The sequence below is a fragment of the Giraffa tippelskirchi genome, chromosome 8, assembly GCF_054371585.1.
Source record: "Giraffa tippelskirchi isolate mGirTip1 chromosome 8, T2T-mGirTip1v1.2.pri, whole genome shotgun sequence".
NCBI lineage: Eukaryota > Metazoa > Chordata > Mammalia > Artiodactyla > Giraffidae > Giraffa > Giraffa tippelskirchi.
In genome coordinates, this window is record NC_137282.1 from 3,584,573 (window position 1) to 4,056,499 (window position 471,927).

The 471,927-nt window shown below is 44.1% G+C and overlaps 1 protein-coding gene, 5 long non-coding RNA genes, 1 other non-coding gene and 1 pseudogene across 26 annotated transcripts; 5 read left to right on the forward strand and 3 right to left on the reverse strand.

Annotated features, from left to right (window-relative positions):
• Nucleotides 1-6,698: 6,698 nt before the first annotated feature.
• LOC145517830 (uncharacterized) lies at nt 6,699-23,460 on the reverse strand. The gene is made up of 2 exons (XR_014062364.1): nt 19,793-23,460; nt 6,699-6,846 (listed from the first exon to the last, which is right to left on the reverse strand). It is a non-coding gene; the product is annotated as an uncharacterized LOC145517830 (long non-coding RNA).
• An 8,213-nt stretch (nt 23,461-31,673) lies between these two features.
• Nucleotides 31,674-451,237, reverse strand: THRB (thyroid hormone receptor beta). Of its 20 annotated transcripts, XM_081521009.1 has the most exons (12): nt 449,284-449,947; nt 264,362-264,433; nt 145,568-145,631; nt 110,623-110,877; nt 61,793-61,893; nt 56,412-56,559; nt 53,112-53,317; nt 43,349-43,495; nt 37,886-38,144; nt 36,322-36,506; nt 33,302-33,415; nt 32,836-33,112 (listed from the first exon to the last, which is right to left on the reverse strand). In XM_081521009.1, exons 3-12 carry the CDS (start codon nt 145,587-145,589, stop codon nt 33,110-33,112), a joined length of 1,440 nt encoding a protein of 479 aa, XP_081377135.1. In that variant the 5' UTR covers nt 145,590-145,631; nt 264,362-264,433; nt 449,284-449,947; the 3' UTR covers nt 32,836-33,109. The 20 variants fall into 20 exon arrangements, with proteins under 20 accessions (XP_081377147.1, XP_081377135.1, XP_081377146.1 ...); XM_081521020.1 differs by lacking the exons at nt 32,836-33,112; nt 33,302-33,415 and adding an exon at nt 357,319-357,474 and having other exon boundaries at nt 34,752-36,506; nt 449,284-449,470; XM_081521021.1 differs by lacking the exons at nt 110,623-110,877; nt 449,284-449,947 and adding an exon at nt 446,704-446,935 and having other exon boundaries at nt 31,674-33,415.
• On the forward strand, nt 37,849-40,650 carry LOC145517833 (uncharacterized). Its single transcript, XR_014062367.1, has 2 exons — nt 37,849-38,320; nt 38,641-40,650. It is a non-coding gene; the product is annotated as an uncharacterized LOC145517833 (long non-coding RNA).
• Nucleotides 63,296-63,368, forward strand: TRNAE-UUC (transfer RNA glutamic acid (anticodon UUC)). The gene has a single exon. It is a non-coding gene; the product is annotated as a tRNA-Glu (tRNA).
• Nucleotides 125,860-132,325, forward strand: LOC145517831 (uncharacterized). Its single transcript, XR_014062365.1, has 2 exons — nt 125,860-126,414; nt 129,832-132,325. It is a non-coding gene; the product is annotated as an uncharacterized LOC145517831 (long non-coding RNA).
• LOC145517834 (uncharacterized) lies at nt 130,465-140,998 on the reverse strand. Its single transcript, XR_014062368.1, has 2 exons — nt 139,572-140,998; nt 130,465-131,438 (listed from the first exon to the last, which is right to left on the reverse strand). It is a non-coding gene; the product is annotated as an uncharacterized LOC145517834 (long non-coding RNA).
• LOC145517832 (uncharacterized) lies at nt 277,994-283,932 on the forward strand. Its single transcript, XR_014062366.1, has 3 exons — nt 277,994-280,130; nt 280,896-280,977; nt 283,619-283,932. It is a non-coding gene; the product is annotated as an uncharacterized LOC145517832 (long non-coding RNA).
• On the forward strand, nt 425,920-426,576 carry LOC145517829 (nucleolar protein 56 pseudogene; annotated as a pseudogene).
• Nucleotides 451,238-471,927: the final 20,690 nt, after the last annotated feature.

Consider the following 471,927-nt stretch of genomic DNA (forward strand, 5'->3'; position numbering starts at 1 on the left):
TATATAGTTGACTTACAGTGTTACATCAGTGTCAGATGTGCCCCCCGGTGATCTGATATTTTTACTATTGTGTGCTGCACAAAGTTAGTACAGCATTATTGAGTACTCTCTCTGTGCCGCACAGTATATCCTCCTGACACATTTATTTTATAACTGGTGGTTTTTACCTCTTAATTCCCTCAGCTGTTTTACCCATCCCCTCAACCACCTCCCCTGACAACTACTAGTTCACTGGATCTATGAGTCTGTTTCTGTTTTACTGTATTTGTTTTGTTTTTTAGATTCCACATATAAGTGAAAACACAGTATTTTTCTTTCTATGTCTGACTTATTTCACTTAGCATAATACCTTCTAGGTTCATCCTTGTCACAAATGGCAAGACTTCATTCTTTTTTTTTCTGTAGCTGATTAATATTCATTATATACATTAGGTATGTATATATGTGAGTAATATTACATATCATATCTTCCTTATTCATTTATCTATCAATGAACAATATATATCTCATATCTTCTTTATCCATTTATCTATTGATAAACATATATATATCATATCTTCCTTATTCATTTATCTATTGATGACCATATATATCTATCATATCTTCTTTGTCCACTTATCTTTTGATGGACGCTTCTATATCTTGACTATTGTAAATAATGCCACAATGAACATTAAGGTGCATATATCTTTTCCAATTAGTGTTTTCATTTTCTTTGAGTAAATACCTTCAAGTGAAATTGCTGGAGTGTATTGTGGTTCTGTTTTTAATTTTTTGTGGAATTTCAATATTGTTTTCCAGAGTAGCTGCACCAATTTACGTTCCCACTAACAGTGTCGAGGACTCCCTTTCTTCCACGTCCTCACCAGCACTTGTTATCTGTAGTCTTCTTGATGACGGCCGTTCTGACAAGTGTGAGGTGATGTCTTATTGTGTTTTTTTAATTTTGATTTATTCATTGGAATTTTTATTAGTCAAAATAAACAATGTCTTAATATTGAGCTTATGGAATAGCATTTCATAAATTAGATTAACTTCATGAACTTGTAGCTGGTGTGCAATCATGCTTTCTTGGGAGGAAATGATTCTGTCGATTTCACATTCTTAACGAGCTTGGACTTTGGTAGAAATGGATTGTGAGACACTCTAACAGGCTTAAGGATTTCACAACATTGTCTGGTCTTTCACAGAATCTTGTTGGTGCAATTAAAAACAAACGTCGATTTGCCACTGATACTTCAAACCTCTAAGTGTCATACTTTATTCCTACTCAGGGTAGATGACTGACTTGTAATTCAAAATCTGCCCTAGAATAAGCCTTGAATGTGAACAGACTAAATCAGGAGGCCTAGAAGCCAGCATAAGATAAAGCAGTAGACTTGTAAGTCTCCTGATGTACTCACTGTGGTTTTGATTTGCATTTCCCTGATGATTAGTGATGTGGAGCATCTTTTCATGTATGTTGTCTTTAGAAAAATGTCTATTCAGATCCTCTGTCCATTTTTTAATCAGGTTTTTTTTCAGTGCTGAATTGTCTGAATTCTTGTGTATTTTGGTTATTGATCCCCTATTGAATATATTGTTTGTAAGTGCTCTTCCACTCAGTAGTTTGCCTGTTTGCTTTGCTGATAGTTTCCTTTGCTGAATAAAAGCTTTTTAGTTTGATGAAGTCCCATTTATTTTTGTTTTTGTTTCCCTTGCCTGAGGAGACAAGCCCCCAAAATGTTGCTAAACTGAATCAAGGAGCACACTGCCTATATTTTCTTTGAAAAGTTTTGTTGTTTCAGTTCTTACGTTTAAGTCTTTAATCCCTTTTGAGTTTATTTTTGTATGTGGTGTGGGAAAGTGGTCCAGTTTCACTCCATTGCGTGTAGACATCCAGTTCTCCCAGCAGCGCTTACTTAACAGGCTGTCCTTCCTTCATCGCACAGTCTTGCCCCCTTGTCGATTAAGTGACCGTGGGAGTGTGGCTTCACTTCCGGGTTCTCTGCTCCATGCCATTGATCTATGTGTCTATGTTTGTGCACCATTATCATGCCGTTTTGATTACTGTAGCTTTGTAGTATAGTCTGAAGCCAGGGGGCTTCATACCTCCAGCTCTGTCTTTTCTCAAGATTGCTTGGGCTCTTTGGAAGTATATTTTTCATTTCAGTTATTGTAGTCTTCAGTTCTGACTGGTTCTTTTCTTTTCTAATGCTTTGTTGAAGTTCACACTGTGTTGCTCCATTCTTCTGCTGAGTTTGGAAAGCATTTTTAGTACTGTTGCTTTGAACTCTTTATCAGATATATTACTTACATCCATTTCATTAGGATTTTCTCCTGGGGTTTTATTTTGTTCTTTCATTTGGAACAAGTTACTGAAAAACCTTTTTTTTTTTTTTTAATTGGAGTATGGTTGATTTACAATGTTGTGTTGGTTTAATGTGTACAGCAAAGTGAATCAGTTATACATATATCCACTCTCTTTGAGATTCTTTTCCCAAATAAAGCACTGCAGAGTATTGAGTAGAATTCCTTGTGCTACACAGTAGGTCCTTGTTAGTTATGTTTTGTATATTGTAGTGTGTTATGTCAATCCCAGTCTCCCAGTTTAGTTCTGTCCTCCCTTCTCTCTCATTATACATTATTATTTTTGGTTTAAACAGTTCATATTTGTCTAGATTTCCTCACATGTTTACCGACATCTTTGACCACTTTGAGTCTCAGATCTTTGATCAGAGATATGTTCCCTTAGGCCTGAAGTACTTCTTTTAGAATTTTCTTCACCAAAGGTCTGTTTGGGATAAACTCATTCAGTTTCTGACCTGAACTCCTTCAAGAAACTGACTTTAATTCTTTTTTATGTTGTTCTTGTTCTTGAAAGAAATTTCTTTGGGCGTAAAAATCTAGGATGAAATTTATCTTCTTTATGCACAGTAAATACATTGTTTCATTGTCTTTCAGTTTTCACTTTTGCTTCTTTGAGTTGAACTATAATTGCCACTCCTGCTGCTGTTGCTGCTGCTAAGTCTCCTCAGTCGTGTCCGACTCTGTGCGACCCCATAGACGGCAGCCCACCAGGCTCCGCCGTCCCTGGGATTCTCCAGGCAAGAACACTGGAGTGGGCTGCCATTTCCTTCTCCAATCCATGAAAGTGAAAAGTGAAAGTGAAGTCGCTCAGTCATGTCTGACTCTTAGCGACCCCATGGACTGCAGCCTACCAGGCTCCTCCGTCCATGGGATTTTCCAGGTAAGATCACTGGAGTGGGGTGCCATCGCCTTCTCCGAATTGCCACTCATATGTAGATGATATTTTTTTCCTTGATCTTCTTTTTTCTTTGGTGTTTGGAAGCTTTACTGATTTGTCTTAGTGAGACTTTCTAAAAAACCCAGTGGTATGAGGATTGCTGTCTTTTACCGCTTGTGTAAATTCACAGTCATGGTTTCCTCGACTGGTGCCTCCATTTTAATGCTTCTGTTATTTCCTCCTTAAATGGGACCTAAGTTGGACCCTTTCATATTGTCTGTGCTTTCAAACCTCTATTTTATATTTCTATCTCTTTGTCTCTCTGGAATGCATCCTGGTGCATATTTTTCAAAGTTGTTGTTTTCCTTGAACATGTAGACCATTTTTCGTTTTGTGTTGTAGAGCTCCAGTATCTGAAGTCTTTTGGGGTTGACTATACGGTCTCTTGTTTGTCTTGGCTCTCACTCAGGGTGTGTTGGTTCTCTGTGTTTTGTACTTTTAAACGGTAAGCCGTTCGTTTTCCTTGGAGCTTTATCTGTGAGAATTTTTTGAGGCTTGAGATGATGGTGTTACTCCAGTGAAGGTTTGTGTTTACTTCTGCCATTTACCTTGGCATATTGCTAATCCAAGGCTAACTTTTAAATTAAATTCTGTACTTGAGATATGTGTGTGAGTGTATGTGTGTGGATCTATCACACAATTAGTGTGAATTTGGACCACAAACCTATGTGAGAGCTGGTCTGTGGTAGTGAATTTTTAAAAATGTAAAAAATTTTAGGCAGGGCTGAGAATGAATCAGGCAAGGTTACTTTATTCTCTTTGTGTATTTCCACCGAAAGGTGTAGTTAGACTCTATGTGAGGGGCCCTAAAATTCTCCTCTCTTATCTACTTCCCTATAGCTTTGAGCACCAAGTCTTTCTTTCCAGTTAGGCTATAGCTTTAATTCAAATATTTATTTCCTTTTCTGGCACTACTGTAATAGCTGCTTTGTTTCTTGGTCCAAGCATCCCCCTCACCAGTGCTCATTTTTATTTTGCTGTCAGGGTGATCTTTCTGAAAAGTAAAATGGATAATCTGATTGTCGTACAGACAGAGAAGAGACATTTGATGTGCAGAGAACTTCACAGCTGTCTGTAGGCTGCGGTTGGCCTCGCCCCTCACCTGTAGCAGACTCTCAACCATTTCCCTGTCTGGTGTGTTCTGTACTCAAGTCACCCTAGATTCTGAATAATCTCCAGCATCTTCTTGCCTTTGCACCTGCCGTAATCCCATGTAGGACACCTCCCAACCTCATGACTGGGGCTAGGGTGAGGCAAGTGAATGTGGAGGCTGCAGGATTTAAGGAGGCACTGGATGTCAGGTCCATGCAGATGCTGTATTGCTTTTGAATGAACTGCCTAATGCAGCTGTCAAAGTCCCGCTCATGTGTTACCTGTTTGCGTGCTTGTGCTAAGTCGCTCAGTCATGTCTGACTCTTTGTGACGCTATGGACTGGAGCCCTCCAGCCATGGGATTCTCCAGGCGAGAATACTGGAGTGGGTTGTCACGCCCTCCTCCAGGGGATCTTCCTGACCCAGGGATTGAACCCATGTCTCTTAAGTCTCCTGCATTGGCAGACAGGTTCTTTACCACTAACGCCACTTGGGAAGGCTTCCTACAAAAGGAATGTAGATTGTGCTGAATACCAAATCTCACGGGGACCAGAACTATGTCTGTTAGGTCCTGTATTGCCAGTGCCTGGAATGGTACCCAGCACAAATCTGGTGCTCAGTAAATATTTGGTGAATGAATAAGTAGATTCTGAGTTTCTTGATGGCAGGAAGAAGTCATATTCCTCTGTCCCCTGCTGTCTTATAATTCACTCATACTAGATCCTTAAAAGGTGTTTGTTTGTTAGTTGAACAAGTGGAAGGAGGGTGTGTTGAGTCCTGTCCAGGCCTGGGAAGTTCCTAGGTGAACCCCAGTGCTGAGACTCACGCCTTGTCTGCTTGCTCACAGCTCCTTCCTCTTGGTGTTTTATGGATGGTGTGGGTGCAGTTGGGCTGAGACTGTTGAAGCTGGGTGGCCATCAGATCACTGGGAAGATGAATTCTTGAACCCCTTGCCCGGTGTCTCTTCTTCCATTTCTTTGGGCAAAATCCAGGAATCTGCACTTTTTCAAGAATCTCTAAATCTAAATCAAGAATCTCCCAGTGTCATAAAGAGTCAACCAAGTCTGATGATAGATGAAGTAGAAGTTTTCTTTTGAAAACTTCCTATTTGTGAGTTCACATGTAAATAAAAGCAGAGTAAAGACTTGTCGAGGATCTCCAGCAGTTTAAAGACTAGGCCAGATGCCCGTTCTTTAAAGAGGGGTTTAGGGTGAGATTTGTTTTCATGTGTGGGCAGACAGTCTCTAAGTCACCTAAGAACCCTCCACTGTGGGGAGGCCCCGAGGGGGCCCGCCCAGGGGAGAGGTAGGGGCTCCCACAGACCCGCCTGCCTCCCGGGAGCGCGGCGCTCGGTCGGCTGGCAGGAGTGCCCGGGCCCTGCACTCAAGAAACGGTTCTGATGTGTGCTCTTGGCAACCCTGCCAGCAGCCATTTCAGAGCTTTCGAAGCCCTTTGTTGGTGGGCTGGCATGGGTCTTAGCAGAAAGTTATCCTGAGTGCGATTTGAACAGCAGGTGGATCAAACTGCTGCTGGCAGAAACTTCTGGTTCTGGAGACCACCTGGGATCTGGAGCCCACTCCACGGGTAGCTCATGGCCTGTGCCAATCACTGCCCTCTTTGGGGTTCCAAAGAGTGTCAAAAGGGACTTCGCCGGTGGTTCAGGGGTTAAGACTCTCTGTTCTGGTAATCAGTCAAGTGTAGGTATAGGGACACACAGCACCAACAGTCGAATTTTCCAAATATTTCCTTGAATTTTTAAAAGAATAGTGATTGCCATAAAGATTTGAGATCTTATATTAGCGAATCTTACACATTAGCAAATGTTCCTTAAATGTGCCACAAGACATCCTGAGCGTGTGGAGGAGGAGGGTAAGGCATGGCCACGAATATGGTATTTGTACGGTTCAGATCTGATCTCTGTTTATTATCCATCTTCACGAAGACTGTAATGCTATCCCAGATGATACCATCCTAAATGGATGGACTGGAAAATGTTGGTAGTGAAGAAAGCAGCAAGGAAGAAAAAAGCCAAGCTTAAAAAATTACAGTTCTTGAAGAAAATAACTTCCTCATCAAAGAAGGAATTCCAGAAAAAACTGAGATAGCTGATGGAACATTTAAAATAGCTGAAGGGAAAGCAGGCACATTTGGTGTGAACCTTGACCCTGCAGTGGTGTTGAGGTCTGAGAAGTATGTTGCAGGCATTTGGAAATAATAGGTGTCATGGAGGCATCACAGTCAATGGCGTTAAATATAACCCACTCCCCAAGAAATAAACACCTAAGCTAAGTCGTTAGGAATTCTCAGTGAGAGACAGAAATAGTGCCTGTCGTTCCCATTGCTCTTTAATTTCTGTTCCTACCGTTTCATCATTCACGTTTCTGTGCACTTCATCTATTTACTTAAAATGTGATTCCAGACGACAGGCAGCAGTCCCAGTGTTCTGCGTATCACGCAGCCCTTTCCGCCTGAAAAACAGAAATTATATAACTTGTTTTCAATTGTGCAGCCTAGGAGGATTCACATGTTCAGTTTGCTGAGCTTCCAGGAAATAATTTTAAGTGTTTATCTAAAGTTTATTCAGACTTTCTTGAGCTAGAAGTTAGACAGGCAATCTAGCAGAGAATTGAAAGAAACCAGGCTCTGAAGAGGGGGAACTCTTCAGTGCGGCCCGAGGGTTGAACCGGGACACCCCAGGGCCTTCACACTGTGGAGAGCAGGAGGCTCCATTCCAGCGCTTTAGTGACCGCGAGCAGCATCAGTGTTAGCGTTTACTGCCATTGCCTGCTGCTCACTGTCCTGGTGGCTGTTGCTGTGTCGTAAACTGCATAACACGTCACCCCATAAACTGTCTCAGTTCACCGCTGCCTGTGGGTCAGGAATCTGGAAGGGGTCAGCTGGGTGGCTCCTGTGTGGGTTGCAGTCAGATGCTTGTCGTCTGAAGGCTTTACTAGGCTCCCCCACGTGGTGGACAGTTTGCTGGCTGACTGCTGGGAGCTTCGCGGGGCTCGTTCTCTGAAGCATCTTTCTGTGGAGTCTCCATCATGCTGAGCTGGATCAGTCAGACTCCCTACATGGGAGCTGACTTTTCCAAGAGCCAGGGTCCCAAGAGAGCCAGGCAGAACCTATATGGCTTTCCTGACCCAGCCGCAGAGAGCCCTTCCGTTGCACTCTACTGGTCAAAGCGGTCACAAGTCCACTCAGACTCAGAGGCAGAAGACATGTACTTCACCTCTTGACAGCGAACAGGGGAAGGCATTTGTGGCCATTAAAAAATGTCACACGTAAAATCCAGACATCAAATAAATAATAGCTGACTTAGTCCTCATAAAAACCCCACGAGGTAGGCACTGTTTTTACTCACGTTTTTCAGGTAGGAAATCTAGGTTCAGGGAGGTTAAGTAATCTGTCCTAGGTTGCCCAGCTAGCAAGGGACTGTCTCCAAAGACAGTTGTATAGCTGTCGTCCCCAAAGGTTTACCGTCTCTGTTAAGTTGCACAGTGTTTGAAAGGCTCAAACTTTGTCCCCAAGCTCAGTCACTGCAGATGTTCTAGGCAACTGGATAAATCTACCACATCTAGAACGTTAGCACATGAAGTTTGGGTAACCTGTCAGCCTGCTGGAAACAAGCGCGTTCATTTGAGGATGTGGGCCATTGCCCTGAGGTGGGGAGGTGCTCTGTCCCATTGTTCTGAGATGGAATCTGGGCTGTATGACTCAAGTAGCCCGAGATAAAGCTAGAATCCTGTGTGATACTGGGGGAGGTTATGGTGACTCCTTTGAGGTGAACAAACATGAAACGATGTGATGATTATAGGGGAGGACCCTGCAGCAAAGGTGTACACGGGTCATTGGCCCGTGCAGTGTGAGCTCTGCCAAGTGCGCATGCGGACAGACAGATAGAAGCACAGAGTGTCTGGGGGCCTGCCTGGTCATGAAGGACCCAGGCTGAGAGGGGCACAGAGCATGCAGACTCTTAGGCATTTTATTTCTAATGAGTTTCTTAGGCGGTATGCCAAAACAAAGGAGTAGACCAAGACATGGATCCGGGAAATGCGGGGATCAGTATAGGAGATAAATAAAGGATTTTCTAGTTTTATAATTTATGAGGTTTTGAGATGATAGCTATCAGTAGTCTTAGAAATCAATCAGCACACTTTGAACAGGGGGATATGGAAGACTTTAGACAGGAAGTTTCTAGAGCAAATTAAATGCACCTGATGGTTAACCATATGCATCTTGACTATGTTGAAAATAGTATTGATAGAGGTTTTAAAAAATTGGGGCGTTTAAAGGAGAATCAGTAATTTGTTGTTGTTGTTTAGTTGCTCAGTCTTGACCAACTCTGTGACTCCATGGACTGTAGCATGCTAGGCTTCCCTGTCCTTTGTCTCCCAGAGCTTGCTCAAATTCATGTCCAATGAATCAGTGATGCCAGACAGCCATCTCATCTTCTGTCATTCCCTTTTCCTCCTGCCTTCAATCTTTCCCAGCATCAGGGTCTTTTCCAATGAGTCAGTTCTTCTCGTCAGGCAGCCAAAGTATTGGAGTTTCAGCTTCAGCATCAGTCCCTTCAATGAATATTCAGGGTTGATTTCCTTTAAAATTGACTGGTTTGATCTCCTTGCAGTCCAAGGGACTCTCAAGAGTCTTCTCCAACACCACAGCTCAAAAGCATCCATTCTTTGGCACTCAGCTTTCTTTATGGTCCTACTCTCACATCCATACACGACTACTGGAAAACATAGCTTTGACTAGATGGACTTTTGTCGGAAAGTAATGTCTCTGCTTTTTCATATGCTATCTAGGTTTGTCATAGCTTTTCTTCCAAGGAGCAAGTGTCTTTTAATTTCATGGCTGCAGTCACCATTTGCAGTGATTTTGGAGCCCCCAAAAGTAAAGTCTGTCAACTGTTTCCATTGTTTCCCCATCTATTTGCCATGAAGTGATGGGACTGGATGCCATGATCTTAGTTTTTTGAATGTTGAATTTTAAGCCAGCTTTTTCACTCTCCTCTTTCACTTTCATCAAGAGGCTGTTTAGTTCCCCTTAACTTTCTGCTATAAGGGTGGGGTCATCTGCATATCTGAATTTATTGATATTTCTCCCAGCAGCTTTGATTCCAGCTTGTGCTTCAACCAGTGTGGGATTTATCATGATGTACTCTGCATATAAGTTAAATAAGTATGGTGACAATATACAGCCTCAACGTACTTGTTTCCCAATTTGGAACCAGTCCATTGTTCCTTATCTGGTTCTAACTGTTGCTTCTTGACCTGCACACAGGTTTTGCAGGAGGCAGGTACGGTGGCCTGATATTCCCGTCTCTTTAAGAATTTCCCACAGTTTGCTGTGATCCACACAGTCAAAGACTTCATTTAGCGTAGTCAATGAAGCAGAAGTAGATGTTTTTCTGGTATTCTCATGCTTGTTCTATGATCCAACAGATTTTGGCAATCTGATCTCTGGTTCCCCTGCCTTTTCTAAATCCAGCTTGAACATCTGGCAGTTCTCTGTTCACGTACTGTTGAAGCCTCTCCTGGACAATTTTGAGCATCACTTTTCTAGGATGTGAAATGGGTGTAGTCATGCTGTAGTATCAACATTCTTTGCATTGCCCTTCTTTGGGATTGAAATGAAAACTGACCTTTTCCAGTCCTGTGGCCTTTGTTGAGTTTTCCAAATTTGGTGGCATATTGAGTGCAGCACTTTTAGGATTTGAAACAGCTCAGCTGAAATTCCATCATCTCCACTAGCTTTGTTCGTAGTGATGCTTCCTAAGGCCCATTTGATTTTGCACTCCAAGATGTCTGGCTCGAGGTGAGTGACGACACCTTCATGGTTTTCTGGGTCATTAAGATCTTTTTTGTATAGTTTTTACCTATCAGAGGGCTTCCCTTGTGGCTCAGCTGGTAAAGAATCCGCCTGCAATGCAGGGGACCTGGGTTTGATCCCTGGATTGGGAAGATCACCTCGAGAAGGGAAAGGCTACCCACTCCAGTATTCTGGCCTTGAGAATTCCACAGACTGTATAGTCCATGGGGTTGCAAAGAGTTGGACACGACTGAGCGACTTTCACTTTCACTACCTATCAGAATCAATGTTAGGTAAAAATGAGTCAATTATTAACTGCTGGAAAACTGTAACTTGTACATGAAAGGAACTATTGTACAGTAATTGGCTCAGTAGAAATCAGTATTCATATAACCTTAATAAAATGAACCCTGAATGTTGGCTTAAGTATATATTGGTTGTAACTGTGTTCTATAAGAGGAGGGGAAAGAATGAGGTATGTGAGAGAGATTTGCAAGACAAGAAAGTGCAAAGAGACCTACAGTCATATCAATTATAATAGGTCGATCAATAATAACTGAAATGTATGAATTCAGAGATAGCAACGTGAGCATGTCATGTGAGAAAGTGGGAGTCAGTGTTAGAAGGGTTGAAAGTGTTTAAAGTATTTCTTTGGAATGCAGGATTCAAGAGTGGATGGAGCAGAACAGATGTCTCCTACTCTATTTTTATTTCAGAGCCCATGTCTGATAACTGATATCTGGGTCATCTGTTGGCCTGTTTCTATTATCTATTTTTTTCTCTTGGGCTTGTCTGTTGGCATACATTAAAATTTTGACTAATTGTCGACATTATGTATGAAGAATTATAGCTGCTTGAATGATGATATCTTTGTCAAAAGGTTTTTTCCCCCCAGTTTTTGCCAGATAGTTAAAATAGGGTACATTGCTTTCCATCATTAGTTGATTTGAGGTTGGATTTCAGTGTTTGTAAAGGCCTCATCGGTTTAAGTTCCATTTTACTTTTAGGGTGTAATCCTTTAAAGGTTCTAATTAAATCTGGGAATGTTTACTCAATAGTCATGAATTCCAGTTTTTATCTTCCCACTTTTGTGAGATTGTGGGCAGCTTGTTTTCCCCACTCTCTTACATGTTTCTCCTGAGAGAATATCCTTAATATATAACATACACACAAATCCCTGGCTTGGATTCTGCCTCTGGGATAACCCAGGTTAAGACAACATCTATTAATAAAGCAAAATTATATAAGCAGACAAAAGTAAGATTTAGGGATTAGTAAACCCATTTCTCAATTGTACTCGGGCCAGAGCCAGCCCACACATTTCTGTGTTCCATCCTGAGGACCATGAAAGACTAACCTTTATTTTATTTTACTTTTAAGATTTATTTTATAGCTGCTCATTTTTTACTGGATAAGCAGAAGTTGGGGAAGAAATAAAGGAAATAATGCAGACTAAGATCCACTGTCAGATACTTGGGTTTCTGTTTGGCTAAGCTTAATTCTGTTACGAGAAGTTACAGTTAAGGCCTTCCATCTAAGTGTTTTTCTAAGATAACTGACTCCAAAATATTCAAACTTTTAACTCACAATTTCTCAACCTGCTGTGCACATCTGGAGTTTGCTTTTATGTCAGAGAAATTTTTTCTTCCTCAAATTTGCCCAGCTTTCTGTAGGGTGGGCTTCCTGTAGGTGTGGGACTGATCGAGCATGATCTTGAAGCCACACTGGGAATCCTATAAATTCTGGAATATTTTCTGTATTATCCTAAGAGACAAAATAATTTTACTGAGAACTTTATTCCTACTTCCATTTTGACCTCAAGAAAAGCAAAATAATTTCCCTGAAGGTTCCCACATCTATATTCAAAGAGATTTAGGATAGAATATTAATAACAGAGATATAAAATTGATTTAAATCAATTTTTGGCATGCTGCAGTCCATGGCGTCGCAAAGAGTCAGACATGAAGCAACTGAACTGAACTGAAAATTGATTTTGCACAGGAAAATATAGACTAGTTAAAGCTCATTTTAAAGTTAAGTGGACTCTTACTGAATCAGTTCTTCATAGTCTATAGTTCAACAATGAATGACTGTTCATTCATTGTTCCAAGACGAGTTGTTTTTGTAACCATTGTGCAGACAGGAATCTTGGTCCAGAGAGTTCCCTAAGTGTTTATATGTTGAAAAGTATAGATGCGAAGTGTAGATGCCAAGGCTCGCTGACACTTAATCCAGGTCTCTCTACCCCTTCATAATCAGTGTGGAAGCAGTGCCACAGTGACTAGAGTCTGGCCATTGAGGTCAGTTTGCGTGGCTTTAAATGCCCCCTTTACTGCTTGCTAACCATGGGCATGGGGAACGGTAACTCTCTGAATCACCAGACTTTGGGCACCTCCTGATGTAATGCTTTAGGAAATACAGTTCATCTGTGAAATATTCGTGATGAAAAACAGGAAACTGAATCTAACCAATCTAACTCCTAGAGTTGCATTCAATTACAGAAAATATGGCTGAAAGGGGAACAAATTCATGACACGACAGGGGAACGAATGGACATATTTGAGATTTGGGACATTTGACGGAACTGCTCTGTGGTTTCTGCAGATCACAGGGAAAAACCAAAGGGAGAAAGGGTGAGTGTGAGAACGAGTGTGCCTGTGGGTGTGTGTTTCTTGTGGATTAAAGGAAACTCAACAGACATAACTAAGAGCCATGTATGAACTTGTTTGCACCATGATTCCAACAAACCAACTGTAAAGGGGATTTTTAAGACAACTGGGATTTGTTGTCTTTTTGATGACAGCCCATTCTGACAAATGTGAGGTGATATTCCACTGTGGTTTTGGTTTGCATTTTCCTGATGATTAGTGATTTTGAGAATCTCTTCATGTGCTTATTGGCTATCTGCATGTCTTCTCTGGAAAAATATCCACTCAGATCATCTGCCCATTTTTAAATTGGATTGTTTGGGTTTTTTATATTGAATTCTATGAGTTTTTGTGTGTTTTGGATATGGACCCTTTATTGGATAAGTTGTTTGCAAGTGTTTTCTCCCATTCACTAGGTGACTGTTTTGCTTGTTGATAGTTTCCTTCACTGTGCAAGAGTTTTTAAGTTTGAAGTAGTCCTATTTGCTTATTTGCTTTTGTTTTCTTTGCCTGAGGATACATATACCTCAAAATATTACTGAGACTGATGTCAAAGATCTTTACTGCTTTTCTTCTAGGAGTTTTATGGTTTCAGCTCTTATGTTTAAGTTTTTAATCCATCTGAGTTTATTTTTGTGCGTAGTGTGAGAGAGTAGTCCAGTTTTTTCTTTTGTATGTAGCTGTCCAGTTTTCCCAACACCACTTATTGAAGAGGCTGTCTTTTCCCACTGTATATTCTTCCTCCTTTGTCATAGATTAATTGCCCATAAGTACATGAGTTTATTTCTGGGCTGCCTATTCAATGATCTCTGCGTCTCTTTTTGTGCCAGTAATGTACTGTTTTGATTACTATAGCTTTGTAATATAGCCTGAAATCAGGGAGCATGATACCTCCAGCTTTGTTCTTTCTCAAAATTGTTTTGACTATTTGGGGTCTTTTATTTTTCCATACAAGTTTTAGAATTGTTTGTTCCGGTTCTGTGAAGAATGCCATTGGTATTTTGATAGGAATTGCATTGAATCTGTAGATTTCCTTGGATAGTATGGTTATTGTAATAATATCCTCCAATCCATGAACATGATATATCTTGCTGGCTGTTTGTGTCATCTTCAATTTCTTTCATTAGTGTCTTATAGTTTTCAAAGAACAGATTGTTTACCTCCTTGGTTAGATTGATCCTAGATATTTTATTCTTCTTGATATGATCGTGAATAAGATTATTCTCTTTCTGATAGTTCATTGTTAGCATATAGAAGCACAATAGATTTTGTACATTAATTTTGTATCTTGCAATTTTACCAAAGTTATTGATGAGTTCTAGTAGTTTTTTTACTGGCATATTTTGGATCTTCTATATATACTATCACATCATCTGCAAACAGTGACATTTTTGCTTCTTTTGCAATTTGAATTTGTTTTACTTCCTTTTCTTGTCTGATTGCTGTGGCTTGGATTTCCAGTACTATATTGAATAAAAGTGGTGAGAGTGTGCTGTTGAATAACATGATGAGAATGGGCTACCTTGTCTTTTTCCTGATCTTGTTTTCAGCTTTTCACTGTTGAGTATGATGTTAGCTGTGGACTTTTCACATACGGCCTTTATTATGTTGAAGTGTGTTCCTTTCATGCCCACTTTCTGAAGAGTTAATTTTTTTTTTTATCATAAATGCATGTTAAATTTTATTAAAAAAACTTTTCTGTGTCTATTGAGATGATCATATGATATTTATTTTTCAATTTGTTAATATGGTGTTATCACCTTTATTGATTTGTAAATATTGAGCCATCCTTGTGTCCCTGGGATAAATTTCACTTGACCATGGTATATGAACCTTTTCATGTATTGTTGGATTTGGTTTGCTAGTACTTTATTGAAGATTTTTGCCTCTGTGTTTATCAGTGATATTAGACTGTAATTCTCTTTTTTTTGTGGTATCTTTGTCTGGTTTGGGTATCTGGGTAATGCTGGCCTCATAGAATAAGTTAGGAAGCATTCCTTCTTCTGCAATATTTTGAAATAGTTTGAGACGTACAGGGGTTAACTCTTCTCTCAGTGTTTGATAGAATTCACCTGTGAAGTCGGCATCAGTGTCTTTAAGGTAGAACCAGCTTCTCTAATTGTCCGCTGCTAATGTCTGTGTCCCCAGGGTGAGCTCTAGTTACCTCCTGCCTCTCCAGGAGGCTCTCCAGGACCATCAGGTGGCTCCGACTCAGGCTCCTTTCAAATTACTACTTCTTCCCTGGATCCTGGAGTGGGTGAGGTTCTGTGTCTCCCTTAAGAGTGAAGTCTCCATTCCCCACAGCCCTCTGGTTTTCCCAGAAGTAAGCCCCCCTGGCCTTCAAAGCCAAGAGTTTTGGGAACTTGTCTTCCTGGTGTAGGACCCCTGGCTGGGGAGCACGTGGGGCTTGGACCCCTCACTCCTTGGGGTGAACTTCTGCAATTATTCTCCCACTTGTGAATCACGCACTGGGAGTGTGGGTCTAGACTATACCATGACTCCGCCCCTCCTCCCATCTTGGTATTTTTCCTTCTTTATACCTTTAGCTCTAGAAGATCTGTTCTGCTGGTAACGTTCTGTGCTTTCTCACCGTAGCTGCACCATCGACAGTTGGGATTTTGGTGCCTGTGGAGATGAGCTCAGGGTCTATCTACTCCACTGTCTTGGCCACATCCCTGAAGTATCCATATTTTAAAAAATATGTGTATTGCATGGAATATGTGGCAGTGAAGTGACTGAAACAATATGATGTATACATTTCACTTTAAAACACTTCAGAAAAAAAATTGGACTAAGCAAAGGTGGCCAAATCTAGAAAATTACTGAATCTGAGTGATGGATTTATGGGAGTTTTCTGCATCACTCTCCCTGCTTTCACAGTGTTTGAAAATTTTAATAATAAAATAGGATCTATGCAAAATTTGGCCACTTTCTCCCCTCCATGCCCTGCTATTATCCTGGCCCAAGCCGCCAGCCTCTCTCTCTCGTAATAGTCTCCTGACACATCTCCCTGCTTCTACCCTTTCCTCCCTGTAGTCTCATCTCAGTATAGCAACCAGAGCGAGCCTTTAAAACATAAGTCAGGAACTTCCCTGGTGGTCCAGTGGCTAAAACTCTTCATTCCCAGTGCAGAGGACCCAGGTTCCATCCCTGGTCAGCAAGCTTGACCCCACATGCTACAACTAAGACCCAACATAGCCAAATAAATAAAATAGAATTTAAGACAAAAACATAAGTCAAGCCATAACATTCCTCTGCACAAAGCCCTCCAGCAGCACGTGTCCTTTTGAAGGGCCGCCCGCTCTGCACTGGCCGGCCACTGTGCTCTCCTGTGACTTCTCTGCCCTCGTGGCATCACCCCCTCCCCGGCTCACCCTGCGTGCACCTCGCTGGCCTCCTTGTTATTCTTTGGACCATTCAGCATGCTCTCACTTTAGGGTCTTTCCACTTCCTGTTTCCGCTTTCTGGATGGCTCTCCCTCGATGCTCACCTGCCTTCTTCTCTCACCTCTCAGATCTTCGCTCAAGGGCCGGTTTCTCGATGAGGCTGACCCGGGCCATCATCTCTAAAGCCGGGCCCTGTGCTCTGTCCTGGGCACAGCCCTTCCCGTCTCCTGAGCTCATTTTCTTGCTAGTGCTCCCTTTCACTTGACAGACCGCGTGTTTCACCCATTTATCCTCTCATTGACTGTCTTCGCCTTCAGGAATAAGAACAGAGATTTTTGTCTGTTTTGTTCCTGGCTTTAGCCTCAGTGTTTCGAGTGGTGACTGGCATCTATGAGGTACTCAATATTTTAGAAATGTTATTGATTTTATCTCATTTATTTTTCATCATTAATGCAAGGTAATATGCATTCTCTCTCTGTCATTCAGTCAAGTCCAACTCTTTTGTGACCCCATGAACTGTAGCCGGCCAGGCTCCTCTGTCCATGGGATTCTCCAGGCAAGAGCACTGGCATGGGGTGTCATTTCCTTCTTCAGGGGATCTTCTCAACCCGGGGATCAAACCTGGCTCTCATGCATCGCAGGAAGATTCTTTACTGTCTGAGTCACCAGGGTTTGAGACATTATCATGGGGTAAGGGAAGGGCCTTGATTCAGAGTGGGTTGGTCTGAATTTCAGATCTGCCATTTCCCAGCTAGAAATGTAATCTTGGAAAAAGTATTCTCTCTGGACCTCAGTTTGCTCATCTTGGAAGTGGAGTCAATGCTACTCTCTTCTATCGGGATCAATATATCACGTGTTACAGATGATGTATGAAAAATGTTTTTCAGGGGTCTTTGCTCTCAAAGAGTGTATACTTGGGAAGGCAAAATATATAATCCAAAGTAAATATTACATACTCAGGTGAGGTCTTAGCACAGGAACCTTACCAGTCTTTCTTTTCCACTGCATAAAATATAGACGTTGGACTAGATGGTCTCTAAGGGGCCTTTAGTTCAGAGATTTTGTGATTTTGTGATTTTTTTTGTGGTCTATTTAAGATTTTTAAAAAGTCACTAAGGGCCATGACTTGTATTAGATTCCAAGCCACAGGGACCCAGGACAGCATCTAATATACCTCTGGGTCACTAAAAGACACACGTATTCTCCTTGAATATAAGATGAAGAAAGGTGACCAGATAATTACATTTTTATATAATTCTCAGGTTAGAAGCAGGAAGTACCGATGGGAAAAGAAAGGGAACAAAAACCAAGCAGTGAACTCGGGAACGCTTACACGCGATCAAGGCAAGTGGACTCTGTTCACAATGGACTCTCAGTCCTTGACTAAACAGTCAGACAAACACTTAAGAGAAACTCAAAGCCAGTTGTAAGGTAAATGGCGGAGAAGGCTTTTTGCCTACTCATTTGGGCTAAAAGCTTCTGGATAATAGTTCAGGGCTTACAGGCAAGAGAAAACAGCAGTGGGGGCCATATTGGGGAATAAAAGCAGAGGCATGGAGTAAACAGGTTTTCAACAAGACACTCACTCTGCTTGTTGAAAAGCCACTCTTAGCAAACTCTGCTTTTTACTTCCAAACTGGTGCAGCAGGAAGCTCCAGAACATGAGCTGGCCAGCAAAGAAACCCCTGAGCCACAGTGCCCTTCCTAGGCGTCACCTGCCTGTCCCTTTCTTGCCGTGATGCTGAAACATGAGAATAATGTCCTCCTTCCCCACTATGCAGGAGCACAGACTTGAAGGGATAGATCCTCGGGAGAGGTGGGACAGCGAGGAGCTCAGGCTTGGTGTGCATCCTGGGGCGTATAACTCCCCTCGCGGGGCCTCGGTTCGGTCATCTGTACGGTGGAGATAACAATAGTGACCACCTTGTGGGGTTGTCCTGAGGACTGAAGATAACACACATCAAGTGATTAATTCCAGACTTGGAGCCCTGTGATGCATTCTGAGTCAACATTAGATATAATTACCATTATTGTTTATTATGTTTATTTTGAAAATTGCATTGGTGTGGAACTAAGAGGTAGCTCTGCCTAGCAATCGTAGAGAGTAATTTTTGGTCACCTTGCTCTGTGACTTCGGGAACCTCTGGATGCAGTCAGCAGGTTACCCTAGGGAGAACCACCCAGCGGCTGCTCTTCCCGCCCCGGTGCCTCCTGTAAGTGCAGCCGGCCTCCAGGGTCCCGTTAAAACAGCATTTCCTCCAGAGACCCTCCGTCCAAGATAAGTCCTCCCACCCCTGTTTCTTTCATAACCCTTACCACAATTGTAATTGGGTGTGATATATGTCATTATTTATTGAATGTGTAAACAATGTAATGTTTTTTCTTTCTTTTTTTTTTTTTTTAATATTTATTTATTTGGCTGTGCCAGGTCTTAGTTGTGGCATGTGGGATCTTAGTTTCCCAACCAGGGATCGAACCTGGGCCCCCTGCCTTGGGAGCACAGGGATCACAGCCACTGGACCGCCAGGGAAGTCCCACATGTTATGTTTTAAGAAGTTGGAAACATGACTTTCCTCTAAATGTGCAGTGAGTCTGTGTCAACGATTTATCTAAGTCAGGAGACTAGTAGCAGGATAGGGCTGTTCACAGAGTGTTTGCCAGCTAGGTAAGGCCTGCTGAAGCTAGACGTAAGAGACGCAGGTTCAATCCCTGGGTCAGGAAGATCCCTGGAGGAGGGCATGGCACCCCACTCCAGGATTCTTGCCAGGAGAATCCCATGGACAGAGGAGCCTGGTGGGCTCCTGTCCACAAACAGTTGGACGTGACTGAAGCAACTCAGCACATACATCAATAGAAAGATAGAGAAGGCTCCTGAAAGGACTCTAGTCCAGCAGCAGGCAGGCCCCACGGTGCGGGGACCCTGTGGTCCTGTGACCCCAGCCCTGCACGGCACCTGGTGTCTGCACCGAGCCTCTGGATTTGGGGAAGGCCTGTGCTGTTTCTGTTGTAATGTCTTATTGGCTGTACCTTCTGGGGATGCCTTGGCCCCCTGACTGGACGCAGTCCCCTTGGTAGGGTTGGTCCCCTAAGCTCACATCCAGTATCCGAGATTTTATTCTGGATTTTTGTGTTTAAATTCAAAAGATTGAGCTATCATTTAATTTTTGTCATGGTGCCTTTAGGTTTTATGATCAAAACCACATTTACTTCATAAAAACAAATTGCTATTTTATATATATATATATATGTATATATATATATATATGGAGAAGGCAATGGCACCCCACTCCAGTACTCTTGCCTGGGAAACCACATGGACAGAGGAGCCTGGTAGGCTGCAGCCCATGAGGTCTCAAAGAGTCGGACACGACTGAGCGACTTCACTTTCCCTTTTCACTTTCATGCACTGGAGGAGGAAATGGCAACCCACTCCAGTATTCTTGCCTGGAGAATCCCAGGGACGGAGGAGCCTGGTGGGCTGCTGTCTATGGGGTCGCACAGAGTCGGACACGACTGACGCGACTTAGCAGCAGCAGCATATATATATATAGTTTTAATTTACTTACTTATTTCTGGCTGCACTGGGTCTTCATTGCTGGTGCAGGCTTCCTCCGATTGTCACACGTGGGGGCTGCTCTCTAGCTGGGGTGTTCAGGCTTCTCACTGCAATGGCTCCTCTTGCTGTGGCCCACGGGCTTAGTTGCCCCATGGCACGTGGGATCTTCTCTGACCAGGGATTGGACCGGAAAGAGGAATGCGTCTCTGAGGAGCTGAGGTCTGAGTAGAGACCTGAAGGAGTGGCGGGGGGTGTGGGTGAGGACGTGCACGCAGGTCCGTAGGTGTGGGCGGCCTCCAGCCTTGCCAGGAACAGGAGCTGGTCAGGGTATCCCCTCGGCGGGGGTGAGCTGGGGTGCGGGCCAGGAGGCCAGGGAGCGGGGCAGGGTGGCCGAGCCCTGGAGAGCCTTGCAGGCCACAGAGGGGTAGCCTGTACTTGAGTGACCCAGGAGCCACTGGGGGCCACGGGGATTTTGAGCAGGAAGGTGACTTGATATAAAGTATTTTAAAACAATCATTGCTATCCTGTCTATAATTTATTCGGAATATTCTGGACATGGGTTCCAACAATGATGACCTTGATTTCATTATGGGTTGAAGAAATCAGTCACTAACATGTTATTACTGAGTATATCTAAGAAGTCTATTCAGTGCCGCAATAGAACAAGAAGTGATGCCTTCCGGAGGCGGAAACAACCCAGTGGAGACTTAGCAAGCTATTGGCGCGTGTCTCCCTGATGGACACAGATCTTAGTTCTGGTGTGCAGATGTATGAGCAATGTCAGTTTCCTCCCACAAGTATATGCCTACCGTGAGCTCTCTTCTGCTGGGAGTCCCGCTTAGATCTGGGTGTCATGTAACTTAGGGGGCTCGGATACATCCCAGCAGCGACTTTCCAAGTGTGGTCCCCAGTCCGCATCAGCATGACCTGAGGACCTGTCAGAAATGCAGGATCTCAGTACCCATCCCAGACCTGCAGAATCAGGAACCCTGGGAGCGGGCTCCATAAAGCTGTACATTAGCAGGCACTCTGGGTAATTTTGGAGTTTTAAAACCCTGCTAATATTGGAGAATAACTTCATCACGGTGTCAAGTCCTGGGCGGGGCAGCTGGTCTGCACTGCCCTCAGTCCACAGTGGGGCAGCTGAGGCCTCCAGTGCCCCTTTGTTGGTCCACACACGTCCAGCAGGGTCCTCATTCCAGACTGCAAGCCCTTTCCAGTCAATCTCTGTCTCTCTCTCAGCTGAGTTCTGGGCGGTCCTTAGATATGCTCTGTCGGTGATGGTTCTACCGCTCCTGTATCCTTTCTGGCTGTGGGAAATTTTGTGGTGGCGTTATCTAAACTCGGGCTACCTTGTGGCTGGCCTCTCTCAGCCTCACAGAATTATCCTGCCACGTCTTTGCTACTTTGAGGTCTGGGGAACTCATCCACACGTGTCCATTTCTCTCATGGGCTCTTGATGACTTCACTGCCTTCCTTCAAGAATGGGAGGCCAAGTCCTCTCTGCTCTGATTGCCCCAAACTTAACTGCAGTTTCTGGTCTTACTTTGGACTCCTCGATGGGACATGTGCAGGATTTCTCAGGACCCATCAGAGTCCGAATGCATTTCACGTCATGTCTTCCCTTAGCAATTAAGGGAATGTTTTATAGGCTCAGGCAAGAAAGCCTGCCTAGTTTTAGATGTACCTCACTTACAGCACAAGCCATCCTTCATCAGGTAGAATAAAGACACCTTGGGGGAAGAGTGCAAATAATATCTTCACTCCCTTTGCTGACAAATAATTAATAATTAACGGAAAAATAGAATTATGACTATGATGCATCTTCTTTGAAGAACTTTTTCTGTTTATGTGCCAAATGCTTCTCTAATGCTTCTCAGATGCCCCGAATCTGGGAAGCCTGGATTCTGTCCTCGATTGTGGTAACTCAGGTCGCCCACCGCTTTTGTGTCCTTGACCACTGCCAAGCCCTTCATGGGCCGGTGAGCCGTGATGCTGTGGGTTTGGTGGTGACTGCATCATTTACATAGTAAGTCTGCTTTTTTGGTCCTAATTATGTTGCAACAACCAAAGTTATTATTATCTGACATCAAAGGTGTTACAAATATGAGGGCAAATGAATGATTGAAACCTAGTATTTGGTTTTGAGCTGATCTGGATGATGCAGACTAGCTTTAGGGGAAATTTTAAAATTACTTATGGAATGAAACCAGAAATTAAAACTTTTTTAAATAAAAATTTTGTCTACTTCTGAGACTATGTCCTTAGCTGCCCCAGGGATACTTGGGTTCAAGTTGAGAATAAACTTTCTGTGAATGTCTAGGGTCATTGTTGTTGTTCAGTTGCTCTGTTGTGTCCACCACTTTGTGACCCCATGGACTGTAGCTTGCCACGCTCCCCTGTCCTTCACTGTCTCCTGGAGCTTGCTCAGACTGATGTCCACCGAGTCAGTGAGCAGTGGTCTTATACTGATGTGCCGCAGACACCATGCTTTGGGGCTCATGCTGGGATCGTGGTGCTGCTTGCCCACGCTTCCTGCCCCAGTTTCCCCATCCGCGTGAGATGCATTTGTGCAAGCTTTCAGGGAGAGAGTGTGGTCTTATTTCTGGAGAGAAAAGAGCCGGCACTTGGATGTGAAATGAAGGAATTCCTGAGAAAGATTAGCCTGATTGCAATGGAAACGTTTTAGTGACAAACTCGTTGTCACCCATTCTTATAAACATGTGGCTCGTGATCTCCATTTGGAGGACTAATGTCGTGCCAGCACATTTTTAGTCTTGCTTGTAATCCGCAGTGATTTGGAGTGGTCAGAGTCTAATCGTGCCTGCTTTTGACAGACATTCAGAATAAAGCATCTTCTTAGCTCTGAGTCTCACAAGGCGGCCTGCGGAAGAAACGGCGCGCCAAGCACAGGACTTCGGGGCGGGCCAGCCTCCCTCCTGACTGTCCTCTCAAGCTGTCTGCTGGCCGCGATTTTTGGCCACGTCGTTACTCAAGCCAAGCTGATTAAGACTAATTTTGATCAAAATAAATTCGTGCCTGGGCAGACAACCAATATGCAGAGTCTCAACCAGACACAATTAAATCAAGATTCATCTTATGGAGATGCTTAATAACTACTGTGGTATTCAGCACAATCCTGATGAACCACTGGCAACATCATGTTCCCAGTGTGTAAGGCGATCCTAGAATTTATTTGCTGTGTTTCTTCTCACTTTAGAGTTGCTCTTTGGTTCTGGCACATTATTCCCTCTGGTGATGGTTTCAAATCAGCCTGTCTGATTCATGGCTGCACAGAGGAGGTTTTCTCCGGAGCTCGTCAGATAATTGTTGAAAAAGAAAACGTGGAGAGACAGATGGTAGGCTTTATTTTACTGGCTCATCTGCTTTTGCAGGGGATGATTATATATTCAAAGTAAGTGGCACCAGAAGTCGCATCTAACTGAGGTTCATCTCACGTGTTTCCTTTCAGAGAACCTAAAATATGGCTTCAGGGACAGCTTAAACCTCAGCAAGAGCAGAGAGCCGGCCCCCCAGGACATGGTTATGATGTGGCCTGGGGCTGAAGCCGAGGTCTGAGGGGTCACTGGCTTTGACCTTCTGGTCTCTGTGCTGCCTCCCTTTCAGATCAGAGTGTAGTTTTGGCTTGAACTCCTTGAGTGACGGAATCTTCTCTACTTCAACTTTTGACAGTTCAATTGTGACATCATTCTGTCTTCTTCTGGGCTGATGTTAACTTCTGAATGATTTCCATCCATTCATTGTAGCTGCGCCCTTTGGAAGCAACACGGAACCAGTTTATGTTCCCGCTTTCTTGGATCATCCCCTATTTGAAATGGATTGGTTCCTGGTTCATGAGCCCTCCAAATTAGAGGAACTCAGAAGAGATGGAAATCGTTTGGTGTAAATTTGCTTAATCTCCTTATGTAGCACAAACAAATAGGATATTCAATTCCAGACTCATAAAAATGAGAGAGGTGTGTTCACCTGGTTTTAAAGGAGAGAGTCGGGGCAGTGGGCTCAGCGGACTCCTCTCAGGCTTCCCGTTCCCGTCCCAGGAGGCCAGGCCCGTCTCTCTGAAGACTGTTGCCTCCTGTTGAGGAGACTTAGTGGCTCTACTGGGGCCCTTTACAAAAAGTCGCCCCTCCCATTCATCACCCCAGCTTGGCTTATGAATGCACGGGTTTCTAGATCAGCGGTTTCCAGAACTTGGATGGCGATTTAGGGAATCCTTAGAGACAGATTTGCTTTGGGGATTTGGGGTGGCTGAATGGACAGACTTATTTAACCAGAGCCTTGTCTCCCATTTCTCATTTTTTTTGTTTCACATTAGATGTCGTTCACTGGAAAATAGGCTTGGCAGCTGGAAGATGATTTAACACCAAGGACTTGACCCCTTCTCTCTTCTCTTCCCCTAGTCATGTCTAGACTATCTCTACTTTCACTTCTGGGTTCTGAAGCTCTAAGTTGTGTGCCTCACCAGGATTCATCATTTAATGCCCATCATCACGTGGGAAATACCTTCATAGGAGTGACTCAGGGAAGAGATAATTTAAACCTGGTAGTTTCGGGATGGGGGAGGGAAACCTCAGGTGTAGGACTCGAGATAAGCATCCTCTTTGTTTCATGATGGTTAAAATCATCAGTTTGCCATGACCCTTCTCCTGCTTTCTTCCTTTTTCTCTCTTCATCCCTTCCACACAAGCACTCAGCCTAGTGTTCTTGATATATGTAAATATGGTGTGCCTTTGGATGTGTTTGTAGTTTATATCCATGCTATGATGCTGTCTCATTTCATGAGTGTCTCTGTATGCAGGTCTGGGTCAGTGTTTCTCAGGCTTCAGTGATTTCATTGGTAGGAAGCCCTCCACCCAGTATCCTTCTCCTCCTCCCTAGCCTGAACTGCAGAATCTGGGATGCTCAAATGACCATACCTCTTGATCCATGGGAGAGTTTAGGCTGTGTTCCCAGGGATAAAATTATGCGTAAAGTCATTGGCTATAGGAAAAATGGAATGGACCAATTGATACTCTCAGCGGGAGATGAGGTCTTCATCTTTTAATATTCTTATTAACTCTTGGTATTTCTATTTGCCTAATTTGTGGATATAAAGTGGTGCTGATTTTCCTATTTCTGATTGCTAGTGAGTTAGGGGATCTCTATATACTTGTTAGCCATTTGGGCTTCTCTTTCTGTAAATGTTCTATTTTTCTATTGTATTTCATGTTTGGTTTTTTTTTTTATTGATTTGGAAAACCTACTTTTTTATTCTTGATACTAATCACATGACATTTCAGACATTGCCAATATTTTAGAAATTTTCTCCCTAATGTTATCTGGGTTTGTTGGCTACTATTCCGTTGAAGGCTTTTGTTGTCTTCCTTTAATTGCAGGTGAGAGTGAAAGTTGGATAGAGGAGGCTCGTATTGCTTTCCTGTGGAAAATTCCACAAGGGCCTTCAGTTTAGTAACTTATCCTCATGTCTATGTGCAGTTTAAATGTATTTTCCAGATGTCAGGTAGGGGCCTGTCTTCAGAGCTAGGTGAAATTGCACTGAAAATTCTTCTTTCAAGTGTTTGAAACCAGATAAAGGAGCTCCCCTGAATTCTGGGATAATGTTTTATCATGAAGCCCTTTGCCCTGGGCTTCTGTTCTTCCATATCAAGATGGTAACTGAAGACCCTTTTTATTTGTTTCTGTAAGACATTCACTTGTGCCATCTATTTGCCTATTTTATCTAATTTTATCTAATCATTTGCCACATGATTATCTGAAGTTCTATCTGAAGATCAGGGAGTTGTCATATGATATCCCACCTTGAAACTGAAGTGTTTCTCTGTGTCGTCTCTGTAGTCCCTCCGCCTCCACTGCTGAAAATTCTCCTCTCATTTTGCATAGCACTTTGGCTCTCCCCAAATTTAACAACTCACTCAGACCCCCCAAATGCTTAGCAAAACAAAATGTCCTCTTGTTAGACTGACACCTCAAGAAGTCAGCTGAGTTATAAATAGGTCCCGCCTAGACAAACAGACTCAAGGGATTAGATCTGATAGAGTGCCTGAAGAACTATGGACAGAGGTTCGTGACATTGTACAGGAGGCAGTGATCAAGAACCATCCCCAAGAAAAAGAAATGCAAAAAGGCAAAATGGTTGTCTGAGGAGACCTTACAAATAGCTGAGAAAAGCAGAGCAGTGAAAGGCAAAAGAGAAAAGGAAAGATATATCCATCTGAATGCAGAGTTCCAAAGAATAGCAAGGAGAGATAAAAAAGCCTTCCTCAGTGCAAAGAAATAGAGGAAAACAATAGAATGGGAGAGACTAAAGATCACTTCAAGAAAATTAGAGATACCAAGGGAACTTTTCATGCAAAGATGGACTCAATAAAGGACAGAAATGGTATGGACCTAACAGAAGCAGAAGATATTAAGAAGGGGTGGCAAGAATACACAGAGGAATTATACAAAAAAGATCTTCATGACCCAGATAACCATGATGGTGTGATCACTTACCTAGAGCCAGACATCCTGGAATGCGAAGTCAAGTGGGCCTTATTCACTAGGAACAAAGCTAGTGGAGGTGATGGAATTTCAGCTGAGCTATTTCAAGTCCTAAAAGATGGTGCTGTTAAAGTGCTGGACTCAATATGCCACCAAATTTGGAAAATTCAGCAAAGGCCATGGAACTGGAAAAGATCAGATTTCATCCTAGTCCCAAAGAAAGGCAATGCCAAAGAATGTTCAAACTACTGCACAATTGCACTCATCTCACACGCTAGCAAAGTAATGCTCAAAATTCTTTAAGCCAGGCTTCAACAGTATGTGAACTGAGAACTTCCAGATGTTCAAGCTGGATTTAGAAAAGGCAGAGGAACCAGAGATCAAATTGCCAACATCCATTGGATCACAGAAAAAGCAAGAGAGTTCTAGAAAAACATCTGCTTCATTGACTACACTAAATAAAGCCTTTGACTGTGTGGATCACAACAAACTGCAAAATTCTTAAAGAGATAGGAATACCAGACCACCTGACCTGCCTCCTGCAAAACCTGTATGCAGGTCAAGAAGCAACAGTTAGAACTGGACATGGAAGAACGGACTGGTTCCAAATTGGGAAAGGAGTACATCAGGGCTGTATATTGTCACCCTGCTTATTTAACTTATATGCAGAGTACATCATGTGAAATGCTGGGCTGGATGAAGCACAAGCTGGAATCAAGATTGGCGGGAGAAACACCAAAAAGCTCAGATATGCAGATGACATGACCCTTATGGTAGAAAATGAAGAGGAACTAAAGAGCCTCTTGATGAAAGTGAGAGGAGAGTGAAAAAGCTGGCCTAAAACTCAATATGCAAAAAACTAAGATAATGGCATCCAGTCTCATCACTTCATGCAAATAGATGGGGAAACAATGGAAACAGTGACAGACTTTATTTTTTTGTGCTCCAAAATCACTGCATATGGTGATTGCAGACATGAAATTAAAAGACACTTGCTCCTTGGAAGAAAAGCTATGAGCAACCTAGATAGCATATTAAAAAGCAGAGACATTACTTTGTCAACAAAGGTCCATCTAGTCAAAGCTATGGTGTTTCCAGTAGTCATGTATGGATGTGGGAGTTGGACCATAAAGAAAGCTGAGCACCGAAGAACTGATGCTTTTGAACTGTGGTGCTGGAGAAGACTCTTGAGAGTCCCTGGACTGCAAGGAGATCAAACCTGTCAATCCTGAAGGAAATCAGTCCCGAATACTCATTGGAAGGACTGATGCTGAAGCTGAAACTCCAATACTTTGGCCACCTGATGCGAAGAACTGACTCACTGGAAAAGACCCTGATGCTGGGAAAGATTGAAGGCAGGAGCAGAAGGGGATGACAGAGGATGAGATGGTTGGATGGCATCACCGACTTGATGGACATGAGTTTGAGCAAGCTCTGGAAGTTGGTGACGGACAGGGAAGCCTGGTGTGCTGCAGTCCATGGGGTCACAAAGAGTTGGACATGACTGAGCAACTGAACTGAATTGAAGAGAAATTACTCTTCAGTGTTGCAACACCAATGATCATTTTGCAGTAGACACAACCTAACGAGACAGGGGCCGGTCTTCAGGGTGCACATGTTTTTTTGGGTTAGAGCAGAGGAGCCTCTTGGGAAAGGGAATGGAAAACATTTCCAGAGCAGAGTTTCCTTTGCTCTTTTGTCATAAGCTAAGTCTGTGATGGTCTCATCAGGGCAAGTTGTAAAAATGACATGGATCTTGTGCTCTGACACTTGTCAGTTGCATGATGTTGGATGAATTGCTGATTCACACTGAGCCTCCATTTCCCTGTTGTCAGATAGGGGTGTGAACACCTACCTTTGGGTTTATTTGGAGGACTAACAGCACTATAGGGTCTGGTATGGTTCCTGCCTTTGATTAGGTTTCCTTCCCTGGGGGGCCATTGCTGTATACTCCATGTGGCAGTGGAGAGCTCTGGAAGGTGGCACCAACACCCAGCCCACCCTCTGGGATGACTGCTGGGTTTCTGGAGTGATGAGTAAATGGCAAGTGCTATTTTTGTCAGTGCTAGAGAAAATGAAGGTGAATTTCCTGAAATGTGCATTTGAATTCTCACGAAGCAGCTCACATATGAATGAATGATCCTTGGTTTGGGGTTCTTCATCTTTTGAAATAATTCATTGTTACAAAGATTTTATTTGGCTTTGACTTCGGATAATGGAAAGAAATCCTAAAAGCTCTCTTCAAGGCTAAAGATGCCCATACAGAAAATTCTAGAACCCTTAAAATTCAAATAAACTTTCATATCTACAACAAAAAGACTAAAGCATCTCTCTGGGATTCATAGTAAAATTGAGAGATGTTTTTAATGTCTATATATCTGTTGGGATTTAAGGGCATAAGAATTTTCAAGTTTGCTAACTTGAAGATGCTCTACTCTGTATGCATCTCCCTCTCTCATTGCAATTAGTACAAAAAAAGTCAAAAGAAAATAAAGATGATTATCCTAAAAAAGAAGAGTGTTCATTGCAAATCATCTGACTCCACTTTTCATATGTATTGATTCTAAAAATGTTTGCAGCAAAGTGAAGTTTTGTACAGAAAAAAAATACCAAATTTCTATCGACTTCTACAAAATTTTAGCCAGATATTTATACGGAAAAAGATTTGCCTTGAAATGAGTCACCTGTAAGAAAAGCGAATAGTGTATAATTAAGTCAATACTCTGCTTAGTTTTTTTCAGCTATGCTAGGAAAATGTAGCCAAGTGGACAATTTGCATGACAAGTTTATATGAAATTAAGAACCCCTACACATTCAAAGGGCTTCTCAGGTGGTGCAGCGGTAAAGAATCTGCTTGCCAATGCAGAAGACACAGGTTTGATCTCTGAGTCAGGAAGATCCCCTGGAGAAGGAAATGGCAACCCCCTCCAGTATTTCTGCCTGGGAAATCCCATGGACACAGGAGTCTGGTGAGCTACAGCCATGGGGTCCCAAAAGAGTCGGACACGACTTAGCAACTAAACAATAGCACATTCAAATTTGTGGTATGGCGAAACACAGGTTTGGTTGTTTGTGGAACTTTGCGATTCTCTTTGGAACTTGGCCAGACAATCAGTGAAACTTGTTGGCTGGAGGACCCCCTGTATCAGATCATTGCAGACCCTCTAAGTCCTGTTTACCTGCCCAGGGCCCAGGGCCATTTGTTTCACCTCACTTGCCACCTGGTCTGTCACCCAGTCTAGATGGACTGTGCCCAGCTGTGGGAGTGGAGAGAACTTTCTCCCCTTGGGAGGTCGCTTTTGCCCCTGAAGCAGGAGACATCCCTGGAGCTGCTCTGTGGCCAGGCAGGTACAGCCTAGCAGAGGGGAGTTCAGTCGTTTGAACAGAGAGTGGGAGATGACAGCAGGCAGGTAACTGATTCCCTCAGCCCCACGTGAGCCATCCGGAGATGCCGTGGTCCCTCTGGCCCCTTAGGAGATGCCTGAGTAGTCAGTGGTACTCAGGGTGGCCAGCTCTTGTGTCTACCCTCTTTCCTGCCTTGTCTCCTTTTTTCCCTCCATTACTGCTTCCTTTGGAGCTATTACCTCTAATAAAACTGTAGCATATAAACTCTGCTTTCTGGGGAACCAAGGCTAAGACAACTTTCTTCTCATTTTGAGATAGCATTCAAGCAATACCATTTTACCGATAGAGACTTCATTTCTGACTTCACTTTATACTATGTAAATGGATTCTGTCTTTCAGGAGTATAACGTAAAACATTTATACTCACGGCTCCTTAGATATCTGGAAAACTCTCCATTTCAGTAGTTCTACTGAGTTTTGCTTCAGTTTGAACAACATTTAATGTGTCAGAATTTGTGTACATGAACTTAATGACAATTCCACATATTTACAGAGCCATCATGCCTGAGTTGCTAAATACGAAACCAGGATGAACTGTCATCTCAAGAAGGGAAAGCAAACCAATTTTGACCTCTGGCTTCTCTTCATTCTAGATTATTATCAATAGAACTGTGCAGGTCTGTGCCATGACAGCAGCTCCATTACTCAGGTCAAGCTGTTAGCTACTACATCAGTTTTGGCTCAGCTTTGCCTGTGTAATGGGCTTAAGAATGGTACCTAGCTGGAATATACGTGTAAAAAACTCTCCAAAAGAGAATGAATAAAGTAATTTCTTAGGGGGAGGAAATATGTTCACTAGGGTCGAGTTGAGAAGGTATATAATGTAGAAAAGAGACAGATATAAAATTTATACACAGTCCTTTGAACAGAGTCGGGAGACTCTCAAAATGGTACTCTGAACTGATCTGGTCTGGGGAAATGATAAAGCTTGCCTCATCTTGGCCTCTTTCATGAGCTAGGTAGGATATAATCAAACCCTTTCACTGGAGTGTTTATCTGGCTCATGTCCTGGCCAAATGGTGTTGAGCTTCCTCTCTGTTCAGGAGACTTACCAAAAATGGATGTGCTTTCAGACTTAATGATTGGTACGGACATTTCTTCTTCTTTTACTTGCTCACTGTTCCTCCCATTTCTTATAGTAGCAAGACAGACTTTTCTTTGGGGAACTGTTCCTGACTCAACTCTCTGTCTAGTTTAGATGGGGCTGGTTGTCCTTTTCCTGCATCCAGTTCCAGGATTTCAGAGGATTCAGCTAATTAGCATATCTGTGCTCCTCAGCCACATGACTGGCTCAGGAATGGGCACATGACTCCATTTAGACCAATGAGGAGTAGGTTCAGGATTTTTACTGGAACTGTTGGGTAAAAGAAACTCTCTTCCCACTGGTTTGGAGCTAGAAGACTCATCCTGGAGCTGCTGGTGGCCGTGGTAGGACAAAAGACTATGTGAGCATGGAGTCCACGTGAAGGAAATTTGTACGGACAGAAATCTGCACAGAGAGATGGAAAGAGGCACATCCTGAGGTACTGAGTACCCAGATCCAGCCACACCTGAAGCCATCACACTCTTGGATTTTTTCAGATATTATGGACAATAAATTCCCACTAAGCATTGTTTTTTTTGTCACCCATCACAGCATGAGTCCTAACATGTGAGGCATATATTGATAGCTGGTATCAGTATAATTTCATTAATATTAATAATATTCTTGGACATTTTGAAATAAAAAGGTGAATGCAGTCTTTTAGCTGCAAAAACTTCCCTCTTCCCTCCTCACCCCATCTCTGTGGCCCCTTCCAAAGTGAGTATCTCCCTATCCCCCCATGCCCGCCTCTAAAGACAACTTGCTTATTCTAGTAGATGTTTGTGAAACAAATGTCGTTACATCTCTGTTTTCCTTCTTTTGGAAGCAGCAAGATGAGACGAGCAGGTAACCCTGTGCCTATGTAGAAAATAATAATATTTAAAGAAAGAGGCAGAAAAGTATATCCGTTATAAGCTTTTCTTTTTTGTTTCTTTTTTAGAATTGTAGCTTATGAGTTTATCTATGCCTGCTATAGTCATAATTACAATTTAATATCTGCATACAAAAGCTATGTAAAAATCCATTTTTCCCAAATATACAAATTTTCTTTTCGGATAGTTTAAAACATTTTGATCACAGATTTCAATAGAATTTTAGGCTGAAAAAAATATTACCAATCTAGCAATATCACTTAACACCATTTGCAAAACACAAATCTTCCGATGACTGTAAATCTTTCCCTGTTCTGTTGTCTTTTTCTGATTCTCAGGGCATGAAAACATCATGGGGGAATAAAGGTGTTTTCTCCAAAGAAAGCCTTCATAACTAATTTGGCTCTATAATCAAATGAAAAATGCCAATTAGGAAGAACCAAAAGAGGGGAGGGGCATGTTAGCTGGTTCATGCCCTGCCAGCGTCTGGGTCAGCAAGTTGCCTGTCATCTAAGGGTCTTCCTTTGTCGTGAATTGTGCTCCGAAACATACTGTCTGCATCCTGAGGACAGATTTATATCTGATTGTCTTGTGCATAAGGTGGGTCAGCTTTAACTGTGCAACAGAAAGCCACAAACAGCATTTTACCTGCACGATATTGCTCCTGAAGGCGGCATTAATGAATGTAGAAACACACTAGAAATGCACACATTTTGCATTTGCAAACATTTGTACAGCACAGTAAAAATTCTGTGATAAGGCCAAACCTTTTTTCCCCTAGTCTGTTTTTGTGTTTGTGTGTGTGTGTGTTTTTTTAAAGTTTTTTTTTTAAAGATTAAAGTAAAGTATTTCAATTGTAAAAAATACACACCGGGCAAATCCTTACCTGGATAATAAATATCTACATCACAGTACAATAAAATTTCTCCTCTATAAAATTTAAATACGGATTATAGTCTATCGCTATCAAAAGAAACACTATGCTAATATTTCCTTATTATTAAAATAACAGGAAAAATGACGAGCTTATTTTGGAACCTGACGCGGTAGCCATCGGAAAGGGCAAAGATTCAAACGTCTGTTAAGCACTCTCTTTTTAAAGAGGAATGGTGGCCTGGTGGTGATTCACCTCAACTCAGTTTGTGAAAAAGGTTTAGCCTTACAAATGCTGGCTACGTTTCAAAAACCATAAGACCAGTTTCATATTTTATGACTCATGCAGCCAAAGGTCAACATGACACGAAGGGGTTAGAGTTCCATAGAGTAAAAATGGATCACGGACAGTGACATGCTTCGAGGGCGTCTGCAGTTCTCGGTGGCTGAGTCCGCAGGGCAGAGCGCAGAGGCGCGGACAGGCGCGGCGGGGGGTGGGCCGGCCTGGCGGTCCGCGCCGACCATGCTGCGGGCGGAAGAGGCGTCTCTCGGGCTGAGGCAGCAACACGGCGGGTGTATCCTTGAGGACCGAGGCTCACTGGACGAGGAAAGCTCGGAGGCGGCACGTGGTGTTTTGAGCAGAATCATAAAGAAGAAAAGATCTTACTTTTTTCACTATTTCTACCAACACGGCACATCTAATTGAAGAGTGAAGTACACTTGAAGGCTACACACACACACACACACACACACACACACACACACACACACACTGGACACCACTCACCCCCAAATTTAAGTGATTTATAAATAGATATCCCAGTTGTAAGGTGTGTTCTCCTCTTCTGGGACGTCTCCCCACTGAGCAAGGTTTCAGACAGTCCACATTTGATTTGAAAGTCTGGACAACATAAGAAAAAATGTTAAAAAAAAAACCCAAAAATCTAGAGCAAGTCCCTCCTAACCGAGTTTTATGGGATGGAGTCTTGAGATGCAGTAAGTACCTCAGTCAATTACAGAAGGAATGAGTCACCTTGACCACCGGGGTCGTGAGTCTTTCAGTCTTGACAGCCTTTCCTTCAACCGGAAGTCCTCGAGGCTTAGTCTACTCAGTGGGAAGTAGTCAGCCTTCCACAAGATTTTGAGATCAGCAGTTTGCCTGCTTAAGGCTACCATGTAAGAGGCCAAGGATCAAACACACATTTAGTCGGGGCTGGCTGGGTTGCTGTAGATCTGCTGAACCATTTGGCCAATGACCAATCATGTTACTCCCTAAGGCATTCCGATGCGGCTTTAGCTCAGGCTCTGCACTTGCCCTGAATCTGGGGGTGTATGATGCCCTGGGGAATCTCGACACATTGAGGAGACTTTCCTGCGGAGCCCACTGCCTGAGGAGTCTGTGAGCCTCCAGGACCTGCCTGCTCACCTTCCCTTCCAAGGGAAAACCTGCCCTACCCGGAAAAGCTTCTCAGAGTTACCCTGGAGCAGAGAAGGTAATTAAACGCTTTTGTTTCAAAGAGCACTTCTCCAAAGAGAGTCAACAGAGGAAGCTGAGATGGTAACAAAGTGAGGACCAGAGGAGACTGGCTAGAGGCTGCCTAGAGAAAACAAACCCAAAAAACTGTCCGTAGGACAGGGAAGCCTGGTGTGCTGCAGTCCATGGGGTCGCAAAGAGTCGGACACGACTGAGCAACTGAACTGAACTGAACTGAGGGAAGTCAAAGCAGGTAATCTGCCCATGAACTTCATGTTGATAATTTTATCCTCTTCACCTACTTCCTTTCTCTTCATAGTAAATTCCACTGCACCGCTCTTGGTTTCCTTCCCTGGAAGCCTGTGTAATTGCTTTAGCACATCAAACACATAATTTTCCTGCCAGATTATTTCTGGTCACTCTCGGGACTTTTAATGCCATTTCTCTCCTTCTCCCAAAGCTACCCTGCCTTTCTCTAAATAACTGATATGTCGTGTATCAACTTCCTATTTTGAATCAACACCAAATATATTTTCCTTAACTGTCAGGAGAGCCATTATTTCTAATAAAGTTAGAAATTAGAATGTGAAAGAAACCATCAAAAGAACTTGATTCCCTCACCCCCTAAAATTAGTACAGTGTTAAGGACAGGAAGGATTTTTGAGTTCATGACTCAAGGTCACAAATCTACCACTCGACAGCACAAACTCGAACTCAGGCACCCCAGCTCCTGGGCCAGTTAAAACAGAATGAATCCACATGGTTTTTAGGCAAGTTTCACTGATATGGCTTATTTTCCCAAACACTTCCAGGATAAGGCAGTACAAGGCAGGCAGAGGAATAGTTTATGTCTACCATGACGGTGAAGAGCGAGATACATTCAGTTTCATGGGTGTATTCTGTGCCCATCTTCTGACGTTGAAGCAACCAGGGACATCATATGCTTTCTGGGCACAAAGTACTCCAGCGTCGGTCACTGAGGAGGTGGGTTGGGCAGGGAAGGTGAGTGAGGGTTCGTGTGCGTGGTCTGCAGCTGTTTTCTGCTGAGTATCTGTCAGGGCAATGCTATCAGAGGGGCAGAGAGAGTCAGTGGTGGGAGCAGGCTTTGTTTGGTGGAAGTCAAGCCTCAGAGCCAGAGGGAAAAGGAGATTAGGAAACACTCATGAGTAGAGCAAAGAGCTTGAGGATTCAAGAGCAGAAGGGAGGAACCTCAGCGTCAGGGCATGAGGCGGCTCCGAGGCACTGCATTTCCTTCAACATAGAACGTGACGTCACTAGTCTCTCCCCAGAACAAGACTCAAACATTTCAGCTCGTTACCACTCCTTGACTGGAAGGTCGATCCACAGGGAAATCTGTTATTGGCTCAGAAGAGATGCAATCAGGTTGAATGACTTGAGGACTTTGAGAGATGAATGGTCAGATGTCACTGAACAGTGACATCACTCTGTAAGTAGGTTTGATTTTTGTGGGAGTTCCCTCTGTGCAGTAAGAAGCCTTCTTACTATGAAGTGACACTATGTGAATTTTTGGAAACCACTGAGTCACTGCTATCTGTGAAGATTTTGAATTTCTTTGGGCTCAATTAAGGAAATTGTTTTCCTTGTTGGCCTCGATCAAACACCTGCACATCTTTGAGTCACACCTTTGTATGACTCAAATGAAATCACAGGATTATGAAAATTACAGTGAAAGGACAGCTAATTTTGGGGAAACAAATATCCTTATATATTCCAGGTTAGGCTGCTAGGTGAGAAAAGAGTGCTGAAAACAGCACATTCTTGAATAAATAACAATTTGTTCAGAACTTTCCCTAGGGAGCCGAAAACCACGTCTCATCAGAGGCTGTCCGTGCTGTGCTAATTCGAGCCCTGCAAAAACCAGAATTGGATCAAGATGACCACATTGTCTTGGTTTTAAATCTTCTTTAGTTTCCTGCTGCGCCATTTTGCTTGCTCGAGTCACTGACCAGGGACAGATGGGAGCTGGTGACGGCTTGGTGCTGGTGAATTAATGATTGTCCCCACCCCACCTCCACAACTGTAAAACATCCAAAGCATATTCACATCAAAGGACTGGAGAACAAAATGCAATAGTTAGCAAGTACCCGCATTCAAGGGGCAATTTCATCCACGTCTGTGTCAAGGACTACCTCCCTTTACCCCAAAACAATCCCTCCCAACACAAAGAAATAAAGGAACAAACACAAAAGAGCTAGGCAATGGAATGAAATGACACCCAGTAGTGCTGTTGGAATTATGAGAACAAGTCAGTCGGTCTAATCCTCAAACACTTCCAAGAACAACGGGGGAAAAAGTTCCGTGGGGCATTCCACCTTCATGTGCAGGAAGCGGCTGGCATGGCAGGCTCCGATCATCCGCAGGTCTGTCACCTTCATCAGGAGTTTTGGCCAAAAGTGAGTCACATGGTGTTTTCGGTAATTGATATAGTGTTCAAAGGCCAGCAGGAAACTATCTTGGTATTTTTCTATTCTCTCAACGCAGGCAAGCCCTGGGCGATCTGAGGGAGAAGAAAGAAGGATGTTTATTTGGAGACAGAAATGAGAAGACTTGCCTGGTCCACTTCAAGTCCTTTAGTGTGAAGTGGGCCAATCTGGGGCCTTTTGACTCCTAGGAATGGGCATGGATGCAATATGAACTCTGGGGCATCAGAGACCAAGATGCCAGGGAGCGGAGTAACCTGCATGAAGGGCATCAAAGCTTTGTTCAGGTAAATGTCTCTGGCTTACACAAGTCACCTCCTTGGGTGGGAAGGGTGATGCCTCCCTCCTAGGTACACCTAGAGAACGGAAATACTCTGCATAATGAGGAGGGATTCTGAAAAGCATGGACTTACAGAGAGAGATGTGAAAAGAGATTGGGAAGAGATCAGGCAGCCTGGATGCAAAGGAGGAATGTCTGATGGGAAGAAACTCTGGTGAAGACAAAGCCGCACGATATCCCATTTTAATTGTTTCCTTGGCTCCAGTGAACCCCTCCTTCCCTTCCCTTATACCTTTGATTGCTGCTGTAGCAGCCCTGTGTTGGTGGTGTCTTGGGAAATTATAATGAAAAGGGGATGTGAACGATGCTAGCATCATCCTGTGTAGATAAGACAAGAGTCATGGTGGGAAGATGGAGCTGGGGGAGATCATGACCATGTACAGCCCAGAAAAATCTTCCTAAGTCTTGGAAAACCACTGGTCTTCCCACAATATATAGGAGAAGACTCAAGGCAGTTTCAAAAAAACAAGATAAAAGGGAGGGCCCCGTCGTTGACCAGGCTGTCTGCTAGAGGCTGCCTCGGCTCCTGCTTCCTGGAAGCGGCTTCCTGTCCCACGAGCGAGTCTGCTCCCAAGAGGGTCTGGAGTGTCACAGAACACAAGGCAGTCACGGGGCGGACGCGAAATTCTCCGGATCCTACCGGGGCAGCCATGGGCTCCCGACAGGAGGGGACTGCACACGGCGTGGGCATCGGGAGGGCAGGATGGGGAAGGCCGCGCTAGACAAAGCCTGCCCACCGCACCAGAGGCGGGTCTTGGGGACCCCACCTCTGTGGGAGCAGTGCAGAGCACGCGGACCCAGAAGGGAGCCGACCGCCCCGAGGCGGGCCAGGGAGTGTCTGTGGAGGGTAGCCGCTTCACCGAGCCTTGGGAGAGGAGCTCCGGGGGCTCCTGTCACGACCTGAGGAGGCGACAAACGCCCCCTCTCTGCTCCCCGGCTGTCCGCAAAGCCCCGCCCGCCGCTGGAGGCTGCGGGACGCAATCCGGAAGTTGCGGGCGGGGGACCGGAAACTCACCGCCCGCCGCTGGAAGGCAGCGGGGTGCGAACCGGAAGCGCCGGGGACCGGAAGCTCCCCACGCACTCTGAACGCGCGGGGGCTGCTCCGGACGCACTCACCTGAAGACATCAGCAGGACGGCTTGAAGGAGAGCGACCTCAGTGTCGTCCAGGTTGAAAGAGGACAGCGACATCCCCAGGTCGAAGATGGCGTCGGATACCACCCCGAGGCCCCCGTTTTTCAGCTGGCCGCGCGTCACCGCCATCTCCCCGTTCAGGGTCAAAGTCTCGCTCTCCGGGTCGTAGCGCACGGCCGCGCGGAGGGACATGATCTCCATGCAGCAGCCTTTGAGGAGGATGATCTGGTCTTCACATGGCAGCTGGAAACAAGCAGCCCACGTCAGCACGGAGCGAGGGCCCAGACATCTGCTAGGACCCGCCCGCGGGACCGCAGGGGCGACAGGAGCAGCCCCTGCCCTGTCCGCTCGGCTGCAGACTCCCACAGCCATTCCCCATACTCCAAGCCTGGGCTTCCCAGGGGCACTCGTGGTAAAAAGTCTGCCTGCCAATGCAGGAGATCTGGGTTCGATCCCTGGATCAGGAAGATCCCCTGGAGAAGGGCATGGCAACCCAGTCCAGTATTCTTGCCTGGAGAATCCCTGTGGACAGAGGAGCCCAGCGGGCTACAGTCCACAGGGTCACAGAGAGTCTGCGCAGAGTAGGACACAACTGGAGCGACTGAGCACCCACACTGTTCATAATCTTCACCATTTTTTTTTTTTTGGTTGCACTGCATAGCATGTGGGGTCTTAGGTCCCTGACCCGGGATTGAACTGGCACCCCCTGCATTGCAAGTGCAACCAGCCCAGAACCCAGGTCTCCCACGCTGCAGGCAGATGCCGTACTGTCCAAGCCACCAGGGAAGCCCAAGAATACTGGAATAGCCACCAACCAAGACCTTCCTAAATGTACCACCATTTTGGTCTGGTAGCTCTAAGAGCTGACACCACTGTTTAGCTGGCAACTGTGCTGCTCTGTTTTTTGAAGCAAGTTTGCTTCGTGAATCTCTTCAAAGGCAGAGGACTAGAAGGTTTCTTACGGGCACATGTGACCTCTGAGGCCCGGAGATGTCACAACTTTGCTCAGAGTCACCCAGTGGATCAGAGGCAGAGGTGAACCCAGAATCCGGACCTCCTGGCTCCTAGGGTTAATATGTTCTCAGAGTCTCTGGCATCAGAATTACTCCACACACTGGATCTCTTTGCCAGTGTTGTAATCTCATTTTAAACTCATTTGGGTTAACAAATCCTGTTAGCATTTGTGATAGTGTGATAACATTATTGTCACCCTGCTTATTTAACTTGTATGCGGAGTACATCATGCCAAATGCCGGGCTGGATGAAGCACAAGCTGGAATCAAGATTGCCGGGAGAAATATCAATAACCTCAGGTAGGCAGATGACACCACCCTTATGGCAGAAAGCAAAGAAGAACTAAAGAGCTTCTTGATGAAAGTGAAAGAAGAGACTGAAAAAGTTAGCTTAAAACTCAACATTCAGAAAACTAAGATCATGGCATCTGGTCCCATCACTTCATGGCAAATAGATGGGGAAACAGTGGAAACAGTGACAGACGTTATATTTTTGGGCTCCAAAATCACTGCAGATGGTGACTCCAGCCATGAAATTAAAAGACGCTTGCTCCTTGGAAGAAAAGCTATGAGCAACCTAGACATTATATTAAAAAGCAGAGACCTTACTTTGTCGACAAATGTCCATATAGTCAAAGCCATGTTTTTTCCAGTGGTCATGTATGGATGTGAGAGTTGGACTATAAAGAAAGCTGAGCGCTGAAGAATTGATGCTTTTGAACTGTGGCTCTGAAGGAGACTCTTGAGAGTCCCTTGGGCTGCAAGGAGATCAAACCAGTCAATCCTGAAGGAACTCACTCCTGAATATTCGTTGGAAGGACTGATGCTGAAGCTGAAACTCCAATACTTTGGCCACCTGATGCGAAGAACTGACTCACTGGAAAAGACCCTGATGCTGGGAAAGATTGAAGGCAGGAGGAGAAGGGGATGGCAGAGAAAGAGATGGTTGGATGGCATCACCAACTTGATGGACATGAGTTTGAGCAAGCTCCAGGAGTTGGTGATGGACAGGGAAGCCTGGTGTGCTGCAGTCCATGGGGTCACAAATAATTGACACGACTGAGCAACTGAACTGAACTGATAACATTAATAATAAACTTTAAAAGAAACTTCGTGAAGAGAAATAACAAAAAATTAGAGTTTGATTTTCTGGAGGGGGAGAATGTTTAATTAAATGCCATTTTCAAAGTAGTAGTTTTGAAACACTATTAGTTAATGGGTGTTTTTGATGAATTGGGCTAAGATTGACATGCATCGCTTTGTTTAACGTTTACAACAATGCGGTGAGGTAAATATTCTAATTCCAATTTTATTGACAGGTGTGGAAATGCAGGCTCTGAGAGATTGAGAGACATGCTAGGGGGTCCCTGAGTGTGGGTGAGGTGAGACTTGGAAGCCAGCGCTGTCAGAATCCAAGGTCAAGGGAAAAGGAGAGCTCACTTTCCGAAGGGATTTGGGTGTGAGTTTCCGTAAACAATGACTATGAAATGACACCTAATTTCTATCTCTCCATTAAAGCAGGTTCCAATTCTTTTTTGAGAAATGATCTTGGCAACACAACTACTTCAATTCAGGTGACTATATATGACAAAGCAGTACTACAGAATTACCTTTAAGATACAGAGTATTTCATATATATGTATATATATATTTTTTACTAACTCAGCCTACCTGCCTTACTGTTTAATTTCAAATTGCTCTGCTTTTTCTCTAGAATAAAAGGCATTTTGTGTTTGGTTCTGGAATCCATTCATGTGAATTCTCCCCTCTACTCATTAAACAAAATGACTATGATTTACTTCTATTTAGTTTCTGATTTGTACTCCTCAATTACATCTTTGGATTCCTGGCCTCAGGGCCTGGTAGGGGACAGGAGACCGGAACTTGGCTAGCGCCTCCACCGGCAAGCGGACAGCTGGCTGGCGCGGGCGAATGCTGGCTTCACTGCCTAGGGCAGAGGTCCTGTCTGCAGCCCCTGACACCTAGGGCTTGATAAACACGCATCGCGGGCCCCGCCTCTGCGGGTCTGCATGCGCCCAAGTTCCCTGGTGATGCCCACGCACCTGGTTCAGGGGCCCGCTCTTGAGAACCGCGGACACAGAGTAGCAAAGAGAAATGACTAGTCTGATCAAACCATTGATTTTAGTTGTTTTTAGCTGTCACAGAGTATATAGACTTGGGCAGGCCCCATCTTTGATGATAGATGAAGTAGAAGTTTTCTTTTGAAAACTTCCTATTTATGAGTTCACATGTAAAAGCAGAGTAAAGATTTGTCAAGCATCGCCAGTGGTTTAAAAACTAGGCCAGATGCCTGTTCTTTAAAGAGGGATTTAGGGTGAGGCTTGTTTCTACGTGTGGGCAGACAGTCTCTAAGTCACCTAAGAACCCTCCACTGTGGGGAGGCCCCGAGGGGGCCCACCCAAGGGAGAGGCGGGGGCTCCCACAGACCCGCCTACCTCCTGGGAGCACGGCGCTCGGTCGGCTGGCAGGAGTGCCCGGGCCCTGCACTCAAGAAACGGTTCTGATGTGTGCTCTTGGCAGCTCTGCCAGCAGCCATTTCAGAGCTTTTGAAGCCCTTGGTTGGTGGGCTGGCATGGGTCTCAGCAGAAAGGTATCCTGAGTGCGATTTGAACAGCGGGCGGATCAAACTGCCACTGGCAGAAACTTCTGGTTCTGGAGACCACCTGGGATCTGGAGCCCAATCCACAGGTAGCTCACGGCCTGCGCCATTCACTGCCCTCTTTGGGGTTCCAAAGAATGTCAAAAGGGACTTCGCTGGTGGTTCAGGGGTTAAGACTGCACTTCCAATACAGAGGGTGTGGGTTTGATACCTGGTGGGGAACTAAGATCCCACATGCCACGCAGCGCCACCAGAAGATTAAAAAAAAAGTAGTGTCAAAGGGTAAAGGCCCTCAGGAGGCCACAAGCAGCAGAAACATGCATCGCTGCTGTCAAAAGAGCCTCCCCCCATTTTTTTTCAATTTGGAGACTACAAAATATCAAGGTTGAAAGAGAGATGGAATCACGACTTTGAAGCGGGCTTAAACTCCTGAGGGAAGCCTGAAGGGAGAAGCTTGCCACACTCGGGCCTGGAAAGTTCCGGGCTGAGCTCTCACCCTTGCCAAGGACACAGTGCACGCTGTGTTTGTTGCTGGTGGTGGCATGGCTTCTTTTCTTTCATTCACTATGTAGCACTCAGTGGCTGGTGGCCTTAAGCTTTACATTTTCTGGAAAACTTTTTGGTGGGTATTCCAAGGGGAACACAGAACTGATAGGCTAGCTTGCCTTGTAGGAGTAGCAAACTCCAGTTTTTTCTCAGACACCAAGGACTGAGAAAAGAGGGCCCAGCCCAGAAACAGGGCACTAAGAGAGGTTCGGGAAAACAGATTCCACCGAGAACCCAAAACAAGACTCCTGGAGGGAGAGGAAAAGCGTCCTCGGCACAGAGGGACTGTAGACACACTTTCTAGAGGGCAATTCGGCGATGCATAGAAAGTCCCCAAAGGAGCAGCCTAGGTCCTTAAATTCCACTTCTGGGATTTGCCCCTAGGAAACAGGCTGTTTTGTGAACATGGCATAGGTACCAGAATGCTCGTTGCAAAATATTTATATTATTGAAAAATCGAGTATGCACTAAAGATCCTGTAAAAGCAGATAACCTAAATTATGGGAGATCTGTTCTTTAGAATGGGCCTTCCCAGGTGGCTCAGTGGTAAAGAACCCACCTGCCAATGCAGGAGATGCAAGACACGTGGGTTTAATCTCTGGGTTGGGAAGATCCCCTGGAGGAAGAAATGGCAACCCACTGCAGTCTTCTTCCCTGGAGAATCCCAGGCAGAATCTTAGTTCCCTGACCAGGGCTCAAACCTATGCCCCCTGCAGGGGACATGCTGAATCTCACCACTTGACTGCCAGGGATGCCACCCCGGCCCCCATTTCACTTATTCTTGAGGATGGAGAAACCACCACGAAGCCAACCTGTTGGGATACGAAGTGGAAATAATACAGAGACTCAACGGACAGCGGCCCCACTCCAAGTGGGTAGACTTTATCTCTTTGATCTTAATTTTCCCCATCTGTAAAGTGGGCTTAACAAAAGCTATGTTAGAGGGCCTGGATTTCACGAGGCAGACTTGGGCATGGCAGCCAGGACATCACCATGCCGACTGAGTGGAGGTGGGATGGTCGTGTTCTGGGCCTGGAGTCAGGCAGTGGAGAGGACCCTCATCAGCCTCACGTGGATAAGCTGATGGATGGTGACCGACAGAGGAGGCGGAGAAACACGCGGGACAGCGCCTTGTCATTCGTGCTGCCGTGGCTTTCATATGACTTTTCGTAAGTCCCAACCGATTAGTATTAAATTACACGTAATACTTAGGAACTCAATGGAACTAATCATGAATACGAACAAAGAAGGAAAAGCAATTTCCTCACCTCACAAAACATAGGCAACTTTTTGGCAAAATCCACCACTCTGGTAATTGCTGGTGTGATGATTTTTGTAAAATGGCTGAAGGCTTCCAAGTCGACCTTTCCACCTTCCGGGGCGTTAACTATCGGCGCCTGTCCGATGTCTTCGGGCTGAGGAGGAGAGACAAGGAGGATTTAAGTGAAGGCACCAGAGGGGTCCTTGACCATGGGTTTCACGTGGCAGGAAATCTCTCCTGAACTGACACATACTGCACGGTTTCCACGTCGTTCAGTGAGAGACCGTACAGTTTCCAAGACCGTGAATTCTCTGAGCCAAGATCTATACTCTTGGTCATCCCTTTCAAAGGCCCCACTGACCACGGGCCCAGGATTGCTGCTGTGGAAAGACACAGGGAGAGAAGGGAGGGAGGAGAAACCAGACCTGGCTCTGGTTCTGAGGGCACAAGGGGACCTACACCCGGGACCTGGGTGCCGTTTTCAGAGTAGGGCACATCCTGTGGGTGTCCTCCTGTGGGCAGTGGGCACGGCGTGGGCAGGGAAGGGGAGCCCTGGCACACAGGACCCAGGGATTCGCTCTTGCTTGCAATGCCTTTTGCTCAGGTCCCAGTCTGCCCTCCAGCCGGAGGCGGCCTCGGTGGGCGGGAGAAGCTGTCTGTCAGGGTCACTTCCGGGGCTTGGGCCTGGGCACAGGGCAGGCTTGAGTGCAGAGTGGAGAATTTGCAACTTTCCATTGCCTTGCTGCTCAAAGGGAGTGGGGGGCAGTCAGCAGCAAGGCTGTCACCTGGGGACTTACTGGAAACACAGACTCCCTGGCCCTCCCCCGACCTACTGCTGCAGAAGCATCAGGTGAACGGTGACGCCCCCAGGTCCGGTGCCAACGCCAGGCCCCACGTGCCCTGGGCCCTCTAGATCCTCAGCCTGGACCGCGACAGGCTACCGTGACAGGCTATGGCCTCTCCTTGTATCTCCTGTGATCACCAGTGCTCCCTGCCAGCAACAGTCCTTCCCGCTGCCCTTTCTGGTCCTTGCGATGGTAATGACCGCCTCGGGTGGTCCTCACCCAATCCCTGATGGACAGGTGAGCGAAGGAGTGCCCAGGGAGGTTAAGGATGGTCCCGAGGCCAGGACTGGCCCCTGTTCTTCCAGGAGGCCGTGACTGGGGTCAGAGGAGCCAACACTGCCTGACGGGGGCGCCCTTGGCCCAGTCATGGTGGACAGGCAGGAGCGAGGCGGCCAGGCCGGGAGGTACGGGCTCCATCAGCCAGTCCAGCAAGTCTGACCCCTCACCGCAGAGAGGCTGCTGAGGGCACCGCTGGGGACGGACTGCGCCTGCCTTCGCAGGCCCCAGACTTGACTGTGCCTCTGAGTGACCCCCAGAATTGCCGACTCAGTAGGTGCCTGTTAGAGAATCTGCATTTCTACCAGCTCCCCTGGGCACCGATGCCGCTGGCCCGAGCCCGCGCGCTGAGCAGCACTGGGTGAGCAGTGGCCACGCCCAGCCCGGAGGGACCCGCTTCCTACTTGGCTTCCCCCATCGCCCCTGTTGCTGCTCTCGCCTCCTTTTTAGCACAAAGACAAGCAAGGATGGAACTTTCACTCTCCTATTGCCAGGGCACCAGGTCGGAGGGGTGGCCCAGGCCCTCCAAAGGTGTGACTGGAGATGGACAGCCTGGGGTCAGTGAGGTTGGGGGGGGGGTGGATTTTTATATCTACTACACAACAAACCATGACAGCATTGACCTTGTTTGGATTCTCCAGGAGGTTCTTCTGTTTATTCTGCTTTTCTGTTGTTCGTTTTGGGGACAGCAAGTGGATGGGAAAGAAAGCTGGTTTCTGTCTTGTTTCATATCAGTGACTATGTTTGGGGGCAACTGTCGACATAACAAGCCCACAGAAGGCTGCTGGTTCTCCGGAAGCAGACAGAATTGATGGGATAATCACAGGTATGGCTCTCTCTCTCGCCCCGTCTCTGTCTCTCTCATAGACTTAGCTAAGGGAAAAGGACTTCCCTGATGCAGAAAGCAAAGAGGGACTAAAGAATCTTTTGATGAGGGTGAAAAAGGAGAGTGAAAAAGCTGACTTAAAACTCAACATTCAGAAGACGAAGATCATGGCATCTGGTCCCGTCACTTTACGGCAAAGAGATGGGGAAAAAAATGGAAAGAGTTATAGACTTTATTTTCTTGGGCTCCAAAATCACTGTGGACAGTGACTGCAGCCATGAAATTAAAAGACGCTTGCTCCTTGGAAGAAAAGCTATGACAAACCTAGATTGTGCATTAAAAATCAGAGACATCACTTTGCTGACAAAGGTCCATACAGTCAAAGCTGTGGTGTTTCCAGTAGTCATGTATGGATGTGAAAGTTGGACCATAAAGAAGGCTGAGTGCTTTAGAATTGATATTTTTAAATTGTGGTGCTAGAGAAGACTCTTCAGAGTCCCCTGGAGAGCAAGGAGCTCAAACCAGTCCATCCTAAAGGAAATCGGTCCTGAATATTCATTGGAAGGACTGATGCTGAAGCTGAAGCTCCAATACTTTGGCCAACTGATGCGAAGAACTGACTCATTGGAAAAGACCCTGATGCTGGAAAAGACTGAAGGTGGGAGGAGAAGGGGATGACAGAGGATGAGATGGTTGGATGGCATCACCGACTCAATGGACATGAGTTTGAGTAAGCTCTGGGAGAGAGTGAAGGACAGGGAAGCCTGGCGTGCTGCAGTCCATGGGGTCCAAAGAGTTGGACAGGACTGGGTGACTGAACAACAATAAGGGAAAAGGTACATCAGAAAGTCTGGGGGTGATTATTCTGAAGCACAAGGCAGTTTGGCATCCTTCAGACCTCCTTGCTGGTCTCTCTAATCCCTGCCACTCCGAAATGCAGCCCGGCTCACCTGCATGTCTACTTTATAACTCTCTCACGAAGATCAACTAATAAAATGAACATGGCCACACAGTCACACAGTCACACAGTAAAAAGGTAGAGAGCTGTATATACACACACATAAGGTGATCTTTTTAAAAAATAAAAATATTATTTTAATAACATAGTTTTGGCCTGGTTGACTCCAAACATCTTCTCACTGAACATTGATAGATCTAATTTAATTGTGTTGAATTGTCTTCAGTGTCTTGTGAAATGTCAGTGGCTAAATACTGATGTTAATAATTTCCATTTAATCTGTGAGTCTGTGGGGTATTTGAATTACCATCTGTGATACCTCTAGAGGTTTGAAAAATAGGAGGAAAATTGTATAAGGAAATATGATAATTTTAACTGAAATTAAATGCCCCAATAAAACAACCTCATGAGCTTCTCTGTTGACAAATAGCACAGTAGGAAAAAAATTTTATTTTTAAGCTTTTGGATATTTAATGGAAAATACAATTGCTAGAAGTAAAACCATATAAGAAGTAAAAGCCTTCTATTATATCATTAAGCTTTATATCCAAAATAGATCTTGGATACTAGAAAAAAGAATATATGAATTGACCTGAGTTAAAGCATCACATATAAGAAGTTAAAGTTGACAATGCAACCTTGTTTGTGACTTCCCTGAAGACTTTTTACCCATAAGGACAACATATTTATTTGTTAAAATATTTGGAAGATGTTAAAAATATAACACAAATACTTGGCATACGTGAATCTACTGGATATCTTCTTCCAGCAAGTAGCCTGTAGTCCACTCAGTGAACATATTTGCTCATATACACGTGTGTGTTTTGCACATGGGATCAAACTCAGAGACTGAGGATAGGTCCCCGGCATGCAGACCCAGCATGGAGACTCGGGGAGCGGGCCTTTTGCGTCTGTGGATCAAAGTGCCTGTGCTGCTCACGGGGGTGGACAGGGGGCCCTAATGGACCCCTGGAGCCATCTCCGTCCACCTCTTCTCAATTCCTCCCCAATTTGCCTTGTGCTTTTCCTACCCACTCCAGTATTCTTGGGCTTCCCTGGTGGCTCAGCTAGTAAAGAATCTGCATGCAATGCGGGAGACCTGGGTTCGATCCCTGGGTTGGGAAGATCCCCTGGAGAAGGGAACGGCTACCCACTCCAGTATTCTGGCCTGGAGAATTCCATGGACTATACAGTCCATGGGGTCGCAAAGAGTCAGACATGACTGAGCGACCTTCACTTTGCTTTGCTTTTCTTTCTCGGGGCTGCCTCCTCACCTCCCGTAGACTTTTGCTTTCTTTAAAGTCCTCACTTCAGTCTCATCTCTGCCCATTCCAACTCTAACTCCTCTGAAGCCCTCCCAGATGGCCTCTGTGGGAGACAGTGTCCACCTCATTTGAATACACAAGGTGGCCCAGGGAAGCGCTCCTCAGGCATCCAGGCATTGTTACTTTTATCGTAGTTATGAAAAGTGAAAGCGTTAGTCACTCAGTCGTGTCTGACTCTGCAGCCCCATGGACTAGCCTGCCAGGCTCCTCGGTCCACGGAATTCCAGGCAAGAATACCGGAGTGGGTTGCCATTCCCTTCTCCAGGAATTGTAGTTACACAGGTATACATCTCAGATAAGAACTTCTCAAAACGTGGGAATATGCCTTGAGGATCTTTGTCTACTGTGTAGACGGATTGGGCCAAGCGGTGAGGACTGGTGGAGTGAATATATGGATGGATGTTTATACATGTCCTCAACCAGTATTTATTGTGCAACTACTATGGGGTCAGGCTTTGTTCTACACACTGAGGCTACAGAAACAGTATATCCTCAAAGAACATTCATATGGTGATGGGAGATGGACAATAAATGAAATCAATGCTCTCAAGAAAGAATGTTAGTTTGTGATAAGACTGGAGGTGACCTAGTAATACATGGGGCTCGGGAGGTTAGGTGATCAGCCCGGCCCCTTTGAGATGTCATGTGTGAGCTTTATCTTGAAGAATGTCAAGAAGGCAGCCTTCCACAGACGCAGAGGACATTTAAGGCAGAGGGCAAACTCACTGCATAGTCCCAAGGTCAGAGAGGAGGCCCATGCGGTAGGCCCAGACATGGCATGCGATACAGGATGGGAGGCAGGCAAGGGTGCCACCATGATGGGCCCTCAGGGGCCACGGAGAGGAGATGGGCGAACTTTAAATGCAATGGAGCACCAGTGAAGGGCTTTAAACAGGAGAGCAGCCGTGACGAGATTTACGGTTACTACACGGAGAAGGGATGCAGGAGCCAAAGGAAGAGATGGGAGAACAGCAGTGGTGGTTTGGGCCAGAGGGGAAGTGGGATGGACCACAGGGGTGGCAGCAGAGATGGAGAAAGGGAGACCTGGAGACCTATCTAGGGAGCCAAGGGCAGGGGCTGCTGAGGGACTGGAGCCGGGTGAAGGCCAATGAAGAGCCCAGCAGCTCTCCTCTGGGCAGTGGGGGGTGCAGAGAAGGAGAGATTCAGAGGTGTGTGCAGACGTGGCTTTGACCCCAGCTCAGCACTAGAGGAGGCTGGTACGACAAACTGAGACGAACTCAGGTTTCCGCTTTGGCATTGGAATCGTTCAACGGGAGTAGGAAATACTCCGGCTGACCTCTTTGCAAGCGGCTGTCTGGAAGCTGAGGGCTTCTTGGCTTGGGTCTCTGGCACTAGCAGAGGGGATGGGGCCAGACGGGACTCTTCTGTCCCTCTGAGTGATCACAGGGCGTCTCCCCTCACCTTTGTGGTGGGTTGTTGTTGTTCAGTCCCTAAGTCGTGTCTGACTCTTTGCGACCCCATGGACTGCAGCACGCCAGGCTGCCCTGTCCTTCACTATCTCCCAGAGTTTGCTCAAACTCATGTCCATTGAGTCGGTGATGCCATCCAACCATCTCATCCTCTGTCTTCCCCTTCTCCTTTTGCCTTCAATCTTTCCCAGCATCAGGGTCTTTTGTGGTGGGGAGTAGGGGACAAGTGGCGATTAAAGGTCTCTGGGCCTTGGGACGTTACTACCCAGCGGCTCTCCCTGCCCCTGGGATGAGCAGGGGACAGGATGGTGGGTGTGGTGGTGTGTGGATGATGCGCTGGGTAACCCCGTAGGGGGTTGTTAATGACATGCCAAGATCTTGTGCCGATTACTTTTATATCACTGATAACAGCACCAAAGCAGCTGAACCTTCGACAGGAAGTAACTTTCCCAAAGTCACACATTTAAAGAGCGACAGAGCAAGCAGTGGACTCAGGCTGCCTGGTTCCAATCTCCACACATAAGCGCTGACAACACTGCCTTCTTCTGACAGAATTATAAGCATTTTGAGTGACAGTAGCCTTCCTGGCTTGCTGCGTTTGTCTTGTGACTTGTCTACTCAGACCACACGTGGCCAAACCACTCATCATGCCTCATCCTTTCTGAGACGATTCCCATCGAGCATGTGACGTCAGACAGTAGCTCTGCCAGGGGAAAAGCAGGGCATGCCCACCCTGGTTCTGATGGTCACCTTTTATGTCGGGTGGAAAATCCACCCAAAGGCATACCTTCGCATGTGAACTAAGGGAGCACAGAAATAATGAGACAGGCTGGGGCCTGGGACCCTTGGCTGTAGTGCTTGTACCTGGACATACCTCTCCTCCAGCAACAACATAGAAAAGAAATCATCAGGGCCTAAAACTAACTGTGTGCATGCACAGTTGGGGCAAATTCTGGACACCAAGATACACAAAGACCAAAAAACCACTTCTGAAGAGCCAGGAGCAAAAACAGGGTACTGCACGTGCCCCCTGCACTCAGCACCACCAAAGGGGCGGGCAGACCACCTAAGACCCCCTGCAGTCTGACCGCTGGACTCACCCCTCCACTCACCCCGTACAAGAAACCAGCTCACCCCACTCCCTTCGGGCAGTGAGCAAGCAGGAGAAACCCGTCCCACTGCAGCTGCAGGAGCCCAGATGAATCCTCAGCCGAATTTCTTGTCTGGCCCCTGATCAATTTCTATTGATTGAGGAAGACCAGAACCCCTGGTAAAAGTAACAGAGTGTTCAGCAGACAATACTGTTGCTGGTAGGGGGTTTACTTCAAGCCAGTGTCTCCCATGACGAGCAGGTGCAGGTGTGAGCGCCTTGGCGGGGAGACCTTGCTTTCCCTTGTCTGGCACAAGCTTCTCGTCCCCGTCTCAGTCCACATCTACTTGTCATCGTCACTGTCACCACACAGGGATTGGCGCTTCTGCACCTCCAGAGATTCAAGGGGATTGGAGAATGACTTAAATGCTTTTGGAAATAGTTGTAAAGAGTGGTTTTAAAATCACTGAAAATCTGCAAGGCTTTTGCAAAAGTTCCTTTACTTGCCACAGACACAGACATGCTGATTTGAACCCCAGGTCAAACCACCAACCTCTGTTTATGACTTGAGTCTTGGTCTTAAGGTTAAAAAATGATGAAGAAACTCCTTTCGGGGAGTAAGCTACTTACCCATTCCAGATAAATGGATACTTCTAGCTTTCATGACAACATATAATTTATAATCCCTTATGACATTGCTACACTATTATTAACAATAATAGGCCTCCTCAAATATTTTTCCAGACAAGATGGGCCATCATCACATAAAAATAAATGAAAAACTATATGTAGTGGTGTTGTAAGCAAAAAAAGTAGTATTGGCCACACAGGAGATGCAAGTCCTCACGTATAGAAGCCAGTTCTGTACATGGATACTTATGTAGCAAAGCTGTCTTTAATGAAGGATTTTTAACAGCCTTGCAGGAATACTTCAAGACCCCAAAGAGTGCACTTTTGATCCTGAGCATAAGTACTCAGTCACAACCACCCAGCTGCAGGGAGCATGTGTGTGTCCAGCGGCTGAGACACCGGGCTTAGCTGTGCTGTCTCTGAGGCTGGATCCATGGAACTCGATGGTCCATTTCACAGATATTTACTGGGCTCGGTTTTGGTTATCTACTGCTGCATAACACACTCTCCCCAAACTTAAAACAACACTTTTTCATTTAAAACAATACATTTTCACTGTCTCTCAGAGTTCTGGGTGGTTCTCCAGGGGTCCCTTGTGAAATAGCAACAGAGACTGGTGTCATCTGCAGGTGACTCCAGTCACACTGCTGGTGCCTGGGCGGCTTGGAAGTCTCCCCACATGGCTGCCTGGGGCTTCCTCACAGCATGGCGGCCTCAAGGTAGCTGGACTCCTACTCTTTTAGTTCATTATGGCAGTTGGCTTCGCTCAGAGAGACCACGTAGCATCCCTCTCCAAAATAAGCAACTGGAAACTGCAAGCCTTCTTATGACCCAGCCTTAGGAGTCACTCTGCCCAAATCCATCGCTTCAAGAAATCACAGCCCAGCCCAGATTCAAGGGGAGAGAGGACTAGATTCTACCACTCCATGGTGAAGAAAGGGAGGAAAGAATTTATTGGCAGTCACCTTAGGGAAAAGCTACCGTAAGCTTCAACCACACATGTGCTAGACACTGAAGGTGACGAAGCTGAATGGAACTCCGTCCTTCCCCCAAGGAGATACGAGGTGGCCCAGGCACAGAAGGGAACTGGCTGATAGAAACAACGTTCACTATAGAGACAGATGGGATGATGGAGGCGTTCTGTCTCCCCCAGCATCTCCCTAGGAAAAAATATCCTGGAGAAACAGTTCTTTGCATTTGGACCAAGAGGGACTGTTCCTTGAACATATCAAGGATCTAGAAAATATACATTTCATGTCAGCTCCATGACAGGTGGGGAGACAGGTGGGTAAAGCAGTGGCTCTGTAAACATCAACTTCCTGAACAAAACCTGGTGCCTGGGTAACCTTACAGCCCTAAAGAAATCCTACTGGCAGATCATTCTGTGCAATGCCTTCCCTGGTTCTTTCTATAGATGATCAAGAGAAGCATTAGAAGTCTTTGAGTTAAAGGTACAGACATGGCTGTTTTAATAACTAAAAATCACGCTATCTTGGCTGAAGACTCAGGCCAAAAGACCCAAGTTGGCTGTTTGGCCACTTTATGCTAGTGTGATCCTCAGGTGAGACACTGGAAAGGCCTGGGGCTTGGTTTGCACACCTGTAAAATGAGGATGGTGATTCCAGCCTACCTAACCCGAAGTGTCGTGAAGTCCAAAGAAGCAATGGATAGGAAGGACTTTCACAGTGGTTAGTTTTCGTTCGTTTGTTTTTCGACATGGATCATTTTTAAACTCTTTATTGAATTTGTTACAATTTTCCTTCCATTTTATGTTTTGATGTTCTGGCCACAAGGCATGTGGGACCTCATTTCCCTGACCAGGGACTGAACTGCACCCCCTGCATTGAAAGCCCAAGTCCTGACTCCTGAACCACCATAAAATGGCTAGTTTTATAAAAATGTCAAACACGGATATTCCAAGGGTCTGGAAAGGCCTGTTTTTCTTTACACTCCCCTCCCCTATCCCTACTCCACATTCCCATCGTCCCCCTGGACCTGACAGCATTTATTTTAAATTCAACATTTTGACTTCCACTGATGTAAAAATACATTCGATATATGGATTGCTTCTTTCTAGGGGTGATTCTAAATGGGATATTTTGGAGTGAGTTTAGGGGATGAAGTATGTATATAAATGGGCATCTTGAGGGAAGACCTGAGCATAAAAAGGGAGAGCTGGCAGGTAAAGAATTTTGCTACTCAGTTGACCCAGGGCTGGCCTACCTCACAGTAGAAGCAAAGAACTAACTGCGTTAGAATTCAGTGATTCACAGGCAGGAGAAGGTTGGCCCTGCTGTCCCATCAGTAACAGGCGGGAGGACACCAGCAGCCTGGGTTCTGAGCAGCCAAGGCACAGAGGCGAAGTGGAAGCGGAAGGGGCTGAGTCTTACCAGGAACTTCCGCTTCTGCTTCCAGTGGCTGCCCTGGGCGTTGGTGGCCACGTGGGCCTCGGTGACGGTCTTGATGAGTTCCCATTCCTGGTCAGTGGGCTCTGGCTTGTGCCCCATGGATCTCTGCAGCTCCTCCCGCCGCCTCTTCTCCCGGTTCTCCTCGATGAGCTTCCTCTTGGCCAGACGCTTGCTGTCGTCCAGGACCACTGTGGGGGGTGGGGGGTGGGGACGAGAGCAGACACTCTCCAGACAGCTGGCAGACGCTGGGGCTCGGGCGGCTCAGAGGGGGTCACCTCGAGTCCTTTCTCCTTTGGCAGCAAACTGCCATGGGCTAGCTGTTGTCTACCGCAAGCCCCAGCACTAATTTCCCAAAGCCTAGCCAGCTTTCCAAAACACACTTGGACACCAGGCATCTTAGCTGCACAGAGGGCAACCTTAAATAAGAACGAAGCAGAGACAGGTAAAGCCCATCCCACCTAGAGGGTCATGGGTGAGTCTGTCTAGTCAGTCATCTGAATTCACTCTTAAGGTGTCTGTTCCTCCGCTCAGCCCTAGCCTCCCCAAACGGCTCTTAGTAAGGACTTCAGGTTAAGAAAATTCTGGAGCAGTAAACAGAGGCTGCTATCCCTTTTCTCAGAGGGAAAAGGAGTCTTGCTCTTCATTTGTTTACTCAAGGCTGAAAGGAGTGGCTAGGAGCTTGGCTAGGCCAAGCTCAGCCCTCACAGATACTTTCTTTGCATGGCTGTATACCTGGTCAACCCTCAAAGTGATTAAAGAGCCCAGGCTTTGGAATCTAGAAAGACTGGGGCTTGAATCCTGAGACTACCACGTGCTAGCTGTGTGACCTCTGGCAGCTTGCTGAGGCTCTCTGAGCTTTTGTTTCTTCCAGTACAAAATGGGATCAATAACACCTACTTTGCAGGGTATCAGTATGATGATGCAGGACACGTGCTCAGTAAATAGAGCTGTGAATTGTATCATTTATCCCAAAAAGGTGGTCCCCAACCTTTTTGGCACCAGGGACTTAATTTGTGGAAGACACTTATTTTTCCCGTGGATTGCAGGTTGGGGGATGATTTTGGGATGATTCACACACATTTATTGCCTGGAGAATCCCAGGGATGGTGGAGCCTGGTGGGCTGCCGTCTATGGGGTCGCACAGAGTCGGACACGACTGAAGCGACTTAGCAGCAGCAGCAGCAGCAGCAGCATTGTGCACGTCATTTCTAATCTAATGCTACTGCTGATCTGACAGGTGGTACCAGTCCAAGGGCCAGAAGTTGAGGACCCCTGATATGCAAAACGGAAATCACAAGTGCAGGTAAGAGCAACCTATACTTCTGTGGTTAAGTGGTTAATTTCCAAAAGGAAACCATTTCACCAGACTCTTAGCTCTTGATGGCACAGAAAGACTCAGGGCTCATACTACAGAGCCACAGTGTTGTTTTACCACTGCTGGATCTCAGCTCTGATCTAGTCCAACTCCCTCTTTCACAGAGAAGGAAGAAGGAGATATGATTTCCCAAAAGTCACACAGCAAGTGCATGGCAGGGCCAAGGTAAGACCCAGGACCCCCGACTAGTCCTAGAACATCATTGTCCTAGGGCCATTTCCTGAGGAAGCTGTGACCTGCTAGGAAAAGAAAAATTAAATAAAATAGCAGGCGTAGCAGAGGAAGAGAACCAAAAGTGCCTGGTGAATCCATAAACAGAGAATGAGACCCAGATCAGGAGATGTGGTTGGATCCTTAAAGTGGGGGGGGAGGGGACTTTGAAATGTGGGCAGGCTGGGTGAGCCCCATGAAGTCAGCGTGGTTCACCCATTAAAAGGAGGCAAGGAGAGGGCTGTGCTCATAACCCCACTCCCCAAATGCTTCCCTGGTGTCAGGGATTGTGGCAAATTGGACGTGCATTATTCTAATTGAATCCTAAGATCAGTGATAATTTCATACAAGGGAAACCTGAAATTAAGTCCAGTGGGCACACAGCTAATAAGTGGCAGACCCGAGACTCCAACAGTTTTTCTGATTATAAAACCTGAGCTCTTATAATGAATGACTCACACGCAAGCAAGTTGCACTCAAAACGAATTTCCACCTAGTGTGGATTAACACTGAGTTTTTAAACCTCATCAACTTTTGCATCTTTAACTTTCAATAAAACAATGCAATGGACATTCAGCAGATCCCTCATCTCCAGAGAACCGTAGCAGAAATTTTGCTGGCAACCGGTAAAAGCCTTTCAGAGATAAAGACAAAGAACTCAGCCAGAGGTGGAGATTAACCCATGGTTTCCAGCCTCATGCCCTGACACAACCCTCCTCTTTTTTTTATATATATATAAAAGATTCCCCTTCTGTCTTCCTTAATGGGCAAACCAAGGACGTTCCAGAGGTTTTTGCTGCTGTTCTTAGAGAACTCTGTTTATCACATAAATGTGGCTGTGACTCTTTCCTCTTCACGAGGTCCTCACTGCATTCTTTTTTCTTTCCTCTTTTCTTGAAACTAAAAGTTGAAATCCTTCACCAATGTGCAAAAAGTTTATGCCAGAAGAAACTAGTAACCCAGATACCTAGCAAAAGGGAGGGCACACATTCTGAACAGCACGATTCTTATTTCATGGTTAGATTAATTAAAGTGCCTGGTGTAAATCCCTTGCACAATGTGGGGAAGAGACCCCGACGGCTAATCTCACCGCCATATGCTGTGGCACTTTGAAAACTGAGGAGGGTGACTTCAGCCTGGAATGTTTTATGGGCTAAAAATGCAACAACAACAACAAACCAGCTGCAGGACGAGTCATGCAACAGGACTCAAGTTCACATTCTTCAGAAGTTTCTGAACACGATATTTTCTGCCAGTGCCCTGATTCCAAAAATGCCTACAAAATAATTTCCTATCTCTGCTTTTGAAAAAAAGGAGAGAATTGGTCCCTGCGGTTCTGACCACATGATTGCTGCGTGGAAAATTACACCTCATCAAGGTGGGTGGACAAGACCCCTTGTCTGTAACCTCTGTGCAAACGGAGTTTGGCTGCCTGTCCTGCACGCATGACGGGGACAGTTTAACCTCTATCCCTCAGCCATCGTCCGGATGCCTCTGGGGTCAGGAGCTGATGCGGAAGGTCGGATGGAAACCAACCAGCCATGAATGGGAGTGAGGGTCCTTGAAAGGGCTGGTTGCTTGCCCCCTGTCCACAAGCATTCCTGCTTTCTTTCCCGCCTGGTTGTTGTCCTTGAGCCACCCTTTTCCCCAGTCAACACTCCCAGAATATGAAGCAAAGGAAGCAAATTGTTACTTACAATCTGTTGCCATGCCAACGTAGATGCATTTTTTAAAGCGACATTCCTGGCACTGATTTCTTGTAACTTTGTCTATGACACACTTTCCTTCATATTTACAGGAATAGGATGGATGGAGATTTTTCTGAATGGTTCTTCTAAAGAAACCCTACATGAAAAAGAAAGACCCAAAATAGCCATTTCAGATTGTCTGGAAATACAGGACCTCCAGCATTTTGCATCTTCCTAACCACGGTGGCTGGTTGGACCTCACCTGTGTACAGGCCTGTAGCTCTGCCTGCTCCAGGACAGGGCAGCTGACCCGAAGCGAATCTAAGGAGTTCTAAATCTGAGGAGAGGGAGAGGTCAGAAGCTATGGAGTCATCATCTTTTTGGCATTTACTCAAAGCTAATGGGAAAATTGGTGCTCACGCTTATGTTTTCCAAACAGTGAGTCATATAAGTAAATTATATAGTTTCATTTTATACACTGCCCCAATGTGAAAGTCTCTCAATCGTGTCTGTCTCTTTGCCACCAATGGGACTGTAGCCCACCAGGCTCCTCTGTCCATGGGGATTCTCCAGGCAAGAATACTGGAGTGGGCTGCCATTTCCTCCTGTAGGGGATCTTCCCAACCCAGGGATTGAACTTGGGTCTCCTGCCTTGCAGGTAGATTCTTTATCATCTGAACCAAGCTTTGAAGAGGTTTGCTCTTTATAGCTAGATACTTGTGATGCTCTGTTGATTAGTAATGTAATCACTTAGGATTTAAATGCACGCATTAACTGCCTCTAGAGATGTAGTTTAATTCTGGTTTTCGACACTTGAGATGGCCATAACCAGCTCAGATAGCCCTTAAAACAACAGTCACTGGGGAGGAGAAAATTCCAAATTCTTTACCAAATTTCCCCAAAGCTCGTGGCATTCACGTTTTCCTTTCCTAGCACCCTGTTTCTGCAGAGTCTGTAGACACTTGCCCTAAAGTTCAGTGTTTCTTCCTCTCTCAAGGCACAGGAGAGGGCCACCTGAGGACAGAATGAGGGTCCAGGCCTAGGTGACGTATGTAACACCCTCACGGCGGTGTCATGTGAGAAACCTTTCTGGACGTGGTACTCAAGTCATGACTGCAGAAAGCACTCTTTGTGAGGGGCGCGCTGCAGAGCGCTGCAGACAAGCGCCACGGCCTCTGTCTCTCCCACAGCCTTCTGAGGTCGGCACGCTTAGCATCTCCACTGGGGGGATTAAAAAACTAAGCCTCAGACAGGTTAAATCACTTGCCCCAAATCACATGGCAAATACACGCTGGAACTGGAACCTGGGAATTGGAATGCAAATCTTACTTGTTTAACTGCTTATATGATATAAACTTGGTCCAGTTTTACTGTATTATTTAAATGTTTTAGATGAAGATATTATAAACAGTCCCTTCTCACCCACTCTCAAAAAACCACATTGTTTTATGTTTTAGTAGACACTAGCAAGGCACAACAGGTTTTAAAGGACATTGCCCGTTAAAGCTTAAAGGAACCTCTAACTTGGTTGCATAAATTGGACTTAGATGCCAGCTGATCTACTGAAAGTGGCTCAGTCGTGTCCGACTCTTTGTGACCCCACAGACTATCCAGTCCATGGAATTCTCCAGGCCAGAATACTGGAGCGGGGAGCCTTTCCTTTCTCCAGGGGATCTTCCCAACCCAGAGATTGAACCCAGGTCTCCCACATTGCAGGCGGATTCTTTACCAGCTGATCCACCAGGATTAAGCCCAAATTATAATTATCCCATTTAACCGGCCCTGGCTTTGATTATGTGCATATACCATTTGCATATTCCTCACTCAGACTCAGGAACTCTTCTTTACAAGGAAAAGGGCTGAGGAAGGATTTTACACTGGGCAAAGCAGACTAACATGGAGGAATGCAGACTGGGACTCAGGGACGCGGTGTCAGAGCACGTGCGCCCATCCCTGGTCACGTCTGTTACTCAAGTCCTAACAGAGACCTCTCATGTTATATTTGGCTCTGAATCCTTAAACACTTGAGTCCATTAGTTTGAATGACGTTGGCGAACTGTCATAAGGCTCCCTAAAGCACGCACGGGGCAGCGGCTGACATGTGTTTCCTGGGTGTCCAAGGTGGGCAGCCCTGCCAGGCTTGGACGTCAGGGCCCGCCTCCTCCACCCTGTCCCCTTCCCTCCACCCCACCATTCAAGGGTTGCACTTGCTTGAAAGGCAGAAGAAACTGAGAGATTCTAGCGAGAAGACAGATGTCACAGGCCGGGAGGAGGGCCACCGGGTGGCATCCTCCTTTTGGTTCCTCTAGAGGTGGCAACACTGAAGTCTGGGGCCTCCAGGAGCATGTTGACCATTGCCCTGAAGTTGGGAGATGGTTCCCCTGAAGGCAGACCTTTTCTGCCTCATCTGCTCACACTGGCTCGTGTCCGGGGGCGGGGGTGGGAGCCCACCGAGGAGTCAGACAAGAGCAGGGAGGGGACGAGGGGACGCACCAGAGACAGACGTAATGAGCATTTTCACAAAAAGGCTTCTCTGGGAACCTTTAGAAGGAATGAGTGAAATAACTTATGCTTGGCTTATTTTGAAAAAAGAAGAAGTTGAGGCAGCAGGCTGCGCCATCCTTAGCGCTTTTCTGTGGCTCATCTCGCTGACTCTTCTCGGCACTTCATGGACCAGATCCTTTTAAGACTCAGGCTTCCCCTGAGGCATGACAGAAGCAAATTTTGACACATGATGAAGGAACACTTCATTTGAGTAAATGTCCAAGATGGTAGTTTCCTTAATTTTAAAAAGGGAGAAACATCAACTTTTGCTAGTGAACTTGGATAGAAAATATTTACTTATAAAAAAATCTTTTTCAGACAAAAGAGATGTCTCAGGAACAGAGTAAGGACCTATCTTTCATTAATGAGTTGCTGGTGAGCGGAGGAGGTTTTGCTTGTATAAATTGACATTAGACATGTTTTTCTGCATTTTGAGAAGAACTGAATCCATTTCTTAGTGGTCCAGAATGATGCTGTAATCAGTGCTAAAAAGTGATTTATTGTGGGAGCATAAACTTTCTTTCTACAAAAGATGCATGAAAACTGGCCTATCCCAACAGATGAAATATCTGATCCAGAAGATTTCCACTGTCTTCAGGGCAAAAACAGGAAGAAAAGAGTTTCTCTGCACACTGTCAGTATTGGGTAGAAATACTTGTAAATTACAGGTTTGAATATATCTAAAATAGAGGTTTGCAATTCATGGGGTCGCAAAGAGTTGGACACAACTGAGCGACTGAACTGAACTGAACTGAACAGGTTTGAATAAACAAGATGTGAAGTGCAACTTTTTTCATTTTGGGGCACTTTTAAAAGCCCTGTTTCATTTGAACACCTCTTTTGCCTTTTTCCAAGATGCTCTGTCCTTATATTAAATGATCTGTGTAATTGCCCTTGGGTTTCCCAGGTGACATGGGTTCGAACCCTGGGTTGGGAAGATCCCCTGGAGAAGGGAATGGCAATCCAGTCTGGAATTCCTGCCTGGAAAATTCCATGGACTGAGGAGCCTGGCAGGCTGCAGTCCATGGGATCACAAAGAGCTGGACACAACTGAGCGACTAAACAGCAAACACCAGCAGTGAGCATTAAGTCCTCTATAAGGTCCATTTGGTTTTTAGAGTCACTTTGGGAGCTGAATGTTAAATGGAATTTTCATTAGAGTCACTCCTAGAATTCAAAATTTGTCATTAAAAACTGATTTGAGAGAATCTCAACACTGCATAATCAGGTAGGTAAAAGCCTTCTTAATTGGGGCTAATTTAGAAAAAAGACCCATTTGAATTGCTGAGCTTTTGGAATGAGGGAAAGCATCTACAGAAATGGTTTTACCAGTTTCAAACCAAGCCAATAAAATTGGTCTTTCAAGAGACAGTCTGCAAGTTTCTCAATTAATAAACAGCTGCAACTCATTTGTAAATAATGTCATCAAACTCCTTATGATATTATTTTCATAGATGTAATAGCAACCTTTAGCCCAATCTTTGTTAAAAGGTTACAAATTCTAGATCAAAGGGGTCTGGATGAATGAGAGCTATATTATATCACGTTCCAAACAAGAGTCTTGCCTTGAGACCTTAAAAATGACCTCTTTTCACTGAATATATCATCTTTAACGGTTTAGCAGGCTACATGTTTCCTAATTTTGTGCACAGAAAGCATGGAGTGTGCATGGAAAATCTTCCACTAGGGAAATGACACCCATCAGTATGAAACCGAGCTAACACGTTGAATTTGGGGGTCTAGGGTCAAAGGTGAGGAGAAAAGGGGGTAGTTGGAGGAAGGAAAGGAGAGGAGAGGACGTGAGGTAGGTGATGAATGAGGGAAGACTGACTTGTTTTATGAATTTTAATACGATTTCTGCTCTAAAGTTTATGATCATTTAGTTTAAAATATAAAAGGTAAATAAAACACTCAACAAAAAAATTAAAGTCTTTCTCTGCCTTACTACCTCTTTTATAAAACATTAGCTGAATGCCCTGGGTTAAGCTTTGTTTAGCTTTACGTTGAACTTTATCTCCTAGGCTAGGTTGTTGGACCAAAACATGTTTGCCAGAAACTCAACTTCATTTTGATAATGAAGATGTGAGTTTGCACATTCAGGCTCACTTTCCTAAAGTACACTGACTGCTGTTCTCAGGTGTATTCTTTTCAGGTGTCTCCTGCAGGTGAGTCTGGGGAGGATGGGATTACTGAAGGACAACCAGAATTTACCCACTGACTGCAGCCTGTGCCAACAGCCGGTTTGGACAGTTTCAGCACAGAATTGAACCTAAGTAGCCTCAGAGATAGTCCCTAATGGAACCCTGAAAAGTGAGCATATCCAGTCAGGTTCACACTGGCAAACAGCTTGGGGTTGAGGCCAACTCTGTCCCCTCAAACACTCGAGATAAAGCAGGAGGGAAAAAATGGTCATTTCTTGGGATGGTAACATATTATAAAATATCAATGCATTTTTAAACTGAAAAGGAGGCCTTTGTCAATTTCTTTTCATTGAATCAATTTTTCTACCTGTTGGATGGCATCATTGACTCAATGGACATGAGTCTGAGTAAACTCTGAGAGACAGTGGAGTACAGCGTGTGTGCGGCAGTCTGCGGGGTCGTGAATGGTCGGACACCACTGAGCGGCTGAATAACACCACCACCGGACCGCACACTCTCGCAAAACTTCATCTAGTTATTTTTGATTTGAAAAAAAATTCGGTCTTGAATACGCGCCACCCCCCCCCCCCCCCCCGCGCCAAATGAAGAGGTCAACCAGACACCCAGGTGATCACAGCCTGTGAATGTCAGGGTTTGGTTCTAACTCGAACCGAACCTTCCGGCTGCGTTCTGGAGGGCAGTTACCTTGCAGCCTTCGCACGTGATGCAGCGGTAGTGGTAGCCCGTGGCTTTGTCACCGCACACGACACACAGCTCGTCCTTGTCTAAGTAACTGGGGATGTAGCCTGTGGGGAGGACAGAGAGGAGGTGAGAAAGACATCACGTTCAAGTCAAAGACGTGCCACAGCCAGGAGGAGGACCGGGGGAGGATGGAGGGAAGGTGGATGAGGGGCAAGACTGAATTGTTTTATACATTTTAATACAACTTTTGCTTTATGGTTTGCATCTTGTGATCATTTAGTTTTAAATATAGAAAGTAAATAAAACACTGAATAAGAAAACATTTTAAAAGTGTTTCCCACCCTCTGCTTCCCACACCACTCCCCAGCCCCAACCCCATGTCCGCAAATCTGCTGTCCATGTGTGTGGGAAGGAGAGGGTGGGATGAATGCAGAGAGCAGCATGGAAACATCCAGACTACCATATTAAAGCAGAGAGCCGGTGGGAATCTGCTGTATGACTCAGGGAGCTCAACCCGGGGCCCTGTGATAACCTAGAAGGGTGGTAGGGACGTTCAAGACGGAGGAGACATATGTATCAGCTCAGTCGCTCAGGCGTGTCCAACTCTTTGTGCCCCCGTGGACTGCAGCACTCCAGGCCTCCCTGTCCTTCACCAACTCCCGGATTTTACTCAAACTCATGTCCATTGACTCAGTGGTGCCATCCAACCATCTCATCCTCTGTCATCCCCTTCTCCTCCTGCCCTCAATCTTTCCCAGCACCAGGGTCTTTTCCAGTGAGTCAGTTCTTTGCATCAGGTGGCCAAAGTATTGGAGTTTCAGCTTCAGCATCAGTCCTTCCAATGAATATTCAGGACTGATTTCCTTTAGGATGGACTGGTTGGATCTCCTTGCAGCCCAAGGGGCTCTCAAGACATATATATATATGTACACCTGTGGCTGATTCATGTTGATGTATGGCAGAAACCGACACAATATTGTAAAGCAATTATCCTCCAATTAAATATAAATAAAATTTTAAAAGTCTTTGCTTGACTATACACTTCCTCAGTATCTTGTATTTCTCTAGGATCTTAGCTCACACTTACAGAGTTAATATCAGGCCCAGGATTTCTGAATGCCTTGGAAACAGCTGTGCACACTTGCTGTGCAGGCAGGAATGGGTCCAGAGGCTCTTGGAGCCAATGGGTGCAGCAGAGAGGCTGAGATTTTATGTTAAAATACTTATTTATAAGTGAATTTTTCATTTTTGTTATATGTAACATTATGGGTAATTATTAAAAAGAAAACATAAGGTCTTTTTAAGAGCTACCTGTTCTTTGCTCCTGAAAGGATTTGTTCCCATGATCACATCCCAATCACAATTTAGATTACTGAGCTGGGGAAACAGTTTCTTTACTTGTCCTAATGCTGTAAGACAATAGGTTCCTTGGGCAAACCATGCGTTTTCCACCCTGATCAGACCTTAGAATCATCCTGCTTAAAAGTATTGAATCTTATGGGGAATTCCATAGTGGTCCAGTGGTTAGGACTCAGCACTTTCACTGGTGAGGGCCCAGGTTCAATCCCTGGTCAGGGAACTAAGACCCCACATACCACATGGTGCAGTCAAAATTAAAAGGAAAATTGAATCTTGGAATCAACTGTTTAAAAATACTGAATCTGAGACCAGCCCCCTGAGAATCTTATTTCAGGGGTCTTAGGGTGTAGAAACATAGGCACCTAATGTCCTAAATGCTCTCTGGGTGATTCTAACGTACATCAAGAATTGAGACTCCCTGGGCTGGGTTTACACGGAGGGATCCAGAGAGGCCAGGATGTGAGACACCTGGGTTGCCGTGGATCACAGCCTCTTTCGAAAGGCTTATATCTGAACCTGTGCTTAGGGGACTTGATCCCTTTGCAATCTAGGTACCATGCGATAAATTCAGAGAACTTTATAGCTGGAAAGGCCCTGGGAGAGCAAGTAATTTTGAGATGAACTGGCCTTCATCAGTTTGGCCTTCTTCAGGCTCAAACCAGAAATTAACAGCAGAGACGAAAACCCAGATCTTGACTTCCAGCCCTCCAGTATTTAAGTTGTGTTGGTCTTTTTCTAAAAATAACTTCAAAAGTAGAATGAATAAGGCCATCTTAAAAAAATAAAAGGTTCTGCAGGGCTTCCCTGGTGACTCAGTGGTAAAGAATTGGCTACAATTGCTGATGTAGGAGACATAGGCTCGATCCCTCGTTTGGGATGACCCTACATGCTGAGGAGTAGCTAAGTTCATGCACTACAGCTACTGAGCTTGTGTACCCTAGAGCCTGTGCTCTGCAACAAGAGAAGCCACCACGAAGACAAGACTGCACGTTGTGACTAGAGAGTAGCCCCGCTCACCGCAACTGCAGAAAGCCTGCACTGCAGTAAAACACCCAGCACAGCCAAACATAAAAGTGAATAAACAAATAAATTTAAAAAAAAGGCTCTGCAAACTTGTGATGTGATTACATAGCTCAGCAACTGGCTTGTTGTTGTTCTGTCACTTATTTGTGTCCGACTCTTTGTGACCCCGTGGACTGCAGCACCCCAGGCTTCCCTGTCCATCACCATCTCCCGGCGCTTACTCAAACTCATGTCCATTGAGCTGGTGATGCCATCCAATCAACTCATCCTCTGTCATCCCCATTTCCTCCTGCCTTTAATCTTTCCCAGCATCAGGGTCTCTTCCAATGAGTCGGTTCTTTGCATCAGGTGGCCAAATTATTGGAGTTTCAGCTTCAGCATCAGTCCTTCCAATGAATATTCAGGACTGACTTCCTTTAAGATTCACTGGTTTGATCTTTCAGTCCAAGGGACTCTCAAGAGTCTTCTCCAACATCAGTTCTTCGGTGCTCAGCCTTCTTTATGGTCCAACTCTCACATCCGTACATGACTACTGGAAAAACCATAGCTTCGACTAGATGGACCTTTGTTGGCAAAGTGATGTCTCTGCTTTTTAATACACTGTCTAGGTTTGTCACAGACTTTCTTCCAAGGAGCAAGCATCTTTTAATTTCATGGCTGCAGTGAATAGTAGTTCTGCTTATTAAGAAACAAATCCAACTGTGATAACTCTCTTTATTACTGCACTCTGAGCTTATTAAATTCCATGACCCAGGAAATTAAAGACACGAACAGAAGCTATGTACTTCCCACCTGTGTCTGCCTCTTTCCTTTCCTTGTACACAATGTCCAAACATAAAAAAATGCTTTGGAGGGCAAATCCAGTTTCACACGTACCAAAGGTTTACCATAGAGGCATGGAGCTTCAGAGAAAACCAAAAAGGCCCGATCTTGCTGGGATGTGGAGAGGCTGAGAAAACAAAATCATTCTGTCTCTTGATCATGATCTTAACGAAGTTCTTTGACTCAGGAAACCCTTACTGGTTCCAAAAAAGATCAGCCAGGTTGAAATGACAGATGACTTACTATATGTTTTATCATGACATTTTCATAAATCTTTCATTAAACTGGGTCACTGAGGGCTTACTTTTCAGAAAAAAGCCATTGAGAAAGCAAAAGAAAATGAATCTTTTTCATGATCACTGTGCTCAGACTTTATTTTAGAAGAATCTCCCTTTTGGGAGGGAGAGAAATGAGTTCAGAGCAAGATTTGGTAATGCACAGGATTATCTTTTTAAATATCACAGCTTTTCTTAGTTTACTTTTGCATCATGCAAACATGAATCATCTGTTGAGTTCACTTCAAGTGTTTCAAAATTCTCATCAGACATTTTAAAAAAAGAGAATTCTGGGAGGGATCTGGGCAGAGAAAAAGGGGAACTGGAAAGATTGGTGTGTTCATCCAATCAGTCGTCTATTCACGAATTTAGAAAACATTTATTTTTTAGCATCTACCACTGTGCTTGGGCTTTCCTGGTGGCTCAGACTGTAAAGAATCTGCCTGCAACGCAGGAGACCTGGGTTTGACCCCTGGGTTGGGAAGATCCCCTGAGAAGGGAATGGCCACCCACTCCAGTATCCTTTCCTGAAGTCTTCCATGGACAGAGGAGCTTGGTGGGCTACAGTCCACAGGTTCGCAAAGAGTTGGACATGACTGAGCGATTAACCCCGTGCTTAGTGCTTGTAATATAAAAACAAGTAAGACATGGTTTCTTCCTTGCGGAAGCGTATGTGTAAGCAACTGAGTTCTGTATTTCTGTCCTGGTTATTTCTCAATGAGAGAGAAAAAGGTGAAAATGAAGGAAAAAACATGAAAAGATGCTCAATATCATTGCAAGGAAATGCAAATCAGGATCATACTGAGGTACTACTTAACACCCTCTAGGTTGGTTATGATAAAAATGGCAGATAATAACGCAAGTTGGCGAGGATATGGAGAAATCAGAGCACTCGTATATTGCTGGTAGGAATGTGAAATGTGCTTTGGAAAAGCACTTTGGCAGTTTGGCAGTTCCTCAAAAGGTTAAACACAAAGTGACATATGACAAAGCAATTCTACTCTGAAATACATACTCAAGAGAACTGAAAACATGTGTCTGTACAAACTTGTACAAAGCAGCACTATTCACAATATTCAGAAGGTAGAAACCACCCAAATGTCCATCAAATGATGAATGGATAGACAAAACACAGTGTATTTGTACAATGGAATACTATTCAGTCACAAAAAGGAAGTAAATACTGTTACACAGTACAACATGGAAGAACCTGGAAAGCACGCCATGAAAGAAGCCAGATACGAAATGCCATGTATTGTATACCTCCATTTCTGTGAAATATCTAGATTAGGCAAATTCATAAAGACAGAAATTAGATTAGTGGTTGCCAAGGTCTGGAGGGAGGGGAGAATGGACGATGACCACTGAAGGATACAAAGTTTCTTTTCAAGGTAATGAAAATGTTCCAGAATTGTGCAGTGTTGATGGCTGCACAGCTCGGTGCATATACTAAAAACCAATGAGTGAGAAAACCATTGTTTGGGGACTTCCCTGGTTAGGACTCTGCTCTTCCACTGCAGGCGGCCGGGGTTCGGTCCCTGGTGAAGGAACTAAGATCTCGCATGCTGCATGGTGCAACAAGAACATGAAAAGATAAAAAGAAAATAAATGGCATTACAAAAGAAAACCATTGTTTTGTATGGACGTATTTTGTATAAATTTGTGAATTTCATTATGTGAAATATGTCTCAATACAGCTCCTAGTAGAAAACAAAGGAACCGGGAGAGAAAAGAGGTTCCGTTCGACAAACATGTACACGAGGGGGTTACATGCCAGGCAATGTGCCAAGGAGCCGAAGACAACGGAGTCTTGATTCTCGGGGCAGCTTTCAGTGTTTTGGGGGAAACAGACAATCACAGATCACCTGCGTATGACGTGGTCGGGGCTGGGGTAAGCCTCCGAGTCGCCCTCCTGCCCGCCCGCGGCCCGAGTCTGGGATGGGCACTCTTATTCATCCCCGTGCTGTCACTGGCAGCCCTCAGCACCTGCGGCATAACAGGTGTGAGCTTTTCCCTCCCTTAGACGTGACCTCCGGCTCATTGTGTTACGGTTCCAGCGAGGGGGCAGGGGTCATACGTCCATGCTGAAACCCTGCTGTCTGCCCCTGGCTCCTCTGATGGTCAGCATCACAGTTTCTCCGGATCACTGCTGCCTGCCCTCTAGAGGGGAAAACACAGGGAGGAGGCCTGTATCTGGCACGTGCAGATGGGCAGGCTGGCAGTCTGGAGCGGTGCTCGAGAGGCTGAGGGTCTCCACAAGGGTTTCCAGAAGAGCTAATAATGCTGACGCAGGGCCCGAGCTTCCAGCTTCATGAAAACCGCATTTAGGATGTTTGAGCTTTGTTTAAAAACCCCCAAATTCCACTCAGATGAAGACGTCCAGATTCAAGCTCATCTAAGACGTAGAGATCTGGGGGCATGCATGCTCACTGAACAGTTAGATTTGGTCCTGCTCGCTTTGGTAGCTCTCATCACTGGGTTCACTAGGACTAGGACACAGGGCTAAGGAGAGCTGAAGGACGATACATGTTCCCACAACGGAGAAATGACAGTCACTATGTCCGGGATAGTTTGGTTGAGACGCTGTCACCAAAAATGGAGATTTGAAGTCTGAATTTTATACATGTCGCTCAACTGTCTACTTTGGGCTATGAAAACCACTATTGGGACTTCCCAGGTGGTACAGTGGATGAGAATCTGCTCGCCAATGCAGGGGACAGGGGTTTGATCCCCGGTCTGGGAAGACCCCAGATGCCTCGGAGCAACTAAGCCCATTGAGCTAGTGCTCTATAGCCTAGGAGCTGCAGCTACTGAAGCCCCTGTGCCCCGGAGCCTGTGCCCCACAGCAAGAGGAGCCGGTGCCCTGCAGCTGGAGAGGAGCGCCTGCTCGCAGAAACTAGAGGAGGCCCACACACAGCAACAAGGACCCAGAGAAACTAAAACTAAAAGTAGATAAATGAGAGGGGTGTTTGCAACTTCCCAAGCATTAAAAAATCCACTATTCATCACACTCAGAAAGAGTCTTTGCGTGCTGGTTAGGTCTCTCCTTTACGAGACTGTAAACCCCAAACCCCAAAGAAGTATGCCACTGTCTGCTAGGTAACTCAAATTTAAGGAGAAATACTAACAAAATCTGAAAACTCACAAGGTGTTGATTTACTCTAAATACAGTTTTGGCGGGGGGAGGTGGGGTTCATTCTTAGGAAAAAGCAACATAAGAGTTCTAACAGGGATCTGTGTCCAGAGAACCAACTAGTGATCAAGTGTGTAGGATTGGGGGTAAGGTCAGTGAACACGGTCAGACTCTGGAAATATGTAACATTACAGTGATCAGTCTTTAGGGATCAAAACCAATATGTACAGGGACGTCCCTGGTGGCACAGTGGGAAAGAGTCCACCCGCCAATGCAGGGGACACAGGTTTGATCCCTGGTCCGGGAAGGTCCCCCATGACGCAGAGCAGCTAAGCCTGAGTGCCAGAACTCCTGCGGCTGGACACTGCAGGTCGGAGCCACAACCTCCGAGGCCACGTGCTGCAGCTACTGGAGCTCTCCTGCCTGGAGCCCGAGCTCCCACCAAGGGAAGCCACTGCCGCGGGGAGTCCTCGAACCGTAGCTGGAGAGCAGCCCCGCCACAGCCTGAGAAAGCCTTCACCAAGAACAGAGACCCCTGGCAGCCAAAGATAAATAAATAAAGTGACTACAATATAAAAGAGCTAAAAAACCGTGTACATTAGTCTCTTATAAAGTCTGGAGTTTTTAAATAAAAATTATACAAATAATACAATTTACTGTAGAAAAATTGAAAGACAAATCAGCAAAAAACAAACTTACCTACCAACTTTCCACCACAGAGATAACTATTGTAGCATTTTGGTGTTTCTACATCTTAAATTAGTATGTTTGACTGTACGTGCACACATGCTCCCGTGTGCATTGAAACACATACTTACAAGACACAAAGTAACCCAATTATTAAAAACATGCATCTTCCTGGTAAAGTCAGATGGAATATATACATCCATGTTGTCAGGAAAGCTACATCTTATTTTTGAAATTAAATTTTCTTATTGAAGTATAGTTACTGTACAATATTATATAAATTACAGGTGTCCAATATAGTGTCACAACTTCTAAAGGTTGTATTTCATTTATAGCTATTATAAAATATTGGCTATATTCAATGTGTTGTTACTATATCGTTGTAGTTTATTTTACACCTAATAATTGCACCCCCCTCCCCCACCCTATTTTGGAGAAGGCAATGGCACCCCACTCCAGTACTCTTGGCTGGAAAATCCCATGGATGGAGGAGCCTGGTGGGCTGCAGTCCATGGGGTCGCTAGGAGTCGGACATGACTGAGCGACTTCACTTTCACTTTTCACTTTCATGCACTGGAGAAGGAAATGGCAACCCACTCCAGTGTTCTTGCCTGGAGAATCTCAGGGATGGGGGAGCCTGGTGGGCTGCCGTCTATGGGGTCTGCACAGAGTTGGACACGATTGAAGTGGCTTAGCAGCAGCAGCAGCAGCAGCCCCCACCCTATTTTGCCCCTCTTCCCTTCCCCACTAGTTTGTTCTCTATGAGTCTGGTTTTTTTAAAATTATATTCACTAGTGTGTTGTATTGTTTAGATTCTACATATAAGTGATCTCATACAATTTTTGTCTTTCCCTGTTGGACTTATTTCACTCAGCATAATGCTGTCCATCCATGTTGCTGTAAATGCTAAAATTTCTTCCTTTTTTATGGCTGAGTAATATTTCCTTGTGTACATATACCGCATCTTCTGTATCCATTCACCTGTTTATAGACACTGAGGATGCTTCCATATCTCGGCTATTGCAAATTATGCTGTTAAGAACATTGAGGTGCATGTAGAGTTTTTGCTTTTTTAAAAATGTAATTATTTATTTACTTATTTGGCTGCGCTGGGTCTTAGCTGCAGCACTCGGGCTTCTCTCTGTGTGGCTCAGAAGTTGTAGTGTGTGGGCTTACATGCCCATGGCATGTGGGATCTTAGTTCCCAGGCCAGAGATTAAACCTGTGTCCCCTGAATTGGATGGTGGATTCTTAACCACTGGACCACCAGGGAAGCCCCAGTGTTTTTGCGAATTTCTAGGTCATATAGTAGTTCTACTACTAAATACTAGGGCTTCCCTGGTGGCTCAGGTGGTAAAGAATCTGCCTGCAATGCAGGAGACCCAGGTTCAATCCCTGGGTCAGGAAGATTTCCTGGAGAAGGGCATGGCAACCCACTCCAGTATTCTCAACTGGAGAATCCCATGGACAGGGGAGCCTGCTGGGCTACAGTCCATGGGGTCGCAAAGAGCTGGACGCAACTGAGTGACTGATCACACACATAGTAGTTCTAGTTTCAGTTTTTCGGGAGAACCCTCCCTACTGTTCTCCATGGTGGCTGCACTACTTCACACTCCCTTCAACAGTGTAGGGATTGATCCCCTTTCTCCCCATCCTTGCCAACCTTTGTTGTTTGCGTCCTTTTTGATGACGGTCATTCTGACAGGTGTGAGGTGATGCTGTGCTTTTGATTTGCATTTCCCTGGTGATTAGTCACGTGGCGCATCTTTTCACATACTTGTTCTCCATCTGCATAGAGAAGCTGCATCTTGACTTTTACACCCAGAGGAGATGTGCATTTTGTCAGATACTTGGTATCCAGTGCAGATGGCAGAGATAAAGGAGAGACAGCTACAGGTCTTTTCCTTCTCATCTTTGGGAACCAATCATAGTGCAACGGGACACGGTGTGGCTTGAGGGACACGCCTTGGGAGGGCTGGAGACCACCCCCGTCAGAACTAGGAAGACGTAGGACCCTCTACCCCTACCGCATCACTACCTTTCTGCTTTACTCTTTGCCATTGGAGGTAGGACACTGAAGATTTCTTCCTGTCTGTAGCTCAACAATTTATGTAGAAGGTTGACCTGTCTGGTCTTTAAAGTTCTTGGGAACCCTGGAGTCTAGGGATAATTCAATGTGTGGGTGAGATGGATGCCTTCTGAATTCTGTGAGTCTGAAGGGTGGTTTGCTTTGCTCTTATATTTCTCCTAGATTATCTTCTTGGAGGGCGGATGATTAGGTGATTATGTCTGTAGTTGAAACATCAGAACATCTACAGAAACATCTACTTAAGTGGTAGCAGTTGCACACTAGTGCACCCCACCCATGTCTTTCTTTTCTTTAAAATATTAACTCGGAACCATCTTATTTACCCAAAACAGTCACCATAGGCAGCGATACGTCAGTCATTATGCCTCGGTCCATCACTCATCATTAAATAACGGTCACCAGGGAGTGAGATCCACACTAGTGGACAGGTAGGTGGGACTCTCTATAGGTTACTGAATATGCTTGGCACATCACATGGTAACCAGTTCTCCTAGAGAACGTAACCACTACTTCCTCTCCTCTCTTGGGGTCTCCATCCTTTTTCTTCTTCACGCACGCCAAACAGTCACATGCTGGCTGATAAATATGCCCAGCTGAGGAAGGGCATCCTGCCAGGAGTGCACACTCCCTGCGTGTCAGTACTGGGTTCTGCCTGGAAGCAAATATGAGAAACAGCCTGGAGGGCTTGCTGAGAACTGCATCTGCGAATTGTCCCAGGGGACTGACTGTTAAAGAAGCATGGTTAAATAAGACCCATGACTACATGTGATAGTCCAAGGATGATGCATTTGGCCTAGCTTTTATATTCTCAGATGCATTGTATCTTAGACTAATCAACGGTGCTGTCACTTTATCAAGGATATTATTATGGAAGCAGACTCCATTGGTTTGTTCAACAAAAGACCGGGAGAGTTTTTTTTAGTGAACACTTGGCAATGTCTGACTAATTGCCAAGCATTACTCTGCATTAAAATAGATCGACATGCTAAAATATTACTAATTTTTTTTTTTTTTACTTTTTTGGCTAGGAACTTTAAGATCTAATTCACATACCATACAATTCAGTGGCTTTTAATATATTCACAGAGTTGTAAAATCACACTGTCATCAGTTTTAGAACATTTTCATCCTCATCCTAAGAAAGTCTGTACCTTTGGAAGTCACTTCCTATCCCTCTCAACTCCCCATCTGCTCTGCTCCAAGCAACTACTAATCCATTTTCTGTTTCCACCTATTTGCCTATTCTCAACATTCTGTATAAATGGAATTGTACCACATGTATTCTTTGGTGACTGGCTTTCACTTAGCACAATATTTTCAAGGTTTATCCCTGTTGCTTTTAAAAGTTTGATTTTAATTTTTAAAAATTTGGTTCTCAGAGGGAATTAGTATGTGAAAGGGAAAGCTGTGTGCATTGGTGTCAGAAATCATGCAACCAGCAGCAAGCCTGGCTTCTTGGTTTGCACTGAGTGCGATTCACTTGGTTTCTAATTAATGAAAGGGTAAGATCAGAGGGCTGGCTAGTCTAACTCTTTTGAGTGAATTACAACAGCAGCTCAGGCCCTAGGAGAAGGAACCCCCTTGTCACCTTGGTGGACATACAGTCCTTAGGAACAGAATGTAAGGCAGACCTTGCTGGTAGGTGGAAAGGAGAAGAAGCTGCCTTGGAGGGTTGACCCGGCAGAAGGAGAGGGGAGCCGAGGCCAGAGGCCGTTTCCCTCTCCTCATCTTCCCTTCCGGGTAAGACCACTTGCCTGGCACAGCCGTCCTGGTGTCTGAAAGGAGCAGCGGTTATCACTGGCGGTGGGAAACCCCTTGGGTCGTTCAGAAAGGTGCTGGTTCACGGTGACCCTGAGCGGTTAGGGTGAGGCTATCGGATGAGAATATATTTTTATACCCCCAAGGAAGCTAAAGTGTTAGCATGTTTAGTCACTCTTCCAATTTTACCTGGGACTTCCTCAAATTATCCCACAGCCAGGTCCTTCTGACTGAAGCTTTTTACCCCATAGGACCTTCAAGGTCATGTTATTTCTTTATATATTTAAAAAATCTCGAACACGCCATCGCTTAGCTTTTTCCCAATATAATAATCCTGATTCATGTTACGTTTAATTCTTGGTATTAGATACCAAGTTTTGCATCATGTTAGTATTTAACCCTTTGATAAACACTATATTCATTCATTCATCCATCCATTTACTTTACAAACATGTATGCTCCAGTGTGTAAGGAATGGGGTTCAAACTTGAAGCAGTGTTAACTTTCAAGGTCTACAATTTCCCAACAGAGCTGCCCAGATGCTTCATGGAATCTTTCCTTAGAACAGCACATCTTTTCTTTACATCCTGCCCTCTGACTGGCTGGGGTGAAGACACAAGAGGAGCAAGTCTTCAAACTCTAGAGCTCAGGAGGGAGGGGGCAGGAAGGAGGCCAGGTCAGAGGTGTCAGTCCAGAAAGCGGAGAGGACAGGAGCGTAAGGGCCTCTGGGTTTCCTTTATCTAGAATCTTAAGGCAGAAAAAGGGGCAAAACAAGGTTTAGATGGTTTCTTCTGACTCAAGAGTTCCTGAAACTAAAATAAATCATTTTTAGGACAAGGCTAGGGCATGACCCAGATCCTCCAGATGGCTCTGTGGTAAAGAATCTCCTGCAATCCAGAAGATGCAGGTTCAATTCCTGAGTCGGGAAGATCCCCTGGAGGAGGGCATAGCAACCCGCTCTAGTATCCTTGCCTGGGAAATCTCACGGACAGAAGAGCCTGGAGGGCTACTGTCTGTAGGGTCGCAAAAGAGTCAGACGTGACTGAGCAACTGATCACACGTGCAAGGGGCATAATACAGTTTCCACACAAAAAGAAGTCCCTAACTAACCTTCTCCCTGTCCCCGAGGACTCCAACCCTCAGGAGCTGACATAACCTTTGAATCTACAACTAGAGCTAAACCACTTGAAGATGCAAATCACGAACAAAGGGAAAAGACCGGTATAATGAGTCAGTCAAAATGTTAATCAAAAGGATACACACACTGGCAGTCTGCACTGTTTGGCTTTCAGAGTGTTTAAAAATCTCAGCCGATTTTTAAAACCGGGACTTCACATAAAATCCAGCTTCGTGTGAAAAATGGGAAGATCTGAGCCCAAATCCTCCCAGGGCAACAATCAGGCAGCCTCCCTCCTAACAGAGAGACCGCCTAGTTCTCTGCAGTCAGCACCGCTCCCTGAGGGAGGCCAAATGTCAGCGGCCACTTAGGTGTAGTCTCGCATCGTCTTTTGATGAGTAAAGAAATATTTCCAGAATTTTTATCTTTGTCAAAAGTGGGAAGACACAAGTAATTCAAGAAAAGTGAAATGATGCATTTCTTTATGGAAGTGAAAATTCTGGTCCTGCGACATGTAAACAACGGGTGCGATGGTTGAAAAATTTAAACCTGGTTGTCCTTATGGAACAACTGCATCTCTCAGTTACTGACGTCGGCTCTCTGCTGCTTACAGGCATTGGAGTTTCAGAACTCTGGTACTAATGAGATCACTTCCTATTTTATTTATTTTAATTTTAGATTTTCAAATATTTTATTTTTGGCTGTGCCTCAATGGCTTGTGAGAGTTTAACCCTAATCCTGACCCTAGCCCCGAGCAGGGATTGAACCCGGGTCGCAGCGAAAGCGCCATGTCCTCACCACTGGACCGCCAGGGAATTCCCAGTCATTTCCTCTTTTTGAAGAGGCGATAGGTTAGAAAGCAGGAAGGTAAAGTGTTTTAGGAAAATGGGGAAAGGAGGCAGCAGAAAAGGTCATCAGAAACAGGCACAGTGGCTGCCTCTGATCTCTGATTTTTCTTTGAGAGTCAGTTTATGGTATTGGGTTTACCCAGAAGCAACCATAGTTAGTTCATGCCCTGCAGGTCTGAGGAAAATGGGTGCCTTTTCTTATCTGAATACCCTTCAGAATGAGAGTCAAGGTCTAGATCTAAGAATGCGGGCTAGCAGCTCTTCAGTCTGATGTCTCGTGAAGGAAGGGGCAGCTGGGTTTGGCATCAGATGGTATCCTTGTTGTTCGAAGCTGCCCTGGTCTCCCTGAGGCCACCCCTGCAGTCACGGAGTGGGAAGGAGAGGGGGTGCTTATGTCTAGACAGAGCTGACATAAGTGAGCCTACCTGATGGAAGGAACACGGTCCGGACCACGCGGACTGTCTCTGACACACTTGTGTAAGTAGCATGTTGCAGGTATACGTGTATATGGATGTTCAAGTGTACTCCATTTTGAATCAATTCAATACACACAAATCTAAACTTTTCCATTTGAAAGCCGAGGAGGCTTTTCCTATCTCACATGACAAAAAAGAACCTTTACAAAATATCCTTTACTTCAAATGTTTTCTAAATATTCAGTTCTTTCAAGGCTGTGGTTCTCAACTGGGGTGATTTCACCTCCAAGGGGACACCTGGCAATATCTGGAGACATTGCTGTTGTCGTGACTGGTCTATTGGCATCTGCTGCCTGGAGGCCAGGGACGCTGGTAAGCGTTCTCCAAGGCGCAGGACAGCTGCACGACAAAGAGTGGCCTCAACAGTCACCCGCGAGCGCCAAGATGGGAAACTCGGGTCTCAGACACATTACGTATCATTTATTTTCTTCCCAAAAGGGGTGATTTACACAAATGATTCAGCACTGTTGTATTAAGCAAGGGATGCCTGTCTTGGAAGTCAGGGCAGGTTGGGAGCAGGCCTTTTGGAGAGAACGTGCTGCTGCTGCTGCTGCTGCTAAGTCGCTTCAGTCGCGTCCGACCCTGTGCGACCCCATAGACGGCAGCCCACCAGGCTCCGCCGTCCCTGGGATTCTCCAGGCAAGAACACTGGAGTGGGGTGCCATTTCCTTCTCCAGTGCATGAAAGGGAAAAGTGAAAGTGAAGTCGCTCAGTCGTGTCCGACTCTTTGCGACCCCACGGACTGCAGCCCACCAGGCTCCGCCGTCCCTGGGATTCTCCAGGCAAGAACACTGGAGTGGGTTGCCATTTCCTTCTCCAATGCCTGAAAGTGAAAAGGGAAAGTGAGGTCGCTCAGTCGTGTCCGACTCTTCGCGACCCCACGGACTGCAGCCCACCAGGCTCCTCCGTCCATGGGATTCTCCAGGCAAGACTACTGGAGTGGGGTGCCATTGCCTTCTCCAGGAGAGAACGGGGGCCGGTTAAATAGCAAAAGCTGAAGGGCTGTGAGATGGGTCCTGAGCTGAGGGGAGGCGGGCGGAGGAGCGCAGGGTGAAGCCGGGGGTGTGGCTGGCAGCGGGCGGCTGAGAGAAAAGTATCAGAGAAAAGCATCATCGGTTCAAGGGTGAGGCGCGGGGCCGAGAGAGGAAACCGGCCGAGCTTTCTGGAACAGCGGGTGTGGGAGGAGGCCCAGAGCCAGAAGCCCGAGGGAGCTCTTCCGGGAAGGGGAGAGGTGGCGGAGTGGGTGTCTGGCCCGGCGGGTCACGGGGAGGCTCTGACCCCTCGAGGAGGGGCCCTGTGGAGGGTGGAGAGGGCGGGGGAGCGGAAGAGGGGCTTCGGGGGAGGCGGGGGGACGCGCGGAGACGGCAGCGCGGCAGGACGTCTGCTCGGGTTGGGCGGAAGGGCCGCTCGGGAGTGTCCTGGAGGGCCGGGGAAATCCTCTCAGGCCCGAGATGAGCCTGGGACCGAGGACGGGCCGCGGCCACGAGGCCGTGGAAACGGGAGAAGGCAGGTCACCGGTGCTTTAGTAGGAGGAGAGGGGTCCTAAAAGCTGGCCCAGAGCAGAGGGCAGAGTGGGAGGCCCCTGGGCCTCAGGCTGAATGCCCCTCAATGCCGGGAGCTGAGAAGAAACCGAGTCTGCAGGAATGATTTCACAAAGGGATGAGAGGCGCTGGACGCGAACCCCGCACGCAGCAAGGACACAGCTCCAACACTCCTTCCCCAGCCTGCCAGCCCGACTTCAGTGTCTCATAAGACCTTGGCCTCCTGGTATGCCTGTCACCTCCAGCAGTGGCAGTGGATGCCTGAGCGCGCCCAGTGAAATCTCTGAAGGACATGCCTCTGACGAGACAGACCCCTGGGGCTCAGGAAAGCGCAGACAGAAGGGCAGGCTGGAACTTTCGTCGGCACTTGGACTTGCTTTGGAAACGACTATCGTTCCTTTCTTTGCTTGCATTTCTGGGTGCTGAGAGGCACTTTCATTTAAACTGTTGAACAGCAAAGGTCTTTTGTATTAAAAAAAAAATTCTTATTATTTTCCAGAGTGGTGACGACTCTTTGAAGCATGTGGGTGGCAGTGCCCAACTGGAAATCCTGACTGGTACCAGCATCCTTACAATTATATAAGCACTGCAGAAAGATCTGCAGCTGCACTGACCTCTTAAGGATTCCACTGTGAAGACATGACGCCTGCAGCACTTGGCTCATTGGGTGGACTGACCATAAATCTTCCCTTTCTTCGTTTCCTTCTCTGCCTGCCTCTCCCCGGACTGGGTGCGATTCTGGGGTTTAAGGGTACTTGTTTCTCATGTAACATTTTTTTTTTCAAGGCAGGCTCTGGAGCCTAAATATCAACTCTACTGTATAGCAATCCTTCTTCAACCTTAACAGACGCTAAGGAAATTCTAACTGTGCCTTCCCAGGGGGCTCAGTGGTAAAGAATCTGCTGCCAACTTAGGAGATGTGAGTTCCACTCCTGGGTGGGGAAGATCCCCTTGGAGGAGGAAATGGCACCCCGCTCCAGTATTCTTGCCTGGGAAATCCCATGGACAGAGGAGCCTGGACGGCTACAGTCCATGTTTAGTCGACTTAGCAACTAAACAACAACAACAAGGAAATTCTAATTAGGATTTCTTTAGGGCTTAACTCTTGTTTTTAATCCGATGTTCTTTGATGTGGACCATTTCAAACATCCTCCACCTACCATTTCATTTCCATTTCTAATATCTACACAATTACTGACACACAGTTAACAGAGCTACAGAACACGGGGGGAAAAAAGTTAGATTCCAGACTAGAGGCAGAGTGGCCACGGAAACAGATCCAGAAACGACGGCTCTATGTGAGAGTGTTGCTTCAGGCATGAAGTCTTCTTTCTGTGATAGTAAGAAGGCGGCTGTTGAAGAAGTACACGTGCCATCCAACCCCCAGACGAAATAGGACGAACACACGCATCTCCTTGATCCTGGCTCAAAACCAGGACATTCTTACTCTCTTGGACATGATAACCAACTTGGATGCAAACATATTAGCTGCGTTTTGGATGTGCAGATCTTACAAAGATGGTATGGAGGGTGTCAAGCAGAGAAGCCGGGGGAAGGGAGCGGCACAGGACACACACGGTGCGAGGAAGGAGTCTGCTGAAGCAGACCCAGAGGCGGACTGGCCAGGCTGCCCACAGAGCGGCCAGACTCAGGCTCTTTGGGGACTCTGGAATGTAACTGGAATTTCTGGTGGAAACAGCCAGCACCCCTTGCCAGAAAAAAAAAGAAATTGACTTCTAGCTCTCCTGAAACCTTCGGCCACAAAGGAGAAGACACAGCACCCTGCCTGCCAATTTCCCTTCCCTTTGTCTGGTTCCTAAATGTACTCCTCCTGTTTCTCCTGAGTTGGGACTGGGAAGAAAGTGTGGGGCAGACTCGGCTCTGTTGGTTGATGTTGACATAACAGACCACGGCTAGGCTCCTTGAAAGATAAGAAGTAGGGGGCTCTGTATCTTCTTAGTGATTGCTCGAGTTCTTTTGATTTGTCCCTAACTTTCAAAAATTGAAAATGTGTTTTCATATACTATATGAAAAGTAGATTCATCTAGGTAAAAGTAAATGCATACTGTGGTGGATCTCAGCCCCCTGCAGTGTGGAAACTACCTACCCCCCTTCTTAAAGTTTTATTTTAAATTTCATTCAGTGAACTGTATTCCAACTCTTCGTTAATTCACGTTCTCAGTGCTTTAGGAGCTTGATGACATTTTCCCCCTCTTGGCTATTTTATACATGTAAAGACAGAGAAAAACAATGCAAAGGGGACTAAGTCATTCTAAAGTCTATTATTGAAATAATTAGTCTTGTCACTGGGTTCTGCAGCCTTCCTTTATTTCATCTATGTGTACTTATAACACACTTTTTTTTTTTTTTTACAAGATTACTATCATTTTCTACATACTAGAAAACTCCAATTAAAGGCTAGAGAATAAGTCATCCTTAAAAAAATAGTGAAAAAGTTAAGACAACTACATTATTAAAGAGTTTACAGAGCTGTTGTGACAGCAACAAGCACAGATGAAGCGATTATGAATTTCATGAAAATAGATAAAAATCCAATTGGAATAATGAGGCCTGCCCCACTGAACACCTGTTTATAGTCTTAATTTTGCCTTAAGGAGATACGACTGATGTTCTCCAACAACAACAAAAATCAATAATGGATCAATATGGATAAACGTGTTGGGTCTGACCTTTTGTCCTAAGAGACAGTTAACAGCTGGGTTTAGTTTTACTGGGATTTACTTAAAGACTTGTAACAGTAAATAATGGTGCATTTAAGAATATTTGCCTGCTTTGATTTAGTGAGTTTGGCAGGTGGCAGTGGCCTTTCAATGGCATATGGCTTTGAGAAATTACATCAATATATGCATATGATGTCTTAGCCTCTAGTTCATGTGTCAAGTTAATTAGTAAAGAATCATTGGTTTAGCATTTTATAAGCAAATTTTCTCCAGCACTGGTGAAAGAAAATACAGTGAAAAGACAAAACAAAAAAAGAGTAAAAGCCTGCAAAGTTTTTCAAGAGTTTTTAATAATAGTGGGATGCCCAAATATAGAGACAAACCAATATTTTCTTGAGATCCTACAGCATGAAAAAAGCATATCTCCAGGCATGCCTAGTGAAGCAATGTTAACTGCTTTTCAAAGATAAATCACTTATAAGTATAATATTAAGTGAAATAGAGAGCATGCAATCTATCTCAAAGTTCCCTTTAGGGGACTTACATGCAGTGTCCCTTGTAATAAGTGAGAATTTCTGATGCTTTTCAAGAGAAATGTGAAACTAAATGAAAATGCAGATGAATGACTCTGAAAATGTTTTATGCTTCAATTCCCTTCGTATCTGGAAATTACAGGATAACACAGAGAAAACACAGCATATGGTAAAAACTAAATGGGGTTTTGTTTTTTAAAATTTTATTTAAATGGGCTACTTTTAATTGTGGACACATATAAGGAAGGCAAACATTTTTATAGGATCCACAATCAAATTATCTTATGTTTTAAGATAATTTCATGGAGAAATTCATCTTTGAAGATCAGAGGGCATTATATTCTTGCAAATTATGAAGACCTATAAATTTGGTTTCCACTGAAATACCCTGTGGATTGTACACAGGAAAAAAAAAAAGAGTTTCTGGCATATTTGCACTAGAATTTAAGCTATTTTCAAAAGCATTTCTATCTGGTAACTGCTTTTAAGTTTCTTGAGTACTACCAGTTTGCCTTTTTTTATTTTAGTTTTTGGTAATACAAGATAGGTTCTACCAAGAGAAAATTAAACAGTATCGGAAAGCTGCAGCAACTATTAAATGGATATTGCACTTGTTTGAATATTGGATATTTTGAAGGCTATTTCATTCTCTTTCATGCAGTTTATTTGACATGATGGCAAACACGTCCACCTTTAGGCACATGATGGCAAGGTAAAGTGTATCAGTTTCTTAATGAGTTTTATATTCTTACAGTTTGTTATGATTACAAGTAGATTCTTTACAGTTTACATGGATAAGTAAATATATTAAAAAGAACATTTACAAATCCCAACATCTCAACATTATAGTATGGTCAAAAAAAATCGTGAAAATATTTTACGACTTACCTAAAATAAACTTTCAACATAAAGTGCCGAGAAAAAGTCAAATGAGTTTTTAATCTGAACCAGAGCCGAGGAGAATGATCCCGTTTTCAAATGCAACAGTGCCAGTCCACCAAGGGGGAAGCCTTAACGTATTTTCTTTAGCAAAGAAGCTGACAGTATTCCCTGTGGGCAGTGTGTACCCACATGCATGCACACACGCTATATAGATAATAAAATCACAGCCTAACAAACCAACTCCATCCAGCTTGCATACTGGAAGAAAAAAGTGCTTGGAAATCTGTCGTTCAAGGACCCCTTTCGATCACTTAGCAACCTCTCTTTCCTGCTATTTTTAATTTCAAACGTTCAGTGTTCAAAGTCAAAGATTTGACGAAGCGGATGCAAAGGGTCCCTTTAAAACACCCCAGAGACAAACACGGAAACTTGGATCAAACGGAAGGAAAATGGTCCCTACCTTTTTTCTGAGAGTACGATGGCGACTGCACTTGAGAAAAAGTAGGCTTTTCTTCAGTGAAACAGTCAGGTTGGCTGTATTGATTCAGGGCCATGTCCAAGTCCGAGTCCCTGCTTTTCAGCATGTTTCCAGGGTAACTACAGGTATAAGGCTGATTCACTGCCCAGGCCTGTTCCATATATATGTTGTTACTGGGTACAGCCTGAGCGTTGCAACCACTGTAACCTGGACTATCTTCGAAATACGCGTAATAATCAGTAGCCTGCATGTAGCAGTTGCTGCCGGCAGCTGGGTGGACTTCGTAGAGTTCTTGCACACAGAAGTTCATTTTGGTGCCCGGGTTCTGCTCCTACTTTACATATACACACACTCTATGGATGCAGTCCCCAGCCCATACGCCCCGCGTGCCGGGCATATACGGCTAGAAGCGCACATACATACATATGAAAGGAGAGGCGGAGATGAATAAACAACAGCCGCACGGCAACCCAGCCTGCTGTACTTTGCCACGGCACCTGATGTGCTAAAATCCTATTTAGGTGGAGGTGTCTTTGGAGCTCTGCTGCCATTCAAACATGTTGGAAAGCAGATTTCTGACTATCAAAGGTCTTAAGCTGTGAATGCACCTAATTCCCGGAAAAGATGGCAGGCAGGTAGGCATGACCTCTGCCCGGCTGGAGGACCGACAGCCAGGACGTGTCTGGGGCTCCGAGGCTGGAAGACCCATTTTATAGGCTGTTTTTAACTCCTTTCCACATGATTAGAAAATGATTACTCATTGTTATGTCATTTTGGTTGACAACTTAAGCATGAAACATTATAAAGACATCTTAGAGTCTATCCTTGGATACACAGAAAATCCGAAAATCAATAATCTAGTTTATTAGCAGGGACCAGAGAAAATCCAGCCGTAACGAGCCTGATGACTCCGGAACATTAATCTAGTCACACAAACGTTAGAGGTTACATCTGTTGTTGAACGTCACCCACGGGCTTCTAAGGCAGGAAGAGGGGCACATGGGGCCCACGGGTCTTTAAAAGACGCCACACAAGGCACATCTGAGAACACCGCTGGCGTTTGTGAGCTCTGTTCTGCTCCTTGCTGCTGGTGATTTTCTACATCATTAGCCTAATCGACATGAGGCCTCGAGCTGAACTTCACTTTGCTCATTTTGCCTTGGTTGTGCTGGTAAGCGCACGAGGGGGAAGTGTGTGTCACACCCGGCATGCAGAGCGCCCCTCTGGGGGAGCAGCGTCCCCCTTCTGATTGTGGGGGCATGTTTTTTATAGTGTGGTACTAGTTTTTCTTTTTTTCCTTTAATTCAATTTTTATTTCATATTGGAATGTCGTTGATTTATACTGCAGTGTTAGTTTCAGGTGTACAGCAAAGTGACTCAGTTGCACAGATATACACATATCCATACTTTCTCAGACTGTACAACTATCATTTCATTCTCACTCAGTTCTGCTTTTTGAGATGATCTTTGAGCTTAACTGTGATTTAAGTAGTAGTCACGCACTTGACATTTAAAGATAGTGATCCAAAAGGGGGAGGCATTTTCTAGGAGAATCGCCATTTAAGACACAAACAAATACCAAGTTAGAGATAAAAGCCTGCTATGATGATGACCAATGGTGTTTTCTCCATGTGGATGGCAGTGAGCACGTGTGTTCTAGGTCATGATTCAGGAAGGGTGCAAGCTGCTTTCTTTGAAGTTGGAGGTTCTTTTTCTTTGGAAGACTTAGTAGTTGGGAGGGCTGGCCTCAGGAGGTAATGTGTACACTTGGGATCCTGTTAGTCCCTGAATGGGTGACCTCTTGGTATTTCCCTCCTAAGAGACCACAGGCAATGTGATGTTGCAATGTTTCATTGTAACACTTCCACTTTGGACACAAAGCTCTAGTCAACTGCAATGTGGAATTTTGGGCAGGGACGTAGGACCGGAGAAAGGAGGATATTAGAGTCATTCAACAAACATCTATAGGGTATCTGTTCCATACAAAGCAAGGAGGAGGTGGGAGCAGAGGTGTTGATTCAGGAAGTCAATCATAGGCCCTGTCGCCAAGTAGCTTAACAGCAGGTGTTTTCAACACAAAGAGTCAAGCAGACCACTGTCAAGAGTCTGTAAGGGCTGATGATTTTATGCATGAAGTAAAGGTGACATGGATTCAGGGAAGAAGATTAGGAATTAGAAAACAAGCAACAGATGAGACAAGATGAGGGAAGAAACCCAGGCAGACAGACTCCTGGGTGGATGTTTAGTAATAAGACTCCTCAAAAAATTGCAACTAACCAAGGAAAGGAATGTTCTTCAAATTGGTACATTTGAACCCAGACAATGAATTCCAACATCCTAGAGAGCACAGAAGTTACCATAAGGAATAAGGAACATGGCTAACATCTTAACAGTGTTTTTACTCTGATTACTCTTCAAACAAATAAAAGATTTATTCGCAAGTGTTTTTAAGAACACATACAACAACATTACAATTAACATTTTCTCCCTACTGAAAATGTCAAAACATTTCACTGGAAGCAATGACTATTTTCTGAAAACCCCAGGAAAAAGGATCCAGGCCTTATGTTTCTTTGTCTGATCTCATGTATTTATCTCAAATTTCCCAAACTAATCTGAAAATTAACCTTTCAATAAAGCAGTTTTCTTTCCTGGCAAACACATACGTTCCAAGGCCTCCTTTTCTGGTTAGAAGCTGCGTGTCAAAACCATCCAGTTTTGCAGTTTTGCCCAGTGCATTTCTTGGCTCCCTTTCTAGTTCATTGGAGGCACAAGTCCAAGCCATTTCTTGCTTTTCACCAGTAACAGTACCAACTCAAGCCAGAATCTCAAATTTCATTACAAAGGAACTCTTCTAAACATTTTTCCAAGATCTCTAAATGTGCTTGAAAAATCAGAGTTTTCTTCTGCCTCAGGACTGATCTATATACTTCAGCAAAGAAAGAACAATTCCTGAACAACTTTTTTTTCCCTCTAAATTCTCAACAGCATTTTGATGGAGTTAAAACAATCCTGAATTCTCCCAGAAATCTTTGAACAGAAAAAACGTTTCAAGACATGTTTAAACGGGTTCTTCACTTACTCTTATCTTTTGGAAAATATAGAACCAAACTTTCTGAAAGGATGCCTTCTTTTTGTACCAAGTGGGGTCACTCTTAGAGTAAACGTGTGCAACTGATGACTGGGAGCTGGAAATGGAGTTCAAGGTGAAATATGGTCCCGTATCCCTGACAGAGGCAATCTTAGTGCTGCACTCGTGACCGATCCAGCCTGTCTCTTTGTGAAGTCAACAAAGCAATTTAAACATATTATATGTCACGAACGAGGTGAGCTTTTAGTAAGTCTGCTCTCTTATTTCCCCGGCTGACAAGTCTAATTTAGTTACTGAGAGAGAAGCTTACGAGTTATTTGACTTACAGAGCATCAAACGGAATGAAATAAACTCAGGAGGGCTTTCATAATTCTTATTAGAAGTGTTTCAATCAATAATAATTTATTATCTAAGTACACCTTTGTCCTTTAGGAAATAACCTAAAAGGACAAGACTAATGATCTTGCTGGGGACACTGGTAGGTAAACAGCAAACCCTCAAGGACTCTGAAGGAGGAGAATTGTTTCTTTTTTTGGGTCTCTCTTTTCTTCTGTCTTCAGCTGTGTTGATTCTCAAATAAGGCTAAACATTGGAATCACCCACAAATTTTAAAAACACCAGTGCTCAAGAGTCATCCTCAGAAATTGTGATTTAATCAATATGGAGTAGAACCTGATTGTGATGACTTTTTCAAGTTCTCCCAGATTAATTCACAGGCAGTGAAGTCAGGCTTCCCAGGTGGCTCAGTGGGTAAAGAATCTGCCTGCAATGCAGGAGACTCAGGCAGACACGAGTTTGATTCCCAGACTGGGAAGATCCCCTGGAGGAGGGCATGAAAACCCACCCCAGTATTCTTGCCTGGAGAATCCCATGGAGAGAGGATCCCAGGGGGCTACAGTTCATAGGGTCGCAAAGAGTTGGACACGGCTGAAGTGACTGAGCGCGCCCACAGAGAACTTGGAGAACTGTCTGTTCTACTGGGTGTCTGAGCCCAGCTCCTTACCAGGGACCAGAGTGTCCTGGACTCATTCTTTTTCTTCACTGGCAGCTTCACTGTGTATTTCCTTTTGTTTTTCAAAGTTTACCTTCCCTGTCTCAATCTGGCCTCACTGCCCTTGAATCATTTGGTCAAGTAGAGGAAATGGGTCAAGGAGATACCCCAGGACGAAGCAAATCCAAGGAAGTGTGGTGACAGGGAACACAGGAAGTATCTGCTCGGGGGCTGCAGATGGCTTTGCAGGGGAGACGACCTGTGATTTGGGAAGCACGTGGAACCCCAGCAATGGAGGCAGAGGTATGGGAGACTTCGAGCCTCTGCCCTAGGGCTTGCTCTTCCTCTGCTTTAGTAGCAGAGCCTCTGAGTTTTAGCTGGGCACACGGCCTTCATTTCTCGGTGTCTTGCGTGTGCAGGCATCTGTGTGATTAACTTCTGGCCAATGAGATGTAATAGAAGAAATATCGTAAGGCAGATTCTAGGGAACATAAAAGACAACTTAAAATAACAACTGGTGCACCCATTTTCCTTCTTCTCCTTTGCTCCTTCTTCCTGCTGCCTGCAATGTATATGTGATGTCTGGAACCCTAGCCACCATTTTGGTCCATGAGGCTGAGAGTCATACTCTAGAGCTGGTGAAGGAATGAACTGGAAGTAGTTTAGGTTGCTCAAGATCGTCATACTAGCCTAGATTGCCAACCTCTGGGTTTTTTTTTTTTTCCCTTGGGAAGGAGAAATCTACTTTTTATTTCGGGTATAGTTTTTTCATTTGTAAAACAGAAATAACAGTCTTCACCTCACTGGTTATTGTAAAGATTAAGTGAGTTAAATATAAGTGAAGCACTTATAAAAGTGATAGGTGAGGTAAGTAAATATAATTATATATGTGTGTGCTGTGCTAAGTCACTGCAGTCATGTCTGACTCTTGGTGACCCTATGGACTGTAGTCTGCCTCAGGCTCCTCTTTCCATGGGATCCTTCAGTCAAGAATACTGGAGTGGGTTGCCATGCCCTTCTCCATAGTAATAATTATTATTGAAACGCCTTATCTCTATCTCGGAATATTCTCTCTTCTCAGCCTACATTTTCACTGGGTCAAGAGTCAGTGAGCTTTGGTCTGCACATCAAGTATGGCCCCGCATCTGTTTTGTAATAAAGGGTTATTGGAACCTAGCCATGCCCATTCGCTTACATATTGTCTGGTTCTAAATCCATTCTGTGCTACAATGGCAGAGTGGAGTCGTGATAGAGACCATGTGGCTCGCCGAAAATATTTCTATGTGGCACTCTAGAAGTTTGCCATGTCTGCGTTAGGTGATCTCTTCCTGTCTCATAACTTTATTTTTAAAAATTTACTCATTTAAAATTTTTTATTGACATTCGCTTGATTGACAATGTTCTATCAGTTTCAAGTGTATAGCAAAGTGATTCAGTCACACGTATACATGCATCCTTTTTCAGATTCTTTTCCATTATAGGTTATTACAAGATATTGCATATAGTTCCCTGCACTATACAGTAGATCCTTGCTGATTATGTATTTTATATATAGCAGTCGTGTGTCTGTTAATCCCAAACTCCTAATTTACCCCTCTCTCCATTTGGTAACCAAAGCTTTGTTTTCTCTATGAGTCTATTTTCTCATAGTTTTGAATAACAATTAAATGTGGACGATTCCAGCATGTAGCTGTAGCCCAGACGTCTCCTCTAGGATCTTATGTCCTGCTGTCCGCTGACACTCATCTGTGCAAAAGTGGGCATCTCCAACTCTGTTCTTTCTAACACCGCTGCCTCCTGCAGTCCTCACATCTCCACTCCACCGCCACCTGGGAGCTTCAGCCAAAGCCCCGCAGCCCTCCGGGGCCCTCCCTTTCCCTCACTACCTACAGCCAGTCCAGCAGCAAGCTCATCGGTTCTTCCTCCAAAACATAGTTTTAATCCAGCCACTTCTCTGTCACCACCTTGTCACTGGATTCTCCCGGTGGCCTCCTAACTGGACTTGCCCCTTGACAGCAATTCTTTCTTGCTACAGTAACGAGTCACGTCTGAAAAATGGCACACCTGACCACGTCGCTTCCCCCCTTAAAGTCTTCAGCGGCTTTTCACTGCATTTAGAATAAAATTCAAACTCTTCACCAGAAGATGTCCCACCTCCCATCAACCCCTCCCCACCCCGGCTCCGTCTCACCCTCTCCTACATCGACTCCAACCCAGATGCCGTCGTGCTCCTGCGTGACTCAGGGGCACTGGTGTGCTCTTCTCTGTCTGAAAAGCCTCCCTTCCTCTGTCTCTCCCCAGGGTGGGGCCCTTCTCATCCACAGGACTTTGCTTCCACGTCACTTTCTCTACATTTCGGGGACCTCTTGACTCCATCACAGGCGGAAGGCTCTTGACACCCTTTGCCTATGTGACCGTGGTTGTTCAACCTCTTAGAAGAAAGCTGGAGGACACTCAGTGCGCCCAAAACTCTGTGCATTTTCAAAAGCAAGATGAGAGTTTACCTCGTGCCAGAAATGGACCTCCTGGGCTTGGAAATTCCAGTGAGACATCCGTCTATCTCAAGTTGAGCCAGTTTGCTCTTTTATATTTTGCTGCTAGAGGTAGACCTGCTTATGTGAAAACTATTTCTATGCAGGTTTGGAATTATAAATGGGTGTCATCACTCCCAAATATCTCTGCTCCAAGAGAGGTTGTAAAAAGGGTAGGAACATCGCTCACCCTCTGAAGGAGCCACCCAAATTGAGGAAAGATCCCTTTGTAGATATAAGGGAGTGGGCATTCAGCTCTCACCATCCAAATGCTGAGTGTAGTTAAAAGTTAGGGGACATATTTAGGGGGAAATAAAAGGGATGCAAACAACTTTTGAGCATGCTTTATCTTCTGATGTGTGGGATATTCTGACTTGTTTCTCTCTTTTACACATGTAAACCCATGGCTGATTCATGTCAATGTATGGCAAAAACTACTACAATATTGTAAAGTAATTAGCCCCCAACTAAAATAAATAAATTGATTTTAAAAAAAATAAATAATAATAAAAAAACAAAAAAAATAAAACAAATGAGATATCGTTTTATTTTTTTAATTAATTTTTCCAATTTTTACTTATTTTTTTTACTTTATTTGTTTTGGGCTGTACTATGTGGCTTGTGGGATTTTAGTCCCTAGAGGAGGGATTGAATCCTGGGCTCCAGGCAGTGGAAGCGCTGCATGCTAACTACTGGACTGCCAAAGAATTCCTCTTTGAGAAAGATTCCAAATTAGTTCAATTCCAGAGCTGAGAGCAAGGCAAGCTCTGGGCACTTTGGGACAGTTCTATCTTTTTTTTTTAATAGCTTTTTATGTATTTTATTTTTGGTTGGACTGAGTCTTCACTGCTGCCCGTGCTTTTCCCTAGTTGCGGTGAGTGGAGACTACTCTTGTGGTGCGGGAGCTTCTCGTTGCAGTGGCTTCTCTTGCAGAGCACAGGCTCTAGGGTGCATGGGATTCGGTAGCTGCATCACACGGGCTCAGTGGTGGCGGTTCCCGGGCTCTAGTGCACAGACTCAACGCTTGAGGTGCGCGGCCTTAGTTGCTCCGCTGCATGTGGGATCTCCCCGGATCAGGGACTGAACCTGTCTCCTGCATTGGCAGGTGGATTCCCTACCACTGAGCCACCAGGGAAGCCCAGGGTCACTCTGTCTTCAAGGGCTTCCCCTCCTGCAGACAGCTGGGAGATGATGGTGGCTTCCCCCAGGATCCAAGGAAATGACAACTAGAACTTCTGAGCTGTGCATTCCATGCGTGTTTTATCTGACTCGTGAGGGAACAGTTCCAGAGGATAAAGTGACTTCTGTCACATAGCAGGTGGTAGTCTTGGGGACCAGAACCCACCCCTGCTCTGTGCGCATCAGGCCTCCTATGCCAGGGGGCACCTTTATTTCCCCAACTGACTGTAGTGCTTTGGGTGTGTTAGTTGCTTAGTCGTGTGTGACTCTTTGCAACTGCATGGACTGTAGCTTGCCTGTCCGTGGAATTCTCCAGGCAAGAATACTGGAGTGGGTTGCCATTTCCTTCTCCAATAGTGATTTAGACTCAAAAAAAAAAAAAAGAAAAAAAGAAAAACCTGCCTTAAAGGCAAGGAAGGAATTAGGGAGATTCATCCCAAGCCCGGGATGGACTCTCTCCCCTTCCTGCTTCTACTAAATGATCTCAAACCTCGTAGGACCATGTCAAGCTAACCACGTTGGAAATGCTACTTCCTCAGTCCTAGATGTGTTCACTGGCGTGAAGCACTCTCCCCTTGGCTACTGTATGTCTGGGATCCTCATTAAGTGAACGCCGTGGCTGCTGGCACAGCATTCAGATGGTGTTCCCAAAGTGGTCCAAAAATCAATCCCAAGAGATGCTCTGAAGAAAAAGCAATAAAAACAGGCTGTATGGTCAAGGTGAGTTTGGGAAACTGTATATCCTTCTCTTGAAGATTCACCCAAGTTAACTGTTGAACTTTGTGTAACTCAGCATTTTCTGAACACAGCTGGTCATAAAACTCTGTGTATCTTGTTTTTATTTATTTATTTGGCTGCCTCAGGTAGGTCTTAGCTGCAGCATACAGGATCTCTTGTTGAGATGTGTGGAATTCTCTTCAGGTGTGGGCTTAGTTGTCCCCAGGCATGTGGGATCTTAGTTCCGCGACCAGGGGTTGAACCTGAATCCCTTGCATTGGAAGCATTGGAAGGCAGATTCTCAACCACCAGACAGCCAGGGAAGTCCCCACTGTATATCCTGTAACATCGGTTCCAAGTGTTCCATGAAATATATGTTGAGATATACAGAAGTCTGTTCTGTTGAAGATACGCAAGAGGTAAGACTGTTTGCATGATTTATCACTGGGAAGAATGGATTTTTTTTTTCTCAGATTACAGACCAAAGACAGAGAGGAGGAGCCTGGGAAGCTGCCAAAGGTGAGTGTCCTTTTCTCTCATTTTTACCAAAGAAGAAACCTCCTGGCCAGACAGAGCAGGCTGGACCCGTGAAGTGCAGATCCCCAGGGGCCACACCAGCCTCTGGGCTCTGGGACTGAGCCTGTTTTGATATTTTGAGGAATAAGAAACTCAAAGTCCTCTTTAAAACGTCTTGTATTCTGAATTCCTTTCCAATTTTTCTTCTTTAATGGTTTAATAAAAACTTTTCGATACTTCTAGCCCATGGTGGCTCTACTAAAGCATACTTGAGGGAGGTGGGGGCTTTGGGGCACAATCCATCACCAAGCAGAATTTGTTTTTACAAAAATGTGCTTGAAAAGCTGCCAACATGGTTTCCTAGCACAAATGGAATGGATTCTGACCCGGTGCAATGGAAAAGAGACGGCTCTGCTGAGAACACTGAAGTAGGAACCCGGTACTCGGGACCCACGCTGATGGAAGCAGCCTAATACTTGAACTGTAGGATTTCCAAGGAGGAGGCTCTCATTAAGACATTCCTGGTGGCCTTCTTGACTTGGACAATCTTTCCAGATCTATGGTTTGAAGGCTGCATGTTTTATTACATGAAGATGGAATGGTTGCCCAGCACATTCATGCCAAAGATACCACCAACTCAGTTATAGCAGTTTTTTAACTAGATGAAATAGGTCAATTTATAGGATGAACGAGTCAAAGAAAACAGTCCTTTGAAGTTCCACAAAGATGAAAAAATAGACTCCAAAATCCTTAAGTCAGTGGTTCTTAAAATATGGATCCTGAACCAGCGGCATTACCATGCCCTGGAACCTCTCAGAAATTCTAATTTGCCAGACCACCCCAGAAGCACCAAGAGAAACTCGGGAGGAGGCCAGCAGTGGGGATGTAGACAAGCCCTCCTGGGGATTCTGATCCCGGCTAAAGGCTGAGAGCCACTGCCCTCCAGGAAGGCTCAAGTGGTCCACAAGCTTAGTTTCCGCCGACTCTTCTGGCTCACTGGCTGTCACCTGGAGCCCTGGATTTTCAGAGCACCTTTTCTTTGTTTTTGCTTCCTGATGCCCTGGCTAGTGTCTTGGCTTTGTCCTTGATCTGAAACCTTTAGGTCTAATTAGCCCAGGAGAAACGGTGTGCTGTGTGCGGCCAGCCACACTCCACTTTCCCAGCCTCCACTCTGGGTTTGGGTGACCAGTCACTGCTAGCATAACAGTACCTAATCACTGCCCCTTGGGACTCTCCTAAGCAGCATGACCTCCAGTATCTCTGGGTCTCTGGGCACAATACTGTTGTACCTGCTTTCACCCATCTCCACAGCCACACCTGCTCATGGTGTTCCAGAAACTTCTACGACACGAGACCTTTCTCCTCTACCTCCTCCCTCTCTGGCTGATTCTTCCCAGCCTTCTTCAAGAGACCGCTCCTCTGCCTGCCTTTAAATTTGGCTTTCCCTTTGGTTTATCCCAACCCTTCTGACCAGGAGTGCTCTCACTAGGTGACCTCAGCAGGGTCCGCATCTCTGGCCATCGTCCTGTACACTGGTGGTGCTTCACGGTGGCCCCAAGACCTGCGCTTTCAGCCACCGCCCAGCTCCTCTCCGTGATGCCTCCATGGTACTCCACGCACCAAGACTGAACTTCTCTAAGAGTCTGGGCTGGGTGTTCATAAACATCGCCTTATCGAATCCTTATCATGGTACTTCAGGACAGCCGTGGCTACCCACATCTTTTTTAAAATAGATTAAAAAAACCCATTTTTCTGAGAGGCACAGCTGGCCATTTGAAGAGTCGGGATTCAAACCCAGATCTATTCAAGCAGAAACTGCCCCCATTTCAAGTGATGGGTATAAGCGCTCAAAATTCCCAGAGATATCTGTGTAACGTCAAAGCCTCTCTCCCAAAGCATTTCCAGTGGATGAGGGTGTGACGATGAATGATGGACACTGCAGCACGATGGCTGGCATCTGAGAGTTCCCAGGATGAAGATCAAGCGTTTGATTCTCACCAAGATTTCCTAAGACCAAAGACAAATCATGAAGCTTCCTTGTGCTTTGAAGGAATGAGATAATATCCAGAAAGAGATCAGCATCCAGACCAAAAGAAAAATGCATGTACACAAAAGTGAATACCGAATAGCACCCTGAAGGCTGGAGACTGAAAAATAGTAAGGCATTTAAAACTTACTAGACCACTATTATCAGCACTGAATTCCTCTCTGTTTTAGCCAACAGTGGGATTGCTATTCTTTTTCATGAATGGACACTGGATTCAAAAGCAAATCTTTCCTGACTCTAGTCTGATGAAGCTTGGGCATCATAGTCTAGAAAATACACCATAAACTTTCCGTTTTGGTGTAACTTTAATTAGACCCCCGGCTATATAATGGTGATGAGTGTTATTTCATCACTAAACAACAAGACTGGTGTGTGTGCTATTCTCTCAGTCGTGTCTGACTCTTTGTGACCCCATGGACTGTAGCCCACCAGGCTCCTCTGTCACTGGCATTCTCCAGGCAGGAGTACTGGAGTGGGTAGCCATCCTCGTCTCCAGGAGATCTTCCTGACCCGGGGATCAAACCTGGGTCTCCTGCATTGCATGCAGACTCTTATCTGTCTGTGCCACCAGGGTGGCAGGAGGTATTTCCATTGACTTCACAGAGTGGAAACCGAATGGGTGTTTTTTTCACCCTGATGTAGTTACTAAGGGAAGATGTTAATACTGACATTTCAGCTTCTGAATTGCTATTGTAGAACCTGCCTGTCTTACTTCCCTCAACTGCTTTTCTAAATAGAGAATTATTTTAATGTTTTGAAAGTTTTGGGCAACTATGTATGTGTTCCAACACAAATTCCAAGATCACTGTGATGATTTATCTGTTTTCCCAAAGATGTGCCTAATTTAATGCTACTTCATATATTTATTTTAATCAATATGTTTGTTTCCTTAGAAGAAAAAATGCTCATTAACATTTTGTTTTTTTATGAATATCATTTATGCTTTGCATGAATATCATGTAGCGGCTCACTTTATGTATGCTTTAATTTAATCACCCGCAGCATGTAGATTCATTTTCCCTTAATTTACTGTGTTAAGATGATTATTTCATTGTAATTCACACTGATGGACTCGGTTTGAAAAGCTGAGTGCTTGTTTGAGTGGAATGACTTTGACATTTAACAGCTATAGTATGCTTTATTCTAGAATAACACATCAGAGATTAATGTTATAACAAATTTCCCTAATAATAGGAATAATGAATGAGTGATTGAGTCATTTGCATTTACTTTGCTTTTTCACCTTTAAGAACAACTAATGCAAAGTCTAGATGGTGTCACAATTGATGCTGATTTCAAAAGGTTTATTCTTTGTTCATTAAAGGCTCCAGTTCTTCACTTATACTTGAAAGTGTTATGAAAAATGATTAAAGGTAAAAAGTTCAGACAAAGTACTGATACATGTAACAACATGGATGAACCTCAAAAACAGTATGTCAGTTTCACTGTAGGATTCGGGTGTTCAGTAAAAGCGAATCAGTGTGGGCAGAAAGTAGGTGAGTTGTCGCCAGGGGCTGGGTCCCGGAATGAAAAATAACTGTAAATCAGCTCCAAGTTTCCCTGGGGGAGATGGACACATTCCAAAAAAAGACTGTGGTCATGGCTGTATTAACACAACTCTGTAAACAGACTAACAGTTATGGAGTGGTACACTTGGGGGAATTTTACAATAGGTAAACTATATCTCAACAAAGCTTTACCAAAAGAGATGTGAGGTTATAAACAGTTTGAAGTAATTAAAATTTATGGTCAACAGAAAGAAAGTTAATAAGCTCATATCATTTATATATCAATACTATGTAAGTTTCCTTGATCTAATGTAGGATACACCCTAAGAGGAAGACATGATTTTCCTTTGAAATTTGCAACCCAACTAAAAGAACATATCAACAAGCGGACAGTTAACACGGAGGAAAATGGAATTATTATTTCTGAAACAACACAGGTTAGGCTCTTCTTCAGTCTTCTCTAAGATAAAGCCCAGCCAATAGCATTTTCACCATTGCTTGGTCATCAATAAGCTTGCTGCTCATTTCAAGCCTAAGCTCAAAGCTCTTCCAACATTTATATTTGGAAATCTCATGCAGGAATCAGGGTGGTTCACCCAATTTCTTAGGTCAGCACACAGGACAGTGCTAGGCACAGAGAACACACGAAAACACGTCTTGATGTAAATTGAGATAAAGTCATAGTCACTGAGGAGCCAGGCATGTTCAAAGCCACGAGACCATAAGGCGGAGCCCAGGAAGTATAATACTTTAATGAAATTTCATGGCAGCACGAGAAAGACATGATTCCTCGTGACGGGCAGTGGAGAACCCCAGAGGAAGTGGTGTTTAAACTGGGCCTTGAAGGATGAGGGGAATAAAGTAGGATTTGTAAATATTTTCAAAAATAAACCCTATTTCATGCTGGCATACTGAGAACCAGGTCTACAACAGGTGAGTCAAGATTCTTCCTTCTACTTCAAGTGGCAAAATAGCGGAGAAAGATACACTACAAATACCAAGATTACCTTAAAATATATCCCAATCTTGGTTGTTTTGTAATTTACTATGGTTTGAGTTGTGGGGGAAAAAAGGATGTCCAGTTAAACAGGACAAGAGACCAAAGAGGCCCCATGTCCTTGCTACCCTCAGAAAAGTCTCTGGACGGCAGAGACTCTGCTCGCCGTCCTGCCACAGACAGAGGCGCCCCCCAGGCAAGCATCCTTCTGTCATTCCAACCTTAAAAAGGTCACAGGTGACAAAGCAACCGATAACATTCATTCCTGAGACATTCGCCCTCAGAACACGGAATGGATGCTTCACAAGAGGACTCAGACATGGAACAGACGGGGCTTGTCAAGGGGGAGGAGAGTGGGAGCAGGGTGGGAGGGGGGTTGGGTCAGTGGGTGTCAACGATCCTATAGAGAGCGGAGAAACAGCAAGGCCCTACTGTGTGGCATAGGGAATGCTATTCAGCATCCTGGGGTAAACCGTAATGGAAAAGAAAAAGAAAGAAAGAGGAGTCAGACTTCTCTGCTGGTCCAGCGGTTGAGAACCCTCCTGCCAATGCAGAGGACCTGGGTTCCATCCCCGGTCCGGGAAGATCCTACACGCCGCAGGGCGCCTAAGCCCGTGCACCGCAACCCCTGAGCCCGTGCTCCAGAGGCAGTGCTCTGCACACAGGAACCCTGCACCCCTCAGCTGGAGAAAGCCCATGCGCATCAACGAAGACCCAGAGCAGCCGAAAGGGAATAAAAACAAACAAACAACAGGAAGAGAGACAGGAAGATGCAGGTGGTTTGGAAGACAGGAAACTTCCCGAATCACATACTTCAATTCAAACGTTTATAGGAACAAATAGCAGGTGATACAATTTTTAAAAGAATTTTGCCCAATGTGCACAGTCTGATCCTAATCATGAAGAAACGTCAGTCAAACCCAAATGGAAGGACATTCTCCAAAACAATCGGCTTACGTTCTTCACAAACGACAGTGCTGTGAAGACAGTGGAAGGTTGTGGACAGAGTAAAGCAGACCAAGCAGACACAGAAACACAATGAAAGGCACACTCCGGGCCCGGCCCAGCCCGGCCAGAAAACAAGGCTGGTTTAAGGAGCGGTGGGGGCCGGGCTCAGGGCTGACGGGATGGAGTTACAATTCAGAGACACGTCCCCTCTCAGTCCTGGTCTTGGCCGTGACCTCTCCTCCGGGAGGAGTGAGGGGTGAAGTGAAAGTCACTCAGCCGTGTCCGACTCTCTGTGACCCCACACTCCATCCAGTCCATGGAATTCTCCAGGCCAGAATATTGGAGTAGGTAGCCTTGCCCTTCTCCAGGGGATCTTCCCACCCCAGGGATCGAACCCAGGTTGCCGGCATTGCAGGCGGATTCTTCCAGCTGAGCCACAAGGGAAGCCCAAGAATACTGGAGTGGGTAGCCGTTCCCTTCTCCAGGGGATCTTCTCGACCCAGGAGCTGAACCGGAGTCTCCGGCATTGCAGGCGGATTCTTTACCACCTGAGCTATGAGGGTGGAGTGGGGAGAGACAGTTTGTGAAATTTGAATGAAGTCTGTAGGTTAGATAATAGTACACGTCAGTGTTACATTTCCTCATCTTGATCATTGTCCCATGGTTTTCTAAGAGAATTTCTTTGCTTTTAGGAGATACACTGAAATATTTAAAGGGACATGCTATCTGCAACTTACTCTCAAACGGTTCTAAAAACTAATAATATGTATATATACAAACACAGAGAGTTCACACACACAGAATGATTCAGCAGATGTGGCAACACGTTCGCAGTTGGTGGGTCCAAGTGAAGGGCGTATGGGCATGCGCTGCCCCACTCATTTCCGCTTTTTGGTAAAGCTGAGATCACTTTAAACTCGAACGGAGAGAGATTTATAGGTTTGCCTTAGCAGATTTTCCAAGAAAACACACAACTCATTCAAACCTAAGACATGGTGGTCTCCTGCCACCAATTTTCTTTGTCCAATTCAACGTTTAAAAATAGAAAACAAAGGAAACAACGAAAAACAGAAGCCAACCTCAAAAGCAAGCAGATTTGGGGTCAACACGATCAATCTGACAGGCACAGAAGTATCGAATCATTAAGCTGTGCGCCAGGAACTGACACAGTGCTTTGGGTCGATTCACAAACAAACGAAAACGTCACGGGAAAAGAGCTCAGATACGCTGTTACGGGAGCCAGCGGGCCGAGTGCGGGAGGGGGAGTCGGGTCACGGTGGCCGTAGGTATGAATTTCCAGCAATAAGAAATAAGTATCAGGGATGTGTGTACAGCATGGCAAATATAGCCATTCCCTTCTCCAGGGGATCTTCCCGACCCAGGGTCTCCTGCATTGCAGGCAGTTTCTTTACCATCTGAGCCACTAGGGAAGCCCCTTTATTAACATCATTGTATGTTATAGGTGAAAGTTGTTAAGAGAGTAAATCTGAAGAATACTCCTCACAAGGGAAAATATTTTTCATTTCGTTAATTTGTCTCTGTATGGGATGATGGATGTTTATTAAGCTTGTGGTCATCCTTTCATTATGTGAGTCAAATCATTATGCTATACACATTAAACCTATACAGTACTGGATGTCAATTACATCTCAATAGAACTGGAAGAAAAATTGAAAAGTAAGCCAATTTGCAATAAAACAAGAAGCCAAGTTCAATAGCCTTTTGCTCATCTTAGTAAAGTATGTCAGATGGATTACTGTTATTTTCTTACTTTTGTAGTGATCACCACTATTCATAATATTCTTCATTCTTAAAGGCTTATATTCTTAATTTTACAAAATATTTTAAAACATCATAAGAATGAACATTTATTTCCTTTGTTTGTAGAAGAAACGAGATTCAAACATAGAACAATCACTTCAAAAGCAAGTTAAGAATAAGCATATCATGTGTAACCAGAAAGGGATAACAGGAAAGGACTATCCCCATGACCAGTCATGAATATTAAATAAGATGAACTCATTTCAGACACTTGTTCCCTTGGAAACAGTCATCTGAAACTCCTGCAAAAATTAACATGTATTTTTTTCCCTGTAAAGGGCAGAAGCTTCTTTTACTTACATAGTTTTGACCTTTAGTTTTATATCTTAGGCTTATCTTAAGACGTTCTTTCCGGAGCCAGGCAAACAAAGTGCCGTATTAGCATCTTTTCATTAGTTCTGAGGCTCGGCTTACAATAGTATGGCCTTTGTAGCTGCACATCACGGGGCCACTATGAGCAGGGAGTTGGGGTAAAACCTGCCCCTCACTGATAAACTGTCCGTCCCCAGACAGCATTCTAGCTCAGGCCACATGACTTCACAGCATGGCTAATTGAGTTCAATAGTCATATTGGCGATACAGTTCTATATTTTAAGAGGCATTAAACGTGAATGAAGTCAAGTCTCTAGTTTAAGCCAACACTGGCAAACGTCATGAGGACAGCCATCCAGCAGAGGCCACAGTTCTGTTTCAGTCGAGGCCGTGGAGAAGGGCTTTGGTCCGTGGAGGATTTCTGACACTCTTTCCAAAGCCTGGCTGGTTCTGGATTTCTGGTATCTTTGCAGAGAAACAGTTCGAGTCAAAGAGGCTGAACTGGTCCAAAACCAAGCATCATCTCTAAAGGCATTGCTCACAGACAGGACTAACCACCCATGTGTCAATGCAGGTAATAAGTGCAGGCGGAATGGTCCCCAGGAGACCTGCCCGCTTTGTCTGTGACGCCACTACTGGGTAATGCTCTTGGCTTAGAGTTTCTGCTTCTCTGGGGCTCTCAAAATCCAGAGGCTCTGCCCTGCAGAGGGAAGGATGGAGGGCAGTACCGGTTCCCAACACCTTCTCGGGGAGAAGTTTATTATGGGGCCGGAGTAGGTTTTCAGAAACAGAAGGGGAAGAGGCCTAGACCTGCTCAAGAACTGAGAATAGCTTGAGGTTGCTCTGTTCCTGGAGAAAGCCAGCCCAGAGTTCAGTAAACGCTGAACGAGGCAGTAGAAGGTGACCGAGCTTTCCCAATTTGCCCTGGAGGAGGGGCTGTTTTTATGATGATCATAGCTTAGGTTTTGCAGGGCCAGTACTGGGCTTCCCTGGTGGCGCAGACGGTAAAGAATCTGCCTGCCATGCAGGAGCCCCAGGTTTGTCTCTGAGTAGTATTCTCTTGTATATATATGTACCACATTTCTTCATCCATTCCTCCAGAAGATCCCCTGGAGAAGGGCATGGCAACCCACTCCAGTCTTCTTGCCTAGAGAATCCCATGGACTGAGGAGCCTGGCAGGCTACAGTCCACGAGGTCGCAAAGAGTCGACACGACTGAGCGGCTAACACTTTGACTGATTTGAAGTATTTTGCTCCATTTTCTCCACAAGGGGAAATATGGTTATTGTACTAGAGGGCTACTTTGCTTTACTGTATTTTATTTTTGTCATTATTTTATATTTGTTTCTATTTATCTTTTTTTTTTGGCTGCCCTGCATGGCTTATGGAATCTGAACCCCGACCAGGGATTGAACCTGGGCCATGAAGTGAAAGCCTGGGATCCTAACCAAGACCACTGGGAACTCTCTAAAATCTCTAAATTTCTAAAATTTTAATTTATTTTTAATTCAAAAAATTTTATTGGAGTGTAGTTGATTTACAATGTCATGCTAGCTTCAGGAGTACCGCAAAGTGAATCAGTTATACATACACATATATTCATTCTCTTTCAGATTCTTTTCCCATATAGGTTATTACAGAATATTGAGTAGAGCTCCCTGCGCCATACAGTAGGGCCTGTGGGTTATCTATTTTATATATAATAGTGTGTGTGTGTTAATCTCAAACCCCTAGTTCATCCCGCCCTCCCCTCATCTTTCCCCTTTGGTAACAGTAAGTCTGTTTTCAAAATCTATGAGTCTGCTTCTCCTTTGTAAATAAGTTCATTTATATTTAAAAAAATTAGATTCCACAAATAAGTGATATCATATGATATTTGTCTTTCTCTGTCTGACTTCACTTAGTATGATCATCTCTAGGTCCATCTATGTTGCTGCAAATGGCATTATTCTATTCTTTTTCATGGCCGAGTAGTATTCCATTGTTTATATGTACCACATCTTCTTTATCCACTCCTCTGTCAACGGACATTTAGGTTGGAGTGTAGGCTGACGTCCTTGCTTCTTTGTGGTTGACTAATCTTTGATTATGGTGTTTTTTGGAGAGAATTAGTGATTTGCCCAAGGTTAAATAGCCGGAAAGTGTCAGAGCCAAGAACCAAATCATGGTCTTCTGTCTAAACACTTCCTACATGCCTACTACAGGCTGGGCAACACCCCAAAACTTGATGCTGTAGGCCTGCTGTATAACGTGAGCATCCTCAGAATGTCTTTTTTTCAACTTTATTTAGGTATAATTGACAAATAAAGTTGCAAGATATTTAAAACATACATTGCGATCATTTGATGTATTAATACATTGTGAAAGGATTCCTCCCATCTAGTTAATTATGTGTGTGCATGGACATTTAAGTTTTATTCTCTTAGCAATTTTTTTTTTGGTCACACTGTGAGACTTGCAGGGATTGAAGCTGGGCCGTCAGCAGTGTAAGTGCAGAGTCCTAACCACTGGACCACCACGAAATTCCCTTAGCAAATTTAAATCATACAAAAGATTGTTATTAGTCTTGGAATACACTGATACCCAAAGATCAATATGCCATTCACACATTTGTCTAAATGTGACTGAAATGTCTGTATTTTCATCCTGTGTCAGGGTCAGCTCCTGGCCAGCGGTGAGGCAGGTGACATCTGTTTTCAGGGCACCAAGTCTGCGGTGAATGCACTCCTATTGCGCAGTGCACAACCTGACAACCTGTACAGTACCGCCGGGGGTCCTGCTCCTTATTTCCTCTCTCTCATCCATTTCCTAGGATCCTCACATTTTTCATGGCCTCCTTCCACTGTCTTCATTGGATCCTGTCAAGGAGGAAAGAAATCTGATCCAGTTCTCCACATGGAGATGCCAGTGACTTGATAAGATATCCAACCAGGAGGTCTGCATTTTGAGACAGAGCGAGGGCCATGATGGAATTACAGGCATTCAGGGCAACACACAGGAAAAGTAAAGGAGTTTGAATTCCAGTGGTCACCTGTGGTGTCTTTGTAAGAGTGACCCTCCCAATAATACCTTTTCAGCTTCAATACAAGGTCAATAAGCTCATTACCCATGTTGTCCCCGATTCTGTCTGAACTACCTGTGGGGCGCATCATAGAACTTGGCTGCTGTGTCTGTTGCCCCTGCTTCCATCACATCCTTGGCTTTAGAGATTCCAATCCTGTTAGTGTCTACTTAGCGATTATTCTCAAATGGGCATTCTGCGGCCTAATATCCTGCCTGCTTCTCATATTGTTTCCAAGCTTCATGATGAGAAAACAACTTATTTATTGAGCACTCACAGTAGTTCTGCAAAATCATCTAAGAGCTTCTTTCTTTCCCCAGTTGGATGAAGGAGGGGGTGTCCCCATTTGATAGATGAGGAAACAGGCTTGGGCAGGCTAAGTGACCAGCTCAGGGTTCAATAGCTGGTAAGTGGCAGCACCGGAATTTGACCTTAGACTGTGAAGCTAGGCACGTGCTGAGCCCCCTGCTCTGTCCCGACAGGTCTTACTGCCCTGCAGCTTCCCCTCCGGGTAGACCAGCATCTTCTCCACAGTCTCAGATTTCTTTCTTAGGGCACCTGGACCCTCTCGCCCTTTTGTGTTATACGGTATCCTCCCTGGTGGCTCAGGTGGTGAAGAATCTGCCTGCAATGCGGGAGACGTGGGTTTGATCCCTGGGTCAGGAAGATCCCCTGGAGAAGGGAATGGACGGCTACAAGAGTACAGTGGTCAAGAGCTTCGATGCTGAAGCTGACTGCCTGGCGCAAATTTCATTTCAGCTCTTTCATGCTTTACTTGGTTTTGTACTTAATTTTTTAAACTATTTAAAGAGTTTGAAAAAATACCTTGGTTGTTGCTATGGATTCTTTCTTGGTTGTTTAAGCCTGTCTTCTAGCTGTGTATGTGATGGTTCGTTTGCTTCTCTTCATTTATTTGTATCTAGCTCATCAATTGGACTGCAAGAAGATCAAACCAGTCCATCCTAAAGGAAATCAATCCTGAATATTCATTGGAAGGACTGATGCTGAAGCTGAAACTCTAATACTTTGTCCACCTAATGAGAAGGGCCGACTCATTGGAAAAGACCCTGATGCTGGGAAAGATTGAAGGCAGGAGGAGAAGGGGATGACAGAGGATGAGATGGTTGGATGGCATCACCGACTTGATGGACATGGGTTAGGGTAAACTCCGGGAGTTGGTGATGGACAGGGAGGCCTGGCGTGCTGCGGTTCATGGGGCCGCAAAGAGTCGGACACGACTGAGTGACTGAACAACAAGCTTATCAACGTATTTCAAGGTCCAAAAGGGTAACAAAAACCGCAGGAGGGAGGCACCAAGCCAAGAAATTATTGATAATTTCAGAACAGTTATCAGAATAAGTTATCACTCATCTCTCCTAAGTGGCAGGCACAGTGCTCTACACACATTAGCTTTCATTTTTACAACAAATCTGAAAACTTGGTATTATTGCTATTGTTGTTTTCTAGGTGCCCAGGCGTGTCCAACTCTTTTGTGACTCCATGGATGGGAATTTTCCAGGCAAGAATACTGGACTAGGTTGCCATTTCCTTTCTCCAGGGGATCTTCCTGACCCACGGGTCAAACTTGCATTTCCTGCCCATGTCTTTTGCATTGGCAGGCCGGTTCTTTACTGCCGAGCCACTGGGGAAGCCGTTGGGTATTATTACCTCATTCAAAATTAAACTAGTACAGCCACTATGGAGAACAGTGTGGAGATTCCTTAAAAAACTGGGAATAGAACTGCCATATGACCCAGCAATCCCACTGCTGGGCATACACACCGAGGAAACCAGAATTGAAAGAGACGTGTGTACCCCAATGTTCATCGCAGCACTGTTTACAATAGCCAGGACATGGAAGCAACCTAGATGTCCATCAGCAGATGAATGGATAAGGAAGCTGTGGTACATATACACAATGGAATATTACTCAGCCATTAAAAAAATACATTTGAATCGGTTCTATTGAGATGGATGAAACTGGAGCCCATTATACAGAGTGAAGTAAGCCAGAAAGAAAAACACTAATACAGTATACTAATGCATATATATGGAATTTGAAAGATGGTAACGATAACCCTATATGCGAGACAGAATAAGAGACACAGATGCATAGAACAGTCTTATGGACTCTGAGGGAGAAGGTGAGGGTGGGATGTTCTGGGAGAATAGCATTGAAACATGTATATTATCATATGTGAAACAGAACACCATTCCATGTTCGATGCATGAGACAAATGCTCAGGGCCGGGGCAATGGGATGACCCAGAGGGATGGGATGGGGAGGGAGGTGGGAGGGGGGTCCAGGAAGGGGAACACATGTAAACCCATGGCTGATTCATGTCAATGTATGGCAAAAACTACTACAATATTGTAAAGTAATTAGCCACCAACTAAAATAAATAAATTTATTAAAAAAAAAAATTAAATGGACTCAGCTCAGAGAGGTTAAATGAAAGAGTTAGCAGTCAACTTAACCCTGTCTGACTGTGAAGCATAGGATCCTAACATTAAAAAAAGAACTACATAAGTTATCCATTAATGGAATTGTAAGAAATGTTAAATGCTGTTGTATGTCGAGCTAATAATATCCTTTATTCTACGCTTTCCTTTTCAAGGTGTCTACTGTCACAGGATGATGTGTATCTGGGAACATTTTTCTCTGCACATTTGTGCTCACACAATTACAGACTTTAAAACTGGATGTGGGATTACATGATAATGAATGGCTGCTTCTCCATTAAGTTTTCCTAATACCACTCTTTAAAAAACCTGTTTTCCAGTGGATGCTTTACGTATACCATAATTTGTTTGACCTTCCCCTCTGGATCGACATGTGGATTGTTTCCAATTTCTCAGTTATAAAAACAAAGGTGCAAAGAAAACTTTCGAACACAGAGCTTTGTGCCCCTGGGCACTGTATTTCCATGGGAGAGACTATTTTAAGAGGGACAGCATGGTCAAAGCATGCCTGCATTTTACGTTGTAACAGACGCTGATGTGCTGTTCTTAGTCACTCAGTTGTGTCCAACTCTTTGCGACCCCATGGACTGTAGCCTGCCAGGCTCCTCTGTCCATTGGGATTCTCCAGGAGAGAATACTGGAGTGGGTTGCCATGCCCTCCTTCAGGGGATCTTCCCTACCCAGGGATCGACCCAGGTCTCCCGCATTGCAGGTGGATACTTTACCATCTGAACCACCAGGGAAGCCCAACAGATGCTGCTTCGTTGGCCTCAAAAAGCCCGTGGTCCCCTCCCCCCACTGCCCGATGCTGCATCTCAGTGAAAACTGCGCTCGGGTGGAACAGAGCTTTGAATTTCTGAGGTTTGCTCGCCGTTGCCATTGCCACGGCTGTTCTCTGTTTCCCTCCCCTCCACTCGAGCCGATGGCTTTTCTTTCTTCGCTAGCCCTCCTATTTCTGTCTGTCCTGGGCCACTGATGCGTGTGCTTCCCTGCCTTTGAAGTATCAGATCTCAGAGCTCTCCATGCGCCCGACGCTGGTGAGAGCACTTACTCTCCTGCCGACTGCCGAGCCTCCCTGGTGCCCTCGAGGCGTAGGAGTCCAGTTGCTCTCATGGGACCACGCCTCCTGATGGATGGGGAGCCAGGCAGAGAGGAGAGCGGAGATGGATGAGCAGATGGTCTCCTGGTGGAAGGGCTCAAGCCTTTTAATCCCCCACCTTCTCAAACACTCGCCAACCTGAAGATGTCCTTGTATTTCACTTAAGGACAAAGATAGCAGTCATATGCTGAGAACCTGAGTGTCTAACTTGAAGGATTATAAAGTGCACCATGACTTGACTTCATGTCTCTTAGTTTTAGACCACTTTGTTATTTTGGTAGATGAGAATAATACATCATTTAAAATGGTCGTCATCGGTTTGATTCATTTTCCCTCTCCTTCTGAAGCACATGAGTTAATAGTCTGTCCTTTGTGAACATAAGAAATAGTCTTAAAAATTACTTTAACTCGTCTAAATCTTGGGGACTGGTTTAACAAATGATACCTATAAGCAAGGATAATCTATAGCCAATAAAAGTCAGGATTCAGAAGAATATTTAATGACAAAGTATCATGTGGATGATATATTGTTAAGCCTGAACAGTCGGTTAAAAGTGATTCCAAATTTGTAAAAAATAGATACACACAGGAGAAAGACTGAAATATAATCAAGATCTTCATATCCTTTGAGGATGGAATTACAAATGATTTTAAAAAGTCATTTCTGTTGAACTTTTGGGGAATCTTCACTCCTTGTACATGGGAGGCTTTTATAGTGAAAGAAAGCAACTTGTCAGTAAGATTATTTTGACTGTCTTTTCTTGTCTTCCTGGGTGTTTGAGATTCACTTCTCTTGCTGTCAAGCACAAAGCAGACCTCCAGAGAAAACTCAGTGAGCTCCCAAGATTGCTGCTTTTTTCCTAATTCCAGGAAAAAAATGGGTCATTCCCTGCCTTGTTTTTCCCAGCAGGCTTGAGTGTTTCAGGGAGCTCCCTGATGGACACCAAGGGCAAACATCCAGGGAGGCAGGGCTGGCTGTCTGGCTTCCGCAGGGCTCGAGAGATCCAGCTCCAGGGGTGCATGCCCCTGTCCAGGACCCATCCCCGTGGGGCTGCTGGAACTGTGGTCCCCAGGGAGAAGCTCAGGAGGGCAGAGACTGTTGAGAGGAGAAGCCTTGCAAGAACTTGAAAGGGGAGCTGGACTCCAGTCAGACAGAGTGGGATTCTCGAGAAGGGTTCAAGTCCCAGAGGGGTGTTACTGGAAAGTAAGCAGCACACCCAGCTGGCAATTACGATAAGCTGCGCCTAAAGGGAGGCCAAACCAAGGAGAGGACTCGGGGGGCTCCCCAGGTGCGCTCAAGGAAGGGCACTGCTGTTCAGTCGCTCAGTCGTGCCCAGCTCTTTGTGGCCCCACGGACTGCAGCACGCCAGGCTCCTGTCCTACACCATCTCTGAGAGTTTGCTCAGAGTCATGTCTGTTAGTCGGCGGTGCTGTCTCATCCTCTGTCGTCCCCTTCTCCTTTTGCTTTCAGTCTTTCCTGACATCAGGGTCTCTTCCAACGAGTCAGCACTTTGCAACAGGTGGCCAAAGTATTGGAGCTTCAGCTTCAGCATCAGTCCTTCCAGTGAATATTCAGGACTGATTTTCTTTAGGATGGACTGGCTGGATCTCCTTGTAGTCCCAGGGGCTCTCAAGAGTCTTCGCCAACACCACAGTTCAAAAGCATCAATTCTTCACCCAGTTCTCAGCCTTCTTCATGGTCCAGCTCTCACATCCGTACATGACTATAGATGCACATTCCCCCGGTGTCCACTAGGTGGCAGACCCTTTCCTTTACCGGTGCTAAGAGCTTGTACGTAATCGCAGGCACCTCCTGATACTCACGCCTTAAGGACCTCTTATGACTGATTGAAATACAGATTCCTGGGCCCCTTTCCAGAACTTCCAATTTAGTTTTCTGGGGCCTGAGATTCTGCATTTCTAAGAAGGTCTAGGAGCTGCACCATCTCAGACTCTGGGAGGGCAGAAGGTGGGCGCGAGTCGGGTGGTCCTCATGGCTGAGCAATCAGTTCACATTGTGGCAAAAACTCATCGGAGGTGTAGCGAGGCTCGGGGGAGACAACGGGATCGGGATCGCTTGCTTCTGGCGGGAAATAGCCTCTGGCACTAGAGCAGATTTCAACTGTGGGATCCTAGCAGAATGTCAGGGCTCCAGGGCTCTCTTTTTATTTAAATATGTTACCAGTTAGTTTCCTTAGAATGACTGTAACACACAGGAGCACACATACCCATAGATTGAAATAAAAACAGTATTGAGATCAACCCAAGAAGGAAGAATTTGGTACCTACCAAAAGTGAGCCTAAAGAAAAACATTAAGAATACTACAAAGCATAAGCCAGCAAATCTCAAACAATTTACAAAATAGCCGGTCTGTGACGGCCCAATCCCTGGTTCTGCTGCAGCAGACTTATACATGGGCTCCGGACTGTGTGACTGACTGGTGAGTTTGACAGCATCCAACTAGAGTCTACACTGTTCAGTGAGATGAATCCACGGAGCACGCCTTTGAATGCCAGTGGCAGTGCTTTTTGGTAATGATAGTCTGTAAAGCTTCCTCTCAGTTTCTGTACTGGCATCAACAGAGACAGGTAGGAAGTAAGAGTTTGCAGCAGGGCACCCAACCACAAGAGCTCCCTCAGTGGCTCAGTGGTAAAGAATTAGCCTGTAGGAAACACGAGTTTCATCCCTGGGTTGAAAGATCCCCTAGAGAAAGAAATGGCAACCCACTCCAGTATTTTTGCCAGGCAATCCCATGGACAGGGGAGCCTTGTGGGCTACAGTCCCTGAGGTCAAAAAGAGTTGGACACGATTTAGCAACTAAACAACAATCCAACCACGAACCACACTCAGAGGCGCCTTGGTCTAGACTGGCCAGATCACAGGTTTGGGAGATGAGTTTTAGCACAACTTCATGCAGTCTATTTGTTCTTTTGGCTTCTCCACTGCAGACCCTTGACTTTTTGTAGGCTTTAGGGTTAGCTGTTATTGTTGGTCGGTCGCTCAGTTGTGTCTGACTCTTTGTGACCCCATGGACTGCAGCACGCCAGGCTGCCCTGTTCTATAGCATCTCCCAGAGCTTGCTCAAACCCATGTCCACTGAGTCGGTGGTGCCATCCAACCATCTCATCCTCTGTCACCCCCTTCTCCTCCTGCCTTCAATCTTTCTCAGCATCAGGGTCTTTTCTAATGAGTTGCCTTCTTCATATCAGGTGGCCAAAGGGCTAGTTGGTTCTCCTTAATTCCACTTGGGGTCCTGGAAATGGCAGAACTTGGATGGATTTTTGGCTCTGCTGCTATTTTTTCTTCAAGGCTGTGAAGGACAATGTCCTGCACTTAGTAGCCACTTCATAAACACAGATGGGATGCACAGAATGGCAGCCCAGGAAGGAGATGCTGAGCGCGCCTGTGGGCCAGACAGAGAGAGCCAGGTCAGTGCCCAGCCTGGATAAGAGAGCTCTTCTCGCAGTGCCTGTGAAGAGGCAGCTGGCAAGCTGAGTACACGGAGAGGCCCCAACTCTGAAAAGAAAAGCCTCTAATCCAGATGTTTCCCTGGCCTCTCTGCCGCCTCATCAAACACGGGTGTCCACGGGGAATGAGTGAAGTTACAAGGTTTCGGCCATGACCGCATAGGCATCCCCGGACTCTCCATGCTGAACCAAGGCACTGCCTCGCGTCCATGCCAACGAGAATCCTGGCGGTTGCTCTGGAAACTACAGGAGCATTTACCTTTGTTGTGTTCCTTTTAAAACTAGAATCTGGAGGAAGGGCTTTCATTCAAGAATTTAATTACATTTTCCTATGAAACAGTTCTCTGCCTTGCAGCAAAAGAGAGCTGAATGAATGAAAAATGGATGATCAAGTCTAACCTCCCTGAAACGTCACACCCCATGCCACACCCAACTGTCCTGGTCTCCTCCATTCCTCACCAGAGCATGGCCCAGGGGATCTGTGTGATTTAATGATGCCGAGCTAATAAGAGTGATCACAGCAAGGATGACGCTGATGTTCAGAGCTCACGATGAGGGGTGCTGTGCTAAGTGCTTAAATAGCGATACATTATCTAATTCAATTCTGTCAGCAATCACATAGCTTTGTTCAAGGATGGATAGTGGGAAGGGTGAGATTCTAGCTCAAATACGATAGACTCAAGAATCCGCAACCTTAATCACTGTATTTACAAGCCTTAGGGTCTTGGAAGCCAAAGAGAAACTCTTTTCTTTTGCTTTCAAGGTTTACCAATAAACCGGAAAGTGTACAGTTGTCAAAAACTCTAGATATGCAAGGCCAAGATTTCTCACAAATGATGGAGATGGACCCATGAATGAGTGAACGAATACAGGTACCAATCAGGAATAAATCAAATTTAGTTTGTGGGTCCTTAGATCATGAGGACACTGCAGTTCCCTGTAAACCTAGGTATTTCACTGTAAACCAAGGACTGATGTGTTTTTGATGCCAGCTCCTAAAATTTGAAGATGCGATGTGGTTACAGATCTTAAGATTAACTCTTGATTGTATTTCAAACACATGTGCACATACACACACACGCAGACACACCTGTTCTATATCCCGACTCCTTTGGAAAAACTTACTTTGCTCTTTTTCTAAATATCCCTTTCAATTTCTCGATCGCCTAAGTAATAAAGATGAGAGACAGTTCAAACACAGATCCTCCCCAAGAGAACATGAGTGGTTTTGACTGCGTTCAAATGAGAGCTCATACCACTATTTTATTATTTGTTTAGATAATCCCGTTTTCATTTGAGACAATCTGCACACCCAGCTTCCCAGGTCAACTGGTGCTTCCAAGGAGCTTTTCAAGTTTTCAGAAAAGTCAAAGGACCAGCAGTTTTTTGAGAAGGATGACAGAATCACGTGTTTATGTTCAATTTAGAACAGTTTGCAAAGGTCCTATATGGCTCATATATAGGGCTCTTTACAAACTTTCATTAATATATCTTGATATGTGATTGGCAGATTTTCAAACACACCATTTGAAATTTTATCACGCTAACACAATATTGTAAATCAACATACTTTCATATAAAAACATGATCATGAATCAAAGTCCTTAAAGAAAATGGAAAAAGACTTTATTTTTAAAAAATGCTAAATTGAAAAAGGGTGGAGGGTCACATGAACTTGGACATTTAAAGACACAAACTGATTTAAGAAGCAAAGATTTTGGGAAGCCCTAAGACCATAAAGCGATCAACACAAAGACATCTGTCAGGGCGGAGGCGACCTGAGGTAAAGACCAGTTAAATCTAATGCAATCAGAAACTTAGGCCAGTTTAACATTTTTTTATGAGGTGACAACCCCCTAACACCATAATCTTGCCTTTCAGGTTGATGACACAGGACTTAATGAGTCAAAGAAAACAACTTCAGACCTCTCTTTTGAACATGAATTGTCTATTTAGGTTAAAGGTAGATTTGGAGATCCTATTAGCTACTGGCATAACTGGGAAAAGTCATGGACACACACACACACACGTGCGCAGGCAGGCAGACTTCAAAGCAAGTAGTTATGTCATACTAGCAGTGTCTGTTTCTACTCAGCTTCAAAAACAGAACTGAAGCCAAAACTAACAACCCTCCTGCTCATTAGAGAAAGAAAAATGTCTTCTCCCCCAAGTGGCCCCAACAGGAAGCTGAAATTAACTGCTCTCCTCGGAAACCCACTTCTCTTATGCTTCACAGAAGGTCTGGGGGTAAAGGCCCTTTGGAAGAGAGCTGCCGGGGAACCACATGGACACCCCGCCTGGGCTCAGGGGAGGCGGAGCCCACAGTCACAACAGAGACTCCTTTTCCTCGGGGCCACCCGGGTCTCACAAACATCTGGTTACCTTTGCATTTCTTCTCCTCTGTCTGGAAGGTCTGGGCGCTGGGCGCGCTCTGTTCGCTCACGTCGTCGTGGTCCAGATGGAATATGGAGCTTGTCCAGGTGGCCTGGATGAGGGGCGACTGCTCATGTTTCAGGGGCCCGCGCCGCTCCGGGTGGTTCTTCCGATGCAGGCAGGCTTCAGACATTCCCACGAGCTTCCACTCCGGCTCGCCGTCTGGACAAGGCTTCGGCTTGTCCCAGGCTGGAAGGCCATTTTCTGGAGGGTTGAAAAACACGATATGACGGGGCTGTTGGCACTGTCAAGACGGGGCCGGGAGGAAGAGGTCTGGAAGGCAAGCGCTTCCCGGGCTCGCGGGGGCTGGCCGCGTTCCCGGACCCTTCCACCCGACGGCGGTGATAAGAGGCACGGGGAGCCGGCCTCGGGCACGGAGCCCCCGGCGCTGGACTGCCCGCGGAGCAATCAACGCATTTCTCCCGATTTTTAGCTCCTAGAAAGACATCGGCTCTTCCACGGGCAGGCCGCCCTCTCGCCAGCCCCGCTCCTGATGGCTATGGCTCAGGAGCAAGTGGGCACCAATTTATGATACTGCTTAGATGACCATGTGAGGTCCCGAGGGTCAGGGCTGGCCGGGGACACTTTTCAGATCCTCGGGACATAACACGTCCAGGATGCGGCCTTGTTTGACTTGGGTGTTATCGCAGGCTGACCTGAGGGGCACCCTGTTCCCTGAGAGGGACGAGCCACGTGGCTACGTAAGAGTGACAACTCGGGCTCCTCGGCACCTTCCGCTCCCGACAGGCTGGCATAAGGGGCTGGTTCTTCCAAGAGAAATTGTGTCAGCGGTTTCCATGTCGTCTGGAACAGGCGAGATGACAGAGGAGGCCAGCAGACTGTGCTTTAGTTGGGGGGCAAATTAAGAGCTCTGATGAGAGAACGAAAAGCCCCACGCCTCTTGCGCTGAGATACAGGCAGTTAATGCTTCCTGCGCGTGATGTTCTTTTCTCTGCTCACTTTCTAGGGACTTGAAGGTCTGCCCTCTAGAGAGTGGGAATTAACTGAATAATATAATGAAAACGTTCCCACACCAACTTTCCCTGGGGGCAAATTTTACCTCCTTGAATATCTTTACTGAACACGGATATAAGGAAGAGAGTAAAGAGAGTAAGCTAATATATATGATTTGTAGATGTATTCACATTAAAAAGCATAATTCATCTGGTCAGCCACACTTCCAGAAATTCTGTCTGCCAAAATAGGAAAAAACACAAATAGAGTTCTGCTTTCAAGGGATTAGAGACAGTGATGGAAAGATTAATTGATAAGTGAATTTTCTTTTATGCTGAAATGACCAAAGGACTGTAAATATCCATATCAGAGAGAGCCGTCCACCCTGATCTATGCATAGTACTGGGAATTGAAAGCTGGTTTTCAGACATTTAAGATAAATTTTAAATTATTAAATGCAAGAGTTAAACATGGTTTCAGTTTTCACCAGCCCCCTCTGTAAAGCTGCTAGATGTCTTCAGAGATGTTGGTCAGAGTGGTTTCTCTAAAGGTGTCATCCGCTCCCAGCCCCCTTTGGAAGTTGCGTTTACCATTCCTGGTCTTGAGGTTACCTCGTGGAAGTCCTGACTCCTGTCCGCTTCACTTTTAGTAGAGGAGAAGGCTGTGAACAATCACAGCAAGGCAGTAATAACCAACCCTCGATTTCCTGTCACAGTAATTGGAAGTACTGCCACTTGAAATACCCTCACTTGGCCAGGAAGAAATGATCCCCTTAAAAAAAAGCATACAATGCTTGGGATGTAACCTTTGATCTTATTCAGAGAAGAGCCCTGAGAATTCACTCTGTGCTCAGATCTGTGCTTGGCATCGTGTGAGGGGTGTGAAACAGACCCGGGTCTTTCTCCTCAGTTCAGGTGGCATTATTCAGCGCATGGTGAATCCTAAAGGTTAGGACTCCACCGTGCCAGCTGCTGGTGCAGTTATGGGCACTTATTCTCACTTCCCATGAAAAGAAAACAAGAGATTAGGATCTTGGGAGACTGTGTGGCATTTCAGATGAATCATAGCTATGCAGAATTCTTTCAAGGACCTAGTATCCATGAGGGTTGGACATTTTCGTGACCTGAATATAAAGTCACTGAATGCAAGGATTAACTCTGCAAAAGGAGTTTCATTTGTTTCTACTGAAGTGAGACTCGTTCTCACCCATGTGTGTTTCTAGGATGTCTACTCAATTGTCACGGACTCTAAATCCTCAGTAAATTACATTGTGCAATGTTCCTTTATAAGTAATGTTAAAGTTATCACAGTGTTTTTGTAGAGCCTCCAACATTTGATTTTTCTGCAGAAATTTTTAAAATGTGATAATAATTCCCTTGCCTGCACAGAAATTAAGAAATACAGCCTGACTGGGTAGAGAGTGCTCCTCAGTGAAGGGAGCTAGTCAGCACGCGTGGGTGAGAGACGCTGGAAGAGATCTCACCAAGGGGACATTCTTCTTTATAGCACAGCCCATTAAAGCTTGCTTAGCATGTCCCCTGGGCCAGCAAGAGTGGGGATTTCTTCCAAGCAAGAGACGTTATTTGGAGGTTGAGACAAGGAATAAGATTGCCTTCCATTTTCCTAAGAAAAGAAGCCAAGGTGGTTTGGGAAAAGAGTTCCATTCATTGGAGCCATGTCCAAGCTCGTAATCATGGTCTGCAGTTACACTAATGATAGTGATATTCAGCTGCTCAGTTGGCAGGTTTATTGGCTGGGGCACTGCTGGGATGAGAAGTCCTGGCTGGGTCATGGAAAAGCACAAGAAGGATTTATTTAAGGAGGGTTCTTGGTTACCTTCCCAAGATGAACAGAAAGTGTTAGCCACTCAGTCGTGTCTGACTCTTTGCGACCCCATGGACTGTAGTCCACCAGGCTCCTCTGTCCATGGGATTCTCCAGGCAGGGATACTGGAGTGGGTTGCCATTCTCTCCTCCAGGAGATCTTCCTGACCCAGGGATCAAACCCAGGTCTCTCATGTCTCCTGCAGTGGTAGGCGGGTTCTTTACCACTGTGCCACCTGGGAAGCCCCAAATTTTTTGGCTGTGCCAGGCAGCGTGTGGGATTTTAGTTTCCAAGATGAAGAGGGTGAATATAATTCCTATTCCATTCCCAAGGAGGGATGAGACACAAATCTAGGCTCCTTCACTTCAGCTGACTGTGGGTGCTGTGAACAGTGTTACTTCCATGTTTGCTTAGCAATGAGGATTCCTGCTCTTTTTATGCCTAACTCATATCCTTTGGTTCCCCCTAAACTCAAACCAATGAGACCAGGCTTACGGAGATAGGATGGAGCCTGGGAATTTGTATATTTACCAAGTTCTCCAGAAGGTTCTGATACCCAGCAGAGTTTGAGATCCACAGGGTTAAGAAAATCTAAGGTAAGAAAACAAATTATTGGCAGATTTCAGATAAAGGTTCAGTTTCCTTCTCAGACTCTACTGTTTTACACGCCTTGGACTAAATTTGTATTATAATTAAAATACTCATCAATTGTTTTGGGATCTACTGCTCGAAGCATTAAAAGTCAGATGTTAACTGGCTGTTGTCTTGTAGATTGCTGGAATGGATGTAAATACACATTCACTCAAAAACCTGTCCTTCTGAGGATTACCTGGGACACAGATGTGCACCGTAGTGGAAATACATTTTTAAAAGGGAGACTCTGGCAATGATAGTGTCTTATAGTTCCTGAAGTATGAGCTCCTAAATGGATCTCAGTTAACATCTGACTTTGAATATTTCATATTCTAGACATCAAGATAATTAATTTAATTGGGCAGTTATGAGGCAAATTGATAAATAAGTAGTATCAAAGAAAAAAAAAAACTAGAGGGGGCATGTGAACTGCTACTAAAATAAGTAGACGCACAGTGTCTCAGGGCATTTAGATTTGAATGATTGCATTTGTGTTAGATGACCATAATTCTAAGGGCTCAAATGACCCAGAACTGACCTTAAAGGGTTCTTTTCCAAAAAGAAACAAACATAAATCCCATGCACAGAACTACCTACATCCTATCTCTGGAAATTTCATTAAAGATAATAGAAAGTAAATGTGTCCATCCAAAAAAAGAATTATATGAAAATATGCAAGTATTTTAGGACACAAAAGCAAGCTGGTATCACAGAAAAGTGCTAAGGTAAGGTAAGGGGCTGCTGAGCAGGCTGGGGTTTCATGGCAGCAATTACAAGTGTTGAGTTCGCATTAAAAGGCCATCAACACAAGGCACTGGGACCCCCAACCATATTCTGTATTCAGGGGATGTAAATATAATGCGCTCTGCAAACCCAGCGAGTGTGTAGAATCATCATTGTAGAGCATGAGGCCACTGTTTACATTTTTTATTCCAGCCCGTAAGTTTTCACCTTGCGGAATTCTCAGACTACGTACACATCCGCTGACTTGTGTTTGTGGAGTCACGTGGAATAGGACACTCATGTTTGGCTGAGCATTGACTGCAGACCAGGTATAGAACTAGCCACTTTGTTTCACCTTCATGAACATCCCAGAAGCACACAGTGTTCTAACGCCTGATTGACAGGGAGACTAAAATCCAGAGAAGCACTTCATATCTTTTGTACTGTTAACTGATACGGTCTCATTGGTTGCCTTAGTTTGATGAGGCGCCATTGACCTATTAACAGCCATCATTTGATGACTACTTAGAAAGTTCTTTATACATTGTTTTTATTGCCTTGTTCAGTTTTCCCAGTCACTTGTTGATGTTCACAATTCGTCTCCCAGCTTTCACTCTCTACCACCTACAATCCATGGTCCACGCAGCAGCCAGAGTGACCTTTGAAAAATGTACATCAGAGCAGATTTCTCTGCTGCTGAGAATCTTCCGGTGACATCCCATCAATACTGGAATGAAGTGCTCAGGTCTTGCTGCAGCTCGCAGGCTCTGCGCCATTTATCAGCCTGTCCCGCTGAGCCTCACTCCTGTGCCTCCGCCTCCAGCTCTCTGTCCTCTGGACACGTGGGCTTCAAACCTGGGAGGCTCATTCCCAACACAGAGTCTTTGCAGAGACTCTTTCCTATGGCCATGGTGCCCTTTCCCAATCCCTATACAACCACCTCCTGTTGTCCCAAGAAAACCACCAGGATCCACCTCCCTCTCCCTTTTACAGGAAGGTTAGATTTCCCCCTTTGAAGAACCTATCGGGTTGCATTTCTCCGGGAAGATAACTGAAATGAGAAACCAAATGGGCTGGACCGGGGTCCACCTTGGCGGAGGGAGACGGGATGAGGTTGGGACATTGGAGTCCCAGGTCTTCCGAGGGGGCCTGAGGGTCTTACTCTTGGGAGGATCACTTCCTGACTCTAAGTGTCAGGGTTGCCATTTGCAAAAGGGCAACATAATATTGCTCATGGGATTTTTCTAAGACTCAAATGAAATAATGTATGTGGATGAGTTTAGTAATTGGTGCTCTTCAGGTGAACACAACGCGTAACCACCTAATGTACATCTTGTACCTGACCATATGTATCGCCTTCTCTCCAAAGGGAACAATACTATTAATAAAACAATATGTTACTTTTGAGCATCCAGTGGCTCACACAGTAAAGAATCTGCCTGCAGTGCAGGAGATCCAGTTTCAATCCTTGCGTCAGAAAGATCCTCTGGAGTAGGAAATGGCAACCTACTCTAGTATTATTGCCTGGAGAATCCCATGGACAGAGAAGCCTGGCAGGCTAAAGTCTATGGGGTCACAAAGAGTTGGACACGACTAGCAAGTAACACTTTCATTTTCACTTTTCATATTACTTTTACAGTGTTCAGAGGACGTAGATACCTTACCTTTACCCTCAACACCATGACTTCGATCAACACACCTACCATCACCACCTAGTCCTCAACAGAACGTGTGTGTAGGTGAGGTTGCTTTTGATGATGTACTTCTGACGCCTTTTCATCATCTCTCTCCATTCTCCTGAATCCTCTGGGTGCTCAGTCCCCACTGTGGGCAGATCGCCTACTCATAGATCTCTTTGTGACCTTGGGAAAGTCACTTCTCTTCTCTGCACTTCGGTTTCCTCATCTGTAAGATGGAACATTCTACTGCTCTGATGATTAAATAAGTTTGAACATAAAAAGGTCTTGGACCAGTGCAAGGCACACTGTAAACACTCCGTAAGTGTTAGCTCTTCATTCAGGCATTCAGTGATCTCTTTCCCTTGCCCCATCCTCCAAAGTCTTCTCTAAACAAGATTTTCAAAAACATCTCCAGAAAAAATGCTTGACAAATGACTTCACAGGCATGCATAGTTGCTTCATCCGTGTCCGGCTCTTTGTGACCCCATGGACTGTAGCCCACCAGGCTTCCCTGTCCATGAGATTCTCCAGGCAAGAATACTGGAGTGGGTTGCCATGTCCTCCTCCAGGGGATCTTCCTGACCCAGGGATTGAACCCACGTCTCTTAGGTCTCCTGCATTGGTAGGTGGGTTCTTTACCGCTAGCACCACCTGGGAAGCCCAAAGGACTTCACACCACTACGTTAATGGCTTGGAATCTGGTATGAGTCACCCCTCTCAGCCGAAGTTGTGATTTAAAGAGGATGGTTGAGGAGTATATGTCCATAGCCCGGAACTGAATGCCTAAAGTTGGATTTCTGATGGCTGTGCAAGGCAGATGGGAAAGACATTTTGATGAAATAGGCATTCCCATGAAGGCTGGCCTGTCATCATACCCGGCTTGCTTAGCTTGTTTGGTTGGCCAAACAACACAATGCTGAAGACACAACTTTGACCCCATTCAACTTTCAAGACCTAGCTCATTGTTTAAGCTTTCTTGAACCAATCCATCACCCTCAAACTTCCATAGTTCCTAAATGTACCTCCCTTGCCCTGAATGCTACTGTTTACCTCATGATATAATCATTTACATACATGTATAATTTTCTTTTTTTTAGGTTACATTTACATTGCCTAGCACAATTCAATTACAACAATTAATATCCCTTGTTCCCCAATAATCTGATAACTGCAAAGAGAAAACTGCTTCCTAAGCACAGACTCGGCCTATTTTCTTATCCAGAAGCCAGTGGTTAGTCACAAGGTGGATTCATTTCTATTAAAACCAATTCAATGCAGATTTTCTATCACCAATAGTATTATCTTCCCCAAACTGCTGGTGAAAATGAAAACTGTTCTGCTTCTTAGAGGCAGGGATAGGTTAGTGGATAAGACTATGGGCTCAGCTAGTCAAGGTTCAAATTCTGGGGCTTCCCTGGTGGGCTCAGCAGTTAAGAATTTGCCTGCCAATGCAGGCGACACTGATTTGATCCCTGGTCTGGGAAATATCCCACATGCCATGGAGCAACAAAGCCTCAGTAGCTGTGCCTCAGCTACTGAACCTGTGCCCTAGAGCCCAGGAACCGCAACTGCTGAAGCCTGAGTGCCCTAGAGCCCGTGGTCAGCAACGAGAGAAGCCACTGCAGTGAGAAGCCCGCACCCCACAACTAAAGAGTAGCTCCTGCTCACTGCAACTAGAGAAAGCCCATGTAGCAGTGAAGACCCAGCACAGCCAAAATAAATAAATAAATAAAAATAAACATTAAAAAAAAAAGTTCAAATTCTAGCTCTTCCACTTATCAGCTGTGTGACTTTGGGAAGGTTGGATTTGCCCCTGGAATATCTGTCTTGCTCTGTCTCTTCCATGAGGCAAGGACTTAGCATGGCCTCCTTGTGTGTCAGTGGTATCCCCAGGTTTTCCTTCTTTACTAGCCTCTGATCAACTTATCCATCTCTCACATCCCACAGCTCTAAGCACAGTCTTAATATGACAGGGCCTCAATCAGTATTACTTGGAAATAATTGAATGTAATCTAGATAGATCAAATTACCCCTGAAGCTGAACAGAACATAGACTCTCATCCATCCAGGAATTTCTACCTACTGAACAGAACATAGACTCTCATCCATCCAGGAATTTCTACCTACTGAACAGAACATAGACTCTCATCCATCCAGGAATTTCTACCTACAGAGCAACAGTGTGTTCTATGTGAGACAAGTTGGCTAGCCTGTTCAGCATCAGTAGCAAGGGTGGCCCCGCTAGGGAGAGATGTGGGGTGCAGGCTGAGGGGAGCTCTGTGCTCAGAGAAGACAGAAAGGGCATCCAGGTGACTCTGTTCCTCCCAGGCCCAGGCTGGGTGATCTCCCTCTTTTTCCTGCCCAAGCCACAGGTGTGTAGCCCAGTTTGCTGCCCAGATGATATTGTGGCAGAGCTCCACGAGGGTTGCAACTCTGGGCCATCCTCTTGGGCCCCTTGGCATGGCACAGGTCCCCCAAGCCTAGTAGCAGCTGGGATGGGGGGTGTGGGCTTGTCTCCTGGTGCCGGGGGTGGGGGGTCTGTCTAGGTGGCTCTACCAGCCTGCACACAGCTGGGGATGGCCACCAGCCTGACTCGTCATCTCAGTGACTGAGATTACTTCCCCGTTTCTCTTCAAAAACACTTTCACGGCCAAAAAGGATCTTTGGAGTTGGTTTTGGGACATGAGTCCACCTTCTCCCCAGATTTCTGTCTTTCTGATTAAAAGCAATGTTTTTAGATTCTACCAACACTTGCCTCTCAAGTGTTGATTTCTGAGCTGTGAGCAACCAGAGCTAATACTGTAAAAATATACTGAGCACTTACTATATGCCAGGCTACTAGACTGGGCACCACAAATACCAATTACTATTAACTGAGCAGCTACTGTATGCCAAGTAGCATCCTAAGTGCTTTCCACACATTATCTCATTTACATCATATAATAATAATCAAGAAATAGGTATGGTTTCTGTCATTTAAACCAATGTGGAAATAAGGGTGGGGGGCAGTCAACTGACTCCTATGTTTCTATTTAGAATGGGCTACAATGTCCTCTTCGGCCTCCCTGGTGGCTCAGATGGTAAACAACCTGCCTGCAATGCAGGAGACCCGGTTCGATCCCTGGGTTGGGAAGATCCCCTGGAGAAGGGCATGACAACCCACTCCAGTATTCTTGCCTGGAGAATCCCATGGACAGAGGAGCCTGGTGGGCTACAGTCCGTGGGGTCACCCAGGGTCAGACAGGACTGGATGACTAAACACTTTCACTTTCACAATGTGCTGTAATTATTAGGTCAGCATTTACATGTGTGAGTTCCTTAACCTCTGGGACCACGGCTTGGTCAGCTGATGCCCAGCATGCAGCATGGGGCCTGGCCCACTGCACTGCGAGGCAGCTCTCCCCACTGTCCCCCCTCCACAGCCCAGTGGGAACTGGGACCAGTAAGCACACCTTTCTCCCCTTTGTGCTTGTTCTGGTTCCCGTGGTGCAGCTCAGGGTCCTTTCCTGTGGTCCCCACACTGTTTCCCCTGAACTTTTCTTCCTTTATTTCCTTCTCTTTCCAAGTGCAATGTGTCTGTGCTATGTGTATAGTCAAAGCTATGGTTTTGAGAACTGGACAATAAAAAAGGCTGAGTGCCAAAGAATTGATGCCTTTGAACTGAGGTGTTGGAGAAGACTCTTGAGAGTCCCTTGGACTGCAAGGAGATCAATCCTAAAGGAAATCAACCCTGAATATTCATTGGAAGGACTGATGCTGAAGCTGAAGCTCCAACACTTTGGCCTCCTGGTGCAAAGAACTGACTCATTAGAAAAGGTCCTGATGCTGGGAAAGATTTAAGGTGGTAGAAGAAGGGGATGACAGAGGATGAGATGGTTGGATGGCATCACTGACTCGATGGACATGAGTTTGAGCAAACTCTGGGAGATGGTGTAGGACAGGGAGGCCTGGCATGCTGCAGTCCATGGGGTCACAAAGAGTCGGACATGACTGAGCGACTGAACAACAACACTTATCTATGGTTATTTCAAGATCTGCAGCAGAGGTCTCCAAAGAAACTGGGCACGTGAGGGCCCTAGTATCTGCCTCTCACAGTGCGAGAAACAAATAGTAACATTTTATTTGAAAATTTAGAGAGAAAACCTTTTATTAGCATTGAATTGATATACATACAGAATGAATGAATGAATGAAATATTGAGATGGGGGAAATTGTGCTCAAACCTTCCCATTAGGGCTTTCTTGTCTGTTGCTGCACTCCTGGAAACTTTATAAACAAGATCGCTGAAGGGCCCTGCTCACCCATCATCTAGTTATTTGAAACGCGTCCTCAGAAATGTCGCTTGTGGGCAAAGTCTTGCAAAATCAGCCTCCTTGTTCAGATAGGCTGCCTTCCATTGCCATGTGGTCTTGGCCTTCTTTTCCTAAGCACCTGCCTATTAATTTTCCCTCTGGTTGAGCCCAGCCTCTCTGCTTGCACGTGCAGGTGACTTTACGTTTGCTATCTCAGAGGTTTTTCTCTCATTTCTCTGGCAGCAGTTCTCAGTCCATTAAGTGAGAGAGATCTGGAAACTGCTAAGAGAGAAACAAACCTTTTCCTTATCTGGCTGGTCTCACTTCTCCAGTTTTCCTACCTATTCCATTAGGAAGTCACTATCTCCATGGAAAACAATCAGCGTAGCTGTGGAAATAGATAATTATTCTGAAACGGAACTCCAATGCTCATCTCTTGGTAAGTTAAAGCCATCAACATTTTTTGCAAGTGTGTATTTAGAACCTTTAAACAAAATGCACATTCATGTCGTTTAAAGTTTAGCCTGAAACAAAGTTAAAGACCAAACAACAAAATAACGCGTGTTTGAAGGGCCTGGTGGAAACCGCACTTGGAGAGTCGCTGCATGGAAACCAGGCAGTGAGCAGGGTCACGAGCTACATTGAGAACGAGAACAAGCTGGGAACAAGCTGACCGCTGCAGCACCCGCCACAGGCCCCAAAGACTGGCAAAGGGCTTTCCAGAGAACACAATGGAATCTTCCCCTGGGCAGGGTCATTGGCTTTCCATAGTTCATACTGGATTTAATCAGAGAATCCTCAGGTCAGATGACTCCAACATTGAGGTAATTATTTTAAAGGCCACAGACATTCCATTTAGGATATTAAAGAGGCTACAGCTGTGGCAGAAACATTCCCATTAAAGAGCCACGGATGCACAGAAAAGGGAACAGATGTTTGTTGTCAGGATTAAGTTTCTCCTGTGTGAAAGTTCCGATCATAACGTTTATTCTTGCTGCCAGTCTGAACCCACAGTTTTGAAAAAAACATTAGGTCATCTGTAACTTTGGCCTCATTTTTTGTTCCCAAACTTGAAATACATCTTTCAAAAGTAGGGAATGCATGTGGATCTTTTCTAACTTTGGAAACTAGGACGGGGGCATAATTTGTGGGTAAAGAACAAATTTTGAGATTTACCAAGTAAAAAGACAAAATATGACTCGGGTAAATCCGAACATCTTTATACATCACGCTTCAAAGGAGTCATTACACGGCAGCAAAACACATACATTCTATGAACGAATTACACTCAGAGACGAACAAACTGGACGAAAATATACGTTGGTATGGGTGAAACACAGTAACACATAGGCCAACAGAGGTCCCTTCCTCTGGGTTTTCACAGAATCTCACAATCATTTTCCGGATATTGTTTTGTGCACATAAGTAAGGAGGATCAAGATCAGTGTGGATATTCCCTTCATTTGCGGAGGAGATGTTTCAGTCTGGAGAAGCTGGGTTTCCCCTTTTGTTCAGGAATAGCGGGCTGGGAAGTCACCCACATCTTCCTTACCCTCGCTTATGATGGCGGGCAGGCCTCCTCGGGAAGGGGAGAAGGTGGGCCCTTGGGGGTGTTTCCAGGCCCTCGGGATCCCACTAACCACATCAAAACCACATTGCCTTACGTGGTCTGCAATGCTTCCTCTGGAGAATCTGGCTTAGCACCAGCCGCTCACGGCGCTGGTCCAACAGCAGACATCGAGGGAGAATTAAATTGTTTTCGACCTGCCTATCTTCTGGGCGATAATCTGGCTTAGCCTGCTCTACAGTGTCCCAAGAGTTCAGGGAAATCAAGAGGCGGTGTGATTTCTACTGTCTGTTTCATACCTTTTGGCTTTTCCCTTAAACTTTTCAATTACTCAAAACAGAGCTGGTGAGGGGCTCCCCTGGTGGTCTAGTGGCTAAGACTCTACACTCCCTGTGCAGGGGGCCCGGGTTAAAGCCCTGGTAGGGGGACTAGATCCACAGACTACAACTAAGAGCGTGCCTACCACGAGTAAAGACACGGTGTGCTGCAGCTAAGACCCGGGGGAGCCAAACAAAAACCAAAACAGAGCTGGTAAAGCTGGGGCTGGGGAGGGTGCCACGAGTCCCTGTAGGTCTGCCTGTCTCCAACCTGCTTGCCCCCAGCAAGGGCCAGGCTGTCCCCTGCCTCCTGCATCCACAGATGGCTTGTGAACGTCTAAGACCTTGTTACTCTCATGTGGTCTGAGGATTCACAGTCTCAGCCTCACCCAGAGCTTGTTAGAAACGTGGGATGCTGGCCTCAGAACTGATGAAGCAGAATCTGCATTTTAACCAGATCCTCATGGGAGTCACATGCACGTTGAGGTTCAAGACACTCTGTTCTAGGGCACCGTCTCCATGGAGAGTAGATAGGATTGGTTAAATGTGTAGTCACCCAGCTTAAACTTCAGTAGGATTTAATATTTACTACAGAGAGGGATGATTTTCCTATCTGGGAATCAGAGGGGAAACTAGTATTTGATGAATTGCAGGTCAAGGAATATATATACACACATACATATGCACTGCTGTGTATGTGCTCAGCTGTGTCCAGCTCTTTGAAACCCCATGGACTGTAGCCAGCTAGGCTCCTCCCTCCATGGAATTTTCCAGGCAAGAATACTGGAGTGGGTTGCCAGTACATTCTCCAGGGGATCTTCCTGACCCAGGGATTGAATCTGTGTCTCCTGCATCTGTTGCACTGGCAGGTGGATTCTCTACCACTCAGCTACCAGGAAAGCCAGTATATATATATATATGTATATGACTGAGTGCCGAAGAATTGATGCTTTTGAACTGTGGTGTTGGAGAAGACTCTTGAGAGTTCCTTGAACTGAAAGGAGATCCAACCAGTCAGTCCTAAAGGAAATCAACCTTGAATATTCATTGGAAGGACTGATGCTGAAGCTGAAGCTCCAATACTTTGGCCACCTGATGTGAAGAGATGACTCATTGGAAAAGACCCTGATGCTGGGAAAGACTGCAGGTGGGAGGAGAAGGGTGCAGCAGAGATAAGATGGTTAGATAGCATAACCAACTCAATGGACATAAATTTGAGCAAACTCTGGGAGATGGTGGAGGACAGAGGGTGGCAAAGAGCTGGACGCGACTGAGCGACTGAACAACAACAAAAGGTCAGGGAAAGTAAAGGGACAGGCCTTCAATGTCTCTATTTCCTAAATGGTTAGTTGGTCAATTTGGTTCATGAGGTGGAAAAATCCAAACACAAAGATTTCTGATTATAATTTCATCTTTTGTAGGACTTCCTCTCTAGAGACAAGATATCCAACAAGATAATAAAAGCAACAGGTAACACTGAATGTAGGCTTACTAGATGCCAAGCACCCATTCTGCGATTAAATGTAAAATTTAGTCTTCACAATAATTCTATGAGGCAGAAATAGTACCCTCAGTTTTCAGATGAGGGAACTGGAGCACAGAGAGGTTTAGCAACAAGCTTTAGGTCACGGTGAATAAGTGATGGAGTCAGCAACCAAACCCAAACAGGTCTAGCCGACCCCACCACACCTCTGCCTGTTATGGGAAACCACCACCACAGGACTTAAGTGACCATCGCAGGCTGGAGAACCGAATTCTGTGGACTGAAGTACAGAATTATAGGTTTGAAATAAAACTAAAGCTCAGAGAGCTCACGACCCTGGTCCAAGTCACCCAGACGAGGGAAGTGCTGGGGTGGGTCTTCTGATTTTTCATCCCATGATCTTCTAATGGAAAACATTCATATTTTGGTATACAACAAGGATGTATTGCTCAATCTCAAACACTGTTTCAAATTCTGACATTTCCACGTGATACCTCAAAATTAGGAGCAGTTTCTCTAATTAAAACTTTTACTTTCCAGTAAACTTACCAAACACAAGACAGCTATGCAGGGACTGCTTCTAATTCTCACACCGGCTGCCAATGAGTTTTTCAAACGGCAAATGTTTATGTTAGTACCAAGTGGCCAAAAAACTTGGAAGACAAAAACAACCAATCAAGGTAAGGAAGTACTGACATTTGTCCTAGCTGCCCATCTCACAGGTTAAAAGGCCACCTAATAGTTTAGAACTGGCAACGGGATAACTCATTTGGGGTTTACGATATTGAGAGGTGACCCTTATAAAAGGTCTCTTGCACGCTGGGCATGGTGCATATAATGTTTCATTTGCTCATTAGAACAATGCTGTGAATGAGATGCTGTCATTGGCTTCATTTCATAGTTGAGGAAACTTTGGCCCTGAGAACTAAAGATACTGTTGAAAGTTACAGACAGTAAATGGGGGGCTCTTCTCTTCTCCCCTATGACCTAGGCTACTTTCTGCAGGTGACGCAATGGTAGCGCAGAGAAGAAAAACATTTGCCCAGTCACACAACTAGTTAAAGGGTAGTGCTGTGCCTGGAATCTTCCTCTGATGGGCCAAGTTTGGCCTGATGACAAATGGAAAATCCTAGGGAACGACAGTGGACCATCTCTTAGCATAAATAGCGCTTTGAGGGAGGTTCACCCATTTGCTCAGGAAACCTGGCTTCAGGAAGCCGAGTCTCTCCTTACTGGGATGGATATATGTACACTATAGATACTGTGTATAAGACAGATAACCAATGAGAACCGACCGTATAGCACAGGGGACTCTACTCAATGCTCTGTGGTGACCTAAATGGGAAGGGAATCCAAAAAAAGAAGGGGGGATATACATATATGCACATCTGATTCCCTTTGAGGTACAGTAGAAACTAACCCAACATTGTAAAGCAGCTATGCTCCAACAAAAATTTTAAAAAAATGGAATTCAAGAGCATATTTCTTTAGAAATGTAGAAAGGACAAGATGTCCAAATGAACAGGCTCGTCTGATTTTGACCACGGAATAATAAATACTCGAGATACGAACATTTCCAGCTCTCTGGGGGTCTGGCCTGAGATATTTTCTGACTGGACAGTAACCAAGAGAAGAAGAAACACTGCGCTGTTGGAACCACCGCGTGTGCCGGGCACACGTCCACAGCCGACGCCTCTGAGGTAGAAGCTGAGTCACCAAGATGGCGGACCCAGAGTGCTCTCCCGCCAGCGAGGGCGTGCTCCCTCGTGTATTCTCATGGATTCACTTGAGACAAGGTGGCAAGTGAAGTGGAAGGTATCAGAAAACAACCAAACTTGCTCCCCCAAGCCAGAGGGGCAGCTCACTTCCTGGGGCTACCTGCCTACAACTGCCTCAACTCTAGGGGTGCATCTGCCTGGGAAGATGAGAAAAGGTGGGGAGGAAGAAACCGCCAAAGTGAGGAAGACGCTCTGGAGGAGACATCCGGTTCCATAGGTCACCTCCACGCGAGGGTCACTGAGTGCGTCCGCACGCTGACTCACAAAGAGACACGGACACACGCTGCCATGAGCACCTACAGAGCGGTCCTTAGGCTGGCAGTCATCACCCCGGATTCTGTCTCCCTGGAGACAGTGGTAATGTTTGCAGACAGGCCAGGGATGCTGCTAAACCGTTTACAGTGCCCAGGTCAGCCCTCCACAGCAAAGGATTACCCATACCCTCAAGTCATTGGTGCTGAGATCGAGAAACCTGCCTGCTAATCTGTGAGGTGAGTGAGGTTCTCACGGCCTCCGGTTCAAAATGCTCTTCCTCTGGCCCAAGCAGGGCCCTGGGGTTCCTCCTCCATCCCTCCTACCACCTGCTCCCCTAGTCTGTGTGAGTGCCTCTCGGGGGAAAGGTCCAACCGGATTAACCCGCACCAAGGTATGAATGACTGAGGGAGCCAGCGCCAGCAGGAACAGCTGTATTTTGAGTGACTCGTGGATTTAGTGTAAATTCAGCTCCAATCTGGGAAATGTTAGCCAGGAGGCCTTAATAACACGGGCACTTATTTTTAGTAGATGGGTGAGGTGACGAAATTTACAAAGCATTGCTCACCTTTTTAAGTCATAAACAAATCTGTGATGTGGTTCCACTGGGATATAGCCATGAATACTCATTTTTTTTTGGCTGGGCCCCACAGCTTGTGGGATCTCAATTCTCCAACCAGGGTTCTAATCCTTGCCCCTGGCAGTGAAAGCAGCAGTGGAGTCCTAACCACTGAACCGCCAGGGAATTCCCCGAGTACTTTTTATTACAAGCAAGTATTTGTTCTTGGTCTTGATCACAATTGCTTTTCATCAAGAGAAGAAACCCTATAAAAACCTTCCTGAGCCACAAACAAAACTTATTTACTTTCTCTTCATTTCTAATGTTTACTTGTGGGTTTGATATGATTAGGGCCCATTTGTTGGTTATTTGAGGGGCCTTTGCTACCGTAAGTCCCTTGCTGTCTCTTCTCTGGACACCGTGGGTCTATATTTGGATGGCAGGCTGTGTAAGCTTTTATTTAAAGCCAGCAAAGCAGACACAGCCTGAGTAAAATAATTAGCAGTGGGGAGAGTCTCAGAGTCATTTCTTCTCATTTTGAGGCTCAGAAATGGAAAGTTTTGCCCCTCTGTCTGCAAAGCGTGTGATGGTGCCAGACAGAAGTGCTTCTCCCCGGGCAAACCTCCGTTAGGGTGACTTCTCCGGTCACTCCACTCTACTCTCTGGATTCTTTGTCCCTCTGACCATCATCAAGGAAACATATATGGTAGGTTGGTGGGTAGCACTATTCTATGCCAAATTTCAGAGGCAAATTAGCTCAACTGGGTCTCATCTTATGGGCTCTGAATAGTAAAATTCATGGAACAGTGATGGATAAAGGGTCCTTTGGGCTCACACTGGTTCGAACACCTCATATATAGAAAGGGAAATGGGAGTCCGAGAAGGTGGCCTAGGTTGGTCAAGGTCAGAGTTTTTTGTTTTGTTTTTTGTTTCACCATGGCATGTAGGATCTTAGTTCCTCAACCAAGGATTGAACCTGTGCTCCTGAATTGGAAGCATGGAGTCCTAACCACTGGGCCACCAGGGAGGTGCCATGATCAAGGTCATTTGAACAGTCACAAGCAAAACCAAGCCTGACCTTCCACGAGTGTGCTGACTTCTGACACCAGGTTCTGTCTGGAGCCTCCCACATGACACAGGGAACACCAAGACCATCTAGGGTGAAGCTGGGTGAAGGCAGGTAGCCCTCACCCTGATGAAGCCACCTCCTAAGAGTTCTTCCAAGAGAAGGAACTGGGTAAGAAATCCTTGTCTGGAGAAGAGGGAACAATAGAGTTGAGTGTGTTATGGAGGCATGCATACATGCATGCTAAGAAGCTTCAGTTGTGTCCAACTCTTTAAAACCCCAGGGACTGTAGCCCGCCAGGCTCCTCTGTCCATGGGATTCTCCAGGCCAGAACACGGGAGTGCGTTGCCATGCTCTCCTCCAGGGGACCTTCCTGACCCAGGGATTGAATCTGAGTCTCTTACGTCTCCTGCATTGGCAGGCAGACTCTTTACCAGTAGTGCTACCTGGGAAGCCTGTTATGGGGGCAGCTGCTGCTGCTGCTGCTGCTGCTAAGTCGCTTCAGTCGTGTCCAACTCTGTGCGACCCCATAGACGGCAGCCCACCAGGCTCCGCCGTCCCTGGGATACTCCAGGCAAGAACACTGGAGTGGGTTGCCGTTTCCTTCTCCAGTGCATGAAAGGGAAAAGTGAAAGTGAAGTCGCTCAGTCGTCTGACTCTTAGCGACCCCATGGACTGTAGCCTACCAGGCTCCTCCGTCCATGGGATTTTCCAGGCAAGAGTACTGGAGTGGGGTGCCATTGCCTTCTTCGGTTATGGGGGCAGTCAGTGGCAAAAGCGTTGTAGAAGATTTAGAAATAGATTTTCAGTGATGTCTTCTTTCACAGACATCCTAAAGGGATATTTAAAGTGAATGGGTAGCTAGGACTCTGCGCTCCCAATGCAGCGGGCCCAGGTTCCAACCCTGGTCTGAGAACTAAGATCCTGCATGACACTGCTGAGAGCTGGCAACGCTGCAACAAAGACTGAGGATCCCACATGCCACAACTAACACCTGGGCAGCCAAATAAAGAAATAAAAACAAATATGAGAAAAGTAAAGCAAATGGGCAGTTCTCAAGGACCAGGCCCGGAAAGCAGGGCTGGAAGACCCCTTTCTGAGTCACACCCATGACTCTTTACTTCCTGAACTGTAAAATGCATTGTGGGGGAAAGCAGGATGGCATTTGGTTATGGGATTCAGCAACTGTGCTTGAGCAAGTGACCAGGTCATTGCATTTGTCCCCTTAAGATTTCCTGGCAGGGGTGGTGCATTTGGCCTGGAGATACAAGGGGGATGGTGGTGGGTGGTGGTGCTGATGACATTTATTCTAATAATATCTGTTTATTTACTTGGCTGTACTGGGTCTTAGCTGCAGCACATGGGATCTTCAATCTTGGTTATATATCTGGGTTCTTTAACTGGGGCATTTGAACTCTTAGCTGTGGCATGAGGGATCTAATTGCCTGGCCAGGGATGAGATTCGGGCCTCCTGTGTTGGGAGCTTGGAGTCTCAGCCACTGGGCCACCAGGGATGTCCCGATGATGGCATTTATTGTTTAGTACTTGTGCTCCCAGGGTTCCAGTCTTGGTGTTAAGCACGCTGTTTCTTTCAACCTTTACCTTCGTATTGAGATAAATAATAGTCATGCCCATTTCACAGATGAGGAAACTGAGTATTAAGAAAGGGAAGGCCACGTGTCCAATGTCACAGCTGAAGAGCCACACTGGATCCCCAGGGCCACAACCAGAGGTGCCCTCAGCGCCCCCACTGCCTTGTAAGGGGTCAGCAGCGTCCATGTGGTTTGGGGCATTAGGAATGGCTGGTGCAGAGCTAACTGGAGTTGATGGTATAGACGTTTCTGGTTTGGAGACAGTGTCTCCATTGTTTACCTGCTCCCTTCCTCCCTTTGACCCTCTTCTGCATTTAAAAGAAAAACATATAAGCAAACAAAGAGAAATAAAAGAGAGATTCATGAAAAGGATGAAGCAAGGGAGTAAAAAATCAGGCAGGCTTTCCAGCAAACAAAAGAGCTCTTCTGTCTTTTGTAGAAATCATTGAGAGCAACAAATCAAGAGCCAGAGAGAGGGGATCAAGGAGGACCAGAAGCGAGTGTTCCCCCGGCGGGGGTGTCTAAGGAAAGAGCTGCAACCTCCCCTCTTTTGGGCGCGGTAGGGGGCTCTGCATGCTCTTCCTGATCTGTTAGCAAGTAGGAGGGACCCACTCACCGCCTCTAAGATGCTGCTTCTCTGGTTTGTAAAGGATGCTTTGTGAAGCAAAGACCACTAGCCTCGAGGAGGGCTTGCTGCTTTCATGTTTTCTGTTTACTCTTGTTGGAATTGAACAAGGACTTGTTGGTAGCTCAGATCATTGTTTTAAGCCCTTGGACCTTCAACATGCCTCCTAGAATCGTCACCTCATCAATTCAGTTCCAAACAACAGGAAAACATCCTCCATGGGACTTTTTCATCTCTCAGATGCATCGTTAGTCACTGATTTATTCAATCTGGAGTTTCTAGGGACAAACCTGTTTTCCTGGCTTAGATGCATAGGGACAGAAAGAAATAAGAAGTCATATCAGATTTGTAGAGCGTGCAGTAGAGAGTGGTGAGGGAAGGCCAGACAGCTTGTGTACTGAGTGCCCGCCAGAGACAACGACTGTGTGCACATCGCTCCGTGCCTTCTTTGTTTTTTATTTTTTAGATCTCTGCTGTTTTGCTATGGACCACAGAACCTGTCACAGAGCACCCCTCCATAAATGCTGGCTGATTTATCTAGATTCTTTCTGCCCCTATTTGACAGTAAGGAAAGCAAGACTCCAAGAGCTTAAGCAACTTGCTCAAATTCACAGGGTTAATAAGTGGCAATGATCTTCCCTGGTGGCTCAGCTGGTAAAGAATCTGCCTGCAATGCCGGCGACCTGGGTTCGATCCCTGGGTTGGGAAGATCCCCTGGCGAAGGGAACAGCTACCCACTCCAGTATTCTGGCCTGGAGAATTCCATGGACTGTATAGTCCATGGGGTCACAAAGAATCGGACACGACTGAGCGACTTTCACTTTCAATAAGTGGCAAACTGGGGATTTGGGCCCAAGGACATGTGACTCCAATGCTCTTTTCACTGTACTATGACACCTCCAGAAGTAAGCAGAGCAGGCGGGCAAAGCAGATCCTGCTAGCCCTGTCTGCAGAGGCTGATGCTACTAGGGGCACTGCAGAGGACTCTAACACATTTCTGAAGAAAAAGATGACTTCAATATAAAGACCAAGTCCTTGCTGACCTCACTGACTCCCAGAATATTCCCACGCATGTGTACAGCCCTTTGTGACACAGAAGCTTATCAGAATCTGCGCCTCCCTGCCTCCTGGGCAGACAGCTGGAGTGCTCTTCTGTGTGGCTGCATTCTAGGCAATGGAATGAATGAAATCACTGGCCACCCAGCTGGGCCTTTAAAACAACTCCATGTATCTTTTCACTCTCTTTTCTCCCTTCTCCAGTTGAAAAGAGAGAATTCTGAAGTCCTAGAGGTCAGCATGGATGGAGGAAAGGAGTCTGGGTCCCCCAGAGGGCCATGCCAACGTCACCTACCAACCAAGAACACATGGCATTAGGTTTAACGTGCATGCACGCTAAGTCTGACTCTTTGCGACCCCGTGGACTGCAGCCCACCAGGCTCCTCTGTCCATGGGATTCTCCAGGCAAGAGTACTGGAGTGGGTTGCCAGGCCCTCCTCCAGGGGGTCTTCTTGACCCAGGGATCGCTGGCACTGGCAGGCGCCTTCTTTACCACTAGCACCACCTGGGAAGCCCCCGGATTTAACATGAGTCAGATATGAAATTCTCTTGTATGAAGTCACTGAGATTCGACGGTTCTCCTGGCTACAGCTGAGAGCACTGGTTTACTAATAGGCCTTTTAGGATTGCAAATAGCTTTCTGGCCTATGATATCATTCAGTTCTTGACAAATGCAACAAGTGAATGGAAGCTTAAAGAGAGACATGAAGAATCTCATGTGGGAACCATCAAAGCATCGGAGCGGTACCCTGCTGCCTGGGCAGAAGCCCATCCAGTTAGGGCTTAGTTTCCCCACCTGTAGTTTCAGGGTGTTATGTCAGATGGTCTCTAGCTTCCTTCTAAATCTAAACCTCTATAAGTCTTTTTCGATGCTGACAAATGTGTACCGGCACAGGTGTTCAGACAGTTACCTCTTGATACTGTGAACCCCTTCAAAGGTACGGATTATTTCTTAGTTACCTTTATATGCCTAGAATCTAATCTCTTAGATGCTCTAAGGTTAAATTTAATTAGAATTTTTTTGTTGGGAAAAAAACTCAAAGAATTTATGAATGTTCTGATTTATGCCAGTGATTTCTTGATCTAATTTGGAGCACAGCATCAGATGATTGAAATTCTCATGAATATTTTCATTATGCATTACTGAGTATGATAGGCTATTTTATATTCATTCGCATAGACGTAATCTTTGAAGAAGGATTTTATAATAAAGCTGAAAGACTTTTTTGATTAAAGGTGGTGCCAGCAGTAATTGGTATTCTGATGGCTTCATTTACAGTTCTATTTAGCTGAATAATATAGGGGCATAATTCCTACTTAAGAGTTGAGAAGATTGGAATACAGAGCATTCAGAATTTTATCATTCTGAATGGCCCTTAACCTGAGGTTCATAAAAGTAGTACTGGGAAAACTAAGAACAATTTAAAAAGTTTGAATAAGGCCCAAGGGAAACTATAGAATGATATGAGGTAGCTTATGCTGCTTTCATGAAAACCCTTAAGTCATCTGGTTTTGGAAAAATAAAGTTTTTTCTATATGTTGTATGGAAATATTGGTCATTTCATCCAGCTCATCAAAAATATCGGATTATATATGTTTTCAGTGACTAAAAATAGGCAATGAATTCTATTACTTAGAAAATGCAGTTTGGGACTTCTTTGGGGGCTCAGTGGTTAAGACTTTGTGTTCCCAGTGTAGGGGGTGAGGGTTCAATCCCAGGTCAGGGAACTACTATCCCATTCGCTGCCTCTCCACCCCCCACCCCCCAAAAAGAAAATGCGATTTGGTAGATAAAAATGCTTTAAAGCCCAGAGTTCAAGGGAGGTAGAAGGTTAAGGATTAACGAGAGGGGCTTGGCAGAAAAGTAGGAACCACGATTTGACACTGCACAGATAGAATGCAATCTAACAATGGGAAACCAGTGCATTTTTAAACTTCTTATTGGCAGCTGCAGGGGGATGTGTGTCTCCTCCCAGTTTCTGCCCCTTTGTGTGATTATGTTCTGCTCTGTCCCCCCTCCTGGGGAGCACAGCCATCCAGGAACATGCATGCGGTACGGACCCTTTGTCCTGCTGGCATAGGAACCCATGCCCATCGAAAATGAAATATTGATACTGCCAACCAGTGTTTTAAGATGCTTATTTTATCAGGGATTGCAGAAAGGAAGAGATTGTATTGAAAATTATCTACTTCCTTTTGCATGAATTGTTTGCTTCATATGTTATGTTTAGGTAACTCCTTCATTCAATATATCTTTCCATAAAATAATAAAGAATAACAAAGGTATTTCTTGGCTGTCACTTGGTACAGAAAGTTCTTTCAGGAAATCCTAAACAGGAAGTGGAATTTGAATGGGACCCTAAAGAGAAGGCAGGAATTATGGGACTGAGCCAAGCAAAGCTGGGAAAATGTAAGCTCACCTGCATTTAAAAACCTACAAACATTTACGTCTGTTTTGTTCCACTGTGGTGCAGTAATTCTGTGGGCCACTTCTCACCATTAGACTGACTGTCTCTAATGTCTAATGCCTACTTGGGCCAGGTACAGGCTGAGGATGGCTAGTCCCAAGGGTCTTACCCTGTGTTAGAGGATTGACCTCCATCCGCCATCCTCATCACCTTTTTTGAGAAAAGTTCATCATTTTCACCATCAGTCAGTTCAGTTGCTCACTCATGTCTGACTCTTTGCGACCCCATGGACTGCAGCATGCCAGGCCTCCCTGTCCATCACCAACTCCCGGAGTTTACTCAAACTCATGTCCATCGAGTTGGTGATGCCATCCAACCATCTCATCCTCTGTCGTCCCCTTCTCCTCCTGCCCTCAATCTTTCCCAGCGTCAGGGTCTTTTCAAATGAGTCAGTTCTTTGCATCCAGTGGCCAAAATATTGGAGTTTCAGCTTCAGCATCAGTCCTTCCAATGAACACCCGGACTGATCTCCTTTAGAATGGACTAGTTGGATCTCCTTGCAGTCCAAGGGACTCTCAAGAGTCTTCTCCAACACCACAGTTGAAAATCATCAATTCTTCAGCGCTCAGCTTTCTTTATAGTCCAACTCTCACATCCATACTTGATTACTGGAAAAATCATCAGGAGTTTTAAAAACTCCTCAGGGCTTCCCTAATGGCTGAGTGGTAAAGAATCCATCTACCAATGGAGGAGACCCAGGTTCAATCCCTGGGTTGGGATCAAAGGAAAATGCAATTTGGCAGATAAAATGCTTAAAGGTACAGGGCTTAAGGGAGGTAGAAGGTTAAGGATTAACAAGAGGGTCTTGGCAGAAAGGAAGGAAATGGCAACCTACTCCATTATTCTGGGAAATCCTTGTAGCCTGGTGGGCTACAGTCCATGGGGTCACAAAAGGGTCGGACACGACTTAAAGACTAAACAACAACGAATGAGTCAAAGGCGCGGTCCAGAGCCGCACTGCTGTGGGGACTGCCCCCAGACAGCCACGTTCTCTTGAGGCCTAAAACGGCAGTCATTTAATATGCATCCTGGAGAAAGGTATGGCACCCCACTCCTGTATTCTTATTTCTGGAGAATTCTATGGGCAGAGGAACCTGGCAGGCTATGGTCCAGGAGGTTGCAAAATGTCTATGAAAAAAAACTCTCTTGGGGGGAAAAACTCCTCCATAACCAAAAGCTTCATACAACTCAAGCTACTCACTAAAGAAGTGTGGGGTGGCTTTCTGAGCTCAGCGTTTGAGTCGATCATTTGCAAGAATTTGCAGGACAGAGAAGGAAGTTTCCTTGTGGCTGCTCCATTCCTGAAATAAAAAACGCTGCCCATGAAGTCCATTCCTGAAGGACTTGATGACTGTGTGATCTGCAGGGGCTCCTGCCCTGATGGGCCTTTGAGGCAAATGAGATGCTGCACTCCACCAGTCAGATGTGACTGCAGACGCAGTGGGCGTGTTGTTCCTGGGTGAACCTGACGATGCACTCCAGTCACCAACGAGAGGAGAGCCCCACTGATTACGTCTCAGTTTGTCCCTGTTCACCCTAGATTGCTGTTTATTTGCTAAGTCGTGTCTGACTCTTTTGCAACCCCTCGGAATATAGCCCAACAGACTCCTCTGTCCATGGGATTTCCCAGGCAAGAATACTGCAGTGGGTTGCCATTCCTTCTCCAGGGGATCTTCCCAACCCAGGGACTTAACTCATGTCTCCTGCATTGGCAGGAGGATTCTTTACCACTGAGCCACCTGGGAAGCCTGGAACCCTAGATTAATGGTGATATTTTAGATGTCTTTTGTAGGTCCTCAGAGGAAATGCCAGAATGTTATAAATGTTAGAATGAATGTTAGAAAACATTTCTCCAAAGACATCTGATATGGAAAAAGAACACACCTGCTCGATGGGTGGTTGCTAAGCTTCTGTGTATCAGAATCACCTGGAGAGCCAGTTAGGAACCCAGAAGCCCAGGTGCTTGTCATTACCTAAGCCGCAGGAATGGAGCTGGTTTTGCCTTATCTTGTAACCAAAATTTCCAGTGATTCTGATACCCCACCACCAAATTTGAGAACACTTGTTCTTTTCTCAACACTTAGATGCACATTAGAATCACTAGAGGAGTTTAAAAAAAACACAAAGATGCCAGAGGCTCCACACTAGACCCAGTGGGCTGGACTGTTTCAGGCAGAGTGTGGGCATCGGTATTTTCAAATAGGTGACTAAGGTGGGCAACCTGGACTGAGAGCCACTGTGTCCAGATTGTGGTCAGACTGAGTTATGCTTCAGAAGCACCTGGACAGTTTTAAAAGAACACTGGATCTCAGGCCCACACCTAAACAGTCTGATTAGGTTGGTCTGGGGGGGTGCCATGAGCATCGAGATCTTACAAAGCTCCCAGGGGGACTGGAATGTGTAGGCAGATCTGAGCAGAACAAGGCTGTCCGTCCTCCACCAAGAGGGGGTTCTGCTTTGATAAGTTGAGGGGAAACTGCTTAATCCAGCTTCCATGGAAACTGTATATACACACATCTTAGCATGATAAAGAATCAGAACTTCAGTTAAGAAAAAGAAAATGAGACCTCAGTAACCCTGGGGGCTCAGATGGTAAAGAATCCACCTGCAATGCAGGAGACCCAGGTTCAATCCCTGGATTGGGAAAATCTCCTAGAGGAGGGCATTGTAACCCACTCCAGTATTCTTGCCTGGAGAATCCCATGGACAGAGGAGCCTGGCGGGCTATAGTCCATGGGGTCCCAAAGACTTGGACACGACTGAGCAACTAACACTTTCGCTTCACTCCAATGTAATGTAAATCCAACTATTACTTTCTTTTTTGTTTCTCCACAAATTAATTATTCTCTTTAATTCCAAAAAGAAAATAGTGTGCAATCAAAAGCTCTGTAAGATTGGACTTCTGAAAGGTTATATGGTGAGAAACACATCTTTTAAAGTAGCCTTCTGTGTGGTAGCATTTTAAAGGTATACTTAGAAAGCAGTGGTGGGACTTCCAAGGCAGTCCAGTGGTTAAGACTCTGTGCTTTCAAGACACGTGTACCCCGGTGTTCATCGCAGCACTGTTTACAATAGCTAGGACATGGAAGCAACCTAGATGTCCATCAGCAGATGAATGGATAAGGAAGTTGTGGCACATATACACAATGGAATATTGCTCAGCTATTAAAAAGAATGCATTTGACTCAGTTCTAATGAGGTGGATGAAACTGGAGCCTATCATACAGAGTGAAGTAAGTCAGAGAGAAAAACACCAATGCAGTATATTAACACACATATATATGGAATTTAGAAAGATGGTAATGACGACCCCATGTGCAAGACAGCAAAAGAGACACAGATGTAAAGAACAGACTTTTGGACTCTGTGGGAGAAGGCGAGGGTGGGATGATCTGAGAGAACAGCATTGAAACATGTATATTACCATATGTGAAACAGATGACCAGTCCAGGTTCAATGCATGAGGCAGGGCACTCAAAGGCAGTGCTCTGGGACAGCGCTGAGGGATGGGGTGGGGGTGGGTGGGAGGGGCTTTCAGGATGGGGGACATGTGTACACTCACGGCTGGTTCATGTCAATGTATGGCAAAACCACCACAATATTGTAAAGTTATCAGCCTCCAATTGAAAAAAAAAAAAAAAAGACTGTGCTTTCACTGCAGAGGGCTCAGCTCAGGTTCTATCCCTGGTCAAGGAATTGAGATTCCACATGTGGCATGGCACAGGCAAAAAATAAAAAGAAAGAAAGAAGGCAATGGTGATGGAAATGTAATGGAAATAAATTTAAAAGAAAAAAAAAATGAGACTTGATAACTAATGTCATTTAACCCACAGTTTACCACGATTTGGGAGCAGAGTGTCCAAACACTCAACTGTCTGCCATAGTGACCTTGGGCAGGTGACTTCACTGTGCTCGCCTTTGCCTACTGATGTATGAGATGTGAGGGCTGGAGGGACGACTCTCAGCTCAGCATCTGCACCGTGACAGATGCGCCTGCATCCCACAGGCTGGACAGCCGGACGTCCACACTAGTTTCCCTTCTACAGCACAGAAAATTCCAGAGCGAGAATGTCAAGATGGCCATGACTTAAAAGCCAAGAGGGATAAAACACGAGCCTGGGACTGTCAGCTGGGGGTGGCACAGAAAAGTAACTCTTGGCTCATTTCAAACAAAAATACATCACGTGTTCATTAGGGGCTAAATTACTGCTGGGAAAAAATGGCTTTCAGTCCTTTTGAAGGACTTTGGGAGAACAGGGAGGAAGATCCGTCCTGAAAGAACAGGACTCTGTCACGTTGGGGTTGATATTTGTGACTGTCAGCAGAAGCTGAGTCGAGAGCTGTGGGCAGTTCCTGGGGACGGGGGGCTTGAGGGAGCAGAGCTGAGTTTGTCAGGACGGTGGATGCTGAGGGGGGATGGTGATGCTGGTGACGGTGGGGAGAGAGGGCCAGGTGTGGTGGTCTAGGAGAAGGCAAATATTGTAAAGGGGGCTCCTGGGCGGCACGACAGGGGCTGCTGATCAGGAAATACATTTTCCCTTTACTCTCATGTTCCCACTTTTCACTTTATAAAGTCCTTTTTTGTCACCTTTCTGAGCCCCCCTGGCTGCAGCTCAAACTTGGAAAGTGGCCCAGAAGCAAATGTCTTTGGGTGCTCAGGAAATTTTGAGGGAAGGTTTTCACGAATCTGGCTGAATTTGGTGAGATGTCATGAATTTGGTTTCTTTCACAAAGCCCCGTAATTTTCAGTAGGAAGTCTCTCTTCTGGGAGCAGTTTAGGAAGTTCATGAGGTGAGGGATGGGAGGGAGACAGAGACAGAGTCCAGGAGGCCAGCTCTTACTCAGGAGGATGGTGGACTAAGGTGGACTAAGGTTTTGGGTTTTTTTTTGCTGCAGGGCATGCAGGACTTCCGCAAGCAAGGCGGACCCCCTGTGTGTGTGTGTGTGTGTGTGTGTGTGTGTGTGTGTGTGGTTTTCCCGATTTTCCCTTGTTATGGTGGAACCTGGAGGGAATCTAGAGGGAGGTGCTGGTCTCCTCTCTTCCAGAGGCGGACAGCCAGCAGGGGCTCTCACCCTTCGGTGTGTGATGGGGGAAAATGTAAAATGATAAGCAGTTACCGGTTTCCCTTCCTTTGTGTCTCAGGTGAGCTCCTTAGACAGGAAGCTCTGTTTTGCTGAGGGGGGGAGTCTCAGAGGGGGATGCACACGGGAGAGGCGGTGCGAGGGGCCACTCTCTTCGAGGGGAGTGGGCCGGTGGAGAAGGGGCGGCGTGGGGGCGGGGCTCCCGGCTGGGGGGCGGGGACCCCTGTTTGGAGGGGCGGGGCTCCCAGCTGCAGGGCGGGGCTCCCGGCTCGGGGCGGGGTCTGCAGCCCCCCACCACGCCTCTGGGGCTTCCGCAGCTACCTGACGAGTGAAGAGGGGAGATGGAATGGGGAGGGTTTTAATTTAAAAGGTCTCTGCGTGATTCGTCTGCTGCAGCCTCCTCCTTGCCCTCAGCGTACTTGGGAAGCCTGGCGTTTCCTTTCTTGCTGACTTGCGGTGAGAGTTGGGTCCTTTGAGGAGGGGCACCATGCTTCCTTGGTGGTCAGTGGTAAAGAATCCACCTGCCAATGCAGCAGACCCACGTTCGATCCCTGGGTAGGGAAGATCCCTTGGAGAAGGAAATAGCAACCCATTCCCGTATTCTTGCCTGGAGGATCCCATGAAACCTGGCGTGCTACAGTCCGTGGGTGGCGACGTGTCGGACAGGACGTAGGGACTGAACAACAGCAGCAGCAGCAACCACCACCATGCTGGGGAGGGGCAAAGAGGCCCCATCGCTCCCCGTGGCTAAATACCCAAGAAACAAAAGCCGGGTTTCCGTTTGTGATTGGCACCAGGAGACATAAGAGACACAGGTTCAATCCCTGGGTCAGGAAGATCCCTTGGAGGAGGAAATAGCAACCCACTCCAATATTCTTGCCTGGAGAACCCCGTGGACAGAGGAGCCTGGTGGGCTGCAGTCCACGGGGTCACAGAGTCAGACAGGACTGAGCACACACAGACAACAACAACCTCCAGCAGCAGAGCCAGCTGTCTGGGCAAATTGGTATTTTTCTTTCTCCAAAACTATCTGTGGCCACCTTGTCATGTGCGTAGCCGGCTCTCTGAAATCCAAGGCCACGCTTATTCTTGGCCACGACTGGGGAAATTTAGGAACTGGGAAGGAAGTGCCCTGAACCTTCAGATGCCCCTTCCGAGGAATTACGCCAGGAGTGCATAAACGAACAGTCCAAGCTCCTGGTTCCCGGAGCAACGAGGGGAAGGAAGCGAAGCCACGTCTGGCTTCTGCGTACGGCCCTTGCTGGGTGACCAGTGCCCAGACCTGGGCATGGCAGTCCAGGGACAGACGGACAGCCAGCACCGTCAGGTTTCCCCTCCCTGCCCTCTGAGGCTAGGGCCAGGGTACTGTGGGGGTGTGGCTGGTGCATAAAGGGTGTTTGTTGAGACAACCTTCCCCCTTCACCAGTCATGCCTCTGTCTAAGTGGAAAGAACTATTTGTTGGCATAGAAGTACTAACTCATCCCAAGGACCCAATGGGACCTGCCTTGCAGTGTTCACCAGAAGAGATTTCTTAGCTGGAAAACAGAGACAGAAATCCTAAAATGACACCTCACTAGAGCTCCCTATATCTAAACTAAAAATTTCTGTATGTCAGGAATGTCATAGCATCATGTTCACAGCTTACCTGTAAATAGTACAAAATAGAAATTATATACATCAAGAAAGAGAGAGAAAAGAATTAAGCAAATGTGGTTAAAGGTTAACATTTGAGGACTTTGGGTATTCTCTGAACTCCTCTCACAAACTTTCTGTTAGTATGAAATTACTTCAAAAGCAGACACATTTTAAAAAGGTCAAATATTGCCATAAACAAAAAGGAGAGATGGATACTGAAATGGGAAAAAGTTTTGTAACATTTATCGCAGACAATAAATTAAATCCTTAATATATAAATTATAAGAAAAAGACTAATAGTACAGTAGAAAAGTTCACTGTACAGGTAAGTTACAAAAGAAGACATTTAAGTGGCCAGTTGTGTGTGTGTGTGTGTGTGTGTGTGTGTGTAGTCAAATCTATTATTAATAAGAAACATGTAAAGTTTTGAAAAACTTTGAAAAAACTATGATAAAACTTTGCCTAATTGATTGCCTTTCTCAGAAGTCAACTACTAAAAAACTCCAGAGTTAGAGGGTATATGATTAAATGGACATTGCACTGCTGTTTTGTCCAGTAACCTGGCTACAATTTGGCAATAGAAAAGGTTTTTAAAGATGTTCAGTTCCTTTGACCCAGAATTTTCTTTCTTTTTTTTTTAAACTTAGGCGAATCTGTGGAAATAATGAGAGGTGTCAAATTATTTATACTGTGGTTCATTATAACATTAGTTATAATAATATTATATTAAAAGCCAGACATGCAGGGTCTGTGTCTCTGTTTGATGGGTCACTAAGTAGCTGTGAACAGAACCTTATTTTAGAAGAGCGTTTATATTGACGGGAAATGCTAGCAACATGAAGCGGTCAGCAATCGCTGTCTCTGAATGGTGTCCTTATCTGGCTGTGAACAACCTCTGACCCTGTGAGGGGGTAACCTACAGAGGTCACAGAGGTCACAGGGCAGGAGCACAGCTGTGGTTCCATCTCTGAAGGGATGGAGTGGGCATCAGGGAGGGTCAGCACTAAGACGGTCACCTTGGAAAATGACCTGGGCTTCACAATAAAGCCCTAGTGGCTTAGACAGTAGAGAGTCTGCCTGTCATGCAGGAGACCCAGGTTCTATCCCTGGATCGGGAAGATCCCCTGGAGAAGGGAATGGCAACCCACTCCAGTAATCTTGCCTGGAGAATTCCATAGACACAGGAGCCTGGTGGGCTACAGTCAAAAGGAATTGGACTACAACTGAGTGACCAGCACTTACTTTCTTTCACGATAAAACACTGAACTTTCCCAACTTAGATGTATTGTTTGACTCATAAAAACCTATCCATTAGCATAGTCTCAAAACACAAAAGCCTTTCTCCAGGGCGCCTTTTTTCTCTACACTCAACCATCAATGTACCCATGCCTGACTTTATGAAAATGTGATTTATAGATGTTCAAATCTAAGTGCAACCTAGTCTTAAGAGTGGAGGCAGAATTAGAGGTGACCCAGTCTCACTTTCTCATTTAATTGGTAAGGAATTCAAGCTCTAGGGAGATGAGGAGACTTGCTTGGTTATTATCTTGACTATAATAAATGCTTGTTCAAGCAATGAGATGAATACCAAAACCACAGTGGGACGATACATACGATACATACAAGCAAGTTACGGATGAAGAAACACAAGTGGCCAATAAACATGCAAAAGCATTTCCACCTGGGGAGTAGTAAAAAATGTAAATTTTCATCCTATTTAACGAATGAGGACAAGGGGCTGTGCTGTAAGGTATCCAGATCAGAGTCTTTTGTGTAGTGCAGAGCGGGGCTTGCGCCCCCACCTGCTGCCTTTTCTGTTGCCCCCCCCCCACACACACACAAGATGCTGGGGAGGTCGAAGAACCCTCCTCCCCATGCCCTCCTACCACCACCAACAAATACGCTTGTTCTCCTTTTTGAAAAAGCAAACACACACGAAAACAAGCGTGCAAACACTCTGAGGATCTCATGGTGAACAGCTGGGATGAGGACTGGGGGCTCTGGTCTGTCCCATCCCGCCCTCCTCCGCTTGCCCTGGGACACATGGAATAGGACTCCTCGAGCGAGAGAAAGGAGAGGGCTAAGGCCGCCGCGGGTCAGCTGGATGCACAAGCGGGCCATGCAGAGGAGGCGCGGGTCCCTCCGCTGGGAGGCCTGTGAGTCACAGGGCAGCTTCATCGCGGGCTGACCTCCTGTCCCACCCTGACTCCCTCAACCAGGTCGGAGCACACGGAACAGCCCCGTTTCTGCCTCTCCAGGCATGTTTCCAGGAGTTCCAGTTCTTAGTTCCCTTCTCATCAAGGCTCAAAGCCTCTCCCTTGGGTATTTAAAATTACAGACATTCATATCTTAGAACCAGCTCTCCTATGGTGCGAATCATGATTTTATGCAAAGTGGAGCTCATTACAATGACATAAATGTTAGCAGAGTCCCCTCAGATTGCCTAGGAAGCTATGCTTAATACCAGACCAGTAAAACAGGGGTTCCCAGCCCCTGGGCCACGGACCAGTGCTGGTTCACGGCCTGCTAGGCACCAGGAGGCGAGCAGGGGCGCGAGCGGAGCTCCGTCTGTATTCACAGCTGCCGCCTGTATTGCTTACCGCCTGAGGTCTGCCTCCCGTCAGCTCAGCACGATCCGACGCAGGATCATACAGGATCTTCTGTAGGATCACAGGCCCTCCCAGTGGCCCTAGTGGAAAGAACCCGCCTGCTAATGCAGGAGATGTAAGAGATGTGGGTTCGATCCCTGAGTCAGGAAGATCCCCTGGAAGAGGGCGTGGCAACCCACTCAAGTATTCTCGCCTGGAGAATCCCATGGACAGAGGAGCCTGGTGGGCTACAGTCCATAGGGTCACAGAGTTGGACACGACGGAAATGACTTAGCATGCAGCACGCATAGGATCATAAAAGCATGAACACTGCTGTGCTTGAATCATCCTGAAAACATCCTTCTCCCTCCCTGGTCTGTGGAAAAACTGTCTTGCACGAAACCAGTCCTTGTTGCCAAAAAGGTTGGGAACCGCTGCAATAAAATATGGTATCAGGGCACCTCCTTCCTTCCCTTTAAGGATCTGTATTTTCAGTGATTTCATTCGGTCCTAATGTCAAAGTAGGTTAAGGCAGAGCAATGAGAACATGGTAGCAAGACATGACTCCTCTGCAGCTGATATTAAGTAGCTCCAGAAAATAAACCATTCTTCATTTGAGTTAATGCAAAATACAGAAATTTCATAAGTGCTGTGGCTGAAGGCTTTTTTTTCAATCTGAAAATGCTAGTCTGCTGTTTTAGCAAAACAGATTCAATGTTCTTACTCCTGTTCAATTTAAAAATTGGTTTTCTTTTCATAAAGGTTAATTGATTTCCTGTATTGCATAACAGTGATATTACCCATTATGTGTTTCAGACAGAAAATATGCATATTTGCCCTTTAAGTTATGCTTCTAAAGCCAGCACTTAGTTCTGATGACTTACAGCTTTATTATGGTCTCCTTTTAGATTTCTTAAAATAAACATGCAGCTTGAGACCATAGGAAAAGACAGAGGAAAAAGGACACTTTTATTTCATCCACAAACAGGGAGTCTAAAGCAATGATTTCTCTGCTGAGCCCATTAGCATAGACTGAGCATATGTGTGTGTGGAGTCGATTTCTTTTGAAAATAGAACTGCCGTTAGTTTCTATGCCATGAAGAAAACGCTGGGAAGCAAAAACTTCCTCCTCCACAAGGAGGTAACGGGTTCCAGCCCAGCCTACAGGGACAGCATCCCGCATCCACAGACTGGCTGAAAGCTGGCTTAATCTAGAACCATCCTAGGCTGAGCCCGGATTCCCAGCTCGGTCCTGGAGACGAGCTGGCTCGGCCTGGGGATTCTGCCCAACAAAAGACTATCCTGACTTCTAGACCAGGAGTCAGCAAACGACAGTCCTCGGGCCAACGCTGGCCTGCTGCCTGTTTTGTAAATAAAGTTTTATTGAGACACAGCCAAGCCTATTTACCTATCGCCCATGGCTTTTCATGCTACAGTGGTAGTGTTGCTGGTGGCATAGACATGGGTCTGGGTGTGTTTTGGTGCCTGTTCCTGAGAACTAAGTTGGGAAGATGAGATGGGATTCCCAGGGGCTCACTTCCTACAGGTGTGAATCGCTCTGATGTGCCTGGGTGCTCTTTTTGCTGCCCTGGGACTCGAGCATGGATGGGCAGAGAGGTGGGGAATAACGTTGGAGACGTACGCTACGGGCATTAGTGAGCATGTAAGCTTACCGAGGGCTGAGGTCTGTGGGGACCTGCGTTGCTGCCATGGTAACCAAACAACCGTCCCAGGGTTGGAGCTGGGCTGGAAGGTGTGGTTATAAACTGAGAGCCCACGGCTGATTCCAGTCAGCAGATGTATTTTGACTGGCCCACGGATCCTTGATTTTTAATATGTTAACCGCTTATATTTAGAAATGGGGATATTTCAGTCTAAATCTGGATTCCCAGCTTCTCTTGAATATTGAAATCTCTGGACACTCTGGGCTCCCTCCGTGCTGTTGGGGATGGTCTGGGGCGGAGGAGTGTTTCCCCTTCCGGGAGAACCTGGCTCTCCTGCCTTGGGTGTTTGCCTTTCCCGACACCCAGCTGTTTCAGGCCTGGGTGTTTTCTGCCTGGCCCCTGGGGCCTCTGAGCTTCCAATCTCAGCTCTGTGTGTTGCACAGAGAATCCGTGTTATTGCAACCTTCTGTTCCTAGGGATGGGGAGGCATTCTTTCTCTCCTCTGCCCCTTGCTAAGAGTTTCTGGCTGACTTTGCCTTGCGTGCTCTGAACATATTCCATTCTGACTCTGCTGCTGGGCCTTCCATTTAGGAGGAGGCCTGAACTCAGCGATCACTGAGTACATAGGGCCACTTCTTACACTGACCTGAATGAATGCAAAAGGAAACATACTGGGTATGAGAGGGTGACCCTGAGAAGGAGGAAAACTAGGCTTTCACTGTGAATTATCATTTCCTCTCATCATGTTTCCGGTGATGCTGCATCTCATAGCTTCTGAGAAACCTGGAAGCATGTTTGTTGGGATGTAGTCACAAGATATATTTGGGTCTTTTTTTTTTTCTTTTTTCCCCCGCTTCATGGAAATCTTTAGTAAAAGGTGAAAGATTTATACAATCTCAAAAGAAACTAGAGTATGGATATATTTGCATTTAATAACATTCATTGACTTGGACATAAGTGTTGCTAAGACTTAGGTTGGCCTTTCAGGAAGCCTGTATTTCTCTTTGGGTGAAACAAAAATGGAGGCACACAAAGAAAAGAAAAGAAAAGAGGTACCTGTCATACTGTTGGGAGTCATGGGTTAGTAATCATTCTGCACCCCTTTTTTCACTGACATCTCCTATAGAGAAAAAGACAAGAAAAATACCATGGGTTAGAACCTACGTTTTCCATAAGGCTTCGTTCCAAACAATATCACATGCATTAATTAGCTTGAGGTGATTTGTTACTTTCAACCCAGAAGGGAAGGAAGTGAAGCTGGGTGAGCTGTGTCATACACATAAGTTTACAAGACCTTGCAACTTTCATCTCAGGGTTCCTTCTATAAACATGTCTTTATAGTAATATTTTATTCAAGGTCACATGTCTATTTTCCATCTCAAGTTTTTAAGAAAGCACCAGTCGCATGGACTTGCTGTTTTTCCCAACAGCGGCTCAGACCTGTTAGCGTCTTCAACCCAGATCCTTGCGTCTCCAGGCGTGGCCTGTGGGCCAGCAGTTTTAGCATCGCTGGGAGCTTGCTAGAAATAGAAAATCTGGGTCCTAGTCAAACCCACTCCATCAAATCTGCATTTGGACGAGACCCACAGGTGATTCATGCGCACTCTGCAGTCTCAGCCAGCCTGCTCTAGAGAATGGGACCATGTCCTCATCTTAGGGATGCTGCGTCCCCCGCCCCCTCGACCCTCCTGAGCAAGACAGACATCACCTCAGCTGGGTCCAGGTAGATTCTGCCCCGTGCCACCAAAAGAATCCCGACTGATAACACCCATATCAAAACACAGCGTTAATACAAATGTGTCAGAAGAATTCGGTGTCTTTTTTAGCATCTTGAAGGTGAAGCTACAAAGTCCCAGTTATATTCTAGCTATATCAACACTTTAAAAATAGCTCTATTTTAAAAATTTCAATACAACAGCATAGGAACTGTAGAAAGTTATTGTGTGTGAAGCAGAAAGTAGCCTGGAAGAGGAAAAACATCTTATTAAGGCTTAAAATATATTGTTACCGCCATGAAATTTAGCCCTGATTTTGCTATTTAGTACTGTTTTCCTTCTACCGTAGCACTAATAGTACATTACTGCTCTTACATAACACTGTAAATCAATTATACACCAATAAAAAATAACAACTCCTGTTCCAATTACTAGAGCACTTTGGCACTACTACACTACACTACGTGTGTGCTGTGCTGTGCTTAGTGACTTGGTCGTGTCCAACTCTTGGTGACCCCATGGACTGTAGCCTGCCAGGGTCCTCTGTCCATGAGATTCTCCAGGCAAGAATACTAGAGTGGGTTGCCATGCCCTTCAGGGGATCTTCCCCACCCAGGGATTGAACCTGGCTCTCTTGCATTCTAGGTAGATTCTTTATCATCCGAGCCACCAGGGAAGCATATAGTATACTGTTTCCATTTTTCCAGCACTGATACATTCCTGTACTTTGCTATATACCTGAAACTAACACAACACTGTAAGTCAATTATACTTCAGTAAAAAATAATACATTCTTGTTATTACTATAGCACTTTAGTATGACTGGGCTGGTGGCTCAGATGGTAGAGCGTCTGCCTACAACGCGGGAGACCTGGGTTTGATCCCTGGGTCAAGAAGATCTCCTGGAGAAGGAAATGGCAACCCACTCCAGTACTCTTGCCAGGAAAATCCCATGGACAGAGGAGCCTGGTGGGCTACAGTCCATGGGGTCGCAGAGGGGGACACGACTGAGCAACTTCACTTTAGTATGACTACACTATACTATACTGTTACCACTACTAGAGTGTTAATAGTACACACCATTCCTATTACTACAGCACTTTAGTATTATTGCACTATAGTAAACCGTTAATACTGCTGTAGCTGCTGCTGCTGCTGCGTCGCTTCAGTCGTGTCCAACTCTGTGCGTCCCCATAGACGGCAGCCCACCAGGCTTCCCCGTCCCTGGGATTCTCCAGGCAAGAACACTGGAGTGAGCTCCTGTAGCATTAATAGTATATTTCTGTTCCTATCCCTACAGAATCCTCTAGGAACACTCTAGCGTTTCATATTATTTGGTGCTGTTTTCCTGCAATGAGCTCTCGAGCTTTAGACGATGGCTAAACACTCTGAGCAGGCAGGCGCCCCAGGGCTGCTCCGGAGTCGCCCCTGGCACGGGGGAGGGTCTCCGCCCGCGCCCTGTGCAGAGGGGGACGCACAGAAGCTACCCTCCGGAGCCATCTCGGGGGTCACGGCGTCCAAGGAGGAAGCCAAGTTTAAAGAGCTTAAAGAGGAAGGAAGCCGAGTGTTTCACTTGTGGGAAAGTGGAAAGAGCTCGGGGCTTCTCCCCGGGGCGGGTGACTGGGCCGCGCGGAGGAGGTCGGGGGTGACGTGAGCAAACGTCCCGCAGGGCCGTCTCTGCCTTGGAGGCTGCGGACAGCCTGGAGGCCACCGTCACAAGAGGCCCGCTGCTCCCAGGAAGAGGGGCCTCCAGCGAGACCCAGCGAGGGTCTGCAAGTCGCCCCCCGGAGCGGAGGGTCCCTTGACGACCGCAGCGTTTCAGCACCAACTGAGCGTGCCCTTAGCTTAGTCCCTAGTGAACCGCTGCTGAACCCGAACATTCCTTTCCCATGAGACATTCATTTGTTTGGCTGGTTAGTCCAAAGGCCTAACGGAAGGCCAGCTCTGTCCAGGCGCTGCCCCAGGCTTTGTCCAAAGACAGCACTTAAGCCTGTCCATGTGGGGGCTTCTAATCTACCAGAGGGAGAGAACTGCGCTACATCAATGCAACGTGCGGACAGGTTTCACCTAACGTGTCTTCTTCAGGGCAGACTGGGCCACGAGGGAAGAAGTCATTTTTACTGGGGGCAATCTGGGAAGGCTTCTTGGTGGAGGTGACCCTGTATCTGAAGACTCTTCTTTATGATAGGCCTCTCCCCAGCAAAGGACTTAGTGCTTTATTCGCCTCTTGTGCCCCTGAGGTCCATGAACCTCTCTGCAAGAAACAAGCCTTGTGTAGAAAAACTAGGAAATTCCCTCAAATCACACAGGGTGAAGCAGGGAAGTGATCCAAAGCTCTTTGAGTTTTTAAAATTTTGCAATGGCTGCTGAGTGAAAGCAGAGCAGCCAGGAAGCCATGGTAGGTCTAGAGGAGAGAGGAAGGGAGCTGGAGCTTGGTGGGTGACGGTGAAGGTGCTGATAGGGGAGTGACTCTCATGACATTTAAGAGGTAGAAATAAGAAGACATGGAGATTAACATGACATGAGTATTTAATCCAGGGATAAACACTGGGGATGCAAACATGTTCAACCCAGAGGCCCTGGGCGCTCATGGAATTTACAGGCCATTTTACAAGCTGGCTGGGAAGGTGGACACCACCGACAAACAGCAGCTGAAAATCCCAGCCACGTGAGCCATGCGCCAGGAGGCGGTGCTGAGAGTGGCTGGGGGCTGGGACTTCCTCTGCCCACTCCATCATTCCCTGTCCCAGGCCAGGGGCCCCTGCGGCGAAGCATTCCCCTTGGAGGGAAGGAAAAAGTGGGCCTTCGCCTCTCAAACACATAAAATGCGTTTATATTTTAAAAATACACATGGTGGAATGTTGCCATCTGGAACTCCGAAACTGAAAAGAGGGTGGGATTATTATGGACATATGACATCTCTTATATGTGGAGTCTAAAAAGAAAAGATACAAAGGAACTTGCAAAATGGAAAGAGACTCATGGACTTAGAAAACGAACTTATGCTTGCTAGGGGGAAGGGAGAGTTAGGGACATTGGGAAGGTCATGTACACACGGCTATATTTGAAATGGATAACCAAGAAGGACATACTCTACAGCACAGGGAACTCTGCTCAATGTCATGTGGCAGCCTGGATGATAGGGGAGCTTGGTAGAGAACGGATACACATATATGTATGGCTGAGTTCCTTCACTGCTCACCTGAAACTACCACAACATTGTTAATTGGCTATACCCCAAGACAAAATAAAAGTTTAAGGTTAAAAAAAAAGAATTAGGTCTAGGGACTTTGGAAGACTCTGGGTCCACGCCTCCTCTGTGGGCTCAGGGACTGTGGCCAGACTATGCTGCATGGGGTTCCTGGTGGCTCAGACAGTAAACAATCTGCCTGCAATGCAGGACACCCAAGTTCGATCCCTGGGTCAGGAAGATACCCTGGAGGAGGACATGGGAACCCACTCCAGTATTCTTGCCTGGAGAATCCCAGGGACAGAAGAGCCTGGCGGGCTATAGTCCATGGGATTGCAGAGTTGGACACGACTGAGTGACTAACACTTCCACATTCTCGTGGCGTATGACTGGGGTGATGGAAATGTTGAAGGTGACCAAGCAAAGGGTGGAGTCAGGTGGAGGTCAGACAGTGGCCTTCAGGTATCTGAGAAGTCGTCACACGGGAGAGAATTTCAGTGGGCAGAAGATGGGGGCAGAGGTGCTGCTGGGCCTGGCGGAAGGGGCTCTCCCCGCTCTGGCAAGGAAGACGCAGAGGCAAAGCAAACACACAAAGGGGCACACAGCCTGCCGGGGCTGCCTCTGTTCTCAGGGCACAAGAAGCCTTTCAGGAGAGAGCCAGTGTCTTTATCATGCAACAAAGCGGGGCATGCGTTCCACGCTAAAGGCGTACTCCATGCCTAAAACTCCTTAACAGAGCCCCTTAAAATTCTCCTCTAGAGCTTCATTCCTTTAGCTTAGTGGATCTCGACTATTTGGGGGTGTGGTCTACTCAAGGAACATAATTAAGGACACAGACAGACAAATCGCTGTTTATTTTCGTGGGCTCCGCGGACACAAATACGCACAACCCTTCAGCAGATGCCACATGATGCTCCAGCTGCAGACCGTGATCACTGTTAAAACACAGACATGCGTGGAAAAGACTGAATACAACCTCTTGCAAAGAATGAAAAGCAGACCCGAGAGCTGTTTTTGGTGGGTGGCAAAGAGGATAGGACCTACAAGCAGCAGATCCCCTTGTGGGTGAAAGGAGAATGGTTTCTGAGGAGCAAGAGTGGAGGCTGAAGAGGCCCCTTACCTGAGGACCTGGTCCAGGGCTGCCTCATCCACGACCTCAGAAACCAACCCAAGTTCTGGATCGTTTGAGATGAACCATTCGTAGTGCTGCCCCTGGGGAGCCGGGGGGGAAGACCCACCCTGAACCTTCGGGGCAGCAGAGCTGAACAGGAGAGAGAAAGGTGCATTTGGGGGCTAGGGGGAGAATGTGATGATTCTGTCTGCATGACGGGACCTTGGAAGTTGGCTTTGAAAAGGAAGTCGGGAGCCTTCCTGGCAGGGGACCAGGTGTGGCTTATGAACGGCAAGAGTAGAAGGCACTGCATCCTGGCACAGGGGCTGTGATGCCCGGTGGGGCGGGGGCGGGAAGTGGCTGAGAGCAAAGTTGCAAATGTAATTTGGGGCCAAACGGTCTAGGGTCTTGGGAGGTTTGCTGTGGGAGTTGGAGTTGGTCCTGTGAGGAACTGGGTGCCGTGGGAGGTCCTTCAGGGAGTGACCTGACTTGAGAAGCCAACTCTGCCTTGGTGCCGAGGAGCCTGACCCCCTTGGTGGCACCTGCTGGCAGGGGATCATGGCTCCTTTCCTGTCTTGGTGTCCAGTGTCACAAAGTTAGACCAGAGAGGACCCCACCTTGTCAGAGGCCCCGGCCTTGACCGCACGCCCTCTGTCCCCTCGTGGTTCCTTTCGTCCTTATCAGAACCACAACCTTGAAGGGAGAGCCGTGAAAACACCCCCTGGGAAAAGTCCTTCCACGAAGACCGCGTGAGTCATTGCTTATAGAGTCTGCACATAATGAACATGGACCGCGCGTCACCATGGTGGGAAAGAACATAGAAAGGAACGTATATACATATATAACTGACTCACGCTGCTGGACGGCGGTAGTTAACACAACTGCAAACCAGCATACTCCAGAAAAATAAACGAGACATGCGCCCCCTCACGGCTCCACAGCCGCCTTTTCTGGGGAGGGTGTTTGCGGTCCTAGCTCGCTTCTCCTTGGCCTCAGGGCGTCTGGACGGTGAGTTATACACGCTCATCTGTTCGGTCTTCCACGGGTGCTTCCCGGCCAGCCCAAGGAAGCCGAGAGGGGGCCGCGCAGGGTGGGCAGGGCTCCCGTTCACAGGCAACTCTCTTGGTTTGGTTTACAAGCTCAGATGCTCGAGTCTCGGGCTATCACAGGCTCCAGGCTGAGACGGCTAATCCCGGGGGGGCTCTCAGTGCTGGACCGACCAGCGCTCACTTCACTGATGTGGGGACACCGCGAACTTCCTCCACGGAAGGCTGTCAGAGGCCATGGAGACGTGAGGAAAGCAGCAGCTCGGGGTGTGTCATGAGGTTGTGTGTGGACGGCCGGGGGGGTGCTGACTCTGTCCATGGGGTGCTGGGCACCGCGAGGGTTTGTGGGACCGGTGTGCCTCCCAGGCCCACGCTGGCCTGGCCCTCACCACCTGTCTGTGGATCTGGAGTCGCGGCTGGCGGAGGCTGCATCCTCCGAGGGGGCTGCACCCGTCTGCAGGGCAGGGGGGTCACGACCCTCTCTCTCTCCCCCCTGGAGTGTCTGATTTTCTCCCTTGCCCACGTCAAAGCTCTGACCCTGATGTTTGGGAATCATTTGTAGGAGCAAGTTCAGTCCCAAGTATGGCGAACAGACACCTGGGCTGAGAGTCATTCCAGATGGTTTTAAGTCTCAGGTTGCAGTTTGCACATTTTGGCTGAGTTTCTTCACTCTCTGAGCCACCTTTGTGAATTGAGACCACCGTCCCCCAACCCTTCAGGTTATGATGAGGACCAGGGAACTTGAAAGTGTTTTGTAAATTTAAAAGTCGGACACCAACCCGCAGTATTGGCAGGATGTCTTCATTATTTTATCTATTTATTTTGGGGTGGTGCTGTGCGACACGTAGGATCTTAGTTCCCCGACCAGGGATCGAACCCGTGTCCCCTGCAATGGAAGCTTGGAGTCTTAAGCACTGGACGGCCAGGGAAGTCTCTGTCTTCATTATTAGAGTCACTATTATCACCACCCACTCATCCCCTGGCCAGCCCCAGCCGTGGTGGGGAACTGGAGCTATAATCTGGCTTCTAGGGGTGCCCTGAGGTGGGTTGAAAAGACATAACAGCACCAAAGCCCACCTCCAGAGACCCCAACATAAAATGGAGGTGGAATTGCTCCTGTCTCCTCTTCTCAGACTGAATTTTACTTTTTGTGAAATTTTTTTTTTCTCTTTCAAGTTCATTTAAAATTGTTACAAGGATCCAGGAGGGTTGGGTACACAGGTGAATTTGTAGCTACATTTATAGCATCCCAAATGCAACCCCAATAGTCCTTCCCTGAGGTCTTTGTATTTTAATAGTAAGTCTAGGATCCAGTGAAGTGAATGCATAATAGTTGAATTTCTGACGATGTCATAACTTAAGCACTCACAGAGAAGAGATGGCAGGGCTATTCAAACCATATGGCGCTGTGACCCACTGTGTCTACTTGGGAGTGTAGTATGACAAGTTCAGCGCAAGGGAACTTCCCTGGTGGTCCAGTGGCTAAGACTCCATGCTCCCAGCACACGGACCCCGGGTTCCACCCCCCGGTCAGGGAACTAGGTGATACAAGCCCCAGCTAAGAGTTCACAGGCCACCGCTAAAAGGATCCCGCCGGCCGCAACTAGGACCTGGTACAGAGAGATAGGTAGGTAAACACTAAAAGTAGTGTTTAATCCTCCCTAGATTATGACAAACTCCCTAGAGTCTAATGACTGTCCGCCTCAGACACGGGGGTTACCTGGTTCTGTGTCCGCAAGGATGGAGAGGCCTCATGCACATTCTTCTAGCCAACGCTTACCCAGCAGCCAGGGCTTCCCTGGAGGTTCAGCTGGGAAAGAATCCACCTGCAATGCGGGAGACCTGGGTTCGATCCCTGGCTCGGGAAGATCCCCTGGAGAAGAGAACGGCTACCCACTCCAGTATCCTTGCCTGGAGAATCCCATGGACAGAGGAGCCTGGCGGGCTGCAGTCCCTGGGGTCACAAAGAGTCAGACATGACTGAGTGACTAACACACACACACATTAAAATAAAAAAAGCAAACAAACCTCACGAAATTCAGTACAAGGAAAATATTTACAAAGCCAGCACTGTTAGACTAGGGATTGGGCTGATTAAAATGGAACATGAGACTGTGAGTTACTTAATTAAACTGTTGGCAAAGAGTAGCAGCTCTGCCCTGTGACGGGGCCCAGGTGTTCGTCCCAGGGCATCGCCCCTTGGCGTGCGGGCAGGGAGAAGTCCTCCGCTGGGTGCTGTGGGAGCCAAGGGCCCCACGTCAGAGACATCAGGACACTACTGGTGGCAAACCTACAACTCCCTTTCCAGATTGTCGGCAGTCACTGGACGCGTTTCTCCTCCAGGCATCAGACAACACAGCCAGGCTCTGTGGTTGAAACAGAGCTCAATTGGCTGTGGCTGATTTTTTAGTTCTTGGTAAAATGATTTTCATTCAAGTGCAACCATCTCATTCCAGGGCTCATTTCTACTCTTCCTTTTAATCTATGTCCACACCGAATCACAGCTCCAGTACTTTGGCCACCTGATGCAAGAGCCAACTCATTGGAAAAGACCCTGATGCTGGGAGAGACTGAAGGCCGAAGGAGAAGGGGGAGAGAGAGGATGAGATGGTGGGATGGCATCACCGACTCAACGGACACGAGTTTGAGCATGCTCCGGGAGATGCAGAAGGACAGGGAGGCCTGGCGTGCTGCAGTCCATGGGGTCGCAGAGTCGGACACGACTGAGCGACTGAACGACCACACTGAATTCCTGCGCCCTCCCTGGGCCCAGTCCCCACGGCCTGAAGGAGCGTGGGCGCTGCCATTTGTCATCAGAGTGACATGGGGGGTGATCAAGAGTCACAGCCCGGGGGGGTCAGGTCGTCCACCTCAAAGGGAACGGGCGGATGAAACAGGACGGACATGCCTGCCTTTGGGGGTGTTCGCGCCCCCTCGCGTGGGAGGGGCTGGGGCCACAGCCCGTGAACAACGCACCTCCGCTTTAAGGAGTGGGTCAGCAGCGGGAGGGGGGAGGTTCCTGCGGTCAGAGTGGGCTTTCCGACAACCGTCCCGGCCCCCGGGGACTCTAAAGCCCTCTATCACCTCTAATTTGGACCCATTTCTAGCTGCATAACCCAGCGACAGAACAGTCAGGAAGAGACCGGCCAGAAACAGCTCTATGGGGCCGCCGCCGAGAGGCTCGACCCGCCGCCTGCCGTGTTTGTAACACTCTCGCTCACGGCTCCCTGGCTCGAGAGGCGGACCATCGCCTCTGAACGCCTCTGAGAAGTCCCCCCGCTAAGAGGAAGCGGATGGCTGGTCCAAGGGCACCTCGGACACCGCAGGAGAAACAGCCTCCACAGATGTCTCGCTGGCCAAAGCAAGCGGTTCAAGCTGCCTCTGCTGACCCCTGGTGGAGACGCAGGCGGCATCCCTGAGCCGCAGACGGCGGCGGGCGGGCAGGCTGAGGGGCCCGGGAGGCATCCATCGCCAGGCCGGGGGTGAGGGTCCCACACAGACCCGCCAGACGCCCCAGTGACTCCCCACGACGCGGGCACGGACAACAGCAGACACGAGGGGGAAATAGGACGCTAACACCAAAGCGGATCATGTTTTACTGGTTTCTTAAAAGCGTTTGAAGGCGAGTTAAGGCAACTCCGCACTCCTGCCCCAGACAGCAGCCTAAGAAACGACTCTACCATTGAACCCCTGCCCATCTCAAGCCATGGAGACGGTGGTACCCAGGAGAAACTTGGGTTTTGCTGCCTCTGGAATCTGCCTTGAGCTCCCTGCACATTTTTAACCCTGGGGTAGAAGGAATATTCTTCCAAAGGAGATACTATGAGGGCTGCTCTGCTCCTTAAATCCCTTGAAGATGCTAATAAAATTCTCTTAATAATATAATAGTTTACTTCTACTTAGATGCCACATGTGTGGGAGGAAGGGCGTCTGCTTCATAAACTTTGTACATTCCCTGCCTTCCCCTTCACTGGGTTCTTATTTAACACTGCCTGATGAAGTCCGACTATTTTAGCAAACTTGCTGGTTTCAAATGAGGACAGTGCATACCATACACAGCCCAGATTTTGTCTTTCAACAGTGTCTTTCAAAGGTGATTTGAATGCATCAGAGCAATTATTAGTTCAAATGGGTAAGAATTAATCCATTATGTTTTTATGTTTCAGCCTTGAAGAAAGGTTCTTTTTTTATTTAAGCTTTTTATTTTGTATTGGGGTATAGCCAGTTAACAACTCTGGGGACAGTTTCAGGTGAGCAGAAAAAGAGTCTCAGCCATACATATACATGTATCCATTCTGCCCCAAACTCCGCTCCATCACATAACATAACACATAACATTAATAACAAGAACCTTGGTTAAGGGTTGAATCAGTTGGGCTGAACAGATCTACCTAGGAAGGTAACAAAAAAAAGAACCTCCTAAAAGACTCATGGAGTTGCAATTTTCTTTTTTTAAATATGAATTTTTTAACTTTATGTTGGAATATAGTTGATTAACAATGTTGTGTCACTTTCAGGTATACAGCAAAGTGATTCAGTTATACATATACATAAATTCAAATTCTTTTCCCATTTACGTTATAGTTGCCCGCGCACTTTTAAATTAAATTTGGAATATATATTTCCTTAAATGTGTTGTCTTATATGTATGGTTCTGATCAGGTGTACAGTCAAAATATATGAGTGTATATACGACTCCTCCCATGATCTGCAGTGCAAGGACAGGAAATTCTCAACCTAGCTGGCACACTTAGGGTTTCAGTAACTGCTTCACAGTGACCCAGGTAAAAGGAATACATGTTCTGTTTATTAAGTGCGTGCATGTTCAGTCCACAAGTTGTGTAAGAGTCTTTGTGACCCTATGGATTGTAGCCTGCCAGGCTCCTCCATCCACGGGAATTTCCCAGGCAAAAATACTGGAGCGGGTTGCCATTTCCTTCCCCAGGGAATCTTCCTGACCCAGGGATTGAACCCATATCTTCTGCATCTCCTGCATTGGCAGGCGGGTTCTTTGCCGCTGAGCTGCCCGGGAAGCCACTTGTTAAGTAAGTAGGTCCAAACATCATAACAGTAGTGTTTGCACGGTGTCTGACAGTTGTGGCTGTATCTTCCTCAAACGTCAGACATTCCATTGGGTTCCTCTGGGTTTGCCGTGGCACTCCCAGGGGGCCCTGGTACAGGGTTTGGGGACTGTGGCTGTAGCAGCTTTGCAATCAGTGACTATTTCGAGCGTATAATTTTCCGAATCTCTTCTCAGCCCTCGCTCTCTGTGAGGCCAGAGCTACACAATTCGACCTTTCAGCTTCATATTGCTGAGTGAATCAGCCTGGTGTAAGCTGTGGAGGAGAGAGCAGAGAATGAAATCTGGCTAGATGTAAGCTCATTTCGGGGAATAAACAAGATTTGACCATCATCTAATGCAGTCTCCTGAGCCTCTATCACACCATGAACTTGCAATACAGACTTGAAATAGTGGGAGGGCACAGCCCTTGCCTTGTCTTAGGTGGGAGACGCAATAAGCCACATTATCACCGGCAATGGCAGCAACACCAAAGGGCAGAGAGAAGGCGGATGGAAGCTAAGTTCTTAGGGGAGAATCTGACAAGCAGCCTCGTGTAAGAGGAGCTCAACTAAGTCTACAAATGGCTGGTCGCCTGCTTTTCTATCCTGTTGGGTTTTGGTTTCTGCCGTATGTAGCCAGGAAGCCAGATAAACTAAACTGGGCTGTGCTTAGTCACTCAGTCGTGTCCGACTCTTCGCGACCCCATGGACTGTAGCCCGCCAGGCTCCTCTGTACATGGGATTCTCCAGGCAAGAACACTGGAGCGGGTTGCCATGCCCTCCTCCGGGGGATCTTCCTGACCCAGGGATTGAACCCATATCTCCCACATTGCAGGAGGATTCTTTACCAGCTGAGCCACCAGGGAAGCCTAAGAATATGGGAGTGGGTAGCCTATCTCTTCTCCAGGGGAATCTTCCCAACCCAGGAACTGGACCGGTGTGTCCTGCATTGCAGGCAGATTCTTTACTGTCTGAGCCACCAGGGAAGCCCACTAACTAAACCAGCGGTTCTCAAAGTTTGGCAAACACTTGGAGGGCTCCTTACCACCGATTGCTGGGCTCTGTCCCCAGGGTTTCTGATTCAGCCAGGCTGGTGGTGGTGTGGGGTCAGGGTGTCTGGGAGTCTGTACGTCTGACAAGGTCCCCGGTGATCAGACTGTCCTTTCTGGAAACCACATGTTGGGATTCATCAGCCTAGCCTACCTGACCTGGGAGCCTGTAAAAGGCGCTGGGGTGCCTTCTAGGTGGGTACACTGGATGCTGGATGGGCAGCCCCATCTGTCCACTGCTAACCAGCCCGGTCAGCTGTCTAGAACATACCAGTGAAGAGCTGCGGATCAAGGCCCCCAGCTCTGTGGCTGGACAATTTCCTTGTCCGAAGGCCACTCGCACTCTAAGTGAGCACCCTGGAATCTGAGACACTCAAGTCTCCCGGTGATAGAGAAGCAGGGAGACCTCAGCAAGTGAGGGAATTTTGCATGTTCTTTTCTCAAACTAATTTTCATTGGAGTTGTGAAATGGAGTGTTTCCTGCCTTATCAATAAACAAGGATGTGACATCATCAGCTATTCCGGCCTCCATTCCAAACGAGAATTTCTGAGCCTAGAGGGCACCCAGGAAGAACAATGCCAGCACTTCCAACCATGAGTGAGGAGCTGAGGATGTGAAAAATCACACTGCAGGATGCTGGCCCCAGGTAGCTGGGATGCATATGAAAGGAATGTTTCAGTGAGCCCAGACTCTTGCATCTTCCCATACATAGAAAAGCGCTAAATTCATTCATTTGTGATATCTGGTTTTCCTTCATTAACAATAATCTTTCGCTGTTCAGACTACCAGCCTCTTGTTGCAAACTTCTATATGATCTGGTTCTACCCCTTAACCTCTTGGAGCAGCTGTCTCAGGGTTACTCCAGGTCCTGTCTCCTGGGCTTGGAGCCCTAAAAATTCCCACCGAATAAAACACAACTCTCAATTTGTAGGTTGTGCCTGTTTTTAAGTCAACAGAGTATAGTTGCTTTACAATGTTGTGTTAGCTTCTGCTGCACAGCAAAGTGAATCAGCTATACGTACACATATTTGTCGCTGTTTAGTCACTCAGTTGTGCCCGACTCTTTGCAACCCCATGGACTGTAGCCCGCCAGGCTCCTCTGTCCATGGAATTTTCTAGGCAAGAATACTGGAGTAGATTTTCATTTCCTTCTCCAGGGGATCTTTCCGACCCAGGGATCAAACCCACATCCCCGGCACTGGCAGGCGGATTCGTAACCACCGAGCCGCCAGGGAAGGCCACGTATACATATATCCCCTCTCTTTTGGATTTCCTTCAAGTCTCGCGTTTCCAAAGACGTCGGATTTGCACTCTGCTTACTTGTAAGGATGGGGCACGATCATGGAGGCTGCAGGAAAAGCGGGTCTTAATCTCAAGAAAGGATTCACAGGGGGATCAGCTCAGAAGCCTTGCCACCATCTCTGGGTCTGGGTCCAGGGAAGACGCGCCTAGAAAAGGCTTTCCGGCTGACTCTGTTGAGAACTTCTGCTCGTGAGAGAAGCCCTGGAGTATAAGCCGAATCACCCTACTGTCACCCTGAAGTCATCCACCTGTTTACACCTGCCCACACACGTGTTCCTTGATTCAGAGTTCCTGGACACCCTCTGTCCTGTTTGACTGCCACAGGCCTGCAGAGAACTCTTAACGCTGCCTCTGGCCATGCTTTCTTGGGGGGTAAAATCATGACCCGAGTGTTTGATCCAAATCACATTGCTATGCATACCTCAAGTGCCATCTACTACCTGTGCACCCAGGGACCCGCTGTAGCAGCAGCCCGCCAGCGGCACCCTACCTGGACTTCTGCGCTCAAGCCACGCTCCCCCTCGCTCCTGCCCACAACTGCCTTCCTCGAGCAGGGTTCTCCAGCAGGGGCTCAGACCAGCAGCAAACCATCACCCGGAATCTCCCTAGAAATGCAGACCCATAGGCCCCACCCCAGACCCACTGAGTCAGAACCTCTGAGAGGCAGGCTGTGCTTTAACAAGACCTCTGGTGATGATTCCGATGCTGCTGGAGTTCGAACCCCCCTGCCCATCGCCACAGGTCGGAAGGTCTTCACAAGGTGGGGGTGTCTCTCTGCTCTCTCCCAGCAGCTCATCCAGTGATCAGCCCAGAACATTCACTGGGCACCGAAGCGAGGGTCGCCCTACTTCCTGCTCATCAGAGAGAATAACCCTTGGTGTGCTGCCTCTGAGGGTTTGCCAACGCTGTGTCTAAATCATTTCTCGTTTCTTATGGGTTGTGTTTTGCATATTCACAAATCAGCTCCCCCCAAATTGTCTCCAGGGTTTTTACACTACTTTCAGCTCAGGAAGCTCAGAACGAGATGCTGTGTTTCAGCTGGGGTCTGTTTCCTGCAGGGGGAGGGGCGTTTCTGCAGGGTGCTTCAGTTCCCCACTGCCAGCCTCGGGCTCATTTTCTGAACAATAGGAGGAGATTGCTGATTCATGTGTGGCTCGCGGCTGGCTCCAGGCGTCTTTTTCTCTTGCTGTACTTGCGCCCACGTGACACAATGATCCTCTATTCATCCCTCTGAGTTAGAAATGCCAGCAGCTCAGCGAGGCAGCCGAAGGTCCCCCTCCCCTCTGGCTTATTTAAAGCCTTCCCACAAATCACACGTTTTGAAATACTATACAGTGTTCACTCTGAGCCATTTGGCTTTGGCCAAGGACTGTCAGAACTTATCTTTTTATTAACTGCTGCTTGCACAATGCCTGGCACCCTGGAACCCGTATTCTTAAAAACTGCCCGTGGGGTGAATCACACACCCACCTCCTGGGGTTCAAACCGGATCCTTTTATCCTGCCCTGATATGGCAGAAAGACAGCTCTCACATTCAGACTCACACTTGCATCATTAAAGAATGGGCGTGACCTGCTCGAGGTCTGACAGTCAGGGGGGCTCCGTCTGCCCCTGACCCCGTGGGCACGCTGTCTGCTCAGCCACTCCCGGCCCGGCCTTAGCAGCGAGGCTTGGGTCGCCCCTGAGCACAGCATTGCAACAGCAGCCGGGGCCAGCTGTGGGTTTTTGTTTCCCAGCTGCAAAGTCACATCGGTGGGACTGCTTCATGCTCCTAGAACTCGGTCCCCCTAAGCTGCATGCCCAAATCACCTGGGTGGCTTTGCAGCCCAGTGCCCAGGCTGCATCCCAAGCCAGTGAGTGTTTTGTAAGTCAGGCCTCGGTTCTGTCAAGCTGCAGGGGCCGTTCGGGTGTGCAACCGAAGCGGAGAAGCACAGCTCCGCAGAGGCTCTAAAATAGCGTCCAGGAGGTCCTGCTACCCTGCTCCTGTTCCCTTCTAGTCTCTTCTCAACATGGTGGTCAGAGTGGCCCTTTGAGAATATAATTCTGCTCGTGGTGGCCCGTGCCCCCAACACCCCCCTCCCCAGGCCCCAGTCACCCCGCTGGCTCACCCTCCATCACCTCTCTGCTGTGGTTTCCTCCTTCTCTTTGCACCAGGATTGTTCCTCTGCCCGAATGCTCATTCCCCAGACACCCGCTCGGTCCCTCGCTCACCTGCACTAAGTCGTGAACACTTAACTTCTCTGGGATGCCCCCCACCCGCCCAGTGCCTCTGTAACCTGCCCCTTCCCCACGCTCCAAGCCTCCCACATGCCCCTTACCCTGGACCGCTCTCTTTCCCGTGGGCCGCAGCACCTTATGACATGCTGCACAGTTTACTTCTGGTTTTCCTGCTGCTTTTTGTGGTTGCCTATTGCTTTGTCTCCCTCTGCTGGGAAGTAAACTCCTTAAGGTCCAGGGTCTTTGTTTTGTTCACTGATTCCCCAAGTGCTGAGACGGTGTGTGGCAGACAGTAGGACCTTAACACAGTGATGCATTAATATGTTTTTTTGTTACCCAAACGTTACTGACTGGAGACCTTTCAATCTTCACTTACATAACAGATCGCCAGCCACAGGCATTAGTTTCTGCAAAAATCCCCCAGTCAGTAACGTGTTAACACACACTGTTAGATGAAGAACAAGAGGGAGCATGCACGCTCAGTCATTTCCAACTCTTTGCAACCCCATGGACTGTAGCCCTCCAGGCTCCTCTGTCCCTGGGATTCTCCAGGCAAGAAGACTGGAGTGGGTTGCCATCTCCAGCTCCAGGGGATCTTCCTGGATCAACCCAGGGATTGAACCCGCATTTCTTGGGTTTCCTGCACTGGCAGGAAGATTCCTGTGCCGCCAGCGGTGCCCTCTGAAGGTGGTGGAGAGAGATGCGGGCTGAATGTGGGCTGAGTTTTCTTCAGGGGATGCATGAAAATGAATTTTCTCAAAAATGACAGGTTTTGAGGGAACACTTATTATTTGATTCTAATTATAAGTCAAGGGAAGGACTGCCAGGCAATGTCTAGGTTAAAAAAAAAAATCATAGAAACAGGAAGTGGATGAGTGGTTATCCAGGGCTGGGCAGGGGGTGGGCAGTGAGGGGAGCAGTGGGAGGGTTTGGTGCAGGGTGGGGAGTAGCTGCTAATGGATACATGAGTTTTTTTGGGGGAGAGGGTAATGGGAATGTCTACAAATGAAATTATAGTGATGGCTGCACAAGTCTGAAAATGCACTAAAATCCACTGTATTGTACACTTTCAATGAGTGAACCTTGTTATGTAAAATTATGTTTCAATAAAACTGTTAAAAATGCAAACTTAAACAAAGTATCACAAATTATCCAATTTAAAGCAGAAAAAGGAACACAGAGCATTACTATTATTATGCATCAGGCATGTGGATTTTTTCTGACTTAGGTTTGGAATCTGAGATGGAAGAATCTTCTTTGTCCCTTGTTTGTTTCCAGGAGACATCTATTAGTCAATAATGCAACTGGAAATTCTTGATCAAGGCTTAACTCTAGAGTAATTTATTTGGATTCAACGGCTTTCCCTTAATAACTTCAATGTTTTGGTTTCAGGACCAGAAGTTTTGGGAAACAAGCAACCACTTTCTATGAAACTGGTCTTTGTACACGTTTGACACTTTTGAACTTATAATGCCCAGAAAAACTCCGTCCATGCAGACATTTACCATTAATCAATGGATAGCCAATTGCCCCGTACATCTCAGAGTTCAATCTGTCTGCATGTGGACTGAGATGCTGCTTGGCTGGCAGCACAGTGAACCTGCCTCCAACTTGCGGATGCCATGGTTATCCAATATCAGATGTGGAACAATGATAGCACGTTGAGACTAAAATGATAAAGACGGACAACTCGCTGAGGATCTTTCTCCCTCCCCTAAGAGCTCAACAGCACCCTGTTAGGCTGAGAAGGGAAAACCTCTGTTGTCCTCTTCTGCCCATTTCTCCGCTCACCAGCTCCAAAATTTTTAAAATTTTTTGTTCATTTCCTTTTCTTTATCTTTAACCATGAAAAAATTGAAGTATAGTTAATTCACAATGCTGTGTCAGTTTCAGCTGTACAGCAAAGTGATTCGGTTATACTATATACTGTAAATATATACACATATACACATATATTCTTTTTCAGATCCTTTTCCATTATGGTTTATTGCAGGATATTGGATGTACTTCCCTGTGCCACACAGTCAGTCCTCGCTGTTTATGTTTTATACATAGTAGTGTGTCTGCTAACAATACTGACATGCGCTTGCCCAAGCACAGAGGGTCTGGCTGAATGGAGGTCAGGAGGCTGCCAGAGTCCTAGCTTCCACATTCTCACTAGTGAATCCCTAAGACTTGAGCGACGGTGAGACACAAGAAGACCCTTGGGGACTGCTCTGTCTCCAGAGAATTCCCGAGGTGGACACGCACACTCTGTCATTAATCAGCAGGCTGTTGGGAGGAACAGACAGTTAGAGTTGTCTCTGCTGATTGACAAAACAGAGGGTTGAGGGGCAGAGAAGCTTTACCCTCCAGCCGGTGAGAGGAGGAGCTTGAGTGTCACCCCAGAGCCATTGCTCTTAATCACCCAGCTACCTTCCCCTGCCCTGTGAGCATCCCTCGGCTGGGCGCCTTGATGGGAACAGGATGACTAAGCCCTCCGCCCTTCTCTCTGGGGAGCACTGCCTGGCAGAGATGACAGCGCACACACAAACAATTCTAACTAGAGGAAGTCATGTTTGTATACGCACTCACTCTATCTGAAGTGTGTATACATGCGAAATGCCAAGCTGGATGAATCACAAGCTGGAAGCAAGAGTGCTGGGAGAAATATCAGCAACCTCAGATATGCAGATGACACCACTCTAGAGGCAAAATGTGAAGAGGAGCTAAAGAGCCTTTTAATGAGGGTGAAAGAGGAGAGTGAAAAAGCTGGCTTAAAGTTCAACATTAAGAAAAAGCCAAGATCATGGCATTTGGTCCCATCACTTCATGGCAAATAAAAGGGGAAAAAGTGGAAACAGTGATAGATTTTATTTTCTTGGGCTCCAAAGTCACTGTGGAGAGTGACTGCAGCCACGAACTTAAAAGATGCTTGCTCCTTGGAAGAAAAGCTATGACAAACCTAGACAGCATATTAAAAAGCAGAGACATCACTTTGCTGACAAAGGTCCATATGGTCAAAGCTATGGTTTTTCCAGTAGTCATGTATGGATGTGAGAAGTGCACCATAAAGAAGGCTGAGTGAGGAAGAATTGATGTTTTCGAACTGTGGTGCTGGAGAAGACTCTTGAGAGTCCCTTGGACTGCAAGGAGGTCAAACCAGTCCATCCTAAAGGAAATCAGTCCTGAATATTCATTGTAAGAACTGATGCTAAAGCTGAATTCCAATACTTTGGCCACTTGATGCGAAGAGTGGACTCATTGGAAAAGTCCCTGATGCTGGGAAAGACTGAGGGCAGGAGGAGAAGGGGGTGGTGGAGGATGAGATGGTTGGATGGCATCACTGACTCAATGGTCATGAGTTTGAGCAAAGCCTGGGAGATAATGAAGGACAGGGAGTCTGGTGTGCTGCAGTCCATGGGCGTCACGAAGAGTCAGACACGACTTAGCGACTGAACAACAACAGAACTGCAGAGGGCCATGGAACTAAGAAAACCAGACTATAAAACACACATGCTCTGTTAACCCCCCTCCACTCTGAGCAGGGGTTATGTGATCTTCCTGGCCCAGATTCAGCTGTGAGTGGAGGGTCTTTCAGAACGTGGGCTGTACAAACTGTAGGTGATTGGGCTGAAATCATCCTGACCATGCAACCTGGATGCTTGGACAGAATACCTCCATCAGCTTGTTTTAATGTCCTTTGAACATTTGTCCTAAAAGAGGAGAGTCTGATCCTTACAGAAATGCTATGAGGATCCTACAGGATAAATGCTTCTGCGCTGTAGGAAAGAAGAGCTGGCAAGTGAGGCTGTGTTCTCCAGGTGGGGCAGCTGAGGGGGCGCAGAGGGTGGGGAAGCGGGTGGGTCTCCCCAAGCATCACTGCTATCCTCTGAGCGCTTGATAGACTTCATGCAGGTTGTAGCTTATAAAAAGGGCACAGTATTAGACATATATTCTTCCACTCTGGTGGCACCAGTGGTGAAGAATCTGCCTGCCAATGCAGGAGACACAGAAGGCCTGGGTTTGACCCCTGGATTGGAAAGATCCCCTGGAGAAGAAAATGGCAACCCACTCCCATATTCTTGCTGGGAAAATTCCATGGACAGAGAAGCCTGGCAGGCTCCAGTCCACGGGGTCGTAAAGAGTTGGACACGACCAAGCATTCATGCCATTAGAGATCCTTTCATCAGGGTATAATTTTTTAACAAAATAATTGATAATGTTAGGAAAGCCTTGGATTTCCATCCTCTGTGTGACACTGTGTAAAAGAGATTTGATTAGAGGATAGCCCACTTCTCTGGGGACCGTGACATTTATAAAATGGACTCTTTGAAGCAGCATATTGCAACAATTAATGGCCACCAGTTGAGTGGTCTCCGTTGGGAGATTTGAATCAGTATTTTCACAGCATCTGCTTTCTCCCAAAAGGCATATTTTTTGGTCTCCAAATGATTTTTATAGTTATGAGACAGAACGCTTCAGTCAAACCATCGCTAGAGTCATTGTGTATTGTAAACAAGACCCACTTAAAGACAGTGAGCCTTGGTCATCAACCTGTATTGTTGGTTCTACCTGCTAAATCAGAGCCTGTGATTTTCAGGAAAAATGAATTCATGTGACTTGGAAAAAGGATTTCCAGAGAAAGGGAAAGCAGCTAGTTTCTCAAACATCTAAGAAATAATGCAAATCCCACATGAAGTGCATGAAAGTCTTTCGTGAGCTATCTCTTAGCTCCAAGGCAGAGGCACCTAGACTGAACAGACAGCTCTTGGCTTTGTAGTAAAATTTACAGCAACTAATTGCTAAAGAGCTTCCACTTGTGTGTTCAGTGAAATTGAACAGACAAAAAAGAAGATAACGATATTTATGTTAACATGTTCCTATGTTAATCACCAACTGTTTGCGACGCTATGGACTGTAGCCCACCCAGCTCCTCTGTCCATGGGATTCTCCAGGCAAGAATACTGGAGTGGGTTGCCATGCATTCCTCCAGGGGATCTTCCCGACCCAGGGATCGAACCCGCGTCTCTTAGGTCTCCTGCATTGGCAGGCGGGTTATTTACCACTAGCGCCACCTGAGAAGCCCACATACACATGTGTATATGGTTTTGTAAAAAGTAAGAAAATAATAATGATAGTGATAAAGGCAATAACATTAATAGCGTCTAACACTTATTGAGTGTTTGCCATTCTGCTAAGTGTCCTAGAACCCTTTTTGGGTTGACCAAAATGTTCCTTCCATTAAGACGTTATGGGAAAATCCTGAACAAACTTTTTTGGTCAACCTACTTTACGACTCTTGACAACCTATGATGGAGGTGGTATTGTCCCATTTTATAGTCGGGGGAACTAAAGTGAAGAGGTTGTGAAGATTTTTAAGTGGGAAGGTCAGGAATTGATCCCAGGTCCCATGAATCCAGACCATCTGTTCTAAATGACTACACTTGACTGCCCCTTGCAAGAATAAGGCAACCTGCGTTTACAATGCCATTTTACAAGGGTCATTTCACTCCGTGCCCACAACCTCCTTATATCGTTTATGGACAAGGACACTGAGGCACAGATGTTAAATGTCTAAAGAGAAACACTGGTGTATGGAAAAGTAGAGACTCAAAGTTCTGCTTCCTGACCTCTGAGCCAAGTGTGTTCTTAAAGAATCTGAACTTAAATCTGTTTTGAATGGAAGGTTCTGATGACTACTTGTCCACAGCACTGTCTATGAAGGCAAAAGATGACCAACAATTTCACTGACAAAATATTTTTTTTTAACTGCTAGGAATATTTTTTTATTAAAAAGATTGATTGACAATGGAGAACTAGTATGGGTTTCTATTATCTTTATCATTCTAGATCTTAAAATGCTACTGAAGTTATTAGAAAATGTACGAGTACAGAGGAACAGTATCACACATGAGTGATACTGTCTAAACAATAAATAATACATTGCACATAAGATGAAATCTAGTGGTGAAAATCGGTTTTGAAAATACAATATTTCAATCTAATAGTTCACATGTATAGAGACATTGTACACCAAAGACAAAATTAGACAGTCAAAGACAACACAGTAACGTGGGAAACCTGGTTGGAGAACCCAGAGGAAAAAGCACTGAAGAAATAGAGTATGTAACTCAAAAGTTAGAACAGTCAGGATGCGAAGAGAAGTCTTACCATCCACTGATATAAGTCCCATAAGAGGAAAAAACACTTTAGAAGATTTGCCAACTTCAAATGGCTTAATATCTGGGCAACTAGACTCTCTGAAAAGAGATGAGAAATGGAGAAAGAAGGACCGGAAAGAAGAATACTTCAAGAAATAATGGCCAAAAAAAATTCCAAACCCTATCAACACTTATAAACCCACAGATCCAAGAAATCCAATGAAGTCAAGCATAGGAAACATGAAGAGAATCACACCGAGGCACATCATTGTCAAACTGCTCAAAATCAGTGATACAGAGAAACCTGTAGAATCAACCAGAGGGGAAAAAAGATGCTGCGTGTGAAGATACGGGTGACATCAGCTTCGTCACTGGAGCTCTGGGCATGGAGCACTGGTCACCTCTCCCTCCAGCATCCGGGGCTCCCTCCTCTGCCTCAAGGAAGATATCACTTCTGCTTTGCAAGTCCAGCGCCCCCACAACACAAGGTGAGCACAGATATCTAGGCTCACATCCCGATACAGCTCTCTACCTCAGGGCTCAGATGAGCCCACAGGTCCGGAGAAAAGACCACAGCCACGTCTCTAAACTCCACTGACTCCTGGGATAGCCCCTTTAGAAATGAAAGAACATGTTTCTCCTCCTTCTCCTGTTCTCAGGGCCAAACACTCCGAGAGGTCACACCTTAAAACCTCCCAGCTCCAGCACAGCCAGCCACCTACAGCATACTTTTAAAAAACATGAAATTTCTAGCTCAGAATATCAAGTCACTGAAATTTTAATACAGAGAGCGCACAGTGTGATCAGGCTGACACACATCATTGGAAAAGTTCACTCTTGATCAGTCTGATGCTCGCTCTCAAACCCAGCCCAGTATCGACGAGACACGTATTACCTAGATCACAGGCAAGCAGCTCCTGTTAGATGTAAGATATTTCCTGAGTTCAAAACAGGTGACATGGTCGTTCATAAAATTAGAAGTTCTAATAAAAATCACTGCTCCACCTAATGAAGGAAATTATTCCCATGATGTTGTGGGTGAGTGGATGAGAACAAGCCTTACTTATGGCAAAGAACCCGCCTGCCAATGCAGGAGATGTAAGAGACACAGGTTCAATCCCTGGGTTGGGAAGATCCCCTGGAGAAGGAAATGGAAACCCATTCCAGTATTCTTGCGTGGAGAATCCCCTGAACTCTCCAGGGAGTCCAGAGTCTCCAGATGGAGGCAAGCAGGTTACAATCCATAGGCGCGCAAAGAATCAGACACGACTGAAGCGACTTAACACAGGTGCCAGCTGGGTAGGAGTGTGTGAAAATGAACTGACCCTCATGGGCTACCCAGCTCACTCTCATGTGAGTGTTGCCACAAGAGATTATAAAGGGATCGCCAGTGCATGCCCCCTTAATAAAGGAAAGGTGATTTTCTTAAAAAGCCAAGAGATACTTGGGAATCTGGGACATCAGTAGTTGGAAGGAAAGGTGGACTCATACAGAAGGTAGAGCTGGCTGACTGCAACTTACAAACCTACAGACTTTCCAACCCCAAATGAGCGCCAGTGTGTTACCTGCTCCCCCTCAGCTCCGAATCTACCCTTCTCTTCTCCGCTCTGAGATCCTGGGGGCAAACTCCCCCACAGGGCCTTGCCAGAGGGTTTTCCGTCTGCTTCTGCCAACAGGAGGCCCGAGAGGGAGACTGCAGGAGAGGAGAGGCCCTTCCCAGCAGCCGGGCTCCCGCCGCGTTCCCGGGGCGGCCTCCGCCCCCACGGAGGTTCCGGCTGCAGCCTTCCGGGTCCTCTCTTGGTGCCCCGAGTGCCGAGTCCACAGCACCGCTCCTCTGAGCATGCGTGAGAGGTTACAGCTCCCGCGCCCCTTTGGGAAGACTGCAAAGGATTGAATTCAACAAAACACAACTGTGGCATAAAAACAATGCCTTTTCACAAACAAATGGTTGCGAACACAGATAGTACAAGGGAGAGAAAAACCCACAAAGTAAAGACATGTTGAAAGAATAATAACGTCAGAAGGCTAATACAATTACAAAATACCGTAACAGGACTGGTAAAGATATTCAAAAGTTGGTTCTTTTGGAAAAAACCAAAACAGAACAATAAATAGATGAACTACCAGCTAACTGAATTAAAAACCAAAGAGATAAATTCACAACATTAGAATAGAAAGGGAATTAGTTACAGATGCTGAGAATTAGAATAATCATAATAGATGACTTTGAATAATTTTGTGCAAATAATTTAATACCTTAATTGATTTTTCTCAAAGAATATAAAATAGCAAAATAAATAAAGCATAATTCCATATAGACTAACAATCATGAAAAAAACTAAACACTGTCAAGGAATTCCCCTACTCCTTCCCTGAGAGTATAAAATCCAGATGATTTCATGTACGGGTTATTTCATACATTCAAAAAAAATGCTATTGAAACTTTTTGATAGCACAAAGAGAGAAGAAACATTCCCAGTGCTTTTTGTGAAACCACTGTAATTATGATACAAAAATATGAAAAAGCGATCTGTCCAGATCACTTGCATGTTGATGTAAAACTCTTAAATAAAACCTCAAAAAACTCTTGATAGAAATTAAAAGAGCAATATTTTAGAAAAAATGGGATATTTTCTAGACAGTAAGGATGGCTCGATATGAACAACATTAAATTGCTAATCATGGTAATAAGTCCACTGAGTAAAAGGTATTTGATCTTGAAGAATGCTAACAAGGCTTGTGATAATACTCACTGCTTGTTCTTGATGACTTAAAGCCCACATGGAAGGAACACTATATGAATATTATCTTGCCATAACAGTAAATATATGGAAAAAATTTAAAAACAACAGTACTGAGAAGGAATAAACCCTATTAGATATTAAAACACTGTATGATGCCTTAATGATTAAAACAATGCACTATAGTGCATGGACAGATAGCAGATCTACGGAGCAGCACTGAAGTTCAGAAACAGACTTCATATACGGAAACTGAGACTGTGATAGAAGCTGGCTTCTTCAGTTTGTGGAGATGGGACAACCAGTAAACCACCTAGAGAAAAAAGTCAAAGTTGAATCCATAACTTATACCTTATAAGATAACTTAGGTGGATGAAAGATTTAAATGTAACAAATGAAAGTCTTAGAAGAAGTAGTAAGAGAATCCTTTCAAAGCTTTAAAACAGAGAAGACTTTCTAACCATGGCACAAGATGTGAAAATATCCTTCTTAAACACCTAGAACACCCATATCTTGAACACCTGTAAAAGGACATGAGTCAAATCTCAGTGTCCATCAATAGGGCCTAGGTAAATACACCAGCTGATAGTTGCCCAGTGGAGTGCTCTGTGATGTAAAAAAAGAATGATAAAATCCTTTATGAGTTGATATGGAATAATCTTTAAGAAACATTGTTAAGTGAGAAAAGCAAAGTGCATAACAGTGTGTATGACACAAGTCGTCTGTGAACATAAAGAGAAAGGAGAGGACTCCCCTGGTGGTCCAGGGGTAAGAATCCGCCTGTGCGTGCAGGGGACAGGCGTGCGATCTCGGGTCGGGGAAGGTTCCACATGCCGTGGAACAGGCAAGCCCCTGAGCCACAGCCTCTGAGCCTGAGAGCCACAACTATGGAAGCCCGTGCGTCCGGAGCCTGCGCTCCGACAGAGAGGCCACCGCAGCGAGAAGCCCACACACCATCATGAAGAGCCCCCGCTCAAGCAGAGCGGTCAAGACTCAGCGCAACCAAGAGAAACATTCATACATAGTCAAGAATATATAAATGTGTATGTGAAGAACATCTGCGGATGGACACGCAAAGAACTAACCACAGTGCCAACCTATGAGAAGAGAGCCTGATGATTAAGGCGTGATGGGTGGAGGGAATCTTTACTGCAGACTTTTTAAGACATTTTGAATTCTGAACCATGTATGGAATTGAGTATCTGTTCAAAGAATGAAATAAATACAAGTGAACATAACATAAAGGTAGAAAAATTTGAGGGAAAATCCAGAGATAATATACGCTTTACAAAGTTGTCGTGAAGACTAAATGCAAGAACGTTGTGTTAGTGGCAGAAAATAAATCATCTAACAGAGAAAATGAAAAGCAGACACACTCTGAAATGTTCTTGATTATAACAAGGTAGGAATTTGTCTTCTCTTCTATGAGGTATGACTCAACTGCCCACAGGAGCGACTCAACCATTCCTCCATGCAATCGGCATCAGTGCCAGCTATGCCCCAGGCCGCAGGGACGGAGCTGTGAAAACAAACCAGGAGAAATCCCTGCCCTGGTGAGTATTCCAGCTGGAGAGACGGCACAGACAAGGAAGCAAACGCCACTTAGAACAGCGAACAGGGAATGAATGTGAGTCAGTGGCGGTGGGGGCATGAGCCTCGAGCCTGTTGTGCAGGGAAGGAGTGGAGGCAGAGATGCAGAGAGCAGACCCGTGGACGCAGCGGGGGTGGAGAGGGCGGGCAAACTGAGAGAGCGCACCGACGTGGCACTGGGGGTAAAGAGCCCACCTCTCAGTGCCGGGCACATAAGACATCGGGTTCGAGCCCCAGGTCGGGAAGACGCCCTGGAGGAGGGCATAGCACTTCTCCTGCCTGGGCAATCTCATGGACAGAGGAGCCTGGCAGGCCACAGTCTATGGGGTCACACAGAGTCGGACACGACTGAAGCGACTTAGCATGGGCACATGCACAGCAATGGCATATATACACCACTCGTGTCAAACAGATGGCTGGGGGAGCTGCTGAGTAGCACAGGGAGCCCAGCCGGATGCCCCGTGATGACCTAGAGGGGTCAGAGGATGGGGTGGAAGGGAGGCTCAAGAGGGAGGGGCCTATATGTATACATATGGCTGATCTGCATCGTTGTACAGCAGAAACTAACACAACGTTGTAAAGCAATTATACTCCAATTAAAAAAAACTGTAAAAAATGAAAAAGGACAACAAACAGCCAAGGGGGTGGGAACTGAGTCAGGAATAGTGACTTAGGTGGGTCATGACAGCAGTGAGGAGTCAGGCCTGGCTGCCTCCCTTATAAAGGAGACAGCAGGTACTTCTCTCCAGAAAGGGGTGGGCATGCCCGGCTCGGGAAACAGTTTTGCCAGATATTTCACTTTGGCCAAATCTTCAGAGGACACCAGAAATTCAAGATTTGTACTTGAAATCTCCTGATTCTAAAATCCTGACTCAACTTGAAAATAAATCACCATGCTATCCAAATAAAACACAACTTGCTGGCCAACGCTGGCCCTTGGGACAGCCAGTTCAAATCTCTGAAGAAATGAGATTGAGTTTTAAAACAAACACATCAAACTTGTAAGCCCTGCCATCTGATGAAGCTATGCATGTTTTTTCAATTCTTGAAACATTTCTGGAATCCCTCACAGAAAACCAGTTTGCTCACCGCATAAGAAAACCTGTATCATTGTGGACTTAAGTCTTGTTTGGATCAAATGTGACTTCTCAGTTTAATGCCTGATTTTCTTTACCAGCTTTGATTCTTCACAACACTGGGTTTTCAAACACCAACTTTACCCTGTACAGACTGAGGGTGTGTTTAATCATGGGCTTCTGGTCTTGAAGGCAATCCCAAAGAGGACTTGCAAATACTTAAGAGTAAGGGTTTTTGTTGTTGTTCAGTCACTCGGTCGGGTTTGACTCTTTGCGACCCCATGGACTGCAGCACTCCAGGCTTCCTGTCCATCACCAGCTCCCAGAGCTTCCTCAAACTCATGTTCGTTGAGTCAGTGATGCCATCCAACCATCTCATCCTCTGTCATCCCCTTCTCCTCCTGCTCTCAATCTTTCCCAGCATCAGGGTCTTTTCTAATGATTTGGCTCTTCACATCAGGTGGCCAAAGTATTGGAGCTTCAGCTTCAGCATCAGTCCTTCCAATGAATATTCAGGATTGATTTCCTTTAAGATTGACTGGTATAGAGTAAGGGTATATAGTGGTATATATACTGATATATATTGGTATAGAGTAAGGGTAGTATCATTAAAATAAAAACATTTTCTTCTATTCATTCTAAGTATTTTAGAGCACGTACTTAAATGTGTAGGAGTCAAATCCAAGCATCCTCGTTTCCTAGGTATTTAGTAAAAGGCTAAGTTCTTTGGAGTCAGTTGATTGCTATAGGGTGCTATGTGTGTTTTTATTTTTTTTAAAAAAATAAGGGCTTGATTTCTTGGACATGACTGAATGCTATAAGTCAGTTCATTCTAGGATCCTCAACATGCAGATGCATATCCTCCTGAACAAAGGTTTTTGTGCCAGACACCCCCAGCACAACACTGTTTTTATTTTCCTGTGACCAATGAGTTAGTCTCTGTGGTTGTTTAATGACATTAGTCATGTAAAATCACAGAGAGGAAGAATGCAGGGCTTTTCATAAGCCTGTGACAGCTTGGATTTTCCTCCCTAACAACATGGATGAATCAGAAGCCGCAAGTTTGCATTTGAGAAATATTTGTGGTGGTTAAGAAACACGTACTATGCTTATTATTATTATTCAGTTCAGTTCAGTCGCTCAGTCGTGTCTGACTCTTTGCAACCCCATGGATTGCAGCACGCCAGGCCTCCCTGTCCATCACCAACTCCCAGAGTTTACTCAAACTCATGTCTATTGAGTCGGTGATGCCATCCAACCATCTCATCCTCTGTCGACCCCTTCTCCTCCTGCCTTCAATGTTTCCCAGCATCAGGTTATTATTGTTACATTCCCGTAAAAATAGAGTGTCCTTGGGAAGAGTGCAAAAACAGCAGGGAGATGCCCAAGGTATCAGGTTCAACAATCCCACTGTCAAATGCTTATGCTTCCCTGCTCTGAGTTAATGGAGAATTTGCATAATGCTCACTCTGTCAGCCCAGTGCCTATGCTAAAGCACATGTCTTAGCTGAAAGATGCCACACCTGTCCACCTATCCATCCCTTTTCTTCCCTCCCTCCCTCCTCCCTCTATGCATTTCTGTCATGAAATATTTACTGAGCAGCTAATGCTGATCAGCCACTGTGCCAGGTGCTAGGCAAACAAAACCAGTACAGAGTATCTGTGCTCACAGCGCTTACCATCTTCAGGGAGAGAACAGATATTAATCAAGTCAGTAATGCAACTGAGTGTAGAGTATAGAATTAGAGCTATGCTAGTATTAATTCAATGTAAAGCTATAGTGATGCTATATAACATAAGAGAAAGACTAAAAGGCAGAATTTGACTTAAGGAAGTCTTAGAACTGGTGAAGGGATGAGATTCCTAAAAGTGCTCACTGGGATGAGATAAAACAAATGAGTAGCAGTGGCCCAGCTGGAATGGGGGGGAAACTCCCTCCCCAACCCCAACGGGAGGGATACTGGCTCACACATGTGGGATGGTGGAGGGGAAGGCTGTTGCCAGCAGAGGAGGGAGGTGGGAGAGGAGAAGTGAAGTGATGTCTGTAGCGTTAAGCGAGCTCTCCAGAATGGACTGGCAGGCCATCAGGGAAGAGGGGCTCAGGCACGTCTCAGCCCGGGTGGAATTTGACCTTCTGACTACAGATGAAACACGCCTGGACATGAATTTGATATCTCCAGGAGACAGTGGAGGACAGAGGAGCCTGGCGGGCTTCAGTCCACGGGGTTGCAAAGAGGTGGACACAACTTAGGGACTGAACAACAACAGTAATCACACTAACTGGGCAAGCGGACGTGCCGTGAGCACAGGCGGAGCCATCTCCCACAGCTACACGGTTAGCCCTGGATCCAGCTTCAGCTCCGAGGAGAGGCCAGTCATGGGGGTCAGCACCAGAGCGACACCTCCAAACCACTGACAGCGCTGGCAAGGAACATACTGTGTGAAGAACCACGGTCTCTAGCATGTCGAGATCCGATTGGTGGAATGAATGAAAACCCTCTGCGTGCATTGCTTTCCTTCCCAGGTTGGAGAGTTATTCCTCTGAACAGAGTGAGGAGGAGGGGAGAGAGGGAAGGGCTTCTCCTAAGAAGCAGGCCCACAGATCACGGGCAGGAAGGGTGGGGGCACCTGAAAAGGGGACCCACTGAGGCAGGCGACACCGCAGAGCCCACTGGGCCCCCCCAGGCCGAGGCCCGGAGACTCGGAGACAGGAAGCGGATGAAGGGTTTGCTCCCCTGGGAGGGTTGGTTTCAAAACCCAAACAAACTCGGGAGAGTCAGACGGGAGGGAGGAGAGAAAGAGACAGACAAGGAGGGCTTTACCTCTGTTTCCTCCCAGCTGCCAGTCTCAGCCCTGAACTCTGCCGCCTGAAGCTCAGGGCGCCACCTCGCCTCTCCTGGGCTGGAGCTTTGTAGTCAGTATCACGTGGTCCATAACCTCGTGCACACCAGCCTGGCTCCCCAGGGAGGCTGGAAGTGTGCGGGGCCACCTCTTTTGCTTTTGTGTTGAGTTGAGCATAGATGCACCACGGCTGTGACTACCAGCAGCCTTGACCCCGGGTGAGGCAGTTACTCACAGTAGGCACCCAGGCAGCTGGTCTGAGCCTGGAAGTGCCAGGCATAGAGAGGCTGAAGAACCAGGATGCGGGTACCGGGAAGCACCAAACCAGAATTCTGTCCAGCTCGCTTGGACTCTGGGGCCCCAGCTCTCCCACCTGCCATGCCTTGTCTGGAGGTTGGCGTCGGAAAGAACCTCACGGGTCACTAGATTCATCCCTTTAGTTTTAGATGGGGAAGTGGAGGATGAAGTGGCCTGAGAAACGTCCCAGAGCCCCTGGCTCGAAAGCTACCGTGGCCTCCTGGTGATTCCTTCCTACTCCAGTCGTCGAGGCCCAGGCTGCTCAGGGAGGGTCCAGCAACTCCGCCGTAACATACACCTGAGACATGTCTTGTCTTGGAGGACAAGACTGCATGGTCTTGGGACTCTTCTACTCAAAGACAAACTGACCGAGATGGATGACGGAGAAGTCACTATAAATCACCGGGAATAAAAGCCAAGTGCCAGCCTGTTTTAAAACAGGGACAAGTGGCACATTTTGACAATAGCAAGAAAAGGAGTGTGGTCTCTAAGCTCAGAGCAAGAAAGTTAGTGCAAAAAAAGTGAAACAAAGGACACTGTTAGTGCTCAGCTGATGGAAGCAGAAATGAGTTTGTTCTCAACAGCATGTGCCACTTTGATGGAAGAGAAACTATCGCCTTAACACCCCTGGGGGGCCTTGGTTTTGATTGGTTCAGTTCAGAAACGATCCTCCTTTGAAAAGTAGACCTAACAGCCTCTTTTGGTCCAAGTTTTTCACAACAAAGCACCACCGAGCAGGGCTTGGCTTTCTTTCTTACTTTCCTTTTAAATTTGTTTTGTGTAACTTTTTTTTTTTTTTAAAGGAAACAAAAGCCTAATTCCTGGCAGCTATTTTCCATATCAGAAACAATACGTTTTTTTAAAAAATGTATTAGAAAGTCCTGAGCATTTGAAGGAAGCTCTTCTATTTGCCTAAAGAAAGGTAAAAAAGAATTCAGTTACATGTTTAAATGACTTGGTTAATTTTCAATAAGAAGCCCTTGGTTTTCATCTCTACAGATAAGTAGTGAAACGTGTGGATATGCAAGTCTGAGATATCATTCATACACCATATAAGTTACCTTTACAAAGTGTACAATTCAACGGATTATAATATATTCATAGATATATACACCCACAGCCACTTTTACAACGTTTTCTTTTTTTTCAACCTAGATGTTTATTTTTATTTTTTGGCTACTCAGCTTGCTGGATCTCAGTTCCCTGATCGGGGATTGAACCCCGGTCATGGCAGTGGAAGCCCGGAATCCATGGGCTACCAGGGAACTCCCTAGAACATTTTCATCATGTCAAATAGAGACTAACATCCCCTTAGCTCACTCCCATTTCCCCTGCTCTAATCAACCACTAATCTACTCCCTGTCTAGAGATTTGCCTATGTTGGACATTTCTCATAAATAGAATCATACAATATGTAGTTTTTCATGATCTGGGCAAGCTCTTGTTTGAATAACAACTTTGTCTGAATAGGAACATGGTGGGAGGAAATGAGGAAACAGTTCTTCCGGGGGCTCTTTGGGTGCACCCCTCTGCTCTGACCAGCCCACCACCTGACTGGAGAGGCTGCCCTTGCCGGACGCACCAGCTGGACTCCTGACCTTCGGGGCTGGCAGGACTCCAGGCCTGAGTCTCCTACCAAGAAGCGAACGGGCCAGGCCTGCAGGCCCCATGCTGTACCTTGAGAATAAGACGTAAAGTGGCCTTCTGGAAACGTACAGTGTCCAAGCTGGAAAGCAAGGTTTACTTATGAAGCTCATATTTATAAGCGATTAGCCATGTTTTTCATTTATTCCTCCGCTGATTTTCTCTTTTACCTTGTCAGCTCTAGCTGGCCGTGGCTGGAGAAAAAAACAGAAGCAAACTGACCGTCTCCATGTGGACACCCTCACTCGGGTGGTCGCTTGACGCTCGCAGGCACCTCCACTGTGCCGCCAGACCGTGGACCCTCCTGGTGTCCCGGACAAACCCTTCCCATCTCCTCCTGTCTCCAAGAACCTCTTCCTAATCCTGCCTCTGTTTCTCTGAGAAAACAGCAGCAGCCAGAAGGGGATCTCCCACATTTCAGGACCACATTGGCCTCTATACCGTGTGGGCCCCAATCTCAGTTTCCGAATCAGGAGACCTGGGGCAGGAGCTGAGAACGCGCGCTTGTACCAATCCCGAGTGGGGCCGATGTGGGGTGACTGGGAGCAGTCTCAGCTGAGGTCGGCCCCTCCACGCGCAGGGGCCGATGTGGGGTGACTGGGAGCAGTCTCAGCCGAGGTCGGCCCCTCCACGCGCAGGGGCCGATGTGGGGTGACTGGGAGCAGTCTCAGCCGAGGTCGGCCCCTCCACGCGCGGACTCCATCCCGAGCCTTTTCTCTCAGGGACCCAGCTCCACCGGTTCTCCCCTTTCCTTCCGGCCTCATCATTTGCCCCTTATTTACTGAACCAGCATCTTGACCAGCATGCTATTTCATGTTAAGAGAGGGAGATCCCTCTGAGATTAAGACTCTTTCCTCCTTAGCTTCCACTCTGCTCCCCTCTGCAGCAGCAGGCTGTGCTCACTCCCGGAGTCCTCCCTGCTCCTCTTCAGTCCTCCTGGGCCCCCACTGCCCCCACGTGCTGTCTGAACCAAGGCAGGGCAACCCACGGTCCCCACACCGCTGACTCTTACGCCCAACTCTTGGTCTTATTCTGTTTGATTTCTCAGCAGCATTTGACACGCCGGGTTGCTTCCTTGCCTTGAAACTCTTTCCTCTGTTTTCACCCAGGATAAGACATCTTCCTGATTTTCCTTACAAATCCCTGGATGCTTCTTTTCTCAGTCTCTTCTGGCTCCTCTTCCTCTGCCCACTGAGATGCTCCGAGACTCACTCCTTGGACACCCATTCTTTACCTGCACTCACCACCCAGCAGATCTCATTCTGTCTCCTGGCTTTAGGCACCATCCCCCAACGTATATCCACAGGGCAGACTTCTCCCTGTGTGTCTACCTGTCTGCATTAATGGACATACTAAACCTGACATGCCCAAAACTAGATCACAGACCTTCCACCTGCTCCCTGCCAGAAAAACTCAGACAAACTTGTTCCACCCACTATCTTCCTTGTCACTATAAATAATATTTAAACGATTCAGCATCAAAGCAGTCTTCACATCTTGATCATGGCTGTCATAATCTCTCATCTGCATTATTACAATAGCCTGGTCTTCCTGCTTTCAACCCCATCACCGACATTTTATTCTTAACATGCGGCCAGAGGCGATCCTTTTGAAACATGGGTCGGTGGGCTCCACTGGTTGAATTATGTGTCCGTTCATTTCACCCCCTGCACAAACCCTGCAGTGGTTTCCTATCGTCCAAGTCCCCCACGACTTCTGTTTCACTGCTGTTTCTCTCCCTCACTTACTTCACTCCAGTCCCACTGACCTTGCTTGTCCTCCAACACACCAGGCTTACTCCTGCCTCAGGACCTTGGACCGTGCTCTTTCTGGAAACATGATTTATCTCTTTAGATCATTTATTGTCTGTTTGTTTCTCACCTGCTAGATTGTAAACACCAGGGACAGGGTTTTTTTTTTTTCCCTTCTGTTTTGCTCATTCCTCTACCTCCAGGGCCCCAAACAGTGCTAGGCACACTTGGCATATTTATTTGTAGAATGTATTTCTGGCAAACCTTTCTTCAGCCATGTTAGACGATGGGTTATAACTGAACTTGTCTTGGGACTTCCCGAGTGGTCCGGTGGTTAGGACTTCATGCTCCCACGGCAGAGGGCACAGGTTCAATCCCTTATTCGGGAACTAAGATCTGTGTGCCACATGGCGGTGTGGCAAACAAACAAACAAACCCACCACTACAGCCAGCAAAACAAGACAAAAACGCCCTGAGCTTGTCTTCTAGAGCTCCTGGGCACAGAACAGAAAGACAGTGGATATGAGTATGATACAGATGGGTAACAAATTCTATTTTCAGTTTTCAGCATGACAGAAGATGATATTACTCCAGCTTTTTTATAACTTCCAGCATTTATGTATAATATTAAGAAAATTTGCTATCTTCGGCATTCTGCCGATACTGACTTGCCTGCTGGGCTGTTTCCAATTTTCTTTTCTTTCTTTTCTCATTCTTTTTTCACTCAACAGCTGCCATGGATGGAGTGTATGTGCCAGACTCTTTGCAAACACTATCTTATTTAATCCTTATAAAACCTCTGATTATTGAGGGAGGGCACAGATGCACAGAGAGGTAAGGTGGCTTGCTTAAGACCCCACAGCTAATAAGAGGTTGAAAAGAAATTTGTCAGACCCCCCCAAAGCGGATGCTTTAAAACTTATATTATGATGCTATCAATATGCATAATATAACTAATAAATCCACTTTTCAGAATTTAAATTTTGGCATTTTCCCCCCGATTATTTTTGAAGATAATACTGGAGATGATGTCATGAGACCCTAGATAGTAGATTTCATGAGGACGGGGTTACAGTCATCTCTTTTGTTGATATTTCCTCCATGCCAGCACCAGGACAGAATGGGTGCTCAATGCACATTTACAAAATAGATTTTTGTTGAATCAAACAGTTGGGTCATGTGTAGATATGTGGCTGGACCTAGAGTTTGTCCAACAGAGTGAAGTAAGCCAGAAAGAGAAAAATAAATATTGTATATTAATGCAGATATGTGGAATTAGAAAAATGGTACAGATGAACCTATCTGCAGGGCGGGAATAGAGACGCAGATGTAGGGAATGGATGTGTGGACATGGAGGGGAAGGAGGGTGGGATGAACTGGGAGATTGGGATCGACATGTACACCACCAGGTGTAAAACAGACAGCCAGTGGGAAGCTGCTCTGGAGCACGGGGAGCTCAGCTCGGCGCTCTGTGATGCCCTAGAGGGTGGGAGGGGGTGGGGTAGGAGGGAGGCTCAGGAGGGAGGGATGTATGTATATGCACGGCAGGTTCACTTTGTTATAGAGCAGAAACCCACACAACTTTGCAAAGCAACTCGACCCCAATAAAAGATGAAAAAGAAAAAGAGAATCGTATGCACAAAAACCAGACATGGATAATTACAGTGATACATAAGCAACTACATTTGAAACGCAGCTATCATTCATGGAGGAAGGACTATGTTGAGAAGCTTTACAGAAGTAACTCTGTTGTAAGATAATTTTCAGGTGTTAACCTGCGGTTAACATGGCATATAATCAACACACACAGCGATGTCCCAGTCTCAGGATTTCAGAGCCACATTCCTGGGAAGGATGATGAAATGATGATTTGACCCCCCTTGGTGATGAAAGCGCTTCCCACCTGGAAGAGCCCTCAGTCTCATTTTGCGTTTAGGGAAGCTGAGGTCTGGAGAGAACAACCAACCTCCCCGTGACACACAGTAATCAGCACCAGAGGTGAGTCCGGAACGCAGGCCCCTCTGGTGCTGAACAAAAGAACTCTGATTCCACCTTGCCATTTTTCCCCTCCCCCAAAACTTTGCAGACAAAGCTTGGCCATAGAGAACCAGCCTTATCCCAAGGCTTGGGAAAGCTTTCTTTATATGTCTCAAACTGTTGTCTTTTCCCAGCTCTGACGCTTAAGCTAAATGAGATAATAAGAGAAAATTCCTTAGCACAGTGGTTGGTACTGAGAAAACACTCATTGAAGAGTAACTATCACTATAACACCAAGGCCATTTCACATTTTAGGTCATTTCTGTTTCAAGTCGATTAGATATGCATTCGTCTGCCACTTGGAAATCAGTAAGTCTCAGGTAATTGACACTTGGAGATAAGCTTCCGCCTGCACCCCAGATCCAGCACCCCACCCCTGACCCAGCCCCCACAAAACAAGACTGCAGTTGAAAAAAAGGAAACGCCTTTGTGCCTTTAGTAGCAATATCCTAACAGTCCACAAGAGGGCAGTCTCCCTCACCGCAGAAGGCTCCAAAGCGGTAGGTGGGCAGAAGAGAATTATGGGTGCTGAGGTAAGCTAATAAAAACCATCCATTAGGGCCAGTGTTTTATTATTACTATTTTTAGAGCTATTATTAAGATACTTATAAGTGACGAGAAGTACTAAGGAGAAAATAACGCAGAGGAATGGAATGGAGAATGACGCCAGGGGAAAGTTAGCAGAAGCATTATCTGGGCAGAGAAGCAGCCCTTGAACAAGAAAGGGTCACCTGTGAGCAGCCGGGGGAGGAGTCAGGGGCCAAGCTGGGTCTGGGCTTGGCCGGCTTAGGGGACAGAAGGCAAGTGGCCGTCACTGGAACGCAATGGAACAAGGAGGGGAGGCGGCGGTGTGCAGGGGGCACCAGGCTCTGCAACAGACACAGCTGGGGTAGAGCTCAGGCCCTCTGACCCCAGGGTCTGTGCCCTCAGCCACTACGCCACTCCCAACTCTGCAGAAAAAGCCAAAGGGCACTCATCGAGACAGCAGAAGCGATACTGTTTGAAACCAATGAAAAAAAAACTTGGGAAATGCTTCAGTGGTTTTCATTAAATAACTCACCAGAATCCACATGATTTTCGACCTTAAATTTATGAGGAACAAGCACTAAGAGACGTATAACTAAATTTATTCAGAATTTTTGGACCTGACAATTAATATAGTGCAGGATTTCTCTTTACCTCCCTCATAGCACTGTATAACAATCAAGGTTTTTAACAATTATTAATAACATTAGAAAGGAAATACACCCAAAGATTTATATAGATCCCAGCATTAATGTTAATAAAAGTTATAAATAGCCTAAATGTCCAATAATACTGGATTATTTCAATACATAGCGTGCTTCCAAATGATCAAAACATTTTTTTTCCAAAATACTTGATGCTATATTAAATGCTCTTAGCATACTGTTAGAGGCAAAACAAACAACAAAGTAAACAACCACATATGTTGTGTAAACCCTATTTTTGGAAACTATCCCAGATAAGCAAAATCCTATAAGAAAACACACCAAATGATGTGGCAATGAAGGTGTTCTCTACAGTACTTTTCTATGTTATTTTTTCCAAAGATTACATCCTCTTATAATCATAACAGCAGTAATGAATGAATGTTTGGCATGGAGGTTTTAATCATCATTTACACTTCACCAAATCTGTAGTGCCACTTTTGTGTAGACATGTATGTGATTTCTGAGGGATACGGAGAAAAGATCATTGTGCGAGGTTGGATCATAAGGTCTCCCTCCTTTAACACTTAAGGAATGAAAAAAACAGATTCAAATAAAACAAAACAAAACAAAATAATTCCAGCAGCCACAAAACAAAGAGAGGAGGGTAACGCCATGTCTTAATCTTAAAAATTGTTGGCCAGGGGACTAGAGGACTGTAGTTCCACGTCTCCACTTGAGACAGTACAGAGAAAGGAAGGTGAACAGGTTGAATCCAGAGATCGTCTCACGATATCTTTAGACTGGAAAGTAGTGATCCCAGGGAGGTGCAGGGGGAACCCTGGGGCAGTGGCAAGAGAAACACCTTAGTGCAAAGTAGTTCTTGAGTACGGTCACAGCTGGCAAAGCCAGGGCTCCTATCCAAGCCAGGAAAAGACCGACGTCCACAGCCATGGGTCCACTCGCGGCAGTGGAAGGGACCCTGGTTTGTGAGAACTGATGGAGTTCAGAAGTGGGGGCTGAGCCTGGGTCCCCAGCAAAGAGACCTGCGGTACTAGGCCTGCCACATCTGTGTGTTCTTGCAAAGAACTTGGGAAACCAACATTCAGACCACAGCTGCATTCGGAGAGGAGAGCAAAGGTAAGAGATGTGGGACAAAGATCCAGAAAAATTCCGCCATGTTCTACTAGAGTAAAAAGAAGGTCTTGACAGAGCTTCCTCATCAAGTGTGAAGACGACTAGAAGATAGAGCACGATCCTCTGGGGGAGGGGAGGGGAGGGAGCAGGTGGCACCCAGAGGCAGCCAGCCCCCCAGGGACATGGCATCATGAAAATATCAGTCTATTGCTTTGTGACCAGCAGCCGTCTCAGTCATCTCTCCACAAATATCAGATGCTGTCTGCTTGCTAATACATGTTGTTGATTTGAATTAAAATAACAGAAACGTGTGGAGAAGGCAATGGCACCCCACTCCAGTACTCTTGCCTGGAACATCCCATGGGTGGAGGAGCCTGGTAGGCTACAGTCCATGGGGTCACTAAGAGTCAGACACGACTGAGCAACTTCACTTTCACTTTTCCCTTTCATGCACTGGAGAAGGAAACGGCAACCCACTTCAGTGTTCTTGCCTGGAGAATCCCAGGGACGGGGAAGCCTGGTGGGCTGCCGTTTATGGGGTTGCACAGTCGGACACGACTGAAGCTACTTAGCAGCAGCAGCAACAGAAACATGTAATGCAAGCGGGAGAGGAATTAAAGTCTTAATGATTCATTAATATTATCCTCAGGAAAGACTCAAAATTGCAGGTGTATATTCAGAGAAAACCATAATTAGAAAAGATACAAGTGCCCCAGTGTTCACTGCAGCACTATTTACAATAGCTAAGACATGAAAGCAACCTAAATACACATGAATAGATGAATGGATAAAGAAGATATGGTACATATATACAAGGGAATATTACCCAGCCATAAAAAGAATTAAATAATGTCATTTGCAGCAACTTGGGTGGACCTAGAGATTATCATACTAAGTGAAGTAAATCAAAGAAACAAATAACATGATATCACTTAATGTAGAATCTAAAAAAAGGATACAAATGAACTTATTTACAAAACAGACTTACAGATATAGAAAACAAACTTACGGTTACCAAAGGAGAATGTTGGTGGAATAAATTAGGAGTTTGAGATTAACGTACACACACGCTACTACATATAAGATAGATAATCAACAAGGACCTACTATATAGCACAGGGAACCCAACTCAGGGCTGTGTAATGACCTACATGGGAAAAGAATCTAAAAAAGAGGGCATATATGTACATGTATAACTGATTCACTTTATGGTGCAGCTGAAACTAACCCATCACTGCAAATTAACTACAATCCAGTACAAATTTTAAAAAGTCAATGTTGCCCTTTAGTCAACCAGGCAGACGTAGCTTATTAAAATGAATACATATGTGTATATATATATATATGTATGTATATATAAAAATATAAGAAACAAGGCTAAATGTATGTATGAAATTAGGAGAAGGCAATGGCACCCCACTCCAGTACTCTTGCCTGGAAAATCCCATGGACAGAGGAGCCTGGTAGGCTACAGTCCATGGGGTCGCTGGGAGTCAGATACGACTGAGCGACTTCACTTTCACTTTTCCCTTTCATGCACTGGAGAAGGAAATGGCAGCCCACTCCAGTATTCTTGCCTGGAGAATCCTAGGGACAGCGGAGCCTGGTGGGCTGTCGTCTGTGGGGTCGCACAGAGTCGGACACGACTGAAGTGACTTAGCGTGTATGAAATTATGTAAAGGAAATTATAAATAACATAACATATATATTAAAATATACATATTAAATTATTTCTGATTAAGGGTAATAACATCAGCTTCTATGTTATAGCTCTCATTTATTCACCTTGACAATCTGGGCACAGATGCCAAATATGAGTAAGAAATTAAGTGTGAAAATTTTAATTTTTTATATATACATTTGTGATTTCTACAGTAACTTTGATCCTTCTTTGGTTGGATTTTTCTGAGTTATTTTCTTCTAAACCTGCTAGTTTTTTCTTTTCTGTACTATCTAATGTATTTGAGCATTGAAGAATTAATGCTATTTAACTTCTTACAAATGGGTGGTATTTACTCACATTAGGAAATGAAAAGGAACTATTTTAAAAATTATGATAATAAGGCTAGATTTTTTTTAAAAATTGATAATAAGACTAGCATTTTATATCTTGGAAACATAGAAACAGATAGTCCTACAAAAATGGCAAAAAGTTTAAAACTGCAACCCTAAGGTGGCCCTGCATCTTCCTTTTTCCCAGTGTGTCTCACTTCACATGTCTGAAGGCAAACAGGCCACTAAAAGCATGCATGATGTGCTAGATACTTTAACTAGGTTTATTACTGCATGGGGAGCAATTTTATTAAATTTTAATAAGCTACAGGTATAGTTTGTTCTGTAAAACTACAACGAATTACTCACTCCCTGACTCACTTTAAAAATGAAATACAAGTGTCAGGTCAAAGATGAGCTGGAAATCCCATCTAATTATCAAAATAACAAGAACGTAAAGGGATCCACACTGCCATTTAATCAAGTGAGCCCACAGTCTTGGGTGCTAACATTATGAGCATCTATCTATAATGCTATTACTCAGGCTGCCTAGAAATTAGATACTCCCCAGCCCTTCCAGCTGGAGCTCAATAGAAGCATTGCTAGCATCTGTGCCATTCTTGCAAGGGTCTGAAAAGGCACTAAAGTAGCAGCTAATGGCGGGTCAGTTCATAAGGACACGTAGGTTGAAGTCAGATGGCGTCCTGGAAATCGCACTGGGCTGGGAAATGGCAGACATGAACTCTAGCCTCAGCTGTGGGCCAATCAGCCAGGAGTTCTGAGACAAGTCTCTGCGCCCTTTGGCTCTCTTTGTAAAGTGTAGTCTTGATTAGTTTATTTCTAAAGTTCTTTTCTTCTTTAACATCCTTTGATTATGTTACGAATTTTGATTGAATATAATCCTTGATTATATGAATTTTCATCTATTCTTGCACAGAAATGTTTAGAATCCTACCTATTTGAGACTCCCTGGAAAAACTTTATTTGTTCAATTCAAGAGGGTCAGGAAGGTTCTTTTTTTTTTTTTTTTTTTCCAAAATATCTTCTCCCCTGGATGCTCTTGTCTAAGAAGATTTCCTTTTAGAGATACGCATTCAAAACACAGCCTTCCCTGTCAGGCATGGATAACTTGTCACCATTTCTTCTGAGAAATAAAATCTTATTGGATATTTTAGTTAATTAGTATCTTTGAGTGCAGAGTACAATCTAAGTCATAAAAATGTTCTCTACCTGGGGAAGATATTTGGTGCAATATCCCTCTTTTACAAAAATCAAACCATATTTTTTTTTCCCCCAATCAGGGCGTTTACAGGAATCTTTAATGCATGTGGCTTATGAAACAACCAAAGAAATAAGAACTTGTTATTTTGCCCCTGTTCCACTTCCCGATTTGTAGCTCTAGAAAAGGAGGGAAAAGACAGTAATGAAGACAAGATACGGACTTTTCTAGAATGTCCATTCCTGAGTTGGGCATAAATCTGGAAAGCAGAGAGTGGTGGGAACCCACCCTGCAGTGTGAGATTATTGAAAGGGTTTTACTGGGGCACATGGAAAACATATCTGATACCCTTTAAGAAGTAGCCCTCTGACCTTGACCTGGATAGGAAAGAATCCTGTTATTTTTTACCGGAGAGAGGCAGAGGTTCTCATTAGAAGAGAAGACAATTTCAAAAGGTGTGAAAGGTGACGATTTCAAAATGTATATACTTTGCCAACAAAGGTCCGTCTAGTCCAGGCTATGGTTTTCCCAGTGGTCATGTGTGGATGTGAGAGTTGGACTATAACGAAAGCTGAGTGCCGAAGAACTGATGCTTTTGAACTGTGGTGTTGGAGAAGACTCTTGAGAGTCCCTTGGACTGCAGGGAGATCCAACCAGTCCATCCTAAAGGAAATCAGCCCTGGTGTTCTTTGGAAGGACTGATGTTGAAGCTGAAACTCCAATACTTTGGCCACCTGATGCAAAGGGCTGACTCATTTGAAAAGACTCTGATGCTGGGAAACATTGAGGGCAGGAGGAGAAGGGGACGACAGAGGATGAGATGGTTGGGTGGCATCACCAACTCAATGGACATGAGTTTGAGTAAACTCCGGGAGTTGGTGATGGATAGGGAGGCCTGGCGTGCTGCAGTCCATGGAGTTGCAAAGAGTCGGACACGACTGAGCAACTGAACTGAACTGATATGTATATATATATATATATATATATTTTTTTTTTTTTTTCTAGAACTGAACAGCGGTGAGAACCTCACCTGGAATTGGTTAAAAATGCAGATTCTCAGCCCCCACCCCCACGCCCCACCCCCGCTGCCCCCGCCCCAAAGGCCAGCTGAATCTGACTCTGCAGTTTTCACAAGACCCAGTGATTTGCATGTACCTTGAAGTTCGATAAGCACTGCTCTAGGAGAGTGACAGAGGTTTCACAGAGGGAACGAGAGGGAGGGAGGTCTGCACCCACGATTCTCACATTTAGCTGCATTACAATCACCTGCAGGACTTAGATCAGCACACCCTGGGGTCTCCTCCTCTGGTTTCTGAGGCTGTACATTGAGGATGCGTAATCCCCCCAATTTTCTTTCCTTTTTTTGGCTACACCCTGGAGCACATGGGATCTCCCGGACCAGGGATCAAACCCAGGCCCCCTGCATTGGAAGCGTGGAGTCTTAATCACTTGACCCCCAGGGAGGGCCCCCAATTTTCAATTCTAACACATTCCCAGGGGCTGCTGCCGCTGCTGACCCAGGCAGCACACTCTGCGACCTCTCCATCTCGCCTCCTCCCTTCTCACCTTCCTCCCCGCTCCCTGCCCCGGGTTCCCTCCCCTCCCTCTCCCCTCTTCCCCTCCTCCTCATCATTTGGGAGATCAGCAGAGGGAACCTCTAGCTTGGTGCGCTGTAGCCACTCACCTCTCACCTCACGATGGCCCTGAGGGTGATGGAAGTGATCTTATTAATCCTGCCCTCAGCTGCTCTCAGCTCTTTGTCATTGCTTAGTCACCAAGCCACGTCCGACTCTTTGTGACCCCGTGGACTGTAGGCTCCTCCGTCCATGGGATTTTCCAGGTAAGAATACTGGAGTGGGCTGCCATTTCCTTCCCCAGGGGACCTTCCTGACCCAAGAATTGAATCTGAGCCTCCTGCTCTGGCAGGTGGGTTCTTTACCAATGAGACACCAGGAACCCCGGTTCTTTAGGGCAGATAAAATGAGGACAAGGTAGGGAGAGAAATGCCCTAAAGGAAAAGCCGTAGAACGTGCCAAGCAAGAGACAGGAGGGGGTTAGAAAGCGGAAATTCCTTCAGTTAGTAGAGTAAATTTAATCTTTCTGAGATGATTCAGGGTCTTGGGCATTCAACAGAGATTTATTGAACTAATATTTTTGAACATTAGAATAGTAAATGATGCTTAACCATGATCATTAGAGTTCCAAATTCTCTACAATAAATCTGGTTTGTACACTTGTTCTAGCGCAAAATGATAGGTTGGATTTTTGTTGTGAAGTTGCTATCATTGGCCTCATAAAAATTCAATAGGGGGATTTATGGTTATGTGAGTGTCTTGGTTATTTTCATTTTAGGTAACTGAGGTTTTATTTTATATCGGGAGTGCCTTGTCTAGGGCAGCCAGAATGATATACAAAAATAGGCTGAAAAAGCCAAGTATAACATGATTTGTTATACTACTAGGAGGAGAAGACCAGCTACTATCTGAATGAATGAATTCTTTTTTAATTCGTCAGGACAACATATTTTAGATGATATCTCTGAATATATTTTTGACAAGCTAGTACAATCTGCTTGTGATAAACGTATGGAGCGACACAGGCCATGGCTTGTTCAGATGCGGCGGGGGGGGTCCCTGGAAGGAGTAGGGGAGCACACAGCAGCCCCCCCGGCTGGTGGACACTGGTCCACCCGTGGTCAATGGGGATGCTCTGGCCTGGAGCCAAAGTCTGCCTGGGATTTCCTTTCTCCCCCTGGGGGTCAGTGTTTCAGCTCAACCCAGGATCGTGCACCAGACCCAACACAACCTCCTGGAGCAGAGTGCAAGCTATCAGGCTGGTTCTAGGTATCCCCAACTCTTTGCGACCCCATGGACTGTAGCCCGCCAGGCTCCTCTGTCCATGGGATTCTCCAGATAGGAACGCTGGAGTGGGTTGCCGTGCCCTTCTCTAGGGGATCTTCCCGACCCAGGGATCGAACCCGTGTCTCTTATGTCTCCTGCATTGGTAGGTGGGTTCTTTACCACTAGCGCCACCTGGGAAACCCCATGATGTATCTCCCTGATGCACAGCACTTGGCTGTAAAGTCAAGTCCTTTAGCAAAACGGTGAAAGGCATGGTGAGGAGCAGACTTCTTGCAGGGTTGCAGTCTACTTGTTGGAGTCCCGTGTCACCACCCTGATGCCAAGAGATGCCCAAGGTGATGCACTTCCCTTAAGCCAGCACCCAGATGGGTGAGACCCAGGGAGGCCCAGAACAGCAGTGTCTGCGCTCTGCTGAGCAGAAAAGTCAAGAGGCGCCAGCAAAAGAAGCAATGACCCCATGTGGGGGGTCAGGTGCACAGACCATGCAAATAGCCGGGAGCAGAGACTGAGCAGGGTCCACAGGGCCTGAGCTAAATCAGCAGCAGGCAGGAAGCAGGTGGGCAGAAGGGCTCCAGGGTTCTGACTCTTCACCCAGCCCAGATCCACTTCGAAGGAGCCAGAGGACCCCGAAGTCAAGAGAAAATGGGAATTATTTTAAAGTGAGTGTGCAGAGCGAGGGTTTAGAAGCAGGCATGGCATAGCAGAATCCATTTGCATTTTATTAGCTAAAATTAGTATTGAGCGGGTATCATTGTAAACGAGGACTTTCTAAAATGTTGGGGAAAGAAAGGCGGAAAGTCTAAAACAGACAGAGCACCAGCCTTGGGAATCTTTTCTTTCCCAGCTTCACACGAGGGTGTTGATTGCTCTTAGAATCACTGAGTCCCCGAGGAGCCAGCAGGCTCTCAGGCAGACCCTTGAGACAAAAATCGTTAGTCATTTTCCCTTAAGTGATGTCCATTGTTTTATTCTCTTTGGAATGGAGGCATTCTACAGGTAGAAAAGGAACAGGCTTAACAAATGTTTTAAACAGACCCGAAGTCCCCCAAAGAGGCCCAGGGTCATTCTGGGTACATGAATTCTCTGTCTGCCAGGAGTGCCTGCTGAAAGCCTGGATGTCGGCCCTGGGTCACCCCCCTGGTGGGTCACCCCCCTGGTGGGTCACCTGCACAGAATTTTGAAACTGGGGAGCTGTTAAGGTTTATCTGGCTGAACTCTCACACTCTCTCTCTAAAAAAAAAAAAAAAAAAATGAGGCCTTCTGGGGTGGGGAGGAATGTCTAACTTGGATGGTTTGCCGATGGCGGATGGGTCCCAGGACAGTGGTATCTCAGCCCCATTCCTTTAAAATGAACGTTTCTGAATGTTACTCATTCAAGCACAAGTCTCATCATTTTGGCCACAGCTGAAGAGTATTGTGCTGGCTTGTTGCTGTTGTTCAGTCGCTAAAACGTGTCTGAATCTTTGTGGCCCCCATGGAGGGCAGCCCGCCAGCCTGCCCTCTTCTGTCCACGGGATTTTTCCGGGTGAGAATCCTGGGGGGGGTGCCATGTCCGTCCCAGCTCTGCCGGGTATTTCCCACCAAATCAACTTGCACTTTTCTTTAAGCTTAAATTTGTTGAAGAAGATGACTTTGGAGCCCTACTCCAGTGGAAAACCTGTCTAGGCTGTCAAAATACAGAAAATGAAATTAGGCTACTAATTTGTAGGGGGATTCACTTGGGGAGGAACAGCCAATGGCCTGAGGCCTGATTGCTGTTGCGAAGAGATGGGCAGGAATTAAAGGTTAGAAGGGTGGTGAGCGCAGCCTTGTGGCTTCGCCCAGGGTCTAATCAGACCGCCAGTGACTGGAGAGGTGTGTTCAGGTGAAGGCCATGTGCTTTTTGCCTGCAGTCATCCTGGGCCCAGCTAGAACCATCTCCTAGACCCCCAGGGGTGCAGAGCCTGTACTTTGGGAACAAAGAATAGAGAAGTGTTCTAGGTTACCCGTATTTTGTGACTGAAGGAACAATCCCTAGCCTTGATGGTCTTCTTTCAAACACCAGCCTTAACAGGATGATTTAAAGGCTTTTTTCATTTTAAAGATTCAGCATCCTTTTACCAAGTCAAATTTAATATGCCCCCAAACACTTCTTGCCTGGGAAATCCTGTGGACAGAGGAGCCTGGCAGGCTATAGTCCACGGGGTCGCTAGGAGTTGGACATGACTTAACAACTGAGTACGCGTGCACGCAGTCAAGCACTTCTACCAAGTCCTAAAACATACCAGGGTACTGAATGCACTTGTTAAAGGAATGAATTGATGATTTATAGTTTTAATTACACTTAACTTCCATGTGAGTATTTTCTTTCTTCGATTTGTTCCTAAAGAGAGTCGTTGCTTAAAATAAATTGGGTTGTATTACAGAAATTCTATACTTCTTTTCTGGCCGTGCCTGGAAAAACTATAACTAATAGTTTCATGATTTAAGATGTCACATAGTACAAGGACACAATTAACTGGACAGTTAAAATCCCACAGCTCTATTTCAGAAGGAACAATTTCAGTAACTAGCTAAGAAAAGAATGGGAAGTTGAAAGATTATCTGATATGCATTTGTTTAACTTTATGGGCACGTTGTTATAAGCAGTGGCAGAAGATGAAACACTCTGTAGAAAAGTGCATTATAATCACTGGAATTGCTTGTTGTAGCGTATCAGTTACTTTTACACCCGAGAGCCATGGGTTTTTAATGTGTTTCACACGGTGTATGTGAAGGAGGGCAGCGTGCTACCACGGACAGTATACGGATGAGACGCGTCCAGACTGCAACCCCCACTTGGCCACTTACTGTGGTATAAACCCAGGAAGGTATTTAACCTTCTTGAATTCCAATTTCCTCAACTGTAAAATGGGAGTGGAGGCAGTGATACCAACCTCCTAAGTCAGTAAGATGACTAATATTTATTGTACAGGGCCTGGCGAACGGTAGATACTTGTTAAGTGTGACCTGTTACGATTATGATGGTCAAGAAGTTGGTAGGGTTAGAAGGTAAAGCTACTTCTTAAGAGTTGACCCCTATAATTTTGGGATAAACAGGATCATGAGCCATGTAAAATTTCACTATGCACTGTGGTTGGTAAGTGAGGGCAGGATTTTCTTAGTTCTGAAAATAATCACCAATAATTTACAACGGGCTAACATGTGGCCTCTACTTCACAGACAATGATGCGGCCTTACTCTTTGCTGAGGGTAACATTTTCCCTGGAGAAGAATTTTTGCTCATTTAATCATACTTTTATCAAAACCATACCCATAGGCGTTGAGGAAAGAAAATCAAACTATCTTTCTGGAAGAATTAAGCCACGATTACACTAGGGTGTTTTTTTTTTTTGCTATCACATTTCATCCAGCTGAAGTCATATTTTGTTGTGACCATGAAAATCAATTCAGATCCTTGGTCACTAAGCAGTTTCATTTTAAAATTTCACAGCGTTAGTTTATTATTTATGCTGAATGATTTTACTGTGTTTATGGTCTTTTTTCCTACTAAAGTTCATTGAACTCTCACTTATTTTACACCATCTGGATCCAAAATAGCAAAGCAAATTAAACATTCTAACTTTAAAAAATAAGCATCAGTACCAAATACTTATTTGTGTTGACTCAATTTCAGATGAGTCAATGTATGACATCACCATCTGGATTCCCTTGGCTGAATTCTGTTTACAGCTGTATAACCAGTGGGAGGCATTCACATATACATGTGTTTTTTCATAGAAAGAATGGAATGAATTGGGAGATTGGGATTGACATATACAGACTACTATGTATAAAATGCTCAAAATTCTCCAAGCCAGGCTTCAGCAACACGTGAACCGTGAACTTCCAGATGTTCAAGCTGGTTTTAGAAAAGGCAGAGGAACCGGAGATCAAATTGCCAACATTTGCTGGATCATCGAAAAAGCGAGAGAGTTCCAGAAAAACATCTATTTCTGCTTTATTGACTATGCCAAAGCCTTTGACTGTGTGGATCACAATAAACTATGGAAAATTCTGAAAGAGATGGGAATACCATACCACCTGACCTGCCTCTTGAGAAACCTGTATGCAGGTCAGGAAGCAAGAGTTAGAACTGGACATGGAACAACAGACTGGTTCCAAATAGGAAAAGGAGTACGTCAAGGCTGTATATTGTCACCCTGCTTATTTAACTTATATGCAGAGTATATCATGAGAAATGCTGGACTGGAGGAAGCACAAGTTGGAATCAAGATTGCTGGGAGAAATATCAATAACCTCAGATATACAGATGACACCACCCTTATGGCAGAAATTGAAGAGGAACTAAAAAGCCTCTTGATGAAAGTGAAAGAGGAGAGTGAAAAAGTCGGCTTAAAGCTCAACATCCAGAAAACTAAGATCATGGCACCTGGTCCCATCACTTCATGGCAAATAGATGGGGAAACAGTGGAAACAGCGGATGACTTTATTTTTTTGGGCTCCAAAATCACAGCAGATAGTGATTGCAGCCATGAAATTAAAAGACGCTTACTCCTTGGAAGGAAAATTATGACTAACCTAGACAGCATATTAAAAAGCAGAGACATTACTTTGCCAACAAAGGTCCGTCTAGTCAAGGCTATGGTTTTTCCAGTGGTCATGTATGGATGTGAGAGTTGGACTATAAAGAAAACTGAGCACCAAAGAATTGATGCTTTTGAACTGTGGTGTTGGAGAAGACTCTTGAGAGTCCCTTGGACTGCAAGGAGATCCAACCAGTCCATCCTAAAGGCGATCAGTCCTTGGTGTTCATTGGAAGGACTGATGTTGAAGCTGAAACTCCAATATTTTGGCCACCTCATGTGAAGAACTGACTCATTTGAAAAGACCCTAATGCTGGGAAAGATTGAGGGCAGGCAGAGAAGGGGACGACAGAGGATGAGATGGTTGGGTGGCATCACCGACTCAATGGACATGAGTTTGGGTGGACTCAGTGAGTTGGTGATGGACAGGGAGGCCTGGCGTGCTGTGGTTCATGGGGTCACAAAGAGTCGGACACGACTGAGCGACTGAACTGAACTGAACTGATGTATAGAATAGATAACTAATGAGAATCAACTGTATAACACGGGGGGCCCTACTCAGTGCTCTGTGTGACCTAAACGGGAAGGAAGCCCAAAAAAGAGGACATATATACACGTGTATTAACAGCTGATTCATGTTGCTGTACAGCAGAAACTAACACAACGTTGTAAAACAACTAGACTCAATAAAAATAAAAGAGAATGTAACAGGTTGTTTTGAATTGAACACACATACACAGACATTGCAACTCAACTCTCTATATCTGTGAGCTGTCCGTGGTAGTTTTAGTATTAATATGTGCATGGGTTGTTAACTTGCAAGCCTTTCCTTTATTTAACGAATAACTGATCACCTATAATGTGTCCAGAACACTTCCAAGTGTTTGGTATACATCAGTGAACAAAGCAGACACTCCTTCATAGAGCTTACATTTGACCATTTGGCAGTCTCTTCAACAATGGTCAAGTAGAATATGACAAGAATTAATGTATCTCCTCGCCACAGGGCTAAAGCTATAACTGGAGGATGAGAGGAAATGAGCAGAGGCCACACACACTTCTCAGGTCACCATTCTCAGACCTCTGTCTGTCAGGGTGGGGGGCTCCCTGCTTCGCAGCAAAATGAGAAGAAAGGGGGAAGAATACAGGAGCACAATTTCTGACTTGTAATTTCAAAGTCTAAAAATATCTGGAAACTGAAGCTTATCTGGTGGTAAAAGCTGACCTGATTTCATATGCATGCTCTATAAGTCTTTATCAATTCAATTTGGCGTGAATATTCATGTTTCACTACAGAAATATTAATGGGATGGGCCGTTCCCTCAGATGCCACAATATTACTTTCATGCCTCTTACGGGCCAGAGAAACTTTTGGCTTCCCTGGTGGCTCAGATGGTAGAGTCTGCCTGCAATGCAGGAGACCCAGGTTTGATCCCTAGGTTGGGAAGATCTCCTGGAGGAGGAAATGGCAACCCACTCCAGTGTTCTTGCCTGGAGAATCCCAGGGATGGGGGAGCCTGGCGGGCTACTGTCCTGGCGGGCAGGGTTGCAAAGAGCTGGACATGACTGAGTGGTACACACACACACACATCTTTCTAGAATGCCCTCCCCCCCAAAAAAACCCCAAAACCAAAACACTAAATCCTGAGACCTGTCCAGCAAGAACTTTGGACTTGTCTGTGTGTACCCTTGTAAAATTCCCAACCACATCTTGGAAAGGTCTATCGTTTTTCCCCCTGAAATTGCTTTCTTGCTTTGGGAATTTTAAAAATATTCTTTCTTTTATGTGGTGAGAGCAGATAGTAAAAGCTGGTTTGCTCTGTTTTCAAATATCTTTATTTGGCAAAACAGAAAGGTTGGCAGTCCCCTCTTTCTTTTTAGACATGATGCTTGTCTATGAAATGTAAAATTCAGGGTGATGCTGACCTAGGATAACAAAGTCTGCTTCCTCGTCACCCGTATTCCACCTGCAATCCATCTGCCCCATTAGTTAACTATTATAGTTCTTTAAATTGACCACTTTCACACCCGTCAGAATGGCTGCTATCCAAAAGACTACAAGCAATAAATGCTGGAGAGGGTGTGGGGAAAAGGGAACCCTCTTACACTGTAGGTGGGAATGCAAACTAGTACAGCCACTATGGAGAACAGTGTGGAGATTCCTCAAAAAACTGGAAATACAACTGCCATATGACCCAGCAATCCCACTGCTGGGCACACACACCGAGGAAACCAGAATTGAAAGAGACGCGTGTACCCCAATGTTCATCGCAGCACTGTTTATAATAGCCAGGACATGGAAGCAACCTAGATGTCCATCAGCAGACGAATGGATAAGGAAGCTGTGGTACATAAACACAATGGAATATTACTCAGCCATTAAAAAGAATACATTCGAATCAGTTCTGTTGAGATGGACGAAACTGGAGCCTATTATACAGAGTGAAGTAAGCCAGAAAGAAAAACACCAGTACAGTATACTAGCGCATATATATAGAATTTAGTAAATCGGTAAAGATAACCGTGTATGAGAGGCAGCAAAAGAGACACAGATGCAAAGAACTGTATTTTGGACTCTATGGGAGAGGGTGAGGGTGGGATGATATGGGAGATTGGCACTGAAGCATGTAAGTTATCATGTGTGAAACGAATCGCCAGCCCAGGTTCGATGCATGATACAGGGTGCTTGGGGCTGGTGCACCTGGATGACCCGGAGGGATGGGATGGGGAGGGAGGTGGGAATGCCATGTACACCCGTGGCAGATTCATGTCAGTGTATGGCAAAACCACTACAATATTGTAAAGTAAAAAAAATAGATAAATAAATAAATTTAAAAAAATGTTGAACAATAAAAAAAAGCTGAAATAAACTTCCTTATAAAAAAAGTTAGATCACTTCTGTAAGTGGAAAACCTGTCTTGTTTGCCATAAACAGTTCAGTTCAGTTCAGTTCAGTCACTCAGTCATGTCCGACTCTTTGTGACCCCATGGACTGCAGCACGCCAGGCCTCCCTGTCCATCACCAACTCCCAGAGTTTACCCAAATTCATGTCCATTGAGTCGGTGACGTCATCCAGCCATCTCATCCTCTGTCGTCCCCTTCTCCTCCTGCCCTCAATCTTTCCCAGCATCAGGGTCTTTTCAAATAAGTCAGCTCTTCCCATCAGGTGGTCAAAGTATTGGAGTTTCAGCTTCAACATCAGTCCTTCCAATGAACACCTAGGACTGATCTCCTTTAGGATGGACTGGTTGGACCTCCTTGCAGTCCAAGGGACTCTCAAACAGGAGATCACTGAAAAATGAACATGGTAGAAACAAAATGCTCTTGACTCACCTAAAACCACTGGGGGATCTCACACATGCATCCATCCTTGAAATGGGTCAGGTACAAAGCATTCCAGATTTTTTTATTTTCTGACTGTTAACCTTCATCTCTCCTGAAACAAAAATTTAATTTCCTTTCGTTCTGACTTCCAAGCATGTTACCAAACATCTTCCAAGTGTTTGGTATGTCTCACATTGATCATCAATCACATCTTGGATTTTTTCCCCCAACTCTGATCTCAGCTGTTCCAGTCTAGTCCTGGATGCCTTTCCTCTTACACGGGTATGGCCCAAGGCTTCTCAGACTTCAACAGGCACTCGACACTTCTGAGCATCTTGTTAAAAGCAGACTTTGACTCAGCAGGTCTGCAGTGGAGGCTGAGCCTTGCATTTCTTCCAGGTGGTACAGATGCTGCTGGTCTCTGGACCACACTTGGAGGAACCCTGGTGCCTCTGGCGATGAGCCTGGCTGGATGACTGGAGGGACGGGATGAACTAGGTGATCTCTGGAGCTTTCCGCCCTTCTCTTTTGCCCTGTAATTTCAAAGACTGCTCTCCCAAGAGTAATTGTGGGAGCCCAGACTTAAGTTATTTTTATTTCCATCCAGTGATTGTGCCCATGGCAAATGACTTTTCTGAAGCTTTGCTCCTCTGCATCTGATGTTACTCACACGGGCCGAATAGTATATACTACACTGAAACACTGCTTATATGGACTGACATTGTAAAATGTTTATAGCAAAAACAAGAGATGAGTGATTAAGGTTAAGTGGGGAAGCACATTAATCTTAACTATTTTTAAGTTCCTATAGATGCATTTGTGTTCTCTTTCACCGTGAGTCACACACATGTATAATATTATTTTAGTTTTTTCCAAAAAAAATTCTCAAGAAACCAGGAAAGAACACATGTATAAGTAATTTGTAAGGCCTTTGTAAGGACACAAGGACCAGTTTTGATTAGCTCTGACTCTTTCTCTCCATTTCCTAACTTGCCCGTTTCTCTTTTCTCTTGTCATGATCAAAAACATTTATATCTTGGAGGCGACATACCAAGGAGCTGAAGTTGACAGGGTACCTGCCTTGAGAAAGTGAGGCAAAGATTCATTGCATTTATTGTTGTTGTTTTCTTTTTATTTTTGAGCGTAAGGGGTCTTAGTCCCCTGATGAGGGGTTGAACCAAGCCCCCAGTGGAACCTGGGGGCGTGACCGCTGGGCCGCCGGGGAAGCCCTCACTGTATTCAAATCACTGCAGAAACACCACACTGCTGCTTTCCCAGGTACTGGTTTTGCTTCACTCAACTTTAAGAAACCCTGAGTCTAACAGAAGATTGCACTGCCAGCAAAGTTTTCACTCAAATACCTTGTACTGTTTGCTTTTCCATTTATTTTTCTCTGAATCTTTATATTCTGTGATCAGGTTTATACTTTTAGAATATCTAAACATATGTGAACATATTAGAATTTGGGCACCCATCTAGTTTTCTTTACCTGTCCATCTGTTTATTGAATAAGGAGAAAGTGAGTACAGCTAAGCTTACATTCAAGCAAGTAAGCTTAGGCGCTGAATTCACACAGCAGACTCTCCGCTTAGTGGAGTCAATACAGACATAAATATTTGGAAAAGGAATATAGAAGGTGACACATAGCAGTCACTTTCAATTCACACAGGGTAAATAAAACATTAAAAGAAACATATTAGAATGCTATAATAACATTAAAATGTTATAATAAACATATTAATATGTTTATTATGTTTTATTTATAGTATAATAAACACATTAAAATGTTACAATAAACATTTTAATGTGTTTATTATAACATTCTATTTATAGTATTAAATGAATAAAATAATATTAAATGAATAAAATTAATTTAAACATTATGTTTTAAAAAATGCTTTGGTAGTTTGCCCCATGCATTAATAATCGCTTCTGATTTTATGAAACTTTTACAGGTGAACAATATCAGCTGGGCTCACCCTCTTAATCTATTAATGAGGAAGCTGAAATAGATCACCCCAAGAATACCGCTGGCTCTTTTGAAGCGAGTTCTCTTGTGAAAGGCAGTCTACAGCCAGGCACCCTTGCTGTTACTTTACCTGCTACTGAGAACTCCACGGTCTGATGGTTTCTCTTATGAGGAGGAAGAAGTCGGGGAAAGGGACGCTACCAGTGGTCCTGGGAGCCCTGCTTCATGGACATCGTCAAGTCTCACGGCTCTTGGCCACTTCCCTATTTCTTCTTTCTCTTCCGCTGGAGCAGGATGAAAGGGCGTGTCTTTCTGCTTTTGAGGGCAGCCTAGCTCTGTGAATGACTCTTGAGGGCTTCTTGGCTGGCAGCTTCTGTGGACGTTAGGAACCGCTCGGGGAAAGACGCAGGGCAGTGGCTCTCTCCCTGTGCTCCAAAGACGCTCCGAGATTTCTGATTCCCCAGGTCCCGCTGCACCGCCACACCCTCTGCCTTTTGAAAATGCTCTCCTGGGTGATCTGATGCCCAGCAGAGGCTGGGGACGTGGTGGACTTGGACACGTCGTGGGGCTTCGTCCTCACCCTTAAACTGCCACTTTGCCAAGAGGACTCAGAGGCTGGGAAACCTCCCTCTCCTCTTCTGTCTCCGGTATTAGGCTCCCAGCTCTGGTAGACAGCCCTTTGGAGGGAGTCACTGCTGCCCTTGGAGACTCGGTGCCAAACTCACCATCTTCACTGAATATGACTTCACTGAGTTGTACTTTTTTGCTAGTCAATCCTTTGGCCACCTGATGCAAAGAACTGACTCACTGGGAAAGACTGTGATGCTGGGAAAGATTGAGGGCAGGAGGAGAAGGGGACGACAGGATAAGATGGTTGGATGGCATCCCCGACTCGATGGACATGAGTCTGAGTAAACTCTGGGAGTTGGCATGCTGTAGTCCATGGGGTCACAAAGAGTTGGACACGACTGAGCGACTGAACTGAACTGAACTGAAACCATTCTCCCCCAACATTGCCGGTTAGTCTATAATAATCAACACATTGTAGAATCGGCCGATGACTGAACTTTCAGGTAATTCATCTGAAAGCTTTCATCATTAGCTCTGAAATAACTGTCAGTTATTCATTCATTCATTGGTTCATTCATCCTTCAGTAGAGAGTGAATGCATTTACCAGACATGCAGTGAGCACTGAACAGCAGTGAGGGATTAACAGCCTTAGACCAACGAGCTCCACTATTTCTCAGCTTTTTGATTTTGAACAAAGTCTCTAATTTTATGAAACTCACTTTTCTTTTCTGCAAACAGGAATAATGATGGAATCTTCCTCATCGGCGGTGGTAGGAGAAAATGAATCTAAAAACACTTAGCACAGTGCCTGGGACATGACAACGATGCAGTCAAGCTGAGTCGTCACTATTACCATAGGATGTGTGGTCCTGAGGATACAGAGATGGACACTGTTGAACGGTGAGGAGTACAGAAGTGGGAGTCCAATGCCAAGTGCCATGTGGGAGAAGCAAGCGGGGCACCGTTGGGGCTATTGTGGGAGGTCAGGGAGGGAGAGAAGTGTGCAGAGAGAGCGAGGGATAGATATTGCAGCAAAGGTTTGAAGAAAGACTAGTAATCCACCACACTTTATCAGATTATTGTCTCATAATTAATTATAAGAATTATATGAATACTTTCAAGCAAAATATCTTTAAAATGTTTAACTCTGCAATAATCTTTTGCTTGTTTTTGAGGGTGAGTGGGTGAGTTACCAATGCCACGGCTTCTAAAGGGAGGAGGGAAAGAAAAGAACTCACACTTGTAGCCAAGGGAACTGTCAATCAAGGCTGGAGGGTGCTCTACAGCAGGGGTCCCCAACCTCCAGGATCTAATGCCTGATGGTCTGAGGTGGCACTGATGGAATCAGAATAGAAATAAAGAGCACAATGAATCATCCTGAAACCAACACCCCCCAACACTGGTCTGTGGAAAAATTGTCTTCCAGGAAACCAGTCTCTGGTGCCAGAAAAGGCTGGGGACTGTTCTCTAGAGCAGCGGTTTTCCATAGGGAATAATTCCCACCCCCTCCCCCCAGGCAAGGGACATCTGTCAATGTCTGGAGATAGTTTTTTGCTGTCGTAACTGGGGAGGGGGCTCCTACTGGCGTCTAATAGGTTGAGGCGAGGGATGCTGTTAAACATCCAACAACACACAGGACAGGCCTCCCCACCCCATAACAAAGAATGATCTGGAGCAAAATGGCAATCGTGTCAATCTGAATCAGTGGTTCTCAGACTGTAGTGTGCTTTAAGACTACTTGGAGAGCTTGTTAAAACCCACATTTCTGGGCCCTACTCCCAGAATTTCTGATTCTGTAGGTCTGGGGAAGGACCCAAGAATTTGCATCTCTGACAGTTTCCCAAGTGATGCTGACAATGCTGCTTTGGAGACTCTGGCCTGTATAATCTCTATGTTCATTTTCAAGCTTAAAATCTCTGAGTTATATGAGTCTTTTCACTTATATAAAATTTTTAATGGAAAGTTACTGAGTTTATATTTATGTCATTTGCCAAAAAGGCCCAGGCAGTCAGAGAAGTGTGTAGAATTAAGCCACTTATAAAACTTTAAAGGTAAGTTGTTGGCGTGCTGTCCCAAATTTCAGCTGCTGCCTCTGGACGTCCCTTTCCTCAGTGGCTTTCTTGGCTAAAAGTAGCGTTACATTTAAGTTCTAGGTATAAGGAATTTCTCAGAAATTCAAGTTTGTTACAATAAGTCATTTGTCATTTACCAAATAATCAATGTTCTTAATCAAGTGGTAACAAATCATTAATAATGCATTCACTAGCCAATAGTTATGCTATGATATTTGTACAGTGCGTGCTATATATTTGTTTAAATTTTGTACTGGAGTATATGGCAACCCACTCCAGTACTCTTGCCTGGAAAATTCTATGGACGGAGGAACCTGGTAGGCTGCAGTCCAAGGGGTCGTGAAGAGTCGGACATGACTGAACGACTTCACTTTCATTTTTCCCTTTCATGCACTGGAGAAGGAAACGGCAACCCACTCCAGTGTTCTTGCCTGGAGAATCTCACGGACGGTGGAGCCTGGTGGGCTGCCGTCTATGTGGTCGCACAGAGTCGGACACGACTGAAGCGACTTAGCAGCAGCAGCAGCATAGCCAATTAACAGTGCTGTGATAGTTTCGGGTGGACAGCAAAGGGACTCAGCCATCCATACACATGGGTCCATTCTCCCCCAAACTCCCCTCCCGTCCAGGCTGCCACATGACACTGAGCAGAGTTTGCATGGATATATTTTTATTAAGCTTGATTTTCCTTCCAAATAGGCAGAAGTTTAGTTCTGTTCTTCTCATTTTAAGATGGGTTTGGGGATTTAAGGTGGGTTAAAGGGATCCATAATGATGCTGAAACATGGAAGACAGGCAGAGAGTACAAGGATCAGAATCACAATCACACAGCACAAAAATAGAAAAGGTTCATAATGCCTTACAAGTACACTTTGTCACTGTCTAATTCATTCTTTTTTTTACTCAAGAAAATATATGAAATATATATTATACATGTGAGCTTATGGTGTCTGATGAATCTCCATTTTCAGAACTTACAGAAAAAAGGCATAAAGTATACTGTAAAGAAATGGGATGGGAGAAATGAGAAATACTATGAGCATCGTTAAAGTGGGTAAGGTTTGCTCAGATAGGTTGTATAATGTATAAAACACCAAGCAGATTTCATTCTATTCTTGAAATCTGAGAACATCTTGCCCAGAGGCAGGGGCATGAAAGAAGACCACACTGGCATCTTCAGTAAAGGCCGATTTTTGCTTCTTGAACAGGCAGAATATTATACTTTGCACAAAAGGATGGTCTATTATTCATTTAAAAAGAACCCAGGGTTGTGAAAAAGGAGATGTTATATCACAACTCTCTACTTAAGCTACAATATGTGAGAAAACAAGTTTAACAAAAAATCAGTAACAGCACAGTATTGAAATTGTCTTTTTGCTTGTCTCTCACTGCCTCCAGATTCTGAACTTCTCGTGGGCAGGAGCCTCATCTCAAAAGGCCTGTGATTCCAGCAAGCAGCTCACATCTGGCGTGGCAGGAGCTCAGAACGGCTCACGACAGGAAGATGGACTGTCTGTCCCTTATATTTATATATGTGCTTTCTGCTTTCACAGGACATCATTTAATTGGTACCTTGACTCTGTAAGTGGAGAGCTGAAAATATTTATACTAGGAAGAGTGAACATGTGGACTTGTCTAAGACAAAAATAAAAACTTCTAATGTTGAAAAACATCTGCGAAGTTCATAAGAGAGAGAAGAATCAATGAAAAATGATAGATTCTGCAGACCCAGTTTTGGCCGGTCTCAGGCATTCTCTGCCTAAACATTGTGACAAGAGCTCTTAGGCTACTTTTTTTTTTTCACCTCCCAATGCTTTATTATTAAAATTTTCAAACATATAGCAACGTCAAAAGAACTTTCTGGTGAACACTCATATACCCACCCAAGGTCTACAGTAGTATTTTCCTATATTTGCTATATCTCACAGCTATGTACCCACTCATGACCATTTTCAGGCTCCTGATTTATATCGGCAAATATTCTTGTAAACATATCCTCAGGCAGTGAGCAGTTCTATCCCCAGCGTATCAGAGCACTCGTTACAGCTCATTTCTAAAGCTCTCAGAGGAATAGATTTCCAAGTGTGGGAATTCCTTTTCCTTTCTTATGCTATTTTTTTTTTTTTTAAATATTTGTGTCTTTGTTTTATTTATTTTCAGCTGTGCGGAGCTTTCTCTGGTGGCGCCGAGCGGGCCCTACTTTCCAGTTGCAGCGTGAGGGCTTCTGGCTGCCGTGCGGAGCCCGGCTCCGGGACGAGTGGGCTTCAGTCGTTACCGCACGTGGGCTTAGATGTGATCCCACACGTCATGTGGGATCTTCCCCAACCAGGGGTCAAACCTGTGTCCCCTGCATCGCAAGGCGGATTCTTAACCACTGGACCACCAGGGAAGCCCCTCTTACACTACTTTTAGACCAGTCAGAACTTTGTATTTCCTCCTCACATTGCCTCGTAAAATGGCCATTATAGGCACTGAAAACGTTGCTCTTTCTACCTCACCACTCTCCTCTACCCATCTTCTGGGCTTTAAGGACTGGGGGCTCTTAATCTGTGGTTCATGGACCACACTCCACAAATGGTCCAGGGATGAAGCTGTTTCAGTATAATTAGTTTCCTTTGTAATCCTCTATGTTTTACATCATATTGAAAGAATTACTCAGAATAAATCTGTAGGTTTCATCAAGATAGCAAAAGGGATCACAGCACAAAAATGGCTACAAACATCAAGCTGCCTTGGCTGAAGGATGTGACCTTATTACCTTTATTCCTCATAAGCCACAGAGTCAAATTCTCATACCACACATATTTCATTTTCTTCCCAGAAGATTGATTATCTCACCCTGGTCATTTCCTAGGTCTCAAAAGGAACTAAATGCTCCCAGAAAACGGTACTTCTGCCATCACCTAAACAATCGCTAAATTATCATCCACAATTTATCTGGAGTAAAAGTAATTCTGCGTTACATTGACCAGAGCTTAGAAGATCTTTAGCATTCAAAATTTTTAGTTTTAGGGTTATGCCTTCTTATGGGCTGAAGGTTTGTGTCCCCCTTGCCCAGATTTATATGCTGAAGCTCTAACCCTGGGACCCTCATGAAAGGATTAGCATTCTCCTAAGAGGAGGGCAGGCAACAAGCAAAGGCCATAAAGAGAAGACCGGCATTGGCAAACCAGGAAGAGGGCCCTCACCAGACACTGAGTAGCTCCTTGCTACTGGACTTCCCGGCCTCTGGAACCATGAGAAATGAATTTCTGTTGTTAAGCCACCCATATCCATGGTGATTATAGCATCCAGGGCTCATTAGGCCAAGCCTCCTCCCATTTACAGGTCTTTATCAGGAACACAGGGCTCACCAGTACTCTCTAAAGGAAGCATTACTTTGTGAAAATTTTTATTGAAGTAAGTTGATTTACAGTGTTGTGTTAATTTCTTCTGTACAGCAAAGTGACACACACACACACACATATATTTTTTTTCCATCATGGTTTGTCACAGGATGTTGAATATAGTTCCTGTGCTATACAGTAGGACCGTGTTGTTTATCCATTCTATATATAATAGTTTGCCTCTGCTAATCCCTAAATCTGGAAAACTCAGCAGTGGCCACAGGACTGGAAAAGGTCAGTTTTCATTCCAATCCCAAAGAAAGGCAATGCCAAAGAATGCTCAAACTACCACACAATTGCACTCATCTCACATGCTAGTAAAGTAATGCTGAAAATTCTCCAAGCCAGGCTTCAGCAATACGTGAACTATGAACTTCCAGATGTTCAAGCTGGTTTTAGAAAAGGCAGAGGAACCGGAGATCAAATTGCCAATATCCGCTGGATCACCGAAAAAGCAAGAGAGTTCCAGAAAAACATCTACTTCTGCTTTATTGACTATGCCAAAGCCTTTGACTGTGTGGATCACAATAAACTATGGAAAATTCTGAAAGAGATGGGAATACCAGACCATCTGACCTGTCTCTTGAGAAACCTGTATGCAGGTCAGGAAGCAACAGTTCGAACTGGACATGGAACAACAGACTGGTTCCAAATAGGAAAAGGAGTACGTCAAGGCTGTATATTGTCATCCTGCTTATTTAACTTATATGCAGAGGACATCATGAGAAACACTGGGCTGGAAGAAACACAAGCTGGAATCAAGATTGCTGGGAGAAATATCAATAACCTCAGATATGCAGATGACACCACCCTGATGGCAGAAAGTGAAGAAGAACTAAAGAGCCTCTTGATGAAAGTGAAAGAGGAGAGTGAAAAAGTTGGCTTAAAGCTCAACGTTCAGAAAACTAAGATCATGGCATCTGGTCCCATCACTTCATGGGAAATAGATGGAGAAACAGTGGAAACAGTGTCAGACTTTATTTTTTTGGGCACCAGAATCACTGCTGATGATGATTGCAGCCATGAAATTAAAAGACGCTTACTCCTTGGAAGGAAGGTTATGGCCAACCTAGATAGCATATTTAAAAGCAGAGACATTACTTTGTCAACAAAGGTCCATCTAATCAAGGCTATGGTTTTTCCAGTGGTCATGTATGGATGTGAGAGTTGGACGGTGAAGAGAGCTGAGTGCCAAAGAATTGATGCTTTTGAACTGTGGTATTAGAGAAGACTCTTGAGAGTCCCTTGGACTGCAAGGAGATCCAACCAGTCCATCCTAAAGGCGATCAGTCCTGGGTGTTCATTGGAAGGACTGATGTTGAAGCTGAGACTCCAATACTTTGGCCACCTCATGCGAAGAGTTGACTCATTGGAAAAGACCCTAATGCTGGGAAGGATTGGGGGCAGGAGGAGAAGGGGACGACAGAGGATGAGATGGTTGGATGGCGTCACCGACTCAATGGACATGGGTTTGGGTAGACTCCGGGGGTTGGTGATGGACAGGGAGGACTGGCGTGCTGAAATTTATGGGGTCGCAAAGAGTCGGACACAACTGAGCGACTGAACTGAACTGAACTGAATCCCCAAATCCCAACCCTTCCCTCCCCTTCTCATCCACACCCCTGTCTTATTCTCTATGTCTGTGAATCTGTTTTTGCTTCACAGATAATGTTGGTTTGTATCGTATTTTAGATTCCACATATACGTGATATTATATGACTTATGTCCTTCTCTTTCTGACTTACTTTGCTTAGTATGATAATCTCTAGGTCCATCCATGTTGTTGCAAATATCACTATTTCATTTAAAGAAAGTATTCCTTTCTAAATACTGTTTTCAGCGTGGTTCAAGAAGACGCCCGTGGATGCACAAAAAGAAATCCCACCTTCTCCATTTCTTCACCATTCAATTCTGTTGCCATCACCAGCTACGAGGCAAGGGAGGAATTTTGGGTGAAGCCAACTTAATGCATATGGTTTAACACTCCTCTAAACATCTCAAAATGCTACATGTGGGCAAATAGCTAGATCACGAAGCTGGTCCCCCTAGGCTGAGCTCACTATGTCAGCCTCAGTGCCCTTCAGTGGCAGCTTTCTTTATTCCTGTTGAAACCACAATGGCTTCAAGGCTGAATAACTCGGGGTAACTAGAAGCAACAGAAATTTTGTATGGAACCAAATTGCCTCTTCACTACATCTCTCTTCTCATGAAAACACCTCTCTCAATATTTTTCTTTACCTTTCTTCCCCTGCTAAACAGTCATGTTTGTATCGAGAAATGCATGCTCTCATCGCAGACCAGGGTGGGATGGGGTGCTCAGCCAGGAGGAACGCAGTGGGGCTTCAGTGGCCCATCTTACTTTCAACGTCAGTGAAAATGAAGAAGCTGAAGATCAAGACTGACTGAATTTCAAGCTGGGTTAATTTCAATGAATAATATTCAACATTCATGAGATGGAGGTACTCCAGCCACCCCTTAAAGGCCCTTCAGCTCATGGTGGAAATCCAGGCTCTTCCAAGAGCTTCTGAAGATCCAGGACCACCTGCCGATGCAACAAGGGGGCGGGGTGGGAGCCACACAGCCCCTGAGACAGGTTCCTTTACCTACCCTCTCCTCTGTCACTGAATCCCTCTGCTTGGCTTTCCCCACCTGGTGCCCATGATTTTGCCTCCTTTCCCTTATTTGGATCCAAGCCCCTGACAGTCGCCATAAAAATCAGACTCTTAGGGCTACGAGGACTTAACTCCCCCACTGCAACACCCCGCATTAGGTTTGAATGATTGAAACAGGAGAGAACTGAGCACCTGCATGCAGGTTTGTCTCAGTATTTTCGTGGTGGGTTTTTTTTTTATTGTTTTATTTTTTAATTGAAGGATAATCGCCTTACAGAACTTTGTAGTTTTCCACTGATGCTCACAACCATTCTGGGAGCAATGCAGGCCCAAACTGGTTTTCCCAGCTCAGTGAAGCAAGACCTCGGCTGTAGGGAAGCATCACTGCACTTGTCTCCTGGTCTATAGGTGGGATGAGAGTCATCCTGGTGGTTCCGACACCGTGTGGAACAAACACCCTCTGGCTCTTCCCGATCTGCTTGGGAGAGATTAGAACCTAGACTTTCAGGTGAGAGATGCGTGGCTTTCTTCTGCAATCCTGAAGAACGCCCAGGAAGCTTTTTTTTTCTCCCAGGGGCTTTCAGATGTTTTTGGGAACACGAAAAGTAGGAGGGAGAACATCTGCAGTGGCCTTTTTGAAGTTAAAACTTGATGATGTCTCACGGGAAGCAATGCAAATTCAGGCTTCTGGGGCAACTTGATCCAGTTCACTTTCTGTTGTCACCAGATACATTCCCGTCCTACTTTGGCGCGAGCTGAAGACAGAGATGTCAGGAGCCAGAGACCAAGGGGAGAACTAATGAAAACTGCCAAGCATAGAATCGACTGTGGCCTGCTCCTGGGCTTTCTCTACGCTTGGAACTCTCCCGAAAGCTGCAGCTCTGAAGCTGCACTGAACAGGGTTCTAAGTCAGGCCTTGAAGACACACATCGTGGTATCAGGAGGACCTGATGCACGGTTTTAGTCGGTCCCAAATCCAGAAGGCAGGTTTTCACCTGGGTGGCCGGAGCCGAGCAAGTTGTGGCCCCACGTGGTGAAAGAAAGTCTGAGTGAAGCCTGGAGGTGGAGGAAGTGGCCAGGGCTGGTCGCCCATGGCAGACTCGTTGCCTGGTCCTGATGGGAAACCAGACATGCTCGGTGGTCCACGCCAGGCTTTCTAAATCAACATCGTGAGTCTTCTCTGCTGCCTGTATCTGAATATCTGCATTCCTGACTACTTGGAAAGCAGGCCACCCCTCTTTCGCTCTCTGGGAATCAAGTCCTGGAGCTAAAGTCTGTGGGATCCCACCTACCTTCTCAGAGACCGTGGCAGTGGTATTTTTAACTCCTTGTGATTATTCTTCGGACACGACTGAGCGACTGAACTGAACTGAACTGTGATTATTCGGTTGAGGGACTCTTCCATTTTTACTCCACAAATATGAAAAATCTTCTGAAAGCTGCCGAAGGATGTTTTTACTGTGCTCCTAGCAGTGAATAGTCCTGCCTTTTTCTGCCGATATAAGCGAGCCCGAGGTTGACTGCCAAACTGAAAATTCCCAGGCTGAGGCAAACATACTAAAGCAGCGTTGTTCAACTAGGAGTCCCAACCCACCCACGGGTGGTGAAATCAATTTAGTGGGGAGCGAGAAGCACCTTTTTTTAAAAAATGAAAGAGTGGAGTGGAAAGCGGCGGAGTTCCCTGCATTTACTAACAGTCAGCAGTGCTTTGTGAAGCTCCGTCTGAGTTCACAGACAAAATGCTTGTAGGCTCTGTCTTTTTATGGAAAACGTCTTTCTTACTGTGGGCTGTGGTCATCATTTTGAAGGCCACTGCGCCAAAGCCATGCCAGAAATGCTGAAAAGAGTGACTTGCTTAAGGAAATAAAGCCTTTCTGATTTCTGACTGTTGTCCCGAGTGCAGGCTAAGAAAAGGGAGGGGACCCGAAGACTCACGAAAACTGGACACAAGCCCAGGATGGGGTTTCAAGCCAGAAGCTTGCTGGCCAAATGGGAGGGTTGGCAAATGGACAAACAAGGGTTTATTACTGCTGCTTATTAGCTGCATGAAGACTAAGGAATTTTTAAAAGAAATCGAGCACGTAGGATAGTAAGCACCAACCAGATCCCCAGGTACACCACTTCACTTTGAGAGTGATGGTTCATAGACTGCGTGGCTGACAATTTGCACAAAGCTCCAAATGCTTAGTAAATGCAAACCAAGGTGGACGTATGCCTGAGATGCGTATTCTTTTAGGCTGAAATGTAAAAGATGCCTACCACCTGGTCATTTTCACCCACTGAAAGAGCAATTTTATATGGATCTGCCTTCAAAGAACTTGCTTTCCAATCTTTCTTCAGTTTGTAAAATAGGCAGTGTCTGTCTATCTATCAATCGTTTTTTTGGGGAGTAGGGCAAGGAAGTAAGCATTAAAATACAAGTTTGCCTTTCAGAAATGAAGCAAAATGTAAACATTATTTAAGCTGCACTTAAAGAGACAAAAATTCAGAGTTTGGGGCTTTTCCCTGTCATGATGAAAAATCTAAAATTTAAAGCCTAACAACCCGCAACTTCACCCACAGATTCCCTTCCCCCACTCCCCAGCAAAGACTCTTGCTGTCTCTCATAAGCAACTTCCTTATTTTCCAAGGCAATGCTTATCTTCTACCCCCTGATTTTTCACTGTGGCAGACAGCATTTATTCTTTTGGAGATTATTTCCTAGTAGAAAAGAAATAAACCAAGCTGTGTTTCCTTTTTATTTCCTCAGCCGCCCAGAAACGTGTCTGCAAGGCAATCAAGTTTTCCATAATGTCTGAGCTGAAAAAGAAATGAGCCAAGAAAAATCCCAAAACATTGGCAGAAAGAAAAATATTTGGTGCTTAGTTGTGTTTCTTTTTCAATAGGAGGGAGGGGGAAGAAATCTTCTAGACAGTTTGCTAAGTTACTTTAATGAAATGTAATGCATTTGTCAGGTACAGATTTGTGAGTTGGACCATAAAGAAGGCTGAGTGCCCAAGAATTGATGCTTTTGAACTGTGGTGCTGGAGAAGACTCTTGAGAGTCTCTTGGACTGCAAGGAGATCCAACCCGTCAATCCTAAAGGAAATCAACCCTGAATATTCATTGGAAGAACTGTTGCTGAACCTCCAATACTCTGGCCACCTGAAACAAAGTGCTGACTCACTGGAAATGACCCTGATGCTGGGAAAGACTGAAGGCAAAAGAATAAGGGAGCAAAAGAGGATGAGATGGTTGGATGGTATCACCAACTCAATGGACATGAGTTTGAGCAAGCTCCAGGAGAGAGTGGAGGACGGAGAGCCTGACGTGCTACAGTCCACGGGGCTGCAAAGAGTTGGACGTGACTTAGCGACTGAACAACAACGAAAACAACAACAACGCATGTGTCTCTCTTCACGGGCTGTGGGGCTCTCAGCGAGGGGTTTGCCTGCTCCGGGCCCTTTTGCAATGTCAGAATCTACAAAAAAGGCATCTGCCGACAACACGTTCTTTCAGGTGAGATCACGTCCTAGGCATGTTCCCTGTGAACCTCAACAATCATATTCAAAAACATTTTTAAACAAAAGTTCTTTCTTAGATATTCAGAGTGTTTTTGTCATTCAAGGTGCTATTTTCCTGACAGCTCAGTGTAGCGCCTACTCTAGGAGACGTGGCACACCATTTAGTGTTTATGTATATACCTGTGTGTCAGGCGTGTCCGACTCTCTGTGACCCCATGGACTGTACCCTATCAGGCTCCTCTGTCCATGGAATTCTCCAGGCAAGATTACTGGAGTGGGTTGCCATTCCCATCTCCAGGGGATCTTCCTGAGATAGAACCCATGTCTCCTGCATTGGCAGGTTGATTCTTTACCACTGTGCCATATTCAGTGGTTAAAATACCTTAATTAATCAGAAATGGAAACAAACACTCTTTCTGCCAAGAGGAGCCTGGTTTTTCAGCAATTGTTGATCCTGGGGTGGTGTTCAAACCAGATCCCGCAGCAGAATCGCACGGTGATGATGAGTAACCTCAGAATCTTCATGTGGGGATCCCAGAGCCATCAGCTGGCTCCAGAAGCTAAGATTTTCTATGTTCTCAGGCTTGAAAGAAAGGACCCTAAGATAGTTCTTGAAATGTCTCTGGTGAGCCGACTGTAAGGAAGCGCTGCAGGGACTCAGGATGCCACTGAACTGAGCCTGGCCAGACTGTGCGCTCACTTTCGATTAGCTGAACAAAAGATGTCGGATGGTCACACCTGTGTCTTCTTTCCACATCACCTCTCAGCATCCCTCTGGGGCCCTCTCTTAACTTGTAGGGAGGTCCACAAGATTGCTTTCCTCCCCGAGACAGAAGGTGAGAAGCCAAACCACACATGAGCCCGGCGTTCAAGGACACTCTCCAGCGGAATCGCCCCCACACAGTAGCTCAAGGACTTGAGAAGAAAGCGGTTTAAACTCTGGGCTCTGTCACCTCCGTTTATTAGCAAATGACACAGGGCTCCGCTTGGACATGCCTCAGAAGTGAGGTGCACACCTGCCCTCAAAGCTCATCGGGCCCCTGTGAACATCCGGATGTTCCCTCATTTGCTGTCACTAAGAGTGCACGTTAGTCCAGCGTGTGGCCACGTCTGTCGAAATCCCGGGACACACGGACTCCAGCCCCACGACCCCACCTCTTGGTATTTACCCCACAGGCACATGTTATTCATATATGTATTCATGTGTACATGGCATACACATTTGCTACGGCCTGCGTGAGATGACAACAGTCTAGAAACAAATGTTCATTAACAGAAGACCTGATGAGTAAGTGTCTGCATATCTAATCATTCTACTAAAATGTGGTGGTTCAAAAGAGAGCAATATAGTATGCAATAAAGGTATAGAGGGGTATGGAAAGATGCTGAAGTTTTGTTATTTAAGGAAAAAGAAAGTCACAGCATGAGATATAGAGTATGATCCATTTCTGTAAAAGATGTATAACTGTATGATCTATCTATCTACTATGTATCTATCTATCCCAATATGTATATATCTATCTATTTATATATGGATCTATCTATCCATCTCTGTATCTCTCTATGCCTGTGTTTCATGTAATATTTACCTACATCTATATCTATAATTATGTAATGTAAATGGTATGCATGCAAAACTCCTAAAATTATACAAGAAAATGTTACCAGTAGTTCTGGGAGATAGGGAGGAATATTTTATGTCTTATTTTATATCCTTTTCTGAGCTTTTCAATGTTATTATTTGCACTGTAAGTATGCATTACTTTTATTAAAATACTTTTGAGTTCCATTGTCATAGCAACCTAGACAGCATATTAAAAAGCAGAGATATTACTTTGCCAACAATGGTCCGTCTAGTCAAAGCTATGGTTTTTCCAGTAGTCACGTATGGATGTGAGAGTTGGACTATAAAAAAAACTGAGCACTGAAGAATTGATGCTTTTGAACTATGGGGTTGGAGAAGACTCTTGAAGAGTCCCTTGGACTGCAAGGCGATCCAACCAGTCCATCCTAAAGGAGATCAGTCCTGGGTGTTCATTGGAAGGACTGATGCTGACGCTGAAACTCGAATACTTTGGCCACCTGATGCGAAGAACTGACTCATTGGAAAAGACCCTGATGCTGGGGAAGATTGAAGGCGGGAGGAGAAAGGGACGACAGAGGATGAGATGGCTGGATGGCATCACCGACTTGATGGACATGAGTTTGAGTAAACTCCGGGAGTTGGTGATGGACAGGGAAGCCTGGTGTGCTGCAGTCCATGGGGTCGCAAAGAGTCAGACACGACTGAGTGACTGAACTCACTCAGCTACTGCACAAACCTCATTAAGGACACACCTAACATCTGACTAACACATGTATTTTGGAGGGATGTGAGGCTCTGCGCCGAGAGGCAGATCTGGTCCCTCCTCTGAGTGCCGGGGCTCTGCTCACCAGGGGCCAACCTGCTCTGTGCCCTCTTCCCCGACTGGAAGGGTTAAGCCTCTGCTCAGGGATGGGATCTATCTTGCCCTCATGAACAATCCCTGGTTCTCAGCACAACACCTGGCAAATACTGAGCAGCCAATAGATCTGGTTGATAAAAAAGCCATCAGCCTCATCTCAGTTACAGTTTTAACAGGGGTATGACATGTTAGATTTAAACATCAACAAGGGAAGGAGGGCAACTTGCTTTGACAATATTAGCAAAATCAGTCATAAACCAAAAATGCAGAAAGGAAGAAGTGGGTTCCACGTGGTTGGAAGTCCTTGAACCCACCCTTTGGAAGACTTTTGAGACTCCGTTCTCATTGTCAGAGTTCTCTGGATGTCAAAAGCTTTCTCTCTCTCTCTCTCCCCCTAGTAAAGGGCAGCAACTTTTGTAACATGTGTTTCATTGATATATAAAACTGTGCTTGCGGGAATCCAACTGTTTCCCTAGCAATTCTGGGAAAAAGGATTTTGGCAAAATTCTCATTTACATTGATTAAATTACTTCCTTTGCAGAATTCGATGGGGTGGGGAGTGAGGAAGGAGGATTCAAGAGCACAGGGTAAATGAACTATGAAAAACCACCGCTCTGTGGAGCTGAAAGCCAACAGGATGCTGTGGAAAAGGAAGGTCTAGGTTGGTGGGGAGCTAACTGGTACTGAAGTCCAGTACTTGCCTTGAGAAGCAATGTCTTGTAGTGGGTTTGAAGTCAGGATGTCCTGGGTTCAAATCCAATATCATTACTTCATTACTGTGCAACCTCGGGCAACTTACTTAACCTCTCTCAATTTCCCTATCAGTAAAATGGGGAACACCACTGTTTCACCTCACAGGCGGTTTGTGAAGCTCCAATGAGACATCTGTAAGAAGTTTCTCCTGGGGGTTTGGGGGAGAATGGATCCACGTATATGTACAGCTGAGTCCCTTTGCTGTCCACCCAAAACTACCACAACATTGTTAATCAGCTGTACCCCAATACAAAACAAAAAGTCTAAAGTCTGAAAAACAAAGAAAGTTTCTCCTAGTGTACCATAGTCATAACAGGTATCATGCTTTCATTTTTGTAAATAACACTGTAAGTTGTTGTTGTTTAGCTGCTAAGTCATGTCTGGCTCTTTTGTGACCCCATGGACTGTAGCCTGCCAGGCTCTTCTGTCCATGGGATTTCCCAGGCGAAGAATATTGGAGAGGGGTGCCATTTCCATCTCTAGGGAATCTTCCTGACCCAGGGATTGAAGCCATGTCTCCTGCATTGGCAGGTGGATTCTTTACCACTGAGCCACCTGGGAAGCCCAACAGTGTAAATATACTCTGATAAAACAACACCAGAATATTATAAACATGGGATTTTAGCTGCAAATTTGGACCAGTTCCTTCTGCTTCCTGGCCCTTCCAGTGATCCATGGTTCTCAGACCGTGTAAAACTTTGGGGTCCCGTAAAACACACTGAGGCATTTCAAAGCAAAAGCAGAAGTTTGGCCACAGGTAAGCATTTTTTTTTAATTGAGCAAATTTTACCAATTTTCCAAAAAATACACAATGGAATAGAATTGCTCAGCTGCCAAGTTTTTCTGTGTTTGCTTCTCAGTTTTTTGTACCTCCCACCACTCACAGGTCTGTCCCAGAATCAAGAGTCAGAATCTTGGCTGGTTTCGCCCCAAGTTAGGTGCCTTACTTGAGCATGTTTCCCGCGTCAGTAAGTTTTGTTGATCTAAGAGTTTGATGGCTTATAGACATTCTGAGAGCTTCACGAATTTGAGATTGTAGAGTCAGGCTGGTAACTAAGCTACGGAGCTTTCCACCAGCATGATCCAATCACACACCGGTCCCTCCCATCTGGGGCTGTGCCCCTGGGGACAGAGAAAGAGAGAGCAGTGAAAATCACCTAGAAAAGCCCTTCTCTTTCTCACTTAGGTCACCTGAGCTCACCACAGTACTCTATTATTTTGATTTAAAACGATATGTCATGTTCAACATATGGAGTAAGTATGGGGGAGCCTGGTGGGCTGCCGCCTATGGGGTCGCACAGAGTCGGACACGACTGAAGCGACTTAGCAGCAGCAGCAGCAGCATGAAAGTCAGTATAACAAAACCCAAGGACATGCCTCTTCAATGGATGAAATCTTATCAATGAATCAAATCTTATCATTTTACCATACTGCTGAATTTATTGTTTGTCAGTCCCGGCCATATTATTATTCTATTTAAATATATGGAAATCTGTTCTTTCACTAATTCAACTTTAGAGAAGATGAGGTCTGATTAATTTGGTTCTCTCAAGTGGAATTTAGGCAGATGGTATCATTCCCTGAGCCTGGCAATGCTGGTACTGTGTTCTCAAAGGTCATTTAAGTTGGCTGTGCCCAGGGTATGACCAGGGCAGCAAAGCAGATGCCACATGAAGTTGGCATCAAGTTCATCAAGTTCATCCTAATGGCTGATTCTCCACAATTCCTCCCATGCCATGTGTATCCTGGGTGATCTGACTTTGCCACTCCTTTCATCAGGAGCTGGAGCTGACTTCCCTTCTCTCTGAGTGAGGGGCTTCCCTGCTGGCTCAGTGATAAAGAACCCTCCTGCCCATGCCCAGACCAGGGTTCGATTCCTGGGTCGGGAGGATCCCCTGGAGGAGGAACTGGCAACCCCCCGCAGGATTCTTGCCTGGGAGATCCCGTGGACAGAGGAGCCTGGGAGGCTACAGTCCATGGGGTCACAAAGGAGCTGGACACGACTGAGGGACTCAACAATAACACAAGCATGTAACTGAATCCTGGCCAATGAGATGTCAGAGGCAGTTTGCTGGAGGTAGTTGTGGGGGTGGGTGGGTTTCTGGAAGAGATGTTCCTCCCTGTAATGAAGACATCAGAAGAGAAATTTCTTCTCTTCCAAGCTTTGGATGCAGTTGTGCAAACCACAGGATGCCTGGAGATGTGATAACCTGTGACTCTTGAGGGGACAATCCTGGGGATGAAAGTCATTGGGGCGGGAGGGCAGACCAAGAAGATGGCATCTGGAGGCCTAGGCCAGCTGGAGAAGTGATAGACATGAACACCAGCTACCTCCACAGTTCCTGCTTTGTGAGATCACACGCCTTTGAGTCGTTTTTGGTCTGGAATTCTGTAACTTTGGTCAAATAGCTCCAACACTATTGATATGTGACCCCAGTGAATAGAGAAGAAGCTTCCTCTTAACACTCTCTGGATTTTACTTTCTCTTTAAGAGTCTAGCTCTCAGCACCATCAGCCAAGTGTTAAAAGAAACGGGAGAGGGATGTCTTCACCCAAACGAATGAAGATGAATGCCCTGGGAGTTCAATAAAATCCTTGTTAGCTTTCTGAAATACCACGTCCAAAAAATGTCCCTGTAACTATGACAGCAACACACGTTCCTCACACATTGGCATTTTCAATGTTGCCCCAGGTCTGAGAACTCATCACCTCCGTTTCTGGAAACCCCATTTAAATGTATAAAAAAGTCTGATATTCTCTACAGTTGGTCAAAGGTGGGGACAGCGTTCTATTACTAAAACCAACTCGAGATACGAGACAAGTCTGAACACACATAAGAAACATTTGGAAAGTCAAATATTAAATAATGCGCATCAGTGGGTGATGTTTGACAGCCCAAACCACAAGTGTGTGTAAGTAGAAGATGTAAACCTGTGTTTTTGTTTTGGGAATATTCAAAACACAATGATACACAATTACAGGATGGTAAGTAGTGGGCAGTTAAATGGCTACAAGTGTGTGTGCTGAGGTCTTGAAGTTGCATGCAACTTCCTTAACCAATATTAAGTTGACCGATTAGATGGTGCTTTGATGGCCACATAGCTTAGCATTTTAAGTATAAAGACACGTTTTGTTCAGCAGTCAAGTTTTCCACTTAAGGTAATTACTATGCTATGAACTTTCTACTTACAAATTTTCTTTTGCTAAGTTTGCTTAGTAGAACAGCACCGAAGGGCTATTTTGTACTTTTGAAATGAGCTGAGATTTGCTCGCCTCCCTCATTTTCTTTGACCCACACAAACAGAAACAGTGATAGTGGGCACATCTCACAGCATGGAGCGTTATGGGCCAGCCAGGGGTTCCTGAGCGCGGGGTCCCAAGCTTAGGTCTACTGCGTGTCCTTGGGCCCAGTCACTGAACTTCTCTAGCTGTCAGGTCTCCTGTCTGAAAGGGGATGGGGTGGAGCCAGTGCTGTCCAACAGAACTTACCCTGATAGCGGTACTGCCTTCTAGCGACACTGTCCGACATGGCAGCCGCTGGTCAGAGGTAGCGGTGCATGAGTGCTTGATATGTGGCTAGTGTGACTGAAGAACTGAATATTTAATTTTGCTTCATTTTATCAATTTACTTTTAAATAGCCACTTCCCTGGTGGCTCAGACGGTAAAGGTGTCTGTTTGCAATGCAGGAGACCCGGGTTTGATCCCTGGGTGGGGAAGATCCCTTGGAGAAGGAAATGGCAACCCACTCCAGCACTCTTGCCTGGAAAATTCCATGGATGGAGGAGCCTCATAGGCTACACTCCATGGCGTTGCAAAGAGTTAGACACGACTGAGCGACTTCATTTTCCCTTTCAAATAGCCACCATAGCTAGTGGCTGCAATACTGGGCCGCACAAGTCCTTCTTAGGTAAATGTTATTTATTCCTACTACCCCAACCTTCCACTTCTCATTCTGCTATTCATCCGCTCCCCACCCACCAACTCTCCACTGTCTTTGTATTTTGCTTAGAATTCAAGGTCAGATACGCCTCCGGTACCAATCCACCATAGAGTCAAGAGCTCCGAATTAACCTGCAGCATTAACTCACTTGTTGAGATGGAGAAAAAAACCAGGTCTGGAGAGCCTCTTTGATCTTCCATTAGAGCCCCACTGGAGAGTCAGGAGTTATTTGGATGGGATGAGAGCTGACATTTATTGAGTCAAAAGGCAGCACGATGCAGCTTCCTATTTTAGGATAATGTCTGCTTCAGTTAGAGGCGTTGCTGTCTGAAGGCTCTGCTAATAAACATTAGCCACGTTGTCAGGAGGGGCAATGCGCTTGCCAAGCTTCATCTCCTGTAATTATGCGGTGTGCTTCCTACCACGTGCCAAGACCCAGAACTAATCTGAGACTGACAATAGGAGTAAGGTTCCCTCCTCTGCTAGAAAGAGCCCAAGTCTATGAGAGGAGCCTGGCCAGGGGCTAAATGTTTATAACACACTGTGAACATCCTATAATCAATGTGACTACGAGGAGAGAGCAAGCTAGCGAAGCTTGCAGAAAGGGGCTACCACGTGAAGCGTGGTGAAGTTGATGAAGGTGGCCAGGATGGAGGAGGACAGGGCTCCTTCAGTGCTGTCAGCTAATCGGGGATATCCGTAAATTCCTGTGTAAGTTGGGGGAACAGAGCAAAACGTTAGAGATTAGGGATTCCGCCGCCTCTCACCGCCTAGCCCTGCAGCTAGCCACTTGCTCAAGTAGGTAAAACGAATCAAACTTTGGGCTCTGAACCTCTGCTTATTTCAAGGAGAAATTCCCTTTCTTGATAAACGATGAGAGGTCTCCCTCTTCCCATCCCACTCAGCTCTTACTCTTGGGTATAGTCACGGAAATGTAAGGCATCACTGAAAAGCAGCAGCATTGTGAAGGTATGGGTGCAAGGCACAATCCATGGGTTAGAAAGGAGGAAAAGAAATAGGAGGCTGGATAAACAACAAGCAGAGTCATTGCAAGGCTAATTTTCCATCCAAATAAAATCCTCTTTCATCACCAGAGTCATCGAACCTTGGCATTCCAACCTCACTTCTGAGAGTCTCCTGCTGACCTCTGGGAAATGGACATTTCGTCTCGGGGAAGTTTGTTTGCCTGCATTTCCCTTTCCTTTAGTGACGTCACTGGGGCAGATGAACAGATACGGCTGGTGCTCGTTTCTCTGACGAGCTGCAGAAAGGTGTTTTTGCATTACCGTGATCATCCATTTAATTGCAGCACGTAGGTGCTGTATAAGCAGTTACCTCGCCCTCACTCCTGCCGTTTAGAAATTTACAGGCCAAACCTGCCAGCATCTACCCACCACTTACCTTCACCTGTGGCTTTCACGTAAGGCAAATGTTTATTGTGTTTCTATAATGAGCATGTATTCGTTTATAGGGCCTTAATATCCTGTCTGGGTCAGCATCCTCCTTGTTGTTGTTGGATCGCTCAGTCGTGTCCGACTCTTTGCGACCCCATGGACTGCAGCTCGCCAGACCTCCCTGTCCATCACCAACTCCTTACCCAAGGAGCTTACTCAAACTCATGTCCATAATGGACAGGGATGCCTGCCCTTAGTTGAAAACCTCTGTCCAAAGCACTGAATTTCAACTTCTCCTCTGGTGTGCATATGAAATGTGAGAAAGAGGAAAATAAAAGAATATGGTCCACTAAAAACTACAAAGAAGATATTTACTTTCTGGGATCTCTTTTTTTTTTTTTCGGTTTCAACTTTTTATTAAAGTGTAACACACTTAGAGACACACACAGACTCTGAGAATACAAAGCATGTAATCAGTACTCAGATCAAAACCCCAAAGCTGCCTAGTCACTCAGAAGCCTCTCCTGGGGGTCCCCCAGGACCCATGGGAACCACATGCATGATTTTAAATATCACTTCTGCTTTTGGAAGTTTTATTTGTCTCCATTATCAAATTGCAAGAGGATTGGCCTATTTAGATGCAAATAATTGTTGACAGATAGTTAAGAGGTCAGTTGTATTTTGAGGGCAAATGGCCTAATATACAGACTTTCCTGGTGACTCAGATGGTAAAGAATCCACCTGCAGTGTGGGAGACCTGGGTTCGATCCCTGGGTTGGGAAGCTGCCCTGGAGGAAGGCATGGCAACCCACTCCAGTGTTCTTGCCTGGAGAATCCCATGGACAGAGGAGCCTGGCGGGCTACAGTCCACGGGATCACAAAGAGTCGGACACGCCTGAGCAACTAAGCACAGCACAGGCCTAATACACCTTGTATTGGTCTTTTTTGTGGTTATTTTAAATAAGAGGGAATTCCCTAGTGGTCCTGTGGTTTGCACTCTGTGCTCTCACTGCCGAAGGCCCAGGTTTAATCCCTGGAGGAGAACGAAGATCCTGCAAGCCATGCCAAGCAGCCCTCCCCCAACTCTCCCTCCGCCAAAAAAAACTGGGGAAAAAAAAAAGGTTGGGATTAACACGTGCATGCTGTCCAGTTGTGTCTCAGTCGTGTCTGACTCTTTGTGACCCCAAGGACTGTAGAACCTGCCAGGCTCCTCTGTCCATGGAATTTTCCAGGCAAGAATACTGAAGTGGGTTGCCATTTCCTACTCCAAGGGATCTTCCTGACCCAGGGGCTGAACTCACATCTCTTGTATCTCTTGCATTGGCAGGCAGGTTTTTTACTACTGCACCACCTGGGAAGCCCATATACACACTAACGTATATAAAATAGATAACTAATAAGGATCTACTGCACAGCACAGGGAACTATGCTCAATACTCTGTAATGACCTATATGGGGAAAAAATGTAGAAAAGAGTGGACATGTGTGTATGTATAGCAGATTCACTTTGTTGTCCACTTGAAAATAACACAACATTGTAAACAACCATACTCCATAAAATTAAATAAGTAAATAAAATTTTTAAAAAAACCAATGAAATAAGAAAGAAGAAAATGAAAAAATACTTGCCCAGGTTTTCATAGATGTGAGTTATTGGGTACAATTTTCCAACTCTTTATAACACGCGCCCTAAGCCTGTGATGAGGCTGCAGTGATTAGGAGCTGCCGTCACCTCCACTTACAGAGATGAAAGCTCGGAGCCTGAGCTGGGAAGCAAGGAGCCAAGGAGCGGCTGTCGGTCTTCTGTGGAACACCCCTCCGTCCCACACTCTCTCCCGCACTTGTAACCAATCGACAGTTTAATCTCCTGTAAATATCAGTGTGAGAAGGGTCCCCAGGCACTCACACTGCGAAATTCTGATCATGCACTGCAACTCCTTTGGCTGCTTCTTTAAGAATCCATTCCCCAAATACTGCACGAACTGTCACTCTTAAATCACATACATGAGTTTTTAGTTAATGTGGGGTTTCTGTCCTGATTAGAAAAGCAAGTTATATTCATTGTAGAATAAGATGACGATAGAGAAGAAGTGAAGAATGGAGCATTACATACACCTCAGGGTTGTTTAAAAGTAAGAAGAACCTTCAAGTAACTTGGCTGGGCTGTCTCCAGCCTTGCCTGGAGGAAGAAGTCAGTTACTTGAGATCTGGATGCTTTTCAGGAGATTTGATGTCAATAACTTCTTTCTAAGCAATTCGAAGTATCCTGGAGTTGGATACTCCATTCAGTACAGGATGCAAACAATTTGAAAGGATCAACAGCTATCTGATTTCAGGTTTTCAGCAGTTACCAGGTGTATTGCATTTCCCCACAATTTTTTAAAAACATTTCCTCTGATCAATGAAACTTTACTCTTTTTTTTGCTACGTCTCAATAGTACTGACTGAAATTATGGTATTTAGAAATTTATCATCAGGACATCTGAGATGTCTTAACTGAGATTCCAAGAATCCTTGACGTTTCTGGGCAAGTGGGACATTTTTTTTTTTAAAGCAAACATACCAGAATTTATACCTTTAAATGCAGGTAGTTTTTTTTTTCCCCCCTGGGGGAGGAAACTGTGCACCTTTTTCAGTGTGTTCCCATGGCTCAAAATACTCTGGGGGAATTACAGGCAGCAAGGGCAAGGCGGCTTTGAACGGCCCATCCCAACCCTGCCTTCAGTTCCTAAACCGAACAGGAATTTTCTCAGTCAGCAACGACTCTGTCTAAAGCCACTGATTACATCTCTAAATCTGTTCAGTCAAATCACAAAACGGCCTTCTCCCTGTGCCTCAGGGGAGCGCAGAACCAAAACACTCTGCTTGGCGAGCTTGAGAGAGAAGAGCCAGGGCCCTGCCCGCCCTGAGCCTGAGTGATGGAGACCAGGGCGCTGGGCACCCACGGCCGTGCTCTGCGAGGCCAGGAACGAGGGGCCAAGGCTTCCTGCAGGACCCCAGCCACAGTGGCTAAAGGGAAAGTCATCTCTTCTGCTTAAACCCTCCAACATGAATTCTGGCATGATCTACGCATCAATCTGCCTGTAATAAAAGCTGATACTTTCCCTTCCACCTATTTCTCAAATCTCTTACATATACAAATCCACGATAGAGGGGTACCACAATGTTTTCAATTATCTCCCAATTGACCAGCATTCATTTTGTTTCCAGATAACTTCTTTCTTTCACTGCAATGATGATGCCATAACATTCTTGCATACAAAATTGTGCGTACTGGTGTTTTTATTTTTATGGGCTAGTTTCCCAGAAGCTGAGTCATGTAATATATGTGTGTGTGTGTGTGTGTGTGTGTGTGTGTGTGTGTGTGTGTATTAATAGTTTGCTTCTCAAAAACTCACAAGACCACAGTAGGGCATTATGCCTGTACTCCCCCTGCCAATCGTTCCATCTACCAAAGAGCCAATCTGACGGGAGGGATAATATCTCATTGCAGGGCTCAACGACAGCTTCCCCAAAAGATGTGACCATAACCTAATTACCAGACTCTATAAATATGGCCTCATTTTAAAAAAGGGTCTTTGCACTTGTGGCTGCCAAAGGAAGGGGGAAGGGTGGATTGGGAGCTTGGGGTTAGCAGATATTATAGATAAAATGGATAAACAACCAAGTCCTACTGTATAGCACAGGGAACTATACTCAATATGCTGTGATAAACCATCACGGGAAAGAATAGGAAAAAGAACGTATAATCTATAACTGAATTACTTTGCTGCACAACAGAAATTAATGCAACATTGTACACTTTAATAAACAAGAAAGAAGATAAAAATTTAAAAAAGGTCTTTGTAGATATAACTAAGGAAATATAGATGAGATCTTCTGGGATTATTTGATGGGCCCTAAGCCCTGGAGAAGGAAATGGCAACCTACTCCAGTGTTCTTGCCTGGAGAATCCCATGGACAGAGGAGCCTGGCAGGCTACTGTCCACGGGGTCCCAAGAGTCAGACACAACTTAGTGACTAAACCACCGCCACCACCAAGCCCAATGCCAGGTAACTTTGTAAGAGACACGTGGGGGAAGAGGTGAGGACCAAGTGAAGAGAAGGTAGAGACTGGAGTTAAGCAGCCACAAACCAAGGAAAACCTAAAGCCACCAGAGCCTGGAAGACAAAGGACAGAGTCTCCCCTAGAGCTTCTGGAGGGCGCATGGCCCTGACCTTGACGTTGGACTTTCAGCTCCAGGACTCTGAGAAGAATATGCTTCTGCTGTTTTAAGCCACCAAGTTTGTGGCAATTTGTTATGGCATCCCTGGGCAACCAGTATTCATTGTTAGCATGTGTTTTTCTGAAAATGACTGAGGTTAGACATATTTTTGTGGTTTTATTGGCAATTGGAATTTGCTTTCCTATAAATGTACTATTCCCATCTTTCTTCCACTTTCCAAAGGCCATTTTTTTCTAGCAATTCTGATGAATGCTATTTAAAAAAAAAAAAAGTAGATATTAACCTCTTGTCTGCCATATGTTGTAAGACGTCTGTTGAGTTTGTTTGTGGCTGGTCACACCATGAAAATAAATTATAGGGTACATACAGCATACTCTTCTTTTATCCCTCATGAGTTAGTTTCCTGTTGATTACAAACATCTCTCTGATATCTGGGTGATAAAAATATTCTCCTAATTCTCCTTTAAAATGCCTGTGGTTGGCACAAAGATGGTCCCCAAAGACACCCATGCCCTCATCTCTGGTGCCTGTGAAGACACTTCCTTCCATGGCAAAAGGGACTTTGCAGGTGTGATTAAATATACAGGCCCACCTCATTAGGACTACTCAGATGTGTTATTTATTTTTATAGCTGAGTAATATTCCATTGAGCATACATACCACAATTTCTGTCTCCATTCATCTGTCCGTGGATATCTAGGTTGCTTCCACGTTCTAGCTATTTCAAAAAATGCTGCAACAGTGGAGTACCTGTGTCTCAATATTGTGCTGGTTTCTGCCATCCTTCAACATGAATCAGCCACAGGTGCACACATGTCCCCTGTCTCTTAGACCTCCCTCCCACTCCCACCCCATCCCACCCCATCCCACCCCTCTAGGTTGAGCTCCCTGTGGCACACAGCAAATTCCCACTGGCCCTCTATTTTGCACAGGGAAATGTACATGCTTCCATGCTGTTTTCTCAATTTGTCCCACCCTCTCCTCCCCACACTGTGTCCACAACTCTGTTCTGTCTGCATCTCCATTGCTGCCCTGCAGATAGGAACATCAGTACTATCTTTCTAGATTCCATACACATGTGTTAATCCTCCAATAAATTTTCTTTTTTTTAAATGTACAGGCCCTGAGAAGGGGAAGATGGCCTGCATTCTCCAGGTGGGCCAAATCTAGTCCTAAGAGCCCTCAAGAAGGAGACCCTTTTCCAGGTGTGGTCAGAGGGCAACGCTCCTATGGAAGGACCATCAGAGAGTTGCAATACTGCTGGCTTTGAGGATGAAAATAGTCTACAAGCCAAGGAATGTGGACAAACCTTGGAATGGGGACGAGAAAGAGTCTCCTTTAGAACCTCCAGAAAGGAATGTAATCCCGCTTAGCCCTGTGAGACCCAAGCCAGACTTTTCACCTATAGAAATATTAGGGAGAAAAATTTGTTTTCCTTAAGCCACTAGGTTAGTGATGATTTCTCATGGCAGTAGAAAATGAATACATATTTGTCACTCAATTAAAAATGTGTACCTTTATCCATGTCTGCTGCTGCTGCTGCTAAGTCGCTTCAGTCGTGTCCGACTCTTTGCGACCCCATAGACGGCAGCCCACCAGGCTCCCCCGTCCCTGGGATTCTCCAGGCAAGAACACTGGAGTGGGTTGCCGTTTCCTTCTCCAGTGCATGAAAGTGAAAAGTGAAAGTGAAGTCGCTCGGTCATGTCCGACTCTTAGCGACCCCATGGACTGCAGCCTACCAGGCTCCTCTGTCCATGGGATTTTCCAAGCAAGAACACTGGAGTGGGTTGCCGTTTCCTTCTCCTTATCCATGTATAATTTACACTAAAATAATTTTATTGAGGTACAGTTATTTACAATGTTGTGTTCACTTCTGATGTAAAGCAAAGTGATTCAGTTATACACGTATGTATTCTTTTTCATATTCTTTTCAATTATATTTTATTATAGGATATTGAATATAGTTCCCTGTGCTATGTGGTAAGATCTTATTGTTTATTATATCTATAATTTACTTTTGAGTATGTTAGCAAGTAGGACTACAGCTTTGGTTCTAGATAGACTTTTCAGGATGTTGTACTGATCAGTTGTTTATTCCTTTGTTAATATCATGTCATCTTGATATAGTCCCTGGTAGGCAAGTATCTGCCTCTGTTCAAGTATCTGGTAGGCAAGTTGCTGCCTCTGTTTCTATTTGTTTTTAAAAACAGTTTTATTGGGTTTTTATAGATATTGTTTGATGTTCTTCAAATTCGTATTTCTCATTAAAGTTCATTCCTAAGTCTTGTACAGTGTGTTGTTAGGGTTACAATTACTTCTCCATTTGTAAACTGATTTTAGTATACAGAGTCTCAAGAGTTTTACCACTGAGAATTTTGTTAGTTTTTAGATGACAGTCTTTATCACACGCAAGTTAAACAGAAACAGAGAAGTAGAAAGTAATTAAGGTTTTACTTTATTAAAAAGAACTGAATTTTGCAAATACCTTTTCCACACGTATTGTTACAATCTCTTTTCCTTCCTTTAATTTAATGATGAGACAAGTTATTCTGATAGATTTCCTTATTTTTAACTATGTTTATATTCTATAAAAAAGTCCTTTTTGGTCATTGCCATGGTGCGTTATTCTTTTGAGATGCCTTTGAATTTTACTTGGTAATATTTTATTTAATGTTACACACATTTAAGTGAAATTGGTCCTTTTTTTCGGTCTGTATTTTGTTTATCATAAGGTTTTGAAAGAAAGATTATGTAGGCTTTAGGAAATGATTTGGAAACTTTGAGAATTGATGAAGCCCAGATAAAAGACATGACATAAAAATCTGAAAAACATAAGCCACACAATCTAATAGATTTGTACACAGAACCTGCATCATAATGACACATATAAATTACAAGTTTAAAAAGATAACTTTAACTTACTTTAAAAAGTATATACTTTAATAGATCATAATCTTAGATCATAAGCAACTAAAATTAGTTAAATAGTAAAACAATGGCTAGTCAGTCTTAACTACTTGACAAAAACTTTTAAAATAACTCGAGGATTAATGAGAAAAGCAAAATTCAACTTATAAACTCTCTAGACCCAATTAAAGGAGAGTATCTATTTTCTAACAAAAATAATGGAACACAGCCAAAACTATATTCAGGGGAAAATGTACAGCTTATAGCTATGATAGCTTCATTATTGAAAGACATTATAAATGAACATGGTATTCGTCTAAGAAATTCCATGAAGAACAAAAGAATACAGCTACATAAAGTATGGAAAAGAAACTGACAGACACTGAGACAGATACAATGGGAAACAAACATGGTAGAGAGAAGAGACACACTCAAATTACACAGTTCTTCCATAAAACATACAACCATCTCATGAATATGGTTGAGGAAAGAAGAGAGGAAATTATTAGAATTGAGAGAAGAGAGAAGCACATACAAAAGAATAAAATAATTATAAGAAAGTACTACATTTAATCCCATTGCCATAGATGTGAAAACCTAAAGGGAATGGATTATTTATTAAATAAAATAGAAATTAACTTCAAGTTAAGAAAGGTGGCTCAGAATCTGCCCACAATGCGGGAGACCCGGGTTCAATCCTTGTGTTGGGAAGATTCCCTGGAGGAGGGCATGGCAACCCACCCCAGTATTCTGGCCTGGAGAATCCCCATGGCCGGAGAAGCCTGGTGGGCTACAGTCCATGGGGTCACAGAGAGTCAGACACAACAGAGCGACTAACACTTCCCTCAAGAAGAAATGTAAAAAATGTAATAAAGAGATTGAAACAGTGCCTCAAAGTCTATCATCTAACAGGGGGAAAAAGTATCAAGGCTAAATAATTTCACAGTTGAGGAAGTTCCGACTTTTAGAAAACAGATAATGCCAGTGGTGTTGAAACTACTCCAGACCAGTGAAAAAGATGAAAATTTCCTAAATTCCTGATATGAATTGTATAGATCAGTGGTTCTTCTAGTGTGTTTCTTAGACCAGCAACACCTGGAACCTTGTTAGAAATATAGATTATCTAGACCTCCTGAATCAGAAACTCAGGGGTGAGGGTCCCAGAACTGGAGGCCCTCACACGCTAACTTGTGAGAACCACTGCCATACATACATGGCATACATACATGCTGGCATACACGTTACATACAACAGGCTGCCATGGATGTCGCTGGCATACACGTTACATACAACAGGCTACGAACGTTGCTTCATCTTCAGGACCATGTCTGCTGGATTGCCTGCTCTCCTTTCTTTCTCTCAACATCAATCTACCTTCCAAACGTAATATAATGAACGTGCTCACATAATTTTTCCCTCCCACAACCACTATATATATATATATATATATGCATAACAAATCTCTTCCAGGTATAGAGATATCGAGACGTTTACGATCACCAGGAATGTCATTTCCTAGGCGTGCAGGGCGGCGGGAGGTCAGAATGAGCAAATGGAGCCGGGTATGGTGGTGGTGGGAGCAGGCGTGTAGTATCTCCTCCCTGGTCTTGGGGTTCCTGCTGCACATGTGCGGTGAGGTCAAGGTTGAAGGTTCAAGTACCGGGACTAGTATCTGCTTATTTATTAGTAGGAATTACAGGCGATAACTGATCCCAAACTAAGGTAAACATGGGTATTTTCATGTTGCTGCACTCTAATTACCAAATGAGAAGAAGTACATTTTCCCCTGTAAGGGTGAACAAGCTACAGTTGGTTTGAAGCCTTTAACCTGTTTTAATAATGAGGCCAAGAGGTATGTGAAAGGCATACCACAAAAGCCAGGTGGTTCACATCCATTATATCATTTCCTCCTACATCTACCATAGAAAGTAGTTCTTATGAACTCCTTTTTTATAAATTTAATTTAATTTTATATTGGACTACAGTTGATTTACAATGTTGGGTTAGTTTCAGGTATACAGCAAAGCGATTCAGTTATACACACACACATATCCACTCTTTTTCAGAGTGTTTTCTCATATTGGTTATTACAAAGTAGACCTTGAAAACAAATTTACGATTACCAAAGGGGAAAAGTGGGGGCAAGGGATAAATCAGGAGTTTGGGATTAACATATACAAACACTATTATATGAAGTAGATAAGCAACAAGGACCTGCTGTAAAGCACAGGGAACTCTGCTCCATTTTTATTTTTAACAAGAAAAGAAACTGACAGAAAATACTGGGGACTTGCCCTGGGACACTTGATTCTATACAGGATTCAAAATCAGGTTTGCCTCGCTGCTTTGGCTCCTTCTATTAAACCTCTTAGAATTTTTCTCAGCAGGTCCTTGTTGGCTCCCAAGAAATCTGAGTCTATCTCCTTCTTCAGTGGACTGACTCCTGAAGAATCCTTCCTAATAGATAACATACTTCTTCCCTTGTTCATTTAGCTGTGCTTCAGAATGAAAGCCCTTCGGTGAGGTTTGTACTGCACTGGCCCAGAGACTAACAGATCATTATACATTTTAATATTAATACCCCACCATTTGGGGATTAAGAGTTTGGGGTTTACTTTGGCATACAGGGGGAATACTAGTGACCTGGAATTCTGGTTTCCAGGAGGCTCATAGCTGTGATCAATAAGAGCTCCCTGAATCTACATTTCATGGCACATCACAGGCCTGGGCTGGACCACCCGTGGAGGATGCAGGGATCCATCATCAGTGCCCTCGTCAAAGCAGTCTCCCACAGAGGGGTCTGGTTCCTCACGCTGAGGCACAGCATCCGGGCCAATGTGTTGTCATATAGACTCCCTGAGAACAGAAATTATAAATGGGGCTGAAGAATGAGGGAAACTTCTCTGAAACAGAGGAGTGAATGTTTTCTTAGTGTTTGCCTGCTCATAGCTGACTAACTGGGCCTCTAGGGATGGAGGTGGATATATTGCCAACTTTTCAAGGTGATCAGAAGAATTGGTCATAATTTTTTTTTTCTAAGGCAAAGTAAATGGTTTGACAGTTGAGTGAAGTAAAAGTGTTTGTTAGGCTTCAACCTTCTGCTTCCAGTCCAGGCTCTAAGTCCTTAAATTGGCACATTACTCTTGTGGATCAAATATATGACCTTGTAATTTGTAACCATGGCAGGGCTTGGAAGGCTGATGAAACTTTCAGAAAGCTAAAATCCATCTGCATACAAATAGTTCTCTGTACTTTCCTACAGTTAATTGACAAAATTTAGTAATTAATTCAGGAGGCATATTATTTATTATGAGCTGGTTTATTACCCTATAACATCTTGTTCTAAAAAAAAGGTCCCATCCTTAAAGCAAACCATGATTATAGATCCTTCTCTTTTTCTTCACAATAAAAAAATGAAAATCTTGTATGAGAGTTCTTGATTGCTTTATAAATACAACAAACAATAAATTATAAAATATTCATGTTGCTTTATTACTTGGCAATAATTTGTGATGAAACTAAACAAGTATATACTCATGGATGTAGGCAAGCAACTTTCAATAGCCTACCCAGCACTATATGTATGCTGAATACTACCTGAAACCATGGATTGTTTTTACATTTACTGGGGAGAAATAACATGATAATGTTTGAGTTAAAGGTTATTTACTTAGAACCTAAAAGGAATACATGCTATTGTAGAAAGATATTAATAATATAGAAAAGTATAAGAAAAATTAATAATATATCTAGACATCTCAACTCTTATTTCCTTTCTAGTCTTTCTGTGTATCTGTTATGCATTTTCTATGCAAACATGACAGAGATGAAATTGTATCATACATTCTGATTTGTATTCCTTTCCCTCTAACGTTAACCATTTTGTTATGTGAGTCTCTCTTCATAAAGAGCACTTTGAATGACAAAACCATCCACTATATAGACATGGGCTTCCCGGGTGGTACAGTGGCAAAGGATCCACCTGCTAATGCAGGAAATGCAGGAGACTTAGGTTCAAAGATTCGCTGGAATAGGAAATGGCAACTTGTTCCAGTATTCTTGCCTGGAAAATTCCACGGACAGAGAAGCCTAATGGAGTATGGTCCTTGGGGTCACAGAGAGTCGGACACAGCTGAGCGACTGAGTGCACACACGCGCGCACACACACACACACACACACACACACTATATAGATAAAGCATTAAATATTTAACAGTCTCCTATTGAAGGATATTTGGTTGACTTTCAAACACAAGTAATGCCACAAATAACATTTCTGACCCGAAATCTATTTCTGAATTCTGAGTTATTTCTTCACAAAAAATTTTCAAAAGTGTTCTAGAAGCTTCTCAAATTACCGCTTCAAAGAATAAGAAGTACTTTCTTGATATGACTGCAAATGACTGTGTCTTAAAAACTGTTTGCTTAAAGAATCCTTCAGGAATTTCCCTGTGACTTTGTTCTGTCTAGTCCTAAAGTTTTTACTGGATTCTAGTTGTTTTAACGTAATGTATAAATACCATCTCTGGAGTTTCCAGACTACTCGCCAAAGGCCTATGACTCCACAATCCACTGTTGTCAAGGTAGGACTATGGGTCTATGCTGTCAACTACAGAAATAGCTTTTGTGGTCACGGCTGCAGCGTCTGTGAATTTCTTTGCCCACTTGGCAAAGAAAGTGGGAGACTGAGTGCTGAAGAAGCTGTGGCTGGAACTCAGCAGGAAGGTAAGGTAAGGATGCTTCGCAGGGCTGTCATGGAGCTTGGGCAGTTGGACTGAGTGAGGCGGCTAGGAGACAGGGGACATTGAAATAATGCCCATCACCTGAACCACAGCCGCAGGAAGTTTGTGACAAACACAGGCTTAATTCCTTTCAAAGGGCTGCTTTTGAACTTGGGGTTCTCAGAAAGAAGCAGGGAGCCTTGGGGTGCAGGATTCAGGTGTTAACAGAGGCCCTAAGTCGCAATACTTTGTTTGAGGCCCTGAAACAGAAAAATCACCATTGGATACTGAACATCCCTATCTTTCGAAATAAATATCAGAGCAGATAATCTAATTAGGCAGAAACCATTCTGTTAGGCAGAGACTCTTCTGGAGTAAATGAAGTTAAATGAAGTCTTTGTTATAAAGCTAAACTGAGGAAAGTAAATTTCTAGGCGTGTGGAGTCGGTATTCTCGAAAAGGAGGTGGCCGGCTGTTTTGTTAGTAGGTAAATCACGATCTTTGGTTTTTGTGTGTATGTGTGTTTAGAACCTTACACGTACATCTTGAAACTCCTGTTTATCTTCAAATTCACCTTTAGAGTAATTATTTGCCAAGAAGTAAACTATTTACCCACAGTAAAAACTCAATACATATTTGCTGAATTTTAACTTAATGTATGTTTCTTTACTATGAGTTACTTGAATTGAGGATCTTCCAAGTCTTGGAAGTGAGACCTATTTGTGGTTATGGAATAGGTTCATACCTCCCTTTCGTCTTTGTAACTCTATCAACCCAACGTTCTGGAATTTTCCTTCCTATGGAGGAAGGAGATGAACTGTCCTTTTTCTTTGCCATGTAAGTTGCCACATTGCGGGTACTGAGGCCTCAACAGAACCCTTGCCCTTGCTGTTTCCTTTGTCTGGAAGGCTTGCCTCCTCTGTCATGCCAACCCCTTCTCCTTTCTGGGGACAGGTGGCGGGGTCCTTCAGCAGACAGACCATGTCTGACCACACAATGAATGTTGGTTCTGTCTCCCTGAACTTGACATTTTTTGTGATTTTTCTATCTTCACTCTTTAGCCCTTTTACAGCATGTATTACAATTGAAATCATTTCATTTATTCATTTATTTTAAAATTGTCAGCATTTTTCAAACTTTTGAAACTCATAATAAGCAGTGTTTAACTTTGATTTATGCCTTCACATACAACAGAAATGACAGTCTCATGAAATAGCGCACTTAAGAACTATGGTAGAGTGAGGCCCACTTTCTTCATTTTATGCTAGCTTGTTCCTCAAAGAAACAATCATGAAAGCTGTCTGGGACTGGTTAAGACAATTTTATAATCCATGAACAGGATACGAACCTGAATTTGAACTACTGGGTTCTTTGCCTTCTGCTTCCTCTGATTACAAAAAAGGAAGTTCCGTGAAGTCAGAGTACAAATATTTGTCTTATTCACTGTTATCCAGTCGACAAAAATATTTTTTTAACAAGTCAACACGTAAAAAAATAAATTAATGAACAAAGTCTTACTAAATGTATCTTCCTTCATTTGGCATACTTGCCCCTTACAAACAACTATTTAAGTGGAACATCATTTCTTTTTCTGATAAAATTATTTTTAAATCCAATCTAATGTTTGGGGTCCCAAAGGCATTTCCTAAAGATCTCAACATCACTGAATTTCTTAGCAACTCCCAGAAATGGAAAATGTACTTGAAGAACATCACTTTTATCTGAATGTTTATAATTTGTAGGATGAGCTATCCACCTGCTATTTAAATGAATCTGAAAACTGCACCCTCGTATGTAGTCCTGTTTTGCGTGGAAAAGGGGTGACTGGATAACCGAGTGACAAAGGAAGCTAAGGAAGGAAGCAAAGGGAAACTCTCCCTGACTGAGACACCCGCCTTTGTTCTCAGACGCTGCAGGGTGCTGGGCAGGCGGCGGGCCTGCCGCCCCCAGAGCAAGTTCTGTATCACATTTCTATTCTACTTGCAGAAAGTTTTTCCATGTGCTTACTTAAAATCTCTCTTGGTCAATTTGATACCCAATCACGCTATTAGATCTTGGTGAACTAAGGTAAAAAGAATTCTGTTCAGAGTAACAAACATTTCATGTGATTTAAAAACTGTTTATCTAAAAGAATTTCCCTTAACAGGGAACTATTTATCAATAATCTTTGTGTTAATATTGTAAAGTAATTAGCCTTCAATTAAAATAAATAAATTTAAAAAAATCTTTGTCTTGCAGAAATAAAACAATGTATTTTTTTTTCACTTCTTTCTTAAAGGGAAAGGAAAAGAGAGAAAATCTTCCTTTATCCAAAATCTTTTTTTTTTAACATAAGTAACTATTTCTGGTGAGACTTTAGTGACTGTACATTTGCTCTAAAGCCGTGCTTTTCAAATTTTAGTGTTGATCAGAATCAATTGGATGGCTTTTAAAACACAGATCACTGGCCCCACACCTAGAGTTTTTTTCTCACAGCATTTGCACTTCTAATGAGTTTTGTTTCTCAAAAATTTTATTGGAATATAGCTAATTTATACTGTTGTGTTAGTTGCTGGTGTAGAGCAAAGTGGTTCATTTATACATACAGTTATACATATGCACATATCTTTTTTCACAGATTCTTTTTTCATTTGTTATTACAGAATATTGAGTAGAATTCTCTATGCTATATAGTAGGTTCTTATTGGTTATAATTTTATATATAGTAGTGTGAGTATGTTAATCACAAGCTTCCAATTTATCCCTCCATCTTTTCCCTTTGATAACTTTAAGATTTTTTTCTATGTCTGTGAGTCTATTTCTGTTTCATAAGTAAGTTTATTTTTACCATTAAAAAATTAGATTCCACATATGAGTGGTATTACATGGTTATTTGTCCTTCTCTGTCTGACTTACTTCACTTAGTATGATAGTCTCTAGGTCCACCCATGTTGTAGAAATGGCATTATTTCATTCTTTTTTTATGGCTGAGTAATATTCCATTGTATACTTGTACCATGCCTTCTAAACATCATGAGTTTTCACTTGATGTGGATGCTCTGATCTGAGAACAATGTTTTGAGAACAATGGCTCTGAACAATGATTCTCAGCTGGGACGATCCGTGGGCATTTGGCAATGTATGGAGATATGTTCAATTGTCACATCTGGGTCTGGGGAGGTCTTTACTGGTGTCTAGTAAGAGAGGCCAGGTCAGTTTAGTTCAGTTCAGTCGTTCAGTCGTGTCTGACTCTTTGCGACCCCATGGATTACAGTATTCCAGGCTTCCCTGTCCATTACCAACTCCTGGAGTTTACTCAAACTCATGCCCATGGAGTCAGTGATGCCATCCAACCATCTCATCCTCTGTTGTCCCCTTCTCCCACCTTCAATCTTTCCCAGCATCAGGGTCTTTTCCACTGAGTCAGTTCTTCGCATCAGGTGGCCAAAGTATTGGAGCTTCAGCTTCAGCATCCATCCTTCTGATGAATATTCAGCACTGATTTCCTTTAGGATGGACTGGTTGGATCTCCTTGCAGTCCAAGGGACTCTCAAGAGTCTTCTCCAACACCACAGTTCGAAAGCATCAATTCTTCAGTGCTCAGCTTTCTTTATAGTCTAGCTCTCACATCCATACACGACTACTGGAAAAACCAAAGCCTTGACTAGACGGACCTTTGTTGTGAGGCCAGAGATGCTGCTAAATACCCTACAATGCACAAGACAGCCCCTAGCACACAGAAATATCCAGTCCCAAAGGTCAGCAGTGCTGAGACTGGGAACCCTTGGGGCAAGGGAACTGTCTTTCACATGGAAACCCACTGTTTAATACGAGTCTAAACCACAAGAGAAACAGGAGCACCTCATTTCAGAAGGCTTCAGATGCAGTGGGATGATGTCACAGGAATTAACTTAATTGGGCTGAGGCTCAAGCACATCTACTGTCATCTCTCTCTGCGCCTCCTGACTCTCTCGCACTCACATGTCCACAAAGCTTATAAAACACCCCATGGTCCAGACATTCACTCATCCAAAATGCAAATGAGGACTTAGGTAGGGATGTGAAACCATCTGGCATGAGGAAACACTGTTAGTCCCCAAGGGGCTGCAATCAACTTGTCTGTAGCAGAGAAGATCCTGGGCATACCTTGACTGTGGGAAATGGAAACACAGGTATCCCAGAGTAACGGAGCTGCAGAGAGCTGACTATCCCCTAGCGGATTCAGTGTTTCTCTTTAACACTGTACTTGAATAACAGAAGAACCTAACATTAAGGAGGCCTCAACGGTTCTCTCGGAGACGGCAATGGCAGCCACTCCAGTGCTCTCGCCTGGAGAATGCCAGGGACGGCGGAGCCTGGTGGGCTGCCGTCTATGGGGTCACACAGAGTCGAACACGACTGAAGCGACTTAGCAGCAGCAGCAGCAATGGTTCTCTAAGGTACCCTCTCTCTCCACCTCCCACGGACTCTTCCAGCCATTGATTTTCAGAAGTTACAGAGCCCACACCACAAAGGAAACCTGCTCTCTGATAAAGAAGAAGCATACCTCACTATCAGCAGTGGCTTCTCCCCATCTTCTCCCAGTGGCTCATTTACACCCGAATCCCCCGTCTTCGCCACGGGAGAGGCTGCCCACAGTGGAAATGCGATGCATTGGTCTTCCAGCTTTTTCGCATGTACCCATGCATTCTGCATGAAGTGTATCTGCAAGTCTTCCAGACGAGCCTTTCTAAACCTCTCCTCTGGATTCTCTCCACTCTTTCTGCCTCTCTGCGGCCCGTACCAACCTCATCTCTCTTCCGGATTTCCAAACAGCCTTTCCATTGGCCTGCCAGCCTCTGGCTTGCCTCCTCTGCAGACTCTCTCCAGAGTGAGCTCTCTAAAACCCGCCTCGTCTCGCTGTTTGAAACCTGCCAGGTGTTACAGAGGCGTCAGAAGACCTGATGGCGCGAAAGGTTAGTGTTCACAGACCACTGCTTACTTCTCAGAGCTGGTTCCCCTTCTCTCACCCCACCCCCACCATCCCACTATGTGCCTGCTGAACATGCCTGGGTTCCCTGAAAGTCACGCCACCCCTAAACACCATCCTTCTCACGTACTCTTTCCCCTGCTGAGGACACTGGAACGCTCGCCTCGGCCTTCTGCCTCACACCCACTCCCTTAAGCCTCCGCTGAAACCGCGTTTCTCCCGCTGAAACCGCGTTTCTCCCGGGAAGCTCCCCTGGCGCTCCCAGGTTAGAGTTAGACGCCCCAAGCCGTGTCCTCGCGGCGCCTCGTCAAGCTTCTCATCAAGATGACTTTTTGTTGCGACGGTCGGTGTGCCCGGCTGTCCGGACAGCACCGAGAAGGTAGGCCTTCTATTTTATTCGCTTACTTTTGGCTGCGCTGTGTCTTCCTTGCTGTGCGTGGGCTCGCTCGGGTTTCGGCATGCAGGCTTCCCCCTGCCGCGGCTCCTCTTCTTGAGGAGCAGGGGCTCTGGGCGCGTGGGCCTCGTAGGTGCAGCTCCCGGGCTCTAGTTCACTAGTTGTGCAGCAGGGGCTTAGTTGCTCCGTGGCATGTGGGATCCTCCCGGGTCAGGGATCGAACCTGTGTCTCCTGCGTTGCCAGGCGAGTTCTTTACCACTGAGCCACCAGGAAAGCCCAAAGGGAAGTCTTCACTTCTTCTTTTCTTAGAGCTCCTGTACCTGACACATGGTAAATATTGGTTGTACTTCCTGGTGGGAATTTAATAAGCTCTATGATCTGGGGAAAGAATTAAATGAAGCTGGAGGGGGAGATAAATTGTGAAATATAAAAGGAGCCTTCCTTGGGGATCCTTGAAATCAAACCACACGGCTGACATTTTCTACTTATACACCCATGTTTGTGGGGCAGAATCATCATCAAACCTAGCTTTCTGACTAATTTGCAGCCGGTCTCTTTAGATGGCCTCCAGGAATGTTCACATTCTAGATATTCACATCTAACTGGATCACAGCATCACAGGAAGGCAGCGTGGCTGGACCACCGTGAGCTGAGAGGAGAAGAACAGGGTGGGACCTGTGTAGCTAGGCCACAGCCTGCAGGCCTCCTCAGCTGTGGTGAGGGGTAAGGTCCTTGTTTTTGACTCAGTGGAAGCTTCAGAAGAGTTGAAATCGCAGTGGTGACTTCTGTCTGCTTGATGGAAAATGGATTCGCGGCTGGGCCCAAGGAGGAAAGGGAGAGTCCAGGTAATAGATCACTGAAGCATTTCAGAGGAATGATGCGCCTTGACCCAGGCTGATGGCAACGGAGATGTGAGACGTGCAGACTCCAGAGGCATTTTGGGGGCAGAAGATGTCGGAGTTGCCAAGGGTTTGGATTTTGAGGTGAGGGAAGGAGGGAGCAAGTATGATTTCTAGGATTTTGGACCGAACACCCAGATGAATAGGGCCTCCGTTAACTGAGATGGGAAGACGGAAACTCCTAGTCATTTTCAGCCTGGTTCTCACCTCCTCCAGGAAGCCTGTCACCAACTTCAACCCATCTTCCCTCTTTCTTCTCAGCAAGCTGGGACCTCCTTGCCCGCCCCACTCATTCTTTTAGGAGCGCGTGCTCAACGTGCCAACCTGGCTTATGGTCCTTGTGGGGGGGGTCACCTCTGCCTCCCCCCACACCTTCCCAGGCAGGATCGCCCCCAGAACAGATCTGGAGGTAGTCGGGGTGCCACATATACTCGAAGAATTTAATATGATTCACATCGCAGCAAATTACTCTGGAGCTGTTCCCTGGAGCCGTCAGCTGCTAAGAATATCCCGCCTCCCACGGGACTAAATGTTCGTCTCCTCCAGTTCATACTCCATTGGACATTTTCAGAAGCCCATTACCAAAGGGCTTCGAAAACTAGGTTCCTTTCTAGCATTGTAAAGCCAGCCATTTAACTTCCATACTCTGTGATTATTTAGCATTATCACCTTTCACCTGATGTATAGTTACTTTTCTTTCCCATTATTAAGTGTTACCATAAAATGCAACCTCATTTCCTCTTCTATTAAAGAGAATTTTAGGATAAGTTTCTGCTCCTCGAAAACACTTTGAATCATCTCAAGTACCTTTCATTTTCTACAGTGCTCATTCACACTTTGGTCAGAATGCTTAAAAAAACAAAAACCAAAAAACTTTAGTATAGCATATTATCACCTTTCAATGCATTTTAAAAGGTTTTTTTTTTTTTTTTTTAATACAAATCTGGTACATATTTGGAGTTAGGCATTCATTGTAACTTCCCACGCAAAGCAAGAATGCTGCCTCAAATATTCTTAAGAGTCAAAAAAGAACATAATTATAAAGAACTTATGCACAGGCAGGATTGGGATTTTTCTTGCTCTTTCAACTCATCATCTTCGAGAATTACTTAGAGAAGTTGATTTTTGCTCTTCATCTTCTCTAGTACTGGGATAGGCATTTTATACACCCTTTGTCATGGAATAAACCTAGCTACTCCATGATAGCTTTGACCTCAGCTTCTCAGTGGAGTAGAGAGTACCTAGGAGGGTAAATAATTTGTCTGAGGATGCACAGCTAGAAACAGCATCACCTGTATCCAGATCACCACCTCTGTGCATCTAAAGCTCACATGCCCATTCATGCAGTGATGGGGACGGAAATCCCATGACAAAAAACCCAGTTCCACGGTAGGACTTGCCAAACGCTTTGAGAATTCTTCCTTCTCTCAAACCAAATCCTGAAATTTCCATCCACTCAGTTCTACTGCCTGCAATGGGAGTTCTTCACATAGGCTTTATAAGGCTCCATGAAATCCCAGATATTATGGGTCGATCTTGCATTTATGTAAGTACACTTTCTGGGGAGTAAGTCCATGTGGTTTTTCAAAAATCAAGTTGTCAAAGACGTCTGTCATCCCCTTCTCCAAAGAACGAAATCCTTTTCTTAGAGAAATACAAGACAAGCAGTCTCCTTACCCTGGACCTCATCCTTCAACTTGAAAACAGCTGTATCTGGCAGCCTTTTCTCCAGACTGAACAGCCCCAGGTCGCCTCACCTTTCCTGGGGAACATGAAGCACCTCTAAAGCCACAATCTCCATGGAACACACCCTTGCACTCCCCTCAGGTCTGGCTCTTAATGACATTCAATATCCCTCAAAGTGCGGCACTAGGAACTGATTTCAATGGTCTATCCATATATGCCTTCAATATTCTATTTAAGAACAAGAAGATAGTTTTTCTTTTACAAATCCCCTTAAAAATTTAAAGTTGAGAAAACACAGCATTATGATCTATATCCCTTTACTATTCTTTTTCCCCCCGATCTTCCACCAAAAAAGCCTGAAATCCAGGACTGATATTTTCTCTGTCTTATCTTTGAACTCCAGTTCAAGACAGTTGAGAAATATTGGTACATTATTTGTACCAATGAAATCAAAGTACATTTGTAGAATCTCACCCTCAACAATCACATGTTAGAACTTTAAGGAAAGTTGGCTACTGGAAGCACATGCCCTGAAGATGGAAAAGGCCTTGACCCCACAGCTGAAATGTAACAAAATCCCTGACAGCATCCACATGGAGAGGAGCTGTCCCGGAGGGGCTGGACACTTACCCCGCAGTCCTCCGGGCTTTCAGGATCTCTCACGTCTCCACACCCTCAGCATGATCTACTCCTCGTCTGCCTCCAAGACAGGTGGAGAGAAGGCTTTCTCAGCCAAGAAACTGCTTGGGACCCATTGCCACATCCCGCGCTTCTTAGGCTCTGCGATCCCAATTAGACACTCTTGAAATGCATCTTAGATGCCAGTGCGGAGTGACGCTGGGTTGGCGTCACGACTGTCTAGGTTTTGCCACATAACGCTCCCAGGCCAACAGTTCATGACTTGGGGCTGTTGTCTGGCTCTGGGATTCCACACCATGCCTCCAGCCTGCTCCCAGAAGCCAGCCCTGCAGCAGGAAGATGAGCAAAGCTGGTGGTAACCTAAACCCACGGTGAAAGGAGACGCCTCCAAAACCAGGAGGCTGCCTGGACAGCTAACACCTGACATGCTACCTTATCCATGTCTGTGGGCCCTGTGACGATGAGAAGTTTTGCTGCCACCCAGCCAGAGGAGCATCATTGCAGAGAAATCATTCCTTCCACTAATTCCACTGCTTATTGCTGGCAAAGAGGACAAGAGTAATCGGGCTTGAATAAGGCTTGTGATTCCTGTCTGTTTGAAGCTTCTTTGGGTTGGAGAATTCAGACTGGTGAGGCTGAATTTCAAATGTCTTTTCTCTCTTTCTTTCTTTCTTTTTCTTTTTCTTTTTTTTTTTTTTAAAGAAAAGCATTATTCTGACAATGTCCCATAGAGCAGCACTTGTTTGCTGCTGGGGTGCTGAGCAATGAATTTAATTTGCTTTCTTGCACTCTTCAGATAACATGTTTCTGCTGGTGTGTAAAGTCTGGAAGCTCTCTGCATGCCAAGACAATGCTCCTGAATGAAATCTTACATAAGCCTGACAAATTATCTACAGATAGAAGTAATCTCAATGGGCGGGGTTACAGAGGCGTGACTGGTAATGGCCGGAGAGCCACCAACACAAAAGCTGGCTGAGAAAACACTTCCCAAAGTCTCAGTCATGTGGATTTTTGCCAGTAAGGTTATCATGAGATATTTTTAAGGTACTGATACTGATATGATTTTTTTTTGCACCTTCCATGCTTTCTCTCTTTCCCCCTGTTTCAGCAAACATCATTCTCTCTTTCTCCTTCGTTTTTCCTTTTTGCCTCTCTCGCTCTTCCTGTCTGTCCTGTTTCACCACATGTCCTCTCTTTGCACGTTATGGTTCAGATGCCGTATTTTATTGCCATCCCACCTGATATGCCTAAATTCCAGATGCCCTGCACTGCTAGCTTTCATCCTCTCCTGGGTTACAGCAATGACGACAGTCTATCACCTCTGCCCTCTGCTCAACACCAACACAAGGCTTCCCCCTGGGTACCAGATGAGCCCTGCTCTCCAGTTGGCAAAAGAGACCCTCCGATCCAGCCCCACAGCTGCTCCCCGACCCGTCCTGTCTCCCACCTCACCTTCTCCCACACACCTTACACCTCCCACCCCTAGCACATGTTGACCCCCTCCAAACCCCTTCTGTTGACACCTTTTCACAAAGGCTAAGCCCATCTTTAAAGCTCAAGCCTTTCCCTCCCTTCCCCAGGCTTGGTTAATTTCACGTCTCTTTCCTCTTCGGGTCCACGTTGCATTGAAAACACTTTTTTCCCCTGTCATGTCAAATAGGTGAAGAATTTCTGGGGCAAAGATGCTGCTGGCTCACCCCCCAGGCAGTTGCTCAATCAATGTTTGCCGAATGAACTTTGTTTCTCTGAGTTTCTCTGCAAGACTTCACTAGGAAGCCACAGCAGCATCGCGGTTCATCGGTTACAAGAATGAATGTATGGGTTCATGTCCCATTGTAATGTGAGCAAGTTAACCACCCTCTTTGCTTCCTCAGTTCCCCATCTGTCGATGGAGATGATACCGTCCAGCTCTAGGGTGCGGGTGAGGATTAAGAGAGTTGCTATGTGTCATGTGGTTAGAAAATGGAAAGGGATACACGTTATGTAAGTGTTGTTAAATATCATCGAGTAGGTCACTCTGGTACCCAACAGCCTCCTCTGCTGTGCTGAAGGGAGGAGGTTTTAGACATGATCAGGACTGACCTGGTTTAGATGAGATGATGCTTGATCAGAAATGTGAATGTCTGCCTCCCTCCTTCAATCAGAAGGGCATATACAGTAGATCCTTGGTTATCCATTTTAAATATAGTAGTGTGTATACATCCATCCCAAACTCCCTAACTTTCCCTTCCCGCCGGCAACCATAAGTTCATTCTCTAAGTCTGTGAGTCTCTTTCTGTTTTGTAGGTAAGTTCATTGGTATTATTCCTTTTTAGATTCTGTAGGTAAGGGATGTCATATGGTATTTCTCCTTCTCTGTCTGACTTACTTCACTCAGTATGACAATATTTAGCATATGGCACATGGAACTCTGCTCAATGTCATGTGGCAGCCTAGATGGGAGGGGAGTTTGGGGGAGAATGGATACATGTACATGTATGGCTGAGTTCCTTCGCTGTTCACGTGAAACTATTACAGCATTGTCAACTGGCTATCCCTGAATACAAAATCAAAAGTTTTTTTTTTAAGGACAGATATTAACACTGAGAATAAAACTCCATTCTGCAGGAAAACTGAAACTGGGCATATGCCACACTGTTGCACAGCTAGGGATGTGGGTCTGGGTGGCATGTAAGGAAAAAAGCAACCCTAGAGGAGAAAATGCAATTCTCAGGCTACCATCTATGAGGAAGTACACACTGGCTGCAAACTGCTTTAACAGAAAATGTGTTCAAGGTCCAGGTAAGTAGTTGGAAAGATGCTGAACATCAGGCAATTTAATTTCAAAAGGTGAATAGAAGTCAAACTCAGAGACAACAGCCAAAGGGAAGTCTTGAATATTTTTGCTGGTGGGTAAACAGAAAAGGAGATTCTCTAGGGTGAGACCCTGCAGAATCCATCATCACCTAGGTGCCCCCCTGCATGAGCTGGCCTGGCTAACACCCTGGCTGTGCCTTTGCCAGCGCCCTGCTGCATGGGCCTGATGCTCCAGCTTCCCCGGCAGCACCAGCCATCGTCCAGAGGCTCCACTCCTCACTTCTCATTGCAGCTGCTCTGCATTGCTTCCTCTCTCCTCAGCAGAGACTAACAGAGTAGGTGCTCCATAAACGTTCTCTTTTGAGTGGTGGTGGCATTGGTGGCATCTATTTTAAAAACTCATCGTCTTATATACTTTAGCATTTCCATGTGATACTCACTAAAAACTTAGAGATAGATAGATAGATGAGAGATTACCAGAAGCCTTGATAAGTCTATACTGTTCATGGGGTTCTCAAGGCAAGAATACTGAAGTGGTTTGCCATTCCCTTCTCCAGTGGACCACATTTTGTCAGAAAGGCAATGCCAAACTATGTTCAAACTACCGCACAATTGCACTCATCTCGCATGCTAGCAAAGTAATGCTCAAAATTCTCCAAGCCAGACTTCAACAGTATGTGAACCATGAACTTCCAGATGTTCAAACTGGATTTAGAAAAGGCAGAGGAACCAGAGATCAAATTGCCAACATCCGTTGGATCTTAGAAAAAGCAAGAGAATTCCAGAAAATCATCTACTTCTGCTTTATTGACTACGCCAAAGCCTTTGACTGTGTGGATCATAACAAACTGTGGAAAATGCTTAAAGAGATGAGAATACCAGACCACTTGACTTGCCTCTTGAGAAATCTGTATGCAGGTCAAGAAACAACAGTTAGAACTGGATATGAAACAACAGACTGGTTCCAAATCAGGAAAGGAATATGTCAAAGCTGTATATTGTCACTCTGCTTATTTAACTTATATGCAGAGTACATCATGAGAAATGCTAGGCTGGATGAAGCACAGCTGGAATCAAGATTGCTGGGAGAAATATTAATAACCTCAGACATGCAGATGACACCACCCTTACGGCAGAAAGCGAAGAGGAACTAAAGAGCCTCTTGATGAAAGTGAAAGAGGAGAGTGAAAAAGTTGGCTTAAAGCTCAACATTCAGAAAACTAAGATCATGGCATCTGGTCCTGTCACTTCATGGCAAATAGATGGGGAAATAACGGAAAGAGTGACAGATTTTATTTTTGGGGGCCCCAAAATTACTGTAGATGGTATCTGCAGCCATGAAATTAAAAGATGCTTGCTGCTTGGAAGAAAAGCTATGACCAACCTAGACAGTATATTAGAAAGCAGAGACATTACTTTGCCAACAAAAGTCCATCTAGTCAAACCTATGATTTTTCCAGGAGTCATATATGGATGTGAGAGTTGGACTATGAAGAAAGCTGAGTGCCAAAGAATTGATGCTTTTGAACTGTGGTGTTGGAGAAGACTCTTGAGAGTCCCTTGGGCTGCAAGGAGATCCAACAAGTCCATCCTAAAAGAAATCAGTCCTGAATATTCATTGGAAGGACGGATGCTGAAACTGAAAATCCAATACTTTGGCCACCTGATGAGAAGAACTGACTCATTTGAAAAGACCCTGATGTTGGGAAAGATTGAGGGCAGGAGGAGAAGGGGATAACAGAGGATGAGATGGTTGGATGGCATTACCGACTCAATGGACATGAGTTTGAGCAAGCTCTGGGAGCTGATGATGGACAGGGAAGCCTGGCGTGCTGCAGTCCATGGGGTCGCAAAGAGTTGGACATGACTGAGTGACTGAACTGAACCAAGCTGATAGGTCTATGGGACAAAAACTCTCCATCATTTATATGAATCTCAGACACTGGATCATATAGACCCCCATGGGTTCAGGGAAGGAAGCTATCACTGAAAAAAACTCAGCAAACACCTCAGTTGAACTGGAGTGGGTGTGGAGCAGAGAACCATGGGAAACTCAGTTTGTTCAGACAAGGACGAGCAAGGATGTTCCCTTTCCAGAAGGCTGTATCTGTAGTGTAACTCCTTCCGAAGGATGAGTGGATAAACAGTTCAGCTGAATTGTCCTATAACAGAATTTTGCAACTCAGACCTTTACTTATTTATAAACCTAGAATCAAGTCCTTTCCTCGGGGTCCCCCCGTTTGAAAGTCATTTTGAACAAAAAAGTCAAAGCTCTGAAGGGTGGATGCACACTCGAGCCAGAGAAGAGAGAACACAGTCTTTCTCTAAAGCGTTTTCACAAAACTTTGCAAAAATGTGAGATAAGCCAAAGGTGGTCAGAAACCTCCAACCCTTGAAACCTACTTTGTCTGTCACACCTGTGCAACCAAAAGGAAATAGATGCTCCAAGAAGATGCATTTTCTCCTCATTACCAAACGGGGCCTTGGCCCCAAACCCAAATTGAACTTGGACACCTTTTTGGGAACGTAGAGAATTCCCATCACTCTTTTAGTGTTTCTCAGCTGGGACTGAAACTGAAGCGCCAAGACTTTGGCCACCTGATGCGAAGAGCTGACTCATTGGAAAAGACCCTGATGTTAGGAAAGATTGAAGGTGGAGGAGAAGGGGAGGACACAGGATGAGATGGTTGGATGGCATCACCAACTCAATGGACATGAGTTTGAGCAAACTCTGGGAGATGGTGAAGGACAGGGAAGATTGTTGTGCTGTAGTCCATGGGGTTGCAGAGTCGGACACAACTGAGTGACTGAACAACAACAGCTGGGGCATTACAGCATTGGCAGCAGGACAGATCTTTGGGTGCAGAACTGTCCCTTGTTATGAGGGCCCCAAGGTTAGAGGCATCCCAGCGCCCCCTCCCCCTGCTGTGATATCAACAAAAGGCACGGAGCCAGTTCCTGTTGGAGGACCACCACTGATGTTCGGAATGAAGCCTTAACTGGCATCTTATTGGCATAGTCCACCCTGCATCAGTGTCCTGATTAAGTGTACCTAGTGTCAAATAATAATAATAAAGAGTCAACATATGAAAGAACAGGACACTTCAACTCAAAAGCTCAAATTTCCAATTCCTTAAGAAGTGACTCATTTTAGTTGCCCGCTCTGCTTTTGCTGGCGTTTGAATTTGCAGCCTGGGGTTGAGGTCAAAGCTCCAGGAAGCTCCAGTGACCAGTCACTGGCTGCCTCTCCCCTCTGTCCACAGGACCCCACCAGAGGCACGGGGAGGAGGAGGCCAGTGAAGATGGGAGGGCAAAAGCCCAGGTCTTGAAGCTGAGAGCAGACCTCATCGGAGTCTTCACCCCGGCTCTCCTGCCCTCACCCCCACCTGCAGCCCCGCTTCTCCCAAGGGCAGAGCTCAAGCTCTATCTCCTGGCAAATAGAATTAGGGAAGAAAATTCATGAGTAGGAGGCAAAAGCCCCAGGATTCTCTTGTCCATGAACCATGCCCAAGTGAATGACTGCCCAGCTGTTTGCCTCTGATCCCTACCCCCGTGTACAGACTTAACAGCTCAGCCGGTTAGTTACTATAATGACCTAGTAGTGTGTCTCCAGAGACCCTGTTTTACTCCTGCACCTGATCCAACAAGCCTCAGAGCAAGTTCTTCATCTGGTTCCCATAGCCCTAGTTAGGGTAAGTGTTAGGAAAGACGAATTCAGGAGGTAGGTCTATGGATGAACAACTAAAACAAATTAATAGCTAAATACTTTTAAATGATTCATATGAACTTATTTACAAAACGGAAAGAGACTCATAGACATAGAAAACAAACTAATGGTTACCAAAGGGGAAAGGAGGGGAGGGATAAATCAGTGGTTTGGGATGAACAGATACACACTCCTATACATGAAAAAGAGGACCAACAGGGACTTACTGTATAGCACGGGGAAGTATCTTCAGTGTCTTATAATAACCTATAATGGGAAAGAATCTGAAAAAGAATATATATACACACACACATATACAAGTGAAAGTGAAAGTTGCTCAGTCATATCCGACTCTTTGTGACCCGTGCGCTAGTGGGTAACCTTTCCCTTCTCCAGGGGATCTTCCCAACCCAGGGGCCGAACCCATGTCTCCCGCATTGCAGGCAGATTCTTTACCAGCTGAGCCACAAGGGAAGCCTAAGAATGCTGGAGTGAGTAACGTATCCCTTTTCCAGCAGATCTTCCCAACCCAGGAATTGAACCGGGGTCTCCTGCATTGCAGGCAGACTCTTTACCAACTGAGCTCTCAGGAAGATATACACACACAGACATATATACATATATACTTGTGAAAGTGAATCACGTTCTGTATACCCGAACACTGTAAATCAACTATACTTCAAATTTAAAAGTAATAAAAATATAGTTAAATGTGTTTTTACAGTTATCTTTTGGTAAATGACACATTTCTCATCCACAGAAGTGATTTAAAATTTTCTTTTTAAATAGTTGATATAACCCCCAAAGGACAACATTAAGAAAAACTGTGAGGTTAGTGATGGAACTTCGGCAGTGTGGGATTACTTTATGACAGGAAGTCCAAGGTCGCTTCCAGGAGTTCATGAATCCCCTGACAGTTTACGGGGAACGAGTGCCGGTGAGAATTTTTCTGGAAGGAAGTTCACCACTTTCTTCAGGTTTCCCTAAGCCACTAGCTGTGTGTGGCTGCTGAGCACCTGATGTGTGGCTTGTTTGGAGTAAGATGCTCTGGAAGTTCATGGTGCACACGGCATTTCAAAGATTGAGCATGGCAGACAGAACGCAAAATAGCTCAATGATATTTATATCGCTTACTTGTTGGGATGCTATTTAAGATATTGAGCTATGTGAAATATAATATTAAAATAAATTTCACTTGTTTTTCTTTTTGAATGTAGTTACTAGAAAACTTTAAATTACATATGTGCTTGCATTCCTGGCTCACATTCTGTTTTTAGTGGGCAGTGCTGGGTTAGAGCATCAGGGCAAGAAAAATGAAACAGATCTCAGAAGTTCCCAAGAAATCACAACTGTGAATATGTTTTAAAGTGCATTTATAAAGTAAAAAAGCTAGAGTGGATTTGGAGGAAAAAAATGAGCTTTTGTAAAATACTGATTTAGACAGAAACAACGTTACACGTATATATTTCAGTTTGTCCCCTTAATCATTGAGCCAGGAAAACAAACCAGTATTAGAAGCTTAAACCCTTTTATCTTTTTAAATCAAAACCATAGCTTCCATAGGTTCAAATGAAGGATTTGAAAAAGTTCATGGGAAAAGTAGGTAACTGGGTTAAGTATCATTTTTTGTTAATCTAATCGACACACATCAAATAACAAAGACTTTATTGTCTTTGCCTTGGGCCAGGTCCAGCTAGCACCTTTGTCCTGTGACCCTTCCTAGGAGTAAGCAAATGTACAAAGTCTGTTAGAGAAATTCTTGAAGCTCCTTTTTTGCCTGGAACTCCAGGAAGGCGGCTTTCTTCTTTGGGTCCACACATCTTGGGGACACCAGAATCTCTCCTCAGCTTTTCCTTTTGAACTGACAACTATGACTATGTTGCCTAGGAGCAAAGAAATATTATTGTTAATTTTTTTCTCTTCCATTGTTGTCACCAAGGCTGTGATTCACCTAGAACATTCTACTGAAAGACACTTCCTGTTACAGGAGCTTGATTTCCATCATTGTCACCAAGGCTGTGATTCACTTAGAACATTCTACTGAAAGACATTTCCTGTTACAGGAGCTTGATTCTTCTGGGGCTACACAATATGTGGGCATAGTTTCACAGTTCTGCACAGAACCTATCACAGGAATGACCAAAGCCTTTAGTTCCATCTCCTCTCTCTAATCCTCAGCCACTTTTGCAATGCAAGTGCCGTCTGTGTGCTAATTAATGGCTAAATTAAATCTCCCAGGTACAGATGTGGAACTTGGGTGAATTTAGCCATACATGCATTTTCTCAAGAGCATTGCATTTATGCCCCACACGTCTCCCATTCACTCCATTTCCTCTTTTTTTTTTCTTTAATTTATTACTTTTCCCATATAATTCTTTGGTAATCTTTTTTTAAAATTAATTTTTTTTATTGAAGGATAATTGCTTTACAGAACTGTGCTGTTTTCTGTCAAACCGCAACATGAATCAGCCATAGGTGTACATAGGTCCCCTCCCTCTTGAAACTCCCTCCCTCCTCCCTCCCCATCCCACCCCTCTAGGTTGATACAGACTCCTGTTTGAGTTTCCTGAGCCAGACAGCAAATTCCCGTTGGCTATCTATTTTACATGTGGTCATGTAAGTTTCCATATAATTTTTTAACGTTGATGTGTTGTATTTTCATTTTTATTCAGTCCAAGACGTGTTTTTTTGGTTTCACAGCACGCGGGATCTTAGTCCCTGACCGGGGATTGAACCTGTACGCGCTGCCGTGAAAGCACGGAATCTTGACCACTGGATCTCCAGGGAAGCCCCATCACGCCTCTTCTTACTCCTCCCCAACTCTTGTGCAGTGTTGTCGGTATCCAAGATTTCCGTAAAATGATGCCATTCATTTTGATGAGGGTGAGGTGGCCCACAGATGAAGTGACCATCATCAGGTTTTCCTTAACAAGCTGACTTGTTCTAACAAACGCAGGCCCCAGGCAACCAAAGTTCCTAAGCGGATTCTTCGGATCCTGTTCTCTGTTTCCTGGGAACAGCACTTCTGCCCTTTGAAATGACCACAGCGCCCCTAAGCCAAGATGAGAGCTGTTAAGGACTTGGTTTTGTTTCAGTACGTTCTCAGGATGATGACAAGGATCATTCAGGGCAGTTGGCCCATGCAGGGGTGAAGGGGTCCCCTGAGGATGGACTCAGCCCTCTCCAATTTTACTGTGAATAAGAATCCCCTGCGGAGTTTGTTAAAGTGCAGATTCTGATTCACTGGGTCTAGGGTGAACCCGGCGATTCTGCACTTCCAGCAAGATCTCGCCTGGTGCCATGAGACTGACACAACCACACTTTGAGAGGCAAAGGAGTCCATCTCTAAGAAATCTTCCATCTCCAGGAAATCACCCATTTCTAGGATTCTAATTTGGGTGACCAGAAACCAAGAGCTGACGTAAGTAGGAATGGGTTCTCTTGAGAACCCCTGCTAGAATACTCCAGCAGTCATGGTACCAGGTGCAGAAGTTCATCAGAGTAGGGGAGGATTTAGAAATTAAATGTGAGAGTCTATCACCAAACCACTTTAGAATCTTGCAGTGGATCAGGTCACTATCTAGCAGTTCTGTCAAATACATCTTTAGCTCCTGCGTTCCTAGAATATCTCTACAAATGAGCCCCCTGGACACCTCAGCTGGATGGCTAATAAGGTTGGATGCAAAACACATCTAAGTTTACTCAGTGACTAGTTACATAAAACAGTTATCTTGAATCCTTATGCAAAGAAGAATTTTGCTAAATAAATATTTGTTCTTCAATTTATCTGTTCTGTAAATACAACACACTCCCGTGTAAGGTTTGCTTAAAGTGGAACACAGTTCTCTCATTCCATATCTGATAAGTATGAAAAAATAATTTATATTCATGGCAAGGCTCCCAGGTGATCGCATGATCCTTAAACCTTGAGATGCACCCCTGTCACAGGCTACATCGGTTGATGAAAGACCAACTCCCCGCCCTGCCACCTTCCCCTTGGCCTGAACCCCCATTCTGAAAGATTGCTACCATCTGCTCCCAGCCACCTCAGGCATTTGTGGGCACATGAGCTGCCTCAGCTTCACCCCAGGACCTGAGTCAAAAGTAGGTTCTGTATAACAGATCTAGAAACACCAAACATTTCCGCTTCTTTACTGAGGATCTCAGGAGTCAGAGTGAAGGAGTCACTTCACTACCTTGTGTGTGTGTGTGTGTGTGTGTGTGTGTGTGTGTGTGTGTGCTCTCACTCAGTCACGTCCCACGCTTTGTGGCCCCATGGACTGTAGCTCGCCCGGCTCCCTTGTCCTTGGAATGATTACCTTTGAGCCTCTGTCGTCTCTCTGATGCTTTGCCCACTATTGCCCACTCATTCGCTCATCTCCTCTCTCTCCCGCTGTCTCTCCGCCTCCCTCCGCCTCAAGCTTCACCCCCAAGTCCACCTCTGACTCCATCTCCATCTCCCTCTCTTCTCCGGAGTAATGGTGCAAACTTCCCCTCGCCTCCAGCAAAACAGTTTCACTCTCAGCCAGATCCCTTGCAGATTTATGTTTCCACCTCTAAGCACACGGTTCACGTTTCCCAAGTAAATACAGTTCCTTTCCTTAGAGGAACTCTGTTGCTAGTTGTTACTAGATATCATTTTCCCATCTTCTTATGCTTATTTCTTCTGCTCTACCTCTTTTTCAATCATGAAATACGATATGCATGGGTTTCTCAGGGGGCACTAACAGTAAAGAATCTGCCTGCCAATGGAGGAGATATAAGACACACGGATTTGATCACTGGGTTGGGAAGACCCCCTGAAGATGTGCATGACAACCCACTCCAGTATTCTTGCCTGGTTCTCCACGGACAGAGGAGCCTGGCAGGCTACAGTCCATAGGGTTGCAAAGAGTTAAACATGACTGAAGTGACTTAACACGCGCATGATATGCATACTACATATGCAGAAAACTGTATATGGGTTAACTTTTTACCTTCAACTCCTACTATCTTTGAATTTTAATGGAGAAGACAATTGCTTTTCGTTAGCAACATATGAAATAAAAATACGAACCATATCATTTACTAAGATGGCCATATTGGCAGCCCAAAGAGCCAAGATTCAAACGAACTGAGGCCAAGCTTAAACTAGAAAACTGAAGGTCTCTACTGGTTGCTACATGCAATATGTCAGATTTTCTGTCTCTGGCTCTCAGAAATTACCAGAAAATCAAGTAGGTTAGCACTCTTAGAATAGGCATATTCCAATGCTATCTCTACCTTGCTGCAAAATAAGTCTTAAAGTATTTCTGATTAAATGAAAAATGCAAGATATGTATAATAGTATTTTGTATTAAAGGAGGACATCTAGACAAGATGAATAAACTGAATAATTGCAGCAAGTTCTGATTTAGTCAATGGTCTGTGTCTTCAGACTGTGGATTAAACTCCTGCTTCCAGTTTTTGGCTGTCGGCCTTTGATTCTCTTTCAGGCAATAATAAGAAGTAGTAGAAGAGAAAGAAGTCAAATACTTAGTCTATCAGATGAATTCTGTTATTTATTCAGTTTTCAGTTCCGTTGCTCAGTCGTGTCCGACTCTCTGTGACCCCATGGACTGCAGCACGCCAGGCCTCCCTGTCCATCACCCACTCCCGGAGCTTGCTCAAACTCATGTCCATTGAGTGGCTGATGCCATCCGACCATCTCATCCTCTGTCATCCCCTTCTCCTCCCGCCTTCAATCTTTCCCAGCATCAGGGTCTTTTCCAAAGAGTCAGTTCTTCGCATCAGGTGGCCAAAGTAATGGAGTTTCAGCTTCAACATCAGTCCTTCCAATGACTATTCAGGACTGATTTCCTTTAGTATGGACTGTTATTTATTAATTTATTAATCACTAGCATAAAAGATTTCCTGAGAGAAAAAAGTTATGCTCCTTACTAAATGAAGTTCTCTAGATTATGTGAGATAAACAGCTCACCATTGCTCCTTGTGACCGATTATCAGTGATAACTAATGCTTGACATGATACCTACCCCATCAAATGCTTCCTCTCAAAGGAAAAACAACACTGAAAATCAAGGTGACTGGCCCATCCTCCATTAATTGCCAGTGGTTTAAACAGAGCAGGGAGCATGCTTGCTGCCATCTTTGGGTAACCAGTCTAAATATGACGGGCTTCCCTGGTGGCTCAGTGGTAAAGAATACACCCGCAATGGAGGAGACGCGGAAGATGCGGGTTTGCTCCCTCGGTCAGGAAGATCCCCTGGAGAAGGAAACGGCAACTCACTCCAGTATTCTTGCCTGGAAAATCCCACAGACAGAGGAGTCTGGCAGACTACAGTCCATGGGGTTGCAAAAGAGTCGGACGTGACTGATGAGCAAAACAACAACTAAATATAACTGTCCTTACTAGATTTTCCTCATTGATTCAACTTCAATGTTAGGTGAGTATATAAAATGTTTGAAACAGAAGTGAAAAACTGTTCAGACACATATTAAAGCGTAATACAACAATAATGGAAACATGAAAAAACAAAAAACAAAACCAACTGTTAAATGTTGGAAATAGATTTAAAACTATTAAGCCTCCTCTCCCTTTCTCCTCTTTGAGAGAAGTCAGATTCTGCTTATTCTTCTGGGCCCGATTCAAATTCTAGCCCCTTCAGTAAAGGTTTCATAGGTCACTGCAACTACCATCATTTCTTCCTCTTCTTTCATGAATTATGAATCATTTCACCAAAAACATAAATAATGAATAACTAAAATTACCGTTTACCTTTTCTGGCATATGTATGTTGACTTCCCAACTAATTTTAAGTTTCTCTGAGGAAGTATAATTGGCAGTACTTTTTGTACCTTCCATTGGCATAGCATGATGTTTTGCATAGAGAAAAGCTTAATAAATATTTTACAACATATTTTCCCAAAGGGTGGTGAAAACTAGCTGTTCCATCTATTATTAGCAGAAAGCACAGTTCCAAACCAGAAATTATTGTGTCTTGGTATGCCCTCCAAATATCTTAAGAAAAAGCTGTCTAATCAACATGGTCTTAAGTGGTCTTAAGGGCATTCATGAAATAAGTTGACACAACACAGAAATCAACAATTGCAAAAACTGTGTTTAATACAAATGTAGGTAATTTGTACATTTTGGATGAACTTTTTGTTCTTTCAAATAAATGTTGAAGAACCCTCTCATTTTCCTGATTTTAATGAATATATTTATGGATTAAGAAATTTGAATTTTGCACCTAGTTCAACCAAAAACTTATTATAAAACTGTTGGTAAATCCTGAACATAAAGGTTTAAAACATTGATCAGTAGATAATGGAATGGTCTAATCCCCATCAAACTATTCTAGGTTTTAATCAAATGCTGTTGTATGAATTTAAAATAGAATTTTTAAAAGGTAGATGTATAAACTAATGACAGAGTGATGCTGTAGTTTAAAAAATGAGATAAAATTGACAGTTTGGGGAAACATACCTAGTTAGAGCTTCATCTCACACTATGTACTCTAGAGAAGGCAGGATGGTTTTAGAGAGTAATTCTTTTAAGGAAACTTAAAAAATTCAAGAAAATATTAAATAAAATTTAATAAAATAAAAAATTCAAGCTGAATATTTAATGGATCCCTGTGTGGGAAAAATAATTAAACATGAAAATAATGAAAGAGACTGCAAGGGAAAGGATATTCATATAAAGATATATTCATATAAGGATAAACTTATATGAATTAAATTTTGAAACCCTAGGACAATAGATAAACATATAAGAGCAACTCATACTCATTCAATAGATATTTAATAAGCATCTACTATATTCCAGGCATTATTTAGGTTTAGGTAATTATCTCTCTATCTACCTACCTACATATCCATCCATCCATTTATCTAACAGATAAAGGTCTGTACAGCCTTGCTATCAAGGAGTCTACATTCTAGTGGATAGAAACTGATGTTTAACAAAACAAATTGTTAAGAGTTTGCATGGGAAAAGATGGAGAGTGCTATGGGAAAAAGAAAAGTAGAGATAAGAGGGAGAATTAGAAGTGCCAAGTCTTGTGCTTGTTGGGTGGCTGAAGTATTAAACAGGGTGGCCAGACGTCAATGAAGGAGAAGATTCAAATAAAGACTTTTAAGAGGTGCAGCAATGAGCCCAGTGAGTGTCGGGGGGGACGGATGAGGTGTTCCAGGCAGGGGGAACAGCCATCTGCTACTAAAGCAAAGGCAAAGGAAAAACTGGAAAAACATATTTGTGACACATGAGATGAGCAGAAATATCCTTAACAGGAAAACGCGTTTTTGGAAACTGGTTAAAAAGATCAGTATCTTACAGAAAACGGGCAAATGGCATGAACAGAAATCTTGGCATGGAAGTCAATAAAAGTGAAATATATCCAGTCTTAAAAGGAATTGAAAAAGTACACATTAAAGTAACCTCACTCTAGGGAAATCCAATTTGTGAAGATTAAATAATGTCAGTAAAGATGTGATGAACCGGACTCTCTTTGCAGAAGCATAAAACAACACAACATTTTGTAAAGTATTAAGACAAAATCTGTGGAAAGGTATATTTACTGCAGCGCTGCTTATAATGACGTGTAAATGATTAATACGTAGGTAACATCCGAACTGGCTTCTGGCCCAGCATGTATCTGTGGGCATTTGAAGCCTCCATATGAATGTTCCATAAACACCTCCGAGTCCAAGTGTCCAAACGCATTTCTGCAGCCACAATACCAATCCCCAAAGCTCCTCTCTTCTGTTTCACTCGGTGGTACCGATGTACATCCGTGCCTAAGACACAAACCCATCCTCCACGGCTTCTCTCTTGCTTCCTGAGTTCTGTCATTCCCATGTTTCATCAATTCTACTTTGTAATGCTCCCTGAATCCATCCCTTCCTCTCCGTTTCCACCAGAATGGGCTTCGTCCAGCTCCCATCATCTTGCTCCTAAGCCAAGTAACAGCAGCTTACCTGGCCCTCGATAGCCAGTCTCAGTTCCACCTCATCCGTCCCTTCATAACCATAGGGCTCTTCCTAAAATATTAAACTGGGTCAAATCACTACTTCGTTTAAATTTTCAAATGGCCCCCCTACTGCTGTCAGGGAAACATCCAAACACCTTAGAGGCAGACTTGGGTGAGCTGACACCCGTCTTCACTCCATCCGTCATAATCTACCTGTGAATTACACACCATGCCTCTGTCTTCGTCATCGCCATTGTCTCTGCTTGTCCCACCTCCCCCAACAACCTTTATTGCTCACCAGACAATGTCTCTTTCCCTTTTCAGACTCAACTGACACAAGATAAAATCTTTGCTTTTAGTGTTGATCAGCCTGAGTCAACGTATCTCAAAGTTAAGCATGCATCGGTCATCTGGATGGCTTGTTAAAGTTTCCAGGGTTTCCACTGCCAGAGGTTTTGAGTTGGTCGGTCTGGGGTGGGGCCTGAGAATCTGTATGTTAACAAGTTTCCAGGTGACGCAGATGCTGCCGGTCCAAGGCCCACACTCTGAGAATCACTTGTCTGGAGAAGTCTTCGTTGAGGAAACTCAAGTTTGGCTGGCTGCTCGCTTTTTCATTCATTAAACAAGTGTTTGCTCTGTGAATATGTGTCTATTCCAGCCTGTGAATTAGGTCAGGTATTCTGCTAGAGGTATAAAGGGAATCTCTCTGATGGGAAGGAGGCAGGACTGACATGTACATTTCTGCAGGTTGGACACTGTGTAAATGGTACCCAGTGATGTACTGCAGTTCAGAGGTGATGGCCCTGGCCCTCAGAGAAACAAGCCTTCGGTTTACAGAGCAGGGTGATGTATGTCATTATACAAAGAGGCATACTTTTCTTTGAGACACGAGCAGAACCTCCAAACCCAGATATGCACTAGAGGAAAGGAGTCAGGCGAAGCGGCTAGAGGAGGTGATGCTTCCATCGAGTGTGGGAAGGTGAGGAGACGCTATTAGAGGGGAGGGAACTGCAGGGCTAGAAGGGAGCCTCACATTAGAGACACAGAAGCAGTATATGCGATCGCAAGTAGACTGCTATGGATGGAGAAAAGAATGTCAAGGCCTCCACTCAGTTCGTCTGACAGGAGGGGCATTTGCTTAATTTGAAGAAAAAATTTTAAATTGTGAAATATTGCATATGTTCACACATATAAACAATGAAATATTTCATGTATATATACCTATATATTGATATATATACACACAGTGGAATATTATTCAGCCATGAAAAGAATGAAATAGTGCCATTTGCAGCCACATAGATGGACCTGGAAATTATATGAAGTGAAGTAAGTCAGACAGAGAAAGGCAAATGTCATATGATATTGCATATATGTGGAATCTAAAATAGGATGCAAAACAGAAACAGACTCACAAACTTAGAGAACAGACTTACGATTACCAAAGGGGAAATGTGGGGAGGGGAGGGATAAGTCGGGAATATGAGATGAACATATCCACAGTACTATGTATAAACTAGATAACAACAAGGACCTACTGTATAGTGTAGGAATCTGTTTAATATTCTATAATAATCTAAATGGGAAAGGAATTTGAAAAAGAATAGACATGTATGACTGAATCACTTCGCTGTACACCTGAAATTAACCCAACATTGTTAATCAACTATGCTCCAACATAAAGGAAAAAGTTTTTAAAAGGGATATAAAATAATATTACAGACACACATGGGCCCACCTTCCAGCTTTGCTCTATTGGCTTCACCTCTCTCTTTATAAGAAATAAACCAGGGAAACACGGTGACTTATCTCCCTTCCTCTCCCCCCTCCCCCCCTCCACCGAGCTAGCCACTATTTTACAGTTGGAGTCTTTTTCCCATGCATGTTTTTGTGCTTTTACTACATAAGCGTACAGGCATTTACATCTTAATGAGAGACTCTGTCCAGTACATTACAGCAGAAATTACAGCGCTTGCCTCGACAGGCTTCCTGTGAAGAGACAGAGAACAGCAGGCAGCCAGGGCCCCGTCAGACCAGCTCCTCTCCATCGGGTGGTGGGAAAAAGCAGGCCTTGGACTAGCTTTGCATGATGCCATTGGGTGGTGCAGCGGAGGGGTGAGGGGAGACGGGTGTGAATCAGAAAATCACGTTCTGCTTATTCAGCTGATTTTCAAAGCGAAAATGAAAACGCATGTTGCCTTGCAGTCAAAGATGTCAAACACGCAGGATCAAGAAAGTGGTACTGATGAACTCAGTCACTGTGCCCAGCCCCGTGGGTTACCCACACAAAGTGAGTGTGTATATGTGGGTGTAGCATGTACCATGGATGCAAAGAGTTCCCAAACACCTGGCTACATCCTACCAGCCCCGAAGACAGGCTTTGATTTTGTTATCTGCAAAACAGCAAGACATGACCTGCTGCCCCCTGGCTTAACATAAGGGATGTGGTGATGGCTTGGAGCTGAACTTCCTTCTCACTGGGAGCTCATTATGAAAAGTCTTGGGACGTCCCCGGGGCCGCTAGTGGTCAAGAACCCACCTGCCAATGCATGAGACATAAGAGGTAAGAGATGAGGGTTCAGTGCCTGGGTCGGGAAGATCCCCTGGAGGAGGGCATGGCAGTCCACTCCAGTATTGATGCCTGGAGAATCCCATGGACAGAGGAGCCTGGTGGGCTACAGTCCAAAGGGTTGCAAAGAGTCATACACGACTAAAGCGACTTGGCACAGCAATGAAAAGTCTGTACGGTTACCACATGCATGATCTTACTCCTCCTAAAGTTAAAGAAATAAGAGAGAGTGGGAGGAGAGAGACAGAGACAAAGAAAGAAAAACTGGTTTCCTTTTCAACCTCGACTTTCCCATTTCCCCCAGCTTGATTTCTTATGACCCCCTCTTAGTGATATTTACAACGCACCTTCACCTCTTAGTTCCTTTAAAAGTCTAAAATTTAGCTCCTTTTTATTTTTCCTTTTTCTTTTCTTAGGGATGCCAAAGTTTGAAAATTATTGCAATTGGTGGGAGGAGCCCTAGAAAAGTTTTATGTTGTTTGTGTTGTGTATATGCATACATTATTCATCTGTGCATTATTTACCTATTGTCCATAGACTGCATCATTAAATTTCCAGCCAATGTTCTGTATATAAAAACACCATGAGATTTTTTTTGTTTATCCAAATCCTGTTTCCTGGAAATTTAGCTAAATGTCTTTCCTGGGTTTCCATTCATATATATATATGTGTATGTGTATATAATATATATGCACATATATATATTTACTCATATATATGCACATACATGGGCTTCTCTGGTTGCTCAGCAGTAAAGAATCTGCCTGCAGTGCAGGAGACCCGGGTTTGATCCCTGGGTCAGGAAGCCCTCCTGGAGGAGGGCATGGCAACCCACTCCAGCATTATTGCCTGGAGAATCCCATAGACAGAGGAGCCTGGTGGGCTACAGTCCATGGGGTCACAAAGAGTTGGACACGACTGAGCCACTAAGCAGCAGCAGTAACGTACACACAAACATATTCATATATGTTCATGTATATGAATATGTATATAATGTATTTTTACACACATCCACACGCCTCACAAACGTGTGTGTATGTGTGTTTGTTGAAACGCAGTTTTGAATTGCATGGCTAATAAATGAATACATTCTCCTTGGTCAATGCATTCTTCACAAGGTCCATCACACCGATCTCTCCTGACCCTAATGCCACCTCAGTAATACAAAGCTCATCACTACAGACTGGAGGCCTCCACTGCTTCCAGTTGGCTGCAAAATCACTTCCTCCAAAGCACCACCCTGACCATGCCTCTCCAAAACTGAAAAGGCTTTAACAGCTGCCTGATTGTGACCAGGCTTCTAGGTGCCTCCACTCCATTCCTTTATAACCAGATCTCACTTTACTTGCTGGAGAAGGCAATGGCACCCCACTCCAGTACTCTTGCCTGGAAAATCCCATGGATGGAGGAGCCTGGTGGGCTGCAGTCCATAGGGTTGCTAACAGCAGGACATCACTGAGCGACTTCACTTTCACTTTTCACTTTCATGAATTGGAGAAGGAAATGGCAACCCACTCCAGTGTTCTTGCCTGGAGAATCCCAGGGACGGGGGAGCCTGGTGGGCTGCCATCTATGGGGTCGCACAGAGTTGGACACAACTGAAGTGACTTAGCAGCAGCAGCAGCACTTTATTTGCAGATGCAAAGTACATTTTCCAGCTACATTTTTCAGATTCTTTTGTAACCAGGAGTTAACAGATGAGACTGCAGGCAGAAACCATGAAGGGACATTCAGAGAAAGTCTCCTAGAGAGGAAAACCAGCTGGTAATGGGTGCCTTTTGCCCCCCTCTTCCCATCTTTCCTGTTGCCTTGAATTTATGTGTGAGGGCTAGAGATCTAGCAACCATGATGACCCAGGAGGTAACCCTGAAGATAAAGTCATATGCTTGAGAACAGAAATACAGAAAGATAGTAGGTACCTGAGTCCCTGATGATAACAGAACCACCCCAAACTGCCCTGGAGAGAAAAATAAATTTTTTGTTTTTTTACCGTTATTTAAGATTTTCTACGATAGGCAGGCCCAAAATAGTAGTTTATTCTCTCTCTAATTCTAGCTATTTCTCTTCTCTGGTCAGTGTAATATGATGATCAGTTTTTTATTCTTCTCTAAAAATTTTATTTAATTTGACAATGATTGCTTTACAAGATGGTGTTGGTTTCTGCCACACCTCAACACAAATCAGCCATGGGTATACATATGTCCTTTCCCTCTTGAACGTCCGTCTCATTTTCCAATCCATTCCGCCCATCTCTTTTGTCACAGAGTACCAGATCTTGAGACAAGAGCTTACAGATAGAAAGGTCTGCATTCGAGCCCAGCCCTACTGCTACCACATCCTGAGGCACTGTTCCTCGTTCCTCCCCCTCAGTCACCTTGTCTGGAAATTGAGAATAATAATATGCACATTAAAGGCTTTGCTGTTTTTCTTTCATCCAGTTTCTTAGTTGTTGCTGGCCCCAAAGCATCAGTAGAGAAAATAACTGAGGAAGGGAGAAGGAGGTAAAATTCACATCAGGATGTGTTCCCACTTGTTCACAGCCCCCGTCAGCAATTTAGGGGTCGAAAAGGTTCAGGTTGCTAATTTTCAAAAGTCAGAGGGAAAAAATATCAACCAACCGGACTTCAGTTATTGACATTTTACTCTCATTCTTATGCATAACTGAAACCTAAGTACACATATGTTGCATTTTCCAAACACCCCTGGCCCTGTAGATAAATGCACACATGCATACATACACACAAACATTTCAAGAACGTTGGCCCCTGGGGAATCACTTGTCCCAAGTCCCTGGAATGGAGAAGTCACACAATTCTTGGTATTTGTCATTTGGATAAACTGACTCGTAATGAATGACTTGAAGAAACAGCTCCTTTTAAATGGCACTGAATTGCAAAAAAGCAAATTCTGCTCAGACTCTTTCATCCTGCAATTTCATTTCTGCTCTTATGCACATTAACCTAAATTGGCTGGATACAAATCTTGCTGAATTAAATTTGATTTGATGGAACATTTGCGTGTCCATGCAGGCAGAGTGCAGTATGTGTGGGTTTCTAAAATGTTATTTAAAATGTTCTTTGACGAATGATTCAGCTTTGCCATAGCTTCAGGAGTGAACTAAATTTTCGGTCCTGTGGATGCATCTTGTGAATGAGATAGATCATGGCCCTTTGCTGGGAAATCACTGAAGGAGCAGTTTGTTTTTTCCTGAAGAAAAGTCACACAGCCGTGGAGGCGGGAACACAGGATACAGTGCACCCTCTGGACCATTCTGAGATTGGCTGAACCATGGATGCGGAGCCCAAGGATAAGGAGGGTCGACTGTACTACATCATCGTGAGGACTTGAGGGCCCTGAGCATCTGTGGATTTGGGTGTACCCGGGGGACCTGGAACTACACTGCGCCTTTAAATCCTTGCTGCCTCTGCCTCACGTGACCCTCTCTTATCATCACCGACACTGTTTAAAACCCCCTCCTGGCTCTTCTCAGTCCAGCTTCCTCATCAAGCTCTAAAGGGCAGGGCTGGCCACTGGGTCTGATCTGCGTGGGCCCAGGACTCCAGCAAGCATTTCAACCCAAATGATAACCTTCCATGTTACTGCTGGACTTTCTAAAACACACAAACAGAAAAACTCAAATAGACTTGGCTCCAAGTATTTCTGGGGGAGAAATGTCCATTTTAAAGGATGCTTTATTCAGGTCACTAAAGGCCGGAATTTCAACATGTCACCGCAAGTTCTACTCTGAAAAGATATAGAAGAAGGAATGTTGCATTTCACAGGTCCCAAAAGAGCATTCAGATGAAAGAGCAGAGGTTAAAAAATTATGGACAATTTCCCGAGCATTATCCACAGTCCATGTCCAAGAAATGCATGAATCAAGTATTGTACTTGGGACCTCCACCCTTAGAAATCCCCTACATTCTCCTTTAGCGGCATTATGGGCCAGAAGGTATTCAGGGGTTCTGTTGTGTGAAATTCTCTGAGATTCCTTTTTTCTGGTTTTGGTAATTATTGAACAAAGAAAGTGTTGAAAAAGCAGCGTGGCCTCTTGTCTTCTCCGACTTTGCATAATGACTATAAACCCCACTCAACACAGAGTGTACACGGCTTTAAGAAAGACCATCAGTATTTTCAGTATTTCAGGAAGTCCTCAGTAATTTTTTGTTCTCAGTTAATTTGTTTTTGCTTCATTTTCCTTTGTTGTTTTCATTTTTTTAACAGAGGTAGAATTTACATGTAGCAAAAAGGAGACAGGTTTGACAAATGCCATGTAACACACATCTATGAAGACAGACATTTCTATCACCCCAGAAAATTCCCTGTGCCCCAACCCAGTTAAGCTGGTCTCTCCTCAAAGTAACCACTATTTTGATTGCTATCACCACAGAACAGTCGTGCCTTTTTCAGAACAAGGTAAAAATGGATGAATCCAGTGTAGTTTTTAAGTGACTAATGTCTCATCTTTTAAGCATCTATAAAACGCCTCTTGGCTTCCTTGTCTGAAAATTGAGGGGCCTGCCCTGTGAAAACAGTGGGCAAGTATTCTGAGGAGTTGCAGGTGTCCTGGGGGCCTGAGCAGCCACCTTGATTGGGGGTGGTGGAGTGCAGGCAGCAGCGTGGGCTTCTCTCCTTCCGACAGAACAGCTGTACTTTTTCGTATCTTACAAACTGTGTTTCACTGGAAGATTGCATTCAAGTGTTCTTTGTAAAAAAAAAAACTAAAAAGTTGGAGAAGTGCAGGTCTAGCCGATTCTTACCGATCCCATTCCCTGGAACATTCTATAAATTACAAATGGTGTTTCTGATACAAGAGCTGGGACTGGTCCCCTGGAGGGAAGGCCGGGAGACAGAGGCAGCCAGACTAGGGGCCCCCGGGGAGGCCAGGGCCCTGAGCACTGTAATGTTAGCACTGGCGACAATCAGATAGCGCCACCCCAACTGAGGCGGCTGGACAATAGGCCAGAGGCGCTGGCGATGGCCGGCACAAAGACCGCATTCAGAAGGCCTGGCTCCACCGCCAGCCAGGGCTGCTACAGACGCCACAGACCCCAGCCCAGCCGGAATGTCACCTCGCCGCCAGAAAGCCATCTTTCCTGGTTAGCTTTTAAACTGCTAAAAATAATAAACACAGAAAGGAAAGTGCTGACACGATCTTAACTGCGGAGACAAACTGAAACCGTTGTTATAATAATATCAACAAACTGGGTTCCAAAGGACATCCTAGCATTCCAAATAGTCAACATTGGGGGACTGGAGGGAGGCTGGGGGGCTTGTCCATGTAGGAAGTGGGTCTTCCCTGCACAGCTGCTCACGTCTACCTGACTCGCTCCAACCCAGGGTAGAGATGTGGTCCTTCTGCCTTCTCTAGCACTCGAGGAAGAGAGGTTGGAGGAACAGTGGTTCTCCATCCACCGTTTTTCCACGTAACAAATGACAAGCAGGCTCCCTACTCTCTGTGTCCAATTATTACTTTTCTCCCCAAGTGAATTCGAAGCATCCTTTTCTCCATTATGTTTATTTTTAACCCGCTGAATGCTCTGTATTTCTCCTCAATACCTACAGAGTTCAAAACTGTCTTAACAACACCAGCAATGCGCAAACGAGAAGATCATTCCCAGAATGCCGCAAAGTGACAATCATAAAATCACGAATCTGCAAACAAGCCTGACATCTGACCTGCCGATCCATGAAACCTCCTGTGGAACTTGGCACCCACGCAGGACGGCCAGTGGGAGGGAGACTGCAGATCTAGAAAAAGAGAAACACAAGAAGATAAATAAAAGTGGTGTTTTTTTTTTAAAGTTCCCCAACATTTGCTTAATCCGCCACTGTTCTTCTTTCTATGTTTGAATAGGGTCTAGTTTCAGAGCTGTCTCTGATTTTGAATACATGCAAATAGACTTAGATAAAATCCCATTCCAAAGAGGAGCCGGTTTCAGAGAAAGGGACTTTAACACAAGGATTCTAATAACACATTATGGGATGGGACAGGGTTTCTGAATCCCTTTTCTATGCACAGGATTCTCGGCTTTGGAAGAGGTCTAAAAGGCAAATGTGAATCTTACACAATTTAGAACTTCTGTGCTAAACACTGTCTAGCTGGGTGTCAGAGGACGGTGACCAGGGTAGGTCCTAACACGCCCCAGCTGCGGCTGTGCCCCTGTGAGTCGGCAGGGTGCGGACCCCATGGAGACGCTGGATGGTGGCAAGTGTGGTGATGCTGGGGACACTCCCCCCGGGTCTTCTAAACAGATGAAAGAGAAACAGGGCGTTTGCTCTCGCAAGAGATGACGCCTCCAAGTGCCTGTCTGCACAGCAAGCGAGGGGCTGCTCTTCCAGTGACTATGGTCCCACAACTGTTGTTGTGAGGAGCGTAGAAATCACGGGGAAGCAGAGGTTGGCGAGGGCGAAACAAACATCTGGGTCCCCTCTACCCAGAATGGACCACGGACAACATTTTGTTATTATCGGCTCTTTTTAAAAAATCAAACAAAATGGAGCATCTCCTTGATGACCTACTCCAAGGTCAGATCACGAATTTGTTTGGATCTTTCCAGCAGGCTTTTCTTGTTTTAAACACAACACGAGTCTCCAGGACAAGGAACGGTGCTTGCGTGTTTATAACGCACGTGTACGATGCGCATCTGTGTACATGTATCTATTGTTCTACACTGGACTCGGTGATATGTGTGCGCTCTGACCGTGCCGAGAGCACTAAGTCTTAGCTCCGTCTTAGCTCATTGCCTTTCCGCCAAGCACCATCAAGCCGCTGTCATGCCGTTAAACTCTGTGCTGCTTATGTGTGTGTGCATATGTAGGTGTGCGTGCGCAAGTTTTCTCGGTAACCCCACTCAGCTTCTCAAGATGCTGCTCTTTCTTCTGTACTCTGGCTCCATGCAGAGTGAACACTAGGTGTGTTAAAAGGCAATATGCTTGCTAAAAATTCATCTGCTCATTGTAAATTTTCTTCCCTTTTCAAGTAACATTAAGGAACTGACAAGGCAGGAAGAAGTTTGTGTTTGTAACTGTTGTGGCTTTAAATGTGGGTAGATATACAACCGCTATCTTCAACACTAATACCTAAAAGCAAACTTTGCCTTTGTATGAAAATAATATTGAACCTCAACTTATTTTTTGAGGGTATAAATCTGATTTGGATTTTAAAGAATATGCGTGAACCTGAGTCAGTGAAAACAACCTAAACATTCTCAATAATTAATAATAATATAAGCAGTTGAATATATAACACTTATTAAGAACATTTTGTGGGCTGGGTTTGCTAATTTTCTCACCTAATTTCATTTAATTTAATCCTCACCACGCTTGTATGAGGTAGGCATTATTAATAACCCCGTTGTTCACATGAGGAAAAGAGAGGCAGAGAAAGGTTCAAAATTTTGCTGAAAGGCAGACTGTAAAAAAGAGACTAGCTGGGACTCTCACTCAGGCAGTGAGATGTCAGGGGTCTTATTCTGAATTACTGAGAACAAGCTCAGGTTTAAAGATGAAAACAGCAGAGAGGAAAACTGGAAAACAGTGTCACTGAGGTGGCTTCCAAGTTTTGCTATAATACAAACAGACAGCATCTCTTTCATGGTGTGGTTCAAACCAAGAACAAACCAAATTAGAGTTGTCCAAGCAGACAAATTCAAAGCAATTTCCTAGTGATGAAGGAAATTTAAAGTAGCAAGGTCAAGCCCCAGACCTTTCCAACTTAAACAGTCCCATCTTTAATCCTTCTTCTCTGCAGAAAACAGGGGGTTGTGGATTTTTTCATGGCTCAAAGAAGGCATCCCGGTTTGTTTATACAAGATTCAAAGCAAAAATGAGAATCACTCCTTGGGACAACTTTAGCCCCCAGAATGTGTGTTCTTGACACACTTTCAATTGGGACATAAATATATTAACAGTGTGGTTATTTTGTACTTCTAAAAGATTCTGTTTTATAACTGATTCATATTTATGTTTGGAAGACGTTTATTTCTGGGCATGAAACAGTTCATTTTGTTAAGCCATCTGACCTGAGGTAAGGTTGGCACCATTTCCTGTGACTGCTCCCAATTAATGCAAATTGAAGGTTAAAGGATAAATAAAGCTCCTTTAACTTGGTTTATTAATACGTTATTTATAAATGACCCTTGGTCTATTTTTTTTAGCCTATAACTATGTACAAATGAACTCTAAAGAATGAACTAGAGAATACATAATGTGTATTTTATTGCAAAGTTTTCATTTAAAAAGGGTTACTCTTACAGCAAAAAATGAATGTCATCTACCTCTCTATCTTTCGGTCTCAGGTCTCCTGTCTGATCCCATAGAGCCTGATATTGACCAACTCCATTGCATTCATCCTCAGCCCTACCTGCCCCTTGGAGCTCCTCTTCCCAAAGAGGTTTGGTCCTGCTTCCTTTAAGTTTGGTTTTGGTCATGTCTCTTGCTTCAGCCAATGAGATGTTAGCAAGGATGCTGCATGGAGAAATTTGAAACAGTTCTTGCTACGTTTATGTGTTTTCTTTGCTCCTCTGTAACTGCCATGAGGACGCACCAGGGCTAGCCCGTCATGCCTGAGAAACACAGAATGGAGTTGACTCATGCCTCAACCAAGACCATTCTAGATCAGCCTAGAGTAGCCAAGCCCCACACGTAGGCGAGCACCCAAGATGCTCACAACCACTCAGCCGGCCACAGATGTCCAGGAACAAGGACAGCCCTGCATTTTTTTTGTTTGTTTGACTTATAGATTCAAATTCCAACAATTCACTTCTCATATGCTTTATACCTTTCCTTTGCACCTGTTAGTAAGCCTTCTCAGTTCCTTTCTTATCGGTTATCATATAATTATAAAAAGGGAGTAAATGCATAAAGTCTAGCAAAAAAAATCAATTCCTTAGGCTTGTTACCCTTCTTATCCTCCAGTTCAGGTCCTGCCCTCAGGGGGCAGCCTCTCAGTCACACCTGGGCTCCTCTGTGATGGACAGGACATTACACAAGGCATTCATTGGTACAGAGAGCTCCATCTGCAGGAATATCTGAGAGTCAGAACAGACGCTGGCTTGAAGGTTAGAAAGGGCCTGAATAGACAGAAAAGGATGTTCAGGTAGCAGCAGGCGTGGGAGCAAAGTGCACGAACCGTGGAGGGAGGGAGCAAGTGTTCTGGTTAGACTTAGAGGCTGTGTATTTGGGAGGAAGACGTAGGGGAGGAGGCCAGGCAAAAAAGCTACAAAGGCGAGGACTTGAAAGAGCTGGGACCACGGAAAAGAAAGGATAATTATGTGATGCACATGCTTGCTCAGTTACTCAGTTTGTGACCCCATGGACTGTAGCCGGCCAGGCTCCTCTGTCCATGAGATTTTCCAGGCAAGAATACTGGAGTGGGTTGCCATTTCCTTCTCCAATTATGTGATGTAACAGGTGCTAATTATCCCTACAATAGTAATCATCTTACTATATATAAATGTGTCAATGTACCATGTTACACACCCTAATTTACATAATGTTATATGCCAAATACATTTTTCTAAAAAAAAAAGAGCTTGGAGCCCAATCCAAGCAGATTTGACTTCTTTCTGTTCTGAAGGCAAAGGGGAAATGAATTGGTTCTGAGCAGAGAGCAATATGACCCAAATTGTGTGTTAGAAATACTACTCTGATAAAACCTTGTGGGGTAGATGGGAGGGAGAGAAACAGATGAGGGGTTTGTAGTTCAGCACAGACCTCGGGGAGCTCACCACCTGCTTGAACATATTGACAGGAGTCTGTGTAGACATTCAGTTTTCCTAGAAATGGGACAGAGCTTTCACATGGTTTTCAACAGAGCCCATGATCCTTGACCTTATCAAACACTGTAAATGCCAGAAGCAGGGCATGATCTAGACAGCAGGGTCAAAACTGCAACAGTAGCAGTGGGAATGGGAAGGGGCAAACAGACATAAACATTCGTAAGGCATCCTCTCAAATCATCTATTAACAGGTGACTAGGAAGAGAAATGAAACGAGAGCAAGAGACACTAAAAGGTTTGATTCTGTAAATGAAGTGGAACGTATGAAAATACTGAACACTGTGCTGCACACCTGAAACTGATACAATATTGCAAATCAACTATAATTAATTTTTTAAAAAAGGGAACAGGGAAAATAAATAAAAGGTTTAATTCTGGGCTATTTCCACCTGCTGTTCCTTTCTGCTCCTTATGAAATGGAGGAAGCAGCTCATGTTTCCAAGATACCATAAAGGGTTCCTAAGTTAAAAATTTCCAAGATAAACACAGGGCATGGTCATCACTGTTGTCCCCTTCCCACAGATATTACTAATCAAATGCAAACTTTCCTTCCTGCCGAGTCCAAGCACAATCCCCAAACCCCTCTCAACTAGCTCCCTTCCAAGGCAGCCACTGTTTTTTTCTAGAGTGACTATCTTTACTTATAGCACTCACTTTCTTTGGTTTCATAAGGATGAAGCACCAATGAATGGATGTGCTTAACATAAGGTATTAATACTAATAGGATCTGTATATACATACTTATATGCATATTTCCCACATACGGGAAACTTATACACAATTGGGTCACCTGCTAGATCTTATTCAAGTTCATGAGTTCACTTAATGTTAACTCAAAGCAATTAAATAGAGATTTGAATGAAGCTGAATTAGGGGGAAAATTTTGGTATGCATGAAAACTTACTCTATTATTAAATAATCATAGTAAAAGTCGACAATTAGCACATGTCATCATAATCAACTGCCAGTGATCCCACTGTCTGGTAAAGTCTCAGGCAAGTGGGTATGTAATGTTACCATAAGCCATCCTTCTATCAAAATATGATGAGTTGGTTGGTATTTGAAAGTCACTAGAGCAGTTTTCCAATTTGGGGTATTTTCCATATGACATTTGAGGTGTCATCATTATCAGTTGCCTTCTATATGGGACCATAATAAAGAAAGATTCAGATAAGCCAAGCTTTTTCTACTTGTACTTTTGATCAACAAGAAGGTAATTGCTATCTACATGAACATGAAGACTCCCCGGTCCCTTCAACCCCAAACCCCATAGTTTAATCAGTTCAATTCCAAAGATACATCTTTTAGAAACTTGTGTATATATAAAAATATTCCAAGAAAAAAGAAAAGGAAAAAAAATCTCTAATGTAAAAAATTCCCAGCAGTAATTATTTGTAATTGACCATAATCCACAATAAGAAGTTTGTCTTAATCTATAACACATGTCCATATAGTTAGATGTGTCCCAGGTGGCACTAGGTAAAGAACCTGCCTGCCAATGCAGGAAATATAAAAGACACAGGTTCAATCCCTGGGTCAGGAAGATCCCCTGGAGGAGGGAACGGCAGTCCACTCCAGCATTCTTGCCTGGAGTGGCCATCGACACAGGAGCCTGGGGGGCTACAGTCCATAGGACAGAAAAGAGTCAGACACGACTGAAGCGACTTAGCATGCACACCCACATGCACATCTAACGAAAACAAAAGATCTGTAAGATCATGTTCTTGGTCATGTGATGTATTTGGATATTTTCTATTTCATTAACACTATCCTATTCTTTATAATATACTATTTAATTAAAGAAAAATTACTAATAACCTACTAAATTGATTTCCTTACCCACAAATAGGGCTCAACCCACAGTTTAAAAGGCACTACTGTAGCAAAATAAAGTATGCCGACTTTATTCACCAATGTAAACATATCCACAAAAGATCAATCCTGGGCAACTTAGCAGGAAAAAAAATATCTTGGCTCTCTGTCTAGTATCCTGGATGAAACTAAGGTTTGCTGAGCCAATTTTTGTACTTGGTGGTTGACAATGACTGAAAACTGAAAGGCAGAGATCAAATCCCCGCTCTCCTTCTCAACACATCTCTTCCGCTGGGTCATTTGTACCGTGCAAGTATCAAGCTATTCAATTTTGCTGTCATTTACTGTTCTTTTTCCAACAGCAATGGAAACGCAGGATCGCCTTACTGTCTCCTCTCTTCGGTAGAATTCGATTATTCTCTCTCCTGCCCCTTTGAACAAAGATGGCATTCATCCCTCTGGACAACCACCCCCAGGGGGTCTGCAAACAAAGCCTGGCAGGAAAACCACTGCCCACGAAGGAGCGCCAGCAGAACCGGGTGCTGAGGATGTCTGTCCGGGTTACAGACCAGAGCGAACTTTGTAATGATTCTTTTGACCAAGTGTACACAGTTGGAATTGGAGCAATGTAATTAACTATAAAGACAAATAGTAAGAGGCTACAGGCCTCCAAATTCAGTGGCAGCTACCCCCAAAAAAAGTCTATTTCTTAAAAGATTAAAAATTATTTCCTCTTTCTAAAAGGAAAAAAGCGAACAAGGACTGCAGAATCATGACATAGGAGAATCCTCAGAGGCTTTCTTGCCAGTCCTCTGGTGCCAGAATAGTCTTTCTTACCTGTGACTTCTTTGACATTCACCCACTTACTGTGTGCCTTTCCCACTCATCCAACTAGTAAAATGTTAGTGAGGGCATCAAAAGCCTGAGGTTTTTCACTTTCACATTCTTTTATTCAGCACTTCTTCTTTGAATTTATCTTAAATAAATGACTATGGATATATATCCATAGTCATTTACATATATATACTGACACATTCACACACATGAAGCCTCAGTGACAAAGATGCTCATGTAATGTCATGTATAATGGCAAAGGGCTCAAAGAACATTCAATTAATTGCTAAAGTGGTCATCTTTGAGTGGCAGGTTATTGGGATTCAAATTTTATTCTGTATGCACAGTTACTTCACTCGTGCCTGACTCTTTGCGACCCTATGGACTGTATCCTGGCAGACTCCTCTGTCCATGGATTCTCCAGGCAAGAATACTGGAGTGGGTTGCCATGCCCTCCTCCAGGGGATCTTCCTGACCCAGGGATCCATACTGCATCTTTTATGTCTCCTGCGTTGACAGGCAGGTTCTTTACCATGAGCACCACCCACGAAGTCCTTTATTCTGTATGTGGTGGTGTGTGGTTTAGTCTCTAAGTCGTCTCTGACTCTCGCGACCCCATGAACTGCAACCTGCCAGGCTCCTCTGTCCATGGGATTCTCTGGGCAAGAATACTGGAGTGGGTATGGAGTGGGTATTGTTATTTCCTTCTCCAGGGGATCTTCCCGACCCAGGGATCAAACCTGGGTCTCCTGCGTTTCTGGCAGATTCTTTACCAACTGAGCTACTAGGGAAGCCCATTTATTCTGTATACTTACCCATATTTTCCAAATTTTCCAAAATAAAGACAAAGGAATTGTCAAAGGAACATGTCTGTGCTTGTTCTTATTACTGAGACACTGGTGAATCTCCAGGCACACGTATGATCAGGCTCTGAGACACTATAATATCTCATGAAACTGAATACCTATCTATGTATGTGTGTATATATATACACATATATATTTATGAACGGCAATTTCATCCTCAAACTCAACAGAAATGCATATACATGTTCACCAAAAGATCTACACAAAAATGTCCATAGCTGCACTTCTCACAGCCCAAGCTGGAAACGATTAAAATATTCATCATCCAGTAGAGAGGATATATGCCCACAATGAAGTATAAATCACAGATTATGGAATGCCTCACAAACATAATATTGAGCAAAACCAAGTCAGACGTAAGGAGTACATTCTACATGAGTCCCTTACATAAAACTCAAAAAAAGCAAAACTAATCCGTAGTTTTAGAATTCAGGAAAGTTCAGTCTTTGGGAGGAGAAACTGAGAGGAAGGGAGGGACAGTTTATTCTTCCCGTCAATGTTCAATCGTCAATGTTCAATTTCATGATGTAAAGGGTGGCTGGCTACACAGGTGCTTATACTTTGTGAAAATGTATCAATCAGTACGCTGATGACTTGTATACTTAGTTGCAACACATTAAGAGTCCCTGGAACCATTTTCCGGAGTACCTCCCATTTTTAATGTAATGGATGCATGCATTTTACTTTATGTTTTAATGGAACGTATGTACATTTTGCTTCAAAAGTAAGTTTACTTATGAGACTTTGATAAATAGCTCATGTTTCCCACTTAGCAGTCATAAAAACATTGACATACGTGGTAAAGAGCCGTGATAGGACCTAAAGTACACATAGGATAAATTTCAGACATCTCGTGGAGTGTAGAGCAATGCTGTCATTTATGTGAACTGGAAAGAGACAGCCTTAAATTACCAGAGTCTTCTCTAAAGAGGTTGTTTAGCATGCTATCCATTTTTCTTCTTTGTAAAGAATAGCAAAAAAATTTTTGTGTGTGTGCATAGCTGCAGGAAATGACCAGCAAAATTTTATAGTGTTTCCCTCTTACCACTGGCTTCTAGAAAACTCAGCCCTAAATTTGTGCACACCCGCAGGTCAGTGGTTTTCAAACTTTCTTTTTACTATGGCCACAGTAAGAAACACACTTTATATCATGACCCAAGATGTAAATACACACATACATTTGTTAACATACAATTTGGCAAATAATACCCTTACTTTGTGTAATATCCTCTGATATTTTTTATTCTATCCCATTCTATTCTAGCCCTTCATATCCTATCCCATTAAAAACTTAATGAGTTCATGGACGAAGACTGCCACTAAATTTGAAAAATATTTTCTAGAGTTCCTGGCAAATATAAACAGTTACTGAATATATAATGGTATATATTTGCATATTAACCTAATCTCCAGCTCATTATTAGCGTCTATCTCTGTTTTCTTTTGCTTCTCGCTTTTTCTTATACTTCATAACTTATGTTAACTTATTCCAGTATATGGATCTTTCTAAGATATCATCATCTTTTCCAGAACAAGCTCCCTGAACTGCTTTCAAAGTCACGTGATAATCAGTCAAGACAGAACCAGGAGAGGAAGGTCCTCCCAAGGCAGCAGGTCCTGCTCCTCTGGGAACAGGAACCACAGCTCCTGTAGGACAGACACTTCCGGCAGCACCACTGCAGCACTCTCTGCAGTGAGGGGACGCGGTGACGGGAGCACGTGACGGGGGCTCACCTCTAACTTTCCAGGGAACAATAGCATGAAGTTCTCCTGCGTTTCCGACAGCTGGGAGAGAGAGAGCCAGCTCATTCCAAGAAATACAAAGACGCTTTTGAAAGAGGAACAAAGGGTTCTACAGTTGACAATGAAGAATAGCCTGAGCATCTCTGCATCTCTGTGATAAAGGAGTTCATGCTCTTGAGTTTCCTTTATCTCTCTTTTCAGGGTGTAAAGTCCTTCTCAGGTCATCGAAGTGGTGTGTCTACAGGAGAACGAGCAAACGTGTTGGGAGGAGCCAGTCCAGGCATGTGAGAAGAAACTTTATCTTTCCAACCCAGGAACACATTTTGCCTTAAGAAAACTTAAAAAAAAAAAACCATTCTCTCAAACAAAACTTTCCCTGCACAAGGTTCTTGGATCAGTTTTGGGCAAGGTGCCATCTTGGCTTATCCTCCACACCCCAAAGAAAGAAAAATATGTTTTGGGCCGGAACACCAAAGTTCACTTTGGTAGTGCTGTTTTTCTGAGGACAATATTGTGGGCTAAAGAGGGATGTGAATATGACTGGTCTTTTCCCTTCAGCAAAAAAAGGATCATGAGGAATCTAACAGGGCTGAAACGGCTTAATTCTTTCCTAGGACATGGAGTCTAGGCTTTGTTTCTGCTTTCACTCCAAGAGAGCATGGATGTTCCCAAGGAAATAACCAAAAACGCAAACTAAGATTTACATGCACGGATGTCTACAGAAGTATTTGTCTTACTGGCATGAAGTCAGAAGCAGTCCATAAGTTCCAGGCTGGCAGGAAGACTTTTATAAAGTAATTGTGCAATCATTAAAACTAATACTTAAAATGTGAGAAATAACCACAATAAAATGTTCAACGTAAAAAGCAAGATGAAAGACTACAGATAACAAAATATGGATTCAACCATTTTAAAGCATGTATGCATTACATTTGCACAGAAAAAGACTTGGAAAAAACACTCCAAAATGTTAAGAGGAGCTACAAACACTGGCTAGTGAAATCAAGAGTGAATATTAAATGTATTTTTTATTCTTATTTCTTAGTTATCATTTATATCTTTTTACTTATTTATCTCTTATTTATTGTTATATTTTTTTTCAAATTTTCCACTATACACATGGCTTGCTTTTACAACTAGATAAAAGCTATTGTAAAAAATGTATTGATGTAATTCTTTATAATTTCTAAATTGTCTTTAAACAATTGTAATTTGTTCATTCACTGACTCATAAATATCTGGAAACTTTGTTCCTTTTCTTTTGACTCATGACAATTTCAGGAGTTAAATTTCTAACTTAACATGGAGAACAGAAAGACTGAATGCCTCAGTGAATCTTATGCAAAGAAAAAGAAGAATCTGATGCAAAGAAAAGCAAAACTCTTATGCAAAGACAAAAAAAACAGTGAAAGATGGGTTCTTACCCTCTGAACATATTTGTATGAAGGAAAACCAACTTAAAAGACCCGGTTTTTCTAATACATATCTTTTTCATATGGATTGTGTGGACCAACTTAATACTGTAGCTTATTAATAATATTAAGGTTTAGATGACCCATCTGCAAGCCCACCCAGTTGATGTAAATGTCACACACACGCATGAATCCCCTTGGCAGAGTTCCCCAGCCTTACAGCAGCTGATGTCGTCCAGCTGGCGAAGGCAAAAGTGAGCAACAGGGTAATCTCTGTGTGTCTGTGTTCAGTCACTCAGTCGTGTCCGACTCTGTGTGACCCCGTAGACTGTGGCCCACCAGGCTCCTCGGTCCATGGGATTCTCCAGGCAAGAGGACTGGAGTGGGTTGCCATTTGTTCCTCCAGGGGATCTTCCCCACCCAGACATCAAACCTGAGTCTCCAGCATCTTCTGCACTGACAGGCTGATTCTTTACCATGGTGCCACCTGGGAAGCCCAGAGTAATCTCTACACTATTTGACAAGGAAATGAAGGCAGTTCCAAAACCTGAGGCTGCCGCCCTCAAGCCTGGGTCACGGGACAGTCACCATGAGTTCAGCCAGCTCACCAGCTCAGTATGGGAGACCATGTTGCACTGGCAGATTCAGAGAGGAAAAAACACATTAATCTGTTTTATCATTTGTTTCTCTGGCTTTGTATATTTGATAAATAATTCCATATGGCCAAAAAGAAAACTTCCACAAAATCTTGTTACTAGCAAGCCACCTGACCAATTAAGAGATTTTCTCTTTCATTCCTTAATTGAGCTAAAACAAAACTGAATAAAGTAAGTGTATGAAGCAAACTGTAAGTACCGATGCTCTGGCAACAAAGCGACCCCAATCCCTCTCTACACTCTGCTAAAATTTTAAAGCCAGTTTCTCAGTAACATGGATGGGGCACCTCCTACGGGTTTGGCAGCCGATGCCCTGCTCTCGATTAAAGTTCCTAAATAAAGAGTGTTCAAGAAATTTCCAGTGCTATCAGATTGGATAGAAACTTGTTTACTTTGGAAAAACAAGAGGCATAAAGGGTTACTGGGACCTATCCATTTGGTTTTCTAGTTTATAATGGTAAGGAATACTTTTTTTTTTTATGGTTTTTCCAGTAATCATGTATGGATGTGAGAGCTGGACCAAAGAAGGCTGAGTGCCCAAGAATTGATGCTTTTGAACTATGTGTTGGAGAAGACTCTTGAGAGTCTGTTGGACAGTAAGGAGATCAAACCAGTCCATCCTAAAGGAAATCTGTTCTGAATATTCATTGGAAGGGCTGTTGTTGAAGCTGAAACTCCAATAGGTTGGCCACCTGATGTGAAGAGCTGACTCATTTGAAAAGACCCTGATGCTGGGAAAGATTGAAGGTAGGAGGAGAAGGGGATGACAGAGGATGAGATGGTTGGATGGCATCACCGACTCGATTGACATGAATTTGAGTAAACTCCAGGAGTTGGTGATGGACAGGGAAGCCTGGCGTGCTGCAGTCCATGGGGCCGCAAAGAGTTGGACGTGACGGAGCAACTGAATGACAACAAACTTTCTGACACCTTGAGGCCTTTTCCAGTCCTTAGGCAGAGACATTCGCTACTGACTTTGGAACAGACACCCTGGGGTGGCTGGTGGAGGCGGCGTGAGGGGGAAGAGAAGGGTGTCTGAACGGAAGAGGAGGGGGAACACAGTTGTGTTCTGTCTGCATTTCTGCTCTCAGAGAAAGGGTTTCTCGTGTCTGTGAGTAAGCGTGAAGAAATCCACACTTCCAGGCTGTATGGAGACCTTGGTTTGGAACTGAGATTATGATCCCCCCAGCTGTGAAGGCCCTCCTGGGCCCCCATCCCCCACGGCCCCACGCCAGGCAGCTCCCCGCTCTGGGTGCACCCGCTGCTTCTCGGTGACTCTGGACAGAGGAGACCAGAAAAGGCTCAGGATCTAAGGGGGAAGGGTTTCTTCATAGGTCCACACGGATACACATAACCATGTGAACTCAAATATAGGAGAGAAATAAAAGCTCTTCCGCAGAGTAGATGCCAACTAATACATACAGAAGGAACAATGGAGTTAGAAAACCATCGATGGATGTTAAAACTAGTGGTGGAAAATTCGAGGAGGAAAATGATATTTGTATTGTCTCAGGGTGCTTCCTCCCAAATAACATATTAATTCTGAAGAGGAAAGCAGTAACCTTGCATGGGGAGACCTCGCAGACAGCACTTCAGCTAAGTGATGAAAACCAACATTGCCACTAGGGGAGTAAACTGGCCTCATGTGTCCTGAGAAGGACACAAGGTCACTACTGTGGTCTCCCTTCCAAAAAGGCACCACCTGAATGTAACATCGAGGAAACACCAGAAATATAATTCTGCAAAAGAATTCATCTGTACCTTTCCAAAACATTAAGAAACACAAAGAAAGCCTGAGCACCTGCTTCAGAGTAAGGAGACATGACAACTAAACGCAACAGGAGATTGTGGAACAAATCTCAACTGAGAAAAACATCGCTACCAGGAAGACTACTGGACAATTGACAGAATTGGAATACGGAATGTTGATTAGATAACAGTATCATATCAACGCTGAACTTCCTGGGCTTGATAACTAGACTGCGGTTATATAAGAGGCTGCCCTTGTTCTTAGGAAATAGAAATACACGCTGAAGCAGCTAAGAATGAGGGCAGAAGAGACAGCAGGGTGGGGAGCAGGGGTCTGAGGACATGCAGCTAGGCTTTTCTCCAGCCTCGGATGCCTCCCCAGGACCATCAGAGACCAGGGCCTGCTGCGGGGGCGGGGGGCGGTCATCCAGGAAGTGAAGCCCAGAACATTCCAGTCAAGGGAGAAAGGGTGTGTCCAACGGGAACACACCAACACAGAGACACCTAATACACACACACCCCACATGTACACACACACCCCACATACACACATACCACACATTCACACACCCCCCACATCAGATACACACACCCCCCGCATACACACACCACACACACCCCCACATACACACACACACACCACTCTCACACCCACCCACATCAGACACACACACACCCCACATACACACACACACCACACACTCACACACCCCCACATCAGATACACACACCCCACACATACACACACCACACACACACCCCACATACACACATACCACACATTCACACACACCCCCACATCAGATACACACACCCCCCGCATACACACACCACACACCCCCCCCACATACACACACACCCCACATACACACATACCACACACTCACACCCCCCCACATCAGATACACACACCCCACACATACACACACCACACACCCCCCCCACATACACACACACCCCACATACACACATACCACACACTCACACCCCCCCACATCAGATACACACACCCCACACATACACACACCACACACCCCCCCCACATACACACACACCCCACATACACACATACCACACACTCACACCCTCCATCAGATACACACACCACACATACACACACCACACACACCCCACATACATACACACCACTCTCACACCCCCTCACATCAGATACACACACACCACACATACACACACCACATAAACACACACCCCACATACACATATACCACACACTCACACCCCCACACACACATCAGATACACACACACCCCACATACACACACACCACACACACACACCACTCTCACACCCCCACACACACATCACTGACATCCTGCATAAACACACACCCCCAAATACACATACACACACACCACATATATCCTGCATACACATACCCTGAATATACACACCCCACATACACACACCCTATGCACACACATACACACACCACATACACAACCCACATACACATACAGCACACACTCACACCCCCCTCACATCACATGCACACACCACACACATACCACACACACACCACACACTCACACCCCCTACACACATTGCTGACACATCCCACATACACATACACACTCCAAATATACACACATCCCACATATACCCTGCATACACATGCCCTGAATATACGCACCCCACATACACACACACCCCACATATATACACACATACACACATCACACACCCCCACATATACACACATCACACACTCATACCCCTCCATATGCATCGCTGACATACATACACAAACACACACCCCAAATACACACACACCACACATACCTTGCACACGCATACCCTGTATACACACACCACACAAACACACCTCGCATACACACACTCTATACACACACATACACATACCACACATATACATATACCACACACTCACACCTCCCCCCCAACACATTGCTGACACACCCTGCATACACAAACACACACCCCAAATACACACACACCACACATACTCTGGATACACATACCCTGCATATACACAGCCCACATACACACACCCCACATACACATACACCCCACATATACACACATATACGCACACCACACTCACACCCCCATACACATTGTTGACATCCTGCATACACACACACACCCCAATACACACACACACCATGTATACCCTGCATACACATATCCTGAATATACACACCCCACATACACACACACTATACACACACATACACACACCACACATATACACATACCACACACTCACACCTCCCCCCACACATCGCTGACACACTCTGCATACACAAACACACACCCTAAATACACACACATCATACATACCTGCATACATTCACCCTGCATACACTCACCCTGCATACACACACCCTGTATACACACACCACACACACTGCATACACACACACACACCACATACACACACCACATACACTCCCACCATCTCCCACAGCACACGGCACATACACACACAAACATAGACCCAAAAGAAGGACAGCTGGGGAGTTTGGGGGAGTTTCTATACTCCCAGCCATTTTAATGTCTACAGGACTCTGGTTGACCCTGGAAACTCCTAAACTTCAGCTCTGTGACTGGTATTGTACTGCTGCTTTCTGGGCTGAGGGGAATAGTTCTCATAATTTCCTCTCCTTGTATCTTTCGCTTGTTTGTTCTGATAGCTGGCTTGAAGGTGCAGCTCTGGTGACGGCCGTCCCAGAAACGTGTGACCACAGGGGCTTCCTGAGCTGCCTCCCCGCCAGGCTCCCTGTCTGCCCGCGCTACCCTCTCTCCCCTCCTGCAGGGGAGGACACCCTGCCCCCTTGGGCAGACTGTGTCGGGGTCTGTTTAGACTAGGTTGTACGGGAATCCTTCTCTAAAGCATGCTCTGCGGAAATACAGACACCTCCAGGAGAAGCAATCCGAGAAGAGGGCAGAGATGAAAACCAGGACCTGAAACTTCCTCCATTTTGAATTCCAGACACATCACCTTAAGCTTTAATTTAGTCAATAATTTAAGTACCAGCGAATCTAGGCTCCGGAGGGATCTTGTTAAAGTCTAGATTCTGACCCAGTAAGTCTAAGTGGAGCCTGAGATTCTGCATTTCTAACCAGGACGTGCCAACTCTGCCCACCTGCTTCTCAAAGACCAGGATCCTCGTTGCCCATGATGTTAGCACCCGACACCAGGGCAGTTGCGGTGTGCTTAGGTCTGTTTTTTAAGACGAGAAAACTGAAAAGCTCAGTGTGACCAAATCACTTTGCCAAGGTGACAAGGCAAGCAGATAAAAGGTAAAATTTAAACTCCAGCCTCTCCTGCCAGATCACTCTGCTCCAGTGTCCTGTCCCCTATCTTTGCCCAGGTCCCCAAGAGAACAGCCACCTGCGTGGGGGCCAGGAGGGGGACTGCTGAGCTGGGAGCAGTCTCAGCCATGTGGTCAGCAAGTGAGTCCCTGAGCTTTTTGACAGTTAAAATAGTTCCTTCAGTGTTTGAAAGAGGCTATCAGCGAGTTGTTGTTGTTCAGTCCTCAGTCACGTCCGACTCTTTGCACCCCCATGGACCGCAGCATGCCAGACTTCCCTGTCCTTCACTATCTCCCTGAGTTTGCTCAAACTCACATGCATTGAGTTGGTGATGCCATCCAACTATCTCATCCTCTGTCGTCCCCTTCTCCTCCTGCCTTCAATCTTTCCCAGCATCAGGGTCTTTTCCAATGAGTTGGCTCTTCCCATCAGGTGGTCAAAGTATTGGAGCTTCAGCTTCAGCATCAGTCCTTCTCATGAATACTCAGGGTTGATTTCATTTAGGATTGCCTGGTTGGATCACCTTGCTGTCCAGGGGACTCTCAAGAGTCTTCTCCAGCAACACAATTTGAAAGCATCAATTCTTTGGTACTCAGCCTTCTTTATGGTCCAACTCTCACATGCAAACCCATAACTTTGACTAGATGGACCTTTGTTGCAAAGTGACATCTCTGCTTTTTAATACTCTGTCTAGATTTGTCAAAGCTTTACTTCCAAGAAACAAGCATCTTTTAATTTCATGGCTGTGGTCACCATCCACAGTGAGTTTGGAGGCCAAGAAAATAAAAACTGTCACTGTTTCCACTTTTTTCCCCATCTGTTTGCAATGAAGTGATGGGACCAGATGCCATGATCTTAGATTTTTGAATGTTGTGTTTTAAGCCAGCTTTTTCACTCTCCTCTTTCACCCTTATAAAAAGGCTCTTTATTTCCTGTTCACTTTCTGCATTAGAGCGGTATCATCTACATATTTGAGGTTGTTGATATGTCTCCTGGAAATCTTGATTCCAGCTTGTGAGTCATCCAGCCCAGCATTTCACATGATGTACTCTGCATATAATTTAAATAAGCAGCGTGACAAAAAAGCCTTGACATACTCCTTCTCAATTTTGAGCCAGTCTGTTGTTTCATGTCTGGTTCTAACTGTTGCTTCTTGACCTGCATATAGGTTTCTCAGGAGATGGGTAAAGTGGTCTGGTATTCCCATCTCTTTAAGAATTTTCCACAGTTTGTTGTGATCCATACAGTCAAAGGTTTTCACTCAGTCAATGAAGCAGATGTTTTTCTGGAATTCCTTGCTTTTTCTTGATCCACTGCAATTTGATCTCTGGTTCCTCTGCCTTTTCTAAATCTAGTTTGTATATCTGGAAGTTCTCACTTCACATGTTGCTGAAGCCTAACTTGAAAGAATTTGAGCATTACCTTACCTAGCATGTGAAATGAGCTCAATTGGATGGTAGTTTGAACAGAACAAGTTATAAATACATAATTTTCAGAGAATATAGTTTAAAGCTAAACTTATTGAGAATGATCAATTTTCTGATTGTGTTATAGTATTACTGATTCTTTTTTTTTTTAAGCGCTAGTTTCTTTGTTTGATAATTAGTGTTGTATATATTCTACCTTGTGTGAGCACATTTAAATTCAATAAAATTTTGGAGAACTAGAGATTTGTAGTGTCACAGACTATACCTCCAAATATCCCTCTCCATCTCTCCATATCCTAAAAAAATCCCTATTGATTACATTGCATATATTCTTGATCTTTTCTGGGTCATGCATCCCTTGGGTCCCTTGGGGAATCTAATCTGGGCAATTCTGTGGTTGCTGTTGCTTTGCTTTGCTTCCAGAAGGTGCTCTTCCGTACTTGCACAGTTCTACAGACAGTCCTAGGAGGTTTATGGACCTCTTGAAATCCTCTATGGGCTCCTATGATGAGAACAGACAGTGTCCAGTCTGTAGGAGGTCGCCTAAGATCCCATAAAACTTGTCCTCCAGAAATGGTAACCACAGGTCCACTCACACTTTCTAGAGGGATGCATAAAGGAACAGTCCTTCCTTGCTTCCTTTTCAAACACCCTGAACTCCTACTACTGCTGAGGTAAGCACATTCTTAAAAGTTTTTGCAACTCAGCCAACACCTTGGAGTTTCCCTGGTCACTCAGTGGTAAAAACAAAGCAAGCAAACAAACAAAAGCCACCTGTCACTGCAGGAGACGCGGGTTTGATCCCTAGATCGGGAAGATCCCCCAAAGGAGGGCATGGCAGCCCACTCCAGTATTCTGCCTGGAGAATCCCATGGACAGAAGAGCCTGGCGGGCTATAGTCCCTGGGGGTCACAAGAGTTGGACACAACTAAGCAACTAAACAACAACAACACCTTGAATCCTTGAGCAATAAATAGCTCTGACCCTAGCACTTTAACAGTCCATTGAGTCGCAGAGTCGGACATGACTGAAGTGACTTAGCACTCATGCTAACACTTTATCAACCCAATGTGAATTCACGGTCAAAGTCGTTAGAAGGGCTGTGCCAGCTATGACGATGTCAACTGACGATGCAAACAGAAGAAAACAGAATACTTGAGGTATTCTTCAAGAATACCGAGAGTACCTGAAGCCTTCCTGATTCTGAGCTCACCTCAGACTAACACAGCAAAGGCGGGCTCTGGTTACCATGATCCTAAAACATTTCTTGTTGGGAGCGGAGGAGGGGAATTTAACGACATGGAATAAATTACCCTTTAGCAATATTCGGCGGTTTATGTTTTTAAATACTTCAGCATTAGGACTTCCCTAATGATGCAGTGGTAAAGAATTCACCTTGCAATGAAGGGGACAGAGGTTCAAACCCTGGTCCTGGAGGAGTCCCACGTGCCATGGGACAACTAAGCCCCTGCACCACAAGTACTGGAGCCCAAGCCCCTGGAGCCCGTGCTCTGCAATGAGAGAAGCCACCGCAGCGAGAAGCCAGACCCCACAACTAGAGAGTGGTTTCTGCTCGCCTCAACTAGACAAAGCCCGCGTGCCGGAACGAAGCCACCACCGTCAAAACATAAATAAATAAATAAATAAACTAAATCTTAAAAAAATGTCATCCCTAGCTACCATTCTCAGTGACCCATTCTCAATAACGTAACCGAAACATAACGTTCTTTCTTGGTTTGGGGAACCTGAACTGAAGATTAAAATAAAGAAAATGGGCTGGTAGCTCGAGTCAACATTGTGGTCTCTTTTTCTCCTGCTTTTTGGTTCTCTTTTTATCTTAGTACAAAATAATATACAAGAGAATACCAATATTTCAGGTTCGAAATCTCCGAGCTTCAAGGAATGTTCAGCGATCATTTCGCTCAAATTCCTCCCCTGGGGAAAGGGAGGAACAGCAAGGGGAAGCGACTTTCTCAGTGTTCACACTGTGTCGGTGCTGGGAGCCCTGTCTCTTTTATTGTGAGAATATTAATAGATATACAATCTATGTGGAGCTAAAATAAATACCATGGGAAGGGAGTCTCTAGAGCTGCCTCCCTCGGAAGGGCCTGGAGCATCCTCCCAGAAGTGTCCTTTGTACACAGGCATAGATAGCTGTGCATCCTTTTTTCCTTTCATAGAAGAAGGACCCTGATAAACCCTCCCCAGCTCACTTTGTTTGGCTCCTTGTTTGACTTCTTTCCTACTGACATATTCAAATGTCCACCCTTCTTCTAAGCGGGCTACGTTGCATTCTCTTGGACTTCTTTCGTTTATCCTTTATTAAAGCTCTTTGCTAATGAGGTTCTTTACGATGTTTGCTGTTCTTTTGCACTACAAGCCATGCTGTGCCAATCAAATATACTTCAACTGTATGCATCATTTAATACACCTCTCTCTCTCTTGTTTCCACCACTTGTTCTTCTGGAAACTTCTTACACTAGCAACTGCTCTGCATCATTCATATCTGTCACTTTGCTTTAGTTGCCTTCACAGGATTTATCACCACCTGAAACAGAACGTGTTTGCTTGGTCACTTTTTGTCGCTTGTACCTGCTATTAGAATAGTAACTCCATGGAATCGGAAACTTACTTTTATTCTCTGCCATGTTCTTAAAACAGAACAGTGATTGGCTTTTGGTAGGTGCTCAATAAATAAGGAATCAGTGAATGAATGTTTCACACATTTTCCTATTGGATTACTGGTCTTCCTCTTACTGATTCATAAAAGTTCTTTATATGGCAATTAAATAAGCCTTTGTCATTTGTCCTACTCACTTCGTTTCCAGTGTGGTGTTTATCATTTACCTTTGTTGAGGGCATTCTTTCTGCTGTAAAGAATAGTTTAATTATTACTTAAGCATAACATATTTGTCTTTTATAACTTTTATGTTTTGTGTCTTGGTTTGAAAGGCTTTATGCACTCCAGAGTTATTTTTAAAAACTTGTCTGGTACTTTAGTGGTTTGTTTTCATGTTGGAATCTTTGATTCATTTGGAATTTATTTTGGCAAAGGTAGTGGCTATGTAATCAGCTTTGTTATTTTTACCCAAATAGTTAGCCAGTTTATTCACCATGAATTAAAAAACAATTCATCCTTTCCTCATTGCTCCAAATGCCATCTTTATCATATATCAAATTCCCAAAATATTTACATCATATCTCATCTCTAGTCTGCTCTGTTAACTTGCCTGTCCATTCCTGAGTTGGTACTAATTTATCTTAATTTGCTTTGCAATATAGTGATTTTAACATCTGGGTAGGGCTGGGCACTCCTTTTTGTCCTCTATCCACCCTAGATTTCCTGTCTATTCTCATGTGCTTATTTTTTTCATAAGAATATCAGAAGCTACAGAGCCCGTCAACCCTCCCTCCAAAAGATTACCTCATTATTGTATTGCAACCAGATTATTTTACAGATTAATTTAGAAAGAAATGACATCAATACAAGAACTGGCTCTCTTCATTCTTGGATGTTCCCTATGCTCTCCCAAGCTCCCGATATACCTGAATGAAACTCCATTCTCTTCAATGACAGGATGATGGCTTCATTTGTGTGCATATCATGTTGGCAGATGACCTGAAGGTGGAGCTCAGCTGGAATTATCCCACAGATACCCTACATGTGGCTTCTCTAGCGTGGTGGCTGCAGGGTTGTCCAACTTCTTAGATGGTGGCTGGACTCAAGAGCAAGTGCTCAGAGAACAAAGGGGCATCTGTGTGGCCTCAGAAGTCCCCTTCCGGCATTTGCTACTGGTCAAAGTGCTCACGTGTCACCAAATTCAAAGGAAGGGGACATAGACCTCCACCTCTTGCTAGGAGAGGGTCAAGGAACTTGTGGCCATGTGGTAAAACTATTGCAGCATCGATTAGTAGAAAATTGGACAGTTTTCTCCTTAATTACTTCTGACTTTTCTACCATTTTCCTTCCTTGTCTCCCATTTTTCACTCTGGAAACACTGACGTGGTTCAGAACTGGAAAGTAATTGATTTTTGAAATGAAGCTTTCTGTTGAGTTGCATTACTAACCCATGCCTAAGGGGGAAGCCATGTCCCCAGTGTGACTCCGACTTTCTCTATCAGTGCCTTCTGCTCCCTCCGCCTATGCCCACATTATAGCTGCTGGGATCCCCCTGCCAGAGGGGGCAGGGGTAGAGACAGTCAACTCAATTTCATCAATTTTTAGAAATTTGTTGTTTGGCATCAATTTTGCATACGGTTGGAAAGGGAGCTAAAATGAAAAGTAAATGTTTTGAGAATTCATTGTGAAATGCAACCACCCATTCCAAAGACCCTCCGCACTCCCAGGGCTGGCTGCTCTTTCTATTGATCCACGGCCTTATTTTAAAGACCTTAAAGATGTGTCCTGGTAATTCACTGTGTACTCTGCTAGATCATCCTCTTTTCTTCTATATTCCAGGGATAGCAGCAGCATTTACTGAATACCCACTGCATAGGTACTTTATATATGTCTATCACTGCATTTATTTTTATTTTAAAATTTATTGGGGAATAGTTGATTCACAATGTTATGTTAATTTCAGGTGTATAGCACAGTAAATAAGGTTATATATATATATATAAAGTTTTAGTCACTGAGTCATGTCTGACTCTTTGAGGCCCCATGGACTGTAGCCTGTCAGGCTCCTCTGTCCATGGAATTTTCCAGGCAAGAATACTGGAGTGGATTGCCATTCCCTTCTCCAGGGGATCTTCCCAACCCAGGAATCCAACCCAGGTCTGCCACATTGCAGGCAGGTTCTTTGCCATCTCAGATACATATATATACGTATACAATCTTTTTCAGAGTCTTTTCCTATAAGGGTTATCACGGAACATTGAGTAGAGCTCCCTGTGCTCTACAGCAAGTCCTTATTAGTTATCTATTTTGTATACAGTAGTGTGTGTATATTACTGCATTTAACCCATAACTTCAAGGGTGGGAATTGCCCAGCCCATTTTAGAGCTGAGAGCACTGCTGCTCAGAAAGATGAACTGAATTGTCTGAGTGTCGCGTAGCTCAAATGTAGCGAGCCATGTCCACATCCTTGTGATACAAAACACAGCCTTCTTACCAAGAGCATTGGCATCACCTGGAAACTTGTTAGAAATGCAGAACCTGGGCCCCAACCCAGACCTACTGCATCACGAGCCGCATTGTAACAAGGCCCCCAGGTGAGGCGGACTGCCTTAAAGTTGGAGGAGCGCTGCTCTGTGTCTCAGAGATCTTCTGGCTGGAGTTCCATGGAGAGCTACTAAAATATACTAATGCCCGAGTTCCCTTCCTGTTTCTCAACGCCAGTTTAATTGGACTAGGGTGTGACCTAAGCATTGGGATTTTTCAAAGCTTCCTGGGTGGTTCTAACATGTAGTTAAGTTAGAATCGTGGCTAACAAGCTCACTTGGTACTAAGTGTATCCTGTATCTTGCCTGTTTGCTTTTTACCGTTTTTATACATGGTCTATGTCCCCAGAACAAATATATTTTATATAACAGCTCTCTTTTCAGGGTAGTTTCTTGCAGAAAATAAGCACTCAGCAAACACTGGCTGCTATTGCTCTTGTTGAGAACTGTGCCTTGATTGGTCTGCTGTGGGGCTTGGGCACCACTGTTTTTGGCAAGGTGCTTCACGTGACTTTGTTGTGTCATCAAGGTTGAACACCAGTGGGCTGGCTCCTGCAGCTCCAGCTGACGGTTGCTATGGAGAAATCGGGGTGGAGGAGTGCCAAATGTTCTGATTTCTGAAGAAGAGCCTCAAAATTCAGATTTTAGAACAAACGTCAACAAATTTAGGTTTTTGAAAAAACTGCAGGCAAGCAAAATAAAAGGCATCTGTTTGTATGTACGTGTGCATCTGGTTAGGGACACAGGAAAGTCAATAAGTTGAAAGTCATTCCCTGGGGGGGTCCATGACCCCCTCAGAATCCGATGGTTACAAACGCCGCCACTCCTGCTGCCTTGGGAAACACATGCCATAATCACCGCACTTAACCGTCCTCGCTTGAGAGTCATCATAGTGTTTCTGTCAATGGCGTAAGACACAGCCCAAACTGGAGACTGTCAAATCTTGGAGAATCATTATCTGTGCCTAATTTTGTGTTCTGCAAAATGCCTAGATGTGCCAACAGAACCAGGGGATGGGTGACAATAGGGAGGGGGCAGGCGGCGCTTTGCAGTTCAGTAGAGAAAGTTGTTGAGTATCAATAGGCGCTACTGTCACGATTTCCACCCGCTGCCTGAGCACCGTTTAGTGACAAAGCAAAACCAAGGAAAAGAGACCCAAGATGAAAACCAGGACAGGAAATACAGACATGCAAAAGAAATAGCACGGTCAGAGGGAAAGTGTCCTGTCTGGTTTCTGCATCACCAGTGCCTCCCTCTGTCTGGGTCTGTTTGCCTGGATAATGAACAGCAGGGCTTCTCCTGGAGCTGCAGGGAGGTGGGGGGCACGGATGAAGTACTGGGGGCTTGGACCACACTGCCCGTGATGTTCCCAGCGAAACGCTTCCAGGTGCTGAAGGCACCAGCACCTTCTGCAGATTTAACTGGGGCGTGAGATGACAGGGGGCCCCAGCTCTAACACTAATAACCCACATCCTGGCATTTGTCTCATGGTAATTAAGGATGCAGAAGCAAGCCCAGCACTGACATCAGTAACGATACTGACGCCACCATTGATAATCAGTGTGTGCCCAGTTGCTCAGTCATGACTGACTCTTTGCAACCCCATGGAATGTGGCCCGCCAGGCTCCTGTGTCCGTGCGATTTCTCCAGGCAAGAATACTGGGGTGGAACAGTCTTTTGGACTCTGGGAGAAGGTGAGGGTGGAGTGATTTGAGAGCATAGCACTGAAACATGTATGTTACCATATGTGAAACAGATCGCCAGTCCAGGTTCGATGCATGAGACAGGGTGCTCAGAGCCAGAGCACTGGGATGACCCTGAGGGATGGGATGGGGAGGGAGGTGGGAGGGGGCTTCAGGATGGGGACCACATGTACACCCATGGCTGATTCATGTCAATGTATGGCAAAAACCACCACAATATTGTAAGGTAATTAAACTCCAATTAAAGTAAATAAATAAATTTAAAAAATAAATAGAAGAAAAATTAAAAATACACGGTATCTCCACTGGGGAAAAAAAAAGATTTTACTCAAAAAAAAAAAAAAGAATACTGGGGTGGGTTGCCATTTCCTTCTGCAGGGACTCTTCCCCACCCAGGGATCCAGCTCGCATCTCTTATGTCCCCTGCACTGGCAGGTGGGTTCTTCACCCCTAGCACCACTAAGCCTGCGCTCCACAACTCCTGAGCCCGCACATCCCAGCCACTCAGGCCTGAGCGCTCCAGAGCCTGTGCCCCACAGCAAGGGAGTCACCGGGACGAGTCGCCTGCAGGCGCCACCAGGAGCAGCCCCTGCTCGCCGCGGCTAGAGAAAGCCTGGGCGCTGCAGCAAAGACACAGCACAGCCAAAAGCAAACGAAAATTTAAAAAGTAAGTAAAAGACCAGTCAGATCTTGCTCTTGTCTCCGTGAAACGCGTTATGGCTGCCATCTGATTCCGTGTGGGGCACGATGCCCCTGCCCAGGTGGCAAAGGCCCACAGCCCTCGACTGCCCACCCTGCTCTCTACTCATTCTTTCTCCGACCTCACCCCCCGCCCCCCCCAGTGCCAGCTCCTCTAACTTCAAGGAGCTCTGGCTGTCCCTCGAACACGAAGTCTTAGCACTGCGCGTCCCTAGTTAGGACACTCTGCTCTGGACGCCACAGGCATCCTTCCTGCCATCATCATACTGAGTTCTTCTCAGCCCACTCTTTAAAACTGCATCTCCGCACTCCCCTCATCACGTTCTGACATCCAGTACTCTATGGGCTTTTTTGTTTTTAATTGTCTGTCATCCGCTATACAGTAAGGTTCACAAAAGCAGAGGTTTCCTTCTGTTGTGTTCACTGCTGTATACCCAGTGCCCAGAAGAATGCTAGGCACATACCTGGTGCTCAGTAAATGTTTTTAGAATGAATAAGTGAATGAATTTAATCCCCACCACAGACCTAAGAGATAGGCCCTCTCATAATCCTGCTTTTACCAATGTATGAAGTTTAAAGAGGCTTCAGTGACCCAAGATCACAAAAGAGAAATTCCTAGAGAGGAGATGTGAACCTAGGACTATTTGACACCAAAGCTTGAAACACTTCCTGACCTACTCTGTTGTTATTTTAACCATCTGGGCCTTTCTTGGGAAATAATAAATACAATAATTATAATCTAGAAGTGGAGCTGTATCTGATGTAGTTGGAACTAGGGCAATTACTGGAAGCTAGTGAGAAAAGGAAAAACTATTTTTGTTCCCTCTGATTAGGGTAATTCTTAATTTTTAGAGCAGTTGATACCATTTCTTGAGTGATCATGTGTTGAGAAATTGGACTTTCTGAAGTAGTACAGTGATGGGAAATAAATCAAGGTTTAGCAAGTCCTATTTCCTTGGGGTAAGTAAGTCAAGGGCCACTTTGAACCTTAAGTTGCTTAAGAATTTCATCTAGTATGAGCCAGTGGCAGGAATTTGAATCCAAAAACATTGTAGAAAATGACCACATGTAATGCAAACATGGTGGCAGGAGTCTTAAAGGATTCCATAGAGAGTCCGTTAACTTGGCCTTGAAGACCACTCCAACATTCCATGATCTAAGAATAAATTGGATAGAATTCAACTCATGCCAAACACAGGATGCCCGAGAAGGCTGAATGCGCCTGAACCTTGGGGACAGTTGGTAAATATTAAGCCATCTACTTGAGACAGCTCAGAGTGGGTCAAAGTGCTTAGTCCATAAGGCATTCATTTATATAGTGTTTGGCCAAACCAAGAAGCGAAGTTCAAAGAAGGGAAGACTGAGACATTTTCTCTGGGGAAAAAAAAAAAAAGCTTTCAAAGACCTTTCGAAAATTGTCTGAGAAAAGATACACAGCAGAAAACATCTTTTGGCAAATACATGATGAATTAGGTGAGATGTGTCTTAAGTTTCTAATATCATTTAAAGACAAGAAATAAGTTGGTGGCTTGCCATTTTAAGCTCACTATTAATCCACATGTCCGGCATGCATTCTCTATACATGGTTGTGTTTTTGTGCACTTTACTGTACAGTACAGTATGCATGCGTGCGTGCTGCATTGCTTCAGTCGTGTCCAACTCTCTGCAGCACCATGGGCTGTAGCCTGCCAGGCTCCCCCGTCCATGGGATTCTCCGGGCAAGGATACTGGAGTGGGTTGCCGTGCCCCCCTCACAGGACTGTGTGGAGAGCGGTAATACGGTATCTTTCTTTCAAGCTAGATCTGCGAGAGGACGACTTCACTGAACTCCTCGCTGCATCACATGGGGAGATCACTGATGAAGACCTGGTGGAACTGCAGGCCCAGAGAAAGGGCAGAGAGTCAGGAGGAAGAAGTCACTAAAGGACCGGAGAAAAATAAACCAGGGAGACGGAAGTTTCAGGGATGGTAGCAGAGGAGCATGCGTAAAACGCGAACAGACACACATCAAAGACCAGCTACAGTGAAGGGTTCCCACGAGGATCTTCAATCACCCAGTAGGTCACTGGAGCGATGACTTGATCGGGCCAAACTAAACAGTAATGTAGCACTTCAGGACGGAAGGAAATCACCTTTTCTAAATGCCTACTACGTGTCGGGCATTTCATATTTTAATAATAATAGTAACTAATATTCAGTGAGAGCCTTCAAGACTGAACTTCCCACAAATTCTTTCCACGCCTTACAATGAGCAATCCTCGGAAGCAGAAGTTAGTTGCATTTTACAGATGAGAAACCTGAGATTTGAAAAGGTCTAATAATTTGTTCCACATTTCCTAGTTATAAGCAAATCAGAATCCAATACAGCCTCAAATCCTTCTGCTTTGTCACTTGTCTGAAAGAAGACAAATAATGTGATTTACACTGCTCCCTAGGGAAAAGGCTACTGAGGCTGTTCATAAGAAAAACTACAAATATAAAAAGAAGCAAATAAGAGGGGTCTGCCACTGCAGCTTATACCTTTGATGACAAACAACTGGAAAAAGTAGGCCTTGGAAAAATCTGACGGACATAACTTAAATACTGAAAAAACTTTTGGTGTTGCTTCAGAGAAATAACAAATAAGCATATTACATCATTTTGCAGTGAGATAAGAACTTATAGGTGTCTGTACGTCTATGTCCGTATTTTCTATACCAGAAAGGGCATTTTTTTTCTAATTTTATGCATCCTAGTATCTTATTTAGACATGCATAGAATATACCAGAAGTGAAGGATTCCCCATGTCTAGTATATTAGAGGTGAATGGCTCCATTCAGAAATATATTTCCAAGCTCTGTGTTCAAAAGGAAAATCATTTACCTGCCACCTGATTAGCCTGACCAATTTTGTTCATCTAGGAGCATTATTTCCTGCCTTTTCCACCAACAGTTACTGGAGAAAGGGCATCATTCCAGCAAAGAGCCATGGCGTCAAGGTCAGGCCCGCGAACTCGAGGCGCTCAGGGGGCACAGGAACAGGCCGGGGTGCAAGGGGTTCTCCCTGACCACGCTGGAAACAGCCTGCAGAGAGGGAGCCTCGTGCGCCACAGTTGCCAGCCAACTTTGTGTCGTTGGACTCGACAGAAACACAGAAACCAGAGCTCCTCCACAGACTGTCGTGGCTGCTGGCCGGTCGCCCAGTCATGTCCGACTCTCCACGACCCCGTGGCCTGCAGCACGCCAGGCCTTGCTGTCCCTCCCCACCTCCCGGAGTTTGTCCAAGCTCATGTCCATTGAATCGGGGGTGCCATCCAGTCATCTCATTGTCTGTTGCCCTCTTCTCCTTTTGCCTTCAATTTTCCCACAGGCTAGAAGTGCTTAAACTACTTTATTTTATTATTATTTTGTAATTAACTTGTTTAATTGGGGGGGGAATAGCTTTGCAACGTTGTGTTGGTTTCTGGCGTACATCTGCATGCAACAGCCACAGGTATACACAGGTCCCCGCCCTCTTGGACCTCCCTCCCACCTCGCACCCCTCCACCAGAGCACCAGACTGAGCTTCCCTGTGTCACACAGCAACTTCCCACGACCTATCTGTCTCACATATGGGGATGTATGTATTTCAAGGCTACCCTCTCAATTCATCCCACCCTCTCCGGCCCTCACTGTGTCCATAAGTCTGTCCTCTATGTCTGAGTCTCCAGCCCCAAAATCAAAACACAAAAAACGGAAGCAGTATCGTAACAAATTCAATAAAGAATTTAAAAAAAAATAATAAAATAAACCTATTTTTAGGGCAGGAATATTTCATTATCATTTGTAAAAATTCTTTATTGAACATTAAAATATCAAAATAATTTTTGTGTGGCCTCTGGAAGTTCATGAGATAAACAGATTCATCTTGAGTATATTTTTCTCCTCACTAATAATCTCAATGTATTGGCAAAGCACTATAAAGAAACTTAAAGTACTTTTATCACATTGGGTAAACCTAGAAAGAAGAGAAGAAAACAAGAACTTCTAATGAGTATTTTGACCTCAACACTAAATTTATTAGCTAAAAATGTATATAATGTAGTTGGAAGGGCAGAATTATTTAACTGGCTACTTCCAATGTTAATCCACTGGGCTAGGCAGACATTTACATGTTAAACCTATTATTACCTTTCCCAAGCTGAAAATAAAAATGTGACTGACAAGTATAGGAATACTTAAATAAAATGGGAGGAGACATTTGGAATTAAAACTGTTCTTGAACTTAGAGAGTGTCATATAGAGTAAAGCCAATCAGAAAGAGAAAAACAAATATCGTATATTAGAAAACCATAATTGAAAGGGACACGTGTACCCCAATGTTCACTGCAGCACTATTTACAATAGTTAGGACATGGAATTGGAGAAGGAAATGGTATCCCACTCCAGTATTCTTGCCTGGAAAATCCATGGACAGAGGAGCCTGGTGGCTGTAGTCCACAGGGTCACACAGAGTCGGACACGAATGAAGTGACTAAGCAGCAGCAGCAGCAGGACACGGAAGCCACCTGATACCATCCCTAGATGAATGGGTAAAGAAGATGTGGCGCATATATACAATGGACTATTACTCAGATATAAAAAGGAACACATCTGAGTCAGTCCTAAGGAGGTGGGTAAGCCTAGAGCTTATTATACAGAGCGAAGTAAGTCAGAAAGAGAAAAACAAATATCGTAGATTAACACATATATATGGAATCTAGAAAGATGGTACTGATGTTCCTATTTCCAGGGCAGCAAAGGAGATACAGACACAGAGAACAGACTTGTGGGCACGGTGGGGGAAGGAGAGGGTGGGACGAATTGAGAGAGTAGCCTTGAAATACATACATTACCATGTGTAAAGGAGACAGCCAGTGGGAATTTGCTGTGTGACACAGGGAACCCAAACCAGGTGCTCTGTGACAACCCAGCGGGGTGGGAAGGCGTGGGAAATGGGAGGGAGGTTCCAGAGGGAGGGGATGTGTGTATACCTGTGGCTGATTCATGTTGATGTACAGCAGAAACCAGTACAATATTGTAAAGTGATTATCCTCCAATGAAAAATAAAATAAAATTAAAAAACCCAAATATTGTATATTAACATATATATGTGGAACCTAGGGGTCTTCCCTGGGGGCTCGGGGCTTCCCTCGTGGCTCAGACAGTAAAGAGTCCGCAGGTGGAATATAGGAAAATGGTATACGAGATCTTATGTGCAAAGCAGAAATAGAGACACAGACATAGAGAACAAACGTATGGACCCCAAGGGAGAAGAAGGGGAGGTGGGATGAACGGGGAGACTGGGATCGACATACACACACGCTGATACTCGGTGTGAAACAGGTAACTGATGAGAACCTACTGTGTAGTACAGAGAACTCTACTTAATTCACAGTGGTGACCTGAATCGGAAGGAAATCCAAAAAGCAGGGGACATATGTATACATATCGTTGATTCACTTTGCTGTGGTAGAAACCAATACAACATTGTAAAGCAACTGTGCTCCAATAGAAATTAATTAAAAAAAAAAAATCCTTGGAGAACCAGATCACGTAATTCTACCTACAGAGTTTCACTCTAATCCAAAGGTGTCCATCAGTGTAGAGATTAGCCCTGAAAAGACAGCTCTGTCCAGTTCTAGATGATGGAAGCAGAGACACACCCAGTGAGTCAACGGGACATTTCACACGCAACCATGACTGAGTCAGAGCTGACTCAATCCATATTGATCAAGCATCTTCCACGCGTTCTAACTGCGACCATTTTCTCAGCTCCTGGGGACTCAGAAGTGCCCGTGTAGGGCAGACCTGAGTGAGTTGCTCGAACCAGAGCTTCCCCTCCACGTCCCCTCCGCCCACCTCTCCCCCAGGACACCACCACCCTGAGCCTGGGGGAAGTCACAGCCAGGTGGGGGCCCTGGAGTGAGACACTGAGGCCCCCCTGGTGGCCAGCTGTCGTCACCACCCCTGGCCCACCAACCTGTCAGCTTGTGCGCGCCGATTGCTTTAAGGACCCGGAGTTACGTGATTTGCACTGGCATTCCTCAGCTCTTGGGTTTCATATCCAGTTTTTCTGTGACTATTCCACAGTTGCCCTTCTTAAACAATGCTTGCCAGCATTTACAGGACCGATGGCACAGTCAAAATTCCTTCAACGACTGTGTAGTGAGCCTTGGTTGTCTACTAGGAGGTGAGCTGGGGGTTGAGGATTTAAAGCTCACTCCGATGGCAGAGTCCTCACCTTCCGAGACTCAGCTGATTGGGAGGAAGTTGCATTGTTCCAGAACCGCTGGGAAGGGCATGGGCAGAGCTCAGTGAGGACCCCGAGGAGGCAAAGGACGCTCACACGGGGAAACGGTCAGGGCGGTGGTGACGTGGAGCAACTGACAGTGTTAGTTGCTGAGTCGTGTCTGACCCTTTGTGACCCCGTGGACTGTAGCACACTAGGCTCCTCCGTCCATGGGATTCTCCAGGCAAGAATACTGCAGTGGGTTGCCATGCCCTCCTCCAGGGGATCTTCCTGGCCCAGGCATTGAACTCGGGTCTCCTGCATGGCAGGTAGATACTTTACCATCTGAGCCAGACCTGGTCAACTGAGAAGAAGGGACGGGAAAACATTTCCATATATTAAAAAAAAAAAAGATCCACTGCAGTTTAGGCTGGAAACTACAATGGGGGTGAAGACCCTGTGGTCTTTATCAACCACACTGGGATTAACAGGGACAGGAAATCACCATCCTTCGGGATCCCCACTAGTCAGGCTTGCTAGAGCAGGATGCTGTGGGTTATAGGAGGCCGGCCTTTGTGCTGGGCTCAGACTGGCTGGGTTCAAGTCCTACTCTGCCATGTAGGCCGAGAGACTGTGGCCCAGGTGCTTGAGTCTCCTGTTTTCTCACCTGTGACAGGGGTACCAGGGCATGGAGCACGTTTGAAGCTTTCCCCTTGTGCTGTATTCAGAAAGACTCCTCACAGCAGATAGAGTACAGAGAGTATAGTGTCTGCACTTGGGCAGGACTTGCAAAAAATCTGGAAGGGGTGAGATGATGAATAAACTGCAAATGCCTTGGGACCAAATGTTGAACTAGCATCGGGAAACAGAGAGACATCATCTTGGACTCAATACCAGGGAGAACTTAAACACGAGACCGATGTGAAGCCAAAATCCTTACAGGGACTCGAATAGCCCCGAGTTGGCATAAAAACAGGTGGAGCGCTGGACCTGGTTTGTGGGTCACAGTTTACTGAACCCCGATATAAGATGATAAGCATTATGTTTAACCATTACCACTGCTTTATGATTTAGAAAAGCTTTCCTGTGTGTTATCTGATTTGATCTGTATAACAACTCCTATAAACTAAGTCAAAGGCGGAAAAACCTTTGTTCTGTTGGACACAATGGACCAACCAATAAAACACGTGATACCAAAAAAATTAATGCTAGGTATAAACCAGAGATTAGATACTCTGTACACTGCTATAGCTTCATAAAAGGAGGTGACAGAAAGGTTGAGGAAAAGTTGAAAGTGCTCTTTTCAGTGCCACTATGAGCATCAGTTGAACTACCCACAAAAATGAGATCACCTTTTTCGATCAAGCCGTGTTCTATTTCCTGTCTTCAAACATGGATGTCCTTTACTGTTGAAGCCAACAAAAGCTGTGGTTCAACATACTGCTGGTGGCCACCTTCACTACACTGTTTCCCTGGCAATGGCCATGAAGAATAGAAAATTCACATACACCTGAACTCACAACGTCTAGGCATTTCCCCTTCCCACTTTGTATGTGCAAGGAAGACTTCCCTCATTTGGCCGGATTTACACAGCATATTGATTTCCCACATGGCTCAGTGGTTAAAAAATTCTGCCTGCCAATGCAGGAAACATGGATTCGATTCCTGGGTTGGGAAGATCCTCTGGAGAAGGGAATGGGTACCCACTCCAGCATTCTTGCCTAGATAATCCCATGGTCAGAGGAGCCTGGTAGGCTGCAGTCCATAGAGTTGCAAAAGAGTCAGACACAACTGAGCAACTAAGTGCACACACATACAGCATATTAGACCTGAACTGTCTCAGAAATTCCCTCGTTTAACTGCTGTATTTGTAAGTGGAGCCGAGAGAGGCTCAGAGGGACAGACTGGACCATAAACAGCGGTCATGTATTAGTTGTTGAGTATATAAGGCATTGTAAATATCATGTAGACATCACCGTCAATGAATCATACTCCTAAGTGCACTGGCAAACACAGATAAACACCAGTGCGGGAAGTAAAGGGGAAAGGACAGGGAGGAGGCATCCTCATATTTGCCAGGTGTGGTACCAGTGGAGGGGCTTTCCTTGGGGCTCAGACAGTAAAGAATCTGCCTGCAATGCAGGACCCTTTCCACACAGCAGCTGATTTAATTATCTGTCTCCAGGCTGTATTTGGACTTTGCAAAAGAGGGTGAGGAGATCCAGCAATGCATTCCAGCTCTGCTAGCTGGTGAATGGCTGAGTGGAGGTTTGAATTCAGGTCTCTACTGGCTTCAAGGTACCTTGTGTGCACAGCCTGCTTTCAAAGCAGGAACTCTGCATTTGGGAAGAAGGGCAGGAAGGAAGGATAAAGAGAAAATACTCGTAAAATCAACTTCCGTTGTAAGACATCAGATGATAAACGTCTACCCATTCGTCTGAACTTAACAATGGGGGTACTATTTTACCCCAGGCTGGGGCATTTTTAACACTCTCCTCCTCTAAACAACAATTTTTCCAACAATAATCATAACAGGTATATTTCACGTCACTAAAAATCGCACTAACCAAACAACAATATTGCAACTCGCAGTGTACGCTCTGTTTCACTGTTTTACGTTTAAAATACAAATCAAAATTCCACGAGGTCACATAGTATAATAGAACTGAAGTAACTCAGGTTCTTCTTCTTTGACTGTAGTCCTCAGGCTATTTTTGTTTATTCTGGAACTATTTAAATGCTAGCTACACATTGCCCCAAGGGTTGGAGATAGAAATGATGTTCAAGGCACTGAACATCCTTCAAACGGCTGAGGACTGACTCTCGAACCCGAGGTGTACAGCTGAGTCCGGTATGCTGGTACCAACTTGATACCCAGGAGTTCTCCAAATTAACTTTCATGTGAATTTATGTTTATTAAAGTATAAACCACAAAAGGTGCTACGTTGGAACTGAAATGCATACTACTAAAACTCAACAGTAATGGCAGCAATTGTTTGGACTTCCATCAACAAGATAAATTTTTCAGGGGGAATATTTTAATACCAGAGTGTTTCCCTGGTAGCTCAGTGGTAAAGAATCCACCTGCCAACGCAAGAGATGTGAGTTCAATCCCTGGGTCAGGAAGATCCCCTGGAGACGGAAATGGCAACCCACTCCAATATTCTTGCCTGAGAAATCCCATGGACAGAGGAGCCTGGTGGGCTACAGTCTATGGGGTCACAAAAGCGTTGGACACGACTTGGTGGCTAAACAACAACAATTTTAATTACTGAGATTCTTTAGAACAGGTGGAACGCATGCTCGGCATAGCGAGCCAGCCACGGAGGGAGCAACGGAGAACAACGCTCCCCTGCGGCGGATGAGTCGAGAGGGAGCCCCCCGCTCTGGGGAAAACCCCGTAAAACAAAGTGGGTAATGACGGGGAAGCTCACCAGGCAGAAGCCTTATCGCCACAGCTTCTCGATGCCAGCTTCACCTCTGACTCTGACAGGCCCCAGGGGCTCCCCTCACGGGGAGGTGGCTTAACTTTAGCTTCGGCCCCCCTGGCTCCAGATTCACTCCAGGATCAAGATCCTAACTGAAATCACCACTTGAATTTAGGCCATGTGACAATTAGGCTCATTCTTTGTTTTTTAAGTTTTTTTTTTTAATTGGAGGATAATTGTTTTACAGTGCTGTGTTGGTTTCTGCCATAAAACGTGAATCAGCCGTAAGTATAAATATACACATATCTCCCTCCCTCTTGAGTCTCACCTCTCTAGGTGGTGGAAGAGCACCGCATGGAGCTCCCTGTGCTGCACAGCAACTCCCCACTAGCTGTCTGTTTCACACACGGGGACGTGTATGTGACAATGCTACTCTCTGCCCATCCCACATCTCCTTCCCCGGCTGTGTACACAGATTTGTTCTCTACATTTCTGTCTCCATTCCCGCCCTGCAAACAGGTTCATGAGTACCATTTTTCTAGATTATACATATATATATACACATACACACACGCACAATGTTTGTTTTTCTCTTTCTGACTTACTTCACTCTGTATAATAGACTCTAGGTTCGTCCACCTCAGTTCAACTGACTTAAATTCTTTCCTGTTTATGACTGTGCAATATTCCATTGTACATACGTACTGCACTTCCTTATCCATTCATCTGCTGATGGACATCTAGGTTGCTTCCGTGTCCTGGCTATTATAAACAGTGCTGCAATGAACACTGAGGTAATGTCTCATTTAATAAAGTTACAGGATACAAAATTAATACACAGAAATCTCTTGCATTCCTACACACTAACAATAAAAAAATCAGAAAGAGGAATTAAGGAAAATCCCATTCACCACTGTAGCAAAAAGAATAAAATATCTAGGAATAAACCTGCCTAAGAAGACAAAGGACCTGTATGCAGAAAACTGTAAGACCCTGATGAAAGAAATCAGAGATTTCTCTGGAGAGATATATCATGTTCTTGGATTGGAGGAAGCAATATTGTGAAAATGACTAAATGACTATACTACCCAAAGCAATATACAGATTTAATGCAATTCCTATCAAATTACCAATAACATTATCCACAGAACTAGAACAAAAAATTTTACAGTTTGTATGGAAACACATAAGACCCTGAGTAGCCAAAACAATCTTGAAAAAGAAAAATGGACCTGCAGAAATCAACCTTCCTGACTTCAAACTATATTACAAAGCTACAGTCATCAAGATAGTATGGTACTGACACAAAAACATAAATATAGATCAATGGAACAAGATACAAGGCCCACAGATAAACCCAGGCACCCATGGACACCTTATCTTTGACAAAGAAGGCAAGAATATACAATGGAGAAAACACACCCTCTTCAATAACTGCTGCTGGGAAAACTGGACATCTATGTGTAAAAGAATAAAATTAGAACACTTCCAAACACCATACACAATAATAAACTCAAAATCAATTAAAGACCTAAATGTATGGCCAGAAGCTATACACTCTTAGAGGAAAACACAGGCAGAACAGTCTTTGACATAAATCACAGTAAGATCCTCTTTGACCCACCTACTAGAGTAATGGAAATAAAACCCAAAATAAACAAATGGAACCTAATTAAACTTAAAAGCTTTTCACAGCAAAGGAAACTATAAACAAGATGAAAAGACAACCCTTAGAATGTGAGAAAATAATTGCAAATGAAGCGACTGACAAAGGAGATTAATCTCCAAAATATACAAGCAACTCATGCAGCTCAATATTTAAAAAAAACCGAAAAACCCAATAACCCCATCAAAAAATGGGTGGAACACCTAAAAAGACATTTCTTCAAAGAAGACATATAATTGGCCAACAAACACCTGAAAAGATGCTCAACATTGCTCATTATTAGACAAATGCAGATCAAAACTACAATAAGGTATCTCCTCACACTGGTCAGAATGGCCATCATCAAAAAATCTAAAACAATAAATGCTGGAGAGGGTATGGAGAAAAAGGAACCCTCTTGCACTGTTGGTAGGAATGTAAATTGCTGCAGCCACTATGGACAACAGTATGGAGGTTCCTTTGAAAACTAGGAATAAAACTACCATATGACCCAGCAAATCCAGTATTGTGTATATACCCTGAGAAAATCATAATTCAGCTCATTGTTTAAGGCCTTTACATTAATTGAGCTCTGCTTTCATGTAATTTCCAAAACAGCCTCAGGGAAGCAAGGCTACTCTTGGCCCCATTTCCTGGCTGATGAAACAGAGGCTTAGAAAGGATAAGAAATTTGAACAAGGTACTGGAAACAGCAGATAAACAGCTGGAACACCAAGATAGTTCTAACGCTTAAGCCTGTTCTCTTAACCTTCACAGTATGTTTATGAGCCATAAAGAGGTTAAAAATACTAAGACAAACAATTTCAAAGGGATAAATTTAGCTTATGATTAAAATACAAAATAAAAGATACATGTCTGCCCCTGCACCATTCATGAAAACATTTTGACCCAATAAACTGTAGAGGCCTAGGGTAACATCATCCACAGTTCTGGTCCACAAAAATAAAAGAGAAAGGTTACAACTAAATGTGGCCTTCCCTGGTGGCTCAGTGATAAAGAATCCACCTGCCAATGCAGCAAACACGGGTTCAATCCCTGGTCCGAAAAGATCCCCTGGAGGAGGAAATAGCAGCCCACTCCAGTATTCTTGCCTGGAGAATTCCATGGACAGAGAAGGGCTACAGTCTGGGGGCAGCAAAAGAGTCAGACACAACTTAGTGACTAAACAGCAACAAAAAAATCCCTAAAACTACAGCTATGGAACACGAGATAAGGTTCAAGACATGATTCCCATCCTATCTTCAATCAAGAGGTGAACAAGATCACATTCTTTGAAGTATGCTTGGTAGAGCTTTTATGCCATTGTCTTATTAATAATAATCATTTTTCTCTAAGTCACTTTCCTGTGGGGCTTACTTTAGGTTTAACTGGAAAGCCCCTGGAGAAATTTCCAGCAGTGCCAGAATTATCCATGGATACCTGTTCATGCAGATCCTCGATTGCCTGGATCACGGTGACCCACAATGTCAGAGACCGTCTAACTTCCTGCACCTTCCTTAAGGAGAAAGCCATGCCCAGCCCCTCAGCTGTGCTGTGTTGTGGCAATTCCAGCAACCAGCAGCATCCTCGGGGCTAGAGTCAGGGCATCATGGAACCCCGACTCCAACAGAACCCCTTCAGCACCCAGTGGTTCCAGCCCTGGGAAGTGAGGCAGGTGTCTGTCCTTCAGGAGTCCGCAGTTCCATTTTAAAGACTGGCTTTAAAAGCACTACAACCTATGCCTGATGTTTATGATTCCTTAAAAGCAAGATCTAATTTTACATTTAGAAGATCTGCTCTGATGACACTGATTCTGTTTAATGAAGGAAAACAGGCTCAGTTCGTACTTATCATGTTCTCTTTCTGTCTTCTCAGTAAACGCCGGAAATGACAGTGCTGCCACGTCTCCTGGAGCTGTTTTCATTTCCAAGCTTCCTTCGCACACACTTGGGCTCCCACAGCAAATCCGCGAGACAGACAGAGCAGGTGTTGTCTTCCAAGGTTAATAGATGAGAACATGGAGGCGGACAGTGTTGCTGAGGAGCAGCGCTGGGTCTGTAATTCGAATCCCTCCACTCCATGCACTGGTAAAACAGCTCTCAGGGAGAACAAAGCCCCAGTTTACAGCACTGGCTGATTTGCAAGTGTAAATAGGTCCCCCACAGCCATTTCAAGCTCCCAATATGATGCCACCGCATTTACGGAGCTGGGAAGACACGTGGAAAGTTGGCAGCCAAACTCCGGCACGTGAATCCCTCTGCTCCTAACCCAGGCTTCTTTACTTGCCACCGTGGTGCTAATTTCTTGACACGCACCACACAAGGAGCTATTGTACAGCCCAGGGAACACTGCTCAATATTCTGTAATAACCTGAGTGGGGAAAGAATCTGAAAAAGAATGGATGTATGTATGCATATAACTGAATCACTTCGCTCTACATCTGAAACCAACACAACATTGTTCATCAACTATGCTCCAATATAAAATGGAAATTAAAAAAAATAAAAGAATTCAAAACCCCTCTCTAGTCCAAGGTACCAGAGAGAAAGCCTCAAGACTGTAAACTCATAGGATGCAGACTTCGCTGATAGGAAACTTATCCATAGACAATTCTCCTGCAGATACTGGTATGCTTACTACCAGGGTGGTGATGACCTTACCCTGGCTACAACCGAATGGACCTGAGAAGCTGTTGCTGAAGTGATCCAGAGACATGTGTGTATTGGGATGTGTCAGACAGCAACAACCCCTTTCGGTCCCATTCCATAGAGTTGGAGGGGCTTCCCTGGTGGCTCAGCAATAAAGAATCCGCTTGCAATGCAGGAGATCTGGGTGTGATCCCTGGTTAGGAAGGATTCCCTGGAGAAGGAAATGGAAACCCACTCCAGTATTCTCGCTTGGGAAATCCCATGGACAGAGGAGCCTGGTGGGTTACAGTCCACAGGGTGGGACAGAGTCGGACACAACTAAGCATGCACACATAGAAATGGAATCTTTCAGCCAAAGATCTCCAGGCATCGTCCATGACTGCCTGGCCATCCTCGTTTTACAGATGGCAGGGGGCAAAGTCCTGGAAATCAGACCACATGCTCCAAGTTCCTCAGTACTCGGGGCTTCATTCCTGCACCACGGCACCTCCTCATCACTGTGAGAAACAGACTTCTAAAACTGTGGCAGGACGTTCAGGACTCCCATCAAATGCAATATTAAGTGGGAATGTTTGTGGCCAACAGACAACCTACAGGTCTGTTTGGGCTGTGGTTTTCAGACTGTGCTTCATGGAGCCTCAAGGGGGCTAGGGGTCTTCCCAGGGCCAGGGAAGGGGTTAAGACATAAGAAGGAAAGGCCTTGGACCCTCCCATCCAGAGGCGAATTAAAACACTCATCCATTTTATATATTAGGAGTCAGATGAAGATTTCTTTTGAAGAAGGGATTCAGTGACTTTAGAAAAAAAAAAGAGCTGGAAAACCCCAGCGAAGACCAAAGTCTAGACTGCTAATCTTCAAACAAAGCTCCTTGGTGTGAGACACTGGCTCTCATAAAGCAAATGGAGCCTTCTGGCCGCTCTTTTCCATGATGCGGGGAGATAATCTACGTGCAGACATACTGCAGAGAAGTCAGCATGGGTCCTTTCACCTCCTTCTGATCCGTTCTGAAGCAAGGGGATGCCATGCATCCACCAGAGATGCTTCTATCACATGAACTCCCGAACGATCCAGGCACTCCCGGTCCTCAGCTAATGCCCTGGAGCCCAACCAGGACTCCCGGCCGTGAACACCTCGCAAAGGTAGCTGCCCCACCCACATGTGCCAGGGTGACACATGCGCAGGCCACACAGACCTGTGACAAGCCCCTGGGGAAGGCAGACAAGGCAGCTGGCATCATGATAAAGGGATACCAGGTCGTCAGACCTACACACTTGAAGCCACCTTCTGAGGCACTGCTGATGGAAAACCAAAGAAGCAAAGAGAATCATTTTGGCTAATAATAAATCATTAGCCAAGGTCAGTCAACTATTTTAACTAGAAAAAAAGACACGTGGGATGTGCCTGATCAAATGGTGATCGATGATATGCAAATAGATTTAATTTGTCCAACATCGTATTAACTTCAGGTCTGCTGAGGACAAATCTTAAACACTAAATATTTCCTCAGACAATATTATAAGCTTATAGGTATAGACAGACCTAATACCAAAGTGCATGCTTTTTAAGACAAATATTCATCCTGAAGCTACAATGGAGAAGTATGTAGAAAGAAAATATATATACATACATACATATATATATATATAATTATTTGTTCCTATTATGCCTTATAATATGTGAGCATGTGTATGGGAAGCCCCAGAAATGAATGTGTAAAGTGTTTCAGTGTCTGTTTATGTGTGTTTATAATGTTCTTTTTAAGATTGACAAAATGGTGTATAACTTCTTGCTAGAATAAAAAGTCTTAAGACTGATACTATGACTTAAAAAGAAATGTGTTACTGTGGTTTCGTCGCTCAGTGCGTCTGACTCTTCGGCACCCTGTGGACCCCGGCCCCGCAGGCCCCTCGGACTGGGGTGGGGGCTCCCGTTTCCCTCTCCAGCCCCTCCTGACCCAGGGGTTGAGCTCATGTCTCCAAATCTCCGGCGCTGCAGGTGGATTCCTGACCGCTGAGCTATCTTGCTGAAGTCCAAAAAGAAATTAAGTAATTATAAAATTTCCAAATCATATAAAATGATTGTGAATTAAAGCACTTGTGGAATCCAGGTCAGCCTGTGTATATTAGGATGAAGATTCTTACATACTTTATCTTTCTCAATATTTTATTTTATTTCAATGAGAATCTAAAATGAATACAAAGAGATATGGAAAGTAAAGTCAGGATACGTGAAGTTTTTGTTTCTCAAGGCCCACTTATTTCCACTTTTCTCTAGGAGTCTGTGCATTAAGATACAGTGTTTAAATCACACGGTTTGCAAAAGAACATAACACACTCACTGAACATGGGTGTCAGCGTGTTGCTAAAAATCTAGAACACAGGCAGGGACTGGAAATATTCCTCTCTATTACCCGCAAAGTTTAAATTTGACCATACTTGCCAGGCATGTAAAAAGTTAATCTTTAGCAAAGCTAGTGTGCTTAAAATAGTTAGTCTATTGTTCTCAACAAGTTATAAACCTGGATTATGAAACTGTTAAACACTTGAGATTCAAAAGTCAAATACACAAATTCTTTTGCACACATTTTTTCCCTCTGCTTTACTTTTCTTTTACAAAGGCTCAGATTTTATGACTCAGGGATTAATAAAGAAGCAAAGCAAAGCAAATTTCTCTAAAGCAAAGCCAAGCGCTAACAGACATATTTTAAAGCGGCATACACTGTCTTCCTTTTAAATCATCATTTTTTTTTGGTTGCTCTGAAATACTTTATGTTCAAACATTCTATTAATATTACATTTAGCCCTACAGAAAAAAAGAAAAAGCTATTTCAAGACTATGCTTACATGTCACCTAATTCTAAATTTGTCTAGTCTTCTATACTACAATTGACAGAAAATAACAAGAATCTGGATTCTCAACATTATCATTACAGCTCTGAAAAGTTGGTAATTTTACTCCATTTTACAACCAAATTCAAGCCCAATGACGTTGAGGTCCACTGGGATTTGAACCAAGATGTTGTGATTCTAAGCCCATTTCTCTTTCTCTTATTTCAAAGTTGTTTCAAAGGATGACCACATTCTCATTTAAAAGAAAATAAAGAGATAACTAAATACGAGAATTTACAGAAGTATAGATAAATCAGAGAGCAATTATTCTCTTTTCATTAAAGGACTGACCGCAGATTAAATTACCAGCTTCCATAACCCATTGTCCTCAGCGTTTCGGGGAAACTTTCTGTGAATATAAAGTAGCCTTGCACAGAGAGCTGAGCTTGGTGATGGATCAAATCTATGTGAGCTTCAGTTATAGCATCACACTTGGCGCTAAAGGATGAGTGGACGTAAGCAGTGATAAACCTGGACCAAGTCTTGAGGCCACAGTTGCAGGCACTGGACCACAGACAGTGCAAGACCCATGGAGATGGGACGTGAGCTCTCTTGGTTTTCTGCCTGGGGGCACTTCTCAGGCTGCAGCTCAGGGAAGTGGAGTCCAAGCAGAGAGATGGTAAGGGGAGGAAACTGAGATCTGGGTGACAGATAAGGCAGGAACTTGTGCTGCACGGTATTGAAGAAGCTGCGTAAGCAAAGAACTCCAGAAACATGCGTAGAGGTCCGCTGGAGCTTTTAGCTGCACACTGAGCGAATCATACCCAAGGCTTAGCCAAAATAGCTCTTCTGGGGAGAGAATTTCTGAAGGATGCACACTCCAGGAGGTTGGTTTCCAACCAGCCACAGGAAAGAGACCTTGTTCAACTTTCCTGAGACTCAGCTGAGACCCCCAAAGGGTAATACGTTAGAAGGATGACTCTAGAGTGATGAGCACTCAAGACTGGCCCCAACAAAGCCTAAAGCCAAGACAAGCTCCAGCTCACTTGCCAGAAGACTAAAAGTCTGCCAGGTAGAAACTCACCCCCCTCTGAAAGAGACAACAGCCATCGCTTTCACACTGTCATATCCACGATGCTCACCATCAAATAAAAGCTTCCTGCACATGCGGTCTGCTCGACACCTGAAACAGACAGCTGTTTCTGCCTGCGGGACGTGGCTTTCTCCTACTTGTAGGAACATGGATGTATATCACAAGAGGACTTTTCTCCTATTAAGGAACATATTCCGTTTGGTTTAGCCAGGCCCCTCCACACTCACCAGTGGCCAGGTGACCAGGAAACACAGACCTTTTGAACACAGGGTGCTACACATGACCCAGGTTGGGCCAATGAGAGACCCCTTGGGTACTTATCCCCTAAGACTGTGGACATTCAACTAGTGTGATGTGAAAGCAGAGGTCTGATGGCACCCCCCTCCCCTCCGCTACACAAAGTGAGCTTGGTCAAAAGATGAGGAAGCAGAGATGTAGTCATGATGACCATTATAACTACTACTGTGGGAAAGAAGAAGAAATGGAGTAGCCCTTATAGTCAACAAAAGAGTCTGAAATGCAGTACTTGGGTGCAATCTCAAAAACAACAGAATAATCTTGACTGATTCCAAGCAAACCATTCAGTATCACAGTAATCCAAGGCTATGCCCCAACCACTAATGCTGAAGAAGTTGAAGTTGAATGGGTCTATGAAGACCTACAAGACCTTCTAGAACTAACACCAAAAAAAAAGATGTCCTTTTCATCACAGGGGACTGGAATGCAAAAGTAGGAAGTCAAGAGATACCTGGGATAACAGGCAAGTTTGGCCTTGGAGGACAAAAGGAAGCAGGGCAAAGGCTAACACAGTTTTGCCAAGAGAACGCACTGGTAATAGCAAACACCCTCTTCCAACAACACAAGAGAAGACTCTACACATGGACATCACCAGATGGTCAATACTGAAATCAGATTGATTATATTTTTTGCAGTTGAATAAGGAGAAGCTCTATACAGTCAGCAAAAACAAGACCAGGAGCAGACTGTGGCTCAGATCATGAACTCCTGATTGCAAAATTCAGCCTTAAATTGAAGAAAGTAGGGACAACCACTAGGCCATTCAGGTATGACCTAAATCAAATCCCTTATGATTATTCAATGGAAGTGACAAATAGATTCAAGGGATTAGATCTGATACACAGATGCCTGAAGAACTATGGATGGTGGTTCATAACAGTGTATAGGAGGTGGTGATCTAAACCATTCCCAAGAAAAAGAAATGCAAAATGATTGCTGGAGAGGCCTTACAAATAGCTGAGAAAAGAAGAGAAAGGAGAAAAGGACAGATATATCCATCTGAATGCAGAGTTCCAAAGAACAGCAAGGAGAGATAAGAAAGCTGTCCTCAGGGATCAGTGCAAAGAAATAGAGGAAAACAATAGAATGGAAAAGACTAGAGATCTCTTCAAGAAAATGAGAGATACCAAGGGAACATTTCACACAAAGATGGGCACAATAAAGGACAGAAAGGGTGTGGACCTAACAGAAGCAGAAGATATTAAGAAGAGGTGGCAAGAATACACAGAAGAACTATACAAAAAAGATCTTCATGACCCAGATAACCACGATGGTGTGATCACTCATGTAGAGCCAGATATCCTGGAGTCCGAAGTCAAGTGAGCCTTAGGAAGCATTACTGCAAACAAAGCTAGTGGAAGTGATGGAATTCCAGCTGAGCTATTTCAAATCCTAAAAGATGATGCTGTGAAAGTGCTGCACTCAATATGCCAGCAAATTTGGAAAACTCAGCAGTGGCCACAGGGCTGGATAAGGTCAGTTTTCATTCCAATCCCAAAGAAAAGCAATGCCAAAGAATGTTCAAACTACTGCACAGTTGCACTCATCTCACACGCTAGCAAAGTAATGCTCAAAATTCTCCAAGCCAGGATTCAACAGTATGTGAACCGAGAACTCCCAGGTGTTCAAGTTAGATTTAGAAAAGGCAGAGGAACCAGAGATCAAATTGCCAACATCCATTGGATCATAGAAAAAGCAAGAGAATTCCAGAAAAATGTCTACTTCTGCTTCATTGACTAAGCTACAGCCTTTGACTGTGTGGCACAACAGACTGTGGAAAATTCTTAATGAGATGGGACTACCAGACCACCTTATCTACCTCCTGTGAAACCTGTATGCAGGTCAAGAAGCAACAGTTAGAACTGGACAAGAAACAACAGACGGGTTCCAAATTGGGAAAGGAGTACATCAAGGCTGTATAATGTCACCCTGCTTATTTAATTTAAATGTAGAGTACATCATGAGAAATGCTGGGCTGGATGAAGCACAAGCTGGAATCAAGATTGCCAGGAGAAATATCAATAACCTCAGATATGCAGATGACACCACCCTTATGGCAGAAAGTGAAGAAGAACTAAAGAGCCTCTTGATGAAAGTGGAAGAGGAGAGTGAAAAAGCTGGCTTAAAGCTCAACATTCAAAAAATGAAGATCATGGCATCCAGTCCCATCACTTCATGGCAAATAGATGGGGAAACAATGAAAAGAGTGACAGACTTTATTTTCTTGGGCTTCAAAATCACTGCAGATGGTGACTGCAGCCATGAAATTAAAGGATGCTTGCTCTTTCAAAAAAAAGCTATGACAAACCTAGACAGTGTGTTAAAAAAAAAAACAGAGGCATCACTTTGCCAACAAAGTTCTGTCTAGTCAAAGCTATGGTTTTTCCAGCAGTCATGTATGGATGTGAGAGTTGGACCACAAAGAAGGCTGAAAGGAAAGTGAAGTTGCTCAGTCGTGTCTGACTCTTTTGTGACCCCATGGACTGTAGCCTACCCCGTTCCTCTGTCTGTGGGATTTTCCAGGCAGGAGTACTGGAGTGGGTTGTCATTTCCTTCTCCAGGGGATCTTCCTGATCCAGGGATTGAACCCGAGTCTCCCACATTGCAGGCAGATGCTTTACTGTCTGAGCCACCAGGGAAGCTCCAGCTTCCCTGGGAAGAAGGCTGAGCTTCTTCCAGGGAAGAAGGTTGAGCGCTGAAGAATTGATGCTTTTGAACTGTGGTGTTGAGAAGACTCTTGAGAGTCCCTTGGACTGCAAGGAGATCAAACCATTCCATCCTAAAGGAAATCAGTCCTGAATATTCATTGGAAGGACTGAATATTCATTGGATGCTGAAGCTGAAGCTCCAGTACTTTGGCCACCTGATGTGAAGAACTGACTCACTGGAAAAGACCCTGATGCTGGGAAAGATTGAAGGAAAGAGGAGAGGGGGGTGACAGAGGATGAGATGGTTGGATGGCATCATCGATTCAGCAGACATGAGTTTGCGCAAGCTTCGGGGGATGGTGAAGAACAGGGAATCCTGGCGTGCTGCAGTCCATGGGGTCACAAGGAGTCGGACAGGACTGAGCGACTGAACAACAAGAAGACATGATGACCTCCCACAGAAAACATCTGTAGAATTCCTCACCTGGGATTTAGCCGCATCAAAAGGACGTTGCAGACTAGACAGGGTGGCATTCAGAAGTGGTCTCCTCCTAGATTATGAAGCGGTAACCATTCTGACAGGGCCGGAGAGGCTGAGGGTAGCATGGATGCTAGACCATGCAGACAGAGACTCGGAATGTGGCTCACTGGTGAGAGGGTCACCATCTGATAGCTGAAAACGGATAGTCCTGGCTCCCTGTTAAAGAGCTGTATTATCTTGAGCAAATCTCTTACCTCCTGCTATTCCCCCTCAGCCCGTAAGCTGAGAAGGGAGGCCTTCAAGGGCTCTTTCTAGCTTCAACATTTCATGAATCTATGAAATAAGGGACTTTCCAAAGTCAGCTAGATTACAGGCTAGTGGTGATTTATAAAAGTGTCTTGTTCAAGCCCACAAAGAAAGGATGTAAGCTGAGAGATACAGGAATCCAGTAAGCAAGTGAAGAGAAAGCTCACTTACTCTCCCAATGCCCCTATTTGCTGATTATTAGACCAAGTTTCCTCCTTTTGTTTACGAGATTGAATTAAACCAATTCTATCACCCAGAAGCACAGGCTAAGAGGAACTCAGTGTGAATGAGGCACAGACTGAATCGGGCAAGGGAATTGTTGCTTTCCCTCAGTCCTGCTATCTCTTGAAGATTTTGAACCAATCCCCTAAAATCTCTCCACTTTTTAATAAGTAAAATTACCCCTGATGATTTAGGACTGATGGTATGGACAAAAAGAAAAAAGATTGTGCACATATTTGGATAAATGTAGCAAAATTATCCAAATATTAATAGTAAAATTATAATAGTAAATAGTAAATAACAGTAAAATAGTAAAAATATAACAGTAAAATTATATCTGTTGGCCATCTACACATTTGTTAGGATCTGAAAGTCTCACAGTGAATAAGCACTTGCTTAAGACCCAAAGGTAGTTTCTGATTTATTTCTAAAGAAAACAAATGTTTAATGGGAGATGCCTTCTGTATTTGAAAAGAGACAATGCTGTTCACCTTTTAGCCTTGTGATCAGGGAAAGGCTGGTTCTTAAGAAGTGAGAAAATGCAAAGGTAAATGAAGATAAAGCCAAGCAGTCTATAAAAATACTGGGAATCTAGTTTCTGCCCCGATGGCCTGTCACCTCTTCAATGCTGGGTGACAATGGTCCTGGGACACCAGGTCTTTCTTCTTTCCAAGGGAAACAGTTGAAAAGGGCTTCAGAGAGACACAAGGCAGGTGATGGGTGTGGGGAATACGTGAACTGAGAATGCTGAACTCAAGAACTCATTAACATGTTTGAATTTTAAGCACAACACTGCCTTGGATGCATATGTGTGTATGTGTATTCATGTATATATAGTCCACATATATACATTTACACAGATGTTTATGTGCTCATTTATACATTCATATATGTGCAAATTTCCACAACTGCACCCTACATGTTACAACTATTGATAATATTTTCTAATTTGCTTTTCTTGCAACTTATCAAGCAAAGGTGGCCCATTAGGTCACAGAAAGTCACAAACTGAGAAATAAGAAAGGTCAATTACTATTTGTCAGGCTCTGAGCTCTCAGCTGGAAGGTCCAAGGGGACAAAAATCTTGAGAATGTTTTCTGACGTGAAAAGAGACCCAGTCCAAAGCCGAGAGAAATGCCTGACCCTGGATCCTTGATGTGCACAGGGTTTTGAGCTATACGAGAAAGTATCTGGGTGTTTGCTTATCTGTTCTGTGTAGGAGGGGAAAGTACGAGCAGGTGATCCCTATTTGGCACGGAGATTCTGGGACACAGCTCCGTAATTCACACCGTCTCCACTCAGCCCTACAGGGCTGAGCAGAGTCTGTGAACGTCTTATAAACGTGATGAATAACTATTCCACACCATCACCCAATGCAGGAGTGATAAATCAGCCTGCACCTTCACTGACTCCCACAACTCAACAGTCCACAGCAAACTAACGCTTGTTCTCCTTACCCATGGCATTTCTAATTTCCTGCCTATCTGTTTCTCAACATCGCTGTCACCACTATGACCCCAGTTTCTCTGGCAGAGAATCTGGACCCACCTCTCACATTCTCCTTTCTATTCCTCCGTCCTACCTGAATGCATCACTTTCTATAAATTCTTTTTTTTTTTTAACATCCTGCCACTGGCTCCTTCATTTGCCTACTGGTCTCCTGAACCCTGGTCCAGGTCCTGACGGTGCTGTCACTTGGTGCCAACACCATCATTTCATCACAAGCAGCGTTAGGAGGGAAGGGGGCCACGGTGGGTAACCACTCTCGGACAGCAGGCTTACACTGGGTGTAAACACTAGACACACATCCACCTTCGTCTAGAACGCCCCATCCGCGTTGTTTCATTGTTTCCTGCAGCCCACGGCCACGGAATCTTCCCTAAACAGGGTGTGGGCTCCCTGCTAAGGTTTTCACAGTCAAACCCAGACTTGATCCTACATCCACACTAACTTCCTTGTTCCTGGGTCAGGCCTACAGCTTTTGACCCTCCCTAACTCTCGGGGTTTGTCTCCGCTTCCTCTTTTCCAGTTTCCTGTGATTTCAGTGAAACTCAGGGGTGTCTAAACATATTGGGGGCTCCCATCCACTCTTTCTTCATTTGTACCCTCCCTACTCCTGTCCGTCACGGAATTCCTACTCCTTCTGGGCCCATCCCACTTTAAACACCAGCCCTAAATGCTTAACTGTATGAATACACATTCTATCACTTTGGTGCTCAGAATATATCATCTAGTTTTTACTTTTGTCTCTGTCTGTCCTATCTAAGCAGATAATAGTGAGAATAATTAAATCTTATAAAAACTTTACAGCTCACAAAACATCCCTTTTTTTGCCACATTTTCCAGCTTTATGGAGATATAATTGACGTTGTATATAAATGATTATATATATATTTATAAATATATACACACTGTGCGTGCGTTAGTTGCTCGGTAGTGTCCGACTCTTTGTGATCCCATGGACTGTAGCCCACCAGGCTCCTCTGTCCATGGGATTTCCCAAGCAAGAAAGAATATTGGAGTGGATAGCCATTCCCTTCTCTATAGGATTTTCCCAATCCAAGAATCGAACCCAGGTCTCCTGCATTGCAGGCAGATTCTTTACTGTCTGAGCCACCAGGGAAGATCCATATATATACATGTAGTATATATATATAGTGAAATGATTAGAGATCAGTTAACACCGCCATCATTCCACTGGTTACTTTTTTTTTGGTGAGAACATTAAGGATCTACTCTTAGCAATTTTCAAGTATGCAAAAGAGTATTAACTACAGTCACAACACTATACATTAGATCCCACAACTGACTTCTCATAACTGGAAGGTTATACGCTTTGACCACCTCCACTCATTTCCTTTAACCCCTGCCCCTGGCAACCACCTGTCTATTCTTAGTTTCCATGAGTTTGTTTGTTTTTTCAGATTCCACATATAAGTGAGGTCATACAATATTTATCTTTCTCTGACTTATCTCACTTAGCATAAGTCCCTCAAGTTTCATCTATGCTGTCAAATGGAAGGATTTTCTCCTTTCTTATGGTTGAATAACATGTCAGTGTGTGTGTGTGTCAGTGTGTGTGTGTGTGTGTGTGTGTGTGTGTATTTTACTGAAATCACAGGAAGCTGGGAAAGAGTGGGAGGAGACACACGTAGCGAGTTAGGGAGGTGTCAAATTATACAGCGTGTTTCTTCATCCATCAATGGACACTGAGCTTGTTTCCATGTTCGGCTAATTGTAAATCATGCTGCCATGGACATGAGGGTGCAGATATCTCTTCAAGACAGTGATTTTATTTCCTTTAGCTATATACCCAGAAATGGAATTACTGGATCTTCCGGTAGTTCTATTTTTAGATTTTGAGGAAGCTCCAGACTGTCTTCTACAGCGACTGCAGCAATTTACATTCCCACCAACAGTGCCCGAGAGTTCCCTTTTCCTCCACATCTTCACCAGCACCTATGTCTTGTCTTTTTGATAATAACCCTTGTAACAGATGTGAAATATCTCACTGTGGCTTTGATTTTCATTTCCCTGATGATTAGTGTAACTGAGCACCTTCTCATGTGTATACTTTCTTTGGAAAAATGTCTGCAGACATACCTTGGAGATATTGTGGGTCCAGTTCCAGACAACCACAATAAAGCAGGTATCACAATAAAGTGAGTCACACAAATGTTTTGGTTTCCCAATGATGTTTACACTATACTGTAGTCTATTAAGTATGCAATAGTATTATGTCTGAAAAACAATGTACACACCTTAATTAAAAAGTAATGCTAGAACTTCCCTGGTGGTCCAGTGGCTAGGACTGCTCCCAACGCAGGAGGCTTGGGTTTGATTCCTGGTCAGGGAACTAAATCTCACATGCTGCAACTAAAGACCCCATGTGCCACAACTAAACCCAGGGCAGCCAAATGAAGCAAAAGTAATGCTGTTGGAAAAATGGTGCCAGTAGACTTACTCGATGCAGGCTTGCTACAAACAATCTGAAAAATAAAAAGCAATATTTGTGAAGCACAATACAGTGAAGCATGATAAAAGTGTGCGTGTATTCCAGTCCTTTGACCATATTCTAAAGTCAAATTTCTTTCAATGTTTCTTCTTTTGAGTTGTATGCGTTTCTTGTATATTTTGGATATGAACCCTGTAGCTGATATATAATTTGCAAATATTTTCTCCCATTTCATAGACTGCCTTTTCATTTTGTTGATCACTTATTTTGCCACGCAGAAGCTCTTTATTAATAGCTTGATAGAGTCCCTCTTATTTATTTTGCTTCTGTTGTTTGTGCTTTTGGTGTCATACCCAAAAAATCATCATCAAGACCTAATGTTGAGGAGTCTTTTCCCAATGTTTTCTTCCAGGATTTGGATGGTTTTAGGTCTTACATTTAAGTCTTTAAGTCATTTTTAGTTAATTTTGTACATGGTGTAAGATAGGGTATAGTTTCATTCTTTAGCATAAAGACATCTAGTTTTCCCAAAACCATTTAATGAAGTCAAGTGTTAGTTGACCTTATATGTGTGGGCTTATTTCTAAACTTTCAATTCTGTTTCAGTGACCCTCATGGTTTTTTGTTTCGCTAGTACCACAGTCGGAGAAGGCAATGGCACCCCACTCCAGTACTCTTGCCTGGAAAATTCCATGGATGGAGGAGCCTTGTGGGCTGCAGTCCATGGGGTCACTGAGTCGGACACGACTGAGCGACTTCACTTTCACTTTTCACTTTCATGCCCTGGAGAAGGAAATGGCAACCCACTCCAGTACTCTTGCCTGGAGAATCCCGGGGACGGGGGAGCCTGGTGGGCTGCCGTCTATGGGGTCGCACAGAGTCGGACACGACTGACGCGACTTAGCAGCAGCAGCAGCAGCAGCAGCAGCAGCAGCAGTACCACAGTGCTCTGATTACTATAGCTTTATAGAATAGTTTGAAATCAGGAAGTTGATGCCTCCAGCTTTGTTCTTCTTTCTCAAGACTGCTTGCCCTACTTAGACTCTTGGGATTTCATGCCAATTTTAGAACTGTTTCTTCTACTTCTATGAAAAATGTTACAGAGATTTTGATAGGAATTGCATTGAATCTATAGATGGCTTTTGGTAGTATGGATATGTTAATAATATTAATTCTTCTGATCTATGAACACAGACTATCATTCCATTTATTTATCTCCCATTTATTTTGGATTTGTTTCATCAATAGCTTTATCATTGTCAGTGTACAGATCTTTCATCTCCATGGTTAAATTTATTCCTAAGTATTTATTATTTTTGATGCTATTTTGAATGGGATTGTTTTCTTTCATTCTCAGATAGTTTGTTGTTAGTGTATAGAAAAGTAATTGATTTTGTATGCTGTCACCTTACTGAGTTTGTTTATTAGTTCTGTCTGCTTTTAAATGAAGTCTTTAGGGTTCTCTACATGTAAGACCATATTTCACTTCTTCCTTTCTTATTTGGAAGCCTTTTATTTCTTTTTCTTGCCTGGTGACTCTGTCTAGGGCTTCCAGTACTATGTAGAACGGGAGTGGTGAGAGTGGTTGCCTTGTTCCGATCTTCAAGGAAAAGCTCTCCATGCCTCATCGTTGAGTATGATGTCAGCCATGGGCCTGTCATATCAGCCTTTGTTGCATTGTGTTGCATTCCTTCTATACCTCATTTGTTGAGCTACTGTATCAGGAAAGGATGTTGAATTTTGTCAAATGCTTTTCCTGCATCTATTGAGATGATTGCATAATATTTACCTTTCATTCTATTGATTTGATATATCACATGCACGGGTTTGGCTATGTTGAACCATTCTTGCATTCCAGGATGAATCCCACTTATTATGGGCTATGATCCATTTAATGTGCTGTTGAATTCACTTTCCTAATATTTTGTTGAGAATTTTTCAACTATATTAGTCAGGGATTCTGGTCTGAAGTTTTCTTCTCTTGTAGTGTTCTTGTCTGGCTTTGGTATCTGGATAATGTCTGCCTTGTAAAGTGAGTTTGGGAGTCTTCCTTCCCTTCAGTGTTCTGGATGGGATGACAAAGGATTGACATTAATTCTTTAAATGCTTCACCAGTGAAACCATCTGGTCTTGTGCTTTTCTTAGTTGGGAAGTTTTTGATTACTGAACTTAGTCTCCTTACTCATAATCTGTCTGTTCAGATGTTCTATTTCTTTATAATTTAGTCTTGGTAGGTTATATCTTTCTAGCAATGTATCCATTTTTCTAGGTGTCCCATTTTTTTGATTTATAATTGTTCATAGTAGTCTCTAATGATCCTTTGTGTTTCTGTAGAAGCTATGGTAATGTCTCTGCTTTCATTTATAATTTTTATTTATTTGAGACCTCTCTTTTTTTCTTGGTTAGTCTAGCTAAACTTTTGCCAGTTTATAAAAAATCTTTTCAAAGAACCATCTCTTAGATTTGTTAATATTTTCTATTGTTTTCCTACTCTCTATTTGATTTAATTTTACTCTAATCTTTATTATTTCTTTCCTATTTCTAACTTTGGGCATAACATGTTTCCTTTTCAGTTCCTTGTGATGTAATGTTAGTAATGTAATGCACAAAGTGTATTCTAACAGATTATCTAATTTGACCCCTCAAAAAGCAGAAAGGGTAGCAATTACTTGTTTCCATTTTGCAAATAAATATGTTGACCCTCAAAGGTTAAAAGAGGTAGTCATGGTCACATAGCCAAAATTCCCTTCTTCCACATTTAATAAAATGAATAAAAATTTCAAACATCAAAAACATCATTCAAAGAAAGAAAGAAATACAACCTAGCAGAACAACATTTTAAAGAAGATGCTTAGGGAAAGAATGATACAATATGTACAGACTCAAGAGTAATTACTCTCTAACTCCAAAGTAATTCTAGGAGAGAAAAGCAGTTCCAGGAGAGCTGCAGAAATTTGGGAGAAACATCAATAAGGTCCCAGAATTCAGACAGCGGCACTCCAAACAGTCATTAGGCAATGCAGGAACAATATTTTTGCAGAAAAAGCTTTAAGAGTAGAAGTCTTGGCCCATGATACTGACTCAGAGTGGGAATGACTCTTTGGGAGAAGGAGCTGAAGGTGGGCAAGTAAGTGCATGGGACTGTCTCTGTCAAATCAAAAGCTCTGAAAACTCTTTTCAAATTACAGCACAGTGTACACCAAAGGGTTCCCACTGACTGAACCAATTATGTCCCTTCTTTAAAAATAATCGCAGCATTCAATGCTAAATAAAGCTGCAGAACAAAAAGTAGAGCCCAAATTCATCAACTATTACTGTTCATGTCTCCCAGTTGAATCCCTTACTCTGCCTTCAAGCAAAAGCAAAATAATAGTGATACCCAGTCTTCAAACATCTCTAAGAGAATATAAACAGAACTCAGAGAAGATGGGACGAGAAATGTGGTTCACGGACACAATATTTAGTTATTCACGCCCACATGAATATAAGAAACATAAAAACCAATGGCATAGCAACTATGCAAAAAAAGAAAAAAAGAAAGAAAGAAATACAGGAGGGAAGGAAAGAGGGAGGGAGAGAAGGATATCTAACAAAGATTGACAAAAAATACATTCCAGAAAAAAAGCCTTGAGAAACAGAAGAAAAATTCCATAACAAAAGCTTTGCATAGAAGACTTAAAAAGTGATGAGTTTGAGCCAAGAATGGAGCAAAGATGAGATGCAAGGATAGTGGAATATGGTGAAAAGAGAGACGAGAGCTCAGAAAACAAAATAAAGACCAGAAGACCAGTTATGGAGAACTATGAAATAGGGGGAAATAGCTGATAAATTTTTTAAAATATCTTTTTGGTATCTATGGCAACTATGGTTATGATTATATAGTCTAATACAGTTTAATCTTTTTGCTAGACAAAGAATTTATATTCTTAATAAAAATCATTTTTTTTCAAAAAGAAAAAATCATTAGACAAATGCATGAATACTATGGGCTTCCCTGATAGCTTAGTTGGTAAAGAATCTGCCTGCAATGCAGCAGACCCCAGTTCGACTCCTGGGTCAGGAAGATCTGCTGGAGAAGGGATAGGCTACCCACTCCAATATTCTTGGGCTTCCCTTGTGGCTCAGTTGGGAAAGAATCCACCTGCAATGTGGATCAATCCCTGGGTTGGGAGGATCCCCGGGAGAAGGGAAAGGCTGCCCACTCCAGTATTTTGGCCTGGAGAATTCCATGGACTAGATAGTCCATGAGGTCGAAAAGAGTTGGACATGACTGAGCGATCTTCACTTTCACTTTCACGAATATTATGAACAAGCTGGTCACACTAAAAATAAGTACCAATGGCCAATAACACTCTCACATAAATACACACATGCACATATACTTGAATTTATTTTAAAGGAAGACAAATCACACAAAGATTTAGTACTGATCAGACTGGCAAAAATTTGAAACTTTGTTAAACTTGTTGATGATATGGGGAAGCAAGAAGTCTCTCAAATTATTGGTGATGGTATAAAATGTTGTAAACTTATTTTAGAACAATTTAAAAATATCAATTAAATATTAAGTGTACCATGTTTTAACCCAGCAATTACCTTGGTGAGAATTTGCTGTTGCTATTGTTTAGTCATTAAGTCATATTCAACTCTTTTGCAACCCCGTGGACTGTAGCCTACCAGGCTTCTCTGTCCTTGGGATTTCCAGACAAGAATACTGGAATGGGTTGTCATTTTCTTCTCCAGGGGATCTTCCAAACCCAGGGATCAAACTCACATCTCTTATGTCTCCTGCATTGGCAGGTGAGTTCTTTACTACTGAGCCACTAGGGAAGGCCTGGTGGAAATTTAGTATGCTATATTTGTCTAAGTCTGCAAACACAAATATACAGTATACGTAATGGTGGTGGTGGTTTAGTTGCTAAGTCGTGTCTGACTCTTGTGACCCACCCCATGGGCTGTAGCCCGCCAGGCCCCTCTGTCCCTGGGGATTCTCCAGGTAAGACTACTGGAGTGGGTTGCTGTTTCCTTCTCCAGGGGATCTTCCTGACCCAGGAATTGAACCTGGGTCTCCTGCATTAGCAGGCAGATTCTTTATCGACTGAGCTATGAGGGAAGCATGCAGTATGAGTGTGTCATTTTAAATTGTATATTGTTTGAAACACCTCTCCCCCAAATTAAAACAAAAACAATCTATTTATCAATGAGTTACTTGTGAAAATAATTATGACACACTTGTATCATGAAATGTAGTAAGACTGTTTAAAAGATGTTATTGAAATTGGGGTGGACATAATATCCTCTAAACATATTATTAAGAGAAAAAACATGAAGTCAGAACAATGAAGGCAGGATAATTTCACATATATAAACCAACAAAGAGATCTGTTTCTTCCTTCCTTAACACTGACATCCAATGCATCACTAAATCATGTGGAATTTATTTTCGAAAATACAATGAAATGTCTCCGTTTTTCTTCAACCACGTGCTAGTCCAAGTCGCCTTTGTTCCTTCCCTTATACTCTGCAGGAGTCTCCTACCTGGCGTCCAACTAGGTTCTTCTCACTTTTGCTCAGTCTGCACTCCAGCCACCTTGGGCACCTGGAACAGGCTACGGTCCTTCCGGCAGACACACAGACTTGCACACACCTTTGTCTCTCTCTGGAACGTTCCCCTCTAATCCAACTGAGCTTTCCATTCTTCCTTCAGATTTCAGTATGACTATCACTTTGTGACAGAGAAACTCACATGTTCTTTTTTGGTTGCATTTAATTTATACACTTTACCGTGCATTATACATGTACCTATGTGTGATTAATATTTATTTTCCTCTGCTAGACTATAATTTCTAGGAAAATTGATCATACATCTATTTTGCTCATCAATGAATCCTCAACAAAGTAGGTGACTTAGAAATGAAATAAGTATGAATTCCAGTCTATATAGCCATCTATCCATCAAACCATCCATCCTTTCATCCATCCATCTACCCTGCCATCCGTCGATCCGTCCAGCCAGCCACCCATACACCCTTCCATCCGTCCTTTTTGTAGTTGCATTAACAATATCTGGAAGACACTATTATTATCTACAGATTGAGGCTGAGGGAACAGAAGAGAGTGAAAAGTAAAAAGATTCATTTTTTTCTTTTAAACATCTGCACTTGCTTACATTTTTACTAGGTACATGGAATAAAAATATTGTTGATTACATGAGATCAAGTTTATCTTGAACATTTCTCCTTCAGTCAGTCAGTTCAGTCACTCAGTCATGTCCAACTCTTTACAACCCCATGGACTGCAGCATGCCAGGCTCCCCTTTCCATGACCACCTTCTGGAACTTGCTCGAACTCATGTCCATCGAGTCGGTGATGCTAGTTTCTTAATATCTTGTCACTAGGACTACAATAGAAACTTTAACAAACCCTCAAATTAACACCATTATTTTTTCTTGCCAACTTAATTCAGGTCTATTGTAAATGTAGAGTAAATAGTTCTTCTCACAAGCATTCTTATGTGAGTTTGTATACTCACTCAAACACACAATTTTTTCCCATTAAAGGTATTAGATAATTTGCCTGGGAAATTCAGTCACATTGTCATTGTTTTTTTCACAGAAAGGAACAGTGTGGAGGAACAAGATTCTCTTGATTTTGAAAGGACTCTCTTGAACTCAGTTCACCTAAGAGCATCTTCCCTTGACGGAACTACCAGCTCCTAAACAACAGTTTGAGAAGGTAAACACCCAACAACGAGGGAAGAATTTTTGAAATTCATAACCAAAGAGATCTTTCTTGGTCTCTGTTTCTACTGAGCTACCACTAGTCTCTCTCTGACGTTGGTTTAGCCTGGGAAGTTCTCTCGGGAGCAAGAGCAATCTGGGCCCCACCAAGTCTTGCCACCTTAATATGGGATCACCAACCATTTTTTCATTCATCAGATTTTGTTGACTAAACGAGCCTCCAACTTTTAATTTTCATTTCTAAACAGGGGCAAGTTTGGACTTACAACACAATCACAGAGCAACCCTATGGAAGGAGCCGAAACAGAGCAGAAAGCAAACACGACCGTTCTGCATTGTTTTCAGGTTTCCTGAATCGTTCAAAAAGAGGGATGATTTTGTCTGATGACTAATAAAATTCTGCATTCTTATGTGTTGGAAACTGTAACAACTCCGAGAACTTTTGGAGTTGGACATAAGAATGATTGGGAGAAGATGAAATAGTACAAGGCATTATTCATATAAATGGCCTTCCCATGTGGCTCCGAGGTAAAGAACCCACCTGTCAATGCAAGAGACACAAGAGACCCGGGTTTGATCCCTGGGTCGGGAAGATCCCCTGGGGGAGGAAACAGCAACCCATTCCAGTATTCTTGCCTGGGAAATCCATGGACAGAGGAGCTTGGTGAGCTACAGTGCCTGGGGTCACAGAGTTGGACATGACTGAGCAACTGAGCACTGTAGCATTGATTCATATAATATAAATTGATTAATATAAAGAAATCTCAATCAGATAACTCCCACTAGAGAATGCAAGTTGTTGCAGCCACTGTGGAAAACAGTATGGAGGTTTTTCAGAAAACTAAAAATAGAACTACCATATGATTCCGTGATCCCCTTTCTGGGCATATATCCAGACAAAACTGTAATTCAGAAAGATAGATGCACCCCGACGATCATAGCAGCACTATTCACAGTAGCCAAGACATGGAAACAATTCATTGACAGATGAAAGGATAAGAAGATGTGATACATACACATGATGGACTATTACTCAGCCATTGTAAAGAATAAAACAATGTCATTTACAGCAACAGGGATGGGTCTAGAGATGATCATACTGCGTGAAGGAAGTCAGACAGAGAAAGACAGACACCATACTATATCACTTACCTGTGGAATCTAAAATATGATACAAATGAATGATCAGTGAAACAGGAACAGAAGAATCACAGGCTTAGAGAATAGACTTGGGGTGGTGGAGGGAGAGGGGCTGGGGGAGGGGGGAGGGGGAGGTTGGGGTCAGCACGTGTCAGCTTTCACATACAGACTGGATAAACAACAATGTTCTGCTGTACCGCACAGAGAACAATATTCAATACTCGACGATAAACCGTAAAGGAAACGAATGTTAAATAATAGAAATATACATGTATAGCTGAATCACTCTGCTGTACAGCAGAAGGTAACACACAGTTGTCTGCTGTACCGCACAGAGAACAATATTCAATACTCGACGATAAACCGTAAAGGAAACGAATGTTAAATAATAGAAATATACATGTATAGCTGAATCACTCTGCTGTACAGCAGAAGGTAACACACAGTTGTAAATCAACTATACTTCAATTAAAAAAAAGAAAAGGGAGAAAACAATATCCACTAGAATCCTTGGGGGTGGAAGATGGTGAGAGGAAGGGAAAATTTAGGAGAGATTCGATTCTGTGAAAATGGTGAACACCTACGACCTTCGTTAGAGGGCAGAAAACCCTACAGTTATTCACCCTCAGTATGACTTCCACCCTTGGTATTACTCTCCTTGGTATAATGAGAGTGTGCCACTGCAGACTGCAGAAGCCCGAGGATTAGTCACTTGACTATAAAGAGTTCCTCTTATACAGTGACCTCTGGGAAGAAGCTAAGAGTACTTCCTAGTACTTTAGCACATGCCAACAAACACATTTCAGAATTCATCGATATGTAAGCATTGGACTTAAAACGCATGCATCCCTGGTCAGTGTCATAGGGGTCAGAACAGAGGTCATCTTTAAGCAGTGCGTGGGCGGGGGTGGGGGGGAGCCTTCAGGTGCTGGAGTGTCCTATCACGTGATCTGGCTGGTATATACATGGTAAAAAGTCATTAGCCACTCATTTTATGATTTGTGTCCTACATGAATGTAACACCTTCATCAAAACAGAATGCAAGTAAAGGCACAACTGTTTTCTGAGAAGCTGGGGGGAGTAATCTTTAGCAAGAAAAATGACGCACCCTGATTGTCATTTCTAAGATCTAATAAAAATTTTATAGTATAATAAGAATTTTATCATAAACGATTTCTTACAGATGTCTTAAAGGTGGGGCCCTACCTGTTGGAGAGTGAGAACTTAATTTGGAATGCTGAATTTTTATTAATAATCAGAAGAAGATGGCTGACCACCAGCATGCTATTTGGGAGAATCAAATAAGTTGAAAATTTCTGCAACAGAAATTTCTTTTTAGTCTTGGTTTTGACATTCCCATTTGTATCTAGGGGAGCACCCATATTACTAAAGAATTCCCAGAAAACAATCAAATGCACTACAGTTTGCATGTGCACACATTTACACACATACACATACATACACTCATTTGTGTGCACTGGAGGGGCTGGAGGTGTTGCCACACTCTGAATACTGGGAATTGCTTTGTACTTTTACATCCAACATAACCTGCCTTTAAATCCTTAGGATTTTGATCTATACATTGTAAAAATGAATCCTGCAATTATAACTATAATGCACGCATGCTAAGTCGCTTCAGTCATGTCCGACTCTGTGCGACCCTATGGACTGTAGCCCGCCAGGCTCCTCTGTCCACAGGATTCTCTAGGCAAGAATACTGGAGTGGGCTGCCATTTCCTTCTCTGATAACTATATTAGAATAAAAGTTATAACCCACACTTTGAAGAAAGGTAGAACGAAATGGCAGACTATGATGGTTTAACAGAAAGATGTATGGACCAAGTAAGTGACAAACAACAGAGAAAATTGGCTCCCCGAGTCCATCCAGGCCGTGGAAGTCAGGCTGTGCTCCCACATGGAAATGACCTACCAGGCTTCAGAAAGATTCTGAGATAAATCGTATTTCAACCCTGCCCTTCTCCTGAAACACTGTACCCAGTCTTAAACACTAATTCTCATCCTACAATTGAAAGTTCACATACTTCTTGTACAGCCTGTGGCCACGGCCGCAGTTCATTTGATGTGCCATATGACTTTTAAAATATCTTCTTCTTGTCCCCTCTCTTTAAGTGTCTACTATCAGACTTCATAGGTTGGATGCCTTTTTATTTTCAATAACCTCAAACCCACAGCATCCAGACTCCAGGGTCCCTCGACCCCTCCAGGTGGAGGTTCCTGAGATTTCTAGACAGAGCCTCTCCTGAGGCCCAGATCTCCATGTTCACGTCCTGAAGCTGCACGCGTGGTCTCTCCGCATCCAGCTTTGTTGTCATCCCACAGGCTCAGTAACATAAATGCAACACCTGAGCTGATGCAATGACCAAAGCCTTCCCTTCCCTCCTCCAGCCAGGCTCTCCTTCCGTTTCCTTCTACTGGCGCTGTTCCCGCCCCGTCGCCGGCCCTCGGAGCCCTCGCCTCCTTCCCGAGTTTCCCCACCTCCAGGGTCTCCACGTATCCACCCGCCTTCCCAGCCAGAGTCACTGGTAAAGCGCAGCTCTGACCACATCCTTGCTCACAAACCTCTTCGGTTCCCCATTTCACACAGAATAAAACCCTAACTCAGTACCTAAAGCCATCTACAAAGAGACTGTAATCTCATTTTGCAGATTTACCCTCCAAGCCGAGCTCCAACATCGGTACCTCACATCCGGTCAAACTTCCTGTGTGCTCAGCTGCTTAGTCATGTCTGACTCTGCGACCCCATGGACTGCAGACTACCAGGCTCCAAATCCCTCTTGCCGGGATTTCCCAGGCAAGAATACTGGCGTTATCGCCCTTTCCTTCTCCAGGGAATCTTCCTGACCCAGGGATCGAACCCGAGTATCCTGCAGTGGCAGGCGGATTCTTGATCACTGAGTCACCTGGGAAACCCAAAACCTCCTGCATCTCCTCCCAAACCCCAAATATTATCCTGTCTTTGAAAAACAATTCCTTCAGTTCGAATGCTCCCTTCTGCCATGTTTATTTCCAGGTCAGTTTCAAAGAGGAGATCAAATGGTTTTGTGATAAGATACCAGACTGGCTCCATACAAGCTGGATTCAAATTCCAGGGCCACCACATTCTCATCATCAATTCTTAGGCAAATTGCTTAACGTTTCTGGTAGCCTCACTTTCCTCTTCTGCATGCAGAGAGGATGTTGATACAGGATCTATATCGAAGGACCGTGGAGAGGACAAATTGAGTTTTAAAATGAGAAAGTACTTAACGCAACTCTCATACTCAACATGCATCCATAGAAGCTACCGTTCCCATTGATCCCCATTGATCTTATCATCATCATCATCATCATTATTGACTCAAGAAGATGTTCCTGTGTCATCAACTGAAATGAAAACCTCCCTCTCCTTTGTCCTTCCACAGGACACTGGCCATGCCTTTAATTACATTTATCAAAGTATGATGTATCTGAGAGTTGCTAATGACTGCCTGCCTTATTTCACAGGAAGAAATTCCGTAAACAATTGAGAAGTACTAAACGGCACCTTAATTATCAGTAGTGTATACTTAGGGCTTCATTTACTCCTCAGTTATTCCATCATTTATGGATGTAAGAAGACATTTCCTGCACACACAGAAAGAAGCTGGGCTTTCTTTTTCAGAAGACATGGCCATCAGTGTGTTTCCAAGTCTTAGAGATGAGTCCAGGTAATCGGAGTGGTTTAAGAAGCACTCAGTAAGACGTGCCTATCACAGGACTCATTTGCCTGACCGAAGTCCCCAAGAGCCAAGCCCCGGAGGAGCCAGCAATGCTGAACAGGCTCTGGCTTTGCTGCCCAAGTGCAGGTAAAGGGCTTAAGTAATTGCTGTCCTTGGGCAGCCAGTCAAAATGCAGAGTTGAAACTATACAACGGCAAGCGCTCCTACGGAGGAAAAATTATCAACTATTGTTAGAGAAAATAATATGTGACTATTGACATTTCATATTTTTTTATTGTTAGAGCAGGGCTTTAAGAAATCAAGGTAGTTAAGGTTGTCAGAATTTCCCTTTATCCCCCTCTTGGAGGCTGTTAAAAATTCACTCATGCTGAAACTTGCCTTTCAGGTTCTCAGCCAGATTTGCGCTTGTCTCTACTCCATGCTTCTCCAGTGGACTGCAAGCTGTAACTCAGGGGTCAGGGCTTTTTCAAGGAGCTTTCTACACACAGCTTCCTACCTAGATTCCCTTTTCCTGACTCGCTCCACTCTCTGCCAAAGGTGGGCAAACAAACAAACAATCAAAACAACCCCAAAGATACACTCAACAGAGAGAAGATTAAAGGCTTTTGGCGGTGTTTATACAAATAGCCACAGCAGTAAGTGATACTCAACAAGTAGAAATCCATTCAGTGGCACTTACTAAAGGGGATCACCATCTTGGAGTGTCCACAAGAGATGCAGCTGAATTGGCAGGTACTTTTGCAGCTCTCACTGAATGACAAGTAACCAACGACAGTTCCAAAATGTCTTTGTAGCTATGCCATAGAGGTGACAACCTGGTAGGAAGGATGAGCTAGAGCTATTCCTACGCTGCATTTCTCTCCTAAACCCACTGATTTTCTTTAGGCTGTGAACTCTTGACATTCAAAGCTCCCCAAGGACCCCCCACCAAACCATTTCCCACTGAAGACAAAATGCTAGGGGGAGGGGTGAGAACTGATAATTTCTTGGTCAGTTACTATGTACCAGGCAGAATGCCAGTCACTTTAATAATCATAACTTCCCACAGAGATACCAAGATGCATGAAATACCCTCCCTAGTCTCCAGTGGAAACCTATTTTAGGTGTTTACGTTGTTGTTGTTCAGTTACTAAGTCATGTCCGACTTTTGTGACCCTGTGGGCTGTAGCCCACCAGGCTCCTCTGTCCATGGGATTATCCAGGCAAGAATACGGAAGTGGGTTGCCATTTCCTCCTCCAGGGGGTCTTACCAACCCAAAGGTCAAACACGTGTCTCCTGCACCTCCTGAACTGGCAGGTGGATTCTTTACCACTGAGCCACCTCGGAAGCCCACTCATGCATAAATGGCTTTAAAATATTCCCAGGCTTGGTAAAAAAAAAAAAAAAAAAATCCCAGGCTTGCTTTGCTTATCTTAAAGCAGCTGTCCAGTGAGATTTATCATATTGATCAGCAGAAGAGCTATCACCACATACAAGAGCGTACCGACTCTGGTAGACACATTGCCAGCTCTTTGATCGACATGTCGGGTCATGCACACTCTGTGCTCCCCATTACCGAAGTTCCAGAACCTGGGAAAGTGCTATCATTAGCCTTTTATTATTATAAGCATTTCTGCCATAGTCCACTTGCAAACTACTTAACAATAAACTCCACCTTTGTTGTCTCCTAAGAAATCAGAGAGCTCAACATTTGTTGAGTGAAGTCGCTCAGTCATTCCTGACTCTGCGACCTCATGGACTGTAGCCCACTGGGCTCCTCCGTCCATGGAATTTTCCAGGCAAGACAACTGGAGTGGGTTGCCAGTCCCTTCTCCAGGGGATCTTCCCGACCCAGGGACTGAACCCAGGTCTCCCTCATTGCAGGCAGACGCTTTACCGTCTGAGCCACCAGGGAAGCCTGACGTTTGTTAGCTCTGTTTAATGGCCCCGAATCCCCAGGCCTAGAGTTGAAAGAAATCGCGGGTTACACAGCCAGCCAGGGCTTAAGACCCATGCAGCTGCTCTGTTCCCATTCAGCCTCTGAGCAGCCCAGCTGCTTCCCTAGCCTCTCCCTGGATATATATATAATGTATATATGCATTATTTTTAAACTCTTGGAGTTAAGACAATCCCAGGAAGAATATTGGCCCCAATTCTCCATTTTTAGCGTGAACCGCTCAGAGCCTGGGCTCCAGGCCAGCTGGGACAACTCTGGCAGGTCTGAGAGCCCCACAGACCACGGGCCTCAGCTGGGGGAGCAGCGCTGAGCCCGTCCGGGCTGGTCCCCAGCCTGTGTCTGTGGCAGGAGGAGGGCCGGGCGCCCCGCACATCGCTTAGGTGTGTGCCAGCCAGGCGGACCCTGCCAGATGCGGGGCAGGGCGCCAAGTGGGCAGAGCTGCCGAGCCTCGGGAAGCTCTGCTGGGGGCTGAAGGAGGTCCTCTCCAGGCTGTGTGTCCCCTACCACACGCATCCCAGCCACGGGAAGGTGAAGACCCGGAGACTCTGGCTTTCCAGTGGGGAGGATTTAACCACTGTCTTAGAAAAGGGTGGCAAAGTATGGTCAGAGTCATAAGGGATAACTGTAGGTCAGCTTTGACAAACTTGGGGAGAGATGTCCCTCTCTCCTTGGAGTCAGGCTGTTTCTGGTCTACCGTTCTTGAATAAAGTCATCAGTTCGTAATTGTGGCATAATTGTTTATGATCCAAAGTCATCATCTCATAATGGACAGTGACTTCTTACTATGTTTTTTTTTTTTGAAAATTGAAAATTTTGACAGTATTTATTGGGACCCCTTGAATGTTGGATTATCCTTAATTAATTCTGAAAGATGCAATTCCTACCCAAGTCCAGAGGACTATGATAAACTCAGAGTTTGATATAGTCAACTTTTTTCATTTTTTGGTCTTTTTTAAATTGGTGTATAATTGCTTTACAATGTTGTATTAGTTTCTGCTATATAACAGCCTGAATCAGCTATGTGCTTAGTTGCTCAGTCATGTCCAACTCTTTGAGACTGTAGCCTGCCTAGCTCTTCTGTACATGTGGATTCTCCAGGCAAGAATACTGGAGTGGGTTGTCATGCCCTCCTCTGGGGGATCTTCCCAACCCAGGGATCGAACTCAGGTCTCCCTCATTTCAGGCAGATTCTTTACCATCTGAGCCACCAGGGAAGCCCAAGAATACTTGAGTGGGTAACCAATCCCTTCTCCAGGAGAACTTCCTGACCCAGGAATTGAACCAGGGTCTCCTGCACTGCAGGCAGATTCTCTGCCAGCTGAGCTACCAAAGAAGCCCCAGATCAGCTATAGGTATACATATATCCCCTCCCTCTTGAACCTCCCTGCAACCTTTCAATCCCACCCCTCCAGGTCATCACAGAGCATTGGCTGAGCAACCTGTGTTATACAGCAGCTTCCCTCTAGCCGTCTATTTCACACGTGGTAGTGTATATATGGCAATACTACTCTCTCAATTTGTCCCCCTGCCCGATCACATCCACAAGTCCATCCTTGACTTCTGCAGTTCCATTCCTGCCCTGCAAATAGGCTCATCTGTACCATTTTTCTAGATTCCACATATATGCATTGATATATGATACTTGTTTTCCTCTTTCTGACTTACTTCACTCTGACAGACTCTAGGTTCATCCACATCAACACAAATGACCCAATCTTGTTCCTTTTTATGGTTGAGTACTATGACATTGTGTGTGTGTGTGTGTGTGTGTGTGTGTGTGTGTGTACCACATCTTCTGCAACTTTATGACTTTGTAGTAAACGTACAATGATTGCTCAAAAATATCTTTGATTTTTAAACTATGTTGTTGTTCAGTCACTGAATCATGTCCAGCTTTGCGACCTCATGCACAGCAGCACTCCAGGCCTCCCTGTCCATCACCATCTCCTGGAGTTTGCGCAAATTCATGTACATTAAGTCAGTGATGCCAGCCAACCATCTCATCCTCTGTCATCCCCTTCTCCTCCTTCCTTCAGTCTTTCCCAGCATCAGGGTCTTTTCCAATGAGTCAGCTTTTCACATCAGGTGGCCAAAGTAATGGAGCTTCAGCTTCAGCATCAGTCCTTCCAATGAATATTCAGGACTGATTTCCTTTAGGACCGACGGGTTTGATCTCCTTGCAGTCCAAGGGACTCTCATGAGTCTTCTCAACACCACAGTTCAAAAGCACCAGTGCTTCGGCACTAATATTTCCACCAATATCAAGAAAGACAATTGTCTCAACTTAGAAATTATTTATGAACGAGGTATCCTTTTGCATTCCAATTCCACACCTAATTTGTTTCTAGTATTCTGTTTACTTCTCTTTAAACAGTTAGGGTCAGCTGGTCTATCTCTCACCATCATTTCATCATCAGCATCATTTTCATCACCTATTTCCTATAAGCCAGGCATCATCCTGAAATAGGAGTACTTCCTATAAGCCAGGCATCATCCTGAGAATTGTACATGTGCTGATGAGAATTACTGTGATCCCTATTTTAACAGATGTGGAGACTGGGACACAGAGACTGAGTAATTCACACATGAGCAGTCGTGCTGGAAATGAGCCATACGGAATGCAGTCACAAAGCCAGACTCCTTAGCACCAGGCTCTCAGTGGAACTCTCCTGCTATCCTGCTTGAGTATGTTGCCATTTCCAAAGCATTTTTTCGGTGAATCTTTTTATTTGATTCTTACAACCACACATTAGATTTTATTTAACCTGGAAACCCCCATTTTATTTCTTCCAAGTCTTAGAAAAATATGTAGTATTTTTTATTTTCTTGAATTATTAAGGATTTGGCTAATTTTTTTTCCAGATGAAAATTCTGAATTGAATCTAAAGTAACATGATGGACTTCTCCACCTAAAAATGTTAAAGTTATATTCAATTGTAAATCACCCTCAAATAACTCTCTATGGCCTTTTTCTCCTATTATAAAGCAAAGTCCTACGTTTTTCAGGGGGATGCTCTGAACTCCAGTAGAAATAGGGAGTGTATTTAAATCTTGTAAGTTATAACTGACTGTACTGCAAAATCAAATAGTTTAGGCTTGACATATTTATAGTTATATGAGTAACATTTGTACTTACATGTCTACATTTATATATACCAGGCCAAATTCCAGAAAGGATTTTCAGAGGTTTGGAACATGTACTGCTTGGAATTTATGTATACCCCTGCTCTCTCTTGATGGGAAAAATAAGTAGTTTATTCCACTTTTCTAATATCTCTACTTATATGCACAAAGTTTTAAGAAAAGACATACGTGATAATGTAGCCTACTGAAAACAAATGCTAAATTTGTTATTGAATTACTGTTTCTTGGATGCGTACTCATTCTGAGTTCTTAAATACATTGTCCCAAATTTCTGACACATTGTCATTAGGGAAACAAGGGTGTTTTGCAAAGAACAACTGGACTGAATTACACAGGGATACAAATACTAGAGGTGCCACTACTTGCACGTGTACATTGTTCTTGGAACGAAATCCTTTGCATCTGGTATCTTACAGATGACCTTTAGGACATTACAAGGTGGCAATGGAACAAAAGACCAGGACCTCCAGATCATGCAGAAACAAGGGAAGCACTGGGAGGATATACACCCAAAGTCACCTGAAGAACCAGACCCCATGCCTGTTTAGAACAACCGCCCCTGTGCCAGACCTGACGTCCTTGTCATGAGAAATGTTCCCTCCCACTGACAGTCAAACAAATATTCCTGCTGAACAATGAACCCGCCCCCCAGCCAAAAAAAAAAAAAACAGGGAAACGTGGGCTTGGTTTCAGCTTTCTGGCCAACAAATACCTGCATAAACAAGCTCTGGGTCACCAGTTGAAAGTTAGTACTCATCAAGGTCATAATACATCTCAGCGCTTAACCTAACCAAATAACTTAGGCCCAGAAAGCTTTTCTGAAAAAAGGCACTTGCATTTCACCTTTGCATATTCAGACCAAAGAAAATATGTATCTGTTATTTTAAATCACTGAGTAGTTCTCTGGAATGCCAAGAGATCACCAAAGTTAGGGACAGTAGTAATGTTTTTCTTAAGGTGTCAGGGAGACCTCACGAAGCAAGGTCCTGTAGGCTTTAAGATCACTGAAGGAAAAGGATACAGGAGAGATATCTGACGTGTCCACACATAAACCCAACTTCCATTTTGGCTGACAGTCCTTTTAATTCTTTGGGTTGAAGGCCCAAAATACGAGTTTTGAAATGGGAGGCCCACTTTATCTTTGGTATTGAAAGGGAGAAAGGAATAAAATATATAATTCACAATGTGGGCCAGAGATTTTACACGTTATCTCAGTTTATACAATAATGACCATGAATAAAGATTTTTATACTCCTATAATTTAAAAAGGAGGATGAGGCTCAAAGAATTTAAATACTTCATTGCAAATTACCCTGACTGTATAATTTGGGCCCAGCTCTATGTGAATCTTTGCTGCCTTCTTGGGATAAAATGGGATTTGCCTGGGAGGATTTATGGAAAACGATGGAAGTTTTAACACAGCCCCCGAAAGCACACATGAACATGCCTGCCTAAAGCTCAGGACGCAGTAAGACCCTTGCCAGGTACGTTCCCTTCCTAAACAAGCACACAGAGGCTTGGGGAAGATGAACCTCTGTGTACAAGCATCGATACCCATCGAGCTGAAGAGACGGAAGGAACGCGATTCGCTCCTAAACGTGGGCTTGCCATCGGTGGCCTGACTGCGGGCCGTTTCCCTACCTGTTGCCGGGACCATTCTCCGTCCTGCCTGCCACCCAGCGCGCAGCACAGAACTCTGGGGATGGGCGATTCTCCCCTCTGCTTTGGGCACTATTTGACTCGAGGGCCTTCCAGAGGGGTGATTTGTCTACTCTTTTTCTTTTTGTCCGGTGGCACAGCTGGCAGGGTCTTAGTTCCCCAACCAGGGGTTGAACCTGGGCCACAGCCCTGAAAGCTCTGAGTCCTAACCACTGGACCACCAGGGACCTGTCTACTCTTCTCTTAGAGCATTTCTAGATAACACATTTTCATAACCCTTCAGGAATCCATGGCTGACTCACAGCTGTCAGGAAAGGGCCTTCTTTCATTCACACGGAAAGGAGCACACGGCAATGAAACATCCTCAGATGGTTGCACAGCCTTTCCTGACGAAAGGGCACACCTGGCATTTCCTGATGAAAGGGCACACTTGGCATTTCCTGACGAAAGGGCACACCTGGCATTTCCTGATGAAAGGGCACACCTGGCCTTTCCTGAGACAGTAGAGGAGAAAATTTTCATTACCTGGGGGCATGCAAAGCCTTTTTTTCGGATAAAACACCAAAAGCCCAAGCAACACATCAAAAATAAATTAACTTCATCAAAATGATTTATCTTGGACTGATTCAATGCATCAACTACAAGGGACCCAAAAATGCAAACTGAGACTATTGCTTTGCTGGTTATCAATACCACATAGAAAAATGTTGAGTGACCAATTGTGTTCCCTTTAGAAAGTGACCAATTCTTTCTACCCTGTTTTATAAGCACAGTTGTGCATCAAAATACCAGTTTATGTGATTTAAAGAATAAAAAATGACACATTTTCCAATATCTAAGTCTAAAGTCAGACAGCAGTCAGAACTTACCATACAGACTGCCACTTAAATTTAGTTTTATGAAGGGAAAAGACTAAATACTTTAAAACATTCAGATATTGTTAATATAATTAAAAGTCTACTACTATCAAGTTTTAAGTAAATAGAAGAAAACTTTATGAACTGAGGGAAAAAAGACAGCCCCTTGGAAGTTTATGAACAGTGCAACTGTAAAAGAAAAAAGGAGTGTTCGAAGATTGGTTTGGTGTTTTCAATGCTTTGAATGAACACACTCTGGAGTGGCCCATCAAAGAAGGGTATTATCAGGGCTGTAATATGTCCATTGTCTGTCTGGTTGCTTGGAGATCTCCTCCAAGCTTCTGAAAGTAAACTCCTAATGTAAAACCATCCAGTGCTCAGTGAGTACCTAGAAGCATTCCCTTTGTCCCCTTTGCTCTTTCATCTCTGGCATGCAATGATGAATAAACAAAGAATGTGCATTTTCTTTGCAATAACAGAGGTCATTTTTATCAGTGTTAACATGTACAATCAAGGTGGCCCTGCATGCATGCATACTTTACCACATACAGCAGCCCCTTTTCACCCAGAATTGACCTCTTCCACTGTGAGGTGGCTGTCCTAGCCTCAAAGCGGAGAGAAGCTCACTTGATCAAGTAAAGTCATTGCTGGTGGAAAAGAAGCCTCCTCCCTAGTCTGTCCAGGGTCTTCTACATTGTACTACAACTGACTACATGGCTCTTGAACTGGGCCAAGGAGGAAGAGGGAAAATTTAGACAATCAAACACTCAGATCATAGCACTACTACATATAAAATACACAAACAACACGGACCTACTGTATATCACAGGGAACTATATTCAATATCTTATTATAACCTATAATGAAAAGGAATCTGGGAAACAACATATATCTGTAACACCTTGCACCTGAAACACCTGAAAGACTGTAAATTGACTATACTTCAATAAAATTATTTTAAATTTTTAAAAAATTAAAAAGACAAACACCCCTCCACAAACCTCACATCATTGAAAACAACCAAACAACCCACATTTATATTTTTGCCAATACTTTACTCTCCCAGTCTACCCCAAAGATATTATTATTATCTTTGCTCAGTCGTGTCCAGCTCTTTGCAATCCCAAGGACTGTAGCCCACTAGGCTCCTCTGTCCATGGGATTTTCCAGGCAAGAATACTGGATTAGGTTGTCATGCCTTCCTCCAGGGGATCTTCCCAACCCAGGGATCTTGACCAGCGTCTCTTGTGGCTCCTGCAATGCAGGCAGATTCTTTACCATCTGAGCCACTAGGGAAGCCCCCTCCCCCACAAAAGAAATGATGATGGTGAAAGTGGCAAATTTGAAGTTAATGACTCTTTTTTTTTTCAACTGGTGGACATCTGGCAAGAAATGTATTACCCAAAGGCAGAATGAGAGATGTGATTTGTCTGATTCAGAGAAAAATGAAAATGCAGGGTCCTTGTTCATAAATGAGTAAGACTTTCAAGATGGTGACACAAAGGCTCTAGACCAGGCATGGAGTCTCACAGAGCACAGGCCAGTATCACTGCCTGGCTGCTGCCCACGAAGCCATTCTTGCCAAAAGATAAGCAGGAAGGGAGGTGGGGGTCTGCCTAGCCCATTGCTGGATCTGTGGTCTGAAAGCTAGTTTAACTTCTCTTGGCTGAACTCACAGCTTAACAGTGGCCTGTGTCACTTTCACATTTATAGAAACCAGTGCCCAGAGAAACTCCATGACTTGTCTAAGGTCATGAGTTGAAAGAGCCAGAAGGCAATCCCAGGTACCTGACTCCCACACCAGCATTCTCTCTCCGACGTCACGCTCTTGCCTCCAGTTTAAAGGTAAATCATCAGGAAATAGTAACTACATAAAAGGAGGGGTAGGGAAGGACGTTACCTTATCAGAACTTCCTTTTCAGCTCTTCTGTGCAAAGAACAAAGTCAAGATACATGTCAAATCCCTTTTCTGAGTCAACGCTTCCAAATCTCAGTGTAAAGACATCATTTGACTTCCAAACGCTGAAGCAATTAGCTCTGCTGAGAACTGACTTGAGCCCTTGGAGGTAGCGATCGGAGACCAAGGTGGTTATTGGTGGATGGTTATGAGGCAACACGTTAGGAAACTAGTCAGTGTTCCTGCACAAATATTTAAAATAATTCTGAGATAATCTGAACTTTAACACAGAGCTTTCCAGACGCATTTGTAATCTGAACCCAAGGTTCTAATAAGTCACTGCCTTTTGGCTGTCCTTCAATGTCAGGGACATTTTTAGAAAGATTAGCACTTGAGTGGAACGAAGATTGACATTTTCAATGTAAACATGAGGCCTGGACTTTTTTACACAAAGAGAATGCATGCATCTTCCTCACTCAGGTGTATGTATAAATTTAGTATATCAAAATATCTCAGGCAAGGACATGGTCATTGAAAGATACTGCGCAAATCAAATATTTGATTCAACTTTATAAGCTTATTTAAAAAAAAGAGTTCAAGGTAGGCTGCGGTTAAAGAAAACCCTTCAGGGTGGCGAAGAATAGCTGCCACACCCCTTTTTACATAGCACAAATTTTAGGATCAGACAGATCTTCAGTTCAAATCTGAGCTTCATCTGTATTTTAATTGTTTGAGCCTTGGCTAATTTATCTGCAAAATGGGGTTGATACATTCAGCCAAACAGCTGAATCAGATGCTTTCTAGACATCTCAGAGATTCTGACATCTATGATTCATACACCTTTAATTATATCTTATTGAGTTGCCTCTCAGAATTTTCACCGAGGGGTTAAAATTAGTTTTGCATGTCTGCTTTCCATAACTTTATGGTCTGTAGGTAGCAACAGGAAAAACAAAATATTTTCTGGCTTGGATAAATTTTGGCATAATTATAGGTCTGGAGTTTGGAAAATGAGGGCCATAGGAAAATGGTGCAGAGGCCTGCATAACCCAAAGTGTCTGAGGCTACCGCACTTACATCTTATTAACTGCCAATTACCGTATTCATAATTTAACACAAAAAGGAAAAACACAAATGGGTTTTAAAAAAAAAATCCCTTTTATCTAGACTTCAGTTTATACTTGGCTTCCAAAGGCAGGATTAATGCAATAGGTTAAGAAAGGGGGTAGTTAGATTGAGCAATAAAAACACTTTTTTTGATAACATGTGAGGCTATAAAAATGGCTTGGCTGAATCTATTAGCCAAAGATAAATAATACCCTGCAGGAGGAAAAGAAACAGGTTTTTTCTGGATCATAAGGCCTGGTATGTTTTTCAAGACCTTGCTTTCACTGGAAATGTAACATATCCATTTAAAGAGCCTTTTTTTTTTTTTTTTTTTAAGATTTCTCTTTTGATGTGGGCCATTTTTAAAGTCCTTATTGAATTTGTTACAATATTGTTTCTGTTTTAAGTTTTGGTGTTTTGGCAAGAGGGATCTTAGCTCCCCAATCAGGGATTGAACCCATGTCTCCTGCCTTGCAAGGCGGCTTCTTAGCCACTGGATCACCAGATATATTTTTTAAACTGGTGATTTCATAACATTTCTTGCATTGGAAATCTCCTCCCTGTTCTGGTAAGACCATGCTCAAGACTTTTGTCAAGACACAGGAAGACAAATTGTTCTCATTTATTTTTGTTACTTTATTACTAATGTTACTATTTTCACGATTGCTATTTTTCTACTTGTTACCACCACCACTAGTAATGCTGTTACTACTACCGCATCCACACCTGTGTTCCAAATGACCATCTGATAGGAACTCTAATGACTAACATTTGATCGTTCAGCCCCTTGAGTCCCTGACAGCCTTGACCTCAGTGCATTCCAGGGCCAACAACTTCAATTATCACTTGGCAGCTTTTTACAAGTGCATATTCCTGGGCCCCGCCGCAGACCTATGGCATCCGAAGCACTGGGGTTGGGGGTCAGGAATTTGAATCTTCTAATGCTCAAAGTTGTGAAGCTTAGCTCAACAGAGAAAGCAACCCAGGTGCCAGAGAACAGGCAGGAGGGATGGGAGAGAACAGAGGATGAACACCTGGGGCCACCACCTGCAGGTGTGACCTTGTCTGCGTCGGGCAGGCTGCCAGCAGCCAGGAGCAAGCAAAGATGCCAAGGGCAGGCTTTCAGGATGTGGTTACCCAGCCTCCGGCCTTGGCTCCAGGCCTGTGTGAGCAGAGGCCCCACCACAACTGTCCCCAGACTCCGCTGGTCTCTTCCTGTGGGAATCTGAAAACAACAAGACTCCTGATTTTTCATGAATGCAGGCTCATCTGATCAAATTAGCTACAGTTTCTAAGTGAGTATTTCTTAAGGTGCGAGGGGTCTCCTTTCAGGGTCTCCTTGATCCCTGCTCCCACCGAATCAAGACCTCTGAGGGTTGCAACAAGCTCTCAAATGACAACTATTCAGTATTAACTTTGGGACACGTTCTACTTTTTTGGCCTGACCTGACAGTTAGCTTGGGATAAAGTTTCAAGATTTATTCGCTAACCTATGGTCTGCTCTTCCTTCCTTCCATTCTGTAATAACATGTTTCTTCAAAAATACACGCAAAAAAAGAAAAGAAAAATTAACTGTACTCCTATCACCCATTTTGATAAGTAAAATGATATAAAATAATATTAAACAAAATTAGCACATAAATAACGTCATAGTTCATAAAAAGGTATTATATGTAACTAATCAAATCCCATGGACGGAGGAGCCTGGTAGGCTACAGTCCATGTGGTCGCCAAGGGTTGGACACGACTGAGCGACTTCACTTTCACTTTTCCCTTTCCTGCATTGGAGAAGGAAATGGCAACCCACTCCAGTGTTCTTGCCTGGAGAGTCCTAGGGACGGCGGAGCCTGGTGGGCTGCCGTCTATGGGGTCGCACAGAGTCGGACACGACTGAGGCTGCTTAGCAGCTTAGCAGCAATCACCTATTTAAAAAAAGAAAACTTTTTATTTTGGAGTATAGCCAATTCACACTGTTGTGAGAATTTCAGGTGGACAGCAAAGGGATTCAGCCATACATATCCATGTATCCATTCTCCCCCAAACTCCCCTCCCATCCAGGCTGCCACATAACATTTTGAGCAGAGTTCTCTGTGCCACAGTAGGTCTCTGCTGGTTGTCCATTCTACATAAAGCAGCGTGTACATGTTGATCTTCTAGAAGCTGTTGTCCAGATTTTCCCCTCTACAAGTAACAATACAACAAACAACTTTGTAAAAGAAAAAAAATCCTTGCATTGATTCCCAATGGCCAATTATTAGAATTGAAATTTCTGGTTCAAAAACTTATGTTTTCTCTTGAAGTATCTGACATACATCACCAAATTGCTCCCAGATAGAGAAGACCAGTGAAGAGCCTCCTTAGGAAGGCTTCACTGGTGGTCCAGGGCTTAAGACTCCACATTCCCAATGCTAGGGGCCCATGTTTGACTCCTGGTCAGGGAACTAGATCACAAATGCCACAACTAAGACCCTGCATAGCCAAATAAATAGTTTTTTTTAATGCAAAACCAAGAACCACATTAGGTTGTAAACTGGTATCACTGTAATTGGAGAAAATTTAGGAATATAGGAATAGAAAACTGTATGCATGCTTCTGCATCTGGAAATTCCAAGTCATAGTGTACAGCCTAAAGTGACTCTTGCTTAAGGGAATATTCACAATAGCAAAAAGTTGAAAATAGTCTAAGGATACATCAATATAGGAATAAAGAGAGAAAAATAACAGAGCAGGTAAAACATATGAACTAGGTTACATCAACAGAGATCTCTCTCAAAAACAAAATGGCATAATACTGAATGAAAAAGAATCTTGGTAAAAGCATACACATGGAATGAAATTATTTTGTAAAATAGGAAAGAACTATAAAGACATACTGTTGTGTTTACACACAAAAGGGAATTACGAAATCTGCTGCAGAAAGGGTACAGTAACTTCAACATGGTGGGGGGGAAGAGAGGTGGGGATTTTATTCAGGTCTATAATATTTTATTTTCTTAATAAATAGGTTTGAAGTAAACAAGGTAAATACCAACATTTGCCCAATCTGGGGCACAGTTCTCAAAGTGAGTCTGAGGACCTCTGGGGGCCCCAAGTCTACCGCGGGTTGTCCCTGAGGTCAAAATAATTTTCCTATCAATACTGAAACCTGATTTGTCTTTTCCCGTGTGTTGACAGCTGCGCTGATGGTTCACCATCAGCGTTGGGTAAAACGTGTCAGCGCAAACCAAGGTGTTGGTGCCAACTAGGTGAGTAGGGAGCTGCGTTCCTCACCCCAGGCACTTGCAGAAACGCCAGACAAAATGAGATAAGCCAGGTTCACCCAAACAGCTCCTTGCTGAAGCAGTAACATTTATTTTCACTAAAGCCCAACTTATGAATGCTTTTTAAATAATGCGCTGAGTAACAGAGCAGCAAGTGTGCCCACAGCACTTCTGCTCTGTGTTTGATTCTCGTCTTCAGGGAAAAGTACTTGTGTGATCATCTGAATTGTGAACCGAACTACCTGCCTTTCTCCACAGAGCATCATTTTCTTGAAAGAATGCGTGAGAGCCCAATGATGGTTATTCAGACTCGGGTGAACAGTATGTCACTTCCAAGAAAACAACCAGTAATAGTCGTTGCCCATGACAAAATTAGAGCTTGCAAATGAAAATTAGAATTTTGGAAAACTTAGATCTACTACCGCGGGCTTGGCAGACGCCTAACCGTTAAAGGCTTCTCTGAGATCAGGGGAGGTGGGATACGATGAGCGCTCACCCGCTCAGCCATGTCTGACTCTTCGCGGCCCCATGGACTGCAGCCTGCCAGGCTCCTCTGTCCATGGAATTTTCCAGGCAAGAACATTGGAATGGGTTGCCACTTCCCACTCCAGGGGATCTCCCCGACCCAGGGATCGAACCCATGTCTCTTGTGTCTCGTGCATTAGCAGGTGGATTCTTAAATATTGTATCATGTAACATGTCTGCATCAGGAAAGCCTACACTACTCAGGGAACCAACATTTTCCAAATGCTCAGTTCAGCTCAGTTCAGTCGCTCAGTCGTGTCCAACTCTGCGACCCCACGGACTGCAGCACGCCAAGCTTCAGTCAGTGCATGATGTTAAAAAATCATGCATGAGTGAAAGCTCCACTCAAAGTACAGGATAAATGAATGGATTTTAATGCCACAGAGTCTGAAAAGTTCAGTGACATGGTTTCAGATTACACACTGCAACTACCATTTGTTGAATGTTGGTATAATATCCAATAGAATTTTCAGTTACCAGGCTATTAAAATGTTTCCCTTTTCTAACTACATAACTGCTTGAGAATCGATTTTCTTCATATACTTCAACAATAAAAAATACCACAACAGAATGAATTCAAAAGCAGGTATGCGGATTTAGTTGACTTCTTTCAAGCCAGTTATTAAAAAGATTTACCAAAGTGTGAAACAGTGTCACTCTGCTCAATACTGTTTTCTTTTTTTTGACTTTGAAAATTGTAGTTACTGTCAAGAAATGGTTTGGTTTTTTTTTTGTTACCACATAAAGATTTTATTATGGCTATATTAAATGAATTAAATATTTTAAATTTTGTTTTAATTTCTAAATGCCGTAAACATTATAAACATTAACAAACAAAAGTTCTTTGTGGGTCTCAATAATTTTTACAAATGAGATCAAATAATTTGAGAACTGCTGATCTAGGGAGTGAGTGAATACACAAATACTCCTCTACTCTTCTATTACATTCTACACTTTTCTCTGTATATGTAACAAAAGATATGAGTTAAAAAAAAAAAAACAAAAAAACCTGCCAGCAGCACACAAAGATATGCAGAAACCTGCTTCCCAGGTGGTGCTCGTGGTAAAGAACTTGCCTGCTAATGCAGGAGACGTAAGAGACGCGGGTTTGATCCCTGGGTTGGGAAGATCCCCTAGAGGAGGGCATGGCAACCCACTCCAGTACTCTTGCCTGGAGAATCCCATGCACAGAGGAGCCTGGTGGGCTGCAGTCCACAGAGTCACAAAGAGTCGGACGTGACTGAAGCAACTGAGCACGTATATTGTTGCCAAACTTAAGAATTACTGCTTAAGAGAAACAAACCAAACCAGCGTATCTGAGAGTAAGAAAATACACCACAATTTTCATTTGCCTTTCTTTCATTATGTCAGTTTGAACACTTTTATTCTACTTTACTGTTGATTTTGTGGGTTGTCCTCTTTCTCTTCATGCACCACGTGTTTGCCAAACATCTTGCACGTACCATACTTGCTTCTAGATGTATCTAGAAGCTTCTAGGTGTATCTAGAATACAGCAATAAACAAGTTGCAAAAGGTCTACTGCAGGAGTTGGCACACTACTGTCCTGTGAGCCAACTTTATCCCACTTCTCATTATTGTAGATAAAGTTCTCTTGGAACAGTCATTCCTATCTGTTTACACATTGTCTGCGGCTCCTTCTGTGCTACAAGGAGAGACTGAGTAGTTGCAAAAGAGACTATGGTGCCTGCAGAGCCAAAAAATTACTATCTGTCTCTTATGGCAAAGCTTCGCTGGCCCTTGATCTTGTGGCTTCCATAGGAATGCTCGTCTCTTTCCTTCTCTTTTCTATTTGTAAGATACCTTTGTATATCAAAGAAATCTTGTCTTGCAGATGTTTTCCCATCACATTTATAACCTTTCAATATTTTTTGTGGTTTTTTTCCATTGCAAAAATTTTTATATTGTATGTAAAAACTTGATCAGATTTTCTCTTTTAATATAATTGTTCTTAAACTTTGGGGACACTGATTTTTAAATGACTTACTCGTTACTTTTGTTTTTATTTTATTCAACATAAATTTAAAAATCATTTTATCATATAGCTGAAAAAGCCTTCAGTGATTCTGACTGCAGTTGCATTACTTTGGGGAGAATTTAGTTTTTAAAATATTGATTCTTTTTGTCAAGGAGTACAGAATGTTTCCCAGTTAAATCTCATCTTCTTCCAAATTATTTTCTAATTTTTCAATATATCCTAGTAAATTCCTTTTTATATTTATTTCTAGTAATTTTCTGTTTTAGGGTCGCTACAGTAATTTCTTCCTTACTTTTACGTTGATTAAGACAAATAAGTACTCTGTATTTTTCTGTATATTATCTAAACAGTTCCCATACTGAATTTTCCAATATTTTTGTTTGTTTGTTTGTTTCAATTGATTCTCCTAAAATTATAATATAGACACATAGGGACTTGTTTAACTTCCCCTTTCTGATCACTTTACCTAATTTTATTGAAAAAATTATAAATTTAAAACTTTCTTGTTTCTCATTTTAATGAAAATATGTACAGAATTTTACAAGTAAATACAAAGATTAAATGAAATAGTTAATCTTTGTTTCAAATAATCTTTATAATTTTATGTAATTAGCCTTCTCTGTTTCATTAGGAGTTTTCATCAATAACATATATTAAATCAAGCACTTTTGGGAGCATCTATAGAGGTAATAAAATTTTTTCTCATTTAATCTATTGATAACATGAATTTCATAACAAATTTCTCTAGTAGTAAAATTTCTTGTGTCCCTGAGAACCAGCTCCTTTGGTTATTGCTCGTTACTGTTTTCAAGGTTTACTTGATTGAATCCACTGGCATTTTACTTGGTATTTTTCAACCTGTTAGGTTGATTTGTAAGGTTTTTGGTGTTACCTTTACTAGGATTTTCCTGTATTGTAAAAGAAAAAAAAAAAATGGGAATGATCACATCTTTTATCCCTAGAATAGTTTACAGCTGCTAAGATGATAAATTTATACAAATTTTAAGTGATAAAAGAAGTTACATAAAATGAAGATCATGAGAATGAGATATGGTATCAACTTGCCCCACTAAATAATATACAGAGGTATCAAAACTGCAGTGACAGAAACAAGAACATTAACAATTAGAATCAGATTTAGATTTAAGTTTCTTGGTAAATGGGAACAATGGTGGAGTGTCCTCACCCTTCCAAATAACAACTTGCAGATAAAGGAATAAGGTTCTCCTGCAAGCATTGAATTAATTAACACTTCCTTGGGTTTATGGGAATAGCCACTGGACTGAGACCAACCACGGAGCTTAATCCATGATATTAACACATTCAAAGAAAGAAAAGGTCAACTCCTGGAGCATGGCCACTTTAGATAAATTGAGCTCAGAGAAAAACAAACTTTGGCAGTGGGTGGGTGTTGGGCTCTCCTCATAAGGAAGGAGACAGAATCCAAGAGTTCTAAGCAGTCAGTTATGAAAAATGTAAAATGGTGTGTAGTCATTTCCTCAGGCCTCTCCATGTCCTGGAGAAATGCCTTTGAAGATTATAGCCCTTTGCTGATTCCATGAATACCAGTAACTTTTTGCTTATGAATTCAGTCATCTCTACTGATCATAGAAAAGTTTGCAGGAGGTACCTAGATGTGCAGATCGCAAACTTTTTCTGCTAGGAAACATCACCTCTATTTTCACACAAGAAAATATCTTGTATTCCATGGGTATCGCCAAGGGACACATATGTAGCACTAGACCTACCATCTGAAGCTATACTTCTTTCTGATTTGAAACGCTATTCAGTTAGTGTGGCATTTTGAGAAGGATAATTTCAAATCTATTCTAATTTATAAAAGAAAAAATAATTTGTTATCTTTAGTACTTTGAGCACTAGACAGAAATTGCATACAACATACCTCACTGCTTATGGCAACCTATCCACATGGAGCTGGGTCCTCTCACTGGATAGCTGAGAACTGTTGGGCAGAATAATCCCAATGGCATGTCCATCCCATGAATTTACAGAGCATTTCATCTACCTGTAACTTATTAACATGACATAGAATTTTTTCAAGGAGTTATCATTTGGCTCCTGTTTACTTTTCCCTGGGATTACATTTGGCCCATTAGCCAAAGGTCTCAAAGGAGAAAAGTCTGAAAGAATTTTAATTCTCATTTTTGGTGACACTTGTTAGTGGTGAATAACTATTCTAACTTTGGCTTTTATAAGGGAATTCATGGATAAAAATATCTTGAAAAAATTTTCAGTAGATGTAGAAACATCAACATCCATTGATGATAAAAAACTTTTTATAAAGTGGATAGAGAGGGAACATCTCTCAATATAATAAAGATCATATATTACAAACCTATAGCCAACATCACACTCATCAGTGAAAAGCTGAAAGCTTTTCCTTTAAATTCAGTAACAGACAAGGATACCCACTCCTGCCACTTTTATTCAACATGATATTGGAATTTCTAGCCACAGCAATCAGACAAGAAAAAGAAAAAGGAATCCAAGTTGGAAAGGAAGAAGCAAAACTGTCACTATTTGCAGATGGCATGATACTATAATATAGAAAGTACTAAATACACCACCAAAAAACTATTAGAACTAATAAGTGAATTCAGTAAAGTTGTAGGATACAAAATTAATACAGAAATTTGTTGCATTTCTATACATTAACAATGAACTACCAGAAAGAGAAATTAAGAAAGCAATCCCATGTACAGTTGCATCAAAAAGAATAAACAACCTAGAAATAAATCTGACCAAGGAGATAAAAGACCTATACTTGGAAAACCTTAAGATATTGGTGAAAGAAATTAAAGATGAAACAAACACATGGAAAGATTTTCCATTCTCACAGATGGAAGAATTGATATTGTTAAAACGACCATAAAAACAAGGCAATCTGAAGATTCAATGCAATCTCTATCAAAATACCAATGGCATTTTTCACAGAACTAGAACAAATAGTTCTGTAATTCACCTACTGAATGGGAGAAGATATTTATAAACAATATATCTGATAAGGGATTATTATCCAAAATATACAAAAACTCATACAACTCAACATCAAAAAAAAACCAAGCAACCTGATTAACAATGGGCAGTGGACTTGAATAGACATTTTTTCTGAAGAATACATATAGATAGCCAACAAGCACATGAAAAGAAGCAAGAATCATCAGGGAAATGCAAACAAAAACCCCAGTGAGACATCGCCTCACATCTGGCAGATTTAGTATCATCAAAAGGACCACAGATAACAAGAGTTGGTGAGGATGTGGAGAACAAGGAACGCTCACGCACTGTCGGTGGGAACGTTAATCAGTGCAGCCACTGTGGAAAACGATACGGAAGTTCCTCAAAAAACTAAAAATAGAGCTACTGTATGATCCAGAAATTCCGCTTCTGGGCATGTGGCCAAAGAAAACAAAAACACTAATTTGGAAAAAATATATGCATCACTATGTTCACTGCAGCACTATTCGTAATAGTCAAGATACAGAATCAACCTAAGTGTCCACTGATAGACGAATGGGTAAAAAAGATGTGGTATATACAGACAATGGAATATTACTCAGTCATGAAAATGAAATTCTCTCATTTGAGACAACACGGGTGAGCCTAGAGGGTTTTATGCAAGTGAAGTAAGTCAGAGAAAGACAAATACCCTGATTTCACTTATATAGAGGATCTGTAAAACAAGTGAACAAAAATAAAACAAATGAAAAAACATAATAAAATTGAAACAGAGTCACAGATATCAAGAACAAATATGTGGTTGCCATAGAGGACGGTGCCGTGGGGATGAATGAAATAGGTAAAAGAAATTCGGAGAAACAAACTTCCAGTTACAAAATGAATGAGTCCTGGGGGTGAAATGTACAGTGTGGAGGAATAGCCAATAATATATAATATCTCTGTACGGCAAAGAAGGCAGTCAAGATGTAAGAACTTCCAGTTATAAGATTAATGATATAATTAACACTGCCATGCACGATACACGAACATTGTTAAGACGGTAAATCCTAGGAGTTTTCATCACGAGGGAAAATGTGCCTTTTTCTTTTTCCTTAACTCTGTGTCCATACAAGATGATTAATCTTAATGTGGTAATTACTTCATGATGTATGCAGGTCAATTATTCTGTGTGCCTCTTAAACTTTTACAGTGCTGCATGCTAGTTATATCTCATAACTTGCAAAAACTACTTGACCCATACACAAGTTATTTGTATCAGTAAGGTCCATCTTTAAATTATGCCTCTTTACATGGTTAACACTGCCACCTTTTTAAAAAAAAAAAATACACAGAAAGTAATTGAGGGAAAAAAGGAACATAATAAATATTATTTTGTTATACTGAACTATATGAATTTGCAGATACAATTTTTTTATGGTGTGTGATAGATGTATTTTGTCCTATAGGACAGAAATATCAAGTATCAGCAATTTTATCTCACATATCTCAACCATTACAGGTTTGTTAGCCTACATTCTCTTATAGAACAGAAATGTATTTATCAATTTGCCAATTGCGTGTCACACTGAAACAAACTGGTCTATTATTTCCTCCACTATTCAAACATCATGCTTCCGTAAGGAGAATGACATTTGTTTTATGACTCGCTGTCACTTGGCTTCTCCTCCAGCATCAGATGGAATGAAACAATATTGTACCACTCTTGCTGTTGTGATCACACCGAATTTCGACATATGCTTAGTATCTGGCTCTCAATGCCTGCGTGTCACCAGGTTCCTACTTGGATCCAAACTTGAGTGTGTGTATAAGGACGTGTGTGAGGCTGTCTGCAATCGCATTTGGACATTTGTTTCTTGCTAACAGAAACCCAAACATATGTTTGAGACCAAGTTTTCATTTCCATCTGACACATTTTCTGTGATTAGATTCATTAAGAAATACAGAAACAGCATTAAAAAATGCAAAGGGGTGTGTATTTGTAAACATCAACTGTGGTTGTGGCAAAGACCTTTCTATCAGCTAAACTGTCTTCTGGAGCCATAATCCAACCCACAAGACACATTTTAATTTCATAGTTCAAATCATTACAGAAGAAAAAAACCTTATCCATAAAGAAAATAAATCTGATGAAACAACACAGCTTATTTGAACATTAAACCGTCCTCTATAAAAATGTCAGCCTAACTGGATTACTTCCATCAATGCTGCAAAAATAGAACCAGCAAGTGAAACTTTGTTGCCAGCAGTTGAAAAAATTTTTCTTGGTATTTCTGTTCTTGTGGTTTATGAGGTTACTAAAACCCTCCATATAATTATGGTTTGACAATTTCTATATAATTACGGTTTGACAATTTCTATCATTTTTCAATTTATAGTCTTCTAATGGAAGTGGTGTAAATTGCTTTCTTTAAAACATCATTGAACATGTTCTAAGTACCATAATGTCATAGGGAGTGAAATACAATTACTCAAAACATGAACCCCTCTCTAGCGACAAACTTAAGACTCATTTAAGGGAAACAGAGGAATGAATGCTCCACTTCAAGTTAAATTAGCACAGACAAAATTTCTGTAGGAATTCAGGTTTAGGTGACACAAAACATATCTGGCTATCATGTTTATTTGTTTTAAATCAAGTATGATAACAGAAAGAAAATTATATTATTCTTGGAAATTAAAAATAATATACATTTTTGTGATAATGACTTCTGGGAGGCAGAGTACTATAGCAGTTAAGAGTGTGGACTCTGGATTCGCACAGATCAAATTCAAGTTCTGGTTTTGCCATATGTTGGTGTTAGCTGTCTGCCCTTGGGCCACGGACTAATATTTACTCTTAAGTTCCTTAGCTGTACAATGAGAAAAATAGCATCTAGTGTATGTCATATGACCATGGTAAAAAAAAAATTAAATGAAACAATTCATTAAGGCATTTTGCACAGTGCAGGACACCCAGAAATGCTCGATAAATATTAAAATTCTTAGAAAGAGGAGAACATAGTGCATTTTGAAACAAAAGATTTTGAATACAAGTCTAATGGTAACAGAGAATGTGGTAACCATGCCACTGCAATCATAGAAATCAATTTTTAAAAGGCATAAGCTCCTATGATTCACAGACTTTGAAGAAAAACTTACGGGTACCAAAGGGGAACAGGGATAAATCAGGAGTTTGGGATTAACATGTACTATATACAAAAGATAAACAAGGACCTATTGTATAGCCCAAGGAACTAGAGTTACCATCTTCTAATAATCTATAGTGGAAAAAGAATCTGAAAAACAATACATATGTGTGTATGCATATACATATGAATATATATATATACATATAAAACTGAATCACTTTGCTGTACACCTGAAACTAACATAACATTGCAAATCAACTATACTTCAATTTAAAAAAATTTAAAAAGCAATCCATGGAACATCTATCAATATTCTTGTACTTAAGGCTCAATCTGTTTGGCTTGTCCACTACTATTCATTTTAGAGTCAGTGTATTTAGCAGACCTTTGTTGAGGTGAGGTTAAGATCAATACCTAAAAGCTATATTTCCCATTGGCTATCAAAATTGATTGCATTTTGATGAATGCATTTTGAATGGAAGAGCTTGAAATTAGGAATCTGCTCATCACCAGAATATCTACCCACATTGTTGAAAATTTCTATGGCTCTCTCGAAAAGCCAGAAGAAAAATTCAGGCAGCAGTGAGGACCATTGTATAAATAATATTAAGCTCCAGATGCTCCCTACAGGAAAAACGTGGTCCAGGATTAGAAAGTATGATCAGAAATCAAAGACCAGAAGAAAACGAAAAAAAGCAAATGTATCTTAATGCTGGAACTGAGAGTGTAAACCAGACTGGCCAGGCTTCACTTGCATCCATTACTATATGGGCAGTTTAGTAGGAACAATGCAAATATTTCAAAAGCAGAATGGAGTCCAATCTTTTGGAATGAAGGGCAGACGCTGAGGGCCATGTTGCCATGGAGATCAATTTTTATATAAAAAGTTAATATTAGGTATACTGGTGCTAGGGATCCTTGTTCATATCCCTTTGCCAACACAAAAGTCATATTAAATGCCAAGTAAAATTCTATCTGGGCTTCCATGGTGGTTCAATGGTAAAGAATCCGCCTGCCAATGCAGGAGACATGGGTTTAATCCCTGGGCTGGGAAGATCCCCTGGAGAAGGAAATGGCAACCCACTTCAATATTCTTGTCTAGAAAATCCCATGGATAGAGGAGCCTGGTGGGCTACAGTCCACAGGGTCGCAAAAGAGTTGGACACGACTCAGTGACTAAACAACAGCAACAAAATTTAATCTCCATTTCAATGAAAAATGGCCAGAGTTAGCCATTATATTAATAGTTACACAGTAACAGGCAAATTTATGTGTGTGATCATCCATCCCTCTAAGTGAATGATGAGAAGATAATTTCATGAGTGGATAAAAATGTACTTCAAATATATGGCCAAAATTGCAAATCTGAAAACAAAAATAAGAGTTGTTCACCTTCCCAAACTACAGCTGTCCTATTTGTTAATTTCGCCCAAATTTAGAATAAAAAAGGACTTTGCCGATGATCCACACTGACTGTCAGAGCAGCTCTTCATTTTGTGTTTCTGCTGTGCATTGGTGGAGGAATACAACACGGATGGCCCATCAATGAGTAGGGACCTTGGCTGGTCCAGGCTACACGTTCCTGGGAGCGCTGAGTCAGCAGCTCCCTCTGTTCTCTTCCTTTTGGCTGCTGGCTGAGTGGTGGGAAGGTTAGCAATTCAGTCTGCTTCTGTGGAGCTGGATTTTTCTTCTGTGAAGCTAATTGAAACTGCAACATTGGCCTCATTACCATCTTGTAAAACCCCTCTGAACTAACCAGCTCAGACAGCCATGGTTATAGGCTAAAATCAAAGGCAAGATGAGTCAAAGAATTATGGATTGAGAGTTCAGGTCATCTTCCAAATGTCAAAATACATGATTCAAATGCAGGTCATCGTTCATTTACATACACTAATATGCTTATCAAATTGACAATGTTTCGAATTTACCATCAGCACAGCCTCTGTCAGCAGGGAGGGATGAGCCAAAAGAGATCTGTGAGATGTTTTATTTTGAGCAATCATAATGCCATTCTTCTTTCTAGGGTCATGTTTAAGTCACGTGGACAAGCATAATGCCCTCGGGGTGATTTTTTTTAAGCCTAATGACAGTGAGCCATTGTGCGGTTCATTAGACAGCTCTAGGTTCAACCTGATTGCATTACTAAGATTACCACAAATGATCATAAAAAGATAAAAGTTTAATACATTTATTATGCCACATGCCACCTAATACTTTGACCTAAATGAATAATTTTCAATTCAGGCACTTCTGTCCCAGAGGAAATATTTGGCAACATCTGGAAATATTTTTGATTGCCACAAGTGGAGCAGGGAGGAAGGTTTGACTGTGTATAGGACACAACAGAGAAGCTTTTACCCAAAATATCAATAGTGCTGAGGTTGAGAAATCCTGATTTAAATAAACACATTATAATGCAGGGATCTGGGATCTGATTAGTTGAGTAGCAGCTGGTCATTTCTGTGGCTGAGGAGGAGAAAATCAGCCTGCTGAAAGAGTATTTGTCAAGTCATTTCAAAGTATCAAGGACACTTACATTGTACCTTCTGCCAGTGAGCTCAAGGATATGGTAGTGAGCAGGGCAGAGAAGGATGTAAACTGTATCCACAGAGAGTACTCCATCAAATGACTCAAAAATAGATGTGTTTATTTATAGAAGGAAATGCTGACATAAACTATTGGGAAGACAATTTGTATGTTAGCCTTTTTGCTTTCATAACATGCAATGTTTGCATTGTATATAAGCAATAGGCTTCTCTGATTAGAGACAAATGATAACATCATGTCTCGATCTGCCTGGATAATAAAATATATCTTAAAACTTTAATACAAATCTCATATATTGGCCAAAAATGGATGAGTGGAGTATAATAAATTGTCCTCCAAAAAGACTCCAGTTTACAGGTGAACCTTAAAAAATGATAAAGACAAATCAACAATAAAGAGGTTGATTATTCAAAAAATTGGATAGTGAGATAATTATTTAGGAATTAGGAAAAAGCTATTATCTCAACTTCTCTTTGTTTATCAAAATAAAAGTACAGATGGATTAAAAACAACTAGGAGAAAATTAGATGAATAGTTATCTGCTGTCTGAATGAGAAACAATTTTCTCAAATTTTACTGTGGCAGTAGGAAAACTACAAAGGAAAAGCCTCAATAGAATGTCCCTAAAGAGCCTCTTGATGAAAGTAAAAGAGGAGAGTGAAAAAGTTGGCTTAAAACTCAACATTCATAAAACTAAGATCATGGCATCCAGTCTCATCACTTCATGGCAAATAGATGGGGAAACACTGAGAGAATTTATTTTGGGGGGCTCCAAAATCACTGCAGATGGTGACTGCAGCCATGAAATTAAAAGACGCTTGCTCCTTGGAAGAAAAGCTATGATCAACCTAGACAGCATATTAAAAAGCAGAGACATTACTTTACCAACAAAGGTCCGTCTAGTCAAGGCTATGGTTTTTCCAGTAGTCATGTGTGGATGTGAGAGTTGGACTATAAAGAAAGCTGAGAGTTGAAGAATTGATGCTTTTGAACTGTGGTGTTGGAGAAGACTCTTGAGAGTCCCTTGAACTGCAAGGAGGTCCAACCTGTCAATCCTAAAGGAGATCAGTCCTGGGTATTCATTGGAAGGACTGATGCTGAAGCTGAAACTCCAATACTTTGGTCACCTGATGCGAAGAGCTGACTCATTGGAAAAGACCCTGATGCTGGGAAAGATTAAAGGCGAGAGGAGAAGGGGACAACAGAGGGTGAGATGGTTGGATGGCATCACCAACTCAATGGACATGAGTCTGAGCAAGATCTGGGAGCTGATGATGGACAGGGAAGCCTGGCGTGCTGCAGTTCATGGGGTTGCAAAGAGTCAGACACGACTGAGTGACTAAACTGAACTATGTGAGATCATTTTACACTTTTGCTTATTAAACCCCCCAAAATCAAACCTTGTCAAAATTCAAAAGCAAACCACAGACTCAGGAAGACATTTGTAACACAAATTGTAAAGTGTCACTATTTTTAACTACATCGATTTCATATAAAATCATTTTAAAGAAGCATCAACCAAATGACAATTGAGCAGAGGACACTAAATTTTAAAAACTTAAAAAAAATGCAGGAAAACATCTCATTTCACTAGAAATATATATAAAAATAATATACCATTTTCTACTTACCAATTTGCCATTTTTTTTTTACTTTCAACAGGAAGTAAAACCTCTTTAAGAGGTTTTCCTATGCTACAGGTGGAATATCTGTTGGTACCACCCTTCTGGAAGATACACAAGGAAGTTCACATTCATAGCTTTTGGCCTACTGAACTCACTTATGAGGATTAAGAGGGGGGAAATCTCAAAATATAGAAAAAACAGCTTTACACACAAAGATGTTCACTGTAGTGTTATTTAATAAAGAATTTCTGGAAATTCCCTGGCAGTCCAATGGTTAGGACTCTGCACTTCCATTGCAGGAGGCATGGGTTTTGTTTCTGACTGGGGAACTAAGATCCTGTGTGCCCCATAGTGGGGCCCAAAAAAAAAAAGTTAAAAAGAAAAGAAGGAAGGAAAGAAAGAGAATTTCTTCTGAATCCCCTTAACGTTCAATAGTTGAAGTGATAGTTCATTGTGATGCATCCACTGATGCACCAAGTATTTTGTGACAATCTGGAAAGATATCACAAAGAGTTTTAATAAAATCAGATGCCACTTGTGTTATGAGGTTGAAAATTTGCTTAAGGTAGTTATAGTGGGCTTAATGTCAGTCCTCCAAAAGATACAGCCATGTCCTTGTCCCCAGAACTTGTAGATATTTTCATATATGCAGAAGATGTGCTTAAATGAAGGATCCTGAGAGGGGGAGAGTATTCTGGATTATGTAGGTGGACCCTAAATCTAGACACATGTCTCCCTATAAGAAGAGACAGAGGGAGTTTAGACACAGATGCTGAGAAGAGAGCAAGGTGATGTGAAGATGGAAACAAACTGGAACGATGCAGCCTCAAGCCAAGGAATGTCGGCAATCACCACCGGCAGAAGCAAACAATGGAACCTTCCCTAAAGCCTCTGAAGGGAGCACAGTTCGCGGACACCTTGGTTTTGGATTTCTGACCTCCAGAACTTAGAATAAATTTCTGCTATTTTAATCCATCAAGTTTATAGTAATTTGTTACAGCAGCCACAGGAAGCTTATATGGTAAGTTTACATTCCACCTTTCAAGAAACTACCAAATAGTTTTTTAATGTGTCTGTACCATTTTCCGTTTCTGCCAGCAGAGTATGGAGACTCAGCTCCCCCACATGCCACCATCACTGGGAATGGTCAGTCTCCTTCACTCAAGCCATTCTGCTCAGAGTTCAGTGGTAGCTCACTACGGTTTTAACTTGCATTTCTTGAAGAGCTGACTCATTTGAAAAGTCCCTGATGCTGGGAAAGATTGAAGGCAGGAGGAGAAGGGGACAACAGAGGATGAGATGGCATCACCAACTCAAAAGACATGACTTTGGGTAAACTCCGGGAGTTGGTGATGGACAGGGAGGCCTGGCGTGCTGCAGTTCATGGGGTCACAAAGAGTCGGACACGACTGAGTGACTGAACTGAACTGAACTGAATGAACAATAATGTTAAGTATCCTTCCATGTGGTTATTTGCCATCTGTGCATTTTCTCTGGAGAAGTCTATGTTTACAACTTTTGCCTACTTTTACTTTGGTTTACTTGTTTTCTTATTATTGGGTTTTGAGTGTTCTTCATGTATTCTGAAGACACCTACCCTAAGACCCATCTATTCCATTCTTAGATATTTATCCAAGAAAAACGAAGGTATATACCCACACAAAGATTTGTATACTAATGTTCATAGATGTTTTGTTTGTAAAGGTCAAAAACCAGAAACAACTCAAATGCTCATCGGCTGTTGAATGAATAAACAAATTGTGGTACCCATACAATGGAATACCACTCAGTGACAAAAACCAGTGAACTATTGGTACATACAACAACATGGATTTCGTGCGTGCTAAGTCGCTTCTGTCAAGTCCGACTCTTTGTGATGCTTTGGACTGTAGCCCACCAGGCTCTTCTGCCCATGGGATTCTCCAGGCAAGACTACTGGAGTGGGCTGCCATGGCCTCCTCCAAGGGACCTTCCTGACCCAGGGACTGAACCTACATCTCTTATGTCTCCTGTGTGGATTAGTCTCGAATGACTTTGCTGAGTGAAAGAAGCCAGACAAAAAAACATTATACATACTGTAGGAGTCTACAATTCTAGAAAAGTCAAACTAATCTACAGTGACAGAAAGCAGATCTATGGCTCCCTAGGGATGAGGGAGGTGGGGAGAAGGGATAATTAAAGGAGAAAACTTTGGGATGACATTTACGTTCATCGTCTTGACTACAGAGATGATTTCCAGGTACATACGAGTGTCAAATGTTATCAAACTGTAGACTTTAAATATGTACAGTTCATGGTATGTCAGTTACACCTTAGTAAAGCTGTTAAAGAAGTTGTTTAATACTTCTAAGCCTCAGTTTCTTCATCTATAAAAGGAGACAGTAATAGATCCCACCTCATAAGGTTACGGGAGAAGTCAATGGCACCCCACTCCAGTACTCTTGCCTGGAAAATCCCATGGACAGAAGAGCCTGGTAAGCTGCAGTCCGTGGGGTCGCGAAGAGTCGGACACAACTGAGCGACTTCACTTTCACTTTTCACTTTCATGCACTGGAGAAGGAAATGGCAACCTACTCCAGTATTCTTGCCTGGAGAATCCCAGGGACGGCAGAGCCTGGTGGGCTGCCGTCTATGGGGTCGCACAGAGTCGGACACGACTGAAGCGACTTAGCAGCAGCATAAGGTTACTATGGGATTAAATTGTGGTAATCTGGCAAAGCACTCTGTTCAGTCTTGTATACAATGAGCACTCAAAAATGCTAATGATATTTTTGTAAAAATGGAACATAAACTTTCATCCTGGTGCAATATATAATATGTATTAAAATACATTATATTAATATATCAAAATTTAAACTATATATTAATATGTTAAATTATGTATATTAATATATTAGAATACGCTTAGGAACAAAGACTGGAAATAAGTATTCTCAAAGTATAAAATGCTATTTGACTGTGACTGTGGAATTTGGGGTGATTTTTTTCTTGCACATCTCCTCTATTTTCTACAATGTGTTATGTATTATTTTTATCCAGTGAAAAGGTTTATTTTTAAAAAATACTGGTACTAATCCCCTAACAAAACAAAGCTCTGTGGAACAAATCAGATGACACAGAGCATATCTGTTTCCTGCTTGTTCGTACCCCCGGCGCCCCTCCTATCCTCCTTCCAATCGCGTCCGTCCGCACTCTGCAGCATGCTCAGACACACAGATTGTGTGCGTGCTCTCTTAAACCCTTCCACGACTCCCTGTAACCCTCTAGATAGAGGCTGTTCCCAACGCAGCTCCTGCCCACCTCTCTGGTCTCGCCTGCCCTATGCCTCCTCTCTCGATCTCTGCTCCTGCCCCACTGGCTTTTCAGGACCTCCAAGGTCTGTGGTCTGTCCCATATCCCTTGCTTCACACCATTAAATCTTCCCTCCGTTCCTCCTGGTTACTGACCTCAGCTCAACGGGGAAGTCTTCCTTGATGTCTCGTTGTTATACTCTCACATAGTCCTTTTGGCTAAAATTCAGTGAACTGTTGTTCCAGGGGTTTTCCTAGCTGGTGAGCAATCTGAGCGCAGAACCATGCCTGTGCTGTTCAAAGCAGTGGCCCCTAAACATAGCAGAGTTGTAGGCACACATTAGCTCAGCTGGTAAAGAGTTCATCTGCAATGCAGGAGACCCCAGTTCAATTCCCAGGTCAGGAAGATTCCCTGGAGAAGGGATAGGCTATCCACTCCAGTATTCTTGGGCATCCCTGATGGCCCAGATGGTAAAGAATCCACCTGCAATGCAGGAGACCCCGGTTCAATCCTTGGGTTGGGAAGATGCCCTGAAGGAGGGCATGGCAACCCACTCCAGTATTCTTGCCTGGAGAGTCCCATGGACAGAGGAGTCAGGAGGGCTACAGTCCATGGGGTCGCAAAGAGTTGGACGCAACTAAGCACAGCACAGCACAGCTCAGGCACTTATTACTGGTGCTTAAAAAAGGGCTGGTCCAGACTCCCCAGCAAAAGAATCATGGTAGAGGAGGAAGAACATTGACTGAATCACGAGGACACCCACCTGCCTTGGGTGAGTCTTTTCTTTCTGGTTTAACAATAAATACTTATACAACAGGCCTAAACTCTCTCCTAGCACCCCTTCAGATCTAAAATGTAATTGGGTAAAATTGAGTTCATGTCCCACCGAGTATGAATAATTCCTTGAGTGAATTCATGTCACCCTCATGTTCTCATTGCAACCAGCAAAAAAAAAAACAACAAAACTTGCTACTATGGAAAAAGAGAGCAATATCACCAATGATCTGTCATTTTCTTCTTAGACTAAAAAATCAAAATGACGGGCTTCAGATATTAACTCCTCTTGAAGTTTTCTTCTACGTGCAAATATTCTAACCCTTGGCTCACATCATTCTACAGACAGTAATCACCAGGAAACTGGCCTTGCTTTTGGTCATTCTTGAATTAAATAGGCACATTTAGCAGACTGAATTTGGAAAAAAGAAGATGGAAAAGGAATATTTTGGGCCATCTCTGGACCAACCCAAGGATGAAAGATATCACTAGTTGCTCTTTTTCTAAAATCTCCACTTCACATCTACATATGACTTCACCTAACTGGGACCCCTGCTTATTTAACTTACATGCAGAGTACATCATGAGAAATGCCGGGCTGGATGAAGCACAAGCTGGAATCAAGATTGCCAGGAGAAATATCAATAACTTCAGATATGCAGATGACACCACCCTTACGGCAGAAAACGAAGAGGAACTAAAGAGCCACTTGATGAAAGTGAAAGAGGAGAGTGAAAAAGTTGGCTTAAAGCTCAACATTCAGAAAACTAAGATCATGGCATCAGGTCCCATCACTTCATGGCAAATAGATGGGGAAACAATGGAAATAGTAACAGACTTTATTTTCTTGGGCTCCAAAATCACTGCAGATGGTGACTGTAGCCATGAAATTAAAAGATGCTTGATCCTTGGAAGAAAAGTTATGACTAACCTAGACAGCATATTTAAAAGCAGACACATTACTTTGCTAACAAAGATCTGTCTAGTCAAAGCTATGGTTTTCCCAGTAGTCATGTATGGATGTGAGAGTTCGACTATAAAGAAAGCTGAGCACCGAATAATTGATGCTTTTGAACTGTGATGTTGGAGAAGACTCTTGAGAGTCCCTGGGACTGCAAGGAGATCCAACCAGTCCATCCTAAAGGAAATCAGACCTGAATATTCACTGGAAGGACTGATGCTGAAGCTGAAACTCCAATACTTTGGTCACCTGATGCAAAGAACTGACTCATTTGAAAAGACCCTGATGTTGGGAAAAACTGAAGGTGGGAGGAGAAGGGGACGACAGAGGATGAGATGGTTGGATGGCATCACCGACTCAATGGACATGAGTCTGAGCAAGATCTGGGAGCTGGTGATGGACGGGGAGGCCTGGTGAGCTGCAGTCCACGGGGTGGCAAAGAGTCAGACACGACTGAGTGACCAACAACAACAACAGGGCCCCAGAATTGACCTCAAGTGGAAGAAGCTCAGGAAGCCACACTTGTCCTGGATCCCTAGGGTGTATTTGCATTTCCAGGGACATCTCTTACGGCAGGAAGCAGTAATGCACTTGAACAGCAAATAGAAACACCAAATTCAACCAACCCTACCCAGCCATCAGGGCTGAGAGAGAATTCAATGAAGATATTGTAAAAATGAAGCAAAATAATACAGCCATGAACATGCATCTTTATAAAATCTATGTTTCCAGGAAGAAAAAGCTGCCCGCAAATTCTTTATCTTGATTTAAAAGACAGTTAAATAATCATTCCCAGCCTAAGTATGTCAAGTTTACTTTGACAAAGTCAATGTGACAGGAAGTCCAAAGTTAACAGTGAGAACTTATTTGGTGTCCTTTTTCCTGTATCTTTCCAAGTATGCTAAATAAACAGCACATATCTGTGTCTTAGAAGCTTGACAACAGGAAAGTAGGTTAGAGTAATTGTGTGATAATTCAGACCAAGAAAATATTAAATAAATAAAACCTTTTCCCTGGTTATCTAAGCAAAGCTACATTACATAATATAAAAAAGAAAACAAATATAGAAACAAGAAACATTGCGGCTTCAAGGTGTGCTTCCATGTATCTAGAAAAATCAGCTTTGAATTTTGTCTTTGAGAATTCTCAACTGTGTAGCAGTCATGTAATCTCTGATACTAAACTATTATTTATGAAGGACAAAAATGGAATAGTTACTCCATTAGTTGTATTCTGGGGACAGATGCATTGTATTTGGAGGGAAATAAGTAAAAGTAAAGATTTCCATGAGTCTTGTGCTATCATTGCCCTTTATACATGGAATCCATGTTGGTAGAAAGAGTGATTTCCGACAAAACTGTTTGCCAATAAACACATCTAAAATAGAATGACATCTGCTGAAACCTATTAACAAAAGACTCAAATGTGTTGAAGAGCAAAGTGTTCTTCACAGTAGTCTTGGAGGATAGCTCTGCATGGGTCTTTCAAGTTTCTGCAAGTCTTGTAAGAAGAGATACCGACTGCCTTGTTGCAGACTAGCTCTTTTAGGATGTTTGCTCAGAGAACAGACTTCCAGGATAGACACGATATCCTGCGTGCCTGTGTGCTAAATCGCTTCAGTCATGTCTGACTCTTTGCGACCCCGTAGACTGTAGTCCGCCAGGCTCCTCTGTCCATGGGATTCTCGAGGCAAGAATACTAGAGTGGGTTGCCGTGCCTTTTTCCGGGGGATCTTCCCCACCCAAGGATCAAACCCAGGTCTCTCTATCCCTTCTCCATAGGATCTTCCCAACCCAGGAATCGAACCTGTGTCTCCTGCATTGCTTGCGGATTCTCTACCCACTGAGCTAAAAAGTTGAGTTCCTTCAACTCAGGATTCTTTCCAGCAATGCATCTCATTACCAGCATTACCTGGACCTCTTGTTATATTAGAGTGAAGTAAGTGAGAGACAGAAAAAAAAGCTGCATATTAACACATACATGTGGAATCACAGATGACCTTATCTGCAAAGCAGAAAGAGTCACAGACGTAGAAAACAACCTTCTGGTTACCAAGGGGGGAAGTGGAGGTGGGATGAACTGGGAGGTTGGGGTTGAGGCACATTCACTGCTGATATGCTGTGTGAAACAGGGAACCGATGAGGACCCGCTGCGCAGCCAGGGACTCTGCGCAGCGCTCCGTGAGGACCTAAAGGGGAAGGAACTCTGAAATGGGGGGATATATGTGTACACACAGCTGACTCACTTCGCTGTACATCTGAAATGAACACAACATTGCAAATCAACTATATGCCAATAAAAATTAATTTTAAAAAGAGCAATGTTAGTGAGCTGCCCTTCAAAAGAGAGAGCCTTGTTAGCTCCGGCCTGTCCCCTGTGGGTGAGCCTGAGTGTCCATCACGGTCCAGTGTCTCCTGCTGCTTTCCTTGTAACTCTCCCCAGCACTTGTGCCACTGAGGACGCTGCTTCTGTCCTCACCCCGCTTCACAAATGCAGAAAGGGGGACCCAGAGGGACTAAGTAACTCACCCATGACCACAGGGCTGGGCAGCGGCCGGGGAAGACTCACACTCATGCTGTCTGCTGTCATGCTGGGGGGGACAGTGTGAGTTCTTGAGGCTTTAACTGTCCGTCCCCCCCTTCCCTTTGCTTCCCTGTTCTCACCCTTGTCGACTTGTCTGTCTCCCAGGAGCCGGCTGTTCTTAGAGTCTATGCTACCCTTCCATCTGTGTTGTGGCCTTCTGCACCATTTTCATGGTCTGCACGTTTGTGTGGACACACACTCACATCCCCTCCAACACACATCTCTGTCCCCCTACTCACCCCTCTACCCTCAGACACATCAAAGATACGCAGATGAAAAAAGAGTCCTTTTTTTCATAAAAAGACCTTATCTAGTGTTGTTACTTGGTTAAGCTACAACTATTAAACTTTTAAAAAAAGGTGTTCCTATCACAACGAAAAGAATAAAATACTTAGGAATATATCTACCTAAAGAAACAAAAGACCTATATATAGAAAACTATGAAACACTGGTGAAAGAAATCAAAGAGGACACAAATAGATGGAGAAATATACTGTGTTCATGGATCAGAAGAATCAATATAGTGAAAATGAGTATACTACCCAAAGCAATCTATAGATTCAATGCAATCCCTATCAAGCTTCCAACAGTATTCTTCAGAGAACTAGAACAAATAATTTCACAATTTGTACGGAAATACAAAAAACCTCGAATAGCCAAAGCAATCTTGAGAAAGAAGAATGGAACTGGAGGAATCAACCTGCCTGACTTCAGGCTCTACTACAAAGCCACAGTCATCAAGACAGTATGGTACTGGCACAAGGACAGAAATATAGATCAATGGAACAAAACAGAAAGCCCAGAGATAAATCCACGCACCTATGGACACCTTATCTTTGACAAAGGAGGCAAGAATATACAATGGAGAAAAGACAATCTTTTTAACAAGTGGTGCTGGGAAAACTGGTCAGCCACTTGTAAAAGAATGAAACTAGAACATTTTCTAACACCATACACAAAAATAAACTCAAAATGGATTAAAGATCTAAACATAAGACCAGAAACTATAAAACTCCTAGAGGAAAACATAGGCAAAACACTGTCCAACATAAACCACAGCAGGATCCTCTATGACCCACCTCCCAGAATATTGGAAATAAAAGCAAAAATAAACAAATGAGACCTAATTAAAATTAAAAGCTTTTGCACAACAAAGGAAACTATAAGCAAGGTGAAAAGACAGCCTTTGGAATGTGAGAAAATAATAACAAATGAAGCAATGGACAAAGAATTAATCTCAAAAATATACAAGCAACTCCTGCAGTTCAATTCCAGAAAAATAAACGACCCAATCAAAAAGTTGGCCAAAGAACTAAACAGACACTTCTCCAAAGAAGACATACAGATGGTAACAAACACATGAAAAGATGCTCAACGTCACTCATTATCAGAGAAATGCAAATCAAAACCACAATGAGGTACCATTTCATGCCCGTCAGAATGGCTGCTATCCAAAAGACTACAAGCAATAAATGCTGGAGAGGGTATGGAGAAAAGGGAACCCTCTTACACTATTGGTGGGAATGCAAACTAGTACAGCCACTATGGAGAACAGTGTGGAGATTCCTCAAAAAACTGGAAACAGAACTGCCATATGACCCAGCAATCCCACTGCTGGGCATACACACTGAGGAAACCAGAATTGAAAGAGACACGTGTTCATCGCAATGTTCATTGCAGCACTGTTTATAATAGCCAGGACATGGAAGCAGCCTAGATGCCCATCAGCAGATGAATGGATAAGGAAGCTGTGGTACATATACACAATGGAATATTACTCAGCCACTAAAAAGAATACATTTGAATCAGTTCTAATGAGGTGGATGAAACTGGAGCCTATTATACAGAGTGAATTAAGCCAGAAAGAAAAACACCAATACAGTATACTAACACATATATATGGTATTTAGTCAATCGGTAAAGATAACCCTGTATGCGAGACATCAAAAGAGACACAGATAAATAGAACAGTATTATGGACTCTATGGGAGAGGGCGAGGGCGGGATGCTATGGGAGAATGGCATGGAAGCATGTAAATTATCATATGCGAAACGAATTGCCAGTCCAGGTTCAACGCATGATACAGGGTGCTCGGGGCTGGTGCACCGGGATGACCTGGAGGGATGGGATGGGGAGGGAGGTGGGAGGGGGGTTCTGGAAGGGGAAATCATGTACACCCATGGTGGATTCATGTCAATGTATGGCAAAACAAATACAATATTGTAAAGTTAAAAAATAGAAAATAAACTAATTAAAAAAAATAAATAAAATAGGTGTCCCTTGTCTTTAAGTTTTATGTATTTAGATTCCCTCCTTCCACTAAACACTGAAGAATTTACTTAAACTGTGTATTTGTAATTCTCTTCACAGCACATTTTGCAAAGTGGCTTCTTAGTTGACATAATAACATGCTGAATGAAACTACTGCCAGTTTAGGGACTTCCCAGGTGGTCCAGTGGTTAGGACCCCATGCTTCCACTGCAGGGGGCCCAGGTTCGATCCCTGGTCAGGGGAACTAAGACCCTGCAAGCCACATGGTAGAACCAAAAAAGAAAAAAAGAAAATACTGCCAGTTTAAAAAATTGTCCAATTTTACATTGCAATGATTCTCTAACTTCAGCACCCACACACACAATATCACTGAGGACCCTTGTGAAAAGGCATATCCCTGGGTCTTATCCTCCAAAGAATGTGACTTAGAAAGTCTTAGATGGAGCCCAGTAATCTGTACTTTAAGCATGCTCATTAGGCAAGTCTGATACAAATATTTTGTGACCCACACCCTGAGAAATCAAGAGAAACTCTATATATTTCACTTTCATAGGGCAATGCCCTAAATTTTCGAGAATCTTCTTAGCCAACTTCTGGGACTACACTTCTCTCATAGATACAACAAAGTTAACACTGACAGAAACGCTTGCTCAGTCATCCAACAAATCCTGCTTTAAAGTCTACATTCCGCTAGGGATGGTCAGTAGCTAGCAGATGGGACGTGAGTCCCATCCTCCACACACCCAGGGCCCACGACAGACACCGTTTATCAACACAGCACTCTGTCCGCTGAGTGGGACCGCGTCTGTGAAGCCGTTCCCCCAGTCAGTTGCAGAGCAGTTCCTAGGACGTGGTCGTCAGGTCTGGACCACTGGGCATTGGAACAGAAAGCAGAAGAGTCAAATCATGACTGAGAAGCAGGAGGCGAACTCAGAGCTCCTCCCTTCCCCCCTGACAAACACCCGGCACCACCTCTTCGAGCCTGAAGGCAGGCTCAGCATCATCAGGCAACCCCGGCTCCTGGAAAGAGACAGAACCCGAGGTCCACGGACAGGGTCAGAGAGCCAGCGTGCTCAGGGGCGCCCCAGGGCACTCGGGGGAAGGGTCCTTCCTCCTCTCTCTTCTCCCTCCTCCCACTTGCTTAAGGACCTCCTCCACCCTCAAATGAAAACCCCATTAGAGCTTCCTGCCCTGAGCATAAAAAAAGAATCCCACTTAGGGTTCTGATTATGATGGAACCTTTTTGATCATAGTTGTAGGAGCCGCCTCCTTCAATTCATCGTTAAGACTCTGAGAAGTCAAATGACTTACCCAAGTGTACTTCACTGAAAGCCAAGAGTAGAATTCAGGTCTCTGGACTCCTAGTTGACTGCTATTCATAGATTTAAGAAGCTTGATGCAATGAGCTTCTAAAAATAACACTGCCTAGTCCAGACATCCTATCTTGATCATGTTTACCTATAACAGCTTCTATCTTTGAGAATCTTTCATTAGGTCAGGCTCAACCAGAAATAAGATGATAAGTTTTACAGATAACGATCCTACATTATTGTACACTTTAATCATAGTTTATTTCTACAGAGGTGGAAAGCCACCTCATAATAACAAATTCCTGAGAAGAAGGTTTTTGTTTGTTTTTAATCTCAGCAGCATGGAGAGGTTAAACGGATGGGGAGCTCTGGCTTCAGACACACCTGGCCTGGAACCCCAGCTCCACCTCCTCCCAGAGGCAGAATCCAATGCAAATGACTTCACCTTTCTGAGAATCTGACTCCTTATCTATGACATGAAGAACTCACTTACCTCTGAGAAATGTTCTGGAGGTGAAAGTGATTAGCAGGCTTAGCAGTGACTGGATGCGTGCCCGGCACACAGTCCATGCCATAGGCATTATTGTCTCTCTCCTTCTCCTTCGCTTTGCCTGTGTCACCCTGAACAAATAAGGTTGGCTACTGTCTTCTAGCCCTTCTCTCTCCCGAGTGTCTCCCAGGTCTGGCTACCTTCACGAGGTCCGGTAGAACATGAAAATGAGAGTCCCATCTTCAAGGGTTATTAGGAATTTTGAGAGAGCGCCAGCAGAGGGGTAGGCAGAGCGTAGGGCCCTTCTGAGCGGGGCGTGAGCGCTGGCCCAGGTCCCAGGCCGGCGCAGTCAGTCTGTGTACCAGACTCTCGCTGCGTTGGGTCTTCTCTCGTCCACTCTCTGGTCTTGGAGAGCTGGTCCTGGGGTCCCCAGTGGGCACGGGGGAGTGGGCACGGGCTCAGGAGTTTCTGGCTCCAGTACTTTGCTCTTACGTCAACCATCTCGCTAAGGCTGGTTCCTCTGCTGGCAATGGGTCTAATGGTGCATGGCCCGTCGAGGGCCCAGGTGAGGGATGGATGAGGGGGGAGAGAACCCATCTGGCCCGGCCCTAAGGATGCACAATGTCTTTCTTTCCTTTGAGCCTCTCCCAGCTCTTTAGGCTTTGTGACTCCAGTAGAGCCATCCTCACAATTCCCCCCCGAGGGGCCACCCTGTGCCCGGCCACAGCACCCGTGCTAAAGAGTAAAAAGGCCGCAAAATGGGCAGAATCCGCATTCTCACTGGTTTTACTGGGCCACTCAGAATGAAGCATATCAACAACACACAGTGATGCTGATGCTATTCATAAAATCAAAGAGAGCAAGCTGTCTGAAGCTTGTGGCAATGATATGGTGCATCACTTTCCCCCTATTATTGCACTTGATGCCTCCTTTCCTATACACTGTCTACAGACCACAGGTTACTGTCCCCATCTTATAGATCACAAGACTCTTTTTTTAAAATAAAATTTAGTGATTTCCCCGCTAATTATGAGAGAAATGCAAATCAAAACTACAGGGAGATAACACCTCACACCAGTCAGAATGGCTCTCACCAAAAAATCCACAAACAACAAATGCTGGAGAGGGTGTGGCGAGAAGGGACCCCTCCTGCCCCGGGGGAATGTAAACTGGTACGGCCACTATGGAGGCTCCTTAGGCTAAAAACAGAGCTACCAAATGACCCTGCAATCCCACCCTGGGGTGTATATCCAGAGAAAAGCATGGCCTGGAAAGATACATGCAGCCAGTGTTCGCTGCAGCCCTGTTTACAATGGCCAAGGCACGGAAACAATCTACACGCCCATGGACGATGGATGGATAAAGACGTGGTACGTGTATACAATGGCGTGTTCCTCAGCTATTAAAAGGAATGAAGTAAGGCCATTTGCAGCAACAGGAGTGGACCTAGAGACTGTCATACTGAGTGAAGTAAGTCAGACAGAGAAGAAGAAATATCATATGACATCCTTTATATGTGGAATCTAAAAGGAAACAGATGAACTTACAAAACAGAGAGAGACTCACAGACTTAGAAAACGAACTCGTGGTTGCAGGGGGAAGGGATCGTTAAGGACTTTGGGAAGGTCATGTGCACAGTGATATATTTAAAATGGTTAACCAACAAAGACCTACTGTCCAGCACAGGGAACCCTGCTCAATGTTATCTGGCAGCCTGGATGGGACAGGGGTTTGGGGGAGAATGGATACATGCGTGTGCATGGGTGAGTCTCTTCACTGTTCACCTGAAACTAGCACAACACTGTTAACCGGCTAAACCCCAATACAAACTGTTTTTCGTGTTAAAAAAAAATAAAAATAAGATTTAAAAAAATTTAGTGACTTTCCTGAAGGCGTGTTCTTCTCTGATTCTCTCCTCATCTAATTCCTAGTCCAGTGCTCCTTCTCCCCCATCAATAAAAATACGGCAAATCAGCATTGATGCGTCTGTCCCTTCTCCTCCTGAGTATGATGTCTCACTGCTTCAACTGACAATGATTATAACAACGATTTCATGTGGTTTTCATAAATAAGGGAAATGCAATTTGGTAGTAATAACTCATTGAACCTTGAAGCATCTTTGGGGAGCTTGGCAAATTTCGTAAAGCTTGAAATTCTATCTATCTGCAATTGTTCATGAAGCCTATACACTGTGTTAGCATCATTTTCATAAAAAGTGGACATTTAGGAAACTTGGTGTCATGGATGGATAATTGATCAGCCAAAGATCCATGAGTGAGGAATTAGGACTATCTGAATTAAGGATACGGATTTGACCTGTGCAGTAGTTATGCAAGAGTTGCCATTTTCCCAATTTTGTTTTGGGGTAGAGCAGTAGGCTTAAAACAGCTACACCAGCTCTGCAGGACCGACCTTCGAGCTTCACAGGAGAAACAAACTTCTGCTTACTCCACTGTTCCTGGGGTTTCCGAGACAACTGAAACTAACCCTGAAACGGCCACTCTCCTGCATCTCCTCCCCGGATGCAAACTGAGATTTCCCGCTTTTTTATGACAAAACAGGAGCTGCAAGATGGATAGGCATGAATCCACCACTCTTTTAGCCACTGCAGAGGAATTTTTGTATCTCTGGCTGCCCTTGAACTTCTGGGACATGCCCATGCTGGTGGGTCCTACTTGGAAGAGTTAAGACCTCATATCTCAGCCCCTTCCAGAACGCAGCTGGGAAGGTGTGGTACAGGAGACAGCCTGCAGAGACGGCCACCAACACTTTCCTCCCTGCTGAAGGTAGGATGCGGTTCTCTTCCTTTTTACACTTGGGGCAGCCTTGTAACTTGTTTCGCCCAGCAGAATGTGGAAGAAGAGATGTGCTGGATCCCAGGACTTCTTGTTATTGTTCAGTCCTAAGTCCTGTCCGACTCTTTGCCACCCCATGGACTGCAGCTCACCAGGCTTTCCTGTCCTCCACCATCTCCCGGAGTTTGCTCAAACTCATGTCCACTGAGTCAGTGATGCTACCTAACCATCTCCTCCTCTGCTGCCCCCTTCTCCGTGGGCTTCTTAGCCCAAGACCTAAGAGGCCTGGAAGCTTCTGCTTCTTCCTTCTTGGAAGCCCACTCCCATGGGAGAATTCTGAGTCCCGTGCACCACCCACTGTGAGAACACCCATCCCAGCTTGTGTGGCAAGGCCTCAGGAGAAACACCAGCTCAGCCAGAGTTGAGTAAAAGCTTCTCGGAGCTTCCAGCCCAGCCCAGCCCAGCCACAGGCTGAACAGGCTGAGTGAGTGACCCCCGACTGATGCCAAATGGAGCAAAAGAACCACCCGGCCAACCCTACTCGACGTCTGCCCCGCAGAACTGTGAGAAATGGCAAAGTCACTGTTCTCTGAAGCCACTGAGCTGCAGGGTGGCTTGTTACAAAGCCGTAAGTGACTTAGCTGGGGAGGGTCGCCTGCCGTAGAAGTGAGAACTCTCCGGAAGTAAAGAACGGGAGGGTGGATGAGAAAAACCTACTCGGCTACCAGCTTGCCTGATTCCACTGTGAGTTTTGAAAAGGGTGGCTCAACAACCATTATTTCCATACAGATGTAAATTCTGTGTCCCCAAGAATTTAGCCCACAAGGCACATTTGGAACACAACATATTGAGGGTGGAGCCTATTCAGACACTTCAGCCACCCGCTGCTGACCTCCAAGTATCAACGTCACCCACGTGTCAGACTCTCGCTTTGGGTGTAAAGCAGACGTTCAACAGCGCCTTAGCCCCAGACTTTACAAAGGGGTACGTCACACGCTACATAACAGTGCAGCCCCTGAAACTAACACAGCATTGTAGATTAACTATACTCTGATGTAAGATAATTTTTTTAAAAAGAATGAACATCCAGGTATATAGGGCCTACTCCAAGAAAACTTTCATTTACTTCACCACAAATGGTTCTTAGAGGAAAATTCTCTACCCTAATCCAGCAGCAGACAACATGTTTAAATAGAGGCATTTTGTAAAATGCTTTCCAGGGATACTTTAAGCCTGTCAGTGGAGACTCATTCTACTAAAACCACGTGCTTGGTGACTGAGGCTCTTCAAAGTATGCACAGTTCGGTTAATTGAAGACAGAGGGCTTCAGCGTTCTAGTTTCTGAAATACAGGATTAACACGGCGGCTTGGAAGCATGGTGGCAGCAGTGGTTCTCAGCCCCAGCCAACTGCTAGAAGCACTTGGAGTCCTTCCAGTCCAAGACCCAGAGGTTTGACCTAATTGTTCTGGGCTTTTTTTTTATGCTCCCTAAGGGATTCTGATGTCCAGCTTTGACTGAGAACATGGCTGAAATAGTTCAGGCTTTGGGGTACTTCTTAGAAATGCACATTTTTGGCCCCCATCCACACCTCCTGAATCGGAAAGTAGACCTCACAAGAACGGCTGTGCTATGATACAAATGAAAGGGCCGACCAATTCCCTGTCCCTTCGCTGCGCCTCAAACCGCATTAAATGTTCATAAATCTAGAAGCCCTTCTTACACTCATTAAAGTAACATTTTTTACAGGATTATAAAAATCTGGTAGCAAAACTTTTAACAAATCAAAAGTACTATTTCATTTCTGATTTCTAATTCACTTTTTGTTTTAACACAAAGGAAAAGCATAAAGAATAAAAATATACTACTACTTTGAAATAACATTATTATTTTGATATAAATTTGCTTTTCACATAAAGGACTATTTTGTACACATTGTTTTATAACCTTCTTAACCTGCTTTGTCACTTAACACATCCTTTATATCCTACTGTATTACTAAATATTTTTAGACATATTTAAAGCTGCCTTTTCTCCATCATGCTGCTGCTGTGTCCAGTCGCTAAGTTGTGTCGGACTCTTTGCCACCCCATGGACTGTCGCCCGCCAGGCTCCTCTGTCCATGGGATTCTCCAGGCAAGAATACTGGAGTGGGTTGCCATTTCCTCCTCCAGGGGATCTTCCTGACCCAGGGATCAAACCCACATCTCCTGCCTAGGCAGGTGGGTTCTTTATCACTGCGCCACCTGGAAAGCCTTTTTTCCATCATAGGAATATCCCAAATATATTTTATTGAATCTTCAGTGTTTGTTTCAGATTTTTGCTTTTATAGATAACGTTTTCTTTGATTACTAAAAAAGTTTTTGTTCACATTCATGATGGCATTCTTGGAATCAGTCCCTAGATGTGACATTCATAGGTCAAAGTGTGTATACCCTTTAAAGCTATTGATACACATTGACAAACTGTCCTTTCAAAAGAATAAGCACCCTTAATAGTGGAAGAAAGCACCAGTTCCCTTGCACCACGTGTGTTCACGCATGCTCAGTCGTGTCCAACTGTGTGTGACCCCATGGACTGTAGCCCACCAGGCTCCTCTGTTCATGGGATTCTCCAGGCAAGAATACTGGAGTAGGTTTCCATGTCTTCCTCCAGGGGATCTTCTCGACCCAGGGATAGAACCTGCGTCTCCTGCATTGGCAGGCAGATTCTTTACCACTGAGCTACCTGGGAAGCCCCTCGCACCATGGTGTGTGATACTATATATCACCACTTTATTTAATCTGTGTCATTTGAGTAACAGGATGAGCTCCTATTGTTCTTTAATGAAGTTAATTCTTTTCGTCATTAAAAAAAAATTATAGCCCACTTGTATTTATTTTCATTCTTTATCCATTTAAAAAATCTGATTAATCAGTTTTCTTCTGTTGAACTGAAAAAGTTTTTTGCATACTAAGGAGTTCTTCCATCAATACTTAGAGGCAAGAAAAATATAGTAAACACTCAACTGACTGACATCAGAATGAGTTTATTTCAGTTCCATGTTCATCAAAAGTAAACTATAATCACTCAGTTAGGTTACATTACTGTAAATCTGTATAGAATCAGTATATTTCCTTTTGCTAGGCCTGTACTCCACTGAACAAATACAGTCCTTCTCTGATGATTATCCTGTGGGGCCTCATGGTGATTGTTCTGAATTCTCCATTGTATGAAGAGAATAGGATTCAGAAAGTCTGAGTCCTGGCTCCATAGCTACAATGTATATAAAAATCGTAGACGAAGGACATGCTTTAGTCTCCTCACCTTTAAAACAGAAATAACAAGAATGACCTTTGTGTCCCACGGTGACCGTGAGAGACAGTGTGCAGGATAAGCACACAGATTTCAGAGACGGGTTATCTGGATTGGAATCCCCATGCTGCCATTTAAAAGCTGTGGCACTTGGGCCAGTCCTTGCTTTTTTAACTTTTATTGGAATATAGTTGATTTACAATGTTGTGTTAGTCCCCAGCGGACAGCAAGGGGACTCAGTTGTGTGCTTAGTTGCTCAGTTGTGCACTACTCTTTGTGACCCCACGGACTGTAGCTCTTCTGTCCATGGAATTTTCCAGGCAAAAATACTGGAGTGGGTTGCCATTTCCTGTTCCAGGAGATCTTCCCGACCCAGGAATTGAACCCATGTCTCCTGCGTCTTCTGCACCGGCAGGCAGATTCTTCACCATGGCGCCACGTGGGAATCAGTTATACGCATACATATATCCACTCTTTTTCAGACTGTTTTCCCATAGAGGCCATTACAGAGTATGGTGTAGAGTTCCCTGTGATGTACAGGAGTTATCTGTTCCATAGATAGTAGTGTGTAAATGTCAGTCCCCATCTAATTCAGCCCTTCCTCCCTTTCCCACCTGGTAACCGTAAGTTTGTTTTCTGTATTTGTGACTCTACTTCTGTTTTGTAGATAAATTCGTTTGCACCCCGCTTTTTTTAACAGTTCACATATAAGCGATATCAGATGATATTTGTCTATGTCTAACTTACTTCACTCAGTATGACAATCTCTAGATCTTAATCTCTTTGGTCTTCAGTTTATCTGTAAAATGAGGATAGTAATAGAATGTACCTATCTGACTGGTAACAAGGATTAGATGAATGAAAGTCTATATAGCACTGTAGAGCAGGGCCTGGCAAGTAACAAGCACCGAATATTAACACAACAACCATTACAGTTCAAGGACAGAACTTGCCTGTTACAGGCTCTCTCAACCAGAGCCCTGACACAAGTCAGGGGTAGGCTTCTAACTGCTGCAAAGGCCACCACAGTCTTGGCAGGAGAAACGAGTAGGGCTGAGTCTCTATCAAACCCAGGATGTGCCCAGGAAACGAGTTTCTGAATAAGGCTCTGGCATCAACCTGCTTTTCTGTGATTCACCTCTTTCTTCTCAATGTGGAATGCAGGAAACCAACCTGTTTTTTATTAGCTGGATTGTGACCGTCAAAGCTCACCATGTGTGTTGGTCACTTTGCTTCCAGCCCAGAACTCACAGCCAGCCAGCCACAAGAGCGTGGACCCAAGGCACTCTCAGACAGGTAGGCACCAAGTTCCGTATCTCAAGGCAGAGCAGAGACATGGATTTTTAGATGCATTGTCTGTAGTTGGGTTAATTAAATTCTGTGTTCTCTGATTTATGCTCTCGGCTAACAAGGAGATTTTTGGTAACTCATAATATGAATCATAATTAATACAGAAGATGATTAAAAGAAACCCTCAGCATTTTGGTAATTTTATCTGATAAAACTCCCACTTCTGTCCCTGTGAGTTGCACCGTGTAAAAGAAGCTACACCCATATGGAATACGCTTGAGTCAAAAACAAAGCCAATGCCCAAAATACAAATCAAAAACACTGCCGAGAACAACAGGCCTCAACTAATGAATTAAAATGATTGCTGGTTTCTTTAAAATATTAAGCCCGTCAACGCCTGCCAAAAAAACCCCTTGGCTAGCTGAGGGATTCCAGCTGCATTGCTCAGCTCGAGATTGAAGTCCTTCCAGTCATCACTGACATGTGAGAGACAAGACAAGGCTTTGACAGGCAAGGGATGAGGCGCCAAATGGTTTCCATCTGTATCTCCATTGATCGTACAATGAAAACCCACCTTCCCCGATCAGAAGGCCGCGCAATGCGCGGAAAATGAATACCCAATGTTTTCAAAGGAGCATAATCGCCCTTCCCAACCAGAGATGTATAAATATTAATGAACACAATCTGGTTCTAAGCAAATTTAGCATGAACTTTTAGCTACCCTCCCCTGACAACTTCCTCCCTCTTCAACTGAATTATGCTTCAAAGTTCTGTGATTAAAAATAGCAAACCCTGCACTGAAGTTGGATCTGTGACTGAGGAAAACCTCTTCCTTCCAGCTAGTCACCAGTTAACATAGTTCACATCATTGAGTACTTTTTTCTTTTTAACCAAAAAAGGGTCTCAGTTTAAATGAATGTTTAAGCAAGTATGAACAGCGAGATACAGTGAAGTGAAAGTCGCTCAGTCGTGTCCGACTCTTTGTGACCCCATGGACTATACAGTCCATGGAATTCTCCAGTCTGGAATACTGGAGTGGGTTACCTTTTCCCTTCTCCAGGAGATCTTCCCAACTCAGGGATTGTCACCCGCATTGCAGACAGATTCTTTACCAGTTGAGCCACAAGGGAAGCCCAAGAATACTGGAGTGGGTAGCCTATCCCTTCTCCAGGGGATCTTCCCGGCCCAGGAATTGAACCGAGGTCTCCTACTTTGCAGGCAGATTCTTTACCAACTGAGATATCAGGGAAGCCCAGTGAAATACAGAATCAATACAAATATGCAGCAAACTGATTAGGAATCTATCATTTCTGCCAAAAGGATTTGCACAAACTTAGAGATTATTACACATGGAACCAGGAGTTGTTAAACAAGCTAAGTTTTGCAAAGCTCTGGAATACATGGAACCCTAGGAAAAGAAAAATGATTCCCTCTCTCTCCCATATGTCTACACATATATACACTTTTCTGCAAACTTAACACAGAGGTTTAACTGAGTACTCTCAGTAAACAGTTTTAATTACTGATATTCAAGAGAAAATATTAGTTGTTGTTTTGGGATGTTTTGGACTTGGATCATTAGTATTAAAATATCTCTAGCCCAGAAGACTTTGTCAGTCTTCTTCCTTCTTGACTCACTCCCAGAGGCTTTTATCAAAAATATCAGAAAGAGACGCAGATTTGAAAATTTCCATTAATTCCTTCTATTGCTTCCTTTCCTTGCCGTTCAAACAAGGAAGATTTGCATATGTCCTCTAGCTCGTGTGTCTTTAATCTGTTGAAGCAATGCATTTTCCAAGAAGCAGATTCCATGTTTCCACCACTAATGTTTCCCTGTGGATCAAAGTGGCCAGAATCTTGAAGTGAAAAATGTCAGGTCAGTCTAAAGGTAATAAAAGAAATTAAATCCACATTATCAATTTTAGTCCATCAGGTGACTTGAAGGAAATAATCTTTCTTTCCCCTCCCCCCATTTGTATTGTTCTCATTTTGCCAATAAACAAAATTCTGTTGAGGACTACTATGTGCTTGCCAATAGCTACTGAAAATCAACACAATGGACATCACTGCTATTCTTAGGCACAGCTGTTATTTCAGAGACATCCCACAGATATTGCAAAGAATGTCCTTTGCCATATGGTAGCAGCATCACATATAGAGTGGATGGGTGTCTCGATCTCAAGTAATCAAACCCATCTCTTAGTCACCAGTTCCCCTTTGGGAACAAGCTCTCAGCAGAATTAATTACCAGGGTCACCAACAATACTGGTGTTTGTTTGAGGTTCAGCTTCACTAAGTCTGGACAAGCTTTTTTCCCCTCACTTTTCCTAGCATAATTTGCTTGTTGGCAGCACGGTCACATGTCTGGATGACATCGATAAAGTTGAAGTTAAGGATGAGCTGAAGCGTGCTGAGAAAATGCCGAGTAAGTAAAAATGCATTTTGATTATGTTCAGGGCAAGAAGAACAGGAAGGGCTAGACCCCTGGCTTGAGCCAGATGGTGCAATGTTAGCATATGACAAGGAGGAAGGAAAACAGTCCTTCTCCTTGTGGCTTTTGTAATTTTCATCAGGAAGAATGGTCTTCAAACTGTAAAGAAGAGATCTGAAATGGTTAATGTTAGTGAAAGTGTTAGTTGCTCAGTCATGTCTGATTTTTTGTGACTCCATGGATTGTAGCCCGCCAGGTTCCTCTGTCAATGGGATTTCCCAGGCAAGAAAACTGGAGTGGGCAGCCATTCCCTTCTCCAGGGGATCTTCCTGACCCAGGGATCAAACCAGGGTCTCCTGCATTGCAGGCAGATTCTTTACTGTCTGAGCCACCAAGGAAGCCCATTAATGTTAGCAGTAGACTGGAAAAATGAGAAGATTGAAAGTGAGTACCTAATTGTGTTGAAGTTTCCAGGCTCAGATGCATCAGGTCATCAGAACTCATGGAGAGAAACAAAGCAACAGCAAATAAATTTTTCCTTGTTGTTGTAGATCAGGAAAGTAAATTTTGTCTTGATTATCAAAAAAGGGATCTGAGGGCAGTGAGGGGAGAAATGGGGCTCTGGGAAATAACGGCATCCCATTATTTCCCACAACTGTAGGCATACCTACAATTCCAGAAGTTATACGTAAATTCATGGTTTATGAATACTATTGAAAGAAAGTAAATGAGGTAATCAATAAAGAGTAGTAACGGGTTTGAGAGGAGACATAAACAAATATACGATATATGATATATGCTATTTGACAATATGATACAACAAATTCATCAAATTAGATTTTATGTGCATTTATATCAAGGTATACCAATATCAACAACCTCAGATATGCAGATGATATACCACTCTAACGGCAAAAAGTGAAAAGGAACTAAAGAGCCTCTTAATAAGCATGAAAGGGGAGAGTGAAAAAGCTGGTTTGAAACTCAACATTCCAAAAACTATGATCACGGCATCCAGTCCAATCACTTCACGGCAAATAGATGGGGAAAAAGTGGAAGCAGTGATAGATTTAATTTTCTTGGGCTCCAAAATCACTGTGGATGGTGACTGCAGCCATGAAATTAAAAGACGCTTGCTCCTTGGAAGAAAAGTTATGACCAACCTAGACAGCATAAAACTTAGAAATACAATTGTGAACAAAAAAGCAAGTTACAGGAAATTATATATGGCATGCTACTATTTTTATAAAGCCTACAGACAAGCAAAAATTTTAAATATTTATTATTTAGGGAGATAAACACACATAATAAAACTTTAAAAAATTCCTAATGATATAAAACTTATAAGGTATATCTCAGGGGAAGGAAGCAAGATTTAGGAAGAGCAAGGAACATTCTGAATATAGTCAATAGCAACCATACTGTGATGTTCTACTTAAATTGGGCATTAGTTCCATGGAAGACTTATTTCATGATTAAGTTTCATAGCCTACATACATGTTATAACATGTAAATAATTATAAGGAAAATAGAACAGTGACACATACACACACCAAGGAGAGTGGGCCTTCTTAACCCCATCAAAGCTGACCATGCATCACTTCCAGGGGGTCAAGGTGCAAAGGAAGGTTTTGCTGCTTTCTTTGGGTTTCAAGTGGGTTATCAGTCAAACAACAGTTTAAAAAGATTTCTTTCTTTCTGGAAATGATCCAGTCTGTCCAACTTTCCACTAGTTCTATGTCAGCAGGGCGATGCTCCAGCGGTACGCTTTGCAGTTAAAAGAAGGGACCATGTCAGCAGTGCTCAGTGCCATTTCATGGCAGCTGTATATCATCTTCAATCCTTGGAGCCATATTTTGGGAGACATATTTGACAAACTAGGGAGTTTCTCGGGAAAGCTAATGTAGACATGAGGCTGTCAAATATCCATTTCAGATGAATGGCTAACTAAATTTGAACTTGAGTCACTCAACTGAGAGAAAACAGAGATTAAGAAAAATGAGGCAGATGACTTCAAAGATGAAGAAGAAATGCTGTCAGGTTTAAACATTTTAAGCTTTATTCTGCATACAGAATGGCCACCTACTACCAATGGATGGAAATGTATTGAAGCCTACTTAAGCTTTGAAAATTAAAATATCAGCTCTCAGCTCCGAGCAAGATGACTAAGTAGAGGGTGGCTATTAGAGTCCAAGAATCACCTAGAGCTATTATGGAACGTTATACTCTAAAAGAAAAAAAAAGCTTAGAACCTCTTCCCTTATAACGGATTATATTTTAGAATTCAGACTACAGGCTTAGTATGCTTTTGGTCTAAAATTTTAATGAAACTAGATCGTATTTACTGTGAGCTCAGTTATATCATTTATTTTTCACTCCTTGTAATCTAGTTTCAGAGACAGTGGTAAAGGGTAAATGACTTTGGTCCTTAGTAATCATCTAACTCTATGGAAGTTACTTTATCTCTTTGAGTTTCAGTTTCCTCAGTTGTAGAATAGTACCTCTCTACACAACTGCCCCGGAAATTCATCCACATTCTAGTCCCAGGGAGCTATGAATATGTACCATATTTTTGTAAATGGGATTAAGTTAAGAATTTCATGATGAGGAGATCATCCAGGAATATTCAGCTGGCCCAATACAATCACAAAGGCCCAGTATAATCACAAAGTTCTTTAGAAGAGGGATGCAGGGGGAATGAGAGACAAGGAGATTAGGTGATGATGGGGGCAGAGATTGGAAGGATATCCTTTGAAGATGGTGGTAGGGCCCATAAGCCAAGGAAAAGAAGTGGCCACTAGAAGCTATGAACAGTCAAGGAAATGGATTCTCCCCTACGGCCTTCAGAAGGAACCAACTGTGCAGACCCCTTGACTTCAGTACCATGGGACACGTTTCAGAATTCTGACCTCTGCACTCTGAGATCAAACAGCTGAGTTGTTTAAAGTCACTAACTTGTGGTAATTTGTTACAGCAGCAATAAGATGCAAGCACACTGTTTCATAGGGTTACGGTGAGGATCCAGTGAGATAATTCAGTAAAAGTTCTTGGCATCTATTACAGTTATCATCCGTCTAATTTGCCTCCAGAGAAGGCTCAGTCTCACAATCAGCTATATTAATGTACCCTCAGTTATCCGCCTTCCTAAGCCATGGTTATATCTTCCTGTATGCTGAGGAAGCTGAGAAGAGACTCTGGACAAGTCAGGCGTTCAACAGCCATTAATGGTGAGGGTCCCGCTGGGTGCTGGACTGCTCCAGGCCTCATTCCTCAGCCATCAGCAGACACTAGATCCTTTCAAGCTCAAAAATGCAAGGAGTATATGCTCTCTTAGGGAGCCTAATACATACTTCCTGAGTCCACCCTCCCCTCCTCTCTTCTGGTTGAACCTGTAGCCAGTGGCTGAATTATCTAGTGCCAACTGCTCCTAGGTTATCTTTGCTCAGGACACTGATTAACCAGGGGCCTAATTCCATGATTAATAAACAAAACAAAAAGACAAAAAGAGGTCAAGCAGTTCCTAGCTTAAATTTATGCTTAAAAAAACGTATTCAATGTTTCACAAAGACTGTTCTTAGCAAAAAAAAATCCTAGCTCCTAGAGTCCGGGGCCCTTCTGTCTTTAATTCAAGGCTCTCACTTTAGGGAACAGAGTTGGCAGTCTGTTCTCATCAAGCACTCTGCCCAGGCTGTTATCCTCCAAAGTGGCAGGACGTTTGACACACTTTCCTTGTTGCTAAAGGTGTAGATAATTGTACATGGGGATCAAAAATGACCAAAATAGAACCATCACCAAAGTGCCCTGGAACACAAGCTCTTTCATATCTCTGCTTTTTCCAACTCACCATGGAGAGAAAGTCTGTGAAAAATGCTTTGCCATTTATAAATTATTCTGTCATGCAAAGCATTTTTTTTTTAAACTCAGTGTGGGGTTAGATGTCATGATAGAGACATGGCCAATATTTAGCTGGGCACACAGAGGCACAGTGACGTCAACTTGAGAAAATCCAGAAAACTTGATGGAACAGTTGCAAAACAAGACTAGATCTGAGCTAGAGAAAATGAGAAGGACATTTTGGGGAGAAAAAAATGGTGTGTGCAAAAGCAGAAAAGCCTCCTCTAAACACAGGAAGAAGTCGGTGTGTCTGGCATGCAGTGCGGAGGGACAGACAGCTGCAGGAGAGGAGGCCGAGGCCCATGCCAGGCTGCGAGTGTTCTCGCGTGGAGTTCTGCCACAGAACGAACAGCTATCATCCAGGAAGTGGCATGTTCAGATTTGGGGTTTTTTTGGAAAATAAAAATAATAATAAAAAAAAAACCAGTGGAGGATTCCAAGATGCTGGAGGACTCCAGGCCTGGATGAGGGCTCTGGGACACGGAGGCACCTAAGGTGCTGGGTGGAAGCTCCCTGTCATGAAAAGATCTGGATGTTGGGGAGAAGTCAGGGATGGCCTGGAGGTCTCTGGCTTGGCTCAGTAGGTACATCACCAGCCAGTCACTGGAAACGAGAGAGTAGAGGGAGAGAGCACAGTCTGGAGCCACAGAGGCTACATGGAGGACACCGGACAGATGGGAGGTGAGGACTCGGGCAAGTGAGAGCCACCGGGGCCAAGTGAGGCAGGAGACCGGAAACGCGTGGGCCGGAGGCGCACAGATAAGAAGGAAGGGTCACGGGGAGTAAGCACAGAGAACTGAGCGGGCAGGGCGCCGGGCGGCTCAGCCGAGCCGGACGAGCGCGGCGTCCGGGGCATCAAACGCAACTGGGAGGCAGGACCGCGTGGCACCGAGGGCCCGGCCTCTGCGCGTGCGCGGGGCGGCCTTTCTCTCCGGGACTCGGCGTTTCTCCCCAGTTCCCTATTTCTCCGCATTGCGCAGAGGCCGTGTGCGAGCTCGGAGCTCGCCATGTGTGCCAGCAGAGCCTGAGGTTTCCCAGACTCTCAGGACGCCAGGAGCACAGCCACACTCCGTCCGCAACCACTGGAACAGTGAACGTCAAACTGGCGCCTAAGGTACTGACCCAGCAAGATGGGAAACAGCATCCGGGCCAGGAGTGACCACGAAACCCGCAGCCGTGCACGCCTCACCTCTCCAAGCTGTTCAGGAAGAGCAGATGGCCAGGCCTCTGCATAATTGTTCGTTCTCTTTCATAAACGGAGAAGAACATTTTATTCAAGTATCGTTGATTTACTTGTGTGAGTTTCAAAGTGAGTCAGTTACCCATATATATCTATTCTGTTTCAGATTCTTTTCTCTTATAGGTTGTTATGAGATACTGACTGTAGTCCCTTGTGCTATACAGTAGGTCCTTGTTGTTTATCTGTCTTATACACAGTAGTGTGCATATGTTAATGCTGAGCTCCTAATTTATCTCTCCCCTCCTTCTTCCTTTGGTAACCATAGGTTTGTTTTCTGTCTGTGAGTCTATTTCTGTTTTGTGAATAAGTTCATTTAATTACAGCCTAAGTGACTAGAGAAATCAAAGAACTACAGTAATACTTATGGACACAATAATCATTGAATATGCCTTTAAGAGCAAGGGCTAGGGAGAGACGAAAACCCACACTGATGTACTGAGCCTGGGTGACGTAGAGAGGAAGGGCTGGTGCTGTGGGAGAGGAGGCTGGAGGGCAGCAGGCACCGTGAAGGTGTTTCACCCAGGCCTTCAGGTCAGGAGGGTGGCCTGTCTGAACATGTGGCGTCAGTGACACAGGCTTGACCCACTGCTGGACTAGGAAAGGCAGAGTCAGAACTCAAGGGTCAGGTTTCTTAAAATAAATCTTCATCTCTATATTTTGAGTTTATATATATATATCTGCTTGAGTAAATTAGAAGATCAATGACAGCAATTAGTATTTTTTAGTTTCACCCTGAGTTTGGCTGTCAGAAATAAGAACACAGGTTATCAGAAAAGCACTCTATGTTTCAGGCATCTGGTACCGCCATGGGGCTCTGATTCGCTGAGGCTGCTGTTCCAAGCTTGGAGCATCCACACTATTCCCTGAATGGGTGGCCTGGACGATCACATGCTTCTCACTGTGTCTGTCCAGCTTCTTTGAGCTGCTCCGGGAACTCTAAGTACAGTTATAATAACACGGACCTGCTCACATTATGATCAAAGAATCAGCTAATCAATACTAAAAACAGAGATCCATATACAAAATGTCAAGTTCTCACATCTGACTGGTCTAGTAAAATCCACTGGAAAGAGAACATCCTTAAATCTCATAACAAAGGGTTAATTCTAAAGAGATGAGTCCATCCCTACAGCAATCCTGTGTATGTGGACCAGGCCCCTTTTCTCCATGAAGCATAAAATGGGGTAAACGATCTTTATTCTTTCTGTGAATTTATGCAAGGTCCTGCTGTCTTCATGTCCGAAGCCAGAAGGGAAATGCAGGAAAGAAAACATACTTTGGGGCCCAAAGAACAAATGTTCAACAGGAAATGGGCTCACCTTCCTCTGAACTCCTACAGAGCTCTGGCCCTCCCTGAGGGAGCAAAACATCCCCACCTTAAACAGTTCTTATTTACGTTCATACCTCAGAGCTTCGAAGATCTTATGAAAAACCTGAAAGAACTGTTTGGCCAAACCAATATTTGGCAAGCTGTACATGAGCAGGACTGCATTTTAATGTAATATCTGAATAATAGCTTGTGTTTGTCGCGGGCTTTACACTCTACTAAGATGCCTTTGCTTTCTTTAGTTTAAGCCTGAATTTTGCTATGAGGAGCCATGAAATTAGAAGACAACCACTTCCTGGAGAGGAAGCTATAACAAACCTAGACAGTGTGTTAAAAAGCGAAGACATCACTTTGCTGACAAAGGTCTGCACAGTTCCAGAAAAACATCTACTTTTGCTTTATTGACTACGCCAAAGCCTTTGACTGTGTGGATTACAATAAACTGTGGAAAATTCTTCAAGAGATGGGAATACCAGACCACCTGACCTGCCTCCTGAGAAATCTGTATGCAGGTCAAGAAGCAACAGTTAGAACTAGACATGGAACAACAGACTGGTTCCAAATTGGGAAAGGAGTACGTAAAGGCTGTATATTGTCACCCTGCTTATTTAACTTATTTGCAGAGTACATCATGCAAAATGCTGGGCTGGATGAAGCACAAGCTGGAATCAAGACTGCCAGGAGAAATATTAATAACCTCAGATACACAGATGACACCACCCTTATGGCAGAAAGCGAAGAAGAACTAAAGAGCCTCTTGATGAAAGTGAAAGAGGAGAGTGAAAAAGTTGGCTTAAAGCTCAACATTCAGAAAACTAAAATCATGGCATCCAGTGCCATCACTTTATGGCAGATAGATGGGGAAACAGTGGCTGACTTTATTTTTCTGGGCTCCAAAATCACCGCAGATGGTGACTGCAGCCATGAAATTAAAAGATGCTTGCTCACTGGAAGAAAAGTTATGACCAACCTAGATAGCGTATTAAAAAGCAGAGACATTACTTTACCAACAAAGGTCCATCTTGTCAAAGCTATGGTTTTCCCAGTAGTCTTGTATGGATGTGAGAGTTGGACTATAAAGAAAGCTGAGAGGTGATGCTTTTGAACTGTGGTGTTGGAGAAGACTCTTGAGAGTCCCTTGGACTACAAGGAGATCCAACCAGTCCACCCTAAGGAGATCAGTCCTGAATTTTCATTGGAAGGGCTGATGCTGAAACTCCAATACTTTGGCCACCTGATGCGAAGAGCTGACTCATTTGAAAAGACCCTGATGCTGGGAAAGATTGAAGGCGGGAGGAGAAGGGGATGGCCGAGGATGTGCAGGCAGGGCCTGAGGGCTGTCCCTGGGGATGGGGCCACCACCTCCCAGGCATCTTCACATGAGGCACGTGCCATCAGCCAAGGGCAGTGCTACAGGGGAGGATGCCAGTGTGAGGAGCTGGCAGCCGCTGGAGGATGGTCACGCCAGCCCAGGGACAGGGCCTGGGGGCCCACCGATCACACCTGCTACAGGCAGCTTCTCACGCCCAGAAGAGTCTGGCTTGATGTACAGGTGGTTGCCCTTTCATGGGGGATTTGAGCAGCCTTGGGGAGCCACTCCTCTGCCCAGAAACAGGTTGAGTTAACCTCTGACTTTAGGAAACCATCAACGTAAGTTTCTGTATTCTCCCTTTCATGATACTTTCTAGCCTCTAACTGTGTGGGTGATTTTGGTTCATCGTTGTCACTTGATGACAGTGCACGCACAAGACTCCACGCATCTGGTTTCCTCCGCCCCAACCTCTGAGCATGCCTCCCAGGGCAGAGGGGTCAGTAATTCCCTAGGCAGCCCAGTATATTTTGGTGTGAAGTTTCAAAACATGTCAGTAGTCACTTCTTCAATATAAGCAAAGAGTCTATTCCCTTGTAACTTCCATTCACCAAAGTCACGGACAAGGAGTCTAATCCTCAGGAAAATGTCCACGTGCAGATTGTCCCACTGTATCATGTGTGATTTCAGATCTGTTCACTCATCTGGTTCCGGCCCACTAGAGAAATTCCAGTTTGTCTTTGACCGTGTTAAAGAGGTACCCACAACCACCCAACCCTCCAGGAGTGCCGTGACCCCCGTAAGCAAAGGAGAACTAGTCTTCTTATTCTGTACACAGCCCTTTAATTAACAGAGTTTCAAAAATTAACTTCATGATTCAAATAAGCTCCACGACATGCCCCAGTGAATCACCGATTTATGCCATCTTGTAAACAACCCATCTAAATATTTTTGCATATATGGTCTGTCTCACCCCATGCCTAGTCTCTAGATTGATGTCTTTTAACTTAACTACAGCCTTGTACACCTGTTCAGCTTAAAGTCCATCTTGGATGAGTTGGCCCACCATCATTTCAACCTGAAATGATCTCTTTGGATCCTAATTGTGTTACTCAAAGTATGTGCTATGCTTTAAGGCCTTATGTCAACCACAACTTTGATAAATATGCAGTCTGTATCTTCACTAAACTTGTTGACATAAAACAACACATTGGGCTTCCCAGGTGTTCCAGTGGTTAAGAATCTGCCTGCCAGTACAGGAGACATGGGTTCGATCCCTGGCCCAGGAAGATTCCACATGATGTGGGGCAACTAAGCCCATGCACCACTGCTACTGAAGCCTGTGTGCCCTAGGCCCATGCTCCACAGCAAAAGAAGCCACTGCAGTGAGAAGCCTGCGCACCGCAGCTAGAGAGTAGATCCCGATCGATGCAGCTAGAGAAAGCCCACGCAGCGCCCAAGACCCAGCACAGCCCAAAATGAATAAATAAATCTTAAAAAAAATCACTCTTTAAAAGAACACTTTGATAGGGCCAAGAGTGGATTCTCACAGCCCACCGTTAATGACTCCCTCCCAGGAACACTGTAGTTCTCCCACAGCTTCATTCATACCTGTTCCCAGACCCAGTCTAAATCTGACAGTCAACTGACTCTTTCAGATATATATTCTGATATGCTGAGTTTCAAAGGATAATTAATTTTCAATAAAAATATTTGTACTTCCATTCATTTAATAACAGAAAAACAGAATATCAAGCTGGTACTCATTTGGTGATTAAAAATAATCCAAGGAGATGATTTTAGAATTTAAACACTGTTTTCTCCCATTGAGAAGAGGATGACGAGTCTGGGAGGGGCCGCGGGGCGCCCTGGCTGGGGGCACGTGGAACACGCCTGACCTAAGGAGAGCAGGTGGCAAGGCTAACCGACTGCGGCATTTCTCTGATGCCCCATAGCTTCCCTGGCGGCTCAGCTGGTAAAGAATCCACTTATCTGGGTTTGACCCCTGGGTTGGGAAGATGCCCCCTGGAGAAGGGAATGGCTACCCACTCCAGTATTCTGGCCTAGAGAATTCCATGGACTGTAAAGTCCATGGGATCACAAAGAGTCAGACACGACTGAGCGATTTTCACTTTCACTTCTTTCCATAGCAAATGACCACAAATGTAGTAGCTTCAAACCTCCAAATGTGTTATCCCATAGTTTCCATGGGTCAGGTCCACGGGTCACGTTAGCCTGGCCCCTGCTCAGACCTCATCAGGTCGAAACCAAGGTGTTGGCTGAGGTTCCAGGTTCCCTTCCAAGCTCACTGGCTGTTTGTGGAGTTCAGTTCCTTATGTCGCAAAACTGAGGTCTGCACTTTCCCGCAGGTCCCCCCCCCCAACTATATGGCACTCTGCTTCTTCAAGGCCAGTGGCAGACTCTCTCTCTCTGCCTTCCGCTGGGGTGCAGTCCTGTATAAAGTGGCCCAGAGAGTGACAATCCCATCATATTCCCAGGTCCGGTCCTCGGTGAAGAAAGGGGATCACAAGGGGCGTGCCCAGCAGGGCGGGAATCCTGGGACCCTCTCAGACCCCCGCTCAGAGTGGTTAACTCAGGGAGCCCCAGGGACGGTCAGGAGCAGGACACAGGCTGGAGAGGCCCTCGGCGCCCTGCTGCAGTTTCCACTTTCTCTCAAAAGCAGTGTGGGCGTGTTGACGGACACCTGTGCCTTCGAGAAGGTGCAGGAAGATGTCGCAGGTGGCAGAGGTTAGGACAGCATTCTAGGAAGCACAGCAGTGCCAGAGACACCATGCGATGAGCTGAGGCAATACATGGAAAGCACGGTATCGCCTACGTACACACACGCATCACCTGCTCGTAATTTATCCCCTCGCTGCCAACACTGACAGTGTGAGAAAGGTACAGCGTGCTTTGCTTTGCTGCTGTTAGGATGAGGTGTGCCCTTCACACGCCAGACAGGAAAGAACACATGTAACTTACATCCCTAGAGAGCCCTCTCCAAACAGAAACATCCTATCTAACGCTAATCCCTAAAATTAAAAAAGAAAAAAATGTTAAGACTTGAGCCTATTCCTTTAACTTGCTCCCTTCCTCAAGAAAACATCTTTAAGAGGCTTCCCTGTTGGTCTAGTGGTTAAGAATCCACCTTGCAGCGCAAGGGACACTGGTTCGATACCTGGTCCAGGAAGATCTCACATGCCGTGGGGCAACCAAGACCCTGCGCCAAACTACGGAAGCCTGAGCGCCCTAGAGCCTGAGCTCGGCAACAAGGGAAACCACCGCAGTGAGAAGCCCGCAGCCTGCGACTGGGGAGCAGCCCCCGCACCCCGCGACTGGAGAGCAGCCCCCGCACCCCGCGACTGGAGAGCAGCCCCCGCAGCCCGCGACTGGGGAGCAGCCCCTGCAGCCCGTGACTGGGGAGCAGCCCCCACACCCCGCGACTGGAGAAGGCCCTTGTGCTGCACTGGAGAGCCAGCACAGCCAAAAATAAATATTCTTTAAAAAACACATTTAAAAACAGAAATAGAGTCACAGATGAAGAAAACAAACTTCTGGTTACCAGGGGGAAAGTAGGGGGGCGGTAAATTGGGAGATTGGGATTGACATACATACGCTACTATATATAAAAGAGAGAACTAATAAGGACCTACTGTGTACAACACAGGGGACTCTGCTCAGTACTCTGTAATGACCTATGTGGGAAAAGAATCTGGAAAAGTGGATATATGTATATGGATAACTGATTGACTTTGCTGTCCACCTGGAACTAACACGATGTTGTAAATCAACTATACTCCAATAAAATTTTTTTTAAAAAAGAAAAGAAAACACATTTATCTCTGACTTTTGGACAGCAATCAGCAGACATGTGAGGACCCACAAAGATGGGATAAGCATGTGAGGAACTGCTGTTTTTCCACCAATATGGATTTTGAACAGATGAACTGTAACGTCATGGCCTGCTGTAACCTTTATTCAGAGTGTCTGGGTCTTCTGAAGGCTAAAATCTTTCCAAACATTACAAGTAAAAACACCGGTATGTTCCATTAGTCTTGAGTTCCATTGGCAACTCTGTCTATATACTGTAACCTTGAGGACAATCACAGTGTTTATTCTAAGATATAATAATGGCAAGAGCTAACTAAGAGCTACTGACTACCTGCCAGAGACCATTCTCAGACCTTCATATCCCTGTACTCAGATGAGGAAACCATGGCACGGAAAGCTGAAGTAGCTTGGAGATTACATAGGTGGTTAGCAGTGAAGCTTGGCCGGGAATCTAGACAGAATGTTCTGCCATAGTTCCCAGCCTTAGGGTGAAAACAGACACCAGCTACTCTATGAAGGGGGGCCTTGGAGGTACTTGATAAATGATCGCTGACCTCTTGATAAATGATGACTTTTGAGGTGGCAGAATCAAAAGTATATAATAATTAAAGTCTAATCACTGTGAGATTATTTTACAGATGTGAGGGGTACAAAAAATAATAAATAATTCTTTAAAACAAGTCAAATAAACCTCAAAATTATACAAAAAACCGAGCAAAAGAGAAGCACAGATACTAAAATTTTAGAAATTATGAGTACTGTGTTCAATTCTATGCTTATTATTTAAAAACACTAACAAGAGATAATTTTTAGATATAATTTGAATTACTAAAACGGCACAAGTTTAAACAGACACGTGGAACAGACCAAATGATTAGAGAAATTAAACAACTACAAACTTAAAAATAGTCTAAAAAGTTGTAAAAGCATTATCTGGTTCAAAAAATAATCCAGGCATAGAAAATTTCACAGGGAACTTCTTTTGCATTCTCAAAGAAAATATAATCCCCATAGGTTCAAAGCACAAAAAAAGATTAAAAAGTTCTGATCATTATAAGAACTTAACATTTTGATGTCAAAACTAGAAAGATAATATAACACTCATCAAAAGACCAAATTATTATAAAAATTGATGCAATAATCTGGAACAAACATTGAATACAGCAGTGAGTTAAGAAAATATTTCATCACACCAATTAAGATTTACTCTAAGAATAAAAATATAAGTAAATGATAAGAAGTTTTATATTATAGTATACCATTTTAACAGATCAAAGGCAAAAATTACACAATAATTTTCAAAAAGAATATGATACTCTGTATCAAGTGTGTTGAATTGTAAGCAATTCTCATTGGATACTCACAATATCTTTACAGAATACTCTTTATCCTCATATAACAGCGTAAGAAACTGAAATTGGAAGAAAACAAATAACTCATGGAGTGATACACAATTTAAGAGGAAGAGGTGCAATATGATCCCAGGTCTGTCTGGTCATAAATTCTATGATCTGATCTCCATGTGATGTTCTCCTCACAGAGGATGAAAAAGTGAAAATGAAAGTCGCTAAGTCGTGTCTGACTCTTGGCGACCCCATGGACTGTAGCCTGTCAGGCTCCTCTGTCCATGGACTTCTCCAGACCACAATACTGGAGTGGGTAGCTGGCTGTTCCCTGCTCCAGGGGATCTTCTCAACCCAGACACTGAACCTACCAAAGTAATCAAAAGACATTTTATAGCATTTCAAAACTCCTTTTTGATTAAAAATACTCTCAGCATGTTAGGAATGCAATGAAGTTTCTTTAACATGGCTGGAAAATTCTATCCTAGCTATTAAAATAAAAAAAACACGATAAGAATATCATTAAATATATTTAACACTGCTGTGGAAATTTGGGCTAACGCTAAAGGACACAGTTCTAAAATAAGAAATAGCCTCTTTAGAAAGGCATTAGAATCATTCTTCTGTATATTATAACTTTTGCTAAGAAAACTCAAGAAACTAGGTGAAAAAATGATTATCATTAATAAACAGAATCAAAACCAATATATAAAACCAATAACTTTAAGTGAATTCATTGATGAGCTTTAGTAGTTTTCTGGTGATATCTTTAAATATTCTATTTATAATACCATGTCATCTGCAAACAGTGACAGTTTTATTCCTTCCTTTCCAATTCGGATTCATCTCTTTTTCTCTTATGCATAGTAAAGGAACCATAAATAAAACTAAAAGACAACCTGCAGAATGGGAGAAAATATTTGCAAATTTCCAAGATATACAAACAGCTATATAACTGAGTCACTTTGCTGTACATTTGCAATACTGTAACTCAACTATACTTCAGTTATTAATAAAAAATCAATAGCTTTTATATAACAGTAACTACCAGTTAGAAAACACTAGAAAAATACCAAATATCATTAAATAAAGAGCATATGATATCTAGGAATAACCTTTAAAAATATGCAGAACTTGCATGAAGAAATAACTTTTCTGTTATATCAAATTAGACTTAAAAAACAGGCAGATTATGAAATTATAAAAAATTGTAAAGATGCAAACTCTTCCAAAATATTTCATAGTTTGTACATAATTCCATGCAGATACATCAGAATTTTTTTTTTGAAAATTTGAAAATTAATTCCAACATTCACCTGGAAGACTACTCGGATGATAACTGGCTAAGGTACATTAAAATATGGAATAGTAAAAAAATAAAATAAAATAAAATAAAATATGGAATAGTGAAGGAGTTAGGGATTATTATGTCAGAAATGGAAAATGCTATACAAAATATAATATGGTTCTGCTTCCATAACCAACAGATGTTAAAGAAATAGAATGAAGAACCCAGATACCAAAATGTATATACTAATTTAACTAACATAGATCTAATCACAACTCAATATAGAATAAAGGGATTACTCAATAAATGATACTAAAGTAACTTTTAATAGTTAAAAAATTACATATCTACTTCATACAATGTGTCAAACTGAACTATAGATGGATTACATACTAAATTTAAAAATAAAATTATAAAATATTATGAAAAATATCAGTTCAGTTCAGTTGCTCAGTCGTGTCCGACTCTTTGCGACCCCATGAATTGCAGCACGCCAGGCCTCTCTGTCCATCACCAACTCCCTGAATCCACCCAAACCCATGTCCATCGAGTCGGTGATGCCATCCAACCATCTCATCCTCTGTCATCCCCTTCTCCTCCTGCCCCCAATCCTTCCCAGCATTAGGGTCTTTTCCAATGAGTCAACTCTTCGCATGAGGTGGCCAAAGTATTGGAGTTTCAGCTTCAACATCAGTCCTTCCAATGAACACCCAGGATTGATCTCCTTTAGGATGGATTGATTGGATCTCCTTGCCGTCCAAGGGACTCCCAAGAGTCTTTTCCAACACCACAATTCAAAAGCATCAATTATGCGGTGCTCAGCTTTCTTCACCATCCAGCTCTCACATCCATACATGACCACTGGAAAAACCATAGCCTTGACTAGACGGACCTTTGTTGGCAAAGTAATGTCTCTGCTTTTTAATATGCTATCTAGGTTGGCCATAACTTTCCTTCCAAGGAGTAAGCGTCTTTTAATTTCATAGCTGCAATCACCATCAGCAGTGATTTTGGAGCCCCCAAAAATAAAGTCTGACACTGTTTCCACTGTTTCCCCATCTATTTCCCATGAAGTGATGGGACCAGATGCCATGATCTTAGTTTTCTGAACAGTTGAGCTTTAAGCCAACTTTTTCACTCTCCTCTTTCACCTTCATCAAGAGGCTCTTTAGTTCTTCTTCGCTTTCTGCCATAAGGGTGGTGTCATCTGCATATCTGAGGTTATTGATATTTCTCCCGGCAATCTTGATCCCAGCTTCTGTTTCTTCCAGCCCAGCGTTTCTCATGATATACTCTGCATATAAGTTAAATAAGCAGGGTGACAATATACAGCCTTGACGTACTCCTTTTCCTATTTGGAACCAGTCTGCTGTTCCATGTCCAGTTCTAACTCTTGCTTCCTGACCTGCATACAGGTTTCTCAAGAGACAGGTCAGATGGTCTGGTATTCCCATCTCTTTCAGAATTTTCCATAGTTTATTGTGATCCACACAGTCAAAGGCTTTGGCGTAGTCAATAAAGCAGAAATAGATGTTTTTCTGGAACTCTCTTGCTTTTTTGATGATCCAGCGGATATTGGCAATTTGATCTCTGGTTCCTCTGCCTTTTCTAAAACCAGCTTGAACATCTGGAAGTTCACAGTTCACGTATTGCTGAAGCCTGGCTTGGAGAATTTTGAGCATTACTTTACTAGCATGTGAGATGAGTGCAATTGTGCGGTAGTTTGAGCATTCTTTGGCATTGCTTTTCTTTGGGATTGGAACGAAAACTGACCTTTTCCAGTCCTGTGGCCACTGCTGAGTTTTTCAAATTTGCTGGCATATTGAGTGCAGCACTTTCACAGCATCATCTTTCAGGATTTGAAATAGCTCAACTGGAATTCCATCACCTCCACTAGCTTTGTTCTTAGTGATGTTTTCTAAGGCCCACTTGACCTCACATTCCAGGATGTCTGGCTCTAGGTGAGTGATCACACCATCGTGATTATCTGGGTCGTGAAGATCTTTTTTGTACAGTTGTTCTGTGTATTCTTGCCACCTCTTCTTAATATCTTCTGCTTCTGTTAGGTCTATACCATTTCTGTCCTTTATCGAGCCTATCTTTACATGAAATGTTCCTTTGGTATCTCTAATTTTCTTGAAGAGATCTCTAGTCTTTCCCAATCTGTTGTCTTCCTCTATTTCTTTGCACTGATCGCTGAGGAAGGCTTTCTTATCTCTCCTTGCTATTCTTTGGAACTCTGCATTCAGATGGGAATATCTTTCCTTTTCTCCTTAGTTTTTTGCTTCTCTTCTTTTCCCAGCTATCTGTAAGGCCTCCTCAGACAGCCATTTTGCTTTTTTTGCATTTCTTTTCCATGGGGATTTTCTTGATCCCTGTCTCCTGTACAATGTCACGAACCTCTGTCCATAGTTCATCAGGCACTCTGTCTATCAGATCTAGTCCCTTAAATCTATTTGTCACTTCTACTGTATACTCATAAGGGATATGATCTAGCTCAGACCTGAAAAATATAGGTGGCTATTTATTAGGTATTGGGCCAAACAAAAAATTTCTAAACAAAGAAGTAGTAAAGTATATCAGAAGGTAGTAATAGATTTGACTGTAGTAATAAACATGAAAAAAATCACATGTCTGATAGCACAACACTCAGATTAAAAGGCAAACACCAAACTCGGAAAATAATTTCCAGAGATGTGGCATAGAAAGGTTCTTTTACAGAAAGTTCATAAGCAAAATATTAACACCTCAGTGGATAAATGGGCAAAGAACATGGATGAACAAGTTACAAAAGAATTGTTATACATATCCAATTAACTTTCAAAAAATTTAAATGATTAATGCTTATTGCTGCTGAATAGGAGGACCTGAAGACAGTCTCATACACTGCCAGTTGGAATGTAAATGAATGAATACCTTTGACCATGTCTAAGAAGAAGTATAAACATGTTCACGCCCTTTGATTATATCTACTATCATGTAGAAGCAATTAAGAAAATGGCAAAAGATGAATGTGAAGCATGAGCATTCAACTACGGTTATATACTCCTAAGTACAATATTATATAGTCATTAATTAATCATGTTTTGAAGACTATTTAATGCCACAAGAAGATGCTCCTGGTCAAGTTAACATAAATAAGATACAAAACTGTATCTAGACCACAGTTCTGATTTTATAAAGTAACAATACATGTAGAAAAAAATTAAAAGAAAATGTACTAAAATGTTACAGGGCTTATCTCTGAGCATTAGACCAGGTAATTTTTATTTTCTACAGTAAGTATCAGGATAAAATTTATTTCTGAAAGAATAAAAGCAAATCAATGATTGACAAGAAAAATAAGAAGCCAGACACATTGGACATAGCCTTCTAAGGAAATGAAGAAGCCTGTCTCTTCCGTCCTTCTATCTTAAGGAAATGATGGAGCAAGTGTGTCATAAGCCGCCTCCTCTTCTCAAAGGCATCCCAGAAACCATTTCTCCATCAGATCCGGCTAATTCCTTCTCTGGCCTCCTCCCACTAGACTCTGCCAACCTCCACCTTCTTCCCACTCAAAGTCTGGCCACAACAAAACAGTCCCAACACAGGAAGCAGGTCTGGAGGAGGTCAGCATGCTGAGTGATTACTGAGGGGATGATGTGTGTTTCTGCAGAAATGCAGTCTGCCTCTGCTAAATCATCATTTCATAACACACTCTACATTGGGAAGACTTTTCAGAAAAAAAGAAACCTACGCTCTTAAAAATTCTTGCAAAATCTACTTGCAATGATGATGCCAGAAGTCCGTTTCTCCTTCAGCAGCATAATTCAGGGAGCTTTACTAAAAATCATTGAATTGGTCTCTTAATGAAGGATATTCACCAAATGTTTACTGGGTACCATCTTTTGAAAGTGAAAGTGGTTCAGTCGTGTCCGACTCTTTGTGACCTCATGGACTATAGAGTCCATGGAGTTCTCCAGGCCAGAATACTGGACTGGGTATAGCCTTTCCCTTCCCCAGGGGATCTTCCCAACCCAGGGATCAAATCCAGGCCTCCCGCATTGCAGGCGGATTCTTTACCAGCTGAGCCACCAGGGAAGCCTGGGTACCATCTAGGGTTCTGGGAAATATAATGTGTGTGTGGGTCTGGGGAATAATGGTTCCCACAGATGTCCACATCTTTATCTTGGAACATGTGAATATATTATATTACACAGCAAAAGGGATTTTACAGATGTGATTAAGGTAAAGATCTTGAGATGTGAAGCCCGATATAACCACAGGGGTTGCTATAAGGGAAAGAGGCAGGAGGATCAGAAGATGTGTTGAAAGATGTAGAAGTCAGGTGACTTGGAGCCACAAGCCAAGGAATACGGGCAATCGCTGAGAGCTGGAAAGGCAAGGAAGCAGATTCTCCCACACAGTAGCCAGAAGGAACAAAACCTGGCTGACGTATTTTGAACTTTTATTTCTAGAACTATAAGATAATAAATTTGTTTTAAGCTAATGAATTGGTGGTAATTTGTTATAACAGCAGCAGCCAGTGAACAAGTGATATTCAATGAAAGCTAGAGACTCCACATTGAAAATGTATCACCTTATTTTTCTTATTTCTTATTTTTGCCAGAATTTCCCAAACTGTGTTACAGTGAATCCAAGTCCTACAAGCCACTGCACAATTTTAAAATGTTCTCTAGGCAGATGAATACATTGTGTTACCCTTTTGGAAATTCACAATGTCCTTTAGCATCTTAAAGATTGAGTACTCTTCACTCTGATTAATCCAAAATTCTCTAAACTTACTTGACCATAGAAGCTTTTCAACATCTGTTTATATTAACATTATTAATGGCAGCAAATTGCTTTGCATCCCTGAGCCTGAGGCTACAGGGATGAATCCAGTGATTAAACTACTTCCTGTAACTGAAACAAGTTTAACAAACTGGTAGACTTTATCAATCTCTATGACACTTGACACATGCTGTATTTTTAGCTGTCTTCATAGGTGAGGTTTTTACTCATCCAACAGGAAGTTAAGTTCCCAGAGGGTAACTGTATGTCTTTACAAACCCATCTTCTGTAGCATCTTCCCGCAGGGAGCTCACATTCCAGTTGATGGGACATGCATGCATTCATATGAAAAACAGACATTTTGGGAAGGCAAATAGATTTTTGTTATCTAGTTTGATGTAACCCAGAGTGTATAGCTACATTCTCCTCCTTCACTGCATGGCCTCCTTCTCCTGATCTTAAAGTCGAAGTCGTGAAGTGATATTGAGATAGGCTGGGACCTGGGACCCTTCGCTGCAGTGCCTGCACCTGGACACACCTCTCCTTGAGCTACAAAATACAAAGAAACTCTAAGGGACTAAAAATAACCACATGTGTGCACAGTTAGGGCAAATTCTAGACTAAAAGATACAAGCAAAAAACCCAACTGCCACTTCTGAAGCGCCAAAGCAAAAAAACAACAAAAAAAAACCGCACCAGGAGCAAAAGCAGGTGCTGCCCATGCCCCCTGCACACACCGCCACAGAGAGGTGGGCAGACCATCTCAGCCACCCCTCCAGCCCAACCCCTGGACCCACTCCTACCCTCACCCCATTTAAGGAACCAGCTCACCCACTTCAGGAGCAAGCAAGGAAACCAAATCCTTGTTTTTGCTCCCTCCTGGTAGGCTGCAGTCCATGGGGTCGCTAAGAGTCGGACACGACTGAGTGACTTCACTTTCACTTCTCACTTTCATGTATTGGAGAAGGAAATGGCAACCCATTCCAGTGTTCTTGCCTGGAGAATCCCAGGGACAGTGGAGCCTGGTGGGCTGCCGTCTATGGGGTCGCACAGAGTCGGACACGACTGAAGTGACTTAGCAGCAGCAGCAGCTGCAGCAAGGGTCCCTGTAAAGCCTTGCCTGAATTTCTGGTCTGGCCTCTGATCAGTTTCTATTGACTGGGGAAGGCCAGGAACCTTCATCAGTATCAGTATGTCGTTGATTTATAAATCATCGTAGTGGTACAGTTGGCTCTTTGGGATCATCACTACATCAAGTAATAATATTGTTAGGGTATTAATTAAGCCTCTGTTTTCCAAAAGGGACTAAGCAATAGTTCAACACATACTACATTCTCTCTGGTGGTTGCTAAGTCGTGTCCAACTCTTACAACCCCATGTGTAGCCCACCAGGCTCCTCTGTCCATGGGATTCTCCAGGCAAGAATACTGAAGTGGGTTACCAGTCTAGCTGCAAATGACTGACCCTCTTGTTCTCCTTGCAAAGTATTTTTTGCAGCTTTCCAGTCTCCCATCATTATAGGGAACACACTTACGCAAACACAGACTCTGTTTTTTTTTAATAAGAAATTAAGTAATTTTAAAACAAAAGTAGATGAAAACTTTTCAGCAATGTATATTTTAATTACAAAATTAGCAAGCATAGAACCCCATTTCCAACTAATTTTCAACTCAAATCAATGACATTTCAAAGAACTACCTATTTATTTTTAAATTCAAGTAGGAAAAAGATCTGAAGCATTTAATAAATGTTATAATAAACTACCATGAGAAAAATCCTTCAGCTCTTATGTATTATTGAGTATTCTATACAATCCACCAGCCTGTAACGATTAACTAGGTTTAGCCATAAGAAAAAAGTTAACTCCTGAACTTAATTTCAGCAACATGGGTCTAAGTGAAGCTGCAGTAAATCTAGGGAGAGGGCTTTCTCACGCCATGCGTGTCTTCGCAGTAATGGGAAAGGTATGATCCCAGAGGGAGTATGTTTTGTTTTATCTTGTCCTATTAATATATTAATTCCAAGTTCACTTTTCAGCTGTTATGACACAAGGATATCTTTACTTCTGATTTATTTCTACTTATCCTGTGTATAATCAGTGATGCCAGGACCCTCCTCTTAGGGTGAACCACGGTGGTCACCCCTAATGTGAATTTAAAGTCCTAGACACCACACATCCAAGGCCCGAGTGCTCTGTGACAATCTAGGAGGGTGGGATGGGGAGGGAGGGGGGAGGGAGGGGACGCGGGTGTACCTGTGGCTGATTCTTGTTGATGTTGACAGAAAACCACAAAATTCTGTAAAGCAATTATCCTTCAATTAAAAAAATAAATTAAAAAATTAAAAAAAAATAAAAGGAGTGGGTGGGGGCTAGATGATAAGTCACCAATGAAAGTCAAGAATCTGATCACTTCTGTGCTTAGAATCTGTCAGTAGTCAGGGCTCTGCAAACAGGAGACGTGGAAAGAAGGATTCATATTCAGTGCTCACCTACCGGTATCACAAGGTTTTGAACAATGAAAACACAAGTAGTTGCTTCTTGGTGCCTAACAAAGAGAGCTACAGGTTTTAAGGAATGAGTGTATTTGCCATCAAAATTACTTCATTCAAAGACAAATACCATAGGATATTACTTATATGTGAAATGTATTGATATCATACAAATGAACTTATTTACAAAATAGGAACAGACTCACAGAGAACACAAACTAATGGTTATCAAAGGGGAATGGACGGGGTATAAATTAGGAGTTTGGGATTAACATCACCACACTACTATATATAAAATAGATGAGCAATAAGGTCCTACTATATGGCACAGGAAACAATATTCAATATCTTATAATAACCTATAATGGAGAAGAATGTGAAATACATACATACATATATATAACTGAATCTTGTTGCTGTGCACCTGAAACTAACACAAACTAACACAACATTGTAAATTAACTGTGTGTGTGTGTGTGTGTTAGTCGCTCAGTCACGTCCAACTCTTTGTGACCCCATGGACTGCAGCCCGCCAGGCTCCTTTATCCATGGGGTTCTCCAGGCAAAAATACTGGAGTGGGTTGCCTTCTTCAGGGGATCTTCCCGACCCAGGGACCGAACCCGGGTCTCCTGTGCTGCAGGCAGATTCTTTACTGTTTGAGCCACCAGGGAAGCCCAAATTAACTATACTTCAACTAAAATTTTTTTTAATTAAAAAAAAAATGACAATGCACTTAATGAGCCCTGAACAACACTTCATGATTCCCTGAGTCTTCTTCAATAGGAAGTAACTAATATCCATATTTGGACATTTAAAAATTCCATATTTTAGTATTTAATTTTATATTTAAACTTTATAAAAATTGCACTTCTGCCATAACCTTCTCAACTTAATTTCTCATCGAAATTATTTTAAAGATTAATTTTATATTGTATCATTCTCCATATCGACTATATGGCATTTAAAAGAACACATGAAAACAGGACTACTTCATTCACTAAGTATCTCCTGCTGCTGCTGCTGCTGCTGCTAAGTCGCTTCAGTCGTGTCCGACTCTGTGCGACCCCATAGACGGCAGCCCACCAGGCTCTCCCATCCCTGGGATTCTCCAGGCAAGGACACTGGAGTGGGTTGCCATTGCCTTCTCCAATGCATGAAAGTGAAAGTGAAGTCGCTCAGTCGTGTCCGACTCTTAGCGACCCCATAGACTGCAGCCTACCAGGCTCCTCCGTCCATGGGATTTTCCAGGCAAGAGTACTGAGCACCTACTAAAGCACACCCGCCTGCTTGCTGGGTGCATTTCACCACCGCGCAGAGTATCAGCGCGAGGCGTATGAAGCTGGCAAATCGCTCAGATGACACAAACAGGACGACGGCTCACAGGCAAGATGCACTAGTCAAGTTTCTTGCAGTGAAAAGAAACAGAACCTCAGTGTTCAAATGCTAATCAGAAAAGAGCTTTAACGGGAGGGTCCTCAGGTGCCCTCAGACCCTGACTTAGGGCGGCGGGAGCCGGGAGCTCGGTGCTGCCCGGATGCCCGCAGGGTCTCCCATCGCCAGCTCTGCTCGTCCGCGTCTGCGTCTCTCTCTCCCTCCCCAGCGGCAGACCACGTTTCCCATGAAGGCGGCCAGTCACCGCGTGGCCCACCAGCCCCAGCAGAGTCCCACCCGGCCGTCACTCCCCACGCGAGCAGGAGCCTGGTGTCCAAACACGCGCGTTAACTGCGCTTCTCCCATCGTGCTTGACCTTCTCTCACACTGAACTTCTGAGTTCAGTCGAGTAAGTGCTCACACCTTTTGTGAAGCTGCCTTGATTTCTGTTGGATAGCTTTTCTCTCTTAGTGCTAGAAAGGCATTTAATAACATACCACGATTGAAACCATGTAAATAAAAATACTTTGGCCATCTGATGCGAAGAGCTGACTCATTTGAAAAGACCCTGATGCTGAGAAAGATTGAAGGCGGGAGGAGAAGGGGACAACAGAGGATGAGATGGTTGGATGGCATCACCGGCTTGATGGACATGAGTTTGAGCAAACTCCAGGAGTTGGTGATGGACAGGGAGGCCTGGCGTGCTGCAGTCCATGGTGTCCAAAGAGCCCGACACGACTGAGCGACTGAACTGAACTGAAATAAAAATAGGTGCAAGCAAACAAGACTAGAGGGGAGACTCTAAAATTCAAACTTACATTTAAGAGATGGAATTTTTCTAGGCTTTCTATAGTGCCTTTTCTTCAAGTGTTTTGTAATATGATTATTTTAATAATGAAAACATTTTATTTGTATATTTTTAAATGCTTTTATATTTTTGTAAATGCCTAAAATGTGTCTAATTCTGAGATGTGACTAATGTAATCTACATTTTGGTGATTAAAAATAGTAATTTTTTAAACAAAATCTTTTCTCCCTGAAAGATATAAAATGTATCTTCTCCTATGTATAATAAAATAGAAAATTACTATTAATAGTGAACGCCTTAGGACCTTGAAGATGTAAGGAAAATCAAGTTAATACTTTCATAATCTAATTTCAGTGATCAAAGAGCTATAACCTAATAACTACAAAAGTATAAGACCTGCACATGTGAAATAGTCAGCATAAACACATATAGCATTTAACTGTATGCTTAAAAATGGTTAACATAGGGGGAAAAAAGTTTCCCTGAGCAAAACTGTTATTGATTAACTCTGAGCAAGGCAATAAAAACTTCCAAAGAGATTAGACAATGAAATTTACAATGTTAAGAATATTAATGATCACCTTGGATAACCATATGACCAGTTTTCCAGAGACAACTGTTACCAATTAGGAAAGCTAAAATACACAGATAAGCAGGTCTTTCCCTGGCTTGTTCCATCAAAAAGCAGCCTTTAGAGATGGATCTTTATTAAAACAGACTTGGTTACCTCCCATTTTGCCAGGGCCATCACCTGGAAGTTCATTTCCTAAGCTGAGACACACTCTACAAAGTACCTGCCATGAGATTACCAAACACAAAACAAAGACTTTGAATATTTTCAAGAGATTCAGGTTGTTTGACGACATGTGTATTTGGATGGTCAAGAGTTTGTAAGTCCTACAGGGCAGTGGGCCCCAAACTTTTTGGTACCAGGGGCCAGTTTCACGGAAGACAAATCTTCCATGGACTGGGAAGGAGGGGATGGTTTCTGACGATTCAAGCATAATACATTTATTGTGCACTTTATTTCTATTATTATTACGTCAGCTCCACCTCAAATCATCAGGCATTAGATCCCAGAGGTTGGGGACCCCTGCTTGAGGGAGCCGCCTGGTGATTGCCAAGGGGTAGGGGAGCGGGGGATGAAAGACTGAGAGTTTGGGATGAGCAGAGGCAAACTGTTATATATAGAGTGGATAAGCAACAAGGTCCCAAGGAATAGTGCAGGAAACCATGTTCAATATCCTCTGATAGACTATAATGGAAAAGAATATGAAAAGGAGTGCATTTAGTGTATAGCTGAATCACTTTGTGGTACAGCAAAAATTAACACATTATAGATTATATAAAAATTAACATTTTTATATATTAACATTATGCTGCTGCTGCTGCTACTAAGTCACTTCAGTTGTGTCTGACTCTGTGAGACCCCATAGATGGCAGCCCACCAGGCTCCTCTGTCCCTGGGATTCTCCAGGCAAGAACACTGGAGTGGGTTGCCATTTCCTTCTCCAATGCATGCATGCATGCTAAGTTGCTTCAGTCGTGTCCAACTCTGTGCGACCCTATGGACAGCAGCCCACCAGGCTCGTCTGTCCACGAAATTCTCCAGGCCAGAATACTGACAATATTAACATTATAGATTATATAAAAATTAATTATATAGAGATTATATAAAAATCAACACTATACTTCAATTTTTTTTTAATTTCTTAAAAAAAAAAAACCAAAAACACAAAAAACTGTGAGCAAGTCCTGGGCACAGAATCTAGATTCAGATACAGGAAGGTCTTTTCAGAGAAGACAAACTTGGGCTGGCTCTGGAGGAGGGGAGACTACAGGCTGGCGGGTGACAGAGAAGGGCCACGTGCCACCAGTTAAAAATAAATGACAGAGGAGCCCACACAAAGGCCAGGGAGGGACGAATGTGGAGAACGGCAAACCAACCAGCCAAATTAAGGTCAAGGACATGCGTAAGGCACGAGGAAGTAAGGGCCGAATAGCTTGAGTCTGAAGGCCTGGATCCAATTTTGAATTTAATATAAGCGGTGGGCAGGTACCCAGTCAGTTAGCGGGGACAGAGTGGTGGCTGCAAAGACGGTCAATGAAAAGTAAAGGAAGGATAAAGAGAAACCACAAGTTCTTTAGAAATGAGGGTTTCCCATTCCTGGACGCAAGCTCCTTACGGACGTGTGTAGGTAGCAGCATGGTGAACACTGTCTGCACCGGGTATGATGAATTTTCCTGACTCTGAAACTGCTCCCAATGGTTTTCATGGGTTCACATTTGCAGGACCCATTTCTGAAACCAGAGCAGGCCACTCACATGTTAAAATTCAGCATGCTGTACCACTGCCGTGGTACGTACCACCATTCCCAGGAACAGGTGATGGCTGATGGACAGAAACGCGCTTGTTGACAGGAAACTCCCAGGACCAAGTAACTAACGCACAGTGGAGGGCACCACGGGAGAAAACATGGCAGCACCAGATTTTAGCTCAGCAGGAAAGCAGTCAAGTTATTCTCCCTGATCATTAACAGATCAATGTTTAGTCCAACAGTTCCAATTTGTAGTGGAATTTTTGACGTTTTCTCCTGAAAACCGAACATCAGGTTAAAGGTTTTCTGTATACTACTGTCCACAGATTCTGTGACTATTCACATTTGGTTTAGAGAGGTAAGTGAAAATTTTTCAAAATAGGGTAGCCAGTTTATAGCTTATTATCCTTATCTTTCAGCTGAATAGTATACATATGAGAATGCCTAAACCCAAAGGAGGCAATTTACCAGCATGACTTTCTGTCCAAATGCTAGTTTTAGTAACTATTGTAATAATGAGGCCAAAGAATTGATGCTGTTGAACTGTGGTGTTGGAGAAGACTCTTGAGAGTCCTTTGGACTGCAAGGAGATCAAGCCAGTCCATCCTAAAGGAAATCAGTCCTGAATATTCATTGGAAGGACTGATGCTGAAGCTGAAGCTCCAATACTTTGGCCACCTGATGCGAAGAACTGACTCACTGGAAAAGACCCTGATGCTGGAAAAGACTGAAGGCAGGAGGAGAAGGGGACGACAGAGGATGAGATGGTTGGATGGCATCACCAACTCAATGGACATGAGTTTGAGCAAGCTCCGGGAGTTGGTGATGGACAGGGAGGCCTGGTGTGCTGCGGTCCATGGGGTCACAGAGAGTCTGACAGGACTGAGCGACTGAACTGAACTGTAATAATGGGGCAAAAGAGAGTTTAGATGAATAATAGTAGGTTAAAAACGATATTAACTTGGCTTTCATATTCTTAGCGGAACTAATAGCTTTGACTTAAAACTAATACTCATAGAGATAGAAGTAAGATAATCCAAGCACTCAAGTGGACAAGATAAGAATAAATGAGCAAAGAAAAGAAGGGAGGAGGAGAGAGGGAGGGAGAGAAGAGGGAATGGAGGGAAGAATAAAGGGATGAAATTAGACCCTCTTGAACAAGTATCACAACTCAATTACTTAGTATCTGTACTTAGACAATTGAAAATCTTGTTTAACTCTTTAAAAGATAAAACCTCCATGGGTATACTGTGCAACCATAGCCCAGGGACCATGCACTGTTTATTCATAGTCTGAAAAGTCTTTGCATTAATTCTTGACAAATAAAGACATGATACTCAAAAAACAGAGGGGCACGGAACTGCACAGCGAGAGATCTACACAGAAGCCATATTTACAAGCTGACAACCCTCCCAGAAGCTTAAAAGTCCCAACAGTTACTCTGCTTTTGAACTTTCAGCTGTAGTTTCAAGCCTGAAAGGTACTTTATTCCCCTCCTCATTTCTTCTCCCCCTGTGCATTTGTGTGCCTATTTTACAGCTGTTCCGAAGCATTCTTATACTTTTAAAAAAGTGTACCCCCAATTCATACAGAGGTTTTTCAGTCTCAATCCATGGCAACCCTTGCACTTATTTTTCCTAAAGATGCGTTTCAGAGTTATGTAATAATGAACTTCATCCTTTTGTACAAATTAAACCAGGAGTCATAAAGCAGTAGGTAAATGAAAAACTGGGTTAAACAAAAAAAAGAAAGAAAGAAAGAAAGAAAGCCACACAACTGACCAAACCTATAGCAGGCTCAGCTTTTTTTGAGAGTGAGAGATTAAGGGGCATGCAGTCAACTGGTATGAAGGTCACCAAACAAAATGTTGCAAAATCTTAAAGTGCCATTGACATGCAGACTGTCCAGCAGCAGCATGGAGCAATCTTCCCCTTTGCTAATGACTGTCTTAACACAAATCATTCATACGTGACAAGGGTATGCTACATTTACAGTAAAACATTTTAAAAACTAGGAACATTCTTTTCTTTACATCGAAATAAAAATCCTGACTATAACTTTTTAAAATTATATTCCCATTCCCAGTTTTTTGTTAAAGGGGCCTGAAAGCTCAAAAAAGTCCACCGTTGGTCTCTGCACGGTGGATATGGCCTTGGACAAATCTGTCTTTTCCTCACTCACTGCCTGCTGACCATGTTGAAATCACCAAATTGTCTCAGTTGGAAATCTTCTGATTTTCACAGGAAAAAGCTGAAAGCCACAAGCCACCAATGACCACAGGTACCTCGAGCTTTCTAAGTCAGAGTCAGAAGGAAGCGTGCGACGCAGGGGACCTCCGCGCGTCTCCCACCTGCGGCTGACCTGCGGACTTCCTGTGGGCAGAAACAGCTCCTTGCAAAGCAAACAGCTCCCCGCTCTGCATGGAAAGGCTCATCTACCTCCTCAGTCCACACTGCAAGCATCAGACTCCCTGACAGTCACTGTGAGAGTGAATCAGACTCAGCCGATAAGCACAGAGCTGACCTTTAAACCTCAGCCTCTAATAGAGCACTCCGTGTTTGCTCAACCATTCCGGGTCAGCAGGGTCTGCGTGTACTGAGGTGGGGCGAACCCAGGAGCCTGGCTCCCACTCCCACGTGGCCCTGACCGAATGGGGGCCGGGGGCTGGGCTAGCAGAGGCCCCACACCTGGTATCCTGACTTAGAACATGCTCTCTTGCATCGAGAGAGAGAGATCTTGAGAGTACACACGTCAGCTGACTGCCTCTTAGCCACCAACTTTGGAAGAAAGGAGAAAAAGAGTCCTGGGGGCCCAGGAACCGAAGCTTTGTTTCCTCCGCTTCCACCTAGTCAAAGTATTATTCCATACTGAGCGCTGGTGGTGGTTCAGTTGCTAAGTCGTGTCCGACTCTTGTGACCCCACGGGCTGTAGCCCTCCAGGCTCCTCTGTCTATGGGGATTCTCCAGGCAAGAGCACTGGAGTGGGTGGCCAGTTTCCTTCTCCAGGGGATCTTTCCGACCCAGGAATCGAACCCAGGTCTCCTGTATTACTAGGCAGATTCTTTACCAATTGAGCTACGAAGGAAGCTCACTGAGTGCTGGAGATTCAGGCAAAAGGAGAAATCAGGAATACTTCCCCTGGGCTTTATTAAAACTAGATTTTAGCCATCATGGATCTTGGGCATGTGTTTTCATTTTTCAAAATATTGCGTTGAAATAATATTTATTCTAATTAATGCCATTTTTTTTTTTTTTGGTGCCCTCAGCAAGGGCGTCATTCACTTCACCCTGTTCCTAGCCGAGCTCTGTCACCACACTGCTCCCATCTTACGTCTTACCCTGGAAATGGAAGCAGATTCAGGCAGGATGGTTGCGATGCTTGCAGCTGAGATAAGAGAGGAAGAAGAGCCCAAAGCGTCTCCTATGTACCAGGTACTATGCTAGGCATCTTAGATACATTCTTTGGGTCCTTACCTAAGAGGAAAGTATACTAATCTCCAGCCGAGGAAGTGGAGACTTTGAGAAACAGTCTTCCTTCCCACTCTCCTCCCTCTCGGGAACTGGCCCTACCAGCTACCTGATACTGAAGACAGAATCCTGGGAGATGTCCATCATTCCTCCTCTGCGACTCGCTGAATTCATCACCAACACTTGTAACTGTTCCTGGTCATCTACGAGGAGTAAACATCAAAAGATGGCCTGTTTGATGAGCTCTCCACACCCTTTCCCCCATCTGCCACTTCTTCAAGGAGAGTCAGGGTCACTACACTGTTTCAGTATCTCGGTCCTGGGTGGGCCTGTCCAGGAGAAGGTCAAATTATTTCCAGGTGCTGGCTGTTTTACAAATGTACGCACGACATGGAGCACAATCTAAAATATAAGCTCTATCTCTGGCCCAGGACACTACTCTGAGCACCAGATTCCAACTGCCTGATGTTTCCACTTGAAGAACGCAGGCGCGTCGGAAACCAAAACGTTCCAGACAAGCCTCTGGTCCTCCCCTCCCTCCAACTCTGCTTCTCTTGGGTTTCCTCCATCTCAGGACCTGGCACCATCCACGCAGGGTGGGTACTCAGACCAGAAACCTGGCAACTGCCTTTGACACCACCCCCTGCCAACTTCCCCACTTAAACCGTGACCAACACCTGTCCATTTAAATACCAAAACAATATCCACGACAACGTTTACTAAAGCATTTGCTCTGTGTGTACTCATGATGCCCGGAGAGAATTAATAACTCACTCCGTCTTCATAATGACTCTATGAGATGATCCCTGTTGTAGAGAAGCTCGCGTGCTCATGGTCACACAGCTAGTAAGAGGGGGAACTGGGTATTCTAACCAGTTTGTCTGGCTTTAGAACTCACACTCTTAACCATGACATCCTGTCTCCAAAATAATCTCAAACACATTCACCTTTTTGGTTTTCCACTGCCCCATCTTAGTCCACGCCACCGTCATTACTCACTCAGACACCTGCAAATCCCTCTTACAGGGTCACCTAGATTCCACTTCTACCTCGTCTCTACACATCAGTCTTCGTGAAGCAGCCAACATGGTCTTTTGCAGTTGTATCTCAGGCCGTGTCACTTCCTCTGCTAGAACCCTCAAAACCATTTCAGTACACTCTGAATGAAATTCAAATTCCTCAGTGTGGGCTATGACCTCCTCTGTGGACTGGCTCTTCCTAGATCTCGCCACTTCCTACCTTTCTAGCCGACTAAGCAGCTTTCCTGCACTCCCGTGCCCTGGGACGTTCTTTCCCGCAGGGCTTTCTTCCTTCTCTGCCTGGTCTGTCTAACCCTCCACGTATCCTAGCCTACTTCCCTGACTCCTCAGCCCAAAGACATCTCCACATTATTCTCTCTCAGCACCCTCTCCTTTTCCTTCACAGCAATCTGAAGATGTATTAACTCTACATTTACTTGTATTTTTTATCTGTTGATTGACTGTGAGCTCCAAGAGGCACAATCAAGGTGTTTCATCCACCACTTTACTCCCTGCCCCTTATCCCAGAGCCATGAATATAAATGGTGTAATTATTCATTCAGTGAATAAATTAATTCTGGGGCGGCTCTTTTAAAGATCTTTAAATCTTTTAAAGATTTCTACATGTTAACTGAAGAAGGCACTTTAATAATTAACATCATTGAGTCTCAAAAAGAAAAAATATATGTATGTATGATATCTTTTTTATTTCCTATATGTGAACAAAAATTATGAGACCAAATATTCAATCTTTGGAAAAGGCATAGAAGGAAACAATAAAAAGAAATTTCTAAAGAATTATTTTGTTAAAAGTCTTACAGGATATCTAGGCTTTTAAAATGTTCTTTTGTTGTCATCATGACTATCAATCCCAATAAGATGAGAATCAAACTCTTGACTATTCTTATTTAATCCCAATACAGAGTGGTGTTCCATAAATATATATTAATGATAAGTGATGAGAAATTTCAATCACATATGTTTTGACAACTTATTTGTCTTCATACTTTAGAGGTTGACTTCTCATTGGTGCCAAATCTCTTATCAGGAAACAGCAAAATGCTCATTGCATGTGATTTTTCTACTGTTCTGCTGTTTCACAGATGTTCTAGGAATATAGACAGATACTTCTTGTCTCTATATAATAGATAATCATTTGGTTTGAGATTAAGGTACCTATTCTTTCAGATTTCAATACTTCTGAAAAGAAAATGAATGCATCCAAAATATTGATTATGAACTATGAGAAAAATTTTGCTAATCATATATCTGATAAGGGACATACATCTAGAATATAAAAAGAATTCAATAATATGAAGACAACACAATTTAAAAATAAGCAAAGAATTTGATGATATTTCTCCAAGATAGATATAAAAATAGCCAATAAACATATGAAAAGATGCTCAACATCCTTGGCCATAAGGGAAATGCAAACCTAAAACAACAACAAATATCACTTCATATCCATTAGGATAGTAACAATTCAGAAAAAAAGAGGAAAATATTAATTATTGGAGAGGATACACTGCTGAAGGAAATGTAAAATGGTGTGGCACTTTGGAAAACAGTCTGGCAGTTCCCCAAAAGGCTAGATATAAACTTACCATATGACAAAGCAATTTTACTCCTAGCTATACACCTAAGAGTAATGAAAACATATAAAAACATACTAAAACTTGCACACAAATGTTCATAGCAGCATTTATGCATAATAGCCAAAGATGAAGCAACCCAAATATTCATCAACTGATGAATAGAAAATAAACTATGATATATCCAAGTAATGGGCTTCCCTGGTGGCTCAGCTGTAAAGAATCTGCCTGCAGTGTAGGAGCTGCAGGAGTCATGGGTTTGACCCCTGGGTCAAGAAGATCCCCTGGAGGAGGGCATGGCCACCCACTCCAGTATTCTTGCCTGGAGAATCCCATGGACAGAGGAGCCTGGTGGGCTACAGTCCAGAGGGCGGCAAAGATGCAGACACGATTAAAACAGCTCAGCACAGCACAGCACATCCACGTAACAGAATATTATTCAGCAGCAAAAAGAGACGAAGTGCTGATACAGGCTGCAGCATGAATAAACCGCGGAAACACTGAGCGAAAAAAGCCACCACAAACGACCACATATTGTGTGATTCCACAGACATGAAATGTCCACAGGTAAATTCATAGAGACAGAAAGAAGATTGGTGGTTGTCTGAGGCTGGAGGCAGAATGAGTCACCAGGGGTAATCAGTACCAGGTTTCTTTTGGAGGAGACACAAATGAGCTAAAATGAGGCAGTGACGGTTACACAGCTCTGTGAAGAACTTTAATTCACATGAAATGAGTGAACTGCATTGGCATGTAAATTACATCTCAACAAAGTTGTTATAAAACTGATGGAATACAGTTTTTACAACACTTTAAAGCTGGACCTATGTTTGGCATTTACAAGGGTAGGTGTGACTTAACTAAAGAGTATAATTTACTTTCAAGCCCAGAAGATGAGTTTTAGATGAAATGTTCTCATGAAGAATTTACGATCTCCCTCGCTTCTCATCATTCCTAGTTGCCTACCTTTGTCCTTGTTTAGAGACAGACTTGAAACACAGGGCCAGGTTAATAGAATGTTAGAGTGGGAAGCTGAAACTCCAATACTTTGGCCACCTGATGTGAAGAACTGACTCATTGGAAAAGACCCTGATGCTGGGAAAGATTGAAGGTGGGAGGAGAAGGGGATGACGAAGGTTGAGGTGGTGGGATGGCATCACCAACTCTGTGGACATGAGTTTGAGTAAACTCCGCGAGTTGGTGATGGACAGGGAGGCCTGGTGTGCTGCAGGCCACGAGGTCGCAAAAAGTCAGACACGACTGAGCAACTGGACTGAACTGAGAATGGGATGAGATGAAGAAATGATCATTTTAGAGGAAGGAAATTAAGCTCCAGAGAGAATAAATATCTTTTCCAAGATCAGAAAGGGAAGGAGAAGGAGAAGGAGAGATTGTCAGGCCAAAGATTTGTTTTTATTCTGCGGCAGCGCCATACAGAATGGAGAGCCATGAATGGCATTTTCCAAGGTGGCCCCAGCCCAGAGCTCTGCACAACTGAGTCTCCTGCATGGAAAGGAAATCCCATTCAAAGTCTGAGAAGGACAGGCATGAGGCTCATTCCTTCAGTAAGCATTGAGGAGCTCCCAGCCACGCCCTAGGCACTACGGGAATACAGATACACGTTTTTTTGTTTCGTTTTTTTTTAAGACAGAAGAAAACTGGGAAATTTAGATTGGGGTCTCTAAACATCAAGAGTTAGGCTGTCATGACATTGAGCTCCTGGGTTGGGCACCTCCATTGGTGGTGGTTTAGTTGCTAAGTTGTGGCTGACTCTTATGACCCCATGGACTGTAGCCCGCCAGGGTCCTCTGTCCTTGGGATGCTCCAGGCAAGAATACTGGAGTGGGTTGCCATTCCCTTCTCCAGGGGATCTTCCTGACCCAGGGGTCGAACCTGGGTCTCCTGCACTGTAGGCAGATTTTTACCCACTGAGCCAAAAGGGAAGCCCGGTCACCTCCATTACCCAGGGCCTAAGTAGAGATGGAAGCAAATGGGGTATGAAATTGACTCTGAATCCTCTCTTCAACCTACTCAGAAAACCCTTCTGTTCCCACCTTCCCTTCTTCCCCAGACCCTTGCTGCTGAGACCCTGAGCGACCTCACCCAACAGAGGCCTTCAGTGACACCCTGTGATCTTCCGTCGGTGAGAAACGTGCATTCAGAACTGGTTTTGTTTCCCCCGTGTTCCTGAGAGTTGACGACTCAGCATAACTTCAGTTAAATCATTACCCATGATTCAATTTAAACACTGGTATGAACACAATACCTTTAAAAAATAATCAAACCAGTCTGTTTAGATAAGAATTTTCGACCCCAAAAGTTAATTTTTTACTTCTATATTCCTCTGCTACCTCCCCTTGGCAATTCTTCTCTATTTCAGAAAGTCTGAACCACCTAAGAGAAGACTGGCTCCCTTCCAAGGGGATATTTTACTAACAGGTGGTGAAGAGAAGTGTATCTAAGAGTCAGTGAAACACAGGATTGATTTTTACTCCTCTATTCCTTCTGGCTGACAAGGAGAAACGGCCGTGCTGGGCCTGGGGCTGGTTTAAGTGGGCTGGAAACTCAGGCATACTGTTTGACATCACTATTACCACTTTACTCTCTAAAAAATATTTTTAAAGCTTTTTTTTTTTTAACTGCTTCACTGAATTTCTCTGCAAACTATTATCTTCTCACGTAAGTTGGTAAGAAAGTACATGGCCCTTTTAGACTCTCAGAGCAAGTCGTTTAAAAATAAGTTGAAAGAATTTTTGAAGCTTAGAGGAATGTGTTCCTTCCATCTGTCTTGGCTGTCACCGGATAGAAACTGCCTTCAGAGAAAGAGGTTCCTACAGACACATACACACTACTATGTATAAAACAGACAATAAGGACCTGCTGTAGAGCGCAGGGCACTCCACACTCTGTAACAGCCAATATGGAAAAGAATCTAAAAAGGAGTGGAGATATCTATAAACTGGGTCACTTTGCTGTCCACTGGAAACTAACACAACACTGTAAATCAACTATACTCCAATAAAAATAAAAACAAGGAAAGAAAACAAGGTTTCTCTCCACCTTGTGGGACTGTGAAATAGAGGTTTGTTTTCTTTTTTTTTTTAATTGGAGTATAGTTGCTTTACAATGTTGGGTTAATTTCTACTGTACAGCAAAGTGAATCCTCTATATGTATACATATATCCCCTCTTTTTCAGATTTCCTTCCCGTTTAGGTCACCACGGAGCACTGAGTCAAGTTCCCTGTGCTAAACAGCAGGTTCTCATTAGTCATCTATTTTATACATAGTAGTGTATATATGTCAATTTCAATCTCTGAAATAGAGTTTTGTACATGATAGTGACAGAAGTGTTCACCCGCTTTCCTCTCATTCAGGAACCAGCCTGTATACTCTCCAGGTTCATTTAACAAAGCTCTTTCAGACTTTGTATTCATTTAGCCCTTAGTTAGCATTTATCCTTGGTTGAGAGTGAGGGGGCAAAGGTAATGATTTGCAAATCCATCTAATTTCTAATTCGTTGGTCCTTCTAGAATTAGTTTGGGGGAAAGAGGATAAAACTAAAAAAAACTGTGGGGTTCTAGTTTTTTTAGTGTCACAAATTGGCAAATTTCACCTACTTGTGGGATTGACTAGGCTTTAATGGACTACGCACTCTTTGGATAAAAGTGAGGGAGGCAGGGAAGGAATTCCTGGTGGAAAGGAGCTTTCTGGCCTCACATTTCTCTAAGACAGAGGTCGGGCTTCTTGGTGAGGACATCACTTTTTTTTTTAAATTATTTTTCTTTATTTTTAATTTAAATATATATATATATTTTAAACTTTACAGCATCGTGGTTTCTGCCACACAACAGCCCACAGCAGCCATAACTGTACATACGTCCCCTTCTTCCCTATCCCCCACCCCCACCCCAACCCTCCGGGTCATCACAGACGCCAGACTGGGCATCCTGTGCTACAGGCGAGTTCGCACCAGCTGTCCATACCACACCCCACAGTGTATACAGGTGGACGCTACTTTCTCCATTCATCCCGCTCTCTGCCCCTTGGCGTGCACAAGTCCACCTTCTCCATCTGCGGAGGACACCATTTTTGAAGAAGAGCTAGGACTATCTGGAAGCTCCATGAACTCTTTAGAGGTGTGACAGCAACAACTATTCACTCACTGCTTCCCTCCTTCACAGCGAGGATTTTAATGCATCCCCAGGGCGTCCCGTCACATGCAGGCCCTGGGCCATCAGGGCTGGGTGAGGGGCTAAGACTCTGCGTGTCTAACAAGCTCACAGGGCTGTCGACGGGGCTGGGCCAGGGCCCACATCTGCAGAGTGAGGTTCTAAAGAGATGGAGCAAGATATAAGAAAAGAAAATACTGTGAGGCTAAAGGACAGCGGTCGTTTGGGGCTGATAATGTATTTGGGGGTCATTTTTCTGTTCCTAAAAGAAGCAGCAGCTGTGTCTGGTTGATGGCTTTCGAGCTCTGGTCAGCTGGTTTCCCAGGCTCCAGACCCTATAACTTTGACAGAGGCTGAAATGATGGTCTTTAGTTTACATTCAATTGCTTTTGGGCATTAAAAAAAAAAAAAAAACCAACTTCCTTTTCCCCAACTGCAATCTCATTGACTCTCAGTGAGTCTTTTCAACTCTTTCAGGCCACTTGGTAGGGACCAGTTCATGCATTGGCTGCTAATAATTTAGCTCTTACTTTCAACTTCCTCCATCAGACCTACCATAAACGGCAAAACTGACTGAGTCAAGAGTCCTCTCTTTCCCTCACACTGCAGTAAATCTCGTATCAGTAGCCTGAAAGAATATCCAACTGATGGCCGAGGTGCGATTTAAGCCTAGGAAGAATCACACTCACGTTGTTCAACAAGAAAGACCCAACTCCGAACCCACAGTAACACAAAGGTGATGTTTAGATAGAGCCTCAGGTACCCATGTGGCATGGCCTTTAATCCTGAAATATGTGACATATTATACATATTCTAAAGAGAAAAGAATTCTTGCAAGTAGTATTTTTAAATTTTTCTCTTTTGTTTGTATTAACCTCTTTCTTTCTGCCGTGCCACAGGGCATGTGGGATCCTCGCACGTGTGTATACTAAGTTGCTTCAGTCGTGTCTGACTCTTTGTGACCCCACGGCTATAGCCTGCCAAGCTCCTCTATCTGTGGGATTCTCTAGGCAAGAATACTGCAGTGGGTTGCCATGCCCTCCTCTAGGGGATTTTCCTGACCCACGGATGGAACCTGCATTTCTTACATCTCTCGCATTGGCAGGTGGGCTCTTTACCACTGGGCGCCGACAAGATATTGAATCGTGCCCCTGCAGTGGAAGTGCAGAGTCCTAACCACTGGACCACCAGGGAAGTCCCTGGACCTAGTTTTTATACAACTACTTATAATGTGAATATTAACTGAGAACGTATTTATTTGTATTCTGAGAAGCTCAATATCACATTTTACTTTCAAAACACATTGAAGTCAATAGGGCAGAAGAGTTAAATTTTAGCCTTTCAATTCTAAGAAATCATTTTGCGTACTCCAGAGAGCGGGGAGCTAACACCTTACCAGCTGTCCCACAACTCTGCCACCAGTTCCCTGAAATGTAAACAGATTTCCTTCAGCACATTATCTTGGTGGCATTTTAGAATGCATTACAATGGTGCACTCTGTCATTTGAAGAGCAAGATATATAGGAAAGTTAAAATGACAGGCTTATCCATCTGTGACTTACCTATCTAAAGTTAAGCTGAAGTTACTACTTCTTGTTTTCTTGCACACTAAGAAACTAAATCTACTGGATTAAAACCTAAAGCTAACATCGTCAGAAGCATCAGAGAGTTCAGAGATAATCAGAAAAATTTCACCAAAAACAATTTACTCTCAATTATATGCATTAATGTGGGGAGTAGCAGCACAGAAAATGTTCAAACCGTTGTGTTGGTTTTATAATGCTCATGATTTTCTTCTGCACCAGATTTTTTTTCATTTTCTTAACAGGTCATACAGACTAATATTTAAATAATTGGCTCCTGTTCCTTTAACCTACTTCACTTTCACTTTTCACTTTCATGCATTGGAGAAGGAAATGGCAACCCACTCCGGTGTTCTTGCCTGGAGAATCCCAGGGACGGCGGAGCCTGGTGGGCTGCTGTCTATGGGGTCGCACAGAGTTGAACACGACTGAAGCAACTTAGCAGCAGCAGCAGCAATCTAACTAAACAGGGAGAACACGAAGGTTTTACTTCATATTTCACTAAATAATTCTGTAGAACTTGCCTGCCAATTCAGGAGACAGGGGTTCGATTCCTGGGTCGGGAAGATCCCCTGGAGGAGGGCACGGCCACCCACTCAAGTAGTTTTGCCTGGAGAATCCCACAGACAGAGGAGCTTAGCGGGCTACAGTCCAAGCGGTCACAAAGAGTCAGAAACGATTTAGCAGCTAAACAATAGCAACAACAACAATCTTTTCAAATAGATCATTTTCTAGGCAACGGTACAGATTTTCAAATGGCTCTACAATCTTTAAAAGGTTAAGAACCACTGCTAAGAAAGGAATTTAAATCATCACAAAAAAACTAATTCCAAGAATTGCTTTGGAGAAGTTGATCCGAATCTTGGGTTTGGGAGTGAGGCAGTCCTGGGTTCAAGTCTGCATTCTGCCACTTATATACTGTGCCACCTCAGGCAAGTTACTTAACCTCTCTGAGCTAAAGTTTCTTTCTCTATAAAGTGGGATAAGACTAATGCCTACTTCCCTGAGTCCTTATGAAAACTGAATACAATGTTTGTAAAGAACTTGCAACCTAGCTATTATACTGCATATGCTCAAGAAATAGTTCAGTTCAGTTCAGTTCAGTCACTCAGTCCTGTCTGTCTCTTTGTGACCCCATGGACTGCACCACGCCAGGCCTCCCTGCCCATCGCCAACTCCCAGAGTTTACTCAAATTCATGTCCACTGAGTCGGTGATGCCATCCAACCATCTCCTCCTCTGTCGTCCCCTTCTCCTCCTGCCTGCAATCTTTCCCAGCATCAGAGTCTTTTCAAATGAGTCAGTTCTTCATATCAGGTGACCAGAGTATTGGAGTTTCAGCTTTAGCATCAGTCCTTCCAATGAATATTCAGGACTGATTTCCTTTAGGATGGACTGGATGGATCTCCTTAGCTGTTACTGTAATTACTATTATTTGCTTTATTATCATTGTAAAATAACACTCTGAAGACAGAGGTTTTATCTATCAAGCAATGAGGCATATTATTCTAAACCTTCTTGCAGTTGGCTAATAAAACAGACATGTGGCTAATAAACAGTGATTAAGCACAGAGAACACTGGGAGCTGACTGTGGCTCAGATCATGAACTCCTTTTTGCCAAATTCAGACTTAAAGTAAGGGAAAACCGCTAGACCTTTCAGGTACGACCTAAATTAACTCCCTTACGCTTATACAGTGGAAGTGAAAAACAGATTCAAGGGATTAGATCTGATAGAGTGCCTGAAGAACTATGGACGGAGGTTTGTGATGTTGTACAGGAGGCAGTGATCAAGACCATCCTCAAGAAAAGAAATGGAAAAAAGCAAAATTGCTGTCTGAGGAGCCCTTAAAAATAGCTGCGAAAGGAAAAGAATCGAAAAGCAAAGGAGAAAAGGAAAGATATACCCATTTGAATGCAGAGTTCCAAAGAATAGCAAGGAGAGATAAGAAAACCTTCCTCAGTGATCCATGCAAAGAAATAGAGGAAAATAATAGAATAGAAAAGACTAGAGATCTCTTCAAAAAAATTACAGATACCAAGGGAACATTTCATGCAAAGATGGGCACAATTAAGGACAGAAATGGTATGGACCTAACAGAAGCAGAAGATATTAAGAAGAGGTGGCAAGAATACTCAGAAGAACTATACAAAAAAGACCTTCATGACCCAGATAATCACGATGGTGTGATCACTCACCTAGAGCCAGACATCCTGGAATGTGAAGTCAAGTGGGCCTTAGGAAGTATCACAACGAACAAAGCTAGTGGAGGTGATGGAATTCCAGTTGAGTTATTTCAAACCTTAAAAGATGATGCTGTGAAGGTGCTGCACTCATTATGCCAGCAAATTTGGAAAACTCAGCTGTGGCCACAGGACTGGAAAAGGCCAGTTTTCATTCCAATCCCAAAGAAAGGCAATGCTAAAAAATGTTCAAACTACTGCACAACTGCACTCATCTCTTATGCTAGTAAAGTAATGCTCAAAATTCTCCAAACCAGGCTTCAACAGTATGTGAACTATGAAATTCCAGATGTTCAAGCTGGATTTAGAAAAGGCAGAAGAACCAGAGATCAAATTGCCAACATCCGTTGGATCACTGGAAAAGCAAGAGAGTTCCAGAAAATCATCTATTTCTGCTTTATTGACTATGTCAAAGACTTTGACTGTGTGAATCACAACAAACTGTGGAAAATTCTTCAAGAGATGGGAATACCAGACCACCTGACCTGCCTCCTGAGAAATCTGTATGCAGATCAAGAAACAACAGATAGAACTGGACATGGAACAACAGACTGGTTCCAAATCAGGAAAGGAGTACGTCAGGGCTGTATATTGTCATCCTGCTTATTTAACTTATATGCAGAGTACATCATGAGAAATGCTGGGCTGGATGAAGTACAAGGTGGAATCAAGATTGCCGGGAGAAATATCAATAACCTCAGATATGCAGATGACACCACCTTTATGGCGGAAAGCAAAAAAGAACTAAAGAGCCTCTTCATGAAAGTGAAAGAGGAGAGTGGAAAAAGTTGGCTTAAAGCTCAACATTCAGAAAACTAAGATCATGGCATCTGGTCCCATCACTTCATGGGAAATAGATGGGGAAACAGTGGAAACAGTGGCAGACTTTATTTTGGGTGGCTCCAAAATCACTGCAGATGGTGATTGAAGCCATGAAATTAAAAGATGCTTACTCCTTGGAAGAAAAGTTATGACCAACCTTGATAGCATATTAAAAAGCAGAGACATTACTTTGACAACAAAGGTCTGTCTAGTCAAGGCTATGGTTTTTCCAGTAGTCATGTATGGATGTGAGAGTTGGACTACAAAGAAAGCTGAGTGCCGAAGAACTGATGCTTTTGAACTGTGGTGTTGGAGAAGACTCTTGATAGTCCCTTGGACTGCAAGGAGATCCAACCAGTCCATCCTAAAGGAAATCATCAGACCTGAATACTCATTGGAAGGACTGATGTTGAAGCTGAAACTCCAATACTTTGGCCACCTGATGTGAAGAACTGACTCATTTGAAAAGACCCTGATGCTGGAAAAGATTGAAGGTGGGAGGAGAAGGGGACGACAGAGGATGAGATGATTGGATGGCATCACCGACTCAATGAGCATAAGTTTGAGTGAACTCTGGGATTTGGTGATGGACAGGGAGGCCTGGCGTGCTGCCGTCCATGGGGTCGCAAAGAGTTGGACACTATTGAGCGACTGAACTGAACTGTACTAAACTGAAGTCATCTTTGAGCAAGTCAGAGTTAATAGATTTGTTCTCTAAAGAGATCTGATTTTATTTACTTTAAATAAAGGATATCTAATCTAGTGACGTGAAGTAACTTTGGGTTTTAGCAATTCACTAGCCTTCCAAGAATTTCCTAAATTATAGACCAACTCTGATTTCTATGCTCAGGGGTTTCTAGACAGCCTGCAAAATAAGCAAGGATTTACATCCAGCTGCGTTCAAGACAACATCTTCCTGTTGACGAAAGGGTGCCTTCTCAAATGGCCCTGAGTGGGACTTCTTAGATGTTATGATAATCTATAGGACAGACTGCTGTTGCAATTATTAAGGATAGTTTTAAGGAATTCCATGCGAAGACATTTAATAAATCCATCATATATTAAGACAATAAGGCAGTGTAGAAAATTATGGGAAGCCTGACCCCATTTTTGTACAAAGATGGCACAGAAAAACGCCTGGAAGAAAACACGCCACCATCTCATGGGTGGGTGGGGAGATAAGAAGTGAGTGTCCATGAAGAGCATTTCTTACTTTTGCGATCAGAATAATAATAAAAGATCTTAAAAATGAATGATTACAAATTAAAACCCTGTCAGCAGTGTGATAATCCGGACAGGGTTCTAGGTGTCAAGGACTAGGGTTTAAAGGCCAAGGCCCTGACACACGAAAATGATGACCTCAGGCAAAATCACCTCCCCATTTAGGGGCCAAATATTATTCCTTGAAATTGAGACGTTTTGAACAAATAACCTCTCTCTTTTCAGTCTGATGTTCTAGCATTCCGGAAGTGTGACCACGTGTTGCAGAAAACCTTTTTGGTTTTCAAGCTGAGACAGGCTGGGACCTGGGACCCTTTGCTGCAGCAGTTGCACCTGGACAGACCTTTCCTCCAGCAACAAAATACAAAGAAACTACAAGGGACTAAAAATAACTGTGTGCATGCGCAGCTGGGGCAAGGTACGGACAAAAGATACAAAAAGACCAAGAAAGCCCAACTGCCACTTCTGAAGAGTCAGGGGCAAAAGCAGGGGACTGGGCATGCCCCCTGCACTCAGCACGATCAAAGGGAAGGGCGGACCTAAGACACCCCTCCAGCCGCACCCCTGGACACCCCCTACCCTCACCCTCTATGAAGTACAGGCTCACTGTCCCCTCAGGCAGTGAGTAAAGGAACCTGTTACTTGTTCTTGTTGCTCCCCGTGCAGGAGCCCCAATAAAACCTTGCCTGAACTTCTTGTTTGGTGTCTAGTCAATTTTCATTGACCGGGGAAGGTCAGGGACCCTGGTCCGTATTAGAGCTAGCCCACAGGTGCTAAATGGTGCCACACAGTGACCCCGGGATGAAGTCCTCTTATTTTTCAACATTTCCAGTACTGTTGTTTTTTAAATAATAAGAATTATTCCTTTGATAATTTTAAGAACAATAAAAGGTAAAAAAAATATTTGAAATGGGTCAGGAGCTCTGCATAAATACGGGTTTACAAATAAGCTGAACAATTGGTACACGGTACTGCACCTTTACAAAGGGTTAATGTTTTATTTGATCTAAACAAATCAATCCAAAAAGAAAAAAACCAAAATATCACACAATTGACAGCCAAGTCCTGGAGTAAGTGACTCAAGGCAAACAGAATAGACAGTTATGAGAAGGAGATGGTTTTCTTGAGAAAAGTCTCAGACGCGAAGTCCTCCCAAATAAACAGAACTATCACCTACAGCATTTCGGGAGCAAGCTATTGGTAAGATCACAACCTGGTCCAAACTATTAAATGTCAGGGAAATACCTACATGATTAAAATTGTTTTACAGAAATAAGTAGCAAGGAAATCAGATTACTCGAAGCCTCAGAATCCAGACAGAACAAAACACGTTCTAAGCTGCTTCTTTGGCCCCGGGTCTAAAACAAATGTGCTACATCCCACTTTTCAGGAGCCTGCAAAACAGAGAGGGGAGACGATTCTTCTTTCCTCCTGCTCAGATGGTTCCCCTGGAACTAGTGGGCTCCTTGGCTGCCAACGAGAAGTTTCCTCGAGGTGCTTTTTAAAGGGCATTGAAAGGCAGTAGCGGTGACCCAGAAGCCTGGGAAAAACACCCAGTTTCTCAGGCTACCAGCCCTACCCCCTTCTGGGCAAGGCACCTAGCCCAGTGAAGCTAGTCCCCAAAGCGGATCTGCTTCTGTGCAAGGAGCAAGAAGCTTTTTCCACCCACGTCGGCGGCGGGTAACCCCGCTCCCACCGGGGAGTCAGGTTACACAACCTGGCTTCCCTCCTGGACAGAGGAGGGGTGCTTGTCCACGGGATCTGTTGGGGCTCAGCGATTGACAAAGAGATGGCCTTGGCCTGATTAGTAAGAACTTGGGCCTGTTTTCTGCAGCAAGGGCTCCTTATGAGGAGAGGAAGAAGTATCTGAAACCTTAACAGAATGTTAAACGGATTAAGATTGCCGCATAACTTTGTTAGTAGAACAAGTGTGTTGAAGGAGGGGGGAAAAGGCTCTCTTTACACCATCTCATTTTAAAATTTGATAATCATCTGCACAGACCCTGCCGACGTTCTTTTTAAAGGCACAGGTAATTATGTTACTGCTACATGAAGGAAGCTTAAAAGTCAAGTATGCTACACGCCACAGTAAGTCCCCTACAGACGAATGAGTGTTGTTCTCAGGGCACGTATGTAAGGCCCATAAAGTTAGCCTAGGCCCAACTAACACAATCAGCTATGTAATACCGTACTGCGATAGGTTCATAATACTTCTCACACAAACAATACATAAAAACAAACACAACAAAAAATCATTTCTAATCTTACAGTAGAGTATCTTGAAAAGTACACTAGTGTCAGCTACATCACCACGGCTTTTCACTTGCTTCCGAATGCCCTGGGCTTGGAACAAAGATACTGGACAACTGTACTGTATACAGTACTATACAGTAAAGTACACACAAACACACCATTTGTAGTGGACGCACGCACATAGCAATGTACACCAGATACGTGAACTAACTTATGAGATTGGACACGCGAACACAGTTCACATCTTTGAAAGTACACAACTTGAAGGTTCACATGTAGGGAACTTACTGTACTGTATATAAAATAGATAACTACTGCTGCTGCTGCTGCTAAGTCGCTTCAGTCATGTCCGACTCGGTGCGACCGCATAGACGGCAGCCCATCGGGCTCCTCCGTCCCTGGGATTCTCCAGACAAGAACACTGGAGTGGGTTGCCATTTCCTTCTCCAGTGCATGCATGCATGCAAAGTCGCTTCAGTCGTGTCCGACTCTGTGCGACCCCGTGGACAGCAGCCCACCAGGCTCCTCTGTCTGCGGAATTCTCTAGGCAAGAGTACTGGAGTGGGTTGCCATTGCCTTCTCCAAGATAACTAATAAGGACCTACATATAGCACAGGGAACTCTACCCAATACTCTGTAATAACCTATGTGGGGAAAGAATCTAAAAAAGAGTGGATATATGTATATGTATGGGCTTCTCAGCTGGCACTAGCGGTAAAGAACCTGCCTGGCAACTCAGGAGACACAAGAGATGCAGATTTGATTCCTGGGTCAGGAAGATCCCCTGGAATAGTTCTTCCACCTTTACTGTGGTTAAATATATATTTGGACCTATTCCAACTGGACCTATTCCTTGACGTTATTTTCTGTTGGCCATGCTTCTTCCTTGGTCCTTTCCCCCTCTCTCTTCTGCTACCTACTGAACTGATTAAATTTTCTTTATTCCCTACCTCTGGTTTATAAGTTATTCTATTTCTATGGAGTTCATCTCCAAATCTGTATACCAACCAAAATCTAAAGAAAATCACTATCTCTATTCTTCTCTAAAATAAATAGATGGAATGTGGAAGACATTACTTCTATTTCCCCTTCACTCCATCCTATTATGGTGCAATAGTTAAGTTCTAGATTACTTTTTACAAACACTCATCAAAAACTCTTAACTATTACTGTTGTTGCTATTGTTTTTACCAACAGTGCTTATTTAAATTTCCCATAATGTTTACCAATTTCTTTGCTCATTGTTTTCCCCATTTTCATTGCTTAATTTTCTTCTCCTTCAAGCATATCTCTTAACAGTTCTTTCGGCAAGGTTAATTAGCCCAGTCTGATTTATTTGGACAGGTTTTTAATCTGCCCCCAGTTTTGAGTTCTCCCTGAGCCAGTACAGAATTCGGGGTTGATGATTTTGCTCAGCATTTTGAAAATCACATTCTGCTGCTATCCACCAACTACTATTGCTGGGAGGAGGTGAACTGGCTGTTTGAGGATGGTAATGTTATGCAAGTAATGTCATCCCCACTCCCTTTACATTTGAGCGGCTGCATTCTCATCAGGATGAGTCTCGGTGCCCTGTCCAGGACTCAGAGTTGCCCTTTAGTCTGAATGGCCACATCCTAGCTGTATGCTGGGCAACTTCATCCCCGCTATCTTCAAGCTCAGTCATTTTTTCCCCCCATCTGTTCTTTCACCAGACATTTTTAGGAAGTTTCCTTCGTTTTTATTTTGGTCAAATGTATACTTCCACATAGTCTAAAGTACCAAATAGTTTCATAAAACGTATTATGGAAAACTTCTCTCCCAACTCCTCCTCCCATCTCCTCCACTATCCCTAGGGATAACCATCCCGAGCGCTTTCACTTACTTGAGGAAAAGAGGCTTTAACCTCCATGTTCCTGATGGCACGAGTGTGTACCACAACCTTTCAGCTTCAGGCAGCACCTGCTTATTCACCATCATAGAGGAGGAGAGTCAGCTCCCCTACCTCTGTGCCCTCGTGGACTCTTTCGAGTTAGTTTGTTAGTGGGTTCCTTCTGCTCATTTTTCCTGTTTCCTCTTTCCAATACGTCTCTTCTTAAGATATTGGACTGATGAAACAGATCCTTCGTTTATCTTCTTTCTTCTATTTACCATCAGCATCCTTTTCTTCTCCTTTCCAGGAGATTTTCTCAATTTTATCTTTTACTTTGATGATTGATAAGGTTGAGCATAATCCAGGGTGAAAAAGAAATTGAAAGTTGCTCAGTCATGTCTCTTTGCGACCCCATGGACTATATAGTTCATGGAATTCTCCAGGTCAGAATACTGGAGTGGGTAGCCATTCCCTTCTCCAGGGGATCTTTCCAACCCAGGGATCGAACCCAGGCCTCCTGCACTGCAGGTGGGTTCTTTACCAGCTGGGCCACAAGGGAAGCCCGAGAATACTGGAGTGGGTAGCCTATCCTGTCTCCAGGGGATCTTCCTGACCCAGGAATCAAACTGAGGTCTCCTGCTTTGCAGGCAGATTCAGGTACCCCTGATTCAATATCTTTAGATCCTTGTTCCTGGGCAGCTCAGATTTTCCAGAAAAATGCTTTTTACAAACTGCTGCCTGCAGACTGAAGGCTCAGCTGCTAGGATTCTGGAAACCTAGTGGGGTAGGAGGCCTGAGAGTCATGTGTCCAGTGTGCATAAATTTACCTAATTTACACACACACACACACACACACAGACGCCCATGACTTGCCCAGTCTTACTACTACTAATTCTTCAAAACAGACCCAGTAGTACCTCCTCTGGGAAGGTCTCCATGATCTTCCCAGTAGACACCCAGTCTGAGCTAGCTCATAGAACCCAGAGTTTCCCTCTATCTTTGCAGGTAACCCCCTGCCTCTGTAATTGTCTAGTTAGATACCGTCCTTCTCCAAAATCAGTTCTATCCAATTACAGACAGAACGATAGTCACAGAACTATAGCACAGAACACTGTGCTCTTGGCACAGTGACTAGTATTTAATAAACTCGATAGATCTATGAGTTATTAAATTAATTCTGGCGGCAGCCCAGTTAAGGAAGCTGTTCTTACACGCAGGAGCCACACAGGAGGTAGGAAAGCACTTCAAGTGAACTCCACCGTCACAAACCTTGGGCATCAACATTAGTGCTACCCCTTGTTGTGCAATTCCCCAACAGAACATGGCACCCAGATAAGCTCTTCCTCTTGGTTGTCTTGTATTCCATATCATATTTGTACATGTATCTCAGGGAAAGCATTCAACCTACTTCTTAGGAGTATAATGAAGTATCTCTGAAAATAATCACTAGTGCTTTAAAATATGAAGTTTTCAGGTACATGCAAAAAAATCAAACTGCATTGTTACTAAGGAAAACTGAGGTCCAAAGAAACCAGGCAAGAAATAGCTACTGGATATTAGTACATTAGTACATTTAGAAGAAAATGTTGAGGAGCAAAAAGCTATGAGCAGGTTCTGCGCTGGTAAAGATGAGATATGGGTGAAAATAGGAAATAGTTTGGGTAACTGACTTTTATAACCACCTTATCTGTGACAGGCAGAATCTTGGAGAATCTACATAAGTCTTTCAGTGAGCAAAGGGGAAATAACCAAACCATCTGACGAAGGCTGATACTTCCAATGAATGAAGTCAATGTTTTCCACAGTCATAGAATTTTTTTAAAGCCAGAGTATCAGTTAGTCCAGCCTCCCCATCAAGGTGTGAATGCTATTGCTGATGGTCCCACTGGAGGGCCACCTGGGTCCTAAGACTGTCCCCCACCAAAGCTGATGCCCTGGCACTGTTCCTGGACCCAGGAACTGATAAGATAGGTTTTAATACTCCCGAATCACAGTGTGACCCACGCTTAACTTTATCCACTGCTCGTAGTTCTGAGTATCACAAAAGTCTACACACCAGACACAAGCGAGATGCTCTACAAACACTATCCCTTTTGGCTGTTTGGAACAACCCTATGAGAAAAGGAGTGTGTCTATTTCCAAGATGAAGGAACTGAGTCACGAGAAGTTGAGGATGTGGCTAAGGACTCACATCACTAAGTGGAGAAGAGGGAACAGAAAAGAGGCAGCATCATGCGCTGTTTAGGAACATGGACTCCGACGCGGCCGCCTGAATCTGAAGCCCAGTTCTACCAGTCCCGAGCTTTGTGACCTTAGGAAAGTTGCTCAGCCTCTCTGAACCTACTTTATGAGATTTTTCTTTGTGTGATGAGGATTAAATGAGCCTTATATGTAAAGGTGATGCTGTGAAAGTGCTGCACTCGATATGCCAGCAAATTTGGAAAACTCAGCAGTGGCCACAGGACTGGAAGAGGTCAGTCTTCGTTCCAATCCCAAAGAAAGGCAATGCCAAAGACTGCTCAAACTACCGCACAATTGCACTCATCTCACGTGCTAGTAAAGTAATGCTCAAAATTCTCCAAGTCAGGCTTCAGCAATACGTGAACCGTGAACTTCCAGATGTTCAAGCTGGTTTTAGAAAAGGCAGAGGAACCAGAGATCAAATTGTCAATATCCGCTGGATCATCGAAAAAGCAAGAGAGTTCCAGAAAAACATCTATTTCTGCTTTATTGACTATGCCAAAGCCTTTGACTGTGTGGATCACAATAAACTGTGGAAAATTCTGAAAGAGATGGGCATACCAGACCATCTGACCTGTCTCTTGAGAAACCTGTATGCAGGTCAGGAAGCAACAGTCAGAACTGGACATGGAACAACAGACTGGTTCCAAATAGGAAAAGGAGTACGTCAAGGCTGTATATTGTCACCCTGCTTATTTAACTTATATGCAGAGTACATCATGAGAAACGCTGGGCTGGAAGAAACACAAGCTGGAATCAAGATTGCCGGGAGAAATATCAATAACCTCAGATATGCGGATGACACCACCCTTATGGCAGAAAGTGAAGAAGAACTAAAGAGCCTCTTGATGAAGGTGAAAGAGGAGAGTGAAAAAGTTGGCTTAAAGCTCAACGTTCAGAAAACTATGATCATGGCATCTGGTCCCATCACTTCATGGGAAATAGATGGGGAAACAGTGGAAACAGTGTCAGACTTTACTTTTTTGGGCTCCAGAATCACTGCTGATGGTGACTGCAGCCATGAAATTAAAAGACGCTTACTACTTGGAAGGAAGGTTATGGCCAACCTAGATAGCATGTTTAAAAGCAGAGACATTACTTTGCCAACAAAAGTCCGTCTAGTCAAGACTATGGTTTTTCCAGTGGTCATGTATGGATGTGAGAGTTGGACGGTGAAGAAAGCTGAGCGCCGAAGAATTGATGCTTTTGAACTGTGGTGTTGGAGAAGACTCTTGAGAGTTTCTTGGACTGCAAGGAGATCCAATCAATCCATCCTAAAAGAGATCAATCCTGGGTGTTCATTGGAAGGTCTGATGTTGAAGCTGAAGCTCCAATACTTCGGCCACCTCATGCGAAGGGTTGACTCATTGGAAAAGACCCTAATGCTGGGTAGGATTGGGGGTGGGAGGAGAAGGGGACGACAGAGGATGAGATGGTTGGATGGCATCACCGACTCGATGAACATGGGTTTGTGTAACCTTGAGGGGGGTCCTTGTCGGGGGTCCACTCACAACTCCGGGAGTTGGTGATGGACAGAGAGGCCTGGCGTGCTGCAGTTCATGGGGTCGCAGAGAGTCGGACACGACTGAGCGACTGAACTGAACTGATATGTAAAGGGACTTTCCTCATGGCTCAGCTGGTAAAGAATTTCCCTGCAATGCAGGAGACATGGGTTAGATCTCTGGGTTGAGAAGATGCCCTGGAGAAGGGAAAGGCTGCCCACTCCAGTATTCTGTCCAGGAGAATCCCATGGACTGTATAGTCCATGGGGTTGCAACGAGTCGGACACAACTGAGCGACTTTCACTTCATATGTGTAAAACATTTGCAACAGTGCCTGGTACGTGGCACCATAGAAGTATTTGTTACAGTCCTGGTGTCTGAGTGATTCCCTGGGCCCAGCAAAGGGACCAAGTTTCCAGAGCCTTGAAGACAAGGGGTAACACCCCAAAATACGGACTCATTTTCCACTCTACCTTCATTGGCCGAGCAGCTGCCAAGAACAAAGGTCGCATCTCCCGATACCTGGCAAACAAATGCAGTATTGCCTCACGAATCGATTGCTTCTCTGGGGTGATGTGCTTTGTTTACTCATATAAACACATCCAGAGGTGCCCACCAGTGTTTTTGGGGAGAAGCTTCGAGAACAAGTTGAGGAGCGGCTGTCCTTCTATGAGACTGGAGAGATTCCCCGAAAGAATCTGGATGTCATGAAGGAGGCAATGGTTCAGGCAGAGGAAGCAGCTGCCGAGATTACTAGGAAGCTCGAGAAACAGGAGAAGAAACGCTTGAAGAAAGAAAAGAAAAGGCTGGCTGCAATTGCCCTGGCTTCTTCAGAAAATAGCAGTGCCCCGGAGGAGTGTGAGGAGACAAGTGAAAGACCCAAAAAGAAGAAAAAGCAAAAACCCCAGGAGGCTCTTCAGGAGAATGGAATGGAAGACCCATCTGTCTCTTTTTCCAAACCCAAGAAAAAGAAATCTTTTTCCAAGGAAGAGCTAGTTAGTAGTGATCTTGAAGAGACAGCTGGTACTGGAAGTCTTCCCAAGAGGAAGAAATCTTTTCCCAAAGAAGAACCAGTTACTGACCCTGATGAGTCAGAAAACAAGAGGGTCCCCAAGAAAAAGCGGAAATTGTCTTCCAAGGAGGAGCCACTCAGCAGTGGACCTGAAGAGGCTGCTGCCAGCAAGAGCAGCGGCTCCAAGAAAAAGAAAAAGCTCCGAAAGCTATCCCAGGAAAGTTAGAATGGACATCTTCCTAGTGGGGCATAACTTAGAGAGGTATTCCCCATCCCATCCCCTAGACCCAGTAAAATAAAAACAAATTCACAAGAAAAAAAAAAAAAAAAAGAAGTATTTGTTAAATGCAGAAAAGGATGGCAGAATTCTCAATCAAATCCAGGTTTATCTGGTTCCAACGTATACACTCAACCAAGACTCTTCAGCCTGTTAACCTCCCAAGTGTTGGAAGGTAGGACTGCATCCCTGAAGTTTCTCTCTTCTCCATGTGCTCTTCCGTTCTCAATGGCCCCTAATATTACCTGGTTGCCAGAGTTCTTTTCATCCTTCTGGCTTTTGACCTAACTGAAAGAATGAAATGCTTCCATACTTCAGGAGACTACAGCCATCTTCCCAGATCTGAGCAAGGTTTTTCTTCTAACGCAGTAGTTTCTCAGCACCACCTGGGATCTCGCTGAAAACGTGGCCTCTCCAGCTCCAATGTAGACCAGTGGAATCAGAAACCATAGAGATGGGCCCAGCAGTCTTATGTCAATAAGCCCTCAAGGTGATAAGAACCATTGTTTTCACGGAACTTACCACCACGGTAGAAGTTGAGACATCACACTGCTTGTCAGCTCATACTAAACTGACGATGGGCGGTCTCCTGGAATTTGGGCCTCCAGCCTGCATTTCATGCGGCGTCGTGCTTTTCACCCTCCTTTGGGTCTTCTTGACCCAGAGCCACTCTTCCAGCCCCTCACGATCTCTCTGAATCCACACTCTGGGGTGGGGCTTACTGGCTCTCCCCTCCAGCTCTGTGGCCTCTGAACATCTGCTGAGCATGCCATTCATGTCTCCATGGTGTCACCCACAGCATCCACCCAAGGCTGGGGCCGAAGGCTGCAGGTCCTTGGCAGACCCTCCTCCTCTGGCCTGACATTAATTCATGACAACATCAGTTCATATGGTTGTTCAACTTGTGAAATTTCCTGTTATAAACCTGCGTATCTCCACTTTGACCAACAGGAAACTATGAGAGACAAGCTTTGCTTTAAAATCCTGAATAAAAGCTTTAAAAAAAATTCCTGATGAACAGAGCAGCTTTTGATAGTCTTCTTAAGTTTAATTCTTTCTACTCCTTTTTCTCCCCCAACAAGGATCGGCCTGGAAGCAGACACATCTCAAAGCTTTCATATTAAATGCAAAGCTCTGCTTTTCCTTTCATTTTACACTAAGAATTTCTTTTCCAGATATTTCTACTCTACCATAGTCCTACACGGCAGGCTTTCTTTTTTAACATTTTTATAGAATTGGAAGTTAATCAATTTTTCCTAATGCCATATCAGCTAGCTTAGTGAGGACACTCATATTTATATTCAGGTCTGTCCAATGTTCATATCTCACCTGCTATGTTACATTGACACTATTGTGGCTATAAATGGCAGGGAATTTAAAGAAGATGTTCATATGATTTTTGAGACCCTCTTAACCCACCCTTTGTTCCAGAGAATATTAAATTCAATTACTGATGGTCAAAGTAACACATGTCACAGCTGCCAGGAAGGTAACACCTTAAAACATCCACAGGGATCCAGCACTTGGTTCTCTTCTACAAGAATCCTCTAGGCTATGAGCACATGTGCATGCGCGTGCTCCATCACTTCAGTCGTGTCAGACTCTTTGCAACCCTGTGGACGGTAGCCCGCCAGGCTCCTCTGTCCATGGGATTCTCCAGGCAAGAATGGGGGAGTGGGTTGCCATGCCCTCCTCCAGGGAATCTTCCCAACCCAGGGATCGAACCTGCATCTCCTGCTTTGCAGGCGGATTCTTTACTGCTGAGCCATGAGGGAAGCCCTGTGAAGACATATCTAGCCACAGGTCATTTCATCCTGAGGAATACCAGCCCCTACAAAGGAAAGGCAGCTGTGCAAGGGTCTGGAACACAAAGCCAGCTGTCTCCTACTGCCCTCTCTGCCAGTCTTCACAAAGTCAAGTCCTGGACTTGCTGAAGAAAATGATTCATCTCTCTCTGCAAAGAATGCCAACACCACATGTACAAAAGATTTCTTTCTTTACATCAATTCCTGAGGACGTTATAATCACTTCATATAATGTAGGCAATTATGACCTTCCAGGTTTGGTAGTAACAATGGAAGGAAAGACTATTCAGGTCTTCTCACAGGGAGATTTCAATGAGTCCAATGAAACTAATTAACAAAGATTCAGTTTTACTTGATGAAATATGAAACACACACTCTGTTGACCTTCCAACTTCAGTTTCTCACTATTGGGCCCAAGTCCCAAACTTTCCATCTTCCTGCTTGGTAGACCCAGCGGAAGCTTGACTGCGATCACCCACCTGCTTTATCGCCAGGTAGGCAAAGATATAATCGCTGTATCAGCTGCTTCGTGGGGACGATACAGTCAATTTCCTTCCCGTTCTCCATGCTAAGGGGCGGCCAATATGGAAACACTCTTACATAGTCTCCCTGACTTACAAATGAGTTTTCTAATTTACCATTGACTAGAAAATGAACTGAAGAAGGAAATGGCAACCCACTCCAGTATTCTTGCCTAGAGAATCCCGTGGACAGAGGAGCCTGGTGGGCTGCTGTCCATAGGGTCACACAGAGTCGGACACGACTGAAGCGACTTAGCATGCATGCATGCATTGGAGAAGGCAATGGCAACCCACTCCAGTGTTCTTGCCTGGAGAATCCCAGGGACAGAGGAGCCTGGTGGGCTGCCATCTATGGGGTCGCACAGAGTAGGACATGGCTGAAGTGATGTAGCAGCAGCAGCAGCAGCAGAAAATGAACAAGTCTTCAAAACAAGTACAGTCTCCATTGAAGTGAGACTCAAGCCCAAGGAAACACAATGGGACAATGTCTTGCAGATTTAATCCTCCTTAGGTGTGGACACAGGATAAAAAAAAAACCTGACACTCAGGCCACGACTCCTAATCATTAGCCCACAGCAGATATTACTAATCAATTGCAACACTACTGCCAAGCTCAAACATGTCAGCCACCAAAACCTATTTGAATTGGCACAGAACTACTTGACCTTGACTCCGGGACAGATCTATTAGAACTGGTAGGATCAATGGCTGCTCTTATAATTAAGGTTTCTTATGTGAAAAAGAGAAGGCTACAGTAATTCAAATACATGCAGCAAAGATTCTCTGATACTTCACAGGAAAAATGTCTCTGATTTCTGGATGGAACCAAGGACTGCGCAGACCATGCATGCCACGTATCGCTGACTATGGAACTGGAGGTACAGGGAGGGGACCAAGCCTTAGACATTTAGAGATGGGCACAGCTGATTCAACAGTGTGGATCTGTATCAGACCAGGGCATGCTGAAACCTTGACCTTTCTTACTAACTTGAAAATGGTATATATATGAAACCTGTCCAAAATGCTATGGATAGAAGAATGACTTAATACAATGAACGGTGCTTTTCAACTGAAAAAAACACAACATCTATGATAAATCACACAGGAAAACCATGACACTAATATGTGGTTTTTTACAGCTAATGTTCTAAAAACAAAATGTTCTTTTGGCATGGACCTCAAAATTTGTCATGTTCTCATTAGTCTTGAGGGCAACAGTGCTACTTTATACAAACCTAACCATCATGCAACAAGGAGAGCGTGAAATATCAGATTTCTTTTCAAACAAGCAAAAAATTGCAAATAATACATTATGACAAATATGAATATCTTCAAGTTTATATTATTCAAATTAATGTTTTATTTTTTTAAGTAAAAAATACAATTTATGGAACAACATCAAACCACAATGTTGAGAAATTGCAATTTATTCCATTTAGAAATAAAATGTAAAAGATTGTTATAAAGTGCTACTATTTATAATATCTATAATATAATTTCTCTTATTGGTTTCCAATGATATATATTTAATATATATTCAACATATGCTCAAAATACATATGCTCATATATACCCAAATTATATAATTTGAACATATATATAGACATATATATGTATTTTTTCAAAGAGCTGTGCCCTAGCAAAAAAGTTTTGGAACAAAGAAACAGGATAGTTTTTAAAAACGAGCAAAACCACCTACTTTAACCCTGACACCCAGTTAGAGATGGAGCACTAGTTTTCTCACCTTTTACAGCATGTAAAATTATTGTTTTAAATTTCCACCCAAACACAGCATTCTTAACGAATAAGGACACCATTATTTTCTTGTTTTCAATTTTAATAAAGAAGGTGTCTGTAGACTTGACAGACTTATTATAGAAGAAAATAAAGAATACACCTTCAATGGCTCTGTCAAAGTGTATTTAAAATCCTGTTTCATGGAATATGGCTTTGGAGGCTCCGTGGAGTCCTTCTAAGGCACCACTGGGTAGGTAATCCTTTCAGCAAAGTCGGAGGCCCCGCAGCTGGGGAAGAAGGTGGGTGGGAATGGGCCTGCAAGGATGCAGGGGAGGCTCAGGATCAGTCCACAGGCCCCCCTTGGGCTCAGGGCCCGGCAGAGGTCCTGGCGGGGAGATGAAGCGGGCCCCGTGAGCGCGGCCCACCCTGCCCAGAGCGCCCCCCTTCACAGAGCCGGCCTGGCCCAGGACAGGTCTTCCCACACGTGCTGAAACCCGATTCTCAAGGTCTCTGCGCCGCAGCCTCACACCACTGGTGCTCCCAGAGTGACAAGCCTGCCTTCCTCCTCCTGGGTGTTTAACATCTTCAGAAGGGTTAATGCTACAAAACTCACACAGGAAAGCTCTGGAAAGCTTCATTATCTCCCTCTCTTGGACACTCAGGGAGCTTTGCGGCTTTTGCAAAGTAGATTTCCCACTCCCCGCCCCAATCCATTGGATATTTATATGGTAGCAATAAACAATCTGAAAATGAAATTAAGAAAACAATTCCATGAACAATAAGATTTTCAATTTGAATTTCTTTTCAGTCTCTCTGATGGAAACTGGCAAATGCCTGAAACAATAAAGTAAAAATTAACTTTTCAAAATCTGTGAAGCTAAATGAGTATTGAAGAAATGGAAACGATTAAATTTCCAGATCATTTTTTGTAAGTGTGTGGCATTCACACTTCTGAAGACGCTGACATTTAAATAACACTGCCACTTTTGAGACACCCCGCATCTCTCATAACCTGGGGAGTTTCTTTGGGGCTCTAAATTATTCCCTTCTAGTTAACGGATGTCCTTCCATCATTCTACAGGTGTCTTTTCTTGACTTAAAGTGAGCTTGTCTTTGGTTTCTTTTTCAAGATTTTGAGGTATTATTCTCTGATAGAGCATTATTTTTTGAACTTGAGCGTGAAATGTAAATGCTATTGTCTTGGACATGCAACTGAGATCACTTTACCATTCCTATATGCTATTAACGTTTTATTAGTTCAGGAATCTGATTTAGGGAATGTAATCTCACTATCTCTGGGGAAGAGTCAAGCGATCACATTTCATCAGATGCATATGTTAGATTTTAGTTTTGAAAACACTAATCTACGTATATAAAGTGATACTTTCATTTTAGGAGGGTTTCTTTGTTTGCTTGTTTTGTTTCTTAACCATAATCCCAGCCAGAATTACCCACCTATCAGAACATACATATAAAGGTGGGGTGTGTGTGTCTGTATTTTTTTTAACGAAATAGATGTTTTGAAAACTGTGACTTCCTCTAAGACCTTCTAGTCTGTTTCACTTACAACTTTTGTTGCTTGTGACTCATTATGTGGATTCACGGCCCACTAATGTACTGATTACCAAGTCTGAAAAACAACAGACTAGGTATAATGAGTTAGTCAATACCCACCAGGCTTACCCTGTTACTCTTTCCTACGCTTGCACCCCATGTTTTTTCATAGACAAGATGCAGGTAGAACACAGGTTCCTCTCCTACTGCAATGGGCCCCCGGGGGCCTTGCTGAAACGCAGCATCTGCTTGGGCAGAGCTGGGGTGCACGATTCTGTCTTTGTACCTGTGGAGGTATGGATGGACCAGTCTGGAGGTGGCAGGCTAAGAAGAGGGGTGCAGAGGAGCAGGGCGGTGTGCAACACCTCCCCACCACCGCACAGCCCTGCTGCCTCCAAGCGGGGTGGGAGTGGCCTGCGTTCACTGCACAGGAGGCCCCCTTATGCTTCCATCATCTTCTCCTCTGTGATCTGGACTCTTGTGTCCTTTCTCCAGAACCAACCTCAACCAAAACAAGCAGGGACAAGGCCACTCTTTTGGTGACTGCTGGGAAGCCCTTTGGATGGGATCACCCCAAATTGTGGACAACTACTTTGTCTGTCTCAACAAAGCAGGGGCAGCAAAGATGACACTGGCCAACAAGAGTCTGACTTACTAACTTTTCGTTCCAGCCACTTGTTAAACTGTGTAACCTGCTCATCCAAGTGGACACACTCATAATATATTTCTGAGTGTGACAGCAGGAAATCTTGGTGTTCGAAGCATGATTTCATAATTCGAAGCCATGGAGTTAGAATCCCCACACTAGGAAACACTGACGGTCACTGTCACTGTTCCTGGTACCATACTGGCTTTCTACACTTCCAGCCTCCAGAATTCAGAGGATACGTGCATTGATAACATGAAAACAGTCTTAGTTTTGGTAAGGCTGTCTTTTGTGGAATCATTTTGTGCACCTGTCTGGAGGGACAACGGAGTGGGCTCACCCACTGCACCCAAGCGTGTACCTGGCACATACACATTTGATTAAAAACATGAACATATGAACATGATTTTTTAAATGCGACATCTTACTTTATTAGCTGATTTCTCATTACAGCATTTGCTTTATTGAATTGAGCAGGGCGCTTTAATAAGAGGGAGGCAGAAATGAAGAATGGCATCTTCCAAATCACTTGTGTTCACGATGCGGAAGGGGAGAGGGGAGGGGAAGGAAGGCAAAAGAGAGAGAGAAGCAGACAGACAGAGCAGGGCCGCGATCCCTGACCCCGGGGCGATGGGGCGGCAGGCGAAGAGGAGGCCGGGGCGATGGGGCGGCAGGCGGAGAGGAGGCCACTGCGGAGGCCTCTTCCCGCCCCCGGGAGGAGCAGCATCTCAATGAAAGGCAATGACAATTCACGCGGAGTTTGGGGGAGAGAGGGGCTGAGGGTTGGAACTGAGGTCTAAGGCAGTGGTTTTCAAGTGGGGGGGGTGCAATTATGCCTCCCAGGGGACAATTGGCATTCAAGGTCTGGAGACATTTTTCACCTTCATCACTCAGGAGTGGAACACAGGGCCTCCGGTGGGTAGAGGGTAGGGAGGCTGCCCACCATTCTACAGAGCACAGGCAGCCCCTTACAGCAAAGAACTGGCGGCCCCCAGATGTCTGCAGTGCCCAGGTTGAGACCAAGACAGAGGGGTACAAAAGTAAGCCTGAGAGGCCAGAGGAGAAGCTACTAGGAAAGAGAATGCACTCAGCAGGCCCACTGGGCTCTTTCAGGCAGTGGGCGAGAGAGATGAGCTCAAGGAAGGGGATCCGGGATCGGCTGCCCTCCCCTGCCACTGGATCCCCAGTCAATCGCTGGGGGGCTCGGTTCCACGGCTCCCGCTCAAGGCAGTCTACGCCTCTTTCCAAGCACAGGCTGGAGAGAAGCCAGCCATCCTCGGTGGAAACGAGCATCTCGGGCTGCCTGCAGGGTGATGTGTCTCTGACGAGGAAGGCTCACCTGCGGCAGGTGCTCACCCCGCCCCGTGGGCACCGCATCAGCGCCCTGTTGGCTTGTCTTCCAACTGCCAGGAACTGCATTCCTTTGCCTCGAAGGTGCTCTTGGCTGCCCAAGCGGCAGTCCTGAAATGCCAGGAAATCAACTGCCTCTGCAGGCAGTCCTTCACCAATTCCTGGCAGGTTTGGGTGAATAAGTCCCGGCCCCCATGCCTCTTGGTTGGGGAACCAGGAGACACGCTTCACACTGTCTCCCAGGGCTCTGCAGTGCGCCCACAGCGGGGACTTGTTTGGTAACACCCCCTCACTGGCGGCTATTCCTGTCCTGGCCCCCTTTCCCCACTCTAATATGGCTGCTTTCTTCACCATCCCCCTAAAATAACTTGCATTTCAATTCTCATCTCAGGATCTGCTTCTGGGGAACCCAAACTGTAAGGGCAAGTGTTTCAAAGGGACAGTGGGGTGTCGGTCACTTGATCCTCAGGTTCCTCGGGTGTGAGAAATCTCTGGGTTCTCAGTCGCCCTCTCTCAGAGGGTCCGACCTTCCCATCCCCAGGTCCTGAGAACAGAATCCTGGGATCTGCTGAGCCACAGGCTCTAGACCCACTCCTTTCAGACCATCAGAAACGTGCCTCATGCCAAGTACATTCCAGTCTCTCCCACATCATTAGCTTGAGGCTGGCAGGGAACCCAAGCACAATTCCTATTAGTTTCAAGTGCCCCTGAAGTCAAACCTCTGCAAGAATTTAAATAAGTAACACTTGACTCTGGGAGGGAGGTCTTACTCTAGTGCCGGGAACAGGCAAAGCTGAAAACAAGGGTGGCCGCGGTTCAAATGAACTTGGATGGATTACCAGTGGGGACGGAAAATCACAGAACAGTAACATGGAACAGCCATTTCAAACCCGTGCGAGACAAAGGAGAGACGTGAACTGTAAACCCCCACAGGGCGATGTTAAATCACTCATCTTCCCTGCAGTAGGCATCCCGAGACGCTAAGGAATCTCCAGAAAATGCTCAGAGCTTGAGGGATGTGATGGCAGCAATGTATCAAGGGGCTCCCCACACCACCAGCAACAGGCCTGGAGACAGCGCTGCACCCGACGCCTTCCAAGGACTCCGACTCTGCAGGGACCTGAGCTCTCCCCTGAGGGGTCCCACTGTCACTGAGGACGGGCTGCAGCTTAGGGTCTGTCCACAGGAAGCCATTCTTAAGGATGACTCTTTACGAGTCCTCTGAAGCCACTCTTCTCTGATTGTGGGTGTTGGTTGGTTCTTTGCTGAGAACATCCAGTCTGGGGCCCTGATTTCTTGCCAGCGTAGGTGAGGGGGACGGGAAGATCTTCTATCTCAGCTCTTCGCTCTGCAGAGCTTTTTTTCTTTCCTCCTTTCTCTTTTCTTTAAAAAAGGGAAAAGAACAGCAGGGCTTTTCTGCCGGGCAATCTAGTCCCTTATTTATAACGCAGGACAGCAGCGCCTTGTAAGTGTACATTCTGGTTCATCTGAGGACACACGGTTGTTCATTTTAAAATTAGATTCATCCTAATTATACAAAAACAGCCTGCATGTGGTTGGTCAAAACAGGAGGACAGCATTACTCAGCACCTGCCTTCTGAGCTTGCCATCTAGACTCCACTAAACTTGTTTAGCACACAGCCCCTGCCCTCTTAGAACTTCAAATCCAGCAGAGAAATAGCCATCTCATTGACCAATGTGAGGTTTGGGCACAGAACAGTGAAGAAACCCATATAGCAAGAGACTTAACGTGTACTATTACCTTTGGACAAAGGGCTGAAGGAAACTGTCATTAAAGGGGTATGTTTCAGCAAGGAAGCAGCAGAGATCATTTGGATCACAATCCTAATGAACCAGGGCAGGCCTGGGGAGCTCCCTGAATGACGGATATTTGGAAGCTGGGTTGAAACAGAAGCAGGAACAAATATACACTAGACTGTAAGGGACATATGGCTTCCCTAGTGGCTCAGATGGTAAAGAATCCACCTACAGTGCAGCAGACCCAAGTTCCATTCCTGGGTCGGGAAGATCCCCTGGAGAAGGAAATGGCAACCCACTCCAGTATTCTTGCCTGGGAAATCCCACGGACAGAGGGGCCTGACAAGCTGCAGTCCATGGGGTCACAAAGAGTTGGACATGACTGAGCACACACAAACAAGGGAAGAAGTTCGACTGTGGACAGCAGAAAAGCATCAGAGCAAGAAGCAAGAGTAGATGCTATGAAAAAAGAGTCAGTAAAGCAGTCAGCTTCAGCATCACACTCAGTCCAAGTGGGAGAACCAACTTTGTGTTCAAGAGGCTGGAGCCCTGGGCAGGTAACTGAGCATCTACTATTTTCATTTTATGCAAACCCTGAGGGTTTCCTGAGTTCAACGACTAACCATAGAACATATCTCTTGACTGAAAAATGCCAGGACATCTCTAAAAACTGGAGAAGAAAATGGCAAACCACTCCAGGATTCTTGCTTGGAAAATCCCATGGATGGAGCAACCTGGTTGGCTAAAGTCCATGGGGTCGCAAAGAACTGGACACGACTGAGTGACGAACACTTTCACTATAAAAAGGAGACTGTTACCAGTAGATGTATCCTAATGATTTAAAACTGAAAAAAGAATAACTAATAATACAAAATGGTCAAGGAAATTTGATTTCCTGCCTTTGGAACAATCAGGCTCCATATTTCTAGGGTGCAGGTTGACGTAACACAATCAATTTTACAACTTCTGAAATAATAAGATAATGATAAGACTGTTTCCCAATGTACTGCGCCCTCCCAGGCATTGTGGACTGGCTACACAGGTCATAACCACGATCTCGTTTGGTGTCCTCAACAAGGCTGTGAAGTAAGTATCAATGCTATTTTTATTGTACAGATGGGGTGACTGGAGTTCAAACTGGTTAAGTAACTTGTCAGAGAGACCGCAAGCTAGAAGGTGGCAAAGCTGGGCATCCAACTCAACGCCTGAGTGATGCCACCCCTCCACTCATAACTCCTGATCTCCCCCCAGCACCCAGGCTCTCAACCGGGCCAGGACCCCAGGCCCCCTGTTTCCACCCTCCCTGCAATTAGCACTTTGCCTCTAAGAGAAGGGGAATGTCTCTCCTACCTGCTCTGTGACAGGACTTTAAAATAAGATATTACTGGTGCCCACACTGCAGGTTACCCTTTGCCCCAAGGATCCCAGTGAGGGGCAGTTAACAAGTGGGGGGTGGCTGAGAGAAGTATTTCTTTCTTATGATGAGATATCAAGAAATAGCTGGATTCAAAAAGATACATGTGCCCCAAAAGCAGCACTGTTCACAACAGCCAAGACACGGAACCAACCTAAATATCCACCATCAGAGGAATGGATAAAGAAGATGTCATACACATATACGATGGAAAAACTGCTCAGCCATAAAAAAAGAGTGAACTAATGCCATTTGCAGCAACATGGATGCAACTAGAAATTATCAGACTCAGCGAAGTAAGTCAGCAAGAGAAAGACAAATGCCATATGATGTCACTTACATGTGGAATCAAGAATATGGCACAAATGAGCCCATCTGTGACACAGAAACAGAACCACTGACATAGAGAACAGATTGTGATTGCCAAGAGGGATGGGCTCGGATGAGGGATGGACTGGGAGTTTGGGATTGGCAGATGAAAGCTACTATATAGATGGGTAAATAATAAGGTCCTGCTGTATAGCACAGGGAGCTACACTCAATATCCTATGATAAACCATAATGGAAAAGAATATTTTAAAAAAATATATATATATAACTGAATCACTTTTCTGTACAGTAGGAATTAACAGAGCCTTGTAAATCAACTATATTTCAATCAAAAAAAAAGTACTAGCTGGATTCTGTACTTGGGAGGCACTTATCAGGATTAACTTCATATTGCAAGTTTTAATTTTCATAACTACTGAAAAATATTTCACAAAAATAGACTGTGCCATCAAAGACAGCCCTGCTTAGGGTAATATAAAGGCTAACAATTCTTTTTCTACCTTTTACATGTCCTTAGCATGATACCTCTGATCACTGGTTGGTCTTATTTCTTAATAAAGTACTGGTTCCCTTACTCTCAGAATAAGACATTTTCATAATAATTAAATGATAAGTTTTCAAAAAGGTAAAATATGCAGAGTTAGAAGGAAAGAGCTTCTTTGTTCTTTTCACTGACCTCACTTTTATTATTCATTTCTCTCTTCCATTTCCTTCACCAGATGCATTTCTACAGAACTGGCTGAATATCTGATCAAACACATTAATACATTTATAATTTGGGAAGAAAACAAGCAAATATCCTTGTTGACTAAAAAAAAATTGGGCTTCTCCATTGTAGTAAAGAATGATAAATAGAATAAATACTAGGAAACTTGCTATTTTTAGTCAAGATATTATGTAATGAGTCATTTATTTAAACTGTCTAAAGCTCTGTAAAATGATTCCAGGAAAATGGCTTCAATTCCTCTGTCAACACACCAAGAATCAGCTCTGCCCTCTACTTCCTGATAGCTCCACTTCACATTTTACTTTCCTTTAAAAAATACCAGCACAAATGAGGACCTACCGTGTAGCACAGGGAACTGTACGTGGTGCTCTGTGACCTAAATGGGAAGGAATTCCAAGAAAGAGTGGATATACGTACGTATGTGTGTCAGTCACTTAGCTGTATTCAGCTCTTTGTGACCCCACGGACTGCAGCCCAGTCCCACCAGGCTCCTCTGTCCACGGGATTCTCCAGGCAGGAACACTGGAGAGATTGCCATTCCTTCCTGCAGATCTTCCTGGCCCAGGGACTGAACCCAGGTCTTCTGCTTTGCAGGCAGGCTCTTTACCATCTGAGCCACCAGGGAAGTCCATATGTATATGTAAGGCTGATTTACTTTGGTGTACAGCACAAACTAACACAATATTGTAAGCAACTCTTTCCAATAAAATTTTCAGAAATGTGTCAGCATCATTAGTAATGTGCCAGTTATACCAGGCTTGATCAGTAAACTTCCAACACTATGTACATATTATGACCCATCCATATTTATCAAGAAGTTCAAAATGACAGTCGAAGACTCGAAGGAAAAGGCGGATGCAGGCAGATTAAAAGTGACCCCTTAAAAGCGAGCAGGAAGGGAGAAAACAGAACTGGGTCAGCCAGGAGGGCGATCCTGCACTCAAACCCAGACGTGGGTTACCTCGTCACTATGGAGATGTTTCCACCACGTGCCAACGCCTCCAGAAGCACCAAGACAGTGCTCTGAGGCGAGCCTCCCAAGAACTGAAGAACAGAGGCAGGGAAGAGGCCGGTGTGCTTCTGCACCGTCTCTTCCCTTCTAGGGCTCTGACGCAGTGAGGACGTGACCTTGGAAGCCTTGAGCTGCAGACGGAAGGACCAAGACCAAGGAAATCAGGACTCTCCGAAATTCACACAGAGCAGAGCCCCCAGTAAATCCGGAACAGCAATCTTCAACTTCACATGGGTGAAAGATAAAATTTTACTTTCTTTAGCCCCTGCGCATTTTTTATTTCAAAGCATGATGTTTTCCTAACCAACATGTGCGGCGAGAAAAGGTAAGTGTCTCAATCACTTGAAACAATGCATCGAGTTTCTTTTTAAATGGAATTTGACAAAGCCATAGATTTTTAAGGCTAAAGGCCCAATTCTAGCAGCTACTGGCCACCAATGGCAATTGAAAACTTGAAATGTGGCTAGCTGAGGCTGAGATCTGCTACAAGTGTAAAATATATACCAGATACTGAAAGTTTAATACAAAAAAGTAAAAATCTCATTATTATTTCATATTATGTCAGTAATTTTTGATATATTAGATAAAATATACAGTTGAAATTTAACTCACTGGTTGCTTTTTTACTAACTTATAATATGGCTACTAGAACATTTTAAACTACCTATGTAATTCACTTTATATTGCTGTTGGACTCCTGCTGGGATAATAGGTGTCAGCAAATTACAAGTCACTGTTCTTGTAAATAAAGCTTTATTGATACAGAACCATGACTATTTACATACTATCTGTGGCTGCTTTTCCACTCCAGAGTAGAGCTGAAAAGTAGGACTCTCAGAGGAGTCCTGAAAAGCTGAAAACATTTATTATAATGGCCTATTGTACAAAGTATTTGTAGAAGATCTGTTTGGGGTTACTAAGAAATAAGACCAACCAATGACAAGAAGTATCATGCTAAGGACATATAGAAGGAAAAGGAATAATAGTTTGTCTTTGTATTACCATAGGTAGGGCTGTCCTTGACTTACAAGGGTTGTCCTTGTAAAATATTTGCAATATTTTTGAAAATTAAAATTTGCAATATGAAGAACTCAATCCTGATAATGCCCAGATAAAGAATAACTTTGAAATTACCTAATTCACCTACTCTAACTACTTCATGACTAAGGAAATTAAAGCTCAGATAAGTGAAGACACTTGTCCAAAATATTTTTATTCTAAATTAGGTGGTATTTCCACAAGGTCATTATCGTTCATCCACTCACTGATTCATACTCTCCACCCATCTCTAATTTTGATCATTAAAGTAATAAAATCCATATCAGAAAATCAACATTTAATAGCAGAAGAACCCTTGGGTAATACTCAGTGACAAATAGGCTGTAAGATAGTTTTAAAATTAAGTTTCATTTGAAAATACTTTAAAGAGAACCTATCATGTAATCTGCTTTCAAATTAAACTTGAAATTCCCCCAAACGTACAGCCAGCTTGCTAAAAATATTCCTTATTGGAATTAAATGTTAAAAATTTGCCACATCTTGGAGAAAGTGAAATCTGTTCCCTAAGACTTCACAGCAACATATAACTGCCTCTGTTCTAGCAGCCACCCTCTTGTCAGCGTATTATTCTAGAACCTTTCACTGGGCTCACCATTTCCAGTCTCTGTCCCACTCAAGACCTACTCCAAAAAAACGCTTTCAAAATAAAACTCTCATACGCTGACCCTTAGTCTCTTCATGCAGTCAAGATAAAACCCACTTTCCTTATTTGGCTTGGAAAGCCTTCATCATGTGGCTTCCACCTGCCCCCGTGGCCTCATTTACCGTCCTCTGCATGTCCAACTAAGCTCCTTGCAATCCCCGAATGTTTCATACTTTTATCCCATTTCAGACACTTGCATATGGTTTTCCTACTCCTAGAACTTGCCCCACTCCAGACTACTGGTCCCCATCCCCGAAAATTGTACTTACTCCATCACAGAACTTATCTATATTGTAACAGATTGTAACTATTTGAAGCATTAATTCTACCACTGCTGGGAGCAGTTAATATTTAACACCTCACTGCAGGTCAAGTGCTGCATTGTTTCATTTAATCTTTACTGTGTTATAGAGGAGGAGACAGGGCACAGGCAACAAAGTCAGGGGAAGACAAGATAGGAACCCACACTTTACCACTCTTCAGCCAGGTTCTTAATTCTACACCAGTGGTTTTCAGTGGAGGTGATTTTGCTCCCATGAGACATCTGGCAATATCTAGAGACATTTTTCATGGCTGCAAGTATCTAGTGGGGTAAGAGGCCAGTGATGCTGCTAAATATCCTATAATACACAGCACAGCTCCTCATAGGAAAGAACTGTTCAGTCCCAAATGTCAATAATTCAGAGGCTGAGAAACACTGCTCTATGCTAAATTAATGCCTGTAGATTGACCCAGGAGACTGAGCATCTTTATAGCAAGGATTTTTAAATGTTCACCATGGGGTCTTGGAACCTACCACAGAGGTTGGTATCCGGTATATGCCCAGTGCATATAGGATGTATGGGTGGATGGATGAATGCAGGAATGGAGGAATTAATGGATGGATGGGCGCATGGATGGGGGTGGATGTAGAGATAGAGGGCTGAATTGAGGGATGGACAGATTTCAGCAGAAAAGAAACAAGTTTATTATTTTAAGGCTTGGTTTCTGCGGCACCGGAAATAAAAATAAATCGGAAAACACATTTTTAATTAACAGTAAATGAATTCATATAGAGTACATTCCAGAGGATGTCTTCGCCTTAGCAATACCTCACATGTATGAATCTGTAGTGTGAGATCACATTAACAAGCCAAAGGCCTAGGATTATTTTTTCAAAAGTCCCTTACAGGTACTACACTACAGGATAAATTAATATGTTCATCATCCACACAGGCCATAATTAAAATTGCTTTGTTTGAAAGATTTCCTGTATAAGGGTCCCCTGGTATGTTTTTTAAAAATAAAACACAAATAATACAAGGATATATAACCTTATGCTTCCTCCTGTTGTAACTACAATTCAGATATAAATACATTATTCTAGATTTCCAGATGCTGGAAGTAAAATAGGGAGTAGAAATTACAATGACGCTTAGGCAAAATTCAAAAAAGTAAACAAAAACATATATGGCAGAAATAAAGCATTCTCTTCCTGGAGTCAATTAATACATCTAAATACCAGAAATGAAGTCAAGAAAAGATATTTTATAGTTATAACATTTTTAAAGTAATAGCAATTTAGCCTAATTTTTACATCATCACAAACATCTCAACAATGGCAGCATTGATTGCTATTGAATACAAACTGATAGATTTTCTACAGAAGAGCATAAAGGTTCACTGTGAGCGATCGCTGGCCATAAAATGCAGTAGAAGGGGCTTCCCTGGTGGCTCAGTGGTCAAGGATCCACCTGCCAATGCAGAAGACATGGGGTTGATCCCCGATCCCGGAAGAGCCCAAGTGCAGAGGAGTGACAGGGCCCGTGCGCCACAACCACGGAGCCCGAGCGCCTGGAGCCCGTGTGCTCTGCGCCACGAGAAGCCACCGCAGTGAGCAGCCTGCGCGTGGCGGCGAGAGTGTGGCCCCTACTCACCACTGCCAGAGAAACTCCAGGCAGCAACAAAGACCCAGCGCAGCCAAAATTAAATAAATTTAATTTAGATATGTAGCAGAAGTTAAAGCCTGCCTGCTAAGCTGCCTCAGCCGTGTCCAAATCTTTGGGACCCCATGGACTACAGCTCCCCAGGCTCCTCTGTGCATGGGATTCTGCAGGCAGGATACTGGGGTGTTCTCATGCTCTAAAGCAGATGGGACTAATTTTTAAGTGCAAGTACTATGAATTATTCCTCACCTTTTGCATCCAACTTTGGCCATTTGTGGCTTCACACACACACAGAATATGCTGATCACATAAGTTTTGGTACATGCTGCCCTGTAGACAAGCATAAAAGCAGCCTCTGAAAACACTTGCCTTGAGTTGTTCAACTGAGGACTTCCCACAGCGTGACCAGTACAAAGTAAAATAAGAGGAGGATGTGCCCAAACACTCAGGAGGGTGAGAAGGACTGAAACTGATGACAGGATTTGCAGCTGGGGACATCAGCACGGCGCTGGCATTTCTCGCCATGGGAACCACGGCTGAAGCCAGAGACAAGCAGTGCCTTTCTCGCTGTATGTGAGAACATGACACACACTTGTCAGAGGAGACTCTGTGCGTACGGACATGCAAGTGGTGAGATACTGATGCAAATGGGAGAGAAAAAGGAGAACGGTGACCCTAACCCAAGAACATCACGATCGCTAACATCAGTCATGAACTACTGAGCAGCTCTTCTGAACAACCAGGGCTGAAATCCGGGGAAACAGTCTTGAGACAAACGAAAGGAAGGAGGAGTGTATCAGGACCTTCCTGGGAACTACTGAACAGCCTACGTCACAGGGGTCAGAAGACGCAATGGGCTCTGAAGGCCACGATCACACAGTCTGCCACCCAAACAAGGACTGTCTTCTCCACTCTCCTCAACACAGACACTCCCGGGCCTCCAGAGGAGTCAGAGAGCGTACTTCTCAAATGAAGAAGATACACCTGTGGTCGATCATCGTGCCTTTGTCCAAGCTTTTGCTTTCATCAGCTCATCATTCATGACTTTCTGAAAAAAAAAAAAAAACCTGCATTCTTGATTATGGAAGAGAAGCCATGATCCCTGAAAGCTCTTTTTGTTTTTTTAGAACTAGGAAGTTGAGTCATTGGTTCAGCTCAGTCCTTTCCTAATTGCTATATGTGCCCCATCTACAGTCCACTTTTGGCATACACTCACACGTGCATGAACACACGCACATGCATGTTATTATACATATTACTATACAGTTATCTACACAATGCAAATAATACAAATATTACATATGCACTGTATACACACATCCATATCTGTACATGTACATGTGTATCTCAGAGTCTCTGTCATGAAGGAAAAGCTACAGGATGCTTCCTGGGAGAGAGTCAACTCCTGGGTCCTCATTCCTGGGTCTCCTGACTTGTCACTTGAAAAGGACACTTAAGGTCATAGCAGAGCTCAGTCTCTCACTCAATAAAAATAGTTCCACAGAAGAAGAGCTGCCAGGACATAAAGTCTCCAACGTGCCTTGAAATTAGGACAGAATGGACCAAACAACATTAGCATTAAATGTAGATCACGATTCTAGCTGTCAGTTGGGCAGATTCCTGAGAAGACGTGGAAATACTATTTGTGACTTGGTGATGTGGACATTCCCCCTCTTCCCCATTGGCCTAAATACCACAACTGACACTTTAGGCCCTTAAGGTGGAGAGTGAGCGTCCTTAATCAGAGGTGCACCAGCCTACCTAAACATATTCAATCCCAGACCACATGGATCCCAAGAGAGTCCTGGGTGAATCGTGGTACAGTTTACACTAATACACATGAGTGGCAAACCTCACAAAACCATCACCTCCTCAGATTAAAAGAAGGTTATTTCATCTAGGGGGGCCACGTGAGGGACCCCAACAGACATTCCATTCCATCACAGTGGAGACCATTTCAGAATCTCTTTGCATTAACATCGCCTAGTGTCTCACAGTTCACTAGGCTACATGCTGAGCTGCAGAGCAACTAGAGGGGCCAGGCACACAGTAGGTACACAAATCTTTGTAGCCTGAAAGAGAAATCAAATCAGATAATTAAAATGAATTTAAATAAAGTGGGGAGTTAACCTGCCATCTATTGTTCAACGAGCTCCGACACGAAAATAAGCCCTTCTAGCAAAATTCTCTGCTGTGATATGGACGTACAATGTAAGCCAGGCAACACACATTCACTTGAGCAAAACTAAGTCGGAATGTGACACCGGGTACAGTACCAGACAGGAAAGAGAAACATCTCCCCTTCTGCCCCTGCCATTCACTCTTCCAAAGGAGCGTCTCCCTGAGCCCAGGTGTCAAAGCCTCGGCTAGAGGTGCTGTGAGTCAAGCCCATCATCATCGTTCAGAGGGGAAGACAGAGATGAAACAGACATGAACAAACAAACTGCTCTGCAGGTCGACAACTACACAGTGTGTGCGTATGCGCTTAGTCATGGCTGACTCTTGGCACCGCCAAGGACTGTAGCCCACCAGGTTCCTCTGTCCACGGGATTCTCCAGGCAAGAAGACTGGAGTGGGCTGCCACTTACTACTGCAGGGGATCTTCCCCCCCAGGGGATCGAACATGCGTCTCTTGTGTCTCCTACACTGGCAGGCAGATTCTTGATCACTGAGCCACCTGGGAATACAGACTAAAGCACAAAGCATCAAGGCCACCTGCTGAGAGAGGTTTATGGCCGTAGGGTCATTTTCCAGTACCTGGCTGAACCGTCCTCTCAGACTGCTCCAGTTTAAAAGCTTGGCTGAGACACTGGATATTTGAGAAAGTCAGCCTAAAGAACATGTTAACCATTCATTCCTCTAGGTTTTCTGAGCTCTATTTCTGCACTGGAGACAGCGTCCAAAATCTCCACCCTGAGCCATGAGTTCAGGCCCCAACAGATAAAGTCCCACTAGGTGACTTTCTATTACTATACTTTCTGCATCTTTTTTTCTCTTGCACGTTGGTAAAAGACTTTACCATATAAAGAACTTTACTTGATTTTCTGTAGAAATGAAGTTCAAGTTACGTGACATGATATTTCACGGGAGTATAACTAGTCAGCGTGCATGTAGGGGTAAGCCCTCTACAGATGTTATCTGATTTATCCTTACAGGTTCTGCACATACTTGCCACCTCAGTGGCCCCTCCCCGCCTTTTCTTTCCTGTTAACTTGGACACAGAAGTTCAGAGCTAAATTAAAAACTGAAAAGCAATAAGCACTTATTTCAGTTTAATTTACGCCTAAGATTTTGATCTCTCTTCCTTTACTACTTTTACTAGTCTCATCACTTTTTGGGATTTTTTTACTAAGCATTTACGGAGACACGTTTCTGGAAGTCGATACTCTATAAACAAAAATAAATGACCAGAACCATCCATTGTAATTTCCTTTTAGTCTCAACCGTCACAAGAGTTTCCATGAATAGCTAATTTGAAGACGCCCCCTTGGGTATCACACCTCTGTCACTTGGAAACTCAGATAGTGTGATATTTCCCATAATTATCAGGTTCAGAATCTATTTATGAAATGGGGCAAGGAGACAGGGAAGAGGATGACTGACTTAACTTACCCATAGGGTAGCGACCCAGGTTATTTCTTAATCTACCAGCAAGGGATATTTGTATCTTGTGTTGGGTCTTGACAGTCCCATTTGCCCCTTCCCCAACAGCTACTTTTGTAGACCAGCAACACCACCACACGCCCTTGGGCCCCTTGGGGCTGCCAAGGCCAAAGGTACTGCCAGAACCTGCTGAGTGAGAAGGCATTGCTATCATCCAGTGATGTCTGTTCCCTGGAATCTCACTCTCAGCACTGACAATGCCTCTGGAACTCATAAAGATTCTACTGAAACCCAGGGAGTTGAAGGTCAGTGTCTTCAGGGAATGAAAGTAACATGTAAGACAGACTGCTGCTGAGGATTTCCAGGTACTTAAGGCAAATGCCCCCAGAAAGAACTCACAGAAATAACTCTGAGTTGTCACTACACAAAACAGGGCTAGCTTTCATATCAAGAGAGAAACTGAACCATATACACATGGCGCACACACAGGTACAGATCTTGGCATACCCCACTGATACCCACTTAGATGCTTACTTAAGTATTTTGGGGAACATGGGGATTGGGCACAACCATTTATTTACTCAATAAAGATTTATCCAGCACCTACTGTGTGCTAAGCACCGGTCAAGATGCTAGAGAATCATGAGTAAACAAGGCAGTCAAGACTCTTTTTCTCATGGACTCTATTCAAGTAGCAACTGAAATGAACAATTCAGATACCAAATAAGACCACAGAAGGGGGCTAAAGGGAAGCAAAAACAACGCACGGGTTCTGAAAAGGAATGGGAGCCTGCCTTTGCTTGAACGTCACAGAAGCACTCTTAAAAGAAGCAATACATAGTCTTACAGTACAATGACAAAAAGGAGCTCAAGAAACCAATCATCTTTACTTTGATTTCCTTCAAAAAGATGAGCATACCAAAACAAAATGTGCAATATCATTTGTGGCTCCACACACCATGTTTCAGCAACTGCAAAAATCCCAAGAAAGTAAAAGGATACATGACTTTCTCCACTGGGAAGGAAAGTTCAAGAAACCTCCTTTTCCCAAAGTTGCTAAATTAAAACGGATCTGTCTTAATTTGCCTCTGTAGCAGAATTTACTACAAAGAGTCTAAAGAGGGGGAAATGGAATGCTAATTCCTCTTTTAACGTCAGTTACTTTACAAAAATCATTTTGCAATGTCAATAAAATTATGCCTTTGCATTGTAATGCCAACAGGAATTGCTTTATTTAAGAAAAGTCTATGGCTAAATTCAGTATCATTTACTTTCACTTGTTGAAAAATAGAAGCAAATCACATTTACTAGCAGATGACACAACTTCAACATACAATTAAACTTTGAAACTCATTAAAAATAAGATTCTGATGGTATCTATTCAACATGCACAAATAATAAGTGATTGTTCACCAATGCCTTCACATATCTCATCTCAAATAAGCTGCTTGATATTGAATTTCTGTAAAAGTCAATTAAAACGCTTAGCCAACTGGCATGAAAACTCCTGAAAACATCCACTGCTTAGAATAACTTTCATCAAAACACCTTTTTCTTTCCTGTTTCCTAGTCCCTGCCTTGTTTCAGAATCAGAGAGGCGAGCAGTAGTCAGTCAGGGAGCTGATCTGTCACTGTGAATATCCAGAATGAATCGGTGAAATATTTTGACTAACATGCAATTTGTACTACTTTGCAATCCAGAGCATGCTACATATTACTGCAATGTAAATATGCATACTAAAAGGTCAAATAATATAAAATTATTGCCCCAAAGGTCTACATTACCCAATATACTGATACTATTAGAAGCTGCTGTGCAGTTATTAATACACTGTCCAAGGAATGCTTAATTTCTTGAACTTCAAAGCGTCTTTAAAACGGACTCTCACAAGCACCGAGGATCAATAACACGCTAAGGGGAAGACTTTGTTTCATGTATTTACTAGGCTTAGTGATTGAATCTTTACAAATTCTGTGTGTGAGAAGGGCGGATGTCCGCTCAGGTAAACGCTTGCCTCTTCCTTCGCTTCAGTTGACCAACGGTCATGCTTCCAGACCCCACCTCGAACATTTCCCATTTGGGGAAAATTCTACTTTGAACCTTCCAGACCCAAAACACTCACCCCACCTCCACTGAAAACAAATCAGAAGACTTAAGATTTAACGCTAATAAGAACCTGATGATGGTCGCTGGGAAATAAACAGGACCACATCCACCAAGAGTAAAAACTCCCCCGAATGAGACCTTCTCCGAGGGGTGGCGGGGGTGGGGGAGAGCGCGCAGCTGGCACCACTGCGCGGATCGGAACCGACTCGAGACGGCCCAGGGGAAGATGCTGCGTCAAGAGAAGCGAAGCAAGAAGCGCGACCCGGAGGCGAGCGAAAACCGTCCGCAAATCCCCGAGGAGGTGGGCAGACGCCAAGTCGCCAGGCGCGGGCACCGGCGCACGCCACCCGCGGGGTCCGTGCCGCCTGCAAAGCCCGGGGCTCCGGGGCAGCAGAACAGGGGGCTGGGGGACCCGCCGTCCCTTTAAACCGGCTCCGCCACCCCCCCTCCCCGCCCGCCCCTCAGCCCCGCTGTCTGCCAACCTTTTCCGAACCCTCGTGTCACAGAACTTCCTCATCATGGAAACTTCCACTGGGCTCGGCGCCGAGGATGCCAAACTCCGGGTCACAAGGAGGCTGGCCACCAGCCGGGGCTCGGGGTCCGAGGGCCACGGCCGCCCCAGCCGCCCCGCTCCGCCGCTGCCCGCGCCGCGGCTCCCCGAGGGTGCCCGAGCCGGAGGGCCCCTCCTCCCCGCGGCGGGCGCCCGGCGGCTGACACCCCACCCACGCCCGCCCGCCCGCGCGCTCGGCGTCGCCGCTCGCACCCCGAGGGGTGCCCGCGACACCCCCGCCCGCCCTCCGGACAGCCGGGACCGTCGCCCCCGCACCCCCGCCTCCGCGCCGTCCTCCCGCCGAATTACCGGGGCGCTGGAGCCGGCCGGGTGGGGCGCCCCCGCCGGGGGAGGCAGCCTGCGGGCGCTGCCCGAGCCCGGAGCTGGAGGGCCGCTTCCCCGGCGCACTCGCCTTATTCATGCAAAGTTAATCCCCGCCGCGTCACGGCCGCCCGCCCGAGGACGCGCGCCCGCCTTGGCCGAGCCCCGCAGTCTCCACCCTCCTCCGCCCCCTCCTCCCGGCGGCGGGGTCCCGGGAGCGCGTCCTGCAAAATGTCAACTCCCCGGGCGGAGAGGGGCGGCCGGGCCGGGGCCGCGCCGCCCGCCGGGGCCGCTCCACTTTTATAGGCGCGGGCGGCGAGCGCGGCCCGGCCGCCGAGTCCCCGCCTCTCGGGCCCGCGCGCCCGGCCCGCTCCGGGCCGCTGCCCTCCTCCGGCCCCGGCGCCCGCGCCGCGTCTGCCAGCCGGTGACCTGGTTTCCCCTCCGGCCCGCCGGCGCTCCGACTCGCGCGGCGGCGGCGGCGGCCCGGAGCAGGCCGGCCCGGCTCCTCCCGGGGCGCCGCGAGGAAATGGCCTCCCGGCCGCGCGCCCCGGGCGCCCGCCGGCCCCCGACGCCCCCGCCCTCGACGCGCCCGCCGCGCCCGGCCCGCGCCCCCCGGCCCCGCGCGCCCGGCCCGCGCCGCGCGGCTCACCGCCTCCGCACCTGCCGCCCAGGTGCGGGCTCCCCGGGCCCCGTCCCGGCCGTGCCCTCCACCCCGGAGTCCTCCCCCCGGCGGCGGTGTCGCGGCCGTTTTGGTGGCCGCGCGTCCACCCACCCGGCTGCGTGCGCAAGGAGGTTCGGGCTTGGGCGTCATTCCTCTAGGCGGCAGAGAGGAAGGGACGGGGGACGGGGCCCCGGGCCGGGAGGGGTGACTTCCAGAAGCCCGGGCTCCGCCGGGCTCGGCCGCCGCGCTCCTCCCTCCGTCTCCAAACCACTTGTGGCGCGTGTCGGGGCCGACGCGGCGCTCTGGCTCCTCCTGGGGCCTCGCTCCCGCCGGGCGTCTGGCGGTCCCCCCCATCGCCAACCCCGGGAGTGGAAGTTTTGGGAAATACCTGGCTTGCGCTTGAGGGAGACACCCCGCCGCACCACCGCGCACATCCTGGGAGCCCGGCGCGGGCTGGAGACCCTGCCCGGGTTCCAGAAAGACCTCCTGGCTCGTTTGTCTTTGCCCGGGACACATCCAAAGAAAACCCGGAAGACAAAAATAATTTATACTCTTGAAAAGTCCTGCCCGAGTCAGATACGCACTTCTAAAATCCACCCCCGACCCTAGTCCTGAAGGCCGAGGGTCCAGGCTGGGAGAAAAGGAAGCAGGCTTCTGCGCTTCTGGGCTAGAAGCGTGCTAGTGAAAATTCTCAGTACCCAGAAAACGAAAATGTCATCGGTCAGAAGCTCGAGTTGCCAGAAAGCTATTTGGACGATAGGATATAATGATTTTCTTACAGATAATATTAAAATAATTCCGACTGCATTATTCAATGTACACATGTATTAACCAACTGTTTTGGCAGAGCTTTGACCTTTTTTAGCCTCAACTGTCTGGACGATGATTTATTGGAGAGTTTTCTAGCTCTGCAGCCAGTGACGTGTGTTTTAGTCCCAATTCTTGTGAGCGTTCCGGGGAGAGGGACGAGAAGCCTCTTGACACAACTGTCAAGAATTCAGAAACTGCCCGGCTCCGGGGCGCAGCGTTTGAGCACGTGAGGGAGTTGCAGACCCCAGGGTTCCCTGGCGAGACAGAGGGACCTCTCCCTTCAGACTCCAAGGACCCTCTTTCCCCCTGGGTCCTTGGCAAGAAATCCGGGCTTTATTTTCCTTCACGATGAACAAGGCGGCACCCTAGGACTTGCAGGGTTTGTAGCCGGAGAGTTGTTCTCCTTTTGCAGGGACGTTCCTGGGCTTTGCTCCAAAGCTGCCCGGGATGTTTTGGTTGGTTTGGAGGAAAGCTGTGGCGTCTGCACCATTTGATCCAAACAGGCGGCCCTCTGGTGGCTAACCGTGGGCGAAAAGCTGGCCACCGAGGAAAAAGCCTGCCCTGAGAGGCCAGCACGGTGGACAGCTGGTCTTCTCGGGCCTTGGAGCCCCTAGAACTACTTTGAAAGGACAGGATAGGTTCTAATCCGCTGGGGCTTTTTTTTTTTTTTTTTAATTTTATTGAAGTATGCTGCTGCTGCTGCTGCTAAGTCGCTTCAGTCGTGTCCGACTCTGTGCGACCCCATAGACGGAAGCCCACCAGGCTCCCCTGTCCCTGGGATTCTCCAGGCAAGAATACTGGAGTGGGTTGCCATCTCCTTCTCCAATGCATGAAAGTGAAAAGTGAAAGTGACGTCGCTCAGTCGTGTCCGACTCCTAGCGACCCCATGGACTGCAGCCTACCAGGCTCCTCCGTCCATGGGAGAGTTGATGTAAAATACTGTGTTTAATTTTTGCTGTAGAGCAAAGTGATTCAGTTTTACACATATAAACACTTTTTTATATTCTTTTCTATTATGGTTTATCATAAGATATTGAATATAGTTCCCTATATAGGACCTCATGTTTATCTATCCTATAGTTTGCATCCTCTTCCCGAGTATAACTTGGAGCTCACTTCCTTCTTAAGTAGGAAACATCATACAGAGAACGGATATAATAAAAGCTGTTGCTTCCCTTTGTTCCCTGACTTTGTTCTTCTGATCTCCTTTGGCCTGGAAACTTCTGAAATAAAGAGTAAATGAAAGCTAAAATAAACAATGTGGCATTATTCAAGCAATTAATGAAGCAATGTTATATAACGATAAGTGAGGGTAATTTTTTTTTTTGGCCACCCTGGCAGTGGGATCTCAGTTCCCGGACCAATCCCCTGCGCCCTATGTCGGGAGCTCAGTCAACCACTGGGGCCTCCAGGGGAGTCCGCAAGCCGGGGCAATGTTAATGCAATGTTATTGAGACAGCATGATTCCATCTGAAATCAGCCCACTGAGTCTTTCAGGCTGCCTCACAGTGAGGAAGGGTTACCAACAGGACAGGGTGTTTGTTTTTCTAATTTTACACAAGGGGGTACATTGGAGGAGAATTTTATAGGGACCTGATTGAAGGCAGAAAACCGTATTCAAATTTTAGACCACAGGGTCCTATGTTCCCATCTGAGAGGGCACGCCAAAGCTGTTCTCCTGACCTAGGCTCACCCTTCACTGTAGCCACCGAGATCACCAGGGTCTATAAATTTCAGGCTGGTGACTTGGTTCAAGGAAGCAAATCATTCATATATTCATGTATTCATCAACTGCTGGGGTAATAAGATAAATAAAACACAGTATCCAACAGGGCTGGGGTTACACTGAAGGCAATGAGGCGAGGCCAGTGGTGCCAAACAGGGTCCAAGCTTCTCTCCACTGAAAATTTTGATACACTGTTCATCTTGGATAATTGTTGCATTCATTTTGATGTTTAAAATATGGCGTTAAAATACTGTCTCTCAACTACTGAGTTTTTTGTGTTCTTTTAAATTTTGTGCTCAAAATGAAGCAAGAGCCTCATTTATCCTACCCTGGGCTCCCTCTGCTGTGACCTCGGTGTTAGCAGTCTAATCAAAGAAGTAGAATTCAATTCAAACTGTATTAGTATTTAAGATAATTAGTATATGGTCAGGAACTTCAGGGCTTTCCAGGTGGCTCAGGGGTAAAGAATCCGCCTGCCAAGCAAGAGACGCTGGTTCGATCTCGGAGTCAGGAAGATCCCCTGGAGAAGGAAATGGCAACCCCCTGCAGTATGCTCGCTGGGGAAATCCCATGGACAGAGGAGCCTGGCGGGCTACAGTCCATGGGGGTCAGACACGCCTTAGTGACTAACAACAGCAGAGGAGCTTGATGTCAGGTTTAGAAATACGGGTGTGTGGGAAAGGGAAAATTGGGAGATTTCACTGAACAGGGCTGCACTTGAACCAGTCTGTTAAGGATGGACCAGATTTCACCATGAAGTTCTAGAACCAGAAGAACCACTGTAGGCCTCAGAACCAGTGGTTTTAGCTCATTCATTCGACAGCTGCTTCTCAAGCTCACTGTGCGACCAAATTACCCAACCCTGGAGCTCTTGATTCTATCTGTTGATTGTCAGTTCCTGGAATTTACTTTGGCTATGAGGGCCCCAGTGATTCTGGTCCATGGCCAGCCAAATAAGAATGTCAAGTCTGTCCCTGCCCTTCAGAGAAAAGACAGACTATTAGGGGAGATACCATGTTCAAAGTTAACTCTAAAAGTCAAGGTGCAATGAGAAATATATAAATGTAAATTACTGGGTAGTTGCTGGTGAGGAAGACTGGGGTGATCAGGTGAGACTTTCTGTAGAAGGTCCTAGGTGGAACTTTGGGGAGAAGCTGGAGTAAAGGAAGGATGTCGCTAGCTGTATTATTAGCAGGACCCAGTGGAAAGTGAAAATACAGAGCCCTTTATTCAAGAAGCAGGAAAAAAAAAATAGTGCCACACTAAAGACAAAAATATATGATGCTCTCTCTTCTATTCCATGTTCTCTCTTTGGAATGGTTATGGTATTTTTTATTTGCTATTTAATATCATTCTAAGTAAAGGAAAACAAGCATTTTAAATGACTAGCATCAATTTCACTGCTCATTTTTAGATCACGCAATGCTAGTTTCAAGGGAAAATATAGGAGCATTTAACTTATTGCAAAATCAACACAATTACTCAATCTGTATTTTGTAGCAAGTATGTGCAGATACTTTGTGGTTTGCATATGCAGATATGTTTTGTTCTCACCAGAACAGTTGAAACACAGCACAAAACTGACTCAACATTTTTTTTTAAAATTGAAGTATAGTTGATTTGCAATGTTGTGTTAGTTTCTGGTGTACAGAAAAATGACTCAGTTATAATACACATACACATATATTCTTTCCATTATAATTTATTGCAAGATACTGAATACAGTTCCTTGTGCTATACAGAAGGACCTTGTTTGTTTTATATATAGTACTTTGCTAATCCCAAACTCCTAATTTACCCTTCCCATCCCTTTTCCCTTTGGTAACCATAAATTTGTTTTCTATGTCTGTATGTGTTCTGTTTTGTAAATAAATTCGTTTGTATCTTTGTCTGACTTGCTTCACTTAGAACGATAATCTCTAGGTCTACCTAAATTGCTGCAAATGACATTGTTTCATTCTTTCCAATGACTGAGCAATATTCCATTATACATGTACCGCATCTTTTTATCCATTCCTCTGTCAGTGGACATTTAGGTTGCTTCCATGTCTTAGCTTCCTTATATATGCCCATTCTATCCATATTCCATCTTTGACTTACTGATGAATTAAGAAGAACTGAAAAGAAAATAAATTCTGGGTTGCGCTTTTATTCTCTGTCTTCAGTTAGTTAAGAGGGAAGGAAAACAAGTAAGAAAGGACACGATAGGGTTCCTTGGTTGTTGTCTTTTTTTGTTTGTTTGTTTGCATTCAGAACATGTTTGGAATAGAAAGTCTGGCCTCGTGGGTTGTCACACTTAGTTGCAGATGTAACTTGTTTGCCTGGTATCTGACTTGAGATTTGTTCACCTCCCAGACGTCACGAGACCGTCAGAATTCTGTGTTCAAGGGGCACCAAGACGGCCACGTGTGAGTGGGGCAGGGAAGACCACAGTGGACATGTACCTTGTGTGGATCTCTGCTGCTCCAGATTTCATTTACAAAACACAAGTTCAAAGATAAAATTACTAGCAATTTCAAAATGGTACAGTCAGAGTGTTAAACTAACTGCCAGGCCCCGAGCGTGGGGCCCAGTGTGACTGCACAAATTCCATGCCCATGAAGCTGGCTGCGGGAGAGAACTTGATTGTTTGCTGTGGGAGGAGCCTAGGGCATGCTGGAGAGTAAGCAGAACTTCAGAAATGGCTGGTTATAGCAAGGAGTGTATGATACAGTTGACATTTATGAAACCCGTATTATGTTCCAGATATTGTCCTAAATACTTAAAACCTATTTAAAGTTTGCCCAAGAGCTCTGAGGAGTAGTATTCTTATGCACTCCACTTTTCAGATGTGGGAGCTAAGACATTAGAAGAACAAATCATTTGCTCGAGCTCTGACTGTTGGCGGAGGCTGCACCCTTAACCAGCCCATTGTGCTCCGTGTATGCAGGAGAGGAAGTGGTGGACAGGCTCGTGGGTGGAGAAAACGTGAATATGTTCTGGAAGTCAGGAGATGGCTTTCTAGTTCCTCCTGGAAGGGGTTGTTCTCTGGGACCACCAGAAGATGCTTAAATAGCACATGCCTGTTACCAGTAGTAACCTAGAAAATTCCCTGGCTACATTGTTTCTCCTTGTTTTCCAACTGGCTGTAGAAGATTCTGAGGCTCCTGGACAGGAAGCTGTAAGCCACAAGCTGGAAGGAGCCTGGGTCCCTTCATCACCATACAGAGGAATCTGAGAACAATCACACTGACCTGGAAAGTATCTGAGTCATCCACTTCTGTTGTATGAAGGTGCTGAAAAGTGAAGGTTTATTTGTTGCAGTAATTTAGTGTTATCCCAACATACCCATCAGCCAAGCCAAACTCCACCAGAACATAAACCATCTTTGCTATAAACAGATACAGTGTAAATAGTGAAACAGGCCTAGGCACTTCAACATGCATAAAACCCTAAAACAAAACGTTGTGTTGAAAAAAGTTTAGTGATAACTTTTTAATTGAAATATGGTGGTGGTTTAATTGCTAAGTTGTATCCGACTCTTGTGACCCCATTGACTGTAGCCTGCCAAGCTCCTCTGTCCACGGAATTCTCCAGGCAAGAATACTGGAGTGGGTTGCTGTTTCCTGCTCCAGGGGATCTTCCCGACCCAGGGATCGAACCTGGGTCTCCAGCATTGCGAACAGATTCTTTACCAACTGAGTTATATAATTTCAATCAAATTCAATTTATGTAATTTCAATTCAAATTTCATTTAATTAGGACTTCCCTGGCAGCTCAGGTGGTAAAGAATCTGCCTGGAATGCAGGAGACCTGGGTCCGATCCCTGGATAGGGAAGATCCCCTGGAGGAGGGCATGGCAACCCACTTCAGTATTCTTGCCTGGAGAATCCCATGGACAGAGGAGCTTGGTGGGCTATAGTCCATGGGGTTGCAAAGAGTCAGACAGGAGTGAATCAACCAACACTTACATAATAGTAAAATAGACAAATCTTCAGTTTTCAGTTGGATGAAGTTTTATATTTTTATATCCTTGTGTAATCAATATCCAGACAAGATCAAAAATGTTTCCAGCAAGTCAGAAAGTTTCTCTGTGTCTTTTCTCTCTTGACAACTCTTCCCTTCTAGAGGAAATGCTATTTTGAATACTGTCATCAGTTATAAGCTTTGCCAGTTCTTGGACTCCATACAAAGAGGATCACATCATACCTGGTTTCTTTTACTCAAGGTAAAGCTTTTGAGCTCAATCCACACTATGGTGTGAATGAGAAAGGTTTTCTATTTTTCATAAACATGTGTGATCATTTCACAATTGATGAACATTTGGGTTGTTTCCAGTTTGGAGCTATTACAAATAAAGCATCTGTGTTTGAACAATTCTTTTTGTGGATACATGCACTCATCTTCTTGGGAATATGCTCAGGAGTGGAATTGCTGGTCATATATCATTTCTCAATCATTCTGTTAAGGATCTCTGAAGTACTAGCACAGTGATGGACAACTAGATGGGCAATCAGCATTTGCTGACTTATGTTCATTCTTACAGTTATCACAAATAAAATATTCAAATAAAATCATGTGAAGTCTAAATTGAATGAACAAGTAGTATCACAGGTATGAAAATCCTCAAAATAATATTCTAAACTAGCATTGCCTTATATACCAATTACAAGCTCTGTTTGTAGCCACCAATCATTTCCTATCTCCCGGAGTTTACTCAAACTCATGTCCACTGGACATGGCGTGCTGCAGTCCACAGGATTGCAAAGAGTTGGACACGACTGAGCGACTGAACTGAACTGAACTGAATTATCTCCTATGAACTAAGCCACTGACTAAAAACCTAAGTATGCATAAATGAAGATGCTGATTAATTAAAGTGCACTTGGAAAAAAGGTGAGTGGGGAAAGGAAGGTAAGAACACCAAAACACTTCTATATTAAAGCTTGATTTTTCAGCCATCTGAAAGATCAATTTAAGATGAGCTGAGTAATTGCTAATTGGACTGTAATAACCTACGTTCATTGTGAGCACACAAAAATATACTATGGTGTTAAAATCTTTGTCAGTCTCAGAAGAAATCTTGTGGTTTAAGACACATGATCCCCAAACATGTCAGTTAAGTGTACTTTTTTTTGAGTTATGTTTATATCCATCAAAAGTGGAAATGTAATTTTTAAAAATTCAGTGAAAATATTATTTCTATTTAGGAAGGGAATAAAGTGAATCTTATTCATTTCCATGGAAATCAGCTCTAATTCATCTGTAAATAATAACTCATATAATATAATGCTTAGCATTAAGGGCTATTTTCAGATTCTTAAAATCCCTGAGTCATACCTGCTGTGACCGTCATAACTTTGAATTTATTTGTCTTTGTCAGTTTAAAAGAGACGCTCAGTTTGAGGGCAGTTCGGGTCTTATTGATACTTTCTCTTTCCATGTATGATAGCTCTCTTTCACAACAAACTTGTCTTGGCCCAAGTTTGCCACATGAATTACCATTTATATAGATTTGGAGCCAAACCTTCTTCTGTGATCACGCCAGATAATGGGCTTGAGGCATGAGCTCTAGGTCTCTGTCTTTTCTGAAAACTTTGGGCAGGTTAGTTAGCTCCTGTGTGTCTCTACTTCCTCATGTGTAGCAATGGGCAAGGTAAGCATGCCCGCTTGGTAGGGATGGCGTGAGGCGTTTTGTGAAAGTAAACAGATGTGCTGTACACAGAGCTTGGCACACGGCAGGTGGTCAGGGAGTATGATCTGTTATTTTGGAAAAAATAAATAAATAAATGTGATGCTATTGGAAAACTCAGAAAAATGCCAAATGCTAAAAATCTTTTCTTCATAACCTAATTAACTCAACAAAAATTAGTGACACTGCTTCCAAGCTGTCCCTGGCTTGGGCTGGTACTATTAAGGGCTCTGGAGAGAGAGCAGTCAGCAGGGTAGTTCAACCCCTCCCCTTGAGGGGCTGAACATCACTGAACAGGATGTAAATTCTCTGAAGGAGGAGGAACCCTCCTGTCTTGGCAAAGACGAAGCACAAACCAGATACACGGCTGAATGCAGACTTGCAGAGAGAATAGCTTCTGGCGACAGACTTCTTTGCTGATCTACAAGTTCTAGCCTTTAATGACGATATTTTAAGGGAAATGACTCAGTTCTTAGAAAAATCTTTTCGTGAATATTTTTTTCCCATAGCATTTCCTAGCTGCAACTAAACTCTGAAGTTAAAATACCTTTCTCTAACTTATCCAGTTTCTAGGATGATTGGATTTTTTTTTTCCAATAGGTGAAAATACAGTCATTCACAAATCTCCAAATGCTGGGTTTGGCACTGAGCTGATCTGTCTGAGCTGTAATCATAATTATTTGTATTACCTTGACCCACTCATTTGTTTCCTTTCCGGTCATTCCTCTCACATAAATAAATGCAAGGGATTGGAATAAACAATTCCTAAAATCCATCCCAGCTCTTAATTTCTAAAAGTGAATGCACTTTCGTCCCCATTTAACGACCAGAGAAAGACCTTTATTTTATGGAAAGCTCTTTATTTTTTCTAACAATATTTTTGCACTCATTAACTAAATTAAGAACCTGGGAAATTTAATTTTTTAAAGCAGAATCTGATATTGTCCTCCACTTGATGAGGGAAAGAAAAAAGAAGCTTCTTTATCTTGATCATTTTAATAGCACTTTCCATTAAACATGTAAGACAAATGGCAGGAAGCTTTATTTGCCTGTTTGGGTAAAAACAACAGGTGGAATGTGGCATCACAGTTTGGTTTACTTAATGGCAAGGGAATCTAAAAATTCAGATCATCAAATGTTATGTTCTAGCATTTCTTTCAATGATTCTTATTCATTCTTGTACTCATTCATGACATTAAAAAATGACGATGATGAACCAAATCAGAGAACTAAATAAATGGAGAGATAGCCCATGCTGATGGATAGAAGATTTAGTGTTGCTAAGATGTCAGTTCTTCCCAAACAGACCTGTTGATTCAATGCAATTCCAACCAAAATTCCAGCTATCAATTTGCAGATAATGGGAAACCAATTCTAAAGTTTATATGGAGGGGCAAAACGCTCAGAATAGCCAACAAAATAGCGAAGGAACAGAACAAAGTTGGAGAGCTGACATTACCCAACACCAAGACTATAGTGAACTGCAGTAATCAAGGCAGTGATCCTGGCAAAAGTAGACAAATAGATCGACTGAACAGAACAGAGAGCCCAGAAAGAAATCCTCATAAATGTAGTCAACTGGCCTTCAACAAAGTTACAGAGGCGGTAGAACGGAGCAAAGACAGTCTCTTTAACAAATGGTGGAAAGTTGCTATAAAACACAGGGAGCTCAGCTGCTACTCTGTGACCACCTAAAGGGGTGGTCTGGGCGTGGGGTGGGAGGGAGGAAGGGCATACATGTATACTTAGGCTAATTCACGTTGCTGTATGGCAGAACCCAACACAACATTGTAAAGCAATCTACTCCAATTAAAAATAAATAACATCTTTGTTTGAAGAGTAACCAGCACTGGGCCAGTGGTTGAGAGTCCACCTCCCAGTGCAGGGGACATGAGCTGGATCCCACAGGTCGCAGTAGCAACCAAGCCTGTGCTCCACAACTGCTGAGCCTGTGCTCGAGATGCCGGAGCAAGAGAAACAACTGCAGTGAGAAGCCCACGCATTACAACTGAAGAGTAGCCCCTGCTTGCTGCAACTAGAGGAAGCCCATGCAAGCAATGAAGACCTAGCGCAGCCAAAAATAAATAAACAAATATTGTAAAAAAAATTCCACGTGCAGCAAGGAAGATTTCACATACTGCAACTAAGACCCAACACAGCCAAATAAATAAATATTTTTTTTTTAATAACCAAAAAAAGAAAAAAAAAACTTAAAAGCAAAGGGTGCTAGAGCAACAACAACAAAATGAACCTAGACAGAAACCTTACACCTTTCACAAAAATTAACTTGGAATGGGTCACAAATCTAAATGTAGAACACAAAATTATAACACTCCAAAAGATAACAGGAGAAAACCTAAATGACCATGGGTATGCCCATACCATTTTTATAACATCAAAGGCATAATTCACAAAAGAAAGTATTGATAAACTGAACTTCATTAAAATTAAAAACTCTTGCCTTGCCAAAGACAATGTCAAGAGAATGAGATGACTAGCCACAGACTGGAAGAAAATGTTTGCAAAAGACATATCTGACAAATTGATAAAAGACTATTACTCAAAATATACAAAGAGCTCTTAAAAGTCAACAATAAGAAAACAAACAACCCAATTAAAAAATGGGCCAAGGACCTTAACAGACACCTCACTGAAGATGATAAACATGTGGCAAATAAGCATGTGAAAAGATGCTCCACATCTTACGTCATCAGAAAGAAGCAAATTAAAATAATAATGGCACACTTGTTAGAATGGCCAAAATCCAGAACACTAACAACATCAAACGCTGACAAGAATGTGGAGCAAAGGGAACTCTCACTCACTTCTGGTGGGAATGCAAAATGGTGCAGCTACTTAGGAAGATAATGTAGTGGTTTCTTACGAAACTAAACATACTTGTAAGATATTATCCAGCCATCATGCTCCTTGGTTTTCACCCAAAGGAGTTGAAAACTTAAGTCCACACACAAAAAAAGAAAAACTGCACACGATTGTTTATAGCAGCTTTATTCATAATTGCCAAAATTCGGAAGCAAGCAAATGGCTTTAAGTAGGGAAAAAGATAAACAGTGGTCCATCCAGACAATGGAACAATGTTCAGCACTAAAAAGAAATGAGCTACCAAGCCACAAAAAGACTTGGGGAAAACTTAAATGCATATGACTAAGTGAAAGAAACCAGTTAGAAAAGGCTGCCTACTGTATGATTCTAACTGTATGACATTCTGGAAAAGGCAAAACTATGGAGGCAGTAAAAAGATCTGGGCTGCCAAGAATTGGCAGTTGGGAAAGGGATGAACAGGCAGAGCACAGGGGACTTGAGGGCAGAGAAACTTCTCTGTGTGATACTCTCATGACAGATACATGTCACCATACATTTGTCCAAACCCATAGAAGGTACGACACCAAGAATGAGCCCTAATTTAAACTATGGACTTTGGTTGATTATACATCAGCGCAAGTTCATTGACTGTAACCAATGTCCCACTCTGGTGGGGAATGTGGACAATGCAGGAGGGGTATGCATGTCTTGGGGCAGGTGGTATATGGGGAATGTCTGTACTGTCCCCTTAATTCTGTTGTGAACCTAAAACTGCTCTAAAATAAAGGTTTAATAATATTAATGATGATAACGAGGACATTTGAGTTTTTTTAAAAGCAGGTGGTGGTCATTCCCTCTAGGTTAATTCTCAGATCCGTTTTGAAAGTGCCAAAGTGTTAGTCGTTCAGTTGTGTCCAACTCTTTGCGACCCCATGGACTGTAGCCTGCCAGGCTCCTCTGTCCATGGGATTCTCCAGGGAAGAATACTGGAGTGGGTTGCCATTCCCTTCTCCAGGGAATCTTCCTGACCCAGAGGTCGAACCCAGGTCTCCTGCATTGCAGGCAGACACTCTACCATCTGAGCCACCAGGAGCATAGCAGGAGTGACTTGCGGGACTGACTGCCATGAAACTATTCTACCAGGAGGCATCTCAACCCTGTCATGTGTGTGCCTACTTCTTGGTTCTTCCTTCAGGCTTCAGTGGGGTGTCTTAAAGAAGGTTTTGTGGCTGGCGAGGAAATGCCAGCTGTGAGAATTGATGCTGAAGCGCTCACATGATTGCCCTCAGAGGCATTAGTTCACTTCCTTGTGTCTCAGTTATTTTGACCTACAAGATGGAAAAAAGTCCTCGCTGCCAAAGGGAATAACTAAAATCCCGCTTTAAACATGTTCTTTGTTCACTTTGGCCTGGAGGGAAGGAAAAGCAGGCTCTGCCTGTTGAAGTGGGGGGATGGGCAGGGTCATTTTTTCTAGGATGTAACTGAGGCAAATGGCTGATCCTCAGAGGGGCAGAGCCAAGTGTCTGGCTTGAGAAGTTTTAAATGAGAATTATCACAGGTTCCTTTCATTTTCCCCTTGTAACTGAGCAACATCTTCAAAGGGCCCTAACCTATTCCTGGTTCTTTGCTCTGCTTAGGGCATCATGCCAGGAGTTTTTCTGTATCAAGATTAGCCAAAAATTTTCCCACGTGGCTTCAGAGATTGATACCAAAAGCCAAGAGCAAAGGTCACTGTGTGTGGAGTTGTGAACCGATCTTGGCGTAACTGTGCCATATTCTACAGGTCAGAGTTCCCCCTCAGTTTATGCTACACACACACGCACACACAGAGGAAAATAAACCAAGGTCAAATAATGTTATGTATCTGCACACAGGACAGGGTGGTAGTGAGTGTTCACCCCATCACAGCCAAAGGGAGGAAGCCTGCTTTGACAATCTCAGTGCTCTTAGCAGCGATGAGAGAAATGTTCACATACAGAGGTACAGGAACGTCACTCTGGCTTATGCATGAGTTAACTTGAATTTTTTTCCCCCATTTAAAATAGGCTTTATTTTTTAGAACAGTTTTAAGTTGACAGAAAAAATTGATCAAAAGAGACAAAGAGGCCCCGTACCTCTCTACCCCTGCACAGGCACAGCCTCCCCCGCTATCAGCATTCCCCCACGAGCAGGGCTTCTTGTTATCCAGTTGCTCAGTCCTGTCTTTCTCTTTGTGACCCCATGGACTGCTGCATGCCAGGCTTCCCTGTCCTTCGCTGTCTCCTGGAATTTGCTCAAGTTCATGTCCATTGAGTTGATGATGCTATCCAACCATCACATTCTGCCACCCTCTTCTCCTTTTGCCTTCAATCTTTCCCAGCATCAGGGTCTTTTCCAACGAGTCAGCTCTTCGCATCAGGTGGCTAAAGTATTGGAGCTTCAGTTTCAGCATCAGTCCTTCCAATGAATATTCAGGGTTGATTTCCTTTAGGACTTTTTCTTCTTTGTTTTCCCTTCACATATATTTTATTGAGTATAGTTGACTTACGATGTTCCAGGTGTACAGCAAGGTGATTCAGTGATACATACACACGTATATTATTTTTCAGATTATTTTCCATTATAGGTTATTACAAGGTATTGACTATAGTTTCCTGTGCTATTGTTGCCTGTTGAGTATCTATTTTTTAAAAATTAGCAATCTAGCATTCTATTCATACTAAAGCAAACAAGTGGAATCAAAATGTCATAAATTTTTTAGCTAGGCAAAAATTCATAAAGTTAACTTGAATTTTATGCTAACCAAAACACCCTGTTTGTGGCCTCTCAAATGTACGTTGTGAAAAGTGAAAGTGAAAGAGAAGTCGCTCAGTCATGTCCAACTATTTGCGACCCCATGGACTGTAACCTACCAGGCTCCTCCGTCCATGGGATTTTCCAAGCAAGAATATGGAGTGGGTTGCCATTTCCTTCTCCTGCTTTAACGATAAAAGGGCCCATTGACCAGAAGTAACGAATGTCCATGTTAAAGACGAAACACCTCTCTTCCTGGGATGCCAGTGCTGGTCCTCCTTTGAAGAGAAGGCTCACTTCTCAGATGCTGAGCCCACACCGACCCCCTGTGTACATGCTGGTCTAGTTTTTGAAACCTGGAAGGGATATCTGCCTGACTTCTTTGATGTCTTTTGTTACGACAAGATATAAAACTGTGCAGAAAACCATGTTTCTCTGCAAAAGTTCCTCAAATTAACCAGAGAGGTTGTCTTTCAGGCTATAGTCCTCAGTTCGGTTCAAATGAAACTATTTTCTATGTTTATGAAACTATTTTCTATTTTTAATAGAATGCATAGAAAATAGTTTCATTTGAACCGAACTGAGGACTATAGCCTGAAAGACAGCCTCTCATCGACAGCAGTCAATACACCTTGAGTGGGTAGCTTTTTATCTCACCCATAAACATTCACTGAGGGCAAAGTTGGGATCAGGAACTGCGCTCTTAAAGATCACAGTGAATGAAGTAAGATAATCCTTCCTTTCATGGAACTTTGAGTCAAGTGGAGTAGAAAAACTTTTGAAAATATATCCAGATAGCTAGATAGACACAGATAGATAGAGAGACAGACTTAACAGATAGATAGATGATAGTTAGATAGACAAATAAATATAGATGACAGATAGACATATAGATAGATGGATATAGACATATAGACAGATAGATATAGATAGATGATAGGCATATAGATAGATAGATATAGACAGACATATAGACAGATGGATACAGACAGATATATAGACAGATACATATAGATATATGATAGTTGGACATATAGACAGACAGGTAGTTGGGTTCAGTTCAGTTCAGTCGGACACGACTGAGTGACCCCATGGACTGCAGCACACCAGGCTTCCCTACTTGATTAGATAGATAGATAGATGATAAAGAGACACATAGATAAGCAATGAAAAACAGAAGACTGCGTAAAGAAGGATGATAGATGAAGGCACCTAATGTACCTGGGGTGGCCAGGAAAGGCTTGTCCGAGGACTTTCCGGTTCAGAGAGGAGCGGTGGGCAGGGGGCAGCAGAATGGAGGGAGGTGGGAAGCATTCTAGGCAAAGGGGTAGCAAAGCTCCCGGGCAGAAAAAAGGGTTCCCCCACGAACCATGGAAGGCTCGTAGATTATTTGATGAGGTTTTACTGCCTTTTCATATATTTTTTAGCAATTGTGCTGCACTATCATTCACTTGGTCTGCAGTCTAGGAATTGTTAATTTTCACTTTCAAAAGTAGTAAGTAGATCTGTGGATACATTTCTTCTTCAATCTTTCTTGGAACAATTGAAATAGTATCTGAATAATCTTCCCCCGCTTCCCTATGGCCTTGTACTGACTGCATTTTATGTGATATTCTTCTCAAGACAGGCCATGTTCCTTTTTTGAAATATGCCTTTAGCTTCTTTAAAATCTGAAGGAAACGATATTCGAAAGAAGAGCTTTTCTTTAGAATTCTGTAATTGCTCTTCAGCGTGACATTTTGGCCCACTGGAGGGAGTGTTCAAGGTTCTAAAATGAGTAAGGGAAGAGCCACTGAATGTTTATATCATCGTGTGTGTGTGTGTTTTTACATGTGTGTATGTGTTTGCTTTTAGGGGTGTGTGTCTAAGTTCCATGACTGCAGGGTTTGTAAGTTTTCTAAAGTATCCCAAGCAGCTAGCATAGGACCAAACCCAAGGAAAATGTTTACTAAATATTTGGTGAATATATGGTTTCAAAATCCTGCTCTGATTTTTTAAAAGAAGAATAAAGGTTATTACTTACTGAGCATCTATTATATGCCAGACACCTTCTAAGCTACCACTTATTACACACAACAACCCTCTTAGAGAGATAGTATTATTCCCTTTTTATAGATGGGAAAATTGAAACTTGTAAGAAATTAAGCAAATTGCCTAAGATAATTTGCTTAATCTCTAAGATATAAGAAAGGGTTTTATAATATACGGCAGTATCTAGTGGGAAGAAATGTTAAGGAAAGGCTATCATGGGCATAGTAGAATATATGTATAACATATGATATGAGAAACCAGGAGTGAGTCAGGGTAAAGCAATGGGTAAGACAGAAGGAAATGGCAAGAGAATCCTCTAGGAAGTATCCTGAAAAAGAAGAGAACCAACACTCAAATCATTGTGCGATACATAGAATCCTTTATCCTGAAGCCCCATCAAGGTTTCCCTGTTTTTGTTTTTATAATATTGTTGGATTTGAACAAAACATAATTTAGAAGAACACTTTCTTTAAACTATCACCCTGTTTTAAAATCTGTGCTCCGTAAACAGGATAAAAAACCAGAAGGGTAGCATATACTTTTATAAGGTCAAGACCATATTTAACCATCCATTTATTCAACATTAGAAAAGGGAAAAACACATTTCCTGGTGTGTGATTATACTGTACCCTGATTTCACAGCACCTTAAAGTTGGGAATAACAAAATGATTTATAGGAACTAAATGAACAAGTGGTCATGGTTCACTGTCACGGAAACGTTCATGCACTTGCATTTTTTAATGAGATATTAAAAACATCTCATATTATTTAATCCGTTTGTATCCTAAAGCCATTTAGTTGAACCCAAAGGAACAGAAGTCTCCTTTCTTTGTATCTCCAAGACTGAGTTCCACCTTTAAGGTTGCTACATCCTCCCCTTCAAAAAGGATCGTGATCCAGCATGTGAAGTTCAGACCCTCTCAATGGTTTTCCGTTGCTGTTACATTTAAAATGAGATTCGCAGCCAGGCTTTCTCAGGCTCAGCACTTGGGATGTTCTGGGTTGGCGAACCTTTCTCATGTCTTGCACTGTGGGGAGCAGAGAGGCTTCCTTAGCCTGAACCCCCTCGATGCCAGCAGAGCATCCATCTGCCTGATCCTCCCCTCCCTGCCCCTCCCCAGGCTGTGCCAATCAAGACTGTCTCTAGACTTTGCCACAGGTGCCCTAGGGAGCAGACCCAGTTGAGAGCTATTTTTCTCCCTTATTGTCAGAAAGTCTGACCACTGCTGAAATGATTTTCTAGATTAAGAAACTGCTTACTGGCATGATAGAGAAGAGAGAAAATGCGAAGTTTACTAAGAACATAATATTTAATCCATTTCTATCCTAAAGCCATTTGGTTGACTCAAAAACTTAACGTTTTCCTCAAAATATGGGAAGAGAAAAAAATCAGCAAGCCTGACACTTTTAAGTAATATATGTCTCACAAACTGCCCAACAGACAGAAATGAACGTACCATAAAATGAGACGATTTTACAAATGTTGCCACAAAGTTTTTGAAAAAAAGCACATTCACTAATTATAATCACCTGCAATTCTTTTGTTTGACAGTAAGTCCCTAAAAATGTAGCAAAGAAAATTAATAACCTAGGAAATACACAGCACCCCTAGAATGGATCTGAATATCTTATCCCCTTTGATAGGTGACTCTGAATACAGGAACTGTGCATTCAGATTTGTCATTCTAGACTTTCTCTTGCTTTGCTCACACGCTACCCCATTACTCAGTGGAAACACTGTAACATAAGACAATTCATCTTTTCAGAATACATCAGCAGATAAATAACCTACTCAAGGGACTCTACAAAGAAGTTCCTTTTCTCAGGCTGTGGATTAGAGAAAGTGAGGGATACTCCTTGCTAGCGCTGACCAACATCACGAAATCACGAGGGCAAAAAGGACGTGGTTTACCCAGTGAAGATCAGCTGCCCAATTAGGATAAACAAGGAAGGAGTTATAAAGTGCCTACATGACCGATGGCTGGTTAGTGAACTGTTTACCCCAGAAATAGAAGCCCGAGTCAGGCAGATACTCCACAGGTCACTAGGAATACAGAGGAAAGACCCGTCAGACCCTAACCTGCCTTTGACTGAAGACACTCCTTGACCAGAGACCATCTACCAGGGAAAGCGGACGTGTGGTTAAGGGGGTCCTGATGAACAGGGCGCCGCCCAGGGGAAGCAGACGTAGAACAGAACACTCAATCAAATGTGAATGGTTTACTTGTTTCCTCTGAATGCTTTTCCTTTCTTTTTAAAAACATTTTTATTGGCGTGTAGCTGATTTACAATGCTGTGTTCCTCTCGGGTGTACAGCAAAGTGAGTCAGTTTCGCATATACATGCATATACACTCTTTTTCAGATTCTTTCCTCATACAGGTTTTACAGAATATTGAATCGAGTGCTGTGTGCTTTACAGTAACTCCTGGTTAGTTTTTGTTTTCTGAACTCTTTTCTAATTAAAACATTTTCCCATCTGTCATTAGGACTTAACTCCTTGGCAATAGCAAATGAGAGATTAGGGATTGTAGGGTATGTATACATATATGTACACACACATATATATGTATACAGGACAGTTGGCTTAACACTGAGCTTGTAACCAAATTTAATTTTTTTAATTCTTTATTCTTTTTTTATTTTTCAGCCATGTCGCTCAGCACGTGCATCCTAGCTCCCCAACCAGGTATTGAACCTGTGCTGTCTGCATTACTCTTAATCACTGAACCTCCAGGGAAGTCCTGTAACTGAACTGAAGTGAACAACAAATGTATTCAAGCAGAATATATAACATTAAGCTATTTTACCTCTGTCCATTTGCAGCAACCTTTTCAGAGTCACCTTTGAATAAAATGAACACAGTTCTCTCTGAAATGTGACTGATCACTGCCAAGCCGGCCGAGTCTCATGGTGACACAGGACGGCTCTGGAGGCCAAGGTCTGGGTAACTTCTTTCCTCTGGAACAGACCCAGAAGGGAAAACACCCTCTGAGACCCTCGAGCCAAACCCCACAAACGTTCTTCATTGGTCTGCTTCCTCTCTTTCGTTGCTGGGTTCACAGACCTCTGCAGAGTGGAGAGAGGAATCTTAAGAGCAGGTTGAAGAGAGAAAGCGTGTGTGAGGGGTAAACGCTGTGCCGGCAGCAAGGGGCTGTTACGGGGGATTGGAGTTCATCTGCCGTCATGCTGTCAACAAAGACTACATGCTCCAAGGCGCTGGCCTACCTACTGGATATTACGCCGCAGTTACTACGAGAAGCGATCCCGACTATCAGAGAATCCCAGGGTTCTGGGCTGGGCGGGGAAGGGGACTCAAAGTCTACCCTGCCCTCCCCTTCCAGACTTTCAAATCCTTTATTTTTCCTGTCAGTTTTCTCATCTATGTTTTAACCCCATGGGGAATGGTAATATCTTACAATCTGGCTCAGAATTTTTTAATCTAGTTGAGAAAGAGTAAGGCAAGGTGAGGGCTTCCCTGGTGACTCAGTAGTAGAGAAACTGCCTGCCAGTGCAGGAGACGTGGGTTCAATCCCTGGGTCGGGAAGATCCCCTGGAGAAGGAAATGGTAACAACCCACTCCAGTATTCTTGCCCGGAGAATCCCGTGGACAGCGGAGCCCGGCTACAGTCCACGTGGTCTCAAAAGAGTCGGATACGACTTAGTGACTGAACAACAACGATGATAACAACAAGGAATGGCGAAGGACAGAATCGGCTGGTACTCTCCGAGGGACAGCTACTCAGGACCACACCCTCTGTCTCAAATCACACTGACAGTGGCTGGTACTACCGGCTAGTCCAATTTCTATATGTGCATCACTTCTTCAATTTGCCAACCTAGCAATCACAACAAGAAAGGAAATAAGGTTAGCCGGAGATACTTCATCTTTGGAAACTCATGCTGATTGATAAGCAATGCCACTGTCTCTTTAAGAGATCTAGATCTATGACTGTTCCTTCAGAAATACACTCTAGAAATGTTCAGGTTCATTTTATGTTCACAAGTCAAAGGCCACACTTTCTCATCCCTTCTGAAATCCAGATGAACTACTTGATGACTTAGGTCAAAAAGAAAATTTAACTTGTACATAACAGCCCCTGCTCACAAAGATAAGATAAAAATGACACTGAAGAAAAAACTTTCATCAGAAATGGGTAGAAATAAGAACACATCCCATGTGAGGTCAGCTTCATTTACATGGAAAATTCACTTGCCAGGGATTCTTCATCCGTTCATCACGCCAGGTACAGGAAGTAATTCTGTAGGTCAGTGGTTTACAGAGTATGTTTTTCAGACATGTTATAAATGATTTCAGACGTGTTAGAAAGGTGCCCCCAAGACCTTGCTACTAGATCAGCGTTTCTGCTGGGTGCAGCTCGGTAATCTGTGTTGTAACAAGCCCTCTGGTTGATTCTGCTGCATGCTGAAATTTGAGAACCACTGCCTTAGAAAGGAAAACAGAATTGGCATAGTAAAGCTCAGCCTTCCAGGGCTCCTGACTTAATGATAATGGTGATGATGATAAGAATTTTAATGGATAACCTTTTGTGAACACTTTCTGTGCATTGAAGGGCTTCCTTGGTGGCTCAGATGGTAAAGAATCTGCCTGCAATGCAGGAGACCTGGGTTTATCCCTGGGTTGGAAAGATCCTCTGGAGAAGGGAAGGTCTACTCACTCCAGTATTCTGGCCTGGAGAATCCCATGGACAGAGGATCCCAGTGGTCTATAGGCCATGAAGTCCCAAAGAGTCAGACACGACGGAGCAACTAATCCTTTCTTTCACTTCTGTGCGTTGAAACCTGTGCTATCTTCTTTAATTCTCCCAAAACCTCAATGAAGTACTATTATCCCATTGTACAGAGGAGAGAATGAAGTCAAGAAAAGCTAAGCGATTTGCCCCAGGGTAGCCATTAGCTGCAGACCTGGAGTAATAGCCCATGTCTGGCTGATCACACACACACACACACACACACACACACCAAACTCTCACTCTTCACTAGCATGCCGTGATGCCTTTCCCAACTTCAGCTCCCTCAAGCTTCTCTCCCTCCTTACCTCCACTTCTTACGTAGTCTGTCCTGAAGGCCACATCAGGAAAACCCCTTCTCAGCAGCCAACCCCCAGCCTGCCCCTCAGCTTTGTTCTGGCCATCCCTTCTTTCCAAGATCCACTGGAAGTCTAAAGACATAACACCCAGAATAAACTGAGACTGGTTTTCCCCTCAAATGAACCCAATCCTTTATCCCTTCTTTATGTACAAACAGGCCACTCTCATGATTATAAACTACAGTTCCAAAGCTAGAAGAGACTCTTTCTGGATACCACCTACACCTTTGCTACTAAGTATGATAACCATGCAGGCTTCCCAGCTGGCACTAGTGGTAAAGAACCCATGTGCCAATGCAGGAGACATAAGAAACACAGGTTAGGCTCAATCCCCGATTCAGAAAGATCCCCCGGAGGAGGGCATGGCAACCCGCTCTGGTATTCTTGCCTGAAGGATCCCATAGATAGAGGAGCCTGGTGGGCTACAGTATATAGGGTTGCAAAGAGTCAGACAAAACTGAAGTGACTTAGCACACACACCCATGATATGCAGGCTGGTAGCATCTCATTCTGGAAACTTCTCACAAGTGCAGGATCTTAAACCCCATCCCAACCCCTGCTGAACCAAAATCTACATTTTCACAAGATTCTCAGCTGATTCTACACACACTGAAATCCAAGAAGCACTAGTTTATTTAGAAATACCCCCTTA

What these genes read in the sequence shown, in the direction of transcription:
- THRB (XM_081521009.1), bottom strand. Translation starts at nt 145,589, where the DNA reads ATGACTCCCAACAGTATGACAG. An exon ending in AGAGGAGAAGAAATGCAAAG is followed by an intron (nt 61,894 to 110,622) that starts GTAACCAGATGT and finishes TCCTCCCCACAG; the next exon opens with GCTACATCCCCAGTTACTTA. An exon ending in AGCAGAAGCGGAAGTTCCTG is followed by an intron (nt 43,496 to 53,111) that starts GTAAGACTCAGC and finishes TCTCCTCCTCAG; the next exon opens with CCCGAAGACATCGGACAGGC.